This window comes from Homo sapiens, chromosome 1 (genome assembly GCF_000001405.40).
Source record: "Homo sapiens chromosome 1, GRCh38.p14 Primary Assembly".
Taxonomy (NCBI): Eukaryota; Metazoa; Chordata; class Mammalia; order Primates; family Hominidae; genus Homo; species Homo sapiens.
Window position 1 is genome coordinate 180,539,469 of NC_000001.11, and position 419,343 is coordinate 180,958,811.

The window sequence follows — 419,343 nt, forward strand, 5'->3', positions numbered from 1 at the left end:
GAACCTGGTCGCTGGGGTTTTCCACAAACTAAGCTATCATTAAATATTTCTACCACTGAAGGGGGTCATTAGGTGTGCAAGCCCATTCGATTTAAATTCCTACTTATTTTGGTTGTGGATCTCGATATAGATTTGTGTCCCTAAGGCAGAAAAGAAGATGTTGGCATTTATGGATCTTAAAAATGTATTTTTTTTTCTAAAGATCTTAATGGATAAAGTAACTAGGGCTACAACAAGAGCTGGAAGCTTACACCCAAATATTTTGCCTGAACAATGGCTCCTTGTTTTATTTCTCAGTTAAGAAAAATGCCCAGGGACTGGCCAGGATAAGCAGTTCTTCCCTCATACTCATCCACCTGGCCAAGCAGCAATGTTCAGCTCTGTGGACACTGACAGCAAGAGGAGGTAGGTTGGGAAAGGGCCTGCAGGGCAGGCCTATGGGGAAGACACTGGGCTCAGAGAGCAGCGCCTTTAAAGTACATATACAGCCTGGCCAACATGGTGAGACCCTATCTCTACTAAAAATACAAAAATTAGTCAGGCCTGGTGGCATGCGCCTGTAATCCCAGCTACTCGGGAGGCTGAGGCAGGAGAATCGCTTGAACCTGGGAGGCGGAGGTTGCAGTGAGCCAAGATCGCACCACTGCACTCCAGCCTGGGTAACAGAGTGAGACTCTGTCGAAAGAAACAACAGAACGAACGAACGAAAGAAAGAAAGAAAGAAAGAAAGAAAGAAAGAAAGAAAGAAAGAAAGAAAGAAAGAAAGGAAGGAGGAAAGAAGGAAAGAAGGAAAGAAAAGAAGTAGGCCTGCTAACAGTGTCAGGTCCTCTGGTCTTCAGCAGGGGACAGATGGAAAAGAATTTTAATGGGTCTATGCTGACTGGTGCCATCCCAATTTTATGCCTTATCTTCCTGACATATTTTGCCAGCTTGTTCACAGATATACCCTTTGGTTATATATATATACCTGGGATTCTGATTTAAGCAGGTACCGAACCTTGGACTGTATCAACTCTACTTCGGTTTCATGGACTAGATTCTAGGGTCCAGCCCAGGCTTTCCCAGCACCAATCTTGGCCTGCCCCTGACTTTATCTTGACAGTGTCCCAGTAGTTAAGTTCCCCTGTGAGCCCCTCACTCTGACTCACCTGGAGCTCAGAGGTTTCCCTGTGCTTAGGCCCATCTCCCGTGGTGCCTCTACCTAGAGTCCTTCAGCTGCAGTTTTGGCTTCACTGTCTACTCCTTATTTTTTTGAGGTCTGACCTCAGAGTATCTTAAGAATGCAATATTTAACAAAACATATCCCTCCAAGCTTTGCAATATCCCCTGTGATCCCATTTCATGGGTAAGAAACCAAAATTATTATAGTCGATGAATAATAACCCCACTGATTCACAGGAACATTAAGAAAACCTTGCCAGGCTAAGCAATTCCAGGCAGCCTTCAGCCGCCACCACCGGTGATGAATCACAGAGGCTGCTGCCAGAGATGGGACATTTTGGGACTCTGCACATACAACTTAAGACACAGGATGGGAGTGGAGGTGAGAAAGAGAAGACATAAGATCCGTCCAGGGCAAAGGATTCAAAGGTCACCAGGACTACACTCACCTCCTGAGACCTGGTGACAGCAAAAACATTTCCTCGACGTGACTTCTATTTGGAAGTTGAGGAGACAGTTCAGCCACCTTGTAGAGTATTTTGCATCAGCTAATGCTCCCTGGCCTGACACACTCACAAACTCTGACCCATTTAGATAACCTCCCCTCAACCAAAAAAGAACGCACTTTCACCAGCCCCTGAAAATCTCCCAATGAATTTATCTTTTTAAAATGAGATAATTACACACGAAGCACTTAGAACAATGCCTGGCGCATATTCAGCACTGACTACGTGCTAGCTATAGTTGTTATTTTTGTCTGTGGTCTGAAGACAGATGCAGTGCCACTTGTCTCTTCAGACGCCAGTATCTCAATGCCCCTCTTCACCCGTGCCACACCCAGCCTACCAGGTCTCATTTCATCGAAAAACAAACAACAATAACAGCAACCCTCCCGCCCCCAAGCATTCTAATCAAATACTGCCTCTATATGCTATTCAGATTGCTTTTTTAAAAATGAAAATATACCTCAAAATGAAACAAATCAGGGATGCTTAATGATAGCCAAAATGTAATGTGGGGACCTTGTTTGGGTCCTGAGTCAAACAAAGCAACTATAAGAAGACATTTTAGAGACAATCGGGGAACCTTAATTACAGACTGGGTAGCCATAATACCAAAGCACTGTGGTTACTTTTGTTAGGTGTGATAATGGCATTGTGGTTATTTACTTATTTTGTTTTCAAAAAAAATATTTTGAGAGATTCAGAGGTGAAATAATATAAGGTCTGGAATTTGCTTGAAAGGAGCTCAGCAAATAAAAAATAAACAAAAAAGGGAGGATAGATCAAATAATGTAGCAAAAACTTCATAATTATGGATATGGGGGGTGGGCATATGGCAGTGTCTCCTGTTTTTTTCTCTACTTTACTGAATTAGCTCTCATGCCAAAAACAAAAAAACAAAAAAGGTTGCTGACCAAAAGTTTTTGGCAGTAGAAACTCAAGATTGGTAGGCCATGGGCAACGGATTGAATACTGATAGCAAGGGAGGCCATGAGGGGCGATTGAAACCTGGACCAGAGGTGAACATTACCGGGGCTGGAGGTGGTGAGAGTTTCTGGTGAAAGTGAATTCTGTATCCTGGAGTCTGGGGGAAAGAGAGGGCTGTAAAGTGAGACAGGCCAGTGCTCTGTCAAGAACTGGGGGAAGAGGAGAGAGATCCAACCGAGACACAGGCTGCAGGATTCCACCTCTGCTCGCTGGGTGCCATCCAGGCCATGTTACACCCCCGTTGCTTCTTGGAATGTGCTATCCTGTCTCCAGCAGAGCAGGGCTAGTCTTTGGCTAGTCTTTCCTCTGGAAACAGAGAAAACGTGTAGAGAGAAAAAAATAGAAATTACTGTTTTCTCTGGAGTTCACATGCCCTAAAATGACAAGATTCTCTTAACAGTGCTTTTTAGGAATAGGCATGGTGTGATTGTGGGAGGCTTGGGAAGGGCTGTCTCTGCTCCCAAAATATTTCCCCTCCCTCTTTCTTTACCTAAAATTCTACCCAAACGGGTGAGGTCTTTCTTTTCCACATCTAGAGCTCAGTTTACAGTGTTAAAATTCTTGGCTATGACTGCAGCTTATTCACCCTAATGCAGAAAGGACTAAGATCACGTTCTTCCTTCCCTTGCTGGCAAAAACTAGAGACAGCAGAGGGCCCTGGGAATAGGGAGGATGAAAACAAACTTAAATTATCTACAACGTGGCTGAGCACTGTTTCTCTGAATCTACTGGACAAATAGAAGTGGATGAAGAGTATGCAGCCATGTCTATTCTCAGACGGCACTCTGAAGAAGACTAAAGTACCTACATTCCCTTAATGACTCAGGCATCAGAGACATCTCCTCTCTCCCAGGCCCCACTCAGAAAAAATGTCAGATGCTGAACATATCCATAGCAACCAAGAACACTCCTCGGTGCCACCTTGGCCTCAGTTCCTGAATTTCTGAAATGGATTGAGAGAGAGAGGGAGAGGAGGAGGGGGAGAGGGAGAAGAAGAGGGGAGGAGGGAGGAGGGAGAAAAAGGGGGAGAGAAGAAGAGGGGAGGGGGAGGAGGGGGAGAGGGAGAGGGAGAGGAAGAATCATACTTCTATATTTATCTTTTCCCTCCCTACTCTGGGATTTTATAAAAATTAATAAAATAGTGACTGCACCTGGCCCCCTGGAAGAAGACCCCTTTCTGTGCCGTGGGAATGATGCCATTTTCTTCCCATATTCTCCTCAGATGTCTTTTCCATTAATCACCTGATTTTGAGAAGCATAAAGGAATTTGGTGTCCTTTCTATTTTAGTCCATCATATTATTTTGTAACTCAACCATATTTGTAAAGAAAAGCTAGGTTGTATTCCCACTAACAGTTCAACAGAGCAATGTTCCAAGTGGGTTGTAGTAAAATAATGTTAATCTTTTTCTTGGAGCAGGAAGAAATACAGCAACCCTTTGTCAGTCTTCCACTTGCTGCAAGAAATGGGAATCTTGCAGAAACACTGGACTTGCATAGGCAATGAGAAAGCATTGAAAGAATAGTTCACCAAGAAATGGTAGTTCCTCTTTTACTTTTTTTTTTTTTTGAGACGGAGTTGTGCTCTTTTTGCCCAGGCTGGAATGCAATGGTGTGATCTCGGCTCACCGCAACCTCTGCCTCCCGGGTTCAACCGATTCTCCAGCCTCAGCCTCCCGAGTAGCTGGGATTACAGTCATGCACCACCACACCTGCCTAATTTTGTATTTTTAGTAGAGACGGGGTTTCTCCATGTTGGTCAGGCTGGTCTCAAACTCCTGACCTCAGGTAATCCGCCCGCCTCGGCCTCCCAAAGTGCTGGGATTACAGGCATGAGCCACCGCCCCTGGCCGGCAGTTCCCCTTTTATTTTAATGACACGCTCCCTCTTTTCTTTAGGAATATATCCCTCCTCACCCCCTCAGGCCCTGGTGAGGTTGTCAATCACAGTACCCCATCCCTCTTCTGGCTCCAGTGGGAAATATGCTGACCCAGATTGGCCAATCTGAGTACACCATCATTCTGACCATTGTCATTAGTTCAGGGCAGGCAAATGACCCAAGCCAGTCAATCAGGGCTGTCAAAAGCTGGCACTGCACAATCCAACAGAACTTGTTTACTCTGCAGCAACGTCCTTGCCAGCTCAGGTCCCTGCTGTGATGGACTCCTGGCCTGACTCTGAGGTTTGTTCACACTCTCAGTGCCCAGCCAGGGCAGCTACATGCCGAGGGGCTTCCTGCCTATGCCACACGTTCACCAGAGCACTGCCAAGGTTCCAGGGAAATGGAGCCGACTGGGTTTGTCAGAGCCAGGTCTCAGACAATACTTTTGGATCTGCTGTGGTAGGGATGAACCAGTCCCTCTGAGGAAAGAATATTCCTGTGACGTGTAAGAAATACATATTTGGGCTGGGCACAGTGGCTCATGCCTGTAATCCCAGCACTTTGAGTGGCAGAGGCGGGAGGATTGCTTGAACCCAGGAGTTCATGACTGGACTGGGCAACATAGCAAAAACTGTCTCTACAAAAAGTACAAAAATTAGCTGGGCATGGTGGTACACTCCTGTAGTCCCAGCTACTTGGGAGGCTGAGGTGAGAGGATTGATTGAACCCTGGAGGTCAAGGTTGTAGTGGGCCATGGTTGTGCCACTGCACTCCAGCCTGGTGACAAAGCAAGACCCTGTCTAAACAAACAACAACAACAACAACAAAACAAAAAACAAAACAAAACAAAAAAACAGAGAGAGAAATACATATTTGGTCTCTGCCCTCTGGGGCCCCATGAGTAGACACTGGAAACTTTTAGTCCCATCCTTTGTCCTTCAGGGAGGGGAGAGGAGCTAGAGATTGAGTTAGTAATGCCTACCTAATGAAGCCTCCATACAAATCCCTAAAGTATGGGGTTTGGAGAGCTTTGGTGTTCGTGAGCGAGACTGCACCCACATACTGAGAGGGTGGCAGAACTCGTTCATGGAGACAGAAGATTCCTATGCTCAAGACCCTTCCAGACCTTGCCCTATGTGTCTCTTCATGTGGTTGTTTGTTTGTATTCTTTAATATGTCCTAATAAACTGGTAATCTAGTAAGGAAACTGTTCTCCTGAGTTCTGCAAGCTGCAATAGCAAACGGTCAAACCTGTGGAGAGGGTCCTGGGAACCTCTGATCTGGAGCCAAGTCAGGCAAAGTTGTGGGTAAACTGGGGACTCACCACTTGCAGTTGACATCTAGGGTAGGGGGCAGTCTCATGAAATCATGCCCTTAGCTTGTGAGATCAGATGCTAACTTCAGGTAGATAGTGTCAGAATTGAGTTGACTTGTGGAACACCTGGTTGGTGTCTTCTGAGAAGTGAGGAATAGGTGTTGGGAAAAAAATCCCACACATCTGGCGTCAGAAGTGCTCTGTAGTGAGCATGAGTATAGGGAAAAACAGTTTATTTTTTCTATATAACCCCCAAAGAGAGACTCACCAGGACAGAAGGAAGATTTGGAGCTGGTTACCCGGGCTTTGTGCTGAGATCCAAAGATTTTTCAGCTGGGCCGCAGTGGCTCACGCCTGTAATCCCAGTGATTTGGGAGACCAAAGCAGGAGGATTGTTTGGCTGCAGGAGTTTGAGACCAGCCTGGGCAACATAGTGAGACCCCCATCTCTACAAAAAATTTTAAAACTTAGCCAGGTATGGTAGTGTGTGCTTATAGTGTCAGCTGCTTGGGAGGCTGAGATGGGAGGATTGCTTGAGCCTGGGAGGTTGAGGCTGCAGTGAACCATGATCATACCACTGCACTCCAGCCTGGGTGACAGAGCAAGACCCTGTCTCAAACCAAACAAACAAACAAAAAATAAATAAATAAAGATATTTGAGCTAAAAGTATCATTGATTGGCTTTGGCAGATCATAAAAAGACCTATATTACCCCTTCCCCCAAGGTAACAGATGCTTGTGCGCAGCCACAGCTGACTAACCAGGCAGGGACTATACAAGAGAGAAAAAAGATGCTGCAGAATGACCTTAGTCACCTCTAGACATATGATAGATAGGCTGTCATAACTTTTAAGCACCTTTCTCAAGGCCCACAGTGTTATACCACACTGTTTCCATCTGAATGCTTCAGAGAACAGGTTTCAAGCAAGACAACCTGGTACCCAGAAGTGGAGGCAGGGCACTCTTAACCAGCATGCACCTGGCATGAGAAATACTCTAGGATTTTCTATACAGCAGATTAAGAAATATGGGGATCCCAGTTGGGTTAAGAATTAAGTGCCTTTCCAATTGACTTAGTGCTGGTGAGGGGTGACAGTGGGGAAAGGTGTTGTCTTATTTTCACTGAAGCACATGGTCTACTTCACTGAAGTAAGGCCAATTTGCATTTTTTCCAGTTATATATGGAGTCTTGTATTGGACTTAGCTGGCACTGTATTTCTACTTTATTCTTTTTTTTTTTTGAGACAGAGTCTTGCTCTGTTGCCCAGGCTGCAGTGCAGTGGCGTGATCTCTGCTTACTGCAATGTCCGCCTCCTAGGTTCAAGCGATTCTCTTGCCTCAGCCTCCCAGGTAGCTGGGATTACAGGCACCCGCCACCATGCCCAGCTAATTTTTTTTTTCTTTTTCTGAAACGGAGTCTTGCTCTGTTTCCAGGCTGGAGTGCAGTGGTGCGATCTCGGCTCACTACAGCCACCATCTGCCATCTGCCAGGTTCAAGCGATTCTTCTGCCTCAGCCTCCTGAGCAGCTGGGACCACAGGTGTGCACCACCACGCCCAGCTAATTCTTGTAACTTTAGTACAGACAGGATTTCACCATGTTGGCCAGGGTGGTCTTGAACTCCTGACCTCAAGTGATCCACCTGCCTCGGCCTCCCAAAGTGCTGGGATGACAGGCATGAACCACCGGGCCTGGCCATCTACTTAATTCTTAAAAGTGGTCTTTAGAAATTGACTCCTAAGGCAGCTGTCCTGCCTGCCCCTCAACCCAGTTCTGCATCTGTGCCATTGCTTCTGTGCACCCTCTCTGCTTCCCCAACCTTCTTTAAATAGGTCATGCTATCTCCCACCAGAGGGCAATGGAATGAGTGTGTTAAGAATAGAATTCTGCAGATAAAGCCCACTCTGATTTTTTCACTGTTACCTGCTGTGTGTTTGGAGCCTGCTTGCCCATTGACCTGAGGCCTCACACCACTAGGCCTTTCCAGTGACTGCCTCACTGAGACCCTTTTGGATTTTCAATCCTGTAATGCTAATGAAAGCTTTATCCAATTGATGGCATCCCACTAATAACAATGTTGGCATGCATGGCCCTTTCATCTCCTCTTGGCTAGTGATAAAATAGTCTGCGATTCCAGCTGGAAACGATTTTGACTCAAGGGGTTTCTTGGCCAGAGGTAAATTGTTTCTTTATATCTATACTGGTGGCCATCTGAATTGTATAAGTTTAAACGTTTTTCTGTCAAAGAAAATATCTCAGATATAAAGTGTGACTTTTGGCTAAGGTATTCTAGGAGACAGAGAATGGTATCCAGGTTGGATTACTTAATATAAAAATAGAATCATATTCTCTTACTTGCATTTTTCTTCAAGCCATTTTGTTGACACACAGTACCAAAAGCATTTCAGAGGTCAGTAGCAGGCATCTGAATACCCTCAAATGAAGCAACAACAAACAATCAACTAGTAAATACTATTTTTAAGGGATTTTTTTTTGAGGTGGAGTCTTGCTCTGTCACCCAGCCTGGAGTGCAGTTGTGTGATCTCGGCTCACTGCAACCTCCGCCTCCCGGGTTCAAGCGATTCTCCTGCCTCAGCCTCCCGAGTAGCTGGGATTACAGACGTGTGCCACCATGCCTGGGGAATTTTTGTATTTTTAGTAGAAAAGGGGTTTCACCACGTTGGCCAGGCTGGTGTCAAACTCCTGACCTTAGGTGATCCACCCGCCTCAGCCTCCCAAAGTGCTGGGATTACAGGCATGAACCACTGCGCCCGGCCTAAGGGATTTTAAGGCAGCAAAAAACCCAGTTTCAGGCTCTGCCTTCTTAAACACAGCCATATAAGACAGATTAGGATAAAAAAATATAGACCCATATTCATTTAAGATATGCAGATAGAAATTGCCAAGTATTAGTGCCATGCACAGGGTTTAAGGTGACCAATTGCCTCAGTTTTCCCAGTACTGTCTGGGTTTTAGCACTGTAAGTCCCACATCCCAGGAAACACCTTGGTCCCAGGCAAACTGGAACATTTGGTCACCCAAGAGCAGGCCAAGTCACAGAACTCAGGCCATGGCCAAAATGAATAGACTGTTCAGGTATTTTTATGGTTGATGTATATTATTTGTCTCAATTTATTTGTGTCTTAGTAAAAGAAGGGTTAAAATCTGAACCTCACGCTCAGAATTGTTGTAAGAAACTGCCTCAATTAGTCACTAGGCAATTTGCAAATGTGAGATGGTATGAAATTATAAATAATAGCTTGGAGTGATTTTAATGTAGCTAGTAGACCTAACCTGGCTGATGCCAAGGGTCTCGCTGTGTAACTATTAGAGCTTTGCCTATGAAGAAAATCTAGTCCATTGTGAGCAATTTCACATTTCTTTCGTTCCTGCTAATGCTAGGCCACCTCTCAGGACAATCCAGGGCAACCTTGGCTCCAATTTTGTCTAACCCGGCTGGATGCAGCCAAATTATGGGCTTCTTTTTAGGTGGAGCATATTTTTGTGGGCTGTGGGAGACCTGTAATTCTTTTTTTTTTTTCCCCTCGTGCAAACCATTTATAGCTTTGGGTGATGTAAAATCCACAGGGTGCCTACAACAGTGTCACGCAACCAAAGGGCTTCCCACATGATCCATCTGGGACACAGTGGAGCCAGGGCCTCACCCAAGTCTCTGTCCATCCACTTTCAACTCCTCCTGCCCTCCTCCCCCAATCTCCCAAGTGGGGCAGCAGCCCACAGAGCCTTTTACTTCTTTCACCCGCTTGTGGTTCAGCGGCTTCAATTATCAGCCAGGTTTTCTTTTCATCGACAGAGCTATTGTTTGATGCTGTGCATTCATCCATCCATAAGCACCTCAAATCTGTCTGACTTGCTAGTTTCAGAACCATGGCAACAGCACAGCTTTGTGCAGGAGTCCTAGATTAGGAAGCAAAACCTCATTTTTAGGTCCAGCTCTGTCATAGCCTTGCTGAGATGTCTCAGGCAAATTGCCCCACCTCTCAGGACTTCCGTGTCCTCATTTATTAAATGAGAGGTTTGGATTAAATTAATTCTAAAGCACCTATAGCCTCTAAAATTCTATGATTCAATATAAGAGTGCTAACTGGCAGGGAAAATAGGAAAGAGAGGGAAGAGATTAAGAGATACAAAGCCCAGTAAGGTGGAAGCCAGGGCTAGCGCAAGATGCTCAGTCAAAGGGCTGGCCAACCACTTACTGTTTAGAACAGAAATATGTGCTACTGGATTCTAAGGAGTTTGTTGGGCTATGGTGTGATTTTACTCTTTTCCCATCATCATCCAAAACTTTTAGTCAAAGGGCTACCCAACCAGCCTTCCCTTGGGGCTAATATGGAGCAAAGCTTACCGTGAAGTAAACAAAGATAACAGTAAAAAATTGGTTCTGGCCGGGCGTGGTGGCTCACCCCTTTAATCCCAGCACTTTGGGAGGCCGAGGTGGGTGGATCACAAGGTCAGGAGATGGAAACCATCCTGGCCAATATGGTGAAACCCTGTCTCTACTAAAATACAAAAAAAAAAAAAAAAAAAAAAAATTTAACTGGGCACGTTGGTGCGCTCCTGTAGTCCCTGCTACTCTGGAGGCTGAGGCAAGGGAATCGCTTGAACCTGGGAGGCGGAGATTGCAGTGAGCCAAGATCATGCCACTTCACTCCAGGCTGGCGACAGAGCGAGACCCTGTCTCAAAAAAAAAAAAAAAAAAAATTGGTTCTAAGGAAACAACCCAGAAACCTATTAAATTGAAATCTATTTACAAATAGCTTGTTTTCTCAGAACATAAAAAAAAAAAACTGCAATTCGATACATCTCAACAGGAGACCCTGCGTTTAGCAAACAGTCCTACAAATGCAGATTCTTGGAAATTACTACACATGGCATGGCTGTACTGAGAGGAAGCAATGAAGCAGACATCATCACTGTTGTCTCGACTGGCCTTTACTCTGGACTCTACAGCCCTGGTTCTTTGTTCTTTATTTTAGGCTTTCAGGAATTTTACTTTACTGGGATATGATAACTCCTATGATTATAAAGGATCTAATTAATTAAAGCAGGCTCCAGAGGAAGATTACCACTGGAACTCTTCAGTTCCCGCTGTTATTGGTGGGCCTCAATTATTGCTATTCCCTTTACCCTAATTAACTTCTTGGATATAGTCCACAAAGGAAAATAACAATTTATATAGCTATTCTAGATTCTTTCATCCTGGGGTCTCTAGAATCCCAAGGGTACGCACAATAGTAATAATCTTGGAACTACTTTTGTAATTTCCAACCTCATATTAACAATTATGAATTTCTCTCAATCTGTTCCATTCTTTTTTGAATGTAGCTACCTTTGCGTTCACTATACTCAAGCAGGCACATTAAATAATGTCTGTCCAGGAATTCACTCAGGTCCAGTCTCTATTTACTGTTTCATCCCACTGCTGGCTACATTTATAATCCCAACCTTGTGATGCCTCCAGATATAAGCACTCAATAGCTTGCATTTGGTCTCCATAATTTTTAAAAACTTTTTATTATGAAAAAATGTGTCGAAGTAGAGAAGGTAGTATAATAAACCTCCGTGAACCTATCACAGAGCTTCCATATTATCAACTCACTTAATGCCCAACTACATTTGATGCCCAGAACAGTCATTTTAAACACTCCCCTCCTCTATACGATGAAGCTATTTTTGGTAATCCTTATGAAATGAAACAAACAATAGTAATGATCAGAATAGAAATGCAGAAGGTGAAAATTTTCTTTTATTGAACGTTATAGATGTAATCATGTCAGTAAAAAAAAAATTATAATACTAAAAAAAAAAGAGGCACAATATTTATTCAATAATGTTTATATTTCCCTAGCAGTTTAAACTTTGACCGTTTGGTTACAGTATGATATAATAGTACATTATGTACATAAGTGTCCACTAGCTAATCAGTAAATATTAATAAAACTGAAATCATAAGGCATATATATATATATATATATATTTTTTTTTTTTTTTTTTTTTTTTTCAGTCAAGGTGTTTCTCTGTCACCCAGGCTGGAGTGCAGTGGCGCAATCTCAGCTCACTATAACATCTGCTTCCCTGGCTTAAGTGATCCTCCTGCCTCAGCCTCCTGACTAGCTGGCACTACAGGTACACCATCATGCCTGGCTAATTTTTGTATTTTTAGTAGAGATGGGGTTTCGCCATGTTGCCCAGGCTGCTCTCAAACTCCTGAGCTCAAGCGATCTGCCTGCCTCGGCCTCCCAAACTGCTGTGATTATAGGCATGAGCCATCGTGCCTAGCCAAAATGTCATATTTTATTTTCTTGATCCATTCTTCAGTTTTTAAAATAATTAATAATCAAGAAAGGAAAATACATTTCTATTTTAAAGATATTCAAAATCAGTAAAATGTTTCAGGTATGAACTACAGTTTATACTTATCAACAATAAAATTACACCTTGCAGTTCATTCTGTTTCAGTGTTTTTCAATTTTAAGCAGAAATAAACATTCCAAAATGTCACATAGAATGACAGAATTGAAGTATCTCAAGTTCTTTCTTTCTTTTTTTTTTGACTTTTACAATTGCTATACTTTTCTAGTTAATTTCAAATCTACTTTTTAAAGACAGGAACATGTGTTCCACAGGGTTAAAGACATGCTCTGCAGCAGAAGAGAGCTTTAATGATTCCTCAGAAGTACAGGCATTTACACTTCCATATTCTCTACAGACAATGCATCATTTTATTGTCTGCATCTGGGGTGAACTGCTCCAACCACCCTTGCCCTTGGTGTGTCAATGCTCCATACATTTTAACACAGCCTGGACACTGTGTTATATGGTGACCCATAGTGACTTGGGGACCATGTCCTTCCCATTACTCTGGCTCTACCCAGGGCTTTGTCTTACGATTCCTTATGATGAGTCAGCATGCTTGACTTTGTTCACACTAACTTTAGATTGGACCAGAAAATTCAGCTTTGACAATTCTGTAAGGTGCATGACTTTTCTGGCCATGCAGAAAGGGCTTCTCTTTAATAAAACTGCCTATTTTTTCTTTCTGTTCTCAGATGGACCAGTTAATATAGAAGTTTTTTTTTAAGACATAATTGAAAGCTTTCAGAAGCAGCCAACATATCCAAAATCCTACCTGATACCTTTTTACAAAGTGCTCTAAATTTCCAGCCTTAGGAGGCACATTGTCTGAACCCCATGAAACAATAGGGAACAATTCAACCAGTTGCTTTGCTATCTTCTGAAAGGGTTGCCATCTTCCCTCTAGAGAAAGAGGGAGGTGCTAGCAAACTCAGTTCAGCAAATTCCACATTTTAAGGCCTGTTACTTTAAATACCCTGCAAGTATTTACCAGGACACCAAATGGAAAAGAGATTAACTCAAGAGGAATTTTGATAATAGCTAGGACATAAAGAAAACCAGTTGAGAGTCATAGTGTGGACAAGGGCAGGTAGGCAAGACTAGACCAAGACAGGTCCGGAAGGCTAATAATTTAGTCCCTCTTCAAACCAATGCTCTTTAGATGTTGATTCAATATTTATTTTGTGGGAGAGAAATATTTTAAAATTTCCACTTGAGATTACTATCTAGTTTGATGAGAGTACGACTGAATTTTATTTTAGCCAACTATATAAAAATTCTCTTGTGGAGACCTGCATTAACTGCCACCATATAGCCAATGTACTCTATTGATGTTTTCTTGCCTACTTATTAATAGGTGCCCTGGGCATCTGCACAGCTGGTACACTCCTTCATCCAAAGTTTGATCAAGACAAAGGAAAACATAATTAGGAGCTCAGGGTAAGAAAGTATGATAAAGCCTGGTGGGCTATGGGCTATTGCCTTGTTTTTTGTTTCTGTTCATTTTTTCTTTTTGTTATTTTAACTGTTATGCTCTACTTGTTTTGCAACTATACTATTTATTTATTTATTTATTTATTTATTTATTTAGTTAGTTAGTTAGTTAGTTTTTGAGACAGAGTCTCACTCTGTTGCCCAGGCTAGAGTGCAGTGGTGAGATCTTGGCTCACTGCAACCTCTGCCTCCTGGGTTCAAGCTATTCACCTGCCTCGGCCTTCCCAGTAGCTGGGATTACAGGCACCCACCGCTATACTTGGCTAGTTATTTTATTTTTAGCAGAGACGGAATTTCACCATGTTGGCCAGCTGTTCTTGAACTTCTGACCTCAGGTGATCCACCCGCCTCGGCCTCCCAAAGTGTTGGGATTACAGGCGTAAGCCACTGTGCCCGGCTGCAACTATACCCTTCATGAACCAAAGCAGCCAGTTCCATGCCAACTGTTCAGTATACTGAAAAATTCTGCAACCTAAATTTAGCTATTTTAAAAAATGTCTTTTGAAGTTCTTTTAGATGTATGCTGCAGTAATTTAGTGTTTGTTGCCCCCAGAATTAATTTCATGTGTCCCCTCAGTCAGTTGCCATATCTAAGCCAATTCAGCGATCCACAGCCCCTTGGCTGAAAAGGAGATTGGGCCATTTTGAAGAAGAATACTACAATGCTGCAACAAAAAGATAGTATAAATCTTCCTATAACCCTTCTACAAAGGATCTACATTCACTTACTAGACTGCTTGTACATAGGAAAAAGGGAAAAAACCCATAATTTTATGAAATTATGAGACACTGGCTCTGTAGTAGGTTGAACAATGTCCCCCCAAATTCACTTCCACTTGGAACCTCAGAATGTGATCTATATGGAAATAACATCTTTACAGATGTTATTATAAAGTAACAGTCAAAATGAGGTCATACTGGATTAGCGGAGGACCCAAATCTATGAAAATACTCTTTTATGAGCTAGAGAGTAAGGGAAGAAGGCCATGTGTAGATGGAGGCAAAGTTTGGAGTTATACAGCCATAAGCCAAGGACTTCTAGGAGCTGCCAAGAGCTACCAGGAGCCAACAGAAGCTGGAAGGATCCTCCCCTACAGCATTTGGAGGGAGAGTAGCCCTGCCAACACCTTAATTTTAGACTTCTGGCCTCCAGAACTATGAGAGAATATATTTCTGTTGTTTAAAACCACCAAATTTGTGGTAATTTGTTATTGCAGCCCTAGGAAATTAATACAGGTTCTAACTTGATGCTGATCTCTGAGGACCCAGAAGCCCACCAGGGGGAATATGGAGGTCAGGTAAACAAATGACATTTTGGCATAAGTCCATCCCACAGTGAGCCCCGTAGATCCATGGACCCATGTGTGGTTATTTTCCAAGTTCCTAAATGTATAATCAGAATAGACATGCTAGGCAACTGACAGAATATCCACATTGGCTTCCTGACCCATGGAGGTGGGGCTATCATAGTAGGAACAGCAAGTAGAGCATCTTGGAGCATTCTCTCCTAATCAGAATAGTAAATGAAAACCAATACTGCACCCCGGGGGCAACTGTCAATTTTATTGATACCATCCAAAACCGGAAAGATCCCAAGGCAGTGATCACTATCACATCCCCATTTAACGCACCTGTTTGGATTGTGCAAGAGGTAGATACATTTTAGAGAATGACTATAGATTATTATAAATTAATTGGCTTTTTGTTTTGCAGCTGTTTTTCCCAATTTGGTATATATATTGGGGCAAATCATCTCAGACCTTGGCTCCCAATATGCAGCTATTGATCTCGTGAGTGCTTTTTTCTCCAAATCAATTTAAAAGACCCACCAGCAAAGGTTTGTTTCCAATTGGCAAAGATTTGCCTCAAGGTTATATCAACACTTTTGCTTTCTGCAATCATCTAGGCTGAAGATACCTTAGTCATCTTACCACTCCATGTAACATTATGATGCTCCATTAATTGATAATTTGCTAATTAGGCCTGAGCAGCAGGAGATAGCAAGCACCAAAGACATTAGCTAAACACATGCATGCTATAGAGTAGCATGATATAAACCTCATGAAAATGCATCTTTTTATGGATCTTAGAGGTAATATGCACCTAATTTTGGTGGGTTACTACAAGCTGTTTACTGAATAACCCAAAGGCTGCCAGTTTTGAATGGGGCTCAAAAGAAGAGAAGGTTCTACAGCAATTTGTGGTCATATGACCTGGCAGATCCAGTGGTACTCAAAGTATCTGTGGCAAATAGGGACACTTTTGGCAACTTCCAACAAGAGAGTCACAGTGCAGACTGCTAGGATTTGTGGGCAAAGCTGTGTTCTCTTCTTAAGATGACAATTCTCATCCCATGAAACAATTCCTCACTTGCTATTGCAGTTTGCTACAGGCAACAAGTGACAATGTAAACCAAGATGCTTATCACAAACTTGGTGGTATCTGGTCCAGCAGGTTCTAAGTTGGGAGTATACTCAGCACCAATCTATCACTACATGAAAATAATAATGAGATAGGACTCAAGAAGATCCTAAAAACACAAGTAAGTTGCATGAGCAGTGCCTTAGACTCATGTAGCACCTAGTCCTGTGGCATTGCCTCCTGTTTCTCAGTACAAACCTTATGGTGTCATGGGGAGTTTCTTTTAATCAGCTGACTGAGGGAGAAAAACTCATATTTAGTTTACAAATGGTTCCAGAAGTAGGCTGCTTCAGCATTACAGCCCAAATCAGGTGCATGTAAGAGGGTAGTAAAGAGAAATTCTTCCAATAGGCAAAACTGAGAGAAGTACATTTGGTTACCCACCCTGTCAGGACTGCAAATAGGCAGTCATTCATAGACAGTGGATGGGTGGTCAGAGAATTGGAAAGAACAGGATTGGAAGATTGGTGATTGGAGAACAGGAAAATGGCATAAGGATAGACATCTTAAAGCGGGCATGGGGTATGAGGATATTTGTTTCCCTTGTGTATGCTCACTGCAGAGAAGGCCATCAAAAAATCAAAGTGATAGGTGGAAGTATTCTGTGGCTCTCAGACGCTCCAGTCCTTACTCGATGGGTCCATGCCCTAAGTAGTTGTGGGCTCAACTATACCAACTTCTCACCAAGGTCGATATGGCTACTGCCATTGTTAAGTGCCTCATTTGCCAACAGCAGGGACCAACGCGGAGTTCCTGGGGGGACCCAGCAGCCACCTGGTAATGGGTTTATTACATTCAACTTTATCCGTTATAGGAGAGGCAAAAGAAGAATAGGGAAGATCAATGAAACCAAAGTAAAAGAAATTGCTGCACTTTGCATTCTCTACCAAAAGGAAGAAAACACAGCTCCTGGTCTGCCCACTTTGGGTTTTGGAAGCAACACATTTCACACCTAGAAATGTTGCTCCAGCCAATATTCAAGGTGACACCAAAGGTTTCCAGTTTTTGAGTAGAGCCCAGAGCAGAAAGACTCGCAGCAAGTCCAGGCTTTGCTGCAATCAACCCTGCCACCTGGGCCACATAATCTATCAGATCTTATGTTATTGGAAGTATCATAGGTAAGGAAACATGCAGTAAGAAGTTCATGGCAAGCTCCAGAAAGAATCACCCCAGTGCAGACCTCTGAGATTCTGGAGTAAGTTCACGCCATCTACATCAGAAACAATGTGCCCTTTGAAAAACAGCTCTTGGTGTGTTACTAGCAGGGATAGAGCACCTAATCATGAAACACCAAGTGACTATGATTCTGGAACTGTTAACTATGAGCTGGGTTTGTCACATACACCAAGTCATAAAGTCAGATAGTCCCAGCAAAGCAGCATAAGTTAACAGTGGTACAATCAGGATTGAGCCCAGGCAGGACCTGAGGGTATGAGACAGCTGCATGACCAGGTAGCCTAGAGCCCCATGTCACCCACCATAGTTGCACTGAGTTGTAGTTGTGATCATATAGATCCCACTGGACCAGCTGAAAGACCTGCCTAAGTTTAGCTTATAAACTGGTGAGTTTTATTTGTGGGTGTTTTAAGGGGTGGCCTTGAAAGACAGTTGAAAAGGGAAAATCTTCCTAATGGGTGGTCCAGAGAGCAGTATACCTGGCATCCAGTGTATGTGGAAGAAGGCATTCCAGGTAAGAATACATACAGGTTCCCAGAGAGTGGATCTGATCAGGGGCTTAGAAGAAGAAAAAAGACAAAATGACTGAAGACCAGGAGGTCTGGGGTGAGGGCATGTGGCTGGATGTAGACATGGGCACATGCATAAGGATTTTTGTATCACACATTAATACCTGCACTTTCATGGCCCTAATAGTGAGTGCCTATCAATTTTGCACCCTAGGCACCTCCCCTGATTCACCCTATTCCTAATCTTGCAAAAGAATTTTCACCAAACTCTATTGTCTATACTTGCCCAGATTCAAGTAAAGGGACATAGATCCAACCTCTCAACAGGTAGAATATCAAAGAGTTTAAAATGATCACATAAGCACCATGCTTAACATAGACGCTTGGTGGCCAATGTCAATATTTTCTGGAAATGACATACAAAGAGGCTTCCATTCTATCTCAAAGTGAACAAATGGGCCATGAATGAAAGCATGCTATTCTCCAAACAGAAAAATTTGTGGCGGCTCAAACCCAAGTCATAGTAAAGTCTCCCCCAACTACCACTTTAACTTAGACTAATATTAGATGAATTTGTAGGATTATAGAAAGCATAATTCTCTGCAGTTTCATGGGTTACTATTTAGATTTAAATTTCATAAATGGAGTCAACAATCAGCTGAAAGCATTACTGACTATAAAAGTATTTCAGGTCAGGTACGGTGGTTCACACCTGTAATCCCAGCACTTTGAGAGGCTGAGGTGGGCAGATCACTTGAGGTCAGGAGTTCGAGACCAGCCTGGCCAACATGGTAAAACCCTGCCTCTACTAAAAATACAAAAAAGTAGCCGACATGTTGATAGGCAGCTGTAATCCCAGCTACTCAGGAAGGTGAGACAGGTGAATCGCTTGAACCCAGGAGGCGGAGGTTGCAGTCAGCCGAGATCGCGCCACTGCACTCCAGCCTGGGTGACAGAATGAGACTCCATCTCAAAAATAAATAAATAAATAAGTATTTCAGTGTACCCATTTGGAGAATTTCATAGCTGCTATTCTTGATAAGATCAACATTAGATCATCCTGAGTTTGACATTTATGATAAAAACCCTCAAAATGTACTTTTTTGTTTTTGTTTTTGAGACAGGGTTTCACTATGTCGCCCAGGCTGGAGTGCAGTGGTGCAATCACAGCTCACTGCAGCTTGAACTCCTGGGCTCAGGTGATCTACCTCAGCTTCCAGGGTAGCTGGGACTACAGGTGTGTGCCACCACACCCAATTAATTTTTTATATTTTTTTTTGTAGAGATTGGGTTTTGTCATATTGTTCGGGCTGGTCTTGAACTCCTGAGCTCAAGCAATCCGCCCGCCTTGGCCTCCCAAAATTTGGGATTACAGGTGTTAGCTACTGTGCCTAGCCTGTGCTTCTTGATTTAATAAAATTTGGCATTTGTGATCATGAAGTGATCATGTAAGACTTATCTCTACTGCTTCCTTCCATGTTGATGTGGTTTGACTGTGTCCCCACCTAAATCTCAACTTGAATCGTATCTCCCAGAATTCCCATGCGTTGTGGGAGGGACCCAGGGGGAGGTAATTGAATCATGGAGGCTGGTCTTTCCTGTGCTATTCTCGTGATAATGAATAAGTCCCACGAGATCTGATGGGTTTATCAAGAGTTTCTGCTTTTGCTTCTTCCTCGTTTTCTCTTGCCACTGCCATGTAAGAAGTGCCTTTCACCACCCCCACACCCTGCCATGACTCTGAGGCCTCCCCAGCCACGTGGAACTGTAAGTCCAATCAAATAAACCTTTTTCTTCCCAGTCTCAGGTATGTCTTTATCAGCAGTATGAAAACGGACTAATACAGTAAATTGGTACCAGTAGAGTGGGGCGTTGCTGAAAAGATACCCCAAAAAGTGAAAGCAACTTTGGAACTGGGCAACAGGCAAAGGTTGGAACAGTTTGGAGGGCTCAGAAAAAGACGGGAAAATGTGGGAAAGTTTGGAACCTCCTAGAGACTTGGTGAATGACTGATAAAAATGCTGATAGTGATATGGACAATAAGGTCCAGGCTGAGGTGGTCTCAGATGGAGATGAGGAACTTATTGGGAACTGGAGCAAAGCACTTGTTATGTTTTAGCAAATAGACTGGCAGCATTTTTGCCCCTGCCCTAGAGATTTGTGGAACTTTGAACTTAAGAGAGACAATTTCAGGTATCTGGTGGAAGAAATTTCTAAGCAGCAAAGCATTCAAGAGGTGACTTGGGTGCTGTTAAAAGCATTCCATTTTAAAAGGGAAACAGAGCATAAAAGTTCAGAAAATTTGCAGCCTGACAATGCAGTGGAAAAGAAAAACCCGGCCGGGCACGGTGGTTCATGCCTGTAATCCCAGCACTTTGGGAGGCCGAGGTGGGTGGATCACGAGGTCAGGAGCTCGAGACCAGCCTGACCAACATGGTGAAACCCCGTCTCTACTAAAAATACAAAAATTAGCTGGGCGTGGTGGTGTGTGCCTGTAATCCCAGCTACTCAGGAGGCTGAGGCAGGAGAATCACTTGAAACTGGGAGGCGGAGGTTGCAGTGAGCCAAGATCACGACACTGCACTCCAGCCTGGGTGACAGAGCCAGACTCCATTTAAAAAAAAAAAAAAAAAGAATGACTGAAACTATAGCCACCTCAGGAAAGCAAAATAATAGTAATAATAGCTAACATTGATTTAGTGGTTACTATGTGCCAGGCAGTTTGCTAAGCATCTTCCATGCTTTGTCTCCTTTAACCTTCATAATAACCATATGAGAAGATACATTAGTATTATTACAGAGGAAAAAAGTGAGGCTTAGAGAGGGTAAGTTGACAAGAATTAGTAAGTGGCAGAAATGGAATCAAAATGCTATTTTGTCTCCCCAAGATATGAGCTGAGGGAGCAAAACAAAATAAGAATGTAAGGGCATCCAGGGTGGAGGTGAAAGGGATCAAGAGAATGAGGGTGAGGCACAGAGATAAAGTAGGTGATATCGAGGAGTTCAGAAAATGAAGCCCACAAGCACTCGATATAAGAACTGTGTATCTCTTCAGAGCAAGGGCAGTTCCTGGGAGGCACTGTGCCAGCCAGGAGGTAGTTAGAATCTACAGGAATGCGAGGTCATAGAACCAGGATCATACAAAGTCTAGAGTGCACAGGGCATTACCCTACTGTTTAGCTGTTCCTCCTAGGGTGTCTCAAAAAGAGCAGATACACTAGAAGTTATATTTAGAGATACCTGGCATTTGGATTTTTAGCTGTACCTCAGAGTTCCAAAGAAATAAAGATATGTCTCTTCTCTGGCCCAGCAATTACTGAAATGGTTTTATTTTATAGATCTACATAGTTCACATACATTAGAAATGACTTTGTATAACCTACACCTTTACTGGCTAAGTTAGCAGAGAGAACATTCAGCCCACTAAATGTTCAGCAGTATTTACTTAGTTTACAAGCTGTTGCAACTTTGCCCTCCAACAAATTATGTTAGTACTAACCTAACAGCTTATAAAATAATACTTCTATAGTTAGTAACTTACATAGTAATCAAACTCCTTTTAGAAGTGTATAGTTTTTGGCAAATTAAATTATGTTTAAATATCTGCTGAATTCAACTTGTTCTAGGAATACCAAAGAACGCCACGCTTACATTTTTTAAAGGTTTTATATGGTAAGTCATCTTAGGGTAGGGAAAATCTGAATTGGCCTTTCTATTTTCAGTCCTACGGTGGGGCTTGAGTCACTGCATTCCAGGCTCAGTGAATTAGTGATAATAGAAAAGGGCACAAAAAGGCTATCAGGAACCAGGGTTATCTGGTATATTTGCTCTGCTCTTCCCTGGCACCTCTCAGTTGCTCCTGCCTGAGCATGCTCCTCTTTTCCATCTGTGTTGTTTTTTACCCCAGCATACTGTTGGAAGGGTTGCTCGAAGGCATTTGACTGAAGGGTACTTGGAAAGACCAAACCCAAACCACAGTAGTGACCAGATACTTAGTGGCAGCCCCAGCTGCAGTTATGGCAAGAAGTGGCCAAGGAGGGGAATCACCATGACCACAGAGGATGCAGTGGGCATTAGGGACCTGGCATTTGCTGTCAGAACAATCCAGTCAGGGTAACAGGTGGTGTTGCAGGAGATGGGTGGAGCACACAGCAGGGATTTGGGGAACAGGAGATCCATGGATATCTACACATGCTGACAGCTCTCAGCATCGGGTTATCTGGCAGCTCAGAGCAGTTGCTTTGCCTGGAGTGGTTGGGTACTCAGCCTGGCTGAGGCTTGTCTGGGAGAACTTTCTCTGTCATTGTTCATCTTGATCTGTGAGAAGCTGTAGGTGCCCCTAAGGCTCAGTGGGAAGATAAAACCCCAACAAGTTGGTCTGGAAAATCGAAGACCAGCAAGTGGGTATGGTCATAATAATTTTAATTTTATTTTTTTTTTAATTAGAGTTCTGGCCAGGTGCAGCGGCTCACGCCTGTAATCCTAGCACTTTGGGAGGCAGAGGCTGGCAGATAACCTGAGGTCAGGAGTTTGAGATCAGCCTGGCCAAAGTGGTGAAATCCTATCTCTACTAATAATACAAAAAATAGCCGGACATGATGGTGAGCACCTGTAATCCCAGCTACTTGAGAGGCTGAGGCAAGAGAATTGCTTGAACTAGGGATGCTGAGGTTGCAGTGAGCTGAGATTGCACCACTGCACTCCAGCCTGGGCGAGAAGAGTGAAACTCCATCTCAAAAAAAAAAAAAAATAGAGTTCGCTTTTCCTTTTTGGCCTTCCTAGACTGCGCAGGTGTCAGCAGGAGGACCAGCCATCCACTTTGGCTATGGCAGCAAGGCTTTCTGGTCAGTCTGGAAATCAGTAGGTATGGAGATTGGCTTGCAAGTACTCATCAGAGCTCCTATTTTCTTTTCAGGAGGCAGCTGTATGGAGGCCAATATGCAGACAAGGGAAGTAACTCAGGCATTTTGGGGGAGAGGTACAGAAAGAAGAGAAAAGACTGAACTGACTGCTGTTCTGAACAAGAACTGTGACTATATGTGGTACTCCCAGAATGGTGAGGTCTGGGACACTTGAATAATATGGCTATACTGTGAATGATGTTACCTAGACAGAATGTTTATCCCAGTTAAGTGATAGGTAGGGAACTAAGGTATCGAGGGTCTCAGGTATAACGTCCTGAGGGGTCCCATGAAAGCAAAGATAACAGGTGTATCTTTTATGCCTCTTAGAGCTGTACGAATGCTGTAACTCAGGGATCTATAAAGCCCTAAGTCAAGCAGAGGCACAGGTGGAAAAAGGGGCAAATTTGATAACCCAGAGAAGAAAGCCTGGTGATCAAAGCAAGGAGACAAACCTGAGGCTGCCATCAGGTGCTGAATATGAAGTGAGGCTGTCAAGGGACACAAGGTATTCAGTAGCGGATGGGGTGTGCACAGAGAGGAAGGCTGGACAAATATCTGAATCAGGGCCATGGCCCAGGGCTGATATTTTCTGAAATGCCTAAGGCATGATATGTGAGCAGGCCACTATAGTTAGAGTGACACAGACAGAGTGACAGAATAGAACAAACAGCAGAATCAGTTTAGTGTTGAGTGTGTTCATCTGGTTAGACTAATTTCCTAGTCACAAAGATAAAACTGAGAACATGTTTTTTTCCTCTAGCCAAGTGGTCCTTTACAGGCAGATTAAAGACACCAGCTATAGATAAACATGAAAGCAGCTTTACTGCTACTTCCCTTCGTTTTCAGTTCTGGTGGGCAAGTAAGGAGTCTCCCGCTCCAAGAGAGAGTAAAGGTTTAGAGCTACTCCCAGCAGGGTTCAGGGCATGCTTATGGCAGAGAGGAGACTTGCCTTCCCAGCCTCCTGCAGGCCCTAGGATGCCCTGGGTCTAGCCAGAGAAGGACAACAGTGAGTCAGCAAGTTAGAATGGGTTTAACAGTAACAGCCGGGTGGAGTTCACGTTCTGTTTCCTCAGGCTTCCACAAAGAAAACCAGAGATCTCTTATGTAGGACTAACCAAGTATAATCTTGTCTTACTGAGTATAGCCAAGTATTCACAGTTTGGGTCACTGTGAATGGAATTGTTAACAGTGGAGAATTCGTACGGGTCGGCAGCAACCTCAATCGGGGCATAAGGCAGAGGGAGAGACCCAGGCAAGTTTTAGAGCAGGAGTGAAAGTTTATTAAAAAGCTTTAGAGCAGGATTGGAAGGAAAGGACACTTAGAAGAGGTCCAAGTGGGCGACTTGAAGGACAAGTGTGGTTTGACTTAGGGTTTTATATGTTGGCATACTTCTGGGGTCTTCTCCCCTGATTCTTTCGTTGAGGGTGGTTTGTCCATATGTGTAGTGACCTGCTAGCACTTGGGAGGTGAGCATGCGCAGTGTGTTTACTGGAGTTGTACTTATGCTCACTTGAAACATTCTTCCCTTTACTGGTGACATGCCCCCAGAAGATCAAATACCAGTTAAACTCCGCCATTTTGCCTCTTGGTGCTCATGTGTGAGTCCGCACGCCCAACTCCTGGGATCTTATCAGGAAGCTGATGATCACCAGTTTCAGGTTTCTTCTATCTATAGGGAGACTGCCTTTCCCTGGAGCTGGCTGCAACCAATTATTATTTTAGAGAGACAGTTAACAATGGCCTGACCATCACCCGATGGTCGCCTGACTTTCCCGGTGGGGTGTGGGGACCCTCTTCTGTCCTGTTTGTGTCTGACTAGCTACCTACTGTAACAGGATGACCATATAATTTATCATTCAAACTACTAGACACTTTTGAGAGTGAAGGGGGGCACTATTAGTTATGTTGGCAAAACAGGTGTGAATGTGGATGTCTCTGGATAATCAATATCTACAGCCATCCAACTCATATATGGTAACCCAATCCTTTCCATTTTTTCTAAAAAGCTAGCCATGCTCTTAAATTAAAACACAGCATTTGAGTCTAAAGTCGGATTGCCAGTTAAAATACAAGATGCTCTGTTAAATTTGAATTTCAGATAAATGAATACTTGTAAGTATAACTATGTCCTAAATATTTCATAAGACATACTAAAAATTATCACGGTTTATTTGAAATTAAAATTTCACTGGGCATTCTGTATTCTTATTTGCTGCTGACAACCCTAGTCTAACTAGGGTTAGACTAGTTTAACTAGTCTAAAGTTAAACTACTGTGTTGTATTCAATTCTATCATCCTGCTTATGATGTAAGTCTTTTAGGCTCCAAATGATTTAGGACATAGTCTGGTTAGCAAAAGGAGAAAATTGAGGCATCTGTTCCAATTGGACCAGTCACCTGAGCCACTAAAATCAGCTTTCTTAAATGTCTCTGAACTAGGAATACGCTGGGACTAGGTCCCAGTGCTTGGGGTGAGCCAGGCCAGCAGGTGAGTGTCCTCAGTTGTGGGACAAGGAGCTTAGTAGATAAGCATCTTCTCCCTGCTCGATGTTCACCTTTGCTTGATCTCCTAGGCCAGTGGTTCTCACCCCTGGCTGCATATTAGAATTGCCTGGGGAGCTTGTAAACCCACTGATGTTTGAGCCCCACTCCAGACCAATTAAATCGGGATCTCCAGGGGCAGGCTGTGGCATCCATGGGTTCCCAAAAGTTCCCAGGTGATTTTAAGGTTCTAATGAGAACCATTGTCCTATGCCCTCGCTCTGTTCCCAGTGGCATCAGTTCTTGTTTAATTCTTCTCCTTTAAATACCCTCTTTGTAGTATTGGACATTTTATAGCCCAGAAAATATGACTGGAGCACCTGTTCTGTGTTAAAATGGCGGCATGGATGGGATTTGCCCGGAAGGGTTCCTTGTCCTTCCATGACCTTGTCTTGTGCTGACTCCTGGCTCTCTCCAAGCCTCCCTTCTCCTCTCTCCTGCTTAAGCCTCTCTTCAGCTTTGGCTTTCCTTGTCTCCTCCTTCTCTGTTTATAACATGTCAATTTCCATTTTGCAGCTGGTTTCCTTTCAGACCCATCAAGTGGCCATCCTATTGGCTTGGACTGAAGACCCCCACTGGAGAACTGTCTCTGCAGCCTATACTGATGACACTGGCCACTGTCCAGGGCTCCACCCCAAGGAGTCCAAGCCCCAGACATTTAGCCTTAGAGAGAATCCAGATTTTGCATTTCCAGTGCAGGGATTGATGGAGCCTTGTGTATCAAAGTGCCAATTTCTTTCTAACAAGCTAGGGAGGATACCGTTGACAGCAGCAGAAAGGGGTAGCAGTGGTTTGCTTTCCAAATGGTAATAAGAAGGGCCTGGCAGTGGCAACCTGTCCACGTATCATTAAAAATGGACTCTCCTGCTTCGTTTGGAATTCAACCCAATGAACTTGAATAAACTCTGGACAATGACCAGCACAGAGCCCTAAGCAGGATACAGCAAGATTATTTGCTTTACTCATCCACTGAGTACCTACCATGTGCCAAATACTATGCTATATGCCGAGTATACACTGGCAAATAAAACAGATATGGTCCCTGGAGCCTATGAATCTTACCCCATCTAGCCACAAATAATAAAAATAAGAAGAATCTGAAGGACAAGTGGGACAGAAATACTCAAGCAGAATGAGGGTGAGATTGAAGTCCCTGAACATACAGTGCCCTTTACACTTGATCTTAGCCAAAAGGCCGAGAAGAGATTACAGTGCTTTTTAAAGGTAGCATTTCACCCAGCCAATAATCAATCCCTTTGGCCTTCTTGAGGTGCAAGGCCACACACTCAAATTCTTTAATCAAACAATAGGCTAGTGCAAATGGAGCTATTTCTTAAACCCAGCTGTTTACACAGCAGCTACAAATCTGTTCAGAAGGAATCCCCCACCATCCACAACTGTCTATCGAGCAGATGTGCAAGAGTATTTGTCTCTCACCACCAGGGTTGCAGTCAGGACAAGAGAGCAGGTTTGAACGTCTTCGGCTCCTAGAACTGCACAAGCTGTGTCTTCAGTGCCCAGAGGCGGCTGCAACGTCTCCCCAGTTCTCCTCTCAGAACAATGGAAATTTTTTTTAGAGGCGTAATAGGAAGGTTTGCATTGAATTATTAAACAATGGGTATTGAAAAATATGTTTTCTTTGACCTCTGTACTTCTAGCTTTTACCAGTCAGTGTTTTCTTGTACCAAGGCTAAGATATGTATAACACTGAAATGGATGTCTTCTTATATAATATTTTACAAGCTTTTGAAAACCTGTGCCCTTTAATAAATTTTAAAACGTTTCATGCCCTTCTTTCATTTTCTGAAATTCAAAATAAATTAAATATCAGGGGACACAAAAGCACAAGAAGAAAGCACTGCTTTGTTTTCAAATCAGGCCCCAAGCCACTGCCCTTGAGATTCTTGTGGGTCAGCACAAGCACCCCTCCCATCTCCAGTTCCTGAGACTCATTGTTCCAAATGGTAATATTAACATTTGCCATGTTCACTCATGGATAACTTTCCATTATTTCAGTTGTAAACATTTTCTATGTGAAATATGAGATGAGACCAATGAAACAATAGATTTTAAACAAATTAAATAAGAATTTTTGCAAGCAAAGGAGCATCATGACTTTGAAATGGCCACTTTTGGGGGCCATGCTTCTAGGGCTAAAATACGCATGCTTCTGGGGCTAATACCTTGGCTCCAAAAATTGGGAGGTACTCATTCAGTGCAGCGGAAAGGAGTATAAGCTTTGGAAGCAGGTGATCTGGATGCAAATCACATTCTGCCACATTTTAGCTGTTGCCGCTTTGACCTAATTGTTTAACATCTTTCTAAGCCTCAGTTTCCTCAATGGTAAAAGGAGAAAAAAGATAAGAAAAAATGAATGCAAAATGTCTGCACATCTCAAGAAGCTAGTAGTTACCAAGATTGGAACTATCACTAATGATATGTCTTTTCCTTAGAGATCTTTTAGGATGATTTTTTTTTTTTTTTTAGAATCTCTTGTCTTTTAAAGTCAAATTAAGAGAATAGAAGTGGATAATAAATGGCTGGCCGTTCTAGTTTTAGAGGGAAAAAAAACTGTTGCTATAGTCACTATCCTACAATTTTGTGTGGTTCGTTAAATGACTCTGAAGTTCACTCCAAAAGATGTTTCCAAAATGTTCTGAGCGACCACATTCTCCTTAGAATTGTGCACAGACTGGCTGGGTAGCCACTTTGAAGGGATTCAATTCCTTTGAATGTTTAAGTAAGTTGTTTGGTGTTAAAGAAATTCTCTTTGTTTTATGGCCACACCACAAATATGGACATTGTAAAAAAGGCTTAATGATTGCAAATCCGCCTTGCCATTTCCTCTATGTCCAGATATATGTCTTTTTAGAACACTGATGTGTAGTAAGCAGAGATTTTTATTCCTTTTTAATTTTTTTCCCCTTTGATTCCTGAACCTTTGTCATCGACACAGGAAAATTAGACCCAGTCCCTGCTACCAAAAGCTACCGCGATCATTCCACAGTTTCACACGCTTTCAGGTTTCCATTTTCCTTCTCTCACCCCAGATGCCTGGCATACGCGATAGCAGCAAAAACAAAATCTGTTGCATTTTTGGAATGTTATTAACACTGAAGCAGCCCAGGGATTGCAACAGCTAAGATAGGGATCCCCACCCCCAACTTTTTTCTCACTAGAGAGCAAAGAGCAACTCTTAAATCCAGAAAGCGAGGAGAACCTTGTCCGGAAGAGGCACTCAAATGCATTGAATCCACTGATTTCCCTCTGCTTGCCACCCCAGCCTTCACCACCCCATCTCGACTTTCCCACAGGAAAACCATGTTAGGTGTTAGACAATGATGCCACACAATAGAAATATAAATCCAGTGTTTGTCTAGCATAATATAAATGGCACTGCTGAACTCCATCCTTCCTCCCATTGACAACATCAGAGAGATAGTTAGTGAGGGGCAAAATCATCTGTGATTGTCTCTGCATGGATGTTGAAATTGCTCCCCCCAGGGTCTTCTAGGGTTTTTAAGCATAAAGGTGTTCATCCAACTGAAAAAATTGTATATCTATAAGCAATTTGAGATTCAGCATGTCTGGCAATGCACATTTTTTTAAGGATGAGAAAATGCAGCATGAAATGTGTTTATGTATGCTGTGCTGGGGAATTTCTGAACCTTTCACTGTCATCTTGAAGCCTTTAAGAGGGAAGCTCTTGAGGATGTTGGATTATAAAAGTCATTCTCTCATTTCTGGGACTTAAGGACACGTCTCTGAGCATAACAAATGTGCGATCACAAATGAAGGTGCCTTGAGCTTAATGGAAGAAAGGTTTATCTTCAACACTGACATTTCTACTTCTCTAATAAAATCATATTGTGCCTCTTTTTTTATTAAAAGGTTTCTTCGCCCTTCCCCTTTCCTAGGGCTGATGGGATTCATCCCCTAAAGCTGGTGTGGTTGGCAGTAACAGGGCTGAGTAGATTTAGCTGGTATGATCAGGAGATTGGTTACAGGGGAATTGAGCAAATAAGTAAACATATTGAAAATGATGGGAGCCAGGCCGCTCACTGTTGGAGAGATCTATATTTGAGTTACAAATATAGAATGAAAGAAGGCTAGAATAAATGCTGTGGTGTTGGAATAGAACTGAAAGTATTGGTGTGAACTCCTGGTTTTTAATGTAAATATATAACAAAGATTTATGTGTATTATGTGTGTATATATAAATATATACATATATAGAGATACACATATACATGCATAGACATATCTATCTATCTATATACCTAATTTCCTAGCTCTATCTGCACCGAGTGCCTGAAAGTAAAGGCACCCAAGTAGCAATAAGCATACCTAGCATCCACATCATGGCTTCTAGATATTATTTTTTATTAAAAGGAAATAGGACTCCATCAGGAAATAGCTGATTCCAGGATGTGGTAGTTTTAAAACTGGTCCACTCGAAGATATCTACATCTTAACCCCTGGAACCTGTAAATGTTACCTTATTTGGAAAAAGGATTTTTGCAGATGTGATTAAGTTAAAGATTTTTAAATGAGGAGATTATCCTGGATTAGCCAGGTGGATCCTAAATGCCATCACAAGTGTCTTTATAAGAGAGAGACGGGGGAGATTACAGACAGAAGAGGAGACAGCGTGACTATGGAGGCAGTGATTCAGTCACAAGTCAAGGAGTGCCAGCAGTTACCCCAAGCTGGAAGGGGCAATAGACAGATTCTCCCCTAGAGCCTCTGGAGGGAGTGTGGTTCTGCCAATAGCTAATTTCATCCCATTAATATTGGTTTCAGACTCCTGGCCTCCAAATTTGTAAGGGAATAGTTTCTGTTGTTTCCAAATCTGTGGTAATTTGAGATGGCAGTCAAAGGAAGCTAATATACAGGCCTGGGGCAGGGAATGTCCAAGATGAGCCTGGAGCATCTTCTTGAGCCAGAAAGTGAGGTGATGCTCAGGATGAGAAAGGACACAGGGACCAGCCTGAAGGGACTTCCATGGGCCAAAGTGAGGGCAATAAAGAATCAAAGGGAATATCAAGAATAAAAGTTGGGCACGGTGGCTCATCCCTATAATCCCAGCACTTTGGGAGGCCAAGGCTGGTGGATCACCTAAGGTCAGGAGTTCGAAACCAACCTGACCAACATGGTGAAACCCCATCTCTACCAAAAATTACAAAAATTAGCCGGGCATGGTAGTATGTGCCTGTAGTCCTAGCTATTCAGGAGGCTGAGGCGGGAGGATTGCTTGAGCCCAGGATGTTCAGGTTGCAGTGAGCGGTGATTGTGCCACTGCACTCCAGCCTGAGCAACAGACCGAGATCCTGTCTCAAAAAAAGAAAGGAGAGAGAGAGAAAAGAAAGAAAGAGAAATGGAATTAGAATATCACCATTTGGCAACCAACAGAATGGAAATTAATTTGGACAAGAATCATCAATGGATGCAAAAACTAGTGGATGACAGTTTGATGAGAAACAGCATCTTTACATTATCTCACAGTGTCTTCCAACAAAATACTTGTTAACTCTTATTACCCATTTTTAATTTAACATCACCAGTAATGGGACAAATTGACATCATGTACCCTTGATATGATAGACTGAGAACAAAGCATTACTCTGTGGTGTTCCTGCCAAAAATGCATGACATAAAGCTAATCACGAGGCAGTATCAGACAAACCTGAACTGAGGAGTATTCTACAGATAACTGGCTGTACCCTTTGAAAATGTCAGAGGCATGCAGGACAGGGAAAGGCTGAGAAACTGTTCCAAATTAATTACTTCCAACAACCAATCCTCAACTGCATTCTGGACCCATAAAGGATATTATCAGGGCAGATGGTAAAATTGGAAGTTTGTGAATAAATGGTGACATTGTATTGATGTTTCTACTTAGTTATGTAGGAGAATGTCCTGCTTTTAGGAAATGCACACTAAAGTATTAAGAGATAATGAGACATTATGTCTGCACCTGCCTCCCAAATTGTTCAGCACAATAATTTATAAAAATACGCAGAAAGATTGAAAGACAAATGTGGTAAAATGTTAACAATTAAGGACTCTAGGTAAAGGGCATATGGGAGTTTGTTGTAGCATTCTTGCAACATTTTTGTAAGTTTGAAATTATTTCTAAATGAAAAGTTAAAAAGAAAAAAAGATAATTATTCTACCATGGTACCCTGTAACTTTCATTCAAAAAGTACTTATGGAATTCCCATTCAGAAAGTGAAAGGGCATTGGAGGGAAAGCCAGGGTACCTGGTTCTGCCACTATCTGGGTCCCCTTGGGCAGGTAACTTAACCTCTCTGAACCTCAGTCTCCTCAGCTTTATCATTCTCTGCTTTTCTACACCTAAGGCAATTGATTTCACTAGTTGGTTTAGTTCTGATTTAGAAGGAACCAACAATGGCATAGTTAAAAATCATTACTGTGGAATGGGGAGTGGCTGCTAGTGAATAATTGAATGTCATTTCTTTTTGCAGGCAAAAATGTTCTAAAATTAGATTGTGGTGATGACTGAATAACTCCATGAAAATAGTCAAAAATATTGAATCATGCACTTGAATGGGTGAATTATTTGGTATGTAAATGATATCTCAAGGAAGCCATAGAACTCATTGCTGTTGATTTTCTCACCCCACAGCCAACCGTGATTCTATAAGGTTAGACTGAAGAAGCCTGTGATGTAATGGTGATGGTTTAACAGCTGGGTGAGTAGAGAAGACATTCTCATTCCAGAGGCAGGTTGAGAAGGAAAAGAGCAAATGCTAAAGGAACATTTCCCAATGGCCGAAGGAAAGAGTGTGAGGGACATTTCAAGTGCCTGCCCCCAGCCTCTGTCATCATCCTTTGCCCTCTCACTCTACGAGGTCCTTGGCTGACCTGATCCTTTACTGTGGTTTCAACTTCCTCCCATAGGTTGGTGACTCCCTGTGTGATTTAGGATTACATGTGGCTGCAAGAGGAAAAGGAAACTAAAATACTGGGAGCTTAAAAGCTTAAGCAAAAGCTAAGTTTTAAAATGTATTTTTCTTTCTCACATAACGTCTGAGTAAACAGTCCAGAAGCTCCGTGAGGTCTGAGATCCTCTCTCTGGGCCTCCCTTTACAGCCTCAGAGGCTGAGTGCCGAGCAGCTCTAGCAAGCGCGATTCCCATAGACAGCCTGAGTGGTTCCTTCTGGAGTAGAGCAATGTGATGGCCCTGCCCAGGACCCTTCTCTCTTGTCTTCTTTAAGTGGTCTCATCTGTGTTGTCCAAGATGGCAGCATTTATCTTCCAGGAAGGAAAATGGCAGAAGGGACAGAGGCAGATGAAGGGGCGCAGGGTACACGTGGGCTGAATCTTAAGTAAGGTTTTCAGAACTTCTCATTGTCTTAGTCATATGACCATACTCAGTCTTAATCATACATGTCTTAGTCATAGGACCATACTCAGTTGCAAGTGAAACGGGGAAATGTAGTTTTTATTCCAGGTGGCCATGCACCCTTCCCCCCAGAGAAAAGCGAAGGGAGGGAAGGAATCCTATTACCATGAAATAAGAATAAACAAGTATTAGGGGACAACTGGCAACCTTGGTTGCTATTTCCAATCTATACTTCTAGTCCACACCCATATAGTCAATTGTCTCCTGGACACCTCTACACAGATGACTCACAGACAGCTAAACAAAACCAGCCCTAAATGGAAAGTGTTGTGCTTCCCCACCTACTCCCGTCCCAAACCTGCTCCTCCTCCTGCGATCACCACCTCAGTGAATGGTAATGTCATTCATCTACTCGGATGAGAATCATCTTAGACTCTTGCATCTCCTTCACTGCCTGTCCTCTCTCCCTGCCCTGAGAGTGCCACCCCTGCAAATCTCCTCCTCCCCATCCCCATGACTTTAGCTGAGACTCATTTTTTTGCTGGTCTGGATTACTATAGGGGCCTTAAACCGGACCTCCTACCTCCAAGTTGTCCCCACTACAGTCTTTTCCCCACCTTGTGCCCAGAGTACTCTTGGTGAAGAGAAACCTAATTTTCACCTACCCCTCCTTCGAACTCCTGGGTTTCTCTGTACCTTTGGTGGTAAAGGGGTTTCCTCGTACCTTTGGTGGTAAAGTTCACTCTGTTTGAGCATAGCACCCGAGGCTCGTCAGGATCTGGCCTCTGCCTGCCTCTCCTGCTCCATGTGCTACCTCTCCCTACCACACAACCTTTGATCCAGTCCAATGGTGCTGAACTATGGGTAACAGTTCCCTAAACAGCCAGCTGATGCATGCCACTCTGCCCCTGCACAGCTGCCCATTCAGTCTGAAATGACCTTCCCATTTTTGTCTAATTCCTACTTCTTCAAATCTCAGTGTGAGCACTGCCTCCCCAAGGAAGATTTCCTGGGTTCCCCAGTCTGATTTAGGCATTCTTCCTTTTACTGCCCTAATACACCATCCGTAATTATCTCAGTACTCACGTATTTGTATATCTTTCCCACTATACTACAAGCTCTTCAAAGGCTGGGATCTTGTCTTTTTTTTTTTTTTTTTCGCTTTTTTATCTCATATGCCTGGCACATGAATATTTGTTGAGTAAATAAATATGCCAGGCTCAATCCTACACGTTTATATGTCATTTATATGGGGAAACAGGCTCAGAAGAATTGCATGACATGTCAAAGACCACAGTGCTAATAGTACAAATGGAAATTAAATCCAATATTCGTGCCTCTTTGTGTGTTCCTACTTAGACAAATAACATTTATGGCTGTTTTGAATTGAAATGTGGATGCACCCACTTTGGAGTTGATTAACCTTCATCCTAAGTCTATTATCGGAGGTGTGTATTTCTTCTCTTCCTCCACATTCTTGAGTCTACGAACACATTTCTAGGGTACTTACAAAAAACAGAGTCTTGTCCAGGCGTGGTGGCTCGCGCCTGTAATCGCGGCACTCTGGGAGGCAGAGGCAGGTGGATCACCTGAGGTCAAGAGTTTGAGACCAGCCTGACCAACATGGTGAAACCCCGTCTGTACTAAAAATACAAAATTAGCTGATCATGGTGGCACATGCCTGTAGTCTCAGGTGCTTGGGAGGCTGAGGCAGAAGGATCGTTTGAACCCACAAGGCGGAGGTTGCAGTGAGCCGAGTTTGCACCATTGCACTCCAGCCTGTGCAACAAAAGCAAAACTCCATCTCAAAAAAAAAAAAAAAAAAGTCTAGGCTGAGCACAGTGGCTCATGCTTGTAATCCTAGCACTTTGGGAGGCAAAGGTGGGAGAGCCACTGTGCCCAGTAGTTTGAGACCAGCCTGGGCAACATAGTGAGACCCCCATCTCTACAAAAAATATTTAAAAATTAATGGTGTGTGCCTGTAGTCTTAGCTATGAGAGAGGATTGCTTGAGTCCAGGAGTTCAAGACTCCAGGGAGCCATGATTGCACCGATGCACTCCAGCTTGGGCAAGATAGAGTCTAAAGATAGAGTCTAAAGTCTTTGCCTCCTCCTGGAAAAATGTTATCATTGTTCTCTACCAGCGGAGTCTGTTTCTTTACTCCTCCACTCCTTCAATGAATATTTGTTAAACACAGCTCTGTGTTAATGCCTAATTGACACATAAACATGCAGAAACTAAGATATTTCAGCCATTATCAGAACCTTTTAATCTTTTTGTTAGAGCCAAGGAGATTCAGCTTTGTCTAAGGATACGGTTACAAATGAAGAACAAGGAACAGAGCTGTATGTGTATGTTCAAGGTTGCATGCTATTATTGTTCCTTCTAAAGCAAGGCAGATATAATCCTTGTATTGGAAACAGGTTTCAGGTACAATAAACAATGTGCTCCCTTATCTCAGAAGCACAAAGGTGGTTCAGCCAGTTGTTTACCACTCAGGTATTCCTTATTCAGCAGTTTTCGTACAAAAATGCTACCTTTTAATTTCCTAATGCTCTGCCCTCCCAAAAGGTAATAAGAAATAGAAACTGGGTACTGCCTAAATGAATTCACTTGTGTGGAAAACAAAGTCATTTTTATATACTCCTGCAATGTGCATTTGACTACAAGCCAGAACATTTTACACAAGCAGTGGAATTCATCTCTTGAAATTGATTCAGGTTTTCTCTGATAGGAGGGGTGGAAAAGGAAAATGAAAAGCACGTGATTATAATTGCACTTGGAAGCAGTCCCAGTTACAAGAGCAGTTCTTTAAAATTATTCTTTTGGTTTCACCTTAAATTATCTTAATGGGAGAGTACAGTTTAGTAGGAACAAGGAAAAGTGGGAAAAGGATACCTGGAAGTTTCTCTTTTCTCTTCTTTTGTCTTTTCTTTTCTTTTCTACCTCCTTCCTTCCTTCCTTTCTCTTTCTTTCTTTTCTTCTCTTTCTTTCTTTCTTTCTTTCTTTCTTTCTTTCTTTCTTTCTTTCTTTCTTTCTTTCTTCTTTCTTTCTCTTTCTTTCTTTCTTTCCTTTGACAGGGTCTTTCACCCAGGTTGGAGTGCAATGGCATGATCATAGCCCACTTCAACCTCAAATTCCTAGGCTCAAAAGATCTTCCTGCCTCAGCCTCCCAAGTATCTGGGATTACAGGTGTCCACCACTACAACTAGCTACTTTTTTTTTTTTTTTTTTTTAGTAGGAGTCGTTATGTTGCCCAGGCTGTTCTTGAGGGCTCAAGCAATCCTCCTGCCTCAGCTTCCCAAAGTGCTGAGATTACAGATGTGAGCCACTATGCCCGGCCTAGAAGTTTTTATTTATTCATTCAATAAATATTTAGCACCCACCACATGGAAAGCACCACATTGGGACCTGTGGAAACATGATGATTAGTCAGATAAAAGGTCTGCCTTCAAGTGAGCACAATACTGCAGGCAAGTTAATACACACAAACACACACACACACACACACACACACACACACACACGTATTGTCCTCACTAATCTAATTCAATCTTAAAATTTTTGCTACCTAAACCCAAGAATTAAATAGATTCAGATACATTTTAGAATAAATCCATCTCCATCCCAGCTTTTACTACTTGCTTTCCAAAACTCAAGAACCTCCAGTCATCAGTACTTGGACACACCATTCAAAATCAGTCTCCAAATTCAGGAACCTGATCGGTGTGGCTGGCAGGATACTTTAGTACTATGTAACATGATAAGGGCTATAAGAGTGGCCCCAAATGCTATGAAGCTTGGAAGAGTGTGAGATAGGCGTACAATCTAGTGGAGAATATATTTTACTTTTGCCTTGAGCAGTGGGTAGAATGTTTCATCGCCAACCTCAGTGCCATGACATGTCAAAGACGACAGCACTAATAGTATATATGGAAATTAAATCCAATGTTCATGCCTCCTTGTGTGTTCCTACTTAGACAAATAACAACCTCAACCTCAGTGCCCTCTAGCAATTCTTTTATTTCTCCCCTATATGTCCTTTCCCCAACACCCCCCTTGAAAGCCTTTCACCAGTCTTTCAAGTCCCCTACTTCTACTTTCCTCCCTTCACTCTCAGAAAATGACCTTCCCTCTTACTTGATAGAGAAAATAGGGACTGCCAGCCCTGCATGACCTCATTTTCCTGACTACATTCACCTCTCCCCAGTGAAATCACCCCACCTTTCTACATTTCATCCATCCTTACTGAAGCCATCCTTCCAGTGTTAACAAGAATTCTGGACAGAAATATAGTTATAATTAAGCATTATTCAGGCTGCACGTTGACTCACTTACTTGTAACCGAAAGTCACATAACCCTAGATACTAACCGTATGTATCCCCATTATGCCAATAGATAGAATTTCTGACAGAATCATAAGGCTTTCATTTAAGAGTTGTTTAAGCAGATCCTGAATTCCAGGAGAACAGCTAACAACCAGTTTAGAGGCTCTCAAGGAGGAATCAGTTCCGCATGAGAATAGAGTTTCTTCATCTCCCTGTCCTAAGACTTCACCCTGCACCCTTGGACCGGTCGATGGTGACACTTCAGCCCACTCCAAAACCCTTAAAAACCCTAGCCTTAAACTTCCTGAGGAGATGGATTTGAGGTATATGTATATATATAATTTTTGGAATTTATATAGATATATGTTATGAGAATTAGCTTACACAATTATGGAGGCAGAGAAGTTCCACAATCTGCTGTTTGCAAGCTGGAGAAGCAGGTCTAATTCATTCTGGGTCTGAAGGCCTGAGGACCAGGGGAGCCAGTGGTACATCTCCCAGTCCAAGGCTAAAGGCCGGAGAACCTGGGGGGCCACTGTTGTAAGTGCTATATTTCAAAGGCCTGAGAACCAGAAGCACTGAGGTCCAAGAGCAGGAGAAGATGGATGTCCTAGCTCAAGAAGAGAGAGAGTAAATGCACCCTTCTTCCGCCTTTTTGTTCTATTTGGCCCTTGAAGGATCGGATGGTGCCTGCACACATTGGTGGGAGAGGATCACAGACATACCCAGGAATTACGTTTTTACCAGGTACCTGGCCAACTCTTAGCTCAGTCAAGTTGAAAAAAAATTAACTGTCATAAAAGTAATCCCCTAGGATTTGACCTTCGAATTTTCCTTTGAATTTCTCCTTTGAATTTCATGCTTTCCCAAATCTGTAGGTCTGTGACAAACACCTACTGTCATTTTTTTCTCTCTTCAGGGCATTCCTTCCTTTTCTAATTCCTGCTTCCCCTTTCCATATGCTTTGGGCTGCCAATAATATGATTTTGCCTGCATAGCATGGGTTGGCCCATGTCCCAAACAAGGCCAATTAGAGTCTGTTTCAAGGGTGGATATGGGCCCTCGTGGGCAGAGTCAGTTGCATTATTTTCTTTGGGATTGCACCTATCTGCGCAGTATAAGCCTGACCATCTTATACAGGGTGAGTCTGCCTGAGAACAAAGCCAAGGAGAGGCTAATGATGCCAAGAAATACAGAGATAGAGCACTGACAACATTGTTTTTAAAGCCTTGGAGTTTTCAGTTACGTGAGCCAAAAATTTCTCTTTTGGCTTAAGGTTGTTTGAATTGGGTTTCTGTTGTTTGCCACCAAGAATTCTGATTAGTGTTGTTATCTGTCAGTCAGCTCTCCTCTCTTTCCAGTAACTTTGGTCTCTCCCCTCAAAATTAACTCATTTCCTTCACCTAAATACATGCTCCAGACTCCACCTGTCTAGGAAAACCCTCCTTTAGTCCCGTAGCCCCTGCCTGCTCTCCCTCATTCCCTTCCTAGCCACAAGCAAGAGTTGTAAGTGATGAGATTTTCCCTAGTCTGTGGCATAATCAATAACATTAATAAATGAATAAGAATAAAGATAATGCATTGAGGTGGTTTTTGTTTGTTTGTTTTGTTTTTAGAGATAAGGTCTCACTCTGTTGTCCAGGCTAGAGTATAGCGGCACAATCCTAGCTCACTGCAGCCCCCAGCTCCTGGCCTCAGGCAATCCTCCCACCTCAGCCCCTACAAGTGGTGAGGACTACAGGTGTGTGCCACGATACCCAGCTAAAGTTTTTGTATATATATTTTTGGTAGAGACAGGAGTCTTGCTTTGTTGCCCAGGCTTGTCTTGAACTCCTGGCCTCAAGCGATACTCCCTCCTCAGCCTTCTAAAGGGCTGGGATTACAAGTGTGAGCCACCCACCATAGCCAGCCCACCAAATCTCATGTTGAATTGTAATCCCCAGTGTTGGAGGTGGGGCCTGGTGGGAGGTGTTTGGGTCATGGGGGTAGATCCCTCCTGGCTTGATGCTGTCATTGAGACATTGAGTGAGTTTTCATGAGATCTAGTTGTTGTAAAGTGTGGCACCTCCCCACCAGCCAACACATCTTGCTCCCATTCTTGCCATGTGAGATGCTGGTTCCCCCTTTGTCTTGTGCTGTGAATAAAAGCTCCCTGAGGCCTCCCCAGAAGCCAAGCAGATGCCAGCACTGTGCTTGTACAGCCTGTAGAACCATGAGCCAGTTTAACCATTTTTCTTTATAAATTACCCAGTCTCTAGTTGTTGTTTTTTTTTTTTATAGCTATGTAAGAATGGCTGCTATAAACATTTGTGTACAGGTCTCTGTGGACATATGTTTTTATTTCTCTTGGGTGAATAGTAAGGAGTAGGAATGCTGGGTCGTATGGTTAATGTATGTTTAATCTTACAAAAAACTGCCAAACTCTTTTCCAATGTTGCTATGCCATTTTGTATTATCAGCAATGTATGACAATTCAAGATACTCCACATCTGTGTCAGTACTCGGATTATCAATGTTTGTTTGTTTGTTTTGCCCTTTTAAAGGGTGTGTAGCAATGTTTTATTGTGGTTTTAATTTGCATTTCCTTAATAATTAATGATGTTTAGCATATTTTTATGGCCTTACTTGCCACCCATGTCTCTTCTTTAATGAAGGGATCTTTTGTTCATTTAACAAATTGGGCTGTTTATATTCTTACTGTTTTGTGAGAGTGCTTTATATATTCTAGATACAAGTCCTTTATTGGATATATTTTTATCATATATTTTCCTCTTAATCCGTAGCTTGTCTTTGAGTGACAGTGAGTAGAGTTTTAAATTTTGATAAAGTCCAATTTATCTAATGTTCCTTTTATGCTTCATGCTTTTTGTGTCCTATCGAAGAAATCTTTAATCAGTGATTTTGTTTTTAAACTACGCTTATTTAATTCAAAGCATTTGAATTTATTTTGAGATTGTGATTCTTTCTTTATTGGACTTAAAGTATCTTTTTAAAATAATAAAGTAATAATAGATAGAATTGTGTGTGTGCGTGCACGCATGTACACACATTTTCATGCCTGGTAAAATAGAGTTGACCAATGTTTCTATGTTGGCTTCATAGGTCAGTTTCCCCAAGGAACATACATGTGACAAATCTTCTCTCCCTGACTAAACTTTAGTAAGGCTTCACTAACCCCTTTCCTCAACTAGGCTTTGACCTTGGGCTTCAGTGTTCTTTCTTGTCAGAGTCGCATCACCCAGTTTAGCAAGAATCCTGTTAATTCAGTTCAGAGAAAATCTACTACTCTCTTTATTTGATCACCCTTGATATCAAATCAAATTCCTCATCCCCCACCATCTCCTAAGTAGTATCTGATCACCCTTGTCAGCCTTCAGCAAGAATCTTGTTGAGTCGGTATAGCCAGATTCTCTTACCCCTGATTTTTCATCTTAGTGATTTTTCACCCACTGAACTCCAACTCTGATCTTGGCCTATAAATCCACATTTGTCCTTGTTGTGTTCAAAACTGAGTCCTGTTCTATACTGAGGCCTCTTTCTTCCTGCTACGATAGTTCCTGAATGAAATCTGTTTTTATCACTTTAACTACTGCCCGGGAATTGTATTGGGAAGTGCTACCAGAAACAACACCTCTAAAGGTGTGGGCGAAAGCAGATTGAAAAAAGGAGATGAATGATGATGCTGTGGCAGCAGAGGCCTCAGCTGCTCCCCTGGGAAGTTCTGGAGCTTGGATGACCCTGTGGAGCTGCGCTGAATAGAGGGAAGTGTCTGGACTTGCATCCCTCAGCCCCTCTGCCCATCAAAGGAGATAATGTGAGAAATTAATATAAAACGTGGTATAGAAATGGGAAAGAAAAATTATTTGAAGTGTAGTGAGTTTGGTGAGGCAATCCTTTTATAAGGACAAATAAAACAAAACTAATTAGTCATTTGTGAAACCTTTCCCATGGCTCTGTGACCTCTGCCACCCAGCAACCCGGTATCCTAGCAACAGTCTCTGGGCCTTTTGCCTGGTTTGCCTCATTCCCCCAGGGTGAGCACACCACTTTTACCTGTTCTGTTGTGTCTTACCCTCAGAAGAAAAGGAATGACTATTTGTCTGAGTGCACATGGCTGCCCTTCTAGGCTGGCAGGTCTGGGTGATAAAGAAACTGCTGAGGGGAAAGACCCTCATGCCCAGTAGCAAATCCAAGGAGATGTGGACAAGGCTTTTACAATAACTTTAGTGAAGAATAACTCGGCCAGGCATGGAGGCTCACGCCTGTAATCCCAGCACTTTGGGAGGCCGAGGTAAGTGGATCACCTGAGGTCAAGAGTTTGAGACCAGCTTGGCCAACATGGTGAAACCCCGTCTTTACTGAAAATACAAAAATTAGCCAGGCGTGGTGTTGCATGCCTATAATCCCAGCTACTCGAGGGCCTAAGGCAGGAGAATCGAGACAGAGAGAGACTCCGTCTCAGGGAAAAAAAAAAAAAAAAAAAAGAGTAACTCCTGGCTGGGCATGGTGGCTCATGCCTATAACCCCAGCACTTTGAAAGGCCGAGGCAGGAGGACCCTTTGAGGCCAGGAGGTCAAGACTAGCCTGGGCAACATAGAGAGATCCTATCTGTACAAAATAAAAATAAAAATTTTAACTTGGTACACACCTGTAGTCCTAGCTCTTCAGGAAGCTGAGGCAGGAGGATTGCTTGAGCCCAGGAGTTGGAGGCTGCAGTGAGCTATGATCATGATCATGCCACTGCCTTTTGGCCTGGGCAACAGAGTGAGACTTGTCTTCAGAAAAAAAAAAGAATAACCCTTGAATGCATGTGGGAAATGATGGTTTGCTGGTTTTAATTCACATACTTGGTCATCACCCATCATTGAGCCCTCTGCTCCACTTCTCAAATCATTACAAATTGTTGTCAGTCTAAGCTGAAAGGCAGACAAAAGCTCAACGTTGCCTACCAAACAGCTCTGCACAAATAAATCTGGCAGAGGAAGAGGGGTTTTTTCTTCCCCAGAATGGCCTAACCTCTTTTAGTACTCTCAGCAAAAAAGAGCTCCTGGCCAGGCACGGTGGCTCACACCTATAATCCCAGGTATTTTGGAGGCCTAGGCAGGAGGATTGCTTGAGCCCAGAAGTTCGAGACCAGTCTGGGGTAACATAGCGAGACCCCCATCTCTCTCTCTCTATAAAAAGACCTCCTGGGCATTGGAGGGGTCAGGGGAGATAAAGTAAATCTGCTATCATATTTTTAATCTGACCCACTAGAAATGAGGAAACCAGCCTAGAATTGCTCAACTAGCTTGTGGCAAAGTCAGAATTAGACTCAGATCTCCTCCCAGCCAAACCAGAAGCCCAAGCAATCCTTGATTATCCTAGCTTCTCCACTCTCACATCCACTGAGTCACTAAGTTATGTTATTTTGACTTAAAAATAGCTCTCAGGCTTATCTCCTCCTTTCCAATGATCATTGCTTCTGCTTTTGCTGAGGTTCTACCTAATCTCTCGGACAGTTGCAGTAACTTCAAAACTGGTCTCTTTCCTGTGTGCCAGTCCATTCTGCACACAGTAGCCAGTGTAACAATTTCTAAGCACAAATCTGACAACTCATTCCCCCATCTAAACGTTTGCACAGCTCCCATTCCTCTTCATGGTAAGTTCCATCCTTGGAATGACAGCAGTTATAACAAATGTGACAGCAAGCACAACTGATGGTGGCTTTAACTATAAAGACTTTTATTATTTTCTTAAATGTTCTAATATAGGCAGTCTTAAACTTGTTTTGGTGATTCTGTGATATTGTTGAAGACCCGAATGTTTTCTGTCCTTTCTCTCTTTTTTTTTTTTTTTTTTTTGAGACAGAGTCTTGCTCGTTCACTAAGGCTGGAGTGCAGTGGCACGATCTCAGCTCACCGCAACTTCTGCCTCCCGGGTTCAAGTGATTTTCCTGCCTCAGACTCCTGAGTAGCTGAGTAGCACTCCTGAGTAGCACGCACCACCACGCCTGGCTAGTTTTTGTATTTTTAGTAGAGACAGGGTTTCACCATGTTGGCCAGGCTGGTCTCAAACTCCTGACCTCAAGTGATCCGCCCACCTCAGCCTCCCAAAGTACTGGGATTACAGGCAGGAGCCACCGTGTCTAGCCTGTCCTTTCTCTTTCATCCTTAGGCTGAGGTTTGGATCCTCAGGCTTCTCATTCTCACTATGGTTGTAAGATGGCGACTGTAACTCTAGATACTGCATCCTCATGTGTCAGCATCTAGATCACAAAGGAAGGGAAGGAGCAAAGGAAGAGCTCTGTTACAGAATTCTTCTGTTTTTAATCAGGGAGGAAATTCTTTCCTTGATGCCTTCCTCCAGACTTCTTATATTTTAGGCCAGAATTGAATGCCATATGCAGCCCTAAACCATGCATTATCATCAAAAGTAAAGGGGATTGCTATGATTGGTGCTATGGCTTGACTAGGCCCTCCAAAGTTCTTGTGTTGAAAACCTGATCCTTAATGTGGTGGTGCTGGGAGGTGTGGCCTAATGGAAGGTGTTTGGGTCATGGGGGCACCATTAGTCTCAAGAATAGATTAATGCTGTTATCTTGGGAATGGGTTCATTACCTTGGGAGTGGGTTCCCTATAAGAAGATGAGTTCAGCCCCCTTTTCCCGCTCTCTCTCTCTCACCCTCTCTTGCCCTTCAGCCTTCTGCCACAGGATGATGGAGTAGGAAGGTCATTTCAAGATGCTGGCCCCTCAATCTTGGACTTCCCCACCTCCAGACCTATAAGAAATAAATATCTTTTCTTTATAAACTACTCAATCTCTGACATTCTGTTATAGCAGCACAGAACAAACTAAGACAATTGGCTTAGGCCAATTGCAATTTATACTCTGTCCCTGGGCACTCTACCACCTGAACAAAATCAAAACTCTGTTAGCAGTAAGAAGAAATGGCAAATGTGATGACAGCCCAACCTATAATGTGTGCACCCCAACCTATAAGGCTTGCGTGAGCTGGCCTCTACCTACTTCTTCAGCTTCATATTCTGCCACACTCCTTTATAACAGCCTTTCACTCTAGCTGCATGGAACCACTCACGTTTCCCAGAGCAGTCCTCCATGACTTTGCACATGCTGTTCCCCCTGCCTGAAGTATCCTACTGTCCTGGATAATCTTATAAACTCTTTTTCTTCTTGGAGAGCTTGACTGAACTGTAAGACTTCCTGATCCTCCAAAGAAGGGTCAGTCTCCCTGATCTTTCCTGGTCTAGACAGTGCTGGCACATTGTAGTTGCACAATAAATGTATATTAAATGAATCTTTTCATCATTTCAATGTGCTACTATTTTGAGCCCTCAGAACTGCCACTGCTTATACTTTAACTAAAATCATTACTTTCATCACAGAGCCAGTTAACAGATTCCTTAGCATATGAAAAATATTTCTAAATAGTAGGATCGGGTTGCTTATCAATTTAAGTAAGAAGTTGTCTGATACAGAATGTGATTTTGGCCGGGCGCGGTGGCTCACGCCTATAATCTCGGCACTTTGGGAGGCCAAGGCGGGTGGATCACGAGGTCAGGAGATTGAGACCATCCTGGCCAACATGGTGAAACCCCGTCTCTACTAAAAATACAAAAAAAAAAAAAAAAAAAAAAAGTCAGCGGGGCGCGGTGGCGGGCGCCTGTAGTCCCAGCTACTCTGGAGGCTGAGGCAGGAGAATGGCCTGAACCCGGGAGGCGGAGCTTGCAGTGAGCCGAGATAGCGCCACTGCAGTCCGGCCTGGGCGGAAAAGCGAGACTCGGTCTCAAAAAAAAAAGAAAAAAAGAATGTGATTTTGAGGGAGCTAAAATACCCTAATTTGATGTTAAGTCTCATATTTTATCCTATAGTACCTGTGACAAATCATTTTTTCACTGCTGTGTATCAGGCATACGTTTTCTTGCTGTCGATTTTTTTTTTTTTTTTTTTTGAGACGGAGTCTTACTCTTGTCGCCTGGGCTGGAGTTCAATGGCGCTATCTTGGCGCACTGCAACCTCTGCCTCCCGCGTTCAAATGACTCTCCTGCCTCAGCCTCCTGAGTAGCTGGGATTACAGGCGCCTGACACCATGCCTGGCTAATTTTTGTATTAGCCAGGCTGGTCTCGAACTCCTGACCTCAGGTGACCCCCCCCTCCTCAGCCTCCCAAAGTGCTGGGATTACAGGTGTGAGCCACTGCACCCAGCCAGACAAATTATCTTATGCATGTTATATAGAGGTATGGATACTTAGAAATGCTAATTTGTACTGGGGCTAATACTATTTAGGGGGTGCATACAGAAAATGTATTCAAATACAAGCAGTGAGATAGAGGGGGAGAGGATGAAAGAATAGGAAGTAGGAAATAAGATATTTAGAATGTAATTTATCACAGAGTAAGGGGAGCAAATCCAAAATAATTTCAGATGCTACAGGTATTTAGCCTTAAATAACACTAATGTACAAGAAGCTTATTCCTTTTACGATTCTTCTCAATTATTGTAAATGGTCCATTTCCGCAAGTCATCAGGCTCAGAAAGTGGCATTCCACCTTCTCTGGAGCTCTGTGCTAGCTGACCTAGCCTACAGTGGCTTAGAGCCATTTAAGCAAAGTACGTGGTACAAATATTTGGCATTTTGCTGCCTTACCAGTGTTAGCGATGAAAAGAAACAAAAAATGTCGATGTAGCCACAGAATGGGACTTTGAGCTGGAAATTACACACATCGACAGAATGAGACTTTGGCACGGGGTGGTATGTATGATTAAAAAGAAGAAAACTGGCTGAGAACGGTGGCTCATGCCTCTAATCCCAACACTTTGGGAGGCTGAGGCAGGCGGATCACCTGAGGTCAGGAGTTCGAGACAAGCCTGGCCAACATGGTGAAACTCCATCTCTATTAAAAATACAAAACTTAGCCAGCTGTGGTGGTGGGCGCCTGTAATCCCAGCTGCTCGGGAGGCTGAGGCAGGAGAATCATTTGAACCTGGGAGGTGGAGGTTGCAGTGAGCCGAGATCACGCCACTGCACTCCAGCCTGGGTGACAGAGTGAGACTCTGTTTCAAAAAAAAAGAAAGAAAGAAAACTGGAGCTAAAAGTGAACAAAAGAAAAAAGGAAAGAAAGATAAGAGAAAGGAAGGAATTCAAACCTCTCGGGTTAAACTGGATGTCTGAAGTTGTTTCGACTGTGGCTTCCAGGAAGCTCTGCCTCATTTCTTTGAAATATGACTCAGGTCCTTACCCAGGAGCATGTCTGACCTTGTTCCGACAGAACTTTAAAATATTTACTCTGTACTCCCTCTAGGCAGCTTCTCCATTCTTAGTCTCCAGCCATCTGCTTGGCAAGGCAAGAATCACAGATGACCAAGGTACCTCCTCACACACACCTGACAAGAGAAAAGTTTTGATTCCCTTGTCATGGGCCCCGACACCTTGGGCTGCTTCTACTGCAAAGGGCAGTATCTGGGGGATGCCCGGGCAGAAGAAGAGGACTGGGTTACATACTGTGCTTGTTTAACAAAGGTTTTGGGGGGCCATTTTAGCCAAAGATCTTTCTTTGAGTTCAAAAAGTTACACAGCTTTTAAAATCTGAGGCTGGAGCTTCTTGAGGGTGCCTGGCAAGGACAGCCAGGCCAAAACTGCATAGGAAGATGGCAGGAGTTTCCGTCCGTCACCTCTTCTGTGGCTGTGTCTCTCTTCATCTCTCAGGGCAGCCAGGGGACTCTGCTATCTCTATAGGCCACTCTCAAAATCCGCCCTCAGGAATGGAGCTCATGGACTCATTCGTGCAGGTGCTATAGCTAAAAGAGAAACTCCTCTTTAAATGTCTGAAAACAAAGGGATTGATGACAATTTTTGACATCTGGGGCTCTCAGTGCCAAGGAGGCAGAGAGGTGTTAAGGATAGGAAAGACTTCTTGAAATTGCTTATTTCGTATCTCGTGAGATTCAACCTACCAATAAGACTGGCTCTTTGCCATGCCTGAAGGAGTTCACTTGATATTCACAATAATTATGGAGTCCTCTCTTTTCTGAACTAAACTCCATAATAGGCACAATTAAGCTAACCTTTACTGAGCACTTACTATACCAGGTATTTTGCTGAGCACTTTACATTATTTTCTTTAATTCTTAAATTTAGGTAGAATATCATTTAGGATCCTCTTGATAGACCTAAACCAAATAGGTGTAAACGCAAAGAGCATTTATTGGTTTACAAAACTGGGAAGCTCAGGAACAGGGCTGCCTTCATACATGACTGGACTCAAACAACATTATCAGAACCTTGACTCCCTCCATCTCCTGGCATGGATCCACCTTCCTTTGTGTGTTGGCTTTGTTCTCAGGTTCCCCGTGGGGGCAGGTGGCTGGAGCTGCTCCAGCCAGACAGTCTTCCAGCATCTCCATTTCAGCAGGAAGTAGAAAGCAGCACTCAGGAGTGGCACTCAGCTTCCTCCTGAGTGCTCAGATGTACTCTAATTAGACAGCATCACATACTCATCTCTGAATTGGCCTCATGGCCAGGGGCTTTGAAGAGTCTGTCCTGAGTCATGGTCTGCATTCTTCTTCTTACTATTTTTTTTAGACTTTTTTTTTTTTCTCTGTTGCCCAGGCTGGAATGCAGTGGTGCAATCACAGCTTACTGCAGCCTTGACCTCCTGGGCTCAAGGGATCCTCCCACCTCAGCCCCCAGGGTAGCTGGGACTACAGGTGCACTCCACCATGCCCGACTAATTTTTGTATTTATTGTAGAGGTGGGGTTTCACCATGTTGCCCAGACTGGTGTCAAACTCCTGGGCTCAAGTAATCCTCCTGCCTTGGCTTCCCAAAGTGCTGGGATTACTGGCGTGAGCCACTGTGTCCGGCCTCCATTCCTGGAGGGAGGTGGAGGAGCCTTAACTAGACCAGAAGGATAGAGACTAGGGGAGAAGGATCTCCAGATGGAAATTTGGGGAATAGATGCAGAGCAAGCAACAAAAAATTTTCATAACCCCTGTGAGTGTTAGTGTTCCACTTTGATAGATGAGGAAACTAAGGCTCAGTAATTGATAGAACAGGAGCTCGAATCCTGTCAGTTACATTTAACAAGCCATATTATTGTTCCATTTATTCAGAGGAAATGTTTTTTCTTTTTAAATACATAAAAACAAGAATGCATAACTAGAGTAAATGAATTAATGTCAAATTTTCCATAATGAAAATTCTCCTTAACTTGTCCTGCAAATGTACCCCAGGAGACAGAAGAAGCCCTCTAAGAACGTATAACTCTCTTTTCAATATGTCAATGGCCAAGTTTTTCTGCCAAGGGAAAGAAAGGGAATGTGACTCATTATTAAAGATCCAGGGCATGCTTTTGACTTCATCTTCAGAATGATTTGAACCAACAATTCAGCTGGCTTCAAGAAAAACAACACATGAAGTGACTTACTGTAGAAAGTAAAAAGTTTCCTCTTCAAAGTTTAAAAATAAATCTTAAGTGTTAGAAATAATAGTTTCTTTTAAAGACTAACTTCCTTCAAGCCTCCTTGCTTTATGCTAATAACTCTTTGTTAAGCCCTATCCTATGTAGCTGTTAGACATGCTCACAGGCATAGTACATTCTATGTCCTTGAACCTTAACCAAAATATTTGTGTTGGACACGCTCATAGGCATGTCCCAGCTCACAGCCTGTGTCCCTTCCTTACTTAGGAATATTATTACTTTTCTACCTATTTTTAAAAGTTTTAAATTATTAGCCAGTCAGGTTTCATGAGGTCTGGCTCCAGCCAATGGAGACAGGACACAGCAATAAGGACCTCACGTGTAAGTAATAAATATTCTGGTGTCTGTTTATTCTGTGTGTGCCCTTGCCATTGTCCCATCTGCAAGGGACACCCTTTCTGCAGAAAGTAAAAATTGCCTTGCTAAGACAACTTTTTGTCTAAATGCTGATTTTTCCTTGTGGCACCAAAGAACAAACATTTTACATTTCTAACACTTACTGATATAATTTATCCTTTCTTAGATACTTCACGTGGGCCTGGCTGCCTTGTAAAGGGTTTTGAAACAGTCATTTAGGAGATATGGTCATTGTTGATTTTATTCTGAACTCTCAACCACAAGCAACTATGAAGTCTGTTATTAATGACCTTATCATATTGACATGTACTAACCAAGATAGAGAAAGCTATGGTGTTAGCAAAGTTAGCAAAGTCTTAGACTTGGCACTAATTAACTCTGTAACCTCAGACAAATCTCCTAACCTTTCTGATTCTCTCTCTTTCTTTTCTTTTCTGTTTTTTTTTTTTTTTTTTTGACAGAGTCTCACTCTGTCCCCCAAGCTGGAGTGCAGTGGCGCCATCTTGGCTCACTGCAACCTCCGCCTCCCGTGTTTGAGTGATTCATCTGCCTTAGCCTCCCAAGTAGCTGGGACTACAGGCACCCGCCACCAGGCCCGGCTAATTTTTTGTAATCTTAGTAGAGACAGGGTTTCACCATGTTAGCCAGGATGGTCTCGATCTCTTGCCTCATGATCCACCTGCCTTGGCCTCCCAGAGTGCTGGGATTACAGGCATGAGCCACCGTGCTCAGCCATTCTTTCTGTTTTTTAAGAGATGGGGTCTCACTGTTTTGGCCAGGCTAGTCTCGAACTTCTGGCAGTGATCCTCCTGCCTTGACCTCTTAAAGTGCTGGGATTACAGGCATGAGCCACCACCCTGACCTCACTTTCACTCACTTTCATCTATAAAATCTTCTTTTTTGTTTGGTAGAGGTGTGGTCTTGCTATGTTGTGAGGCTGGTCTTGAACTCCTGGTATAAAATCTTTAAAATGATGATAATAAGTTTATAAGTTTTTGTGAAATTCAGATTATGTAATATGCTTTAAAACTCAAGAATGTTTGTAAACCTGTTAGAATTTCACAAATATAAAGTGTTATACTCCTTTCAATCCAAGAATCTGAGAACTCTGTGGCTGCCTATCACAGTAACAGTGAAGAAATTCCAAGAGGCAGGTCTAGATTAAGTTAGAGTTGAAGTCTGTAACTTCAGAAGCTGATTCTGGACTAGGTAACAACCTCCTATTTAATCAGGAAATAATGGCTTGCAGTAAAACAAAACAAACAAAACATAAAAACACCAATGTGTTTCATTATATTGAAATGCAAAAAGAAGAATGTGATCCAAGCGTGGCATAAACTTCTAAACAAAATCACCAGTTACTAAAATTCTGTACAATTCCATTTTCTCAACATACTTGACTTTTGGATCATTTGTTCACATCCAGGAGATTCCTTAGCACCCCACATCTATTACCTCAAATATGATCAAATCCCTGCAGGGCTCAGAAGAAAGATCAACAAGTCAGAAATCTAAAGAGTAGATATACTGAGGCCAAATTAAAACAGAGCAATGATCAATCCCAAGAATGGAGCCTTTCAGATTTCAAGTAAAAGTGGCCACTGTTTGGGCAGAGGACATACTCCAGCATCCTTTTCTCTCCAAAGCCTTCCCTAGTACTCTCTGCCTTGCTTCCACACAGAAAACTTAGCACCTTTGCCCATCTCCGGTCAGATGATCAAAGAATGCTTCTTGGCCTTCCCTGACTTTCCTTGGTTACTGAACATTGGGCACCAACCATTATTTGTGTGTTAGTTTGTTTATGGGATTGGAAGCAGAATGCCTGCTGTGTTACCTGGTTAGAGGCACTGGAAGTGCCAACTAGAAAGCCCAATCTCTCAGCTAAAGGAGCTCTCCAACTGAGGTTTGGCCTGCAAAGGTGGTGGTGCCTGAGCTGAAGGGTGAATCAAAGCCAGCTCCTCGGATAAGAGGTGAGGGTGATGGATATTTCAAACCAAAAGAATCAGCCAAGTGCTGTGGCTCACACCTGTAATCCTACCACTTTGGGAGGCTGAGCTGGGAGGATTGCTTGAGCCCAGGAGGTTGAGGCTGCTGTAAGCTATGATTATGCCACTACGCTTGAGCCTGGGAGACAGAATGAGATCCTGTCTCAAAAAAAAAAAAAATTAAAGTAAAGAAAGAATAACCTGAACTGAGGAGAGACACAGAAGATCATGATGCATTTAGAACATTTATGTCCATATAGCTGGACTACAGAGTGTATGTGGCTCACAGGAAGCTGGAAAAAGTGAATAGAGAGGTAGGCAGGGGCTGGATCATGAAGAGCCTTGTAAGCCAGGTTTTTAAATTAGCTTTGATCATGAGGGCAATGCAAAGACATCAGAGAGGTTTAAGCACAGAAGTGATATGATCAGATGTGCAGTTGAATAATAACAAGCAATATGTGTTCCAAACAAAATTTGGAAAATCAGAAAAGCACAAAAAAAGTGTAACAGATGGTATTGAATGTCCGGGCCACACTATAGGTCTAAGACTATAGGTCTAAGAATGTTTTCTTAGACCTATAGTGTGTCCTGGACATTCATGACATGACCTTTTTATTTATTCTTTCCTATTGCTTCAGAAAAATCCATTCTAGGATAAAATCCTTGCTTTTCTGATCCCATTCTGTCACAAAAATGCTCTCATTTGAGTACTGCAAAAATTGTGTGAAGTGTAATATTACACCTTCAATATTTTATTCATTGAAAAACTTCTCATCCGTCTGGCTAGGCTTGCTTTAGTCTTGGAAGCTTGCAGTGAAGGAAGGGTGCACAGTCAGCTTTTTCCCTCTTCTACCCACTAGCTGCTCTTTCCTTAGGCCTCTGGGGATGGATTAGGGGCAAATTACTCAGATTTATGTGACTGACACAGTTGTCATATGGTGTGCCATTCGCACCTTGGAGATCCTTCTACTAGGGACCCCTGGCTAGAGTGCCCTCCTGCCAGGTAGCTTCACCCTGCAGGTGGTTTTCCAGGGCAGTGTCCCTTTTGACATGGACTGTGAATGGGTCCCCTCATTCCATGGCCCACCCGTCAATAAAAGTGCAGCTCCCTGCCAATGAGTCTTCTCTCTTTATTCTGTTGCAGGGCAGGCCCTTCTAGACTTTCACCTTTAGGCTTCCTCTGGTGAAAGTCAGTCCTGTGTCTCTCAAACTCCAGGAGACACAGATCAAGGACTCACTCCAAATGACTCTTGTGAAACCTCCTCACTTGGCTTAAAGGGAGGTGGTGTTTCCTATGGCAGGAGTAGGGTGGGTTTGGAACAGTGCACCAGGACCATTGTCTATAAAGAAGACCTTGATCTGGCTTCTTAAGCCCCCAAAGGATGTTTCTAGCCTCTCTTCCATAGCCTAAGGTGGGTAATGGGCTTATATTGACAAAGCCCAGTTCACAATCTCTTTGTGTGCCCTGAACATAGCTAGGGGGTCTAGCAATTCTATTAAAAATTGGTCTAGCAAATTTTTTAGAATGTGCCAGTGTAGGACCTACCTTAGTATTCTTAGTCTTTGAAGAGTTGAGAAAATAGAGGAAGCAATTTTCTTTAAAAAATGAAAATCATTCATAATTCCAATAGTTTTTTTTCTTTTCTCCTTTGGAAGTATAGAGAATAAGGAGAGAAAATTCTCCTTCCACCTTTCAACTATAACAGTTTGATGTGTATCTTTCAAAAATTTGTTATGCTTATATAAATACAGACTATAGATAGACGGGTGATTGTAAAACATAGCTATGGCCAGGTGCAGTGGCTCACACCGTAATCCCAACAATTTGGGAGGGCGAGACAGGAAGATTGCTTAAACCCAGGAGTTCAAGACCAGCTTGGACAACATAGAGAGACCCTACGGTTTCTACAAAAAATTTAAAAATTAGCCAGGCATGGTGCCATGTGCCTGTAGTCCTAGCTACTCAGGAGGCTGAGGTTAGAGGATCACTTGAGCCAGGGAGGTCAAGGCTGCAGTAAGCTGTGCTTGTGCCACTGCACTCCAGCCTGGGTAACAGAGAGGAACACTGTATCAAAAAATAAAATAAAATAAACAAATAAATAAAACATAGCTACACAATGTTTGACATTTTTTCTATCAAGAGGTGGCGTTTATGTTCCCTTCCCTTGAATTGGTGCAGGCTTGTGACTGCTTTGACCAGTGGAATACAGTGGGAATGAAGGTTGTGACTTATGAAGCAGGGTCCTAAAAGGCGTGAAGCTTCCACCTTGATCCCTGGGGACACTAGCATTTGAAGCATCAGGCCACCATGAAAGAAGTATGACTACCCTGAGGACATGATATTGGGGAGGACACACATAGGTCAGTGCCAGCTGAACCCATCCTTCAGCATTGCAGGCCAGGTGGCAGGACATGTGCATAAAGAAAAATGTAAGGAGTACCTCTTCTAACTCCAGCTGTTCCACTCCCAGCCATTCAAGTCATCTCAGCTCTAGATATCATGGGGCAGAGAAAAACCAACCCTGCTATGCCCTGTCTGAATTCCTGCCCCACAGAATCTGCAAGCATAATGAAATGGTGGTTGTTTTATGTTACTAAAATTTGGGGTGACTTGTTACACAGTGATGGGTAATGGGAACAGACAGCTATTTAGAAAGTTCACTGAACTGCAAATGGTAAAGATGGAGTTGAAGGGGGCAAGACTGGGAACAGAAAGACAAGGTAGGAGGGTTTTGCAGTAATCCACATGAGAGACCAGCGGCTAAATTAAGGCAGTGGTAGTAGGGAAGGAGAGATAGGGCCCAATGGAGAAATATTCAGGCTCAACACTTATGGCCCCACTGGCCGGTATCAACAGCACAAAACACAAGAGATGGGCTAGGAAAAGAAGGCATAGAGCAGAGGCCTTGCGCATGCTGTTAGCGTATCTCCTTTGGTATATCTCAGCTTTTTCCTCTGTGTGCAGACTCGGCTTTGTTACCCCAGGCTGTGATTACATGGTTTAGTTTCACAAACGGGATGCCCTGAATGTTAGGCTGTGGATTACATTAATCAATCTATTTTGTTTTATCTTACATGCTTACTTAAAAGCTCCTTGTACTTAGAAAGAAAATATATGCAAAGTAATGTACAAAGCAGAGACTTGTCATTGTTTTAAGCTGAGCCCTTGTACCCTGTCAATGAACAAAGAGGCCCCTGGGTGAGCAGGATCAGTTTATAGTGATCAGTCTCTGAGAGATCTACCTCCCTGCAGCAGGGCAGTGAAGGAGGGTGGGAAGGACAGGGTGTACGGAACAGAAAGATAGAAAAAAATTGCTCACAGCCAGCTTACTGGCACGTTTCAAGATATGCTAGGCCTAGACTGCAGGACAGTGTGTGCTGGAGATAGAGTTGCAGTCTACAAAAGGTCTGCACATGCATTAAGTATGGACAGACAAAAGCTCGTGCTGCCAAAAATGGTAAGGCTTGTTACCTCTGGGGGTTGGAATTACTTCTGTTTTTTGTTTTTGTTTTTGTTTTTGAGACAGGGTCTTGTTCTGTCACCCAGGCTGGAGTGCAGTGGCACGCTCTTGGCTCACTGCAACCTCCGCCTCCCAGAGCGATTCTCCGGTTTCAAGTGATTCTCTTGCCTCAGCCTCCCGAGTAGCTGGGATTACAGGCGCCCGCCACCATGCTGGGCTAATTTTTGTATTTTTAGTAGAGACAAGGTTTCACCATGTTGGACAGGCATGTCTCGAACTCCGGACCTCAGGTGATCCGCCTGCCTCAGCCTCCCAAAGTATTGGGATTACAGGCGTGAGCCACTGTGCCCAGCCTTCTTCTGGTTTTGTTGATGTGTTGGGACCTTTGTGCTTTTTTTATATTTTCCAAATTTTCTGCATATGTATTACTTCTGAAAATAATTTTTGAAAAAACTACATTCTTTTAAAAATTATGAGGCCCTCACAGTTTCACCCATGTGGCTCTTATCTGCACTAGTGTTTTCTGCAAGTTTCACTCTAGATCATCTGACTACTCTCATCTTCCTAGACTAGGGGACTGCACACGCAATAAGGGACCACTTTATACACAGTTTAGGGCCCTCTGAGTCTCCCTTTCAGAATTCTTTCCTGAACACTTCTCGAATACTCAACACATTCTCCAAGTGCTCGGGACAGCCTCTGAGTCCCTGCAGTCCTCTCTGCAGTGCCAAGTCTGTGGTCTTTAGTAACCAAGTCTGTGCTCCCAAATCACTTCTCTCTCTCTCCTACAGTCTCCCACTTCCCACCCTCCATCCAAATGCCTACTTACTTCCCAGGAAGATCTCAGCTGGATGTTAGAAACAGAGCTAATAAATATTAAACTCATTCACAACATTTGAATGAGTAGCTAATAGCTTCATACTCACTGAGTTTTAAAAGAGGTTGCCCAATTAATGTTAGTGTCTCTAATTGGTGATATCAAAGCTATAGTCGAATGCAGATTTTCCCGCTCGCATTAAATCTATGTGCAAGTAGGTCACAACCTCTTTTAGCCAAGCAGGAAGGGTTTCCTGCAGCCAGGCGCCATCACCATTAATATCAGATAGAGCAGTAACTAATTCAGTCATGTTGATGGATGCCGAGATGGTGCCTAGACTCATCTGCAGTGGGAGCTACAAAGCTAGAGTGCGAGAAACCAATTTCCTCCAGCCTGAAGTGCTCTAGGTCACCCCTGGTTACGGAGAAAATGACATGAGTCACTGCATCTCCTAAGCCAGCTTATCCAGAATGTTGTGCACAGCTAAGCCAACAAATAACAATAGGTGTACACAGAATACACATTATCTCACCCCATTAGTCCTGAAGATCTATTCTGATTTCCCAGAAAAAAGGTTAGGGAAACTGCAACGTGTGGCAGTTACAAAAACACTTCAAACCAATACCCAACAGGGGAAGAAATGCAGACACGCTCTGAACTCCAGCCAGCGAGCCAGTTCAAAACCAGGCTTTACCTGTCCAAGGAAATCCCTTCCCTGGGGGACATTTAAAATGGCTTAGAGGCTTTCTTTCTTTCTATAAAGCAGAGTTTGGGGTGCTCTCTTGCTCTTGGGGTGCTCTCTCACTCTCTCTGTCTCTCTCTTTCTCAGTTACATGCATTAAACGTTTACAAGTATCTACCATGTACCGAGTATTATGCTAGGCACTGAGGTTTCTAGTATGAATATGGCTCAGTCCCTGCTCTAAAAGAAGCTGAAATTCAGTTAGTGGGTGGCAATGGGCACAGGTGCAAATGATGGAGCAAACAGTAATACAATCAATTAAGTCCTATAAGAGAAGATAGAAGAACAGGGACAAGGAAGTGTTGAAGTCCTCCTGCCAGGACTGAGGCACAGGTGGGAATTGGGTGGGTGGAGAGGCGGGAAGCTGTGAGGCGGGGAGGCACAGGTGACCCTGGAGGAAAGGCTTCAAGGATAATTAGTTAACCAAGTGGCTAAGTGAGGTGCAGGAGAGGAGAGGGAGATGAACTCTCCTCTACTTTGGAGCATTCCAACTCTAGATTTTTATGTTTTTACATTAGCTTATTTTTCTTTTGTTTCTCATTTAACTCTAAAATCAAAACTAAGTGCAAACAACATTTTATAACCCTTGAAAATGGAAATGGTACACTATGACCTGTTCATTTCACAGTTAAGCTTCTTCAAATCTTCAGTTCTCTGCTCCTAGACTTTTGGATTCACATTAGTCCTAGAAGATGGATCAGAGAAATGCAAGGAAAAAAAAGTGAAAATCATTCATTTTTAAGTAGTTAATGTTTTATAATCTAATTCCAAAAAGACTCAGAGGAAACAATTAATGTATCTGTTTAACTGATCCGGTTAAAATGATTGTGAAAAAGTTAGAAACGAAAAGCTACATTTCAACTTTATTTCCCCAAGCTATTCCTTTCCTCAATTAGCCTGATAATTGGGAGATAACTACAGAGCATGCCACATCCACTCTAAAGCATATTTATAGGAAAAATGCCAGAGATCTGGCTGTCTATTCTTTAACTCTAAATAAAGCATTTCCAGATGCCCAAAATGCACCTAAAATATATTATATTATGTGTATATATATGTATATATATATATTTCTTTTTTTTTTTTTTTTTTTTTTGAGATGGAGTTTCACTCTTGTTGCCCAAGCTGGAGTGCAATGGCACGATCTCGGCTCACTGTAACCTCCACCTCCCGGGTTCAAGTGATTCTCCTGCCTCAGCCTCCAGAGTAGCTGGGATTACAGGTGTGCGCCACCACGCCCAGCTAATTTTTGTATTTTTAGTAGAGATGGGGTTTCACCATGTTGGTCAGGCTGGTCTCGAACTCCTGACCTCGTGATCCACCCGCCTCGGCCTCCCAAAGTGTTGGTATTACAGGCGTGAGCCACCACGGCTGGCCAAATTTATTTTTTGTATAGCAAACTGACTATAGGTGTATTCCTTTTAAGTTCATTTTTAAAAGCATAAGTGCTAGGCTGGGCATGGTGGTGGCTCACGCCTGCAATCCTAGCACTTTGGGAAGCTGAGGCAGATGGATCACCTGAGGTCAGGAGTTCGAGACCAGTCTGGCCAACATGGCAAAACCCTGTCTCTACTAAAAATACAAAAATTAGTCGGGCGTGGTGGCGCACAGCTGTAATCCCAGATACTTGGGAGGCTGAGGCACGAGAATCGCTTGAACCTGGGAGGCAGAGGTTATAGTGAGCCGAGATCACACCACTGCACTCCAGTCTGGGTGACAGAGCGAGACTCCATCTCAAAAAAAAAGTATAAGTGCTGTATACTTATAGATTAAAATAAAAGTACAGAGGGAATAACAGTCACTCCCCAGAAGTAATTATAGTCAACAACTTTGTGAATCTCTTTCCAATATACGTATGTATTATACAAGAAGATTGTAATATAGACCGTGGCATCTCCAGAATTTCTATATTGGAGAGGCTCAGGGGAGACATCTAGTTAAATGAGAAGGCTAGGAGAGAAGCTGCCTTTTCATAGTAAGCCGTTAGTATTTTAGATTGAATTGATTTGGCATATTTTGTGGGGATGGGGGCTGGAGGAAATTATGGGAGGAGCTAAAGGCTTTCCTGAGCCAGCTATGGCAAGCACTGCCACCTATTTCCACAACCTGCTTTTTTAACTTAAAAATGTCTTGAACATTTTACCATGTCACCAACACATAGAGATCTACCACCTTCTTTTATAATAGTTACATTGAATTCCACTGCATTTAATTAATCTCCTATTGATAAACATTTAGATGTTTTCCAGTTTTCACTAAGCATTCCTCTCTTTCTCTCTCCCTCCCTCTGTGTGTGTGTGTGTGTGTGTCTTCTGTTTATAACATGAGAATTTCTGTAGAATAGATTCATAGAAAGAAGATTTATAGGATGAATTATATGTACACTTAAAATTTTGACAGAAAACTCTCATTATTTAATATATGACTCTGCTGCCACTGTGATGGCAGAATACTGTCTTCTATGATTGATGGAGTGACCATATTATTTAGCAGCCAAACCAGAACACTTTTGAGAGAGAAAGTAGATGCAATTAATTATCATGCTGGAACCACAGGCATAAACCAGGACTACTCCTGGGCAAACTAGAACATTTGGTCACCCTAATAATTATTAATATAAACATCATCAGTGAGAATAAGATCATTGAAAAATTGACAGTTCTGCAAATAACTTAAGAAATTTCAATTATCCTCCTTTTTTCCTTCCAAAGCCTACTTTATTACTCCCATAGTGTATCACCGTGAAAGAGTATATGAATCTTCCAGCAATCTTCTTGTTGGATCTTGTGTTAATGACAACAAACACAAAATCTGGGGGGAAAGGGGGAGAATCTGCTTCTAAATGTTTAGCACTATTCAACTTTTCAGTTGAAAAAGGGGAGATTCCCAAACCAGGAATCATAGTTGGATATCAAAATATCTCACGGGATACAGAAATAATATGAAGAGAGGAAAAAGTGTTAGAAAATAGTAGAGAACCTTATCACAAAACATTTGTTTCCAGTAAATCTAGGCTCGGCATTCTTTAATAAGTCCAGAAGTTACATAAAAGCAATGAAAAAGAAGATAGCAGAGTCAGTTTTCTGAGGTCTGTGACTTGGGTTCCAGCAGGCCAAATTTTAGATAGTCCATGGACTAATGTTGATTTTTGTGGCTCAACCTGAGAACATATATTCTCTTTGGTGTCCTGTGAAATACTGGCAGGGCTTGGCCAGCTTCCTTGGTTCTTTATGGACAGTCCAAGCCCTGAGATACCAGACATATGGCCTTCTGTGAGTGTGGTCTACCAAACATGTCACTTCCCATTTCCAAGACAGCTGGGAAAAAAAAAATTATTTTGCTGCCAGGCAGGATCAATCTATGGTAAAAATCTGTGTAAGTTCAGAGACAACTGGTTGTTCCAGATGGAAAAGGAGAGTCCATCTCGTGTCTTGTCTGTGTGTGTTCCCATCCCTCCAGCAGTGCCCTTTATTGCTCGTTAAGGATTACATTCCTTTTTCTGTCTGTTATCCCAGGCTCAGGAAAAAAAGCCCTTGACGGGTTAATGAATTACCCAGCACACTGAATCATCTGTCTTGTGTTTCTTACTAAATGAGAGGCTTTAACAGATCAGCGCTGAGGTGTTGGGAAGTGTGTTTCTAGTAAACGGCAAGCTGATGAAAATGCCTCAAAGCCTTACAATTCACGACCTGAAGGCAACTCCAGGAGAGGATAGTTTCCAAAACATACCTCCTTTCAGCTCTTGTCCATTGGCTGCGAATTCAAAAAGTGGATGTAATTGTCAAGTTTTTTTTCAAGGGCTGAGTTAGTTACAACAATGTACTGTTTAGTAGTAGCAACTGTTAACCTACTTTTTTTTTCAGGAGTGACAATGGGTACAATACATAGCAGCATTCCCACTTTCTCACCTTGACTTTGCTTTAATTAAGGCGTGCATTGGCAAAACATTTGAAATGCATTCTCTTTCTGTGAAATGGATGTTTTGCTTTATCAAAGGCCATCTGAAAGCTGAGATCAATCTATAGGTACTGACAAAGATAAGATGTTAAGTCAAAAACAAACAAACAAACAAACAGAAATTGCCAAATAGTACGTATGGCAGATCCCATTTATGTAAAAATATGTGTAAATATAGTATGTGTTAGTATTTGAGTAGAAGGAATTTGAAACACTATGCACCACATTATTAATAACTGTTATGTCTGAGGGTGGAATTGCCAGGGCTTTTTACTTTCTAAGACATCTGTATGGTTTGCCTTTTATACAATAAGCATCTGTTACTTTCGAATCTGAAAGGGAATGGGGGTGCAAAAATAAAGTCACTCCAAAAAATTCAACTGATTTCTTAGTCATACAGTCAAACTAGCTGAGCTATCCAAATGCAAACATAAGAAGCTTACCAATGGGGAATGGACTGTACATACTGTAAAAGGTAGCATTGTTATATATTAATAAATATTACATACACAGGATAGGCTTCTAAGGGCAGAAGCAAAGAACAAATGCCAGAGAGAAAGAATTTTCTATTTCTCATTTAAAAAATTAACTTGTTAAAAAATAAACTTAATTTAATTGGAGAACTTTTTCAAACTCACAGACTTATTTTGGAAGATTACTCGTTTTAGTTACGTAACCTGAACCCTCAGTTTAGGAAAATGCTCAGCAAGAATATGACAGATGTTAATCGGTAGCATTTAATGGCAAATTGCTGATGTTGTTCAATTAATCATATCAGATCTAATGTCATGTTTTTCTGTGATTTGTGAGTCATCCCAGTGTGGTATAGTGAAAAGTATATAGGTTTTAGAGATTCCGCTTAGGTTCAAATCTCCCCTCTCCCACTATACTTCCAATTTGATTTTGGATCAATTACTTAACCCCCTTAAGCCTCGGTTGTTTGAATTAAATGTATTTTATAATAATAACTGCTTAATAGGCTTGTGATAAGGCCTAAACAAAATGATCTATAAAATGCATTTTATAAACTATAAAATGCTCTAGCATATAGTAGGCACTGAATATTGAGTGAATAAATGAAAGAATTAGGGAATATTATTCTAGACTTTGTTTAATGTCCACACAAAATGAGAGAGACAGAAAAAGAAAAACAGAGACAGAGAGGGTGAAAAGAGAGAGAGAGGAGAAGAGAAAGACAGAAAAGAGAGAAGAAAGGAGAAAGTTCCAGTTCCTTCAGGTGTGGAGTTTCCTAAGAATGAAAGTGACTCATGATTTAGAAAAGGAAAAAAGTGAACAAGCAATAACTGAATGCAAATCCTAGGTTTGGAATAATGCTGCAACATTTTGAAATTGCCACACAAATCACACATAATACCTACTATCCTTTAAGGCCTTCTCAAATGTCACAGCCATGATGAGGCCTTTCCTAATTTCCCAGGCAGTGGTAGGAACTTCCTCTATATGTTCCACAGCTAAGCGCTGGAGGTGTCAGCCATGAGAAACTTTGCCTTCCATCATGAAGTGCACTGCTCTCAGCTCGTTCCCAGGGAATTAATGCTAGGATGTTCTTTGCATAAAGGTAACTTTGGATTAGACTTGGGGGTATGTGCCTGACCCAAGGCGACCCATCTAATGAGGTCCTAGCATGAAAAGATTACCTGGGCCAATCAAATTCTCTTTCAGAGAAATTGAAACTAATAGAATCAAAAGAATTTGCTAGTTGGAGAGAAGAACCCACTTGCAGAGTGAGTTCCCTTAATGACAGTGCCCCAGAATGACAATTCTGTGACCCAAGTCCACTCTTGGTCCCATAGTTAGGAAATAGGTAAAGCTGAGCATACACTCAAGGATTTCTTAACTTAGTTATCCAACACAGGTGATTTTGGTGTGTGCAAGCACTTCAGAGAGGAGTTTAAAAAGCCCCGTTCTTTTAGAAATAAGTTGATATAGCAGCTTGCTTTTAGCTAATCACCCATTACTTTTCTTTCCTTATCCTACAGCTCTTCCCACTCTCCTGTTTGCCACCTACCATGCCTGCACGGCAATCTAGACACCAGAACATTTGAAGGACCGCAGAGCCAAACAGTTCAGGTGTGAGTCTGATGGCTAGTAGAGAGGTAGGGACCAGAGATACAGATTTGGAAGTTAACAAAACTGCTGATTTAAAATCTGCAAAAGTAGAGGAAGATGCCCAATGATTGTAAGGGTGGTTAGAAGATCCTAGAAGAAATTCTGTAGATACAAATGCTTAAACACTGGGCAACAGAGAAGGAGGAGAAGGAACTCGTGGAGGAACACTCAGAGAAGAGACCAATATAGAGACAATTGGCAATCCTTTCCCAAGAGGTTTCAGTGGGAAGGTAGAGATAGAATTGAGACTGCAATGTGTTTTGAAATGAGGTTGAACTAAGGAAGTGGAGCAGTGATTGTTGCTAACCCTCTTAAAGAGATTAGCAGAGGAGGAAATGTCCAGGAAGGCTTGGCATCCTTAAATGCTCCCTCTCCACCCATGGGCAAGGCTACAGGCATCCTATAAATGCAAGCTTGACTTAGCTATCTACACTTTGAGAATTCTTTCTGCTCTGGCTCTCATCCAGCTTTCTAAACTTTTGGTTCTATTCTTCTATCCTTACTTACCAATCTTTTAACTCCCATCCATTTTTTTCCTCTTTGCCCAGCTCATTTTAGATTGATACAGTGTGTGGCTGTCTCTTTGGTTCTGACCCTATTTCACCTGGAACACTATCTTCAGTTCCCTTTTTGTTTCATGGCCTGAGCTCTACCCTACTCCCTTTCCATCTGAGCACCCAGACCCTGGCTCCTGGCTTCCCTGAGCCTCCCATTTTGCCAAAGTTTGGAACAGAATCGGTTCATAAGGAGAGATATAGGGCAGTGATAGAGAAGGATAGAGCCAAAGAAGCAATTTCACTCTGAGAGAAACCGGTTAGAGGGGAAAAAAAAACCCAGTAGAGGATGTTAAAGGTAGAAGAGAGGAGGCAAGACTGCTGGGACACATTTCCCATAGGTGGAGTGGAAAGGGGTTGAGGACATAGATGGAGGCCTTGACCAAGGGAAGGGATCTCACCGTCTAAGGCAAGAGGGAAGGAGATGATAATAAGAATCAGTACAACTAAGTTGGTAGGAGGTAAGGATTCCCCTGAGAGTTAGGAACCTGAAAGTTAGGTTGGGCAAGAGGTTTGAAGACTTGCGAAGGTTTGGTGGCCACTCAGGTGAAAGGTAAAGTGAATTAAGCAAGGAACAGGATTATGGAGTAACACTGCAAGACCTGTAGAAGCTAAAGACTCAGCACTTGTACCAGGACCTCCTGCACCAGTGTACGATTTTCTCCAGCAGTGCTTCAGCCAACAAGGATCATCTCTTATTATCCAGGCTGACAATCAATCCTGGTGGTTAAGACCAGCATTCCCAGGACCTGCCTTGGTTCCAGGCCAGGGGTCAGATGCACTGTCCTTAGGACACTGGGGGAGTCAGAATGGAAGAATCTTTATTTATTTATTTATTTTTTGAGTTGGAGTCTGGCTCTGTCGCCCAGGCTGGAGTGCATTGGTGTGATCCTGGCTCACTGCAACCTCTGCCTCCAGGTTCAAGCGATTCTCGTGCCTCAGCCTCCTGAGTAGCCAGGACTGTAGGTGCGTGCCGCCAACCCTGGCTAATTTTTGTATTTCGATGATGATATGAGGTTTCACCATGTTGGTCAGGCAGGTCTCAAACTCCTGACCTTGTGATCCGCCTGCCTTGGCCTCCCAAAGTGCTGGGATGACAGGCATGAGCCACCACGCCGGGCAGAATGAAAGAATCTTAACATCCCTTCAACTCATCTGTTCAGTCTGTGGACATACCTGAATTTGACAGAAGAATAGAAGACTACATGGAGGAATTATTATTTTACATGATCAAGACCAATCTCCCCACTTGCTGCACATCAGCTCTGTCCTGATTGAACCCTGATGGAGACCCAGTCTGCTTGCTGGGCTTCCTGCTACAACTGGAAATTCTTGTGACCCTTATAATCCAGGCTGCCCATTTTCCAGTGGGGACTGAGCATGCGGCTTTCCTGGTCTCTCTGCCATACATAACGTGATGCATTCTTGGGCAGGCTGTGCTTCGTGTATGGAAGTTTGATCCAAGTGAGGCGTACTGGCTGAGCCCTTCACAAACTCCAGCAGGGTTAAGACCTTATCAGCCACTCTGCAACAGGCCTCTGGATCCTGGCCTGTGACCTGCCTAGAGCAGTGCTGCTCTGAGTTTCATTTCCAACAGCCTGGCTGGACGCTCCACAGTGAGCTGCCTGAGACTGTTAAGGGGCTGAGGGCACAGCTGCCATGGTTGTCTGGAATGAAGTACCACTTTGTACAAAGGTGTCTTGCTTGGCGAACCCCACTTCCACAAAGAAATATCATGTTCTCTCAGCAGAGAAGGAAGCCAGCCAGGACTGAGGGGATCCCACCTCCTTCCTTACCTGTCCAGCTACCTTCCTTGGAATGTTCTGGCACTCTTGTGGTTGCACAGGGCCAAAGGTCCCTTAGATCCTAGGCCCTGTGGGTGCTTCAGCTTCACTTTGCTAGTTATTGCATTCTGATCTGGATACACAGCTACCTGTCTGCCAGAGTTTATCATTTCCTTCTTGGGATGACTGAATGCCCCAAATTGGCCTCTGCTAGTCAGGGCAGGGTATTACAAAGTAATGATCACATGTTTTATAATATGCCCCTTCTGATTCTTGCTGATGCAGGGCCTGGCATGCCTACCAATGCACGACCTCACCATAACCTGCATCCCAGGTGGGAAGCTGCACATTTCATAAATTCCCCAGGCACATGAGGCTCACCCTGCCTACCCTGTTATAGCCTCTGAATCAGTGGCCAACACAGCAATGTTATGCTCAAAAGGCCAAGGAGACTTAGCTTAAAAGTGGGCTGGGCACACACACAACTCTGCCACGTGGATATACTAAGTTCATCTCTCCTACATACACAGATCCCCTAGTGTCACCTATTTAACCATTTGGTATAAAAGTAAACCCATCTTAGAATAAAATCAAATCTAGAAGTGTAATAGAGAAGGAGAGGGGTTGTGTAGAGGTGAAAAACAAATCACATTTGTGCCTCCACTGTACATTGAGAACATGAAGATGTAAGAAACTCTGTGGAACTTAGCTTTTTACATGCAGAAAGAACTAAGTTTCATCTGCACATTCTTGTATATACCTGTACAGACACACACAGACACACACTCAGAGAGAGAGAGTGAGGGAGAGAGAGAGCATCCTAAAATTTCTGGCACACATAAATGAGTTTAAGTCCTGCAGGACCTTACACACCCAGTGCTTTCTCTACATTGATGAATAAGAAGATATTAAAATGGGATCCTTGGGAGGTTGAGGTCAGGGGATCACTTGAGGCCAAGATATTGAGACAAGTCTGGACAACATAGTGAGACCCTGTCTCTCAAAAAAAAAAAAATTAGCCAGGTGTGGTGGCGTGTGCCTGTAGTCCTAGCTACTGAGGAGGCTGAGGCTGGAGGATCAATTGAGCCCAGGAGTTCCAGGCTGCAGTGAGCTATAATCACGTCACCGCACTCCAGCCTGGGGGACAGAGTGAGACCCTGTCTCAAAATAAAGATAAAATGGTATTCTTCTAGTTACAGTCTCAAAGTTCCAAATGCAAAGGACAAAAAAAAAAAAAAAAAGCCCCAAGTACCCATGCATTCCAAAACAAGGTGCTAGACCACCTATGCAGAACCTGCCAGCCTAGCCATCACCTATCTCTGCTCTATAAAAGAGTGAGGGGAAAGAAGCTAACTGGGAGATGGCGGGTGGTGTGATGTGGATCCTGCCTTGTCTGTGGGAGATGGGAGTTGGGTTCCCCCTTCATCTCAGGCCCAGGGGAAGCGGCATCAAGGGAATACTCAGCTAATTTCACACATCCTCATGACTGGCTAACTAATTTGTGGGATCCAGTACAAAATGCAAATGTGGGGCCCCTTTTTCAGAAAGTAGGAAGAGATGGCATTAAAAGTACCAAATTATTTAAAGGAAAAAAATCGTGCCATTACTCTTGAAAACAAATCCTGGTGAAGCAGGCCTTGAGGCCCACTTTGGGCAAAACACAAGGCCCAGGCCCCCCAGGAATTCAGAGATGAAAAGCAAGTATGTTTTTCGTCAATTGCCTACTGTGTGCCAGGCATTGTGGGAGAAATTTTACACGTGTTATCTTGTTTGACCTTCATGACAGTCCTCGTTGTTTCTACAGTAGATTCTACAAGGTCATGTAGATGGTGAGTGGCAGAGACAGGATATGGGCCCAGGTGTTACAGGGTCTCAAGTCTGAGTTCTTTCTGCTGGACTTCAGTGTCTCCCAGGCAAGATGGGAAAGGGTGGGATGCTAGCACTTTTGGAGCATCTCCTGGTGCCAGCACTCTGCTTGATGGAGTTGGTCCAGCTGTTTGAGAATGAGCTTCTGTTTCTGGGGGATTCTTTCTAGGCTCTTTAGATATGCCCCTAATCTCCACTATTCACCATAGTGGCCTGACTGCCAGAGGAACTGGAATGCTGGTGGAGAAGAGAACAGAAATGTCTCTCATTCTCTCATACATTCATTTGTTCATTCATGTACATTACTTGCTTGAGCCTTTCTCCTCTGCATCTCTGATTTCCCAGGGCAATTGTGAGTCTCTCTCTCTCTCTTTCTTTTAACTTCCTCTTAGTCTAGGGCCAGTAGAATTTAATGAAAAGACAACTGGGAGGTTATGTACATGATGAAAGGAAAATAAATTATTTCGGGATAGCATGCTTTCTGAAATGAGATTTCAATGTATTAAACAAACAAAAAAATGACCTGTCTGGCTAATTATCTTCTTTGTCCAAGAATTATTTTATTACTCAATTTAGCCATAAGGTCCATGTAACTAACTGTGATCAGATAAAACAAAAAGAGTCATAATTAAGCAGAAGCTGGGCAATGAGGTTGATGATCCTTTTCCCTTAAGGTTATGATCTTAGAATGTTTGTAAATTCATGACTGTATTTGATGCCTTGTCTAAAACGTGGCCTGAAATGCTGGAGCTGCAAGTAACCTTAGCAACAAAGCAAGTAAGGAGAATGCCTTATTGTGGAAAACAAGGATTTTAACAGCTTAAGAGTTCATGGTGGTCCCTTTGTTTGAAAGACAAGGAAACTGAGCACCAGAGATGCTAGATAAATTTTCCTTAGATACCCAGCGCATTAAGGTAGAACTGGTATGCTTCCCAGCTGTAAGTCCAGGGCTTTCCCATTATGTCCTATTATTTTACTTATGGTTTCTTTTCAGAGGTTATATTTGCTTAATTGCTTATTTATATTTAAATGCTTTTGTCTTCATTTTTGTTGCTTTCATTGCAAAGAAATTTACAGCAGGAGAATAAGTCTCCCTTTAACTTCTCTCTTTCAGTAGATACATTTTCTCTCCAGTGGAAACCTCTGTTAATGAACTATTGTGTATTCCTCCTAAATTTCCCCATGCATTTATAAGCACATATATTGTTTTCTTTTTCGTAAGTGGAAACATATTATTCATATTGTTCTGAGGCTTGCTTTTTTCATTTAACATTCTACTACAATAGTACAAAGATACCAATCCCATTCTTTTTAAAAATTGAGCTATATTCCACATAATATAAAATTAATCATTTTAAAGTGTACAATTCAATGGTTTTTAGCGTACTCACTATGTTTTGCAACCTTCATTACCACCTTAATTCCAGAACATTTCCATCATCCAAAAGAAGCCCTGGTATTAGTCATGTTTCTTCAGAGAAACAAAACCAATAGGATAGATCTAGATGTAGCTCTAGATATATAGATATGTAGATATATGTAGATGTGTGTAAATATACATAGATATGTATAAAATGAAATTTATTATGGAAATTGGCTCATGCAATCATAGAGGCCAAGAAGTCCTACAATATGCCATCTGAAAGTTAGAGAACCAGGAAGGGTAGCAACAATTTAGTGTGAGGCCAAAGGCTTGAGAACCAGGGAAGGGCTGGGGAGGTGTTGCTGGTATAAGTCCCAGAATCTAAAGGTTAAAGGTCCAAGAACCAGGAGCTCCAATCTCTAAGGATGGGAGAAGATGGATGTCACAACTCAGAGATGGAGAGAGAGAATTCAGCCTTACTCTGTCTTTTTGGTCTATTTGGATCCTCAATGGATTGGATGTTGGCCACCCACATTAGCGAGGGCAGATCCTCTTCCTTCAGTCTACTGATTCAAATGCTACTCTCTTCTGGAAACACCCTCGCAGATACAACCCAAAATAATGCACTACCAGAGAACTTGGCATCACTTAACTTAGTCAAGTTGGCAATAAAGTTAACCATCGCATCCTGTACCTATTAGCAGTTAGTCCCAATTCCCCCCATCTTTTCAATCCCATGGCAACCTCTAATCTACTTCATGTCTGTCTAGATTTGCCTACTCTGGACATTTCATATAAATGGAATCATGCAATATGTGGACTTTTATGTCTGACTTCTTTTACTAAGCATAATGTTTTCAAGGTTCATCCATATGCTAGCACTGAATAGTACTCCATTTCTTTTGATACCTCATAGATATCCATTGTATGTATATGCCACATTTTGTTGTTCATTCATCAGTTGATGGACATTGGGTTGTTCCTACTTTTTGATTATCATGAATAATGCTACTATGAACATCCTACATGTTTTTGTGTGGCTGTATGTTTTCAATTCTTTTGGGCTCATTCTTTTGAATTACTGCATAATAGTCTATAATCTGAATTTACCATTTGTAACCATTTCTCAAATTGATGAACATTTACATTTTATTCATTTTTTATTGATTATGAATAATGGTACAATGAAAATCCCCATGCATATTTCTCTGAGACAGACACTCTAGTGTAAAGAGAGCACTTTATCTGAATCCCTGCATAGCAACTTCCTAGTTAAGCCAGTTGCTTATCCTGTTTCTTCATCTGTAAAGTAGAAAAGGAATAGAAAACTCTCAGGGATAATGATTAATATAAATAAAGCAGTTAGATGGGGATTGACACATGGCATGTGTTCAGTAAATATTGTTAATATTATATGTAAATGTTTCTATAGTTTAGATTACTAAAAACAGATTTTTGGGTCAAGGTATTTATATTTTAAAAATATTGCTGGGCCCGGACATGGTGGCTCATGCCTATAATCCTAGCACTTTGGGAGGCCAAGGCAGGCAGATAACCTGAGGTCAGGAATTCAAGACCAGCCTGGCCAACATGGGGAAACCTCGTCTCTACTAAAAATATAAAAATTAACCGGGCGTGGTGGCACAAGCCTGTAATCCCAGCTACTTGGGAGGCTGAGGCAGGATAATTGCTTGAACCTGGAAGGCAGAGGTTGCAGTGAGCCAAGATCTTATCACTGCACTCCAGCCTGGCGACAGAGCAAGACTCTGTCTCAAAAAAAAAAAAAAAAATTAGCCTGGCGTGGTGGCGCACACCTGTAAATCCAGCTACGCGGGAGGCTGAGGCGGGAGAATCGCTTGAACCTGGGAGGTGGGGGTTGCAGTGAGCCAAGGTCGCGCCACTGCACTCCAGCCTAGGTGGCAGAGTGAGACTCCATCTCAAAAAAAAAAAAAAAAATTTTTACTAATTGCCCTCCAATAAGGTTATACCAGCAGGAATGAGAATGTCAATTTTCCCACAGCTTGGCCAGTTCTGGAAATTATTAAGCTTTTTTTTGTTTGTTTTTAAGAGACAGGGTCTTGCTTTATTTTCCAGGCTGGAGTGCAGTGGCACAATAATAGCTCAGACTCCTGCACTCAAGCAATCCTCCTGCCTCAGCCTCCTGAATAGCTGGGACTACACTTATTAAGCTTTTTAAGTTTTAACTTTTGTCTATCTCATAGGTAAGAATGGCATCTTGTTGTTATGATTTTCATTTCTCTAAATTACAACTGAAGTTAAGTATCTTTTTATTTTTTTGAGACAGAGTCTCACTCTTGTGGCCCAGGGTGGAGTGCAGTGGCACGATCTTGGCTCACTGCAACCTCCGCCTCCCAGGTTCGAGATTCTCCTGCCTCAGCCTCCCCCGAGTAGCTGGGATACAAATGCGTGCCACCATGCCTAGCTAATTTTTTGTATTTTTAGAAGAGACGAGGTTTCACTGTGTTAGCCAGGATGGTCTCAATCTCCTGGCCTCATGATCCGCCTGCCTCGGCCTCCCAAAGTGCTGGAATTACAGGTGTGAGCCACCGTGCCCGGCCTGAGGTTAAGAATCTTTTAATATATTTATTGACTACTTATATTTCTCCTACTGTGAAATACCTATTTACATCTGAGGCACACTTTTCTACTGATTTGTAGACTCTATGTATAGTTACTAGCTTTTTGTTATGTATTTTGATACCAGTTTCTCTTAGTTTGGTTCTTACCTTTTAACTTTTTCCCTCAGAAAGAGTTCATCACAGTGAGCCATGAACTTTGTCCTCATAATCACTCAAGTTCTCAGGCTGATGGAGCAACTGCTATTTTGATAATTTCTGGTTACCTTTCTGGAGGGAAGAGACTTCTGGAAGGTCTCTCATTGGCCACTGAAAGCTCAACCTAGAAATGACACAGATTACTTCTGCTGACAGCTCATGGGTTAGAACTGGTCACATGGCCCCACCCAACCACACGGGGATCAGGAAGTATAATCTTAGCTTGAGCCCAGAAGGTGAAAAGCTGGAAATGTTCTGTGAGCAGCTTGAGACAGATGGAAACAAGAGAAGAAACAGTGGAGTGGTAACGGAAGTGTTGACACGACTCCAGATATTAGGCAAGAAGGCTGTGATCAAGTAACAGAGAATTAATTTCAGTTGTGTTAGAAAGATGTAGCTTCAGGATGGTATTTCATATGAAGTAACTCTGGAACAGGAATCCAAGAAGGGCCACATTTTCTGAAATGTTTCTGAAGCTGATAGGGTTCTTAACATTTAAAGAGTGAGCATTCAAAGAGTGTTTTTGCTCATCAGCCATTGATTTAATCCTGATGTGAGGAGTTTATATAGATCATCCAAATATTAAGCCACCAAGCCAGACGGTATTTTGAATGCATTTGGGGAATGGCAGAACTGTCTGTTCTTGACTAAGTGCCTACCCAACCCCCATCCTCTGTAAGCGCTCTTAGTATGTGTGTGTGCACTTCGGGGAGAGAAAAATCAATACCTTCTTGGATAGGTGGAAATTGAGCTATGTCAAGGCATACACGCATTGTCTGATAGCATCTTTCTGCCAGGAATCTAATATATTGATCAAATTTCCCTAGCAGGACAGCCATGCAATATACAATAGCAAGACAGGCTAATGGTAGGAATGTTGGCTATGCATTCCTTTTGAAATAGTTCCTTCACCCAAGAAAACAAAGCTTGAGATCTCCATGCAAGGCACTGCCCCTCCTGATGAGTGCCTTAATCTCTTTGCAACGTCTGGCAGAGGTCACAAACAACACGCTCTCCTATCTGTTTCTGTGGTTCACCTGCTCCTCACTGAGGGTGAGAAATGATCTTCTCAGTTGGAACACTCCTGTCAAACACAGTGTTCTGCCCCTTTCTCTTGTTTGTGTCCACATCTTCCTCCATGGTTCTTTATTTTAACTTTTTTAGACAGTCTCACTGTGCCACCCAGGCTGGAGTGCAGTGGCATGATCATGGCTCACTGCAGCCTCGACCTCCCAGGCTCAAGCAATCCTCCCACCTCAGCCTCCTGTGTAGCTGGGACTACAGGTGGTCCCACCATGCCCAGCTAATTAAAAAAAAAATTATTTGTAGAGACAGGGTTTCACCATGTTGCCATGGTGGATGTACCCATCTGGTTTCCAACTCCTGAGCTCAAGTAATCTGCCTGCGTTGGCCTCCCAAAGTGCTGGGATTTCAGGCATGAGCCATCACCCCCAGCCCCTCCCCTCTTCTTTGAACCAAAGCAACATTTCCTTTCTTCCCCAGCAACAGCAGCAAATATGTGGGTGGCTATTTGGCTGCAGCTCTATGTAGCTATAGAGGCTGTACCTTTGCATTGTGCCCGTGCTGTTTTGACTGTTGTTAATAACTTTTGTTTCTTGTTGTTGTTAAAATGATGAGAAGAGGAAAAGAGCTCTCTGCCTTGGGCCTTTCAAATATGCTCATGCTCATTCCTATCTTAGAATGATGACACAGAAGCACAAGGGGCATTGGCTGACACTCTGTTCATCGATGATAGGCCTGCCTTCAGCTGCTAAAGAGGAAGTGACATGGAGAAGCAGAGAGGAGGATGTGCCTGTATTTTTAAATAAACTGCCTTGTGATGCAGAAGGCCTGTGAAACATTTGAGATATTGAACCCTAGATACATGGAAAATTACTCACATGATTTTGTATTTTTTTCCCCCTAATGACTCCAGTAATCCAAAGGAAGATTATTCCGGTTAAATGACTCATGTAAAACACGTTTTTCAACTGTATCTTGGGCAAAGACGAATCTATTCAGAGATAACAATTTATTATTTAACGTTTTGACAGGTCTACAGAAGTACAAGTCAATTGAGTCCAAATAAAGAACTGTGCTATTTTTAACGACTTCTAGATGTTCTCGGCAGAAGCAAGGCCAGGTTTTGTTAGAGGAAAGAACAGGTTTATGGTTTTTTCCTTCAGGTTTTCACATAAGATTTGATAATCAAAATAATATTTTAAAGGCAAAGTCAAGAAGTAACCTTGGTAATGTTTATGAAAATATGATGAAAGGTTTAGCAAGAAAAAAAAATGAGTAATGTGAAAACTAACTATACCCTGGAACTAGAAATAGATGCATCTGTTAAAAGAGAAAAAATTGTAATATTTTTACTACCTCATTTCTATTATTGCATAGATTGTTGGAGGATTATGTACTTTATAATATGCTTTTCCTTTCCCTAAACAAAGCCATCCCATCCTTTATAGATGAAAAATACCATCCTATTTGAACTTTATCATTCAAATGTACAACAAATCTAATATAGGATTTTAATATTTTTACAATGTTTTCAAACATTTTAGAACTGTTATTTTACTTGATAAACATGCATTATTATCAGGTAGGTAGGCATGATTATTATTCCTGTTTTATTAAGGAGGCAATGAAGACCAAGGTCACATAGCAAAGTAATAATAAAATTGTAACACAGTTCTTTAGACCAAAAACTAATCATATTTTTAGGCGTAAACTTATCTTTATTTTCTTTCTTTTCCCGGCACTGAGTTAAGAGTACATAGAAGTCTTTGAAAAGTTTTGTTTGATGTATAATTTTTAAAATCTTTCTTCTGAAAGAGTGATAAATGAGGGTTTTGTTCCCTTTGGGGTGAAAATTGATATTATATTGCACTTTGAATGCCCAAAGGGAGTGAATTGGCCCAATTTTGCCTTATACCACTTTCCAATACCTTCACTTGGAGTGACTTACACTGTGGTTAATTGCAGTTACAATGAAGAGATTAACATGGGAATGTCATAATAATTGAATCTAAAGAAGACATAATTTCAAAATAAGAGCTTGAGTAATAATACCATTGTGTAACAATCTGATTTCCATCCCTCTTATTTTTCCTATATTATGCAGTTTAGTTCTTTACTATCATGTGTTTCATGTTTGTTCGGTTTTACCAACACATCATTAGTAAATTGAATGTAGGGCTTCTCATTTCTTTTGTAATCCTACATCTAAAAGATTTTAGTCTTTAGAATCCTCTTGAAATGTTCTCCATTTAAAATGGAGAAATAGTTCATGCTCTCTCATCTAAGTAGGAGCTAAAATCTAAAAAATAAATAAATAAAATAGTCCATCCTCTATTATTATTATTGAATACTGAATTTGTTAATTATTATTTATTTTTTGAGATGGGGTTTCACTATTGTCGTCCAGGCTGGAGTGCAGTGGCGTGATCTTGGCTCACTGTAACCTCTGCCTCCTGGGTTCAAGTGATTCTCTAGCTTCGACCTCCCAAGTAGCTGGGATTACAGGCACACGCCACCATGCCTGGCTAATTTTGTATGTTTAGTAGAGACAGGGTTTCACCATGTTGGGCAGGCTGGTCTCGAACTCCTGACCTCAGGTGATCCACCCACCTTGGCCTCCCAAAGTGCTGGTATTACAGATTATAGGGTTTTTTTTTTTTTTTTTTTGAGACAGAGTCTTGCTCTGTCACTCAGACTGGAGGAGTTCAGTGGCGTGGTCTCAGCTCACTGCAACCTCCGCCTCCAGGGTTCAAGATATTCTCCTGCCTCAGCCTCCTGAGTAGCTGGGATTACAGGCACCCACCACCACACCCCGCTAATTTTTTTGTATTTTTAGTAGAGATGGAATTTCACTATGTTGGCCAGACTGATTTTGAACTCCTGACCTCAGGTGATCTGCCTGCCTCGGCCTCCCAAAGTGCTGGGATTACAGGCATGAGACACTGCGTCCAGCCTGAATACTGTGTATTTATTGCCTGCCCTTCATGTTGATTTTATTATGTTCTGAAATTTTCCATGCCCATTCATTCATTTCTTCGTTTATACATCTATACATCTAGTACAGCCAACATGTATTGTACTCCCATAATACCACGTTATGTTGTAACTACTTGTTTCTCCTTCTAGATTTGAACTGTATGGAACAGAGACTGTATGTCTATAATCTTTTCATCTGAGGAAGTGCTTAGTAGATCATAGGTGCACAATGAATGTATTTTGATAAATGGCATCTAGTAGAATGCCACGTACCTGGCAGGTAATGATTAAATGCTCTCTACTGGCGAAGACAACACTGCTTTCTTTTACTTTCTGTTTTCATCATTTTTCTCATAAATGAAAAGTTTGAAATATTTGAAAAAATAAAACTCTACCTTTTGACTGGAGTTTAAAATTTCATTACCATGCAAGATCCTATTTAGATAAAACAAACAACCTATTTGGGAGGTGGGTGAATATTGAATGCCCCTGAAGCATTAAATATTTTATCAATATGCATGATTTTTCAGTAGATTGATATATGCATAATGGCAAGAAACCTTAGGTGGGAATCAATATGTACTATATTTTAAATCCTAGTAGAATAAACAGAAAATGATGAAAAAAGCAGTGAATAATTATTTCTATGTTCATTTAAAATTCTGCCTCTGGTTAAACTGAGCAGCCTTTTCAAAATCATTGGAACTGTAATAACATGCCATTAAATGCTTCTGCTTGTTCAGTTTTTCATTTGCAAAGGTAATCCATGCTTTAAAACCTGGAAACCTTTGAAATATGCATCAGGCAGGAGGCTGGTGTGGAGATTGCCTTAAGGTCAGGGCTTTCAGCTCCTTGGTTGCTGAGTCTGAGGTTTTCGCCAAAGGCCACGAAATAGCCCTTCATTAACGGGTTCTTGGCGGCAAATATAATTAACAGCTAGCCATAGATCAGAATGTTGTAAAGGGATAAATGTCTCCTGTGGTGTGAAAATAGGACCAAAGACGCTGATCCTATGACAAGAGTCCTATACACTCATCACCCTATAGTTGGTGGGGATTTGATTTAACGAAATGGTTTGGGATAAAGCACCTTTGTAATGGTGGTGGTTTCTGACACATAGCACAATCATTTGTGGTTCTGGCCTGTATAGAGCGCAGCTGCTTGACTCCACATGTTGGCAATTGCTGTTTTACCAAAGCCTTTCCCAAGGACTCTCATGGCAGGCCAGTTAGATGCATGTTTGCACAGGTGGTAAATCGGCTGTTTTCCCTGGAAGTTATCATCTTCTCTTTCCAGTTTTTCCGTAGAGGGTCACTCAAGGGTGACAAGAAGTTTACTGCTCCTTGAAGGCTCAGTCTGCTGTCGCCAGGGCTGCCAAAACACAGCCTCAAAGAGACAATGATTTGAACCTGGTTTGCTGACTGCTGTCTCTAGACTCCCTGGCACCACTCAGTTGGGGGAAGAAAAAAAATATACCTGGTAGCATTCAAGTCTAGAATTGTAATGAAGTTAGGGTGTCCAGATGTATCTTTTTAAAGGGATTAACCCAGTGTTCCCGGAAGCCTTTTGAGGATAATAAATTTACTTTCTCCAAAGGAGATAGGAATAGGAAATCTTTTATTGTGCTCATAGAGATTAGATTTTTTTGATAATCAGACCCTTACTAAGTAGGGAGGAGGTAGCTGTTTGTGTTACATAAACACACCCAAGTAGACCTTTATTTTCACCTTGGTCATTAGTGCATGAGTCTCTTATGCCAAGGTCCCATGAGCATACCAATTACACTTTGCTGAAGTCTGCTGTAACACGGTTAGATGGTGTGTTTAAAAGAAAAATTTAGAACCATCTTGGGCTGGGAAGGAGGGATTTTGAAATGCTAATATTTGCCTTTGCAAGATTATATACTGCTGATAACCCCTTCCTTCTATCATGGAACTCCCTCCTCTTTTGGCTCGACCATTTGCCAAAAGCTCTTTTCACACCCTTGACACTAGTCAAACTGGATTCCTTGCCATTTCTGGAACACAATATCAAATAAATATTTATCAAGTCCATGTTATGTGCCAGGTATGATGTTATGTGTTCTATATACACAGACGTTCTTCAAGGTGATTAGTTATTACTTGTTATTTCATTCAATCAAAAAATGCTTAATGAGCACCTACTATCTGTCAGGTATGTGCTAAGAAGGGAGGGTGTGGCTATAAATAGAGCAGATATGTTTCCTGTCCTCATGAAACTGACAATGTGGCAGAGGAGATAGATATTTAATAATATTATAATATGGAGGATGGGAAGATATGAGACAGAGCAAGGAGATCTGACGCTGAGGAAGGGATGTTTATACTGAGTCATGAAGGAATTATAGGAATCGGCCGAATATAAAGGGTGGTAGTGAATGCTGGGACTGAGGGAGGAGTCTAGAGGCATGCAGGCAAGATCAGAGAACAGAACAGGACTGCACCACCAGCACTCTTGGTTCAAATCCTGGCTTGTCATTACTTTCCTTGTACTTTGGGCAAATCACTTAACTTCTGTGCCTCCGTTTCCTTATCGTTAAATGGTGATAGCAATAGTACTAATCTCATTGTTGCCCTGATAAATGAGTTGCTATATGCCCAGTTCACAGTAAGCATTATGTGAATGTTATTATTTTAATGAGGAAGTGACAGTATTTTGAGTTACCCTCTAGCCTAGAGTGTAGCATGTTGGAAGAACAGAGCAGAGTAAGAGGTGAGGTTAGAAAAGCTGATAGAGCTTGGATTATGAGGGACCCAGCCTGGAGAGAAGTCTTGAAAATATGTGAAGGATTTTCTTGATCGGTACGGCAGTAGGAAATCACTGAAACAGTTTAAGCAGAACAATGACACAATGAGGCTTGTATGGGCCAAGCTGGTGGTCATGGAGAGAAGCAAAAATGTGTGGCTTGGCAAGCTATCTGATAGATAGACTTAACATTTGCTTATGGATTGAAAGTGTGAATGAGGAAGAGGGAAGAATAAAGAATGACGATCTGGACTAGAAAAGTGCTTTTTTGTCCAAATAACAGGGAGGAATCCACGAGAGCTGTGGGTACACGCGGGTTGATAGGTTTAGTGGTGACAGTTGAGGGATATTTTTTCTAAGGTTTTATATTTGTTCAGTGCTAGGAATGCCCTGCTGGGGATGAGCTGAGAAATGGGGGTGGTGGAGGTTTGAGGAACCACAATTTAGAACACATCGTAGTGAATAGGAGAGGGCATTTACTAGGGAAACCAAGGCAGGGTGAAGGACTCCGGTGAGGTTGGTGATATTTACTTTTTAGTGACACCAGATTGCCTAGGTGTGAGGTTTTCTCAGCAGCTTTCAGCAGATCTTAGATGCAGAGGAGATGAGCAGCTCAGAGCTCGAGGATCAGGATAATCAGATGATAATATTACTGACATTATCCAACATATATTGAAGCCTTAACTAGGTGCCAGGTACTGTTTTAAGAGCTTTACAGACATTATCTCATTTAATTAGATGCAGGCTGGTCTTAAAGTTGCATGAAATGTACTAGTTAGTGGCACATTGGCCAAATTCAAGTCGACAAATAAAAACTTAGCTCTTTGGCATGTTTATTTTTATAGTTTTATATGTAAGCTGTGTTTCTGTGACTTCGCAAATCTATGGGGGAAAATTAGGGTCAAAATGACTCTGTCCTATTCACTCTGAAAAACTCTCCTGAAATTCTGTGTTAGTTCCCCAGGACCGCTGGAGCAAAGCACCACAAACCCAGTGGCTTAAACCAACAGGAAGTGATTGTCTCACAGTTCTGGAGGCTAGTCTGAAATCAAGGTGTCAGCAGGGCCATATTCCCTCTGAAACCTGTAGAGGAGGCCCCGTCCTTGCCTCTTCCTAGCATCTGGTAGTGGTTGCCAATCCTTGGCACACCTTGGCTTGCAGCTTCATCACTCCAGTCTCTGCCTCTGTAGTCACGTGGCATTGTCTGTGCATCTCTGTCTTCACATGGCATTTTAATCTTCTTATAAGGACACCAGTAATATCGGACTGGGGCCCACCCTAATGGCCTCATCCTAACTTGATTACATCTGCAATGACCTTATTTCCAAATAAGGTCACATTCTGAGGTACTGGCAGTTAGGCCTCTAATATATCTTTCCAGGGCACACAATTCAACCCATAATAAATTCCTTCCAATTAGTTCTGAAAGTGCCCAGGACCGCTCCTGGGTGGTCACAAGCTGGTATTCTTTGTTTCCGCATGCACTTCCCCTTTCCTGTTTTGGTTTCTTACAGCACTGTCTCCCTTCCTGCTGCCAAGGTCAATATACTGCTGCAAATGCTTCCCAAGCTGCAAAGAAGCATCAGAGGGACAATGCTCACCAAAAGTACCAGGGGCTTCTTGATGCTATTGCAGCCTGGTCTCCAGTCCTGTGCCCTCTCTGATCCAAGCTATAGGTTGTTCTGCTGTGTCAATTCTGAGTTCTCACTTGCTCCACATTGCAACCTGCCCGCCTTCCCATTAGTCCCCAGTCATTTTGTCGATTGCAAAGTAGTGCTCTACATTATGCTTTGTTTTTGTCCACTCCTCTGATTGTCCCTAAGCTCCACTGGACTAGGGGACAATCAGAATGACAGATGCTGTCTGGGACTTAATTATCCCTCCTGCTGATACTGACCTTGAACCAAACTTGTGAGCCTCACTTCTCTTTTCCCCCGGTATGATGGCTATTATGGGGCCTCTTGGTACAAATAAACTTCTGCTATACCTGGACATGTCCTGAAATATTAACAAGCATCCTAGGGTAAATGCAACTTAGTTTCTCAAGCCAAGACTATAGCTTCCCATGATATATTTAAATTAATTATACCACAAAATATTTAACCACAGCATGAGGCTTATCATCAATAACTGTTGGATTGGGCTATCAACTGGGACTGCTGCTGAAGATATAAAATATCATCTTCTGCCCAAGTAGAAAGGGCTTTCTCTATGCCCCTCACATTTAACGTCTACTCTCCTTCTTTTTCCAGGCCTGCTGAATAAACTGAGATGTTTGATTTCAGTCCACAGCCCCTTCTAGTCAATGATAGCCTCTCATTGCGTGTAACATAACCATGCCCAGTAATATTCAGCTGTAGCACATCTTGCTTTCTTTTTCTTGTGAGAGCTCCTATCATTAAAGTAATTATAAATGTTTGTACCTAATCCTCACTATGATAATTTATACTTTCATCACAATAAGAAAAGGTTTGACTGTCATTATATCTGGGTATCTTTGATCCTAACCTACCTCTAGGTGTGATACCTTTCTTCCCACCCAAAATATCAGCCTAAGGTTAGTTAGCCAATTAATTAACCAACAAATATTTATTAGGTGTTTCTTATGTGTTCTGCATTAGCAGAAAACAGACACAGGGAATTACTTTTTTGGTAATTATTATTTTAAGCTCTTCAAACCCTTGGCTAAATCATCCATTCTAGAAACACTGAGTATCTACCTACTCTGCATCTAGGGGATAGAACAGAAGACAACAGAAGCAAAACAAACAAAATCTCTACCTACTAAGAATCCGTTATCCGGGTGGAGGACCCAGACCTTAACAATCTTAGAAATAATATATATCCACAAACTGTAATAAGAAGGGTAAAAGAAATGTACAGGGTCCTATGTACGATAGGGAGAACCTGAGTTAGAATGGGCATGAATAGTCAGTAATAGCTAAGTTGAAGTTTGAAGGTTGTGCAGGAAGAAAGGGAGGAGAACATCTCATGCAGAAAAATAATACATGCAAAAGACCTAACATAGATAAGAGCTTGCTAGTCGGGTTTGGTGGCTTATGACTGTAATCCCAGTGCTTTGGGAGGCTGAAGCAGGAGGATCACTTATAGTCAGGAGTTTGAGACCAGGCTGGGCAACATAGTGAGACCCTGTCTCTATAAAAAAAAAAAAATTAAAAATTAGCCGAGTATGGTGCCATGCACCTGTAGTCCCAACTACTTGGGAGGCTTAGGCAGAAGGATTACTTGAGCCCAGTATTTTGAGCTTACAGTGAGCTATGATCATGGCACTGCACTCCAGCCAGTGACAGAGCAGAACCCTGTCTCTAAAAAGAAAAGAAAAGAGCTTGATGCCTTAAAGAAAGACTAGTGAAACTGGAGCACAGTGGAAGCACTGGAGTCGGGTGGAAAAAGATGATGGAGAGAGAGAACAAGAGCCAGATTCTCTGTGGCCATGGGAAGTGCTGTGGCTTGAATATGCCCCCAAAAAGTTCATGTGTTGAAAACTGAATCCCAGTGCAATGGTGTTGAGAGGTGAGACCTAAAAAGAAGTAATTGGGTCATTATGTCAGAGCCTTCATGAATAGATTAATGTCACTATTGTGAGAGCAGGTTAGTTATCACAAGAGTGGGTTGTTACAAAATGAGTCCAGCCCCTGCTGCCTTTCTCTTCCTTATGTGCTCACCTTCCACCTTCTGCCATTGGGATTACCCTCTCCAGATGCCAGCAGCATGATCTTGGACTTCCAAGCCTCCAAAGCTATGATCCAAATAAATATCTGTTCTTTGTAAATTACCCAGACAGTGATATTCTCTTATAACAGCAGAAAATGGACTAAGACAGAAAATAGGTACCAGAAGTAGAGTTGCTGCTATAATGGACACCTGAAAATGTGGTAAGGGCTTTGAAACTGGATTAATGGGTAGAAGCTAGAAGACTTTAGAGAAGCAGGATAGAAAAAGACTAGGTTGTCATTAACAGAGCATTAAGCATGATCCTGGTGAGGGCTCAGAAGAGAAGACTAGGGAAAGTATGGAACTTCTTAGAGATTACTTAAGTGGTTGTGACCAGAATGTTGGCAGAAAAATGGACAGTAAAGGCCTTTCTGATTAGGTCTCAAGTGGAAATGATCTGATGAGGTCTCGGTTGGAGATGAGGAGCAAGGTATTGGAAAGTGGAGTACAGGCCATCCTTGTTATAAAGTAACAAAGACCTTGGCTGAATTGTGTTCATATCCTAGGACTCCATGGAATGTAGAATTTAAGAGCAATAAGCTGAGATATATGGCAGAAGAAATACCTAAGCAGCAAAGCATTCAGGCTGCTGCGTGGCTACTTTGAACTGCATGCAGTGAGATGTGAGTGCAAAGATACGACTTAAAGACATAATTTATAGTTAAAAGAGAAGGAGAATGGCAAGATTTGGAAAATTTGCAGACAGGCCATGTAGAGTGAAGAAGCATGTTCTCGACCCTTTGCTGAAAGATTGGTTCAGATGGAAGGGAGCCAGAGGCTATTCATAAGGCAATGGGAGAAAGACCCCAAAGGCATTTCAGAGATCTTTGAGCCTGCCCCAGATCACAGGCCCAGAAATCTAGGAGGTCATAGACCCTCAAATCACCATGCTTATTACTCCAGGAAAAAATAAAAGCATATATTGAAGAAACTATTCATGTTGCTATGTGGAGTCTACTGTGTTAAGTGCTGTTAGGAGTGAATAACATAGGCATGATTCCTATCCCTAAGGAGCTAGCTGCAATTTGGGAAAGATTATTTCTCCAACTTTAAAGATTTAAGTGTTGGCAGAAAATAGTGATTCTTTCCTTTAATCAAAACATCTGTGAGACTCATAAAAGACAAAGCCATGTCAAAGGGAGCTACATAATGGCCTACGGCAATTTTTATAGCCTGAATAAAAAGCAAAAAGCTCTTTTAAGTAACTGAAAGAAATCATCTAAACCACTGTTCCCTAATCACTTCGATTCAATAACAAAATAACCATGCCTTATGCCTTTCCATTTTGTGTATGATTGTTTTGTTTGTTTTGCTTTTTGGTCAGAGCTTACATGCAGATAACAGAAAACCACTCTAGCAATTTTAAGCAGAAAGGGCTAAATACGGGGAACGAGGTGCTTACAAATTCATTAGAAGGGCTGGAGGAGTGGGCTGCTGTCTGAGAAATCAGGAAGGCCCAAGAGAAATTCCTCACTCCAAGGGGATGTTCATTCCTATTCTAGTTTGCTCACAATGGCACTTTTATATCCTATAACCTGAGGTATAACTTAAAAAGTTGACTACCTCCAACACAGTAATATAAAATGCTACAGAAAGAGGAAAAACTAAACAAAGGAAATTTATTACTGTATTCATAACAAAGCAAGGAAGAAAATTGGAGTAGCTAGGACAGACCATATTTCTGCATCTGGTCCCAAGCCCATAGTTGATATTTTTGACTTTCTTCTACTTCCAGCTCATGTTCCTTTTTTACCCTCAGCCAGCACCTCAGCTAATCATGCTACTTTACCTGATGCAGTAACTCAAACTTTCATTTTAAGGGGTTTGAACCCTTCCTGATCCTGCCTGTTGAGTCTCTAGGTGGAAGCCGTCTTTTTTTCATTATTAAGCCTTCTAAGTCAGCAGAGAGCCAAGAGCCACAAGAAACAGGTACAAAACCTTTGTGGCTGGGTCCTTATATGAAATAATGGAAGGTGATACTACCAGTTCTTCGTTTCTAGACTCCTGCCGTTATACTGGGAGAAGCAGCACTATGTATTGGCTATTGGTTAGAGCATTATCTCATTCTATAGCACAGCATCCCAATTTATCAGGCTGCTGTTGACTAGTTGGTACCATAACTGAGTCTCCAGTAGGTTATTCTACCATTCTGCAAGGGCATGTGCTTGTAGGTGATGGGACACATGGTGAGACCAGTGAAATCCATAGACATCTCTTTCTCTCACTTCTTTGGTAGAAGCAATGCTGAATGGGACACTGTTTCTGTGGTGATGAATAAAGGCGTTCACAGTCAGTATGGCTGGCAGAAACATAGCTGGCAGGAAAGTCAAATATTAATCTATAATGAGTATCATATTCCAGTGATGATAAATAACTGCTTCTCTCCCTTGCCTCCATGATGAAAAGAAATTGATGTAATTAACCTGCCACCATGTATTTGACTGATCTACTTCTACTTCGAATATGGTATTATATTAGGGACTTAACGTTGGTTTCTGTCACCATCAGGTTAAACAATCAGCAGTTGCCAAACTGCTGGGTGAAGGAAGGCAATATTTTTTGAGCCCCTGCATATCTTCCATCTCTGTTACTATGGCTACATTATCCATGAGCCCATTGACTAAGCCCCAGGGTGACTGGGGAAAGAGGTTAACTGACATCTATAGGAAAGAATTTTGTGTATCTGATTATTGGATGTCTTTTTGATAAGAGCTGTGGGTAAAATTCTTAATCCCTAAGACCCATTCAGGGTTTTTGGCTACAAATAGGAAAATATGACTCAAGTTAATTTAAGCAGAAATAGATTTGATTGGATGGCTTTGGGTAGCTCTCAGTATGAATGTGAAGGTAGGTAAATGACTCTAAGGAAAAGGCAGAGCCCAAGAAAGTTTTATAGTTAAGAACAGAACAGAGGTCATGCCAGAGGAAGTCAGGTTAGGACCTTGACTCTGGTAGTCCAACTTGGGACACTACTGCCATTTTCACTGCTGGACTCTTTTATTTTTTTTTTTTAAGATGGAGTCTCACTCTGTCGCACAGGCGGGAATGCAATGGCGTGATCTCAGCTCACTGCAACCTCCGCCCCCTCCTGCCCCCCCGCTGGTTCAAGTGATTCTCCTGCCTCACCCTCCCAAGAAGCTGGGATTACAGGTGCCCGCCACCGCACCCAGCTTTTGTAGTAGAGATGGTGTTTCACCGTGTTGGCCAGGCTGGTCTTGAACTCCTGACCTCAGGTGATCCACATGCCTTGGACTCCCAAAGTGCTGGGATTACAAGAATGAATCACTGCGCCCGCCCAGCCACTCCTGGACTCTTAAATCTGCTGCAGCCTCTGAGAATATTCTCTGCCTATTGCTGTCATTGAGTACTTACACATGAGGCAAAATCCCTGACAGAAGCATCTGTTTGGCCAAATCTGGGCCACATGCTTCTTGTCAAGGAATTGGGATAGGGTTATATGCTCACTTCAGGCACAGTGAACTTGGATCTTGCCTCCCAACAAGACTTGAGAGATGGGGGATCCTTCCATCTAGGAAGAATGCAGATAGGCAAAACCTGACAGATGTCTACTACACCCTCTAAGCCTCAGTTTTCTCATCTGTACAATGGAAACAACAATACCCTTTTAAAATCCTTGTCCTTTGCTATGATATTTTATCTGAATATCCTTTTCATCCTTATCCATTGCTGAGGATTAAATTAAATAATGCATGTAAAATGTAATAAATCTTAGTTTTTATTGTTTTTATTACTACCTCAATGTCCTGAAGCAATTTCTGCAATTCCTAATCTTGGATCAATTCAACTATCCTTCCCCTCAATTCCTGCTCTGGATTGCTGGAATAACTAGTAAAATCATCCCAGTTACAATCATTTGTAATAGAATCACAACCACAAGGGGCCCTCAGTGCTGCCTGCATACCTCTTGCCCAGCTCTGTTCCCATTTCCTCGAGAACCAGTGGATTAACTTGTCTCCTTGAGAGAGGAAAGACAGACTTTGCATGTAAACTCCCTTAAATTCCCTCCCATCCACCCACTAACTCATGTATATTTGCGCTAATTATTGCTATCATCCCCACTCCCAGGTCAGAAGTGATGTCGGGTCTCTCCTCCTTTTAAGGGCCAATCCCTCCCTCTGTCTGGACTAGTTTGCCTTCTCTGGGCACTTGCTTGGGCTTCCCTCCCTGGATTTTCTTGTTTCTTTCTTTCTTTTTTTTTTTTTTTTTGAGACGAAGTCTTGCTCTGTCACCCAGGCTGGAGTGCAGTGGTGTGATCCCGGCTCAGTGCAACCTCTGCCTCCGGGTTCAAGCGATTCTCGTGCCTCAGCCTCCTGAATAGCTGGGATTATAGGTGCATACCACCATGGCTGGCTAATTTTTGTATTTTTAGTAGAGACAGGGTTTCGCAATGTTGGCCAGGCTGGTCTCAAACTCCGGACCTCAAGCGATCCATCCACCTTGGCCTCCCAAAGCGTGGAGATTACAGGTGTGAGCCACCGGGCCTGGCCTGGATTTTCCGCATCTCTTAGTCTACTGGTTTCGTCTCTGTGACTTGCAGTATCAAATGCTGCACAGACACTTTGTGACACTTATTGGATACCACTGGGTTATTAAATAGAACCCTTATTGTTTTTGTAGATTTGATAAAGGTATCTTGTAAAAATTAAAAGCAACATAAAAAAGTGCAAGGAGTAAAAATCACTTGAAATCTCTAACCCAGAGATAGCCATTCTGAACATCATTCCTGATGTTGTCTCCCTGTTCTAACCCATGTGTATTCTGTATCTGGTTTTACATAGAGAAAATGTATATCCCCTTTCTTTCCTGTATAATCATTTTTTTCTTTCTTCACTGAATCATTCCCATCAGAATATATACCCGATGTTATTTCTCCGATTTGAAAAGCACCCTCTTTTATTTGATTCTAATCTATATATCACTTTATTACTCTGCTCCCTTTTATGGAAATGTTTCTTGAAATAATGATGAATTTCACTGCATGGATTTCATCTCCTCCAGTCTCCTTTGTGAATTTCTCCTCATCTTCCCAACCTTTAAGCATTGCCCAGGGATCTGTCTTACAACCTCTTCTCTTTTCGTGAACTCCTGGCATCAAACAATCCTTTCACCTTGGCCTCCCAAAGTGCTGGGATTACAGGTGTGAGCCATCATGCCCAGTCATTCTCTTTTCTGTCTACACTCACTCTCTGGGTGATCTCATGGAGTTTCGTGGCTTTAAATACTAACCTTATTCTGTTGACTCATATATTTATATTTCTATCCAGGGCTTCTCTGCTGACCTCCAGACGCCAAGTTGCCTATTGGACATTTCCACCTGCATGTTTGACCTGCATCCTCAACATAACATACCTGAAACTGAATTCTCGAGTTCCTCCCTCCACTCCAAACCTGCTTCTTCTGCAATATTCCCAACCTTATTGTTCTGGTCACTCAGACAAAAGATCTTGGAGTCATCCTTGATGCCTCTCTTTTTGTCACATCCCACATCTAATCTGCCAACAAATCCAGTTCAATCTACCTTCAAAATACATTGAATTTCCAACTGTTTCTTTTCACCTCTGTTGCTTACCCTCTGATCAAAACCACCATCATCTCTTCCTTGGATTATTTCAGTAGTGCCATTACACTCCCCGTGTTGTGGGTGGACCGTGTTTCCCCAAAAAGATAAATAGAAATCTTCATCCTTGGTACCTCTGAATGTAATCTTATTTGGAAAAAAGGTCTTTGCCAATGTAATCAAGTTAAGATGAAGTCATACTGGATTAAGGTGAGTTCTACTCCAATAAGACTGATGTCTTTATAAGAAGAGAAAACAGACACGAGGAGTGAGAACACCACATGAAGATGCTGAGACACATGGTGGGAGAACAGCATGTGATGATGGAGGCAGAGACTGGAGTTACGTATCTATAAGCCAAAGAATGCCACAGATTGCCAGTGACAATAGAAGCTAAGAGAAAGTTGTGGAACGCATTCTTTGCTACAGTCTGTGAGAAAGCACAAGCCTGCCGAAACCTTGATTTTTAGACTTCTGGCCTCCAGAACTGCGAGAGAATACATTTCTGCTGTTTTAAGCACCCAGTTTGGGGTAATTTGTTATGGTAGCCCTAGGAAACCTAATATACCTTGCTTCTTCCTTCTCTCCCCTGAAGAATATTTTCCACTTAGCAAAAAAAAAGTGTATGATTTATCTGATTAAAGATGTCACTCAAAAACCTTCATTTCCTCAAAAGGTTAAACATAGAATTCCCATATGATCTGACAATTCCACTGCTGGATGTATGCCCAAAAGAACTGAACGCAGGGACTCAAACAGATATTGGGTTGATAAGTCTATTGTATTTTAAAACCGAGCTGGGTCCCGTGTAATTCTGAGTCTGAGCTGAACTGAAAATGTGATATTTACTCTTGAGACACCTTAGCTTATTCAGATTCAATGGGAGATATTGCCTAAGATTTTATCTCTCTGCAGATCAGTTCTTCACCTTTCAGCATGATCCCCAATCTTGTTTTTTCAAGCAACAATTTGACTTTATATTTATCACATATAATTCTAAGTTTTAGAACAGTTACTTTGTGGTAAGTATAACTCTTCCAGAACTTACCATTATGTGTGATAAATATAAAGTGTTCCAACTCAGCACTTATGAATTTCTAGATAAATTGCTGAGTATACTATTAAGTTCTCATTCCTGGTCATCTTAAAACATGTACATGGAATAAACACAGTTTATGATATACAAAAACAAAATGCTGTTCACTGTTCAGCCGTTTGTAGCCCTTTGTGCTATTGAAGCCATTTTTCTGAGGTTACTAATGACTCTCTACTTGCTAAACCCAATGGCTTAGAAGTCACCCTACTGAACTTCTCTATGACATTTGACATTGTTGATCACTGCCTCCTTTATGAAATTTTCATCTTTTTATGGCTTCCTTGACACTACTCTCTCCTGATAGTCTTGCTGCCCACCCTGACTACATCTCAGCCTCCCTCCTTGACCCATCTTCTTTATCAGGCTCACGGGAGGATGTTCCCTTGGGCTCTTTTCCTTTTCACTCTATTCTCTCTCTCGGCAGATTTGCCAGACTTAATTATCACTTAAATGCAAATGGTTCCTCAGTTTTCAGTCTTAACTTCTCTTTCTAGAGCTCTAGATCAGTATTTCCAACTGGAGTACTGCATGTTCCATTGATTCCTTCATATTTCCCACATCTCATGGAACCCCAGACCTGCTCTCTACTTTCATTTCTCATCTCAGTTCATGACAGCAGCATCTACCCAATCACTACAGTTAGAGTCACACGTCACATCTTCTTCTGTCCATGATCCTGATTGGCTGGAGCTGTTGCATCCACAGTCAGTATAATACTCATAGCACTCAAGAGCAAGGACTCTGCATCTGGGTTGCCAGGGCTCAGACCCAGGTCTATTACTCACTAGGGGGGTGCTCTTGAGTAAGATGCTTAACCTCTATGTCTAACTTTACTCATCTATAAAATGAAGATAACAATAGTAGCTACTTCTTAGAGTTCTTGTGAAGATTAAATACATTTATATTTGTAAAGTGCTTAGAACAGTGCCTGGCACATCATAAGTGTTACATAGCTGCTTGTTAATAAGTTGGTCTTGAGTTTGTCCCTGCCCTAGTCCATCCTTCACACTGCTGACAGATGTTTTTGAGGGGTTACCAATTTTTATGTTAAATCAGGGGCCAGTCATTATGTTAAGTGTTTTATATGGAGAATCTCATTTAATTCTCCAAACAACTTGTGAGGGAGGTGTGATAATACCCATTTAAGAGAGGAGGAAACTGGGGCTTTAAGAGCTAGTGCACTTTGCCGAAGGTCACATAGTTTGTAAATGCCAGAGTTGGGATTTTAATTCAGGCCTGTTTACTCCCAGAGCTAGTGCTCAAAACCAGGAAGCTACGCTAGCCTGCTTTTCCAAACCTAAGTTAGTCACTCACTGCTTAACCTTCTTCAAAGACCTCACACTGCCTATGCCGTCAGGAACTATTCCTTCACAATCTTGTTGCAACTTAACTTTATTTCCTACAACTTTACTCCATGGGGCTTCCTGTTTCCTTCTTCCTTCTCCCTCTGTTGGCCTCTTTTCCTTTGTTCCTTCAACCTTTATTGAATGCCTGAGTGCCAGGCACTGTGCTAAATTGGAGAAAACAAGAGACGAGCAGTTTATCTTCAAGGACCTCATAGTCTGATACAAACTATTATTGACAATACAGTAAGGGGAGTGCACTCAGGCAATGTGGGAGCCAGACTGGGAAGACAAGGGACAGGAGCAGGGAGAGTGTATTAGTCCGTTTTCATGCTGCTAATAAAGACATACCCAAGATTAGATAACTTATAAAGGAAAAGAGGTTTAATGGACTCACAGTTCCACATGGCTAGGGAGGCTTCACAATCATGGTGGAATGTGAAGAAGGAGCAAAGGCATGTCTTATGTGGCAGCAGGCAAGAGAGTATGTGCAGGGGAGCTGTCCTTTATAAAACCATCAGATCTCATGAGACTTATCCACTATCACAAGAACAGCATGGGAAAACCTGCCTTCATGATTCAATTACTTGCCACCAGGTCCCTCCCAAGACATATGGGGATTATGGGAACTAAGAGTCAAGATAAGATTTGGGTGGGGACACAGCCAAACTGTATCAGACCGTTTCTTTGAGAGGGGACATTTGGCTGCCTTAAAGGATACTCTGGTCAGAAAATTTCTTGTCATTCTTTAACAATTCTGACTTTGCCTTTTGCCTTAGGGAATCTTTGGGGTGTCTTTTTCCCTGTCAGATGATTGACTAAGACTGGATTTCAAAATCAGCTTCTCTGATCCTTGGATGTTTGTTTCTTTACACATATGTCAATTATAGCATGTATCGCACTGTAGCCTAAGAGCTATTGGTCTACCTGCCCATCTTTTTTTTTTTTGTTTGAGAGAGAGAGTCTTGCTCTGTCTCCCAGGCTGGAGTGCAGTGGTGCAATCTCGGCTCACTGCAACCTCTGCCTCCTGAGTTCAAGTGATTCTCATGCCTCAGCCTCCTGAGTAGCTGGGATTACAGGCATGTGCCACCAGGCCTGGATAATTTTTTTTTTTTTTGTATGTTTAGTAGAGATGGGTTTTCACCATGTTGGCCAGGCTGGTCTTGAACTCCTGACCTCAAATGATCCACCCACCTCGGCCTCTCAAAGTGCTGGGATTACAGGTGTGAACCGTCATGCCTGGCCCCATCTTTTTGACTAAATTGTGATTTCCTCCAAGGAAAAAACAGAGTCTTAATTTATTTTTGAACGGTCCTTCATTCCTAAAGTGACATAACCGGAATATCATAGGTCTCAATAAAGTTTTGTTAAATGAAGGGTTGCTTGCCTATTCACAAAAGAAAGTATAAGTCAGGGGGCTCTTCTGATTCAGAGTAAATAAGAGAGTCGGTGTTCCATAATTACTAAGTATTTGATGGTTCTATCAGTAAAATACCCAAAAATAACGCTGGGAATGAGGAAATGTATTTATTTACTTATTTTGAGACGGGGTCTTGCTCTGTTACCCAGGCTGGAGTGCAGTGGTGCAATCTTGGCTCACTGCAACCTCCACCTCCCGGGTTCAAGTGATTCTCTCACCTTAGCCTCCTGAGTAGCTGGGACTACAGGTGTGCACCGCCATGCCCGGCTAATTTTTGTATGTTTAGTAGAGATGGGGTTTCCCCATGTTGGGCAGGCTAGTCTTGAACTCCTGACCTCAGGTGATCCTCCCGCCTCGGCCTCCCAAAGTGCTGGGATTACAGGCGTGAGTTACTGTGCCTGGCAGGAAATTTATTATTAAATCTACTTCTGTGGATAAATTAAGTTGTCATGTCCTGGGTGGCAGGGCTCTGGATCAGGCATGAGAAAAATCAAGAATTTTAGAGCTAGTTTTGAGGGTTTCCTTACTTTCTTGGGTTGGGCCATGGTTCCAGAATTTTGTGCACAATTAAGGCATAGAGGTACGGTGCTGCTGGGAGCAGTGTGCCATGGTCCACCAGGGTTGCTACTAAGAATTTCCCATTCTAGTCCATGACTGGCTAAAGGCAGGAATCTCTTTTGTAGCTGTCCCTGGTTCCCTTTTCCCAGGCACAACATACAGCCATTTCCTTTCTGTGGTCTCGCCTCCTTCCTGGTAGCACACATATTCCTTTTTGCCTGTCTCTTTCTCCTGGCAAGGTTTACCTCCAGCAGAGGGGAATCTTTATGGTGAGCAGACGGAGGTCTGAGGTGAGAGGAGTCCTCACTCTTCTTTCTTTATTTTTTTGACCTTGATTACCCTTTCACCAGAGGTTAAGGCTTTTATACAGAAAAAGCCAGAAAGACTCATAGTCTATGCCTATTTTCCATCTTGTGTCATCCCTCTCCTGGGGAAATGATTGCAGAATCCCTATTGGCATGAATTAAGGGGAAGAGAAAGGGGAAAAAAGTACATGGAGAAAAAAAGACAACAGCAGAGAATGATATCTCAGAGCACTGCTCCAGGCATAGCAGTTCCCTAGTAAATCTTGAAATCTCATCAAAATTGTGAGGGTTAGGCTGAGCAAGGTGGCTCATGCCTGTAATTCCAGCACTTTAGGAGGCCTAGGTGGGAGGACTGTTTTAGCTCAGGAGCTCAAGACCAGCCTGGGCAACATAGCAAGACCCACATCTCTCCCAAAAATAAACAAAAAAATTAGTTTGGCATAATGGCATGTGCCTGTAGTCCCAGCTACTCAGGGGGCTGAGGTGGGAGGATGGCTCACAAACCTATGTGAGGTAAGGCTGCAGTGAACCATGATGGTGTGACTGCACTCCAGCCTGGGCAACAAAGCGAGACCAAAAAAAAAAATGTTAGAATCAAGGGACAAAGTACATGTAAGAGGTTTAGAATAGCACTTGGTACAGGAACAGTGAGTGCTCAATAAATTATTATTAGGTCTCCTCCACCCAGGGTAGGACCTGGGTTTCTGTCCTGAATTGGGACTTCCAAGACAATCACTCCCACACTCAATGTAGTACAGAGCTCTGTGAGTGATCTCTGCCCATGTTCCCCAGGGACACTTCAGCCTGGGTGCTGGGCCTGTTTCCGGTTTTACTGGGGTGGGCTTAGAGCTGTACTTCTACGGGGTTCTCTTTCCTCTCAACGTTGGTTTCCCTCCCAACCCTCACCCCCAACCCCAGGAAGCTCAGTTTACAAGTGCGGTCGGTACCCTCATTTGGTGTTTTTATTGGCTTTTCTGATAGCCCCTGGACTAGACAATTACATTGAAATTCAGAAGCAGCATGCACTTTTTGGCATTGATGTCTTTAATTAAATTCAATAAGCACTTATTGAGCACCTAGAGTGTGTAAAATACTGTTCCTTTAAATACATTTAGTCCTGAACTGTTTTAGCTTCTTAGTTTGGATTAGTGCTGATCCATTTCTTAAAGGTTTTATGAAGCATAAATATCAAAATGGAAAAATATTTGCACAGTTCTTTGTAAATATAAACGTCTTGTGTGGATTATTGTTGCTACAGTATTAATATTAACTGCAGTAACAACACTGCTGCTTCCCAGACAGGCGGTAGAAAGCAGCTGTAGGCCAACAGGAGCCAGACTGAAGAGATCCAGGGAGGTGCCTCCAGCACGTACGGCCCACAAGGGGCGGAGTCTTAAGAAGCGTACCCAAGCCCCACCCCTTACAGCACCCCCTTCGTCAGGGCGGTGTAGGCGGTTACCATGGCGATGACGTCCAGAGGGCGGGGAGGGGCGGGGCTATGGAGAGGAGGAGGAAGATGGCGGGCGGGCTGCTCTGAAGAGACCTCGGCGGCGGCGGAGGAGGAGAGAAGCGCAGCGCCGCGCCGCGCCGGGGCCCATGTGGGGAGGAGTCGGAGTCGCTGTTGCCGCCGCCGCCTGTAGCTGCTGGACCCGAGTGGGAGTGAGGGGGAAACGGCAGGATGAAGTTCGCCGAGCACCTCTCCGCGCACATCACTCCCGAGTGGAGGAAGCAATACATCCAGTATGAGGTACCGGCACGGCTGGGGTGTGGGAGGACTCGGAGGGGCCACCATCTCGCCAGTCCTGACGTCCACCGCCGCCTTCCGCTTCAGCTGGCTCCCTGTGCCCGGGCAGACTTTGACCCGCTGCCGCGGGGAGCCACTGCGGCATCCCCGCCGCGGCCGGCCGCCTCCCGGCTCCGCTGTCCTTCCCCTCCCCCGCAGCCCCGCTGCCGCCGGGGTAACGGATATGCAGGCGGAGGGCCGGGAGGAAAGGCGCTGCCCGGGCCGGGGCCGGGGCCGGGGAACGGTGGGAGGGTGAGCTGCAGGTGGGGGAGTCACGGTGCGAGGGCAGCCCCGGGTCGCGGCTGTTCCGCGCTAATCCCCTTCTCCCCACTCGCCCTGACCTCTCGTCCCCACCCTGGGCGAGCGCCCCCTCGCCAAGGTTAGGTCTTGTTTCTCTCTCTACACCTCTCACCAAGGAATCCTTGTCTTCCAAGAGAAGCCCCTCCAGTGATTTCCTTCATTCCAAAGAGCCCTTCGGCTTTTTCCCACTTGCCCACTGTTGACAAAGGCTTTGTAACGGGGTTGAAACTTGACTTAAGTGTGTATCACATATGTAGTGGTTATAGTTTTTGTAAACACGTTGTAATCAACTATTCTGCTTTGATAATAAGACTCTTTTTACTGATTGCATGAAGTCTACAGAGTAATAACATCTTTGTTTTTGCCTCTTGTTTTGGAATGGAGGGAAGAGAAAGGAGAGAAGAGAATTATTAACATTTTTTTATTTTCTGCTAAGTTTTTGCTAGCTGGGGAGAAAATTAGTATATTGTAAACAATATACCTTACCTGTGTATTACAGAAATCATGCTCCCCATTCCCTCCCAATTTCTGTGCTAACACTGCTGGAAGGTATTTAATAGATAATAAGGAACCTTACATTAATAAAGGGAAAAATAAAGATAATGAACCCATTTATATGTTCAGAAGACAAGATACCTAAGAGGCTTTAAGCATTGCAATAGGTTATTCTCAGTAGCTGGCAATTCAGCTCCTGGATAGAGAAAGACAGACTTATCTGTAACCTCCAGGAATTCACATCTGTTTTGTGTGCAGGAACAAAGAATATAAAATCAATATGAACACACATAACTTAGCTAGATTTTATGAATTAAACTATTTTAGTTCTCCATTTAATTTTTATATAAGTTTAGTGATAGGAGGTTTGGGCAATAGCAGTGAGTGTATTTATTCATATAGCCATTGTAATAATTGAAGAAGACAGGGAAAGAGATGCAGGTAGGTTAAACGGAATCTTGAATATTGTGAAATAAATTCACTTGCAACCTAGAGTATTTCATTATTGCTAGAAATGAAAGGCCTATAATTATTAATGCTTTATTGTCACTCAATTTCTTACAGTATTTTGTGGCCATGTTTTGTAAGAATGAGTGAAATAAGGGACTAACATTTCAGCCTGCAGAGTTGATTTATTGTTTCTAATAACATTTAGTTTTAAAACCTTGGCTAGAATCCAAGTGATGGTTTTTATTGAAAGAAGGGTATTGGTCTTTCATCTTTCTAGTAGTAATTTTCAGCACCACTGCCAGTTCTTCACAGAGGCACAGGATAGGAGCATGCTGAAGCACATCTTATATTTGTTATGTAGCATGGAATGCTTTGGGCAGAAGTAATAGTGGCTGGATGTATGCCATGATTCATTTTAGGTATTTCGACACTTAACTATTTCATGGAATTGTATTAATTTGCAATATCTGGGGCTGGAAGGAGAAGCATACGATTTAGTTTGAAAATGCAACCCTCTTAATTTGTAATGTCAGTTTTGTGGCTGGAGAACCACATTGATTCTGGGACTCCTCATTCACATAGTCCACTTGGATACTGTTCCTAAATGTTTACTGTAGGTTGGTCACAGAGGGGCAAAATTCCTGAGATTATGTTGTGTCTGCATTATCTTTCTCAGGGCAGTTATAAATTATGTTTTGAAAAATTCGTTTATTGTGGATAATTGAAATTTGATTCTGCGGAGAGTTCCTACTATATGGCTCCTGTCCTAGATAAACTCATTGTTTGGTAGACAAAATTAAATGAGGCGCACTTTTCTTTGTAAGTTGGAATCAACCAATATTTTATAGGGTTGGAATCTTGTTTTGTGTGTTGTTTCTGAAGAGTTGGTGCTATTCCTTTAAAAGTAATAGAGAGATGTAAATAAGAGTCTTTAGAGTCCAGGAATTTTAGCAGTTTAAAACTTTGGGGAAAAAGGACATCCATAAAAATTCTCTAGAGAAAAGGACCTTTTCATAATGAATTAAATTGTAGTTTCTCATATGAAGATGATGCTCTTAAAATGCTATCAGTAGAACAGATGCTGGGATTTGTTTTTCAAGCACTGGTGGTGAAATTTTTGTATTTTACCCTTGGTTTCTAGCCTAGGGTGCTTTCTAGTATCGTGAATCAATGTGAACTGTTCAGCTTCTTTGGTTTTTGTGTCATTTTGCTATATTAAATATTACTTGAAATAAGCAGAGAATTAGAATCTGAAAATTTTGTTTTACATCTGTAATTATATTTAATTATATATAATATGTATATATTGTAGCACAGTAAATACTAGTTTTTGTATGTGTTAGCCATGAGACCTGGGGACAATCTTTTTTGCCTTTCCCGGGCTCGCTCTTCTTCCATAAAGTAAGTATATAGGGCCAGAGCTTTTCAAGGTCCATTATAGGTCATGTTTTTGATTTAACTTTTAATGGCTTTTATTCCTTGAACTGATAAAATTATTAATGATAATAACCCATCAATATCCTGAAAATTATTATGTTTTTTAATTTAAAAATAAGTTGTGGTGTTCATAGATTCAGTCTTCATAGGCAGAATAATAAAGCATAAAATAACAGACCAACATGGAGAAGCCATATAAAGAAAATCTCTTCAATCCATTTGTAAGTAGTTTGTGCAAAGAATAAACACAAACAAGCCGAGACTATTCCTGTTTCCAGTAATCTGTTTGAGTATAAATTTTGACATGTAAAATAGAACACCGGTAAATCTTTGTAAGAGCTTTTTTAAAATTTAGAATTAGTGACTATATATTTTAAAGCTCTGCAATTGATTAATCAAAATTAACTGAGACTGGTTTCAACCAAATAGACTAATATGACCATGTTAATATTTTGCAGAATATTAGCAGAAGAAGCAAATATATTTGGTGCCTTAGGCTGCTGACTTTCCCTAGGGCCTTGTGTTTCTTTGGTTTCTCAGGACCCAGGAATGATTTTTTTCAGTGTATCCTTTGTTTTGTAATAAAATAACAAGGTTTCTAAATTACAGGATTTTAGAGCTAAAAGGGAATTTAAAGATTATCTACCTTGTTTTTCCAGGCAAGGAAACTAAGGTCCAGAGGGGTTAAGCCACTTGTTTAGGAATATGTGTATATGTCTCTTGAGCATGTGTAAGCATTGAGAGTCCGGTCACACTGTGTGATCCTGATGAAACCATTTCTTCTTTTAGCTAAGAAACATCTGAGTTTCTTTAATGTTAGAGAATTGGACTTGATTTCTAAGCTCACAACCCCCGTATTATTTAAGGACTCATCCAGCTCTAAAATTCTGTGTTTTTAAATGGTTTTATTATGTTTGGTATATGAAGAGGACAGAACTTAACAGGAGTATTAATAGCATCCTTTAAAATTAATAATATCCTTTCAAAAATTTTTGATATTTTGATCTGTGAATAAGATGTTAACCCAGTGAAACTCTCTTATTTAACTTAAAAAGGGATGACGATGAATTAATTTTTTATTGCAGGATTTTGGAAAGGAGAGGTTCTGCATGAACTACACTTCCATTATATTCAGGTATAAGGAGACATTACCATAACATTATTAACGATTTTCATTTATAGAACTCTCCCATGGGAACACTTGTGTTACAGGCTTCAGTTTCCCAAAGGTATTATGTTGATTAGGTAGGTTTAACTTGAGTTGCTGCAACTTGTTTGAAATATCCAGTTTGGCCACCCGATGGGGCACAAACCACACTTTTTCTTTCAGACACTTTTGTAAATCAAAGTATAGTATAGTGTGTTTAAGATAACACTTGTAAATGATTGCGTCAATGAGATGGTTGGCATTTACAAATGTTTCTTAAGTGAGTGAATGAATGTTGTAAAGACAGGAAGCTATAACTATTCTTTATCATCTTTAAGTGTGTCAGCGTGAGTATGCTGGAAAGATTATACTTGTCCGTTTATCCTGAAGGTTGGTTTTGGATCAGCTTTTGGGTGAAGGCCCAGATCATAAGAACCTAAGAATCTTATTTGACCTGGGGTGACCATGGAAACTTAGTCCTAGCTTCAAATTCAGTCCTAATCTGGGAAGCATTTAAGAGAATGATTGAGTTGTGCTGGGTAAGGATTTCAGGTATATTTGAGTTGTAGGCCCCAAAGGAGTGTGCCCAAAACTCCCATGGAGTAAAGAGAAGACAGTATTAGAAAAGTAAGGGGGCTGGACACGGTGGCTCACGCCTGTAATCCCAGCACTTTGGGAGGCCGAGGCAGGCGGATCACTTGAGGTCAAGAGATTGAGACCATTCTGGCCAACATGGTGAAACCCCATCTCTACTAAAAATACAAAAATTAGCTGAGTGTGGTGGTGCATGCCTGTAGTCCCACCTACGCGGGAGACTGAGGCAGGAGAATCGATTGAACCGGGGAGGCGGAGGTTGCAGTGAGCTGAGATTGTGCCACTGCACTCCAGCCTGGCAACAGAGTAAGACTTCATCTCAAAAAAAAAAAAAAAAAAAAAGGAAAAGTAAGGGAAGACAGAACTGTTAATTTTACTTATTTTTATGCATAAGAAAAGGAAGAAATACAATTTTACTAGTATTTAATAAATGGATTGATGCAGTACCCCTGCTAAGGAGGTCATGCACAGGTATACTGAAGAAAACAGAAGGATTGCCAGTGGCTTTTTCACTTGTTTGTTCGCTTTGGCAGATAATCATTAATCCAGTTATGGGTGCATAATTAAATGAATCTATAAATTATTATCTAGTTTTAGCCAAATCAACCGCTAGGAAATAGACATGTCTTAAAAAGACTCCTGTAAAGATTCCATAACAGTAATACCAATAATGCAAGCACAAGTGAACAACAAGAAAATGACAACAGAGCTGAGGTTTCTCCTTCTAGTACTAGCTTTTTGGCAGCCAAATTACAGATAAAAACAATAACACTTTAGTAGACTTGACAAGAAGTTCGCCAAAAATTTAAAAATTATTAAGCTAATTCTTTTTTCTTTTTCCTGAGACGGAGTCTTGCTCTGTCACCCAGGCTGGAGTGCAGTGGCCTGATCTCAGCTCACTACAACCTCCGTCTCCCAGGTTCAAGCCATTCTTGTGCCTCAGCTTCCCAAGTAGCTGGCATTACAGGCGCGCGCAACTACATCCAGCTAATTTTTGTATTTTTAGTAGAGACAGGGCTTCACCATGTTGGCCAGGCTGGTCTCGAACTACTGTTCTCACGTGATCCGCCTGCCTCAGCCTCCCAAAGTGCTGGGATTACAGGCATGAGCCACCACTCCTGGCCTAAGCTAACTCTTTGAAGTAAGGTTTTACATCTACTGTCAGTCACAATGAACTTGACTGTAAGTGTATATATTATGAGTATTCTGCCTTTGTAAGGTCTGTTTTTTCAGTTTATAGCCATTAATTAAGTTTCAAAATCAAATGAATCCTGAACTTTGAACTGGACCTTTGAAACACTGTATCATAAAATGTTAAATGAAGGTTTTATTTATTTAAAAAACTTTTTTGTTTTTTTAATGAAGATTAAAAAAATGAAACTTTTCAGTTATGTTCTCTCAAAGCATTGTTATTGATAATTTCTTAGATCAAAAATATTTTTGTACTGTTCATAAATGAAAGGTAGAAATTATTTCATCCTTGTGTCATCTTTTTAAAACTTCTATTTTAAACAATTTTGTTTTACATTGTACACAGATACAGATGGGTATAATTAATAAATAAATATGCATATATTGGAGATACATAATAAAACTTTTTTTAAATAGGGATTTGACATAATAAAAGTTTGGAAGACTTTGCCCAACTTGTACAGATTAACCACAGCTGGTTTGTGGGTTGCCTGGTATTGAGGTGGCCTTTGGGAATGAGAGAGTGTCAGACTTCACCAGGGTTCTTGCCCAGTGTATTTGCCTTTTCAGGTCTTTCCTTATCTAGTAAATGCTAAAAGAAGCCAGCAGAGAAAGCTCATGAACAAATACCTTACAAATCATTCGTTCATTCCACAAATTTATAGAAGTCTTCCTTTGCTATAGGCTGATTTGTCATTAAATGCTAGCTTTCAGTACCTTAAAAATAACAGAAAAAAACCAAAACACACACACCCCAAATTTGTGTGTATGTGTGTATTTGGTTTTGTATTTCAGTCAACATAGTATTTTTAAAATTAAAAAGTGGTGTAGAAAGGGAAGACTGAAGATTGAGGACTTGGAACATGGATATAAATTTGTATTACTTTTGTATAAATTTGTATTACTTTTGTAATACAAATAAATCTTGTACTACTTTATACTTCTGTATAAATTTGGATTACTTTTGTAACTTAAGTTATATTCCTTTAAAGTCTTAGTTGTTTACTCAGACTGATATTTAGTCACCTATTTCTTCCCATCACCAAGCAAGTGTGGTATGTATAGGGACTGATCAGAAAATGTTTTAAAAATTAGGCTGGGCATGGTGGCTCACACCTGTAATCCCAGTACTTTGGGAGGCCAAGGCAGGCAGATCGCCTGAGATCAGGAGTTCGAGACCAGCCTGGCCAACATGGTGAAACCCCATTTCTACTAAAAATACAAAAATTAGCTGGGTGTGGTGGCGTGTGCCTGCTACTTGGGAGGCTGAGGCACAAGACTTGCTTGAACCCAGGAGGCGGAGGTTGCAGTGAGCTGAGATAGCACCACTGCACTCCAGCCTGGGTGACAGAGTGAGACACTGTCTGAAAAAAAAAAACACCCTTTAAAAATTGTTTATTTGCTAGGGAGTCAAAGGAAAATATAATTAATCTACTGTAAACATAACTTAAAATTTTCATAATCTCTATAACAAGAGGCTTAATATATTGATTAAGAAAACATAGTCATCTTTTATTAATTGAGGATGACCTGCTGTATTAGAAAGACCTTGGACCAGAAACCAGATATAAATCCTAAAATCCAGTTCTATCATTGACTATTCGTAAATAACTAGTGAACAAGTGATTTTTTTCAAGGACTGAAATTTAATCATAGAGAAAAGTGAGAAGTTTTTAGGTTATTTTTATGTGAGTTACTTATCTAGGCTAAATTTGTTAAAGTCGTAATTCATAGGGTAATCCATGTGCTTTGTGGGCTTTTTTTATACCTTAGAGTAGTGGCTCTCAAACTTTTTGGTTTCAGGACCACTTGAAACTCTTAACAGTTATTGAGGATTCCAGTGTACATCGATACATATACTGTATTAGAAGTTTGAAGATAGCCTGAAAAAAGGTTCTCTAGTCTTATCAAACATGGAAGAGGATAAAGGAGTTCCCTGGGTGAGGAGTGTCTGGTATCTGCCCTACAGCAAGGACAATAGAGAAAAGAAAGTTGGCTTCCCTGGATCTCATGTGATCCCTAATTCTACTCTCCTTTCTTTAAATTGAATTAGCAGAAGTGTGGTAAGCTTGTCATTAAGGAGAAAGGAATTAACATTTATTGAGCAGTTAGGAACCAGGTGTCAGCTGTTTTACATATGTTATCTCAATGTTCACAGTAGTTTTGTAAGATAGATGATTTATTATCTCCATTTTACTGATGAGGAAACCCAGGCTTAGAGAGATCAGTAATTTGCTTAAGGCTCTATACTTAGTAAGTAAATGGAACCAGAATTTGAAATTAAATCAAATCAGACTGTGGAGCTGTTGCTTTTATATGGAAATTGTAAATAACAGCAGTGGTGGTAGTAGTGGCAATAACAGCAGCTGTTATTTTTTGAGCGCTTACTGTATCAGGCACTGTGGTAAGTTCTTTAAAAACACCTCTTATAGCGTAGGTTGTTAGCTCCGTTTCTAGATGGTGGAGACTGAATCTCGGAGCCATTAGGTAACTGATTATGTTGATAGTAATTGTGGATAGCTAATTGTGGAGATTGTAAGAGCCCATGCTCTTAATTTCTATGGCGTACTGTTTTATGAAAAATGAATAAATCCATCCACTTAAACATGCATACATTTAGGCCTGGTCTGACCTGTTCTTAGGCACCGCTGACCTTTCTACAGCCCAGTGAAGTAATGGCGGGTCTATTTTTAGTCCCAGGTCTTAGTCTGCATAGTTTGGAGATAGTAGAGTGTGGTCTGTAGGATAGTGTTCACCTCTGTTAAATTATATTTCCCTCAAGGTTATCAGTGTAACTATTACTGGACAGCCAGCTGGTAAATAAAGGAACTTACGAAGATAAATCAGAAGAAAAAGGTAAGGAGATAAGGTGATAAGGGTAAAAAGAGGAGGACAAAAGTGGACAGCTGTTTGCTGTGCTACAGTTTTGGTGTTTGGCTTCTGGATCATAAATCATGGAATGTTAGACTTGTAAGGAACTTTTAAGCTTATTTAGCTCAACTTCCTTTTTTACCCAAATGGGAAAAGAGGTTAAGTGATTCAGGTTATATGGTTTTGTTTGTAGCTGAGTTAACACAATCACCCTGATTCATTTTATTGCTCATTAGTTTATATAATATGCTAGTATATTAATAACACATAGAAAAAAACTCTGAAGCCAGTCTACCTAAGTTTATATTCCAGCTCCACCAACATACTAGTTGAGTGACTTCAGGCAAGTCAGTTAACCTTTTTGTGCTTCAGTTTCCTCATCTGTAAAACAGGGATAATAATAGTACTTACAGGATTGTTGTGAGGATTAAATGAGTTAAAAATATGAAAAGTGTTTAGAACAATACCTGGCACATAGTAACAGCAATAAATTTCCTATTAAAATTATTTCTTCTGCAGAGCTCAACAATACTAAATAATGTTTGGCTAATATTATTTTTGACTGGGAAAGTGAGACTCAAAGCTTGTTCCTCCAGGTTTGTCCAGTTTAGGTTTTCATGGAAAATGGCTTTGTTGATTTTTTGCTAATATTTTTCTTAATAAATCACTCTTAACCTTTTTGTACAGAGTAAGAAAACCAGGTGAGAACAATTATGTGGCTGTGAGGTAAGTTAGTTCTCTTGTAACTTGTGTTCATCTCAGTTATAGACTGTGTCTGTATATTTGTTTTTAGAATTGAGGTGAAATTTGCATGTGTTATTAAGTATGTCTGAATGGCTTAAGTGAGTTGCTTGAGTTTTTAGTGGGTATCTGATTTTAGTTCTTTTCAATTTTCTAGTGAAAATTTAATTTTTAATCTTTTTTAGAGTTGAAAGAGACCTTCTCAACCCCTCTGTTTTACAAATGAATAAATTGAGAGCAGAGATGCCAAGATACCTGGTCAGAGTCTCATGACTAGCTAATAGCAGAGCCTGATATAAGAATATTGGCCTTCTGCTTACTGCTGTATCTTGTTAAGGCTTATCATTGCTGTATAAACATTGCTTTGAAATTTTAAGAATGAAGTTTCTTTGTAAGAGTCAGTAGGGATTTAAATGTTCTTGTTAATGATTACTCAGATACTCTGCATTAATACATTTATCTGTATCTAATCCATTAGATTCCATTAACAACCTGAAATAGTTCTTGCAAATGCCAATTAAAAGACTGGGTAAATTAATGATGTTATTATTTACCCAACAACAAGAAAGTTCGGCATTGCCCTATTTAGTTATGGTCACAAGTGGAAACCTATCTTGAGTGAGGAGATAGGACCGAGGAATTATGCTGAGGCTTGAGGGGTCAGGTAACAATGAAAGCAAGACTCAGGAAGGTTTAGAAATGAATTGGCCTCGTTCCTCTGTAACATTTTAATGTTAGCACAGGTTACATGTGTTGCCTGTACATGAAGAGTGTATCCTTTACCTGTAACCCAAATTGCCAAGCCAAAGTCAGAGCATATATGGGTAGAGAAGATAAGAATATGAATGAAACCAGTTTACTAAGTATACATGACTGTCCCCTTTCTTTTTTTTTAAAAAAATAATAAAACAATAATGAGGATAATAACAACAGCTCATGTTTGTTGAGTGCTCTAGTGTGCCAGGCATTTTACATTTAATCCTTACCTTCTAAGGTAGGTTTTGTTATCCCCATTATAAGAAGATACTGAGTCTGAGATGAAATAGATTGCCCAAGGTCATGTAGCTAGGGAGTGTTAGAACCAGAATTCAGACACAGGTATGACACAGATATTTCAGACACTGAATTCTTAACTTGGTATTATGCTGTCAGGTAATATAATAAGTAAGACTTAGTTCCTGCCTTAGAGGAGTTCTTAATTTGGGTGGTCTCCTGATCACAGTATGTACTGTGATTATGTTATAGAGGAATGACCAATTGATTTTGCTCTAGAGTGTAAAGACGTTTATCTTGGAAGGATCTGCAGAGGTGGTGTTTGAAATGGGTACTAGAGATTGAGTATGATGTTAACACATAGTGAAGAGGGGAAAGGGCACCTGGGGAAATCTAGGAGTTAGAGTAATAGAGAACAGAGACAAAGATGAGTGGAAGTATCCAAACATAGTTAATGCAATCTGGTTTAGTTAGATATGTTGAAGAGCTGGTAAAGTGAAGTTGGGAAGGTGAGCTGGGAGGGATGAAAGACTGAAGGGTGTGTAATACCATTCTAAGAAGTTTAAACATTTTCCTGGTATGAAGCATTAAGGATTTTAAAGAAGAGATTGGGAGAGGGGTTAGTTCAAAGTGAGGTGTGTAATCTAGATCTTGGAGGATACTTTGGAGAGTGCAAGACCAAAGACAGGAAAACCAAACAGCATAGCCAAGGATAATGAAGGCTTGAATTAATACCTTATTTAGTCAATCTTAATATGTGCTTTTTTTCACATTTTAACATCTGAAATCAGGGTATGTCTTATAATTAATGCTATGCCATAGTTTAATTGGCAGACATTTTTCCATTCTTAGAAGCACATAAAATAATGGTGTATGTTGTTATTAGTGGCGTTCTAGATTTGATGAAATACAACAGTAATAGCATAACATTCACTGAATGCCTACTATTTGTCAGACAGAGTAGTAGATACTTGTCAGTGTCCATCATCTAGCACAGTGTGTTTGTCACATTTAGCAACTCACATATTTGTTGAATGAATTATCTCATGTGATCCTTACAGCAAGCCTGTTGACATAGGTGTTTAGCCCATTTTATAAGAAAATAGAGTCTCATATTTAAGTAATTGTCCAAAGTCAAACAGCTAGTTAATGGTGGAGTTAAGATAATGAACCTAGGTCTGCCTTACTTCAGATTCCATTTTTTTATCACTGTGGATGCTCTGTGGTTCCACTGAGATAGGAAGAGGGTTGAAGAAGAAGAGTGGATTTGAAATTTGGTAGAACTATTAGGACTTTCACTGAAGGGATAAATAAATGCTGATGGAGTTCAAGTAGAAGGTGCATTTGAGGTCACTGTGTTGCTTGGGAACACCATTTGACTGGCTGCCAAGAAGCCTCTTAGAATGTCTTTACTCTGATGAATTCGGTGTGGCCCAGGTTCTCATCAGAATTTGGTCTTTTCCATAACTCTGGATTGATGGGGCTTGGGCAATAGTATATAACTAAGTGATTGATTGAATGATATTAAGCTCACATGGGAGTGATGTGTAAACATCTGGGTGGCAAATTACTAATTTACAACGAGAAATGTACCTAATGTTCACATTCTAGGCTAAAATACGTTTTTCCTGTCACCAAGCTGTGAAGGGAGATACATAATTACTAGAAGGTGGCTGGCTGATTATATACTATAATTAGAAAGAGAGAGTTAATGATGCATTTATTTAATGCTGTTAGGCCAGTGTCCCACAGTGTTTAAATGGGTCAGGTCCTCGGGTAGGGGTGTCTTCTTCCTGGATTATGCTTATATGTGCTGCCGTTGTTTTGAGACTTTCCTTTTCCTATACTTTTAATGTTGGCTCTCCCTCTTCTGATTTACTTTTTTTTTTTTTTTAAGATAACGTTAATACTACTGATACTGGTCTGTGACTTTTTTTTTTAACTTTGCATCTATCTTCTCATCTATTGTATGTGAAGTTTAGAGTTTAGTTGGATTCCAACAGACTAATTTGAATTTGGATCTCATTATTTATTAGATGTAAGGACCTCTCTGAGCCTTAGATTCTACCTGTAAAACAGTGGAAATATCTTTCTCAGTAATTACGATGTTGAGATAGTATGTATGTAAAACACCTAACCTATATGTTACAGGCCAGTGGTTCCCAACCTTTTTGGCACCAGGGACCGGTTTTGTGGAAGACAGTTTTTCCACATACCAGGGGGAGGGGGAGTGGTTTTGGGATGATTCAAGCGTGTTACGTTTATTGTGCACTTTATTTTTATTATATTTACATTGTAGTATATAATGAAATAATTATAGAACTCAACATAATGTAGAATCAGTGGGAAGCAGCGCTTGTTTTCCTGCAACTAGATGGTCCCATCTGGGGCTGAGGGGAGACAGTGACACACAAAGTGTGTTGCTTATGTTCAGTCTACTCCGTAATCTGGTTTTGGTTGCTGTCATTGCAGAAAACCTGCTTCACAAAGATAGGAAGTTGGAAATGGAAGCAGGCTTTTCAGTGCTTTTGTGATAATCTCAGGACATTCTGCCTTGACTTGAATCCAGAATGTGTGGAAATTTGAAGTTGTCTCAGACACACTTTTAAGTCCACCGTCATTTGTGATCTCAAGCAGTTGCTCTTCTAGCATGGACAAAGCCAGTTCACCTGGTTTATTCACAAATAGATTGCGGATCCATTCTTTCCCAGTTTGGGGGTCTTTTGTAGTTGGGAGGTAATGCTTAAATTCTTTGGAAAGCTGAGATAGGTGATCATGCACCAGCTGGGAGAAAGAAGGCCCTGGCTCAGTCTCTTTCAAAATCTCTGCTAATGTTTGAAACATGTCAGAAATCTCAGTGTTCACTTGTCGCTCCCATAATTCCAGTTTGGCTTTGAATGCAGCCACTTTATCTGCCGACTTGATCACAGTTGTCCATCTCTCCCGAAGTGACAGATTGAGTTTGTTGAGCAGGTTGAATGTGTCACACAAGTTAAGTTTTGCGACCCATTCTGTGTCACAGAAATATGCTGCTAGTGGTGACTGCTTTTCTGAAATCTCTGGAGCGGCTCTTGTAACTAAAGAACTCTGGCCAGTGATCTACCTTTAGAAAGCCCTCTCACTAAGAGAAGATGTGTGTGCTCTGCATCCATCTCCTCACAGAGCTGTGCAAACAGATGTGAGTTAAGGGCATGTACTTTAATGTTAATAATTTTAGTCACATCTTGCAAAATATTGTTCAGGTGACATTTTTCAGCTAGCCAGCATTTCTCTGTGGATGACACAGTACATAGACTCAACATTTGGAAGTGACCTCTTTGACCCGAGCAGTGAAACCAGAAAGCCGTCTAGTCATGGCAGCTGCTCTGTCCATGCATATACCAACATAAAATGACCAATTCAGTTTTCCTGATATTTAATGATTCAAAAACTTGAATAGTTCTGCAGCTGTGGTGTTGGTTGGCAACAAAAGTGCACATAATATATCCTTATGTATATTCTCCTGAAAACATGTAACACAAAAACAAGTATTGTTACCTTGTTGTTAACGTCGGTAGACTTGTCAACCTGGATTCCATACCACGGTTCCCATTAATGCTAACAATTGTGCCTCTGTATCCTCTGCTGTTTCATCCATTTGTCTAGTTACAGTGCAAGCCAAAAGAGGAACACATGCCACCTTTTGAACTGCAGCCTCTCCGTAAAGGTCATGACAAACGTCCTTAGCAGCAGACACGATCAACTCTTCACCAATAGTAAAGGGCTTCTTAGCTTTATCAGTGTGGTTAGCCACTAAGAATGATGCTCTCAGTGCAGACACATTGATGAAGTGGTGGCTTTCAATAACTGCTTCTGTTCTTCATGTTCATGTTTTTTTTTTTCTTTCGAAAAAGACTTGTCTTTTAATGTAGGGTGCTTGGTCTCCAGGTGATGAAGTAGTTTTGAAGGTTTCATGGCTTTCTTGGATAGCTGGTCGCCACATATACAAAGCTGGCTTGGAGAATATGAATCACCTGTTGCAATGAACCTATTATTTAAGTAGGAGCCTTGGTATTTTCTTTTAAATGCAGCTTTCTTTTTTTTGGCAGTCTTAGAACCCTCTGCTGTCTCATCATTGGGTCTTTTCCCCTATTCAAAGAAGCTCTCTGCTCACATTTGTTTTTTACTCATTTTGGCTAGGGTTAGCTTGTGGGCTTACCGAAACTGTGACCGAGACAAATGCGCAGTGCAGGAAAGAGGCGTGGGTGGAAGTAGTAAATAAAATAATGGGTGGGCCATGCATGGACTGAAATAAGTGTTGGATTCTGACTTAAAGCCTGCCACCAGATGCAGCTGTACAATTGATGTACATCAATCCTCTTTCTACTATAAAGCCTACCACAAGATGCAGCTTAATTGTCACTTACCACTCACTGGTAGGGTTTTGATAAGAGTTTGTAAGCAATTGATTTATTATGGTCTCTGTGCAGTCAAACCACTCTGCTAATGTTAATCTGTAATTGCAGCTGCTTCACAGCACTAGCATCACTGCCTCAGCTCCACCTCAGATCATTAGGCATTAGATTCTCATAAGGAGCAGCAACCTAGATCCCTCGCATGCGCAGTTCACAATAGGGTTCACCCTCCTATAAGACTCTAATGGCACTGCTGATCTGACAGGAGGCAGAGCTCTGGCCATAATGTGAGCAATGGGGAGCCGCTGTAAATATGGATGAAACTTCGCTTGCTCGCTTGCCCACTGCTCACCTCCTGCTTTACACTACTGTAGATTTTATATAAACATTGTACAGTTAGCCTACACTAAATTCATAAAAATTGTGCTTTAACATTATGATGGCTACAACAGTTGTGACTTTACTAAGGCAATAGGAATTTTTCAGTTGTATTATAATCTTATGAGACCACTGTTGTATATGTGGTCTGTTGTTGACCAAAACGTCGTTATGCTGTGCATGACTATTTTATTATCAAACTAGGCCAGGCACTTGACTACTGTAGGTTTTGTCATTGTCATTCTTCTTCATTGCGTTCTAAGGAAAGCAGCCTTGGCAACTGTCTGAGTAGGCAAGCTTTAGAATATAGCACTAGCCAGGCTGGGCATCGTGGCTCACACTTGTAATCCCAGCATTTTGGGAGGCCAAGGTGGGTGGATCACCTGAGGTCGGGAGTTTGAGACCAGCCTGGCCCAACATGGTGAAACCCCATCTCTACTGAAAATACAAAAATGAGCCAGGGTATGGTGGTGCATGTCTGTAATCCCAGCTACTCCAGAGGCTGAGGCACGAGAATTGCTTGAACCCAGGATGTGGAGGTTGCAGTGAGCCGAGATCACCCCACTGCGCTCCAGCCTGGGTGACAGAGTGAGACTCTTATCTGCAAAAAAAAAAAAAAAAAAAAAAAGGAATATGGCAGTAGCCAGTAGATCTTTCTGCAGTGTAGGTGTTCTATATCTGCATTGTCCAATATGTGGCCACTAGTCAGATGTGGTTGTTTAGCATTTGAAATTTGGTTAGATAGACCAAGGACCTGAATATTTAATTTTAGTTTACTAAAATTAAAAAATTTTACTTTTGATGGCAACATGTGGGTAGTTGCTATTGCTCAGCTCCAAAACTTTCACTAAGTCATGGCAAAAAGGACAAATTATTGTAATTCAGTTTCCTTTCATTGCTGTGTGTATGTATATGTGTATATATATGTATTTGTGTGTATATCTCTCATTTTAGGATTTTCTGAGAATTTGTAGCAGCAGAGGTTAAGGTTCTAGGTCTGTCTCTGCCATTAAGTGGCAGTGCCTGTTTAGCTGCGCTATGTGAGAGTCTCTCATTTCTGAAATGTAGGATAGTGTTTTTCAAAGATTGGTTCACTGCCCATGTGCATCAGAATTACCTGGGCTGCTTCTAAAAATACAGAAATGCAAATATGTGGACCCCACTAAATATCTATAGAAAGTAGAATTTCTGGGAGTTCAAACCTGAGAAATCTGATTTTTTGTTTTTGAGATGAAGTCTCACTCTATTGCCCAGGCTGGAGTGCAGTAGCACAGTCTCAGCTCACTGCAACCTCCACCTCCTGGGTTCAAGCGATTCCCCTGCCTCAGCCTCCTGAGTAGCTGTGATTACAGGTGCACACCACCACACTCAGCTCATGTTTTGTATTTTCGGTAGAGATGGGGTTTCACCATGTTGCCCAGGCTGGTCTCAGACTCCTGACCCCAGGTGATCCACCCAGCTCGGCCTCCCAAAGTGCTGGAATTACAGGTGTAAGCCACTGCGCCCAGCCAGAAATCTGATTTTTAAAATTGTTTTCTATAAATTCATGAGATGATTCTGATTACTATACTGATTACATCTGTTCCTTTCATCTCTGATAATTTTTGACATCTCTGATAATAATATTTTAGCTATTTGTTATTTAGTTTATGTATGTATTTTTTGCAGTTAGCATCTTTTTGGGGGACTTATGCACTGGGTTCCTGAAAATTACATTGCATTTCTCACAATTTTCAGATGTTTGTGGGAGGAGTATAAATCCTTGTTTGTGAAACTAATCCCCAAGAGCATTTTCTAGTGCAAGCTAATAGCCATTTAGTATTTTGATTAAAAAATTAAAGATGCAGGCCAGGCGCAGTGGCTCACGCCTGTAATCCCAGCACTTTGGGAGGCTGAGGTGGGCGGATCACGAGGTCAGGTGATCGAGACCATCCTGCCTAAGACACTGAAACCCCATCTCTACTAAAAATACAAAAAAAAAAAAATTATCTGGGCATGGTGGCGGGCGCCTGTAGTCCCAGCTACTCGGGAGGCTGAGGCACGAGAATGGCGTGAACCCGGAGGCGGAGCTTGCAGTGAGCCAAGATCGCGCCACTGCACTCCAGCCTGGGTGACAGAGTGAGACTCTGTCTCAAAAAAAAACAAAAACAAAAACAAAGAATTAAAGATGCGTAACTAAATATTAAGTGCTTAACTTTAGAGGTCACTCTTGAATGATATATGCAAATGCTCTGTGTTGTGGACAGTCTGTGATTCATGTGTCATTGTTTAAATAATGGATATTTGGAACACACAACCAATATCCTAGTTTTCCTGCAGTTAGACTCTTTAAGTAAACATATTCCTAGTTGTGGGTGTTATGGAGTTAGATGGAGGAAGTGGGCTAGAGATCCTACTATTTAGTATGTAGACATATTTTCAATCTGTGTTTCTCATCTCTGCCTTCTGCTGAGTCTGGAGTGGTATCCCTGAGTCCTTCCTCCATCCTTTAATTAACTGCAGGCTCCTGGATATAGTATAGCGAGGATGGAGGTGGTAGAGGTGGGAGTTGAGTGGACCTGTTAACTACTTCTTCGGCCAGTCCTCCTATATTTAGCCATGTCCCCTTAACTCTACCTTCTCAAGTACCTGATACTTCCACTTCCTCAACACTTCTGGGGTTTAGGGGCTAGAATGGTTTGCTTCCTGTTGGTATCCCTTTTTGTGTTTCAGGTTTTCCATTTTGTGTGCTGTCAGTTTACTCTCTCTCTGCTGTCTTCTAAAAATTTGTTAAAACCTCTTATCTGCTGCTGTCACCTTCCCATTATTTTTATTCTTAGAGTTTTATACTTAAAAAAAAATTCCTCGATTGTCATTTTAGTGGGGTTTTGGGAAGGAAAGAAGATGTATATAGTCAGTCTGTCATTTTTTACTGGAATATTTACCGCCGTCCCCCCAACTTTTTTTTTTCTTTCTTAGAGATGGGTTTTGCTTTGTTGCCCTGGCTGGAATGCAGTGGCACGATCATAGCTTACTGCAGTCTTGAACTCCTGAGCTGTAGGGATCCTCCTGCCTCAGCTTCCTGAGTAGCTGAGACTACAGGTGCACAGCACTATGCCTGGCTCCCCACACAATTTTGATTGAACAGAGTTATTCGATCACCTGTATTAGTACTGTCACTAGCTAAATTTCTCAAATGAAAAGTACACATTTGTTGTCTCAATGCCCTTTACCTCTTAAAACCTGGAAAAATGTTAGCAAAAAGCAATTTATGTTGAGAATTCACCATGAGCTCTTTTTGTCATTTCCAAAGGCCTATCCTTAACCTTCACTTTCATTGATACCTCTAGTAACAAGAGTGAGGAAGATAAGATAGAATCTTTAGGAATGAGAAGGGGTTCTTTGAGGATATGTGAGATCTATTCATATTTGAAGGCAGTAGAGAAAGTAGCTGAAATTAAATTTGTTGCAATTGAGCCTTTTTTTCATTTATTATCTGTGAGACCTTTAAACAGTGATTTTCTCTCTCTGAGTCTTAGTTTTCTTGTATATAAAATGGAGATAATATTTACTTTGTAAAGTTGTGATAATTAGATATAATATTTGAAAGTGCTATAAGGGCCTGGCCTGTAGAATATGTTTTCTGATAAATTGTAGCTGTTAATTTCTATCATCATTAAAAATAAGCCACAGAAATAACTTTTTTTAAGTCAACAGATATTTATTTTAAGGTATTAGTACGCAGTCTTTTTTGCATAACAGGACCCCCTTTCGATGTCATAAAGTATCTTGGAAACTGAATGATAGTAGCTGGACATTTGGAATCCATTTCTTTTTTTTTTTTTTGAGACCGAGTTTTGCTTTTGCCGCCCAGGCTGGATCTCAGCTCACTGCAACCTCTGCCTCCTGGGTTCAAGCAATTCTCCTGCCTCAGCTTCACGAGTAGCTGGGATTACGGGTGCCCGCTACCACACCCAGCTAATTTGTGTATTTTTAGTAGAGGCGGGGTTTCACCATGTTGGCCAGGCTGGTCTCGAACTCCTGACCTCAGGTCATCTGCCCACCTCAGCCTCCCAAAGTGCTGGGATTACAGGTGTGAGCCACGCACCTCGCCCGGAATCCATTTCTTAAACAACATTGTGATAAGATGAATGACTGTATTTCATGGATACTAAGAGGCACATTCCCCTGTTCCACATTTGAACATCTTTAACATTGGGATGCATCTTATGGATGTCACAGTTGAATTGGTAATGGTTTTCTTTCTTAATGGTACATGAAGTAATGGTGACTCTTAAGTCATTAATGGTACTTAGATTTGATAAAATACAATAGTATTTTATTAGTATAACTATCTTCTATTTTGAAATACAGTAGTGTGTTTGTAGTGTATTAGCCTGCAGATAATGCCTAGTTTATTAAGGGCTTATAATATTTAAATTGTAGCCATGAAGTGATCTGGGACCCATGGATTAGAAATTATGTTTATAACCATATAGGAAATAACATTGTAGAACCTTTTGGTTCTACAAATGAGAAAGGACTTTGCATTTTGATATTTTATGAAACTGGAAATGCTCTAAAATAATTCAATAAAAATAACAATAGCTGACACTTAAATTAACTGATGTGCTGATTTTAGATATTTAGATCTTGCAATACAAAGCCTGTGCAGTTTACAAACATGTTTTGAACTGTACTGGAGCCTGTGGCCTATAAAAGTTGAAGTGACAGGCCAGGCGTGGTGGCTCACGCCTGTAATTTCAGCATTTTGGGAGGCCAAGGCGCGCGGATCACATGAGGTCCGGAGTTTGAGACCAGCCTGGTCAACATGGTGAAACCCTGTCTCTACTAAAAATACAAAAATTAGCCAGGTGTGGTGGCGGTCACCTGTAATCCTAGCTACTTGGGAGGCTGAGGCAGGAGAATTGCATTAACCTGGGAGGCGGAGGTTGCAGTGAGCTGAGATGGCGCCATTGCACTCCAGCCTAGGAGACAGAGAGCAAGACTCCATCTCAAAAAAAAAAGAAGGTTGAAATGACAGTGCTCTCTGCCCTCAGAGAATTTACAGCTATTACCACAATCAGGTAAGAATGAGCTATATAGATTTAATTTTTAGAAGAGAGCATTTTGTTAATCATCAGCTTTATTTTATTATCAGAATAGGATTGTTAGACAAAGAAGATGAAGACTTAGTCTTCTGTCTGATCTGCTCCAGCCTCCAGCCCAGGAGTGTGTCCATGTGACTTTCCAAGAGCATTTAGTGGAAGTTAAATTACAGTGTTGGTAGCTTTGACATATGGGAATGTTATTTTATTGTTGTTAAATAAATCACTTATTTGAAATTATAATATTTTCCTTTCCATACTTTTTATAAGAAATAAAGGTTTTAGCTCCTTTGATCAAGACAAACCAAAGATGTTGCATATGATGTAATAACATGTAAATTTTGTGGTATAAAATATTTTTCAAATCTAGCTTGATGTATGAATTAACTGTTACTGGATAGCAGATTACCTCAAAACTTAGTGGCTTAAAACAATAATAAACATTTATTGTCTCACACAGTTTCTGTGTAGCATGCGTTTCGGAGCTGCTTACCTGGGTAATTCTGGCTCAGTATTTTGTGAGATTGCAGTCAAGATGTTAGCTGGGGCTGCAGTCATCTCAAGGCTTCACTGGTCTGGAGGATCCAATTCTAGGCTGACTCACTCAAATGGTTTGCAATTTGTGCTGGCTTTTCAAAAGGCCTCAGTTCTTCACCACTTGGACCTCTGCTTAGGACTGCTTGAATTTTTTCATGGCTAGCTTACCCCTAAGTGGGTGAACTAAGGGAGAACTAGATGAACAACACAGTGTCTTTTATGACCTAGCCTTGGAAGTCATTCTCTTGTTATTTGTACAATATTCTGATTGTACAGATACAAGGCTAACCTGTACAGGGTTAGCTTTACCTGTACAGGGCTAACCTGTATAATCAGTAGAATATTGTAGAGGTAAAAATCATTGGGAGGTGGAAGGTGATGTCATTTCAGAGGCTAGGGTCCACCTGATATACAAATCTAATGGTATAGAAAAGTCTTGGAAATAAAAGGGGAAATATTGGTAAATTGAGAGGCCTAAAGTAAGAGGTAAATTTTAGAAAGTAAGATGGCACTTCAAATTAGTGGGCTATTCTGTTGTCTTTCTCAAAGAAGCATGGATTATAGAATGAGAAATACTTGGCAATTATTGGGCAAGGTACAGTAGTCCCCCCCTTATCCACAGGGGATACATTCCAGGACCCCCAGTGGATGCCTAAAACCATGGATAATACTGAACTCCATATTAATGCAATGATTGTTTCTATACATACATACCTATGATAAAGTTTAATAAATTAGGCACAATAAGAGATTAACAACAATTAATAATAAAATAGAACAATTAAAATAATACGCCAGAATCATCACTCTTGTACTTTGAGGCCATTACTGAGTAAAGTAATGGTTACTTTGAATATAAGCACTGCAAAAAAATACCGTTAACGTTGATCTGGTAACTGCATTGACTACTAAGTGACTAATTGGTGGGTATCCTATATAGCGTGGATATACTACATGCTACTCAGAATGGTGTGAAATCTAAAACATGAATTATTTGCTTCTGGAATTTTCCACTTGTATTTTTGGACTTTGGTTGACCATGGGTAACTGAAACTGAGGAAAGCGAAACCTCGGATAAGGGGGTACTACTGTACTTTAATAACCTTTCTGAGTCTCAGATCTTCCAGTGGTAAAATGGGAATTGTTTACCTCAAAGAATTATAAGTTTCTGTTAAAGTAGTGTGTTTAAAATATTCAGAACATTATCTGAGAGTAGGCATTCAATAAATGTTAACTATTATTAGTTTTACTATTGATAAGTATTTGTGGCCATCATGGTCTCAGCTCTCGTGTGGTCAGCCTAATCTAACCTAGCTTCTGCCCCATCACTCTACTAAAACTACTTTCTTGCAAGTTGCTAGAGAGCAATAATCCTCAGATCTAATCACCTCTTCTCATCTTCTTTGATTCTAAGCAACTTTTAATAGTTTTTAATATCTATTCCTTCTTGAAATGCTTGTCCCTGAAGGCTTTTTAAAAATTGTGGTAAAATATGCATAATATAAAATTTATCACCTTAATCATTTTTAAGTACAGTTCAGTGGCATTAAGTATTTTCATATTGTTGTGCAACCGTCTCTACCATCCATCTCAATTCTTTTCATCTTGTAAAACCTAAACTCTTTCCTCTTAAACAACAACTCCCTATTTAGTCCTCCCTCTAGTTCCTGGCAACCACCATTCTACTTTCTGTCTTCATGATTTTGACTGCTCTAAGTACCTCATATAAGTAGAATCATACAGTATTTGTAATTTTGTGATGCATTACATCACTTAGTGTAATGTCCTCAAGGTGCATCTATGTTGTGCATAATGTAGAATTTCTTTCCTTTTTAAGGCTGAATATTATTCTACTATATGAATATAATTGAAAGACGCTTGGGTTGCCTTCATGTTTAGCTATTGTGAATGCTAAAATACGAAGGCAAAATATCTCTCTGTGTTCAAAGAGCTATTTGAACACAAGTGTACAAATATCTATCTGAGATCCTGGTTTCAGTACCTTTGGGTATATACTCAGAAGTATAATTACTAGATCTTATAAAAAATCAAAATCTATAGTTTTAATTTTTTGAGGAACCACCATAGTGTTTTCCACAGCAGCTGTACCATTTTACATTTCCACCAACAGTGCACAATTTCTCCACCTTTTTGCCAACACTTATTTCCTGTTCTTTTTTTAAGCAGTAGCCATCCTATCAAATGAATATGGTATCTCATTGTAGTTTTGATATGCACTTCCCTAATGATTAGTGATGCTGAGCATCTTTTTATGTGGTTAGTTTGGTTATTTCTTCATTGGAGAAATATCTGTTCAAGTCTTTTGTCCATTTTCGAATTGGATTGTTTTTTATTGTTGAGTTTTAGGAGTTCTCTATCTATTCTGGATATGAACCCCTTATCAGATATATGATTTGTAACTATTTTCTCCCATTCAATGGGTTGCTTTTCAATTCTGTTGATAGTCTCTCTCTCTCTCTTTTTTTTTTTTTTTTTTGAGACAGGGTCTCATTCTGTCACCCAGGCTGAAGTGTGGTGGTGCGATCTTGGCTCACTGCAACCTCTGCCTCCTGGACTCAGCCTATCCTCCCACCTCAGCCTCCTGAGTAGCTGGGACTATAGTCGTGCACCTTCATACCTGGCTAAAATAGTGTCTTTTGATATACAATTTTAAAAAATTTTCATGAAGTCCAATTTGTCTATTTTTGTTCTTGTTGCCTATGCCTTTGGTGTCTTATGCTAGATCCAGTATTGTGAAACTTTTGTCCTGTGCTTTCTTTTTAGAGTTTTATAGCTTTAAGTCTTACATTTAGGTCTTTTATCCTTTTTGAGTTAATTTTTAAAAAAAATTGCCCAATTTTTATTATCCTTGATTACTGAGTACCATCTTTTTTTAATTTTTAATTTTTGTGGATGCATAGTAGGTGTATATATTTATGGAGTATATAGCATATTTTGATACAGGCATACAGTGTGTAATATTTGTCAGGGTAAATGAGGTATTCCTCACTTCAAACAGCTATTCTCTCTCTTACAAACAATCTAATTATCCTCTCTTAGTTATTTTAAAATGTACAATGAAATTATTGACTATAGTCAACCTGTTGTGTTATCAAATACTAGATCTTATTCAGTTTTTATAACTATTTTTTGGTACCCATTAACTATCTGCCCCCCAATACCCTTCTGAGCCCCTGGTAACTATCCTTCTACTCTGTATTTCCATGAGTTCAATGGTTTTAATTTTTAGCTTCCACAAATAAGTGAGAAGATGCAAAGTTTGTCTTTCTGTGCCTGGCCTTTTTGACTTAACATAATGACTTCCAGTTCCATCCCTGTTGTTACAGATGCCAAGTCTCATTCTTTTTAATGACTGAATAGTACTCCATTATATATATAATATTTATATATATAATATTTATATATTTAATATTTATATATATAATATTTATATATAATATTCATGTATTTATATATAAATATTTATATATTTATATATAAATATTTATATATTTATATATAAATATTTATATATTTATATATAATATTTATACATTATATATAATATTTATATATTATATATAATATTTATATATAATATTTATATATTATATATAATATTTATATATTTATATGTATAATATATATTTTATATATGTATGTATAATATATATTTTATATATGTATGTATAATATATTTTATATATGTATGTATAATATATTATTATATATAATATATAATTTATATTATATATAATTATATAATATATATGTATTTTATATATATATATAAAATATTTTCATTATCCATTCATCTGTTGACAGACACTTGGGTTGCTTCCAAATCTTGGCTATTGTGAACAGTGCTGCAACAAATGTGGGAGTGCAGATGTCTCTTAGATATACTGATTTTCTTTATTCCAGGTATATACCTAGCAGTGGGATTGCTGGATTATATGGTAGTTATATTTTTAGTTTTTGAGGAAGCTCCAGACTGTTCTCCATAGTGGATGTACTAATTTACATTCCCACCAATAGCGTTTGAGGGTTCCCTTTTCTCCACATCCTTGCCAGCATTTATTATTGCCTGTTTTTGGATATAATTCATTTTAAATGGGGTGAGATGATATCTCATTGTAGTTTTGATTTGCGTTTCTCTGATGATCAGTGATGTTGAGCACCTTTTCATATGCCTGTTTGCCATTTGCATTTCTTCTTTTGAGAAATGTCTGTTCAGATCTTTGGTCCATTTCTTAATTGGATTATTAGATTTTTTTTCCTATAGAGTTATTATAGGAAATATTTTTTCCCATTCTGTGGGATGTCTCTTCATTTTGTTGATTGTTTCCTTTGCTGTGCAGAAGATTTTTAACTTGATGTGATCCCATTTGTCCATTTTGCTTTGGTTGCCTGTGCTTGTGGGGTATTCAAGAAATCTTAGCCTAGTTCAGTGTCCTGGAGACTTTCCTCAGTGTTTTCTTTTAGTAGTTTCATAGGTTGAGGTTTTAGATTTAAGCCTTTAATCCACTTTTATTTGATTTTTGTATATGGTGAGAGATGGGGTCTAGTTTTGTTCTTCTGCATGGGTATATCCAGTTTTCCCAGTACCACTTACTGAAGAGATTGTCCTTTCTCCAATGTATGTTCTTGGCACCTTTGTTGAAAATGAGTTCAGTTTAGATGTATGGATTTGTTTCTGGATTCCTTATTCTTTTCCATTGTTCTGTGTGTCTGTTTTTATGCTAGTACCATGCTATTTTGGTCACTATAGCTCTGTAGTATAATTTGAAGTCAGGTGATGTGATTCCTCCAGTTTTCTTTTTGCTCAGGATTGCTTTGGCTATTCTGAGTCTTTTATGGTTTCATATAAATTTTAGGATTTTTTTTCTATTTCTGTGAAGAATGTCATTGATATTTTGATAGAGATTGCATTGAATCTGTAGATTGCTTTGGGTAATATGGACATTTTAACAATATTGATTCTTCCAATCCATGAACATGGAATATCTTTCCATTTTTTGCATGTGTGTCCTCTTTAGTTTCTTTCATCAATGTTTTATAGTTTTCATTGTAGAGATCTATCACTTCTTTGGTTAATTCCTAGGTATTTAATTTTATTTGTAGCTATTGTAAATGGGATTGCTTTCTTGATTTCTTTTTCAGATCGTTTGCTGTTGACATACAGAAATGCTACTGATTTTTGCATGTCGATTTTGTATCCTGCAACTTTACTGCATTTGTTTAGCAATTCTAATAGTCTTTTCGGTGGAATGTTTAGGTTTTTCCAATTATAAGATCATATCATCTGCAAACATGAATAGTTTGACTTCTTTCTTTCTAGCTTGGATGCCCTTTATTTCTTTCTCTTGTCTGATTGCTCTAGCTAGCACTTCTAGTGCTATGTTGGACAACAATGGTGAAAGTGGGCATCCTCATCATGTTTCAGATCTTAGAGGAAAGGCTTTCAGTTTTTCCCCATTCAGTATAATACTAGCTGTAAGTCTGTTGTGTATGGCTTTTATTGTGTTGAGGTATGCTTCTTCTATACCGAGTTTTTTGAGGGTTTTTATTATGAGAGGATGTTGAATTTTATCAAATGCTTCTTCAACATCAACCAAAGTGATCATATGGTTTTTTTTTGTTTGGTTTTGTTTTGTTTTGAGACGGAGTCTCGCCACTGTCTCCCAGGCTGGAGTGCAGTGGCGCGATCTTGGCTCACTGCAAGCTCCGCCTCCCAGGTTCACACCATTCTCCTGCCTCAGCCTCCCGAGAAGCTGGGACTACAGGCGCCCGCCACCATGCCCAGCTTTTTTTTTTTTTTGTATTTTTAGTAGAGACGGGGTTTCATCGTGTTAGGCAGGATGGTCTCAATCTCCTGACCTCGTGATCCACCCGCCTCGGCCTCCCAAAGTGCTGGGATTACAGGAGTGAGCCACTGCACCCGGCCGATCATATGGTTTTTATCCTTTACTCTGTTGATATGATGTATCACATTGATTTGTAGATGTTGAACCATCCTTGCATTCCTGGGATAAATCTCACTTGGTTGTGATGAATGATCTTTTAAATGTGTTGTTGAATTTGGTTTGCTAGTATTTTGTTGAGGATTTTTACATCAATGTTCATTAGGGATATTGGCCTGTAGCCAGTCTTCCTTCCTTCCTTCCTTCCTCCCTCCCTCCCTCCCTTCCTCCCTCCCTCCTTCCCTCCCTCCCTCCTTTCCTTCCTTCTTTCCCATCAGTGTTCACTAGGGATATTGGCCTGTAGTCAGTCTTCCTTCCTTCCTTCCTTCCTTCCTTCCTTCCTTCCTTCCTTCCTTCCTTCCTTCCTCCCTCCCTCCCTCCCTCCCTCCCTCCCTTCTTTCCCATCAGTGTTCACTAGGGATATTGGCCTGTAGTCTGTCTTCCTTCCTTCCTTCCGTCCTTCCTTCCGTCCTTCCGTCCTTCCGTCCGTCCTTCCGTCCTTCCTTCCTTCCTTCCTTCCTTCCTTCCTTCCTTCCTTCCTTCCTTCCTTCCTTCTTCCCTCCTTCTTCCCTCCCTTCCTCCCTTCCTCCCTTCCTCCCTTCCTCCCTTCCTCCCTCTCTGTTGCCCAGGCTGGAGTGCAGTGGTGCAATCTCAGCTCACTGCAACCTCCACCACCACCACCCACCACACCCCCCAGCCACCGCACCCCCACCCCCCACCCCCCGCCGGGTTCAAGCGATTCTCCTGCTTCAGCCTCCCGAGTAGCTGGGATTACAGGCACCTGCCACCATGCCTGGCTAATTTTTGTATTTTTAGTAGAGGTGGGGTTTCACCATCTTGGCCAGGTTGGTCTTGAAATCCTGACCTCGTGATCCACCTGCCTCAGCCTCCTAAAGTGCTGGGATTACAGGCGTGAGCCACCACGCCCAGCCTAGTTTTCTTTTTTTGATGGGGTCTTTTTCTGGTTTTGGTGTCAGGATAATAACTGACCTCATAGAATGAGTTTTGGAAGTATTCCCTCTTCCTCTATTTTTTGGAGTAGTGTGAGTAGGATTGGTATTAGTTGTTCTTTAAACATCTGGTAGATTTCAGCAGTGAAACCATTGGGTCCCAGTGTTTTCTTTGCTGGGAGACTTTTTATTACAGCTTCAATCTTCTTACTTGTTATTGGTCTGTTCAGGTTTTGAATTTTTTCATGGTTCACTCTTGTTTGGTTGTATGTGTCTAGGAATTTATCCATTTTCTCTAGATTTTCCATCTTACTGGCATATAGTTGCTCATAGTAGCCTTCAGTGATCCTTTGAATTTCTGTGGTATTGGTTGTATCATCTCCTTTTTTATCTCTGATTTTATTTATTTGGATCTTCTCTTTTTTTCTTAGTCTGGCTGAAAGGTTTGTCAATTTTGTTTATCTTTGCAAAAGACCAACTTTTTGTTTCATTAATTTTATATTTTAATTTCATTTATTTCTGTTCTGATCTTTATTATTTCTTTTCTTCTGGTAACTTTGGGTTTGGTTAACTCTTGCTTTTGTAGTTCTTTAAGATGCATCAATAGGTTATTTGAAGTTTTTCTTCTTTTTTGATGTAGGCACTTATAGCTATAAACTTTCCTCTTAGTACTTCTTTTGCTGTTTCCCATAGGTTTTGGTATGTTGTGTTTCCATTATCATTTGTTTCAATAAATTTTTCCCTTTTCTTCTTAATCTGTTCATTGAGCCACTGGTCATTCAGGAGCATATTGTTTCATTTTCATGTGTTTGTATAGTCTCTAAAATTTCTCTTGTTATTGATTTCTAGTTTTATTCCGTTGTGGTCAGAGAAGATAATTGATATTATTTCAGTTTTTTTGAATGTTTGAAGACTTATTTTGTGGCCTAACATATGGTCTATCCTTGAGAATGATCCATGTGCTGAGAAGAAGAATGTGTATTCTGCAGCCATTGGATGAAATGTTCTGTAAATATCTATTAGGTCCATTTGGTCTGTAGTGCAGATTAAGTCTGACATTTCTTTGTTGATTTTCTGTCTTGATCATCTGTCCAGTGCTGAAAGTGGGGTGTTGAGATCTCCAGTTCTTACTGTACTGGAGTTTATCTCTCTCTTTAGCTCTAATAATATTTGCTGTATATATCTGGGTGCTCCAGTGTTTCATGCATATATATTTATAATTGTTATAGCCTGTTTCTGAATTGACCTTCTTATTATATAGTGACCATTTTTATCTATTCTTATATTTTTTGTTTTGGAATCTTTGGTGTATTTTGTATTTTCTGTAGCTACTCCTGCTCTTTTTTGGTTTCTATTGGCATGGAATAATCTTTTTCCATTCCTTTATTTTCAGTCTTAGAGTGTCTTTATAGGTGAAGCGTGTTTCTTGTAGGCAACAGATCTTGTTAAAAAAAAACAGGGTCTTGTTTTTTTTAACCCATTCAATCACTCTTAAACTCCATTTATGTTCAGTATTATTACTGATAAGTAAGGACTTTTGCCATTTCGTTATTTGTTTTCTGGTAGTCTCTTCCTTCTTTCCTTCCTTCCTGTATTCTTTTTAGTGAAGGTGATTTTCTCTGCTGGTATGTTTTAATTTTTCGTGTGTGTGTGTGTGTGTGTGTGTGTGTGTGTGTGTGTGTGTGGTATGTTTTTTGATTTGAGGTTACCATGAGGCTTGTAAATATTATCTAATAACTCATTATTTTAAACTGACTGGGTGTGGTGGCTCACGCCTGTAATCCCAGCACTTTGGGAGGCCAAGGGGGGCAGATCACCTGAGGTCAGGAGTTCAAGACCAGCCTGGCTAACATGGTGAAACCCAGTCTGTACTAAAAAAAATATGCAAAAATTAGCTGGGCATGGTGGCACGTACCTGTAGTCCCAGCTAATCAGGAGGCTGCGGCAGGAGAATCGCTTGAACCCAGGAGGTGGAAGTTGCAGTTAGCCAAGATCATGCCACTACACTCCAGACTGGATGACAGAATGAGACTCTGTCTCAAAAACAAAACAAAACAACAAAAAAACCCTCGTTATTTTAAACTGATGACAACACTGACTGCATAAAAAAGGAAGCAAAAAGAAAACTAATAAAAACTCTACACTTTAACTTTGTCTCCCCACTTTTTAACTTTGTTTCTATTTATATCTTATTTTACTATGTGTTGAAAAGTTGTTGTAGTTATTATTTTTGATCAGTTCATCTTTTCATCTTTCTACTTCAGATATGAGTAGTTTACACACCACAATAACAGTGTTATAATAGTCTGTGTACTTACTATTACCAGTAAGTTTTGTATGTTGAGATGATTTCTTACTGCTCATTCTTGTCCTTTTTTTTTCTGGTTGAAGAACTTCTTTTAGCATTTCTTACAGAACAGTTCTGGTGTTGGTGAAACCTTTTATTTGCCCTGAAATAATCTTTTATTTTTATTTTGTTATTCCAGATGAAATAATCAGCTTTTATTTGACCGGAAAAGGCTTTATTTCTTCTTCATATTTGAAGGATATTTTTGTCAGATATACTATTTTAGGATGAAAGTTTTTTTCCTTCAGTACTTTAAATGTGTCATGCCACTCTCTTGGTCTGTAAGGTTTCCACTGAAAAGTCTGCTGCCAGATGTATTGGAGCTCCATTGTATGTTATTTGTTTCTTTTCTCTTGCTGCTTTTATGATCGTTTCTTTATCCTTGACCTTTGGGAGTTTAATTATTAAATGCCTTAAGGTAATCTTCTTTGGTTTAATTCTGCTTGGTGTTCTATAACCTTCTTGTAGTTGAATATTGATATCCTTCTTTAGCTTTAGGAAGTTCTCTGTTATTATCTCTTTGAATAAACTTTCTACCCCAAGTCTCTCTCCACCTCCTTTTTAAGGCCAGTAATTCTTAGATTTGCCCTTTTGAGGTTCTTGTCTAGATCTTGTAGGCATGCTTTACTTTTTTTATTCCTTTTTCTTTCATCTCTTCTGACTGTGTGTTTACAAATAGCCTGTCTTTAAGCTCACTATTTTTTTTGCTTGATCACTTCTGTTATTAAGAGACTCTAATGCATTCTTCAGTATGTCAGTTGCATTTTCAACTCCAGAATTTCTGCATGATTCTTTCTCATTATTTGAGTTTCTTTGTTAAATTTATCTGATAGGGTTCTGAATTCCTCCTCTGCTTTATCTTGAATTTCTTGGGAGTTTCCTCAAAACAGCTGGTTTGAATTCTATCTGAAAGGTCTCATATCTCCATTTCTCTGGAATTGGTTCCTGGTGCCTTATTTAGTTCCTTTGGTGAGGTCATGTTTTCCTGGATGTCTTGAGTTTGTGGATTGTTCGTTGGTGTTTGGGCATTCAAGAGTTATTTATTGTAGTCTTTGCAATCTGTGTTTGTTTATACCCACCCTTCTTGCAATGGCTTTCCAGGTATTCAAAGAGACTTGGGTGTAGTGATATAAGTTTTTAGTGACTGCATCTGTTATCTGCATTAGGGGGTTCCCCAAGCCCAGTAACATTGTGGTTCTTGCAGACTCATAGAGGTGTACCACCTTGGTGGTCTTGGATAAGAGCCAGAAGAATTCTCTGGATTGTCAGGTAGAGACTCTTGTTCTCATCTTTTACTTTGTCCTAGATAAACAGAGTTTATCTTTCTGTGCTGAGGTGCCTGGAGCTTGGTGATGGGTGACTCAAGCACCCCTTGGGCCACCATCACTGGGACCACACTGGGTCAGACCCGAAGCTAGCGCAACACTGGATGTTTCTGAAGGACTGCTATAACCACCACCTGCCTATTACCTATATTTGCTCAAGGACCTAGGGCTCTATATTCAGCAGGTAGTGAATCCAGCCAGGCTTGTGTTCTTCTCTTAAGGGTGGCAAGTTCCCCAAGTCCCCGGGCAGGTCCAGAGATGCTCTCTGGGAGCCAGGGCTTGCATTCTGAAACCTTAGAAATCTACCTGGTGCTCTTTTCTACCTCGGCTGAGCAGGCGCTGAAACCATTGTTCTTTCTACTCTTTCCTTCCCTTTTCTCAGGCAGAGGAGTCTCCCCATGTCCACCAACACTATAGGGCCACAGGAAATACTGCCAGGGTACCACCAATGTGCACTTATGGCCCAAGCGCTCTTCATTTAGTTTGTGGTGAATGCTGCCAGGCCTGGGACTCACGCTTCAGGTCAGTGGACTCCCCTCTGGCACAGGGTAGGTCTAGAGATGCTGTCTAAGAGCCAAGACTTGGTATTGGGGACCCCAAAAGCCTGCTTAGTGCTCTTTCCTACTGTCGATGAGCTGGTACCTAAGCTCAAGACAAAGTTCCTTTTGCTCTTCCCTCTGTTTTTCTCAAGCTGAAGTGGTCCCTCCTCATAGCCACCACAGCTGTGAATGTGCCGGCTTACACGTGAAGCCAGCATGTCTCAGAGTCTCACCCAAGGCCCATGGTGTATACTACCTGTTTACCACTGCTGCTTATTCAGGGCCCAAGGGTTCTGTGTTCAGCAGATGATGAATCCTGCCAGAACTAGGTTTTTCCCTTCAAGGCAGCTGGTTCCCTTCAGGTCAAGGGTGTGTCTAGAAATGTTGTCTGAGAGCCAGGGCCTGGAATGGGGGGCCTCGTGACACTGCCCAGTGTCCTTTCCTACTGTAGCTCAGTTGGTATCCCAGTTGCAAGATGAAGTCCTCTTTACTCTTCCCTACCCTCTCTTCACACAGAAGGAAGGGGTTTCTTTTGGAGCTTCAAGCCTTGCTGCCTGGCACTGGGAGACAGATGACATGAGCACCCCCTTAGTTGCCCTGGCTGCTGTCTTACTAGGTCACGTGTCCCCCCAGTCGACTGGCTCTGATCCTAGCACAGCACAGGGTCCTGCCTAAGAGTTGCAGTCCTTGTGGCCTAGACCAGCATTCCCCGACATTTTTAGCACCAGGGGCTGGTTTCATGGAAGTCAGTTTTTTCATGGGGTGGAGGAAGAGAAATGGTTTCCGGATGAAACTGTTCTACCTCAGATCATCAGGCATTAGAGTCTCACAAGGAGCATACAACCTAGAATCTCTTCCATGTGCAGTTCACAAGAGTTCGTGCTCCTGTGAGAATCTAATGCTGCCGCTGATCTGATAGGAGGTGGAGCTCAGGCAGTAATGCTCACTTGCCCACCTCGCACTTCCTATATTCATCCATTCTCACACTGTTATGAAGAAATATCCAATTATTAAATATAAAGGAAAGAGGTTTAATTGACTCACAGTTTCCCATTGCTGAGGAGGTCTTAGGAATCTTACAATTGTGGTGGAAGACAAAGGAGAAGTAAACACCTTTTTCAAAGGGTGGCAGGATGGAGTGAGTGCAAGCAAGGGAAATGCCAGACGCTTATAAAACCATCAGACCTCATGAGACTCACTCACTATCGCAAGAACAGCATGGGGAAAACCGCCGCCGTGATCCAAGTACCTCCACCTGGTCCCACCCTTGACATTCGTGGGGATTATGGGAATTTCAATTCAAGATGAGATTTTGGGTGGGGGACACAGCCAAACCATATTACCTCCTGCTGTGTGGCCTGGTTCCTAACAGGCCAAAGACCATTACTGGTCCAGGGCCTTGGGGATTGGGAACCACTGGCCTAGACAGTCTTTCATGTTTATTTAGAGTGCCAGAGCACTTTAGCCCTTGGTGGAAAGGCTTGCTGAAACTCAAGTTCCTGCTACTAGGATAGGCTATTCCTTTCTGGCTAGGGCTGGACTAAATGCTCCTTCCATGGGTGCTGGCTGAATTCAGCCCAGTGTTGGCAGCACTGGGTTCCAATGTGAAGTCTCACAATTGCTGCACTCTCCCTCCCTCAAGTGCAGAGATTCTCTCTCTGTGCCACACAGCTGGCCACACTGCTGGGGTTTGGGGGAGGGGTAGTGTCAGCAATTCAAGATTGTCCGTCCTACCTTCTTCAGTGCCTCTTTTCAGTGATACAGAGTAAAAACCAGTTACTGTGTTTACTCAACTGATTTCTGATTCATATGAAGGCTTTTTTTGTGTAGATAGTCATTAAATTTGATGTTCCTGTGGGGATGATGATTGATGGAGGCTTCTGTTCTACCATCTTGCTCTGCCTCCCCTAACTATGATTTTTGAGTTAATTTTTGTGTGTGGTGTTAGGTAAGGGTCCACCTTCCTTCTTTTGGGTATAGATATCCAATTTTCCCAGTACTATTTGTTGAAAAGACTGTTTTCTCCATTGGGTGATCTTGGCACCCTCATAAAAATTTATTTGACCGTATATAGGAGGGTTTATTTGTGGACTGTATTCCACTGGTTTAACTTTATGTCAGTACTATACTATTTGGATTATTGTAGCTTTGTAGTAAGTTTGGAAATCAGGAAGTGTGAGTCCTCTGGCTTTGTGCTTCTTCAAGATTCTTGTAGCTGTTCAGCGTCCCTTGAGATTCCATATGAATTTGACAATGGGGTTTTTCCATTTCTGCAAGAAAGATGTTTAGGATTTCGATAGGTACTGGACTGAATTGTAGATCGCTTTGAGTAGTATTGACATCTTAACAATATTGAGTCTTATAATACACATGAACGTAGGATGTGTTTCCATTTATTTGTCTTTCATTTCTTTCAGCAACATTTTCTTCTTTATATTGTACATGTCTTTCCCTTATTTGGGTAAGTTAATTACTAAGTATTTTATTCTTTTCGATGCTATTGTTAAATGGAATTGCTGTCATTTTCAGATTGTTTCTGCAATTTGTTGTTTCCTTTTCAGATTGTTGGTTGTTAGTGTATAGAAATGCAACTGATTTTTGCATGTTGACTTCATATCCCACTTTGCGTCAGCTTTGTATCAGCTACTTTGCTGAATTCATTGATTAGTTTTTCTTTTTTTGGTGTGGAATCTTTAGGTTTTTCTACATATAAAATTAGCATATGCAAATACAGATAATTTTACTTTCCAGTTTGGATGTCTCTCATTTCTTTTTCTTGCCTAATTGCCCTGGCTAGAACTTACATTGAACAGAAATGATGAAAATGGGCATCTTTTCCTTGTTCCTGATCTTAGAGGAAACCATTTTCAGTCTTTTTTTTTTTTTCCATGACAAGGTCTCACTCTGTCACCCAGGCTGGAGTGCAGTGGCGCAATCTTGGCTTATTGCAACCTCCACCTCCCAGGCTTAAGTTTTCCTCCCACCTCAGGCTCCCGAGTTGCTGGAACTACAGGTGCATGCCACACTTGGCTAATTTTTGTATTTTTTTTGTAGAGACAGGGTTTCATTATGTTGCATGGCCTGGTCTCAAACTCCTGAACTCAAGCGATCTGCCTGCCTTGGCTTCCCCTTACTGGGATTACAGGCATGAGCCACTGAGCCTGGTCAAATTTCAGTCTTTCACCATTCATTGTGGGTTTTTCAGATATGGCTTTATTATCTTGAGGTAGTTTCTATACCTAGTCTTTTGAATTTTTTTTTAATCATGATTTTGTCAAATGTGTTTATCAATTCAAGTGATCATGTGATATCCCCCCTTCATTCTGTTAATGTGGTGTATTACATTGATTGATTTTCCTGTGTTGAACTATCATTTCAACACAGGAATTATTTCAGTAATAAATCCCACTTGGTCATGGTGTATAATCCTTCTAATATGATGCTGATTTTGGTTTTCTAGTATTTTGTTGAGGATTTTTGCATCAAAGTTCATTGGAGATATTTGCCCATAGTTTTGTTTTCTTGTAGCGTATTTGTCTGACTTTGGTATCAAAGTAATACTGGCCTCATAGCATGAGTTAGGAAGCATTTCCTCCTGTTCAGTTTTTTGGAAAAGTTTGGGAAGGGTTGATATTCTTTAAATGTTGGGTAGAATTCACCAAAGAGCCATGAGGTCCAGGGCTTTTCTTTGTTGGAATTATGGAGTCAATCTTCTTACTATTTATAGATCTGTTCAGATTTTCTGTTTCTTCATGGTTTAGTCTTAACAGGTTTTACCTTCCTAGGAATTTGTCCATTTCATCTGGATTATCCAATTTTTTGGTGCATAGTTGTTCACAGTACTCTTTTATAATACTTTTTATTTCTATAGAATCAGTAGTAATGTCCTTACTTTCATTTCTGATTTTAGCAATTTGTGTCTTCTCTCTTTTATTTCTCAGTCCATCCGGCTAAAGGTTTGTCAGTTTTGTTAATCATTTCAAAGAACCCACTTTTGGTTTCATTAATTTTTCTCTATTGTTTTTCTATTCTCTATTTTTTTTATTTATCTTTGCTTTCATATTTATTTCCCTCTATCTTTTTTTTTTTTTTTTTTTTTTTAAGACAGAGTCTTGCTCTGTTGCCTAGGCTGGAGTGCAGTGGTGTGATCTCAGTCAATTGCAACCTCCACCTTCTGGGCTCAAGTGATTCACCTGCCTCAGCCTCCCAAGTAGTTGGGATTACAAGCATATGCCACCACGTCTGGCTAATTTGTGGGCTTTTAGTAGAGACGGGGTTTCACCATGTTGGCCAGGCTGGTCTTGAACTCCTGACCTCAAGTGATCTGCCTGCCTCAGCCTCCCAAAGCACTGGGATTACAGGCGTGAGCCACTGCACCCAGCCTGTTTCCCTCTTTCTGTTACCCTTGGATTTAGTTTGTTCTTCTTTTTCTAGTTCCTTAAGTTGTCATGTTAGGTTTGAAATCCATTTGAAATTTGAATTTGAAATCCATTCACAGCTATAAATTTGCCCCTAACACTGCTTTCACAGTGTCTCATAGGTTTTGGTATGTTGTGTTTTTATTTTCATTCCTCTCTAAATGTTTTACAATTTTCCTTGTGATTTCTTCTTTGATCCATGAGTTATTGAAGTATGTGTTGTTTACTTTCCATAATTTTGTGAATTTTCAAGTTTTATTTCTGTTAATTGATTTCTAATTTCATACTGTTATGATCAGAGAAAATACTTTCTTTGTATGATTATTTCTTTTAAAGTCTATTGAGACTGAGCACGGTGGCTCACACCTGTAATCCCAGCACTTTGGGAGGCCGAGGTGGGTAGATCACTTGAGGTCAGGAGTTCAGGACCAGCCTGGCCAACATGGTGAAATCCCATCTCTACTAAAAATATAAAAATTAGCTGGGCTGCTGGCAGGCGCCTGTAATCCCAGCTACTTGGGAGGCTGAGGCAGGAGAATCGCTTGAACCCGGGAGGCAGAGGTTGCAGAGAGCTGAGATCGCACCATTGCATTCCAGCCTGAGCAACAAGAGCGAAACTCTGTCTAAAAAAAAAAAAAAAAAAAATCTATTGAGGCTTAATTTCTGGCCTAACAAATAATCTATCCTGGAAAATGTACCACATGCACTTGAAAAGAATGCATATGCTGTTGTCATTGGGTAGAGTGTTACATGTATGTCTGCTGTCTGGTTATTTTATCTATTATTGGTCGAGAGATATTGAAGTCTCCAGCTATTATTGTATAAGTATGTATTTTTTTCTCTTCAATTCTGTTAATTTTTGCTCCATATATTCTGATGGTCTGTCTTTAGTGTATAAATTTTGTTTTGTTTTGTTTTGTTTTTTTCTTTTTTTGTAGAGATGGAGTCTCGCTGTGTCTCCCAGGCTGGAGTGCAGTGGCGCAATCTTGGCTCACTGCAACCTCCGCCTTCCGGGTTCAAGCAATTCTCCTACCTCAGCCTCCTGAGTAGCTGGGATTTACAGGCATGCACCACCATTTAGTAGAGACGGGTTTCACCATGTTGGCCAGGCTGGTCTCAAACTCCTGACCTCAGGTGATCTGCCTGGCTTGGCCTCCCAAAGTGCTGGGATTACAGATGTGAGCCACTGCGTATAAATGTTTATACAGTAGTTCCTGCTTCTCCATGGGGGATGTTCCAAGACCCCCAGTGGATACTTGAAACCATGGATAGTACCAAACCCTATAGGTACTATGTTTTTTCCCATACATATATATGTATGATGAAGTTTAATTTATAAATTAGACACAGTAAGAGATTAACAATAATAACTAATAATAATATAGAACAGTTACAACAATATACCGTGATAAAAGTTATGTGAATGTGGTCTCTGTCTCTTAAAATATCTTAATGTACTGTATTATGGGTAAACAAAACTGTGGAAAGTGAAACTGTATGAGGGGTGACTACTGTAAATGTTATATTTTCTTGCTGTATTGAACCTTTAAAAAAATATGATATTCTCCTTTGTGTCTTTTAAGTTTTTCTTAAAATCTTTGTTGTTACTATTTGTACAAAGTATCTATTTCCATCCTTTCACTTTCAATTTGTTTGTGTCTTTAGATCTAAAGTGTCTTGTAGAAGCTTATAGTTGAATCATGTATTTTTTATCTGTTCTGCCAATTTCTGTTTTTTCATTGGAGAATTTAATTCATTTACATCTAAAGTAATTACTGATACAAGGTGTAATTATGTCATTTTCCAATTTTCTATATTCTTTATAGATTTTTTTGGCCCTTATTTCCTCCTTATGTGTTTAGTTGATTTTTTGTAGTGAAATGTTTACATTTCTTTTTCATTTGCTTTTGTGTGGACTATAAATATTTTCTTTGTGGTTACCATGAGGAGTACATTTAACATCATATAGTTAAAACACTCTAATTTGAATTTTTACCAGCTTAACTTCAATAACATACAAAAACTGCTTCTTTACAACTCCATCTTCATCACTTTCAGTTGTGCAGATGTCATAAAATTACATTTTTATATACTGTGTGCCCAGAAACTTAAAATAATAATTCTTTTGAATGTGTTAGACTCTTAAATCATGTAGAAAATAAAAAATGTAGTTAAGAACTGTTGTTACAATAATACCAGCTTTTATAACTGCCCATATATTTATCTTTATTGAGAACTTTTATTTCTTTATACAGCTTTGAGTTACTGTCTAGTGTTCTTTCATTTCATTTTGCAGGATTCTCTTAAATATTTCTTACAGGGGCAAACCTAGTAGTAACAAACTTCTTCAGCTGTTTGAGAATGTCCTAATTTCTCCCTCAATTTTGAAGGACGTTTTTGCTGAACATAGGATTCTTGGTTGATAGTTTTTCTCTTTTAGTACTTTGACTATGTTGGCAATTTGACCTGGATCTTGAAGGATGGTTAAGATTTACAAGATGGATTAAAAGATGGGGATAAAGGGAAGGGATTCCAGGTGGAGGCAACAGTAAAAAAAGGCAAAGATAGAAGAAATACTGAGGTCTCTAAAATGAGTAATATGTAATTTATTTTGTTTTGAGGGTTAGATTATGAAAATCAAAGTGGTTTTTTCCATTTTGAAAGATAAGCCTAGAAAGGTAGATTGGACCATTCTTTGTGTTTTAGAGGCCAGCAGAGGAGTATGGACTTTATTTTGTGGCCCTGAGGAAATCTTTGCAAGTTTTTGGGTAGGAGAATCGGGCTACTGCTTTGGGAAGATTGATTTGGCAGCATTTTGTAAGATCTGTCAGAGAGATCAAAACTCATAGGTGGTTAAACCAGTTAAAATTCTGTTGAAATAGTTTAGATGGATAGGAGATTATGAAGGCAAAAGAGGATGTGGCAGTGGAATTGACTGTATCAGATCTGTACATGCATGAGTGGAAAGAAAGAAAACGTAATAATGTTAACTACACTAGGATAATGATTTTTATTTTCCTCATGATATATCTGAAGTATCTAGTACAGTGGCTGGCACATAATATATATATATTTTTTTGAGACGGAGTCTCGTCCTGTCACCCAGGCTGGAGTGCAATGGCATGATCTCGGCTCACTGCAGCCCCCACCTCCTGGGTTCAAATGATTCTCTTGCCTCAGCCTTGGGATTACATGTGTCAACTACCAAGCCCAGCTAATTTCTGTATTTTTAGTAGAGACAGGGTCTCACCATGTTGGCCAGGCTGATCTTGAACTCCTGACCTTGTGATCTGCCTGCTTCGGCCTCCCAAAGTGCTGGGATTACAGGTGTGAGTCACCGCACACAGCCAACTTTTTGTTTGTTTGTTTGTTTAAAGAGACAGAGTTTTGCTGGGATTACAGGTGTGAGCCACCGCGTCTAGCCAATATATTCTTAAATATTTGTTGAATGAGTGAGATTGTTTTGACTGAGATTCTTAATCTGTGTGATTTGGATACTGGTGATGACATTAACAGAAATAAAGCCTTAAGAAGAAAATGAATTGAATTTTGAACATTCTGAGTTTGTGTTATCAGACATGTGGCCAAGGATCTAAATTCAGGAGATACCCACATGGAAAGAATAAAAGCCATGTCAATAGATGTCAGAGAATATTAGTGCAAAAATTTGTGTGACTATAACATGACATATTCCAAATTGATTCCTCCTATTACAGATTACATATATCTTATATATTTAATATACATTTAGTTTAATCAGTACAATAAAACTTTAGTGTTGTAACAACTTCTCCATATTGAATTGCCATTTACTGACTGGGTTCTTTTGAATTCCTTGAAAATGAGTCAGGCTTAATGCTTATATACTCTAGGCTTTAGCTTGTTAAGTATGTACAAGAGTATATTAATCTTAAATTTTAATATGAGAATTTGTGTAAGAGTTTTTCTTGGCTTTGCTGATTTTATTTCTATCATTAGAACCAAAGCTAAGTAAGTTTATTTGTATTTTGGGATAGAAATGAAGATTATTTAGTATGTTGATTCTTTGTATAGTACACATGAGAATGCTGGATGTCCTCTTTTGAGGTTTATAATTTGATTTACAAAACTGTCCTGTTTATTTTAGTATTAGGAAAACATTTATAATTTTTAGATGATGAGACAAACCATATTAGATGTAACTGACTTGTACATTATTCACCCAATATTTCTGGTGAAGTAATTTAAAAACAGAATACAAAAAGAGGAAGTGGAAACTGAAAAAGATAATTGGAGAATATTTCTGGGGTATTGTAGATGAGCACATAATGCACATATTTAAAATAATATATTCAAATTTTATTTTTCAAGGTTTCCATTTGGAAAGGTTGTTCAGATAAAAAAGTATCTGTTGTAATTTTATTCAGTTGTGAAACATTATTAACAGGGGTTATGACTCCTTTAAGGTTTATGAGCACAAATATTCCTTGCCCTTTCTCTTCATATGCTTTTCTTTATTTATTTTATTGTTTATTAATCCAGTAGATTGTAAAGTGCTAACTTTGAATGACTGTTGAAGCGAATGAGAGCAACATAACAGTAGACATTTTGTTGATGATTGTCATAATATTTATAGTATGTTGTGTATGAGACATAATGGTTAGCTGATAGGAAGTAGGAGTTTTTTAGCTTCTGATCTCCTTTAAATGGTTTGTGAAACCCATTTGTGCCTTGGAAAGGAGATTAGAGATGATCTAATATGGGTTATTAAAAATGAACAACATGAGAAATTTGTTCTCATTGAATATACATGTTAACTTTTAAGTATACCCTATTTTTACAAAAAAAGGTATATTGTACAAAATTTAAGTAATTTTTTAGATTGAATAATATAATTAGGATACATTATTATTAAAATCATAAACTGGGATCTGCATATATTTTCTTTGGAGTCTGTAGGTTTCCTATGAGAATGAAAGATATTGTGTGTTCACATCAGCAATCATCTAAAAATAAAGTAGGAACATATTTTATATCATCTAGATCAGGGGTCCCCAACCCCAAGGCCGCAGACCAGTACTGGGCCATGGCCTGTTAGGAACTGGGCCACACAGCAGGAGGTAAGCAGTGGGCCAGTGTGTATTACCGCCTGAGCTCTGCCTCCCATCACATCAGCAACGGCGTTAGATTCTCATAGGAGTACGACCCCTATTGTGAACTGTGCACGCAAGGGATCTAGGTTGTGTGCTTTTCATGAGAATCTAACTAATTATCTGAAGTGGAACAGTTTCATTTCCCCTGCCACCCTGGTCTTTGGAATAATTGTCTTCCGTGAAACTAGTCCCTGGAGCCAAAAGGGTTGGGGACCACTGATCTAGATGACCATTTAATAAACCAGTAATACCAGTAGATTGCAGTGCCCATGTGTATGCTTGTTTTGCTATTGGTTCCAGGTAGAACTGTACTACTTTGTGATGAGCTTTTAAGAACTGAGACATATCTCATGCATAAATGATTCATTTTTGGAAAATACAGGGTCAAATAATGTCACAACATTGTGATGTAAGTTTTGTGGTAGTTCATATTCTATTAGCTAACATTTTTGAGCATCTTCCATGTTCTTGGCACTGTTCTAAGTGTTATGCATGTATGATCATGAATCAAACTTAATATTGTTTTAAGAGTTTTTATGATAGTCCTCATTAAAGACTTGTGTGGTATGTGCCATCACTATTCCTGTTTTACAGATGAGGGTGCTAAAGTACAGAGAAGTTAATTTTCCCAAGGTTATACAACTTTTGTTGTTGTTGTTGTTTGTTTTTGTGTTTGTTTTTGAGAGGGAGTCTCGCTGTGTTGCCCAGGCTGGAGTGCAGTGGCACGATCTCGGCTCACCACAACTGCCGCCTCCCGGGTTCAAGTGATTCTCCTGCCTCAGCCTCCTGAGTAGCTGGGATTACAGGCGCCTGCCCCCACGCCTGGCAAATGTTTGTATTTTTAGTAGAGACAAGGTTTCACCATGTTGGCAAGGCTGGTCTTGAACTCCTGACCTCAGGTGACCCACCCTCCTCGGCCTCCAAAAGTGCTGGGATTACAGGCGTGAGCCACTGCACCCAGCCAACTTTTTTTTTTTTTAAGAGACAGGGTTTTTACTATGTTGTGCAGGCTGGACTTGAACTCCCAGTCTCAGGTGGTCCTCCTGCCTCAGCCTCCTTAGAAGCTGGGCCTTCAAATACATACCACCATACCTGGCTAAGAGTTAGTTTTCATACACATTGTCTGACATCATAGCTCCCAGCCACTCTGTTATGCTTGTCTGACATCATAGCAACCAGCCACTCTGTTATGCTGCCTCACTGTAGAGACAAGTACTTGTAGAATTACATCACATTTGACACAGTAATATAGCCATTCCAAGCTAAAAAGAACATGTATATTGGCAGTCAGCACCACATTGATGTTACAATTTGAGATTTCATTTCAGCAAAACACCATTTTTTTTCCTGTCATGGTAATGTTGGTTGAATATTATTGGTTTGTGGTTATCTTTGGATTCAGTTTGTAAGATTTTACTGTTATATGAGTTGTTATAAGTACTAGGAGTTTGTTCTAGTTTACATTTATATATATTTTAATAACATTATGTAAACCAAACAGTATCTGAGACATGTCTTAATCAATTTAGAAGTTTATTTTACCAAGTTTAAGACATGCCTGGAAGAAATAAACACAGAATCACAGAAACAGTCTGTGGTCTGTGTCTTTCTCCAAAGATAATTCTGAGGGCTTCAATATTTAAAGGGGAAAAATGGGCTGGAGGAGAAAGAGGGAGGGTATGGTAATCCCCATGTTGCAAAAGAAAAGGAGCAGACAGGGTAATAGTCAATTATGTATTAGTCTCTTGCTCAGTAAAGCAGCACTTTACATAAGATAAGGATAACATAGAGTAGCTACCTCTGGAGATATTTAACCTTTTATCTGTAGCTATCTGCCGAGGAACAAAAGGAAACACCTTTTCTTATATTACTTAGTTTTCAGCTTAATTTTTTTCTTTTGGCATAGTGAATTGGGGTCACAAGTTTTTATTTTCCTTTCACAATTATAACAGAAATAAGTTAACAGAAATTAGAGTAGGGATGCTGATGCAAAGGATTGCTTTTAATCCTTTGGAAATCAAAGAACTCACGTAATGCATATGAATACACATTGATTTATTTACTATACAAATTCGGAGTTTTATATAAAGTGCTGGATTTCCTTAAACAGCATGAGTTGAGGAAACTCTTTTAATTTGTTGTTTTGTGACTTGGATGTATGGCTCCCAACCCAGGCATGTGGTCTGGGTGACTCATAGACAAACAGTCCATAGGTAATAATATAGACAATACTTCAGAGGGTTTGTTTCCTCCCTTGTTTCTGATTGAGGACTATTCTCTTGTTCACAGGCACAGAATGTTATCTTACTCATGGAGTTCTTTTAGAGATCATTACTACCAAAAATATAGGGCCTCTTAATCAGATGAACACAAAGTAGTAAGAAGCAAAAAGAGTTCCGTATGATTTCAGTGAGATTTGTCTTGACTTAAACGAAAATTTGATTCAGTTTTATAATCAGAATGAAGACTCGTCATTTTTCTCCTTATAAAATTCAAATTCATCATCTTCAGAATTTAATTTGGAAAGGTTTCCTTTTGCAAATTAAATTTATGTGTATTACATATCAGAGATTCTACTTAATGTGCTTTGTTAATCATCTTTAAAGTAATTTCTCCAGAGAAGGAATGCTTTTGAATTCAATAACTATTTATTGAGCGCCTACTGTGTATAAGTCACTGCAAGTCATTGGTGATGTATTTGGTTCCTGACAGCATTATTTAATTTTGCTACACATTCCTACTATACCCAAGAAGTGGAAGAACTTCATTCAAACATTTGAATCTCTGATATTATTTGTTCCTATAATGGATTTATTTCTGTAACTATTCTCTGGCTGGACCAATTTTTCCTTTCTCGTTACATTTTTCTGGTACTTTTTTTGTTTTTAACTTCTAGAGATTTACTCTGATTTTAGCAATCTTTTGTTCATTTACCTTCTGGAAATATCCTATTGAAGAACCAAAATATTACCACTACTCTATACTTGTAGAGGACTTTAATATAAAATTCTAATGTGGGTACAAAAGACTTTCTGATGTTTGATAAGCTCTTCTTGACTAACTTCTTATTTTAGTCTGGCAGTTAATGTTCCCTGAGACACAAGAAATTATAAAGAAAATACTGAGTATATATACATTTTTTAAGAAGAGGTTTCATAATTTTGTCATATTCAGCCTCATATTTACAGAATATTAATTCTTAAACATGTTTGTATGTTGAATTAATAACATGTTTAAGAATGTGATCTTAGAAAATGTAATGTAATGTAATCTTAGAAAAGATGTGGTCCATTAATAAAGGTTTTCCCATAAGGTTAATCTGTGGTGTGGTGTTTTTTGTTTTTGGGTGGGGTGGGGTACTGGTTTGAACAGAATAGTATGATGTTTGATGACACCACTTCTGGGACCAAATGTGTTATCTTTTTTGTGACACTAGAAACCAAATTGCTAACATTAGCTGGGTGTCCAACAATTGAGTTCAATTCTGACACTGACTACCTGGAGGTAGTACAGATCCCACAGGTTAAGGGCTCCATTTCATAAGACCGCCCCTGCTTAAGATGCTAGCTGCAAATGGGATGCCCAGGCTACCCACATTTTGTAACTGTCCAACTGGTTCTCCTTGCTCACTGCCTAGACAGAGCCAATTTATTAAGACAGGAAAATTGCAATAGCGAAAGAGTTTAATTCACATAGAACCGTCTATACAGGAGACCTGAGTTTTATTATTACTCAAATCAGTCTCCCTGAAAATTCGGGGACTGGAGTTTATAAGGATAATTTGGTGGGTAGTAAGCCAGTAAATCGGGAGTGCTGATTGGTTGGGTTGGAGATAAAATCATAGAGAGTCAAAGCTGTCCTCTTGGTGCTGAATCAGTTCCTGAGTGGGGGCCATAAGACCAGATGAGCCAGTTTATTGATCTGGGTGGTGCCAGCTCAGAGGACAGGGTCTGCAAAGTATCTCAGGCACTGATCTTAGTTTTATAATAGCGATGTTATCCCCAAGAGCAATTTGGGGAGGTTCAGAATCTTGCAGCCTCCAGCTGCATGACTTCTAAACCATAATTTCTAATCTTGTGACTAGTTAGTACTACAAAGACAGTCTAGTCTCCAGGCAAGAAGGTAGTTTGTTTTGGGAAAGGGTTAATATAATCTTTGTTTCAAAGTTGCACTATAAACTACGTTCCTCCCAAAGTGGCACTATAAACTACGTTCCTCCCAAAGTTAGTTTGGTCTATGCCCTGGAATGAACAAGGACAATTTGGAGGTTAGAAGCAAGGTAGAGTTGGTTAGATCAGATCTTTTGTACTGTAATAATTTTCTCAGTTATAGTTTTTGCAAAGGTGTTTTCAGTTTCTGCCTGGCTGACTGCAGATTTGAGGATTCCCATGATCCCCACCTCCAGGTTTGATAATTTGCTAGAACTACCCATAGTACTTAGGAAAGCACTGTACTTACCATTACAGATGTATTATAAAGGATGCAACTTAAAAACAGCCTAATGGAGAGATGCATAGTGCAAGATGTTAGGATGGAGATGGCACAGAGCCTGCACATTCATGTGTTCACCAACTTGGAAGCTCTCTGAACCTTGATGTTTAAGGGTTTTTATGGTGGTTTCACTACATAGGCACAGTTGATTAAATCCTATTCTATTAGTGATTGAACTCAGTCTTCAATCCTTCTCCCTTCTTCAGAGGTCTGGAGGTGGGGCTGAAAGTTCTAATCCTCTAATCACTTGATTTTTTTTGGTGACCAGCCACCATGAAGCATCTAGGACCCTTTGTCCCACTGCCTCCCATTGAGCTATCTCATTAGTATATAAAAGACAGTACATTCCAAAGGTTTTTGGAGCTCTATGCCGGGTACTGGACACAAAGACCAAATATTAATTTTTTATTATACCTCAGTTGCATTATTGTATTGCTTCAAATTCTGTATAAGTAGTGAATATTACTGAATGTTTTTGGATTTAAGCATATGTGACATTAAAAATTTTTGTACATCATACATCATTTTCCATTTTTGTACATCCAACATTTTAATAAAACATTGGTTAAAATGAACAAAAATACATCAATTTAAAAATTTTAATTTCTGTTGTTTCATTGGAAATTTTTTACTGTATATTATTAGGCCTGGTTAGTCATGGATCTGACAGTTTGGCCACTAATCCAAAGCAAATAGTAAATTCACTTGGGAAGAATATAATTTACTGGACTTGAGTATCTGTACTCTTTTCTTTAAAAGAGTGGGTTACCCTGGAAGTTTACTTCTTCCTTTTTGGTATTTATATGCTTGAATATTTGTGCTGGTTCGGCCCGGCATGGTGGCTCACGCCTGTAATCCCAGCACTTTAGGAGGCCGAGGCGGGTGGATCACGAGGTCAGGAGATCGAGACCATCCTGGCTAACATGGTGAAACCCCGTCTCTACTAAAAATACAAAAAATTAGCCAGGCATGGTGGTGCACACCTGTAGTCCCAGCTACTCGGGAGGCTGAGGCAGGAGAATGGCGTGAACCCAGGAGGCGGAGCTTGCAGTGAGCCGAGATGGCGCCACTGCACTCCAGCCTGGGTGACAGAGCGAGACTCCATCTCAAAAAACAAAAAAACAAACAAACAAAAAAAACGGTGGGTTACCATGGAAGTTTACTTCTTCCTTTTTGGTATTTATATGCTTGAATATTTGTGCTGGTTCTGGGGAGGGACCTTTTTGCCTTCAGGGGACATTCGGCAATGTTTAGTTTTCACAGCTGGAGGGTGAGGATTGATACTGTTATCTAACGGGTCTCTAGATGCCGGGAATGCTGCTAAAAATTCTATAATGCGCAGAGCAGCCCCCACAGCAAAAAAATTATCTAGCCCAAAATGCTAATGTTACTGAGTTTGAGGAATCCTGCTGTAGGCCAATATGGGCATCACCAGTCTTTAGATGGTATTTCAAGCTTTGAAGCTATGGATATCCTCATCCACTGAACTGATTTTACCATTTTGATAGATACAGAGAACTATTTCTCATTCTTGTTCCCCAATGACTTATTGAGAGATTAAACTGCAGCCATCCAGATTACCTAAATATGGTTGTTAGCTAATCTAGAGTGTGGTTTTGGGGGAAAAAACAAAAACAAAAACAAACTATTACTATAAAGTAAACCGATACTGTCTTTATAGTCCTAAACCCTTAGGGAAGACTTTCCAGATCATCACTGAAAAATGCTTTAGGACATTGGTCTGGGAAAAGATTTCATGAGTAAGAACTCAAAATCACAGGCAACAAAAGAAAAAAAATAAATGGGTTTATGTCAAACTACAAAGCTTCTGGACAGCAAAGGAAACAGAGTGAAAAAAGAACCTATAAAATGAGAGAAAATATCTGGACACTACTCACACTACAGGGGATTAATATCTAGAATATACAAGGAACTCAAACATCTTAACAGCAAAAAAAAATTGATTTAAAAATGGGCAAGTGATCTGAACAGACATTTCTCAAAAGACGTACAAGTGGCTAACAAATAAAGAAAATGCTTAACATCACTCATCATCAAAGAAATACAAATCAAAACCACAGTGAGGTATCATCTCACCCCAGTTAGGCTGTTATCAAAACGACAAAAAACAAAACAAAACAAAACAAAAACAATAAAAATGCTAGTAAGGATGCAGAGAAAAAAGAAGTCTTATACTCGGTGGGAATGTAAACTAGTACAGCTACTATGGAGAACAGTATGGAGATTCCTCAAATAACTACAAATAGAACCTTTTTTTTTTTTTTTTTTTTTTTTTGTGAGGTGGAGTCTCGCTCTGTCGCCAGACTGGGATGCAGTGGTGCGATCTTGGGTCATTGCAACCTCTGCCTCCCGGGTTCAAGCGATTCTCCTGTCTCAGCCTCCCGAGTAGCTGGGACTACAGGCACATGCCCCACACCCAGCTAATTTTTGTATTTTTAGTAGAGACGGGGTTTCACCATGTTGGCCAGGATGGTCTCGATCTTTTGACCTCGTGATCCGCTCTCCTCGGCCTCCCAAAGTGCTGGGATTGCAGGCGTGAGCACTGCGCCCGGCCCAAATAGAACTATTAATAAGATATGAATCAGCAATCCCACTACTGGGCATTTATCCAAAGGAAAGGAAGTCAGTAAACCAAAGAGACATCTGTACCCCTATGCTTATTGCAACACTAACTAGTAGCCAAGATAGGGAATCAACCTAGGTGTCCAACAACAAATGAATGGCTAAAGAAGATGTGATGTATATATACACAAAGGAACATTATTCAGTATAAAAAGAATGAAATTCTATCATTTGTGACAACATGAATGGAACTAGAAGACATTAGGTTAAGTGAAATAAGCCAGGAACAGAAAGTTAAACACCACATGTTCTCACTCATATGTGGAACCTAAGAATAGTTGATCTCATAGAAATAAAAAGTAGTGCAGAGAATACTAGAGGCTGGGAAGGGAAGAGGGCAGGTCAGAGGATAGGGAGAGATTTGTTAAAGGATATAGAATTACAGCTAGATAGGAGGAATAAATTCTAGTGGTCTGTACCACTGTAGGCTGACTATAGTTAACAATAGTATATAGTTTCAAATACCTAGAAGGAGGATATTGAATGTTCTCAACACAAAAAAATTATAGATGTTTTAGATGATGGATATCCTAATTACCCTGATCTGATCACTATAGACCATATGTATTGAAATATCACTGTGTACCCCAGGCATATGTACAGTTATTATTTGTGGATTAAAAATAAAATTTCTGGCCGGGTGCAGTGGCTCACGCCTGTAATCCCAGCACTTTGGGAGGCCGAGGAGGGCGGATCATGAGGTCAGGAGATCGAGACCATCCTGGCTAACACGGTGAAACTCTGTCTCTACTAAGAAATACAAAAAATTAGCCGAGCGTGGTGGCGGGCGCCTGTAGTCCCAGCTACTTGGGAGGCTGAGGCAGGAGAATGGCATAAACCTGGGAGGCAGAGCTTGCAGTGAGCTGAGATCGTGCCACTGCACTCCAGCCTGGGCGACAGAGCAAGACTAAATAAATAAATAAAATAAAATTTCTTTTTAAAATTTATTTATTTTTGAGACAGAGCCTTACTCTCTCTCCCAGGCTGGGGTGTGGTAGCACAGTCTTGGCTGACTGCAACTTCCGCCTCCTGGGTTCAAGCGATCCTCCCACCTCAGCCTTCTGAGTAGCTAGGGCATCACCATGCCTGGCTATAAAAAATAAAATTTCATTAAAAAAAGTATTGAAGATGAAAAGAGTTCTGGAGAATGGTTGCACAACAATGTGAATGTACTTAACACTATTGAACTGTACATTTAAATATAGTTAAAATGGTGAATTTTATGTTACATGTACCTTACTACAATTTTAAAAAGATACTTGTATCCAGTTCCTGATAGTTTCTTATGCAGTCTACTAGTTTTTTTCTCTAGGACTTTTGTTCTGTTTTCTTCAGTGTTTTTTCTTAGTCAAGAGAGTTTATAATCTCTCAGGTGATTTTTCATCCTTTTCCAGCTGTTCCTTAATTTTAAAGTATACAAGTTAGCCCTCATCTTAAAAATTGGACAATACTGGATTGATGTGAAGTTATAATGTTTGGATTTTAGTTTATAAATGTTAATTGAAGTATTTATCAATTTAGGGAGCTATGAGTGGTCATTGAATATTGAAAAAGAACTGTTTAGCTTCAGATACATTCAGTATAAAGCTTACTCATGATTTCATATATTGTTTTTCTTTCTTTCTAATAGGCTTTCAAGGATATGCTGTATTCAGCTCAGGACCAGGCACCTTCTGTGGAAGGTAAGATGAATTAACCCTTAAGTTTAGTCACAGAAAACCTCTTTTTAAGGAAAGATATTTTGTACTGCAGAGTATAAAACTAATATGATAACCTGTCCTATTATATAGGTCTTTTTTTCCCTTTTAATAATATATATTATGATTATTTTATATTTTATTCTAAATTTTTCTCTTGTCTAGCTCACCTTTACCCTATGACGGATCTTTTACTATGTCTTTGTGTCACCTTAGGACTGTGAATCGTATATATTGGTTTAGTCAGAAGTTTTTCTGTGTAATGCTTCCTTGCCTTCCCTCCCCTCCCCTCCTTCCTCCGTCCATAAATTACACAACATAGCTTTTCCTTTCTATTTATGTCATGCCTTTAGAGTGGGACCAGTAAAACAATGGAGAATGTTTACAATGGATGTGTGTGTGTGTGCGTGTGTGTGTGTGTGTGTGTAAGCATGTTTATGTATACATGTGTACATGTTCTCGTGTCAGTAAATAGGAGCTAATTCAACAACTATTCTTGAGGGAGAATGTTCCTTCTCAGGCTGGATATTCTTTTTTATTTTATTTTATTTTATTATTACTATACTTTAAGTTTTAGGGTACATGTGCACAATGTGCAGGTTTGTTACATATGTATACATGTGCCATGTTGGTGTGCTGCACCCATTAACTCGTCGTTTAGCATTAGGTATATCTCCTAATGCTATCCCTCCCCCCACCCCACAACAGTCCCTGGTGTGTGATGTTCCCCTTCCTGTGACCATGTGTTCTCATTGTTCAATTCCCACCTATGAGTGAGAACATGTGGTGTTTGGTTTTTTGTCCTTGCGATAGTTTGCTGAGAATGATGGTTTCCAGTTTCATCCATGACCCTACAAAGGACATGAACTCATCATTTTTTATGGCTGCATAGTATTCCATGGTGTATCTGTGCCACATTTTCTTAATCCAGTCTATTGTTGTTGGACATTTGGGTTGGTTCCAAGTCTTTGCTATTGTGAATAGTGCTGCTATAAACATACGTGTGCATGTGTCTTTATAGCAGCGTGATTTATAATCCTTTGGGTATATACCCAGTAATGGGATGGCTGGGTCAAATGGTATTTCTAGTTGTAGATCCCTGAGGAATCACCACACCGACTTCCACAATGGTTGAACTAGTTTATGGTCCCACCGACAGTGTAAAAGTGTTCCTATTTCTCCACATCCTCTCCAGCACCTGTTGTTTCCTGACTTTTTAATGATCATCATTCTAACTGGTGTGAGATGGTATCCCATTGTGGTTTTGATTTGCATTTCTCTGATGGCCAGTGATGATGAGCATTTTTTCATGTGTTTTTTGGCTGCATAAATGTCTTCTTTTGAGAAGTGTCTGTTCATATCCTTTGCCCACTTTTTGATGGGGTTGTTTTTTTCTTGTAAATTTGTTTCAGTTCATTGTAGATTCTGGATATTAGCCCTTTGTCAGATGAGCAGGTTGCAAAAATTTTCTCCCATTCTGTAGGTTGCCTGTTCACTCTGATGGTAGTTTCTTTTGCTGTGCAGAAGCTCTTTAGTTTAATTCGATCCCATTTGTCAATTTTGGCTTTTGTTGCCATTGCTTTTGGTGTTTTAGACATGAAGTCCTTGCCCATGCCTATGTCCTGAATTACCGGTATTGCCTAGGTTTTCTTCTAGGGTTTTTATGGTTTTAGGTCTGACATTTAAGTCTTTAATCCATCTTGAATTAATTTTTCTATAAGGTGTAAGGAAGGGATCCAGTTTCAGCTTTCTACATATGGCTAGCCAGTTTTCCCAGCACCATTTATTAAATAGAGAATCCTTTCCCCATTGCTTGTTTTTGTCAGGTTTGTCAAAGATCAGATGGTTGTAGATATGCGGCATTATTTCTGAGGGCTCTGTGCTGTTCCATTGATCTATATCTCTGTTTTGGTACCAGTACCATGCTGTTTTGGTCCAGTACCATGCTGTTTTGGTTACTGTAGCCTTGTAGTATAGTTTGAAGTCAGGTAGCGTGATGCCTCCGGCTTTCTTCTTTTGGCTTAGGATTGACTTGGCGATGCGGGCTCTTTTTTGGTTCCATATGAACTTTAAAGTAGTTTTTTCCAATTCTGTGAAGAAAGGCATTGGTAGCTTGATGGGGATGGCATTGAATCTGTAAATTACCTTGGGCAGTATGGCCATTTTCACAATATTGATTCTTCCTACCCATGAGCATGGAATGTTCTTCCATTTTTTTGTATCCTCTTTTATTTGATTGAGCAGTGGTTTGTAGTTCTCCCTGAAGAGGTCCTTCACATCCCTTTTAAGTTGGATTCCTAGGTATTTTATTCTCTTTGAAGCAATGGTGAATGGGAGTTCACTCATGATTTGGCTCTCTGTTTGTCTGTTATTGGTGTATAACAATGCTTGTGATTTTTGTACATTGATTCTGTATCCTGAGACTTTGCTGAAGTTGCTTATCAGCTTGAGATTCTGGGCTGAGACGATGAGGTTTTCTAGATATACAATCATGTCATCTGCAAACAGGGACAATTTGACTTCCTCTTTTCCTAATTGAATACCCTTTATTTCCTTCTCCTGCCTGATTGCCCTGGCCAGAACTTCCAACACTATGTTGAATAGGAGCGGTGAGAGAGGGCATCCCTGTCTTGTGCCAGTTTTCAAAGGGAATGCTTCCAGTTTTTGCCCATTCAGTATGATATTGGCTGTGGGTTTGTCATAGATAGCTCTTATTATTTTGAGATACGTCCCATCAATACCTAATTTATTGAGAGTTTTTAGCATGAAGCGTTGTTGAATTTTGTCAATGGCCTTTTCTGCATCTATTGAGATAATCATGTGATTTTTGTCTTTGGTTCTGTTTATATGTTGGATTACATTTATTGATTTGCGTATGTTGAACCAGCCTTGCATCCCAGGGTTGAAGCCCACTTGATCATGGTGGATAAGCTTTTTGATGTGCTGCTGGATTTGGTTTGTCAGTATTTTATTGAGGATTTTTGCATCGATGTTCATGAAGGATATTGGTCTAAAATTCTCTTTTTTTGTTGTGTCTCTGCCAGGCTTTGGTATCAGGATGATGCTGGCCTCATAAAATGAGTTAGGGAGGATTCCCTCTTTTTCTATTGATTGGAATAGTTTCAGAAGGAATGGTACCAGCTCCTCTTTGTACCTCTGGTAGAATTCGGCTGTGAATCCATCTGGTCCTGGACTTTTTTTGGTTGGTAAGCTATTGATTATTGCCTCAATTTCAGAGCCTGTTATTGGTCTATTCAGAGATTCAACTTCTTCATGGTTTAGTCTTGGGGAGGATGTATGTGTCGAGGAATTTATCCATTTCTTCTAGATTTTCTAGTTTATGTGCGTAGAGGTGTTTATAGTATTCTCTGGTGGTAGTTTGTATTTCTGTGGGATCGGTGGTGATATCCCCTTTATCATTTTTTATTGTGTCTATTTGATTCTTCTCTCTTTTCTTCTTTATTAGTCTTACTAGTGGTCTATCAATTTTGTTGATCTTTTCAAAAAACCAGCTCCTGGATTCATTAATTTTTGAAGGGTTTTTTTTGTCTCTATTTCCTTCAGTTCTGCTCTGATCTTAGTTATTTCTTGCCTTCTGCTAGCTTTTGAATGTGTTTGCTCTTGCTTTTCTAGTTCTTTTAATCGTGGTGTTAGGGTGTCAATTTTAGATCTTTCCTGCTTTCTCTTGTGGGCATTTAGTGCTATAAATTTTCCTCTACACACTGCTTTGAATGTGTCCCAGAGATTCTGGTATGTTGTGTCTTTGTTCTCGCTGGTTTCAAAGAACATCTTTATTTCTGCCTTCATTTTGTTATGTACCCAGTAGTCATTCAGGAGCAGGTTGTTCAGTTTCCATGTAGTTGAGCGGTTTTGAGTGAGTTTCTTAATCCTGAGTTCTAGTTTGATTGCACTGTGGTCTGAGAGACAGTTTGTTATAATTTCTGTTCTTTTACATTTGCTGAGGAGTGCTTTACTTCCAACTATGTGGTCAGTTTTGGAGTAGGTGTGGTGTGGTGCTGAAAAGAATGTATATTCTGTTATTTGGGGTGGAGAGTTCTGTAGATGTCTATTAGGTCCGCTTGGTGCAGAGCTGAGTTCAATTCCTGGGTATCCTTGTTAGCTTTCTGTCTCGTTGATCTGTCTGATGTTGACAGTGGGGTGTTAAAGTCTCCCATTGCTGGATATTGTTTTAACACTCCACATCAGGTTTTTAAAATGAGAGTTGAGTGCAAAAAAATATATATCGAGAATATTCTAAGTTGGATGTACAGAATAATACCTTTATAAGACACCAAATTCTATGAAGTTATTCTAGTGACAAGCTATTAGAGACTTGTTCTTATGACAAAAGTTAATGAAGTTATTTAATAAAACTGTAGATTTATAGTAGAAAGTCTCATTTCATCAATTATATAAAAATATCCATCTTTCATCTCAAACCATTCTGAATTAAAAATGTATTTCCTCTGAACGTGTAAAAATCTCTTGCCTTATATTAAGTCAGGAATTGGCATTTAGTTTCATGTCACTGAATTTTAGACTATAATATATTTAATTCTCTAATATTTAACTCAAGACACTTAAGGTTTAACAGTAAGTTTAGTTTTCTGTTGGGTTATCTTTTATTTTATATGCCGTAAAGAATACCTCCTTTAACTATTTTTAAAATATAAGAAAAATGAAATTCCATAGAAGCTGAACTGATTCCTTACCCTGAGTAAGTTGCTTTAATATTGGTTCTCTTATTTTACTATTCTGTTTGTAACAAAGATACTCTGAGATATATTGAAAATGATGATGATATTTATTCATCCCCTTTATGCTGGAGCATGTTTCTTGTATTTTTTAAATTTTCTTTCAGCTATTATTAGAGAAAAACTGAATTTTGTGAAAGTACGCTCAAAATGACAAATATTTATAGTTAAGAGCCTTTTCTTTCATTATCCAGAGACATTAACTTCTTTGGGCCATGTTATAGGGGAAGTATTGTAGGAACATGTACTACTTTCACAAGAAAAACATCTGCACACATTCTTTCTTTATACTTTCATGTAAACATACTATAAAACTAGTTTTATAGTGAATTAGTAGCTTCTTAGTAGGACATTTCAGGGTGGTACCTTTACTTCATTGATAAAATAGGCTTTTTCTCAAAAGTAAGTCAACAAAACAATTTCAGTGTATTGAGAAATTATGTTTACTTTAATTTGCTCTCTGTTACTCAAACAAATAAACACATTCAAATTCCTAGTTGTTTTGTTTCGTCCTTTGAGAGTGAATTTCATGAATCAGTTATACATTGCAAACAAATCTCTATTTAAAATAAATGTTTTATGATTATAACTAGGAAGTGCTAATATTCTGAAATAATATAGATAAGGATTTACTCTCAGGTATTCCTTATCAATATATATGTAAATATATATTTTAGATATATTTCTGATATATTTCATTATCTACTCTTCTATGTAATCACTGGTATTTCTGATATAATTCTGATATATTTCATTACCTACTCTTCTATGTAATCACTGGTATTTTTGTGTAACCATTTACATTGGAAATATGTGACTGAGATGTTGACTTAGAATTCTGTGTTACAGATTATACAGTATGTTATTAATTTTTTTTTTTTTTTTTTTGAGACAGTGTCTTGCTCTCTCTCCCAGGCTGGAGTGCAGTGGCGTGATCTCGGCTCGCTGCAACTTCCGCCTCCTGGGGGTTCAAGTGATTCTCCTGCCTCAGCCTCCTGTGTGGCTGGGATTACAGGTGCCTGCCACCATGCCCGACTAATTTTTGTATTTTTAGTAGAGATGGGGTTTTGCCATGTTAACCTGCCTGGCCAACATGGCCAGTTTTGCCATGTTGGCCAGGCTGGTCTCGAACTCCTGACCTCAAGTGATCCACCCACCTTGGCCTCCCAAAGTGCTAGGATTACAGGTGTGAGCCACTGCGCCCAGCCTATTGATTTTTTAAATAATGCATATTTAAATTTTTACTATTTTGTTATCCTTTTCTGCAGAAAGACTTGTAAATATAGAATACATGGCAGTAGATTAGGGGATTAAAGTGACTAGAATTGTGGGGTTTTTATAATTCCTGATGTCAGTGAGTATACTACCTCTTGATATTTGTAACAAATTATATTAAACTGCAAACTGGAGGTTTCCCATCAGTGCATCAGTCAGTCATACCTTAATAATCAGGATTGTTCTGAGGCAAGATAATTTTTTACCTTTATAGGTTAAGTATAACAATTCTTACATATAGTACCCGTTTGACATTGTGTCAAGTTTTCAGTGATACAGAACTGTGGAAAATATAAAGTGAAATATCTTTTACCTTTTCTCATGCTCCCCACTCCCAGTTTGCTGTCTCAGTAATTTTATGGAATTAATCTACGTGGGTAAATGCTCACATCCTTACATCTTTATTTTTTTTTAAACTGCCTGTCTTCCCTCTTTCCCAGGATACTTTTGAAATTAGATATATATAAATTACATGCTGTATTTGATTAATCTATTTTAGTTTTTACTCTGAATTAATTGCAAGGAAAGCTTCAAACTTCATTTTGTCGTATTCTTTTTAAAATGTATTTTTTGTTTAAAAGCATAAGTGTTTTCTACTCTTTATTTGTGATGGAAAAATATGAGAATCCAATAGTCAACCAAGGTAACGGAACTAAGAAATTGACATTTCTAATGGAAAGGGACATTAAAAGATAATTTTGCTTAACCTTTGTTTTAGATTTGTGCATTCTGAGACCACTTTAAGGTTGCATGACTCAGTAATGACAGTTGGGATTATTAATGCTCTATTTGACAACAAAAGAGAATTCTGGAGATTAATATAAAAAGACTTTTTAAAAAATGACTTTGCATTTTTCTCTAAATGATATATTTGAATATAATTTTAATTGGACATTTCCTTGTGTCTCTATTTTTAAAAGATTTAAGAATTTTTTAAAACATTACTTTGAAAAATACTAGACTATTTAACTTGTTAGAAAAAAGCAAATTGTCTCTTTCAATAAATTTCTCTCCTAATTTTTTTATTACTCCATATAGTTCCCAGAAGTATTGGGGAAGGTTTATAGAATAAGATAGCACATATTAGATAACAGTAGATACAGAGCTTAGAATAAGGGGAAAATGAAGACAGAATAGTGAGAGTAAAACTAGAGTAAATTTAATACATAGAATAGATACCATGAGGATTCTGGAACAGAAAAAGAACATCAGGCATAAACTAGAGAAATCTGGGTAATGTATGGACTTTAGTTAATAATAATGTATCATTATTGATTCATTGATTGCGACAAATGTACCATATTTATGTAAGACGTTAATGATAGGGGCAGCTGGGTTTAGAGGATATTGGAACTCTCTGTACTATCTTTGCACCTTTTCTGTAAATCTAAAACTATTCTAAGGTTAAAAGTTTATTTGCCCATTTGTGATGGCTGACACCTGTAATCCCAGAACTTTGGGAGACCAAGGCTGGCATATTACTTGAGGTCAGGAGTTTGAGACCAGCCTGGACAACATGGTGAAATCACGTCTCTACTAAAAATACAAAAATTAGCTGGGTGTGGTGGCGCATGCCTGTAAACCTGGCTACTCTGGAGGCTAAGCAATGAGAATTGCTTGAACCCAGGAGATGAAGGTTGCAGTGAGCTGAGATTGTGCCACTGCTCTCTGGCCTGGGTGAAACAGCAAGACTCTGTCTAAAAAAAAAAAAAAAGTGTATTTAAATAAAATAGATACCGTAAGGTTTTGTACCATTGACAGAATGTAAATTCAGCTCTGAATTTTCAGAGGATAGAAGAAGACATTATTTCAAAATTGATATAAGGTGAATTTACACCAGTTCCTCAGAAAAAGTAGCTTTTACTGAACATGAAATTTGAGAGGAAATTCTTCCTTGGACTCTCATGGAGAGTCTTTTGTTTCTGTGTTGAACAGTATCTCCAACAATAGTTTTACAAAGAACATGACGGTGAGTTTTAATAGGCTGCTTCTTATAATCCAAGGATGTAATGTAAAAATGTATTACTATGAACTACAATTCCTAAATAATCTGGTCTTAAATCATAAATGTCCATGATCTCACCTTCTACATTTCCCCCATTTTTTCCTAGGCTCCTTTCTTTACCTAAATCAGGCCAAGCTTCCTCTTGCAGTCTAATATAGCCACTTAGTCACTTTATATTGCTTCACTGTAGTTTATTTCTTTGCATAGCATTTGTTACTTACTGATATCTTGTTTTAAAAATTGATTAATTCTCTTTCTGGGATGTAAGTCTCTTGTGACTAGTGATTATGACTTTTTAAAATTTTTATATCTAGTATCCGAAATAGGCATGTAGTTTACATATTTACTTGACACATCATTGAGTAGGAATAAAAGTGAATCCTTTTCCTCAATTCCTTGAAGCCAATGTACTGTTTATAAAAAAAGGAGTAAATTAACCTAGGTTGCTTCTCTATGTGTGTGTGTGTTTTAAAAATTTTTCAAATTCTCTTGATCTATTATGTTTAGATGCAGAATTTTACCTGCTGGTTAGATGGCCAAACATATTATTAGTAGTTGTTGTTTTACAGTACTGGCATTTTGGTTTCATAAGGTATAGTCTGAGATGACACATACGGTATTTTTTAAAATTAGTAGAGGAGCAGATGATACAAGATTATAATTTTAAAGGTTTTTTGTTTTTGTGGCATCATGTTTTATTGCTGAGAAACTATATTTTATGAAGTATTGAGAGACTATGTATTTTGTCAAAACACCAATTAAACCGTTTCTTTTTGTGTTTTTATGTTTAGTATGCCTCCTTTCAAAGATACATGAAATTGGCATAGATTTGAAAGACCATATGTGAGTTGTTAGAGGATTTTTTGATATATATCTACTCAGTGGAATGTATTTTTTAGACTATTTAAATTAAAATAGACCTATTGCTTGATAGTTTTCCTTGTATATTTTGCTTATCTTTTTATCTTACAATACATTCCTTTTGATGGAGAGTGTACATAGCTAATGTTAGCTTAATTCATCTCTGACTCAGCTTAATACAGCTATCTGACTTTCTGAAATTGGATGAATAAATAGAGATAAGGACATAAGTAACTGGCCACCACACTAGTCTCTGTTTTTCTGCCATTTCTTCTTTAGTCTCCCTGTTCCCTCTCCAGTCTTGTGAACAGGTTTTGTTAGAAATTTTGGCTTAGGTTCTCTCTGCTTATTCTGCTTGGTTAGCAGATGTGTTACAGTCTCCCTAAGCTCCTTAGAATTCAGTTCTTAGTGACATTGAAGATGAAAGTGCGCTTGTAAATTATTCATTCTTATTATACGCTTCAATGGACAGGGTCTACTTCAAGCATCTTCTTCCATGTCACCCCTGTCCCTAGATCTTTGTTGTTTTAACAGATGTGAGCTTGCTTTTTAATTCTGGAGAATGGAAGACTGAATTGCATTTCTAAAATTCATGAAGTAGTTTTTGCATTTATAGGATTACTGTCAAATATGTGCATTTATATAACATTACTTTTTCATGTTATTTTAAATCTTGTCCCCTCTCCCCAGTTTCCACTTTGTTATCCTGCATATTTGTCTCTAAAAAAATTATTTACATGACTTTTCTGACCTAGCTATAAAACAGTTTGATGTTTATAATAGGCAGAGCTATATTTAATTTGCTACATTTTCAGCTGGGCAAAGGCAGGAGAGTAGCTTTTCTAAGTTCCATTTTTCTGTTAGCATTGTTTTGTCAGTAAGGTACCCTAGTCATTTATTGTCTCTGCTTGAAGTGGGATAATGTTGCATGAGAAGACTATACAAGGGACTAGTAGTGAGGTTAACCCCAAGAATGAAGTGGTAGATCTATCTGTAGGCACTGAGCCTTGTTGTGAGAGCCATAAAGAAATACAGATGGCTAAGAGTGGAGGTTGAGACAATAGCAAGCCAACAAAATAGTTGCCATCTCTTTAAGAATGATATATTTTATTCTTCATTAACTCCCTTTAGGAAGGATGAAAAGTTCTGATTGATACTCAAAGTCATGTAATGGAGTTATTTCTGAAGGGTGTGCCTTATTATTTGTTTCATGTTTACATTGGAAAGTGATTTGCATATTCATTTGTATTATGAAAATGACAGCTTGTAGATAACAAGAACTATTAACTTCAAAAATGGACTCGTATATTCTATAAAGATGTCACTAACTTCAGTCTAGTTCACTAAGAGGCAAGGTGTACTTCTGAAGAACAAATAGCATTGCTATTTGATTTGAAGAAATATCTACTTCTTTTTCACAGAAAGAGAATTAGATCTAATTTAATGCTCATTGTTATGACGTTAGATAATGATATAAATAGTAAAATTATGTTATGATAACAAATATAATTTTTAGTAGCATACAGGTAGGAAGCTGGAAGCAATGAAGAAATGTTATAAACACGGGTTTATAATCCTTTCTTTGTGACACTGTTTAATGCATCTTTAGTGTTTAAAATATTTCATCACCTGTAAAAGTCACTAATATATGAAGTCACTGTTTTAGTTATCACACAGTGTCATTTCCTTTTTATTGTCAAGTTTGAGAGAAGGTAATGAAATAGGGAAGAGATAATGATAAAACATTAAATCATGGAACAAAAAAGTTCTGGGAATTACAAATGTAGACTCTACGTTGTAGAGGAAAAGATACCAGCAGATGAATCTGATGATTTCAGATAGAATTTCCTGAAGTAGACATTAGAAAGCTGGAGCAATTGTTAAAGTTTAAAGTTGGCAGAGTTCAAAGTAAGGGAAGTTCCTTTTTGAGTTGTTTTCATTTTCTTTAGGCAAGACCACCTAAGGTGTTCAGTAAAGAAACAACGAGAAAGCTAGAAAGAAGCATATGAAGTTGTGATCAGAGAGTAGTGGTTTTCCAGTATTAGGTATCATTGAATAAAGGAAAAATTCCTGCCACTGAAATGGAAGAGATACTCTAAAAATCATTTGGAGTAGCATTGACTTCAGTTATCTGAGGCAGTATGAAGAAAAAAAGGTAGTCAATAATTGGAAAAGTAGATAACCTCTTGCATTAGTTTCCTTCGGTTGCTGTAAAAACCACAGACCTGGTGGCTTAAAATGACAGACATTTATTCTCTCACAGTTTTGGAGGCCAGAAGTCTGAAATCAAGGTGTCTGCAGGGCTACCTTCCTTCTGGAATTCTGAGAGAGTATCTGTTTTTTGCCTCTTACAGCTTCTGGTGGTTGCTGGCTTTCTTGGCTTGTGGCCACTCCAATCCGTGCCTCTTTACCTTGTCCTTTGTCTGTCCTCTGGGTATCTAAGGACATTTGTCATTGGATTTAAGGTCTGCCTGGACAATCCAGGATGATGTCATCTCAAGATCTATAATTACATTACAAAGACTCTTTTTTCCAATAAGATCACATCACAGATTCTAGGGATTTGATATAGATATCTTTTTTTGGTGGAGGGGAAGGAACACTTTTGTGCCTACCATATTCTTAAAAAAATTTTTGTTGTTGTTGTTGTTTTAGAGACAGGATCTTACTCTGTCATCTAGGCTGTAGTGCAGTGGCAAAATCATAGCCCACTGCAGCCTCAAACTCCGGAGCTCAGTAGACTGTCCCACCTCAGTCTCCCGAGTAGCTAGGACTACAGGCGCATGCCAGTGTGCCTGGATAATTAAAGAAATTTTTTTGTAGAGACAGGGTCTTGCTATGTTGCCTAGGCTGATCTTGAACTCCTGGGGTCAAGCGATCCTCTTGCCTGGCCTCCCAAAGTGCTGGGATTATAGGCATGAGCTGCCATTCTCAGCCTACTATATCCATGCTTTTACATTTAAAAAAATATTATAATGTTCTTCAAATTGTGAACTAGAGCTTGAAGTCCAAATGAGGCATTTGCTTCACGTGTTTCTACCTGCTGTATTGTGAAAGGAGCAGTCAAATGGTGTCAAAGAAATATTCAGGTATGATCCCGGAAAGTGAAAAACTGGCCAATAGATATTAGTCAGACTTGAGTGTATAAAATATAGTAAAGGACCATTTATCTGCCTCTAGTGATAGTTACCTGCAAAATATTCCAAGTTATACCTCAAATTTATCTTTATTTCTGATATCCTTCCTGGGGGAAACAAGGACCACAAATCTCTTTTTAGTACACTGGATCAATGTATTCCCCTTCCCCAATTTTTTTTTTGATTGTGGAACTTTTTAAAGACATAAAAAAGTGGTGAGGATGTATAAAGAACCCCATTTTTCAACAATCGAGCTTTAACCATTATCAGTGAAGGGGCTAATCTTGTGTCACCCCGACTCCTGATTGTTGTGTGCACACACACACACACACACACACACACACACCATGTTTTCTTTATCTGTTCATCTGTTGATTCCATATCTTGGCTATTGTGAATAGTGCTGCAATATGCATGTTGGTGCTGATATCCCTTTGATATACTAATTTTCTTTTCTTTGGATTGGGGGATTAAGTGGTCATTCTATTTTTAGTTTTTTTCAGAAACCTCCAATCTGTCGTTCCCAGTGGCTGTAGTAATTTACATTCCCACCAACAGTGAATAAGAGTCCCCTTTTCTCTGCATCTTCAGCAGTATTGTTATTTTTGTCTTTTTGATAATAGTTATTCTAACTGGGGTAAGTTGATATCTCATTGTGGTTTTGATTTGCGTTTCCCTGATGATTAGTGATATTGAGCACTTTTTTCATATACCTATTGGCCATTTGTATGTCTTCTTCTGAGAAATGTCCATTCAAATCCTTTGCCCACTTTGTAATGGGATTGCTTTTTCATTATTGAGTTGTTTGAGTTCCTTGGGTATTCTGGATACTATTTGCTTTTCAGATGAATAGTTTGCAGATATTTTCTCCCACTCTGCAGGTGCTGTCTTCACTCTGTTGATTGTTTCCTTTGCTGTGCAGAAGCCTTTTAGTTTAATGTAGTCCCATTTGTGTGTGTGTGTGTGTGTGTGTGTGTGTGTGTATGCGCGCGCACGCGCGCGCTTTTGTTGCCTGCGCTTTTGAAGTCTTAGTCATGAAATGTTTTCTCAGACCAATGTTCTGAAACATATCCCTTTGTTTTCTTCTGGTAGTTTTATAGTTTCAGGTCTTACATTTAAGTCTTCTGTCCATTTTGAGTTGATTTTTGTGTGTGGTGAGAGAGGGGGATCTAGTTTCATTTTTCTGCATATGGATATCCAGTTTTCCCAGCACCATTTTTTGAAGAGGTTGTTCTTTCTCCAGTGTATGTTCTGGAGCCTTTGTTGATAGTCAGTTTTCTGTAAATATGTGGGTTTATTTTTGGATTCTTTATTCTGTTCCAATGGCCTGTGTGTATGTAGTTAGTCCAGTATCTTGCTATTTTGGTTACTATAGCTTTGTAGTATACTTTGAAGTCAGGTAGTGTGATGCCTTCAGCTCTGTTCTTTTTGCTTGGGATTGCTTTGGTTATTCGGAGTCTTTTGTGGTTCCATGCAAATTTTGGGATTTTTTTTTCTATTTCTGTGAAGAATATCATTGCATTTTGATAGGGATTGTATTGAATCTGTAGATTGCTTTGGGTAGTGTGGTCATTTTAATGCTATTAATTCTTCTGACCCATGAGCATGGGATATCTTTCTGTTTGTGTTGTCTTCAGTTTCTTTCATTGGTGTTTTGTAGTTCTCATCGTAGAGGCCTTTTGCCTCCTTCGTTAAATTTATTCCTGGGTGTGTGTGTGTGTGTGTGTGTGTGTGTGTGTGTGTGTGTGTGTATATATATATATATATATATATTATGGTAGCTATTGTAAATGAGATTGCTTTCTTTTCAGTTCATTATTGGTGTATAGAAACCCTACTGATTTTTTGTATGCTTATTTTGTATCCTACAACTTTACGGAATTTATCACTTCTAAGAGGTTTTTTTGGTGGAATTGTTAGGTTTTTCTATATCTAAGATCATGTCATCTATAAAGCAGGACAACTTGACTTTCTCATTTCCAATTTGGGTTCCTTTTTATTTCTTTCTCTTGCCTGATTGCTCTGGCTAGGAATTTCAGTACTATGTTGAATAAGAATGGTGAAAGTGGGCAAGAATGGTGAAAGTGGGCAAGAATGGTGAAAGTGGGCAGTTGTTACAAGGAAGGCTTTCACCTTTCCCCTTCAGTATGATGTTGGCTGTGGGTTTGTCATATATGGCCTTTATTATGTTGAGATATGCTCTTTCTATGCCTAGTTTGTTGAGAGTTTTTATCATGAAAGGACATTGAATTTTATCAGATGCTTTTTTGTGTGTGTCTATTGAGATGAGCATACGGTTTTTGTTTTCTGGTGATGTGATATTTCACATTTATTGATTTGTGTATGTTGAGCCATCCTTGCATCCCTGGGATAAATCCCACTTGATCGTGGTGCATTATCTTTTTGATGTATTGATGGATTTTGTTTGTTAATATTTTGTTGAGGATTTTTGCTTCTGTGTTTGTCAGAGATATTGGCCTGTAGTTTTTTTGTTGTGTCTTTGTCTGATTTTGTTATTGGGGTAATGCTGGCCTTGTAGAATGAGTTAGGAAGAGTTTTCTCCTCTCCAGTTTTTTGGAATAGCTTGAGGAGAATTATTGTTAGTTATTTACAGGTTTGGTAGGATTCAGCAGTAAAGCCATCCAATCCTGGAATTTTCTTGGTTGGGAGACTTTTTATTACTGATTCAGTCTTACTACTCGTTATTGGTCTTTTCAGGTTTTCTGTTTCTTCCTGATTCAATCTTGGTAGGTTGTTCAGGAACTTAAACATTTTCTCCAAGTTTTAAAATTTGTTAGCATTAATTTGTTCATAATAGTGTCTAATAAGTTTGTATTTCTGTGGGATCAGTTATAGTGTCTCCTTTTTTCTTTCTAATTTTATATGGGTCTTCTTTTTTTCATGGTTAGTCTGACTAGTAGTTTATCCATTTTATTTTTTCAAAAACTTTATTTTGCTGATTGTTTGTATATTTTTTTAGTCTCTATTTTTGTTTATTTCTGCTCTGATCTTTATTATTGCTTTTCTTCTCCTGATTTGGGTTTGGCTTGTTCTTGCTTTTCTAGTTCATTGAGGTGTATCATTAAATAATTTGAAATCCCTCTACTTGTTTGATATAGGTATTTATTGCTATAAACTTTCCTCAGCACTGTTTTAACAGTGTCCTGTAGGTTTGGGTATGTTGTGGTTCTATTTTCACTTGTTTTAAGACATTTAAAATTTTTCTTTTTAATTTCTGTATTGACCCAGTGGTCATTGAGGAGCATGTTGTTAATTTTCATGTATTTGTATAGATTCCGAAGTTCCTCTTGTTATTGATTTATAGTTTTATTCCATTGTGGTCTGAGAAGTTACTTGACATTATTTTGATTTTTTAAAAATTCTTGAGATTTGTTTTGTGGCCTAACATATGGTCTGTCCTAGAGAATGTTCCATATGCTGATGAGAAGAATGTTTATTCTGCACCTGTTGGGTGAAATGTTCTATAAGTGTCTGTTGGGTCCATCTAGTTTAAGTGCAGTTAAGATGTTTATTTGTTTATTTTCTGTCGAGATGATTGATCCAATGGTGAGAGTAGGGTGTTGAAGTTCCCAACTATTAGTGTATTGGAATCTCTTTCTTTAGATCTAGCATTTGCCTTAAATATCTGGGTGCTCTGGTGTTGGGTACATACATGTTTAGAATTGTTACATCTTCTTGCTGAATTGATTTTTTTATCATTATTTAATGACCTTCTTTGTCTCATTTTACAGTTTTTGACTTAAAGTTTGTTTTATCTGATAACAACTCCTGCTCACTTTTGGTTTCCATTTGCGGGAGATATTTTTTTCCTTCCCTTTCAGTCTATATGTGTCTTTACAGGTGAAATGGGTTTCTGGTAGGCAGCATATAGGTGGATCATGTTTAAAAAATCCATTCAGCTAGTATGTATCTTTTAAGTGGGGAATTTAATCCATTTACACTCAAGGTTATTATTGATAGGTGAGGACTTGTTCCTGTAATTTTGTTCATTATTTTCTGTTAATTTTATACATCCTTTGCTTTTTTCTTCTGTTCTTGTTTATCATGTGGTTTGGTGGTTTTCTGTAGTGACAACATTTGTCTCCATTTTCTTTCTCATTTTTGTGTATCTGCTGTACCAGTGAATTTTATACTTCAGTGTGTTTTCATGATGGTAGATATTATTCTTTAGCTTTCAGATGTAGAATTCCCTTAAGTATTTTAGGACTGGTTTAGTGGTGATGAATGAATGCCCTCAGTTTTTGCACATTTGGAAAAAAAAATATTTCTCCTTCATTTTTTAGGGATGGCTTTGTTGGGCATAGTATTCTTGGCTGGCAGGTTTTTTTCTTCCAGCACTTTGAATATATCATCTCATTATCTTCTGACCTGTAAGGTTTGTAGTGAGAAATCTGCTGTTAGTCTGATGGTAATTACTTGATACGTGACTTGACAATTTTCTCTTGATGTTTTCAGAATTCTCTCTTTGTCTTTGACTTTTGATAGTTTGACTATAATATGCTTGGCGGAGGACCTTTGTGGGTTGAATCTGTTTGGGAATTATTGAGCTTCTGGATCTGGATAACCAAATCTCTTGCAAGTCTTGGAGAGTTTTCAGTTATTTTGTTAAATAGGCTTTTTATATCTTTACCCATCATTTCACCTTCTGGGATTCCTAGAATTAGAATATTTGTCTGCTTTATAGTGTCCCATATGTCACATAGGCTTTCTTTAGTTTCTTTTATTCTTTCTTTTTTTTTTTTTTTTTATTATACTCTAAGTTTTAGGGTACATGTGCACATTGTGCAGGTTAGTTACATATGTATACATGTGCCATGCTGGTGCGCTGCACCCACTAACGTGTCATCTAGCATTAGGTATATCTCCCAATGCTATCCCTCCCCCCTCCCCCGACCCCACCACAGTCCCCAGAGTGTGATATTCCCCTTCCTGTGTCCAAGTGATCTCATTGTTCAATTCCCACCTATGAGTGAGAATATGCGGTGTTTGGTTTTTTGTTCTTGCGATAGTTTACTGAGAATGATGGTTTCCAATTTCATCCATGTCCCTACAAAGGACATGAACTCATCATTTTTTATGGCTGCATAGTATTCCATGGTGTATATGTGCCACATTTTCTTAATCCAGTCTATCATTGTTGGACATTTGGGTTGGTTCCAAGTCTTTGCTATTGTGAATAGTGCCGCAGTAAACATACGTGTGCATGTGTCTTTAGAGCAGCATGATTTATAGTCCTTTGGGTATATACCCAGTAATGGGATGGCTGGGTCAAATGGTATTTCTAGTTCTAGATCCCTGAGGAATCGCCACACTGACTTCCACAATGGTTGAACTAGTTTACAGTCCCACCAACAGTGTAAAAGTGTTCCTATTTCTCCACATCCTCTCCAGCACCTGTTGTTTCCTGAGTTTTTAATGATTGCCATTCTAACTGGTGTGAGATGATATCTCATAGTGGTTTTGATTTGCATTTCTCTGATGGCCAGTGATGATGAGCATTTCTTCATGTGTTTTTTGGCTGCATAAATGTCTTCTTTTGAGAAGTGTCTGTTCATGTCCTTCGCCCACTTTTTGATGGGGTTGTTTGTTTTTTTCTTGTAAATTTGTTTGAGTTCATTGTAGATTCTGGATATTAGCCCTTTGTCAGATGAGTAGGTTGCGAAAATTTTCTCCCATGTTGTAGGTTGCCTGTTCACTCTGATGGTAGTTTCTTTTGCTGTGCAGAAGCTCTTGAGTTTAATTAGATCCCATTTGTCAATTTTGGCTTTTGTTGCCATTGCTTTTGGTGTTTTGGACATGAAGTCCTTGCCCACGCCTATGTCCTGAATGGTAATGCCTAGGTTTTCTTCTAGGGTTTTTATGGTTTTAGGTCTAACGTTTAAATCTTTAATCCATCTTGAATTGATTTTTGTATAAGGTGTAAGGAAGGGATCCAGTTTCAGCTTTCTACATATGGCTAGCCAGTTTTCCCAGCACCATTTATTAAATAGGGAATCCTTTCCCCATTGCTTGTTTTTCTCAGGTTTGTCAAAGATCAGATAGTTGTAGATATGTGGCATTATTTCTGAGGGCTCTGTTCTGTTCCATTGATCTATATCTCTGTTTTGGTACCAGTACCATGCTGTTTTGGTTACTGTAGCCTTGTAGTATAGTTTGAAGTCAGGTAGTGTGATGCCTCCAGCTTTGTTCTTTTGGCTTAGGATTGACTTGGCGATGCGGGCTCTTTTTTGGTTCCATATGAACTTTAAAGTAGTTTTTTCCAATTCTGTGAAGAAAGTCATTGGTAGCTTGATGGGGATGGCATTGAATCTGTAAATTACCTTGGGCAGTATGGCCATTTTCACGATATTGATTCTTCCTACCCATGAGCATGGAATGTTCTTCCATTTGTTTGTGTCCTCTTTTATTTCCTTGAGCAGTGGTTTGTAGTTCTCCTTGAAGAGGTCCTTCACATCCCTTGTAAGTTGGATTCCTAGGTATTTTATTCTCTTTGAAGCAGTTGTGAATGGGAGTTCACTCATGATTTGGCTCTCTGTTTGTCTGTTGTTGGTGTATAAGAATGCTTGTGATTTTTGTACATTGATTTTGTATCCTGAGACTTTGCTGAAGTTGCTTATCAGCTTAAGGAGATTTTGGGCTGAGACGATGGGGTTTTCTAGATAAACAATCATGTCGTCTGCAAACAGGGACAATTTGACTTCCTCTTTTCCTAATTGAATACCCTTTATTTCCTTCTCCTGCCTGATTGCCCTGGCCAGAACTTCCAACACTATGTTGAATAGGAGCGGTGAGAGAGGGCATCCCTGTCTTGTGCCAGTTTTCAAAGGGAATGCTTCCAGTTTTTGCCCATTCAGAATGATATTGGCTGTGGGTTTGTCATAGATAGCTCTTATTATTTTGAAATACGTCCCATCAATACCTAATTTATTGAGAGTTTTTAGCATGAAGGGTTGTTGAATTTTGTCAAAGGCTTTTTCTGCATCTATTGAGATAATCACGTGGTTTTTGTCTTTGGCTCTGTTTATATGCTGGATTACATTTATTGATTTGTGTATATTGAACCAGCCTTGCATCCCAGGGATGAAGCCCACTTGATCATGGTGGATAAGCTTTTTGATGTGCTGCTGGATTTGTTTTGCCAGTATTTTATTGAGGATTTTTGCATCAATGTTCATCAAGGATATTGGTCTAAAATTCTCTTTTTTGGTTGTGTCTCTGCCCGGCTTTGGTATCAGAATGATGCTGGCCTCATAAAATGAGTTAGGGAGGATTCCCTCTTTTTCTATCGATTGGAATAGTTTCAGAAGGAATGGTACTAGTTCCTCCTCGTATTTGATTCTTCTCTCTTTTTTTCTTTATTAGTCTTGCTAGCGGTCTATCAATTTTGTTGATCCTTTCAAAAAACCAGCTCCTGGATTCATTGATTTTTTGAAGGGTTTTTTGTGTCTCTATTTCCTTCAGTTCTGCTCTGATTTTAGTTATTTCTTGCCTTCTGCTAGCTTTTGAATGTGTTTGCTCTTGCTTTTCTAGTTCTTTTAATTGTGATGTTAGGGTGTCAATTTTGGATCTTTCCTGCTTTCTCTTGTAGGCATTTAGTGCTATAAATTTCCCTCTACACGCTGCTTTGAATGCGTCCCAGAGATTCTGGTATGTGGTGTCTTTGTTCTCGTTGGTTTCAAAGAACATCTTTATTTCTGCCTTCATTTCGTTATGTACCCAGTAGTCATTCAGGAGCAGGTTGTTCAGTTTCCATGTAGTTGAGCGGCTTTGAGTGAGATTCTTAATCCTGAGTTCTAGTTTGATTGCACTGTGGTCTGAGAGATAGTTTGTTATAATTTCTGTTCTTTTACATTTGCTGAGGAGAGCTTTACTTCCAACTATGTGGTCAATTTTGGAATAGGTGTGGTGTGGTGCTGAAAAAAATGTATATTCTGTTGATTTGGGGTGGAGAGTTCTGTAGATGTCTATTAGGTCTGCTTGGTGCAGAGCTGAGTTCAATTCTTTCTTTCTTTATTTTTTTTTGTACTGACTGGGTTATTTAAAAAGACTTGTCTTCAAGTTCAGAAATTCTTTCTTCTGCTTGATCTAGTCTGTTGTTGAAGCTCTCGATTGTATCTTTTATTTCATTCATTGACTACTTCAGTTCTAGGATTTTTTTGATTTTTAAAAATGGTATCTTTTTGTTGACTTTCTCATTCCGATCATGAATTATTTTCCTGATTTCTTTATATTGTTTATCTGTGTTCTCATTGAGTTTCTTTAATATTATTTTGAATTGTTTTTCAGGCATTTCATAAATTTCTCTTTTTTGGGATTTTTTTTCTTTTTACTGGAGAACTTGTGTTTCTTTGGAGATATCATATTTTCTTGCTTTTTCATGTTTCTTGCATCCTTATGCTGATATCTGCACCTCTGATTTAACAGTCACTTCTTCCAATTTTATGGATTGACTTTCTTAGAGAAAGACTTTTTCCTGTAGGCATAACTGTAGTGTTGATTGGGTAGGTTGCTTTGGTTTTGATTCTGGGTAGGGCAGTAGTGTAGTTTCTGAATTATTTATGTAGCTTTAATTAGTGTCAGTGGTATCTATGAGTTTCTCATTGGCTTAGACTGTGTTTTTTAGTGAAGGCTGTTTGAGGCTTTGCTAGGGATGAAAACACTAGACCAGCTAGTCCTTGGGCACCAGTGGTGGTGGCAGTGGGCAAGGTGGGCAAGGTGGACATGTCCCCAAGCCACTGGATGGCATGTGTGGATGCCAGCAGTAGTGATCAGGGTGGGTTGATTCCCAGGTCACTAGTTGGCACGCTCAGACTCAAGCAGTGGTGGTGATGGGTGGAGTGGGCTTGTCTTCAGTTCCTAGACATCATATATGTATGTCAGCAGTGGGCAGAGCAGACCTATCTGCAGGCCTCTGGATAACGCATGCGGGTGCCAGCATCAGTTGGGTGGGTATTTCCCAGTTCCTAGGCTCCCAGATGATGTGCGCAGGTGTTGGCCATGGTTAGCAGGGCAGACCTCTTCTCAGGCCCCTGATTATGCACATAATGCACCAATGGTAGGCAGGGCAGATCAGTCCTCAGTCATCCTGATGACAGGCGCAGCTACTGGCAGCAGTGGTGAACAAGGGCAGGACTACCCTCATGCCCCCAGATTTTTTACATGGCCCCTAATTGTTTTATGTGTATTTTAAGATTTATTAGCTTGAATAGGGACCCAAATAAGATTCATCATACAATATATTGTGATTGATTAGTAGGTCTCTTAATTTTTCATTGGTTTGTAATGACACCATTTGGTACAGAAGGCACTAGCCATATGTAGCTATTTACATTGATTAAAACTGAAATGAATTAATCTGGTCCTTAGTTGCCCTACCCATATATCGAGTACTCAGTAGCGATATGAGGTTAGGGGCTACCATACTGGACAGTACAGATTATTTCTCTTATTACAGAAAATTCTGTTTGTTAGAGCTAATTTATAGGTTTCTGCTGCATCTCTTTTTTTTCTTGAATTTTTGGTTTGTCTTTTTACAATTTTATTATTGTTGTTGTTATTTTTTGATGGAAGAAACTGGCTTATTCAGGTTTTTTGTTTTTGTCTCCCAGAGTCTGGATTTTGCTGATTGTACTCCTGTGGTGCATCTTAGCATAGTTTCTGTTCTCTTTATTTACAGTAAATTTGTAGTTAAATCTAGAAGCTTGTTTCTATTCTGACTATATATAATGTGTGTATGTATTTTTCTCAAGAACACTATAGGTGCTGGATATATATATATATATATATATATATATATATTATCAGATTATCTGTTTTGTTACTACTGGTGATCATTGCCTAACCCTAGATCTTTTAATTCATTAAGGTTTACAAAATGGTGATATCCTAATGCTCCTGTGTTTATTAGCCAGAATTCTTCTATAAAGGGAAACTTCCCTTTGTCAATTATTTGGTTATTCTTACATACAGATTGTATAGGAAAGATAGCATAAATGCTTAATTATTTCCCTTTGTTTACCTTTTTCAAAATAATGTTGATTCTGTAACATTTTTCCAAAGATGACCAGTGAAACATTTTAAGTGTCTTATTCAATTTGTATATTTCAATATATTTGGTATATTTTGGTACAGTGCAGTTTTATCCCTATTAATGATTAAATTCTCATCTTTGGCCAGTGGGAGCCTATTCAGTTGGTTTTCTCATTCCTTTTGATAGACTCTTAGTATCCTATTATAACTTCTTTTCTATTTGATATTACAAAAATTTCCAGACTTGACATATATATTTCCAGCCTGGGACCTCCAATCAGCCATTTTTCCAGGGACTGTTGGTTGTTTTTTTTTTTTTTTTTTTTTTTTTAAGTAATAATCATGGAATCTTACTTCCTTTTAGACACCACATACTGGACACTGCTTTGGAAGTATCATTGCTACTGGGTTATTCACTGTTTCAGGCTTTCTGTTTCATGGAACAGAAATGCATGCATATATACACTCTTATAAATATAAATGTATATATATATTTTAGGATAAAATTCTTTATTCTTTAAAGCTTAAAGTCTTAGTACACTTTGGATTTGACAAAATGTGTCTACTGTAGCTGAAAAGATAAACTGCGATGATTTTAAGCATTAAGTAATACTCTTAGGCATGGCAACCACAAGCATAACTTTTTGGGATTAGGGTATTGGGGGTGGGGGATCTACCTGTATTGATTAAAATTTCATTTTCTTATTGAAGGTTGAAAGGTGAAAGATTGTTTGTCACCTTCGAAACAGAGTGCCAATTCGTGTTTCCTGATGAGAAATTGACCAGCTATGTGTTTACTGTAAGAGGTGCAATCAGTGAAATTGGAAAAGGAAATTGAATTTATATTGGTGTATTATCCCATGCAGTTAATTTTGCAAATACCCTAATGCACATGAATTTTATTTGAGGTTGAGATGCCTATATTTACTCTGAAACAAAGTGTTGGAAATGTAGTGTGATTAAATACATTTCAAATTTTCTCTTGTTCCACAATTGCTGTGCAGTTCCAAAATATGTTCTTATTAGGTTCCTCACAAAGGAATCTTTTGGCCATTACAACAAGAAAATGAGATAGTTAATTTTAAAGGATACATCAAAATAAGATAATTTACATTGTAAGATTTATTATTTTCACGTTCCTGTTTTTTCTGTATGGGATCCTCTAACATGTTAGCAAAACAATATGTCGTCTTTCTATAAGACTATAATTTCCACTTAAGGAAAACTATGATATGATTCACTCTTGACATGGCAAAAAAAAGTTAGGTTAATAAATTTACAGCAAAGAAGAATTTTTAACAATACAAAAGTAACACAATATATTAGGTAGATATCCTCAGAAGCAGTTTATTCGCAATGGCCATGAAAGAATCTTCCTAAAAGTAGTAGTAAGAGAATGACTAATGGAGAAAAAGGGATTTGAACTGGATCTTGAAGCATGGTTAACATTTAGATAGCCTTAGGAGAGGGCCTTCTAAGCACAGAGAAGCAACAAGACGAAACCAAAAGAATGCACATTTCTAAGACATTCAGGGAAGATTTAGTAGAACACTTAAAATGAAGCATGGAGGGTTATCACTGGAGAATAGTTAGCTGTATGGATAAAGCCAGCTTCCCAAGGAGCTTAAATAATTTAAAAAGTTGGACTTTATTTGGTAGACTAGTGTATTCTAAGATTTGGAGTTACTAGTTTAATGCAGACTGGATTTATAGACCTTCGTGGGTTCCTTGTTCTGATTCAGAAGTATCCATAAAAATATAGGCTTTGTGCTGTCTTGAACTGATTAAGTCTAAGGAATGCAGGCTTCAGGTATGGTCCCATTGAGTTTCCGGCTCTACTTTTTAAAATGATTCTTACAGCTGTGTCATTATCCATGTTGGAGTTCTCCAGGTATCTGTCAGCAACAATTAGAGCCATATGCTCCCTTCTTCAGGAATACTGGAAAAAATAGATGCATGATTTTCAATTAGCTGTATGACCCAGAATATGCATAGAAATACTGTCTTTTTCATGTGAAAATTCACATAACACAAAATAACCATTTTGATTGCATTTAGTACATTCACTGTTGTACAACATCTACATCTATCAAGACACAGAAGCTTTTTTTTTTTTTCCCCGAGGCAGAGTCTCGCACTGTCACCCAGGCTGGAGTGCAGTGGCATGATCTCTGCTCACTGCAACCTCCGCCTTCCGAGTTCAAGCAATTCTCCTGCCTCAGCCTCCTGAGTAGCTGGGATTACAGGTGCAAGCCACCATGCCTGGCTATTTTTTTTTATTTTTTATTTTTAGTAGAGACAGGATTTTACCATGTTGGCCAGGCTGGTCTCGAACTCCTGACCTCGTGATCTGCCCACCTCGATATCCCAAAGTGTTGGGATTACAGGCGTGAACCACCATGGCCAGCCCTACAGAAGCATTCTTAAATGGAATTTATTTAAGCTGAAAACAGTATTTTCTATAAAGTAATATTTTGGCATATGTTTTTCTAGCTAATTTTTCAGTCAATATCAGTTGTAGAAATATGTATTTTAAAAAAGAAATATTTACTTGTATTAAGAGTTAAGATTTCTAATTTTGGAGAATCAACAAAAATAACGGTCAGAATAGAATTTTTATCTTGACAGTAGTTGGAAGAATAGTTACATGGTGAGAAAACCAGGATAGATTTTTAAATCATTTTTTAAAAAACTTTTAAGTTCAGACTTACATGTATAGGTTTGTTACATAGGTAAGTTTAAATCATGGGGATTTGTTGTATAGATTATTTCATCAACCAGGTATTAAGCCTAGTACCCATTAGTTATTTTTCCTGATCCTCTCCCTCCTACCCTCCACCCTCCGATAGGCTAGTGTGTGTTGCTCCCCTCTATGTATCTATGTATTTTCATCATTTAGCTTCCACTTATAAGTGAGAACACAAATAGAATGAAGTGCAGTGGTTTAATTTTAATAGTGGAATTGTTTTTCAAGTTATACCTGTCCCTGCTGTCCTTTGGACTTGAGAGATTCTACCTTTTTAAAGTACCTACATAACACTATCTGAATAGGGCTGTGGAATATAGGCAGACCCAATTCTCCCCTGTTCCTGTTTATAGATTTTGTGTTGTGAACCTAGAAGGATTGTGCTTCCTGATTTTAGTTTTCTTTTTCTTGTCTTTACTGCAACTCTCCAGAAAACCTACAGAATGTTTATTGGAAACACCTTGGTAGAAGAGAAGTGTTGTTTGTTGTAAACATAAATCCTAATCTTTTGTGCAAAATATTTTAGAAATATTTTAACTTTTATTTCTTAGTAAGAGACCTTTCAGGGTCCTGATTATGGTTGTGGAGATCTTTATTATCCATTACTAATTTTTCTCATTGTTTCTTTTTGTCTTTTTGGAGGTAGTGATATTGGTGCTGAAGTAGTGATGTGAGGATGATGGCAGTAGTATTTCTAATTAGCATTTCTTGTTGAGGTCTTTTAGAACGCCTAGTTGGAAATTTAAATAAAACAATTAGGTCAAATGAATTTAGAAAAGCTGAATAGACTATTTAGGCACAATATTCGGCCAATATGAAAAAACTGGAAAAAATAGATACATGATTTTTAATTAGCTGCGTGATACTGTTTTTAGATTAATAAGTAAAAGGAAGTTTAATTGAACATCTATTACAAATAGGAGTTTTCAGAATTTTCAGGTGGATGTAATCAGTAGCCAGTGGTTTTTGCCTACTGTTTTTGTGGATAGTAGCATCTGACTCTCATGTCATCTGTGATTTACAAGACTGCATCTAAAGAAGTATGTTCAATTTCCTGTTTTTGTTTTGTTTAATAAACACTTTGTAATTCCTTACTATGTGTGTTTGAGGTGATGAAAATTTTGGAGATAATAGTGATGATGGTTGCACAACATTATGAACGTACTTAATGCCATTGAATTGTACTCTTAATATTGGTTAAAATGGTAGAATTAATGTTATATATATTTTACCACAATAAATAAAAGGCAGGACAAATTTTATCAGTAAATTTACGTTTCTGGAAGATTTAGTTCTAAAATTTTTTAGTGGAGATTTTATTGCAAGGTGATTTTTTTTTTTAACCTATATTCCTGGCATAACTGACTCCTATTTTTAGCCCTAAATATTCAAAAGAACAGGAAAACGTGACTCTGCATATGACTTTCCTTAAATATTTTTTGAATGTTTTATTTGAAATATCATGCAACTAAAAATTTCAAACTCTTTCATAAAGGTAATGTTTAATTTTTTATGTTGTAAAGTTAAATATTGTTTTTTAACAAAAATTTTCCCCAAAATGAAATGTCGAATTTGCATTTTTAAAAGATAATTTTTAAATCTTTATCTTCAGATAGCTGTAGTCTTATAAGCATGTAAAGTTTTTTTTTTTTTTTGGGGGGGGGGGGGCGGGGGCGGGGACAAGTCTCGCTCTGTCGCCCAGGCTGGAGTGCAGTGGCACGATCTTGGCTCACTGTAACCTCCATCTCCCAGGTTCAAGCAGTTCTCCTGCCTCAGCCTCCTGAGTAGCTGGGATTACAGGCGCCCACCACCACACCCGGCTGATTTTTGTATTTTTACTAGAGATGGGGTTTCACCATGTTGGCCAGGCTGGTCTCAAACTCCTGACCTCAGGTGATCCACCCGCCTCGGCCTCCCAAAGTGCTGGGATTACAGACAGGCATGAGCCGCCGTGCCCGGCCATAAGCATGTAAAGTTTTAAAGAAAAGCAGCTTTTATCTCTCCTGGTTAGTGTGTTTTTTAAACAGCTTTTTTGAAGTATAATTGACATTTAATAAACTGTATATATTTAAAGTGTGCAATTTGATAAGTTATGACATTTGTATACACTGGCGAAACCATAACCACACTCAAGATAGTGAACATATCCATCACCCCCAAGAGTTTCCTCATACCTTTTTGTAATCTCTGCTTCCCACCGCATCTCACTCTATCCCTTCTCAGTCAAACACTGATTGGCTTTCTTTCACTGTTGATCAGTTTACATTTTCTAAAGTTTTATATGTATTTAGACAGTATGTACTCTTGTTTGTCTGGCTTCTTTCAGTCAACCTAATTATTTTGAGATTCCAAAGTAGCAGTGCAATTTTACGTTCACTTAGAATGTGTCAATGTTTCATTTTTTTTCCATGTCTTCACCAATACTTGGTATTGTCAATCTATTTAATTTTAGTCATTACAATAGGAATGTGGTGTTACCTCGTTGTGTTTTTAATTTACATTTTCCAAATGACTAACGATATTGAGACTTTTCCTATTTATTTGCCGTTGGTATATCTTCTTTAGGAAAATGTTCAAATCTTTTGCCTATTTGAAAAATTGGGTTGTTTTTCTCCTATTCTTGAGTTTTGAGGGTTTTTTTTTTTTTTAATTTTTTTATTTTTATTTTCGAGATGGAGTTTTGCTCTGTCACCTAGGCTGGAGTGCAATAGCGTGATCTCAGCTCACTGCAACCTCTGCCTCCCAGGTTCAAGCAATTCTCCTGCCTCAGCCTCCCTAGTAGCTGGTACTACAGGCACCTGGCTAATTTTTGCATTTTTAGTAGAGACAGGGCTTCACCATGTTGGCCAGGCTGGTCTCGAACTCCTGACCTTGTGATCTCCCCGTCTTCGCCTCCCAAAGTGCTGGGATTACAGGTGTGAGCCACCACACCTGGCCTGTTTAATTTAGTTTTTTTTTTTTTTTTAATTGATCATTCTTGGGTGTTTCTCGCAGAGGGGGATTTGGCAGGGTCATAGGACAATAGTGTAGGGAAGGTCAGCAGATAAACAAGTGAACAAAGGTCTCTGGTTTTCCTAGGCAGAGGACCCTGGGGCCTTCTGCAGTGTTTGTGTCCCTGGGTACTTGAGATTAGGGAGTGGTGATGACTCTTAACGAGCATGCTGCCTTCAAGCATCTGTTTAACAAAGCACATATTGCGCCGCCCTTAATCCCTTTAACCCTGAGTGGACACAGCACATGTTTCAGAGAGCACCGGGTTGGGGGTAAGGTCACAGATCAACAGCATCCCAAGGCAGAAGAATTTTTCTTAGTACAGAACAAAATGGAGTCTCCTATGTCCACTTCTTTCTACACAGACACAGCAACAATCTGATTTCTCTATCTTTTCCCCACATTTCCCCCCTTACTATTCGACAAAACCGCCATTGTCATCATGGCCTGCTCTCAATGAGCTGTTGGGTACACCTCCCAGATGGGGTGGCGGCTGGGCAGAGGGTCTCCTCACTTCCCAGAAGGGGTGGCCGGGCAGAGGCGCCCCCCCACCTCCCGGATGGGGCGGCTGGCTGGGCGGGGGCTGCCCCCCACCTCCCTCCCGAACGGGGCAGCTGGCCGGGTGGGGGCTGCCCCCCACCTCCCAGACGGGGCGGCTGCCGGGCGGAGACGCTCCTCACTTCCCAGACAGGGCGGCTGCTGGGCGGAGGGGCTCCTCACTTCCCAGACGGGGTGGCTGCCGGGCGGAGGGGCTCCTCACTTCTCAGACGGGTGGCTGCCGGGCGGAGGGGCTCCTCACTTCTCAGACGGGGCGGCCGGGCAGAGACGCTCCTCACCTCCCAGACGGGGTTGTGGCTGGGCAGAGGCGCTCCTCACATCCCAGACGGGGCGGCGGGGCAGAGGCGCTCCCCACATCTCAGACGATGGGCGGCCAGGCAGAGACGCTCCTCACTTCCCAGACAGGGTGGCGGCCGGGCAGAGGCTGCAATCTCGGCACTTTGGGAGGCCAAGGCAGGCGGCTGGGAGGTGGAGGTTGTAGCCAGCCGAGATCACGCCACTGCACTCCAGCCTGGGCAACATTGAGCACTGAGTGAACGAGACTCCATCTGCAATCCCAGCACCTCGGGAGGCCAAGGCTGGCAGATCACTCGCGGTTAGGAGCTGGAGACCAGCCTGGCCAACACAGCGAAACCCCGTCTCCACCAAAAAAATACGAAAACCAGTCAGGCATCGCGGCGCGCGCCTGCAATTGCAGGCACTCGGCAGGCTGAGGCAGGAGAATGAGGCAGGGAGGTTGCAGTGAGCAGAGATGGGGGCAGTACAGTCCAGCTTGGGCTCGGCGTCAGAGGGAGACCGTGGGGAGGGGGAGAGGGAGAGGGGGGAGAGTTCTTTTTATATTTTAGATACAAGACCTTTATCAGATGTAGATTTTGCAAAGATTTTTCAAAAGTAGAGCTTTTAAATTTTGATGTAGTCCAATTTATCAGTTCTTTTGTGGATTATGTTTTTGGTCAAATCTTATAATTCTTTGCCTAATTCAAGGTCACAAAGATTTTCTCCTCTGTTTGCATCTAAAAGCTCTGTAGTTTTAGGTTTTACATTTAGGTCTGTGTCCATTTTGAGTTAATTTTTTGTATGTGGTGTGAGGCGTGGAACAAAATTCATTTTTTATATACACATATCAGTTGTTCTAACACCATTTGTTGAAAAGACCATCCTGTCTCCACTGTATTGCTTTTGTATGCAGTAGTTGCCCCTTATCTGCTGGGGATGCATTCCAAGACCCCCAGTGGATGCCTAAAACTGTGGATGGTACCAAATTATATATACAATATTTTTCTATACATTTATACATACATATGATAAAGTTTAATTTCTAAATTAGGCACAATAAGAGACTAACAATAATAAAATATAACAATTATAACAGTATGTCAGCATCATTACTCTTGCCCTTTGTGGCCATTAAATAAAATAAGTGTTACTTGAACACAAGCACTGAAGTACCATGATAGCCTGATAACTGAGATGGCTACTAAGTGACTAAAGGGTGTTAGTGTTGTTCCCTATACGAAGGGATGATTCTCATCCCAGGCAAAATGGAGCAGGAAGGTGTGAGATTTCACAGTGCTATTCAGAATGACATGAAAAAATCCCTATGAATTGTTTATTTCTGGAATTTTCTATTTAATATTTTCAGACAGCTGTTGACAATGGTAACCGAAACTGTGGAAAGTGAAACCATAGTTTAAGGGGGCTATTTTATTTGTCAAAACGTCATGCTGGGCACGGTGGCTCATGCCTGTAATCCCAGCACTTTGGGAGGCCGAGACAGTGGATCACCTGAGTGAGGAGTTCAAGACCAGTCTGATCAATATGGTAAAACCCCATCTCTACTAAAAATACAAAAATCAGCTGGGTGTGGTGGCGTGCACCTGTAGTGCCAGGTACTCGGGAGGCTGAGACAGGAGAATCGCTTGAACCTGGGAGGCGGAGGTTGCATTGAGGTGAGGTTGTGCCACTGCACTCCAGCCTGGGCAACAGAATGAGACTCTGTCTCAAAAATAAATAAATAAATAAATAAAAATAAAAAAATAAATCAGTTGTTCATGTATATGTAGGTCTATTTCTTGATTACTATAGCTTTAGTAATAGTCTTGAAATCAATTAGCATTGTTCTTATTCCAGCTTTGTTCTTTTTTTTTTTTTTTCAAAGTAGTTTTGTCTATTCTAGGTCCTTTGCATTTTCTTATGTATTTTGGAATACTCTATCCGTTTCTATAAAAAAAAGCCTGGTAAGATTTTTATTGGGATTGTATTGAATCTCTAGATAAATTTGGGGAAAACGTTGACATCTTAATATTTAATCTTTCAACCTGAGAGTAAGGTATATATTTCTCTTTGGTCTTCTTTAATTTCTCTCAGCAGTGTTTTGTAGTATATGGGTTTTCCACATCTTTAATCAGATTTATTTCTAAGTATTCAATTTTTTTTGATGCTCTTGCAAATGATACTGTCTTTCCATTTCAATTTCCAATTGTTCATTGCTATTATGCAAAAGTACTATATATATAAAGATTTTTATATATTGATCTTGTGCAAATTTGCTAAACTCACTTTTTAGTTACAGTAGCTTTTTAAAAATAGATTCCATCAGATTTTCTATATAGACCAAGTGTCATCTGCCAATGAAGACAGTTTTACTTCTACCTTTCCAAGCTGGGTGCCTTTTTATTTCTTTTACTTGCCTGGTTACGCTGGGCTGAATCTCTAATGCAATGTTGGGTAGAAGTGGTGTGAGTGGGCATCCCTTGTTTGCTGAGAGTTTTTATTAGGAGTAAGTAGACATTGGACTTTGTTAGGTGCTTTTTTCATATTTATTGAGATGATCATATAGCTTTTCTCTTTTAGTTTGTTAATGTGGCGAATTACATTGATTTTCACATGTTAAATTGACCCTGCATTCCTAGGAGAAACCCCACTTGGTCATTACATATCCTTTTTATATGTTGTTGAATTAGATTTGCTAAAATTGTATTAGAATTTTTACATCTGTATTTATATGGGATATTGTTCTCTAGAAGTCTTATAATGTCTTTGTCTTGTTTTGGTATCAGGGTAATGTTTACCTCATAGAATGAGGTAAACTAATGAAAAGAAAGAATTCTTTTCATTAGTGCGGAAGAGTTTGTATATATCTGGTATTATTCTTTTTAACTGTTTGGTAGAATCCACTAATAAAGTCATCTGGACCTGGAACTTTCTTCATGGGAAGATTTTAATAGGATTGTTTAGGTTATTGTTTTTTCTTGAGTGAACTCTTGATAGTTGGTATCTTTCAAGGAATTTGTCTATTTAATTAAAATTGTCAAATTTATTGGCTTAAAGTTATTTATAATATTTCCTTATTATCCTTTACATAGTGATAGAAGCTATAGCCTTGTCAACTCTCACATTCCTGATATTGGCCATTTGTGTTGTCTTCGTTCCCTTCCTCCTCCTTCTCATCCTTCTCTAGCATCATCATTATCAGTCTGGTTAGAGATCTATCAATTTTACTGTCTTAGTCATTTCCTTGATTTTTCTCTCATATTTTTTCCCTGTTCTCTCTCTCTCTCTCTCTCTCTCTCTCTCTCTCTCTCTCTCTCTCTCTCTCTGTCGTCTGTCTGTCTGTCTGTCTGTCTCGTCTCATCTTGTTGCCCAGGCTGGAGTGCGGTGGCACAATCATAGCACGCTGTAACCTCAACCTCCTGGGCTCAAGCATTCCTCCCATCTCAGCCTCCTGAATAATTGGGGCTACAGACGCATGCCACCATGCCCAGCTAAGTCTTCCATTTTTTGTAGAGACAGGGTCTCACTATGTTGCCCAGCCTGGTCTTGAACTCCTGGGCTCAAGGGGTCCTCCTGCCTTGGCCGTCCAAAGTGCTCAGATTACAGGTGCGAACCACCACACCTGACCCTGTTTTCTTTTTAATTGATTTCCTCTTCGATTGTTACTATTTTCTTCCTTCTTTCTTTGAGTTAATTTCCTCTTTTTCTAGTTTTTTTTTTAAAGTGGAAAATGTATTTCTGTTGCGACCCTTTTCTGTTGTTTGGCAATTTTAATCAGTGTTTTTGAAGAGAATGCTGATATACAGTAGTATGCTATTTAGAATCAATTTAGTTTATTAGCTGGAAAGAATAGCTGATATTCTGGAATGTTAGAATCCAAGAAGCTAAGATGGTAGCCTAAATATATTAAGATGTGGGCTAATTAAGAAAAATCTCAAATTCTCTGCTCAATACCAAAAAATCATTTAGGAAAATATGGGAAAAGGGAGAACAAGATTTTTAGTGCAGTATTGGTTAAATGTAGGCAGTAGCATCCAAAGTGCCTGGTTTGGATACTACTAAGTATATGGTTGTTTGAATGTAATATAGCCCCAGATAATCTAATCTGATGAAAATATTAATGTAAATAAAGTGTTCAGAAATAAGGAAGGTAATTATCTCACACTTCTTTACTGAATAGGCTACCTCAGGAATCTTGTATTTATTTATGAGCGTCACTCTGCTGGGTTTAGACACACTAGAATTCTGTTGGCCAGAGTAGGCAAATTTGTAAGTGGACAGACCATGCTATAACGAATCTTGGACTCATAGAATCTTAGAATGGATAAGGATCTTAGAGATTGCCTTATTTTTTATCATAGGAAACCAAAGCCAGGAGCTGTCTATTGGTTTATCCAGTGTTACACAAATAATTGGTGACAGTGTTGAAGATTGGATTTTCAGTTTCTGGAGGGCATTTCAGCATTCTTTCCACTGAACCATCTTGTCATCAAAATATAGTTCAGAAGAAGATTATAGGAGGTCTTGAAATTATCTGTATGGGAAAAGGTCAATGATCAACAATCAAGAGTTACAGAGAAGTTGTTTTTTTTTTCTTTATCTTTCTTTCTTTTTTTTGAGATAGAGTTTCACTCTTGTTGCCCAGGCTGGAGTGCAATGGTGCGATCTTGGCTCACTGCAACCTCTGCCTCCCGGAAGCGATTCTCCTGCCTCAGCCTCCTGAGTAGCTGGAATTACAAGTGTGCGCCCCCACACCCAGCTAATTTTTGTATTTTTAGTAGAGACGGGGTTTCTCCGTGTTGCTCACGCTGGTCTCCAACTTCCGACCTCAGATGATCAGCCCACCTCAGCCTCCCAAAGTGCTGGGATTACAGGTGTAAGTCACCGTACCCGGCTGAGAAGTTGTTTTAATGAAAGCTTCTTGAGCTATGTATGTGGCTCTCAATTCTTGGAGGTAGCCATCAAGGGAGTGGACAATCCCTAGAGTGGAATGTCATATAATAGATAGATCCATGTATCAGATAAACTTTGGGCTATATCAGCTACAGAGTTTTGGGGGGTTTTTTGTTTGTTTGTTGGAGCCAGGGTCTCACTCTGTCACCCAGGCTGGAGTTCAGTGGCGCTGCCTCGAACTACTGGGCACAAGTGATACAAGTGGGTGCCACCATGCCTGGCTAGTTTTTTTTTTCTTTTTGTAGTGATGGGTCTCACTATGTTGCCCAGACTGGTCTTGAACTCCTCGCCTCAGGTGATCCTCCTGCCTCAGCCTTGCAGAGTTCTAGGATTATAAACATGAGCCACTGCATGGCCTCAGAATATTTACCGTCTAATTTTCAAGCCTGTCTGATCTTGTCAAACTAACCTGTTTTGGTATCATCACTTTTCTTTATTGTTTACCTATTTTGTATTTTATTGATATCCACTCTTTATTATTTCCTTGCTCTGTGCTCTTTGGGTTTAATTTATCCTGCCTTTTCTGGTTTTTAAAAGTATAAGCTTTTGTCTCTGCTAAAATCTCTGTTGCTTTATTTTTGGCTCTTACCATCAGCCCTCTGCAGGTATAAATTTCAGGTTCTAAACTTCACACCTGATTGTCAAATTGGTAATGTTCTAGGCTAAGTGTCTTCAGAAAGTAAGTTCACCTCTCTTAAGATTCTTCCCCTCTGGAATTAGGTCTTTTACCTCTAGTTTTTGCTCTTTCAGCAGCTATTTGCTACCTTGAAACAAATGACTTAGGTATATTATTCAGTTTTCTGTTTGTTTAACTTGTAGGTGGTAGTTGGCCTCCAGGTCCTCCTTCTTGCCTGGAAGTGAACCCTCCTTAAATGGATTATTTTTCAATATTCAGTAATCTGCTCGTCTTCTAGAAGCTCATATTGATTCACAGAAGCAAGCCATGCCAAACACACGTAATTTTCTTTTTCCTTTTTTTGGAGATGGAGTTTCACTCTTGTTACCCAGGCTGGAGTGCAATGGCACAATCTCAGCTCACTACAACCTCTGCCTCCTGGGTTCAAGCGATTCTTCTGCCTCAGCCTCCCGAGTAGCTGGGATTACAGGTGCCTGCCACCATACCCAGCTAATTTTTGTATTTTTAGTAGAGAAGGTGTTTCACCATGTTGGTCAGGCTGGTCTTGAACTCCTGACCTCAGGTGATCCGCCCACTTTGGCCTCCCAAAGTGCTGGGATTACAGGCATGAGCCACTGTGCCTAGCCCTAATTTTCTTTTGAAGTTAGTTCTCTTAATTGAATAGGAGAATGTCATAGGCATAAAATTTAAGAAGACTGTTTTTTAAAACCTGTCATGCTGTTCTTGTGGAGGACCAAAATATACGAGATGAATGATAATATAGTTAGGAGGATTTGGAGCTGATTGAACAACTTATAACCAAAGAGTATTGACAGATTAGTGGCAGCCAAAAGTGTTTTTTTTCTGAACATGTACCTCAGAACTACCTGGGGATTGCTAAAAATATGCAAATACCGAGATCCCAGTCTATATCTCCTACATCAGAATCTTGGGTGTGGATTGGGAAATATTATTTTCAAAATATGTTTTTAGAGTCTGTGATGGAAACTTCTGGCTAAGAATGATGAATTAAATTTAGTGGCACGCTGGAACTGTCTCACACAAGATTATGATAATTGTCTTTATCTCTTCTCAACCCTGTGTTCACTGCTGGTAGCTTGAAATTGGCCATGATAGGAGTATTTACACTATAGAAATTGGCAAACCTGCCCACCACCCCAGGAAACATTTTCTAGCACACTACTATTAGGTTGGTACAAAAGTAATTGTGTTTTTTGTCATTGAAAGTAATGGCAAAAACCGCAATTACTTTTGCACCAACCCAATAGTTACATTTAATAGAATTGAATAGATATGAAGTTTAAAAAAATCTGTAGGATAGAAGAATGGTAGCATGATTACAGTTAATATAATCTAAGGGTTTAGCTGTTTCTTTGGTATGAGCCAGTAATAAGATACAACTTTAAAAAACATTAATGCTATGTATTAAGTTTTATACAGCAAAAAAAGGTGGTAGTACTACTGTGCAGAGCATTAATCAGACTGTCCTTTTCTGGAGTATTGGGTATTGATGATAGGTGCTGTGTTTTTAAAAGGTCACTGAACTTTTCTAGAAATGAGCCATCAATACATGGGAATGGGTTTGAAAATTGTTGTAAAGATAATGATTGAAGAAAAGTTTAACATAGAGTACTTAGGGGATACTTCATAGCTCTGATAATGAACAAAAATTAGAATCATTTTATGTGACCACATAAAATAGTATTTGGACCAGTGGGTATGGAGTGGCAAATTTCGCTTGTTAGAACTTTCACGTAGTTAAATTTGCCCCCAAATAAAATTGTTGGAGATGTCATTAAATTTTGGAATTGAATGTTATGTAGCTACCACATAGGGACATTAGGGAGAATTTTTGCATTTGGCAAGAAGAGGACTAGATCAGTGATTCATAACTGTGGTTGCACATTAGAATCACCTGGGCAACATTAAAAAACAAAAATCTTGGACAGACTGCATGCACCCTAAGCTGACTAAATCAGAATCTTGGGACTTGAGCATCTGTATTTTTTTTTTTTTTTTTGAGACAGAGTCTCACTCTGTCTCCCAGGCTGGAGTGCAGTGGCGCAATCTCGGCTCACCGCAACCCCTGCCTCTGGGGTTCAAGCGATTCTCCTGCCTCAGCCTCCCAAGTAGCTGGGATTACAGGTGCCCACCACCACAGCTGGCTAATTTTTGTATTTTTAGTAGAGACGAGGTTTCACCATGTTGGCCAGGCTGGTCTCAATCTCCTGACCTCATGATCCGCCCACCTTGGCCTCCCAAAGTGCTGGGATTACAGGCATGAGCCACTGTACCCAGCCGGATCTGTATGTTTTAAAGCTCTTCAGGTCATGATAATGTGCAGCAAAGTTTGTGAATTAGATTATAATGTATTTTCCAAATTAATTTTACAACATAATTCTGACCATTCAATGGTAACGCTTTGTTTTCCTGGAACAGATTTTGAATGATCTGCATTTGTAAAATACATAGAAAACCTGGGATATATAAATACCAAGGAAATGTACAGACATAGATTTATTGAACCTGAGAACAGAGATTCTAATTCTGGAAACACTAGTTAAATGTTTATGTGATAATTTCATAATGATTATCAGTAATTTATTTAAAGTCCAATATGATTAAATAAAAATGCATTTTAAAAATTTATGAAACAATAAAGAAAAAAGTTGGAAGTATATTTAGAATTTTATTTCTTAGGATTAAAATGTGACTGATGATATTGGCATCAGTTGATGACATTGGCAAAATGTTAATAATTGTTGAAGCAGAGCATTGGACATGTTGGGGCTTAGAATATTATTCTCTGTACTTTTTGCTTTATTAGTTTTGAAATTTCAATAAAAAGTTGACCTTTGTTCTTGCAGCAATTTAAAGATGCTATTCTGTTGCTTTCTGGCTTTGGTATTTTCTTTTTTCCGCCTTCTTTTATTTTTAGTTGATACTTAATAATTGTACATATTTGTGGGGTACAGAGTGATATTTAGATACATGTATGCAATGTGTAATGATCAAATCAGGATAGTTGGGTTATCTGTTACTTTAAACGTTTTATCACTTCTTTGTGTTGCGAGCATCTTAAAAAATCACACATTTAAATTAGCTGTAATGTAGAGAAAATGATTAGATAAATAATAATCCTACCTTACATAAACTGTTCAGTCATTTCATCTCATTTTAAGTTAGATGCTCTTAAGTATTCTCTTTTGAGCAAATAAAACACTGGACTTATAACAGGATCTGACATATCTGAAAGATAAGATTGGATGGGTATGTTAGGGCTCTGTCTAGTAGACCAAAATGTTTGAATTTGATATTTAATGAATATTGATGTGTTTTAGCATCTTTCTAATTTTTTTTTCTTGGGGATTAGTAGAGCCAAAATATTTAGAATGGTTTACAACAAGGTAAGTGGTTCTGACAGAAAGAAGAAAAGCAGGGAGCAGGGCCGGGGGCGTGGGGGTGGTGTTACGAGATAGGAGAGGGGATGCTTTTAAAAAAGAAGGTGGTAATAAAGTTCATTGGGTTATCTTTCAGTAATTATTAAAAATAAAAAATAATTAAACCAAGGCAGAGTGCCTTGGAGAATAAACCTGATTATGAGGGATGGCAAATGTAATAATATATTGACAAAGGGTAGAATTTCTAGACTTTCAAATTCCATTGTCTTAAAACAGTTGGTAATGTGACAGTTCTTTAGCCTTTTTGGAAGTTTTGCTTTTTTGGTAGAGATACAACATAAAAGACTTGAGGAAATAGGTCATGGTAATTATCTGTCATCCAGTAAAAGAAATTTGAAAATCATTGATGTAAAGCAGCATTTATAAATTGATGAATTAGAGTAATTATAAATTGATGAATTAGAGATATGGTTTTATATGGCATGAAAAATGAATATTATAATTTAATATATTACTAGAGTAGCGATTTTCAAAGTGTGGTTCTTAGACCAACAGCATCACCTGGGTACTTGTTATAAATGCTAATTCTTGGACCTCACCCCAGATCTACTAAATCAGAAACTTCTGGGGTGGGGCCTGGCTATCGGTGTTTTAACGAGGTCTTCAGGGGATTTGAATGCATGCTTAAGTTTGGAAACCATGGATTTAGAATACTATTGCCTTTTGTTGTACCAGCCAATAAATTAAATTTTGTGTATGCTTTCTATTCAAGAGTTATGTGCCCTTATCATGCCTTTATATATATCTCCATATCAGTATGTATAAAAGAATCAGAGGGTAAAATGAGAGCCTTTTGTGGTTAAATGTCATTCAAATTTAGAAGGAGGCCAGGCGTGGTGACTCATGCCTGTAATCCCAGCACTTTGGGAGGCTGAAGCAGGCAGATCACTTGAGATCTGGAGTTCAAGACTAGCCTGGCCAGTATGGTGAAACCCCATCTCTAGTAAAAACAAAAATTGGCTGGGACGTGGTAATTCCAGCCACTTGGGAGGCTGAGGCAGGAGAATCGCTTGAACCCCGGAGGCAGAGATTGCGGTGAGCTGAGATTACACCATGGCACTGTAGCCTGGGTGACAAGAACAAAACTCTGTCTCAAAAAAAAAAAAAAAATCTAGAAGGAAATTCTCCCATTTTACACTGACATTGGTGAAATCCAGGTTGAATATTAGTGTTTTAAATAAATTTATCATATCATTTTTTCTTTTTGGTGCCATTTGTTGACATTTAGCTAACAAGTCTGAGAGTGTTAGATTTGACAGACTGTGGGTTGACTCAGGTGGTTGTTCTTAATTGGTCTGGAATGTCAGTTGACATAAAATATTAAAGTAAGTTTTGAGAAAAGGGAAGAAAGAAATTGTACCTGCCTTGGATTTGAGCCAGGATTGAAACCGTCATTTTACTCCTGGCTATGTGGTTCATGGTTTGAAAGTCATTGTCCTACTATATGTAAAACATGTCTTTCTAAAATTTACATTTTGTTATACAGTTGACCCTTGAGCAACATAGATGTGATCTGTGCAGGTCTACTTATATTGGATTTCCTTTCACCTCTGCCACCCTTGAGATGGCAAGACCAACCTCCCATTTTACTCTTCCTCCTTTTCCTCAGCATATTCAATGTGAAGTCATTGAGGATAAAGATTTTTATAGTAACCACTTCCACTTAATTAATAGTAAATATATTTTTCTTACGACTTTCTTTTCTCTAGCTTATTTTATTGTAAGAATACAGTATATAATACATGAAACATACAAAATATGTGTTAATCGACTGTTTATGTTACTACTAAGGCTTCTGGTCAGCAGAAGGGTATTAGTAGTTAAGTTTTTGGAGAGTCAAAAGATGTACGTAAGGCCAGGCTTGGTGGCTCCTGCCTGTAATCCCACCACTTTGAGAGGCTGAGGTTGGCGAATTGCTTGAGCTCAGGAGTTGAAAACCATCCTGGGCAAGGTGGTGAAACTTCGTGTCTACAAAAAATAGAAAAAAAAAATTAGTCATGTGTGGTGGTGTGTGCCTGTATTCCCAGTTACTCTAGAGGCTGAGATGGGAGGATGGCTTGAGCCTGGGAGGTCAAGGCTGCAGTGAGCCTCCCAAGTAGCTGGGATTACAGGAGCCCGCCACCACACCCGGCTAATTTTTGTATTTTTAGTAGTGACAGGGTTTCGCCATCTTGGTCAGGCTGGTCTTGAACTCCTGACCTCGTGATCTACCCGCCTTGGCCTCCCAAAGTGCTGGGATTACAGACATGAGCCACCGCGCCCGGCCCTTAAAATGTTACTTTAAATTAACATACACACTCAGTTATATGTTTTGATTTTATTTAGAACTTTCATTTTAAGACAAGACTAAGTGAAATTGTAGAAATTAGTTGAGAAATGAGACTGTGCATTTCATATTGGCCTGTGGTGTAAAATGATCTGACATATAATGAAACTTAGTTGAATACAAATGTTATTTTATCAGTTTTGTTTTTATCTGATAAGTTAATTTATAGTTATTAACCTTGATTTGACTGTCCTTTTGAAAAATCTTGCCTAAGAAAACTAAATGATCATCAAAACACTGGTCTTAAAATAGAGTTCAGGCTGTTTTTTAGCTTGATACAGTTGTCTCTCTTGCTTTGCTTTCCTTCTGAAATGATGTTTCCATTTTGGGGACTGGGAAGAGCATGATTATTTATAGACTAGTGTGTTTTGGACAGGTGGTATGTTTACACAGATCAGTGGAATTATTTGTCCCCCAAGACCTTTAATATGAATGCATTTCATTTTATCACTTTTTGTAATTAAAAGAGCAAAATAATTATGTGGGTGAGTAGAGAACATCGTCTTTAATTTTGTATGTTAATGCAGCAGGTGTCCACTATATATTAGGAATTTTTCAGAGATTTGGGGTTACCGATAAACCACATAGCTTTGTCATTGAAAAATTTTAAAGACCATTTTTGTATCTTCTTACAGAGCATACAACTTACAAATATCTCTCTGTCCTCCCCGTTTCGGCTTTGTTTGATAGAAGTGTTCTAGGGAGTCAAACCCTGTAGAAAATTGGAGCATTCATACATTGCTGAAACTTTCTATATTACATTTTATATTTTAAAAATTAAAGTTATAAAGTAACCATTAGCAATACTGCATAACAGAAACTTTACAACTTAAAATACTTCTGAAATTTAGCATGTGCACATATTTTTGAGATTTACAACTATTGTTATATTAATTATGTAGGTAACGTCAAAGTTATATACTCCAATTATTATACCAGGGCCTTTTTTGCCATAAAAGGTACCAAATCAAAGCATCAAATGAAATTCTTTCAGTCAATCTATATATGTTAGCAGTTTTCTCTAGTAAAACTCTACATAAAGAACTGCTTTCTTCCTTATAGCAGGAACTACTTTCATTTTATTCCTTTTTGAGAGCCCCTGCCTCTTGAGAAAATGCTTCCCATCTGGTTAGAGACTAGATGACATAATATAGTCCCATTCAGAAAGATATTGATAATAAAATAGTCTCTTCCTTTTCTCTTCCCTTACCTGTCTTCAACTCTTCTGGAACCTCCTCTCTGTCCTTTATCTGTTATGCCCTGGTGATCCAGAGCCATCTTAATTTTAAAATTCTCCATCATATTTTTTATTATATTGAATTAACAATTCATTCTAGGGTCATCCAGATACATCATTTACCAGGAGAAGCAGTTAGCTTGCCTCTTGAGATATTTGGCCGTTTCATTATTGTGTCACATGGTTGAAAACCTTTCTTTTTGGATGTTGTATATGACCATTAGTGCTTTTCAGTCTTTTCTGTTCTTACAGTTCATATTTTTACCTTTCTTTTTGCAAACAAAGATGGAGAGAAGAGTAAATTAAATACTCTTCTGAATATGTTAATACTTAGTTTAATAAAAAACCAGAATTACATCCCAATTTCTGGAGATGAGAAGGTAGTCAAAAAAATGAGTAAGCTATGGTCCTATAGGGGAGAGAATAGATTAGAATACTTATCTAATGTGAGACACATGTTCTAAAAGAAAAGAGAATCAAGTGCTGTCAGAATAAAAAGGTGGCATACTGACTTGAGGTGAGTTTGGGATATCAAAGAATATCTAGAGGAGGTGACCTTTGAGCAGGGCCTTGAAGCAGGGCCAACTTACCCATTAAGCACAGTAAGCACAGTGCCTTGGGCCGATGCTATTTATAGCAGCCCATAAAATTCACTTTAATTTTAATTAATTTTTACAGGAGAAAAAATGAGTATAATAGTAATGAATAATGAATCCAGCCTGAATTATATTTGTCTTCATATTAATGAAGTTGTAAAATATAATTTTTAATATACAGTATTTTTAAATGGAGGAAGTGACTTACAGAGGCAAAAGTGCCTGGGACTTGGAAAAGTCGTAATGTAAACTGCCTATAAAGTTAAGTAAGGGTTTGTGGGTGTAAGGGGCTAAAGTTGGCAAAATGTTAAGTAAGAAATTGATAATTAAACAACAAATTCATTTTAAGGAGTTAAATATATATGGTTTCTTTTCCACGTGTTGCCACTCATTGAAGCACAACAATGACCAGATAAACGTTATTTAGCTAGAACTAATAACACTTGATATGCTGAGCAAGAAAGATGCCTTCAGTCAATGAAAAAGTCATTGTATTGAGAGGTAATATCTGCTTTAATATTTCCTCAGTTATCAATTTAATATTAATTTGTAAATATTATAAGATGTATACATCATTGGTAACAGAAACATAGTTAAAATGTGGTGGTATGGAGAATATATTTTTGATTCTAAGAAGTGCTGCAATTTTTTGTTTCCACAAACCCGTCGCCATAAAACTCATACCATAGCATAGAATGAACCTCCATGGTGAAACAAGGATTGAACATTTCAGACCTTAACTTTATTCATGGTTATAAACAATAACAAAGTCTATAGGTGGTACTGAGTAAGGATCCCTAAAGGTATCGTACACATTCAAAGTGTAAGTTAGCAATACTGAGGCTTCCCTTTCTCAAAGGGTAATCTGTGAGGCATCTGGAGATTCTGGTTAAAAATCTTAACCATACCCAAGATTTATTGTAGCATCATTTTAGTGGATACATCCTGGAATAATGTGCATTTTAAATGTTATTTTTAAGGACTCAAAAGTTGGAGAACCAGTAAGATAGTGTGAATTTTTTTTGAAGATCTGACTAATCTTCCTGATGAAGGACACTGAGAGAGTATAGGGACAGGGAGTAAAGGGTAAAAATTTGGGGGAAAAAAAGGATGTGGAGTGATTTAGTGGTAGGTGAACACTATTGCACTATCACCCTGACATGAATAAAAAAGCCCCATCTCTATCCATTAATCTTTTATGACTTCCAAACCTTTCTAGTATTGTTGTACTTAATTATTTTTTATCCTTCACTGTTTGGCTTTGCTTCCCTCAGCTGAATTATAAGCTAATTAAAGAGAAACATATTTTTGCATTCTCTTGCAAAAGACTACACATAGTAACTGCTTAAACTGATTTTACTGAATAAGAACAAATTCACCGAAGTCTCATTGAACTTACCTAGATATACTATCTCTCATTTTAACACTTTTGTTGTAAGTAAATCTGAATTTCCCCTGGCATCTCTTGCTTTAAGAGGGGATACTGCAAAGTAGCTCCAAGTGTGGGCTTCAGTGTCAGAAAACCTGGATTGAAATCCTGGCCCCACTCCTTAATTGCTATGTGCCCTTAAGCAAGTTTTGTACTCTTTGAACCTTAGTGCCCTCAACTATGACATGGCCCTGATAGTATCTACTTCAAATTATTATGAGAATTAAATGAGATAATGTATGTTAAATGTTTAGCATAATGCTTGGCATAAAGTACTCAAATGTTAGTGGTTCTGAGAGGTGAAGCCAGCTGGACTTCCTGGGTTGAGTGGGGACTTGGAGAACTTTTCTGTCTAGCTAGAGGAGTGTAAACACGCCAATCAGCGCTCTGTGTCTAGCTAAAGGATTGTAAATGCACGAATCAGCCCTCTGTAAAAAAACACCAATCAGCGCTATGTGTCTAGCTAAAGGTTTGTAAATGCACCAATCAGCACTCTATAAAATGGACCAGTCAGCACTTTGTAAAATGGACCAATCATCAGGACGTGGGTGGGGACAAATAAGGGAATAAAAGCTGGCCACCCCAGCCAGCAGCGCAACCTGCTTGGGTCCCCTTCCATGCTGTGGAAGCTTTGTTCTTTCTCTCTTCACAATAAATCTTGCTGCTGCTCACTCTTTGGGTCCCTACCACCTTTAAGAGCTGTAACACTCACTTCGAAGGTCTGCGGCTTCATTCTTGGAGTCAGCAAGACCAAGAACCCACTGGAAGGAACCAGCTGCGGAAACTCCGGACACAGTTCTGTTTCTTATAAGCCAGCAGTTATCAAAGTGTTATCCATTCACCCCTCTTGGGGTCCCTGAGACTGAAAACTGTTTACATAATAATACTAAGACTTTATTTGCCTTTTTCACTCTCATTTTCTTACATGTATAAAGTGGAGTTTTCCAGAGGCTAGCAGAAGCAGATGTGAGAATCCAGCTTCTATTAACCCAGACATCAGAGAGATTTGTACAAATGTAAAATAATGCCACTCTTCTCACCATTTTGGAGGGAGGTAGAGGGAATACTTATTTTTGTAAAATAGAGTCATTTATGTTAACATGTAATGGATTTATTTTTGTTTAAGTTGATAGGTGAATATTTTTAAATGTATGTTTTCTTTCTTTTTTTTTTTTTTGAGATGGAGTCTCGCTTTGGCGCCTAGGCTGGAGTGCAGTGGCGCGTTGTCGGCTCACTGCAAGCTCCGCCTCCTGGGTTCACGCCGTTCTCCTGCCTCAGCCTCCCGAGTAGCTGGGACTACAGGCGCCCACCACTGCGCCCCGCTAATTTTTTTGTGTTTTTAGTAGAGACGGGGTTTCACCATGGTCTCTATCTCCTGACCTCGTGATCTGCCTGCCTCAGCCTCCCAAAGTGCTGGGATTACAGGCGTGAGCCACCGCGCCTGGCTTGGCCGTATGCTTTAATCTCTAATATGATGAAGAACAAGAAATAATACAATGTAAGTGGGATATAGGATGCCTGAAGCGGTTATATTGTAACTGTTACCAGAAAGGGGTCCTGATCCAGACCTTAAGAGAAGGTTCTTGGATCTTGCGCAAGAAAGAATGTGAGGCAAGTCCATAGAGCAAAGTGAAAGCAAGTTTATTAATATAATAAAGGAATGTCACGCTTGTAATCCAGCACTTTGGGAGGCCGAGGCGGGCAGATCACCTGAGGTCAGGAGTTCGAGACCAGCCTGGCCAACATGGTGAAACCCTGCCTCTACTAGAAATGCAAGAATTAGCCAGGCGTGGTGGCAGATGCCTGTAATGCCAGCTACTTGGGAGGCTGAGACGGGAGAATCACTTGAACCCAGGAGGCAGAGGTTGCAGTGAGCCGAGATCGCACCATTGCACTGCAGCCTGGGTGGCAAGAGTGAAACTCCATCTCAAAAACCAACCAACCAAACCAACAAAAAACGAAAGAAAGTAAAGGAATGAAGGAATGGCTGCTCCATAGACAAGAGCATACTCAAGGGCTGCTGGTTGCCCATTTTTATGGTTATTTCTTGATTATGTGCTAAACAAGGGGTGGATTATTCATGCCTCCTCTTTTTTAGACCAGATAAGGTAACTTCTTGATGTTTCTATGGCATTTGTAAACTGTCATGGTGCTGGTGGGAGTGTAGCAGTAAGGATGACCAGAGGTCACTTTCATCGTCATCTTGATTTTGGTCGGCTTCTTTACTGCAACCTGTTTTATCAGCAAGGTCTTTATGCCAGTATCTTGTGTCAACCTCCTATCTTATCCTGTGACTTAGAATGCTTAACCATCTGGGAATGCAGCCCAGTAGGTTTCAGTCTCATTTTACCCAGCCCTTATTCAAGATGGAGTTGCTCTGGTTCACACGCCTCTGATATCACCAGTCTTTCTGTAAAGCAAAAGGATTTACATTTAATATGTATTCAGGAGCAATTTTAAAGAAAATTAAGGTGTTTTAAAAGATATGGATGATTTAGGAAAAAGTCTTGGAGACAGAAAATATGAATGAAAAAGTAACACTGGTATATGGCGGTAGTGAGAAAAAGGAGTTGTTTATAACTGGGGGGGGGGGTAGTAATGAAAACTATGTTGATGGGGCTACAAGCTGTGGGCAGTGAGAGAGGATACCACAAACTGATACCAGCCAGCTATAAAGACTTGAAAGGAAAATGCAATTACTTAGAGGAACTGCCGGAAACAAGATCATAGGTGATATTTATCCTCAAAGTCAGTACTTTTCAGACTTAATTGGACAGATGTATCATCTTGGATCTTGTTAAAGCGCATATTCCGATTAACTAATTCTCAGGTGGTTCCTAAGATTCTGTATTTCAAATAAGCTCCCAGAGGCTGCTAAAACTTTAGGCATCACTCGATAAGTCATATATGCACATTAGAGTTTGAGAAGCATTGCTGTATGTCATTATTTTACAGGTGAGGTAATGGAAGCTCAGAGACCTTAGTTGACTTGCTCAGTATTCCAAAGCTTGTGAGAACAAAACCTGGATTCGAATACAAATGGCCTCATATCAGACTTCACATTGTTTCCCTAATTTCTTAGAAACATGGAATGCCAAAATTAGGAATTACAATAATTGTTAAATTAATTTTCAGGTTTTTTTTGTGGAATGTTTAGGTTCAGAGATACATGTACAGGCTTGTGATATGTGTCATAGGGGTTTAGTGTACAGATTATTTCATCAGCCAGGTAATAAGCAAAGTATATGATAGCAGTTTTTTGGTCCCCACTCTCCTGCCACCCTCCACCCTCAAGTAGGCCCCAGTGTTTGTTGTTTTCTTTGTGTCCATGTGTGCTGAATGTTTAGCTCCTGCTTATAAATGAGAACATGAGGTATTTGGTTTTTTGTTCCTGTGTTAGTTTGCTTAGGATAATGGCCTCTAGCTCCAGCTATGTTCCTGCAAAGGACATGATCTCATTACTTTTCATGGCTGGATAGTATTCCATGGTGTTATATGTATCACATTTTTAAAATCCAGTATACCATTGATGGGCATTTAGGTTGATTCCCTGTCTTCGCTGTTGTGAATAGTACTGCGATTAACATATGTGTGCATTTGTCTTTATGGTAAAACATTTTATATTCCTTTGGGTGTATACTCAATAGTGAGAATGATAGTTCTGTTTTAAGTGGCAACGGTAGTTCTGGGTCATTCCCAATAGTGGGAATGATAGTTCTGGGTCAAATGGTAGTTCTGTTTTAAGTTCTTTAAGAAAACACTGAACTACTTTCCACAATAGTTGAACTAATCTACATTCCCACCAGCAGTTTATGTGTTCCCTTTTGTCCTCAACCTCGCCAGCATCTTTTATTTTTTGACTTTTTAATAATGCCATGCTGACTGGTGTGAGATGGTATCTCATTGTGGTTTTCATTTGCATTTCTCTAATGAGTGGTAATGTTGAGTATTTTTTCATATACTTGTTGGCCATGTGTATATCTTCTTTTGTAAAGTGTCTGTTCATGTCCTTTGCCCACTTTTTAATGGGATTATTTGTTTTTTGCTTGTGAATTTAAGTTCCTTATAGATTCTGGATATTAGACTTTGGTTGGATGCATAGTTTGCAAATATTTTCTCCCATTCTCTAAGTTATTTACTCTGTTTATATTTTCTTCTGCTGTGCAGAAGCTCTTAGTTTAAGTCCCATTTGGCAGTGTTTGATTTTGTTGCAATTGCTTTTGGCACCTTCAGCATGAAATCTTTGCCGGGGTCTATGTCCAGAATGGTATTTCCTAGGTTATCTCCCAGGGGTTTTATTGTTTTAGGTTTTACATATAAGTCTGCAATACATCTTGAGTTGATTTTATATATGGTGTTAGGAAGGAGTCCAGTTTCAGTCTTCTGCGTATGGCTACCCAGTTATCCTAGCACCATTTATTGAATAGGGAATCCTTTCCCCATTGCTTGTTTTTGTCAACTTTGTCAAAGATCAGAGAGTGTAGGTGTGCAGCTTTATTTCTGGGCTCTCTATTCTCTTCCATTGATCTCTGTGTCTGCTTTTGTACCAGTACCATGCTGTTTTGTTTACTGTAGCCTCATTGTATAGTTTGAAGTTAGGTAATAGGATGCCTCTAAGTTTCAAGTTCTTGACTTTCATTTTCCAAAAGAAGGATTTATAGAGAAACCTTTATGATGAATTTGTTTATCAGTATATTAGCAAATATTTATTGAAACTGTGTATTCTACACATGAAATATATATGACACAAATTCTGCCTCCATTAAGCTTACTGTTTAGAAGAGGTGTTAAGATTTACATGAATAATTTTCCCCCTATATTCCATACTTAAAGTTTCCACCATTTCCTGAATGTGCCAGAGTCTGGCAGCCAGGCTCTATCACAGCTACTTGCATTTGCGTATTAAGCCCTTCTCCTTTTGGCAAATTTTTCCCCCACTGTGTTATTTCTTTTTTTGTTTGTTTTTTAGATAGGGTCTCACTCCGTTGCTTAGGCTGGAGTGCAGTGGCACAATCACAGCTCACAGCAGCCTTGACATCCATGCTCAAGTGATCCTCCCCCCTCAGCCTCCTGCATAGCTAGGACCATAAGTGTTCACCACCATGCCCAGCTAATTTTTTTTTTTATTTTTTGTAGAGATGAGGTCTTGCTGTGTTACCTAGGCTGGTCTTGAACTCCTGGGCTCAAGCGATCCTCCTCCCTTGGCCTCCTGGATCAAAAACTTTCTTCTTTAAAAATTCATTGCAAATATCCTTGCTTTGGTGAATCTTTGTGTATTCAGGTGATTCTCTGTTCCCTGCATCTGTAACACTTCATTCATTACTCTAGAATTTGTTACATTGTATTAATATATTAGGTTATTCAGATAATTAAAGTGGTTATGATATACCATTTTACTAGTGCCTAGTTTAGAATTATTGGTGTCGATCTGCACCATTCAATAGAAATACAATGTGAACCACATATGCAGTTTAAAATTTTCTGTAGGTAGACTTTTAAAAATAAAAAGAAGTGTTACCGAAACACCAGAGGTTTGGTCTAGGTCCTGCTGCTTGCCACACAGAAAGCTAATCACTAATAAAAGTATTGCTAAGGAAGAAGGCTTTAATCAGGTGCTGCGGCCGAGGGGATGGAAGCTCAGTCTCAAATCCATCTCCCTGACTGACTAAAACAAGGGGTTTATATAGCAGGGAAAAAATGTAACAATATGTAAGAAAACAAGAACTAGGGAGTGACAAGGAGGCCTATGGTGCTGTGATCTGGTGAGTTTCAGTTCTTTGATACCTTTTTTTGAGAGACCTGAAAGTCCTTTCCTGAGGAACTCAGATAAAACAAATACAAGTGTCAAGCTTTAACAGCAGAAGGGTTAATTTCTATGTCCATCCAAAAGAACAGTCTGTGGGAGTATTGGGCTGGTTTCAGAAGCAAGGTGAAATTAAATTTAATACTATTTTATTTAACTCATATCCAAAGTATGATCATTTTAACACATAATCAATATAAAAATTATCAATGAGATAGTTTACATTTTTATGCTGTCTTCAAAATCTGCTGTGTTTTTAATTCTTAAAGCACATCTCAATTTGAACTGGCTGCCACATTTCAGGTATTCATGTAGCTAGTGGCTGTTGTATTGGACAGCACAGATCTAGAGCTTTTACGGGTTTTTAAAATGCCTTTTGAAATGCCTTTCTAGGCTGGGCGTGGTGGCTCATGCCTGTAATCCCAGCACTTTGGGAGACCAAGGTGGGCAGATCACCTGAGGTCAGGAGTTCAAGACCAGCCTGGCCAACAGGGCAAAGCCCCGCCTCTACTAAAAATACAAAAATTAGCCAGGCGTGGTCACGTGTGCCTCTAATCCCAGCTACTCGGGAGCCTGAGGCAGGAGAATTGCTTGAACTCTGGAGGCGGAGGTTGCAGTGAGTTGAGATTGCGCCACTGCACTCTAGCCTGGGTGACAAAGTGAGACTCCATCTCAAAAAAAAAAAAAAAAAAGAAGTAAAATAAAATGCTTTCTGAAGTAAGACATTTTTTTCAATACATCAAGTAAAAATAACTTTCTGGGTCTTGATGATTAAAATTTTCCCTTTTACTATGAATTTGATACATTTTCTCATGGTTATTTTTATCTTAATATGCGTAACTCCTAGTAAGATTTTTCAGAAGCTCATGTATTTTTTATTACTGTTTTGTATTAGATAATATTCTCATAATTTTAAGGTGGCCTTTAATTGAATATTCCAGAAGTAGATCTTCATGAAATACTGGTGTGAAACTATTGATGTGTGATTTTTGACAAATAAATGTTGTTTTTGAAATGGGGAAAGTTCCTGTGTCCCCCTCACAGGGTGTGCAATGGGGGAGTGGCTCACTTCTTCAGTGCCCCACTGCTCAAACTTCTAGGGGAGCGTACAGATGGTCACGTTGTGGGGCTCTGACCCCATGGCAGTGTCTAGGGGTAAATGTCGACAGGTGAAGCCCCAGTGGGCATGTGTTACCATGTGCTCTTTTAGTTTTGATGTCTATAGGCGGCTTGTGTTACCAGCTCAATTAGACCCTTTACCTTGTCGCAAGGACAGAGGTCTTTCTGTATCCCAGTTCTTACCTTGGTGTACAGGAAGAATCGGATCACACTTGGGCTTGGAGAATAAGTACAAGGTTTGATTGAGTGGAGGTAGCCCTCAGCAGATGGGGAAAGCCAGAAGGGAGATGGAGTGGGAAGGTTTTCCCCTGGTGTCTGGCCGCTCAACGGCCTGTGATCTCCCTGCCACAGCCAACCTCTGCATCGTTCTGCTTCTTCTTGTTGGTGGCCCACCGGCGTGCCGGTGCATGTCGGTGCATTCCTCTCGACGTCCAGCCGCCTGTGTGTTCCTTCACTGATGTGCTCCTTTCTGTGTCCAGCGGGCTGTGTGTCTGCCTGCTACGGTCTTAGGGGTTTCTATAGGCACTGGATAGGGGCGTGGCAGGCCAAGGTGGTCTTGGGAAATGCAACATTTGGGCAGGAAAACAAAAATGCCTGTCCTTACCCTATGTCCGTGGGGGCTATTTTTGTTCCTAGCCCTAGCTGGGAACCATGCCCTCCTCTACCCAGCACTTCCCTTCCCCGCTTCCATATCATTTAAAAGGGCCATGCTCTTCCCTTCCCAGTACTCCCGTATCATTTTGGCTCTTTCCAAATTACAAGTTGACTATACATTTGCAGAGTTTCCTTGTTCATCCAACAAATACAGTCAGTATTGTGCTATATTTGGTAGATACAGAGGGTAAAAAGCACTAGGTGGAGATATGCATGGAGCTAGAAGCTTTTAACTGAGAAAGGGGATAAGAGATATGAAGGAAGGGTTTGTCAGCAATAGATTAGAAGAAGTGCTCAACTGGAAACAAGGAAGACAGTTCAGTATCTGTGTTAATAATCTAGAAAGAAGTAAAAGGAACCTATTTTGAGGTAGAGGTGGTAGAGATGTAGAGCAGTGGATTTAAGAACTATTAAAGGAACTCGGGAAGACGGGATTTTATTTGGGAGAAAAGTAATAGGAAGGAATCAAGGATAACTTTCCAGTTTCTAGTTTAGGCAATTGATAGCCAGTTAAGGCAACTGAATTAAGAAAACCAGAAAAAGATGTTTTTGAGGGAAGGTTGAAGATGATGATAACGTTAATAATAGCTGATATTTTTAGTGCTTCCTGTACATCAGGCATTTCACTAAATGCTTTACGTACATAATTTTATTTAATTTTCGTAACAATCCTTTGAGGACAGTTATAATTATTATTTTGGTTTTACTGATGAGAGAAACAGTTAAAAAAGATTAGAGTATCTTCTTCAGGGTCAGATATTTAATAAGAAAGAGGCAGAGCCAGGATTTCAACCCAGGCAGTCTTTATTCCTGAGCCTTTGCTTCTAACTATTATACTTACAGGTTACTGAATTTAGTGTTGGACATGTTAAGTTTAAGGTGCATGTGTTACCAAAACACCGGGGGTTCAGTTTAGGGCCTGCTGCTTGCTGCACAGAAAGCCAACCACTGAAAAAGGAGTATTGGCAGGGAAGAAGGCTTTAATCAGGTTCTGCAACCATGATAGGAGACCAGTCTCAAATCCATCTCTCTGACCAACTAAAATTAGGAGTTTGTTTATATAGCAAAAGAAATGTAACCATTTGTGGGAAAACAGGAATTAGTGAGGGGTAAGGAAGAGGAATTGGTCAACAGCAAACAGGCAGTGGGTTAGGCAATCATGATGGGTGAGGGGTCTGGCATCTTATTGTTCAAATGCAATGATCTGAGAAGTTTCAATTCCTTGATCTGAGAGGCCTGATAGTTGGTTTGCAGAGAAAGGAACTCAGATAAGACAAATGTAACTTGAAACTTTCTCAAGTTTCAAGACTGGGAGGGGCCATTTCTGTGTGGTACAGTGGGCCAATTTCACATGTGGGACAGCAAGTGGCAGATCTTCAGTATGGCGTATCAGCCCAGTAAGTAATTGGCTAGAGAACAAGATTTTGAAACCTTCATCGTATAGGTGAAAGACTTTAGTAGGAAGAACCTACCATGAAGATTGGTATCTTGGAAACGAAGATGGGGTTTTGAGTGGGGTGGGGTGTCAAGAACTATGAGTGGTCAGGATTGTGAAATACAGTGGAGGAGGTCTCAGAAAATAAGTACTGAAAAGGGACCATTGCCTTAGCAGCAAGGATGTCATTATGTTACCCAGAATATGACCTCATTCGGAAATACGATCTTGGCAGATGTGCATAATTAGTAGAATTCTTTATCTGTAATGAGTGAGCTAGTGAGGAATCACAGAAATAAAAATTAGTTCTCTTGACTTACTCATAGGAATTGGTCTTGAATATGTTTTTATTGTGGCTCTTTTCAATAATGCCTTTGAAGTGCAGAAACACACTTTGTTTCAGAAATACATATTGTCAGACAGAATGTGTCTGTTCTGTATTTAATAGTCCAAGTCTATTTGAAAACTGTCTAATCAAATAGTGACTTTAAATGGTTTTAAACAGATTTGAGTATTCCATTATGGCTCTTGCTAGATGTTTAACTTGTTTAGACTGAAGAAAAAAAGATTTCCAATTAACACCAGATTTTATAAGAAAGAAAATATTAGCTAAATAATTAATTCCATGAAATGACATGTATTCCAAACAAAAACAGACAACATCTGTTAATTCAATTGGGAAGACAAGATTGAGCTTGATCCTTTAAGTTTTTAATTAAGTGTTCTTCAGAATTTTTATTTCAAAAATGTTTTAAGTACCTTTAGTGAATAATACTGTGTCACACCACAACTTGAAGTATTTGATTTGTGTACAATCATTAAATTTAACATTTTATTTATTGATTAAATAGTGAAAGCTGATCAATCTGACATTCTCTTGAACTCTATTAACTATTCCCTTCATCTACAATTTAATGATAATCAATGCTTTTAACAAATCGGAAGCACTACAGTTTGTAAAACAGACTTCTAAATAAGATAGTTAAGAATAAATTATGTTCACAAGTTTCATTATAATTTCCACCGTATCCTAATTATTTGACAATTTGTAATCCACGTTATAGTAAAAATATCATTTTTATTTGTTGACGGTCTTCTAGTTGCAGTTCCCATCCTTTACATGAATCTCTTTTATATTATTACTGAGATGGATGGTCACATATCCTTCTTTTCCCATCTCTGGAGTTCATTACCCCTCAAGGCATTCAGCAACCAGTCATGAGTATCTATGAATACTAGACACCAGGATATGGGATATGGCAATGAACAAAATAGATACTAGCCCTGTCCTCATGGAGTCTATAACCTCATTCTGATTTTAAATACATAATTAGAAGTATGTAAGCAATGTGAAGAAGAAATAGAGTGCTATAGAAGAATATGATGGGAATGTAACATAATGGGGGTGGTCGGAAAACACTGCCTTACGACATTAATGTTTTAGCTGATACTTGAAGGTTGAATTAACTAGGGGGAAGGATGGGGAAGTTTTTCAAGCTGAGGAAATAGCATGTACCAAGATCTAGCGTTGAGAACATGGTATATTCGGGCTACCTGAAATAATTACAGTGAGAGGACATTCTCCTCATTTTTGCAGGAACCTGGCTTGGCTCTTATGAGGACTAAAGGACTCTTTTAAGGGTTTGCAGCTTTGGAAGGTCAGCATTAGCAAACCTTCATAGATGCACATTAGAGTTTCAGATACATTGTTTTACAAATGAGATAATAGAAGCCCAGAGAACTTAGTGTCATGATTTGCTCAGCATTCCGTAGTTTGTTAGTAGAATACCTGGATTGGAATAAAGATGTCTTCACACCATGGTCTAGGGCTTGTTTCTCTAATGTCACAAAAGAAGATAGAATGCCAAAATTCTGTTTGTATGTCAGGCACTGAGCTAAATGATTTACATACAGTATTTCATTTAATAATGTGTTAAGTGACTTTATAAGGAGACATCAACAAAATAGGAACAAGAAATGAAGAACACATAAACACTTGTAAGACATCTTGACCTTCTGTAAATAACTGGGGTTAGGGTTGGGGTTGGGGTGAGGAGTGGAGACCAAAAAGAGATGAGACATTATGTGTTCAACAGTGAGCAGGTATACGCAGATTTACCCCCAAGGCTGAGGGAGCTGACAGGCCGAAAAAAGAGGCTGACAAGTCCAGTTTCTCGGAAAGAAATACTTAATAGGGACTTAGGAAAAGAAGCGATGTCTCAAGCAGCCGCAAGATGGTGGATACTCACACCTGCCCTGTGGAAAGTATTCTTTGTAGAGTGAGCTTTTAAGGTAAAACATGCATCTGGTCCTATCTTCAGACTTTCTTGCCGAGACTTGTGACTACTGGGGAGTTTAGATAAGCATCTTTTTGAGAGTTATGTATGTTATAGGCCTTTGTTTAAAGACTTTACTGCAGAACACCTTGGTATGTGGCAGGGGTAGAAGGGGGTGGGTCAAACACTAGTCATCATGGCAGTTTTGCTTCAAGATGGCATCACCCTTGCCATGGAATAGGCTGTTTTCCTACGTTATGTAAGGGCAACAAGTAGCAAACACTGGAGTTATCATTGAAATACCTACAGGTTGGTAAGGCTGGGGAAAATTCAGGCTATGTATACCTATTATAACATTTTCTAAAACGTGATATACTATTTTCCCTTCTTTATTTTATTTTCCTCTTTGCTGGGAAATGGCCTCTTGAAATAGTAATCATATAAATTGGTATTGTAAATTTTTTAAGTTAACATATAGTGAAATTGACTTCTTGTACAGTTTTATGAATTTAAACACAGATGTAAATCCATGTAATCAGCACCACAATGAAGATACAGAAGAGTTCCATCAGTCTAAAACATTCCTTGAGTTATTCCTTTGTAGTTATACACTCCTCCTATGCATAACCCGCGCCAGCTGCTGATCTGTTTGTCATTACTATATTTTTAACATTTTGAGAATGTCATATAAATAGAATAATACAGTATGTAATGTTTTGATACTTTCTCTTTCCATACAGCATAACCCTCTGAGATTCATGCTGGTGTTGCTTTTGTCAATAATTCATTCCTTTTTGTTGCTGAGTAGCATTCCGTTGCATAATGGATATACCATGATTTGTTTATCCAGTAGGACATGTGGGTTGTTTCCAGTTTTTGGTGATTATGAAAAGAAGCTGCTTCAAATATTTGTGTACAGGTTTTTGTGTAAAGTTAAGTTTTTATTTCTGTAGATACTAAGGAGTGGGATTGCTGGGTTATTTGGTAAATACATAACTTTATTTTATTTATTTATTTTTATTTTTTTGAGATGGAGTCTTGCTCTGTCACCCAGGCTGGAGCGCAGTGGCACGATCTTGGCTCACTGCAACCTCCTCCTCCTGGGTTCAAGTGATTCTCCTGCGTCAGCCTCCCGAGTAGCTGAGATTGCAGGTATGCGCCACCACGCCCAACTAATTTTTGTATTTTTAGTAGAGATGAAGTTTGGCCACGTTGGCCAGGCTGGTCTCAAACTCCTGAACTCAAGTGATCTGCACACCTTGCCTCCCAAAGTGCTAGGATTACAGGTGTGAGCCGCTGCACCTGGCCCATAACTTTACAAGAAACTGCCAAACTGTTTTCCAGAGTAGCTGTACCATTTTGCATTCCCACCAGCAACATAAGAGTTGGAGTTGCTCTGTATCTTTATCATTTGATACTGTTAGTATGTTTTATTTTAGCTATCTTAATATTTGTATAAATAGGATCTCATTGCATATTTAATTTTTTAGAATCTTTATTGAGGTCTAATTCACCTAACATAAAAATTACCCATTTAAAATGTTCAGTTGTTTAGTGGTTTTAGTATATTCAGAGTTATGTAACCATCACAATCTTAAGGTTACAACATTTTCATCACTATGGTTTTAATTTGCATTTCTCTATGGGCTCATGGTATTAAACATCTTTTTATATGCTTCTTTGCCATTAGTATTTCCCAGTCTTTTGTCCATTTTTAAATTTGGCTTTTCTGTGTTCTCACTCTTGAGTTTTGAGAGTGCTTATATATTCTAGATACAAGTCCTTTTGTTGATTTTGTGACTTGCAAACATTTTGTCCAAGTCTGTAGATTATAGTTTTTTCATTCTTTTAACAGTGGCCTTCACATAGCACAAGTTTTTTTGTTTTGATTAAGTTCAATTTATCAGTTTTTTTTCATTTTGATGTCATGCCTAAGATCTTTTTGTCTAACCTATGGTCACAAAGATTTTCTCCTTTGTTTTCTTCTAAAAGTTTTATAGTTTTAAATTTTCATTTCGCTCTGTCATCCATTTTGAGTTAATTTTTGTAAAAGGTGTGGGGTTTAGACCAGTTCATTTTCTTAGATATGGACATCCAGTTGTTATAACATAATTTGTTAAAAAAGAGTCTCTCTCCCTTCTCCTTTGAATTGCCTGTGCACCTTTGTCAAAAATCAATTTACCGTATTTGTTTGGGTCTATTTCTGGACTGTCTATTCTGTTTCATTAGTTTATATGTCTGTTCCTTTGCCAAATACCACAGTGCCCACTTTGTCTTAATTATGTCTTAAAATTGTCTAGGGTGATTTCTCTGACTTTATTGTTTTTCAAAAATTTTATGGCTATTTTCATTCTTTTGTCTTTCTATTGGCTTTTGCCTTTTTATCCAGTTATTCTAGTTATTTTGCCTTTATATTTTGCCTAATATAAAATTTAGACTCCGTTTGTCTATATCTATGAAAAAATATTTCTGGCATATCAATTAGAACTGTGTTAAATCTGTAGATCAATTTAGGGAGAATTGACATCTTTACTGCATTTTGGCTTCCAATACATGATTATGGAAAGTGTCTCCATTTAGGTCTTCTTTGATAAATTTTATCAGTGATTTGTAGTTTTCCGTATACAGATCCTATACAAGTTTTGTTAAATTTATACCCAATTATTTCCTTTTAAAAAATCTGTTGTAAATGGTATGTTGTTTAATTTCCCAGTTGTTCATTGCCAGTGTATAAAATTATGATTGATTTTTTTTTCCAGACAGGGTCTCACTATGTTTCCCAGGCTGGAGTTCAGTAGCATGATCTCGGCTCACTGCAACCTCTGCCTCCCAGATTCAAGCGATTCTCCCATCTTAGCCTCCTGAGTAGCTGAGACTATAGGCGCTTTTGATGGAGATGGGGTTTCACCATATTGGCCAGGCTGGTCTGGAACTCCTGACCTCAAGTGATAAGACCACCTCAGCCTTCCAAAGTGCTGGGATTACAGGTGTGAGCCACCGTGCCCGACCAATTTTTTTTAAATATATTGACCTTGTATATTGTGACCCTGATAAACTCACCTACTATTTCTAGGAGTTTTTGATAAATTCCTTGGGATTGTCTACACGGTCATCTTGTCTACAGTTTTATGTCTTCCTTTTCAAACTGTATGCTTTTATTTCTTTGTCTTATATTATTGCACTGACCAGGATTTTCAGTGTGATGTTGAATAGGTGTGAAGAGTAGCCATTCTTTCTCCTTGTTCCCATCTTAGCCTTTACCATTAGTTATAATGTTTGCTGCAGGTTTTTTCCCCTCTGCCGTAGATGCCTTTTATCAAGTCGGGGAACTTTTTTCCTATTTCTAGTTTGCTGAGAGATTTTATTGTTGATGGACATGGAGTTTTGTCACATGCTTTTTATGCGTCAAATCATATGACCATGTTTTTTTTTTCTTTACACTGTAATTTAGATTACATTTTTTGATTTTCAAATATTAAGCTAGTTTTGCATTCCTGAGATCTACTCCCACTAGGTTGTGGTATGCTATTCTTTTTACATATTGTTGGATTCAGTTACCTAATATTTTCTCAATGATTTTTACATCTCTTTATAAGGGATATTGGTCTGTAGTTTCCTTTTTGTTCTGTCTTAGTCTGATTTTGGTGTCAGGATAGTATTGACGTCCTAAAATGAGTTGGGAAGTGTTCTCTCCCATCTCAGTCCTTTTGGACTGCTATGACAGAATGCCACATAGACTGTGCCACATATCAACAACAGAAATTTAAGGTTAGGGAAATTTGTTTCTCTTAGCACTCGAGGCTGGGAATTCTTAGGTCAAAGCATCAGCAGATTCCCATGTCTGAAGGGCCTGCTTTCTGGCCCCTAGATGACTGTCTCCTCACTGTGTCCTCACATGGTAAAAGGGGCATGGAAGCTTCCTGTCTCTTTTATAAAGGCATTAATCTTGATCAAAAGGGCTCTGCCATCATTACCTAATTGTTCACCAAAGGCCCACCTCCTAATACCATCACATTGGGGGTTAGGATGTCAATGTATTTATGAATTTTAGGGTGACACATTCAATCTATAATACCTCCTTCTATTTTCTGAGATTGTATAGAGTTGGTATCACTTTGTTAAATGTTGGTTGATCCCCTCCTTGAAGTTATCTGCGTCTAGAGATTTCTGCTTTTTTTTGAGACGGAGTCTCACTCTGTCGCCCAGGCTGGAGCACAGTGGCACAATCTCGGCTCACTGCAACCTCTGCCCCCAGGATTCTAGTGATTCTCCTACCTTATTCTCCCGAGTAGCTGGGATTATAGATGCCTGCCACCACGCCGAGCTAATTTTTTTGTATTTTTAGTAGAGATGGGGTTTCACCATGTTGGCCAGGCTGGTCTCGAACTCCTGATCTCGGGTGATCCACACCCTTCGGCCTCCCAAAAGGCTAGGATTACAGGCATGAGCCACCACACCCAGCCAAGATTTCTTTTTTGGAAGGTTTTTTTGTTTGTTTTTTTAGATAGAGTCTCACTCTATCACCCCGGCTGGGGTGCAGTGGCACAATCTTGACTCACTGCAACCTCCGCCTCCTGGGTTCAAGTGATTCTCCTGCCCTCAGCCTCCTGAGTAGCTGGGATTACAGGTATGCGCCACCATGCCCAGCTAATTTTTGTATTTTTAGTAGAGATGGGATTTCACCATGTTAACCAGGCTAGTCTCAAACTCCTGACCTCAGGTGATCTGCCCACCTCAGCCTTCCAAAGTGTTGGTATTACAGGCGTGAGCCACCATGCCTGGCCATTTTGGAAGGTTTTTAATAATGATTCAATTTATTTAATACTTACAACACTATTTAGGTTATCTGTTTCATTTTGGGTGAATTTTGGTAGTGTATGGTTTTTGAGGAATTGATCTGTTTTATCTAAGCTGTCAAATGTATGCACATGGAGTTGTTTGTAGTTTTCTCAGTATCCTTGAATGTCTGCAATGTCTGTAGTTCTTCCCTATTTCATTTTTATTTTTGGTAATTTGTGTCTTTTCTTTTTTCTCTGTCAGTCTTGCTTGAGTTTTTTTGTTTGTTTTTTTTAAATCAATTATATTACTCTTTCTAAAGAGCCATCTTTTGATTTCACTGATTATTAGGGGGTTTTTTTGGTTTGTTTTCAATGTTGGTCATTTCTATTATTTCTAATATTTGCTTTTGGGTTCATTTTGTTTACATTTTCTATTTTCTTAAAGTGGAAGCTTAGATTAGTGATTTGAGATTTCTCATATAAACATTTTATATCATAAATTCCCCTGTAAGCACTGTTTTAGCAGTATCCCTCAAATTTTGATAGGTTGTATTTTTATTAATTCAAAATATTTTCTGATTTCCCTTGATATTCCTCTTTGACTTATGGATTATATAGAAGTGTGTTGTTTAATTTCCATGTGTTTGGAGAATTTGCTATTATCCTTTCATTATTGATTTCTAATTTTGTTACAGTTTAGGAGGACATACTTTGCATAATTTCAATTCTTTTAAATTTGGTAAGGCTTATTTTATGACCCAGGATATAGTCTGTCTTGGTACATAGTTCCATGTGCATTTTGAAAAGGATAAGTATGTATATTCTGGTGGCGTTCCTGAAATTTTCTTTAAAGGTTAATTACATCCACTTGGTTAATTGATGTTCACTTCTTCTATATTCTTGCTGATTTGCTGTCTACTTATATTCATTTTATTGATTACTAAGAGTTATGTTGAAGTCTCCAGCTATAATTGTATATTTATCTCTTTCTCCTTTCATTTCTGTCAGTGTTTGATTCATATATCTTGAAGCTCTGTTGTAGGTGCATCCACACTTTCAAAGTAATGATTTTTTTTGATGAATTGACTCTTTTATGAGATGTGATATCTCTATCCTTGGTAATTTTGTTTACTTTGATGCTTACTTTGATATTAATAGTTTCATCTTCCTTTTGATTAGTATTTGCATGGTGTATCTTTTTCCATCATTTTACTTTTAAACTTCACTTTATATTATGTTTGAAGTGAGTTTCTTGCAGGCAACATATATAGTTGGACATTTAAAAAACTCATTGTGACAGTCCATCTTTTAATTGGTATGTTTAGATAGGTCATTTATGTTTAATGTAATGATTGTTATGTTTGGATTTAGATCTACCATTTTGTTATTATTATTATTTTTTTGCTTTTCCATATGTTTTCTGTTCATTTTCCCTTTTTTTTTTGGGGGGGGAGTATTTTAATATTTTTTGTATTTTAATGTATCAGTTGTATTTTTTCTTGTATCTGTTTCTACAGTTATTTTTAATGGTTGCTTCAGGGATTATAATATACATACTTCACTTTAAACAGTCTATTTAGGATTAATATTTTACAATTTTGTATAGAACATAGAACCCTTTACACCAAATAGGTCTCTTTCCCTTTCCTCTTAAGCTGTGATTGTCTTATGTTGACATCCACATACATTGAAAACTCCATTAGACAAGATTATACTTTTTGCTTTCAGTTGACAAAGATTTTATAGAACTCAAGAAGAATAGTTCATTATATATATATACCCAGATATTTGCTGCTTCTGTTGATTTTCCTTCATTCCTGATGAGGTTTTGAGTTTCCTGATTATTATTTCTCAGCTATCCAAAGAAATTCCTTTAACAATTTTTTTAGAGTAGTCTACTGGCTACAAATTCTCTTAGATTTTCTTTCTCTGAGATTATCTTTATTTCACCTTCATTCCTGAAGGATGTTTTCAATGGATATGTATTCTGGGCTGACAGTTCTTTTCTTGTTGCACTTTAAAAATTTTGATCTACCTCCATGTCTGGACATTTTGATGAAAATTTCACAGTTGTTAAAATAAGCAATGAGTTGTTTTTCTCTGGCTACTTTCAAGAGTTAATTTTGTCTTTAGTATTTTACAGTTTGATTATGATCCATCTGGCCTTGGACTTCTTTGGATTTATCTCATTTGGAGTTTACTCAGCTTCTTGAATATGTAGGTTTATGTCTTTCACCAAATTTGGGATGTTTTTAACTATTATGTCTTAAGATTTTTTATGTACTGCATTCTATTTCTTTTCCTTTGGGAACTTGGTTGACATGAATGTTAGACTTTTTGCAGTCCCTCAAGTCACTGAGATCCTCCCTCTTCCTCTCCCCATCATTTATTCCTCTGTGGCTTAGATTGAATAATTTCTGTTGATCTGTCTTCAGGTGTACTCACTCTTTGCTCTGTCATCTCTATTCTGTTTGCTGGACCCATTTGGTGAGTTTTTATTTTATTTGTTAAATTTTTCAGTTCTAACTTTTTTATTTAGAACTTTTTTTAATTTAGAATTTATTTTTATTCTTCTTTTGATCGTATATTTTTGTGCCAGAGCATTCCTTTCTATTCCTTTCAAGAATATTTGCCCTTCCTTGGTGAAGCATTTTAATGATAGTTTTTGTTACATAATTCCAACATCTGTGTCATCTTGGAGTTGGCATTTGTTGTCTTCTGCCATGTGTTGAGATTTTCCAGGTTATTTGTATGCCAGGTAATTTTAGATTGTATCTTGGGCATTTTGGATATTATGTTAGAAGATTCAAGGTCTTGCTTATATCCTGTATAGAGTGTTGAGTGACTTGTTCAGGTTTAGGCACAATTTCTTTCTTTTTTTTTTTTTTGAGACAGAATCTCACTCTGTTGCCCAGGCTGGAGTGCAATGGCACGATCTCGGCTCACTGCAGCCTCCGCCTCCCGGGTTCAAGTGTTTCTCCAGCCTTAGCCTCTTGAGTAGCTGGGATTACAGGCACATACCACCACACCTGGCTAGTTTTTTTGTATTTTTAGTAGAGACGGGGTTTCACCGTGTTAGCCAGGATGGTCTCGATCTCCTGACCTCATGATCCACCTTCCTTGGCCTCCCAAAGTGCAGGGATTACAGGTGTGAGCCACCATGCCCGGCTGGTTTAGGCACAATTTCTAACTAACCTTGTGTGATTTGTGATTTCAATATTAGTGTTGTTTTCAAAGCCTTTGATATGCTATTCATATATGTCCTATAAGATATGCTATTCAGATATGGCCTACATGTGACCAGATATGTGTCAGTTGCCTGGACAGCAGTATATTCATAGTTTAATTTTCAGAGTCTGTGGTGTGCTGCTTAGGTTCAGATCCGATTATGCAAGCTTTTCTCTCTGTGCATTCTCCTTGATAGTTCTCTGAAGTGTCCCTTTTCTGTTCTCTGGTCAGATAACTAGGGCTTTATTTATTCTGCTCTGCGGAGCAATTCCTATGACTTTGCTTGTATCCAAAGCTAAGCAGTGGAACAGGAGGGAGGGAGGGGAAGAGAGAGAGACAGAGAGAGACAGCAAGAGAGAGAGCACGAGTGAGCAAGAGAGTCCGAGAACGAGAGTGAGCATGCAATATGCAGTAGGGGGTCAATTTCACTCTCTGGGGAGTACTACTTCGCTGCTGTAAGAAGAAAGTTTCTCTTCCTCAGTGTTTTAGGCTCTTCCAGGCCCCTGTTACTACTGTTCTCACTGCCACCACTACCACAGGGTTTCATGGGAGTTTGGGTGCAAGAGAATGGATAAAAGAAGAAAAGGGGGGGATGTTTCCTCAGTGAATGTTAAGAAATCCCTTTCCTTCTCCTCAAGACAGATTTAGAGGATTTTTGGAACTCTGTCTGCACTGATGCCTATATCTTGGTTTTGGGCAGCATTGAGTACAGGCCAGCAGATACTGAAGAGGAAAAATACATGGTAAACTGACTGCTGGTTTGGTGGCACTTTGATTCTTGTCTTTTTCTCCAAACCTTAAGAGTCTTCACATAGTTGCTGCATACATTTTGTTTAGGTTTTATGGATGAATTCACTGGGAGAGACAGGTGGAATATACTTACTTCACTTTATTCAGAACCAAAACTTTGCTTGCTTTTTGTTTTGTTTTGTTTTTAGCTTAGAACAACACAAATTTATCATCTCATAGTTCTGGAGGTCAGAAGTCCAAAATGGATCTCACAGAGGTAAAACCAAGGCAGGGCTATGTCCTTCTGGAGTCTCTATCTGTTCCTTTTTTTTCTTTTTCTGCCATACTTTTATTTTACTATGTTTTTTTATTTAAATAGCTTTAGGTGTACCAAGTGGGTTTTGGTTTCATGGATGCATTGTATAGTGGTGAAGTTTCAGATTTTAGTGTTTCCTCACTGAATGTTAAGAAATCCCTGTCACCTGAGTAGTGTGCATTTTACCCAGTGTGTAGTATTTTATCCCTCACCTCCCCCACCTTCCTCTCTTCTGAGTCTTCGGTGTCCATTATACCATTCTGTATGCCTTTGAGTACCCATAGCTTAGCTTCCACTTACAAGTGAGAACATACAGTATTTGGTTTTCCATTCCTGAGTTACTTCACTTAGAATAATGGCCTCCAGTTCCAAACAAGTTGCTGCAAAAAACATTATTTTGTTCTTTCTTATGGCTGAGTAGTATTCCATGGTGTATATATACCACATTTTCTTTATCCACTCCAGTTGATGGGCACTTAGGTTGCTTCCGTATCTTTGTAGTTGTGCTGCAATTAACATATTTGTATAGGGGTTTTTTTTTGATATAATGACTTCCTTTGGGTAGATACATAGTAGTGGGATTACTGGATCGAATGGTAGATCTACTTTTCGTTCTTTGAGAAATCTCCATACTAAAACTTTGCTTGATTTTTAATAGGACATTTAAAAAACTATCCGCTGTATTCCTAAACAAGCAAAAACCAAACAGATGAGCAAAAAATCATTACCTTGCTAGAACTCAGCCATTCATTAATACATCCCCTTGGGTAATCTTCATAAACCTTTGAAAGATCTTTTTTGGGGGTTGGGGACCTGAGTACAGGAATTACTTAAAAGTTTGTTGTTTTGTATATAAAATGCGCATCTACCTACCTGGCTTTAAAATATATTTATTTTGTACAGCACCATTAAAATCCTCTTTGTGATTTTTATGGTTAATATTTCAAATTGAAATTTAATAATCATTTTTTAATGTCAAATAGTGGTCTTTTGTTCATAATCATTAGTAATTAATACACAATTACTTAATATTTGAAATGGTTAACATATTCCCCCTCTTAACATCTACTTTTTCACAACCATTTAGTGGATTTGACCAAAGAAGCTAAGTGTTATTCAGTTTCATTGACTGAATCCTAAAACTTAGACGTAAGTATACATTTTTTAAAAAGAATACTAGTAATCTTAACAATTTAGCTTCATACGGTTATTGTAGTTACCTGTAACTAGCTTGTATCTTTTATCAGTCTTCACTGGCTTTCAGAAGGTGCTCAGGGCATGAGAAAAAAAGGAAACTGATTTTGAGGCACCTATTGTTTCAAGCCTCTAATCCATTTAGTTGCTAATACATTGTTTATTTGTACTTATTTGTCACTAAAAGTTTGCAGAGGAGTCTATTATTTGTTTGTAATTTGCCTTGTTAGATTTTTAGTGATCTTAAGTACAGAAATTATCCGTTATTTATTTAGTATTTACTATTTCCCACCTAATGGATTCTCAGTGAATAATGATAAGTTGATTGGAATTTAGATAGTGAAGATTTTTAAAAATAAGTTAATAGGGAAGGCTTTTTACTATTTAAATATTACATGATACAGAAAAATTAATCTGATTTTAATTGAACTCTACAAGGTAGAAGCAATGAGACAGCACAGATATCTGTACAGAGTGAACAGAACATATGTACAAAGAAAAATAGAGGCTTTATAGCCATAAAAGCGAAGCAAGCCAGTCAGTTTCTCAATTGCCATGGCTTTCCAATTCCCATGAAGCATGCCTCTATCAAGGTTTCTGTGGTGGGGACCCCAGCTCACCAACTGAAACCATTATGTCTGTGAAACAAACCTTTTATTTAAAGTGATTGTCTGTTCTTTGAAATCAGAAGAACAACAACCAAAACAAAACAAAACAAAACAGATTTTCCACTTAAACATTTACAAACAAGAAAATCTTATGTGAATCATATTATAAAAGTTTACTATAAATTATATCTTTGATAACCTGGTAGGTACCATACACATTTAGAGTCATCCATACCCCAGCTTGAATCACTGTGTTACCATTTACCACCTGTGTGATTTTTGGACAAATCATTGCTAAGTTTTAATTCTCTTGTCTGTGAAACATTTCTATGGTGTCTAGCCAGTGGTATATTGGAGCTGGCTTATACCAGCTCACAAGAGCCAATTGTTAAATTTTCAGAAATCTTGTCGGCTGATTGTTAAACACAACCATTAATAAGAATTATATAAGCTTATAATTAAATAGGTTATATTAAAAGCAAAGTCAATAAATGCTCAAAACTCATCACTTAATTATTTTGCTACTCTGTGTTATTATTTATGTCTTTTTTTTTTTTTTTTTTTTTTTTTTTTTTTTTTTGAGATGGAGTTTCACTCTTGTTGACCAGGCTGGAGTGCAATGGCGCCATCTCAGCTCACTGCAACCTCTGCCTCCCGGGTTCAAGCAATTCTCCTGCCTCAGCCTCCCGAGTAGCTGGGATTACAGGCATGCGCCACCACGCCCGGCTAATTTTGTATTTTTAGTAGATGTGGGATTTCTCCATGTTGGTCAGGCTGGCCTAGAACTCCTGACCCCAGGTGATCCACCCACCTCAGCCTCCCAAAGTGCTGGGATTACAGCATGAGCCACCGTGCTCGGCCATTTATGTCTGTTATATCTGTATGGTGAAATACTGTATAAAGATGTGCTGCTTGCATATCTCTTCCCAACTCTGTATTCAGTGATGTCATATTGGTAGCTTGAAATCTGCAGTGGTAGTATGTATATTACGGAAATTGGCAAATATGCAAATCACAGTTTGATTTGTTTTATTGACTGTCTAGATTTAAGAAATTAACAAAACTGGACGAGGTGGCTCACGCCTATAATCCCAGCACTTTGGGAGTCCAAGGCAGGAGAATCACTTGAGCTCAGGAGTTTGAGACCAGCCTGGGTAATATAGCGAGACCTTGTCTCTACTAAAAATTTTAAAAAATTAGCCAGGCGTGGAGACGCACACCTCTAGTCCCAGTTACTCAAGAGGCTGAGGTGGGAGGATTGTTTTGAGTCTGAGAGAGTCTGCAGTGAGCTATGACTGCATCACTGCACTCCAGCCTAGGCAACACAGCAAGAAGACCCTGTCTAAAAAAATAGAAGAAAAGGAAGAAATTGATGTAGAAAATGCCAATGAAGCAGATTAAACTTAAATTTTTTTATGTCTGTTGCTTATTATTGTGAATAGCACAAAACATTGAGGACATGTTCTAAACTATTGTCTAATTTAGCAGAGAAGTTCCTTATGTCATTAGTGAACAAGTGAAGTTATGATATATATCTTTGTTGTTTCACTTTCTTCTTTTTTTAATGTAAACGAAAATATCAGACATTCAGATTGGACCTATACTCATTCATTAGTTGCAACCTTAGGTTGATTTCTTATGAGTTTTCCAAATCATGAGCATTTTGTAAGATTCACCTGGCTCTATGAAGTTACAAAAAAGAGTATTGTATTTTTATTATAGTTTGTAAATTATGTGCTGTACATCCTGTATATCAGTAAAATTTATAATAAACACATATACATCACACACACACACACACACACACACACACACACACACACGGAGCTGGTGGTTAAACATTTATTAGCATACTACTACATCTAGCACAGAGTAGGCATTCATTAAATACTGCTTTCCCCTTTTCTCCCATTTGACCTTTTCAAACATAATCAAAATGTCTGCCATGCTTAACGTAATCAGGGTTGTTGAAAGAAGAGCAACCTTTAACTTCAAGTCTGTTTTATGCTTTAATATTATCACTTTTCACCAGTATTAAAAACATACCGTAGTTAAAAGGGCAAATGAAGGGTTGAGGGAATATGGTTTTCTTTTGAATTCAATATGCTGGGTCAGATCTAAAAATACCAATACTTCATTATATTTCAAAGAGGGATAGTAGAACCTTGAATAACGATGTTTATTGAATATTGAAAACACTATGAATCATAGCACTTGTCAGTATTTCCTTGAAGATATTTTTTAAGAAATTGAAGTAATTTAATTTTTGCTTTTAATTTGGAAACTTTTTATTCTTTTTTGTCCTTTTTCTCCTTTCTCATGTTAATAAGAAAATGATTTTATAAGAAGCACTGCAACACTGGATACAGTCACAGGCCCATTTTCTTTTTATTTAAAGAAAAGAAAGAGCAGCTTTATTTCTGTAGTGCATAGCTGATTTTTTTCCAGCTCCCAAAGGGGAAGAACTAATTGCTGATCATTGAAGAAATGGAACATGGAGATCCCTTTCCATGTGGATTTAATATGTTACTAATCAGGGAAAAGTAAGCCTTTACACGTTTTTGGTCCTGTTTATTTCCAAAAGAATAGCATGGAGTAATAGTGTTTTCCCCTAACATGTTTGCAAATATATTAAGGAAGAATTGAATTATGTAGGAAATCATGAGCATTTTGTAGGAAATCCTTTGTAGAAAATCAATTGACCATACATGTGTAGGTCTGTTTCTTGGCTCTCTATCTTATTCCATAGGGTTTATCTTTATGCAGGTGCAACATTTGTCTTCATTACTGTAGCTTTATAGTAAGTCTTGAAATCAAACAATATAAATTTGATTTTTTTATTTTCAAAATTGTTTGACTATTTTAACTTTTCTTAAATTTCCATATAAATTTTTAAATCTACTTGTCAATTTTTGCAAAACAGTCTCCTGGGATTTTGATTGTAATTGCACTGAATCTATAGATTATTTTGTAGAAATTGACATATTAACATTGTTGAGTATTCAACAATTCTAGTCCACGAACATGATACACTTCTGCATTTATTTAGGTCTTCTTTAGTTTGTCTTAGCAACATTTTTAGTTTTCCATGTAGTTTTAGTTTTCCACATACAGATCTTGCACATATGTTGCTAAATTTATCCTTATTTCATATATTAATGCTGTCATCAATGGTAATGGTTTTAAATTTTATTTTGCAGTCATTTATTGCTAGTTTATAGAAATACAGTTGAGTTTTGGATATTGTCTTTAACCTGAAACCTAGTTAAATTCACTTACTCTAGAAGTGCTTTTGTAGGTTTCTGATAATTTTTTACATAATATGTTATATTGCCTAGGAAGAAACAGTTTTACAGTTTTCCTTTCCTATCAATATGCCTTATATTTTTTATACTTTTCAACCCACAAACTACAAGGCATTTTATTTATGTATCTTTTGTCTAATCATTAACAACTTTAATTTGAGATCATCATGACCAAATTTTCTTGCCTAATAATAGAGGAATTCTTTGTTACAGTTTTTCTAATAAAGCCAGTTATTCAAACATGCTTTTTATATCAGTACCTAATAAATAATAGTTGGAATGAATTTATTAGAAAATATGGGTTTCTGATTTTTACAGAAAATTGAAGTCTCTTTCAAGCTTCTTTGAAGCCATATCTTTTATCTACTACTGTTTAAAAACTTAAGGCAAATATTTTAGCAAGATATTTTACAGTAAACACATTTGGTGAGCATTAACATTAGTTTTATAAATAAAATCACAATAAAAGGGAATTCAAACCTACTGATAGCATTTAAAATTTTTGTTTCTTCTTCCATACTTGTCACAGTGCATACTTACTGGAAAATCAAATACAGGTCACTGCCTGAAGTAGAATAATTTAAATGAATCAATATTTTAATTTCCAGTGGTAGAACCTCTCTCTTGTCAAGTAGAAAGAGCAGATGGCAATAATCATTGAAATAAATCTCACAAGCTTGTCTATAATTTTAAGTATGTAAAGGGACAGTGAGCTCATCTTTCACATAGACTATTGAAAATTGTTTCCATCAAGGAGGAAGGAGAAAGGAAGAATTAATGTCTAAGGGGAATAAACGTGTCGCCCATAAGTCTGGGGATATGAACTTGGAAACTTATAATACAAAAAATACCAATATAATGATATCATCATCTATGACACTTAGTAGTGGAAACACAAGAGTGCTAGAAAATGTGAAAGGAAATAGTATGAGTGAAAATATGATTGAAGCTAAGTAAAAGTTGAATATTTATGGCATGAATTGACACTCACTCACAGGCTGGGATGCTAACCATGGCTGGCAGAAGATGCAATGGGATGGAAAAGGAATGTTGGCTATAAAAACAGAAGAAATGTGACAAAATAAAGGATAGTTGTTAACTTAGAAAACTACATTTTAAAAAGGATTATTTATTCTTTTCTTTTTTTGATATTATGTGGTTAAATTAGTTGATTCTCTGGTATAATTTTAGTATGGATGTTAAAATTATGCATATGAAAATTTGGATTTGGAAGTTTACCATAAAACTGGACAGTATTGGTATCTCCCTATTTTTATCTGTATCTTTTCTGAGAGCTTTAGCAGTAACAACTTTTTACCAAAAGTCTTAGCTTATGTGTTTGATTTTCAGCATATGAAACTTCCCTGATTTTTATTTTCTATATGTAAGTCTCCCTACCACGTTTCTTTGGAGATTTTAGGAATTTTTCCTTTGTTCTTCGGTGGCCATACATCTTGTTTGGGGTGAAGGGACTTGATGAACTATAATTTTAACTAAGGATTATCATGTTTTGATTTAATAGATCCCAGAGGAAGAATGCTCTTCCATAGCTGTACCTCTGGAATGTTTTGGTTGTACAGTAAAATTGAACATTTGGTTATTATTTTTAGAAATACAAGAATTTCCAAAACACAGATCTTCTGGCCTGTCACTTGTGGCCTATACTCTTTGAAAGTGCTCAAAATAATAAAGGTCAGGTTATTGATAATGATTTTAGATAATAGAATTTAAAAATAATTCTGTAATTTTATATTGAAACATTAAGCCTTAGAAGTTGATAGAAGTATTGTGCATTACAGAAGTACCAAGTAGTTAAAAGTTGCTCTTAATGATTTAAAAAATAAGAGCAGAAGATCGTTTAGCCATACATCATGTAGAAAGAACATTGTGTTGGCAGCATGATCTGAATTTGAATCCATATTCTGCCCCTTAGTCAACTGTTGGCAATCACTTTGAGCCAACTTTGCTTACTACAAAATGATAATTGCAGTACTCACATTTCAAGATTGTTGTATGCAAGTTCCTAGCAAAGGACCTAGCATGTCGTAGAAATTCAGCAAATAATAAAGTAGAGCAATTGAAAAGTACTTGTTAAGGCAATCATCTTTAAAGAGGCACTGTGGGCTGGGCATGGTGGCACACTCCTGTAATCCCAGCAGTTTGGGAGGCCAGGGCTGGCGAATCGCTTGAACTCGGAAGTTCAAGACCAGCCTGCGCAACGTGGTAAAACCCCATCTCGACAAAAGTTAGCTGGGCATGGTGGTGCGCCTGTAGTCCCAGCTACTCGGGAGGCTAAAGTGAGAGGATGGCTTGAGCCCAGGAGGCGGAGGTTGCAGTAAGCTGAGATCGTGCCACTGTACTCCAGCTTGGGCAACAGAGTCAGACCCTGTCTTTAAAAAAAAAAAAAAAGCAGTGCTGAAAATGTTAGAACTATCACTTTAGTTGCATTACTAATAAATAAGCTGAGGGGAAGACTAATTTTCTCTTTTTTTAGTAGTTTTATAATACTCATTTCAGTTACTCAATTATGTGACATATTAACTGTCAGTTTGATATATATCTATATAGTATATTGTATTTTGGCTGAGAGAAGGAAAAGTGTTCTACTTATAGTCCTAGCACACTGCTAAACATATATTTGTGTGGTTAACAAATTGGTGAATATGTGTTTTAAATTGCACTTTTACTTTATTTTCACAACTGCTGTTCTTATAGTTGTTTTATAGTACTATTTCCCACCATTCAAACCTATCTGTCCTGAAACATGTCAATCATTCTTTAGAGCCTTTATATTTTCTGTACCTTCTGCTCTTACATCTTTGCAAGTCTGACTCCTTATCTTTCAACTCTCAGGTCAAATGCCACCTTCTCCAAGTTTTTCTTTGACTACCGATTCTAAAGTCACTCTCTCGACACTTGTTCAACTATCATATCACCTAGTTTCATTTTCTTCATTGCCATATGACTATTTGAAAGTGTCTCAATTTATTTAATTACTTAACTTCTGATAGAATGTCAGTTTCCTAAAAGCAAGATCCTAGTATGTCTTATACTATTATCTATTCTGGCTACTAGGTTCTTTCTCTGTCTCTAATTTATTTGTTGTATTCCTTTTAATTGATAGGTATATGAGAACTCATTATACTTTCCCCTCTAGTTTTATATACATGTGAAATTTTCCACAATAAAAAGTTTTTTTATAAAGGATTAAATGGATTTATAGTATAGAAAAATATTTAATACAGAATGATATGAAACCCAAGTTTGTCCTGTACTCTTCTCCTTTCTTGTATTTTTTGTTTTTATTTTATTTTTTTTGAGACAGGGTCTCCCTGTATCACCCTGGCTGGAGTATACTGGTGCGATCTCATCTCACTGCATCCTCAACCTCCTGGGCTCAATCAATCCGCCCACCTAGGCTTCCCGAGTATCTGGGACTGTAGGTGCGCATCACCATGCCCAGCTGCTTTTTGTATTTTTTTGTAGAGACAGGGTTTCGCCATGCTGCCCAGGCTGGTCTTGAGCTCCTGGGCTCAAGCAATCTGCCTGCCTCAGCCTCCCAAAGTACTGGGATTACAGGTGTGAGCCATCGGGCCCGGCCTCCTTTCTTGTATTTTAAAATATGTGGTGAGAGTAGGTTTTCTCCTTTCTCAAAAAATTTCATGTCTTCCTTTCTTTAAAAAGTCTTTTGTCCCCCTCACTCCCCTGTGATAATTTAGTCCGAAAGCCGAGCACATGGTGTTAAGCCTGAATGGTTTGAGGATAATATCTGCATGGGTGGGGGTGGGTCACTGCAACCATGGGATATTACACACATAGAATTGATCGAATAAGGAAATATGTTCAAAGTAATGGGAACCAGGTTTCTAACTTTTAGAGAAGGAAGTTACCGATATGGAGAAGGAGAAAACTAGAATGAACCCTAATGGTGTTAGATTGGCTAAGAGATATTACTATAATCTCTTGGTTTTCAACATATATTGATAGATGTAGCATGTGTCGATGTATACACATATGCTTAGCTCTGTCCACTGAGAGGGCCTGGAAATCGACATCCCAATAACAGTGAGCACACTCAGTGTCCAGTTGTTGGTTTCTAAATATAATTAGTTCTGCTGTAACATTTGTTTTGCATCATGAGTTTATTTCAGTGCAGTTAATAAGTTAAGAAGCAGGTGAAATACAATGTAAATTTTACATTTATTTCTGCATGATTTTGTGTTTGAGAAACACTAGGTGAACTCAGGATACTGTATGTAGCTGAACCGAGCTGTGTAGAAATACACAAAATGCATACATGTGCACACCTCACACATCTACCAGCTACTTCAGTTACTGCTTGTGTTATTTGTCACACTCATTTACAACTGGTGTAAACTTTCCCTGATTTCATATAGCTAGCCCTCTGCACTACTTCACAATAATCCATAAACTAAAACCCTTCTGACACCCACTTCCACAAGCAAACTTCAGGTCTTTTTCAAAAGTAAAATGCCATGTTTATTATGGTATTTATGTATTTCTTAACCTTTAACATTTATAAAACTGTGATACCATTTTTATTAGGTTCCTATTTTTTTATGTGCCCTGATGAAGGTTTGTAGTTTTGTGCTTCTAACCCCACTTTTCTCATAAGCCCTGTGGTTTTATTGAATGACTTTGCATAGTGCAGTGATCTTTAGGAAGATGTATGTCACCTTGTAGATCTGACTGAACCTCTCTTCATTAAAACAAATCAGAGCTCCTTGAAGAAGGTACTCAGGAGCTCTTCCTGATTCCAGGGCTGGGAGAGGGTCAGAGTACCTCCTCACAAAGTGCTTATTAATTACAAGAGGAAAACAAATTAATTTATAGTGGAGATGTCTCCCACTTAAGTCATCACCTTAATCAAGAGATCACAGTCACCAGTAATCAAACAAGTCTGTCATGTGCCATCTGATTAAATGCAGTGTGAAGAATAGAGCATCACTTCTGTGATATTCCTGCCAAAGATGCATAACTTAAATCCAATCAGGAGGAATCATCAGACAAACCTGAATTGAGGCGCATTTTACAAAATAACTGTCTTGCAATCTTCTGAAGTGTAAAGGTTAAAAAATCAAAGAAAGATTGAAGCTGTGTTTCAGATTGCCACACTTGTCATTTTCTAAGTTTTAAAATTATAGCCATCCTGGAGGATATGACGTGATATCTCATTGCAGTTTTTATTTGCATTTATCGTCTGGGTAATGCTGTTGAGCATATTTTCATATGCTTATTAGCCATTTTTATTTCTTCTTTGGGATAAGTCTATTCACATCCTCTGCCCATTTTAAAATTGTGTAGTCTTTATATTATTGCATTATAAGAGTTCCTTATAAATACAAGTCCTTCGTCAGTTGTATTGGCAAATATTTTCTCCCATTCTATGTTTACCTTTTCATGTTATTGATGGTGTCCTTTGAATAACAAAAGTTATAAATTTTGATAAAGTCTAATTTATCTCATTTTTCTTTCATTCATTGTGCTTTTAATGTCATATGTAAGAGAGGTTTGTCTTATCTTCAGTCATGAAGATTTTCTTATTTTTATTTTCTAAGAGCAATGTAATGATAGCATTGTGGGTGATACTTAGTAATGAAAACGATACTGGAAAAAGAGGAAGGTCTTTGCTCCATTTTGAATTAATTTTCGCACATGATAGAAAGACTCTCCCTTCATTCTTTTGCATATGATATTCAGTTGTCCCACCACCATTTGTTGAAAAGACTAGTCTTTCTCACATTGAATTATCTTGTCACCTTTGTTGAAAATCAGTTGAACACAAGTGTGAGAGTTTATTTCTGGACTCTCAATTCTTTTTCGTTGACCTATGTTTATTCTTACATCAGTACTATGCTATCATGATATTATAGCTTTATGGTAAGTTTTAAAATCAGGAAGTATTAATTCATCAACTTTACTCTTCTTTTTCAAAATTATTTTGGCTCTTTTGGGTTCCTTGCATTTCCATATGTATTTTAGCATCAGCTAAAATTTAATCTATCTTTCAAAGTAGGGGTGACATTTCAACAATAAGTAAGAAAGTATGTTTTTCAAAAGTATACTAAATGGAGACAGCACTTTGGAAATGGGTATTTGGAAACGGGATTTTGTTGTTGTTGCTGCTCCTGAAAAATACACACATAAATCCTTCTGCCTCTACAATAAAAAATTTGGAAACAACTTTTTAGATTTTAAAAGATCTCACAAATGAAGAATGTCAGTGGATTTTGAATACATCAGAAAAAAACTAAAGATGCAGCTAATGCTATTGGTTTGGAACAGCAACTGATGGCTTTCAAAGAAGATGGAAAGTTACTAGGCCTTTTTTTTTTTTTTTTTTAAAGAGTTAAGGTCTTGCTCTTTGTCCATGCTGGAGTGCAGTGGCCCAATCATGGTTCACTGCATCACTACAACCTCAAACTCCTGGGCTCAAGAGAGCCTTCCGCCTCAGCCTTTTGAGTAGGTAGGACTACAGGTGCACACCACCATGCCTGGATAATTTTTACAAATTTTTTTGTAGAGATAGAATCTTGCTGTGTTGCCCAGGCTGATCTAAAACTTCTGGCCTCAAGCGATCCTTCTGCCTCCCAAAGCACTGGGATTGCAGGTGTGAGTCCCCACCCCTGGCCTCACTGTCTTTTTGCTTATTCTCTGCTCTGTGGTATAAAGATATTGTTGAAAATGTAAAAAAAAAAAAAAAAAAAAAAAAAAAGCCTGTACATACCCCTATGGGTTATAGTGATAAGAAAAAGAGGAAGCCTTTATGTTGATGTTGATATGTAGTAGAGAAAGCCCAGCTATTGGAGAAACTGGATAGTAGTTTAAATGTGAAATGTCTTACAGAAGAGTATGGTGTTGGAATGACCACCATACATGTCCTAAAGAAATAGAAGGATATATGTATACATATATATGAACATATAGAAGGATACACACACACACACACACACACACACACACACATTATTCAGCCACATTTAAAAAAGAATGAAATCCTGTCCTTTACGGCAATATGGATGGACCTGCAGGCCATTGTGTTAAGTGAAATAAACTAAGCACAAAAAGATAAATATAGCATGTTCTCATTCATATGTGGGAGCTAAAAAAATAGATCTTATGAAAATAAGGAATAGATTTGTGGTTACCAGAGACGGGGAAGGGGAGGAGGGGATATGAAGGGAAAATAAATAATATAAAAGTATTTATTACCACTGAAGTATACACTTAAAAATGGTAAAGATGGACCAGCCATGGTTGCTCATGCCTGTAATCCCAGCACTTGGGAGGCCGAGGTGGGTGGATCATTTGAGGTCAGGAGTTCAAGACCAACCTGGTCAACATGGTGAAACCCCATCTCTACTAAAAATGCAAAAATTAGCCAGGCATGGTGGCGCATGCCTGTAATCCCAGTTACTCAGGAGGCTGAGGCAGGAGAATAGCCTGAACCCAGGAGGCGGAGGTTGTAGTGAGCTGAGACGGCGCCACTGCACTCCAGCCTGGACAACAGAGCGAGACTCCATCTCAAAGAAAAAAGGTAGTGCTCGCTTCGGCAGCACATATACTAAAATTGGAACGATACAGAGAAGATTAGCATGAGGATGACACGCAAATTCGTGAAGCGTTCCATTTCTTTTTTCAGCACCACACCCCACCTATTCCAAAATTGACCACGTAGTTGGAAGTAAAGCACTCCTCAGCAAATGTAAAAGAACAGAAATTATAACAAACTGTCTCTCAGACCACAGTGCAATCAAACTAGAACTCAGGACTAAGAAACTCACTCAAAACTGCTCAACTACATGGAAACTGAACAACCTGCTCCTGAATGACTACTGGGTACATAACAAAATGAAGGCAGAAATAAAGATGTTCTTTGAAACCAATGAGAACAAAGACACAACATACCAGAATCTCTGGGACACATTCAAAGCAGTGTGTAGAAGGAAATTTATAGCACTAAATGCCCACAAGAGAAAGCAGGAAAGATCTAAAATTGACACCCTAACATCACAATAAAAAGAACTAAAAAAGCAAGAGCAAACACATTCAAAAGCTAGCAGAAGGCAAGAAATAACTAAAATCAGAGCAGAACTGAAAGAAATAGAGACACAAAAAACCCTTCAAAAATTAATGAATCCAGGAGCTGGTTTTTTGAAAGATCAACAAAATCGATAGACCGCTAGTAAGACTAATAAAGAAGAAAAGAGAGAAGAATCAGATAGGCGCAATAAAAAATGATAAAGGGGATATCACCACCGATCCCACAGAAATACAAACTACCATCAGAGAATACTACAAACACCTCTACGCACATAAACTAGAAAATCTAGAAGAAATGGATAAATTCCTCGACACATACACCCTCCCAAGACTAAACCAGGAAGAAGTTGAATCTCTGAATAGACCAATAACAGGCTCTGAAATTGAGGCAATAATCAATAGCTTACCAACCAAAAAAAGTCCAGGACCAGATGGATTCACAGCCGAGTTCTACCAGAGGTACAAGGAGGAGCTGGTACCATTCCTTCTGAAACTATTCCAATCAATAGAAAAAGAGGGAATCCTCCCTAACTCATTTTATGAGGCCAGCATCATCCTGATACCAAAGCCTGGCAGAGACACAACCAAAAAAGAGAATTTAGACCAATATCCTTCATGAACATTGATGCAAAAATCCTCAATAAAATACTGACAAACCGAATCCAGCAGCACATCAAAAAGCTTATCCACCATGATCAAGTGGGCTTCATCCCTGGGATGCAAGGCTGTTCAACATACGCAAATCAATAAATGTAATCCAGCATATAAACAGAACCAAAGACAAAAATCACATGATTATCTCAATAGATGCAGAAAAGGCCTTTGACAAAATTCAGCAACCCTTCATGCTAAAAACGCTCAATAAAGTAGGTATTGATGGGACGTATCTCAAAATAATAAGAGCTATCTATGACATACCCACAGCCAATATCATACTGAATGGGCAAAAACTGGAAGCATTCCCTTTGAAAACTGGCACAAGACAGGGATACCCTCTCTTACCGCTCCTATTCAACATAGTGTTGGAAGTTCTGGCCAGGGCAAACAGGCAGGAGAAGGAAATAAAGGGTATTCAATTAGGAAAAGAGGAAGTCACATTGTCGCTGTTTGCAGATGACATGATTGTATATCTAGAAAACCCCATTGTCTCAGCCCAAAATCTCCTTAAGCTGATAAGCAACTTCAGCAAAGTCTCAGGATACAGAATCAATGTACAAAAATCACAAGCATTGTTATACACCAATAACAGACAAACAGAGAGCCAAATCATGAGTGAACTTCCATTCACCATTGCTTCAAAGAGAATAAAATACCTAGGAATCCAACTTACAAGGGATGTGAAGGACCTCTTCAAGGAGAACTACAAACCACTGCTCAATCAAATAAAAGAGGATACAAGCAAATGGAAGAACGTTCCATGCTCATGGGTAGGAAGAATCAATATCGTGAAAATGGCCATACTGCCCAAGGTAATTTATAGATTCAATCCCATCACCATCAAGCTACCAATGGACTTTCTTCACAGAATTGGAAAAACCTACTTTAAAGTTCATATGGAACCAAAAAAGAGCCCGCATCGCCAAGTCAATCCTAAGCCAAAAGAAGAAAACCGGAGGCATCATGCTACCTGACTTCAAACTATACTACAAGGCTACAGTAACCAAAACAGCATGGTACTGGTACCAAAACAGAGATATAGATCAATGGAACAGAACAGAGCCCTCAGAAATAATGCCGCATATCTACAACCATCTGATCTTTGACAAACCTGACAAAAACAAGCAATGGGGAAAGGATTCCCTATTTAATAAATGGTGCTGGGAAAACTGGCTAGCCATATGTAGAAAGCTGAAACTGGATCCCTTCCTTACACCTTATAGAAAAATTAATTCAAGATGGATTAAAGATTTAAATGTTAGACCTAAAACCATAAAAACCCTAGAAGAAAACCTAGGCAATACCGGTAATTCAGGACATAGGCATGGGCAAGGACTTCATGTCTAAAACACCAAAAGCAATGGCAACAAAAGCCAAAATTGACAAATGGGATCGAATTAAACTAAAGAGCTTCTGCACAGCAAAAGAAACTACCATCAGAGTGAACAGGCAACCTACAAAGTGGGAGAAAATTTTCGCAACCTACTCGTCTGACAAAGGGCTAATATCCAGAATCTACGATGAACTCAAACAAATTTACAAGAAAAAAACAACCAACCCCATCAAAAAGTGGGCGAAGGATATGAACAGACACTTCTCAAAAGAAGACATTTATGCAGCCAAAAAACACATGAAAAAATGCTCATCATCACTGGCCATCAGAGAAATGCAAATCAAAACCACAATGAGATACCATCTCACACCAGTTAGAATGGCTGTCATTAAAAAGTCAGGAAACAACAGGTGCTGGAGAGGATGTGGAGAAATAGGAACACTTTTACACTGTTGGTGGGACTGTAAACTAGTTCAACCCTTGTGGAAGTCAGTGTGGCAATTCCTCAGGGATCTAGAACTAGAAATACCATTTGACCCAGCCATCCCATTACTGGGTATATACCCAAAGGATTATAAATCATGCTGCTATAAAGACACATGCACACGTATGTTTATAGCGGCACTATTCACAGTAGCAAAGACTTGGAACCAACCCAAATGTCCAACAACAATAGACTGGATTAAGAAAATGTGGCACAGATACACCATGGAATACTATGCAGCCATAAAAAATGAAGAGTTCATGTCCTTTGTAGGGACATGGATGAAACTGGAAACCATCATTCTCAGCAAACTATCGCAAGGACAAAAAACCAAACACCGCATGTTCTCACTCATAGGTGGGAATCGAACACTGAGAACACATGGACACAGGAAGGGGATCATCACACTCTGGGGACTGTTGTGGGGTCGGGGGAGGGGGGAGGGATAGCATTAGGAGATATACCTAATGCTGAATGATGAGTTAATGGGTGCAGCACACCAACATGGCACATGTATACATATGTAACAAACCTGCACATTGGGCACATGTACCCTAAAACTTAAAGTATAATAATAATAAATAAAAAGAAAGGTAAAGATGGCAAATTATGTATGTATATTTTACCTCAATAAAACATGAAGAAGAAACAGAAATATAAACTGTTGAAGTTCTGTGGTGAACGTTATGAACAGAAGTTAATTAAAAATAGAAAAACTGCATAAAGCTAAAAATGAATTATCTTGATCATACATTGTAAGAGTGGACCCATCAGCATTCCAGTGAATACATGCCATTTAATGGTATGCTGTTCATAAAACAAGCAAAGATCTTTCATGGTGGACTAAAAATTAAAGGGAACTGTGAACCAAAAAATTAAGGGAACAGGCTGGCCTTAACTTTTTAAAGATTTGTGGTGAATGAGCATCTGCTGATCACAAAGCAGCAGAGAAATTGACTAGTTTTCCAAGGGATCGCTGATGAAAATCAGATACCAGAACAAGTCTATAATGCTAATGAAACATTACTGTTTGGTGTTATTGCCCCAGAAAGACACTGACTACAGCTGATGAGATAGTTCCTATAGGAATTAAGGATGCCTATGACAGAGTAACTCTACTGGGATGTACTAATACAGCAGACATGTATAACTATAAACTTGCTGTGATAGTAAAAAGCTTGCATCTTTACACTTTTTTTAAAGAATGAATTTCTTGCCAGTCTATTCTTATGCAACAAAAAGGCATGGATCACCAGCGACATTTTTTCTGATTGGTTTCACAAACATTTTACACGAATGACTTGCGTTCACTGGGAAGCTGGACTGTATGACAACCGGAAGATTTTGTTATTCCTTGACAGCTGTTCATCCTCCAGCTGAAATTGTCATCAAAATAGTGTTTATGCCGTGGAATTCCCCTCAAATGTTCATTAATTCACCCATGTGACCAAGGTATATTTAGATTAATGAAGAATAAATATAAAAACACTGTCTTGAACAGCATGCTAGAAACAGTGAACAGAGGCATGGATGTGGAAGGTTTGCAGAAGGAGTTTAGCATGAAGGATGCTGTGTATGCTGTTGCCAATACTGGGAACACAGTGACTAAAGACACAGTTGTGCATACTTGGCATAATCTCTGGCCTGTGACTATTTTCAATGATGATGATGAACAAGGTGGTGACTTTGAAGGATTTTGTATGTCAAGTGAGGAAAAAATGATATCTGACCTCCTTACATATGCAAAAAGTATACCCTCGGAGTCTGTGGGTAAGCTGGAAGAAATGGATATTGAAGACATTTTTAACATCAGTACTGAGACTCCAGTTGTTCATTTGTTGACCAGTGGTGAAATAAATGTTTCTGAATCAAGGTGATTGTGATAAGAGCAATGATGAAGATGATGATGTTTAACACAGTAGAAAAAGTGCCCATATGTGACATGGCAAAAATATGTGATGGGCTTATTGAAGGACTAGAGCAGCATGCATTCATAACAGAACAAGATATATTGGTCAGCTTATAAAATTAAAGAGTGACTTCTAAATCAAAAACTGTTGCTAATGAAGCAGATGACTCTGGAGGAAACACTTTAAAAAGCCATCCAGCAGATGTGTCCTTATCCCTAGAGGACCCACTTCCTGGTCCCTCAGTTGCTTCCAATATTTTATCTCACCTAAAAAAATAAAATACTGTGTACACAATAACCCTTTAATCAAAACATAGAATTGTAGGTTGTTGCTGTTGTCTAACAGCTGATACAGATATTCTGGTGATGCTACTGTGTTTTTACCGTGAATGCATTATTTTTCACTTTGTTAATGGTATGCCTTAATTTTTCCTGATAAGTACTTATGTGTGAATATGTGTAAGAGAGTGATTGCTTGTCATTATAGTGTATAAATTCAAAGTTGGGATTGATGGTGATGCCAAACAACCACAGATCATTTACATGGGTGGCTGAGCTAGTGACACCTTTGCTTTCTGATTGTTCAGTGTACACAAGCTGTTTAATGCGCAAAATTATTAAAAATATTGTATAAAATTACCTTCAGCCGATGTGTGTAAGTTGTATATATAAAACATAAGTGAATTTCATGTTTAGACTTAGATTTTATTTCCAAGATACCTCATTATATATATGCAAATATTCCAAAATCCAAAAAAATTCCAAACCTGAAACACTTCTAGTCCCAAGCATTTTGGAAGAGGGTACTAAACCTGTAATCTTTTTTTTTTTTAAACTGTTAAAACTTTCTTGTTATTTTTGTTTCTGTTTTTGTTTTTTGAGATGGGGGTCTCACTCTGTCACCCAGGCTGGATTGCAGTAGTGCGATCATGGCTCACTGCAGCCTCGACTTCCTGAGCTCAAGCAATCCTCCCACCTCAGCCTCCCATGTAGCTGGGACTACAGGCATGTACTACCATGCCTGGCTAATGTTTGTATTTTTTGTAGAGGTGGGGTTTTGCCGTGTTGCCCAGGCTGGTCTTAAACTCCTGAGCTCAAGTGATCCACCCGCCTCAGCCTCCCAAAGTGCTGGGATTACAGGTATGAGCCACCGTGCCCAGCCTTATGGATAATTTTTTTTCTTTTTTTTTTTTTTTGAGACAGGGTCTTGCTCTGTCGCCTAGGCTGGAGTGCAGTGGCGCAATCTGGGCTCACTGCAAGCTCCACCTCCCGGGTTCACGCCATTCTCCTGCCTCAGCCTCCTGAGTAGCTGGGACTGCAGGCGCCCACCACCACACCCAGCTAATTTTTTATATTTTTAGTAGAGACGGGGTTTCACTGTTTTAGCCAGGATGGTCTCGATCTCCTGACCTCGTGATCCACCCGCCTTGGCCTCCCAAAGTGCTAGGATTACAGGCGTGAGCTACCGCGCTCGGCCCTTATGGATAATTTTTTATGTGCAGGAACTGTTATAAGAATTTTACAAGCATTGCCTCCTTTAATCCTCGCAACAGTGCTATGGATGAGGTAAGTGCAGAGAGTAAGTGACTTGTGTGAGTGCTCAGTGAATGGAAGAGCTAGGATTTAAACCTGGCTGGTCTGGCTCTAGTCATTTTTTTATATCCACAGTATAGTCTGCCAAATTCCAAATTAACTTTACATTTGCCTCAATGCCAGCCAATCTAATCTTCTTACTAACTTGCTCATGCATTATGCTGGACTGATTTCAGTATTCTGTTCTAAGTCAGTTATGCAAACTATTTTCCTTATTTGTTTATATCTCTTCTCTCTGACTACTAGATCTTTCTTAGCCTCCGAAAATCTAGGTCAAGTTCCATCTACAACTACTTTCAAATACAGTTGTCCTTTGGTATGTGTTGAGGGTTGGTTTCAGGACTCCCCTCAGATATCTATCAAAATCTGTGGGTGCCCATGTTCCTTATATAAAATGGCATAGTATTTACATATAACATAAGTACATTTTCCTGTATGTTTTAAATCTTCTCTGGATTACTTATCATACCTTATGCAATGTAAATACTATGTAAATAGTTGTATTGTTTTTAAATTTGTATTATTTTTTATTTTCTTTTTTTTCCAAATATTTTCGTTCTGCAGTTGGTTGAATCTGAGGTTGGTTGAATCCAAGGATGGGGAACCCATGAATATAGAGGGCTGACTGAATATGCTCCCTTTTTTCTGAACTTTTTAGTGTATTGGTAGTACTGTGAGTTTTACCATTTCATCATTCTCATTTTCTTTATGGTGCTAACATATTTTTCAAGAAGACAGTCAGTTCTTTGGTGCAGAAATTTAAGAGACAGTAGGAAAAAAGAAAAAACAAAAGACACCGAGATATATAGAGTTTAACTGGCTGTGGTCTTATAAGTTATCATTAATGGATTTAAAGTAGAACTTAACTTTTCTTTTCCTGGTCCACTATCTCTGTCATCATTCCCTCCTGCCTCCCAATTTAGTAAATTTTGATTCAGTATTTGTTGTCTTATTTAATATCTGCATTTGTTGGTAATATAGACATACCCTAATGCTATGAGACCAATGAGGCAATAATGTGCACATTTCCAAAAAAATGCAACCTAGGCAAGTAAGAGATATTTTCTGTACAGATTGGTGCTGATGGGAAGGATTGAAATTAATATTAGCAAGAATGAAGATAGTTTTGGTAAATCACATTACTTTTCTGATGCACAGAGTGTATTTTGATGTCATTAAGGAAAGAAATGCTGAATCTGGTACATAATAAACATGCAGTAGACATTATTTGGGTATGTTTGATTATCAAATATAATTCTAAGTAGTAATACACTTTTGTGCTTCTAGCCCAGGCTTGAGATGTAAACTAAAGGGAAGAAATATAATTTCAAAAAGTATTTTAGAAGAAATTGTCGTCACAATCATAAGTGAGTTATTGTAAAGTATTTCTAACATTAAAAAAAAACCTTTTGTGAAATTGTAATTTAAAATAAATTGTGGAGAATAAGTTCAGAGTTCTGGTGGCTTAAAAGTAAAAACATGTATTTGTTCTGGAGAGGAGAAATGATTTCAGGGAGAAAAAGTACAAATGAAAATCAACAATAAGTACATTTTCATTTTGTATCCCTAACTTAGCATCTATTTTTTATGCCTTATTATTTCTTACATTTGGGGTGAAATAGTGAAACAGTGATCTATAAATTTATTATTTTTGCTTCCTAACTCCATTTGACAAAAGTTTTATTCATACCCTGGCTTAATGTAGGTTTTGTTACCAGATAATTACATTTGTCCCATATATGGTGACCATAGTCATGATGCTACATAAAACTTCTGATGGTGAAGCTATAAAGACATGCTCAGCTCAAAAGACAAAAAGTAAATTCTGAAGGACATCCTCTTTTTCCTTCTTTTCTCGCTCTCTCCATTCCTCACTTGACCAAGTTCTTGTTAGAGCCTACAAATGGCTATTTGGATTTAAAAGGGGGAGGGGAATCCTACTAATTGAGTTCCAGACAAGTTCTGTTTGTTACTTTTCAGTAAGAAAGAAGTTTTTGTAGTAAACTTTCCAGCTTAAAAGCAATATAATCAGAAGAGTTTTAATAATGAGTAAAAGCTCCCACTCACTCCCTTCAAAATAAAACCATTATAGTAGGAAGCTGAGTTTAGATATCATAGGCATAACTGTTAGAAAATAATTGAAATTTTGTTCATTAGAATAGTAACAGGAATTAATTGCTGTTTTCAAGCGAGAATAAACTGTTGAAGGATGGATCTGTTCAGTCATTTTGATAGTGTAGGAATTTTTAAAATACATAAACTGGTGATCCTTAGTGCATTCTCTTTTCTTGCAGGATTCCTATAGCATGGGTAAAATAGTTTATTCTAACATTGTCTAAAGTAGCAAAAAAAAGTAAATTTTAAATAATATGAAATGGAATAAACTCTAGAACATGTAGGTGAAAGAACATTATGAAGCTGTTAAAATTATGATTTTAAAGAGTATATAATCTGGGAAAGTATACCTCACAAAATATTACATAAAAGGATATTTTACACACAGATTATTACCCTGATTCTGTACAGTACGTACACATGCATATGTATTAATAGAAAAAATACGCCAGTATAGTGGCTGAGATTGTCATGAGGATTAGGAGCACTGATGTTTTTATATAATGAAGGTTTATTACTCTTATCACAAGAAACTTTTTTTTTTTTTGAGACGGAGTCTTGCTCTGTTGCCCAGGCTGGAGTGCAGTGGCGCAATCTCGGCTCACTGCAAGCTCCACCTCCCGGGTTCACACCGTTCTCCTGCCTCAGCCTCCCGAGTAGCTGGGACTACAGGCGCCCGCCACCATTCCTGGCTAATTTTTTGTATTTTTAGTAAAGACACGGTTTCACTGTGTTAGCCAGGATGGTCTCAATCTCCTGACCTCGTGATCCACCCGCCTCGGCCTCCCAACGTGCTGGGATTACAGGCATGAGCCACCGTGCCCGGCCCACAAGAAACTTTTTAAACAAATTTTCAGTTAAACTGAATGAGTAGAGGTTTGACCTAAAACTAAGATTTACTATAGAGTTTTTTTTTTTTAGTTTGAGTGCTGTGTCAATTCTAGAGACTACATATTATGTCCTGTTCATATCTTTCTAGGAGGATTTGCTTCATTCATAGACGATTTATAGGTTTCTGAACTTTATGTACCAAAAATAAATGGTCAGAATTGATGCTTCTGTAGGAGACCCTCAAGTCCCATAATGGCATTTATTTCTATTATAATCTTTTGGGGAATGCCACGTGAGTGGCATTTAGATTGAAAACATGAGTACAATTAGATTTATGTAATTCTCTGTGACTGTGAGAAGGATTTTTGTGAGGAGGATTTTGTACAATGAAATGATAATAATCAGCCCTTGCATTCTGCAGGATTTAGGAATGCCACCCTTTACCAAAGTTAAGTAGAAAATATTAAGTGTAGGGCTAGTGAGTCTGAGGAGCACATAAGCACCTGAAGAGAATTTCATTTATGCTAAGAAGTTTACTCCTTTGCATTTAGCTGTAAATTGTATAATAAAGTTGCCTAACTAAGGTTTTACTATCTCAACTCCCCTAAACACATGTTGTGTTTTACCTGGTAACAGATATCCTAAATGTAGGTAGAAATTAATTCACCTCCATGTACTACTTTAGGTTATAGAAATGCTTATTGGGTTCTTTCATTGCAAGCAACTGAAGTTGGATGACAAAGTAAAATGGGCATTTATTGAAGGATGTTATGGTGGCACATAGAATTGAAAGAACAGAATATTCAGATCAATTCAAAAGAAAAAAGTAGGTCAACTTTGGTGCTCCCAGCAGTGCAATGCATGAACTTATTTGTGGAAGAATGTTTCTCAAATTGTCTGCAGCAAAAAAAAATCTATATCTGTTTTTTTTTAACTCAATATTTTTTCGTTTTTTAAAACATACATTTTTAATTTTTGTGGGCATGTAGTAGGTGTATATAGTTATAGGGTACATGAGATGCTTTCATACAGGGATGCAATGCATAGTAGTCACATCATGGAGAATGAGGTATCCATCCCTTCAAGCATTTATCCTGTGTGTTACAAACAATCCAATTATACTCTTTTAAGTTATTTTTAAATGTACCATTAAATTATTATTGACTATAGTTACCATGTTTTGCTATCAAATAGTAGGTCTTATTCATTATTTCTGTTTTTTTGTGTTTTTTTTTTTTGTATCAGTTAACCATCCCCACCACCCCCTAACCTCCCCCACTACCCTTCCCAGCCTCTGGTAACCATCCTTTCTCTCTCTCTCTCTCTCTCTCTCTCTCAGTTCATCTGTGTCCATTTTTAGATCCCACAAATAAGTGAGAACCTGCAATGTTTGTGTTTCTGTGCCTGGCTTATTTTGTGTAACATAATGATCTCCAGTTCCATCCATGTTGTTGCAAATGACAGGATCATATTCTTTTTTATAGCTAAATAGTACTCCATTGTGTATACGTACCACATTTTCTTCATTCATCTGTCAATGGACATTTAGGTTGTTTCCAAGTCTTGGCTATTGTGAACGGCTGCAACAAACATGGGAGTGCAGATATCTCTTCGATATGCTAATTTCCTTTCTTTTGGGTATACCCAGCAGTGGGATTGCTGGGTCATGTGGTAACTCTACTTTTAATTTTTTGAGGAACCTCCAAACTGTTCTCCGTAGTGGTTGTACTAATTTACTTTCCCATCAACAGTGTATGAGGGTTCCCTGTTCTCCACATCCTTGCCAGCATTTGTTATTGCCTGTCTTTTGGATATAAGCCCTTTTAACTGGGGTGAGTCTGTATTTTTTCTCTTAAATAATTATTTTGGTTTTGAGCTTATTACTGTGTTTATACATAAATACTGGTTAATTTTGATAGTTTCATTATTTCATTAGTCAGCATATCTCTGTAGTTGTCTTTGACATAGCCTTTTGCTTCAGTGCTCAGCTACCTTCCTGTATTTTGTTTTATGTTTTTGTCTTCTGAAAATTTCCCTTTCTTTCAGTTACATGTTTAAAGAGATGATGTTTTAGTTTGGGCTTCTACAGCAGATTACCATAGATAGGTTGGCTTAAACAGCAGACAGTTATTTTTCATGGTTCTGGAGTCTGGAAGTGTAAGATCAGAGTGCCAGCATGGTTGGTTCTGGTGAGGGCTTCCTTCCTGATTATGTCCTCACATGCCATTTCCTTGATTTGTGCATGTGGAGAGAGATCTCATGTGTTTTTCTCTTTTTAATTTAATCATAAGGGCTCTATCCCCACGGCCTCATCCAAACCTAAATAACTCCTAAAGGCCCCACCTCCAAATCTCATCATATTGGGGATTAAGTCTTCAAGATATGAAGGGAGGCTGGGGAGACACACAGTCATTTAGTCTGCAGCAGATGGTTTTTAAATTTTATCCAACATTTTTAGATGTTTTGTGCTATGAAGGTTGCTCAGAGTATCTAATTTACTTTGTTTCCAGAAATGAAAGTCTCAGTCTCTTCAACCTCAACTAAAAATAACTTTGTTTAAAAATGCACCAGATTATTTTACTCCCCTGCTTACTATCTTTTAAAGTGTTACATGGCCCCTTCATCTGGCGGTCCCTCTCTCTTCAGCCTCATTTTACATTACTTTCTCTTTCATTTGGTATTGTTAATCACTGTTGGTTTTCTTTCCCAAGTCAACCTTGCTCTCAACTCCCGCTTATTATTATTTTTCCTGCCTCACATCCCTCAGCTCCTTCTTTATATCTCAACTGAAGTGTTTCAGAGACTTTCTGGATCTTTTTATAATGGGTTAGTGCCTGTCGATGTGCTCCCCTAGCATTCTGTGCCTTCCTATTTATTACATACATTGATTGTTCTTCTAATTACTTCTTTACGTCTGTTTTCTCTCAAAGCACAGGGAATGTGTTTGCCTCCTTCATCACTATATCCTTAGTTAATAAATAGCATGGTGCCTGGCATATAGTAGACACTTTAAAAATATTTGCTGTTGAATATATAACATTGATATTTAAGATTCATTATTACCCTATCGTATGAATTAAGTAGCTCAGGTAGTGGTATTACAATTAAGTCATTCTCTTGATTAAGTTTGAATTGGTTTTTTTTTTAATTTGTCTTTAGGCCCTAGACATTTTGAATTAATCTGATTTTGTATGAAATAATTTTAAACTTACAGAAAAGTTGCAAGAATATTACAGAAGAGTTCATATATACTCTTTACCCAGCTTTCCTTAATGTTAAAACGTACTCAATCGTAGTGCAATTACCAGAACTAGGAGATTAACATGTTGGTATAGTATTACTGACTCAACTACAGACCTTACTCAAGTTTTACCAGGTTTTTTTCTTCATGTCCTTCTTGGTGCCAGGAACCAATTCAGGATCTCACGTTGCATTTGGTTGTTGTGACTCTTCAGTATCCTTCACTCTGTGACACTTCCTTAGTCATGACTTTAACACTTTGATGCGTATTGTGCTTTGATAATTGATTTGTACAATATCTAAGTTTATTTCTGCCTGATGTTTTCTCATTTTTGGATTCAGGTTGTGCCTTTTTGTCAAGAATACCAGAGAAGTGATGTTGTGTCCTTCATAGTGCATTTTTTTCAGGGGGTACCTGTAGTTGCTATGTCTTATTTTATTGGTAGTATTAACCTTGATTACTTGTTTAAAGTGGTGTCTGCCAAGTTTCTCCATGGTAAAGTTACTGTTTCTCCCTTTGGATTGATAAATATCTTCTTGTTCCTCAAACTTTGACCCATTGATTTCTATTATCTATGGATGGATCTTGCTCGCAAGGGTTACTACTGTGGTATTTGCCTAGTGGTAATTCTATATTTTTCTCATTTCTTCTACATTTATTAATTAGAATTATTCTATAAGGAAGAGCTGTTCTTTCTCACACATTTATTCAGTTATTTATTTATTCATATCAACATGGGCCTTTGAATATGTGCTTTATTCTATGGATTATAATCTAGTACTGTTACTGTCATTTATTTTATTGCTTTGGTCATTGGGAGCTTCTTCAAGTTGGAAGAATTTATGTCATTTTGATCTGCCACCATTCTTTTGGGAAAGTTTCTTATTTTCTGGTATCTTAAGGTATTCCAGGCTCACCTTGTATTTTCCCTGACCCAGCCCTGGAAATCAACTTCGTCTCCTAAGACCCCTGACTCCTTTTATTTGGAGAATGTTATTTAGGAACCAAGATCTGAGTGCTAGACTTATTGTTACTAGACTATTATTGCTGCTAGACTCTACCAGCAGAGGAGCTAAGAAATATGTGTGTGTGTGTGTCTGTCTGTCTGTCTTTGTGTATGAACTTTGTATACACACTGATAAGGTTTGGCTCTGTGTTCCCACTCAAATCTCATCTTGTATCTCCCATAAATCCCACTTGTTATGGAAGGGACCAAGTGGGAGATGATTGAATCTTGAGGGCAGGTCTTTCCCATGCTCTTCTCATGATAGTGAATGGGTCTCATGAGATTTGATGGTTTTAAAAAACAGAGTTTTTCTGCACAACCGCTCTTTGCCTGCTGGCATCCGCGTAAGATGTGACTTGCTCCTCCTTGCCTTTCACCATGATTGTGAGGCCTCCTCAGCCATGTGGAACTGTAAATCCAATAAACCTCTTTCTTTTGTAAATTGCCCAGTCTTGGGTATGTCTTTATCAGCATCATGAAAACTGACTAATACATACACATATCTGTATTTCTATATCTATTTGCATATATATTAACAACCATGAGTTCACACTGTTAACCTCTGATTTTACTCTATCACTCTATCATACAAATTTTATTGTAGCTCCCCAGGGTACAGTTCCCCAGTACCCTTTCTCCTATTCTGTACTTGAAATTTACCTGATATTCCTTGTATCAAGAGATAGAGACTAGTAAATAGTCAATCATTTAATGTGTTGAATATGCTCAGGGTTATGTTGGTCAGTAATGTCTCTGAAAAGGGTTATTTAAGAGGGTGGCAGATGACTAGGGAGAAAATGTGACTATGAATGTTGGGATTTGGGAAAAGAGATGGTTTGGGGATACTTGGGGAAAAAAAATGTTCAGACGGGAGAACAAACATCATGTATTAAGGTCCAGAGATAAGGAAAGTATGGCTGCTCCCAGGAACTGAAAATTGCTCAGGATAGCTATATAGGTTGAGATATCAGATGAATTAAAGCTGAAGAGAAGTAGCACTGACTCTTGTAAGACTTTATAAACTATGTTGCAGGGTATGAACAGTATCCTAAGAACAACAGAGAGTTACTATTTTAAGCTAAATAATTATATTCCCTTTCCTTTCACAATGGAAAACCATTTTTAGCATAACTCTTTGTTATTAGACTTAAAATGTAAAATTGTACTCATACTTATTTGTATCTCATATAATGCTACAAAGGTTTTGACATAACATTTTCTTTGAAGGAGAGTCCCAAGGAAAGGAATTTAGTCATTCTTATGAGTCAGTGAATGTGTGTCATTGAAATACTCAGGATTACTTTCTCCCTTTTCTAAGATGGCATGTTTTCTTTTCCTTTTTCCCTCCATGTTTTGCTTTAAGAGCAATGCAGCTATAAAGTATGCTTCAGTTGCTTAGATGATAAATTTGTCTATATGTAATTAAGAGCCAAAACTGTGATTTTACATTAGAAATTAGTTAAGGTTTATTAATCGAATAGAATGTGTTCTGTTTTCCTCAAGAAAATAGAGATTTTACCACTTGTCCAGATCTTCTATTTAAATATATAATCACTAAACTTTTTTTAAAAATTGCATTTTCATAGTCAGTTGTTTCCTTAATTTCATTGTTTTATATACATTTGCTTTGTTCTGTCATCTTTCTCAGTATGATTCTGTGATGTATTTTATCAATTTTCTTTTAGTCATTGGAAGAGTGTCTTTATCAGACAAACAAGTGGCTGCATTTCTGGTCTAATTTGAAGAATACTGAAATGTCCCAGAATATAGAGGAAGAGAGAAGTATATAAAACCCTGGCTTTGAGGGAATTTGAGCTAAGAACTTAATTTTCTTTATTTGGTTATGTTGCTGTGAAATCAGAATAAAAGAGAATATTGCAGGAATTTTGCAACAAAGATGTAGTTTATGGATGTTAAAGAATTAACAAAGGATAACCCATATCTGGATTTTTTAATACTTTTTTTAAAAAAAGAAATCTGTCTTTCCTATCTTTTTTTTTTTTTTTTTTTTTTTGAGATGGAAGTCTTGGTCTGTCGCCCAGGCTGGAGTGCAGTGGCGTGATCTCGGCTCACTGCAAGCTCCGCCTCCCGGGTTCATGCCATTCTCCTGCCTCAGCCTCCCTAGTAGCTGGGACTACAGGCACCCGCCACCATGCCCAGCTAATTTTTTTGTTTGTTTGTTTTTTTGTATATTTAGTAGAGATGGGGTTTCACCGTGTTAGCCAGGGTAGTCTCAATCTCCTGACCTCGTGATCTGCCTGCCTCGGCCGCCCAAAGTGCTGGGATTACAGGTGTCAGCCACCACGTCTGGCCTGTCTTTCCTATCTTTTTATATCTGACCAATATTGATGTTCATCATAAATGTGTTTTCTCTTTAGCTATATGTCTTAGTCCATCCTTTCTGCTATAACAAAATACTTTAGTCTGGGTAATATATAAATAATAGAAATTTATTTCTCATAGTTCTGGAGGCTGGGAAGTCCAGGATCAAGGCACCAACAGACGTAGTGCCTGATAAAGGCTTGCCTTCTGCTTCCAAGATGGCATCTTGTTGTTGTGTCCTCTGGAGGGGTCCAACACTATGTCCTTACATGGCAGAAAGGATGAAAGGGACTAGGGAGATTTCTTCAGCCTCTTTTATAACGTCACTAATCCCATTCACCTAAACACCTCTTAAAGCCCCACCTCTAAATACTATGGCATGGGTGATTAAGCTTTATCATGAATTTGGGGGGACACATTCAAACCACAACATTACATATATGCTTGGCAGTTTGGAGAGAAATGAGATGGTTACCTGCCTATCATTCTTTGAAAGCTTTTTCCCTGGAGTAAGTCACCAGAGTAGTTAAGACTCTTATGGTTCATTGTTTTACTCATCTTTGCAACAGTGAGACTGAGCAGTCAGGGCCGAGCACCATGGCTCCCACCTGTAATCCCAGCACTTTGGGAGGCTGAGGCAGGGGGATCCCTTGAGCCCAGGAGTTTTGAGACCAGACTGGGCAACAAAGCAAGACCCTGTCTCTATATAAAAATGAAAAAAAATTGAAAAAAAGACTGAGAATTCAGTTAAGTTAATAATAGTATTCATCTTGGATTATCCTCAGATATCTTTTGTTTGCTTTGTTTATTGTAACTTCAGTCTTAATAATAATTTTGATCTGTTGCTTTGCAAGAGTGAAAAAGAACTAGGATTACTAATAGTTTAGTTAAAAGTGGATCTAACTAGATAGATTTACTTAACAAAATGACTTTAAATAATGGTATACTTTGTGGTATATAAAGTGATTAATTAGCTAACAGAATTAGAAAATAAAAGGCCTTCAGTTAAAAATACCTAATTCTCTTGAAACTGTCATCTGTATACAAAGTAGTATTTTGTCATATTTGTTAAATGGAGAAGAGTGCTGGAAAAAAAAATCCCCTTTTTATTGTCCTTTAAGAGAATTCATTTCCAGATTTATATCCAGATATATGTGGATATATTCATTTACATATGTACTAATTCCTGAAATTGATTGGTCTGAATAATTAGTCTACAGTCAAGAAGTCCTCTTTCAAATTGCCTTTCCTTGACTTTATAAAAGAAAGGCTTGTCTCTTACGCAATCTAAATTTTGCTGTGATACGTTGTTGCCATTTTGGATCCCAAACAAAGGAATTCTCTGAAATACTCAAATACTCATTGTAGGTATTAAGAAAGTGAGTAACAGGGTAACAAATCCTTTGCAAGTCCAGTTTTTTGTTTTCACTGAAACTGAAAGAAGACTTAATTGTAAGCTTATTTATCATTAAAATTAATTTTCAATAATCACCATGTGGCTTTTGGAAAATACATAGGCATTCAAAGATTGACATTGCTGCAACAAACTTTCATTCTGATCTACTTATTTATGTTAACAATATTTCTTAACATTTATGTCTATAAGATGAAACCAAATACATAAAGTAGTTATTGAATTAATTCAAGTAGTTATTGAATTATTATGGCATTTAATTTCCATTATAATTTTGGAAATTGTATAATTGTATAATTATACAATTGGATTGTATAATGGAATAATTGTATAATGGAAATTATACAATTTCCATTATACAATTAAAACAAAGTCCTTGTATTTTAAAATGTAAATGATTGCAGGGTACCAGAAATTACATTGTTTATAATTATTTAAATGTGTTCAAAATCAGTTATCATGACTTAACAATTGCAAGATAGTTATTCAAAATTATTTTAGAAGTTACAAGGGCAAAAATCATTTGAAAACCACTGTTACATTCCTCCCACTTTACTAATGAATTATGCCCTTGTTTGAATTATTTATTGATATTTCATTTATTGTTGTTCTTTACCTAGCAGACATTAGGTAAATACTCATTGGGATAATAAATAGCTTGGATTGTATTGTATCTAGTGCCAGTGAGATTGATTTTTTTCTCAATTACATGTCACTGTTATAAGTGAAAAGACTTTTTTGTGTGTGTTCTACCAAGAATATTTTAAACACATTTAGTTAAACCTCACCTGATAAAACCTTAAGATAGACTCAGATCAGAAAATCTTGTGTAGGGACTACTTAAGCCTAGTTATATTCAGAATCATTTTGCAGAAATTAGCAGTTTTAGTTAGAAATTTGCAATTAGGAAAAGACTTAGAGATTACCTATTCAAATGCCCTTATTTTTCAAAGTGAAAACAGGCCTAGAGTGTTACTTGCTCAAGCTAATATAGGTAGTTGGCAACAGAACCATATCTAGTCTGCACTAAAACCTACTGATTTTACCTCCAGAATATCTTTTGAATTTTTTCACTTCTCTGTCTCCAGTGCCCTCACCCTAGTTGAGGCTATTGTGATCTCTCCCGTGGTATCTACTGTACTACGTCTCACTGGTCTCCCGACAACCTTATTTAGAAAGCATATTTGATCATACTATTCTCTCTGCTTAAAATCCTTCAAAAATGTCTCATTGGTCTCAGGAAGAAGGCTAGTCCTTTATTCTACCCTTTGTATATTTGTGAGATTATTTGATTAAAGTTTTTTTCCTCAGATAGACTGTAGACTGTAATGTCAAAGGGCAGAATTTATGTTTATTTTGCTTATCGCTGTATCCCTACCCCTGCCACATTGCCTGGTACATAGGAGGGACTTGGTACTTGTTGAATGAATGACTCCTGATTTAGCTCTATTTCTACTACACCAGTGATTTTAGAGTAACATTTTTTATCTTTGAAATCTTTGCCATATGCTTTATATAATTCATCTACCCATCTGTTGATGTAATAGCATCTGGAAAAAAAGAATTTCAAGTTAGTTATTCTCAGTTTATAAATCACACTCTTAAAAAAACACACACCTTTTTTTGGTACAAGCATGAAACAGTAGTGCTAAATATTCTTTCTATATTTGATGGAGCATGGTCATATATTTAATTTTTATTTATCTGCTCTCATAAGCAGGAGAAACTAAGAAATCATAGAAACTATTGTGTAGGGAATATAATTAAAATGCAAAGAGGTAGTGGTGATAGTAAAGTTAGTGCCTCTCAAACTGGTGTTCCACAGAATACTGTTTCAGGAGATCTTGTTTTTTTATTTTAATTTTATTTTTTGAGACAGGGTCTTAGTCTGTCACTCAGGCTAGAGTATAACGTGATTACAGCTCACTGCAGCCTTCATCTCCCAGGCTAAAGCCATCCTCCCACCTCAGCCTCCCAAGTAGCTGGGACCACAGGTGCACGCTACCACACCCAGCTAATTTTTAAAAAAATTTTTTTAGAGACTGGGTCTCCCTAAGTTGTCCAGACTGGTCTCCAACTCCTGGGCTCAAGCAGTTCTCCCACCTCGGCCTCCCAAAGCACTGGGATTACAGGCATGAGCCACCACACCTGACCTATTCCTGCAGATTTTAATAGGTATTCTACAACCCTTTCCTCATCTTTCTGCTGTCATATCCCCTTTACACCAAGGACTATATTCTTATAAATAACTTTGGGAAACACAATGTATTAGTTCCACTTCTCATAGAATAACAGTGTATATTAGCATAGTAAAGCTCCTTTTGCCTTAAAGCAGAGTTTCTCAGCCTTGATACTGTTGACATTTTGGACCGGATAAGTCTGTGTTTGGAGCAGGTAGTGGGAAGGATTGCTGTCCTGGAAATTGTAGAATATTTAGCAGCATCCTTGACCCCTACCCATTAGACTCTAGTAACACTAACATACTCGTGGTTGTCCAGCTGTGACAACCACAAGTATCTCCAGATATTGCCAAATGTCCCTTTGTCCCCTGAAAGACAACCCACCTAAGAGTGAGAACTACTACCTTAAAAAAAATCAGTTTGATCGTGCTTTATACTCATAATTCCCAGATTTATTTGAGGATAGAATATTTCTCCTCCTCCTTCATTTGCACACCTAATTTCCTGGGAATTGCTATTTTAAAATTATCATTTAATAAAACAGAAACTAATTCTCCTATTTAGGCTTCCCCCTAAAACTCATCAATATTTTCCATGGCACTTAGAATAGAGTTCAAACTTCATAACATGGGCTTTGTGCGTGAAAGGGCCTTTACCTGCCTCCCTGACCTCACCTCCTATCACCACCTGGTGGCAGTAACATTGTGAGCTGCTTTCAGTTCTTTAGGCATCTCAGTTTCTTTTCTAACATGCTGTTCCCTCTGTTGGGAATTATTTTATCCTTGTTCTTTCTTATCCTTTAGGTTCAGTCTTAGATTAAATGTCATCTCTTAAAAAGAGATCTTTTCTGATCATTTCTTACTCTGCCAGAAAGGATAGCCATCCATCCCAGTTCTTACACTCTATCTCATCACCCTATTTGTTGTCTTCATTCACTTTTTATAGTCTATAATTCTTTGTTTACTTGTGTAGATTTCTTTCTGTCTCAGTCACTAGAATGTAAACTGTGTGAGGGCAGGACCTACATTTATCTCATTCATCATATCCCTAGCATTTAATAGAGAGCCTGGCATCTAATAGGTACAATTATTATTTGTTGAATAAATACATATTATTAATATAATTCACATATAAAATTCACTCTTTTAAAGTGTATAATTCAAGGCTGGGCATGGTGGTTCATACCTGTAATCCCAGCATTTTGGGAGGCTGAGGCAGGTAGATCACCTGAGGTCAGGAGTTAGAGACCAGCCTGGCCAACATGGTGAAACATCATCTCTAGTAGAAATACAAAAATTGGGTGTGGTGGTGGGCACCTATAATCCCAGCTACTCAGGAGGCTGAGGCAGGAGAATCACTTGAACCCGGGAGGCAGAAAGGAAAGAAAAGAGGGGGAGGGGGAGAGGGAGAGGGAGAGGGAAAAAAAGGAAGATATAATTCATAGGTTTCTAATATATTCACAAGTTTGTGCAGCCATCACCACTATCTAATTCAAGAACATTTTCATCCCTCCCCGCTCCTCCTACCCCCAGCCCCTGCCTGCCAACCACCACTCTACTTTCTGTCTCTATGGATTTGCATATTCTGGACATTTCATATAAATGGATTCGTACAACATGTGATCTTAACTATCTGGCTTCTCTCTTAGCATAATATTTTCAGAGTTCATCCATGTTGTAGCATGGAACAGTACATTATTCTTTTCTGTGGCTGAATTATATTCAATTGTATGGATATGCTACATTTTGTTTATCCATTTATCCATTGGGTTGTTTCTACTTTTTGATATTATAAATAATGCTGCTCTGAACATTCATATATGAGTTTTTCTGTGAACATATGTTTTTACTTCTCTTGGGTATGTACCTAGAAGTAGAATTGTTGAATCATATGGTAATCTATTTTTAACTTTTTGAGGAACTACCGAACTGTTTTCCCAAGTGGCTACATCATTTAACATTCCTACCAGTGATATATGAGGGTTCTAATTTCTGCATATTCTTACCAACACTTGTTATTGCCTTTTTAAATTATAGCTATTCTAGTGGGTATGAAATGGTATCTCATTGTCTTTTGATTTGCATTTCACTAATGACTGATGTGTTGAAATATTTTCATGTACTTATTGGTCATTTGTGTGTCTTCTTTGGAGAAATGTCTATTCAGATTCTTTGTCCATTTTTAAAAATTTGGTTATATGTCTTATTGTTGAGTTAGAGGAGTCTTTTTGACATATTTTCTAAAAGAGATGCAAGAGTTCCATCCTGGCTAACATGGTGAAACCCCATCTCTACTAAAAATACAAAAAATTAGCCAGGCTTGGTGGTGGGCACCTGTAGTCCCAACTACTGGGGAGGCTGAGGCAGGAGAATGGCGTGAACCTGGGAGGCGGAGCTTGCAGTGAGCAGAGATCGTGCCACTGCACTCCAACCTGGGCAACAGAGCAAGACTCTGTCTCAAAAAAAAAAAAAAAGAGATGCAAGAGTTGAAAGTCCTTTTGTATTCTGGATACTAAACCCTTGTCAGATAGTCCTGATATGGGTTTGCAAATGTTTTCTCCCATTGTGTTTGTCTTTTTACTTTTTTGATAGTGCCCTTTTAAGCAGAAAAGTTTTTAATTTTGATAAAGTTCAATCTATCAATTTTTTTATTTGTTGCTTATGTGTTTGGTGTCATATCTAAGAAACCATTGCCCCATCTGAGGTCAGGAAGATTTATACTTGTGTTTTCTTCTAAGAGCTCATGTAGTTTTAGCTCTTACATTTAGGTCTTTGATCACTTTTGACTTAATTTTTGTATCCGTGTGGGAGTCTAACTTCATTCTTTTGCATGTGACTATCCAATTGTTGGAGTGTTGTTTTTTTTTTACTTTAATAAAGTATCATATTTTTCACAAAATATGAACATTGTTTCAACATTTACAATTTTAAAAATAGTGTGTGGAGCACATACTGTGTACCAGACATTATGTTGGGTATGTCGTCTATACAGATTTAAAAAAAGACATAATCCCCATCCTCCATGTCTCACAGATCTGGAAATTAAGAAAATTGAGAATAGTAATGAAAATTTGAATGGAACATTAAAGATATTTGATGGTGTTGATAGTGGTTTTAAATAAATGGTTTTTGAGAAGATTGGCCTTTTATGTATTTAACCCAAAGATTGCATGAAAAAGCTTGATGACATTATTAGTATAAAAATAAAAATATTCCTGAATGTTGCTGTAAAAAGCACTTGATGGTGGCTGCTATGCAATAGGAGTATTTTACCTTGATTGGTACTCTTTTTTTTTTTTTAAACACCCCTGGTTTTATTTTCCCTTCACTCCAATTTTCTCACTTGTTTGCTTTTTTTTAAAATTTTATTATTATTATACTTTAACTTTTAGGGTACATGTGTACAACGTGCAGACTTGTTACATATGTATACATGTGCCATGTTGGTGTGCTGCACCCATTAACTCGTCATTTAGCATTAGGTATATCTCCTAAGAATCATTTTCTTTTTGAGACAGTCTCTGATGCCCAGGCTGGAGTGCGGTGGCACGAACTCGGCTCACTGCAAACTCTGCCTCCTAGGTTCAAGCGAAGAATCATTTTCTATTAACAGTAATTTGCGGGGTGGATGAGAAAGCAATTGTCTGTCATCCACAAATGCAAGGTGGAGATAAGACAATTATAGAGATGACAAAGAAATCAGTCTCTCTTTCTCTCTCTCTCAGTGTAACTGTGTGTCTCTATTTTAGTATAACTCACTGATTTAATATTTATTTAACTCAGAGCAAAGGAATCTCTAAGACAGTGTTCTCAAAGTCATTCTTTACCTGTTTTTTATTTTTTTTCTCTCGTTTGACTTCCTTTTTTCTGTTACTGCTAATCTTACAATTGTTGATATATCTTTCTAAGATTTGTACTTATTTATGCTTGCTCTCTCTGAACTAGGCTTAGTCTTTTGTGACTAATTATTGAATTCAGGACATATTTAGCCCATTGTATTAGTCTACTCAGACTGCCATAGCAGAATACTACAGACTGGGTGCTTTAAACAACAGAAATTTGTTTTCTCGTATTTCTGGAGGCTTGAAAGTCCATGATCAAGATTCAGGCAGAATTCGTTTCTAGTAAGGCCTCTTTTCTTCTTTGCAAGCATTTCCCCAAACATGGCCTATCCTCTGTGTGTGATTGGAGTGAGGGAGGCAGAGAGAGAAAGAGACAGAGAGAGAGAAAGAGAGAGAACATACGTGTGTGTTGGGCGGGGGCAGTGGGGGAATCTCTGGTGTCTCTTTTTTTATAGGAACATTAGTTTTGTGGGATTAAGGCTCCATTAGCCTTAAGTCCTCATTTAACCTTAGTTGCCTCTTTAAAGGCCCTGTCTCCAAATACAAGTCACATTGTGGGGTTAGGGCTCCCACATATGATTTTGGGTACACAGTTCACTTCATAATACCCATGTAGCACGTAGTAGTCACTTTTATACAGTTAATATGTTTATATTCCTTATTTGATAATAAAATACAGTGATTTTTCTATAAAACTTATATTGATATTGGGGTGGGGAAAACTCATGTCACCTAGGCTCTTTGTACCTCAGTTTTCTCATCTATAAAATAACAATATTGGGCTCGTTGATTTTTGAATGCTGAAATTCTCTGATTCTCCAATTCAGAGTTACTGATTTCTAACATTATTCAGCAGGTACATTATAGGAAACATCTTATAATAGAAATTGATGTTCTGTAAATGAGCATTCTATAAGCTTCTCATAACTGAAGTGAAAGGCTTAATCATTCTATATACTGGTATAGATAATCTATTTCCTGTGGTCCCAGCTACTAGGGAGGCTAAGGTGGGAGGATCGATTGAGCCTGGGAGGTTGAGGCTGTAGTGAGCCATGAATGTGCCACTGCACTTCAGCCTAGGTGACACAGCTAGGTGCTGTCTCAACAAACAAACAAACAAAAACTCTATTCAACTAGCTATGCTGGGCTGTTTAGTTTTTATTATGTATAATTTAAAGGTCTGGATATGGTATGTTTCTTTTTTTCTTCCAGTTAATAATATCCTTTATTTATACAGTATAATTTATCCTTTATGAATACCTTTTCATTTTGATGGGTTCAAACAATTTAATAAGTGAAGATAGCAAAATGTGAGAATCCTTCTCATACCTACTCCCCTTTCAAAGGAGGTAACCACAACAGATTGTTATGCATCCTTGCAATCTTTCTATGAATGTACATATGAATATTAACTTATGTACATATTTTCCATTAATGGGATCATGCTATATATATTCTGTTATTTATTTTTTCCTCAACAATGTTTCTTGATTTTTTATACACACCAGGATGTATGTATATTATTTTTTAAATGCTTAATGTTACATAATATCATAATGTACTTAACCACTCCCCTTTTGGACATCAGTTTGTTTCTTTTTCACTATTAAAAATAATGGTAAGGCTGGGCGTGGTGGCTCAAACCTGTAATCCCAGCACTTTGGGAGGCCGAGGCAGGTGGATCACCTGAGGTCAGGAGTTTGAGACCAGCCTGACCAACATGGCGAAACCCCATCTCTACTAAAACTGCAAAAATTAGCGGGGCATGATGGCAGGCACTTGTAATTCCAGCTACTTGGGAACCTGAGACGGGAGAATCTCTTGAACCCGGAAGGTGTAGGTTGCAGTGAGCCGAGATCATGCTGTTGCATTCCAGCCTGGGTGACAGAGCAAGACTCTGTCTTAAAAAAAAACAAATGGTGAATGAATATCCTTGGAAATACAGCCATTTGTATAGAGATTCCTTTAGAATACATTTCCTACATGTGGGATTAAACACTGAAAATTTTAATAGCTATTGCCAAATTGTCTTCCTAAAATTTACATTTCCATCAACAAGGAATGAGTGTGTTCATTTATCATTACCATTGCCACATGATACCACTGTTTTAAAACTCTTTCTAACCTGATGGTTGAAAAGCTATATTTCCTTTTTTAAAAAAGTTGCATTTATATGACATCTGGCATCCTTTCATTGGTTCATTGGCCATTTATATTTCTTTTTCTATGAAATGCTGTAATTTACCTACTTATGGAATCAAATATCTTTTTAATATTGACTTGTAATAATTTTTAAAAATATATTTTGCATGTTAATCATTTATTTTAAATGTTGTAGATATATATTTATGCTGCTTCTCTTTTAACTTTGCTTGTGGTGTTTTATGGAATGGAAATTTTTTATTTTCTGAAAGTGTCAATCATTTCCTTTATGGCTTCTGTGTTTTGTGTAATATTAAGAAGGCCTTCCCCATGTGGAATTATTGAAATGTTCTATTTTTTATAGTATTTTATATCATCTCTTTAACTCCATTTTGAGTTTCTTCTAAATTGATGGCTGGTTCACCCAGCCCTATTGATGTATAATTCATTCTTTTCTCACTGAGATTTGAAGCCTCCTTTATTGTAATCTAAATTTGTATACATTATGCAGATTTACTTCTAGACTCTGTATTCTGTTCTTTTTGCTGTGTTTTTCTCATTTATTTACTAAAAGTATACTTTTAATTACAGTAGTTTACCAAGTCTTTTGAAATCTGAGAAAACAAAAACATTGTCCTTCATTTAGCTTATTTTGCACACAATTCTTGCTGTTTTATTTATATTTTTTCGCCTGTTAGTTTTTTTCGTGTGTGTGTGTTTGTGTGTGTGTGTGTGTGTGTGTGTGTGTGTGTGTTACTATAACCTTACTCTACCTTCTTCTGATTAATGGCTATTTTATGTCTGAACTAGAAAACTAAACAAACTGCCAGTATTTTAGATAAAACAATCTCTCTCTCTCTTTTTTGTTTCCTTTTGAGATGGAGTCTTGCTCTGTCACCCAGGCTGGAGTCCAGTGGTGGGATCTCAGCTCACTGCAACCTCCACCTCCTCCCAGGTTCAAGCAATTCTCCTGCCTCAGCCTCCCGAGTAGCTAGGATTACAGGCACGAGCCACCATGCCCAACTAATTTTTGTATTTTTAGCAGAGACAGGACAGGGTTTCACCATGTTGGTCAGGCTGGTCTCGAACTCCTGACCTCAGGTGATCCCTCTGCCTTGGTCTCCCAAAATGCTGGGATTACAGGCATGAGCCACCACACCCAGCCAGATAAAACAATCTTTAAAGCAAAGAAATAAATTCTTAGGAGACTGATTCATGGGTAGAATATTCATGCTTTAACACATGAAGTTTATGTATATTTTAGTTTCTCAGAGGCCTGGATTTTTTGTTTCTGAATTCTTGGTGATACTATAAATAGTTGATGTTGAATATACAACCTATGTGAACGTTAATATATATTAAAAATTATTTTAGAAGAGAAGCTATGTTTGAATCATTTTGCTGAACAATTGTATTTCTATTGCTTTATGTTAATAAAACTTGTCTGTTAAGAGGAAAACACAGTAAATACGACCAAGCCCATGTTTTGCTTTTGGGTTTTCTTTCCTAACAATAGAGAATAAAATAAAAATAATTAGATAATTAAGTAGAATAAGCTGTTACTCTTATTTTATATCAGCTATAGCTAGATGTTAGTTATTATAAGAGCTGCATCTGTTACCATAGAGCTTCCTTAACGCAAACTCAGCTTTAAAAAAAAAAAAAAGCAAGGGAAAAAGAAAAAGAGAAAGCTGTGACCTGCTTCATGCTTTGAAAAAAATAATTCCCGGTGACCTTGGGCAGCTATAGCCCTTATTGTACCTAGATTGCGGAGTTTAAAGTGGCCATCCTGTTTTACTCTAGAATCAATACAACATCCTGCATTATCTGATCAGGTCTAAAGCACATGAAATAGAGAAGCAGGTATGTGTAAATAAAAGTTTTGTGCAGTCTTATTCAAATAAAATAAATAGATTCAGCATGCTTTTTAGAACCTTAAGCTTTTGTTTTTCTTTAAAATATCTCTGGTACTACAAATTATACCATGCAATAATATGAATTTATGTATGTGTGTATGTGTCTCACATACTACTTTTGGACCATTTTCCTTATTCCTAGACAGTTGGATTATTTTAAGAGTTTCTGGGTCTGCACTGAGTTTTGGGGGACCCGGGGCTCAGAAAGGAATCTATACTTTTTCTACACTTTTCAATCTTAGAGTACCTTAGAGATCCAGGAATAGGATAGTTCTGTATTATTAATTTTATTAGCGTCTAGAGAGTCTAAATAGATCTCACTTGGCCGAGAAACATACCCTTTTAGGCTTGGGGTTCCTGAAGTTACATATATCTCTACATATGGGATTCAGTAGGTTGATAGGCTATGTGACAGAACTGAGAAAGTGGATCCAGCCTGCAGAAACATGTATTGATTGGCCCACACAGTGTTTTTAAAATATCTGGATTTATAGCTTCTCCTGAAAAATGGAAAGATTTGACAAACTGGGCCCACATCACCACATGGCAGCAACTAGACAGACATATGCTTTCCAGCTTGTCAGAATCCCAACCACTCCTTCTCCTGAAGGTGTCACTTTGTCATTTCTCACCACATTTGCACAATCATCTACTTGCCCAACACATTTATGTTACCTTCCCAGCTCCTGAAGGTTTGGAACTTGTAATTTACACTCTTCAGTGCAGACTTCTTTCTCTGTATGTGGTACAGTTAAAGTAAAAATAAATAGCCATTTAACATAGAACAAAATCAACTCGTTTTTCCCAGAAACACATTATACATTCATGTCTTCATACCTTTGCTTTGCATTTTTTCCTTCCCTAAGATATTTATTCTCTTGCTGAATGAATTCTACTCAGCTCAGCTCCTAGTACCTTGAATTTTACTTGATCAATTCTGTCTACAGTTTTTTTTCTCTTCTAAAGTCTTAGAACACTTGTTTTCTCCAACATTGTAAATTTATTATAGTAGAGCTTTAGGAAAGTCTCATTCACTTAAAGAAGGTTTGTGTGTGGTCTTACAAAGAGGTTTTTTTTGTTTTTTTTTTGTTTTTTTTGTTTTTGTTTTTTTGAAACGGGGTCTTGCTCTGTCACCCAGGCTGGAGTGCAGTGGTGCAATCTTGGCTCACTGCAACCTCCACCTACCTCAGCCTCCAGAGTAGGTGGGATTACAGGCACCCACCACCACACCCAGCTAATTTTTATATTTTTAGTAGAGACGTGATTTCACCATTTGGCCAGTCTGGTCTTGAACTCCTGACTTCAAGTGATCTGCCCGCCTCGGCCTCCCGAAGTACTGGGATTACAGGCATGAGCCATCGCACTCGGCCTGAAAAGGTCTTTGAGTAGTCTTTTCTTAATATGGTTCACAGTTCACTTTTTCAGAGAAATACATATAAAGTTGTCATTTTAAAAACTCAAAAAGTAATCTTAGTTTTTGTTTCCTTAGTTTTCTCAATTGGCCTTTGGACATTAAATTTAAATATTGTTTTCCTGTCTTTCAGTTACAGATGAGGACACAGTAAAGAGGTATTTTGCCAAGTTTGAAGAGAAGTTTTTCCAAACCTGTGAAAAAGAACTTGCCAAAATCAACACATTTTATTCAGGTGAGTAATTAAGAGACTTTTTTTTTTGCTGCCGGGGAAGGATAAATTGTACCATATCATTGTTTAAACTTCTGATCAATGTTTTTAAATTGAGTCTTGTTTTCCTTACTATACTGCACTTAAGAGGATTTTCTTGAGCTGGGATAAGAACACGTCTGGTTTCTCAATGTTTAAGCTTTCTGTGGTCATTGCCTAGAAACTCTTGCAGTCAAAAGGATATTGGGACTTCGTTGAGAGGCAATACCTCGGTAGAGCTTCACTGTGGCCCAGTTCAAAGCTTGAAGAGTCAGAAACTTGATTTTATCATTTTGGCCAGAGATGAATTACACAGTTCCAGCTTATCAGTGATGGCAGTTTTATACCTTTTCATTGCCTAGAACACTTATACTTATTTCTCTAAAGCACTGGCCTCCAGAGTGGCATCTACAGTATGCCACTCGAATGTGAGAATAAAATATTGGAACTTATATATATATTTATGTCTGACTCTTTTGAACTTTATTTTTTGTACATGTATGTTGCAATGTACATAATATACATTAGTAAAACAATGTCTTTATAGTGAAAAATTTTGGAAACTTTAGAGCACTACCGTAGACATCAGGAGTCCTGTGAGACCTAGTTAATAATCAGATAGTTTCATGAGTACAGAATCTGAACAAAGTGAGTTAGATTCAGAAGGATATTTCATCTAGACTCTGGAAATGTTACACATAGTTCCTGTTACACCGCCAGATATACAGCCTAATAGCTGGAATACCTATCCTATTGAATGTAATGTATCTATTCCCTGAGCAGTAATTGATGAAAAAAAAAGTAGTCTGTAATTTTATTTAATATCCAAAATATAAAATTACTCTATTTTTTATTTTCATATTTAATATGCACATTACATGCCTGCTATTGAGAATATATTCTCATCTCTTGGCAAAGACTTTGGAAATACCATAATCTTATAACTAGCACAATCATAAACCAGGTATTAGTGTGAATTAGTCTAAAGATGAATAGTTTCATGACTTTACTAATTTGTTTTTCGGATGATTTTTTTCCTGGCTTGTCCACAACTTCTGGAAGCATCTTACTCAGATATCCTTTTTCAGCATCTTACTCAGATATCCTTTTTCAGCAGCCCCTTCAACTAGAGGCTGATCATTCTCTTTTATAGAGTATTGGGAGACAGGAGATGGAAAAAGGTAAAAAGAGTCAGTGAGAAACAGCTGCCAGAAGACAAGAGACTGAGTCCAGCATTCTCTTAGCTATCATTGTTCTTCCAAATCAGTATTTCTGTGTATTTCTATAAAAATGAATCTTCTTCTAAGCATCAGTATTGTTCTATTTCTGCCACTCCTATTTGTTAGCATCTACTGACCTCTTGGTTGCTCACTGTGAACTTAGACTCCTGGCTCCCAGTCTGAATAAATCTCTATCTTAATTTTTCATATCATGCTGGATGACTTCATTGTCCTTGTGGACAGTCATTTTCAGTTACACTGTACTTTAGCCCCATACACACATAGCCATACCCATCACCCAGAATTCCTCTCCTCTAAAATACTAAAACCTAATACGAGTCTATGACCATGTCTCCTAGCCTTTTAGCTTTTTACTCCCCTACTCCTTTAACATCTGTTTTTCCATCTCACAGAGCTCTAGTTTCTTGACTCTCCCATTTTATTTCAGTTTATCATACATGTCTTAGAATTATTTCCTACTCTTTTTTTGTCTTCTTTTTTCCTTTTTTTTTGGAGAATGGGGTCTTGCTATGTTGCCCAGGCAGGTCTTGAATTCCTGGGCTCAAGCTGTCTTCTTGCCTCTGTCTTCCTAAGTGCTAGCATTATAGACATGGCCACCACACCCAGCCAGAATTATTTTCTTCTCCATCAATCATTTTAACCATTTTGACCCCTGTGTTTTTAATCCCTTTACCCTCATTGCCTTATGTTGCATCTGCCTAGTAAAACTCAACCAATTCATCCTTTACCTTCTTCATGCCTACCCCAGAGGCTGCGTAGGACAACAGCAGAATAAATTGGAACCACTGTAAATTTGTTGTTGCACCTGTAACTGTGCCCTCAAAGCTTCCTGTGGGTCCTAATCAATATCATTTTTCATGCTCCAAAGTGCTTTTGTAAACCTTATATCATTCTCCAGAATTCTCTAACCCCACCATCTTCCCTGTCATGCTCATTATACCCCCAGCTTTACAAATAAAAATAAAGGCCATCAGCTTCTGTTGATGTATAATACCATGCAGATATATGGTATTATATCTGCATCTCTCTCCCAAATGCCTATAGACATTCTCATCCTTATTTATTTTCCTCCAATCTTTGTAGAAGAGATATCCCTCTTTATTCCACGGGAGATCTTTACGACTACTGACTAAATTTCAACTCTTCAAGACCTTGCTCCAGTAATTATTTCCTCTAAGAATTATTAAATAAATATATTTAACTTCCCTTTATACCAATTCAATCTCCTTAGCAAGTCATTCCCTTCAAAAAAAAAATGAGCAAGCAAATTTCTTAACTTTATATCCTCCCCCTCATCTTTCATTTGTAGCTGGGCTTTTTCCTTAGGCAGAGGGAACAGTTTATATACAAGCAAGAGCCATGAAAGAACATGGCATATATGCATGTCTCTTTCACCAGGATACAGGCACCTAGAAGACAGAGACAAAATATACATTTTCTTTTTTTTGAGACGGAGTCTCACTCTGTCGCCCAGGCTGGAGTGCAGTGGTGCGATCTTGGCTCACTGCAAACTCTGCCTCCCGGGTTCACGTCATTCTCCTGCCTCAGCCTCCCGAGTAGCTGGGACTACAGGCACCCACCACCATGCCCAGCTAATTTTTTTTATATTTTTAGTAGAGACGGGGTTTCACCGTGTTAACCAGGGTGGTCTTGATCTCCTGACCTCGTGATCCGCCTGCCTCAGCCTCCCAAAGTGCTGGGATTGCAGGTGTGAGCCACTGTGCACAGCCAAAATATAAATATTATTTAAAGCCATGCAAACAGGTAGATTTTCTGTATGGGAAAAATATACAGAAAGGATTTCAGTGTTCTCAAGAAGAAAGATAATTTCTATAATTAGGAGATAGAAAGATAAAGAGGAACCAGCAATGTAGACAGAGAAGACCATATAGCAGGAGGAGGAGGAGGAAACTAAAAGAGGAGGGCATTTGCAGTGAAACAAATGTCTAGATTGAGAAAGCGTATTGGAAATGATGTAAGGCTGTAGACTATGAATATATAAAATCAAGTTTATTAGCTTTTTTCTTTTACTATGACATTTTTTGAAAAAGAAGGATCTCTAAGCTCAATTCTAAATGGATGATTTGTATCACAAAGAATAGAAAATGCTTCTTTGTTTATGAAGAAAAATATCTACTCTTGGTAGTAGATACTTTGTTTTTTTTGTTTGTTTGTTTTTGAGACAGGATCTCACTCTGTTGTCCAGGCTGGAGTGCAGTGTCATGATCTCGGCTCACTGCAACCTCTGCCTCCCAGGTTCAAGTGATCCTCCTGCCTCAGCCTCCAGCATAGCTGGTACTACAGGCATGCACCACCACACCTGGCTAATTTTTTATTTTTATTTTTGGTAGAGATGGGGTTTCACCATGTTGGCCAGGGTGGTCTCGAACTCCTGACCTCAGGTGATTCACCCACCTTGGTCTCCCAAAGTGCTTGGATTACAGACATGTAGATACTTTATTTTGAGTTATAGTAAAAAAAAATGTACATTATGACCCAGCACACATATACAGATAAATGTTTGTTTTATATATGTTTGTATGCATCTATATGTGTGTGACTACACAATATATTTAAATAATTTAAGATATTTTTTCATGAAACAGTACATCTTTAGTACTTGTAGTATATTGTTTTCTATATTTTTCTATTCTATTTGATTTTTTAAATGCTAATTATGATCCACTAAATTGGTTTTATGACCTCATATTGGGTTGCAACCTTCAGTTTGAAACATGATTTCTTTAAGTTAGGTCGCTTCTCAAAAATAATTTTAGGCTAGCTACTATTAAAAATTTTGGTGCTGTAATTTGATGACTTCCTGTTTTGTGTGTGTATTGGCAGGGCCAGTGAGGCACGTCTCTTGATGTCCTCACTGGTACAAATTGGTAGTCTCTAGAGTGACTCCTGCCAGATCAGGAAGTGGTAGGTAATACGAAGAAATGATTCACAGAAATAGAATTTGTTTCTGGTCCTCAACAGTATCTTTTTTCCCTCATTTAGCCACCTTCTCCCCAGAAGATTGTAGACTGCAGTTGTCAGACACTAGGGCACAAGAAAAACTATAAACAATATGGGGTGAGTTGAGCTTAATAACTCACCTCCACCCACTTATATCTCACACATTAAATAGCTAAAAATGCTCCATTTTTAAGTGAGATATTTTTGACTAAAACCTTTCAATGTCCCTAAACAAATTGCTATATTTTATTTTGTCTGTTTCTAGTCATATCAAAAAGGCCAAACAATCAAAATATAGCATGAATGCTGCTAAAATTTGGAATTTTTTTCTTGCCGATGCTATTTACTGTTTAACCTTCCTAGGCTTCCACACACTTGCTTATAAAACAAACAGATTGATTCCCAACCCTCTAGGGTTCCACATGTTAGGATCAGAAGCTATTTTCAATATTCAGAAAACCTGATGTAAGTTACTTTGTTAGTCTTTATTGTTTATTATGTATCTTTGGTTAAAAAATTGACATTTATTTAGATTTATAGATAAAATCAGTATTTGAAGATCATAGGAAGAGAAGGGAATTGTGAAAGGGAGGGGTCCTTTGTGGTAAAAACATTGCTAATCCCTAACCTAGAAGTCTCTTAGTTCTCTTCTGTCACTAAAAATGGTATCAATCATGAAGGCTATACCGTTAGAAACCTTTTTTTTTGTGGTGATCAGTAATGTCTTTTTCCAGTGGACAAGTGATCCAACTGATCACTTTTTTCAAACCAGTTTGCCTTTTCTCTTTATTCAAAATACTTAGTTTCTAAACAGTGTTTATTTGCCTAATGTTAAAAAAAAAGTCAGAATATATGTGTTGCTTCTAATATTTCACAAAACAGTCAAGCCTTTTTTATTGGCTGGAATTTTGAAATAGCTAAGTGCTTTTTCTTTGTTTTTGAATAACTTCTTTTTTTTCTGGGTGACTTTTTTGACTTCGGTTACATTGGGAAGTCATAGCAGTGTTACATCCTTTTTCTTTACTAAAAAGGAAGGAAAGGAGGGAGAGAGGGAAGAAGGAAGGTAATTGCATTGGTGTTTTATTAGTAGGATCTTGCCTGTAGAATATTTTCTTGTTTCATATAAATGCAAGACCGATTAGATAATAGTTACTAAGAGCTATTCTTATTATATAGTTATTCCTGTTATTCCTGTAATCCTGTTTTACAATGTCTTGCTGTATGTTTTTATTATTGATTTATATTGTTTTTATACAAGAGGAATTTGAGGCACTGAATATTGTTATACCACTAAATGTGTGCAATGAATCATGAGAATCTTTTACACTGAAATAGTAAATGTTCATTTTACAAATGATACATGTGTCTAGTATGCATGTATTTAAACTATGACTTAATGGCTGGTTTTGTTCTTTGCTCATGTGTGTGTTAAAATGTAGATTAAGTAGGTATTTTTAATGAGAGTGGTCATAGGTTGGTATATTGTTTTAAATTCCCATGTGTTAACGTATCTTCCTGTGTCATGATTCTCTTGAGTTCATTACAGTAGAATCAGTTACTTAAGAACTGTTTAAAGGAGCAGGGAGGGTAGTAGGGGAAGTGAAATTAAAGCAGCCACTCTTGCTTGCTTTGTTGTTAATACATCTGAAGGAAATTACAATTACAATATTTATATTGTCCACAATAAATTTTCCTTTCTTTATTTTGTTAAAAAAAAGTGTTTTATAAGCATCTATTAAAAACAAGCCACGTGAAAACCACCCTCATTTTCTTTCTCTCCTTTTTTTCTCTTTCCTTCCTTCCTTCTGTCTCTCTCCTATTTTTCCTTTTTTCTTTCTGAGACTGAAAGAAAGGATGAGGAATGTCTATGGTCATGAGTAACACAATTTCCAAATGGCATCTTCACAAACAAACACAATATCATGTAAATAATGGGTTTTTTTTAAATTGTAGGTCACAACCCAATAAATTGGTCAGAAAATGAAAATATAGTTACGTGTCACTTAATGACAGGGATAATTCTGAGAAATGCGTCATGAGGTGATTTCATTTTGGGAACATCATGTGTACTTACACAAACCTAGATGGTATATCCTATTACACATGTAGCATATATAGTATAGCCTGTTGCTCCTAGGCTACAAAACTGTCCAGCATGTTACTACAGAGAATACTGTAGGCAATTGTAAAACAATGGTAAATATTTATGTATCTAAATATAGAAAAGGTACAGTAAAAATAAAGTATTATATCTTATGGGACTACTGTTGTACATGCTGTCAGTCGTTGACCAGAACGTTGTTCTGTGGCACTACGACTGTACGTGGGTCATCACAGGCATTTTTTAAAAAATATAGATAGAATATAGTAGAATAGAAAGTATCACAGTGTTATTTACTAAATACACCTGTTGTGTGTATTTACAAATTACATGTACTTTTTAAAGTTTATGTGCAATATGACATTTAGTATTTTACAGTTATGCAAAGTACTGTGAAAACTGACATGAAGAAGCCTTGAATTTACTTGGAGGAAGAAAGTGGGATTGAGGAAAAGCCTTTAGAAGAAGTGAAATTTAAATTGGGTCTTTGAAAATGTGTAGGCATTAGCCAAATGCTCTTAAGGGAGGTTGTTTGGGGATGGCTGTAGGGAGAGGTGGGATTTAGTGCTCCAGAGCAAGGGAAAAAATCTATCCAGATGCACAGTGGTGTTAAAGTACATGACATATTTGGGGATGAAGACAATAACAAATAGTCTTTTGAGGCTGAAGTTGTAAGATATTAAGGAGTGAGTTGCTGGTTAGAGAGAAAAGTGGAAAAATTAGATGTTTTATTCACATACAGATTTCAGACTTTGGTATTTGAGGTACACAGTTTCAAGTAGTAAGAATTCCAGATAAAAGATAAAAGCAGTATAAAAAATGCATGTAATGTAACAAAGTTAACTATCTTGAATCATCTGTGATGGGTCAACATTCTCATAAACTTACTTTATATTTTGAATAACACCAAGGTCCATAAATTGAATTAGCAAGATGGTAATATTGTAAGACAGGTAAACAAATAATAAAAATATTCTAAGACACTAATTTGATTTTAGAAAGAGTTATTCTTCAATTGCATAACAACATAACAGCTTTGCCATTCTGAAGATAGCTTGTAGTTCTTGAAATAACTTTTTCTAAAAGTAAAAGAACGATGAATTTGGTGAAAGCAAAATATATTGCTAACCCTTATTCTAGCTCTTTGAGGGATACATAGGTGCTTTGAAAATTCTTGAATGGTTATTGGAAATTTTTATCAAATATTTAGTATGAGAGCTTATGGCGTTAACATATTATTAAAATAATAATATTTGTTCTCATATTCAGGTCACTTGATTTACTGGCATAAGTAGAAATTGTAGTTTATTGGCAAAATAGTCTGTTTTCATCAATATTATAAAATTGCTTAGAAATACTGTGTGTAATATTTTTTCAGATAGCTTCTAAGTTGTTAGGACATAAATACTTAAGTTGTTTGAACCTGACTACTTAATAAATAGAAACATTAGGTATTTCTTTTGTCCTAGAAGCATCATGAAAGTATTACTGAGACACAAAGTATGCCGTGAACCAAGAAAGAACTTAGAAGTTCTACACTGTTTTTGGTCTTGAGGATAAGACAGACACATTTGCAATAGAAATGTTTAACATATGTAAAAAGAGCCCTGAGATTCATTCATTCACTCATTCACTTATTTATTTATTTATTTTGAGACGGAGTCTTGCTTTGTCACCCAGGCTGGAATGTGGTGGTGCGATCTCAGCTCACTGCAACCTCTGCCTCCCAGGTTCAAGCAATTTTCTGCCTCAGCCTCCTGAGTAGCTGAGATTACAGGTGCCCACCAGCACACCTGGCTAATTTTTTTGTATTTTTAGTAGAGACGAGGTTTCACCATCTTGACTAGGCTGGTCTTAAACCTCCTGACCTCGTGATCCACTCACCTCGGCCTCCAAAAGTGCTGGGATTACAGGCGTGAGCGACTGCGCCTGGCCTCATTTTTATTTTTGTAAGTGTATTTGTAGATTTTCATCATAGATCAAAGTATACACTTTTATATATACACACACACACACTTTTCCAGGTTCTGTGCAGTCCCATGTGTTTGAGCTTTCTGGCGATCTGGCTCTAGAAAACTGAAGTGTCATTGCAAAATAGATTGGGATACTTGGTGTCAAAAGCAGTATTTCTTATTCTTTTTAAACCTATACCCCTTTGATAGATATGAAAATCTCATACCATAGCTGTAGTAATATTGAATATGATTTTTTCAAACTACATATGGTTTATATTCCCCTACCCCCACCTACGGATTCTCATAGGCTCCTCTACATAGTTATGCCCTTAAGGAAGAGAGTCATTACTTTAAAGAAAGTAGCAAAATACACCTGAAATGTTGATTTCTTCATCATTTCTATATGGGAATGTAGGCTACTAGAGAGAACTTTTACCTATTTATTCATTCAGCAAACATGGATTGAGTATACTGTATGCAAGCTCTTTATGGTACAAAGATAATGATGATAGGCCACGCAAAAACTTGTATGAGAGTGTTAACAGCAGCATTATTTACATAGTTTAAAAAACTAGAAACAATTCAAATGTCTGCAGACTGAAGATATTTAAACAAAATATAATCGCTTCTCGGCCTTTTGGCTAAGATCAAGTGTAAACAAAATATATATCCACAGAATGAAATACTATTTGGCAATAAAAGGAACTCAGTATAACAGACTTACATTATGATACAAAATGGATGAAACTCAAAATCATCCTGCTAAGTTAAAGAACCCAAACACAAAAGATTATATATTGTATGATTCTTTTACATGAAATGTTCAGAAAAGGCAAATCAGCAGAGACAGAATACAGATCAGTGTTTGCCTGGGGTAGGGGGTGGAAGTGGGGATTGACAGCTAATGGCCATGATGGAAGTATAGGAGGTGACAGAAATGTTCTAAAATTGGATTTTTATGATGATTGCACAACTCTATAAATTTACTGAAAGTCAATGAATTGCATGTTTACAGTAGATGAATCCTATGGTAGGTAAGTTATACCTCAAACAAATTATTTAAAATAAATTTTCATTATAAAAAAAGATAAAGATTTTAGAACTGTTACCTTTAGAGTTCAGTCAGTCAGTGAAGCAAACATAAACAAAGAATTATATGCAGTGTGCTTTGGCTGCATGTATGTGGTCCCATACAAGCCCTAAGGTGGGAGTTTCATTTGTGACTGAGAGAGTTGTTAAATATGAAAAACTTTATATAGAAAGCAGTGTTTGAGATTAGCCTTGCAAAACGAGTAAGGAGTTTTCCAGATGGAGAGGCATTTGTGTCTTGACTTATTGTTGGCACACAGGAAGTAACAGGTCCTCTTTCTTTTCATTTTTGGGCTTCTTACATTTTTAATATGCATGTAATGAGAAGAGTAAATGTATTGACAGTTCTGACTGAGGACATTAAACAATTAGCAAATTTATATACTAATCTTTTAACAATTAAAGTTAAGCAATTTTATTACATATGATATTCTGTTTTCTGGCTAGTTTACCTGCAGTTTTTAGTCAGCAGAATAATTTATAGTGGCCCTTAGATAAATCCTTGTATTATTTCATTTTATGTTTGTGTGCATATTGTATGTAGTATTTTTTCAGGTAGCTTCTAAGTCATTAGGACATAAATACTTAAGTTGTTTGAACCTGATTACTTAATAAATAGAAGCATTAGTTATTTCTTTTGGCCTAGAAGCATCATGAAAATATTACTGAAACGCTAAGGGCATCATGAACCAAGAAAGAACCAAGAAGTTCTATACTGTTTTGATCCTAAGGATGATAAGACAAACACATTTACAATAGAAATGTTTAACATGTGTAAAAGGAGCCCTGAGATTCATTTTCTGTTGACTTAAATAAGAGATTTTAAAATATATGAATTGTTCTGTTTTTTACAATATGGAAGACTGGAAAGAAATCCTAATAATCTCTTACTTCAAAACACTAAAGTGATACATAAAAAATACAAAATTATCAGGAAAATAATAAAAATATATATCTAATATGATTAAAAATGTAAAGGAGAGCATGAAAACCATAAACAAAGAAGAAATCATTAAAATTGACTAGGCATTTTTTTTAAAGGACCAATTAGATCTTTTACAAATGAAAATATAATCACGGAAGTTAGTATCTTAATAGATCAATCAAACTGTAGATTTAGGTAGACTTAAAGGGACAATTTATAAACTGGAAGATAGAGCTGAAAATTTACTCAGAATGCAACACAAATCGATAAAGAGAAGAAAATATGAGAGTTGTAAGAGACAAAGTAAAAAGGTCAAGGGGTTATAATTGGTATCTTTATTTTCCCAAGACCCGTTCCATATTTCCTTTGCCCTCAGCCAGAACCCCAACTGGTTATTAGGTGAGATGACCTAGACTTTAATTCCTAGAGGATCTGAATCTCAGTAGTTCTTTTATTAATTGCTGTAGGGTTTTTTTGTTTTTGTTTTTGAGACACAGTCTCACTCTGTCACCCAGGCTGGAGTGTGTGGTGGCACAATCTCGGCTCACTGCAACCTCCACCTCCTGAGTTCAAGTGAATCTCATGCCTCAGCCTTCTGAGCACCTGGAATCACAGGCGTGCAGCACCACACCCTGCTAATTTTTGTAATCTTGGTAGAGATCTGATTTTACCATGTTGGTCAGGCTGTTCTCCAACTACTGGCCTCAAGTGATCCACCTGCCTCAGCCTCCCAGAGTGTTGGGATTACAGGTGTGAGCCACCATGCCCGGCCTGTTGTAGTTTTCCATTAACATATATTATTGGTCATGGAAGTAATGGGAGGTGTTCCAGAATCTCCTGGGTTCCAGAGCTTGTTGCTCCTATTATGTTTCAGCAGTTCACTTTTCCCTTGGTAATCAGGATCAGTCAAGGGGTTTACTTTTAGCCAGTAAACCCCTTCTTTGCCATTGTTTCATTAGTACAAAGAACCCAAAATGGCCAGGTGACAGTTTCATCTTCCAATTCAGTAGAACCATTGTTGTATTCCTCTGATGGAAGCATTTTCCCCTTGAGAACTAACCAACAGTCAGAGTTTAAGTTGTAGATTGGGAAGCAAAAATTATGTGAGTGGATTATTACTTACAGTATTGAGAGGAACCACTCCTACTTCTACCCCTTGATTCCTAGACTGGATATTTTGGTTATGTTGGGGACTTATGGCCTCATTATTGTATCCTGTAAAACAGAACCCCATCCTTTCAGAGTCTTGTCTCCCAACTTTTCTGTTAGGCCATTGATCAGCTTTTCTATTAGGCCATCTATTTCTGGGTATATAGTAAAAGACCATTTTCTTCCATGGCTATGAGCCCATTGCTTTACTGTCTTTGCTGTGAAATGAGTTCCTTGATCAGAAGCAAGGCTGTATAGAATACCATGATAGTGGATAAAGCATTTCAGGAGATGGTGGTGCTGGAGAAGCATTATGGGTGGAGAAGGTACATCCATATCAAGAATGCTTTTATTCCAGGGAGGACAAATCTCTGCCCACTGCCTAATAGAAGGCATCCAACACAATCAACCTGCCAGTAGGTAGCTGGCCAGTCCCAGGGGTGACTCTGGGGTTCAGTGCTAGTCTCTGCTGCCTGGTGAGTAGCTGCATTATCAGATGTGTAGCTGCATGCCAGGGGCTAGAGGTTGTATTGATTTTCCTCAGTGAAAATACCATATCCGGAATAGCAGCTGCTATCACAGAGACCACCTAGTTTACACAATCCAGTTATTCACCAAGATTCATCCAACTTGCGTAAACAAATGAGTTAAGAGAGGATGTGGTAGGTATCCTATCCCTTTGTCTTTAAAGTCTGTGATTGTTGTACTAATTTCTGCAGTTCTATCTTGATAAGGAAAAGTTCCAGGAACTGTTATAGCCCTTTCTTCATCATGTTCCTTCCTTCATCATATTTCTTACCTGTGGTTCAGAATCACTAGAGAGTCTACCAGTGGCCTAGTAGGTCTATTCCAATTATACATCTTGGAACTGAAAAAGGAATCATAGGATGAATCTGTGGACCAGCTGGGTCTTTTGTGAGTCTCATCTGGGCTGATATTTCATCTGTCACCTGAATATCATAAATGTATAGTTTGATTGCTAAACCACAGTGGTGCCTGGAGTCTCCAGAAGTTTGTCACTCCTAGGGAAAAAGATTCAAAGTATGAGAGGGACTTGAAATGAGCAAGTTTCTCCATTGCTGACTTTGAAGATAGGGTTAAGAGTAGTCTCGAAGAGCTAAAAGCAGACCACAGATGAGAGCCAGCAAGGAAACAGTCTTAAAACTACAAAAAACTGAATTCTGCCACAACCAAGTGAGCTTGAATGTGAGCTTGAGAAAGCAGCCTAGCTAACACCTTGCGTTTAGCCTTAGGAGAGCCTGACAGAGAACCTAGCCACATCATGCTTGGACTTCTAACCTACAAAACGGTGAGCTAATAAATGGGGTTTCTTTAAGGCACTATGTGTGTGGTAATTTGTTATACAACAATGCAAAGCTAATATACAAAAGCCAATGACGAGTAATCTTTGCAAAGTCTGGATATTTCCTTTTCCTCAGTGCACAGTCACTCTAGTAAATAGACACGAGGCCCTTTGAGGAAGGATTAGAGGAAGATCTACAGTATATACTTGTGGCAGTGCTACAGGAACCACCCGAAAGCAAGGCCAGCTTCCACTTCAGTCAGGGGTCTTGGGTTTTTGAACTAGCGTTGATCTGGAAGCTGGTAAGAGGTAGTGACTCTCTGTTGTAGTGACTAATATCAAGTATTTGGCCACCAGACCTGGAGTTTTTTTCTGTTACATCAATTAAGCAATATTCTAGTAGGTTGCCCATTTCTGTCTTTCCTAGGGATAACCATGATCAATTAACCACAGCCAAAATCTCTGTGTGCAAAAACATCTGTCCTGTTGCCTTTTATGGTAAATGCACCCACCTTGTTTTGATAGTTAAGTGCTGCCATCTGGCCTTTCTGTTCCAAGGATCATTGAATGTGCATTGCAATCAGGGAACCCATCTCAATAGATACATCTCTCATGGCCATTCCTGGCCTTCACTGGGGAGTAAACATAGAGCTTTTTAAGGATGCAGGTGCTCTCCTCACTAACGTAATTCTGGATGCCTTAATGAAGGGAGTATTTTCTGGGCCCCCTCAGGGGGATGTGATTGGTGTTGGAGAGGCGTAAGAGTGGTCCCTAGGAGCTAAAAGCAGGTCCCAGATGGGTTGACCCACATAAATGGATGAAATTTATTTGGAAAGAGGAATGGAAACATGATTTTTGTTTTGAATACAGTCTTAGATCATAGGAAATACAAGAAGATATAAATAGATTATAAAAGTTAAGAAAATGAAGGTCATGTAAAGGATTAAGAATAGAGATGAATCTTGGAAACATCCTATAGAAGGAAATTCTCTAGGAGAAAGAGAGAGTGAATCATTAAGCAGTGCCAGACAGGACAAAAATACTAAAGATTGATTGAAGACAACAGCAAGACAGTATAGCAGTAGATAAAGCAAGGAATAGGAGAATTATGAGAAAGCATAAGTTGTAAATAATTCTTTGTTATTATTATATAATTTTTATCATTATTTATTGAGTGCTATGTCCCTTGGCATTTTTTTTTTTTTGAGACAGTGTCTCACTCTGTCACCCAGGCTGGAGTGCAGTGGCACAATCTCGGCTCACTGCAGCCTCTGCTCACTGCAACCTCTGCCTCCCGAATTCAAGCAATTCTCTTGCCTCAGCCTCCCAAGTAGCTGGGATTACAGGAATGCACCACCACGCCCGGCTAATTTTGTATTTTTAGTAGAGACAGGGTTTCACCATGTTGGCCAGGCTGGTCTCGAAATCCTGACCTCAGGTGATCCACCTGCCTCAGCCTCCCAAAGTGCTGGGATTACAAGCATGAGCCATTGCACCCAGCCGGTCCCTTGGCATTTCTATGCCTCATTTAATCTTTACAACCACTTTATGAGGGAGTTGGTATTTCCATTTCATCTATGAAAGGTGTAGAAGAGTTATTAAAAAAAAAAAACTTGACTAAAATCATACAGCTAGTTAATGAGGCAAGGATTTGAACCCAAATCTGCCTGGTTCCAGTGAACTGAATTGTGACCTTGGAAGAAAAATACAGAGTATTATTTTTAAATGTATGTGTAGCACAAACACATATATTCAGATATACCTAGTATTTTTAACACATAATTTGCAAGTCTTAATCTCTTGTAATACCTGGTTTAGAGAAGTAATGAAGGGTAGTGGGAAATACAGGAGATTACAGATCTAAAGCCCAAATTCTAATCCTGTTTCTGACCTGAACTGTATAACCAGAAACATTTCTTAATGGCGTTTTTAAATTGAGATATTTCTATACCATAAAATTTGCCTTCTTAAGGTTTGTAATTCCATGGTTTTTAGTGTATTCACAAGGTTGTACAACCATCACTACCAATTCTGGAACATTTTCATCATCCTAAAGACATATCTCGTACCCATTAGCAATCACTCCCCATTCACCTTCCACTCAGCCCATGGCAAGCAGTAATCTACTTTCTTTCTGTGTGGATTTCCTGATTCTGGACATGTCATATAAATGGAAACATACAATATTGGGTATTTTGTGTCTGGTTTCTTTCACTTAATGTCTTCAAGGTTCATCCATGTCAGAGCATGAATTAGCACTTCATTCTTTTTTAGTGGCTGATTCTATTGTGTGTTTATATAGACACACATGCATGCACACCACATTTTGTTTATTTGTTCCTCAATTGATGGACATTTGGATTGTTTCCACTTTCTGGCTATTATAAATGCAAGTTAGTATATGTATGCAAGTTTTCCTGTGAGCATATGTTTTCAGCTCTCTTAAGTATATGCCTAGGAATGGAATTGCTGAATCATATGTTTAACCTTTCGAGAACTGCCAGCTATTTTCCAAATACCAGAGAGGCTGTACCATTTTGCGTTTTCACTCTTAGTGGCTCTTTACATTTTATTTATTCATTTGTAAAAAGAAAGGGTACATGAGGTTTTATGGGGGGTAAAATGAAAGGAGAGTGTTACACAAAAATATTTTTTCCTATAGAGTTCTAAATATTACATGTAACGGTTTTCTTCTAGAAATTCTAAGGGAGCAAATGGGAATTATTAAAAATTCAGAAGTCAGTAGGAACTTTTTTATCTTACTGATTTGACAGTTCCGTTCTATTTCTTATAGAGAAGCTCGCAGAGGCTCAGCGCAGGTTTGCTACACTTCAGAATGAGCTTCAGTCATCACTGGATGCACAGAAAGAAAGCACTGGTGTTACTACGCTGCGACAACGCAGAAAGCCAGTCTTCCACTTGTCCCATGAGGAACGTGTCCAACATAGAAATATTAAAGACCTTAAACTGGCCTTCAGTGAGTTCTACCTCAGTCTAATCCTGCTGCAGAACTATCAGGTACTTAGATTCTTACCCTAGAAAATGGCACCTTTAAGTAAATGAGAAATTTCAATAAATGGAAGTACCCTAAAGTATTACCAGTGGGTCAGTTCCAAAAAGGAAAATCCTTAACATGTTGTTATTCTTGGGGTTCCTACTGGCTAAAAACCATGTGTCAGAGGCAGTAAAACTGTGTTAACAAGACTTCTGTTTTTGAAGATTCATATTCCAAAAACTTTCCTATAATATTTAATATTTAGGGATAGTCCACAACTCAAGGACTAACAGTTTGCTTCCTGTTTTTAGAGGCAGCTCTGATAGTCATGAATAGAAATAATACATCTCTCCAGCCACTGTTGGCTATGTAAGGGCTTTTCTTTTTTTTCCTTTCTTTTTTTTTTTTCTTTTTTGAAACAGAGTCTCACTGTGTCACCCAGGCTGGAGTAAAATGACACGATCTCGGCTCACTGCAACCTCCGCCTCCTGGGTTCAAGCAATTCTCCTACCTCGGCCTCCTGAGTAGCTGGGATTACAGGCGCACGCCACCATCCCCAGCTAATTTTTGTATTTTTAGTAGAGATGGGGTTTTACCATGTTGGCCAGGCTGGTCTTCAGCTCAGTGAGCTGCCTGCCTCAGCCTCCCGAGTGCTGGGATTACAGGCGTGAGCCAATGCTCCCAGCCTGTAAGGGCTTTTATAGTCCTCCTAACCAATAGCAAAATTTCTACAAAAGCTATCAGATAGTTAATTTTTCTGCAGCTGACACTAATAAAACAAAGACCCTGACTTTTCAACTTGCAGCTGAAAGAATCTTTCCAATTTTACTGTCCATGGGCTGCAATAAAATCATATTTTTTAAAAGTTATTGAGAAAAGCATCTATCTAATCTTTAGAGAGACCTTATGCACTATTTTTTTTCTATTTTATTCTTGTGATTATTACTTATAATGAGTGGTTAGGATCATCATAGGATGATATACCATATTAAAACTAAAGATTATGTAACAAAAGTATTACCTGGAATATTAGAATTTTAAAATAAAAAGTAGTTAAAGTCCCATATCTGCAGTAATCTTAAATTGTTAATGCATGTGTTTATCATTTTCTTCTATAATTCTACTTTGTTCTTTAGTGATTTAATATTCTATCATTTGAAGACAAACCTAGTAAGAAAACAATTTAGTAGAAAAATAATTACATATATTTATATAGTGATAAATTCCTTTGCTTTGAGATTTGTTCATCGCTTTATAATTTAAAAAACAAAAATAAAATGTATTTCCTCTTTCCTATAATGGTATAGCAACATTACCATTTTATAGTTCATAAATTATGTTTGTGTGTTACATGGAAAAATCTTTGTTAAATTTTATTGTATTAACTTTCCTAGCAGCTTTTGTTCGGAGTCATTATAAAATGCTCCTTGGGAAAACAAAAGTAATAATTAATTATGAAAGTTCTGCTTTATCTTCTATTCTTTGGGGGTCATCTATTCTGTAAGAATACATTTATTTTGAGAATGAAGGAGAAAGGAAGATTGATTAAAAGCTATCTCTAAGTCATGATGTATGTATGCACCCCACACAGACTTTAAGATCATACATTAAAGCATGAGGGAAAAATATGTAAACAAATAAGTAAGGAAAGCCTGTTCTGGAGTGAGTGCACAATTTCTTACTGTTGGGGACATGTAATCAGCAAATTTGGGAGACCTCTGGTTTAAAGATGTAACCTTGCAAATTGAGTTTTTAGCTTTTTTGCATGCTGGGCAAAGAACAACAATTTGAGATGTTGAAATGTATAGTATTTTGTTATTGTAGAAATTGAGGAAAAATAGGGACTTCTACCCATTATAAACTGAACCCTGTAAGTATGATCACTTCCTCCTTTCTACTTACTCTTCTTAGCACTCCCATACCCAAACTGAGAATGAGTGAAAGGAAAATGAAAGTTAAGAGCACTAGATGATCTTCCATTTTCCTTACTGGAACATGCATGATTGCATGGCAGGGGGAGATACATACTCCTGTACCAGTCCTTCCAAAAATAAAGAACTAAATAAATGTGTTCAGTGCATGGGCAAATGCAAAACATTTTCTGAAAATAATTCTTTTGACCAAAGCAGCAAAATAATAGAAATTAGCTATTTTGAAAATAATTATACATAGAAAACAGGAAACAAAAACATTTTGAGCTTAGGACTTTCATTAATTTACTTGAAAGAGAAATAATAGGGTTCATAGTTCAGGGTTTCTTTGTGTTACTAATAGCATACTACCTTGAAATGAATAAAAGGAATAAAAAAGAAGAGTCATCCTTTTAGTAGTAGATGCTTTTATGAAAGCTTTGCCATTTCCTAGAGTACTTAATCTTTGTCCAGCCAGCTCTGTCAGTGCTTAGTGCTTATTCTTTTTCATCATTTTTGATGGTAGTAGAAATTATAGTTGTGTTTCTCATTTCTTTCTGTAGAATCTGAATTTTACAGGGTTTCGAAAAATCCTGAAAAAGCATGACAAGATCCTGGAAACATCTCGTGGAGCAGATTGGCGAGTGGCTCACGTAGAGGTGGCCCCATTTTATACATGCAAGAAAATCAACCAGCTTATCTCTGAAACTGAGGTACAATAATCTCGTTTATTTACAACGTATTTTCAGTTACACGTTTTATATTTAGGGAAGCAATTCCTTATTTCTGTTATTTTGTAACTAGTTGCTAGCTTTGAATATATATGCCTTACCTGTGATTTTTTTTCATTTTCTTTATCAGTATATATTCACCAAAAAGTTGTCAGAATATAATATATATAAATGGTACAGAATTATTTGTGCATCACTCAAGTTTAGTATAACCTAACCAAAATGTAATAATTTGTCTTTCTAGGCTGTAGTGACCAATGAACTTGAAGATGGTGACAGACAAAAGGCTATGAAGCGTTTACGTGTCCCCCCTTTGGGAGCTGCTCAGGTTAGTATTTGGTTCCAGTAGTTTGTTTGGTTTCACCTATTTAATAATCAACACAGTATTTAGCTGGCCCCATTATCTTAAAAAAATTTTCAGCCAAAGTTTATAAGTAGTTGCTATTTTTCTTATTTTAGTTTTTTAAACATTATATGCTATATTTTACTTCATTCTGAATTATAATGTCTTCCACCTTTCTCTTCTCATACTGTACTTTCTTGTTTATTCTTACTGACATGTTAACTTACTGGTATCATCAAATGATTAAGATGTGATTTAAAAAAAATGATCTGGTGGGTTCAGATATACTGGATTGCTATATAGCTTACTCCAAAAAAGCATTTATTAAATGATATCTACACAGTAGTTATAAAAAAAGAAAATTTATTAAGTGATATCTTCTGTGTCATAAAACAAGTCTCAATAAATATAGAAGGATTTAAGTCATGCAAAGTATATTTTCAGACAACAGTGGAATAGAAATCAATAACAGAGCTTCCATAGCCTAATGAAAGGCATCTATTAAAAAAAAAATAAAACCTCTACAATTATTATCATACTCAATGGTAAACACTGCATGCTTTCTCCCTAAGACTTGGCCCAAAAAAGGGTATTCACTTTTAACACCTGTATTCAACATTGTGCTGGAGATTATAGCCAGTGCGGTAAGGGAAGAAAAAGAAATAAAAGACATTCAGGGTAGAAACGAAGAAGTAAAACCAGTGGGGTTTTGCCAGTGACTTGATGATCTATGTAGAAAATCTAGTGAATCTATAGAATAGCTACTATAACTAACAAATGAGTTTAGCAAGGTTGCCAAATACAAGACCAATATGTAAAATCATTTGTCTAGATACTTGCAAGAACAATTGGAAATCAAAAAATGTTAAAGCAATGCTGTTTATAATATCATCAAAATATACAATGCTTAGTAATAATTCTGACAAAAGATGTGTAAGGCCTTTACATTGAAAACTACAAAACACTGCTGAGCAAAATTAAAGACTTGGATGAGAGAGATGCTATGTTCATGGGTATATTGCACACACCCAGTATTTTAAAGATACGTTGTTTCTTCCTGAGGTGATTTATAGATATAATACGTTCCAGCTCAGAAATCTCAGAAGACTTCTTTGTAAAATTGATAAGCAGATTTAAAAATTTATATGGAGGCCAGGCACGATGGCTCATGCCTGTAATCCCAGAAATTTGGGAGGCTGAGGCAGGTGGATCACTTGAGGCCAGGAGTTCAAGACCAGCCTGGCCAACATGATGAAACCCCATCTCGACTAAAATACAAAAATTAGCTGGGCTTCGTGGCACATGCCTGTAATCCCAGCTACTTGAGAGGCTGAAGCACAAGAATCACTTGAACCCAGGAGGTGGAGGTTGCAGTGAGCCGAGATCGCGCCACTGCACTGAGTGACAGAGCAAGACTCTGTCTCCAAAAAAAGAAAAGTATATGGAAAGGCAGAGGACCTAGAATAGCCAAAGCAACTTTGGAACATAAATTGAAGGATTAACATTACCTTATGAAAGCTTATTAAAGCTGCAGTAATCAAGAGAGTGTGGTAATAGTGTCATGGTAGGCAAATGATCAATGGACCAGAATAGAGTGTCCAAAAATAGACTAACATATTACGAACAACAGATATTTGATAAAGATATAAAGCAGATTAGTGGAGAAGGGTAGCATTTTCAACTAAGGATGCTGAAACAGTTGAATTCCATATACCAAAAAAAAAAAAAAATGAGCTTTCATCCATACTTCACAACATACAGTTCTAAATGTACCATAGATCTAAATGAAAACTGGAAACTACAAATTTCTAGAAGAAAATATAGAAGAAAGTCCTAATGACTTTGGGTTATGCAAAGATTTCTTAGAAATGACACCAAAAGCACCTCATCAAAATTAAAAAACGTATGCTCTTCAAAAGACATATTAAGAGAATGAAAAGAAAAGCAAGAGACTAGCAGAAAATATTTATAAAACATATCTGTTAAAGGTCTTATATTTAGAATATATAAAGAACTCCAATACTCAATAGAAGGAAAACAATCAACCCAACTTTTAAAAATGGGCAAAAGACCTGAACAGTTCTTCACAGATGTACAGGTGGCAAATTAGCATGTGATAAAATGCTCAATATCATTAGGCATTATGGAAATGCCAATTAAAACCACGGTAAGATAATACATTGTCTGTTAGAATGATTAAAAAAGACTAATCATACTAATGATGGAGGAGTAGGAACTCTCTTTTCTAATATGCTTTGGTGGAATATAAAATGTATAATGAATAAGCACATTTGAAAACAGTTTGGAAGTTTCTTAAAAGTGTACACCTGCCATATGGTCTAGCTATTACACTCCTAGGTATTTACCCAAGACAAGTGCAAATATATGTTCATATAAAGATTTCTACACAAATGTTCATAGCATCTAAACAACCCAAATGTCTATCAGTAGGTGAATGGATAAACAATTTGTGGTATATCCATACAATGAAACACTACTTAGCAATAAAAAGGAATAACTGATTGATAAATGTAACAATGTGGATAAACCTCAAATTAATTATGTGGAGAGAAAGCAGAAAAAAAAGGTACCTACTATATGATATCATTAACCTAAGACTCCAGAAAAAATGCAAACTAATAAATAGTGACAGAAAGGAGATCAGTGGTTGCTTGTGAATAGAGTGGGGTAGGGTAGGCTGGGAGGAAAGGATTACAAAGACACATGGGAAATTCTTGGGAGTCGTGGATATGTTCTTTGTCTTGATTATGCTGATGGTTTTGTAGACGTTTATGCAGTTTCAAAACTTATCAAATCGTACACCTTAAATATATACAGTTTATTGTATATCAACTTAGTCAGTAAAGCAGTTTTTAAAAATCCTAAGCATATTATTGTCAAACTGCTTGGAAATAAAGAGAAGAATCTTAAAAGCATCCAGAGAGAAAAGACACAAATTCTATACTTTAAGTATGTGCAATTTTTTTATGTCAGTTGTTTTTGAATAAACATTTTAAAATTAGTTTCAAAAAATTAGGGTGTTTAAGAATGCCTGTAGAGATGGTAAAGCTAAAGAAAATGTGGAAGTGGTTATCTCTGGTGCGGAGGGAAGGTTTTGGGATCAGGGAGGAATAGGGAATTCAAAGTTAATGGAAATGTTCAGCTTCTAAATATGGATAGTAGTTATAGATTCACTTTATTATTCATTTCTAACAGTCCAAATAAATTATATGCATTCTTTTGTATATATGATAAATTAAACAATTTTTGAAACTAAAGGTAACTTTTTATCTTTGGAAAAGACAAATGACCATCTTTTGGATGCTTTCAGTCAGAAACTAACAATACAGTTAGAATCTGTTACTCTATTAAGTAATAATAAGACAGAGGGGAGTCTCAATGCTTTGTTTTTGAAGGTTTTTAGAAAACAAAATACCTGAAATGTACTATCATCTCTAACAACAAAAAATTTTATAACATTCACAGCAAATATTTAAGTCTATAAGATTATCTCTCTCTGTGTTTCTCATCACTTTACAATCTTAGGCACTTGCTATTACATATTTATTTTAGAAAGCAGAAGTTTCAAAAATCGCTTTCTAAATATAAAATTAAATTATAATAGATAATATTTTTGAGCCTACATACACGGGAGATTTGGATATATCAGTCTCTTAAGAACCTCTCGTATATCCTGAAAAATTTACTTTAAATTACCCCAGTATGGGCTGCACACTGTGGCTTACACCTGTAATCCCAGCACTTTGGGAGGCCAAGGCAAGTGGATTGCCTGAGCCCAGGAGTTCAAGACCAGCCTGGGCAAAACAGTGAAACCTCATCTCTACAAAAAATACAAAACTTAGCTGGGCATGGTGGCACACACAGTAGTCCCAGCTACTCTGGAGGCTGAAGTGGGGAATCACTTGAGTCTGGGAAGTTGAGGCTTCAGTAAGCTGTGATCACACCCCTGCGCTCCAGCCTAGGCGATAGGACGAGACCATGTCTCAGAAAAAAAAAAAATGCTACCTCAGTATAATAATGTAAGTACTATCAGAAAGTAAGCGTTCTTGTCTCCGTCATCGTCTCTAATTTTATCTGTTGTACCAAATGTGCAAACTCTGAGTAATACTGACTTTAAAAATTTACAATTTCATTGTAAAAATGAAATTGCATCTTAACTCTCTCCTATTTACAAAACTCATATGTATATATATATGTGTATATATGTATATATGTGTATATATATGTATATATATGTGTGTATATATATAGTCGTTCCTTAGTATCTGTTGGAGATTGGTTCCAGGATCCTGTGGATAGCAAAATCCGTGGATGCTCAAGTCCCTTATAAAATGGCATACTATTGCATATAACCTGTACACATCCTCTTAAATACTTTAAATGATCTCTGGGTTACTTATAAAACCTAATACAATGTAAATGCTGTATAAATAGTTGTTAATACTCAGTGCTTTTATTTGTATTACTTTTTCTTGTTTTGTTATTTTTTACTGGTTTTTGTTCCTGAATATTTTCAATACACGGTTGATTCCTCGAGTGTAGAATCCACATACTATAATTTAATGCCTAAGATTATAATCTTGCTTATTTCATGACACAGATTTCTATAAAAAAAAGCTTGATTAATTGGCAACTTGAATAGTATTATAGGATGATGAAGGTTGATTCTCTGGTTCAGATTTATAAAAATTTAGAACATTAAATATTATTTTCATGGTAGAACTTTGAGACTCATTCTACTATTTTATTACAGCATATAGTAAATACAATCAGTGTTTTGTCCTGTACTCAAATACTATTTTTCTGTCCACAGCCTGCACCAGCATGGACTACTTTTAGAGTTGGCCTATTTTGTGGAATATTCATTGTACTGAATATTACCCTTGTGCTTGCCGGTAAGTAGTTTAAATTTTGAATTAATTTATTCTTACCAATATGCCTGTGTCATATTCTGCCCCTCTGTAAGGAATTATGCATGCAACTACCAAAGCTACTGAAAGATAAATCTATCAGGGCTAAGTTTTTTGTCCTTATAAATGTGGTTTTTTTTAGTTGTTTGTTTTGTTGGCGTTTTTTCCCCATTTGGGTATGGTTATTCTCTAAAACATTGCTCATGTATGACTTCTTTTTCTTCATCATTTTCCAGTTTCTGTATATAACTTCTATATAATTTTTCAGAGTTTATTTATCAAAAACCTTGGCTTTCTTGATCATAGATGAGGATAAATAATGTTACAAAACTCATTCACAAAGCTCTTTCACTTTGCTTATTGGAGACCCTCTCGCATCCTTTTCAGAATCTATTTACAATTACTTTGCATATAGTGTTAAGAAGCTTGGTTGTATAATTTCCTATTCTATAGAAGTAAAAACAATTAGAAAGAGATAGGAAGGATTCCTAGGAGCAGCTGCACTCACAACATCAAAAAATGATATAACAGCAAAGGAAGCATAATCTTACTAAATCTCCCCAAAGAATTTGACACACCCCACAGTAGCATTTGACATTATCAGTCACCACTTCTTGAAACACTTTGATTGTTTTTTCTGGAGAAACCACACTCTGCTGGTTTTCCTGTTAAATTTTACTGGCAGTTTGTTCCCAGTCTCCTTTGCTAGCTATACTTTTCTTTGTGACATCAAAATGTTAGGGTATAGTGCTGGGCTCAATCCTTCAATCTCCTCTGTCTATATTTGTTTCCTATCTAGGCAATCTTATTCAAGACTATGGCTATAAATACCGTCTATATGCTAATGACTCCCAAATATATGTTCTCTCTTCTGAAAGATGTCTACTTGGCTAGTTGGATTTGTCTAGTAGATATCTCAAACTTACACAGACAAAAGATACCTTGATTTTTACCCCCAAATATGCTCTTCTATCTGGCATCACCTTTCATCCATTTCTCAGTCCAAAATCTTTTAGTTTCTCTTGTCCCTCATATTTAATCTTCAGTCCATCAGCAAATCTTATTGGTCTGTCTTCAAACCATGTTCTAAATGTATTTACTTCTCACCACCTTGGCCAGTGCCACTCTTGTCTAAGCAGCCATTTCTTTTTTTTTTTTTTTTTGACACGGGGTCTCACACTGTCGCCAGGTCTGGGGTGCAGTGGTCCGATCTCGGCTCACTGCAACCTCTGCCTCCTGGGTTCACACGATTTTCCTGCCTCAGCCTCCTGAATAGCTGGGATTACAGGCACACACCACCACACCTGGCTAATTTTTTGTATTTTTAGTAGAGATGAGGTTTCACTATGTTGGCCAGACTGGTCTTGAACTCCTGACCTCGTGATCCACCCACCTCAGCCTCCCAAAGTGCTGGGGTTTACAGGCATGAGCCACCGCGCCCGGCCAGCAGCCATTTCTTGTTTAGTGTATAGCAGCCTTCTGGACTCGGTCTCCTTGCATCTACTCTTGCCTCCTTATAGCTACTAGTGTCTTTTTTCCCCCCCCCCAATGGAAGTTAGATCATGTCACTCTCCTATTCAAAATTCATTCATGGCTACTCTTAAAATAAAATCCAAACTCCTTGCCATTGCCTGCAAGAACTTACAGGATCTCACCTCTGTGGGCCTTTCCGATATTATATTGTCATCTTCCCCCCACACTTAGCTTCACTTTGTTTCCGACCACACTTGTGTTAGTACTTCTTAGATGCATCAAGCTCATTCTAATCTAAGAGCCTCTGCAGTTGCCTAAAGAGCTCTTCCCCAAGATGTCTACCTAGCTTATTTCATCACTTGTCTGTATTCAAATGCTACATTCTTAGTAAAGCGTTCCCTGATCACCCAACCCTAAAATAATCTATTCTGTCCCTTTAGCCTACGTTAGTTTTCTTCTGAGTACATATACTTACCTGACATTATATATTATATATTTATATTTCTTGTGATCTCTTTTTCCACTGGAATATAAATTTTCTTGATGCCTGGGCATTTGTCTCTCTTGTATCTCTAGCACGTAGAACACTGCTTAGACCATAGTAGGGGCTTGAAAAGTATTGGGGAAGTTTGGCTGGAAGAGAAGGAGAAAGATGAAATTAAATGATATTTAGAAAACACATGCACAAACAGCAGAAAAACAGACACAAATCTCAAAGCTTCTTATAGTCAAGGACTTTTAAGGACAGATAACCTTGGTATACCTAAGGGTCTATGTAATTGTGCTCATAATAATAACTGAATCATTAATAAAGGGCTAAATTTTGTTCAGTGAAGTCTGCAAAGAAATATTAGGCTGGTGCAAAAGTTGCCATTACTTTTAATGGCAAAACTGCAATTACTTTTGCATCAACCTGTATGATTTAAAAATAGATGTCATTATTTGAATATCCATAATATTCCATTTCAGACTTTTAGTAATCATAATAATGCCCAAATAAGGAAGCTTTATGTCACTGTCATACTTAACTATTCTTGATTGCAGGGACTATGTATTGTTGCATTTTAAGTTCCCAACACATTGTCAAGTTTATAGTAGATGTTCGAGAGATAATTTACTGAACTAATTATTCCTCATAAACATTCTGCTTAAGACTATCAATTGTATATTATGAAATGATAACCTACATTGTAATGGCTTTTAGAGAACATATGAATTTTACCTATTAACAGTGTGTTTTCATTTGTATTGTTAGAGTTCTTCTTCCTACCAGTTACTAAAAATCAACTCTAATAGTTATGGTCAATCCTGAGTTTATGATGTAGTGTTGCTATAATTTATAATCATATTTTAATCTGGTTCTATTTCCTTAGGTGAATACAGTTTACTTACATAGAATACATGAAAATAATACAATTTAAAAACTCAGATCTATGTTATCAAGCTAGCTGTAGTGGAGAGAACAAAAGGCCTGCATGGGTTTCAGTTTCAGCTCCACTGTTAGTTGTTTTGGCTTTAAGGACATCATTTAACTTCTCTCAAACAGTTTCCTCATCTGTTAAATGAGCTTAACACCTTAAATTTGCAGGGTTGTTTAGGGTTCATTCATTCATTCAGCAAGTAAATTTTATGTGTCTAAGGGTTATGCTTGATGCCTACAAGTCTTAAGATAAATAAGAGAATCCCTTTCCTTATGAAATGTATTATGCCAGGGAGATTAAGGCATATATTAAAGCAATATACTGCAAGATAGAAGGTGTTAAATTTTCTAAGCGGTTCAAAGAGACAACTGATTACTTTTAAATGAGAGCATCAGGGAATACTTCATGGAAGAAATAACGTTTATGCTAGACATTGGTGGAATCAAAGCCATTTCGAGAGAAGGAGACAGTTGAGCAAAGAGATTTAGTTGGCCTGGGGTGGGGATGGAGTGTAGAAGGAGGGAGTGAGTTATGAAGGAGAGAAGTGATAAATTGGCCAAAGGTGAAGGAGAATATTAGATGATAAGGGTGAAAAGATAGCTTGAGGCCAGCTCATAGGGATCAGATAAGAAGTGTAAGTAAAACATGTTTGTAGTTGCAAAGTGCTATGTCAATATAAGGTATATATGGTGGGGGTTGTTCTTTCTATAGAAAATGCCTTAGTCATTAGTGGGTGCAATTTTTTTGTTTAATTTTCAAGATGAGCATGGTGGTATTATCATCATTAAAAAAAGACATAAAAAATACATTTTTCCATTCTTTTTATGTGAATTAATTGCTACAATTTGAGGGTTTTTTTGTTTAGTATATACAGACTATGTTTTTGTAAGACATTCTGATTTGTTTTTTATGTGTGCTGTGTATGCATTTAGTGTTACGCATTATGTTTTCTCACTTCAGAACCCTTCTTTGTTTGATCTTTGTGTATGTTGTAGGGGGAGGGTAAATATAGTTAAAGCCAGCTGTCTATCCTTATTTATCTTCCAGCGGGTGCTTAAAAGATAACAGTGTTGAGAGTCAAAGAGAAACACAGTCGTAGTATGCATGTACAAGCACGATTCTTTTTTTCAAACATTCACATTAAAAAATGTGCATAATTGCTGTGGTTTTTCAAGGGGACATGACCTAGTATTTAATAATTTCTCTGAAAATCACGTGTTTCAGATAATTAATTTCATTAAGATGAAAAGTTGACTGTTTAGATTTTTTTTTCAAACTTGTTTCTTTTGCAGGTTCCTACTAACATATATAACTTAATTTGGTACAATAACAGTATACCATATTTCACTTACTGGTTTGGCCATTTACAGTGGGTATAAGGTGTGAAATAGGCTCTGGTACACTAGTGGTAAGAGTACTCATTGTTGCTATCTCTTTGGAGGATAATTTGGCAGTGTGTGTAAAAATTTTAGGCAAAATTATGTTGATTAAGCCGTTTTGTTTCTAGAAATTTATCCTACAAACATACTTGTACATGGTTGCAAAGACATGTATGCTAGGAGGATAGTCATTGCCATTTTGTTTATAGTAGAAAAATCCTAGAAACCACTCAAATATTCATAAATTGATAGCTCTTTAAATTATATTACCTCTGTACAGTGGAATACCATGGAGATATTAAGATGAATGAGGTAATGGTGGGAGTGAAAATGGACACAGCACTTTGGAGAACTTTTTGGCAACAGGAATCAGTTTTGTGGAAGACAATTTTTTCACTGGGCTGGCGGGTAGGAGAGGGGATGGTTTCAAGGTGAAACCCTTCCACCTCCGATCATCAGGCATTAGTTAGATTCTCATAAGGAGCGCGCAACCTAGAGATCCCTCCCATGCGCAGCTCACAATAGGGTTCGTTCTCCTCTGAGAATCTAATGCCGTTGATCTGACAGGAGGCGGAGCTCAGGAAGTAATGCTCTCTCACCAGCCGCTCACCTCCTGCTGTGTGGCCTGGTTCCTGACAGAGCACGGACCAGTACTGGTCCATGGCCTGGAGATTGGAAACCCCTGTACTAACCTATGACCCAGTTCTAATAGAAATGCTTACATATGTCCACCAAAAGACATGTATGAGAACACTTAAGTAATATTGTTTGTAATAGTATCCAGTCATGTACCATGTAACAATGTCTTGGTCAGCAGCAGACTGCAGATATGAAGGCAGTCCCATAAGATTATAATGGAACTGAAAAATTGCTGTTGCATAATGGACGGCATAGCCATCATAGCATAACACATTATTTAGATGCTTGTGGCAGTGTTGGTATAAACAAACATATTGCACTGCCAGCCATATAAAAGTTTAGCACTTAAAATTCATGTACATAATACTTGATCATGATAATAAATGACTTACTGATTTATGTATATGCTATACTATTTATTATTTTAGAGTGAACTCCTCCTACTTATTAATAAAAGAGTTAATTGTAAAACAGCCTCAGGCAGGTCCTTCGGGAGGTGTTCCAGAAGAAGGCATTAATAGAATAGGAGATGACAGCTCCCTGTGTGTTATTGCCCCGAAGACCTTCCAGTGGGAGAAGATGTGGAGGTGGAAGACAGTGATATTGGTGATTCTGATCATGTGTAGGCCTAGGCTAATATGTGTGTTAATGCCTTAGTTTTTAAGAAGGTTTAAAAAGTAAAAATAAAAATTAAAAAATGTAAAAATAGAAAAAAGTTTATAGAATAAGGATATAAAGAAAAAATACGTCTATATTGTTATACAGTATGTCCATGTTTTAGGCTAGGTATTATTACAAAAGAGTTAAAAAGGTTTAAAAATTTTTTAAGTTTATAAAGTTAAAAAGTTACAGTGAGCTAAGGTTAATTTATTATTGAAGAAAGAAAAAAATTTTTTTATAAATTCAGTGTAGCCTAAGTGTACAATGTGTATAAAGTCCGCAATAGTGTAATGTCCTAGGTCTTCACATTTACTCACCACTCACTCACTGACTCACCCAGAGCAACTTCCAGTCCTATAGCTCCATTCATTGTAAGTACCCTATACAGGTGTACCATTTTTTATCTTTTATAATGTATTTTTACTGTGTCTTTTCTATGTTTAGAGATGTTTAGAGACAAATACTACCATTGTGTTACAATTGCCTACAGTATTCTGTACAGTAACATGGTGGACAGGTTTATAGCCTAGGAGCAATAGGCTCACATAACTGTAAGTAATGAGAATAACAAACTGTAGCTACATACAAGAACATGATGGCTCTCACAAATGTTAAACAAAACAAGCCAGACACAAAGAATACATATTACATGATTCCATTTACATGGAGTTCAAAAAACAGGCAAAAATCAGGAGTTTACCCTTGGGGAATGGATAGCAATTGGAAAGAATATGAGCCGGAACTTCTAGGATGCTTGTAATATGCTGTGTTCTGGGTGCTGATTCACTTCATTTTTCATCATGTTGTATACTTATGATTTATCCATTTTTCTATATGTATGTAACACTTAAATTCAAAAAGTTTACATTAGAAAATGAGTGAGATCTTTGTGCACTGATACTGGAAAATCTCCACTCCAGGATATAAGTGAAAAAAAAAAAAGGCCTGGAATAGCATATATAGCATGCTCCCAGTTGTAATTGGTGATTTGTTTTTTAAAAAATAGTATGTGTTTCTCTATGCATCAAGAAATTCTTGAAAGATAATAGACAAATTGTTAGCATGGTTTTCTTCAGAAGATCTGGAGTGAGACGAGGCTTCTCATATTCTTTATAATATTTGTGGTTCTTTTCCTATACACATACATTACTTGTTAAAATTTTTTTAATGTTCCTTTAAAGAAAAGTGAGTTGGCAACTTAATACAGAGAGGACTGTAATTTTGTAAGTTTTAGAACAAACTTCTGTTTGGGTTTTTTTTTTTTTTTTAAACAGGTACATATTTGCTTACTAACACAACCTAGCCCCATTGTTAAGTGTGCAGGCTTTGGAGCCAGATTGTAGGGTTATTACATCCTTGTGATCCTGGGCAAGGAACCTATTTTGAGTAAGCCTTAGTTTCTTCATGTATCTGCTGAGAAAAACCAATTTATAGTGTTGCTGTGAGAACTAATGAAATTATGCATGAAAAACATTGAGTATATTGCTTACCCCAAAATAAATGCTTAATGATTGTTAGCTGATTTTTAAGTTAAAAATTCATGAAGCCATGGGAAGTTTGTGATGGGACCTTATATATCTTTTATTTTTGGGACTCATGGATCAGAGAGATGATATACTTATTCTTAAAAATGATACTAATTTGTTTTTTGATTCCCTGGAATTTTTTATGATGATCTTGTCTAGCAAGAGTATTGTGGTTTAATCCCAGTAAATCTACAAAAGTTTGCTTCAGGGAGATCATGCCAAATGAAGGAGGTTTCATTGTATTGCTTATATATGCCCTTAGGTTTTAGATTTATGTGCAATTGAAAGTTTTGGATCTTTGATGAATAACTTGACTATTAACAGTTAAAATTGCCTTTTGCTTTTTGAAACTTTTTTTTTCCTTCAGAGACAGGGTCTCTCTCTGTTGCCCAGGCTGGAGTACAGTGGCCCCATCCTAGCTCACTACAGCCTAGACCTCCTGGGCTCAGGCGATCCTCCTGCCTCAGACTCTTGAGTAGCCAGGAATACAAGTATGGAGTAGCACCATGCCTGGCTAATTTTTTAACTTTTTTGTAGAGACAGAGTCTCACTATATCGCCTAGGCTGGTCTTGAACTCTTTGCCTCCAGTGATCCTCCCACTTTGGCCTCCCAAAACACTGGGATTACAGGAGCCACCATGCCTGGTCCCTGTTTTTTGAACCATTTTGAAAGTAAATAAGTTCATTAGCTTAAATATAGTATTTTCATTCAGAAGAATATATCTTTAGCATTTATTGTTTTACAGAGGTCCTTGGGGTTTTTGTTGTTGTTGCTGCTGTTTTGGTTTTCGCTGACTTTTCTAACAAATTGTGGAGTTCAAGGATATTTTATTCAGATCATATTTACTGAAAGCCTTAGAGATTTTCTAGTTCCTATGTTATCAAGTAGAACTTAGGTAAATATGTGTTTAGATTTTATAAATATGGATTACATTTTCTGTTCATGGCAATTTTCTTCCTATGTAGGACAGAATACTACTGTTGCTAGGGTCATGAATATTTGAACCCTAAGCAGGCTATTTCGCTTTCTTTTATGTATGGCCACAGATATTAACTAGACAGAATTAGAAAATTTTGATATATTAGAGCAAATCTATCACCACCACTACTAAAACAGTTCAAAATATATGCCTAGGCCGGGCGCGGTGGCTCATGCCTGTAATCCTAGCACTTTGGGAGGCCAAGGCGGGTGGATTGCCTGAGCTCAGGAGTTCGAGACCAGCCTAGGCAACATGGCAAAACCCCGTCTCTACTAAAATTACAAAAAAATTCCCTGGGTGTGGTGGTGTGTGCCTGTAATCCCAGGTACTTGGGAGGCTGAGGCAGGAGAATCACTTGGACCCAGGAGGGGGAGGGTGCAGTGAGCCAGGATCATGCCATTGCACTCCAGCCTGGGCAACAGAGCAAGACTCTGTCTCAAAAAAAAAAAAATTATATATATATACACACACATACACACATACCTAACATAGAAATTAGTAATGACATCTTAAGATATATTTATTACTTTTTTCCTTTTCTGTTTTTTTTAATTGAGGTGAAGTTCACATAACATAAAATAAATTTCATTTTAAAGTTAATAACTCAGTGGCATTCAAGTACATTCACAGTGTTGTACAACCACCACGTCTATCTAGTTCCCAGACATTTTCATCAGCCCAAAAGGAAACCCCACTCTCCATTCCCTCTCCTCAGCTGCTGGCAACCACTAATCTGCCTTCTGTCTCTATGAATGTTCCTATTCTGGGTATGTCCATAAATGGTGTCATACAATATGTGGTATTTTGTGTTTGGCTTCTTTTAGTTGGCGTAATGTTTTCAAGGTTCATCCATGTTGTAGCATGTATCAGTACTTCATTCTTTTTATGGCTGAGTAATATTCCATTTTGTGTATGTATCACAATTTGTTTATCCATTCATTCATTGATGGACATTTGGGTTATTTCTATCTTTTGGCTATTGTGAATGGTACTGTTAGGAACATGCATAAACATGGATTTGTTTAGTACCTGTTTAATTTTCTGAGGAGCCACCAAACTGTTTTTCACAGAGGCTTTACCATTTTCCATTCCTACTAGCAGTTTATGAGGATTCTGTTTTCTGCACATCCTTGCCAACACTTGTTTTCTATGTTTTTGTTTTCTTCATTATATCCATACAAATGGGCGTGAAGTGGTATCTCATTGTGGTTTTAATTTGCATTTCCCTAATGACTAATTATATTAAGCATCTTTTCATGTGCTCATTGGCCATTTATATATATATTTTGGACAAATGTCTATCCAGGTTCTTAGCCCTATTTTAATTGGGTTGTTCATTGTTCCATTGTTAAGTTGTAAGAGTTCTTCATGTGTTCTAGATACTAGACCCTTATATTAGATAAATGATTTGCAAATATTCCTCCCTTTTTTTTTTTACTTTCTTGATAATGTCTACTGATGTTTTAAATTTTGATGAAGTCTCATTTATCTGTTTTTCCTTTTGTTTCATGTACTTTTGTTGTGATACCTAAGAATCTATTGCCAAATTCAAGGTCATGAAGATTTATCATTATGTTTTCTTTGGAGTTTTATGGTTTGAATTCCTATATTGAAGTCATCAATGAGTTTTGAATTAATCTTTGTGTATGCTGTGAGACAAGGGACCAACTTCACTTTTTTGCATGTGAATATCCAGTTGTCACAGGACTAAGCTGTTGAAGAGAATATTCTTTTCCACTGAATGGTGTTGGCACTCATGTTGAAAATCAATCAGCCATCGATGTATAGGTTTATCTCTGGATTCTCAGTGCTATTCCATTCATCTATATGTCTGTTTTCATACCAGTGCCACAATGTTTTGATTACTATAGCTTTGTAGTAAGTTTTAAAATGACAAAGTATGAGTCCCTAACTTTGTTCTTTTTTCATTATTGTTTTAGCTATTTGGGACCTCTTGGAATTCCATATGAATTTAAGGATTGACTTTTTCAGTTCTGAAAAAAAGCCATTGGAATTTTGATAGGGATTGCATTAAATCTGTAGATTGCTTTGGGTAGTATTGCCGTCTTAACAATATTAAATCTTTAAATCCATGAACACAGGATTCTTTTCTACTTTAATTTCTTTCAGCAGTGTTTTGAGTTTGTAGTATACAGGTCTTTCACTTACTTGGTAAAAGTTATTTCTAGATGTTTTATTCTTTTGAATGCTATTGTAGTTAGAATTATTTTCTTAATTTCATTTTCAGATTGCTCATTGCCGATGTATGCAAACACAAGTGAATTTTGTGTGTTGATCTTGTACTCTACAACTGTGATGAATTTACTAATTCTAGTAGTTTTATTGTGGATTCTTTGGGATTTGTGTTATTTTTGTTTCCTGACTGTTGTAATGCATCTGTGGTCTTTGCTTAGGAATCAGGATGTAAAACTATATATCATTTTCCATTTATAACTTCCTAACTAATCTTGCCTTTGTACTTGTTCCCTTGTAGTCTGTTCACTTAACAGCTAGAGTAGCCCTTTAAAATAATTCATGAGGTCATGCCGTGTATGTACAAAACCTTCTACAGGCTTGTACATCAGAGTAAAAGCTTAAGTCTTGACAAAGTACTGAAGAGCTCTGTCTGATCTACTGCTGACCAGTTCTTTACCACTATACCTTTGTTTGTTCCAATCATAGTAACTTGGCTTTCTTCCTAGAGCAATCTATCTTAAGGCCCTTTGTACTTTCCCTCTCTACAAGGAGCCGTCTTCCCCCAAACATCCCAATGCTTTGTTCTCTATTTCCTTAAGGTCATCTCCTTAAGTGTCATCTCCTGAGAGTCTTCCCTGACCGCCCTACCTAAAATAACACCTAACATCATTCTTTATCTCCTTACTGTAGTTTTCCTTCAAACCCCTTATCTGACTTTATGCAGAACAGAAATTTCCTGAAGATAGGTATTTTGTCCGTTGTTCATCACTGAATTGCTAGCTCTTAGAATGGTGTCAGGTGTAATAGGCACCTAATCAATACTTGTCAAATGAAGGAATAAAGTTTCCTCAAGTAAAAGGAAAAAGAAACTAATATATACTGAATACTCATAATGAGCCAAACGTTATTCTAGGCATTTGATATATGTTGTTCACATTTAATCTTCTTAATAAACTTATGAGAATAGATATTATCCCCATTGATCAACAAAGAAACAGAGACTTTAAAAAAAAATAAATAATTTGGCATCGCTAGGATTTGAAATCTGGTCTGTAGTACTTGATTCCAAAGCAAAGGCTTTCTCTACCGTGTTATTTTAAAATTATTAAATCTTCTATATACTACAGAGAATACAAAGGTAAACAATAAATGGTTATTTAAGTATATAAATTAGTATATAGGCTGGGCATGGTGGCTCACTCCTGTAATCCCAGCACTTTGGGAGGCCGAGGAGGGCAGATCACCTGAGGTCAGGAGTTCCAGACCAGCCTGGCCAACATGATGAAACCCCGTCTCTACTAAAAATACAAAAAATTAGCTGGGTGTGGCGTCACGCATCTGTAATCCCAGCCACTCAGGAGGCTGAGGCAGGAGAATCGCTTGAACGCGGGAGGCAGAGGTTGCAGTGAGCCAAGATGACACCACTGCACTCCAGTCTGAGCGACAGAGCAAGACTCCATCTCAAAAAAAAAAAACAAAAGTTTGTATGTAATTAAATTCCAAATGAGCAGTACTGTCAATAAATTTTATAGTTATTTGGAAAATCATTAGACCAAATGGAAGTGTTTCTCATACAGTGGGCTTAAAACGAAATATGTTGATTCAGTGAATTTATGAACAGGTAAGGATCCAGGATCTGTCTCTTAAATAGTAAGTAGAATTTGAATTAGTGGAGAGAAAGAACAAGGCCATTTTAAGTAGAGGGAACAACATAAGTAAATGTGAAAAACAAACTTATTAAAAGGATAATAAAATTCATCACGAGTCAAGAGTTAATATTTTAGGGGTGCTGCGAGATAAGTTTGGGAAAAGTGAGTTGGTGATTAGATTATGAAGAATTTGAATTGTGAGGCTAAGGTATCTAAAGTATTTGAACATTATAATTACTGGCGAGCCATAGAATAATGATATTGAACATTTGTGTGGACATAATGGGCAATAGAATGTAGTGCTTAAGAGTATGAACTTTGGAGCAAAACTGGGTTCAAATTCTAGCTTAGGTCAGTAACTAAGCAAATGACAACCTCTCTGTGCTCTAGTTTCCTAATCAAATGGAGATAATGGTTTTTAACTCAAAGAGCCATTGTGATGGTTAAATGAATTACCAATTATTCTATGTAAAAATACTGAGAACAGTGCTTAGCACATAGTAAGCATTCCGTAAATATTAACTGTTGTCATTTATATGACATTTAAATTTTCACACTACTTTCATGTGTACTGTTCCTTCTCATTTTCATGGCAACTCTGTGAGGTAGATATTACTATATCCAGTTTAATAATGGAGTAAATGAAGCCAAAGAGAGGTTTTGTCATGCCGGATCCCCAAATGACAGAACTGATCACATGATTCTAAGCCACTTCACCATGATTCTTTGTAATCTAAAAAACTAATAGAACAATGGGATGACATGCTGAAAGTCAAGTTTTGGGAAATTATTCTAGTGACATTCTGCAGAGTAAAATGAAGACGAGAAAGAACCCACAGGCGACTTTTTAAGGCTCTTAAAATAATCTAGGTTTGGCCAGGCGGGGTGGTTCATGCCTGTAATCCCAACACTTTGGGAGGCCAAGGTGGGTGGATCACGAGGTCAGGAGATGAAGACAATCCTGGCCAACATGGTGAAACCCTGTCTGTACTAAAAATACAACAATTAGCTGGGCGTGGTGGTGCGTGCCTGTAATCCCAGTTACTCGGGAGACTGAGGCAGGAGAATCGCTTGAACCAGGGAGTCGGAGGTTGCAGTGAGCCGAGATCACGCCATTGCACTCCAGCCTGGCAACAGGGTGAGACTGTCTCAAAAAAATAAATAGGTAGATAGATAGATAGATAGATGATAGATAATCTAGGTTTAGGTTTTATTTATGAAAAATTTCTATGCCAGGGCTATATCATTGAGAATGAAGACAAAAGATTATTAATTCAAGGGAAGTTATGAATTTTATAACTGACCAATATCTTAATATTCTTTCAGCTGTATTTAAACTTGAAACAGATAGAAGTATATGGCCCTTGATAAGAATCTATCGGGGTGGCTTTCTTCTGATTGAATTCCTTTTTCTACTGGGCATCAACACGTATGGTTGGAGACAGGCTGGAGTAAACCATGTACTCATCTTTGAACTTAATCCGAGAAGCAATTTGTCTCATCAACATCTCTTTGAGGTAATCAAAGCAAGACATAACACCTCATGAATATAGTTTGCATTAGCTATATAGCTATCTGGTTTAGTGGGTACTTAAATCCATCCTCTACTTGAAGAGGATTATTAGCTTAATAACTAATCATGTTTCTTACTTTTGTTTTATTAAAGATATTTTAAGTAATGGTAAAAGTAAAAATAACAATTTTTCTCTATCTTTCTGTCTTCCCCATCCTTTACTAGATTGCTGGATTCCTCGGGATATTGTGGTGCCTGAGCCTTCTGGCATGCTTCTTTGCTCCAATTAGTGTCATCCCCACATATGTGTATCCACTTGCCCTTTATGGATTTATGGTTTTCTTCCTTATCAACCCCACCAAAACTTTCTACTATAAATCCCGGTTTTGGCTGCTTAAACTGCTGGTAAGTCCAGAAACTTGTGTACCACTTTTAGAGTGGCATATTGGTTATTGACTTCCTCTAAGATAAAACCAAGGCTGCTAGGTTGTACAACTGCAGAGGCCGTGGTTCACATTATAGTTTATGTGAGTGGAGGCCCTGGGAAAAAGTACTCACGTATATTTTCCTCCTGAGATCGAGTATCAGGTGGCCAAATATTGAGATGATTTTGTAAATTATAAACATTTTTTACTTCGTTTAACTAGCTGTGATAAGATGTAGAACTTTGTAAGTTTCCTTCCCCCAAAAAAATGTGGTAAAAGAATTATTTTCCTGTTAAGTTGATGTGAGTATCAACCGAACATTTTATTTTAGGAAAGATTTGTTCTCTAAAAGCAGTAGGAATATCTTACCAGATTATCAAGTTTAATTTGAAAAATTGACTTTGGGCTGGGCGCGGTGGCTCACGCCTGTAATCCTAGCACTTTAGGAAGCCAAGGCGGGTGGATCATCTGAGGTCAGGAGTTTGAGACCAGCCTGACCAACATGGTGAAACCCCGTCTCTACTAAAAATACAAAATTAGCTGGGGGTGGTGGCCCATGCCTGTAATCCTAGCTACTAGGGAGGCTGAGGCAGGAGAATCGCTAGAACCCCAGAGGTGGAAGTTGCAGTGAGCCGCGATTGTGCCATTGCATTCCAGCCTGGGCAACAAGAGCAAAACTCCATCTCAAAAAAAAGAAAAAGAAAAATTGACTTTGATTCTTGTTTATAATAAGTTCTTTTTTTCTTCCACTTTACCTGTCTCTTAATGATCTCAAAATCATTTAGCCTCAGCAGTGAAATAAAATTTCCTGCAAAACTGTAAAGCTTTCTTCTGTAAAGATAACTCCGGAAGGGGACTTCTGTTTACTTGTAAATTGAGCCAGCTCTTTTTGAAAATCATTTGAGGCCAGGTACAGTCGCTCATGCCTATAATCCCAGTATTCGGGAGGCTGAGGTGAGTGGATCCCTTGAGCCCAGGAGTTTCAGACCAGCCTGGGCAACATGGTGTAAACCCTGTTTACAAAAATTAAAAAATTAGCTGGGTGTGATGGTGCACACCTGTAGTCCCAGATACTTGTGACGCTCAGGTGAGAGGATTGCTTGAGCCAGGAACGTCAAAGCTGCAGTGAACCATGTTAGTGCCGCTACACTCCCAGCCTGGGCAACAGACTGAGACCCTATCTCTAAAGGAAAAAACAAAGAAAGAAACAAAGAAAGTAAATCAATTGAGAAAACTTTCATATGATTATTTCTTAGGTTATGAATTACAGCTAACAATAAAGATTAGTGATTAAATTGACCAATCTCTATAAAAACTTTCAGAATTGCTCTATTTTCTCACCTCTTTTTCACTTTATAAGTATACGTCCTTGAAAACTGCAGTTCCTATTGTTTTTCTTTTGTATGCCCCTTATGTTAGCAAAGGTTTTTTTGTTCTTAGCCAAACATAACAATTTTTTTTTAATCTGAAGACATAAAATATGGCTTTCTATTAAGAAAAACTGTAGAACCAGGTGCAGTGGCTCACGCCTGTCGTCCCAGCACTTTGGGAGGCCGAGGTGGGTGGATCACCTGAAGTCCGGAGTTCAAGACCAGCCTGGCTAACATGGCAAAACCCCATCTCTACCAAAAATATAAAAATTAGCCGAGTGAGGTGGCACGTGCCTGTAATCCCAGCTACTCAGGAGGCTGAGGCAGGAGAATCGCTTGAACCCAGGAAGTGGAAGTTGCAGTGAGCCAAGATGGTGCTGCTGCACTCCAGCCTGGACGACAGAGTGAGACTCCTTCTCAAAAAAAAAAAAAAAAAAAAAAAAGGGGGTCTCCTTTGTTGCCCAGGCTTGTCTCAAACCTCCTGGCTTCAAGTGTTCCTCCCGCCTTGGCCTCCCAAAGTGCTGGGATTACAGGCATGAGCCACTGTGCCTGGCCATAAAATTATTTTTAAATGAGACTTTGGAAGATTCAGAAAACTCAGGTTTTACTATGATTACGTAATTACAGTAACAGGATAATATAGTTGTGTACATTGTGTGCTAAGTGGGCATTTCCCCAGTGTATCCTTTGTTTAAATAGCAAGCTGTGATTCATGCATGACTAGTTACTCCTATTAGCAGAATGATTGCCCATTGAGTAGATATTTATTTGTGCATCTGCTGTGTTTTTGCTAATAAATGAGGACTTGTTGATGGAATAGGTTGACAATGGTATAAGCAGTAATAGAATAATAAAATGTACTATCAGATACACTGAAATATAGAAGGAATAATTTCCTTCTATATTTGTGGTTTGTTGTTTTTGTAGTAACTGTTATAAACAGAACAGTGTTATCATTTGTAGATAATTTTAGTATTAATTGACCTGCTGACTTATTTTAATTTAAATCTCACTGGGAAAACTTACCCTTAGACTGATTCCTAGTGAATTAACAAGAATGTGTTCACTCTAGTTATGTTTTTCTGATACCGCTTTTTAAAAGCTTCATCCTAAAGTAAAAGTACATTTCTTTCTTTTTTTCTTTAATTTTTTTTTTTTTTGAGACAGGGTCTGGCTCTATTGCCCAGGCTGAAGTGCAGTGGCGTGATCTCAGCTCACTGCAACCTCCACCTCCCAGGTTCAAGTGATCCTCCCACCTCAACCTCTCCAGTAGTTAGGACCACAGGTGTGTGCCAACGTGCCTGGCCAATTTTTTGTATTTTTGGTAGAGATGGGGTTTTGCCATGTTGCCCAGCTGGTCTCGAATTCCTGGGCTCAAGTCATCTGCCTGCCTTGCCTCCCAAAGTGCTGGGATTACAAGTGTGAGCCACCACACCCATCCTTTTCTTTAATTTTTAGTGAGAAAAGCACATAGGTCATAATGGTAGGCACTGGGTGCCATTTATATCCATATTTATATTGGAATCTATGGAATTGATATATGCTATGCTCCTAAAAACAAAGCTAAAAAAATTTATAAGAAATTGATTTATTTTGATATGAATATTGTATGTCAAATTAGTATAGATTATTTACATCCATTAGGTTATACTTTCTCTCCTTAAATCTATATTTACCTCAATCAGAAATCTAATTAGGTAGCATAAACAGTGCCTCAGATTTTCTAAACAAAAATATAAATTTTAACTCACTATATTAAAAGTAAGCTAATTAAAAATTTTAAATTATAGTCCTTTGTTACATAATTTAGACATCAGTTTTTACCAACAGTCTCTTTAGTTCTATAGTAAAAATTTTACACATTTCTATTATAAGAATAGAGAGGTGTTGTCATTTAGTAACTACTTTATGTATTTTAATTTTAAAAATAACCCACAAGTTGGAGCTGCTATTAATCCCTATTTTATAAATGAAGAAACCTACATTCAGAGAAGTTAATTAACTTGCCTAAGGTCACATAGCCAGTGAAGTGATGAAGATGAGTTATGAACCCAGGCAGTCGTTTATAATCTGTACTCTTAAACACTAACATTTAACACTTAGCCCTATTAGTCACTTATGTTAGATGTTTAACTTTGATCTAGTGGATCAAACTAGTAGAATATAAAAATCAAATTTGAGGCCAGGCACAGTAGCTCATGCCTGTAATCCTAGCACTTTGAGAGGCGGAGGTGGGAGGATCGCTTAAGCCCAGGAGTTCGAGACCAGCCTGGGCAACGTGGCAAAACCCTTTCTCTACAAAAAATGAAAAATTAGTGGGGCATGGTGGCACGCATCTGTAGCCCCAGTTACTTGGGAGGCTGAGGGAGGAGGATCGCTTGAGTCCAGCAGGTTGAGGTTGCAATGAGCTGAAATTGTACCACTGCACTCCATGAAAAGTAGAAATTAAAACTTCATCTTCTTAGCTATTTATCAGTATTAACTTAAAAGAGGATGTTAACATGTTCTTTGTAATAATTTAGTGGCTTTTTTGTGTAGGTGGTAAAATATCAGCTATCCAGAATTGTCTCTGGCTTTCATAATACTGTTACTCTAGGAATTGTCACTTTAATCAAAATCACAGGGTAGAAGTGGAGAAGTTGAAAGGCCTTATCCAGATTAAGAAGAGAAGGAGGAGTGAGTTACAGAATTCTCTCCCAGAAGGCGATATCAGATAAATCTAGAATGAATTTGACTGTGTGTAAATGTCAGTGAGTTGAGTATGATGTTTATGCTCTCCCTCTCACCCGGCCTCTGACAGAGTGACTTCTTCTTTTCTCTGTATTTCCAGGGTATTTTGTGTGTATCTCTATAATATGGTGCTATAATTATACCTTTATGTATTTATTTGCCCAACTAGACTGTGGATCATTAAGGCCTGTAAGCCGCAGTGCCTGACATTTAATAAATACTTGATAAGTCTTTGTTAAATACATGAATGACTGTAATTATATTCTTCCCTTCATTGGTTGTATTATATAACATTTACTACTCCCTTCTTTCTTCCTTTTTTCATTTTCTCTTTTTGTAAATTTTCCCTTCTTCCCAGTTTTTTTTTTAAATTTTCATGTCAGTCCTATCCTTTTTCAGTCCCATCCCACCATCCCTTTTTTCCTTATTTAATGCATTATCTCCCTCTTCTGCTCTTATGGAGATTTTCTGAATTAGCCAGGTTTTGAGGATGGGGTTGGCAGAGTATGAGAGTAATGATAGTCTGTCTCATGTCAGTTATAAAGAAATTTGTCCTAGGCTACCAGTTTCATAATAGTTCATGATTAGAGATGGATTTAGACTTCCTGATCTTTTGGTGTTATATCCTAAATTATTCTATATTTCTGTCACTTTGAATCCTTTAAGTCCATTCTGCACACTAGAGTTTCTTAAAATATTACAGAAACTGGTGCCAGAGCTTCTTCGTGCATAGATGACTACCATCCTACAGTCCCCCTCTTCCTCACAAAAAGTTTGCTTTATCGGGCGCTTATGGTTGCAAATGGTATAGATTGTCTCTCTGGTTTGTTGGACTCATGGAAAGATTATGAGAGTGGTTAAGAGACTGAGCCATGGAATGAAAGTATATCAGCACCAGAAAATAATGTCTCAAAGCCTGTATGATGTCCCACAGACACCTGGTCTAGCTTCCAAAGCTCCAAGAAAGTACCCGTCATAGGTAGTTGACATCCAGGATTGAGTCATAATGTGACCATTTATCTCCCTGACATAATAAAAATAAATATTTAGAGAAACAGAAGACAGATCCAGCCAAGTCTGAGAAGAGAGTTACAGATTCCCAAGTAGAATATGTCTATGAAATGAATATAACTAGATAATCAGAGCTAGAGATTAGATTCATTTTCTCAAAACTTCTACTTACTCAGAATTTCTTCTTTCAGGAGTCACATTTCCTACTGTATAAGATAGAAAGGGGTCCTTTAGGATGAGGATTAAGGCTTCCTTCATCCCATCTTCACTTCACACAGCGCTTATCAAGACAATCTGCACAATTTGAGCCTATTTCTGGTAATTGCATTGGTACCTACTTCCCTTCTCTGCAATGCCAAGATTTCCCTTTGTAGTGATAAACAGGCTTCCACAGAATATGTTAGGAAGAGTCTGTGTCGGTCTTCTGTAAAATGGGGATATGAATAGTTCCTAGCTCATGGAATTGTTATGAAGATGAGTTAATGCTTGCATAAAGCCTTGAGGAAAATACACTGCATGAGTTACTGCCCAATACATTTAATACATTTATCATGTGTTCAGAACAGTGGGAAGAGGGCTGATTTTTGTGGTATAATTTCAAGATGTACACAGTCATTACCATGTCATTAGTGAAAAGAAAGTGGCTTTGGTTAGATAATGAGGCATGCCTCAGATGGAGTACCATCCTTTCCTACTTATCCTCTGTAAGCAAAGAAGAGTTTTGTATTCAGTTAGCTAAGATGGAGAACAGTCTAGAAATTATAGCACTTGCCTCTCCAGCAAAACTTCCTAACTTTAGAGCCTCTCAGTGCTTCTATCTTTTGCTGCTCTGTGCTTTCAAATTCAACTCTTCCCACCTCTTTGCTTTCTATTTTCTTTTCTTTTTCTTTTTTTTTTTTTTTTTTTGATAACATGGGTGAATTTCTTTTTTTTATATATACTTTAAGTTCTGGGGTACATGTGCAGAACATGCAGGTTTGTTACATAGGTATACATGTGCCATGGTGGTTTGCAGCACCCATCAACCCATCATCTACATTAGGTATTTCTCCTAATGTTATCCCTCCCCCTGCCCCCCACCCCCCAACATGCCCCAGTGTGTGATGTTCCCCTCCCCATGTCCATATGTTCTCTTTGCTAAACTCCCACTTATGAGTGAGAACATGCGGTGTTTGGTTTTGTGTTTGTGTGTTAGTTTGCTGAGAATGATGCTTTCCAGCTTCATCCATGTCCCTGCAAAGGACATGAACTCATCCTTTTTTATGGCTGCATAGTATTCCATGGTGTATATGTGCCATATTTTCTTTATCCAGTCTATCATTGTTGGGCGTTTGGGTTGGTTCCAAATCTTTGCTATTGTGAACAGTGCCACAGTAAACATACATGTGCATGTGTCTTTATAGTAGCATGATTTATAATCCTTTGGGTGTATACCCAGTAATGGGATTGCTGGTTCAAATGGTATTTCTGGTTCTAGATCCTTGAGGAATCGCCACACTGTATTCCACAATGGTTGAACTAATTTATACTCCCACCAACAGTGTAAAAGCATTAGTGTTTCTCCACATCCTCTCCAGCATCTGTTGTTTCCTGAGTTTTTAATGATTGCCATTCTAACTGGTGTGAGATGGTATCTCATTGTGGTTTGATTTGCATTTCACTAATGACCAGTAATGATGAGCATTCTTTCATAAGTGTGTTGGCTGCATAAATGTCTTCTTTTGAGAAATGTCTGTTCATATCCTTCACCCACTTTTTGATGGTTTTTTTTTCTTGTAAATTTGTTTAAGTTCTTTGTAGATTCTGGATATTAGCCCTTCATCAGATGGATAGATTGCAAAAGTTTTCTCCCATTCTATAGGTTGCCTGTTCACTCTGCTGATAGCTTCTTTTGCTGTGCAGAAGCTCTTTAATTTAATTAGATCCCATTTGTCAATTTTGGCTTTTGTTGCCATTGCTTTTGGTGTTTCAGTCATGAAGTCTTTGCTCATGCCTATGTCTTGAATGGTATTGCCTAGATTTTCTTCTAGAGTTTTTATGGTTTTAGGTCTTATGTTTAAATCTTTAATCCATCTTGAGTTAATTTTTGTGTAAGGTGTAAGGAAGGGATCCAGTTTCAGCTTTCTGCATAGGCTACCCAGTTTTTCCAACACCATTTATTAAATAGGGAATCCTTTCCCCATTGCCTGTTTTTGTCAGGTTCATCAAAGATCAAATGGTTGTGGACGGTGTGGTGTTATTTCTGAGGCCTCTGTTCTGTTCCAATACATGCTGTTTTGGTTACTGTAGCCTTGTAGTATAGTTTGAAGTCAGGTAGCATGATGCCTCCAGCTTTGTTCTTTTTGCTTAGGATTGTCTTGGCTATGTGGGCTCTTTTTTGGTTCCATACGAAGTTTGAAGTAGTTTTTTACAATTCTGTGAAGAAAATCAATGGCAGTTTGATAGGGATAGCATTGAATCTATAAATTACTTTGGGCAGTATGGCATTTTCACAATATTGATTCTTCCTATCCATGAGCATGAGTGTTTTCCCATTTGTTTGTATCCTCTCTTATTTCCTTGAGCAGTGGTTCGTAGTTCTCTTTGAAGAGGTCCTTCACATCCCTTGTAAGTTGTATTCCTAGGTATTTTATTCTCTTTGTAGCAATTGTGAATGGGAGTTCACTCATGATTTGGCTCTCTGTTTGTCTGTTATTGGAAGCACTAAACATGGAAAGAAACAACTGGTACCAGCCACTGCAAAAACATACCAAAATGTAAAGACCATCGACAATTATGAAGAAACTGCATCAATTAATGGGCAAAATAACTAGGTAGTGTCATAATGACAGCATCAAATTCACACATAACAATATTAACCTTAAATGTGAACAGGCTAAATGCCCTAATTAAAAGACATAGACTGGCAAATTGGATAAAGAGTCAAGACCCATTGGTGTGCTGTTTTCAAGAGACCCATCTCACATGCAAAGACACACATAGGCTCAAAATAAAGGGCTGGAAGAAGATTTACCAAGCAAATGTAAAGCAAAAAAAAACACAAAAAAAACAGGGGTTGCAATCCTAGTCTCTGATAAAACAGACTTCAGACCAACAAAGATCAAAAGAGACAAGGGCATTACATAATGGTAAAGGGGTGAATTTATTTCTTAAGATTTGAGTGCAAACTTAAAAACAAGAACAAAGCTTTTCATCAAGAATAAACACAAAAGCTAAACAATTCTTCAGGCGTGCATTTCAACAGAAAGTACAAATATGAATACATTATAATTTTTAACTGCATTTAAAAATTAAAATATTTCTCTCCAAATCCAAAACAGTACAGTCTTTAATCTGTTCTCATCTTTTTTAGATGAATTATAAACATTTGTCATATGCTATCTGGAAAATATAGACAAGAATTACTAATCAGTTCTTTATGATCAAAGAAACATTATTCTCCTTAACTGTGAGTTTTTGAATCATTTATCTGTATTTCAGTTCAGAAATACCATATAATTACACCTCCACTCTAGACAAAAAAAGAATACAAATATCAAGGAGTAGGAACGTTCATAGAATTAAAGCAGAAGTCACAAGTGTTTGACTTAGAAATGTACATATTGTAATAATTTTTTTTTTTTTTGAGATGGAGCCTTGCTCTGTCCCCAGGCTGGAGTGCAGTGGCATGATCTCGGCTCAGTGCAACCTCTGCCTCCCAGGTTCAAGCAATTCTCTTGTCTCAGCCTCCCAAGTAGCTGGGACTACAGGTGGCCACTACCATGCCCGGCTAATTTTTTGTATTTTAATAGAGATGGTTTCACCATGTTGGCCAGGCTGGTCTCGAACTCCTGACCTCATGATCCACCCACCTTGGCCTCCCAAAGTGCTGGGATTACAGGTGTGAGTCACCACACCCAGCCCTGTAATAAATTTTTAAAGTACAACTTTAGTTAATGGCTGACATGTATGTAATAATTGTGAACAATTTAGGTATAAAAATGTGAGATCAAAATCTTTAGGCTCAAATACTTGAAAAGTCAGTATGAATATGGAAAGATTTGTTTACATAAACGTGTATATTTTTAGATGAAAAATCAGGGGGTAGTGGCATCTCCCTGATCCCTTAACAATATTTGGATTTTTGCAAAGAATTAGCAGCATCCATGCTGTTTTCTAACTATAGTTATTCCTGCTTTTTTTCCTCCTTTACTTCCTTTCTTAGTTATCCATTCAGCTCATTCCTTTCACTGCTAATTCTCAACCTAGCCACTGTTGCCAGGTCTCTGTATTTATGATTGGTTCTTTGGTTTCCATTTTATCAACTAAAGTAATCATGCTGAATGGTCAGACATGAAATGGAGACATTTAATACGACTTTTCTTGTTTCTGTGTTTTCTGATTTTTTTTTTCTTTCAGTTTCGAGTATTTACAGCCCCCTTCCATAAGGTAGGCTTTGCTGATTTCTGGCTGGCGGATCAGCTGAACAGCCTGTCAGTGATACTGATGGACCTGGAATATATGATCTGCTTCTACAGTTTGGAGCTCAAATGGGATGAAAGTAAGGGCCTGTTGCCAAATAATTCAGAAGGTAGGGTATGAATTTGCATCTATACTACTAAATCGCTGGTGTAAACCAAGATATATTGGGAAGGATAAATGAGAAAGTTAAGGTCATGATGAAAACTTACCCAATAATATTATAAACTTAATTTAATGTACTTGGCATTCTGTTAGCAGTCTCCTTATCTGATATAATTTGGCTTTTAAATTATGCATTAGGATTTCGTCTGTCCATTTGCCAAGATATTTACAACTTACACTTAAAGAATTCTAAAACTTTCTTCTAGCACATTGGTAGTTATATTGCAAGTGCTTTCATGCCAGCAATTTGTTGTCTCACTATTGCTGTATAATGTAACATATATACCAGTGATCAGAAATACTAATTATTTAGAAATAGATCAAGTGCTTTGAGAGTAACTACAGATTGCTTTTTAATTCTTACTTGGGATGTTATTTTTCTTCTGGCCGTTTTCGCACCCCCCCCTTAGTTTATGCCAGCAGTTCAAGTTATTAAGGAATTTTGCCTTCATGACAAAGATCTCATTGAGATAGAATATGTAACATGTGACTAACGAAAGTTGATGAAGCCGATGCTGACACATTCTTATTGATTGCCAGTGGATCACAGTTCTGTTGTAGGTTGATCACACTCAATTCTGAATTTCAGAATTCAAGGAAAAGTTGATTTACCAACTCCATTCTTATTTAAACACACAGTTTGTTCTTGGTTTAAAAAAAGAGGGGAGGTGGGTGTACAAGAGAATGTGCTCTTGGGTGTCTTGTGTTGTGGTGGTTTGGAATTCACAAAATTGTCTAGAATCACTGGTGATACTTGTAGGTTTTCCAGATGTTTCAAATTACAGAGCCAACCCGTTTTTTCCTCCTTCTATTAGTATACTCATCTTCTAATTTTCTTACAGTTTTATCACACTCCAAAGAAAGTGATTCCTGGACAGATATCCATAAATCTGAGAGAGCAAATTTCCCCACTAGTTCCCCCACAACATATTTTACCTTCTCTCCTTGACTTATCTATCACTAAAAAGCTTGAGAATAGACTGGGCGCAGTGGCTCACACCTGTAATCCTAGCAGTGTAGGAGGCTGAGGTGGGCAGATAACTTGAGGTCAGAAGTTTGAGAACAGCCTGGGCAACATGGTGAAACCCCATGTCTACTAAAAATACAAAATTAGCTGGGTGTGGTGGTATGCACCTGTAATCCCAGCTACTCAAAAGGCTGAGATGAGAGAATCCCTGGAACCGGGAGGCAGAGGTTGCAGTGAGCTGAGATTGTGCCACTGCACTCCAGCCTGGACCACAGAGCGAGACTCAGTCTCAAAAAAAAAAAAGAAAATCTTGAGAATATAATAGTTGCAAAGAAGAAAGTGATTCTGAAGGTTTTTTGCTTTTTTAGACTTGGTATTAGCTACACTATATGGCTAAATGATGTGAACAAGTTACTTTTTTTCAATGGTAATTTTTCTTCTTTGAAATCTTCACAGAATCAGGAATTTGCCACAAATATACATATGGTGTGCGGGCCATTGTTCAGTGCATTCCTGCTTGGCTTCGCTTCATCCAGTGCCTGCGCCGATATCGAGACACAAAAAGGGCCTTTCCTCATTTAGTTAATGCTGGCAAATACTCCACAACTTTCTTCATGGTGACGTTTGCAGCCCTTTACAGCACTCACAAAGGTATTCTGTGATTGACTCTGAAGAGATTTTTTTAAACCTGGATTTTTACTACCTGACTCTATTTCTTACTCTGGCTACTTTTCCATTTGTCATGCTCTTTTTTTTCCACTGAAATTTCAGTTCCTTCAGTTATATCAGTTTGTTCTTGAATGCAGTTTTAGTCTCATTCCAGTATCTACTGATAAAGTACCATTGAAAAGAAGCACAGTCACCCAGAATAATAATTTGTGATAATGTTTAAAATTCTGAATTATGTTTAATGGGTTCAATCTATGGATATCTTGGGTTTCCATTTGTTTTTAGACTTCCTTGTTCATTAATGAGGTTGGGAAATGTCTTGGTGAAAAAAAATTCCCTGTGGCAATCAAGTATATTTTTAATCGCTTTCCTTCACCAAGTAGTAAGAATTGTTTCCAGCCCATTTAACTGCAAATTGAGTTCTCTGATTCCTCTAGTTTCTCATCTCCATGGCAACGTATTATTACTTGAGACTGCTCTTCTGTTGAGAAGAGAAAAGGCTTTTAAGTTCTGAGCCACATGCAGCCACTCCTTTTGAATTTTTAACCTTTTTCCAAGAACTGTCAGTCAACAATCTCACTTCCTTTTAGTAAAATGCGTTCCATCTTTGTCTTTTTAAGTCAACATCAACCAACACCTTAGATGCTGCACTTTTTCATCTGTAGGTTGTAAAGAGATGTTACTAATTGAAATTAATAGTTATTTTTAAATACTTTGCAAAATTTTTTTTCAGTGATTTTTTTTTCTTAATTGAGAGACTATATTTTAGGAGCTTTGGCCAGTGCTACAAAATTGCTGTCAATCTAAAGTGTGTCTAACGGTCATAAAAGATCAGAACATTGCTTCAATAAACCTTGAGATTTGATGCAGCAGATGATATTTATAATATAATTCCACTTTTTGCAGTAGATTCTGTGGTTGGAGTAGGATTGATAAATGTAGCCAATAATTTTACCACCATGTAGGCATTCTTGTTAAATGATATAATTTAAGTATGTCAGTGAAGGAAACACATCCCCAAAGTTCCCATAATTTTAACTCATACTGTGGAATGCTGTTGTTAAGTCCAGGCATATATCATAATTCAGGAGGTTGTTACTAGAGAATTTATAAATTGGGCAACTGATTTAATACATGGTATTTATGACTCCATTTACTAAGTTATAAAGAACCCTTTACTTTTCTTCCATCCCAGGTAAAAATGAGTACTGTTTTTTGGTCGAATATTTTAGAACATAATATACCTTTAACTGCAGTTGACGCCTGAACAGCTTGGAGATTAGGGGCACCAACCTCTCACACAGTTGAAAATCCACAGATAACTTTTAACTCCCAAAAGCACTACTAATAGTTACCATTGCCTGGAAGCCGTACTGATAAAGTAAATGGTCTATTAACACATATTTGGTATGTCATGTGTATTATATATACTGTACTCTTATAATCAAGTAAGCTAGAGAAAATAAAATCTTATTAAGAACATCATAAGGAAGAGAAAATATCTTTCCTGTTCATTAAGTGGAAGTGGATTATCATGAAGGTCATCTATGTCATCTTCACATTGTGTAGGCTGAGGAGGAGGAGGAAGAGGAGGGGTTGGTCTTGCTATTTCATGGGTAGCAGAGGCAGAAGAAAATTCATATGTTAAGCGGACCTATGAAGTTCAAACCCATATTGTTCAAGGGTCAACTGTATACTGATAGCATTCAGTAAAAAGCTGAAAATCCAAATTCCTCAAATCTGTGAACAGTCCAAATCTAAAACAAATCTAAAACAAATCTAAACTAAAAAAGTAACAGTTTAGATAGTATTGTGGGCTTAAGACATTTCTTACTGACATACTTCTTGAAAGAATTTTATAAACCGTATTACCTTTCGGACATTTTTAAGTTTACAACTGAAATTTTTCATCTTAAGTTTAAATAATTACAAAAGATACCGTTTCAGTGTATTTTAAATGTTCACATTTTAAAATAAAACTGCTAAATATTTCTATTGTGCAATAGTCAGAAAATTTCCATCTCTTTGCTGTTGAACTATAATGTATCTTTATTTTAATGTAATATATTTTTGTTTTAATGACTTGTCTGCTACATAAACATGTAAATTGAAATTAAATTATTTCTGTCACTAAGAGATTAATTTGTTTTCTGTTCTGGGTTGTAATTACTATTACCCTGATTATTACCTACAGTTGATCAAAGCAACATTACAAATGTATTACACATTTAATTTTTATAAGTAATTGTTGCAGATAAACATTTCTTAATGAGATAAATTTATGTTATTACTATTTCCTTTTTCAGTTTTTATATAAGTAAACTCAGAAATCTTGTGGCTATGCAGATGAGAATAGGAGTTTCGTTGTTGCAGTATCCCACAGTTTTATGAGTTCAGTGAGTTATTTATGGGTTATTTACCCAATTCTGAGTTATTTGTTCAAAAAATTGTATAGTGATCTGTCATCAATAAATATTTTTAGTAATGAAATTTTCTTGGTTGAAAGCAAAGAGTTGAAAATAAATAAAGCAAATAATTGAACATGAACTGAATGAAAAAGGATTTGATAACCAGCCATTGGAGTCATTAACTTTCTAACCTAGACAGTAGACCATCGTATGATTATTAATTTTAGAAGCTCTTTGTCTAATGCAACATATGCAAATAATTGTTAGGAAAATAAAAATATTGTTAATTTCAGTACACATTTACCAGTGCAATATTTTATGATGAAATAATTTTATCATATTCTTTAAATGTGCTTTTGCAAAAAATCTGGAACTTCAGATTACACTCATCTGAGCTATGGAAAATATCTGCAATATACCTGTAGGTGAGGAAAAACTTACTCCTCTACCCTCTTAAGTAATTGGGGCCTGCAAATGAAATTGACAACAGATAGATTAATAAAAGAAACGGTTTGTTATGTACACAGAGGTCTTCATAGAAAGGAAGACCCAAAAGAAGTGTTTAGACTAGGGGTTGGAGGGGGGCTTATATACCATTTTTACAAAGAATGATAAATTGTGAAAAAGTAAGTTTAGACAAAAGTAGGGGATTGGGCTTCTGGATGGTAAATTGTGAAAAGGTAAATATATGGAGATTCTAATGAAAGAAAAGGATTATTTAGTAAGGTTTGTTATGCATACCAAAGTTGGTGTCTTCTCCATTGATAAGCGTCATCTCTGGTAAAGAAGTGTTGCCCTCGGCCGGGCGCGGTGGCTCACGCCTGTAATCCCAGCACTTTGGGAGGCCGAGGCGGGTGGATCATGAGGTCAGGAGATCGAGACCATCCTGGCTAACAAGGTGAAACCCCGTCTCTACTAAAAATACAAAAAATTAGCCGGGAGCGGTGGCGGGCGCCTGTAGTCCCAGCTACTCGGGAGGCTGAGGCAGGAGAATGGCGTGAACCCGGGAAGCGGAGCTTGCAGTGAGCCGAGATTGCGCCACTGCAGTCCGCAGTCCGGCCTGGGCGACAGAGCGAGACTCTGTCTCAAAAAAAAAAAAAAAAAAAAAGAAGTGTTGCCCTCCTCTTCCTAGTATGGGAGTGACAGCGTCACCTTTAGAAATGGAAATTTATATTACATTTACAAAAGGAATTTATGCCCTGCTTTTAGACAAAAAGAGGGAGGGCAGATATATTTCCCTTCATCTGAGGGTTTCTTAGTTACCTTCAGCTCAAAATAATCCTTATGCCAAAGTTACATATTTGGGGTGGCATACTCTGATCCTCTTCATACCCTAATTGGGAAATCAGTCAGACAAGTGGAAAAAATTTTGACTTCAGGTTAACATATTTGTGTGTGTGTGTGTGTGTGTGTGTGTGTGTGTGTATATATATATATATATATATATAAACTGGACAAAATTTTTTGCCCACAGTAAAAGTTTTTTAAAAACCAGAAACAAAAATATTTTTTAGATGGACCGTTGGTTATATATCTTAATCATATTGCTAAAATAAAAAAAACCTTATAGTTACATGTTAAATATTCATATCACTAAAATTTTTAACTAAAAAGCTTAAAACAGAGAGGAAAAAATTGAAATATATATATATGTATATATGTCCATGTGTAAGCACCTCGTTCCTTCATTCTAGTTCTGAGTTAGATGCATGACCAGGTAGATAGGTAGACAGGGAGGCAGAGCAGGCATACATTCAGCAAGTACTTACTAAGAATATTTTATGTAACATGCCGTGCTAAGCACTAAAAAAAATAGCAACAAAGCACAACACAATTCTTGCCCTTAATAATTTATAATCTAGTGGGGGAATAGACAAAGTAAAAAGGCATTAATTGGTTCTTAATAGTATTGTTAAGTGTACTGTTTTAGACATGGCTTAAAATGGTAAATTTTGTTTGTTTTTACCACAGTTTTTTTTTAAAGGCATAAAAATAGAGTATAAAGAGATAAGCAGGGTACCGAAAGAACCCCCAGCACAGGTCTCTAACTCAGTCTCCTAGGCCTCAGAATGGGAGGAAGACTTCTGGAGGTAACATCTAAGCTGTATCCTATTGTTTATATTAAGTTAAGGAGGATTCTAGTTACCCTGTTATGTGCCTTGCTCAAGGACATGTAATTTGTGAGTGGTGGAGGTGTAGTAGTTCTCAGTTCTATTCTTCAGCCTAGGGATTTTTTTTTTTTCCAGACAAAGCGACATCTTTAAAGTGGAGATAATGGTACCTATTCTGTTTGTTTCACAGGTTTGTTTTAAGGAGTAAATAATAGAGTGCACATGAAATCCCCTTAGACTCTTAACATGCTACGTAAAGGGAATTTATGATAAAATGAAATATTTTCTTTGCTGACTAGAGCTGCTATATGTGTGTCTTCCTTTACAGCCTTTTAAAGAGAAACCCTTAATGATTGTCTTGGCCAGGGGACTTGCACAGGGCAAGTATCGATTAGAAATGTGTTTGGCTTTTTGCCCAAGTAACATAGCTACTTACTCACCGAACACTATTCAGTACTCACTGTCAAAGTTTTTTAAAAACCAGAAACAAAAACACTTTTTAGATGGACCATTGGTTATATATCTTAATCATATTGGTAAATAAAAAAAAACTCATAGTTGCTACATGTTAAATATTCATATCACTAAAATTTTTAACCAAAAAGCTTAAAATCGAGGGAAAAAGATTGAAAAGACAACTCAGAGGAACCATTGACAGAAAATTTGACATTGAATATTGATCAGAAGTAGAATTTGTTAAAGAACATGGGAAATGGGAAAAATAAAAACATCAAATAAGTGGAATTTGATTTCTGTTATTTTCTTGGATAATATTCCAAGAGAAAAGGCACTAGAAAACATGGACTTTAGAAATAATCATTAAGCCAAAAGAAAAGATTCAATATGATTAATTGGGTAGATACTTTTCTATGAAATGTATGTGTACTGTTACAAAGGATAAATTTTAGAGGGGCAAGGAGTAAAAGACAGTGAGGTAACCTTGTTTGGATTCAGAGATCTGAGTCTTTTCAAAGAACTAGCCTGCAAGAGTTACCATAGCAACAGCATTATATTAGGGGCATTTTCAAGATTGTTTCAGAGTGTCTCATGTTTTGCTGCATGATTTGTAAAAATTGAGATGTAAGAGTAAACCGTGTGTCTAGAATCATTTTTTGGAAAGTAAGGGAGGAGGTTGGAGGTTTAGGCAGCCCATTTGAGGGAAATTAAGGATGATAATATAAGTGAGCTAGCACTCACTTATATTAAAAAGGAAAACACGTTTGAAATATTTCAGTATATTTTTTCTATCATTGATTTTAGAAACAAAGGAATTTAGCTAGTAGCCAGTCTCCATATTTTAAGAATTCACATTTCATTACATGGCTAAATTTGAAGGCAATTCCTACAAGTGTTTTGTTGGAATTGGGATTGGAGGAGGCACAAACGTGTTTTAAATGGTTTTTGTGTGTCCTTGAGGTTTCTTGGCTTTGGCAAAGAAAAGCCTGTGGGAGGTACAATAATAGAAAAGGCCATTATGTTGTTCTTTCTAAGTGGTTGTTGAGGGAAAGCATTTCATTAGATTTTCTATTTTTCATTTACAGTTTCTAACATTCTAAAATATTTGTAAATTTTTAGTGATTTAGTTAGCTCTTTGTTACTCTTTGATTTTGTATTTTACTTTAGACTTTTTGTTAGTGTTTGCTAAAAAGCATTTGCTACTAGACTTTATAAAATACTTGGAACAAAGAGGTATTCTCGGCACAATTAAGAGTTCATTTATGTCTGTGTGGTTGTTTTCCAATGCCCAGATCTTTCTAGATCCCTTCTTGTTTAACGTTCTCTAAGGGCTGCTGTGCGCCCTAATGAGGATTCCTCAGTAGGAGCTCAGGGCCTTCAGCGCCTATCATTGTTTGAGTGAGCACACATAGTCCTGAAGTGCTTCCTCCCTGGGGTATGACCAGTTTATTACCCTCTGTCTACCCTGAGTAATAGACTGTTATGCCAAAATGTCCACATTTTAGTCTTCTTATGCTATAATAGAAACACTAATTGTTTTTCATTCTCTAGGGAAATTTTTGTTTCATTAACTTTAAAAAAAAAAAGATATACACACATTTTTAAAAACTGATTTGGATAAATGCTCTCATTCTTGGCTTACTATTAAAGTAGCTCAAATTTTTAACTCTTTCAAAATTGATATATTTCTGCTGTAATTTCCTAGCCTAACTAATAATGCAGAAAATAAGCAAATTATTTGGGAATTTATCTTGGCAATATTTGCTTAAGAACTGACGATGCCGTAAAGCCAAATATGAGACTTTTTTCCTGATTATTAATTTTACTTTAATTCAACAAATATTTCTTGAGTGGTTTTTATCTACTTGGCATTGTTATTTTTAAATGGTTTTATAATTATATCCCATCTTAAATTGCTTTTAAAATATTAATTATAGCTTTGAATAAATTTCCTTTGCATCTTCTTTGTTACTTAAAGAAAAGTCTTTAAAAAAAAAAAAAAGAACACATATGCTTACACCCAATACCATTTTGGTAGTCTTATCTCTAGTCACCTTTGTTTTCTTAATTGCTCTTAAAACTGATAGATGTAATTGGCATTTCTACATAAATTATGTTGCATTTGTAACACTCGTGTACAAAAGTTTAAAGTTTAAAAAGTCTCTACTATTTTATTGCTTAGAAATTGAGAGAGGATCTGTGGTGTTTAAAAGAAATAGTTGACCGGGCACAGTAGCTCACACCTGTAATCCCAGCACTTTGGGAGGCTGAGGCAGGTGGATCACCAGGTCAGGAGTTCGAGACCAGCCTGGCCATCATGGTGAAACCCCATCTCTACTAAAAATACAAAAATGAGTTGAGTGTGGTGGCAGGCGCCTGTAATCCCAGCTACTCGGGAGGCTGAGGCAGGAGAATCATTTGAACCTGGGAGGCGGAGGTTGCAGTGAGCCGAGATTACACCATTGCACTCCAGCCTGGGCGACAGGGCAAGACTCCGTCTAAGAAAAAAAGAAATGGTTGAAAATTTTTTATACAGGAGTTTGTCTAATTGAAGAGAAATTTGAAGACCAATTGCTTGAAAGTTGAATTTTTAATTTTCATTTTAATTTACATACTTTATATTATACATAATTTTACATGAGAAAGCTATGGTGAAAAGTATAAACATCAGAAAATGTCATATCTAGGTATTTACAGCAAAAAGAAAAGAAAGAGAAAAAAATGAGCAGGCAAATGTACTTACAGACCTTGAGTTCCTGCTAAGTATATGGTACTCTAAGGAACATAATAAATTGTATGTGACTCTCTTTCCCTTAGAGTTTTATAATATAATACAGTAAGTGTACTCATCGACTATTAACAGCATAATAAACCAACCCAAAACTCAGTAGCTTAAAAACAGCTTTAATCCATTCTTGCTTATGCATCTGTAGGTCAGCTGGGAATTGACTGGACTAGGCTGGGCTCGGCTGGATAGCCTTCAGGCTGCTATTCTGGCAGGGTTTGGCTCCTCACTGCAGGTTGGGTTTGGGTCTATTTCATGTGTGTTCATTCTGGCGCTTCAATTGAAAGAGCAGCCACTTAGCCAGGGGAAACTTCACATGGCACTGACAGAAACAAGACCTATTACACAAATTTTAAGCCTCTGCTTGCTTCATATCTGCTATCCTCCAAAGGCCATTGCAACTGCTAGGCCAAAGCAAGTCACCAAACCCTACATTAATGGGGCAAGAAAGTATACTTCTGCCATGGAAACAGGGATGGGCTGAAAGGGAGAGAAGAGTTTTAAAATGTAATCTAATCTACTGTGATACAGAAAACAATTTAAACTGATTTGTCTAAAGTGGCAAAGGACTTAAAACAGTTAATTTTGTAGAATAAACATAACTAATAAACATGAAAAATTTTCCACTTTGGTAATAAAAACAGAAATATAAATTAAAATAATATTTAATCAAAGAAGTGATGATGCCTATCACTGGCAAGGGTACGGAGAGATGAAAACTCATTCTGTTGGTAGAGTATAAATTTGTAAGCAATTTGGGAATTCTCTCGAATCTTAAAATCATTCATACCTTTTGACCTAGTAAGTACCTTTCCACAACTTTTTCCTAAATAGAGAATTGGGCAAAAATGAATGTATCTTTGTAACATTATATAGTAAAAAACTGAAATAATCTAACAAATGTTCAGCAATAGGAGAATAGCTTACTTACAGTAACTGCATAGTATATGAAATATTATACAGTGGCTTGTTAAAAGTCACACAGTGGACCTGCAAATAGTAGATGAAGAATAATGACTGTGTGTGTGTGTGTCTGTTTTCACAGATGGTCTTGCTCTGTCACCCAGGCTGGAGTGCAGTGAGTAGCTTGGTCATATCTCACTGTAGCCTCAAACTCCTAGGCTCATGGGATCCTCCCACCTCAGCCTCCTGAGTAGCTGGGACTACAGGGTCGTGCTACCATGCCCAGCTAATTTTTATTATTGTTTTTAGATACAGGGTCTCACTACTGTTGCCCAGGCTAGTCTCAAACTCAGTCTTCCAAAGCTGACCTGAGCCTGCTGACACACTTAAATTAAGAGCAATGTGGACTCGGCCAAAATACGAAAATAATTTCTCTCTGCCAGAAAATCGAAAGTCATTCTTGAATTGGAGGGAAACAAAACTAACATATTAATGTTGTTTCAAGTGATGGCAGAATCATTTGACATGATTAATTTGCTTAGTGTTGTATCCTTTTTTAGGTCTTAAGAAATATCAAGGGGGCTGGGCACGGTGGCTCACGCCTGTAATCCTAGCACTTTGGGAGGCCAAGGCAGGCAGATTACCTGAGGTTGGGAGTTCAAGACCAGCCTAGCCAACATGGCAAAACCCTGTCTCTACTAAAAATTATAAAAAATTAGCCAGGTGGAGTGGCATGCACCTGTAATTCCAGCTACTCGGGAGGCCAAGGCAGGAGAATCGCTTGAACCCAGGAGGCGGAGGTTGCAGTGAGCTGAGATCACGCCACTGCGCTCTAGCCTGGGCTACAGAGTGAGACTTCATCTCAAAAAAAAAAAAAAAATGTCAAGGGTAGTTAGGGTAATTTGTTAAAGCTGGCTAGCAATTTTCTCAATTTATATTGTTAATAAATAAGGAATGTTGTGAGCATGCTTTTTAGAATGTAATGAACGAAAGACCAGTGGGCTAATGTTGAATTTCTTGTTTGTTTGTTTTTGTTTTTGTTTATTTATTTATTTTTTTTTTGAGATGGAATCTGGCTGTGTCACCCATCCTGGAGTGCAGTGGCACGATCTCAGCTCACTGCAACCTCTGCCTCCCAGGTTCAAGCAATTCTCCTGCCTCAGCCTCCTGAGTAGCTGGGATTACACACGCCCACCACCACACCCAGCTAATTTTTGTATTATTAGTAGAGATGGGGTTTGACCATGTTGGCCATGCTGGTCTCAAACTCCTGACCTTACCTCAGGTGACCTGCCTGCCTCGGGCTCCCAAAGTGTTGGGATTACAGGTGTGAGCCACGGTGCCTGGCTAATACTTAATTTCATTGATACTTTGGATAGGTATAAGATACGGTTTTCATGAAAATATTCAGAGTGAAGAAACTTTTCGTACACTACACACAATATTTTCTTCACATAGTAAAAAAAAAAAAAAATGATGCCACTTAATAGGAAGGAAAATAAAACATCTACCTAAATATCTCATTGATAAGTAGCATTTGTATTTCTACTTGTTCCTCTCCTGTGGGCTCCTCAGGCCTCTCTCTAAATACTTTTTAGTTGCTTCTGAATAATACCCCAGAACATCTTTCTTTTAAAGGTAGAATTGTACTACTTGTAACTATTTTATCCTTACCAGGAATCTTCTCAAACGAAGTAAATATCTCCCAAAGTAGAATGTTGAAGTCTACACAACACATTTCATAGCTGGTATAGAAAAGACTGAATCACTGAAGAAAATTAGGCAGAAACTCTAAGATCTGTTATATAGTCTTCTCACTTATGAATATTAGACTAATTCTGTTTCCTTTCTCAACTGAAAAAGTTGATATTTGAAATTAATTTTTAAATCTGTCATTAAACTTTCTATTGCAGAAAGTAGTATTTCTTACCTAAAGAGCAAAATACTTAGCTCTTCTCAATTTAATCAACCCTTCTTCCAGTAAGAATTTTAAAAGCACCATCTTAGTGAAAGGCACGTTTTCACATTGAGAACTAGAATGTGGGCTTTGGAGTTAGGACTAGGTTAATTTAGCCACTTACTAATTATGTTACCCTGAGAAAGTGACTAGATTTCTTTGATTTAAAATTAGTAAAATTGAGAGAATAATTCCCACCTCATAAGTTTATTATAAAGATTAAGTTGTGTAAATACACTATAACTGGTGTTAATTGGTATTGATATCCTCTCCACCATCTGTGATGAAAGCGTGAAAAAACTCACATGCAAAATATTAGGGAAGGGATTTTCATTATAGATGTGGAAGAATTTAAAATAATTATGAGTAAATGTCTAGATAAAATGGACCATTTATTTTTAGGAAATTAGAAATTAACAAGATAAATGCAAGAAGGCAGACACTCTAAATTATGGACTAAGAACTATTGCAGGAATAGGGAAAGTTGTCTTTGAAGTGTCAGACCACAGTTTTTTCACAAGTGAAACTTTGTAAAACCTTTCAAACCTTCAAGGAATGGTTTGTGCCATTTAAACCGTTTGGAAACGTAGAAGGAAAGCATCTTATTTCTCTTTACAAAACTAGCATAATTCTGAAAAATATCACACTCAATAAAGCTGTAGTCTAATGTTACTTATTAATATACATACAAAAATTCTTTAAAAAAATTGATACAAGATAATTATACATATTTATAGGGTACATAGTGATGTTCTGTATATGTGATCAGATCAAAGTAATTAGGATATCCATCTCAAACATTTATCATTTGTGTTGGTAACACTCACTATCCTTCTAGCTATTTGAAACTGTATATTATTGTTAACTGTAGTCATCCTACTGTGGTATAGAACACTAGAACTTATTGCTCCTATCTAGATGTAATTTTGAATCCTTTAACAAATCTCTCCCTATCCTTCTCTCCCCTATGCTTCCCAGCTTCTTGTAACCTCTGTTGGACTTTGTACTTCTATGAGATTAACATTTTTAGCTTCTACATATGAGTGAGACCATGTGGTGTTTAACTTTCTGTGCCTGGCTTATTTCACATAATGTAATGTACTCCAGTTCCATCTGTTTTGCTGGGAATTACAGGATTTCATTCTTTTTTATGGCTGAATAGTATGCCATTGTGTATATACACCACATTTTCTTTATCCATTTATCTGTGGTTGGACACTTATGTTGATTTTTTTATCTTGGCTATTGTGAATAGTGCTGCAGTAAACATGGGACTGCAGATGTCTCTTTGTTATACTGATTTCTTTTTCTTTGGACTGAAATGCCAAGTAGTGGAATTGCTAGATCACGTGGTAGTTCCTATATGCAGCTTTCTGAGGAACCTCCATACTGCTCTCCATAGTGACTATACTAGTTTACATTCCCACCAACATTATAAAAAGTCTTAATAAAATGTTTGCAGCTAGAACTGAGCAGTATATTAAAAGAATAATATACCATGACTAAGATATTTTAGTAATGCAAAAAATAATTCAGTGTTAGGAATCCTTAAAAATTAAATGTTACCATATCACTAAACCAAAGGAGAAAAGCCATGTGGTCAGCTCTGTAGGTGCCAAGGAGATGTTTGTTAATTTTTTAAGAAAGAATATAAGAATACTTCCTAAGTATAGCAAAATACTATACACACATGTGCGTATAATATGTCACTCTGTATCTTAGACCAATGACTAGAATCACGATTAAAGGTAAAAAAAATTTTTAAGTTGTTGGCCTAGACTTTCTAAGGCCCCTTTAGCTCTTTACATTCTATTAGTCTGATAGAGCTATTTGCAAATATGTCATGTGTTGGCAGACATTATGTCATTTTGAACCTGATACCAACTCCGAAAGAAAGGAAACAGGTGTTATTCTCATTTTGCTTGCGCAAGGTCACATGACAGTAAGTAGCAAAACCAGAATTTTGACTCTAGATTCATTCCTTTTTTTAACTCTAAAAAGTTATTTCCTACAAGGCAGCGTGCTATAATGTTGTGATCCTCAAATTTTGGTGTGTATCTGAATTACTTTGGATGCTTGCTTTAAAATGCATTATCTTGGGTTTTACCTTCAGTCTAATTGAGTAGGATTAGGGCGATCCAAAATTTGCATTTTTACCATGTCTTCTGCTAAAGGTGATTCACTGAGGACACATTAAGTGCATGCAAACAACAGATGTTGTAAACAGATGTGGTGTTGAGCAAATATAGAGACAAATAAAAGTAGATTTGAATACTACTTCCTCCTACTGAACTATTTGTAAAATCTTAGCAGTCAAGTGATGAATGGTACATAGGCAATAAAGCATACTGGGTGAGAGTGTGGGCTTTGGATCAATGAATCTTGGGCATGTTGCCTGATGATAATGGTACTCACTTCATAAGGAGGTTTTAAGGACATATGTGTAAGTTTTCATAGAGAGGAATGAGAAAGCAGAGCAGAGACAGTCAAGTGTTAGTTATACTTCAGTGGAAGTCTCAATACAGGTACATGCGTGCGCACACCCACAAAGCACATCAAGAAAGGGGACCCAGGAGTTCCCCACCAACAAAAAGATTTTGTTTCTCCCATCAGCTTTTATTCTGCTGAAAGTCATTAGAGACTATTGAAATTTTTTATTTTTAATTATATCTCAAAGTGGATTGATACTGCAGTTGGTGAAGTAGATTCCACAGTAAATATGTGAGTAGGTGTTTCAGAAGTACTGACTTTGATTTTTTGGTAGCATTTGAGATAATACAGGTTTTACTCTACTTCTAAAAATATTTTATTTAAAAGAAAAATGAAATGAAGGTTTATATAAAAAGGCATCACAGTTTTGGACTGTTTTACTCTGATATTTAGAATTGTTTCAGATGGATTTTTTAGATCTGATATGTTTTACTGGTGTAGAATATTGGCAGGCTGTATGAAGAAAACGTGGAAGAGATTTTGGCTTTCCTTCTCTCTGTGCCTATCTCCTATTATATTTCTTCTCACTCCCTTTTTAGGTTTGTTAACTAACCATAATATGGAATACATATTGTTATTTCTCACATTTCTAGAATACATCTTTGTGATCTGCATTTATTTTATATTCAATTCTGATTACTATATTCTGTATTATAGCTGCTTAAAGATGTACTCCAATCTTATTTCCATTTTTAAATGACTATAATTTTAGCTTATGTTTATCACTTTTTTCAGTTCAATTAAGAAAAAAGTTTCTGCCCATATGTATGTACTACCTGAAGCTTTCATAAAATGAGCACTTGAGACACTGTGTAAAATGTATAGAATCCTGGCCAGGCATGGTAACTGACACCTGTAATCTCAGCATTTTGGGATGCCAAGTTGGGAGGATCACTTAAGGCCTGGAGTTCGAGACTAGCTTGGGCAACATAGTGAGACCTCATCTCTAAAAAATTATTTTTTAATTAGGCAAGTGTCGTGGTACACACCTGTATTTCTAGCTACTTGGGAGGCTGAGGCAGGAGGATCACTTGAGCCCAGGAGTTCAAAGTTACAGTGAGTTATTATTGTACCAATGTACTCCTGCGTGGGCAACAGATTGAGACCCTGTGTCTTTAAAAAAAAAAAAAAAAAGGATTATAGTATCCTTATATTTCTTTTAAAGTGGTTATAGTTGTTAGCATTTCATTTAGTTAAATAAATGAAATTGTGTCTTTTCCAGGAGAGAAGGCAGAAACACATAGTTTATCTGCTCCAGAATTGTTATTTGGTTATAGAACAAAAGGAGTGGGGAAAAGCAGAAATAGATATTTTTTAATGTAAAAACACCAAACTTCTATTTAACTCATGAATTAAAGAGGAAACCAGCCAGTTGTCACTACTGGTTCAAAGGAGAGACAATATATTTTCCACATGATGGTTAGTTAACAAACCTTTACTGTGGAGTAAAGGAATGCTGATATCCATTTACAAATGGACACAAAATTTGCTTTTTCTACTGGAGGTGGGGTGTGGTGGAGGAGTAGAGGGTAAGATGGAATCTGTTGGACCTCCGTCAGACAGAATTTATTTGTGTGCCTATAGACAGAATTATTGGCATTTATCCACAATTTATACAGAATTATAAAATAACTCCAAGACCAGAAAAGGCACAAACTCCATAGAAACATAACCTAGAAAGGTATGGTGTAAACAATGCATAATTTTCCATTTTAGTGCATAGTAATTATTTTTGCTTATTCCAAAGTCTTAACTTTTCCTTACAGCAATAACCTACTACAAGAATGTTTCCAAGGCTGTTGATCAAATGTGTAACAGAAAGGGATTTTTAAAAATAAGCCTAGACACACATACATAAGAAAGATATTGGAAGAGGTTCTGATGATCTGATCTGGGAAGGGGTATCTGATACAGCAGAAGAAAAGTTGCTAAACTCTGTCAAGAAAGGAAGTCCTAAATGGTGTCATTGATGCTTTTATAATCACTGAAGAGGTAACTTTGTTATTGAGGAGCCAGTAAATAAGGATCTATATGGATAATAAATTGAATATAAATAGTTTAATAATGAAATTACTTTCTTGATTACATCAGTCACATCCAGTTTTATTCAACAAACATTTACAAAACATCTTCAATGTATCAGGCACTACTAGATGCTAGGCATACATAGATGAACAAAACATATCTTGCCTTTAAAACCTCCTCTTGGAGCTCACGGTTTGGTAAGGGAAATAGACTAATTACAATAGAACATGGAAGTGCAATAATACTATATTATCAGTATTGTATAGGGTATAAGGTGGTTTCAAAGAGGAAGTGGTTAACTCAGTGAAGGTTTTGAGGAACAGTCAAGTTCTGTGGTTTTTTTTTAATTAAACATTTTGTTTTGAGATAATTGTAGAATCACATGCATGGCAAGAAGTAATGCAGAGAGATCCCATATACCCTTTGCATAGTTTCCCCAGTGGTAACACTTTACAAACATAGTATAATATCACAGCCAGAATATTGACATTCATACAGTCAAGATACAGAACATTTCCATCACCACAAGGATCCCCCCTGTTGCCTTTTTTGCACAGTATTCCCCCGACCCTATCCATACCTTCACTTTCTGCAGTTTTACTTATCGGTGGTCAACCACAGTCTGAAAACTTTATGCTATTTTGAGAGAGAAAGAGACCACAGTCACATAACTCTTATGGTTTTCGTTTTGTTTTTTGAGACAGGGTCTCACTCTGTCACCCAGGCAGGAGTGCAATGGTGTAATCTCAGCTCACTGCAGCCTTGACCTCTTGGGCTCATGCAGCCCTCTCACCTCAGCCTCCTGAGTAGCTAGGACTACAGGTGTGCGCCACCACACTGGTTTAATTTTGTTTATTTTTTGTAAAGGTGAGGTCTCCAACTCCTGGACTGAAGCAATCCTCTCACTTCGGCCTCCCAAAATGTTGGGATTACAGGCGTGAGCCACCACGTCCAGCCTTCCACATAACTTATTACAGTATATTATGATTGTTCTGCTTTATTATTATTGCTAGTCTCTTGCTGTGCTTAATTTATAGATTAAACTTTATCATAGCAGTACTATCCATGGTTTCAGGCACCAACTGGGGGTTTTGGAATGTATCCCCCACAGATTGCAATGGTGCAATCTCAGCTTACTGCAGCCTCCACCCGTTGGGTTCAAGCACTTCTCATGCCTCAGCCTCCCAAGTAGCTGGAATTACAGGCGCACACCAAGCCCAGTTAATTTTTGTATTTTTAGGAGAGACGGGTATTCGCCACGTTAGCCAAGCTGGTCTTGAACTCCTGACCTCAAGTTTTCCACCCGCCTCGGCCTCCCAAATTACTGGGATTATAGGCATGAGCCACTGCCACTGCGCCTGGCTTCTTTTCATTTTTTAAATTCAACCTATTTTCTTTCTTGTTCAGGTTAGGAAATTTCTATTCTATCTTTCAGTTGCCAGTTCTTTCCTCTGTCCCTTCTATTATTCTGTTAACAGTGAGTTTTATTTCAGTTATTGTATTTTTGGCTTCTAATATTTCTATTTGGTTCTTCTTTGTGTTTCCTGTATCTTTGGTGAGACTGTTTCTTTGCTAAGGCATTTTTATCATAGCTGCTGTGAGATCTTTGTCCAGTAATTCCAACATCTCTATCATCTCAGTTTTGACATCTTTGATTGTCTTTTCATTAAGTTTGAGATCTTCCTTGTTCTTTGTATGACTAGTGATTTTTTTAATTGAAAACTGGACAGTTTGGGTATTTTGTTATTAGACTATAGACACACACACACACACACACACACACACACACACACACACACCCTACCTCTTAATTATCCTTTGGATTGAGAACATTTCCTGCTTTTGCATGGTATTGCTAGCTGCTAACTGAGAGCTTTGGCAGCCTTACCTTCTGTGGCACAAATAATAGTGCATTCATGTGGTTTTTTTTTTTTTTTTTTTGTATTTTGTTGTATTTTGTTCGTTTTTCTTGAAATCAGTGGGAATTATCTGTGGTGATATTACACACAATTTTTTTAATGTCTCATAAGTGTAATACAGTTAAAACAGCTATAGGAATCATTAGGCATGCAGAAAGCAGCAACTTTTAAACATCATTGTGACACTCATTGAATTAAAAGCAGCTGTGTTTTGTTGTAAAGGAAAAAAATGATGTCTACAAAATGTTAGAACAATGCCGTTAAAGGTTGTATCTAAAAGGCAAGGAAAGTTTAATAGGGGTTTTGCTTTATCTATTTTTAGCTCTCAGGAACTTATCCTCATATAAGTCTGTTGCTTAACTTTTTCACATTCAACTTATTAACAAAAGACCATGAGATTGGCAGAGGAAGCAAAAGGAAAGCTTTATTTCCTGTAAAGGATTACAATCTGCAGGTCAGGAAACTAAGCTTCCAGCCAAAACCAAATACATAGGCTTCAGTTACAAAGGGGAGAGGTTGGAATTTATCCCCAGTGGGGTTAGCTCCGCATACATATTTAGCAGGTTATAGGAGAATTTATGAATATTTATGAGGGAAACCAAATGTGTGGTGAGTAAACATATATGTTACATATGTCCCATGTTCACTTCGGAGTAGGCAGTTAACATTAAAGTGAAGTGAAATTCGGCTCTTTGTGTCAAAAGGTGAAACACAGAGCAGAGCACAGAGGCATCTTGTGCTCAGTCTCTGTGGACCAGCCAGAACGAGTCTGTGATCAGCAGTCATTTATCAAAAAGGAATGCTTTGTAAGGCTAGTCACCTATCGTGGCAAAAGCACGATAAGGGAGGGGAGTTTGGCCACAGTGTCAGATGGTCTGTTGAGGTTGGGGAAGAAATCTTGCACACATTGTTTTTAGGGACTGGTTTCTGTTTAATTATAGGAAAGAAAGTCTTGGCGGCTGATAATGAGATAAGGGAATGTGGAGGTGTGACTGACCTCCTGCCTTTGTCAAAGCCTTAGAATCTGGTTTTAAAGTTTTCTGTTTGCCACAGCTGTCCATTTCATTTTGCCTGGAGGGCCTAGGAGCTACAAACTTAATAGGTGTTTTCAGGGACACATTATATGTGTAGGCTGCCCAGAGACTATGTTGCCTTTCCCAAGTATTTGTTGGAAGGTAAAGCATTGTGCAGAAAATACAAAAATGAGTGAAACATAGCCTCAATTCAGTTTGGCAAATATTAATTAAGCCCCTACTATGTCCAGCATGGTACATGGGCCCTAGAAAAATGCTGATGTGAGATCTTTCTGTGAAAGACATTACAATTTAATGGAAAAGACAAATATATATTCAATTTGCTCTACTCTAAAGTTAAATTCTTTTCACAATGCTAGATAGAATACAATATTACAGGAAAGAAAAAAATTGTGTATATACAGAATGAAAGACAGTATAAGCACAAGCAAAATGTTTTGTGAAAAGAATGTCATAGGAAGGAGAGATTAACTTTTTTCTAAACTTTAATGTATTTTGTCCTTTGTTAACATATTATTAAATTTTTTATCTCAAAAATGTTAACTTGAAAAGGGGTTTTTACAGCTGGGCACAGTGGCTCACACCTGTAATCCCAGCACTTTGGGAGGCCCAGGAGGGCAGATTATGAGGTCAGGAGATCGAGACCAGCCTGGCCAACATGGTGAAACCTCGTCTCTACTAAAAATACAAAAATTAGCCGGGTGTGGTGGTGTGTGCCTGTAGTCCCAGCTATTTGGGAGGCTGAGGCAGAAGAATCACTTAACCCAGGAGGTAGAGGTTGCAATGAGCCGAGATCATGCCACTGCTCTCCAGCCTGGCGACAGAGTGAGACTGTGTCTCAAAAAAAAAAAAAAAGTGGGGGGAGGGGGGACGGTTTTACTATAACTTTCATTGCTTTTCTCAGCTCCTAACTCAGCCTTTTCCTCTTTATTCTTACAGACCACCTTGTCTCCTACTAGCTTAAGAAAATTGAGGCTATCAGGAATCATTTTCCTTCAGCTACCTTCTCCCTACATGCTTATTTAATCTAAACCCCTTTTTACTGTATTTTCCCCAGTCTAAAGTAACAAGGTGTCCTTCCTCCTGTGCACTGCTCTCATTTCCCCTTGTCCCAGGATCTAGCTCTGGCAGTTGTCCCTTGTTTTTCCCAAATCTTCAAACTGTTTGTCATTACTGGCTCCTTCCTTCTAGCCTATGTACATGCTTAAGAGTCCCCTACTCTAAAAAGATTTCCCTTACCTCATTAAGCCATCTGGTCTAGTCTTTTTTCCTTTTCTCTATCCTGCATCTCAAAACAGTAATCTATCTATTCTTATTCTTACTGTCTCCATTCCTATAACCACAATAACTCTATAGTAATTAACACATATTTAGAAACCTTGAAATGTAAACAAACATAGAATTAGAATTTAAATTTTTTAAGAGATAAAGAGAAGCTCTGTAACATTTCAGAGAGTTCTCATCTCTTTGAGTCTTTGGTATTAAAAAAAAAAACTGGAAATAAACTCAACCAAGTGTAGTCAAACACAGTGTGATTCCCCTTATAGATGGAAGACTTATCTCTCATTGTAGCCTGTCCTTTTCATAGAAAGAGCTTCTAAATTATTTTGATGGTTGCAACCACTGTCTGTGTGACTCCCCAGTCTGTATCTGAAGCTTTTTAGTTTTTTCCAGTTGTTTTCTGGGCTTCCTCCACCTCGATGTTTCGTAAGTACCTTAAAGTCAACACGTCAAAAAATAAACTCATTTTTTTTCCTAAGCATGCTTCAAGCCCCATGTTCTCTAACCTAGTTTATGGCACCATGCCACTCACCCAGGTTAAAAACTAGGAGTTATTTTTGACTGTATCCTTCATCTCACCTTCAAAATTTACCAAGTCCTGCCAATTTTAGTTCCCAAGTATTTCTTAATTTTTGCCTTACCTCTCTGTTCCTTAAACTTATACTCAATTCTAGTCCTCATTGTTTCTCACTGGGCTGTTGCCACAGCCATATTAATACACTGCTTTCAATCTTTACACCTCAAACTCATCTCCCCAAAGATACCTAGAGCTGCACTGTTGCATAATTTAACTACCAGCTACATCAGTCTGTTGAGCATTTGAAGTGTGCCTAATCTAAATCGAAATGTGCCGTAAGTATAACATACAAACTGGATCTTGAAGACTTAGTTTGAAACAAAAAACTGTGAAGGATATCAATTTTATTTTGACTATATATTAAATGTAAAAGTGATAACATTTTAGGTATAGATTACATAAAATATATTATTAATTTTACCTGTTTCCACCTTTTTGAATATGGTTACTAGAAATTTTATTATTACATATACTCTTTCTCCACCTTCACATGAAAATGTGGCTGGTTCCTTGTCAGTACCCAAGTCCCAACTTAAGAAACCTTCTCTGCCTGAACGCTGTTTCTGCCTGAATACTGTCTGAAGGAATTTTGTCTTATCATCCTGTTCTGTTTTCTTCATGGTATTTTTCACTGTGTGAAATCATCATCTTTACTTATATATCTGATCATTGTCTACCCCTACGAAATAGGAGGCTTTACTGAGGCAGGAAATTTGTCTGACCATTAGTAAATAAGATTCACTGTTGTGTACCTGGTACCTAGAATAATATCTGGCATGTGCAGGTACTCTTTATTGAATGAATGGTTTCTATTCTGCTTGAAATGGTTCTCTCTGCCCCATAAACTTGTTTAACTCAAGTCCTTTCATGATTCAGCTCAAGTAGTACCTCCTTCAGGAAGATTTTCCTGGCTATTTCCCCTCCTGGCTTATTGATTCCTTTTCTATGCACAGTTCCAGAACTGTACCTATACATTGTGTTTTTGACTAAATTCTCTCTCCTCTTTTAGACTTGGCCCTTAGTAGTTCTTCAGTATATTCTCATTCCCTAGAATGTACCTAGTTAGGTTACCCAGTAGACATTCAGTATTTGTTTGCTGAATATACAAGCAAGCAGATGTTTTTTTGGAGTTAGTCTTTAGTATTCTAGTTATACAATAAATAATGCAGGTTATAGTATATACTCAGTAGTAAACAGTTCTTGAATTAGTAAAGGAATTCCTATGTACTATTTTTATTATAAAAACAATATAGTGGCCGGGTGTGGTGGCTCACACCTGTAATCCCAGCACTTTGATAGGCCGAGGCAGGCAGATCACCTGAGGTTGGGAGTTTGAGACCAGCCTGGCCAACATGGAGAAACCCTGTCTCTACTAAAAATACAAAATTAGCCGGGCGTGGTGGCGCATGCCTGCAGTCCCAGCTACTCAGGAAGCTGAGGCAGGAGAATCGCTTGAACCAGGAGGTGGAGGTTGCGGTGAGCCTAGATTGCACCATTGCACTCCAGTGTGGGCAACAAGAGTGAAACTCCATCTCAAAACAAAAACAAACAAAAAATATAGCAAAATTAAAGTCTTACTTAAATCATTTGTATAACCACCCTAATAACAATTATTTTCCTCAGCCCACTTTCTTCCTTAATCTTACTTCCCTCATCTGAGATAACCACTTCTGTTTTTTTCCCATAAACATAATTTTATATACAGTATGAAATAAGCAATAATATGTGTAATAACTTTTAAATTCTATTTTCCCACACTATGTTAGAAATTTTGTAATGTTACTTCATGGTTTTATGAAACTACTTTTTTCGTTTTAAAGTTGAGATGGACTTAGAGAAGCAATGCTGTCTAGTACAAAATGTTCCTTAGATGAGGATTCCTCATTCTGGTTCCCCCATTTAGCCTTAGGCCCTATGAGTTCCTTTTTTGTCTCAATCATTTTAAGAATGTGAATTTTCTGTAACCACAAAGCTTGGAAGAGGCAGTCTATATTCAAACCCAGGTCTCCTAACTTTAAATCTAGTTATCTTTCCATTTATTAACTATCTCCCTCAACTTCAGTTTCCTTAACTATAAAATGGGAATAATAATGTCTGTCTTGTCTGCCCTAAGGATAAAGATGATAATCACCTGAGGGATTAATATATGTGATCTCACATGTAACTAAAACACACTAAAGATCGGGGAATATCTATATTTGTTCATTTTTTGGAGGACAGTATTAATCTGACAATTCAAAGGTTTGATTTTTCTTTTTTTTGGTAATAGAAATAGATCCAGGATTTGCTAGATCCTAAACTCAGTCATAATTCAGTTTACCTTTATAGGTTTGGGCTTTGAAAACTAGGTCCAGTCTGTTGTGTTTTCTTATTTTATTTCAAACCAGTTCTCTTTTCACGTGGTGCCACATTTTTCATTTTTGAAATATCCACCCTGAAACATGATTCAAGTTGATTTCCATATGTAATTTTTCTGATTTCTCTCTTTAGTACTTTTCCTTCTCTCTTTTTAAAAAATCATTCCCACATTGTCCCTTTAGTATTTTAGTCCTTTTCCTTTTTTCTTTTTTAATCATTCACACAATGGCTATGGGTACAAAACTGTAAGAAATTTATTTTTATTTTTATTTGTTTTAAATTCATGGATACCATTGCCATAAATATGTCCAATATGAATTATGCTGCGAATGTGGCAGGCATATACTGGATAGAAGCTTAGAGTAGAATAGCAATGACTTGATTTTCTGTGATTCTGAATATCACTAAAGTGTGCTACCAGGGTTAGCCAAGAGAGAATAAGATGTAATTGCTTGCCTAAAGTGATAATATCTTTCCAGGACATCTCCTGAATACCAATGAAGGCAGATGATTTCAGGGAGAGAGGCATTCTTCACTTGAGAGATGGGAAAGATCAAATAATGGTAGTAATTAAAATGAGACCAAAATGTAGCATTTGTAGACCAAGTGTGTGCTAATCATTGTTTGAAGAAGTTCATCAGATAAAATATTACTTACTCTGAAATATTCTGTAAGAATATTTATTTAAAAGGCAGTAAGTCCTCATGTATGTTTCATAGAAATTGCATAGAAATGATATGGACTTCTAATATAAAAAATTAGAGTGTGATTCAGAAAAGAAAGATACTTTTAAATGGTTTTTAATCAAAATTGTCTTAATCAAAATTTTAAAGTTGTGAATAAATACATTCAAAAATGTTGTTTGGAAAATGAAAAGACAAGCCACACATTAACAGAAAATATTTGCAGGAAACCTATCAGAAAGAGAACTGGAATACAGAATAAATTTTAAAATTTCAGACAATGCAATAATAATAAGACAAGAAATTCCCCCTCAAAATTTTTGGCCAAATATTTTACCAAATCCATCACCAGAAAAGATACACATATGACAATTAAACACATAAAAAGATGCCTGACATCACTAGTCATCAGAGGAGTAAAGATTAATATCACAACTAGATACTACAAAATGTCTATTAGAGTAGCTAAATTTTTTTTAATGACAGTATCAAATACTGTTGAAGAAGAGGAGGAACTAAATTTCTCTTACATTGCTGGTGAAAATGCAAAATGGTACAATAACTCTTTAAAACAGTTTGAAAGATTTTCATAAAGTTAAACATCCACTTACCATACAACCCAACAGTCTCACTCCTATCCAAGGGAAATGAAAACATATTACATAAAGTCTTGTGTATGAATATTTGTAAAGTGACTTTTTTGGAATTGTCAAAAACTGAAAACAGTCTGTATGTTCATCAGCAAGTAAATGGATAAACAATTTGTATACATCCTTACAAAGTAATACTATTTAGCAAGAAAAAGAAATAAGCCACTGATACATGCAACAACATGGATAAATCTTTAATATATTATGTTAAGTGAAAACAACCAAACTCAAAATGCTATATACTAAGTGGTTCCATTTTATGTGACTGTCTCAAAAAGGCAAAACTACCAGAAGAGAACACAGACTGGTGGTTGTCCGTGGGGCTACAATGGAGTGTGTGGGAATTCTTTGGAGTTATGGAGATGGTCTGTAACTTGATTGTAGTGATGGGTACATGACTCTGCGTTTGTCAAAATGAGCAGGATGTGACTAAAAAAAAAAAAAAGAAATAACATGGGCTTGCAAGAGAGAAACACCAGATCCATTGTACCACTGTAAGAATTACACTCTAAGGATAAGATTTACATTTAAAATCTAGGAGAAATACCAGAAAATTAGCACATTGCTTTTAGTTTCATTATTAATTCCTTTTTCATGTAACATTTTTACTCCTCTTCACAATCTCCTTTTATGTAATAATTTACACTTGATTATTTCTTCAGTAATTAGTAAAGAAAGAAAGAAAATCAGCTTTCTGTAATAAGACTCCATATCACCTATACTCACTTGAGAAATACTCATTTTGTTATCTCCTACTAAATGTATCTATTACTCTATTCTCATGTCCTTTTACTAGCAGACAAAACAATAGCTTATTATTAGGAAAATTAAATGAGACAATATTTGTAAAATACCTGGCACATACCTTACATTCAGTTTTTTTAAGTGTTGTAAATATAAATAAGTTCCTTGCCTTTTTATCTCTGTGTGGATCTTGTTTTGAAAATATGAGGAGTGAATTTTACTAAGTTGCCAAATTTGCTTTATTCTTTGTGAACCTTAGTAGATGAATTGTAGTATCTTTTTTAATGTAGCCATGATGTGAATTATTGAATGACACTTCTCAGCTAGACCCTATATCTGCACATAGAATGAAATAAATACATGTCAGAACACACGAACTATACCTAGATAGTAAGTAAATAATTTTTTAGGCATTTTAAGTTGATAATTTATGACATAATGTTGTAGTATAAATATTCAGCTCAATTTGTTTTTAATGAAGAAAAATTTTTGTGGAAATAGTTTAAATGTGAAAATGTGATTATATCAGAGCTGGGCTATTCATGAGAATCACATGTGGACCATTTAAAGAAATACCAATTTCTTTCCCTACCACTGCCTTTCTAAGAGAAGCAGCTAAACAGTGATGTGCTAGTATATGTTCAAGAAACCAGCTCTTGGGTGGGAGTGGGGATAAGGAGCATTGATTCCTAGTGTTTGCTGATTTCCACGGTGTAAATACTTCCACTATAGCCAATTTCAAGCTACTAAGATGATAACACTGAATGTGGAGTGAGGAAAAGATGTACAGTAGCACAGCATTATACAGTATTTCCATCATGCAAGTACAATAAATACATCCAACCTCGAGAATAAAAGCAAAAATTAATAAAATTAAAAAGTAATGAATTTTGAGTATGTGTTACCTTTGTTTTAATATAGCTATTTATAAAGTTATGTAAGTTAATTTTTAATAATGACTGAGTTTGACAACCAGCTTCCAGAGTTTCTGAAAATTTAACAATTGGCCTCTCATAAGCTGATGAGAACTGATGTTCACACAACACTGAAGCTCCAAGGCAACTATTTTTTTTTTAACTAATTGATTGCAAGTAATTTGCCAACCAGTTGTTTTTCTAAAATACAGATCTGATCCTAAAGCCCACGAAGGCGTTCCACAGTCAGACCCAGATGAGTCTTTTTCAGCCTCATTTTAAATCATACCATTTCTCTCACATCTTCTATATGTCACCTACACTAGATGTAGGTAACTTGTAGCTTCTCAAACACACCTGTACTTCCCCCCACCTTCTCATTATCTGCCTTCTCAGTATCTTCCTTCAGCCTCGAATGACCTCACCTTATCTGCCTGACTTTTGCAATACTATTTATTTATCCTTCTAGAACTAACTCAAATGCTGCTTTCTCTTACTTCCTACTGTTGGAAACATTCCCATTTGCCTTGGTGCTCTCATAGCCCTTTGTTTATACTTCATTTTGAGCTCAAATTTATCAATTTATAATGAATGAATGTTTCACTCTCTAGATTATAAACTTCTAAGGGGTGCCTTTAAATCATACTGTACTTATTAACACATTAATATAACCTAAAAGTGGTTAATGAACACTTGCTTATTTTAACAGAAAAAAATTATGAACGATGCATGATATATCCTTCACTTTCTATATCTTTGAGAAACTGACCAAAATTTAAACTTTTTTGAATTAGATTTGTACGCCTTTTTTTCCTGGTGATGCAGAACCATATTAGTAGTTATATACCTATAGCACACCTAGAGACATTTCACAATGGACTCTAGAGCTTACCAAAGAAGAATTTCATTAGATAGTATATGAAGCAGAAATGATTAAATTGTATAACTATATTTGTGAATCATTATTCTCATTTAGTGTGCCTTATAATAAGTATTTTCAGCATAAAGCCAAAGGTTACTTTATAGTGTTCCCAGCAAATTAGGCCTTTGTATCAATAAACACCCTCTAAGAAAAGCTAAAATATCATACTTTGCTTTGTGACTTGAGAGAAATTTGCTTTCATACATATCCTTAAGGGTAAAATCCTTATCACTCTGTTGTTTTCGGGCATTTTATCTAGACTTAGGATTATCTGGTTGCCATCATGATAAGTATGGACAACATCTAAGTGTATGAAGGAAATGTTCTAAAGTAAAAACAATCCAAGAATTTCTTGAAGCAAATGCACATTCCTTGTTAGTAGTGTTTCAGGAATCTTTTTCATATTTTGCACTAGGCTGCCACCTGATGGCAAAAGTTAAAATTGCATCTTTTGTAACATTCGACGCCTTCATTGCAATTATACAGATTTTTATGTATTCAGCATAGAGCCTCCAAAACTTTTATACATTTGTGTAAGTGTTATGTATTCAATAAATGTTTGATGATTGCTTTGGACCTCAGGGAAATCATATTTATTATTTAACCTTTGTTAGACAGTGATCTTCCTACGATCTGTTTAAAGCTTTGCTTTCTTATGGAGCTATTTTAAGAATCTGTTTTAATTAGTGTTATTAATGAAAAATTTTACTTAAATGTAGTAATTTTCTCTTTTCTCTTTCCCTCTTCTTTCTTCAGAACGAGGTCACTCGGACACTATGGTGTTCTTTTACCTGTGGATTGTCTTTTATATCATCAGTTCCTGCTATACCCTCATCTGGGATCTCAAGATGGACTGGGGTCTCTTCGATAAGAATGCTGGAGAGAACACTTTCCTCCGGGAAGAGATTGTATACCCCCAAAAAGTATGTATAAAGAGTGTGTTTGTTTAAAAGAACAAACTTAGGTATACCACTAGCTAATCCTGTTGCAGTACAGACCCAACCTCTAATTATATTACTCTAATATAATTAGAAAAATAATTAACAAAAATACTAATTCATTCGGTCAGCAAAAATATATTAGATGTTTACTATATGCTAGGTACTATAGGAAATCAAAACAAAGTAAAATTCTCATTCTCAAGGAAAGCCATAAACTATGTTCAGATAAGTAAACAAATTGCAATACAATGCGATAAAGACTGGAATGGAAGAATAAATAACTTACTGTAGTTTATGATTTGTTTTTGAACATGGAATGCCCTCAGTCTGAAACACTCTCTCTCGTCTGCTTTGTAAACACCTGTTCCTCCTCTTTAAAAGTCAGTTTAAGTGTTACTTTCTCCAAGAAGCCTTTCTTTATTTTTCCTAGCATAGTCAGCTATTCATCTTAATCTTTTTTTACCCTATATAAACTACCATTATAGCAGTTATCACACTGTATTATAATAATGTGCTTAGGTGTCCATATTCTTCACTTCCAAGCATAATTACTGGTCTATAGTAGACTTAATGTTTCTGGGATGAATGAATAAATACTTGACTAAATGAAAAGTGTCATGAAAAGACAAAGGAGAAGGAGTGGCTGACTCTGCTTGATTGCATCAAGAAGACTTCTCCTTTCATTTATTTCATCTAATATTTGTTAAAATCAAGTGCCATTTCAATCAGAAAACATAGATAATTCTTTAGGAATAATTCTTTAGGAATTATTTTAGGATTTTTTCTATGTATTAATAAAAAGACAAGAGGGGCTGAATTAAAAAGTCAAAAAATCAAAAATATCTGTACTCAGATATTTTAGTAAAGGATAAATACCATGATTAGACCTTGAAAGAAATTAAACAATGAACTGGTAATCCTGAATGTGAATGTAAATTCTAATCCCAGCTCTTTCACTAACTAGCTATATAATTGTCTGCAACCAGACTATAGTGGATTCTTGTTTATGAGGTAAGTATGTTAAACTAGATTATCTCTTGATCTTTTCCCAGTCTAAAATTCTGTGATGGAGAGGGAAGTGTAGATTAGGTCACTAACATTTTCTACTCTATCAGCATGTCACTAGAACCTTAAAATTGTATTTGGAAAAGTGTATGGATGTGTAATATTCAATTGGTAAGTAGGGAAGGCCATTTTCAGGTGTGAGGAATGGTGAATTCAAAGAATGATATGTAGAGTAACTTCAGATGAACAAATAAAGGGGAAAAGGGGAGAGTTGTTGACAGTGATCTTTTTTACCTAAACTATAGCAATACCCCCAATGTGAGAAATTAGAATATATGACCAAGATATTAGACATATTTTTATAAATCTAATTTGAAAAGAAAATTAATAATCAGAGAGTAGATAGGAGCTCAGTTAAAAATGGCCCTTTTGTGCTCACCAAATATGTGTGTTTTATTTCTGTTTACATTGTTCTTGCCCTCTGAGAGCTATAAAACATTTGTTTCTTTTTTTTTTTTTTTGAGACAGAGTCTTGCTCTGTCACCCAGGCTAGAGTGCAGTGGCACGATCTCGGCTCACTGCCAGCTCCACCTCCCAGGTTCACACCATTCTCCTACCTCAGCCTCCCAAGTAGCTAGGACTACAGGCGCCCGCCACCACGTCCGGTTAATTTTTTGTAGTTTTAGTAGAGACGGGGTTTCACCGTGTTAGCCAGGATGGTCTCAGTCTCCTGACCTCATGATCCGCCTGCCTCGGCCTCCCAAAACATTTGTTTCTTATTATGATAATTGCTTAGATAAATTGTTTGTATCTTTATATAAATGTTGATCCATTCCCGCTTTTACATAGTTCTAACATAGTGATTTCTAGGTAATAAAATTAGTGAATATAATTTTTCACTTAGTTTCTTTGCTGTTACATATTTTCATGACTCTAAAAAACAAAATAAATACTTTCCTACATTATAATTTGCAAACTTATAAGAAAGATGTTCTGCTGGATCACCACATTCCTTTAATTTTAAAAAATACTGGCCAGACGTGGTGGCTCACACCTGTAATCCCAGCACTTTGGGAGGCCAGGACAGAAGAATTGCTTGAGTTCCAGACCAGCCTAGGCATCATAGTGTGAGACACTGACTCTACTAAAATAAAATGAAATAAAAATAACTGGATATGGTGGCACACGCCTGTAGCCCCAGCTACTCGGGATGCTGAGGCAGGAGGATCACTTGAGCCCTGGAGTTCAAGACTGCAGTGGGCTATGTTCATGCCACTGTACTCCAGCCTGGGCGATGGAGCAAGACCCTGTCTTAAAAAAAAAAACAAAAACAAAAAACTAAAACAAAAGGCAGATAGTTGGAATAAAATTCATCCAGCTTGAAAAGTGTGGAATCCAGTGGAGCTTCATTAAAAATTTAGAACACAGGTATATGAACCTTAAAATCAGTTCTTAGGGATTAACAGTTCTTAAAATCAGTTCTTAGGAATGCATAATATTAAGCACCACATCCCAGGTCCAGGAACAATTTTTGTCATCTTTATATTCACACTTAATTTTTCTGTGTCTCTTGACCTCAAAGATAAGTGTATTCCTCCTGAAAGACTTCCACATTTTTGGTGACACCAGTTTCCACATTGGTCATGGTGAATAGCTTAAGACTGACTCTGAAAGGCACATGAAATTGCAGTTCTTCAGTTAAGCCTAATAATAAAGTGAATGTGGATTTACCCAAAAATTGCATTATCACTATATTGCGAGGAAGGAGAGGGAACAGTGAGCCATGTGAATGTGTTAAAATCCTCATAATAATCCTCATTAAATTTATCATAATCATCAGTCAGTGAATAATATCTAAAATTGAGTAATCAAGATATAACACTATACACATATTAGTTTATTTTTTTTTTTTAATTTTTTTTTTTTTATTATACTCTAAGTTTTAGGGTACATGTGCACATTGTGCAGGTTAGTTACATATGTATACATGTGCCATGCTGGTGCGCTGCACCCACTAACGTGTCATCTAGCATTAGGTATATCTCCCAATGCTATCCCTCCCCCCTCCCCCGACCCCACCACAGTCCCCAGAGTGTGATATTCCCCTTCCTGTGTCCATGTGATCTCATTGTTCCATTCCCACCTATGAGTGAGAATATGCGGTGTTTGGTTTTTTGTTCTTGCGATAGTTTACTGAGAATGATGGTTTCCAATTTCATCCATGTCCCTACAAAGGACATGAACTCATCATTTTTTATGGCTGCATAGTATTCCATGGTGTATATGTGCCACATTTTCTTAATCCAGTCTATCATTGTTGGACATTTGGGTTGGTTCCAAGTCTTTGCTATTGTGAATAGTGCCGCAATAAACATACGTGTGCATGTGTCTTTAGAGCAGCATGATTTATAATCCTTTGGGTATATACCCAGTAATGGGATGGCTGGGTCAAATGGTATTTCTAGTTCTAGATCCCTGAGGAATCGCCACACTGACTTCCACAATGGTTGAACTAGTTTACAGTCCCACCAACAGTGTAAAAGTGTTCCTATTTCTCCACATCCTCTCCAGCACCTGTTGTTTCCTGAGTTTTTAATGATTGCCATTCTAACTGGTGTGAGATGATATCTCATAGTGGTTTTGATTTGCATTTCTCTGATGGCCAGTGATGATGAGCATTTCTTCATGTGTTTTTTGGCTGCATAAATGTCTTCTTTTGAGAAGTGTCTGTTCATGTCCTTCGCCCACTTTTTGATGGGGTTGTTTGTTTTTTTCTTGTAAATTTGTTTGAGTTCATTGTAGATTCTGGATATTAGCCCTTTGTCAGATGAGTAGGTTGCGAAAATTTTCTCCCATGTTGTAGGTTGCCTGTTCACTCTGATGGTAGTTTCTTTTGCTGTGCAGAAGCTCTTGAGTTTAATTAGATCCCATTTGTCAATTTTGGCTTTTGTTGCCATTACTTTTGGTGTTTTGGACATGAAGTCCTTGCCCACGCCTATGTCCTGAATGGTAATGCCTAGGTTTTCTTCTAGGGTTTTTATGGTTTTAGGTCTAACGTTTAAATCTTTAATCCATCTTGAATTGATTTTTGTATAAGGTGTAAGGAAGGGATCCAGTTTCAGCTTTCTACATATGGCTAGCCAGTTTTCCCAGCACCATTTATTAAATAGGGAATCCTTTCCCCATTGCTTGTTTTTCTCAGGTTTGTCAAAGATCAGATAGTTGTAGATATGTGGCATTATTTCTGAGGGCTCTGTTCTGTTCCATTGATCTATATCTCTGTTTTGGTACCAGTACCATGCTGTTTTGGTTACTGTAGCCTTGTAGTATAGTTTGAAGTCAGGTAGTGTGATGCCTCCAGCTTTGTTCTTTTGGCTTAGGATTGACTTGGCGATGCGGGCTCTTTTTTGGTTCCATATGAACTTTAAAGTAGTTTTTTCCAATTCTGTGAAGAAAGTCATTGGTAGCTTGATGGGGATGGCATTGAATCTGTAAATTACCTTGGGCAGTATGGCCATTTTCACGATATTGATTCTTCCTACCCATGAGCATGGAATGTTCTTCCATTTGTTTGTGTCCTCTTTTATTTCCTTGAGCAGTGGTTTGTAGTTCTCCTTGAAGATGTCCTTCACATCCCTTGTAAGTTGGATTCCTAGGTATTTTATTCTCTTTGAAGCAATTGTGAATGGGAGTTCACTCATGATTTGGCTCTCTGTTTGTCTGTTGTTGGTGTGTAAGAATGCTTGTGATTTTTGCACATTGATTTTGTATCCTGAGACTTTGCTGAAGTTGCTTATCAGCTTAAGGAGATTTTGGGCTGAGACGATGGGGTTTTCTAGATAAACAATCATGTCGTCTGCAAACAGGGACAATTTGACTTCCTCTTTTCCTAATTGAATACCCTTTATTTCCTTCTCCTGCCTGATTGCCCTGGCCAGAACTTCCAACACTATGTTGAATAGGAGCGGTGAGAGAGGGCATCCCTGTCTTGTGCCAGTTTTCAAAGGGAATGCTTCCAGTTTTTGCCCATTCAGTATGATATTGGCTGTGGGTTTGTCATAGATAGCTCTTATTATTTTGAAATACGTCCCATCAATACCTAATTTATTGAGAGTTTTTAGCATGAAGGGTTGTTGAATTTTGTCAAAGGCTTTTTCTGCATCTATTGAGATAATCATGTGGTTTTTGTCTTTGGCTCTGTTTATATGCTGGATTACATTTATTGATTTGCGTATATTGAACCAGCCTTGCATCCCAGGGATGAAGCCCACTTGATCATGGTGGATAAGCTTTTTGATGTGCTGCTGGATTCGGTTGGCCAGTATTTTATTGAGGATTTTTGCATCAATGTTCATCAAGGATATTGGTCTAAAATTCTCTTTTTTGGTTGTGTCTCTGCCCGGCTTTGGTATCAGAATGATGCTGGCCTCATAAAATGAGTTAGGGAGGATTCCCTCTTTTTCTATTGATTGGAATAGTTTCAGAAGGAATGGTACCAGCTCCTCCTTGTACCTCTGGTAGAATTCGGCTGTGAATCCATCTGGTCCTGGACTCTTTTTGGTTGGTAAACTATTGATTATTGCCACAATTTCAGAGCCTGTTATTGGTCTATTCAGAGATTCAACTTCTTCCTGGTTTAGTCTTGGGAGAGAGTATGTGTCGAGGAATGTATCCATTTCTTCTAGATTTTCTAGTTTATTTGCGTAGAGGTGTTTGTAGTATTCTCTGATGGTAGTTTGTATTTCTGTGGGATCGGTGGTGATATCCCCTTTATCATTTTTTATTGTGTCTATTTGATTCTTCTCTCTTTTTTTCTTTATTAGTCTTGCTAGCGGTCTATCAATTTTGTTGATCCTTTCAAAAAACCAGCTCCTGGATTCATTGATTTTTTGAAGGGTTTTTTGTGTCTCTATTTCCTTCAGTTCTGCTCTGATTTTAGTTATTTCTTGCCTTCTGCTAGCTTTTGAATGTGTTTGCTCTTGCTTTTCTAGTTCTTTTAATTGTGATGTTAGGGTGTCAATTTTGGATCTTTCCTGCTTTCTCTTGTAGGCATTTAGTGCTATAAATTTCCCTCTACACGCTGCTTTGAATGCGTCCCAGAGATTCTGGTATGTGGTGTCTTTGTTCTCGTTGGTTTCAAAGAACATCTTTATTTCTGCCTTCATTTCGTTATGTACCCAGTAGTCATTCAGGAGCAGGTTGTTCAGTTTCCATGGAGTTGAGCGGCTTTGAGTGAGATTCTTAATCCTGAGTTCTAGTTTGATTGCACTGTGGTCTGAGAGATAGTTTGTTATAATTTCTGTTCTTTTACATTTGCTGAGGAGAGCTTTACTTCCAACTATGTGGTCAATTTTGGAATAGGTGTGGTGTGGTGCTGAAAAAAATGTATACTCTGTTGATTTGGGGTGGAGAGTTCTGTAGATGTCTATTAGGTCTGCTTGGTGCAGAGCTGAGTTCAATTCCTGGGTATCCTTGTTGACTTTCTGTCTCGTTGATCTGTCTAATGTTGACAGTGGGGTGTTAAAGTCTCCCATTATTAATGTGTGGGAGTCTAAGTCTCTTTGTAGGTCACTGAGGACTTGCTTTATGAATCTGGGTGCTCCTGTATTGGGTGCATAAATATTTAGGATAGTTAGCTCTTCTTGTTGAATTGATCCCTTTACCATTATGTAATGGCCTTCTTTGTCTCTTTTGATCTTTGTTGGTTTAAAGTCTGTTTTATCAGAGACTAGGATTGCAACCCCTGCCTTTTTTTGTTTTCCATTGGCTTGGTAGATCTTCCTCCATCCTTTTATTTTGAGCCTATGTGTGTCTCTGCACGTGAGATGGGTTTCCTGAATACAGCACACTGATGGGTCTTGACTCTTTATCCAACTTGCCAGTCTGTGTCTTTTAATTGCAGAATTTAGTCCATTTACATTTAAAGTTAATATTGTTATGTGTGAATTTGATCCTGTCATTATGATGTTAGCTGGTGATTTTGCTCATTAGTTGATGCAGTTTCTTCCTAGTCTCGATGGTCTTTACATTTTGGCATGATTTTGCAGCGGCTGGTACCGGTTGTTCCTTTCCATGTTTAGCGCTTCCTTCAGGAGCTCTTTTAGGGCAGGCCTGGTGGTGACAAAATCTCTCAGCATTTGCTTGTCTATAAAGTATTTTATTTCTCCTTCACTTATGAAGCTTAGTTTGGCTGGATATGAAATTCTGGGTTGAAAATTCTTTTCTTTAAGAATGTTGAATATTGGCCCCCACTCTCTTCTGGCTTGTAGGGTTTCTGCCGAGAGATCCGCTGTTAGTCTGATGGGCTTTCCTTTGAGGGTAACCCGACCTTTCTCTCTGGCTGCCCTTAACATTTTTTCCTTCATTTCAACTTTGGTGAATCTGACAATTATGTGTCTTGGAGTTGCTCTTCTCGAGGAGTATCTTTGTGGCGTTCTCTGTATTTCCTGAATCTGAACGTTGGCCTGCCTTGCTAGATTGGGGAAGTTCTCCTGGATAATATCCTGCAGAGTGTTTTCCAACTTGGTTCCATTCTCCACATCACTTTCAGGTACACCAATCAGACGTAGATTTGGTCTTTTCACATAGTCCCATATTTCTTGGAGGCTTTGCTCATTTCTTTTTATTCTTTTTTCTCTAAACTTCCCTTCTCGCTTCATTTCATTCATTTCATCTTCCATCGCTGATACCCTTTCTTCCAGTTGATCACATCGGCTCCTGAGGCTTCTGCATTCTTCACGTAGTTCTCGAGCCTTGGTTTTCAGCTCCATCAGCTCCTTTAAGCACTTCTCTGTATTGGTTATTCTAGTTATACATTCTTCTAAATTTTTTTCAAAGTTTTCAACTTCTTTGCCTTTGGTTTGAATGTCCTCCCGTAGCTCAGAGTAATTTGATCGTCTGAAGCCTTCTTCTCTCAGCTCGTCAAAATCATTCTCCATCCAGCTTTGTTCTGTTGCTGGTGAGGAACTGCGTTCCTTTGGAGGAGGAGAGGCGCTCTGCGTTTTAGAGTTTCCAGTTTTTCTGTTCTGTTTTTTCCCCATCTTTGTGGTTTTATCTACTTTTGGTCTTTGATGATGGTGATGTACAGATGGGTTTTCGGTGTAGATGTCCTTTCTGGTTGTTAGTTTTCCTTCTAACAGACAGGACCCTCAGCTGCAGGTCTGTTGGAATACCCTGCTGTGTGAGGTGTCAGTGTGCCCCTGCTGGGGGGTGCCTCCCAGTTAGGCTGCTCGGGGGTCAGGGGTCAGGGACCCACTTGAGGAGGCAGTCTGCCCGTTCTCAGATCTCCAGCTGCGTGCTGGGAGAACCACTGCTCTCTTCAAAGCTGTCAGACAGGGACACTTAAGTCTGCAGAGGTTACTGCTGTCTTTTTGTTTGTCTGTGCCCTGCCCCCAGAGGTGGAGCCTACAGAGGCAGGCAGGCCTCCTTGAGCTGTGGTGGGCTCCACCCAGTTCGAGCTTCCCAGCTGCTTTGTTTGCCTAAGCAAGCCTGGGCAATGGCGGGCGCCCCTCCCCCAGCCTCGTTGCCGCCTTGCCGTTTGATCTCAGACTGCTGTGCTAGCAATCAGCGAGATTCCGTGGGCGTAGGACCCTCTGAGCCAGGTGTGGGATATAGTCTCGTGGTGCGCCGTTTCTTAAGCCGGTCTGAAAAGCGCAATATTCGGGTGGGAGTGACCCGATTTTCCAGGTGCGTCCGTCACCCCTTTCTTTGACTCGGAAAGGGAACTCCCTGACCCCTTGCGCTTCCCAGGTGAGGCAATGCCTCGCCCTGCTTCGGCTCGCGCACGGTGCGCACACACACTGGCCTGCGCCCACTGTCTGGCACTCCCTAGTGAGATGAACCCGGTACCTCAGATGGAAATGCAGAAATCACCCGTCTTCTGCGTCGCTCACGCTGGGAGCTGTAGACCGGAGCTGTTCCTATTCGGCCATCTTGGCTCCTCCCCCGGATTATTCTTATTACACATATTAGTTTAATACATGGAGGCTAAGTAGAAGAAGTAGCTACAAATTTTGAAAATGTTCGGTCTCTAGGGATGGAAAGAGAAGGTGGCCAGGGGACTTTTTTTTTTTTTAGAATAGCATTCTCACAATGACTAGTATTACTTTGTTTAAAAATTTTTTAAGTAAAATAAATATTATGGCTTAATACATAGTAGTTCCCCTTCCCAAAAATTTCACATTCATTAAATACATATATTTAAAGAGCTGATTTCCTTGAGATTAATAATGAGCAAATCTATGAATTATATAGTTCTGCTCTATTGGCAATTTGTGTACTTAAGACTTTTGTGTAGCTAAAACTGGACTGGACTCCTAAATCCTGGGTGCTAGTACCTGCAAGTATTACTTGAGCACCGTCTTCCCCATGTAAAAATAGAACATTTCTTAAATTCAACCACGGTTGTGAAATCCAAGCTTAATTTCATTCACATCAAAAAGCAAGGCAAAACTTTCTTCAAATACAGGGTAAGGCAAATGGAGAATAAAAGTACAAATAACACAGTGAATAAATCTGCTAATCTTTTCTGATATTAGCTATTAAGTCTACTGTACCTGTTAGAATGTAATCTCAATCAATCAAGGATCTTAACCAGCTTATATTTCTGGGCCCTAGAAGAAAGCCTGGTATACAGTATGGCAGTGAAATATATTTGTTAATGATTACTCAAATTCAGTAATACTTCATACTGGATATTATACCATTTAAGAAAAAACTAAATTGGTAGAAATCATTCTAAAATATAATGTGTACTTCCCTGCAAAATAAAGTACAACTTTCCTCTTGAGCCTGTGCTTATTCGTAGGACATGTGTGAGTCTTGTTTGTAGGACATATGCTCATTGGTATGCCTATTTATGAGAAATGTGATAGAAAACATACTCAATTTCTTTATTATTTCTCAGGCCTACTACTACTGTGCCATAATAGAGGATGTGATTCTGCGCTTTGCTTGGACTATCCAAATCTCGATTACCTCTACAACTTTGTTGCCTCATTCTGGGGACATCATTGCTACTGTCTTTGCCCCACTTGAGGTTTTCCGGTAAGCAAACTACTGAAAAGTTTATTAAAGATTCTTTTTAACCTAAAAGACACCCAATACTTACAAATTAGAATTTATTATAACTTGTACTTGAAAACCTTTAATTTTCCAACTTTTCTCAAATTTCTCCTCAGCCTTAGAATTGGAAAACCATGTTGGCCAGGCTGATCTCGAACTCTTGACCTCAGTTGATCCACCCACCTCGGCCTCCCAAAGTGCTGGGATTACAGGCGTGAGCTACTGTGCCCGGCCCAGAGGTTAATTCTTACAAAGTTAAAATAACCATTGATGATGACTTAAAAGCTTCTTTAGAACGGGGTTCCATTGAAAGGATAAGTGGAAATTGGGAGGTAAAATGGCTTAAAACAGAAATCAATCATTTTTTGCAATTTGGCAGTCTGAGTTATTCAGCCCAGCCTTCTCACTGAAAACAATAAAAATGCTAGATAAAATGTGTTTAAATCTGGCCAGGTGCACTGGCTCACTCCTGTAATCCCAACACTTTGGGAGGCCGAGGCCGGTGGATCACCTGAGGTCAGGAGTTCAAGACCAACCTGGCCAACATGGTGAAACGCTGTCTCTGCTAAAAATACAAAAATTAGCTGGGCATGGTGGTGGGCACCTGTAATCCCAGCTACTCGGGAGGCTGAGGCAGGAGAATCGCTTGAATCCAGGAGGCAGAGGTTGCAGTGAGCCAAGACTGCACTGTTGCACTCCAACCTGGGCAACAAGAGCAAAACTCCGTCTCAAAAAAAAAAGTGTTTAAATATTCTAAAAAAAAATCAGACAAGATAATCCAAAATCTAAATGAAAACAGGAGCCCCAAGATAAACAGAGCACTAACACTACCTTTGCACTATAGAAATTTGCCAAATCTGTAGACTTTGAAATTCACTTGTGACTGCCAATTAAAATTTGTATGCACCTAATAAAATGCCTTAAAATTTTGTAAAGCAAAAGCTGGCGTTGCTACAAGTAAATTTACAATTTCAGATTTTAACATATTTCCTTCAGTGATAGATAAATAACGGGTCAGTTAATTAATTAAACCTGAATGACATACGTAGAGAACTGCATCCAACTACTAAATACATATTCTTTTAAATACATGTAGAACATTTACCAAAATTAACCTTACACTGTGCCATAAAGGAAGTCTCAACAAATTGCAGGGATTATAATCACAAAAAGATAACTCAAAAGTCCCAAATGTTTAGAAATTAAGCAGTACATGTCTGATAACCCCAGGTCAAAATTGTAATGCAAATTTTAAAATATTTTGAGTAGCCAGGCATGATGGTTTATGCCTGTAATCCCAGCATTTTGGAAGGCCAAAGTGGGCAGATCACTTGAACTCAGGGGTTTGACACTGGCCTGGGCAACATGGCAAAACACATCTCTACAAAAAATACAAAAATTAGCTGGGCATGGTGGTGCGCGCCTGTAGTCCCAGGTACTCAGGAGGCTGAGGTGTAAGGGTCACTTGAGCCTGGGAGGCAGAGGTTGCAGTGAGTCAAGATCATGCCACTGCACTCCAGCCTGGGTGACAGAGCAAGACTCCGTCTCAAAAAAAAAAAAAAAAAAAATTTTTTTTTGAACAGAATGTAATTGAAAATGTGATAAAAGAGAAAAATGTAAAATGCAGCTAGGGCCATGCTTACAAGGAAATGTGTAACTTTACATGTATATATCAGAAAAGTATATAGCTCAGGAAATAAGAAAGATTTAAAAAACAGCAAATCCCAAAAGAAAGTAGAAGTAAATATAAAGAACGTAAATTAATGGAACAGAAAACAAACACACAATACAGAAAATTATTAATGATAAAGCCAAACTTAATTTCCTTAAAATGCCAAATACTGTTGATAAAGTACTTAAGACTGATAAAGCAAAAAAGAAAAGGAAGTACAAATTATGAATATCAAAAAACCTAAAGACATTTATTTAAAGAGTAAGACTATCTTATGAGCAACTTTATATCAATAAATTTAAAAATTTAGATGAATGGACAAATTACTGAAAAAGCAGTGTGCCAAAACCAATAAAGAAGAAATAGAAAATCTGTATTAAAGAAATTAAATTCATGTTAAAATACTTTGCACAAAGAAAACGCCAGGCCCAGGAATTCTTTCAAATATTTGAGGAAGAAATATTAACCAATTTTATACAAAACTCTTCCAGAAAAAAAAAGAGCATAAAAGGAAACACTTTCTAGTTTGTTCTCTGCAGCCAGCATAACTTTGATATATAAGCCTACAATGACATTTTAATAAAAACTAATCTGTCTCATGTACACAGTTGTAAAAATCCTGAATGAAATATTAGCATATGAATTCAACAATATATAAAAAGGGTAATACAAGTTAGGTTCGTTCTAGGAATGTAAGATTTAACATTCAAAAATCAATCAGGGCCAGGCACGGTGGTTCACACCTGTAATCCCAGCACTTTGGGAGGCTGAGGTGAGTGGATCATTTGAGGTCAGGAGTTCAAGACCAGCCTGGCCAACATGGTGAAACCCCATCTCTACTAAAAATAGAAAAATTAGCCGGGAGTAGTGGCGCATGCCTGTAGTCCCAGCTACTCAGGAGGCTGAGTTGGGAGAATTGCTTGAACCCAGGAGGAAGAGGTTGCAGTGAGCCAAGATTGCACCACTGTACTGCAGCCTGGGCAACAGAGGGAGACCCTGTCTCAAAAAAAAAAAAAGAAAGAAACCTGTCTCACTTATATTAACAGAATAAAGGGGGAAAAAGAACCTCTATATTTGTAGAAAAGGCCATTGATAAAAGTCAATACCTGTTCATGAAAAAAATGTTTTCTACAAAAACACAATCAAGAACATATTTAACAGTGAAACACTATAAACTTTCCCTTGAAATCAGGAATGAGACAAGTGTGTCTGCTGTTCCCACTTTTATTTAATATCATCAAAGTATAGCTAGCGCAATGAGGAAAAAGAACTATCATAATTGGAAAGGAAAAAATAAAACTATAATTATTCACTGATGACAGTTACACAGAAAATTCAAAATAGTTTACAAATAATTAGATCTAATGTCACAGTTCTGAATACATGGTCAACATAATATAAATCAGTCATTTTTAAAAACAGTCATAACAACTAGAAAAAGAACATTTTAAAAACCATATCATTTTGAATAGCATCAGAATATATCAGATATATACCTAGGAATAGGTTTAATTAAAGCTGTGTAGACGTGAGAAAATCGACAAGCCAGTTCTGTAATTTATATGGGAATATGAAAGGTCAAGAATGGCCAAGACTATCCTGAAAAGAACAAAGTTAAAAGACTTATACTGTCAGATATCAAAATTGATTATATAGTTACAGTGAGTAAGACAGTATATGGTGTTGGTGAAAGGATAGACAATCCACTGGAACAGAATAGGGAGTACAGAAAGAAATCCACTCGTGCATACCTTGATACTTCTTGATTTATGACAAAGGTGGCTACATAACAGTGGAAAAAGAGGGCCTTTAATAAATGATATTGAGTCAACTGGATATCCATATGGAAAAAAATGGTTCCCAGCTCCTACTGTATACTGTGTGTGAAATCAATTCCAGGTGGATTGTAGAACTAAGTATGAAGAGTAAATCAATGAACTCTCTGGAAGTTAACATAGGAAAGAACCCTAAAGGTGGTTTTCAGTGTATGGTAATGTATTTCATATTTCTGGATGGTAATTACACAGTGAGTCCCTTTATGATAATTAAGCTGTACATTTTTTATTTGCATACTTTATGTGTGATATACTTCTGTTGAAATGCTTATCTTAAAAAAAAAAGGCAAATTAGCCAAGAGAAAGAAGGACTAACTTTCAACAGCAACAGTGAAAGTCAGAAATTATTAAAATGAAATCTTTAATGTGCTGAAAGAAAATAACTGCTTACCTAGACTCTGCCCAGTGTAGATATCTTTCACAAATAAGACGATATAAAGATATTTTCAGATAGGTGTATAACATTCGTCTAAGTCAAGATCGACAAACACTGCCTGTTAAAATAAGACAGAAGCTGGAAACGGAAGATAAACCTGAGAGAGAAAGCATGACTCTGGAATCCACCTGCCATCAGAGCTCTCTCCAGACCAGTGCTCCTTCCCTTCCTCACCTTCCTGAATGCCTCGGCCTGGCACCTGAACTCCCCATCGCTGCTGCCACCTTCCCCCACCCACTTCTTTCTCTTTCATGTGTGCTACTTCATCAATTTTTTAAAAGAAATTCTAGTAAAAAAAGAAAAATACCTCATGACGATTTTCTTTTTAAAATCATTTGCTTACTAACTAAATCAAATGTTCTATCCCATTTAAAACAAACAAAAAAACCATCTTTAGATCAGCTTTCTCTCTCCAACTACTGCCCATCTTTCTGCTGTCCTTTATAGCAAAACTCTTCAAGAGGCGTCTGCACTTGCTGTCTCCACTCTCACTTCTCTCCCATTCTCTTTTTCATTCAAGTATGTATTCCCAATACTCAAACTAAACCACTTTTGTTAATAATCTATAATAATAATATTGTAGTGCCTACTATGTAGCTGACAGCGTTCTAAGCCTTTTACCTTTATTAAATCCTCACAACAATCTTAGGAAGTAGGTGCTGTTATCATGTCTTTTACTGATGACACTGAAGCATAGGTTAAGTAACTCATCCAAGGTCATTACAGCTAGCAAGTGGTAGAGCCATGATTTGAATCTAGACAGTCTCCCAGAGCCTGTGCTTTTAGATCGTACTGCCCATTTTGCTAAATCCCCTTGTCAGTTCTCTGTACTTATTTACCTTACTTTACTTCCCAGCAAAGCACTTTCTTCACTTGACTTCTCAGAAACTACAGTCTCCTGTCTCACTAGCTATTCCTTGTCCACTCCTTTACTGGTTCTTCCTCCTCCCCCCAAACTTTTAAGTGTTAGAGTGTTCCAGGATTTAATCTTCTGCCCTCTTGTCTCCTCTAGTTGTATTATTCCTAAACCTATTATGTGAAATACTGTCTTTATGCTATCTCCAGCCATAAACTTTCCCTTGAACTGCAGACTCTCGTCCACCTCTCTACTGAATTCTCCCATATCTAATGATTAGCTCTAACCTAACAGGAACAGCCCTGCATCTCTGATCTTAGTAAATGGTGTCACCTTTCCCTTAGACCAAAAACCCTAAGACGACTCACATCGCATGTCAGTAAGTCCTGTCAGCTCCATCTTTATAAATAAATCCTTTGTCTGTCTGCTTCTCATCACTTCTGTTATTACCACCTTTAAGTCACCATCATCTCTTTTCTGGACTGCTGCAACAGCCCTTCTAATTGGTCTGTCTTCAGCTGTTCTTGTCTCCCTTTGATCTCTTCACCATTCAGCAGGACCTTTTTCAAACAAATCACTTCATTCTCCTGTTGTTCTCTCATTGTTCTCCATTAGACCTAAAATTTAAACTATGGGTTATAAGGCCCTCTGTGGGTGGGCCCTCTTCCACCCCTCCATCATTATCTCCTGCTATTTTAACCTCACTTATTCTTAGCCCCCACTGACCTTGCTGTTGTTTCCAACTTGCCTTTTTATACTTGCCATTTTCCTCTGCCTGGGATGCTTTCCTCCAGGATTTTTACATGACTTGCTTCTTTGTATCAGTCAGGTTTTCAATAGCTGCCATGTCTTCAAAGAAGCTTTCCCTAACCAGTCTTAATGATGGCATACTCTATTCCCTTGTCCTGCTTTATTTTCTTCACAGTAGTTATCATTAGCCGATTGATTGTTTACTTGCTCATTGTCTGTCTCCACCACTAGAAATTACACCCCATAAGGGCAAAAAGGCTTTGAGTCATTCTGTGCCTTTACTGCCTTATGGCAGACATTCAGTAAATATTTGTCAAATAAGTTGAAAGAATGAGCACTCTAAAACTGCATTGCATAAGTCCCTCCCTTTTTCATAGTCTAGTCTTGTTTCCCTTACCCCCCCACCACCACCTCCCCGCAACACCATCTTTCCCTATTTTAATATTCAAGCCCTTAATTCTTTGTTTTTGTTTCCATGAGTGGAAACTTGATACACTGGGAGGTTTACAGGTAGCAGAAGTATGTTACAATTTCATAAGTACTTTGATCTACCCCATTTTGCTAAGGCGATTTGTGTGGAACTTCTTCCGCCTGGAGAATGAACATCTGAATAACTGTGGTGAATTCCGTGCTGTGCGGGACATCTCTGTGGCCCCCCTGAACGCAGATGATCAGACTCTCCTAGAACAGATGATGGACCAGGATGATGGGGTACGAAACCGCCAGAAGAATCGGTCATGGAAGTACAACCAGAGCATATCCCTGCGCCGGCCTCGCCTCGCTTCTCAGTATGTATGGCTTCTACTTCTGTGAGGCATATTTCCTTTGAGTTTTAGCATTGGGTAGCATGTAAGCTAAAAAGCTATCAGGTTGAACCAAATGAAATTGCCAATACTCAGCCATTTTTCACCTACAAAAAAACAGTAATAAGCAGCAATTCCATATGATACAACCTATGACTGTCTAAATGAGCACATAGAGTAAATGTCATCAGTGCATAACCTAGTAATTTGGCACTAAAGATCCACTGTCTGGAGGAAAAGGTTGTTGGAGAGTGATTTATTAATACTTGACTCTTCTGTGTGTTGTGTATGCAAATAATTTTTATGTTATAAACTTTAGGAATCCTGCCATCTATGCCTTGACCAAATGACTTAATTTCTGTTTTCTGCCCCCATCTGTAAATTGAAATTAATATGGTTCTTGCTTATAGGGAGGTTAAGTGGATTATATTCATTATTACATAGAACTTGGACCAGTTCCCTCACAGAAAGAGCCTACTAAGAATAAACTATTACTATTTTTATCTTCTTATTAAATACCTACAACAATATTTTTATCAGTCATTGACTACGTATGTTGCTAAAAGTTACCATAAATGTACAGTATATGGTGACTGCATATGAAATTTAGAGACAATAGATAGCACAGTAGATTGGAATGAAGGAGGCTTAGGTTGAGGATGAACGGTTTTCTAAAGGATAAGGGAGTGAATAGACTAGAGACACAGTAAAGAACATAAAGGTAGAAATGAAGTGCAGAAAGAAAAACCATGTGACTAGAATTATAGTAAGAATAATTTTGCTGAATAGATGAAGTATGATTGTAAAAGGCTGAAAATGCAAACTTGATCTTGTAGGCAGGAATGAGTCACAGATAATTTTTTTTTTTTGAGATGGAGTCTCGCTCTGTTGCCCAGGCTGGAGTGCAGTGGTGCAATCTCCACTCACTGCAAGCTGCACCTCCTGGGTTCACGCCATTCTCCTGCCTCAGCCTCCCGAGTAGCTGGGACTACAGGCGTCCGCTACCACACGCAGCTAATTTTTTGTGTTTTTGGTAGAGATGGGGTTTCACCATGTTAGCCAGGATGGTCTCGATCTCCTGACCTCGTGATCCGCCCGCATTGGCCTCCCAAAGTGCTGGCATTACAGGCATGAGCCACCGCACCCAGCCACGAGTCACAGAGAATTTTTCTGTAGAAGAATGACATTGTGAAAGTAGTATCCTAGGAAGTTTTAATAGCACTGTGTAAGATATATTAGGCAAGGGAAAAACTGAAGGCCAGAAAGCCAGATGAAAAGCTATGCAGTACTTCAATGTATGGGGCAGTGAAAATTCAGATCAGGATGCTTACTGTTGGACCAGAAGGAACATAAGGAGATGTTTTGAAGGAAGTAAGAAACAGGAGGTAGTATCAGTAACTCATTGGATATAGAGGAGTAGAGTAGAACCTGCTGAACTTTAAATAGAGATTTGGAAGTTCTCTGAAGAAGGCAGAGAAAAGCAGAGAGCAGGGAACTGAGTCTTAATCCCTGGCTCAACCATAGTAGCCAGGGAACAAACACAGACAAGAGAAAAAAAGAAAATAAACAAAAGAGGTAGGAATAGTCAGGGAGGTAATAGGAAGAGCATCAAAACAAAGCATGGTTGGTGCTGTGATCCCAAGGAAGCAGAGTTTGAAGAAGCTGGGGCAGGGGAGCACTGAGTGGGTCAGTGAGATAAGTGCCACAAAGGGCTGGAAGAAAATGCTAAGTGTGATTGGTGACCTCATTGAGCTCCTGATTTTGAAGTCTAATTATCCTTGTTAGTTACCAGCAGAGGGCAATCTAAACATATACTATTTCTGCTTAAAGAAGGGGCTCTTTGGCAATAGATTATTCTGTTCCATTTCAGGTGTTTAACGGAGAAACTCTGGGAAACCAGATTGCACCAAGAGTAAGACATTAGGAATGGAACAGTTGGTGTACAGCGGAGAGAGCAGGGAATCCAAAATAAGATCTGAGTTTCAGTACTGACTTTATCACTCATGCAACCTTTAGCATATCCTTAATGTGTGTGGTTTTTTTGTTTGTTTGTTTTTTTGAAACAGTATCTCGCTCCGTTGCCCAGGTTGGCTCAATGCAGCAGCACGATCATGACTCACTGCAGCTTCAACCTCCTGGGTTCAAGCACTCCTCCCACCTCAGCCTCCCAAGTAGTTGGCACTACACGCCTGCACCCCTCTGCCCAGCTAATTTTTTATTTTTTATAGAGACAGGGTCTTACTATGTTGCCCAGGCTAGTCTCAAACTCCTAGCCTGAAGAAGTCTTCCCTCCTTGGCCTCCCAAAGTGCTGGGATTACAGGCAAGAGCCACCACACTCAGCCACCTGATTTTATTGTTGGTATTTATAGTGGTAAATGGTTTATGTTGGGCTGAAATGTGCTTCACTGTAATTTCACTATAACTTTAACAATTTGATCCTATTTGGGCTCTCTCACATAACTTATAATGAGTCTCCTCCCTCTTCTGCATTGTATGTTGTCAACTCTTTGAAGAGAAATAACTGTTATGCCTCTCCTTAGGTCTTCTCTTCTGCTGGCTAACTCTTTTGGTTTCTCATGTATGCCTCAAGTGGTGTTTTATCTTATCCTCATCATCCTTATCACAATTTCTTATATTTGTTTTTTGGGGGTTGGTTGTTTTTTTTTGGAGACATGGTCTCAGTCTGTCACCTAGGCTGGAGTGCAGTGGTGTGATCATACCTTACTGCAGCCTTGAACTCCTGGGCTGAAATGATCCTCCTTCCTCAGCTTCCTGAGTAGCTGGGGCTACAGGTTTGCACTATCATACCTGGCTTTTTTTTTTTTTTTTTTTTTTTAAGACAGGGTCTCACTGTGATGCTCAGACTGGTCTCAAACTGCCGGGCTAAGGCGATCCTCTTATGTCAGCCTCCCAAGGAGCTGGGATTACAGGAACCAGCCAGTTTCTTAAGTTTGTTTAATGCTTTTTTCATCCATGTTCTCACTTGATATGCATACTGTCTCCATGAGGTGAAAGTGGTATTCAGTGAAATCGGTGTTACCATTCCTGCCTTACAGAGATGGAAACGGGCACTCAAAGGGTTAAATAGATGCATCATAAAATCAAAGTCAGGTGGCCAGGTGCAGTGACTCACACCTGTAAACCTAACACTTTGGGAGGCCAAGGCGGGCAGATTACCTGAGGTCAGGAGTTTGAGACCAGCCTGGCCAACATGGTGAAAGCCCATCTCTACTAAAAATACAAAACTTCGCCAAGCGTGGTGGCACATGCCTGTAATCCCAGCTACTCAGGAGGCTGAGGCAGGAGAATTGCTTGAGCCTGGGAAACGGAGGTTGCAGTGAGCTGAGATTATGCCACTGCACTCCAGCCTGGCGACAGAGCGAGACTCTGTCTCAAAAAAAAAAAAAAAAATCAAAGTCAGTACTCAAACCCAGATCACTACCTTCTGCGTTGCACATACCCTGCCATTGTTCTTGTTACCTTCCTCTGGTTGTGATCTAGTTTCTTAGTGTTTTTCCAATAGTATCTGAAATTGAATAGGAAACTCTAGAATAATCCGTCTGGTACAGCAGATAGTCCCTGTTTAGGATGTATGTTTAATGATGGTAAGACTGGAAATGTGTCTAATACTGTGAAAGTGTTTATATTTGGGTAATGGACTAAGTGCTTTTTGTCCCCCTTGTTACCACTAGATCCAAGGCTCGTGACACTAAGGTATTGATAGAAGACACAGATGATGAAGCTAACACTTGAATTTTCTGAAGTCTAGCTTAACATCTTTGGTTTTCCTACTCTACAATCCTTTCCTCGACCAACGCAACCTCTAGTACCTTTCCAGCCGAAAACAGGAGAAAACACATAACACATTTTCCGAGCTCTTCCGGATCGGATCCTATGGACTCCAAACAAGCTCACTGTGTTTCTTTTCTTTTCTTCTGGTTTAATTTTAATTTTCTATTTTCAAAACAAATATTTACTTCATTTGCCAATCAGAGGATGTTTTAAGAAACAAAACATAGTATCTTATGGATTGTTTACAATCACAAGGACATAGATACCTATCAGGATGAAGAACAGGCATTGCAAGGACCCTCTGATGGGACGGTACTGAGATATCTCGGCTTCCGCTCAGCCCGGTTTTGACTGGTTGAAACCGGACATTGGTTTTTAAATTTTTTGTCAGTTTATGTGGAGAATTTTTTTCTTTCCTTCATACCCAGCGCAAAGGCACTGGCCGCACTTGCAGGAAAAGTGCAACTTAAAGCAGTACCTTCATTCATGAAGCTACTTTTTAATTTGATGTAACTTTTCTTATTTTGGGAAGGGTTGCTGGGTGGGTGGGAAATATGATGTATTTGTTACACATAGTTTTCTCATTATTTATGAAACTTAACCATACAGAATGATATAACTCCTGTGCAATGAAGGTGATAACAGTAAAAGAAGGCAGGGGAAACTTACGTTGGATGACATTTATGAGGGTCAGTCCCACATACCTCTTTCAGGAGACAACTTGCACCAGTTTGACCTTTTCTTTTCTTTGTTTTTATTTTAAGCCAAAGTTTCATTGCTAACTTCTTAAGTTGCTGCTGCTTTAGAGTCCTGAGCATATCTCTCATAACAAGGAATCCCACACTTCACACCACCGGCTGAATTTCATGGAAGAGGTTCTGATAATTTTTTTAACTTTTTAAGGAACAGATGTGGAATACACTGGCCCATATTTCAACCTTAACAGCTGAAGCTATGCCTTATTATGCATCCACATGTATGGTCCCTGTAGCGTGACCTTTACTAGCTCTGAATCAGAAGACAGAGCTATTTCAGAGGCTCTGTGTGCCCTCACTAGATAGTTTTTCTTCTGGGTTCAACCACTTTAGCCAGAATTTGATCAAATTAAAAGTCTGTCATGGGGAAACTATATTTTTGAGCACATGGAACAAATTATACTTCCTCATTCATATTATGTTGATACAAAAGACCTTGGCAGCCATTTCTCCCAGCAGTTTTAAAGGATGAACATTGGATTTCATGCCATCCCATAGAAAACCTGTTTTAAAATTTTAGGGATCTTTACTTGGTCATACATGAAAAGTACACTGCTTAGAAATTATAGACTATTATGATCTGTCCACAGTGCCCATTGTCACTTCTTTGTCTCATTTCTTCCCTTTGTTCCTTAGTCATCCAAATAAGCCTGAAAACCATAAGAGATATTACTTTATTGAATATGGTTGGCATTAAATTTAGCATTTCATTATCTAACAAAATTAATATAAATTCCAGGACATGGTAAAATGTGTTTTAATAACCCCCAGACCCAAATGAAAATTTCAAAGTCAATACCAGCAGATTCATGAAAGTAAATTTAGTCCTATAATTTTCAGCTTAATTATAAACAAAGGAACAAATAAGTGGAAGGGCAGCTATTACCATTCGCTTAGTCAAAACATTCGGTTACTGCCCTTTAATACACTCCTATCATCAGCACTTCCACCATGTATTACAAGTCTTGACCCATCCCTGTCGTAACTCCAGTAAAAGTTACTGTTACTAGAAAATTTTTATCAATTAACTGACAAATAGTTTCTTTTTAAAGTAGTTTCTTCCATCTTTATTCTGACTAGCTTCCAAAATGTGTTCCCTTTTTGAATCGAGGTTTTTTTGTTTTGTTTTGTTTTCTGAAAAAATCATACAACTTTGTGCTTCTATTGCTTTTTTGTGTTTTGTTAAGCATGTCCCTTGGCCCAAATGGAAGAGGAAATGTTTAATTAATGCTTTTTAGTTTAAATAAATTGAATCATTTATAATAATCAGTGTTAACAATTTAGTGACCCTTGGTAGGTTAAAGGTTGCATTATTTATACTTGAGATTTTTTTCCCCTAACTATTCTGTTTTTTGTACTTTAAAACTATGGGGGAAATATCACTGGTCTGTCAAGAAACAGCAGTAATTATTACTGAGTTAAATTGAAAAGTCCAGTGGACCAGGCATTTCTTATATAAATAAAATTGGTGGTACTAATGTGTATCCAGAGACATTTGAATTATTAACTTTATTCTTTATTAGTGAATCTCTATGATGGCACACATAAAATCTTACAGTTGACTTCTGCTGTTTGAATTCCCCAGTGTTTTTACATTAATGTATCCTATGGCCAGTTTAGTCTTTCTTCAACTGTTACAGTTCTAGGCCCTAATCGGTCTTATTCTTTCACATATGATGCAATGATAGATGTAATCCTTTTCTGAAGTGTTTGTCGGATTGGCATAGTCTATTCAAAAATAAGGCTTATGTAACTTTCAGCTTGCTATGTGACAGAAGTTTAAATGTGTATTTAAGTACACAGCTTTATGTTCCTCTTAAAGCTGTAAAGAGAAAAGAGGACTTTTCCTCATCAAGAGAGCTTGGGAGACAAAGCATACATTTAATTTTTTTCTTTCAAAAAAGGCAATGTGCACTTTCCTCTCCTAAATTTTATATGCCCTAGCAGTTGCGAATGTTGTGTCCACCTTACAATTTGATTGGAGGCTCCCATACACTGAAACTCTCAATAGAATTCTTAAAAATGAACATCAGCTGGGCGCAGTGGCTCACGTCTGTAATCCCAGCACTTTGGGAGGCCAAGGTGGGCAGATCACGAGCTCAGGAGTTCGAGACCAGCCTGACCAACATGGTGAAACCCCGTCTCTACTAAAAATACAAAAATTAGCTGGGCGTGGTGGCGCATGCCTGTAATCCCAGCTACTCAGGAGACTGAGGCAGGAGAATTGCTTAAACCTGGGAAGCAGAGGTTGCAGTGAGACTAGATCATGCCACTGCACTCCACTGCCACTGCCTGGGCAACAGAGCAAGACTCCATCTCAAAAACAAACAAAAAAAATCACAGACTCATTTTAAAGGAGCAGCAACCTAACCAAATACAAACTTCATTTGATTTTAGGTTTAGAAATTCTAGTTTTATTTTGGAGAATCACTCAGTTTTTAATATCAATTAAAATAGTCCTCAAAGGAATGAAGAGGAAGTCTAAATAAATGAATAAAACTCATTTTTCATTTTATGGTAGTATAGAAAGCATTGATGTGTGTAGAGAAATTAAAAGACAAGAGTGGTTTACTGTCTATGCACAAATGAGTGCCTATATTTAAGGCTGCCTATACCATTACAGTGGCGTAATTGGTGATTTCATAGCATACAGAGAAACAATGAAATCAAAGATTAAATCATTAGGTTATGATGGTCATTTGTAAGATTGGAAAGTAGTCAAAAACCCATGTGCAACTTTTTTTCAGCACTCTACCATTAGGCTCCTTAGGCAAGCTGCTTAACTTCCGTCAGAAGCAAAGGTGTGGGAGAACACCATTCACCTCAGTAGTAACTTATAAAAACCGTTTAAAGAAGGAAAATGGGCCCCAGCCCCTAGGATCCCTGACTTCCTGATATTCTAAACATGAGAGTTCTGTGACTTTAACTGAGCTCTTTACCAGAAGTAACGTGTTGATGTATATTATCTTTCCACCATGCTTTGACCAAAGTACATTCACAGTAACTAGAGAAAGCAGATCATCCATTTCTGGATAGGTGAACTACGGCAAGGTAAGAACAGAAAAAAGTAAAGTAGTATTGAGTCATGCAGGTATCAGATTAACAGACATTCATTGAAGATAAGTGAAATAACTTTGGAGATAGCAGAGAAGAGCAAGAAGATGTTGGACGTTGGCAGTAAGCCGCAGCAAGGCAGTTAGGAAAGTACGTGAGCCTGATGACGCGAAGGTGATGCCTCCATCTGTCCGCTTAGTGGTTATTAAATTGCTGGGAAAGACCTGCCTTTATTTTCCTATCATCTTTTCCCCATTACTTTGCATTATTCAGGAAATAATTATTTATTCCCAAATGCAGTTTTCTAAGCAGTGACCACAAAAATTTCTTATTCTAAGGAAAATAATTAAGAAAATAACCCTATCTGTGGCATTGTTTTAAAATGTGGGATACAAATCTGGTAAGCAGATTTCAGGTCATTATTGTTTTCTTTTAATGGTTTACATGAAATTTTCCTCTCAAAAAACAAGTACCTCTTACTGTATAACATTTGAGTTTTTAAAATTGAGATAGCTTCTGAGAGAAAAAAAGAAAGTTGAATTTGTAGCTCTCTCAACTACAAAATCACCACACTTTTCTCAAATCTAATAGGAATTCAGTGTCATTACAGATACGGTCTCTAGTGACCAGGTGAAGACAATTGAAGCTTTGGTAGAACTTCTGCAAAAGTTAGGTAAAGAAGAATAAATCCAATTTATCAGCTTTGTTCATATTCTTTTTCTGAGTGATCTAAATTTTTCTTGCTTGTGATCATTAGCTAAGACAAGGAGTGTTAAAGGTTTTCTAAATGCAAACACATACGTTTCTGCATTTCAGAAGTCAGTCTTGATAGTAAATCCTACAAACTCTCAACTTTCTGCATTGTATTTTAAGTCTATACAATGTTAGAGCACATGGTAATGTGGGACAGAGTTGATTATATGATAGCATGAGAAATTTGCACTGGTTGGTGTTACAAACCAATGATCTAACCAGCATACTCTCCAAATATGAAAAAGTAAAAACATCTCATTAGGTTTGGAAGAGCCTAAGGTAGTCCATACAGGAAGTTTGCCTGAGAACAGAGAGGAGCCTGTTGATTGGCATGGCTCATGATGCCTTTCTTGTATGAATTATCAAAACTGATACTGAGTTGCCCCTAGAAAACAGCCTTCCAGAATATGTTTGCTTATTTATGGTGGAAGAGGAAGTGAGAACAAGATGAGAGTTTCCCTTAAAGTGAGGAGAATCATTATACAACTTTGCAACTGAAGTATGTTTCCTTGTAGCAAACCTTTGGTTTATTTTATCGTCAAATCAAAGCCACCCTCAGTTTTTTGTATGGTGCCATCAACCTAAGGAGGACAATCAAATAACCTATTGTTTGCCTTGGATTCAGTATATCTACTAAGTACACAGTCTCGTATACCTTCAAACCAGTTACTTGACTAAACTTCCACCATATTACCTTAGTTCTTCCTATGCCCTTTCCTCTGTGCCACCACAAATCAGAGGGAAAGACTGCAGTACTTCTAGAAAGTTGTGGACTTCTAAGAAAGAGCCAGGCTTCCATCTCACTATCCCTTGATCATTATCTCTGAAGTCCCTACCTGCACTTCCCTGATTGCCCTGTAGCAACACCAGCATGGTGGGAATTGGAGGGAAAGATTGTGGAAAATCCCTAAAGGGTCATTGTTCATGACGTTATTTTGAATTGTAAAATTGTGAGCCACTCACATTTCAATTACAAAAAGAACAGAACTCTTAATCACGTTGTGAAGATTAATTTCTTGCCATTTTCTGGATTAGCACAGAAGCTTGTATCAATGAAGAGTATTTAGGAGGGGAATAGGGGGAAAATTGTATTTTTCTGTTCAAACTCTCTCCTTCTATTTGTGTTTCCTTCACCCCTCTCCCTCCACCACACTGTGTTGGTCAAATGATACTATTCTATGAAACCCTGAGCTATAGTTGTCAAAAGTAACTATGGATTGTGATTAGTCCTCTGTGGGTGCTTCCTTCCCTCTTTTTTCTCCCTCACTCTCTTTCTCAGTCTCCACTCTGGTAAATGGAAAAGGTGATGTCGAAGAATTGATGCTTGCTTGGACTCATGTTGTATCTGTGACTATGCTATTAGCTGTCTCCTTTTTCCTTCCTATATGGGTAGAATTCTTATGACTTATGAAGTTCCCTTCTTGATAAGTAGGTTAAATGCACAATGTGGTACTGTTTTATAGTTTCTAGATGGTTGTATAAAGCAAAAAGTTAATGTGGTTATGTGTTTTTAAAGAAAATAAGTGATTGGTCACTAAACTCTGTCCTTTTTTCATTATTACAATTTCTCTCTGTTTTCCAACAGTTTGCTGACTCCTTTGTCACTGGTGAATGGTTTGTGTGACTGTTTTTCTCTCTTGGTTTCTTGAATTCCTGAACATAGTTCCCCTTAGGACTAATTTTCATATGGGGTTAGGGCAAACAGACTACAGTGGTGAAATTTTTAAACTATCCTACTAAGTTAAAAGAAGTTTAAATGGCTTTTATCTTCAGGTAATATGTGAGGTGTGACTCTAAAGCAATGGGATTGTTGTAACAAATCTTTCTTTTACTCGCACAAAGAATCTCAAATATTACAAATATGAGGTGAAATGATGTGTCCAATTACATTTTGGAGAGGTGGACACTGCTATCACTGCATACCCATGCCCTGTGAGGGAACATAGGACTTTTCTGCAGAATTCCTGGACTAATTATTATTCCTTATATATATCTAGGAAAGATTACAAAATTAACTGACCCTAAGATGAATATACCCACAATGCAAAGGGAAAAATAATTTATTGACTAAAGCATCAAAGCCTTTCATCTTACTTTGGTGCCACAAACTCTGTTATTACTATATTTCTGTGTAGGCTAAATCAGAATATGATAATATGGAGTTTCCAGGCCAAAGTCAAAGATAGGATATGAATATATAAGAATCACTAGATACTCAACACCACTTTTACAATTTGATAATACATACTCAACATTTGTATGCCTATAGTATTTTATATTTTTCCAAATATGTAGCATCTCAGAAATATGTAGATTAATGAGTCATCTCAGTTTGTTGAAGAGACAAAGACCTCACTAGAGCAGCAGTCCACAATCCCCGGTGGTTCTAGGAAGCCACTCTGTCTTGTATCCATCCTAGACATATCCAGAAGAATCCTTAGAGTTTTAGTGACCTGCATCTTTATATGGATAACTTTTAGTCGATATTTTTTAAGGTTATGGGAATAATGACCTATTTTATACTTTATTTCTTAAGAGATGGGGTCTTTTTCTATGTTGCCCAGGCTGGCCTCAAACTCCTGGGCACAAGTGATCCCCAAATAGCTGGGAGTACAGGCATGCACCACCATGCCTGGCTTATACTTTTTGATTGACTTCTTTTTCTAGTGTCCCACCTTTTCCCTTAGAAGAATTGTGGAGTTCCTGTATTCTTAAAAATTAATATGTGTTTATTGAGTATGTGTTAATCCTATCATATGCTAGGCATTACTTTAATACTTTTAGTTGAAGTTGGTTTTATTATCGTTAGTTTTATGGAGACAAGAAGGGAAAGGTGATAAAATTATTTCTAAACTACATACTTATCTGAAACCACTGCCAGAAAAGCTAGACCGTCCTCTTACTAGGTATCACTGCCTCAGGGTAATCTGAATTTTCTATCTCAAGTTAGAGATTACTCTTCACCCCTTCCCAAGCAGATATTAAAGTCTCTTATTCTGTTTTTTTCCTTTAAAAAGTATCAGATCTGTCAAGAGTTGTTTCTTCAGAATCTTCTATTGCCAAAAACTGTTCTTATAATCTATTTTATCATTCACTCACTTTGTCACTGATTAACATATTAGCACCAAAGTTCAACCAATGCTTACCTTTATAAAATGAAAATTTCCCCTTATTTAAATAAATTTTATATTAATTGCTTAGCTGAATGGGAATGATAGTAATAGTATTCTGCCTTGCTCTACCTAGAGCACACCTATGGCTTCCATTCTACCTATGTGAATAATCAAAGTCAAGGTATGATATTTGGCGATACATGTACTATGCTACTCTGCTTCCTTATGGTCAGTTTCTAGGTTAAGGAGAAAACCAAGTAACTCAAGAGAACAGGCAGGTAACAGAAGAGAACCAAGGAGAAGCATATTAATACTAATTCCCAAACCCTCTCCCCTTTTACTAAATTTCAAATTATCATGTATTCTAAATATCACAATATTTTATGTTGTGTGGTTGAAGTAAACAAATTTGCTTATTTGTGGTTACTCAAAGCCTGTCTTCTGACTAGATGGGCCAATACAGTTTTTAAAGTTCAGTTAATCAGGGCTTTTGTATCCCTTTGGCAAGGAAATACACAAGATAATTTAGAAACATCAGTTCTTCAAATATTATTCCTGTCGACTGTTGGATTTAAACTTTTTTTCTACACTTTCATAGATACCGTAGGAAATTTTAGCCCCTCCCTAGGCAGCCGTGGTCAAAAGACTTGCCGGGCTGGATGTGTGCCTGCTGCTAGCTATTGACCGTCCATGAGGACATAGCCTGGTTTCCTTCTGTGGCAATGCCCTAGTCTTAACCAGCCTGCAACCCTAATAGGAACACAGTTCAGAGGAAAGGAGACATCCTTTTTCCAAAGGTGCTCCACTGTCAGCAGGAGGTCACACAAAATCATATTGACTAAATGTTTTAATGCCTGGTAAATAGTTGGGGCCTAAGGAATATTTGTTAAACTGAAAGGTAACTTCAGGAGTCTATCAGTAGATGAGCTGCTGAGTAAATTTAGGAGGTTATCAGCTTTTTTGATCAACTGCTGCCTCTAACTGGTGCTTCATCACTGGTGGACTTGCCAGGCTCCTCACTTTGATCCTTGTGTGAAGTCAGGTTGTTTGAAAACTTGATTCCAATGCTGCCCTCACCAGTACTGCAATAGCAGGTGCTTCTTCATTCTGTGGACTTTGTTTTATCCCAGGGTCAGTGTAATCACAGCTGACCCTTCCTGGCTGCTGCAGGGGAGACACATCTCACATTAGTGCATGTCGTGTGGTGCCCATCCCGTGTATAGAGGAGAAAAGTAACTGGCTCTGGACACCAACAATTACTGAACCTGGAGGAGGACCCAAATCTAACTAGCTCCGTAGCCCACATACTCTCTCCCTTGAAAAAAGAAGGAAGGGGGAATTTTTTTTTTTTTTTTTTTCCTGCTTGGCAGACAAGACTAGGAAGTGCCTTGTGAATTACTCCCTTTTTTTTTTTTTTTTTTTTTTTTTTTTTTTGAAACGGAGTCTCGGCTCACTGCAGGCTCTGCCTCCCAGGTTCACACAATTCTCCTGCCTCAGCCTCCGAAGTAGCTGGGACTACAGGTGCCCGCCACCACGCCCGGCTAATTTTTTTGTATTTTTAGTAGAGATGGGGTTTCACCGTGTTAAGCCAGGATGGTCTCAATCTCCTGACCTCGTGATCCGCCCACCTCGGCCTCCCAAAGTGCTGAGATTACAGGTGTGAGCCACTGCGCCCGGCCGAATTACTGCTTCTTTCTAAAGTTATGCCTGCTTGAGTCTGAATATAACCATTTTAAAGAAAATCAAAGAACATCCCCCTCCCTCCCACAAATGCATAAATATAGGTTTCTCTAAAAGCCTGGGTCGCACTGACTACGGCTTTTTGGAAATTTGTCCTCTGTCCCTCCATGGAAGACAAATCTAGCATTTTGTAAAAAATTAAACAGTAACAACAAACAACTCCCTATTGGCTGCTTTTCACAGGATGCCTCTCCCTTGAAGCAGCCACCCTCTTTCCCTAAGCGCTTATTTTCCCTCCCCTCCCCTCCCCTTCCTTCCGGTTGTTAAAACTTTCACCAGTGAGAGGATGGTGTACTGCAGTAAGGCAAGCACTTGCAGTGTGTCAGGCATTTGAGATATAGGGAGGAGACAGTAACTATGGGGCAATGAGGGTGGATGGCTATTGCTAAGTGCCACTGATGCCTCAAGAAGGATAATGAACATCAGAGAGCAAGTACCAGGCAACTGGAAGCCAGATGTGGAAGCCCGAGGACCACTAGTTGCATACAGAGAATCTCTCATCTGCAGTGGAAGGGAAGAGAAAGTGAGGACTAAGCCCAGGGCTTAATAGAGTGGCAGAATTTCAGACAGTTAAAACACCCAACCAAGGCAGGTCTGATATGTAAGGTCAAGGACCCAATTGGGAAAACCTAACACATGAGATGGCAATATCTGCTTGGATCCCCCCCAAAGACTTTTACTTCCTGAACCCCTCAGAACATTCTGAACCTATACATATGCCTCCCCCATTCCTTGCTAGCACTCTCCATTCCCAATATTACACTGGCCCTTCTTGTGCAAGACAATGTATGCACCTTTCAGAGTCCTCTATGACTCAGCTGGGGACATGCTGGGCTTGCTAAGGGAGAATAGGGACTATACTGAACTGTAAGATGTAGTCAGCATGGACTGACAGGAGCTGGAGGAGATTCTGAGAGCACTTGAAGAGGGGGACCAGAACATAAGGTAGAAGAGAGGACAATTTTTGACTTGAAAGGGTTTTTCTAAGATACAGAATTTAACTCCCTAGCATAAGTATCCCAGGTGTTGGTGTAAACTTGCTGCTAGCATGGCTTCTAGAAAGCTGGAAAAAGTGATGGCCCATGTTGAACAAAGTTAAAATTCCAGAATTTCTATGGGAGACAATGGAGGAAGGGAAGGAAAGGAGAGGAAAGGAGGGAGGGAGACCATATTGTGGGGAGACAGAGGAATATAGACTATTGCCACATCCTATGCCTCTTCTCTCCACTCTTGTTTAATTGACCACTTGGGCCCCTGAAGAAACTGGATGGGTTAGGGAGGGTCATTGTAGACCATCACAAGCTCAATCAAGTATAATCCCAATTGCATGCTGCCAGATGTATCTTCATTAGACCAGATCTATACTGCCTTAAGTATATGGGTATACAGCTGTTGATTTAGTGCAGGCATTCTTTTCTCTTCCAGTCAGAATCAGAAACAGTTCACATTTTCATGGAAATGATAATACACATTAACAGTTTTGCTCCAAGGCCATGCTAAGTCCAAAGAAGTGTGGACCAGCTGGACATCCACAGAACATCACATTGATCCATTACAACAATGCCACCATGTTGATTGGGCTGGATGAGCAAGAAGTGGCTAGCACACTGCAGACCTTGGTAAGATATGTGTTTCCCCGAGGGTTGGAGATTATCCTGAGTAGATTCAGGAGCCTGCTACATCTGTAATATTTTCAGGAGTTCAGTAATCAAGTCCAGTAGCCGTAGACATCTTCTCCAAAGTAAAAGACAAATTATCGCACCTTGTACCTCCTAAGGAAGAAGAAAGCAGAGTGCCTGGAAGCCTCAGTTTCTTAAGTCAGCATATTCTGCACCTGGGGATACTACTACAACTCATATCAGGTGACATGACAGACTGCCATTTTTGAGTGGGTCCCAGAGCAGGAAAGGGCTCTGCAACCAGCCCAGGGTATCAAGCAAGCAATCCTGTGGCTTAGGCTGTATGATCTGACAGACTCTATGGCAGTATCAGTGGTGGGAAAAGATATTGTGCAGAGTTTGTGGCAAGCCCCAGTGGGTATCAGAATGCAAGCCGCTGAGGCTCTAGAGAAAGACCCCGCCATCTTCAGTGAAGAATTGCATACCTTTGAAAAACAACTCCTACCCTGCTAGCGAGCCCTGGTAGAGGAGAAAGAGTGTCTGACCATGGTCACCATGGACAATGTGGCTAGAACTGTCCAAAAAGTACTGTGTCCTATCAAGCCCAATAAGTCAGATGGCCCCAGCAACAATCCATTGTAAGATGGATGTGGTACCTCCAGAAATGAGCACAAGTGGGGTCAGAGGACACAAGCAGGCTGCATGAGCAGAAAACCCAGACCCCCTGTCATCTGCTACATTGTACCACAGCTCCCCTTTCAGAGCACACCTGTGGCTGTACGGGGGATCCTATAAGACCAGTTGAAAGAGGAGGGGAAAGCCTGAGCTTGTTTCATGGATGGGTCAGCTCCACATACGGATGCAAGCTGAAATCAGATGGTAGCTACACTGCAGCCTCACAAGGGTAGTCTTGAAAGACAGTAGTGAAGGAAAAGCTTCCTAATGATCAGAGCTTTGAGTAGTGCACCTGGTCACCCACTTAGTGTGGGAAAGAGAAGTGATCTAAGGTTAGAATATATAGTGGAAAATGGCCTGGCCCAGATGGTCAGAAAAAACAGATCAGGGATAAGGAGGCTGGGGCAGAGGCACATGAATGGACCTAAGGGAGCGGGCAAATCTTTGTATCACATGTTAACAACCACCAAAGAGCATCCACCATTGACAACTAAACAGCCAGGCAGTCGGGTGACTCAGCCCACCAACTTCAGCCAGCCAGGCTCGCCAGTGTTGGCATGATGGCAACATGAACAAAGTGGCAGAGATGGAGGCTCTTCTTGTATGGGCCAACAGCATGGAGTCTCAATCAAGATAATTTGTCTGCTGCTTCAAGGCCCAAACTACCTGCAACAGAGACCAACACTGAGTCCCCAATATGGCACCCATTCCTCAAGAAAACCAGCTACTTGATGGCAAGTTGGCAAAATGGGGCTTTTCCGTCCTGGAAGGCCCAGTAGTTTGTTCTTACAGGAATAGGCACATATGGAGGGTATGGGTTTCCCTTTCCTAACCATAGAGTCTCAACTAGCACCACCATCCAAAGGCTCAGAGAGTGTTTGATCCGCTAGCGTGAGATTCCATATATCACCTTAGACCAGAGGATCAACTTCACAGCAAAGGAGGAGTGGGAGAGAACCCAAGACCATGGGATTCATTAATGGTAGCGCATAATGCATCACCTAGAAGCTGCCAACCTGAATGAGCATTGGAATGGTATGCTGAAGACATAGCTAAAGTGCCAGATCAAAGGCAATACTCCGTGAGCATGGGTGACATCCTCCAGGATTCAGTAATGCATTGGATCAAAGACTCATACATGCTACTGTCCCCTAAGGACACATGGGAAGAAGGAATGAAGGAAGAGAGGGAGGGAGGGAGAAAGGAAAGGAAGGAAAGGAAAGGAAAGGAAGGAAGGAGGGAGGGAGGGAGGGGGGAGGAAGGGAGGGAAAGAAATGAAAAGGAAAGAGGCTACCTTTTTGGTGATTTGTAAGGATCTAGCAGCCATAATCGTCACCGCTGCTCTCCTAGGAGACAGAGACAAGTCTCCTGGGCCCAGCTCCCACGGCTGCTACCACAGTGGAATGGGGCATTGGTGGAGAGGTCTAAGGGACAGAAATGGATTGGAGAGGTGATTCTGTGTGAACAGCATATTGGAGAGAAAAGTGAACACCCATGAACCTTTCAGATGCAGCTGCTGAATGAGGGTTGTGGGCCCAGTGGGGCAGGGCGTTACACATACAATATAAAACCAGAGCTCTGAAGAGCTTGAAAAACCCTCAGTGTGTGTCACTCGGGAAGGCTTCTAAGCAATTTGTGGAAGACACATTGGGGATCCCTGAGCCCACTGGCCCCCCAGGGCTCTGCTCTGCTCGGCACAGTAAAGGTGGCACCCAGCACCCCGTCTCAGCTCGTGGACACCCTTCCCTAATATGCTGTGACAAGAACCACTATGTTGCAGCCACTTAAGACATTAAACACCCACTCTGCATGCAACCCCCGTCGTCCCCAGGGGCTCCTTGGGAGAGCAGCTGCCTCAGCAGACCCTCACCTCCTTCCGGCCCCTTCACCCCTCCATGCCCCTTTTTTTTTTTTTTTTTTTTTTTTTTTTTGAGACGGAGTCTTGCTCTGTCTCCCAGGCTGGAGTGCAGTGGTGCGATCTAGGCTCACTGCAAGCTCTGCCTCCCGAGTTCATGCCATTCTGCCTCAGCCTCCCAAGTAGCTGGGACCACACGCGCCCACCACCACGCCTGGCTAATTTTTTTTGTATTTTTTTAATAGAGATGGGGTTTCACCATGTTAGCCAGGATGGTCTTGATCTTCCGACATCGTGATCTGCCTGCCTCAGCCTCCCAAAGTGCTGGGATTACAGGCATGAGCCACCGCGCCCGGAACCATGACACTTTTAAACTGGTTTTGCAGCTGATTTCCTGAGTCAACAGCTCCTTACCATTTCATTGCCAACTGACCCTTTTATCACTTCCCTGAACCCTATGTTTTTAAAGATTTTGTCTAATTAGCCAGCCATATTTATTGCATAATAATTCTTGTCCCCATGACAACCAATGTTATCAAACTGAGTTGATACAACGCCAGTCAGAAGCAAAGACATTTCTCATGGCAAACATATAATTTCCATTAGACTTCTTTAAATGTTGGAAATCGCTTCTGCCCTTCTTCCCATTAGGCATCCAGGGACCCTGGGGTGGGAATTTCTTTCTGAGGGTTACCTTTGAGTGCCCACCAAATCTCCATGGTTCTCCCTTTTCACAGATGGGCAAACCAAGCTGTTTTGACATGAGTTAGCTTAAATTGACAAAGAATCAGAGTGGAAACAGATTTTTTAAATCTCCCCCTTTTTGGTCCCTAACTCCTCAGAGCACTATTGTTTCCAAAAAATAAAAATAAGAAAGCTGCAATCAGCTGCCACCATTCCCTGAGGGAGCCTTCTCTGGGCGCCGCCTGGCCCTTCCCCCAGGATCTTGGGAATCGCTGGCCAGCAGCTGCCTCAGCTCCCTGCAGCTAGAGTGTGGAGTAACGTGGCAGACAGAGCCTGAGAGGTTATCTGGTCTAGGCTGTCCCAAGGGTGTTTCCTGGGATGCTAATTGCTATTTTGAGGGAAAAGGCTTCTGTGGTCATTTACTTATGAGAAAGACAGAGTTAAACAAAGGTAAACTGGTTGAGTTTAGTTTTTGTTTTGTTTTTACTTCAGGCCTTCCCAGAGCCTTTAAAATGCCTTTGGTCCCAAGTCTCTGACAGGAGGGTGAGGTGGCTCCATTATCTCCACACTTATTGGACCTGAATGCTCTTTTTCATAGGAAAGCTATGAACAAGAGGAACATGGTTTGGAAATGTTTGTCCCAGCCACCATGTCCAGATGAGGAAACAGAATTCCATGGAAGTGGAATGACCAGCACTTGGTCCCACAGCTGGATGTGGCCCAGCCAGGGCTGAAGCCAGACGGTGGAGTCTCAGCCTGGACTGTTCAGACTTGGGTCTTTCCCTCCATCCTTCACCCACCACACACCTTGATTTAACCCAGGAAAAAACTTTCCAGTGGGCCACAGAAATGGAGCAGATTCTGCTCGGATAGAGACTGCTTCTGAGGTTCATCTGTGTCTTCAGCAGAATCCCCCAGGCTGGTGGACGCAGGAGGGAGCGAGGAGGCAGGAGTCCCCACGGACATGGCTGCACAGCCTGGGGCCACAGGGCTTCCAAGAGGGAGCCAGTCTGCAGCAGAAAAGCCCAGAGGGCAGCTTCCGCACACACACAAGCACAGCCCCCACCCCCGACACTGCAGACAGGGCCTCTTCCGGAAGGCGCTCCCCCAAGCTCATGTCCCACAGCCTGGGCTTGTTGGAGGCCATCTGGCCTGCAGATGCTGGTGAGCCTCCATGGTGTCTGTCCCCACTGTGGCAGGGACAAAGTCCCCAAGAGGAAGAGAGGACCTGACTGCTCTTCAGAGCTTGACACACAGCACCCCCAGCCAGAAGCTGACCTCCCACTTGTTTGAGGCAGTGTTCAAGGGGCTGTCCACAGCAAGAGAGATGGGACTGGGCTCCATCTCCAAAGAGGCCTCCCTGAGCCAGCACAGAGGAAGGACAAAGAAAAGATTGAAAAAAGCAGAGTTGGGGCTCTCTGGTGCCATTGCGCTGCCTCCATTCAGCTAAGATGCCCTGCCTCTCCTTCCACCTAAAGCAGCTTCTGCCACTTAGGAGACCCCCCTCTCCCCAAACACTGAATGGCACGGGTTGGCCAGCTTAGGAACTCCGTTGACTAAGCCAGACCTTCCTCCTTTCCGCCTGCCCCTAGAGTGTGAGAGGGCACAGCAAGCAGCTGTCCTCCCTGCTGGTGGTCACCACCTCCAGCACTGGCTCTGTTTCCCTTTGAACATTAATTAGCAGGTGGGTTCTGATTTGAGAGTGAAGCATTCTTTGGGGGTGCCCAGCTGAGAGCAGTGGTCTGGTGGAGCAGCGTGCAGGACTCTCTGGAAGGCTCACCCGTTATAGCAGAGCTGGAAATGTGATTTCCAGGCCTGAGTCGGATGGTGGGGGAGGGTCGCCCTCCAGCCTGGTGACTGGAGGTGAATTCCCGGATCTCCTGGGTCTTGGCTTCTTCCTCTGTGAACTCTGACTTGGGGGTTGTTGGGAGGTGATTTAGTGCTGTTCTAACATATGCTGGTATCTGCCCTTCACAACGCGGGGACAGAGGCGGATGGCAGTGTTTTCACTGCTGTCCCTGTGGACATGGAGGGTGCTATGTGGGGAGAAGTGCCACAACCCAAAATCTCAGCACATTAGTCCTGAGTGGAAAACCTCCTCTGACAGTTTCTTCAGCAAGCAAAGTGCATTTCTACTGTGCTGATCACCCTCATCCCACTTGATCATGTTCATACCCAGACCTGAGCTAGACCCTCAACCAAATTAGTCCCCAGCCAATCTGGGACCTCTTGGAGACCGTAGGGTAAGGAAAAGTGGTGAGGGACATAGCTTACTTGAGCTTAGGATTCCTTTGGTTCCTGAAGGTAAGGAGGGAAACACTTGGGCTGATGGAGGGCCTATTTCAGGTCTCACCAACAAAGAAGGGACAGGTGAAATAAGAATACATGAGGCCAGGCACAGTGGCTCACACCTGTAATCCCAGCATTTTGGGAGGCCAAGGTGGGCGGATCACTTGAGGTCAGGAGTTCAAGACCAGCCTGGCCAACGTGGTGAAACCCCGTCTCTACTAAAAATACAAAAATTAGCCGGGCGGTAGTGACATGCACCTGTAATCCCAGCTACTCAGGAGGCTGAGGCATGAGAATTGCACCACTGCACTTTTGAGACAGAGCTAGACCCTGTCTCAAAAAAAAAAAAAAAATACATGGGCCACATGAACAAACAGGCTCTCTTCAAATAGAAGCTGGTTGGTCACATCACCCCATTGACAAGATCCCTGTCTAGCTAGAGATAGCCTTCCGAGACACATGACCAGCCTTTGAATCCTGGGACCGCCACTTACAACTGGGGGACCTTGGGCAAAATAGTTGGCCTCTCTAAGCCCCAGTTTACCCATCTATAAAATAGGGATGATAAAATCAACTCTTAGCGTTGCCTTGTGAATCAGGCTAAGTGGTGTAGGCAGTGTTGGCCCAATTCCAAAAGCTCAAGGCTGTAACCAATGAAAAGAGCTTATGGACTCATGAAAGAGACAAAGAAACCCACCCGTCAGGAGTTGCAGGCAGTGAGTGCTGTTGGAACATCAGAAATGGGTACTTCACTCTGGCTGGGGGTGATCCGAAGCGCCCCCCAGGTGGGGAAGGAGGGAACCATCCAGGTACGGGCTGCACATGTGTTCATGGAACTGCAAGCAGGGTGGGGGATGAAAAGGAAGCGTGAGGTATATACAGAATGTGGGAGGAGGTGGATTGAGAAGGGCTCAATGCCCTGAGCCAAAGCTGTGAACCACATTTCAGTGATCACAAGGGCTACAAGCTGGGAAGGCACGATCACCTTTGGGTTTTAGAAAGGTTATTTCGCCAGCTGTAAGAGAAGGAGGCAGGGCACCCTGAAGGCAGGGAGGCCAGGTAGTAGGTGGTTCTGTTCTGTGGTGGAGGATCCTGGGCTCGGAACTGAGGTAGAGGCAGTGGAGAGGTGGCTCCAAGAGCTGGGACTTGGGCGGTGTCACTGTGGAGGCTGAAGGAGAGGGAATCACTCAAGTTGCTGGCATGGGTGGTTGATGGTACCATTCACTGGGAGAGGATTCAGAGAAGGGAAAGGTGACCCGTTCAGTTCCCAACATGTCAAAATTGAAGTGCCCAAACAAATAGAGATACTCAGTTACACAGCACATAGTAGGAACTTTATAAATACCTGTTGAATGAATATGGTTGGGGTCTAGGCTGCAGCTCAGCAGGGATGGCAGCCCAAGGTGACAAAGTACGAGTCTTCACACACGAGGATGGACAGCGTGGAGCTCTTGGGTTCAGAAGACGCTCCTTGGCCAGGTGCAGTGGCTCACACCTGTAATCCCAGCACTTTAGGAGGCCGAGGTGGGAGGATTGCTTGAGCCCAGGAGCTTAAGACCAGTCTTGGGCAACATGGAATAAACCCTACGTCTACAAAAAATACAAAAAAATTATCTGGGTGTGGTGGCATGCGCCTGTAGTCCCAGCTACTCAAGTGGCTGAGGTGGGAGGATAGACTGAGGCCACGCGGTTGAGGCTATAGTGAGCCATGACTGCACCAGGGCACTCCAGCCTGGGTGACCAAGTGAGACCTGTCTCAAAACAAAAACAAAAACAAAAACAAATCTGTTGTAATTTTTTATCGGAATGCATTTAATCCTGTTATGGGTTGAATTGTGTCCCTCCAAAATTCATGTTGAAGTCCTCAGTGTCTCAAAATGACATTATTTGGAAATAGGATCATTAGAGATGCAAAAAATTAAGATGAATATAGTGGGGTGGGCCCCTAGTCCAATACTACTGGTGTCCTTATAAAATGAGGGCAATTGAACGCAGACACTACAGAGAGAATGCCATGTGAAGGCTGGAGTCACACTTCCACAAACCAAGCAAAGCCAGCTCTTAGCACGGAGCCCTGGAACAGATCCTTCCCTGGGGCCTTCAGAGGAAGCATGGCCCTGCCAGCATCTTGATTTTTCGGCTTCTTTTTATATACTGACTTTGTATCCAGATCCCTGCTCAATTTAGTTCTTAATTTTGAGAGTGTGGAGATGTTTTTGGATTTTCCTACATCCAAAATCATGCAATCTGCAAATAATAACACTTTTTTCTTCCATTTTTTATACTTTCCCCCACTTTTTCTAGCTTTATTGCACTGGTTAGAACTTCTGTGACAACGCTGAGTAGAAGTGGCACACTGAACATCCTTTCCCTGTTCCTGAACTTGGGGAAAGTGTCTCTATTAGTCAGTTTTCATGCTGCTGATAAAGACATACCTGAGACTGGGTAACTTATAAAGAAAAAGAGGTTTAATGGACTCACAGTTCCACGTGACTGGGGAGGCCTCACAATCGTGGTGGAAGGCAAAAGCTATGTCTTACATACTGGCAGATAAGAGAGAATGTGTGCAGGGGAACTCCTCTTTATAAAACCATCAGATCTCATGAGACATTCACTGTCATGAGAAAAGACCCACCCCAGTGATTCAATTACCTCCCACCAGGTCCCTCCCAAGACACGTGGGAATTATGAGAGCTACAATTCAAGATGAGATTTGGGTGGGGACACAGCCAAACCATATCAGTGTCCAATATTTCACCACTGAATATCATGTTAGCTATAGGCTTTTTAATAGCTACCCTTTATCAGATGAAGAAAAGTTAGGGTCTGTTTTTATACTCTCTATTATGTGACATTACTCTGGTTGTTTATTTTTGTATTAGTTTCTATTTTAATTACTATAACCTTATGATACAATTTTATATTTTATAGAATAAGTCCCCTTCCATATTTCTTTTGCAAAACTGTTATGAAATATTTTTGCCGATTTACGGGATTTTTTTTTTTTTTGAGATGGAGTCTCACTCTGTTGCCCAGGTTGGAGTGCAGTGGAGTGATCTCAGCTTGCTGCAAACTCCGCCCCCCTGGGTTCAAGCGATTCTCCGGCCTCAGCCTCCTGAGTAGCTGGGATTACAGGTGCACATCAGCACACCCGGCTAATTTTTGTATTTTTAGTAGAGATGGAGTTTTGCCATGTTGGTCAGACTGATGTCAAACTCCTGACCTCAGGTGATCTGCTTGCTTTGGCCTCCCAAAGTGCTGGGATTACAGGCATAAGCCACCATGGCCTGGCCTATTTATGGGATCTTGACTGAAATTGCACTAAATTTTTTAATTAATTTGGGGGAAAATTTCACCTTTGTAATATCTAATAAATATCCAGGAGCACTGAATAAATATTTCTCCATTTACCCAGATTTTCTTTCATATACATGGTGATATGGTTTGGCTGTGTCCCCACCCAAGTCTCACCTTGAATTGTAATAATCCCCATGTGTCAAAGATGGGACAAATGGAGATAATTGAATCATGCGGGTGGTTTCCCCCATACTGTTCTCATGATAGTGAATGAGTTCTCACGTGATCTGATGGTTTTATAAGGGGTTCTCATTCTCTCTCCTGCTGCCATGTGAAGAAGGATGTGTTTGCTTCCCCTTCTGCCATGATTATAAGTTTCCTGAGGCCTTCCCAGCCATGTGAAACTGTGAGTCAATTAAGCCTCTTTTCTTTATAAATGACCCAGTCTCAGGTATGTCTTTATTAGCAGTGTGAGAATGGACTAACATACATGGTAAAGATTTTTCATGTGATTTCCACATTCTAAAAAATTATGATCTGTTATGTATACATATAAGATATTTATCCTGTACATATATTTATCAATATATATCTCTCACAATGTTAAGAAGAATAACATGAACACCCACACAGTCATCACCCAACATAGGAAGGCATTGCCTTTGCCTTTGGACCCCTCCATGTCCTTCTACCCAATTTCTATCCCCCTTTTATCTTCCCGCCTTCAGTAGGGCACTACTGTCTGTGTTAATAATTCTGTTGCTTTTTATTGCAGTTTCACTCCAAATGTATGTGTCCCAAAATAATGCATCTTTTAATTTTGTGTTTCTTTTTGACTCGCTTTGCTTGTTCAACATGTTAGTGATAATCACTGATATTTTCCCTGTAGCTATATTTTATTTTATTTATTTAATTTTTTTTTTTGAGATAGAGTCTTGCTCTTTCACCCAGGCTGACAGGCAGTGGCACGATCTCAGCTCACGGCAACCTCTGCCTTCCAGGCTCAAGCAATTCTGCCTCAGCCTCCCGAGTAGCTGGGATTACAGGCACCCGCCACCATGCCCAGCTAATTTTTGTATTTTTAGTAGAGACGGGGTTTCACCATGTTGGCCAGGCTGGTCTCGAACTCCTGACCTCATGATCCACCCACCTCGGCCTCCCAAAGTGCTGGGATTATAGATGTGAGCCACCACACCTGGCCTGTAGCTATATTTTCATTGCTATGTAATATTCCATTTTACAAATATGCCACAATTATCCTTTCTACCATCAATGGCTATTTGAGTTGTTTTCAATTATTTTGTATTATAAACAATGTTGCTATTAACATGCTTGTAAATGTCTTTAGTGTGAAGGTTTTTTCTAAATGGGCTATTATTTTTCTGGCTGAGGTTTTTTGTTCTTTCAGTTCTGTCTTCTATTTGATTAATGCTGGTATTTAGGAAAACTAGAACTTTTTTCATTTTTTATTTTTTTGTAGAAACAGGGTCTCACTATATTGACCAGGCTAGTCTTAAACTACTGGCCTCAAGTGATCCTCCCACCTCGGCCTCCCAAAGTGCCAGGATTACAAGTATGAGCCACCACACCTGGCCTGGTAAACTAGATTTGAACATTTATCTTGTGTCCAATTTGAGTACAATTTACTTGGGTTTTTCATCGTAAACAATAATATCATCTACAAAGTATAATGATTTTGGCAACTCCCTTTTAATAATTATACATTTCAGAATCCCATTGTTAAATTAATATGGTGATGCGAAGCATTCCAGTTTTGTTCCTAACTTTGGTGGGACTGTGCTGAAGTTTCACTAGGCTGTAACTATGTTGGCTGTTAAATGTTGGCTTTGAGATATAATATTTTTATTATATTAAGGAAAGCTTCTACTTCTAGGTACAGTGTTGAATTTTGTCAAATACTTTTTTTAGCTTCCATTGAAATGATCATAATTTTTTATTGAACTATTGAGGTGAGAATCATGCTAATATATGTTTTCATAGTCTCTCAAGCCAATCATTAATATAATATAGACATTTTCTGTTTTTCTCAAGATTGAAAATGGTCACAAACATGACTTCAGGTCTTAGTCATCCTCCAAGATCTTTCTCCCTGAGTCTCTTTTCATTTGTAGCTGAGAAAATTGACTTGGCCAAGCTGACAGTGACTGTTGACAGACAGGTTAAAGCCGGGTGACCTCCCTCATACTGATGATGGCCCCCTGCAGAGCAAGCATGGTAGACTAGGAGGGAGAGTATTAAAGTATTTCCCGGCTGGACACAGTGGCTCACGCCTGTAATTCCAGCACTTTGAGAGGCCGAGGTGGGCCGATCATGAGCTCAGGAGTTCGAGACCAGCCTGGCCAACACGGTGAAACCCCGTCTCTACTAAAAATACAAAAATTAGCCAGGCGTGGTTGTACACACCTGTAGTCCTAGGTACTCAGGAAGCTGAGGCAGGAGAATTGCTTGAACCCAGGAGGCGGAAGTTGCAGTGAGCCGAGATCACGCCATTGTACTCCAGCTCTGGGCTACAGAGCAAGACTCTGTCTCAGAAAAAAAAAAAAAAATCCCTAATCCCAGTCATTTCCCTGTGATTAGGATTATGAAATGAAAAGCTGCAACTGGAGTCAGGCATGAAAACAGATGCCTGGCAGAGTCAAGAGTTGATGCAGAGTGAGCGGGCAGAGACAGTGAAGTCTGCAGTTAAAATCCCTGGCCAGGGTCCTGGTCCCATCCCAGTGGGCTTCCTGCCTGCCAGCCTGGGGGAGTGGCGTGGGCTGACCCCGACCAGGTAAGAGCCACACGTCTCTTCTCCTTTGGGCATCTGTAGATTCAGGGTGGTGCAGTGCCCAGAGCTGATGTGTGCGAGTGTGTGTGCCCGTGTGTGCTGCAGCATGCAGAGAGGCGTGACAGGAAGACCGGCGGCTGCAGTCTGGAGGTGCCCAACTGTCCTCTGACAGCATCTCTCCTAGTGTTCTCTCCCAGCCTGTTTTTGCACTTTTCTCTCATTACCTTCTCTTCTCCCCCACCCCCATCCATTTCTTCTTCTGATAGGCATTTTATTTCCAAATTTCCAGGCTCACTTAGAATTGAAGTGTAAGGCCAATGCTTCTGTCGGTGATGGATGGCATTTTGGGGAAGAGAAAAGAGGGAAGGGGGCCACGGGCAAGGAGGCCTGGGCATCAGACGTAAGCAGGGCTCAGTCAGGAAGCCTGGGCACAGCTCCCGGCCCTGCCAAAGGCTGACTTTCTCGCAGGGCCTGGGGCAGGACTGGCCATACTGAGTGGACGAACCAAATCCTTCGGAGAGGACCTTGATTCTCTTAGCAAGCTGTGGTCCCTCTCTCTCTCAGGCATCGCTATCTGATAGGGATTTTTTCTTTTATTTAATCACCTGGCATTTGGTCCACACCTTTTTTGTGGTGGGCACCTCTTAGGGGCCAGGGACACAGGAAGGATCAGACACGGTGCTGCTTGAAAGAAGTCTCTGTGAAGTGGGAGACACACAGGCTTAGATGTGCACAACTGTGGACAAGTGCTCTGATAGAAGCAGGTGATCTGACAGGTGAGGGCTGTGGAGGGAGTGGGGGAAGGCTTCCCTGAGGAGGTGACATGTGAGCTGAGTGTGGAAGGTCTAGGAGGAGACAGCCAAGTTGGGATGGGGATGTCAGTCTGCTCGGGCTGCCATAACAAAACGCCATAGACTGGGTGGCTTAAAACACAGGAAATTATTTCCACGGTTCTGGAGGCAAATGTCGGGGGTCACATGCCAGCTCGGTGGAGTGCTGGTGAGGGCTCCCCTCCTGGCCTGCAGACAGCTGCCTTCTCATTATATCCTCACATGGTGGTGAGGGTGCACAGGGAGAGAGCTCTCTGGGGTCTCTTTTTGTCAGGATGCTAATCCCATCCTGGGGGCCTCACCGTCATGACCTCCTCTAACCCTAATCACCTCCCAAAGGCCCCGCCTCCTAATACTATCCCACGGAGGGGTTAGGGCATCAACATAAGAATTTGGAGGGGGCCACAGTTCAGTCCACAGCAGGATGTGTGTGTGTGGAGTGAAGCAGGTACTTCAGGCTGAAGGAATGCCTGGGCAAAGGCAAGGAGACAGGACTCGGTGCCACCAGTCAGGGAACTAGAAGCAACTCAATATGTTGAGGAAGCAGGGCAGGCTCTCGGGGCTGGGATGAGAGATGAGGCTGGAGTGACCCATGTGCCATGCAAAGGCTTTTGAGTTTTAACTCGAGGCCCTGTGCTTCCCCAGACTGACCGGGCCTCAACATCACCTGGGAATCCTGGAAGGAAACAGGTTCCTGGGCCTTGCTCCAACCTAAGGAACCCGAATCTGCATAGGTGAGGCCTCAGAATCAGCCTTCCCAGCAGCGCGGTGGGGAGTACAGGGGAGCCGCGGGAGGGTTTTGGGAGGGGGGAAGCAGCTACATGGTAGACCCTGCACGCGCCCTCGCTCCTCTGCTGGAGGAAGTGATGAGGGCAGGCCTGGGGCTGGCAATGGGATCCTCAGCAGTTGCTGCTCAGATCAGTTGCCTCCTTGGACCATGTTCCCATGAGCAAGACAGGAGCCACCAGGAAATGCAGGTTTCCATTTGGACAAGCTCCTTTAGGCTGGACAGTCGAGGGATGGTAGAAGTGTGCCCCCACCCCATTTCTGCCCCACTTTGCTCTAATGGTGTGAGTTGGAAGGACCATCTCCCTCACTTTTCCCTTCATCCTGAGTGAAACCTGGTTTCCACAGCTCACATGGCGCCGTATTTCCAACGTTCAGAGCACATTGGAAAGTTGGGAGGAAGGATGAGGCTTGTGTTTTCACTCACAGTAAGTCAAAGGGGCTTCTTGGGATGGTCCATTTCCCTAGTTGTTCAGCAGAGGAAGGGGCTTTGTGATCACTGTTTACATTGTATTTGTTTTCCTCCTAGAACTCCCTCCAGAAGATGATAATGAAAGTGTCTGACGCATAAGGAAATAAATAAGATGGTTATGTGCCCAGCTCAAGGGCTAAGGTGTTGGTCAAGACCACACCCGAGGGGCTGCCAGTCACAGGGTGGGGTCCAAGCTCCTCACCAGACCCAACCTCCCCTGCTCTGCAACCTCATCCTTCCCCTGTCTTTCCTGGGTTAAATTTTACACTTAGTAACACTGAAACCAGGCAGTTTCACACCTCCGAGCCTGCATCTATGCTCATCTCTTTACCTGAAACGTCTTCTCTCACCCCTCCCCCTCTGTCTGGCTAATTCCTGCTCATTCTCCAAGACCCAGTTCTCCGTGGTACCCCTTCTCACCCAACACACACCCCTCAATCTAGCCTTTTCTGTGAGCAACCTACACCACCTTATGCTGACCTGGTTGGGAGCACATATATAGAAAGTTTGTGTGCCTGCCCCTCCCCAACTCCCCAGTTCCTCAAAAGTAGGGTCTGTGGTGCTAAATTTTGTCTCTGCAGTCTCTGACATATCTAGGAGCTCAACATATATCTGCTAAATCAAACAGAATCCAGATGAACAAGAATGCCCTCGACATGTAGATGTCACAATTCAACAGCATTCTAAGGGTTTGCTCGTGCTCATGGGTATCTTTAGGACAGGTGGCTTTTAAGGCCTCAATATAGATGTAACACCCTACTCCCCTCGCACAAAAAACAAAAAAACAAAAAAAACTTTAACCCAAATAAACTGAAAGTGATTATTTGCATCTCAAAAGATTGGGGGGAGGCAGGTTTTCTTTAAACATTAAACCTTTGCTGGAACTTTCAGAAACTTTCCTTATAGATCATTAACTTCTGGGGGAGGGTGGGAGCAGAAGCCGTGGAGTCTGAATTCAGAGGTGCCTCTATAAAAGAGGAAGCAAGGCAGAAAATCTTGGAACCAGACAGAGCTGGGTTCAGATTCTAGCTATACTAGCTGTGTGGCCTTGGGCAAGCTACTTAACCTCTCTGCAGCTCGATTTCTTTATCACTAAAGTGGAGATACACTATACCTATTTTGCATGGTTGTTGTAAAGATGCAAAAGATCCTATGTGGGGTACCTTAGCTCATAGGATGCCCCCAATAATAGTAACAGTGTTGCTGCTGTCAGGCTTAACACTGGGCATGCAGGAGAAGAAGGAGTCTTGAGGGGCTTTTAACTTAGACGGCAGGAATAAGAAAGCCAGGAAGGGCCAAGCCACTGTGCCAGCACATTTTCAGTATCACAGCACTTCATGATTTTTTTCACAAATCTTTTGATTTTTTTTTAAACTAAATCTTTCCATGTTGAACAGGCAGATGCTGGCGACAGCACTGTGCAGTGTACTGGCATGAGGGCCTGGACTCTAGGAGGCTGGACTACAGCTTACCCAGCTGTGGATCCTGGGGCGTTCACTTACACTCAGTGTCTATAGAAAGGAGACAATAGGCCAGGCGTGGTGGCTCACACTTGTAATCCCAGCACTTTGGGAGGCCCAGGCGGGCAGATCATGAGGTCAGGAGATCGATGCCATCAAGGCTAACACGGTGAAACCCCATCTATACTAAAAATACAAAAAATTAGCCAGGCACGGTGGTGGGCACCTGTATTCCCAGCTACTTGGGAGGCCGAGGCAGGAGAATGGCGTGAACCTGGGAGGCGGAGCTTGCAGTGAGCCGAGATAGCGCCACAGCACTCCAGCCTGGGTGAAAGAGCGAGACTCCGTCTCAAAAAAAAAAAAAAAAAAAAAAAAAGAAAAGGAGACAATAGCCACTGCCTACTTCTTAAGGCTGAAATACGAGATAATGAATTTAAACTGCTTAGCCAATGCCTGGTGCCAGTATGCCCACTGCAAATAGTGCAGGCACCACTCTGTGAAGCGATCAATACTAAAAAGCAAAAGCAGTCAATGCTTTGTTAAAGGAACTTCTTGTTCTGGGAACATGGTGAGTTTCGGGGAGGGAAGAGGCCACCCAGGACCCTGGAGACCACCTGTCACCAGAGCTGTGTAACTGCTACAGGAGAGGTGTCCCAATCCAGACCACAAGAAAGGGTTCTTGCATCTCTCGCAAGAAAGAATTCAGGGCAAGGCTGGGCGTGGTGGCTCATGCCTGTAATCCCAAACTTTGGGAGGCCGAGGCAGGTGGATCACTTGAGGCCAGGAGTTCGAGACCATCCTGGGCAACATGGTGAAACCCCATCTCTACTAAAAATACAAAAAGTAGCCAGGCGTGGTGGTGCATGTCTATAGCCCCAGCTACTCAGGAGGCTGAGGTGGGAGAATCCATCGCCCCACTGCCCTCCAGCCTGGGCAACAGAGCAAGACTCTGTCTCAAAAAAAAAAAAAAAAAAAAAAAAGCAAGGTGCGTTCACAGTGCAAAGCAAAAGCAAGTTTAGTAAGAAAGTAAAGTGGTGAAAGTACAGCTACTCCATAGACAGAGGAGGGAGTTCTGGAAAGTACGAGGAGGAACGCATCCACCCTGGGTACAATACTCGCTTACACAGGATAAAAAAGGATCATGGGGAGATGTGCTGTGCTACAAGGGTTTGTGATAAAGGATTAATTTTCTTAGTTACTATATTTTGCAATAATCGATATTATTAACTTTAAAGCATAATTACAAATGAGTCTGTTCTCAAGATATCAGGATATCAGGACACTCCTAAGTCTGGGTCTGTTTAGCAAACGTTATTAATTTGTTCTCTTAACCGTAAATATCTAGAAGCTGGGTATAGCTAACTCACTGGGAATGTGGCCCAGCAAGTCCCAGCCTCATTTTCCTCGCCCTCACACAAGATGGAGTCGCTCTGGTTCGAAGCCTCTGACGTAACCTTGGGCCTGTACTGTGACACAGAGGGTTTGCACTGGATAATCTCTCAAGCTCCTAGATTGCCAAGACGCCAGTCCACTCACAGCTCCCCAGGCTCCGCTCTCCTGTTGCCCTGCCAGACGCCCCTTCCCCCACCTTGTGCAGAGTAACCCCCTCCTGACTCAAGAGGCAGCCCCTCTAGAAAACTTCCTTCCCCTCCTCCCCTGCCCCGGTACATATTGCGCGGCCCTTACTGTTGCTGTGTCTGTCCTGTCATCTGGAGGTGCACAACTACCCCATGCTTCACAGTGAAGCCAGTCGGCTGAAGGAAAGATGAACGGGCACTTTCTCTTTGTAGAGATTTCCGGAATCTCCTGAGGCCACTTTTATTGCTTCCCGTCTTTGTGAAAAAATAGGCTTGGAAATAGGTGAGGCTCGGTCACCCCCTCTGGGTGGAAGGAGAAAGCAAGCTCCGTCGGTTTGGGCCGCGGCTGCAGGGAATGCCCCTGGTTGCGACCCCCGTCCCGCGCTGGGGAAAGTGATCTGCTCGAGAGCCCCCAGGACCCTGAGAACCGGTCCCCACCCAAGGCGGCGGCGGGCAATTCCGGCACCGCGGCAGACGGGATGCGCGGAGCGCGTTCCCTCCGGGTTTCCCTCACGCCTCTGGAGAGCGGGAACCAACGACCTTGACCTCGGAGGAAACGGCTCTACGGAGCGATGGACGGCCCCACAGAGAGGGCGGCCGGCTCCTCTGGAAAACTTGTCCACACAAAAGGCATTCCTCAGCTTCCACCCCGAAAGGCGAGCCCTGGGTGTAGGGTTACCAGCGGCGCGCGGAGCCCGCCGAGAACGTGGTGCGCCCCCAGCTCCTGCCCGCGCTCCCCGGCCTCCGTGCGCCCCGCGCGCCTCCGCTCTTGCGCCCGCTTTCCCGCGGGGAAGGGGCCACCGCCCTGCGAGGCTGGCGGCCGCCCCGTCGTCCCCAAGCTCGGGGCCGCCCTGGACTTCCATCCCGCGCCTCTGACGGCCGGGGACACTCGCTCCCTGGGCCGCGGCTCAGGAGAGGCGGCCCCGCGGGGCTCCGGGCGGGGTGGGAGGCCGAGGCCCGGCTCCTCCAGCCCCTCCCGCGGCCCCACCTCTCCGCGCTCGGCTCCCTCTGCCCAGCGCGGGCCGGGAAGGCGCGGGCTTGGCCGCTCTTCCCCTCCACGGCAAAGCCGTGAACGGACAGCTGATGCCACTTCCTTCCCTGCCAGCGCCCTCCCTGCCCGACCCCGCTTCCCGTCCTCTCGCCGGGAGGGAGTGCGGCCCGTGGGGCGCTGCGCCGGCCAGACCCACCCGGGGCCCGGGGGCTGCCAGCAGAGCCGGGAGCTGGCCCGGCCTCGGCGCCGTCCCGGACCCCCAGTCGGCCGCGCCCCGAGGGGCGAGGCCTGCGGGCCGCACTCCCTCCGGCCCCGGATTCGGGGCTGGAAGTCCCTCCCCGAACCCAGCAGCTGGCCTGGGAGGGAGAAGGGGCTGGAGAGGGCCTGGCCTCTCCGAGGGATGGAGGGGACAGAGGCGGCGGCGGCCAAACCCGCGGGCGGCAGCCCCCAGTGAGTATAGAGGAGGCAGCGCCGGGCCGGCCGGGCGGGGGTGGCGGACCGGCGGGGCGGAGGAGCGGGGAGCCCAGGTCGCCCCGGCCACTGGGAAGCGGGCCTCCCACGGGCTCGGAGCTGGAAGGGTCGTGGGGAGGCCCGCCCTTCACGTCCATCTTCGTTTGGCCCCTCTGAGTTAGGGGAAATACATCACAGTGCTTGGGCCATAGAACCAGGCAGCTCCGAGCTGACCGATCTTCCCGAAAGCCCGTGCCCAGGGGACTCCAGTGGGAGGGTCTCATTCTTTAAGGTCTCTGGCGTGCTGTTCCAGAGTTTACCCATCAACAATTCTTACTTTAATTTTTTGGAGCCAGGGTCTCGCTCTGTCGCCCAGGCTGGAGTGCAGTGGTGCGATCATGGCTCACTGCAACCTCGACCTCCCGGGCTCAAGCCCGGCCTCCTCTGGCTTCAGCCTCCCCAAAAACAAAAAGTTATTTTAACTTAACAGAAATTGCTCATATTACATTCTAATCCCCTGTTTTCTGGATTGGACTTTAGAGGAGAAGAAGGAGATGCAAAGAGAAACTTGCTGCATTCTAGATTAACTCATAGAACAAATTATTTCTGTCCTCCTAAAGATAATCCTTAAACTTTACTGGCTTAAAACTGGTGTGACATTTCGCATTATATGTGTATTTTGCTTTATAAAATATGTGCATTCCTGAAAGCTTGTGTATAAATTGAATTGTAATAAACGACTACAGAGAGACTTGCCATTTAAGAGAATTTTATGGTGAATACTTGGTCCGTGTTACGAAGTGGATAACTCCTAATTTGTAGTGTATACACATAAGGATTTTTATGCACAAAGTTTACTTCAAGGGGGGGGGGACATCTAGATGTGTGATATTAAAGTTGTATTTTTCTCAGAAGGTAGAATCAATATTAAAACGCTGTGGCATGTAGATATGCATGCAACACCCTGAGTCAAACCCCTGCTCACCTTCATTCCTTGTGAAGGGATAAACATCAGCCATGCTGCTAAGGATCTGTGCAGCGCTGACAAGCCACCTAGCCTCTGGGGATGGAACATTATCATTTACAGAATAAGGGGAGTAGGGTTAAGTGATCACTACATGTTTTGGAAAAGGCCTGGGCTTGGAATGAGAAGCTTTGGTTTCCAAACTGGGCCTCCTCTTAGCACCTGTGTATTGTAATCTGTGCCTCAGTTTCTCCATCTGTAGAAGTATATAATAAAGCCATTCTTTCTTTTCTTTTCTTTTCTTTTTTTTGAGACAGAGTCTCGCTCTATCGCCCAGGCTGGAGTGCAGTGGCGGGATCTCGCCTCACTGTAACCTCCGCCTTCTGGGTTCAAGTGATTCTCCTGCCTCTGCCTCCCAAGTAGCTGGGACTACAGGCACCTGCCACCACACCCAGCTAATTTTTTGTATTTTTTATTTTTATTTATTTTTTTTATTTTTGAGACAGAGTCTTGCTCTGTCGCCCAGGCTGGAGTGCAGTGGTGCAATCTTGGCTCACTGCAACCTCTGCCTCCCGAGTTCAAGCAATTACCTTGCCTCAGCCTCCTGAGTAGCTGGGACTACAGGTGAGCAGCACTCCTGACCTCAGGATCCACCCGCCTCGGCCTCCCAAAGTGCTGGGATTACAGGTGTGAGCCACCGCGCCTAGCCAATTTTTTGTATTTTTAATGGAGGAGGGGGTTTCACCATGTTGGCCAGGCTGGTCTCGAGCTCCTGACCTCAAGTGATCCACCCGCCTCAGCCTCCCAAAATGCTGGGATTACAGGTGTGAGCCACCGCTCCTGGTCAATAATGCCATTGTGTTAGGGACAGGATTATTGGGGGGAGTGTGTTTGAAAGCACTTGCAGTCCCGCCTGGCATAGAGCAGATGCCTAATCGGCGTTCCTGACTGGTCAAGGTCTCCCTTTGAGCTCAACCCCATGCTGTGGTCCTGTGGCTTGTGCATCAGGGGTCAGGGGTGAGGTTGGATGCAGCACCTTCTACTGGAGGTCAGATCCTGCTTGGTGTCTTCCTGATGTCTATCATCCTCATTGGCTCCCCTTGGAGAGGGAAGAGCATGTTGCCTGTTAGCAGATGCGGGCATCCTCCACTGAAGCTACCCTTCAGCAAAGTAAGAGGCCAGGGATTGGGAAATCACCCTGGTTTTCACTCTGGTCCACATTTGGCATAGGATTAGTTGTCCTCTGAAGCTTCATTTTGCCCGTCTATAAAATGGGGATAGAAAAACTAGAACACTACTGAGACTTGGAAGAAAAAATTCAACAATAACTTATTTGCACTCTTCAATGACTTGCATTTTTTTAAAAGTGCTTTCACGTTATCTATAGCAGGGCTCCCCAACCCCCGGGGCCACGAACCAATAGCGGTCCACAGCCCATAGCAGTCTGTGGCCTGTTAGGAACCAGGCCGCACAGCAGGAGGTGAGTGGCAGCGAGCAAGTGAGCATTACCACCTGAGCTCTGCCTCCTGTCAGACCAGCAGTGGCATTAGATTTTCATAGGAGCACAAATTTTATTGTGAACTGCGCATGTGAGGGAGCTAGGGTGCAAGCTCCTTATGAGAATCTAATGCCTCATGATGTGAAGTGGAACAGTTTCATCCCAAAACCATTCCACCGCACCCCGCCCCCGATCCATGGAAAAACTGTCTTTCATGAAACCAGTCCCTCTGGTGCCAAAAAGGTTGGAGACCACTGATCAAGAGAGCATCCCCTGCTCTGTCTCCAGGTTACTTTCATCTGGACAGGACTCAACGCCAAGACACTTTGGGGCCCCGGGAGGTTGTGGGGGTTAGTCCTGTGCTGGGTCTTAGGAACTCTGTCTGTTTTCTCCTCCAGAGGGCCCAAGACAGGGAGTGGAACAGCCAGCCCCGTGGAGGGGACCTCAGCTGTGGAGTGGAGTGGTCCTGAGCCACAGCTGGATAACGGACACCCCCCAAGACCCTGGCCTTGCCCTCAGGAAAACAGAACATCCAGCCTGATGGCCCCCCAGCCTCCCAGGGTATGGGGAGTACAGCTCCAGGGCCCCTCTGTGCTGGAATCCAAGGTGAGGGCTTTGAAGGAGAAGATGACAGTGGCCAAACAGGGAGTGAGTCCCTGCTCTGCTTCCCAAGAGTGGTCATCCCCCAAGAAACCCCAATGCAGACGAGGCAAGGCAGGGAGAGCCGGGACTCCATCAGAGGGGTCTTTCCTGCCAGGTGCTGTGGTGGCTCCTCGTACCCAAAACCTGCCTGATGGGCAGCTGGACGGCAGCATCAATGAGGAGCAACCCGCCAGGGATGGAGGCCCCAGGCTTCCCAGGCCGCCTGCCCCTGGACGTGAGTACTGCAACAGGGGGAGCCCGTGGCCTCCAGAAGCCGAATGGACACTTCCTGACCATGACAGAGGTCCGCTGCTGGGGCCCAGCTCTTTGCAACAGAGCCCGATCCATGGAGTTACTCCCGGACGGCCTGGGGGTCCTGGTCATTGTAACAAAATCATCCACATTCCCAGCCCAAGGACAGGAAGGTCCTACCCTTTTCCAGATGGCGTGGTGACAGAGGCAGATCTGGATAGCACATCCCTGACCTCCGAGGAGGTCTTTGTCCCCAGGACGGCCCTGCTGGGTGAGCGCTGGAGAGCTGGAGACCTGGAGGCTCTGGGCGCTGGGAGCAGTGTCTTGTCCCTGTCTGATCGGGTGGAGAGAAACCGCCTGTTGCTGCAGGAGATGCTCAACGTTTCTGGGCAGAGCCCCCGCAAGGTGGGAACCCCTGCCTGGACTCCATCCTGGGACACAGCTGCACCAGGTGAAGCTCACTGTGTAGGTCCAGGTGGTGGGGGGAGCAGGAGGGAATCCAGAGGGAGGAAAAGGGGACGAGGGGGTCCCACAGAGGGAGTGGGGCAGGAAAGGAGGGAGAGCCTGACAGTTGCCTGTCATCAAAATCATCAGGATGGCCTCTTGTCCTTGGCTGTGACAGATTCTTTGCAGCCTCACAGGCAGCCTGTCTGCCGAAGCCCCCCATGACCCTGCAGACCAATAGGAGGCCACCCTGCGTGCTTGGGGTTAGAGGCCACTATGATGTCTTCTTTGCGGCTTGGATTCCTTTCCGGAGTGGCTTTTTGCCTCTCCCTCAAGTGACATGCCCTCACCCCTTAGTGAGGGCCCTCTGGTGGGGCAAGCAGACAGGAATCCCTTCCTAAAAGGAGGCTGGGCGTTCTAGCAGCTGGGCTGAGCTCAGACGGTAGCACCAATGGGATGTACAAGTGTCCAAACCCTAGAGGACAGCCTCTTTCCCCTCCCGCCTTCTCATTCCAAAATCTCACAAGCTCATTCATCACCGCATGCCTGAGCCCAGGCATGTGGTCCTCTCAGCATATGGCTGTGCCCACAGCAGTCATCGTGACAGGCTCAGCCTCCAATTTTCAGGCAAAGTGTTAGATTTATCTGGGGAGTAAGTTGCTTCTGGAGAAACTCTTCTCCTCAGTGTTCACTAAGTGGCAGCTGAGAGCCCTGTTTCTGGCTCTGTCCTGATCTCTGCTTCTGTTCTGGATCCTAGAGCGACCAGTGGGGGATGTGGACTGGGCCTCGGGCACCTCCTTGCAGGACTCCGGCCAGAACAGGTAAGAGCTCAGAGCCCACATTTTCTCTCCCTCCCTCCTCACCATGGTCCCTCTATTTACTCAGCATCAGGACAGTAAGAGACCTCCCAAAGTGAGAGGGCAGGCAGACTCCTGCACCAGCAGACCAGTGGACGTCATCATCCCTGAGACCCTGCAGAAATTGCCAGTAACCCCCACCGCCACATCCCCCAGGCTGGTGCCTCCCTGCTACTTGAGCAAAACCACCAGGGAACAAAGCGCATTGCTAACTACCTGCTCCATGTCCATGGAGCCATTTCCCTTGCCCAGGCCTCTTTATCTTTAAAGTTGGGGAAATAGCATCTGTCTGGTTCACTTCACAGGACCATTGTGAGGCCGAAGTGAGATCATCGTTGTGAAAATCACTGGGGAAAATGTACAAAGCCTTACCCCAATTCCGTTCCCAGTCAAGAGGTTGTGCTGGGATCATGTCAAAGATTTCACCTCCAACCTTACCATGCTATCCCACGGCCTTCGCTCCAGCCCCTCCACCAAATATTTTGGGGAAGCTGGACCCACCAAGGTGTAGCGGGGGAATTGGGGCTGCCTGTCCTTCATGGCAGTGTCCTGAGCCAGGCAGAGTGAGAAAAGTACACTCAAGGTGGGAGTGGGGCCATCGGCAGGCCTGACTGCAGCTGGCACCTGCACAGAGGTTGAACCCAGCCTCAGTCTTTGCGAGGCTCCTGGTCCACAAGGCTGAGAGGTCCTGGAGCTCTCGTTTCCCCAGCTGTCTGGTGTTGTCAGCCCCTGCGAGGCCTTGTGGTTTCTGCGGAGGGCAGAGGTCGACACGGTTGCTGCTCCGGTGTAAGGCGGCTCCTGCACAAATCCCACTCAGTTAGAACCACCTCCAGAAAACGTGGACAGACCTCTGTCTTAGTCTATTTGGGCTGCTATAACAAAAAGCCTATAGAGGCTGGGTGGCTTACTAACAGAAATTTATTGCTCACAGTTCTGGGGGCTGTGAGGTCCAGGATCAAGGCACAAGCAGATTCAGCATCTGGTGAGGGCTGCTCTTGGTTGATTCATAGATGGTGCCTTCTTGCTGTGCCCTCAGGTGGAGGAAAGGGCAAGGCAGCCCTCTGGGGCCTCTTAGAAGGGCACTAATCCCATTCATGAGGGCCATGCCCCATGACCTACTTACCTCCCAAAGCTCCACCTCCTGACACCCTCACACTGGGGATATGGTTTCAACCTAGGAATCTTGGGGAGACACAAACACTGAGTCCACCGTAGTCCTCCACCCCCGCACCTGCCTTAACCAAGCGAGGGCAGCCCAGGTTCATGTGATTGGGCTTCTGCTTGCCTAAGGGCCTGATGGAGAGGGGGATGTCTGGCTCCTTCATCCTTTGCTATTTATGATTTGGAATCACAGTTGCCTCCCCTTCTGCCAGGAATCTCTTCCCCTACCTCCCTGGCCGCTGTTTCCAGACCCTCCTCTGGTCCCCAGCTGGCCCTGCCACAGTGTTGAGGAGCGTGACTACAGAAAGGCCTGTGGGCCTCAGCCGGCTCTGCTCCCCTGTCTGCGCCCTGTTCAAGTTGCCTTCTGTCTTTTTCCCTCTTTCTGTGCGGAGCCCTGGAGGAGAGGGCTGGGGCAGATGCCCTCTTCTGCAGAGGTGGTGCCGCCTCTGCCTGCAGCTGCCCCCACCCCCTGCACACTTCCTCCCTCGATGAGGGAAGGGCCCAGTGGGGAGATGCAGCCACTGGGGATTCTGCTCAGTGGCCACTGCTGAAAGGAGAAGCCAAAGCTCCTGACAGCCCGTTGGATACTAAGGAATAAGGCCCCCTCATTTTCAAGGAGGAGACCTCAACCATGGGGGAAGGAGGGGCTTTCCCTTAGTGCTGTGAGGAGATGGTATTTGTGTAGAATCCTCAGGACTGGGGTTTCTGGGCCATTGTTTAACCTGCCAGGCCCCCAGCATCCATGGGCTGCATTTCAGAGTTCAGGCAGGGTGTGCGTACCTGTGTACTGTATGGTGTGTGCCTGGGTGTGTGGAGAGAGAGAGAAGGTCTCTTAGTGAGTTTTAGGACTCTGTTCAAAGACTGTTAACAAAATGTCCCCTTAGAGTGCCTGGCGATCAGGGCAAAGAGTGTTGTGGGGAAACACGCATTGTTTGGGAGTCATTCCAAGTACCCTGCTGGCCTCGCTTGGCGCTCTGCAGTGAGGTCCCTGCTGAGTAGACGCCCAGGCTATAGGGCCATGTCTTGAAGCCCCTCAGATAGGGTTCCCTGTCTGGCTCTATCCCCGAGTCTCCTGGGCAGACATTAAAGGTGGTCCCCAAGACCCTGCAGGGCTCCCTCTCTCCCCGGAGCAGGATGGAGTGATTGATGTTACTTCTGTATCAATGAACTTCCCAAGAGACCTCTGGAGTAAGGCATGCTTCCCTCGGCTCTATGCCCCGGGAGTGCCACTCGAAGCCAGGGTCCTGGGGCTTAGTGTCTGTTCTAAGGGGCTTAGGACTTTGGGGAGAGAATGCTGAGGCTGTGGCAGACCATTTGATGGCCACCCCGAAGGGGGCCCCAGGACATCAGTCAGGACGTGCTCTGGCAGGAGGAAAGCGCAGGACCTCACTCATGAGGTCATGAGCCCCTTGGATCTTCTGAGGGTTTAAGGTGCTGCTTCACATTCAGTCAAGTGTTGCAATCAAATAACCATTACAACCAAGTTAACCTAGCATGCATCTGATGGTGTCCGTAATGGTTACTGCTCTGCAGGCAATGGGACGAGTAGCTCATGACATGATGGTGACAGCAGAGCTCAACACAGCAGGCAGGCTGGGGGCGGGCTGGGGGCGGGCTGGGGCTGGCCTGGCTTGTGTGGGGCAGTCACCAGGAGTCAGCCTGGGAGGCAACGACCCAGGACCTTAAAGGCTAAGGGTCAGATGCGGAGGAGACCCCCGGCCCCCAACCCCAGGGTTGTCCCCCACTTAATGAGGGGCAAGAGAAGGCTCAGTTGCAGAGGACTGGAGCCTCCTAGTGGTAGGCAAAAGCCCATGCCAGCAGCTGCCATTTTTGAGCTCTTATTATGTGGCAAGAGCTATGCTAAGTGCTGTTCCTTCTTTCCCATTTTATCCTAATAACAAATTGTATTTTTCACGCACGTCCGTGTGAAAAGACCACCAAACAGGCTTTGTGTGAGCAACAAGTCTGTTTATTTCACCTGGGTGCAGAAGGGCTGAGTCCAAAAAGAGAGTCAGTGAAGGGAGATAGGGGTGGGGCCGTTTTATAGGATTTGGGTGGGTAGAGGAAAATTACAATCGAAGGGGGTTTTTCTCTTACGGGCAGGGGCGGGGGGTCACAAGGTGCTCAGTGGAGGAGATTTTGAGCCAGAAGAAGGAATTTCACAAGGTAATGTCATCAGGTAAGATAGGAACCGGCCATTTTCACTTCTTTTGTGATTCTTCACTTGCTTCAGGCCAACTGGACATAAAGGTGCAGGTCACAGGGGATACGATGGCTTAGCTTGGGCTCAGAGGCCTGACAGTATTTATTGTTCCTGTTTCACTGAGAGAGAGACCTCTGTGGCGGGGGGAGTTAAGGGACTTGCCCAGGTCCTCTAGCTGCCAAGTATTGGAGCCAGGTTTTGCACTCAGGGCTGCCGGCCCCAAGGGCTGCGCTCTTGCCATCGTGCAGCACTGCCACAAGCCACCCTGTCCCTGCCCCCACAGGCCACCCCTTGGGCTAGGGATCTGGGGGTCTCCTTCCCCTCCCAGCCTGCTCTGTTCTCAGGTGTGGGCAAAGAAGGGCAGGTGATGGACTCCATGGGATACGCTTATTTTTCTCCTAGGTCACTATTAGGATGATTCAGGAAATGGGGTTTGGATTTTGGGGGAGAGGATGAGGTGAGACGTTGGGCCTCACAGAGGGCAAAAGGGATCTGTGCCTGGAAGGACTCATAAGAGAGAAGTGGGAGGACATTGAAATAGGGGGCCGCGCTCAGGCTCTCTCTGTACCAGCTCTGGCCCCTTCCCTTCCTTGAGCCTCTGAGAGACATACTGGGAACGCAGATTGCCTTAGGATCCCGGTAACCTAGCGCAAGTGAAAGGGTGTGACAGTGAGGAGCACAGCAATCAGGGCAACGCTGGCTCCAGACCCCACACCAAATCCACTTCGGAGGCTCAGGAGCCCGCGCCAGGGCGGCCAGCCCGAGGCCCTCGGCCTCCTCGGCCGTCTCCATAGAGGCGGTGCTTCTGCATGGCCCAGGCACACCCTGGTGCAAATCAGGACCTTCTCTGTATGTGTGATTTGGGAGGCCCCAGGTGCTGAGTGTGTCTGCAGGGGCTTTAGTTACAGGGAGAAGGGAGCAGAGAAGGTCTCGGTTTTGTTTTATGTGTGCTGTAGTGATGAGGGAAGCGCAGGGAACATCCTAGGTTGTTTATTTTCCCCTCATCGCTGTGATGGAGTCGTGCCCCTGTGGGGATCCACAAGCCCAGTCCCTGGTGTACACACCCTTCAGGAAATCCCTGTGAGTGATCGAGGACCAAAACACTTCACACAGGCGAGGGGAAGGGGAGGGCGGGTCCCGATCTTCAGGCCCCTGCTGGGATTCCTTGGGGGGTAAAAACTCCCTCCCCTCAAGCAGTTTCTAGACTCTAAGTTAAAGACAGGCAGCCCTAAAGAATTTCAGGGGCTTGGCCTGTGGTTCAAGTGGTCAGGCCCTCAGCTGTGAGAAAAATCTCAGGCTTTTAAAGCTTAATATGTTAATTAGCATTTTTGGAAACTGAGATAGGAAAAAACCAAAATGTTTTTCCTACTTTCACACACTCAACACAGCACAGAGCACTTCACCTCAAGCCACCAGAGCGTGTGCAGATGTTTCCCACCCGCCAAGCAATTCTCTGGCAGACCCCAGCTGGCTGCCCTGTGATTCCACTCAGTTCTGACACTGTCTACCTGCAGATAGGATCGGGCCCCACAGGTTGAGGGCTCAGTTCCACAAGACTGCGCCCACTTCAGATGCCAATTGCAAGTCCCAGGTTGTGACCTGCACTTCGGACCAACCAGCTATAAATCGGGGTTCCCACTGTTCCTTCCTTGGGTTTAATTTTATAGGACGGCTCACAGAACGCAAGGAAACACTTTACTTGCATTTACCCATTTCTTATGAAGAATGTTATAAAAGACACGAACAGCCATGTGAGGAGAGGCATGGGGCAAGGTATGGGAGATGGGGCACCACCCCCCAGAAACCTTCACAAGCCCAGCTGTCCTGAAGCTGTCCTGCCAGTCCTTTGGGTGTTTGTGGAGGCCTCATTATGTAGGCATGATTGATTACATCATTGGCCACTGCGAGTCAGCTCAAACTTCAGCCCCTCTCCCCTGACGGAGGTTAGGAGGTGGGGCTTAATGTTCCAACCCTCAAAATGATTGGTGTTTCTGGTGACCAGCCCACATCCTGAAGCTATCTAGGGACTCTCAGCCACCAGCCGTCTCATTACCATACAAAAGACACTCTGCTCATTCCTGAGATTCCAAGGGTTTAGGAGCTGTGTGCCAGGTGCCAGGAGTGGGGACCAAATCCGTATTTATTAGATCACAGAAGCACAGAGCTCCCCTGCGAGCTGGCCACTGGGTGTGATCCAGTGCAATTTCACATGGAACTGGCCACTTTTGCTCTTATTGTGCCCTGCACCGGCTGCAGCCATAGCTGGCACTGGTGTATCTCCTCCCTGAGCTCCTGGGGCAAGAACTGTGCTGTTCTTGTCTCCGGGCCCCAGTGCCTGCAAGTGTGTGCAGGGAAAGGCTCTCAGAAATGTCTGGCAGAGGCACGTCGTAAAGAGTGTGAGTAAGGGCTCAGCAAGGAGGCATGGGGAGTCCCGGCTGAGTGCGGGAGAAGAGACACTCCCACCATCCCAGCACCACCCCAGCATGCCCAGGGCTGTAGAGGTGGCTGAGAACACCCCAGGGCACGGGTGTAACCAAGAACGGAAGAATGCCTGAGCCCCTGCCTGTCCTTACCAACCCCCAGCTCCCATCCTGCCCCACTGATATACACGCACAAAGGAAAGCCCCCTTACCACTCCCAGCCCCACCGAGACTAAAGCAAAAGAAAAAATTAAATGTAACCACTCAACAGTGTTTTAGGATACTTAACACGCTCCCAGTGTCTCACCCTGGGTGGAGAAGGAAGCCCTATCACAAACCCAGTGCCACCTGGATCCTCCAGATACCCTGTCCCATGCTGCGTCATTGCCATGCCCATATACACACCACACATGAAAATCTCATGATGGTCCCAATCTTTACCAATCAAGGAGCTTGAGAAAGTCAATTTACCCAAGGCAATTCATCTGGTGGGAGCCAGTCTGAAATTCTAGGAAAGGAAGCCCTCTCCTCTGCCTGCCAGAGTTGAACAGGCCACTGGTCCCCCATCGGAGGGCATCTCGGACACCTGCCTCCTCTGTGGCCACCCAGGTCCCACACCTGAGGCCAAGAGGTTCTCACCAAAGGGGCAGCCCAAAGCCTCCTTCTGGGGCTCAGCAGGGAATCTGTTCATCTTCAGGAAGGCAGGGGCAGGGTGGCTCTGCTCTCCTCAGAAGTCAGCATCTTAGGCGTGCACTGCAGGCCTCCACACAGATCCTTTTGAAGGTGTTGAAGGAGGTGGGTTCTCCCAGCTGCCATTCCTAAGGACTCCCACTCCTCCTTCTCCATTGACAGGAGGGCCTATTGACTGTCTGGGAGTCAGCTTTCCTCCATGACCAATTGGCCACCTCCTGTTTTCTATCCTATGGAAGCCACCTTTTCTATGGAGCCCTGTCAAGGGCTTTTCAAAGTCCAGAGCAAAGCCACCAGGTCCCCTCCAGCTACAAGATGGTGTTTGTCATTTCAAACATGCCTTCCCCTTGCTGACGACAAAGTGATCTCATCACAGGTGACTTTAGTACATATTCGGGGATTCCATCCTTTGCTTAGTAAGGGGGTGAGAGTAATTTAACAAAACAATGGTGCTAATGATAAAATAATAATAATAATAATAATAAATGCTAACATTTGTGGACTCTTACCAAGTGCCCAGCTCTGTGCTAATCTCTTTTAAAGGAGTCACTCTCACTTATCTTAACAACTGAGCCCTTATTTAGCAGATAGGGAAACTGAGGCTCAACTCCTAAGTAACCTGCCAGGGTGACACAGCTAGGAAGTGGCTGTCCAGGGATTAGAACCCCAGGCAGGCTGCCCCCAAGCCACACACTTCCCCGCCACTCTAGGCTGTGTCCTGTCCATGTCCTGCAGACCTGGGAAGAAGGGACCTGTGCAAGCAAGCATGACAGTCTGAGACTAGGTCCCTGCCCTCATGGAGCACATGACCCAGAATCAGTTCCAGGTGCACCTTTTCCACTTCCCCTCATTCAGAAAATTGCACACAGAATCACAGTAGGAGAGCTCTATCCGTGGTCATCAGAAAGCTTTCAAATACGCAAACATGGAACAAATGCTAAGCAGAAAAGTTTCTCTATGTTCTGTACACTCCATATTCTCCCTCTACTGGGTGCATCCTGGAATCTGGGAAGCGGCAGATCCCTCTACATTCCCAGTTATTTCCCCATCCATGTACCTGAGTTGAAAGGGTTAAACACAGACTCGCTGAGCTTATTATTTTAATCCAGGATTATGATGGCTGCAGAAGAAGGCCACTCTGTCCCCTTGACCTCCTTGGCTAGGAGAGCAATGGTGGTTCTCCTGCCCCAGCTGGCTGGAGGGAGAGCAAAGCCTTAGCTAAGCCTGTCCCTCCACCAGGAAACTGGCCGAGACGGGAGTGCCCAGAGCAGGAGGGGACCACACGCTGCCCTTTGTCCTTGTGAACCAGTCGAGGACACAGGTGGCTGGAGGGGTGGGGGAAGGGCCAGCATACTCTAGTGGAACTCTAGTTTTCCCCAACAATGAGCTCTTTATAGGCTCTGCCACTCGGTCAGGGCCAAACATCTGTGGTGGGAACTCCCCCAAGGGGGGACCTCGAAATCCCACACCCCACCTTATGGCATATCAGACTATGTGGCCAAAGATCTGGGCTCACAGGGTAGCACTGTGAGTCCTCTCCCCTCTCCAGCCCCCACTGCTTGCAGATGGGGAAACTGAGGCCCAGGGAGGAAAAGCACTCAGCCACTTTATTCCTATGCTCCACCCTCTGAGCTAATGAGCTCCAGAAGTGCAGACTTTCAAGACAGTGGCAAAAAGCCGTCTCTTCTTAGGCAGGAATTGCCTCTGCCTGGCCATGGCACTGACCACCCCAACCCTTCTAGGAATTTTCCAGAGCAACTCTGGGAGCTGGGAGGTGGGCAGTGAGATGGGACAGACTCAGCACCCACCCCATTTTGCCTGCTTGTTCCCTGCCTCAGAGAAAGACCACCTTCCCTCCACAGGGCTGGTCAGGCCCTCGCTTCACCAGGGTGCACGTTGACCTTGGCTGCAGTCTGTGAAGGTGACTGCCACTCCTCCATGCTCAGTGTGGTACTGCATGGATGCCTCTAGGCGCCTAAAAAGCCCTGCTTTTCTAATCAGTGGAGAACCAGCTTTGTCTGCCAGGAACTGAAGCAAGACAGCTGATGAGAAAAAAAAAAAAAAAAAAAAAGTAACAGCTCCAAGAGGAGGGAGCAGAAAGGAAATAGCAAAGCTGGAAAATGGCTTTAAAACCTGGGGGCAAGGCTGATCCTGGCAGCATCTGGCCAGTTGCCTGGGGGCCCTCCTGCCTGCCCACCAGGTCTTGTGACAAATGCCCTCTGACAGCCGTGGAACCACAGCTGTCACCGGAAGGCTCCGAGTGTGCGGGCTGGCAGCCAGAGGCCCACGGCTGCAGGGGCGCCTCTCCGGGCTGGTAACCTCATTATCTCTGCTGTCAGGGCAGGAGCCCCAGGGAGCACAGCTGCTCTCAGCCGCCTTGGAGGAGCTGTCTGCTGGGGAAGCTGTGCAGAGGGAGGCCTCTCCTGCCAAAGGAGGCTTCACGGGGCAGCGGGCCTGGAGATTCGCTTTCCCATCACTCCAGTAAAGCCCTCCTTGTTCCAAAGCCATGCCTGGGCCCTGCCAGGGTTCACAGGCACAGATGGTGCCTTTCTTCTAGCAGTCTCCTCCTGCTCCCCAGCAGCCCCAAAACAGGGTTGGATGCAAATAGTGAGAAGAAAAAGAAAAGGAAACAAGAAAAGAAATCATAGTCTGCCCAGAGTTTGTCCAAGGATGTCCAAGGAAGCCTTCCTTGGAGGCCTCAGAGCTGTGCCATTTCCACTCACATCTCTGTCACCCAGGAAACTGCCTGGTCCCTTCCCCCAGTCAGGACCATGGTGAGGGGCTGCAGGTCTGAGATCAGGACCTGCTGGAGCCCTGTGGACCCTCACTGTTGAGGACAGCCCAGCATATGTGACGGCGAGGACAGGGGCAGCCAGTGGGGATGATGAAGTTACCCCAAAGAGCGCATCTGCCCCCAGCCACAAACATCCTCTGCCTGCCCTGAGACCCAAGGCAGGAGAGGACAGAGGGTGCGGAACGATGCTGGAGACAGTGGGCTGGCTGTCGTGTGCTCTGCTCCGCTTGCAATTGACGTTCGACCTTGAACAATGTGCCAGCGTTCTTCTCTGCTCTGGACACCCTCATCTGTCAAGTGGAGAGAACACCTGCCCTCGGCCAGCCTGGCTGGGGAGAGCAAGCTCCGTGGAGAACAACGTCTTGTCAGTGGGAGATTGTGGGTTGCTGTTATAGCTGTAACCCAGCGCGGGCTGTATGTCACTGGCTGAGAGACAGCTTTGAAAACGGACTGCTGTCATTTTCTGCCACTCTGGACTGGCCAGGGAGGCAGCACATCTGGTAGGGGGTGGGGGCTGGTGGAGGACCCTTATTATTATGAAAGTCGAACCACTTGCTGGCTTGGTTTGGGTCCAGCTTAATTTCTCTCAGCCCTGAGCCTGTGAGCCCTGAGCTGGTGCCTGATGGTTTTGGATTGGGACTAAGGCAAGAAAACACCAGGATTTATAAAAATGCCATTCCCCCAAAGGGCCCAATCTATGCTGGACAGAGCCCTGATTCTTTGCATCTGCAGTGGGTACTAGTGTGGTGCTGTGTGTGGGTGCAGAGAGACAGAAGGAGAGAGAGGTGATGCGTGGAGAGACCATCTGTCTGGGCACAGGCCCAGCCCAACAACCCCGGGCCCTTTCTCCCTCCTCCTCCCAGATAGCTCCTGCTGTCTGCCTGGGGAAGGAACAATAGAATAATCTGGAGACTCTCCTACCCTTTCTAGATCCTCTTGAGGTCTCTGCCTCCAGTGCCTGAGCAGATGTCCAAGGCCGGGCCAGCTCCCCAGCCCCCATCCAGAGCCACGCAGGGCCATTTCCCAGCCCCAGGCCCCAGGCCCCAGGCCCCCAGGCTGGGTTCCCTGTGCGTGGGTGCTAGAGGAGGAAGGCTGCACATGCAGGGCTTTTTCTGGCACAGCCAGTGCTTGACACTGCTAAAGCCCTCCTAATCTGCGTTATTTTCCTCTAATCCCTCCCCCACCACCCTGGCCTGTGTGCCACGCTGCAGGACCGTTGGTCCCAACCCGGAGCCTGTGCTGAGCCCCAGGCATGAGGAAGCCACGCATCTGCTGCAGCGTGCCCGCATGAAGGCCAGGACCCGGCCCCTCCGTGCCAGCCATGACATCGTGCCCACCATTACCCAGGGCAGCCGGTGAGTGGGACCTGGGCCAGGCTAGCCTGGGAGGGCCATAGCAGGGAAGAGTCAGCAGTGGGAAGAAGTGGGATCTAGCCAAATGCTGCTGCTGCTCGCTCCATGTGTGTGTGTGTCTGTGTGTTTTCCATATAAGGCTCTTGCTTTGATTATTTAGTCAGTCAACACACCTTTCCTGAGGGCCTACAGTCAGGCACTGAGATACAAAGATGAATGAAACATGATCTGGATCCCTGGGGGGATGGAGGTCACAGTCTCCAGGGAGAGAAGCAAACAGATATTCAATTATGTGGACTGTGGTGTGAGAGAGGAAAAGTGTGTGTGCTGAACTGGAAACTGTTAACTCCACCTGGAAAGGACAGGTGAGGCTCTTGAGAGAAGGTGACTTCTTAGCTGAGGCTTGACGGAAGTATAGATATGCACTGGCAAGCAGTGCAAGATAGGCACTGGCAAGCAGGCTTAGTGAGGCGACAGAGGAGCGCAACACCTACAGCCAGACCATGCGGGCTTGACTTCTGGTTCTGGCACTTAGCTGGGTGCCTCTGCAGAAGTCTGTGTGCCTCAGTTTCCTCACCCACAAAATGGGAACTGTAACAGTGCCTGTCTTACAGGGTTGCTGTGGAGCTATGTGAGCTAATACGTGTCAAGTTTAGAACAGCGCCCGCCATGCAGTGAGTGCTGCAGGACTGTGAGCTCTAATGACTCCTTATTTTGTTGCAGGGGTGTGGGAGGTGTGAGAAGGGAGGCATCTGGAATGAGCCCAGGGTTCTGACTCGGTGTCTGTGTGTTTGGTGGGGCCTCAGCCGAGGGGTGAGGCCTCAGTGCAGGGTCAGGCATTGGAGGGGGAGGTGGTCCCAGAACATCCACTGGAAATGCCCACCAGGCAGTTGGATACAGGATCTTTAGAGGAGGAGAGATCAGAACTGAAGATTTGGATGTCATCCCTGATTTCATAATGCTACAGCCGTGGTAAGGTAGGAAAACAACAAGGTCAAGGACATTCAGACCAGCACATCACACACATGACTGCCCCCTGAGCAACACACTGCATCCCCATCTTCCTGCCTGTTCCGCCGATGGTGCACTTTGAAGAATCACTTACATGTGGACTTCACCACCACACAGAGCTGTCTTCCAGTCATGCACCTGGGCCTGAGATGAGGCCACCAGGCTATGCCAGGTCTCACCAGGCCCAAGCAAGACCACTTCTGCAGCTAGCAAAGCCTGTGGCTTCACTGGCATGGTGGGCCTGCTGCATCAGCCTGTTTGAATCACCACGTGGCAGTGGAGGGAGCAGGGGTTCTTAGGGAACAGGGATCTTGGTGGAACTGGACCACATGCTCTTTGATGGAGGGTGCCGAACTGCTCATTAAAGGCTAAGGACCTTCATGGAACCACTGAGACGACTCCTTCATGAGCAGAGGTCATTGTGACCCTTAGGAGAGGGGCTCAGAAGACCATAAATCCTGGCAAGGGGTGCCAAACAGACTGCCCTTGTATTTCCACATTTTGGGCCTTGCCTCTCTCTCTAGATGGAGGGCACTTGTTAGGAATGGGCATGGTGGGCTGGGCACCGTGGCTCACGCCTGTAATCCCACCACTTTGGGAGGCTGAGGCGGGCGGATAATGAGGTCAGGAGATCAAGACCATCCTGGCTAACATGGTGAAACCCCGTCTCTACTAAAGATACAAAAAATTAGCTGGGCGTGGTGGCGGGCACCTGTAGTCCCAGCTACTTGGGAGGCTGAGGCAGGAGAATCACTTGAACCCGGGAGGCGGAGGTTGCAGCGAGCCGAGATCACACCACTGCACTCCAGCCTGGGCGACAGAGCAAAACTCCATCTCAAAAAAAAAAGGAATGGGCATGACTTCTTCAGGGCATCCTAACTATTCTTCTTCACGTATATAAATATATGGTGAGAAATCTTAGACTTCCAAGCAACTCTCCTGTTCTACTTTGTAGAGGCATTTAGGTTAGGTCGGATAGCCTCAAAATAGTCAAGACTATCTGCAAAACAGATTGCATTGTGTAAAGGTCCTCTTGGACACTTCTTCCTCATGTCACTCTAGCAGCTCACAACAACCCCAATCACTAACTTTAACGTAGGCTCCCTTTTGCAGGCTGTCTCCAGGCCATAGAAATGCTATAGAATTGCAAGGTGACCCACTTTAGCAGCTGCTGTGTCCAGAAAAGAATTACTGTGACTTGGCAGCGCTGGCGAATCCTCAGAGGGTATAGCTGAAAAATCAACGCCAGATGGCTTGCTGCAGATGCTTCTAAAGGTTACGCTCCGTCAAATCACCCTGGAGGGCCATGCTGAGTTAACATGGCAATGGCACACAGGCCCCAGGCCTCAGTTAGATGCAGGAGGCCCCATCCCCAGCCCAGATGCATCACTTCTAAAGAGCAGCTTGGTGAAAGGTGATGGAAGAGGAGGGGCAGGCAGAGCAGTCTCAGAGGGCCTTCTTTATCCTAGGTCTGGCTAGAGGCAGCTGGGGCAAGCCTGAACAGACAGGGACTCCAGGAGGTGAAGAGGTAGCAGCAGCTGCATTTTTCTGGAAACAAATTAATACAGAAATGGAGCAGCTCCTGGAAGCACAAGATTTTGCCATTTTGGGGATAGACATGCCTAGATTGGTGTTACTGATGGCAGGAGGACAGGACATGTCAGCAAGAGGCAGGGCTGGGAGGGTGACACTGTAAGTGGTACTGTCCTGGGTCAGAGAGAGTGGCTGTGTTGAGACTGCAGAGCTTGTGTACATCACATTGATTGTGTGGTTAGGGGAGCAATGCTATGGAAAGTGGGACTCTGGAAAGGGGTCCCTGTGAAGCCATATGTCTCCAGGACTGCAGCGGGATCCTCCCCTAGAGGAGTGACTACTGGAGCTTCTGTGGAGCATCACCTTGAGAACTTGGCAGGTGTGGGATTTGCTCAACGCTTAGCTGCCTCATTCGTCCTGCACTTGTCTCCAAAATCTTCATCCTGCCTTTATGCACAGTTGCTGACACTGCTAGTGGGGCTTTCTGGGTTTGAATAATTGGGCTGAAAGCACCTTATGTGATTAAGCGCTCCTCAATTTCTCTTTTTAGAACAAAAATGTCTGCCTCTGCAGTGAATTCCAGGATTGCTCAATTCACCACCCTGTGTGTGAAAGTTAAGACCACTGATGTGGCTCATGGGACCTGGGCTCCCTTGTTAGATTAGGACCGCACTGCCTTTAAAGCTAGGCTCTTTTCCTCCCTAGAAATTACAGCCCACATCCTGCCAGCGGACAGGGCACTAGCTTTTGGGGCCTGTGGAGGGGTCGTTGTGTGAAGCTGTGTGCAGAATCTCCCTGTGGGCCTTTGCCTGCATTGGGTCGGCTGGGCTGGGAGGGCGTCCTTTCTGTGCAGTGGGCTAGGCTGTTTCTCCGGATGGAGTCTTCTTTTTGGGGGCTATGGGGAGGGAAGCATGCTTCTGAAGAGCTCACCATGAGCTCCACAGGAACAGGGACCCCACAGCTGACCTAGATACAAGTACAGGTAGGGCCCAGAATCCTCGTGTGGGTTCTCTGGGGCTCAGAGTCCCAGTGCTTTACAATCCCCAAAAGAAAATCATCACCACCATAGTTATTAATATCAGAGGGGCCTCCCGACGACCATATTGAGATGAGTAGTGAGATCCTGCACCGTCTTCAGCAGCGGGGTGTCCTGCTCAGTAGCCTACATCTCTCGGCTACAAATCCCTCTCTGAAAGCAGGGCTGCAATATGACTTTCGGGGGCCCTAGGCACTTTTGCCTTCGTGGGCCTCTTTCTCCATAAAAAAAAATTAAAAAATATATATTTCATGACCATGCTGGTTGAAAGATAAATATGTCATTCTACATTAAAATCTTTTCTTTGACCCAAAAGTTTATTTTCTTCTGATTTTAAAAGAAATTACAACATTTTCCTGGGCCCCTGTCCATATTGTGCGTCCTTGGCATAGCGGCTGTTGTGCCTGATGAATGAGTAGCCCTGGCTGAATGTGAGTTCCAGAAAACAGGCTGACCGACACCTCTTCAGTGTTCCCCAGAGCAGCCTTTTTAAGCACAGGATCTGCTGAAATCTCAAAGCAGGCAGATCTACTTGCTTAGGAGGAGTTTGTGTATGTTTTTTTTGGTTTTGTTTTTGTTTGTTTGTTTTTTTCGAGACAGGGTCTTGCTCTGTATGGAGTGTAGCAGCACTCAGTATGGAGTGTAGCAGCACGATCTTGGCTCACCACAACCTCTGCCTCCTGGGTTCAAGCAATTCTCATGCCTCAGCCTCCCAAGTAGCTGGGACTACAGGCACGCATCACCACTCCCGGCTAATTTTTTCTATTTTTAGTAGAGACAGGGTTTCATCGTGTTGCCCAGGCTGGTCTTCAACTCCTGAGCTCAGGCAATCCGACCACCTTGGCCTTCAAAGTGCTAGGATCACAGGCGTGAGCCACTGCGCCTGGCCAGCAGGAGTTCTTTTTAAAAAAAATTTCGTTCTGGAGCAGTGCTTATGGGGGGAAATGACTGGAGTCAGGGGTAGGAGCAGGTGTGGAGCCCCCATTGTCCATTGCCTTTTGCATTCCAGTGAGCATTCAGCATCTAATAAATAGAAGTCAAATGCTACTAGGCTAAGAAGAAAGATCCAGGAAATGAGGCAGGAGGGTTGCATGAGGTCAGGGAAGGAGGCCTGGAGGCCCTGAAGGCCTGGGAGTGTAAGAGGAAGCAGGAAGGAATGTGGGGAGCCTGCATTTTCCCTCCAAAGTGTATGCACTTGACCCTGTGCCCTCTTCTGGGTTGGTGTGATAAAGGCTGTGCATCAGTTGGACCTACAGACAGGAGGCAGTGGAGAGGCTGGATAAGAGGCCACTGCAGGGGTCCAGTGTGAGTGATAAAGAAGTGATAAATGAAAGAAACAAGAGATGGAATCCCAACACTTAGCAGTGGATTGGTGGGGAGGCCACTACCAGGAAAAGAAAGGGAGAACTATGGTCCTTTCTTGGGTGCCTTCTGATAGAAAACGGCCTGTGGACCTGGGTCCATTTGCATAGTGGCCTGAAACTCGGGTTACCTGGCTCCAGGTGGCCCTGGTGTGAGATGTGTACAGGTGTCTTCCGGAACTGAGCAGGACTTGACTATTCGCCACAGTGTCTCCCAGAGCCAAAGTGGATGACAGATGGACAGACTCCCCAGCACAGCAGTGCCATCCCCAGCAAAAGCAGGACGAGAGTGTGTGTGAGGGCTGGGGAGGGACAGTGCCTGGAGTGGGGGTTGGAACAGTCAAGACTCAGGGGCCAAGGAGAAACATCACTGTTGCCTTGTCTGAATTATGCATAAGCAAGGTGATGTGGAACCCTGTGTGGAAACTTCGGGAGCAATTGCTTAGAAACCCTGACTTTAAGGCCGGGTGCGGTGGCTCACGCCTGTAATCCCAGCACTTTGGGAGGTCGAGGCAGGCAGATCACCTGAGGTCGGGAGTTCAAGACCAGCCTGACCAACATGGAGAAACCCCGTCTCTACTAAAAATACAAAATTAGTCGGGCGTGGTGGCGCATGCCTATAATCCCAGCTACTCGGGAGGCTGAGGCAGGAGAATCGCTTGAACCTGGGAGGCGGAGGTTGCGGTCCTGAGATCACGCCATTGCACTCCAGCCTGGACAACAAGAGTAAAACTCCGTCTCAAAAAAAAAAAAAAAAAAGAAAAGAAAAGAAAAGAAAAAGAAACCCTGACTTCAGGCTGGGCGCAGTGGTGCACACCTGTAATACCAGAACTTTGGGAGGCCGAGGTGGGAGGATCACTTGCGCCCAGGAGTTTGAGACCAGCCTGGCCAACATAGTGAGACCTCATCTATACAAAAAATAACCAAAATAAGCCAGATATGGTGAAGCACACCTGTGGTCCCAGCTACTTGGGAAGCTGAGGTGGGAGGATCACTTGAGCCCCAGAGATCGAGGCTGTAGTGAACCGAGATCATGTCACTGCACTCCAGCCTGGGCATCATAGAGAGATCCTGCCACTAAAACAAACAAAAAAAAGAATCTCTGACTTCAGTTCTCACACAGCCTCTCCTTTAAGTGGAAACTTAAAATATCCTGTTCCCGTGACAGCATTACAGCAAATACATATTTCCACAATCACTACCAAAAATACATGGTGGTCAGGCTCACTTCCTCTCCCTAACAGACACACACACACAGACGCCGCACCACCCCAGCAACACACACTTGTGAGGACTTCAGCATCTTCCCATTCAATAGTGTTTCATCTTAACTCAGGCTGAGCCATGCAAGAGAGGGAAAGCCAAAAGCACGGAAGGTGGCCTTGGTTTTGTTTAGCGCTGTCTCAGGATCAGAATGGGCTGGCAAGCTACTCTGGTTTGCCGAGACGCCCCCAGAAATCCTCTCTGGAGTAACCTTGTGGGTTGCGGTTGCCACAGAGCACGGTGGGAGACTGTAGCCCAGGGTGGAGAGGGTAGGGCCGATGCGTGTCCATACCTCCCCAGGTTTCTGCCCTTGACCTCTCTCCTCCTGTCTCTTCATCAGAGATGGCCACAGAAGCCCAGCCCGGGACCCCAGGACGACCCCTGCCTGCAGAGACAGCCTCCAGAACGGGCACACGAGCGATTCCTCCAGCGGAGAGTCCAGCGGTGGGCACAGGCCGAGGCGGGGCCCCTCGCCGTCGCACGTGCGCTTTGAGGATGAGTCCGCCCGCGAAGCCGAGTTCCGTCACCTGGAGCGGCTGCAGCAGCGCCAGCGCCAGGTGCTGAGCACCGTGTTGCAGGCCGCGGACCAGGGCCCCCTGCGCTCCAAGCCCGACCTCGCCGACTACATCAACGGGGCTCCCCGGCTCCGGGACGCGGGGCAGGGGACATTCCACAGGCTTGTGGGCAGCCTGGACCGCAGGGGACACCCGGCACCGCCGGCACCGGGCAGCGAGAGGAGGTGCCAGGCCTGCGGCAGCTGCATCGACGACCCGCGCCCCGCCCAGGGGAAGGCGCCCCCCGTCCCCAGGACCCTCCAGGAGCTCCAGGCTGCCTGTGGGATGGAGAGGGTGCTGGGTGGCCTGAGCTCCCCACTCCGGCTCCTTCCTGCAGAGCCCCGGCTCCACATGGAATGGATCCGGGAAACACACATCGGAGACACCGTGTGCCCTGCGGAGGTGGACTCTGCCCTGGACAGCACAGACAACTCTGACAACTGCAGGACCGACAGTGAGGAGGCGGGGACCTCTCAGGCTGGCTGGGCGTGTGGGCGGACCCAAGGCAGCAGCCCGCGACTGCGACTGCGGGGCTCCAGGCCTCGAGGCCACAGGTGGTCCAAGAAGGCTGAGGCGGAGCTCCCTTGGGGCCTTCAGGCCCAGCAACACCTGCCTAGGGCTGATGATGTGGAGGTGGAAAATGAGGTGAAAGAGGGCAGAGGACACACGCCTGAAGGAACTCTATTTTTGAGAGAAGATGCCAAGCCTCCTGACCTGGAGTTGAAGCGGGTGTCCCTGGGACCCCAGTGGCAGCCTGGACCAGGGCTGGGAAGTCACCAGCCTCACCCTTTGGATTCCCGGACTCCATGCAGGACAGCCTATGCCACCACCGCCCCCATGACGCCTGAATCATCGGGGCCAGGAGGCCAGGCCCAGGTTACAGAAAGCCACGAGTCCCTGGAAATTGTCTCTCCTTCCTCCCTGCAACAGAGCCATGCAGAGCCTTCTGCCCCACACCAAGCCTGGCAGCCAACAGCTTCCTTGTGTCCTGAAGGCTGGGCGCCAACCCCTCCCCCTTCGAGGAAAACCACCTCGCCAGTGTCTCACAGGAAGGCAGCCCTGGCTGGACTGCTCAGGCTGGGTGACCAGACAGAGCCTGTGGGTATCCCTCGGCCTCCTTCAAGAAGCGCGGTTCTCAGGACCTGTGAGCTGCCCCCATCACAGACCCAGCCCAGCCGCCCTCAGGTCAGGCACCCACTGCTGGCCCTGTCCACCAACAACTGCAACAACAGCGCACCTCGGGGGCTGCAGGAGCCCTACGGGGGAGCCGTCCACGAGGGTAGGGTGGAGAGGGGCCCCTGCAGCCGGGAACCGGAGCCGCCCCTGGAGAACAGCAGAGATGGTAAGGGGCTGCCGCTGGTTCCTGCCCAGCCCAGGCCTGGTGTGGTTCTACAGCAGACGCCCAGACCCAATCCATGACACACAGGCCTTCAGAGTCATTCCCTTTTATCTCAATAGTCAGATGGCAGCGTCACATACCACCTCGGCAGCTCCTTGGAGCTGCTCTGAGGTGTCAGGGGTGCTGGTGGAGGCTGGATGCAGGATTGACCGCCGGCCTGGAGGCAGACTAAGCAACTCCCTCCCGGGGGAGGCAGAACCATGGGGAAGGTGGTGGAGACGTCCTCTTCCTGTTGGGAACCCTGAGGTTCCAAGCTCCAAGCTCCAAGCTCCATGGCTGCTGGAGGCCTGGACTTTAAGGGATGTACTCCCAACAGCTCAGGAAGAGGCAACAGCTCCAGGATTTACTATTTGTTTAGAACAGTAGATGTCCACTAATCACATGGCTGAGGCCCTGCCCCTCCAGCATCATTATTTCATTTCATTCACTCATTCATTCCTTCCGCATTGGCTGAGCACCTGTTATGTGCCAGGCACTATACTAGGCACTGTGGGGAATGCACATGTGAATACTTGAGCAGGAGTCCTGCCCTTGAGGCATTCTGTGGCCAGGCAGACACACTGTCCAGAGGACCCTGTGACCAAGGGAACAGGGCTCCTAGGTGGTGTGCTTTCTGGTACCAGACCCTCCCTGGCCCCTGGGCCTGTTGGTGGACCAGTAGGTTTCAGCAGGCAAGGCTGCTGAAGGGTGTGGGTCTCACCACTTTGCCTTTGGAAGGGGTCCTTATATTGTGGGAGAATCCTGGGGGTTGGCAGGCTCAGGCTCTGATCCCTGGTGTTGTGATCCCAGGTGACCAACTCTGCCGCTCACTTTTAGGCAGAGATAACAGGCTCACTCCACACATTTTTGCTCTAATGTGACCACGGCTCTGACAGTCTTGGGGCTGGGATGGCTCAAGAGGGACCCAGGGCTTGGCAACAGAGTGGAGGGAGAGAGGGCAGAGAGATGACAGACCTTATTGAGGATGTGGATGCAAAGTCCCCTCCACTGCACAGGGACACACAGACTTGGTCCCTCTTCCTCCCTTGCTTACACAAACCTTGAGGCAACCGCCTCCCCCTGGGGTCCCTCCCACCCTGTGCTGAGTGGCGATTTCCTTCTCTGGTGGGCTCTAGGCAGGCTGTGGGCTTGCCCCTAACCACTTCCTGCAGGGCTTCCCTTCTGAGACCTGCTGACCTCTCTGGGCAACGTGAGCCTTTACCTTGGAGCTTGAAGCAGAGCGAGTGAGGCCCTCGGCGAGTCCCTCAGTCCCTTAGCCTGCCAGCATCCTCCTCCATAAAGTGAGGACGATGACGGCACCATCTCCTAGGACTCCGTGAACTCATCTCTGGAGAGGATTCCACTTGCTGCCTAGCACATAACAGATCTCCAGAAATGATGGCTATTTTAAAGCTCTCAGAAATCACAACTGACAAGATTGTGGGTTTTGTCCCAGGAATACAAAATTTTCCCCTGTTCCCACTGTGTCCCTTGATATAGAAGGGACATGGCTTATCATAGTCAACCTTTTCATTTAACAAACAGTGATCATCTACTGTGGACCAGGTGCTGTGCTGGGTGACGAGGTTACAGCAGTCAACAAGACTCAGTCCCTGTCCTCAAATAGTTTCCAGCTTAGAGGACACTCATGAGGGGTCCTCAGCCCTGGTCATCTAAGAGGCCACCCCACCTTCCCTTGCTGCTTCCCAGGTCTCTCCACTGCTCTCCTTGAGCTCCACCTCTCCAGCTTCTTCTCACCCTCCCCCTGTTGCTGGGAATGTCCCATTCCCCCACAGGACCTGTGGGATGAGCCGGTCTGACTCAGGTGGGATGCTGTGCTTGTTTCAGGAGGACCCCAGGGCTTTCTTGGCTCAGCAGATGTTGCCACCATCAACTCCACGGGCATCACCCTCTCCCTGTCCTCAGAGGAGTCAGAGTCCAGCAAGGAATCAGAGGGAAGCCTGCAGAGGACAGGGTCAGGATCTGGAGGACATGTGCTGTCAAGGTGAGTGACAGGAGAAAGAGCCAGATTGCAGAAGGAGGTGGGAATGGGGGCTCTGGGAGGGGACAGAGACCCCCTGGAGTGGTGGCATGACCCACCTCCCTGCCCCTAGTCTTCAGAGGATCCCTAGACTGTGAACAAGCCTGGCAGCCCTCCCACTCCTCTCCCAGTGTCGTTTAGTCTGATGTACCTGATCATTCATTCATGGAGCATCCATTGAACGGCCTCTAGCTGCAGACACTGTGCCGGTGCCTGGGGCAAAGCTAGCAGAGCCCTAGCCCTGGGGAGGGGCCCAGAATGGGGTTACCTGTCTGAGAGGCTTCCTCCTGCTCTCTGCTTGGATTCTCGAAAGTAACCAGATGCAATCACATTTCCCTTCTCTCCTTCAGCTCAGGCAGAGCTGGGGGGAGAAGGGGGGAGTGGGGGAAGGGTGGGGACCGAGTCCTGGCCCTCGGGACCTCCTTGGCTTGCCTCAAAGCCTTGGTGAGCCCGGAGTTCTGGCCAGGGCCTTCTCTTCCCTGTGACACACTATGCCTGGTGGCTGCAGGCAGCTCTAAGCCTGAAGAGGCACCAGAGCCAGCTCTCCATCTCTAGCACCATCTGCTCTCCAGAACTTCAGAGCTGCATGCCCAGTTTCTCCTGGACATCTCCATCAGGGGGTCTGATGGGCCTCTCAAACAAAAAGCTCAACAACTGCTTCGCCCATGTCCCCTTCCCGGCAAACACATCACTGTCTGTCTGCACAGCACACAAGCCCGAATCCAGGAGTCCTGGGCTGCTTCCTCTTCCTTCTCTCCCACTGTAACCCTCTGCAAGTCCTTGCCAGCTCCGGAACCCCCTGCCTCCCACCACTTCTCCTGGCCTGAACTCATGGCTTCTTTGCTATACAATTCTAGTCGCCCCTACCTGCTCTCTGCCTTCACTCTTGCCCCTACATTTCCTTCTCCACACAATAGTCAAGGGTCGCTTTTTAAAACTTGGATTAAATGGTGTCATTCTCCTACTGAAAACCCTGCCTGCAATGGTTTTTCCCTGCACTTGAAGTAGACTTCACACCCCGGCTGTGGTTGGTCCTGCTTTGTGGAATCCGCCTTGCCTGCCTGTCTGACCTCATCTTGTCCTGCCTCTTCCCCCTTTCTCATCACCTACACCCAAGCCTCATGGCCTGGCCCCTTTCTGTTCTTAAACACCCAGAGCTCTTCCTGCCCCAAGGCTGTGGCACCAGCTGTTCCCCACACCTGGACTACTCAACTCCAGGCGTGGCAGCCCTGGCTCCTTCTTCAACTCTCAGTTTAAAGCTCCTCTTCTCAGAGAGACCTTCCCCACCACTCCATTTCAAAGAAGTGCCTGGTCACAGTCTGCTTCACCCACATGGGATGGGTCTCCTTGGTTTTCATGGTCTGTTGTTCATAAGCTCCTGAGAGTAGGCACCTTGTTTGTCTTGCATACACACACCCCAGGACCTAGAAGAGGCTGACACATAGTAGGTCGTTAAGAAGTATTGAATGAATGGGCCAGGCAGTGGCTCATGCCTATAATCCCAGCACATTGGGAGGATGAGGCAGGTGGATCACTTGAGGTCAGGAGTTCGAGACCAGCCTGGCCAACATGGTGAAGCCCTGTCTGTACTAAAAATACAAAAAGTAGCCGGGCGTGGTGGTGTGTGCCTGCAATCCCAGCTAGTCGGGAGGCTGAGGTGGGAGACTAGCTTGAACCTGGGTGGCAGAGGTTGCAGTGAGCCAAGATCATGCCATTGCACTCCAGTCTGGGCAGCAGAGTGAGACTCCATCTCAAAAAAGAAAAAAAATATACACTGAATGAATGATTGGGTGGGCTCTGAGCTGAGTATTATGGCGGGGGGCTTGCCTGAGCTATACTCCCCAAAAGCAACCCAAGCAGAGTATCTGGCAGTCTTTTTTTTCTTTCTTTTCTTTTCTTTTCTTTCTTTCTTTTCCTTTACTCTCTCTCTCTCCTTCCTTCCTTCTTTCCTTCTTTCTTCTCTTCCTTTTTTCTTTCTTTTCTTTTTTTTGGGTCTCACTATGTCGCCCAGGTTGAGTGCAGTGGCGTGATCACAGCTCACTGCAGCCTTGACCTCCAGGCTCAAGTGAACCTCCCGCCTCCATCTCCCGAGTAGCTGGGACCACAGACAGGAGCCACCACACCCGGCTTCCACTTGGCCTTTCTTTCTACAGCCTGGTTGTTAGTTCCTGGCCCCAAATGTGCCAGAGGCATTGGTGCTGGCCCATCTGCGGCCCTTGAGATGGCCCCAGGGTACAGTCTCCCTGGCCACCCTCCCGGCCCTCCCCCGCCCCCTCACCTCCACCCTTGTGTTTCAGAGCATCAGCAGGAGCTGGCACAGGACCCGGCTCCCCCTCGGCTGCCCCTTTGGACCAGAACAAGAAAAGGAGCAGCAGCATAGCCTCCACCCTGGGGCTGAAAAAGCTCTTCTCAGCCCTGGGCCAGAGTTCCCGGCCCAAGCTGGGCAAGTCCCGCAGCTACAGTGTGGAGCAGTTGCAGCCCGCCCCGCCTGGCCTGACGTCACAGTCCAGGGCCCCATCGTTACAATCCCTGCACCCGGTGAGTCCAGGGGCCCCAGCCCAGGGAGTGAAGCCAGTAGCGGTGCAACCACCATCAGAATGAAAAGTGAAAGGAGGGAGGAGGTGATGAGGATGCCTCCCAAGGAGCCCACAGTAGGGAGACGGAAGCTGCTGGCATCCCCATGGTTGACCCATGAGACTTGGGTTCCCCTAGAACCAAGTCAGCAGCTCCTCACACTGCTGTTCCCCGCCAGCCGCCCAGGCCTGGGGTCACTCTAGGCTACTCCCTCTTCCTCAGCTTTGCCACCTCAGCCAAGTCTCGGAGAGTTGACAGCCTGATGGTTCTGGAAACTTCTCCATGGCCATAGTGACTCTGAGCCCAGGCACAGATCACTTCCCACGTGGATTCCCTCAGCAGTCCCTTGACTGGCCTCCCTGCCATGGTCCTGCATGTGGCTTCCAGAGTGGTCCTTCTGATATGCAAATCCGACCACGCCACCCCCTCGCCGAACATCTGTCATTGGTCCCTTATCGCCTTCAAGACAAAGTTCAGACCACTTGGCATGGCCAGAGAGTTTCTGGGATCTGTCTGCTTTCATCCCTCCTCATTCTTCTTTTAACACGCTTGACCCCGGTTGCAGCTGACCCCCTTGCAGTTCTGTCGATCACACACAGTCTGACTTCGAACCTTCAGGGCTCTTTCTCCCACCTTCCCCACCTGCAAATGCCCACTCATCCATCTACTGCAGGCACACGCCCCTCAGGGAGCCGCTCCCAATCCTGCCTCAGGCCGAACTGGGGCTCCACCCCCCTCCCCACCCCCCCAGCCCCGCTCCCATTTCTCCTATGCCTCCCTCCTTTGTGGAACTCATGTTTAGGCATCATGTTTAGTTGGGTTTTTGTCTCTCAGCCCTCACTGGAGTGTGAGTTATTTGAGGGAACAACGCTTGATCTTTGTATTCCGGTACTTACTAGGGAAGCTAGTGCAGTACGCACAATACATACTGAGTGGTGAGTGGGTGGGACGCGCAGGGCAGCTCGCTCAGGCTCTCCCTCACGAAGCGCCCCACGCTCTGCAACCAGGAGCAGCACCCCTCGGACACCCCTTCTGTTCCAGGGAGTTCAGGTGGTCTGTTTCTCCTAATTCCCTCCCCGCTCTCCTAGGCAGAGTGAAGCAGGTGAGAGCGGTTTGCGTCGCTGGCGCCTTTCATTTCCCAGGCTGCAGGCGAGAAGAGGATGCGGACTGAATGAAGGTCCCATTGACTGTCTTCCACCAAAGACTGTCCAAGGCGTGTGGCCAGTGCTCAACAAATATTTGCTGGTTGAGTGAATGGAAGGCAGAGAAACCGCCGCAGATATTGAAGCTGGGGGGAATCGGCAGCGGTGACTTGTGCTCGGGAAGCTCACTGTTCTTATGAAGTTAGGTTTATCCAAAGCGTGTCTGAGCCGTGGCACCCAGATTTATTGTCATCAGGACTTCCATCTCTGTAAGCCCTCCAAGGCAAACACCACCCCCGTCGGTGTCATGGAGAGGTTCATAGGCAATCTGAGCTGAATGGACAGAGATAGGAAGTCGACTGGGCAAGAAAGGGAGGCAGAGCAGGGAGGATGAGCAGCAGAGATAAATTTTCAAGAACTGAAAAAAGACAGAAATTTTCAAGAAAATAAAAAAGAAGATAAAGGAAGAATCTGTCTCCCCTGCAGTATTTGTGACATTCCAATACTTGCTGTTGGTGTGTGGTGCTGCCAAGAGTGTGTTTGCTGGGAGGCTTAGTTTTTTGGGTTTTTTTTTTTTTTTTAAGATGGAGTCTCACTCTGTCACCCAGGCTGGAGTGCAGTGGCGCAATGTCTGCTCACTGCAACCTCGACCTCCCAGGTTCAACCAATTTTCCTGCCTCAGCCTCCTGAGTAGTTGAGAGTACAGGCATAGGCCACCACAGCCGGCTAATTTTTATATTTTTAGTAGAGATGGGGTTTCACCATGTTGGCCAGGCTGGTCTCAAACTCCTGACTTCATGTAATCCACCTGCCTTGGCCTCCCAAAGTGCTGGGATTACAGGCATGAGCCACTGTGCCCGGCTGTATATATGCCACATTTTCTTTATCCACTTGTTGGTTGATGGGCACTTAGCTTGGTTCCATATCTTTGCAATTGCAAATTGTGCTGTTATATACATGTGCACACCATGTACACAGCAGCACAATTTGCAATTGCAAATATATGGAACCAAACTTTTCTTACAATGACTTCTTTCCTTTGGTAGATACCCAGTAGTGGGATTGTAGGATTGAATGGTAGTAGATCTTTTTTTTTTTTTTTTGAGACAGGGTCTCATTCTGTCACTCAGGTTGGAGTGCAATGGCATGATTTCAGCTCACTGCAACCTTCGCCTCCAGGTTCAAGTGAGTCTCCTGCTTCAGCCTCCTGAGTAGCTGGGATTACAGGCACCCGCCACCATGCCCGGCTAATTTTTGTAATTTTAGTAGAGACAGGGTTTCACCATGTTGGCCAGGCTGGTCTTGAACTCCTGACCTCAGGTGATCTGCCCGCCTCAGCCTCCTAAAGTGCTGGGATTACAGGCATGAGCCACTGCACCCGGCACACACCATCTCTTTTTAATGTGCACTGAAACCTTTTAACTTACCTGTGCTCAGCCCTGCCCCCATCATTTTGTGAACTCCTTGAATGATTTCTTGTCTTTTTATCCACGATGTTTGAAGGTGCAATATTCAATTTAAATTTTTGCACGAAAGCAATCATAAAAGACATACTAAAGAATCACAAAATATTTTGAATTTTAACTCTAAAGTGATATTTATTACTGTATAATAAACTTACTTTCATTTCTTCCTTAATGAGTACATTAGATTTCCTTAATCAATGAGGAAATTAGTATAGCACTAAAGTTGTTATTTCAGCTAAAAAGCAAAACAAAAACTCCCTTGACTCCTCAGATGGCCTATGTAGACCCATGATGTCCTTGAGTAAGTCATGGTGGTTCCTGTTGAATTCTTGGAAGCAATGATAAAAGCTTGTGCTGTCACTTTCTTACAGGGCCCTCAGGTTCATGGTGGGGCCAAGTCCTCTGTCAGCACCTCCCAGGTAGCTTTTCTCACCCGCAATATTGTCCCTTTCTCATCAGGTGTCACCCTCTCACCAGCGTCGGAAAGCTGCCTCTTTTCAGAACCTCCATTCTCTGCTGAGCAGCAAGGGGAACCGGTCCAGCCTCTACCTGGTAGCAGGGCCAGGGGACCACAGTGCAGCTGGCAGGTATGAGGGGCACACATGGTTTGGAGGATAAACTCAGAGAGTGACCAGCGGAGCCAAAAGCTTAACTCCTTCCTGCCTCAGCATCATGGCTCTGAGCAGGGTCCTTTGAAGGGAAAGCAACAGGACATGTGATGTGTGGAGACGAGGCTGCCACGGGAGTCTCAGCACCTCAGTGCCCTGCATGGACCCTCGGTGCATTGGGCTCTGAGAAGGCCTGGGGTCGCTGGAGGGGGTAGAGTTGGCCGGTTTGATTCCACTGTCCCTCTGCTGTGCAATGACATCTTGAAATCAGAAAGTTTAGAGAGTTTTCTTAGCCCAGCTAAAGATCTGAATAAACACATAGAGACAGAGGCCCCCAAAGAGGCCCGTGACCCATGACCTGCTTGGAAAATCCCACCCTGTCCGATGAGGCCCTGTAGGCTGGCTGCTCTTTCCTGGGGCGTGGATGTACTTCAGGGTGTATGTTAGCTCCTGGAAATGTGACATAAAGTTATACCTTTTGTCAGATTCTTACAAAGGTCTCTGTACCCCCCAAAATTTGAAACCACTGCTTTGGGAGGGTGGGGTTTCTAGTTCCACAGCAGGCCTTGGGGGGCCTTGCACAGCGGCGGAAACCCACCAGTTTTGGCCCTAGCAGGCTCTTTTTGCTGGCTGAAGTCAGCAGAACCCCAGCCTCCAATGCCAGGCTCTTAAGTCTGTGAGGCATCGGTCATCTGTAAGCCAGGGAAGAGCTGTGCCCAGTGCCTGATGCTTTTTGCCCTCACTGTGTCTCTGGTTCCCTCGCAGGCCGGCCAAGACTTCACCACGGCGTGCCCTCAGTGTGGAGGACGTGGGTGCTCCCAGCCTGGCTCGCACCGTGGGCCGCCTGGTGGAGGTGTTCCCAGACGGCACCAGCCAGCTGCAGCTGCAGCGCTCCCCAGGGGGCACTTTCGGCTTCTGCGTGGCCTCTGGGAATGGGCGCCCAGACTCAGGTATGCCCTCTCCTCTTCCTCAGCCCCATGGCTGGGGCGGCCTTAGCAAACAAGGCAGGGCCTTCTGGCTGTGGTCAGAGGCTTTTCTGGTCTTTGGCTGAGCCGTGCAGCTCTGGGAATTCAGAAAGCCTCTGACTACAGGACTAGGCTTCTCCCCTCAGGGGCTCTTTCTGAATTGTCCAGGGCTCTCTAGGAGTCTGCACCTGCAGAGCCTTTGCCCTAGGCAACTGCAGCTGAGAGTGCGTTGGTGGGGAGTGTGCGGGAGGGGGTAGAGTTGGCAGGTTTGACTCCACTGTCCCCCTGCTGTCTGATGACATCTTGAAATTAGAAGCTTAGGCCGGGCGCAGTGGCTCATGCCTGTAATCCCAGAACTTTGGGAGGCCGAGGCGCCTGGATCACCTGAGGTCAGGAGTTCGAGACCAGTCTGGCCCACATGGTGAAACCCATGTCTACTAAAAATACAAAATTAGCTGGGCGTGGTGGCGCATGCCTATAATCCCAGCTACTTGGGAGGCTGAGGCAGGAGAATTGCTTGAACCCGGGAGGTAGAGGTTGCAGTGAGCCGAGATTGCGCCATTGCACTCCAGCCTGGGCAACAAGAGCAAAACTTCATCTCAAAGGAAAAAAAAAAAGAAATAAATAAATTAGAATTTTGAAGGCCATCTTTGCAGAGGAGAGCCAGAGGGAAACTGTCTGTGCCTGCTGGTTCTCAGCAGTCCCTTTGATGTGGCTGCGTTGAAACGGTTCCTTTCCTCCGGCTGTGGAGTATGTCTGGGCACGTGGAGCATGCCTGTCTGTCTCTGCATCCCGTCCCTCCCTCAGGCCTGTGCCCGATGATTATGTTCAGATGAATCCTGGCTGCAGGCCTCTGACTGGGGTGTGCTCTGGGTCTCAATTCAACCCAGGCAATGGCAGGGAGAAGTCCTGGACATCATTCTGCACTCTGACCAGTTCTCAGTTCCACCCCATCCATGAGTCTTTCAGGGCAACGTGACTTGCAAAAGCCCACGCCCAAGGTCTGTGGTCCAGAATGCATCTCAAGGGCCCATAAAAGACATTCCCCAGAGGATCAGGGAAGGAAGACACGTATGTGAGGGTGGGGAAGGAGGGGAGGGGAAGGAAGGAGAGAGAAAGGGAGAGACAGATACAGAAAGACGAACACAGAAGCCTGCTGCGGCCGGGCTCTGCCGATGGGGGGTTGAGTCCTGTGCTTTGATCTCCTAGCTCAATGCTGTTTAGCCTGGAAAAAAGTCTGCCTGCTACCACATTTGCAGACCACAGCATGAGTTCTCATGTCTGTTCCATCATTGTTTCAGCAAATATATACTAAGCACCTACTATGTGTTATAGATACGGGGGATACAGCAGTAAATGGAACAGACCAAATCCCTATCCTCATGAATATACTACCCAGTGAGCAGTTAGATTGTATCTATAAAATGTGTACTCTTGTTATGTATAATGTGCTACGTATGTCAGATGGTGAAAAGAAAGTTCTGAGAAACAGACAGATAAAGCAGGTGTGGCAGGTGCTGGTATAGACAGGAGTGTGGGGAGGCTTTTCTGAGAAGATGACACTTGAGCAGGGCCGTGGATGGGGCGAGGAAGGGGCCCCATGGGTGTCTGGGGAAGAGCATTCCGGCAGACTGAACAGCAAGTGCGGAGCCCTGGTGGAGGGGCGAGCCTGGCCTGTGAGAACTGTGAGGGTCAGGCTGGACACTGCAGAGCAGGCAACGGGTTGGGAGGAGCAGAGTTTGGAAAGATGGGGTTGTGCCACTGTAAGGGGCTTTGGCTTTCATGCCGAATGAGATGGGAGCCACTAGAGGGCTCGGAGCGAGCACTGAGACTCTCTAATGTCTATGAGAATAGACCCCAGTGGGACACGGGTGGAGCCAGGGAGCCCTGTGTTGAAGCTATTTCAGCAGTCCAGGACAGAGACAGTGGTGCCTGGACTGGGAACGGCTGTGGAGATGGGGAGAGGGGAGAGGGGACAGGGGTTGGATTCTGGTTGATTTGACTATTTGCTGATGAGCTGGACATGTAAGAGGAAGAGAGGACAGGTCTCTGCCTACTCTGGACCTCAGGAGGATAAAAAGTCCTTCCTCACAGGCCTTCCCGTAGCCTCCTCTCCCGTTAGGGGAGCAGGACAGGCCCCCCGGACAGGTGGTGTGAAGGCAGAGGCAGACAACGCAGCATGTTTGTGCTCCGGCACCTCTGCTGGCTATGTGATCTAGAGCAGGCGACATCCCCACTGAGCCTCACTCAGTTCCCTAATCTGTGAAATGAGGATGACAAAACCTACCTAGAAGAGTCATAAGGAGCATTTGGTAAGGCACACAGGAAAGGGCCTAGCATTTTTCTTCCCTCCCCTTCAGAAAGAGAAAGTCTGGGGAAGAGAACCCCAGACAGGGACCAGCGTGATCCGCATTCACCTGTCGATGTGAGTGCACACACAACAGGTCATTGTACTCTGCCGCCCACCCTCCCCCAGAGTCCCTTTTTGCTCCCTTGTAGGCAGTGGGAGCCCCTCCCTGTCACCCGTCAGGGAGCTCTGATGGGCAGGGGTCTCTAGTGACCCAGGGCCCCCGGCACCCTCGCCTGAGTTGGTGCCAGCTCCCCGTTGTGCCCAGGCACTCCCTGGTCCTGCTGCCATCATGGGCGCTGGATGGCACACAGGGGTCCCCACGCACATGAAGCCTGGCGAGTGCTGGGGCCTCCGTGTCCCAGGCCATCCTCCAACAGCAGAGGGTCGCTTCTTCCAGGCTCCAAGGGGCTGTGAGGAGGGCTGGCTTGCGCCCCGCACTGAACCGGCAGGATGCTGGTATTAACTTGCTGGCTTTCACATCCGACTCTATATGAGCCTGTGAGAACAGCAGGCTTTGCCTTCTGCTTCTAATTGGATACAACATAGAGATCACACATCCTCAACAAAGGCCATTTCCAGCAGACAATAAATGCCTATGACAGCAGGCTGTCATATTTGTGTCACGAATTTCAGTTGCGAAACCTACCCGAGTCTCCCCAAAATGGCAGGCGTGACGTCAGTGTCTGGCCTAGCTCTGGCAGCATTCTTTCAGGGTTTATCATTAGTCCCCACCTGCAACTCCCACAGCACATCAGACACTTCTCTGGGTTTGCCCCAGGGGCCCCTTCTTACCTGCCCCCTCCCCGTGCCACCAACCCGTAGACAGGGAGGGCAAGCAGTGAAAGGTCCATCTAGAGGAGGTAAAAGACAGGGCTGAGGGAAAACGCCTTGTACAGTCAGGATGGCAGATGTACTCTGTCAGGGAAGACAGCCCCACAGAAAAGGCTCGGCTTGGCCAAGAAGCAACAAAAGGGATTCTACACCTCAGACCAGGGAGGGGGAATGTGTACAAAGATTGGATTTACTAAATTCAGAGCCACAGACTTTCAGGTACTTCGGTGAAGATCAGTGCTCTTTCAAACCCACACTTCAGAGGCAGGCTTTAAAACGCCTGACTTCTGTCAGGGCCACAGGCTGGGCTGCCCAAAGCTCCTACGGGGCTGGGGGATCCGAGAGAGGACTTCCCACTAGTCCAAGATGTGGTGACTAGTTTCAAGCCAGAGATTGAGGAGCAGACCTGATGCCCTTTCGGGCCCCTGCTAAGAACCTGATTCGAGGAAAAGGAAGTGAAGACAGTAACGCGTGGGCAGTGGCCTCATGTCTGAAATGCAGAGTGAGCCGAGCTGGGCTGCGAACAGCGAGGGTGCCAAAGGCTGCGCTGAGCAGCCTGAATTCCGCCAGTGCTGATGCCCACACCAGGGGTGTGCCCCGCAGTCCCTCCAGCAAACTCAGCTTGTGTCTCAGCCCCTGTGTCCACCCAGCATGAAGCATGGGCATCAGGGGGTCCAGCCTGCCCTGGGAGAGCCAGCACCTCACTTACTCTCCCAGGTGGGAGCAGCTGGAGGGGAATTTGAAAGGTTTCCAGCCGCGGTTGAGGCCGGCGGGCGGGGGTTGGGGGCAGGGGGCCTCCTCAGCTGGACACTTCCCAGCCCAGCCAGCCCAAGCCCCACAGGGCCTGCCCCACTGACGGGGGGCTCCCTGAGAGCCGGAGCCTGGCAAAGAAGCAGAGAAGCTAGTTCCCGCAGGCTGGCTCTTGGCACCTTCTAGACCCAGGCAGGGCCTCTTTGGGGTGGGGAGGAGGGGGCATGTGCAGAAGAGGAGAGGGAGCCACCGCAGCTTTGAAATATGTGGCTAGAATTTTTATTTTTCCTGGGGTTTTTTGCTCAGATGCTTCCCCATCCCAATTGAGGAGCCATATCTGAGTAAGACTGAGGCCAGTGTCAGTCTTTGGCAATAGAGTGCAGCAAACCAGGCTTGGATGTGGCTCAGCCACTTTTGCTCTTCCGATGATACCTTCCCACCACCCCGGCCTTTACGCTGGGCCTGGGTGACCTGAGGCAGCAACTGGATCATAGTGCCAGGCACTGAGTAGGTATGGTTCCTAATTTTTAAAAACTATTTTCCTCCCAATTCTACAAGAAAAGCTCATCTCAGAAAAAGATTAGCTCACTCACTGTCAGGTATAAATAAATGACAACAGTTTAACGCGTTATTTGCACTAGGAGCATTTCCACTTTAAAAGCAGAGACAGTGGAATGGAGTTAGACCATGGAGGAGGCGCACTGTATCTATGTCTAAAGCCAGTTGTGGTTGTGAGATGGAATAATGAGGGGTGTGTGTATGTGTGCATGCGCACAGAGAAGTGCCTGGTATGAGCACCTCCTCCCTGTGCCACACAAACAGCACCTCATCAACATGGTCAGCATTCCAGAGATGCACTTCTTCGATTTGGGTGTCATTGTGAAATTCTCCTGTTTTCCTCTGCAGGGATCTACGTGCAGGAGATGGCTGACATGAGCATGGCCAAGCTGTACTCAGGGCTGCTGGGGGTGGGCGATGAGATCCTCGAGGTGAACGGGGCCAAGGTGGCAGGGCTGGGCTTGGCTCACATTAAGGAGCTCCTGGCCCACTCAGAGAGCTTGTCAATCCGTGTCCTGAGGCAGAGACCTGTCCCACGGTGACCCAGAAGTGCCGCTGCCCTCACTGTCACGGCCTCGGAAGCCCTGAAGCACTCAGGGTGGTTGGCAGGAACGTGCTGCACAGAGCTGCTCTGTGGCGGAAACAGATCCTGGCAGCATCTAACCCCTTGGGCTGTGGCAGGGCTTCTGTGGTGGGCTGCCTTTGGGAGACGCAAGGAGCCTGTTTGCATATTTTGTTTAAGGCCATTTATCCAGAACTAGAAAAAGAAAAAAATGGGTCTCCTTCCATGTCTGAGGGGGTGTCAACATCTACTTGTACCTTTGTTGGCAGGGGGAGAAGGGAGATTCAGTGGATCCTTTGGTTGATGCCTGAGAGCCGGCCTCACCTCCTGGTCCCATGCCTGGTCAAAGGCTACAGCCTCCAACACTGTGGAACCAAAGAAAGCACATGTCCATATTGGCCTTGACCCTTCCCTATTTCAGCCACGTTCCTCCCTACTCCATTCACTGCCCTTGCCCTTTATCCAGAAATGGGCAAAGTGTCCCGGAATACCAGCCTTACAGCCATTGACCATATATGCCAAACCAAAATCAGAACGTGTGGTCTGGCAGGAGTTTTATGCCCCTTCGGGGTGTGGGAATTCTGGGAGATGTTATCTGGTAGCCAGAATATTAAAAATTTCTAGGAAAATTTTTTTATACATAAAGTTGAAAACAACAACAACAACAACAAAGACCAATTTCAGGACGTGCTACTGTGGTAGCCAGGATCCAGCTAGTGGGACCGGCCAGACCAGCCCCATGCCACCCCGGCCGCTGCCTCTGCCCAGGTGGAGGCAAGAGTTGCTGCAACCTGACCTGTGGCAGCCTCCATCTTAGTTCTGTCCAGCTTGGAGACAGGGCTGCGGCAGGTGCCTGGCCATCACAGCTGCATGCTTTCTGCCCAGACCTCCTGGCGGTGCTGTCGGTGGGCAGGTGGGTGGGTGGGCAGCAGGGAAGCTGCAGAGCGCGGCTGGGCCATCTGCCTGGGCCTCAGTGCTGCCTGGAGGGCTGGGACTCTTTGGGAGTGGATGGCCATGTGTCAGTCTTAACTTACTAAAAAGCAAAGCTAAAGCTTCTCTCACTCTGAGTTGCTAAATTCTCGGCTGGACACTCACTTGACCCTCACTAGCCATGGGCAGGACCAGGGAGTGGGGTGCTGGTGGTGGGCATGCCAGAGGAAAGGCTGGGGAGGCCACGGGTTAGGGTGACAGCCAGGGTAGATGCAGAAGCCTCCAGACCGTCCTTTGGCAAAAGAAAAGCCCTGGACAAGGTTTATGACCAGGAGAGAAGAAGCCAAGGGACTCTAGCTGGGCACAACTGAGGAGTGGAATAGGAAGTTCAGGGCTGTTTTAGAACTGGCCAGGGTGCCAGCTGTGGTTAAAAAAAAAAAAAAATCCTGGAACCAAGAAACCCAACCCTCAGCAGAATCGGGTTTAAAAGAGTGTCAGGGCAGCTTTCATTGGGCAAGAACACTGAAGCAGGCCTGTGGCCCAGGGACAAGGTCGTGGGGGTGGGGAGGCAGTCCTGTGCAGTGTTGGGAGTGTGTTCCCCCACCCAGGGCCTTTGCAGCAGGAGCCAGGTAGAACCCTGTCTTCATGATGCCCATGGGAGGAGAGGGAGGGGCTGAGCCCCATGGCTCACAGAATGGGGTAGGGGGGTGGAGGAGGAATTAGGGGGATCTGGCAGGTGAGCAGAGGGGCCAGAGGAACAAGTGCTTGGGGCTTCAGGCTGTGAAGAGGGCACTGGCACTCTTCAAAGTGTAGAAATGAGCCCACAGCAAGAAACTTCAAGTGTGGAGAAACCCTGGCTCCTCCTATACTGCAATTCTTGGCCTAAGGTCACAAAACTGGAGAAATTTCATGTTGAGAAAAGCTCCTGGGGGCCAAAGACAGCTCCACTTTTCTCTGAAAAGGACAACTTGCCTTCCCAGGTGGGAGGAGGTGGAAGGGGGTGGCTGGGGCTGGGAGGACGGGAAAAGGCCTCAGGCGTATCACCTCCCGGGCTGGTGACATACTTAGTCCTTAAATAGTCCTGCCAGGTATGTCCTGCTCATTGTCTTCATTTTGCATAGATGGGGAACCAAGTTCAGCAGCAGTGACAGGGCATGCAATCCTGCCCCTCTGACTTGGGGCCCACTTTTCCCACTGCAGCTGCCTCCCCATGCCAGAAAAGGCTTGGTGCTAGGGGAGGGGCACGAGGCACGCGGGACACTGGAGGCTCCCAGGCCTCTGGACGGTGACCTAATTCCAAGGAGGCAAAGGCGCTGGCATCCCAGCTTCTCCCTGGGGCAGCCTGATGTGCAGGCCCTGCCTTGTGTGGAAATGGGAGGGGGCTTTGGTTCCTCCAGCCTCCTGTTTGACCTTCCCCAACTGCCTGCATCTGCCTGCCTGGGGAGCTGCTGACCTCGAAGGCCTAGGGCAGCCCTGCCTCACACACTGGAACATCAGAACCTTTTTTTTTTTTTTTTTTTTTTTTTTTTTGAGACAGTGTCTCACTCTGTTGCCCAGGCTTGGAGTGCAATGGCACAGTATCAGCTCACTGTAACCTCCGCTTCCTGGGCTCAAGTGATTCTCCTTCCCCAGCCTCCCAAGTAGCTGGGACTACAGGCGCCTGCCACTATGTCTAGCTAATTTTTGTATTTTTGGTAGAGACAGGGTTTCACTATGTTGGCCAGGCTGGTCTCGAACTCCTGACCTCATGTGATCCGCCCGACTCAGCCTCCCAAAGTGCTGGCCTGAGCCATAGTGCCTGGGCCATCAGAACCTTCTTACTGAGAGCTTATTAACCAGGAACCAGGCCTAGGCCAGGCAAGAGCCCCCGGACTTAAGAAAGACCCGCAGCCTCAAGGGGCCCCAGCCCAGGGGGAGGCACACACACATTACAGCGCCGGATGCAGGGTATGCTGCAAGAGGAGCTGCAGCCGGTGTAGCCTGTGGGTAGCCTGTGGACAGCCTGGGGCCGTGATTCGTGGTTGGCCGGGTAGTTGGCAAGGGCGCCAACCGGGCAGGTGAGCACAAGCAGGGCTTTGTAAAACGAGTAGGAAGCTACAGCAAGGGCCAAGTGGCTCAGGCACAGAAACGAAGCAGCCACATGCAAAGGTGTGGGTATTCCCGGTGTCTAACTTATGTCCCTCCCGCGGTTCACAGAAGGCCCCTGACACTGGGACTACACGGAGCAGAAAGTGGCACCCCTTTGCCTCAGGCACCTCAGTCTCCTCGGGGCTTGGGGGCATTTTCAGAAGCCACCCGCAGAACCAGCGTCCCGGGCGGCGGCTGGTTTTCCCCTCTTTCCCGGGGGCCCCCCTCTGTCGCTGCGGGGTGCAGCGGCGGCGAGAGATATCCGCAGCTGGCACCCGGTGTCCCGGGAGGGAGAATCGGGGTCTGTCGCGGGCCCTGCGACCAGGAGGCGACTGTGCCCTCAGCAGCTGCCCCGCGCCCGCCCCGCCCTCAGGCCACTAGAGGCAACCTCGCAGCGACTCCGGTGCCCCCCCAAGTCTCCCTGGCAGGGCGGGCTGTCCCCACCGGCCAGGGCAGGCAGCGGGCGGCCGCTTGCTCTGCACCCGCAGACTCCGCGCCAGCCGCGCCTTCCCGGCCACGCGGCCGCCCGCGGAGTGTTCCCGCCGCGCAGACAGGAGGCGTGGGGCCAGGCAGCACAGCCAACAGCCTCTGTCCGCGTCCTCCCGCGGGGCCTCGCGCGGGCGGGGGTGAGAGGGGAGCGGCCCGTTGCGCTGCCTGGGGGTCGCCAGGGCCTTCGTGCCAAGGCCGCTTCCGCGAGGCGGGGTGTGTCCAGCAGGGCACCGGCTGTTAGAGCCGCGGGGGCCTGCAGCCTGAGGGTGGAGGGAGGGCGGGCTCGCGGGAGTTTTGCAAACCCCGCCCCCAGCACACGCGCGCACGCGTACACGCACACACACTGCTGGGCTCACCCTGCCTTTGAGAAACGCACGGCTGGGGAGGCGGACGGGGCCTACTGGTGCACCGCACGGTCCCGGGCCTTGCTGAAAGGTGATGTGGAGGCGGCGCGCCGAGCCAGACTGGGAGGATGAGCTGGAGCTGGCCGGAGGGATGGGGAGGAAGTGGGGCGACCTATGGACCCTCATGTCCGTGGGGCGGGGGCGGGGTGTGCAGGAATGAGTACCTGGTGCATGAGTGTCCCCAGCTTTCAGGCGTGCTGGAAAAACCGCAGGCCGGCTCGAATTTTGGAAACCAGTGTTAACCAGGACTTCAAGGACCTGCCTTCGTTGGGCTGTCCCTCGCCTTGCCCTGCCAGCTACGCAAATGTTCCAGAGCTCTGTTGAGGTCATTAAATCACCCTGAATCCATACGGCAACACTGCGAGAGAGAGACTATTATACCAGGCTAACGCACGAGGAGTCCGAGGCTCAAAGGTTAATTCACAGATAGATCCAAGGTCTGGGAGCCAATCAAAAGCGGAGGCAGGATTTGAACCTGGCCCTCTGTGACTTCCAGCCAGCATCCTTCCACCCTCCTGGGTCCCTCTGCAGCTCACCTCCCTTGGAGGCCCTCGAGCAGCTCTGGAGGCCCTGCTTGGCCTGCCCGCCACTGACCTTCACCAGGACGCAGGGGCTCTCATTTTGGTTTTTCTTCTGGGAAGTGGGGCTGGAGAAGAGCAGGCAGATCCCTTTCCAGGGCAGTGTTTCCAAACTGCAGGCACAATTCACTCATGGGTTATAAAAGCAATTTTGTGGGTTGAGACCAACATTAAATTAAAATAAAAATTAGAGTGCTTTATACAAGCCAAGGGTAGGTTAGGTTTTGAGAAATGCTTCTGCAAGTGTGTACCGAGTTGTAATTTAAAGTGGGTTATGGCTCTGTTCTGCGGGGAGGCAGAAGAAACCCTCAGGGCTATGGCCTGGCCCCTGGGGTAGTGGGGAAGAGGCCTCCATCCTAGATGCCCAGGTGTCCTGGGCAGCTGTTTGTTTCCACCTCTTTTCCGGGTGTGCCAAGAAGAGGCCTATGACCCAGGAGAGGAGGGCAATGATGCGACTGTGGACTTCTTAGTCTTCCAAACTGCCTCTGGGCACAGGATTCTTGTGTGGGTATTATTGGCAGGAGCTTTGTTTGTTGGCTCCTGGATCCCACTAGCCCCAACTTCACCCATCCATGCACCCACCTACTCTCTCATGCTTTATGCATGTGCCTTGGCTGGAATGCCTTTTCCCTGTCCCCCCACAAACCCCGTGGCAGCCTTCAAAAATATTAGAGGTGTCTGTCTCTGGAAGCATTCCCGATACTGCATGCTGACTTCGGCTCCTCCCCTTAAATCCCATAGGATCTTGTACCAAGGGCTCTTTATTGTGACTCTTTAGGTAGAATTGCTTGTTTATCCTCCACTAAACTTACCTGGCAACAAGTGGACTTCCCTAGTTCATCTACCCAACCCATTTCCCACCCCAAGTCCCCAGACTAGTTCTGGAGCGACTCAAAAGGCCCTGCTGCACCTGCATGAACAGGCCTTCCCCTTTCTCCCTCCCTCCCCCACATATCCGCAGAGAAGTTTCCCTCTTTCCTACAAAGCCAGAGCACCTGCTTAGAAATGGCAAGAGCCTTCCTTGGCAAGAAGCTCTGCCCAGCGCTCTCTGGCTGTGGGTTGGCCAGGTCGGAGTGCTGGACCCTGAGGAAAGGGGCTGCGGGGACTGGCGCTGATATGTGCCCATGGAGCCAGGGCTTAACAGCTGCCCTGCCAGTCCTGGAGGGTATCCGGAGCTCTCCTGTGGCTGCCAGGCTGCCTGCCGGGCCTGCCTTTGTCTTGTCCTTCTGCAGTCTGGGCTCAGGCCCCTACTCACAGTGTGGAGCTGCCCTTAGGGTTCTGGCCCAGTGCCAGGCACTGGGGAGGGGCCTGTCCTGCCCTTAGGATACCCTCATCCCCAGGATGGATACAGCTTTGGTTGTGAAAAAAGGCCAGCGTGCAGGGCTACAATGGAAGCCCCAAGGCAGGAGGCCCCACTCTACCTAAGGAGCAGAAAGGCTCCCAGGAGAGCCAGCTCTAGGACCCCATGCCCCCCAAGACCCCAAGCTCACCAGCCTCCATCCAGCTCTGGTGTTAACTCAGGAACAAGGGGTGCTGGCAGCCATGGGAGTGGCATTCAGAGGCCACAATTTTCATTCTCATCCTGAGCTCCCCAGACTAAGTCTCCAGGCTTTTCTGGGTTTATACAGTAAGGGGTTTGGCTCATTTACTTTTTGCTTATTTCCAGCCAAATACACAAAAGCTCCAAAACATTTATCAGCAAGGCGGACCTGTGTGAAACCCTGAGCCAGTAGATCTCTTGAACCCTACAGTGGACTTGAAATGCGGTCAAGTCCAAGGCAACTGATATCCATGCTTTATCCCAGGTACTTCTAGTTCAGTGCTTTAATCTGCCACTAACTGGCACCGCTTTTGTGACCCCTCTCCCCACTCCTCAGCCTTATGTTACCACTTCTCATGTTAGAGGGATGGCTTAGTGAGACATCTGCTTGCCACCACTGAAGTCAGGCCAGTGTGTTTTCTCTTCATGGAGGCCTTGTATGGTCCAGGCCAACCTGGGCTCCAATTCTGTCTCTACCACTTACTAGTTGTAGCCTTAGACAAATTTCTTTATTGCTGCATGCCCCAGTTTTCAGGTGTAAAATTGGTCTCAACAGTATTTCCCTCGTCGGGTTGAGAACTGAATGAAAATGTTTTGCTCCTCACGGCATCCCTACAGCCTTGGTCAAAGACCTACCCCACACATCAGATTTGCATCAAATATTGGCCAGAACTATTGGCTACTGTTTAGATAAAACTTTCAGGAAGTTTAGAGTTACTGACCTCATCGAAGGCCAGCCAATCTTACTGTGCCAGGAGAAAGCATCTGATGGTATGTGAGCAAGTGGGCTGGGAAGGGAGGTGGGGAGAAAACACCATCCAAAGAGGCTGGAATCGGAAGTGCGTGCCCACACTGGCTTCTGGAGCCCGTTGCCCCCTCTCTGAGGTGCATCTGTGGTGATGCTTGCTCAGGCTCAGCCTGCCCCTGCACAAACAGCTGCTGCTAACGCTCCGTGTAGCAGCACCTGGGCAGGTGGGCATACAGCTGGCATCTGGAGGTGCCAAGGATCATTTACTGATTTGAAATTTGTCCTCTAGGACAGTGACCTATTATGGTGGCATGGACAGGCCTTCCCTTCCTGTGAGTTTCATTTTTGCCTCAGGTCTTGCCTTTTAACATTTTGGGACCTTTGCAATGATGGCAAATGAGTTTTGCTGCACAGCAAAGCCGTGAGTAGAATCGAGTCACTGTCCACCTGTGGAACTGGACCCCTCAGCCTTGCAAACTGTGTCCCTCTGCCAAAGCGACACAGTCCATGTTTCTCCCTCGGGTAGGGGAGATGATCTACTTTTATTAGAGGATACATATAACCCTAACTCTCCAAGCACTCGTTTCTCTGGCGAGGCTGGTCAGTATGTTTATTTGCCATCACCTTTTCTCCGTAGCTATTACGTCTGGGAGAAATCAAGCTAAGGACTTAGCAAGCTCTGATATGGCACATTCCGTGCTAGGCATGAGGGTCACAGTAAGCAGCTCTGCCTCTCACCACCTGTGTGACCTTTGGAAAATGACTTTTCTGTGTCCCAATTTCCTTACCTGCAGATTTGAGGTAATAGATGAGGAAACTTCTCATTTTTAGAATTCTATGTGTTAGTACAGACAAAGTACTTAGAACAGTGCCTGGCACATAGAAATTAATATCAGTGAGGATGATGATGGCAAATGGAATGATCAAGATCTCTCTGCCCTTAAGGGCCTTACGTAGCCTCATCACCTCATCCCACATAGAATTTAGGGCAGGCTCTCTCAACTACCAATTTGCTTGGACAATAGTCTTGTTTGCCAGCACTTCAGTGAGCAGGGGAATGAAGGACTCAATTCCTTTCTGTTCTGGTCTGTCTGTTCTCCCAAGCTCATTGTCTCAGTTGAAACTCTGTGCTGTGTAATATTTTGCATACACAGTATGGTTATGTATTGGTCCATTTTTATGCTGCCAATAAAGATATACCTGAGACTGGGAAGAAAAGGAGCTTTAACTTGACTTATAGTTCCACATAGATGGGGAGGATCATGGTGGAGTGTGAAAGGCACTTCTTACATGGCAGCAGCAAGAGAGAAATGAGGAGGAAGCAAAAGTGGAAACCCCTGATAAACCCATCAGATCTCGTGAGACTTTTTCACTATCACAAGAATAGCACTGGAAAGACTGGCCTCCATGATTCATTTACCTCCCCCTGGGTCCCTCACAAC

At 40.6% G+C, this 419,343-nt stretch overlaps 2 protein-coding genes, 5 long non-coding RNA genes and 2 pseudogenes across 12 annotated transcripts, besides 20 other annotated features; 5 read left to right on the plus strand and 4 right to left on the minus strand.

Moving 5' to 3' along the window:
* Positions 1-19,495: 19,495 nt before the first annotated feature.
* On the plus strand, positions 19,496-27,050 carry OVAAL (ovarian adenocarcinoma amplified long non-coding RNA). Of its 2 annotated transcripts, none has more exons than NR_125716.2 (3): positions 19,496-19,587; positions 22,736-22,876; positions 25,783-27,050. It is a non-coding gene; the product is annotated as an ovarian adenocarcinoma amplified long non-coding RNA (long non-coding RNA). The 2 variants fall into 2 exon arrangements; NR_185874.1 differs by lacking the exon at positions 19,496-19,587 and adding an exon at positions 22,050-22,224.
* On the minus strand, positions 26,256-26,473 carry LOC124904658 (uncharacterized; annotated as a pseudogene).
* Positions 31,966-33,165: an enhancer, noted in NCBI's record as "CDK7 strongly-dependent group 2 enhancer chr1:180540570-180541769 (GRCh37/hg19 assembly coordinates)". NCBI's record gives its function as "activates an origin of replication core promoter dependent on BRD2, BRD4, P300/CBP, MED14 and CDK7 cofactors, with strong dependence on CDK7, by STARR-seq in HCT116 cells {active_cell/tissue: HCT116}" and the evidence as "EXISTENCE:reporter gene assay evidence [ECO:0000049][PMID:35650434]".
* Positions 46,448-46,631: a silencer, noted in NCBI's record as "fragment chr1:180555052-180555235 (GRCh37/hg19 assembly coordinates)". NCBI's record gives its function as "represses an EF-1alpha promoter that drives an FKBP-Casp9 reporter gene in an ReSE screen in K562 erythroleukemia cells {active_cell/tissue: K562}" and the evidence as "EXISTENCE:reporter gene assay evidence [ECO:0000049][PMID:32094911]".
* Positions 70,944-71,430: a transcriptional cis regulatory region, noted in NCBI's record as "candidate enhancer chr1.10130 targeted for multiplex CRISPR interference". NCBI's record gives its function as "positively regulates XPR1 gene expression with high confidence in K562 cells {active_cell/tissue: K562}" and the evidence as "EXISTENCE:mutant phenotype evidence [ECO:0000015][PMID:30612741]".
* Positions 92,418-92,918: an enhancer, noted in NCBI's record as "H3K27ac hESC enhancer chr1:180601022-180601522 (GRCh37/hg19 assembly coordinates)". NCBI's record gives its function as "activates a minimal SCP1, AML or CMV promoter by ChIP-STARR-seq in naive H9 embryonic stem cells {active_cell/tissue: H9 hESC(naive)}" and the evidence as "EXISTENCE:reporter gene assay evidence [ECO:0000049][PMID:30033119]".
* Positions 92,554-350,811, plus strand: XPR1 (xenotropic and polytropic retrovirus receptor 1). Of its 4 annotated transcripts, NM_004736.4 has the most exons (15): positions 92,554-92,802; positions 142,892-142,943; positions 248,285-248,386; positions 263,920-264,143; positions 266,594-266,743; positions 267,006-267,089; positions 271,939-272,020; positions 285,285-285,475; positions 285,697-285,876; positions 295,406-295,577; positions 297,054-297,248; positions 324,240-324,406; positions 334,335-334,474; positions 340,608-340,829; positions 344,538-350,811. In NM_004736.4, exons 1-15 carry the CDS (start codon positions 92,734-92,736, stop codon positions 344,596-344,598), a joined length of 2,091 nt encoding a protein of 696 aa, NP_004727.2. In that variant the 5' UTR covers positions 92,554-92,733; the 3' UTR covers positions 344,599-350,811. The 4 variants fall into 4 exon arrangements, 3 of the variants coding, with proteins under 3 accessions (NP_004727.2, NP_001129141.1, NP_001315591.1); NM_001135669.2 differs by lacking the exon at positions 297,054-297,248; NR_137330.2 differs by lacking the exons at positions 295,406-295,577; positions 297,054-297,248.
* Positions 92,914-93,293: a silencer, noted in NCBI's record as "silent region_1595". NCBI's record gives its function as "represses an Ori minimal core promoter by ATAC-STARR-seq in GM12878 lymphoblastoid cells {active_cell/tissue: GM12878}" and the evidence as "EXISTENCE:reporter gene assay evidence [ECO:0000049][PMID:35858748]".
* Positions 92,914-93,419: a biological region, named in NCBI's record as "H3K27ac hESC enhancer GRCh37_chr1:180601523-180602023".
* Positions 92,919-93,419: an enhancer, noted in NCBI's record as "H3K27ac hESC enhancer chr1:180601523-180602023 (GRCh37/hg19 assembly coordinates)". NCBI's record gives its function as "activates a minimal SCP1, AML or CMV promoter by ChIP-STARR-seq in naive H9 embryonic stem cells {active_cell/tissue: H9 hESC(naive)}" and the evidence as "EXISTENCE:reporter gene assay evidence [ECO:0000049][PMID:30033119]".
* Positions 159,432-159,632: a silencer, noted in NCBI's record as "peak486 fragment used in MPRA reporter construct". NCBI's record gives its function as "represses an SCP1 promoter by STARR-seq MPRAs in K562 erythroleukemia cells {active_cell/tissue: K562}" and the evidence as "EXISTENCE:reporter gene assay evidence [ECO:0000049][PMID:32103011]".
* Positions 171,363-172,063: an enhancer, noted in NCBI's record as "H3K27ac hESC enhancer chr1:180679967-180680667 (GRCh37/hg19 assembly coordinates)". NCBI's record gives its function as "activates a minimal SCP1, AML or CMV promoter by ChIP-STARR-seq in naive H9 embryonic stem cells {active_cell/tissue: H9 hESC(naive)}" and the evidence as "EXISTENCE:reporter gene assay evidence [ECO:0000049][PMID:30033119]".
* LOC124904687 (uncharacterized) lies at positions 219,254-219,349 on the plus strand (annotated as a pseudogene).
* Positions 242,412-242,612: a silencer, noted in NCBI's record as "peak488 fragment used in MPRA reporter construct". NCBI's record gives its function as "represses an SCP1 promoter by STARR-seq MPRAs in K562 erythroleukemia cells {active_cell/tissue: K562}" and the evidence as "EXISTENCE:reporter gene assay evidence [ECO:0000049][PMID:32103011]".
* Positions 303,561-303,761: a silencer, noted in NCBI's record as "peak489 fragment used in MPRA reporter construct". NCBI's record gives its function as "represses an SCP1 promoter by STARR-seq MPRAs in K562 erythroleukemia cells {active_cell/tissue: K562}" and the evidence as "EXISTENCE:reporter gene assay evidence [ECO:0000049][PMID:32103011]".
* Positions 312,420-333,416, minus strand: LOC124904464 (uncharacterized). Its single transcript, XR_007066760.1, has 2 exons — positions 333,278-333,416; positions 312,420-321,332 (listed from the first exon to the last, which is right to left on the minus strand). It is a non-coding gene; the product is annotated as an uncharacterized LOC124904464 (long non-coding RNA).
* Positions 358,374-358,766: a silencer, noted in NCBI's record as "fragment chr1:180866978-180867370 (GRCh37/hg19 assembly coordinates)". NCBI's record gives its function as "represses an EF-1alpha promoter that drives an FKBP-Casp9 reporter gene in an ReSE screen in HepG2 liver carcinoma cells {active_cell/tissue: HepG2}" and the evidence as "EXISTENCE:reporter gene assay evidence [ECO:0000049][PMID:32094911]".
* Positions 359,440-360,268: an enhancer, noted in NCBI's record as "H3K4me1 hESC enhancer chr1:180868044-180868872 (GRCh37/hg19 assembly coordinates)". NCBI's record gives its function as "activates a minimal SCP1, AML or CMV promoter by ChIP-STARR-seq in naive H9 embryonic stem cells {active_cell/tissue: H9 hESC(naive)}" and the evidence as "EXISTENCE:reporter gene assay evidence [ECO:0000049][PMID:30033119]".
* LINC02816 (long intergenic non-protein coding RNA 2816) lies at positions 367,124-374,588 on the plus strand. The gene is made up of 4 exons (NR_185877.1): positions 367,124-367,262; positions 368,735-368,823; positions 369,224-369,303; positions 369,405-374,588. It is a non-coding gene; the product is annotated as a long intergenic non-protein coding RNA 2816 (long non-coding RNA).
* Positions 373,225-373,524: a silencer, noted in NCBI's record as "silent region_1596". NCBI's record gives its function as "represses an Ori minimal core promoter by ATAC-STARR-seq in GM12878 lymphoblastoid cells {active_cell/tissue: GM12878}" and the evidence as "EXISTENCE:reporter gene assay evidence [ECO:0000049][PMID:35858748]".
* Positions 373,429-412,146, plus strand: KIAA1614. Of its 2 annotated transcripts, NM_001427641.1 has the most exons (10): positions 373,429-373,825; positions 376,686-377,632; positions 378,383-378,446; positions 388,962-389,105; positions 395,647-397,202; positions 399,087-399,243; positions 401,577-401,817; positions 404,921-405,048; positions 405,835-406,019; positions 410,872-412,146. In NM_001427641.1, the coding sequence occupies exons 1-10, from the start codon at positions 373,776-373,778 to the stop codon at positions 411,063-411,065; spliced, it is 3,666 nt and encodes a 1,221-aa protein (NP_001414570.1). In that variant the 5' UTR covers positions 373,429-373,775; the 3' UTR covers positions 411,066-412,146. The 2 variants fall into 2 exon arrangements, with proteins under 2 accessions (NP_001414570.1, NP_066001.1); NM_020950.2 differs by having other exon boundaries at positions 405,835-412,146.
* Positions 379,312-379,391: an enhancer, noted in NCBI's record as "active region_2165". NCBI's record gives its function as "activates an Ori minimal core promoter by ATAC-STARR-seq in GM12878 lymphoblastoid cells {active_cell/tissue: GM12878}" and the evidence as "EXISTENCE:reporter gene assay evidence [ECO:0000049][PMID:35858748]".
* Positions 383,609-384,490: an enhancer, noted in NCBI's record as "NANOG-H3K27ac-H3K4me1 hESC enhancer chr1:180892213-180893094 (GRCh37/hg19 assembly coordinates)". NCBI's record gives its function as "activates a minimal SCP1, AML or CMV promoter by ChIP-STARR-seq in primed H9 embryonic stem cells {active_cell/tissue: H9 hESC(primed)}" and the evidence as "EXISTENCE:reporter gene assay evidence [ECO:0000049][PMID:30033119]".
* On the minus strand, positions 397,290-401,689 carry LOC107985231 (uncharacterized). Its single transcript, XR_007066761.1, has 2 exons — positions 401,558-401,689; positions 397,290-400,713 (listed from the first exon to the last, which is right to left on the minus strand). It is a non-coding gene; the product is annotated as an uncharacterized LOC107985231 (long non-coding RNA).
* Positions 401,459-402,438: an enhancer, noted in NCBI's record as "H3K4me1 hESC enhancer chr1:180910063-180911042 (GRCh37/hg19 assembly coordinates)". NCBI's record gives its function as "activates a minimal SCP1, AML or CMV promoter by ChIP-STARR-seq in naive H9 embryonic stem cells {active_cell/tissue: H9 hESC(naive)}" and the evidence as "EXISTENCE:reporter gene assay evidence [ECO:0000049][PMID:30033119]".
* Positions 409,957-410,507: an enhancer, noted in NCBI's record as "H3K4me1 hESC enhancer chr1:180918561-180919111 (GRCh37/hg19 assembly coordinates)". NCBI's record gives its function as "activates a minimal SCP1, AML or CMV promoter by ChIP-STARR-seq in naive H9 embryonic stem cells {active_cell/tissue: H9 hESC(naive)}" and the evidence as "EXISTENCE:reporter gene assay evidence [ECO:0000049][PMID:30033119]".
* On the minus strand, positions 410,222-415,419 carry KIAA1614-AS1 (KIAA1614 antisense RNA 1). The gene is made up of 2 exons (NR_145481.1): positions 415,200-415,419; positions 410,222-411,450 (listed from the first exon to the last, which is right to left on the minus strand). It is a non-coding gene; the product is annotated as a KIAA1614 antisense RNA 1 (long non-coding RNA).
* Positions 414,474-415,013: a silencer, noted in NCBI's record as "silent region_1597". NCBI's record gives its function as "represses an Ori minimal core promoter by ATAC-STARR-seq in GM12878 lymphoblastoid cells {active_cell/tissue: GM12878}" and the evidence as "EXISTENCE:reporter gene assay evidence [ECO:0000049][PMID:35858748]".
* Positions 415,049-415,654: an enhancer, noted in NCBI's record as "H3K4me1 hESC enhancer chr1:180923653-180924258 (GRCh37/hg19 assembly coordinates)". NCBI's record gives its function as "activates a minimal SCP1, AML or CMV promoter by ChIP-STARR-seq in primed H9 embryonic stem cells {active_cell/tissue: H9 hESC(primed)}" and the evidence as "EXISTENCE:reporter gene assay evidence [ECO:0000049][PMID:30033119]".

Excerpts from the sequence above, each read along its gene's own strand:
- XPR1 (NM_004736.4), top strand. The coding sequence starts at position 92,734 with ATGAAGTTCGCCGAGCACCTCTCCGCGCACATCACTCCCGAGTGGAGG. Across the intron at positions 285,476-285,696 it reads CTCATCAACATCTCTTTGAG|ATTGCTGGATTCCTCGGGAT; the intron begins GTAATCAAAGCA and ends ATCCTTTACTAG. Across the intron at positions 295,578-297,053 it reads GTTGCCAAATAATTCAGAAG|AATCAGGAATTTGCCACAAA; the intron begins GTAGGGTATGAA and ends AAATCTTCACAG.
- KIAA1614 (NM_001427641.1), top strand. The coding sequence starts at position 373,776 with ATGGAGGGGACAGAGGCGGCGGCGGCCAAACCCGCGGGCGGCAGCCCC. Across the intron at positions 373,826-376,685 it reads CCCGCGGGCGGCAGCCCCCA|AGGGCCCAAGACAGGGAGTG; the intron begins GTGAGTATAGAG and ends TTTCTCCTCCAG. Across the intron at positions 389,106-395,646 it reads ACCATTACCCAGGGCAGCCG|AGATGGCCACAGAAGCCCAG; the intron begins GTGAGTGGGACC and ends TCTCTTCATCAG.